Genomic DNA, 567,976 nt, shown 5'->3' with positions numbered 1-567,976 from the left:
TACAAATGGTAATGGTAGAATGCCAGACATTCGTTGTGAACACAGAATCAAAACAATAACTTTTCAGGGTTGACATTCAACCTTAAAAATAGGAACAGCTCAGCTAAACCATTGTCAACCATGTTAGATCTATTAACAAAAACAAGTCTTTAACATCTATTAAAATATTAGGGCCATTTGATGAATAATTGAAGTACAAGTATTTCATATTCGTCCTTATATGTATATATATGTGTGTGTGTGTATATATATATATATATATATATATATATATATATATATATGTATATATGTATATATATATGTATATATGTATATATATGTATATAATGGCATTGAATATCTGGATGTAAAAATGTCAGGGCTGGACATCACTTGCGACAGAATTCTGAGTTGACTTCTTCAAGTTATTTATTTCTTCCCTTTGCCAAATGTGTTTTAACCTGATTAGAAATTTAGAATTGCTTGATGCGCTTGACAACAAGACACTTTTAGGGAGTAACAAAATTACATATTTATAACCTTAGGTGGCACCACCCTTCACAGCACAAATCCTTCACTTTTCCTCCTGACAGGGTTGTGTCTGTATTGGAGATGTATCATAAATTTATTTGGCCAATTTTGCATATTGAGGTTGAAGGAAAATTAGGTTTTGTTCAGCCAATAAGATGTTTTAGAACAGATTGCCATGGTTGACGAATCAAACAGCCGGTCTGAGAACTCACCGGAGAGAGAGAGAGAAGTGGTTTCAGTTTGCTTTATGTCTGTAAATTTCGGAGCAAGGCTTAAATTGCACTCCTGTTCTATTGTAACTGGTTTCTGTAGCCATAGGCATTATGGGAAATGTTTGGTTAGCAGTATGTTTGGTAATCTGAGTTGGGATACGATATGGAGCGATGAGGAGACAAGATATCTGAGTTGCATTAGATTTATTTTTGAGTTTGGTCAACAATATAAATTTGCCAGGTTTTTCTTACATGAGGGTCTTCTTACGTATCGTAATTGTCTTTTCTTTTGACCCCTCTGACCCATTGAATCATTACACCAGACGAAGGGCTGTTCAAATTGCTTAAATGACTGTCGTAGTTTTACTTAATTGTCCTCTAGTGACCGCTGTCCCTGAAATGGTTAAATTCTTCTGCCCGCAATTTGCTCAATATTTTATTTTTTACTTTTTGTGATTATAAATTATCCACCCGTCATTTATGCAACTACACAATCCCAAATATCCAAGTCGGGACTCATTTATTTTGAGAAAACACAATTGACGCGTTTATGTTTCGAGGAGATAAATGACAGATTGATGCTAATGCTGAATAATCCAAAATCCATTTGGGAACGTTCTGGTATATCCCTTTCTTTGGCCGTCAACTGTTTTTGTACCACGTGATCCATTATTGGAGTTGAGAAGTCTTGAGTGAGACAAATTGTTAGACAAAACATGGTGCATTTGGGGATACGTACGTATATGTAAGGCAGCCTGGCTGGGAGGAGGGCAGCACGCTTTGTGAGTTTATGTGTGAGAAGAACTCAACCGTTTTCATTATCGAGCCATTCGTCATGTTCGACGAGTCTGTTTTTATCCTGTGGATTAATCAATAAAGGAATATTTTCTCAACACCACTTACTGGAAATTGCATATTGCCGAGAATGTCACCAGACTGTTGTTGAAGTGGAGCATGTTTTGTCATTTAAATTTCCATGTCTGCATCATCCTGAGCTGCAAGAGAGACGTACACAAACGGAAAATACAATTGAGGTTGTTTTTTTAAGACGTATCTTCAGCTAAATTTATGCCATATCTCTAGGCATGAGCTTTAATGGTTGTTTGTCTCATTGTGCCCTGTGATTCGATGGCCACCTGTTCAGGGTGTTCTCCGCCTACTGGCCATAGTTGACTGAGATAGACTCCCGCACCCTTGTGGCCCTTGTGAGGAAAAGCTGCACGAAAAATGAATGAATGAATATCTCTATTCAAATATTTTGTGTGATCATTTGTACATTGTGCCACCTGATGGTGCAACGGTTCTTTGGCCAGAGTTGGATGCGTGCAGCGTGATATCAATCGCTTCCCACTTACTACGGATGGTTGTCTGTCACTATGTGTGCCCAACGACCTACTGGCGACCAGTCTAGGGTGTAGTCCGCCTTGAGTCCGCTGGGAGGACCTCCCGCAGCAGTGTTGAAAATGAATGAATGTACATTGTAAATTCTTTTTAGCACTGTTATATTTGCTAGATGGTGTGCGCTGGTGAGTGAGAGAGAATCTATAGAATGTGTCAGACTCACTGACAAGATAACCCGTGGGTTTGCCTTCCTGGCTCTCACTCTCACTCTCTCTCTCACTCTCTTTCTCTCTCCTCTTCATGCACGAACACAGAAAAGCACGCATGCCCACATACAACCAGCAGTAGCAGACACTCAGTACTGCTCGCATTGTGTGAACGCAGCAGGAGTAGCAAGAGCATAGGCTCCAGTTATGTTTCATCTCAGGGAAGATAGCTCTCCCATCTCTCTCTTTGTCTCTCCCGACTCTTTCTCCCTCTCATGTAACGCTTCTTGCTGCTTCCCTCCCCAAGAGTTCATTTTTATTCCCCTCCTTCGTTTTTCTAGACAAGGAAATCTAGTCTTGCGTCACTCTTCAATAACTGCAGTATTTCCCCCCCTGGGACTTTTAAAGATGGCTTTTATTGACTGAAATGACGAGCCTTTTTTTTGGATTTGACACGAGGAGAGAGAGGGAGAGCGGACAGCCACTCGTGTCACTCGCTGAATATTTGCTGCAGATGCTGCTGGTCAAGAAGCCTCTGAATATGTGGTCCTTGTGAGCAAAAAAAAAAGAGGCAGTGAATTGGGATTCCTTAGGATGATTCTGCTTTTGGCCATACCCGACATCTGTCTTCCAGGCAGGATCCAATTCATGTGAAGGATTGTCTCTTTTTTTGGGCTGAAGAATTTTGGAATTGTTTTCGCTTCCCAAGTGGAGGTCAGTCAACATCTATTTTGCCATGATGCCCTCATAATTCATTTTGAATCGTTGATTTGGCTGGCTGGTTTGCACCGTCGTGCTTGACGTCTCGTGTGTGAGGGATTTTTTTTTTTCCTGATGTGTCAACTCTCTCCTCGACTTTTCTCATTCAAACCAAAGCTCACAAAGCATACTTAAATGCTGGATCCGCTTGGGATCCTAGATCCACTTTTGGCTGTAAAAATGCTGAGCGGTGTCCTCTTTCTGAGCGTCCTCACGGTCACCAGCCTGTCGCCATCTGAGACGGAGAGCCGCAAAACTTCAGCCTCCAAAGATCTCTGCGGGATCGGCTGCGCTTGCGAGGAGAGAGAGAACCTTTTGAATATTAACTGTGAGAATAAAGGATTTACTACTATCAGCCAGTTCCAGGCCCCCCCGAATAAGATCTCCCAGCTTTTTCTAAATGGGAACTTCCTGTCTCGGATCGGTGCAAATGAGTTTGTCAATTACGGCAATGTCACATCTCTGCATCTGGGGAATAACGGATTACAGGAGATCAGAAAGAACGCTTTTCTGGGGCTCCGCGCCTTGAAACGGCTGCACTTGAACAACAACAACCTGGAGGGGATAAAGGAGGACACATTTGCGGGACTTGAGAGTATGGAGTATTTACAGGCAGATTATAATTATATCAGCACCATTGAACCTGCTGCTTTCAGTAAGCTGAACAAGCTTAAAGTGTTGATCCTCAATGACAACCTCCTCTTATCGTTGCCTCCGAACATTTTCCGGTTTGTGCTCCTCACCCATTTGGATTTACGCGGTAACAGGCTCAAGACCTTGCCCTTTGCTGGGGTGCTGGAACACATTGGTGGAATCATGGAGATCCAGCTGGAGGAAAACCCATGGAATTGCACTTGTGATCTGATCCCGCTAAAATCCTGGCTGGACACCATTTCCGTCTTTGTCGGGGACATTGTATGCGAGACGCCATTCAGGCTACACGGGAAAGATATTGGCCAGCTCATAAAACAGGACCTGTGCCCGCGCAGAAACGCTGGCGAGCGTGCCCACCCTGCTCCCGATTCTCACTTTCAAGGGGCAATGCCCGCCGCCACCTACCTTCCCGGCATGATATCCCCCACCCGTATGCCTAAAGCTTCACGGCCTCCTAAAATGCGATACAGGACCACTCCTCGCATCGGGAAGGACAAGCATGTCTTTGGACCTATCATGGTTTACCAGACGCGCTCCCCAGTGCCCATTTTATGTCCCGGTGTGTGCGTGTGCACCTCGCAAAATCCGGACAGTGGACTTAACATCAACTGTCAGGAGCGGAAGTTGCAGAACATAAGTGAGTTGAACCCCAAGCCCACCTACCCAAAGAAACTGCACCTGACCGGTAACTACCTTCAAGTGATATACAGAACCGATCTAACGGAGTACAGTCTTCTGGAACTGCTTCATTTAGGAAATAACAGGATTGCGGTCATTCAGGAAGGCGCCTTCGAAAACCTGACCAATCTAAGACGCCTCTACCTGAATGGGAATTACATCCAGTCACTTTCACAATCGCTTTTTTCTGGCCTGCAGTCACTCCAGTACCTCTATTTGGAATATAATGTCATCAAAGACATTTTACCGCAGACATTCAACGCTCTGCATAACCTCCAGCTGCTATTCCTCAACAATAACCTGCTGAGGTCACTGCCTGACAATGTTTTCGCTGGCACCACGCTAACGAGACTCAATTTGCGGAATAATCACTTTTCCTATCTCCCGGTTAAGGGCGTGCTTGACCAGTTATCTGCATTCATTCAGATCGACCTCCAGGAAAACCCCTGGGACTGCACCTGTCATATTGTAGCACTCAAAAATTGGATGGAACTGTCCAGCACCAGCGTAGTGGTTAATGAAATCACTTGTGACTCACCCTCCAAGCACGCTGGCCGCCTGCTGCGCTCACTGCGCAATGAGGCCATCTGTCCTGAGCCGAGTGAAGGGCCCCCTCCTCAATACGCCCCCCCTACCAGAGCCCCTACATTGGTGAGTCCCAGCACTGAGACACCAACACCCTCGTTCTCCTATTCGTTCACCTCAGCCAGCCCCACCGAATTGCGAATGGAAACCCCGGAGTCGCCTCCGGAGGTTCCGCTTTCGGTTCTGATTCTCGGACTTCTCGTTGTTTTTATTCTGTCCGTCTGCTTCGGAGCTGGCCTCTTTGTTTTTGTCCTCAAGCGACGCAAGGGGGTGGAACATGTCCCAACAGGCTCTAACAACATCAACCTGAACTCCTTCCAAGTGCAGTACGGCTCCTACAATCCCGAGCCGACGCAAGACAAGCTTTCTGAGAGTCATGTATACAATTACATCCCCCCGCCTGTGGGCTCCATGTGCCAGAATCCCATTTACATGCAGAAAGGTGGCGAGCAGGTGGCATATTACCGAAACCTCAAGGAGTTAAGCTTGGGGCCGTTGAATGCAAAGAAGGATGATATTCTTGCACGTAGCCCGGGAGCTTATACCATCAGCGCGGTGGATTTAATGGATAAATCGCCAACATCGCCTCCTGAGATGTTATATCAAAATGTAGGGGAGAGGCTAAACAAGGAGCTTCCCACAGCTGCCGGCACCTCTCCTTTCAGTTACAATTTTTGCACTTTACCCAAGAGACCTTGCATCGTACCCCCGTACGAGGCCGCCACGGCCCCGCGACAAGTCGCCCACCAGGACAGGTTGAACAAAACCGCGCTGTACGGAACCCCCAGGAAATGTTTAGGGGTGGAGCCCAAGAACGGCGAGCACCAATTTCTTCTTCACGGCAAGCTAAAAACAGAACCGGACTATTTGGAAGTTCTGGAGAAACAGACTGCCATGAGCCAGCTGTAAGATAATGATGAATTATTCCTCTTCCACTCCTGACCCATCTATGCTCCCAAGGTCCTTTGCAACGTTCATCATGATTACACAGTGTCAATAAGTAACAATAATAGCCACTACATCTTATCTCTGAGGTAAAGCTCAGCTGAGCGATGGAAAGCAAACCTTTAGAGTCTTGTATTTTCTTTTGAATATGTATAAAGAACTTTATATATATAAAAAAAGTATATTATAATGCAGGTTTATTTTTTTCCCAAGAAAGTATCAATTATTACAAGTCTTTCCCAAAAGAAAGTCCCCCAAGACTCCGATGATGAAAAGACTCTGTAGAAATATAGCCTTCTGTGTTTATTTTATAAAACGGAATTTTATTTTTCATGAGATAACGAGACGAGATAAAAATGGGCCTTCGCAGACTGGGGAAAAAAAAGCAACAGAATGACATTCCTGTATATACATAGACTGCATATGTAAATGGTGAGTGGAGAAAGTCATCAAAAATAACCTCTTGAAATGTATTGAGCCAAATCTCACTGCATTTACTCCATGAAGTGCCTTTGCACTCACTGGTTTTGTTATCGATGCTCTCTACAGATGGATTTTATCTGGAAAATGTATTTTAATGAGTCCGATCTTTATGTAAATTTCACGCAAAGATATATTTGTCAGTCAAAAACAACAAAGTGAAGAGAAATGTACTTGAAAATGGGTGTGACATCTCTAACTTTTGACAAATGAAGTTTGATTTCTTTCGGTCTTTGGCAATGTACAACCTTTCAACAAACTATGTATGCTATGAGGGAGCAATACAAAGCAGTACAGTTGTGACATTAAATTTTCACTGGCGCACTTTGTACAGATCCTGAGCTTGAGGTGCATTTTGTTTGGACTTTGCATGATTATTTTTGTATATGCGTCACGTGTTGTGACTAGCATTAATGAGGGGGTTTGGGAAGATGTTTGTATGCGTGAGTGTGGTGGGCGGGAGAGAAAGTGAAAATAGAGCTTGCTTGGAGCACATGCTTCTCTCCAGTGAAATTAAATCACACTTTCTTCTTAGTTCAATGAATTTCCCCTTTTTGAAGCCTCACTTTATGTTTTGGGGAGCTAAGTCTATCCTATATCAAAGACAGGATATATTTGATAAGAGGAATAGTTACTAAAGTGTAAAAATCCAATTTATGCAATTTTACTTGGGAACACAGTTTTTTCCCCCCAGGTTGAGAAGTAACTTAATGGTGGGGCTTTAAGTACGGATGAGAATGCAGCACAAAGATGTCTCACTTTGGAATCTGTTATAGAATGCTTTCTCCACATGAGGGTGTTCAAATATTACTTTGTGAAAATCATCCCATGTGATTAATTTTAAGACTGCTGTCATCTAATGTGACACGGATTAACCATTTCCCTGCATGCGCTCTTCTTACTCTGTCAATGGCCTTCAAATCTAATCCCACCCCTGATGTTTTCCACACAAGATCACCCTCGAACATTTCCCGCGTTTTGTCCTCGTGTTCATTTCTGGGTCGTCGCTGTCTATTGCGCATAATCTGGCGCCGGAGCCAAATTCAGACTTTTTGCTCATCGGGCAAATAAGCGTTCGTTTCTTAGAGAACCGAGTAGCAAAACGATGTCACGATTTGGGTCTTACGCAAGTCTGTCACGCAAATATTCGGTGAACATTGTAGCTCTGGATATAACCTTAAGAGAATTGTGTGAGAGAATGTACTGCACGTCACCAACTTGATTCACTTAGATTAAGTCCTTCTGTAGTTGTTGTTGGTGGTGGTACATGATGAAATAGTATTCCTAACAGAGGAATTGGTGGTGCCCTAACTTGCTGTACTGTCAGTGTACTAAAACATTTTGTTATTTTTGGAATACAGGCTAGAATTCCTATTTTTAGACTCCACCTATCTTAATTTTCTACTGTTAGACAGTTTGTTAGTTTTGACGGTTTTGCAGATGTCAGTTTGTGTTGTGTTATGAACTGATTATTATGGAAACAGATATTTCATTAGTAGCATAATTATGTGACATGCTTTCATTTAAGACTTTACAGATGTTTTGGCCAAAGGTACTGAGCTGATCAATAGGATGTCCATAAAACGGAAAATTGTTAAACCTCTTACTTCTTAAAACAAAAAGTCACAGCTGAGTTTTAGTTGCACCAGCCAAAGACTAAAAGAAAATACACACAAGTCGCACTGGAGAACAAGTCACATTTTCGGGGGGGCAGTTTTGTATTTTATCAAAAACATACGTTAAAGTCGCAATAGTAAAATGGACAACAACAGGCTAAATAGGTATCTGTTAAAATAACCGTTTTTTCAGATAACTATCGCCTAAGAAAAACAACAAAATATGCTGCCAGGGGTCAGAGAAAAATTTAAAAAGTGTCACTTTAGTATTAGTCGCAAGCCCAGCCAAACAATGAAAAAAGTGTAAGTTATAGTGCGGGAAATACGCTATTTTAAACGCAGTTTCCATCAAGTATCGTCATCAATTTAAGTGCTTTGCAAAATTCAGGTGACCTGGACAGAATAGGATAAATAAAATGGCAAAAACCTCTCTGTACCCTACATATGTCATAAATTTCAAGCAATCCCAGACTTTTATCTGGCAAAGAGTAATAAATCCCCAATAGTAGGCAATGATTAATGGGTTGCTTCAATAAACCAGCAAGGTATCACAGTTTCTCTTTGTAAGCAGAGTTTTGCTCAACATTGTTGTTCTAGCTGAAAAAGCAATCTCCTCTAATGCTGAGATTAATCTCGCTGCCTCATGCCATATTTTATTTTCTTCTGAACCCAGACACTTTTCCCTACCTCGACGCTCTATTCTTTTGAACATCTCCGCTCTCACTTGTGGCCCGCCAGTGTTTAACTTTTTATGCAGAATTGCTTTCATTTGCGGTTTCTGCTACGGGAGCAGAAGAGATGCTGCGGCAGGGAAAGCTGTGAATGCTGTCATGTGGTCCTCTTTTTTTTCCCCCCCCCTCTTTTTTTAACAAGCATTGCCATTTCAGCTGCTTAGTGAATGGGAAGGCGAAGAAAGAGAGAGCAGGAAGGCTGAAGGAGAGAGGTTAGGAAAAAGGAGAGAGAGGGAGGAAAGCGTGTCGTTCATTCCTCTTCTCTCAAAACAGAGTGATTTTCCTTCCTTGGGCACAATTGCTCCTCTGTGTCTTTTCAGTGGCAGTGGGGAGAAAAAAAAATCCCCTCTCTCTTTAAGACACACATCCATGCACACACATACACACACTGGGGATATATGGGAGGCTTAGCAAGGTGCAGCATTGCACACCAATGAGGAGGCTTTTTTCCGGCAGAACACTCCCTTCTCTTATCTTGAAGCCTAGGACTCCACCGTATGAGTGAATGAATGTGGGATTGAGCGGGTGAGGATGTGTTCATATATCCACACTGCGCTTAGGGTGACTGGCGGTATCATTGCAGTGCTCTCAGGTCTGATTAAAGTGGATGAATAGGAATGTTGTCTCTAGTATGCTTTCCTTCACTCTCATTTCTCTCGCTCTCGGTGCGGTGTGATGGAGAACTTAAATTGGTATGCTTGTTGAGTGGCTCATTTTGTGGCTAAGCGATTTAGAGATGACTTTGAAACATAAGGGCTTCTGTCAAGAAGCATGGGGGATGTTGCTTTGCGTTGATTTAGAGAGGCCATTTTCACGTTCTTTTCTGTGGATGTGACCGTATGTTGCCATCTTTCTTCCTGGGCGTAATTGTGTGTGTGAAAGGTGATTTTATCACCTACATTTTTAATCATTTTTTGTAACTGACTGCCCCCATTCATTTTCCTCTCAGGAGAGACCAGCGTGTCTGTGCATAGTTATCACTTTTACCTAAGTATACCTCTAGCAATGTTAGGAATAGAATCTAGTTTATTATCTATTTTTGATTACAGCAAACATTAAATTGTTTTTATACACTTAAAAATGCGTGGGTGAACAATGTAGGAGTTCAAAATTACATTCAAAATATTTGGCTCACAGGCTGAAACGTTTAATATTAAGATTCAAATCTAATTGTTTGCAACCAGATGATACACTCATTCCGATCTGATTTTATGCAAAATAGGAATTCTATGCAAGGTGACTTTTAATTATTTTCTTTTTATGGTGGTGCTGCATTAATCGTTTGTCTGCAGGCAAGTGCAACAGTAAGAGTTTAAACAGGCTATTAAAGGTGGGATTTATGACTCTTAAGAAGGATACAGGATCTTTGGGATATGTTCACTCTAAAGAGCTGTTCAAAAACTGCCTCTTTGGCTTTTTATTTGTTTATTTTTTTATTAGGATAAAAAAGTTGTTTTATGTTATTTATTTATTTGCAATCTGTTCGCAACCAGTTCAGGGCATACCCTCAAATTTTTAACTTTTAACTGCCTTTTAATGCTGGTTTAGATTTAATTTCCCACAGAGGAGTTTTAGAATGAAGCAGTCTGGGACTTTTACCATTTGCTATAAAATTTTGTGTGTTTAAAACTATACATTGATATATGATATTCATGCAAGACTCAAGCACTTTTTCTCTTATAACAAAAACTTCAAAAATCAGGCCAAAAGCATCTGCCTTTAACTCAGAAATTCAGCACTCACTTTTTTTTAGCATTCATTCATTCATGCATTCATTTTCTGAACCGCTTATCTGCAAGGGTTGCAAGGGGGTGCTGGAGCCTATCCCAATGACTTGAGGCACCAGGTGTGGGACACCCTGAATTGGTGGCCAGCCAAACAATTGTTTTCAGCACTTATTTCCAAACGTATTTCATGTATTTAGAAGAAAATAATCTAAATGGCTTAACATAACCTTTAAAGTCAAAGATCACCAAAGTTTCTCGTGATCCAATTGAACACAGACTAAACATTTGCCACATCATTTTGTCCTCACTCTGTTTACCTGATTAGGCTGCATGAATTAGTAAGGCTAGCACACTCTCGGTCAGATTCAGATAAGCTTTTGGGCAACCAATCATTTTTAATTCATAACACAAACAGTGAACTCACTGAGCGCAGACTGCCTGAGGGTCACATCATTTCTCTGTGTGTACTCTATGTTCTTCATTTCGCGGGAAAAAAGGTTCCTGAAAGAATGACATTTTTATGATTGCAAAGGGCAATGACAAAATACACACTAGTCTACAGAGTTGACATAGAAGCCACACTCTCATGCCAATAATGTGCTGGGAGGGTACAAATGTGTTATCAATACTCCAAGGGAGCCAGACTGTAAACATGAACAACCTACTGTGGCATGTGAATTCACTTATTCTTGAACAGCCAACCACCAACCCCCATTTTGACTGCTTTCGTATGGCATTTTCACAGAATTTTCAAAACTTAATGACTGTCGTATTCTAAAACTATATAAGAAATGTATACATTTCTACTAGCCAGTGCTTTGCTTTTTTAAAAATTTGCCATGGAAAGTGAAGCTGTCTGCTTCTGTTCTAAAAATATATCTAAGCAACGGGGTAGAAGTTATACAGTTGCCTTAATTGTGGGAGAAGATATATTACCTGTAGTTTTGTTTAAGGTACCTTCCATATATAAAGGAATCCTAATGTAGCACATGACGATAAGACTGTATCCAACTGTTCATTCCCCTTTCTCGTCATATAACCAAAGCAGTCGATGGATCATTTATCATGAAATGTAAGTTGTTGAACCGTACAATAAAACCATGTCAGCATGCCAGCGATTCAATAACTATGCAGACATTTCATAGATTAAAAGCTTTCAACGGGAGACACACTCCCTGGGTTTCAAGGTTCTTTTCCCTATCAATCTACTCTATTAGGTAGGGACAGGAAACCTGTAGTCATTTCTGATTCAACATTGGATACATTCCATTTGCAAAAACACTCAGTGCCTCAAGCTGTCATTAACAAGTATGCTGAATATAAAATAGTTCCATGCAATATATGATAGCGATTTTCTATATACTGTATACACATTCTCTAAAAGCTTCTATTGTTCTTATATGTTTTGCTACTCTATTTTCTTTCTGAATTGTGCCCCCAAAAATCTTTTTTATTTTAATCGACCTTTTGCAAAAGCTCCACTTACAGGACTTTTCAAGCCTAAGTTTAAGCTTGATTGTGAGTTCTTTTAAACAACAAAAACAACAGTATTTGGCACATGGGACGCATACTTGTGTGCAGGATTTCTCATTTAGAGACTGCAATGGGCGTCTTGACTCTCTTTTTGCAAGTGAACGAAAGCTTACTCAGACAACAACACCGTATAGAGTATAACAGCATAGTATCGTAAAGCGCTGTCGAGACCGCACAGAAGGGAAAGTGTCGCAATGTTTGTTTCACTGGCTTCATTAACACGCGCCAACAAAAAAAAACGCAAAACACAACGGGCATCTGTCGAGAGGTATTGGGACAAATTAAGCCCTGCTTGCATGCAACTGCCTAGATCAGGTTTCCCTCTGCCTCCAATTTTCGGTTTGCCTCAGTGATGAAAGAGCTTGACCAGTAGACACATCCTGTAACAGGAGACTGAACAGAGAGAAGAATCAATTACAGAGTGGGAGAGAAAAAAGATGTTGCAACGTACAGCTGAGAGAGGGAAAGTGGAGGCAGGGACGGAGGTGGAATAGGCCTGAAAAAAGGAGAACAGCATCGATCAGACTCGGTTCAACACTCATCGACTCCCAACCACCATCGCATTCCACCTTCCTCCATTTTCACAAATTTGCAATGTGTTTGTGAGTAGCAAATGCCAAAGTCTTGCCAAAGTCTTCAAAATCTTACGATACACACATATAATATATAAAAAAAATATATATATATATAGCTCTACTTACAAAATAGTCAAGTTATGAAAAGCCTCAATGGGAAACTTTTGTTCCAAGATACAAAAGAAATTCATGTTACGAAACCCATGGACCAAAAATGTTTCGTTGATGACCTAAAAATACTAAATTGGCTTGGCATATGACAGGCTGTCACTCATTTGGACTTTGTACACATAGCTGGCAAATATAGTGTTTTGCTCAGTTCATTGCAGTGCGCTGAATGGACTTGTTGTCAGCGCTTTCGACTTGACCCGTCTGTGAGGGGGTCTCGAAGATTATGACAGCAACTGAATTATAGTAAGTGCTGGCAATGCTATAAAGAAAAGAGCATAAATGCCTTCACCGTTTACTGAAACATTATTTCATTATAGCTAAATATGATGCAATACTGATTTGTGACTTGGAGTCTGAATGATGGCTAATGTGCCAGTTGTTGACTAGTGATCTGGTGTGCTAAATCAATTGGGACTGTCCTGTATCTAGATATGTAAGAGATTCACTGCATCTGATTACATTCCTCTGAGTGCTGGCTTTTGCATTTTATTCAATTACTACTGTCTTTTCCGCTCTGTAAGGCTCAAGTAAAATATTTCAATTTTCTCATAAACAAGTGCATCTCATAATCCGATGTGCCTTACATATGGATCAATATTGGTTGTTCATGGTATGGAACATGTTTAAAAGTCTTGGCTGGTTTATTATTCCTACACTTCTAAAGATTTAATTACGAAGGAAGTCCTCGTCAGGGATGATGATTCATTCTCTTTTTTTTAAGAAGGCTTGAAAGGGTTTGCAGAGGAGGGATGGGGGTCCCGAGGCTGGATTTGTCATAGTAATAATAGAACTATGTATTTTTTCAATAGAGCTTCATCACTAAAATTGACTCAGGATTAGTGATTAACTAAGTATCGCTGTTGGCAATTTTACAAGCAATACATTGTGAACACATTAATATTGTACTATCCTTAACCGAGTGTCCTTTAAGGCATAATTTTACTCATCTTTCATAAATGAGAGCTTTGAATGATTCTGTGCAAATCGCTAAAATGTCAAAGGAAAGTGGGAACTGAAGAAGCCAATGCAATGACAAAAAAATAATGAAACCGTTAACACAATCATAAAATGCACTTGCGACTTTAAACCATTACTTTTTTGGTTTTTAAATTTCAGTGAGGTGTTTCATAAAGTATCACTTTCATTATCACTTAGAACGGCATGTACCATTACAGGACTATATTTCAGATTGAAGTGGGAACAATGATTGAAGTAATAAAAAAATGTGGCAAGAGTGATGAGGAAGAAAGGAAAAGTAGAATTTATTCATGTAATACATATATTTTTGTTCTTGCAACATTCTTTCAGGGCTAAAACTTTGCAATGAATAGAATTCATGATAAAATATGACACAAATCTTGGTAATGAAACAGTTCGTAAACATTAAGCTGTAGTTCTGAAGATATATATATTTTTTAATTCCTTAATCATTCACCGTTCTTGCTTTTTTGTTCTCTGAAAAAATATTATCAACAGTGCCAGTGATGACACTAGTAGAAATTATCGTCAATAACTTTACTTTCACAAGAAAAGTAGTTTAATGATAGTTAATGTTTAGTGTTAACTTTTAAGATCAGTTTTTACACCGTATGTATTTTTTAACCTTTCTTGAAAACAAGCAATCATAATGACATAGTTCCATATCTAAATTGAAATTGCAGTGCAATCGGGGCCTCGAGCCTTGATCTTATTTGTTACCCCAATGCTTTAAATCATCAGATCTACAGGTTGTATAAGTAGCACGTAAAAACCTACAGACCAACATTACATCATCAATCATTAATAACTGCTTTGGAGTTATCAATGTCACATGTTGTAAATGATACTACATCTCTGATATATGACATTATGGATCTCAGATTGCCATGTGGAGGAGGAGAAATATTTCCTTAATGGCAAGCAATCAACACCTCTACATTGCATAGCAGTAATTGGTTAGGTTTGAATTTATAGCATGTGAACATAACAAACAAAGTCTACAAAATCCCACTAGTGAGTTGGCTATCCATGAGGCTAAAACGGATGGAACTCATTTGTGAAAGCCTTCTGTCTCTTAAAGCAGCTCCAGGTTGCCCCTGTGACAATGGCATTACAATCTCCATTAGTATATGTAAAGTGAACTATTGTTCTAAAACAAGTGGATAGGGAACCAAATTAGCACATCTCTTTTTGGATGCTTTCCACGGCATTGTTTGAGCTTGCCAGGACTAAAACGTGCACACAAAGCACATTTAGACAATTGCTTAACGCAGCCTTTTCACAGGTGTTGGCTCTCGCTTGTTTGTTCAATGTTGGACCATTACCAGTCTGTCTGATAAAAGACCTTCATTTAAAAATTTCCTTAATGGATTTTCCTTACTATAACATATGCACGCTGTCGTTAAATTTATCCTCTGTACAGAAAACCTAACTCTAAATTTGTGTTCATTTCATCAGTAAATTTTCAAACCACATCTTTGGGTGGAGGGGAGAAACTTGCGGGAACTTTGTGATTTTTAAAAGCCATAGGTAGGTCAAAAAGGCTGTCGGGGGATATTTTTGTTCAGTCCCAAGCCTGGATAAAATTGGGGTGGAAATGTCAGGAAGGGAATCAGGCGTAAAATGCTCCTGACATATCAAACTAGTGACTCGGTGTGGGGACCGCATCGCGGGGAATAAGACAAAAGTTGTGATATGTCCACTGCATGCGTAGTGCTGTGCTGACTCAACAGGGGAAAAAATATGATACGTACAGCATCTTTGTTAGGCTGGCGTGCACTTCACAGTTTGCATTTGTTTTTGTTTTTTTATCGACTCAGGGCTCCTAGTTCAGTCATTTGTCATCATCACAAGCAAATCCCTGCTCCCAATTGGGCCAGCCAACAGCATCTGAAGCAAGTTACTAGCTCACTTGCATGAGGCAAGACTAACCCCGAAAGAAATCTAGTGTTGGCAAGATTTGAAAAATGGTCTAGCATGGAACCAACATGTTAAGACTGCCAATGCACAGTTCTTCCTTAAAGCAGAAAACCATTTAATAATGTGGTGGATATCGCTCATAATTTTGAAGACCTCCATTGCGTCTTATCCCTAAATAATGCCGTAAACCATTTTAAAAGCTACAGATTTACTTAGGCTTCAGATGATATGTATTGCAGCCAGTGCCATGTGTTAATGTTGTTAATGTTAGCCCCAAGAAAAATAGTTGACATAAAATTCTTGCCATAATAATAAGTCTGTTTGTGTGTGCGTGTTCGCACTGGGAGGGTATCTGGCCTAGAGTCTATTTCATCTCCTGACTGTTAGGCATCATGTCAAGTTGATGTACAGCTAGATGCATTGTGGCGACCATAACAGTGAGAGCTACTGTGATGTGATGCAATTGAAAAAGACGTTAAGGTCATGGAGAAGCTTAGAACGGAAAAATATCTTATATACTTAGTGTACTACAGGTCATTTCCGGGGCAATGGCTGTGAGGATGACTTCATTCTGATTGGGTACAGCATGCCCGTGTATTTCCCTTTAATTTACACTGTGACCAAGCACCAACAACACTGTCGGTTAATCAATGCTGCTGGAATGTCTGCCACTGACAGCAATGATTCAGAAAAATGACTTGGGTTTGAGTGCAGGATAATTAAATTGCATTGTATAACCGCTGCTTCTCCAATAGGCATGTCCCATGGGAAACATGATTTAAAACTAGATGTATGGTTCATTGCCACTTGGTTGAGGTATTTCAAATACAGCAAATTGAGGGATTTTTTTTCATAGAGTCCCCATCCGAAAATTTGCATGCACATCAGGCTAATTTACCACTCTAAATTGTTCCTAGGTATGTGTGAGAGCATGAGTGGTTGGTTGTCTCGGTGTACCCTGTGATTTGCTACCAACCAATTCAGGGTGTTCCCCAACTACAATGATTATGATAAGCGGTACGGAAAATGAGACATGTCCCAAGAACAATTGCTTTTACATTTCCATTGTTGCACAAGTATGCGTGATTGCTTTGAGTCGCTCTTCATGAAATACACCTGGACATACTAAAATCCTCATTCTAAAATGATTTGTGAACCAAAAAAGTGTCTCAACTTGGCAACATTTGGCAGATTTGCAAAATACAGTAGGTGCATGATAAGAACATGATGTCATTTTAAACCACACTCTTTATTATACAGTGTGACATGGTCTTCAAACATATTTAAAAAGGACAATACAACAGGAGGATTTCCTAAAGGTTGAACCATCCAGGAAGTTAAAACAAATGAACAGAGGGAAATATTCTTATTTCGGGCCTAATTAATTTCACAGCACACACCTTATACAGATTTATACAGAATGAACAAAAAAACCTGGAATTTTTAAAGTGCGTATTGCAAGTGATAGACCTGCAAGACAGTGACCTTGAGCAAGTAAACACTCGACCACTTTAGTAACCATGGCGAATTCAGGATGAAATTGACAGTATCCCAGCTGAGATGTTGCAACAAAGATCTCAACAACCGTTTTAAAGAATGCATTCGTATCACAAGAAGCCACCTGAAGGATGTCATTTTCAATGACTGACATATCCATCATTGGTTCTTAAAGGGCATGTTTTAAACGTTTCTTTTACTCTGAAAGAAATATATTTCTTCCATCCCTCTAGCTTTTATTGATTGTTAAAATGGTTGTTTTTTGTGTCGCTCTGTAAATAGTGGAAGAGAAAAAATTGGAAATTCATGTGATCTCTCTCTTTACTCTTTACAAACGAACAACTTAGCCAAAAAAATACTAGAGTAGGTGTCTCTTGTATTCATAAAAGTAATTTAACTGATGAATATTGACACAATACTTTGTGGTTGAGGTCCAAAAGCTTTTTAACTGAAAGCAAACTCAGTTTTCAGTTTTAGCATTGCATGATATGCCTTGTTTAACTATTAAAAGCCCCAAGAATCTGCAAGACAAAAATATGCCTTTTTAATCTCATTCCGAAGAGAATAATAGAAACTCTGATCACGTTCTACACTTGAGAATCTGATCACAAAGAAGCGTGGTGCATCCAACTCCGTGGCTTTGTTAAATGTTATTATAAAGGGAACTTCTGTCTCATCACAGAAAATGAAGATGATAATCTTGCTCTTTGTTTAGATCACATGCTCGGATGACTGCTCTAGCCTTTCAGCTTCAGTCCAAAAAACAGAATTTCATCATTATTATTCTCACTTGATATGTAAACAACAATCAGAATGCAAGAAAAGTCAATGCATAGTTAATGCGCAGTTTTAAACAAAAGCAAGAAACCATTTTTTCCCCGCTGTGTGCTGATTTGTCGATTACATTTTCTGAGCTGGATAAAAAAACGAAGCAAAAAATGACTACACGGACAAGATTAATATTACCGGTGGACCTCTGGTAATCTGCCAATAAGCCTCTAAACCTTTGTGCTACTTACAGCGCAGTTACATGGGGTAAACAAAGTCTGTACATTTTTCTCTTAAAATTTGCATTGCAGAGGAAGCCAAAACAATAAAGCAACACATTTATGATTATATTATTTATTATCACAGGACGTCTGTCTTTGGCAAATTAGGGTGACTGAATTTTTACAGACTTTTTACAGTTTTCATTAGAAGTCAGCAGAGGTCCCCAGGTAAAGGGAATCTAGTGCAAAATAGAATAATTTAAAGTAAAATACCGTTTACAAGATGATGAACACTCTGCCACAACATTGAATGCAGCGCCTTTTGAAACTCTTCAGCTTATTGATCTCACAACTTTGTCTAATACCTCAGAAGCAAATTTGCTCTCTGGACAGGTGAAACACTTTGCGCTGCCCAAGATGAAAAAAAGAACAAATGAACATCTTCACCTACACTTCACCTCCTATTAGTGCCGAGACAGCTTGCAGTAGAGCACCAAGTCCTGACTTTGAAGTGTCAGACGCGACGTTAAACGTCACAGAAGTAACTCTCTTGGGAGAACTCGTATGCCAATTGAAGGATGAATCAATGATGACCTACTCCGTGAAATACAGCTTAATTGATGAAATGGGGGCAGATGCGGATGGGGCATGCAGGGATGTTCATGCTGCTAAAATCGGCGGACTTCTCAGACTTTGCACCAGATAGAATATTTGTAAGGGGTGCTTTTGGTCTCCAAAATGGCAAGTGGAAGGAATGGTGGCAATACCAATAACATACCATACCATACCTATTTGGTGACCCACCCCAAAATATGGTCGGAGAACCAATACTCAGAGCGTTACCCCGATGTATAGAGGGTATAAAATAACAACTTTTCCAGTGACATTAGCGTCAATTGCAATTGGAAAGTGATTCGATTTCTTCTTTTTTCATCTTGGTCTGATGTCCTCTGTGTAAAAAAACATTCAAGTCACTTTCTCCACCGATTCAGGTTGTCCCCTGCTTAGTGCCTGTAGTTGGCTGGGATAGACTCCATCACCCCCTGCGGAAAATGAATGAATAGATGAATATGAAATCCAATTACATTTTATTTCACAATATTACAAACCCTGTGTTGCAATCACATTTAATATTATGTGGAAGTCTTGTCTTGTTAAGTCTTGTTAATGTGTTTTAAACACACACATTTTCATTATAGATGTGTAAGGTTTTCATTGAAGTATTTGCTTATTCAGTTTATGCATTGACGGGTAGGCCATAGGAGTCACCCGAACTTGGCTGAATGCTTTATTCAGTAAATTGTGTGAATAATGAATGATGTCCAACGGAATAAATTGAGTCAGGCAGACTTCTTTTACAATGATAAATGTGGTTACGTTGGAAGTAATAAACACTCAAAGAGCATGCACAGCAGCTTTTTATTAGGATCTTTAGTCAATGTTTTAAACTGGGTGAATAGAGTAGACAAAAAGGCAGTCAGTTTCCCTGAGGTTAGTAGAGCCTATTTTAAAGCTGCTGCGGGTGTCTATGTATACAAAAACGCATTGTTTATATCATACAATATTTATTCATCTGGCTGTTTCATATGTCATAACGCACGAGGAATTGTACAACAGGTCACATTTCCAGACAGCGTGTTAAGAGCAGAAGTGCATTCATTAACTGTATGATTCAAGGAAAATGGCACAGGCTAACACTCACTCACATGCACACGTTGTATTTTCAGATGCAAGGATGAGTGACTTCCAGGAGTAGATCAATATAATTTTTCAGCACTGTAACATTGACTGATGAAACCAGACTGTACGCCAGCCCTACAGTATTTACCTTGAAGCTGTGTGCTGCATGACATGATTTCTCAACATTACAAAGCAATTGGATTGCAGGTAATCACTCTGGGGATGTTTGACTTGACCTTACCAATTCTCCTCTCGTACATTTTACTCTCCCTTCACCTAGCTTTTAGTTGTATGCATCATTTTTGCGCCAGGCGATATATAATATAGCTATACATATTTTAAAGTTTGATGTTGGGGGGGTTAAGCAATGGTTGAGCTGCCTATTTGACTTTTGCTAATGTTGCCAATTTTCACCATACTGAATGGGAAAAAAATGCCTGACTTTCCCATGAGGTTATGCTTGGTACATGTTGTGAAATACATTTAAGCGTTTATAGTATTTTTTTGTTGTAACGTGAAATTATAACCATCAAATCCGGGGAGCATCATCAGGGATGAGCACAATAATGATAATGCACTTACATTGGGTTATAGTATGTAAAACTGAGGAAAATTATGAATTTTGATCAATAGTAAATGAGGGTCTTTGTGTCTTCATTTTTTTCTTGGCCCCTGTTAAGTAAACATTTTGATACATGAAACCGTGATTCCAATGAAACTGTACAGTGCTTTCAAAGTAACTACATGAGTTGAATACAATTTAAAGACTTGGGGTGGGTAAAGTCTTATTGCTGAGATCAGCAAAGCAAATAACTAAGGCAGCTAATCTCCAGAAAATTCGTGAGGGTGGAGCACTTTCTTCTGCTGCCAGTCAGACAATAAGAAATGGCATCCATTGTTTACAGGGAAATGTCCTCTTCCCAGTTTTGACCCATAAAACAGTAAAACAGTGTCTTATGGGGTTTTCTGTAAATAACTCCAATCACTTTACTTGCATTTCTGATGTTTCTAAATGTCGTTATATGAATCAATCAATCATTGAAACTTCCCAGACTTGTAGAGTCCGCTACCACTGGGGAGAAAACATGTTTTACATGTAATCTCTTGTTTAGTCTTCAACGACCTCCCTACCCACCCTCTCCATTCTGTTCATTCACCCTTAAACATTGTCACTAATCAGGCGCCGGAGTTGAGTTGAGTTGAGTGATTGAATTCAATCAGAGGAATCGTTAGTGCACCACTGAGCCGTGAAGCCGGCAATCTAAGGCCACGTCTATGTGACAGCTGAGTTCGGTTAGCAAGGCACGACACACACAGGTTTGAGGGAGATTATGTGACATTTACGTGGAGGCAGATTGTTCGCCAAACTCGGGAACATGACACAAGCATGTCCTTATCTCAATGCAGGAGTCATGTTCTATGTTACACAAGGATTTGGACAGGATGTTTCTTGCAGGATCCTGAATGAAAACGACACCTTTTAAACATTCATAATGCAGCTGATTAAATTGAGTCATAGTCTCTAGTGACATGCATATTTGTGTCTCATGTATAATGCACTGCGCTGTATCTCATGACACTTAGGAAAGATTTTCCCTCAGATTGGGACCATAATTCAACAGACCGTCTCTCCAGGGGCGAAAAGTGATTATGTGATATATCTGTTCTTTTGCTACCTTCACATTTGAAGACTTTGAGAAGAATTGGACACAAGCTAGGAAAGTACCATCTCACACCTGCTCACATTTACTTCCAAGTTTTAATCACAGCCTCATCTGAGATTGACATTTCAAAACAAGCATGAATTTTGCAGTGTAGCTATATTTCGAAAACTGCAACGGCATTCCTTTTGCGCTGGCATTTTATGTACCATAAATTCCGCACCTGACTATAAGACATATGACCCCAATTTTGATGAATTTTGACATCTGACTATAGGCCGTAGGATTTAATATGACACGTTTACATAGAAATTTGTTTCACGGGAACATTTAAGAGGTCACAAATATCCTTCAATCAATCAAACCAATATGTCAACCTGTCAAGTTGTGGCCATCTTCTATGTGCGGGTGCCTGCAAGGCCAGCCAAATAGTGCTTAAAGTCCCACTGGGTTTTATAAAGCAGTCTGCAAAGCACAAATGTACTTAACTTCAATAACCAGGTACTAAAATTCAACGAGAAATTCACTTTATGTTGACTTATTAGCTTGCAACAAACAACCCCTGATAACTCAAACTAACAGATGTTAGTTTTAGCCCTAGTTTAACAGCTTAATTGTAGCACTCTGTCCATTCCACTTGACTAGTCTCAAGCTACTCTCCTATGTGGCAAGAGGCATCAGACAGAGAATTTGTCAGCAATAAAGTCAGCATTATCTTCAAAATCCCCTAATTGCTTGTTGAAAACAGCTACCTGTGTAATATCTAGAATGTTTGAGGCGCTACCAACGTGGCTGGCTATTTTTTATTGTGTTGCAGTTCTACTATATAATGTGTGTCTGTAACCTCCTGCTGTTTAAGCACCCCTGCGTCTGCAATCTTGGAGGTCTCCACGGCACTTTGATCAGTGAAGTGAAAATACTGGCTATGTCATGAGCCTCAGATGAATGGCTTAGCCTTGCTATGGGCAAGCCATTTGTTAGAAGTCTGTTCATATGAGCATACCAGCTTGCATCGAAGCTGGAGGTGGGTCTGATTGTGTTCCAGACTTTGCATCTAGTAGTAAAGGCTTGTTAATAGCATCTCAATGGTACCCAACACCCAGTGGCTTGGAGCCAGTTCAGAGACCGTTGCCTTTCATGTTGTGTCTGCGATATTGTTATTTTTTTCGTGATTGTTCTTGCATTAATTCATCTTCCGTACCGCACATCCTCGTATGGGTTGCGGGTATTGCTGGAGCCTGAGAACAAAAGAGGATGTTCTAACCACTCTTCTAACCGTACAATAGGTGCAATATAATGTTTCGTTTCCTGTATTGATCCAATGGGATGGGATTTTTCTTATGTATATATATTCCAAACAATGATCTAGTTAATGCTACTTTTCTTTCATGTGAAAAGACCAGTGTACCAATATGTCTGAGACACAAATCAGGCAGTGCTGGAAGGATATAAATGGAATCTTTCTCTCTGGTGTAATCTGTGTTTAGTTTCTGGCTTTTGTTATCAGATCAGGCCAAGCCTATTTTAGGATCTCTAGCCCCCATGTTTTGCCACACGCTGTTAGAACACATATGGCTCCACAGAAACACTGCAGTGGGTGGGATTATTCGTTTTTGGCTGCACTCTTCGCTCTCCAGTCCTATGCTGTGTACTACATCCATAATGAAAATGATACCTGGTATTGGTCTGAGAGAGGAGATTTGAATTAATCAGAAGGGTGTCTGCGGTATGAGTGAAATGAATGTTTGTCCATATTTTTATAAGATTCAATTCTGTAGTCTACCACTATCAATGAAAACATGGATTGGAGGGCAAGGACATGTCATGACAACAACTGTTATACATTTTGAAAGAGATAAACATACCCAACCATCCATCCATCCAGTTTCGATAACGCTTATCCTCACTGGAGGAATAAGTGAGCTGGTGCCAGCCATTTATACTCATAATTGCACTTAATTACAGTTTAAAGTCTGTAATTAACCCCAGAAACATTTTTGGGGGGCAATTTGAGAGGATGAAGTACTGGATGTAAGCAAGAACATGCAAACCCGACAATGCATTTCCAATCACTGATGCATGAAACATGAACATGAAAAATAAATGCAGATACGCTATAATATGGAATTAATTTAGACAGTTTGAGCATAGAATGATATTAATGACTATAATGTAAAGCCACTGCAGCACTTGAGCGAATGCACCATCTCCAGGTGCCAATCTCAGCATCTGAATAAATCAGACAAGAAATGCATTCTTCCTAAGAGAAAGAAAGAAAGAACAAGGGAGAAAATATGCACCCTGAAGAATACAGCAATGGTAATGGTAGAGATAAAAGGTGGAAATGAAGAGGCGAAAGCAGACAGCAGTATCAGGGAATGAACAAATTACAAGTGATATGAAGGCGAAACTGCTGCAAACATACAAGATTGTGTGGAAAGACAAAACACACAATTTGTACTGTAATGTAAATATCTAAATTGCTCTGATCAAAATAGTATACAAATAGCGTTGAACAACTGGTAACTGCATGGTGTTTGGTATTGTTATAAAACCAAACCGGGTAGCATGATTTCCGCCAACTCTAGCTAGTATTTCTGTCTTCTTTCACTGGCGCTGTCTCCTATCTTGCCTGTTTTTCATTCTAACAGGCTCACATAAAGTATTTGACAACTTCCTCCGCCTAGCTATACGATCCTTTTCTTCATCTTCTTACCACATCTCCAAGAAAAACAGGTGAACATACAAACAGGAAATGTTGAACCCACAGGGAAAAGAAAATGTGAAGGTGGAGGACTTGAAATACTTGAGGTCAGCATTCCAGAGCAAATGGAAACTGGTAAGAAGGAGAAGAAAAGGATTCAAACTCAAACGGGAGAAAAGGAGGTGTTGAGTCTTTTATATAACAGAAAAACCTCCACTTGAATAACGACATCAATAATAACATAGATCATGCAAGGCTTTTTTATGACCTTACCTAAAGAGAATCGATAAGAAATGAAATAAAGAGTCATCGATAAGTTGTATCAATGATGTAGACTTTGGGTGTGAGGGTAATATTAAATTTTCAAAATAGCAGCATGTTTTAGTTCCTTAAAGCATATTTCATCAAAAAGTAGGCAATAAAAAGGAAAATAATCCTGCTTTCACACAAACCAGCTGTTTTCTGGGCTTTCCCTTTACATATCTTCTATTGGTATTTGTCTGTTTTTGGAAAAGCAATTGGCCGGAGCAATTCAAGTACGTACGTATGAATTTTTAATGTTGATTAATAATTTGCAAACTTTGCCGCACCATACTGACTGCTAATTTAGATGCTTTATAACATCTTCATACTGTGTATTTGGAAGAATGAATACAGCGTGTGGTTGCTATAACAACCACATAGAGTAGTAAAGGTCTTACTTATTTTTTAATACAACAGCTTGGTTCTTTTGGGACTTTATGTATCAGTGGCTGTCCTGTCAATTGCGATGTGATGTTTGTGTACTTCTGACACAATCGGCAGCGAAGATGTCAAAATATTTTTGTTTGTACGAGGCTTTAAGCATATTTATTTTAATGGTGAAATTGCCGTGTCAATATAAACTTAGCCAGATGCAGCGCTCGATATCCATTGTGAGAAGTTAAGGCTTGGTGGGGTAAAAACGAGTATAAATGTTTTCCTGATGTTTTTAATTCACTTCAAATTACAGAATATACAGAAAAATGAAAGAAACTTTCATTGGATGGCCACTGCATTGATTTGTCTGTACAAATGTATTTACAAAACAGCACTAGACACTAGGTTTTAATTGCCATTAGAGACAACTGTATTTGTAGACAGACAATCAATCGTACCCATTCACACCTTTACTGAGTACTAATTGATTATTCAACAACTATTTTGCTATTCTACTGAGGGTTGAGGGACTACTATGTCAAAATCCTCCTCTTTGAGCCCTTTATATTCTTTTTTGTCGTCCTGGACGAATGCTGACTCATCGATTTAATCTACAAAACAGCTGCTTTAGCTTTAGTCATATGAAAACTGTTCTCAGTGATTCATTTTTCTGGTATCACCGAACCTTACCAGCTCGAAGGTGTCTTAATCGAATTCATTGTCAAAGACCTTGTTATTGGTAGATAACACTAGACTTTTATTTGTCCCTACTCCTAAATGAGTGGGTTCAATGTTTTTTTAATCCTCCAATTGAACCAGCAGCTAACAATCTAGGTTAAAGATCCCTGGCTCAGTAGATCGATCTGTCCCTCAGCCACAAGCCGCCTGCCTTTAATACTTAATGAGAAAAGCTGCTTGATGAATGTAAGCCACCCTGCTCCCTCTGCGATTTATTAACACTACTTTACATTCTTCTATAGGGGTCTGAAATACATTCACCTTTTTAGTGTGTTAGCCAAGGGATTAGTATGTAAATTGTCTGATGATAAAGACTTCTTTCTACTGTTGACTTTTTTGGTTTGTTTGCTTTTACCGGCGTCCCAATGCACAGTCCCGTTTCATTACGTGACTATTTTAACGAACAATGTTGTTCTTCTTCCCCTTCTTAATATAAGTGGTTAATATCACGGGGATAATGAGGGTGAAATGGCAACAGTGTGTGTCCTAAATCACAACACCTGTATCCACGCTTTTACTAATCTTAGCTATGCTAACAAGGAGTTCACACAGGACATAAACTGCCTCGTGTTTTCAGTAAGACAGGAGAGAAGTAGGGAGAGGTTAAAAAAAAAAGAGAGAAACTAGGAAAAAATAGCCTTCAGCCAATATTTTGCAGCGTTGGCCTGGCATTTCGATAGTCTGGACTCGGAGCAGATGGTTCAAAGACTTGATGCGGATCTCATATTAGTGAGCACCACTTGGCACTTCCAACTTTGGCTCATTGCAAACTATATGGTATTTTAACAGCATATACGCCTACTTGATGGGAATGCAAACCCATCACAGCACTGGAACATTTCTTTCCCTCTAAAATCAAAGTGGCTGCCTACGTGCTGCTCTGAATTAAAATTTCATTTCGGATATATAAATTTGGTAGTCCGATTGGTAGTCCTTCTCACTCAGTTTCAGTACATTTGATAACCCGTGGTTTATATTTCTTTCTGATAAGTTTTTTTGAAGCAATCTGACTGCATTTCACATAACTTCCATAGCAGATGTGTGCGTGACCAACTTGACTATGTGAATTGAATGGATTGGTCTCACCTGACCTGTCGATTTAGAAGGACCTGTAAACATTGGCTATTAAGTTCTTACAGATTCAGATTTGTGTGTCACTGCTTGCAGAGCCCTTTAACTATGTGGGTCTTTGTGGAATAATTCCATGACGCACATAGCATGATAATCCAAAGATTTATGGAGTCAAAATGGAGCAAAAAAAGTATTAAAATAAGTCGGAATTGTGTTACATCAAAAGTAGAGATTTGCGGGATGTTCCAAGCAAATGAAATACATTTTAAATAACTCGGCAAGACTAATACTATTTTCTCTAAACCAGTTCATCCCTTTGGTTGTTTTTTTTTTAAAGACAAAATGCGTTCTATTTATTAACTTTCTGAACCGCTTGTCCTCACAAGGGTTGCTATAACTAGGCCCCGAAAAAACAACAGGTTGTCGGTGATTAGAGAGAAAAAAAATACATATATAATTCGCACTTGAATAAAAAATGCCACTTATACTACTGCCGAGATACTCCTCCATTTACAATGTTGAAATTCTAAAGAATTAATCAATTAATCAATTTAATTGAAAATAAAGAGTCCTTATCCAAGTCTGAATGAGATCTTATGAATGTTCTAATCAGTATTATACATTCCAAGAAGTGGTAGCGCAAGAAGCTCATCAAACTCATGCTACATTATTTTTTATGTTATGATATTGCACTTTTAATGCGTTGTTACAATAAAAAGGGCGATGGTAGCAATAACAGTGATGTCATGGCTGAGCTGCTAAGAATGGGGCTTTGACCAAAGGACAGATGTGAAACCGCAACACGCTGCTTCCCCTCATTTTACCTACACACAGATGTCCTGACACAATGCAGAAAACCTGAATTGCTCCTCGGGCACTGGAAAAACGCCTCCTTCTCAAGTGCATCTCTAATGTATGCTTGCTGAATAGATAACTCCTGCATGCAGAAGAAGGGGAAAAAAACATTACATTTAACAACGGTCCCTTTGGGCATGGAATGTTTTCATATTTCAAGAGGGTGTGCGGTCTTCTTTTTTCATATCTATGTATGTTTGCGGATTTGTGGAACAGCCAATCTAGCGGCATCCCTGCCAACAATTTTGCTACGGAAGAGAGCTACAAGCAGGTTAAGTGATTCCCCTTATCTGGCTTCTACTGTACGCATTGGGTCGTGAAAGTCACTTTGTGTTGAACTAATTGGCAGAATGATCTGCTGCATGGTGATTAGGCATTAATTTTGCCACCTGGGGCAGTTCGCGGATTAATGCCAAAAGGTTGCAGTGCCGAAAGATGTCTGATTTTGTTCTATATTCAAGAAACCTTTTTATGTCACGCAATAAAACCCCACAATTCACTGTCTTAAAATATTTTTCTCAAGTTAATGAGAAGGCGGTGCACTGGGGAGTAGCTAGCATGTCCGCCTCACAGGTCTGAGATCGAGGGCTCAATCTCCGGTGTGTCCCGAGCTTTAGGTGTGGAGTTTGTATAGTCTGCCTTTGTGGGTTTTGTCCGGGTGCTCCGGTTTTCTCCCACATCCCAAAAACATGCATGCTAGGCTTGTCGAACACTAAATTGTCCGTACGTATGATTGTGAGCATGAATGCATTCCATGAATCCATGAATTCCACAGTCAGTGATGAGATGGAGTCTGCCAAAAATGGCTGCCGCACTAGCACAATGCAGCAGTAAAGACCTAACCGAAATGATCTGATTTTTATGGTCACAATATAAATATTCACAGGAGGCTCTTAGCACAATATGGATGCAGTGTGCTCATGAAAGGAAAGGTGTCTGAATGGATTGGAAAAATTTTAAAGTGCCTGCCAACATGAGTTCAAAAACTCATTTTGTTGGACTGTAAATTGGCATAAGTTAGCATGTCTTTTGCAGATGTAGTCACGGATCTGCCTATCAAAGACGAATTGGTCGCGCCATTGTGCTGAAAAATAAAGGAGCATGTAATGTAGAAGGTGTGAACATGTTTTTCCGCCCCCTCGTAATTATTCTTAGTGCCACAATAGGTACCTCACCGCAGTCTCTGCTCGGGCCTTAATTACTACACTTAATACAATAATCCTCTGAATTTTCAGCATCTGAAAAGGGACATAAAATGAGCAATTCTCAGTCTCAATGAAGCCGGAGTTCTCAGGAAGTAGCTGTAGGATGGCCTGAATTTACATTTTCCAGTTTCTTTTTTTCAATTTTAGGTCATAAATAATATCAAACTAATGAATTAGCGAACTAACCTATGCAGCAGATGAGCATAGACCGCTCCAGCTTTAAAGAAGTGCATTTTAGAGCACTGATCAGAGCAATGTAATTCATGTACTTTATGATAATCCTGAATTCATGTCTGGAGTTTCATCAATTAAAAAAAGTGTGATAGCTCATTGATTCTTTACTAGTGAATGTCCAAACAAGCATAGGTCACAGATTCATTGCCGGTTGTTGTGAATAGGTTGTAAAAACCCGCAGAGTGTCCTTGGTTTATGACGCCACCGACATGAGACTTTCTATTTTTCATGTCATTGCTTTATATTCATAGTTTTTCACACCCATATTGTACATACTGAAATTATGACTTTACTATTGCATTATTTAGGGTTAGTGATAGATGAAAGGCTCATGTAAAAACTTTTATAGGAGAGTAAAATTCCCCCATAAACTGAGGACCCTTAAGGTTCCTGGAATTTGCTGGCATCATCTTTTATAAATATGATTGTTGTCAAACACTGTTTTAAAGAAAATAACAAAACAGTTTCTACATTGTTGTTAACAAATTGTTTTTAAATAAGCTCGCTAATTAAAAATTAGGCTCCCAGGAGTTCAGAATGACAGAACAACAAATACCTTTTCACAGAAAGTTAGTTGCAGATCCCCTGATTTCCCTTGATTCAACAATTTTCAAATAGCGATGACTAATGTTTAAAATCAGATAGAACCTTATTTTTTCCTGATCGAATATTCTGTTGGCCTTTAAAATCAGTCGAAATGCGTGTTAGCATTTGGCAATCTGTAACATAGTCAAAACACTGGTAATTGGCTGGCACTTTGTTTGTCTTTTCGGGAAAATAACTGTCACTGAAGGAGTTTATTCAAAGCTAAAATCTGCAAAAGATGGCCATTAATGACAACAGGAAAGTATTCAAATCACTCCTAGCTGATGCAGGTGAGCATCATAAACATAGGGGAAAGAAAAATTGTTACAATGTGACATCAAATAGATCACATCCCCTCAATCCCTGACTCACCTTGTCTCCTTATTCCACTTAATAAAATGTGTTTTGTTCAGGCTGCATGCCTCCTATGCACAGTGTCTGGGGACCCTTCTCCACCGTAGATTATTAAAATCAATGAGCTTGTTAACTTGAGAGTCATGCATAGAGCACGATTGGTGTGGCTGAAGAGCCTTTCGGGATCTTTGGTTGATGTAGGGCTCGATAAATACATTTTTTGTGACTCTTGACACTCCGGAAATATAATGATAACATAAGACAAAGATAAATTTGGTCAATGTAGCAGTTCATAAAAAAACAGTTGACAGCTTTAAGGCTTAAGAATAATCCATGTATAATTAGAAAAATACTTTACAAAGTCTTTCCTTCAGCTGAAAACAACTGATATCTCTTGGAGCTGGCCATGGTAATCCACGGAGGTTGAAGCAAAGGAAAATTGGACCTTTCTGCGGTTGTGGAGAAATCATTAAATGATAATAACAACCTAGAGTAGGCTGACTGAACCCAACTCACGGTGTAGTTATTTGTGTGATCATAGCTTTGAACTCTAGCCATGCAGTATGTCACAGATGAAAATCTCTTGATACCCGAGTCCAGCTATTCCATGATTAACTCTAGGCTTGTGCATTTCGTGCATGTTCTTCTCATGCATTCTTTGGTTTTATCTGCATACTTAAATTTCCCCCTACCATCTGAAAACAGGCATATTATATTTATTGAAGACTATGAATTGTCCATTGGAGTTCACCTATGTGCACCTATGTTGTTTGTCTAACAAAAATAGATCCTCCCTCTGACAAAGACAGATGTGATAAGCTCCAGCTCCCCCATGACCCAAATGAGAAAGCACAACATTGAAAATGTATGGATAAATTTGCCAGTGACTGACTTTACTCAACAAGAAAATAACTGAATAGAGAAGGTACTATATGGAAAACAGAAGACAAAAGGGTACTTTTTGTTATCGGAGTTAAGCTTCATTGTAAATTGAATTTATAATTGTTGGCTAACGTAGACACTGAGTGACTAGTATACTAAGTATAGGCCAAATGTTTCTATTTGTTTTATAGGCGGACCATTGTGTTTAATCATTGCGTTTCAACAGTGTTAATAGAAATAAAATAAAGGGGTAGTTACTTTTCAATTGATAATTGAATAAAAGTCTCAGATGAGTCTCAATACAAACATGCAACCAGAGAAAAGTCTTCAAAATTAAGACAAGAAGACAGAAGATGGTAGTGGGACAAAAAAAGTGGAAAAACTACATCAGTTGAGATGAAACAATATATAAAAAGAACAAAGAAAAGAACAGGCAGCAAAGTATAAGAACACACAAAAAGCAGACATATTATACAAAGCAAAAAGAAAGGAATTCATGCCTTCTTTGTGGGTGCTTAGTTGTTTTAACCCGGTGTCTGAGGGACGGTGAGTCTATTCAAAAATTCCTCACAACGTAGGGAACAAAGTGACATTGTGATTGTGGACGATAACAGAGTTTCTCCTCAAAAAAACAACATCCAGATGACGCCTACATATTTCATCAGTTTTTTTTCTGTCTTTAATGTTTTGTTGTTTCTTACTTCTTTTTTTTTTTGGCTCAGTTCAATTATTCAGCCAGCCTCATTAATAGATACACTGCAGAATGTAATCTCTGTGCCAGACATTTGATCTGTTCTGGCTCGAGGCATCAGGGGGCTTTTTTTCTGTATTTTCCATTTTTCTTTCATGATGTCCAGAGCTTGAGATCAACAGCTGCCGACCTCATTATGTTATCACAGGGATGTTTGGAGGCGAGGTTGTGTTCCCAGGTTTTTACTTTATTACGTACCTTAGTTTCCTGCCGGCAGAAGACAGTTGCAATCAAAAGATAGAGATGTAGTGTGCTGGGCACTATACACTGACTAGTGATTATATAGGATCTTAGATAAGCTAAGATGGGAAAAAAAACATGACAATTTAAAGTTGTGTTTAATGACACATAAGAGTTCAGCTGATATATTTTTAAAAAATCTATAAAGCCTTAAAAGTGGGACGGAAAATGAATGAATAAAATCGATAAAGCACTACAATATACGAGGCATGTCAAAGAGAAATGAGAATTGGACACAAATCCAGTCATAACTAACAATTATATGGAGAAACAGGAAATTAGAAACGAGCAAAATCTGGGGCCTCGTCAGAAAGTGAGAGATGGTCTCATTTCGCTTCCGGTGCATTTCAACAACAAACAATACTTTAGAAAAACTAACGAAAAAAAAACTGAGTGGCATAACGCTCAATTGTTAAAATGAGTCATTCGACTTCAAGCAGAAAAGTATAATACTGATTTTACTTCATATTGTTTTATTAAAGCACCGGCACCACATGGGAAGACTGTGAAATATCTAAGTAAATCAACACCTGCTGTCAAGATGCGAGTAAAGAATTCCATATCATAGTTAAAGTTATTCAAGCATTAGAACAATGCACTTTCTTGTTAAAAAGCACTCACTGAAGGGCCAAGTTTCTGAAGACGATCAAAAAATGCTAATAAAAGTAAAAGTCACAAAAGCAGTGTGGGAGGGATAGCGTGATGCAAATCATCTGTGCAGGGAGTGAGCGTAGCTGTTTAATGAAGCTGAAAAGCCCCACAAAATGCAAATGGCAGATAGATAAGTGGGATTCTTCTAAACTCGGGCAAAGGATTTTTCGCACACTTGATAAGCCACATGGGCATTTACGGTATTCAAGAGAACAGTTTAAATACAGACCTTATTTTGCACTAGAAAGCTCAGTATGATTAGTAATTCTGGTTGTGATGTCACAACCAGAATTGCTGATGCATTGTTTTGAATGGAATAACTATGAAATGGTAAATGTTATGGAAAGTTGAGTGCCATATTTGTGAAAGAGGTTAGTACTTTTTTAAAAACATGTTCACCCTTTCTGGATTCCTCATTTAATTGCATGACTTCAGCCTGTGTTTGATTTGCATTTTTCATGTTCGATTGCCCTGCTAGTCACTAGTGATGTTCATATGAAGCATTAACACTTCAAGCTAACTGTGTCAGTACATATGCTGACATTTTCTAATGATTAATTTACTCTATGCCATCTAAAGGTCAACATGTAGCATTTCTTAATTGGCACCACAGCACCATCATGTAGAATATTACACACCTAAGGGAATCGCAACCAACACGAAAACCAGTTTGCATCTAGATTTTCTGTTTTACTGTCAGTTTTCCCCCATTTCCATCATCTTCTGTCTGGTATTCCCAAACCCCATTTAGTTTAACAGCTTCAATTGATTGTTAGTGGATATTTGCATTTTGATTATATCAGTGCGGCTCTGTGTGAGTTCAATCTCATTCAATTTGGCCCCAAAATAATGACATCTGTCTTTTCTTGGAAGTACGGAGACTTTTGTGTTAAATGGATACCTTAACATAAAATACAATGCCACGCCAACTTTAACACTTAAAACACCCCAAGTCGAAACTGTCCATGATAAATGAAATACAAAAATAAAAAATATAAATAAACGATAAAAAATACTTCTATGGTTCTACTACCAGGACTGCATAACATAAAATGAGAAAACAAATGGACCAATAACACAAGTCCAACCCAATTTGTGTTGGTGCCTAAATTTGCCAATTACATTTAGTAGCTCTCAGCCTTTTACTTTGCCATCCGTTCCGCCCATCCAATAATTAGGATGTCACTATGTATTTTTTCCCATCTTGTTAAACTGCCTTGCTGGACAGTAGATTTACTGTTGTTGTCATGCATCTCTAGTTTTCCTCCATCCATACAAATTCTGGCAGAGTAAATGTAGAACTGCAGTTACAAATGACAAATAAAACTGACTTTTAGCAGCCAAACAAAATATACATACTAGTATTTCATAGGGATGTTATCGATTAGAAATCGGGTAACAAAGATCAGGTTTTTAAATGTATCGGTTGACATTTTCAAGTATTAATTCAATGGCAGAGAAATTTTGCTTTGGCAGTTAGTGAGTTGAGATAACAAAATGATCCATAAGTATAATGAAAAATGTATCGATACTATACAACATATTTTAGAATATTTCTATATTTACTGTATTGACAATCTTGGAACAAACCTTGCTGTAAAAAAGAGTATAAATGTCCAACAAATCACAGCCAAAATAGTTCAAATTATGGCATTGGGTGACCCGGCTTATGTAAAATACATTGTTAAAACAATTTTGGTGCTGCAAAACTTTACATCTTTTTATGCTTAGTTGAAATCACCCTTTATAATGTTGTATCAAAACGGGACTCGGAAACGGCAGATTCTCACAATCGGTTAACTCGGAGTCACATGCAAAAAATATGATCCGGACATCCGTAGTATTTCAGCAGCGGCTGAACCGTTACCAGCAGGTCCACACTCGCACACATACACACACACACCACCACGCATACACACACCACGGGTTTTGCAGTTGAACCGAGCGTATACTGAGAAACTGCTGCATGAGCCAATTAGTGAGACTATACCCAAACCGTCTCATTTTTCTCTCTTCACCTTTACCCAATTTACTGGTCTCTGTAGGCTTACTTTGTGCTAACTGCTGCCAAGGCAACTGAAAGGAAAAAATGCCCCCAAAAAAGTGATGGCACAAGTTTAGAGAGGATAGGATAAAGCAATCATTGAGGGGGGTACAAAAGTGCATGAAATGGAGCTAAGAGGGCGAGAGAGGACAGATGATGAGTGATGGCTACAGCTGGCACTGACACTTTACAGCTGCTCTACTGAGAATGGGAGGCCAACACTGGGGCGCACCATTCAAGTAATGAGACATTTGGCTTTGCTCGAGAGCCTTTACCGCAAAACACTTGCAATCACTGTTGCTGAAATGAGAATGTCCTTGCATCAGAGATGCAATGACTGTTATAGAGAAGTGGAGCGAAATGAGAATCATCCTTACCGTCAAGTATTTTAGAAACACGCATGGAATCTGTCACTGGTATGCTAAGCCACTCAGATATTACAACAAACAAGCCCTTATTGAAAAGTACATTGAGGATGTGAGACAGAAGTATAGAGGAGCAATTATCCATGGAAGGGTAGAAGCGGCTGTGCAATAATAGCTGTGCCAGTGATGGACACAGTTGTCCAACAGTGTAAAATCACTTGGCAAGCTAATAATGCATTGGATTTATGATGTGCTTTTGTGAACAATCAAAGATGTTTTACATTCCGTGATTCATTTGTGCCACGCTAGGTGCCGAGAGCTACTGTTAAAGCCAGAGGCTAGACAGCTAACATAGCAACAATAATCTTTTGAACTGGTGATGTTCAGACGCCATATTTAGTAACAGTAGTATGAGATACTGATTGATGCTATATGAAATGACAGGTGTACTGATAACTGATTCAACATCTGTCATGTTATGCACATACTAGTCCGTAGTTTGATTTCCTTCTTTGGACTGAAATACATTTGCTCTTAGCTTTTTTGGTCCGCTTTCACGTTGAAATTTTTGCAAGCGACCCAGGGTTTTGGTCTGTTAGGAGTCCGCTGGTTTATATTCACGACAGCCTAAACGTTGCGCACCACCGACTTGGTCTAGACCAAAGAGGGCAGGTGAGAAGACGCCTTAGGATGCAAACTGTAAAAAACAAATTTACTCTTCATATACTTCATCATTGATGTTCCACACAAGCTTTTTCATGCGAAAAATAAACAAATTTCCGTGTTAGAGCATATCATGCCAAGCGAGATTTTGACGCGTAGCCAAAGATAAGTGCTAAAAAACACGAGACATTTTTTGGTTTCACACAGTTTTCAGGTCATGCTTAATGTAATTGCCTCTGTCATCAGGCCCCTCAAGGCATAACAAAGTAGCAAGGCTGCTGCCTAAAAATGTGAACAGTGCCTAAATGATTTAGGAAACTTAAGTTTTAACAAGTACTTCTTGCTAGTACTGAATGCATGGTGATTTAGATTTGCCCCCCCCCCCCCCCCCCCCCCCCTATTTGCAGCATGCGACTTCAGCTAACCTGGCACTTGACGCTTGTCAGGTGAACAGAGTAAACATGCCTGGCACATTGTCAATCTCTAAATGGCTTGTTGTTATAGCTCTAAAAAAACACAATTTAGTCATTTCAAATATATGATTTATGATTGCTCATCTGCCAGACCATTCATTTGCTCTCCCACTTGCAATATCCCAGCCAACTATGGGCACCAGGTCGGGGGTACCTTGAATTGTTTGCCAGCCAATCACAGGGCACAATGAGACGAAAAACCAATCTCTCATACCTAGGAGCAATTTAGAGTATTCAACCAGCCTAGCATGCATGGTTCTGGGATGTGGAAGGAAACCGGAGTACCCGGAGAACATGTAAACTCCATACAGGAAGGTTAGAACCCACTGAAGATTGAACCCTCGATCTCAGTACTGTGACAGGGACTTTCTAACCAGGCATTGACACAAATTGACCAAAGCCTGGAATAAAATAGCCATTCAAATAGTGCAGACTAACGTTGGTCTAGTTTTGATTTATTTTGCTCTCAAGAAGTGGATCAATATATTAACGTCGGGCGTATTTTCACTATCGAAATTAGCCTGAAAACTTTGTAAACTGTTTTATTTTTTAAAGCAATCGATTACTTTCAATTTAACCTCTTTGTTTGCTGGTAAAGTGTCCACAACGTTCTATTATCTAATACCCTAGACCTTTTCAGCTTTTTGCACTGAAAATAATTTGATTTAACTGTTGCAAATTGGTGTGACATGAGGAAGAGCAAATGTAATTTGCAGACTTCGTCCCCTGTTAAAGAAACATGTGGTAAATTGAGGCAGGTATTCCCACAGCCATTAATTTGGTCCTACATCTCTTTTTAAATAATACAACATTGTATGGTCTCCTAACCTTGAAATTAGAAATTAACAGTAATGAATTATTCATTATCTGACTTTGCCGCTCGGTTAAATACAAAGAAGGAGTGCATTTGGCATCTAGTGTGTGAAATCAATTTATATCGACGTACTTTTAAAATTTAAACACCTTACCAATCTGGATATTTTCTGTGGATCTTCATTTTGTTGATTCCAACAACTACACACTTACCATTTTCTTGCCAAATCCCTGTAGTTTTCTTTTAGTTTTGGGTGCTATGAAACCTAAACATGTATCTCTCCAATCACCTTGATGTTTATGATATCCGTTTCTATTCAAGAGCATGTGATTTATGATCTGTTGTCCCCAATTCGCCGTAAAATTCATTTCAATTAGACTTGGTTTCTGACTATACTACACAGTAAAGGCAAGAATCCATTGAGCACTGAAGCAAGGCCTCGAAATGTAATGAAAAGAGAACAAAATATGGCTTGTAAATGACACAGTAAGGGTGTAATGAAGGCACTGATGAAAGAGTGTTGGAGATAGTGAGAGCAATGATGAAGAGTAATCTTACTAATGAGAATTGGGGAATGAGAAAGGAGTTACAGGAGCAAGATTGATATTGAAGTTCAAGACTCGCATTGATCTTCAAATATGGTTATGAATAAAGCTAGTTTTGTACACTGATTTACTACCCGTCATAAAAGAAATGGGACAGAAATTAATTTACATTCAATTGTGGGGAAACAAAACCTTTCAAGCATGAATAGACATAACTTCTTTACTGTTTTGACCACTTTTGGTGTGTCGGGCAAGGTCATTTTTTGTAATGCTAATTCTTGGGAGTTATGTTTGGCATGCATATTCGATTATTTAGGTATTCCAATTCATGAGGTAACAGATTGACATACAAGGCTAGCTAATGGGCTGATAGCTTGGCATTTAAACGTATCACATTATACCTAACGAAACAGTCCTTTTATCAAAGAAAGTAAACATTTTACTCGTGTTTTAATCTGATCTTTGTCGAATGGTAGGTATAGCAGCTCCAGCCATATGTAGATATAACTCCTGTCCGAGTCATAACTCAAATGAATTCATCCCTCACGTAGGCTCCAGCGCAGGAGTTACGCGACAAGGCGGGTACTCACAGTAATAGGGCCACGGGTTCAATTTAAAAATCACCGTGCACTTGATCTACCTTGCTCTTTTAATGCTGAACTACGTTCATATCTTTCAAGTGTTGCTGTTTTCAAGGATTTAAAACATTTGGAGATCAAGTTCTTTACAACATTTATGTTCATGTTGGAGTGCGTGTTATTCAAGTCTGTTGGAAAATATCGTACTTGTGCTTTATTCAGAACACTTCAGCTCCCCCCACGGTCGATGAGCAGTTCTCCCAGTTCCACTGAGCATTACAAAAGTGTAGCCTAGTCTGTATATTTAGCTAGCATTAGGTAAACTGAAATTCCGTTTTTAAGTTCAGAGTGGTAGTATTAAATTCATGGATGTCCAAAACAGTCCTCAAGGACGGTAAACGGTCGATTGGTCGCCGGTCTTTTGGTCGCCGGTCTTTTGGTCGGCGATCTTTTGGTCGCCGGTCTTTTGGTCGCCCGGAAGGTTATTGATAATTACCATTTAAATCGTTACTCAAATTCCCTAAATACAAACTGCGAATTACTATTTAGTCATACTTAATGTCCTAGTAATTATTAGCCTAAAGAAAAGCTCAAAATTTCCCGGACTTTTATTGTTTTTTGTTGGAGAACTTGTTAAGACCCTGACTGAGGTACCTTCTTAAAGGGACAACTCATGTACATACAAACTCTTATACACTCACACGTTGACTGAGTGAAACTGCTCATGGCCATTGTTGGCTTTTATTGATGCGTAGACCGTGTTGTTTTACCTCGTTTTGTCGCTGGTCTTTTGGTCGTCGGTCTTTTGGTCGTCGGTCTTTTGGTCGTCGGTCTTTTGGTCGTCGGTCTTTTGGTCGTCGGTCTTTTGGTCGTCGGTCTTTTGGTCGTCGGTCTTTTGGTCGTCGGTCTTTTGGTCACCGGTCTTTTGGTCGCCCGTTGTCGCGGTCGGGGCAACCAAAAGACTGTGACCAAAAGACCGGCGACCAAAAGACCGGCGACCAAAAGACCGGCGACCAATCGACCGCACACGCTCAAGGACATTGTTTATGTGATCGATTTTTTAAAAAAAATTAACGTCTGAAATTAAAGCCATATTGTTTGATTGATGTGGCTACCCTAGCCTTGATTTTTAACTTGTAGATAAATGCACAATGACCGAATCCTAATTATAGTAAATGATGTATTTACGCCGGGCCTTTTATCCAAGGTGGATTACATTTGCACAACGATGGCAGAGATGCAAAGCATTAACCTGCTCAAGGGCAGCAAGCGGTCCAGTTCAGGGACACAGTTATACATCTACTTCAGCAAGCCTAAGATTGTATCTTGTATTTTCCGGGCAATTGCTTTACCTCGTGGACTGCTGTCGGGTTGGAAAATTAAACAAGTTCATTGGCTCTCTGACATTTAATAATGGTGGTTTATTGCAAAGAATGCTGCTGTTGGTCTGGGAGTGATGAGATCATCACGCATTTGGAATGTGAAGTGTGGGCTTCAAACAACGTGTTTTTTTGGCATTTCATTTAGCACAATTCGTCATATAGAAAAAAATGAGTAGGCTTGAGAGATGTGTTGCTCTGCCTGATTGTCCTTGATTTGCCATTACGGTCTTTCAACCAGTGTTGTTGATTTTGAGTTGAGTTTTTGGTCTTCTATTTAACTTCATTTTCTTGCTACAAATCAACCATTTAGGTTAGGCAAGGGATCGTTTCATTTGGACGGAATAATCTATCTTGATTTTGTTTGCTGTCAATATGGTGTTGATCTTGACAACAGAGGGAGATTCCTCTGTATGAAATTGTTTTATATGGATATATTTTCTTCCATATCACGTTCAAAGATGAAATTAGAATCACATTTTCCCGGAGCCATCGAACAGGTCAAGTTTCCGCTCAGATGATATTCAATTGTGGAATAACAATGAAACTAATGGCATGGTAGTCTAATATCTAATATGCAAGGATCCTGTGTCAAGTCTCACTAAGGGTCCATAATTATGTCCAAAGTGAAGTATTTAAACTGAGTTCACGGAGAGACATCTTTGTTGTACTTAATAACAACCTTGTATCAAAGTTATTTTCAACCTAATCAAGCTATTGAAAAAGCATAAAATAATTAACCAACTTAGAAGTTTGAGCTCTTGAACCAAAGTCGAAGCCCTTTTACTTGAGCATAATTGCAAATCAAGCCTACCAAAGAGAATGGAAACTTTAGTTCAAAGTTTATATTCACCTCCATGTGAGGACCATCTGTTTGCTGGAGTGTGTTGGACCTCGTCTAACATAATAGTTGAGTTGAAACACTCCTTTGGATGCAGAGGATATTAACTCAGAATCATCTTTACTGGCCAAATACAAAAAAATATCTGGCAACTATGTATGCTAGCTAACAACTGTGAGGAGAACAAAACAATGAAATAGTTTATCACTGCCAAAGGATGGCTTAGATGATAATATAGTTCCCTTCCTTTTGTTTCTCTCTCCTCTGCCTACCAATAATTTTTTGGGCTGCCCAGAGAGAGGTTTCAGTCACTTTGTTCTTGTTCTTGCTGAGGACGCCAACTTAATTTGATTCTTCTCAAATATCAATGAATGGCTCTGAATGAATTTTGCATGGTTTATTCTAGGGATATTTACACACAGATCTTTGAGCCTGGTTTTGTTTTGTCGTTTTAGTTTACGGCTGATGAACGACATCATTTGCAGACTTATTGTTGCCTTTAATTTTGGAGGTAGCCAGTAGATAATATGCTAAAAATGTTTTTAATTCACTTTGCTGTGCTAATACTAAACTGAGGCTGTACGGCAATACACTGCGCTTCTCTAAAAGGTTGTTGAAAGAGCAGTGTTCATATTGATAGTTACCTTGAGATATGAATCATTGATTGGCATATAAAACATTCAAATCCTTTTGGCAACTACAATACTGACAACCTTTGTCGACTTTATTTATAGTAGTTGCAATCCAATCCAAATGTGATGCTAAATAAAGCCATTCCCCGCTTCTTTTGCTCACCTCACTGGCTTCTGACGATGGTGGTGATAAGGGGGATGTATTTCATGCCAAGAAGGAAAGAGATGAATTACACAGCAGCCCTGAGTAGGTAATTTTTAGAAATATATTAATGCACAGGCACATATTATGTGGGTGCTCAGCAGCTCAGGTGCCCACAGGCAATTGTGAGCACCGAGAAATTCATATTGTTAGTGTGCATGGCAGTAAAAAATGTAATTTATCTACAGGGGTCTCTTTTTTTGATGAACGATCTCTATGATAAAGAAACACCTGAAATTGTATTTCTATTTCCAATGAATTAATGATGTGTGCTTTTAGATCCAAAATGTCGTCTTACAGCCATGTTGCAATTCAATGTTGAAATATAGAACGCGTGGGAAACACTATAGAATTAAAAAAAAATGAAAGAATGATATTTTACGTGCATGCCACTGTGTTTTTAAATGAGTGTGCTTGTGTGTGCTGGGTTCTTGGCTCATTGCATTTTATGAGTTTATTCTATAGGCTTGTGGTGGTGATTTGTCACTGAAGTAAACTAGACTATTTTGCATATTAACTGATTTGTCAAAGATGTTGAGACATTGTGAAATATTGCAAAGTCACATCGCATCCATGTTGCCTATTTCCCTTTCTTAGTACATCACCATAATGTTTAGGGATACTGGCCGAAGTAGAAAATTTAGGGTTGCACAATCTATAAAATCTCGCCCAGTAAAAACACATTTTCATTCATTTTTACTCCATGACATATAAAACCTGCAATAAGCACTTATTAAATAAATGTTCCCAAAAAAAACAGCACTGCTAGGTGATGGAGTTCTTTTTTTCCCCCTCCTTGGTCTTTCTGAGCCAAGTACGAGGATGTCTTAAGGCACTGGAGGACCTTTTGCTACTGCAACTGCTGACTGGTATGATCAGTGCAGCCTGAATAGTAGTCTAGAGTAAGTGGGGCATGTCTTTATCTACCATTTTATAGACTACAAACATAATTCCAACATTTTTACCATCACCGTCTTTCTTGCATCAGATAGAAATTCAGGCAGTCACAACTGTTTTTAAATGAGTCAGTCCAACTCGGGCTCGGAAATGAATCTGATGGACTAAACAATGAGGGTTTTGATCGATGTTATTCATTTAAAATATTAACAAGACTATTAGTGGGGGGGGAATGCTCTCCACTAATTGTCGCCCCGATGGTGGTCGAAGATTCCAGTGCGAACCGGAAAAAGGAAACATTTTATGAGGATGTCTGGCATAGTAACTCTGTCATAAAGAGCTTTAACTCTCACCTTCAGCAGAATTTTGCTCAGGTCAGAAAGAGGGACACTTAGTCCCAGAAGACCAAGTTCAACACCTCTGTTGCTAAGGCAGCCGACTAAATCTAAGTTGAATGGTGCCTGTCGTGTTGGCAGCAGCAGTATCAAGGAGTCCGTTTGGACCTGTGTGGCAGATTGAATTTCTCTTTAGAAACTACTTGAGTAGAGAAGGCTGAGATTCTTGGACAACAGTGTCATCATTCAATGTTTGCAGTATGGCTTCGATCGTGTAAATGGTTGCTTTGCCGTCGGTGTCTCGTTTGAGCAAACACCTTTGTCCAGGTTGATGGTGTCACCTTTGCAGTTTGGTATGAAAGAAAAATATTCCCAGAAGAGTGGCACTTGACTTTGAAATGTCTGACGACTGCCTAATTCGCTGTGCGTGCGCACGCTAACGGCACCAGACTTGCCGCCCACACCCACTTACACGGCAACAAAGATAGAATGATTGACATCAAGATAGTTCACAGTGCTCTACCAAATATAGACCAAACGTACCCGGCCGGGTGCCAAAATTACATAGCGAGCCCTTGTGTTCCATCCTTCCAATCTGTATTATCTCATTTATTTGCATGTCGGTTCTTTAGGTTCTTCTTAATTTAGGCATACACTACGTTTGTTCCTGTTATAGAAAACTTGGTATTGTATAGGTTGAGGTCTGTTTTCTTTCTGTTAGTTATAAAAACGAAAAAAAAATAGTTTTAGAAATATCGTTTATATTCCCTATATCTAGTGAAGAATGACTGAAGTAAAACATTCTAACACATTCCATCCTCAGGGCTCTGGTTCTTCCTTCACACAGCCCGGTCAACCATTTATGAAGGGGAATCCAAGCTGAAACCATGTGTCATTCTTGGATTATCCTTGACATTTGATGGCATTTATTTCTCGTTAACCAGTCAAGTCACCAAAACGGGTGGGCGGCATGCTTTTATAAACTCAAAATATGTGTGCTGGTTCCCCTAAAATGAGTTCTGAGGAATGTGAGTGTGAGGAGTTATGTATCATTCCAAATTTATATTCAAGGCCATTAGCATTCCAAAATGTACAGCAATTTAGTCTATTTACGTACATGCAAGACTTCACCCAAAAGACGTCACATATTTTTAGGAGACAACAATAATCAGCTCTAAATATAAGATGATTGAAAAAAAATACAACATCAGTTACATGTCACGAGAATTAAAAAAAATGTAAACGTACGAAAAAAAACATGGTAATAATAGAAAATCGAATTAATTACAATACGATGCTGTTTGGTTTGTGCGCATTCCAAAATGATTGCTTCCTATTTCTGTATTCGAATGGATTAAAGGGCATTGCAAATTGCATTTCATGATGACTGAACTTATGCATGAAAGTTTTCATATCTCTATGACTGTCCAGTTATCATCCCCTTCCTAATCAATATGATGTAAAATAATTCTGGACATTTGCTCAATTAAAAAAATCCAGAACTTCATATTCTTTGGATAAATTAAAACCTTGCTCTGCTACTAATTAATCCACATCCATTTAATCTACCAAACACAATTAATTCCATCCGGTCTACTCAACAGTGCATGCACGTTCGTGCCTCCCTATACGATAGAAACAGTGCATGTTTTACTGTGCTCATAAATTATTCATTTATCTTCTAGATATTGTACAATGGATGTGTGAGAGTGTGTGTGTGCTTGTGTAGTAAAGATTAGAAGATAGATTTCACAACTGCAACCAGTATGACATGAGTAATCACTTTGTAAAATTCCATATACTGCATCAGGCAGACACCCGATCTCATCATTTTTAATAATTTTCCATAAATTACATGGAGTTCAGATTTTTTGTAACAATTAACATACGAATACTGAGGTGTTGGTAATGATTTGCAAAATTGCACGCCAATTTTTTATGTACAGTTTGTAAAATGGCACTCAGTGACACACATTTCTTTCAGCAATTGTACAATTATCAAACAACTCCGTAGACTATTAACATTGGCAATAATTTTCAAAATATTTTTAGTTCAACATTAATGGTGGTGAAGATAAAATTATATAAGTTGTCATTGTCAAAATACTCTAGTAAGGCAACTTCAAGTAAAAGCAAGGACTACCATTAAATGTTAAAAGACAGGCATAACAGTATACACTATGTTTTCAAAAACTTTCCCAATTAATTGAATAATAAGGAAGTAATAATCCCGTAATAAGTCAGCAGCCCACGTTCATATATTTTTCAGCCACCACACATAGCAAGCCTCCCATGAATGCAGGATTGCAACACTTCCAAAACGGCTGGCAAAAGATCTGGTTGGCTGGCGTCCAGATTTGCAGGATATCGCCAATTAAAACAGCGGCAGCAATACTACCTGACATATTTCAAACACTTACCTTTAAATAGAAGTCGAGTGGGAATTGTGATAAGCTATTTTAGTTGTGAAGGCTAATATTTGAATAGGTATTTGGCATTTTGTAGCAAAGTAGATGATAGCACACTCAAATATGCCAGGAAGTGTTATTCACTAGAGGCAGTCGTGGACCTGTATATGAGAAGACAAGAAATGATCCTTCTCACTCAACAGATGCGACGAGATCGAAGAGAGCAATAGCTGAGTTGATTTGTTTTGATCAGTTGCCAGTATTTACTCTTGAGAAATGTGAATTCCGAAATAATGTGGGCAGGAGCTGAGAAGAATATTCACACTTCAGGTAAAATGAATAATCGGTGTAGTGACAAAGCAAGCTTATGCAATGACGCCGGTGAGGTCAATGCGTAAACCTGCCTTTCATTTATTAGTATTTTTTTTTTTACTCGTGCCACTGATGGACCACACGTCACCTTTTTGGTGATCCACCATTGCTCGATCACGGAATCACGAAAACTGTACTTTCAGCTATATGGTTTTTGTGGAAAACTTTACCGAAGCAAGCCTAGTTTCCTCAACCCGAAAATGGATATGCATTCATATTCATCAGTGTCCTTATACCAGATGTTAGGTTTACAGCAGCCACTTTTCCATCTCAGCCTTAGCAGTGCTATATTTGGCCTTAACTGTGGTCGTAAGAGTCCAATGGGGAAAAATACATATAACGCTGAATAATGAGAGATACATAAATGTTCTCTTTTATACTATGCATGGACCCAGACATACACGCCCTGCAGGGAGGGCTTATCCAGTTTGAATCCAAATGTCCGGAAGCCAATGTCTTCCACAAAGTTGGGTGGTTGTATATTTAATGGAATGACCCACTTCAGGTTTTCTCGTTCAATTTAATTTCATTTTGGGAAAATTGCGTGATTGTTTTGCTTTGTGTTTTGGCCTGCTTTGGTTTTGACCACTGATAGCATGGGCATAGGGTTTTTATTTTTATTTTTGTTTTGGTAATTGGAAAAAATAATTTCACTCTGACATCTATGAACTCAATACAAGTGTCTTTGATTTGCATTTGGGCAATCATGAAACCAATACAAACCTGTTTTATTTTGACATCAAGTCAATTTAAATGTGTTTCATTTGAATTGCCGCCCCTCAGAACTTCTGTGTTGATTGCAAAGCTCAAACTATATTTACGTATGAATGTGTGAATTGTACTACTTATTTGTTATATCTCTTTTATTTTTGCTTTGACACCGAAAGATTACTCGGTGTGCTAAAATGAGAAACATTTTTGGAATTTGGCAATGTGGCAAATTACTGTCACTATCTTTTGTTTTAAAGGATTTAGTTGTTGTTGTCGTTCTTACTCCAAAGGTTGCTGTGACTTGTTTTTGTTGTTGCACAAAGCAAATTCCCTATAAACGGGCCGCCCTTAGTTGAGATGCTGTGGCCAAATTGTAACTGAGGTTAGATTAGGATATAGCATTAAGCAGTTATGCATCATCCAAACCCCGAGGCTCATTATGTCAGGAAACTTGCATAGCAGCAACACATTAACCTTGTTTTCAGTGTGCGCTTGGCAAATAGATGAAGCTGTAGATTTATAGTCAGATGACTTGTTTGCCCCCATTTAGCTCAACACAAACCAAAAGAGACAAAGCAAAGACTATGCTGCACTTGTTAAAATCCTTATTTAACATTAGAAAGATAAAAATGTATTTATTTGCTCCTGTTTTCTATGACTCCCAACTTGGATTGTCCTCAAAATCCACTGGGAAATGTTTAGACTATAACCCTGTATACGTCCTTTATGTGCAAAGTAGTCATCTTTTGATTTCTTGCAGGTGATTTAATTTGCAATATGAAATTTCTAAGGCCAAATCAGGAAGATTAAGAATCATTTCAAAAGTTGCAATCATTTACTCTGGTCATTGGGGTGATATTATTTAGTGGGTGCCCAACCAAACAATTGGACGCCGCTTGTCATTCCAATCAATCGACAGGTCACGTCTTCACCAATCCGGTGCCTTACAAGTGCAATCACCTGATGGCAGCCAGGTGTGCTTGTTTCAGTTGACAGCTCATTGGTTAAGATGTCTGTGCTTGATTATCTGGAATAAAAATGGCGCTTTGTCAGCTGCTCCAGGAATCTCTCGAGGTGAAAAGATCATTATGCCCAAGGCAAAGCATAGCAGAGTTTGGCTGAATTTCCCATCCGAGGAGAGATCGATTGAGCTGCATGCAAAGAGTAAAAAACAAACTGCAGGCAGAGGAGGCGAATCTTACCATTTAATGAAACAATTCAAACTGCGTGGCTTTTATATGAAGGCTGATCAATATGCCGTGTGGGGCAAATTTCGGGAAGCGAGGCCGAGTACGTCCTCACCGGGATCAGATAGTTTCGGTGCCAGGCCGACATTAACGTTAGTCCTTCCTGTGGAGTATTGAAAGTGATGAGAACGATGACAGTAGCTTTCTCAGGTAAGCCATTTAATGTCTTAAGAAAGCCAACTGTGAAAGCTGTGTACGGTGAGGAATTGCTAATTCTACTTGGTGACTTTCTTTTTCATTTGAAAGCTCATCATGGGTTGGACGTTAAAAAAAATTAGATTCCGATAGATAAAGATGGGCCATCTCGTGTTTTTCTTCTAAAAGCTGTGCTTGCAAAGGGACTCAAAAGTTTGGTTGCTTTTCTTTTGACCTGATGGTGTAATGGTTAATTCGCTTGACTCTTGCGCCAGCTGCGTGGCGTCAACTCCCACTCGGTGGTGCTGTGATTGTGTTTGCGAATGGTCGTCTGTCTCTACGACTGACTGGCGGACCGGTCTCTGGTGTCGTCCGCCTTTTGCCCGAAGTCAGCTGTGATTGGCTCCAGCAGAGGAGAAGCAGTGTTAGAAATGATTGGATTGGATAACTTTATTCATCACGTATTCGGGAAATTTCATTGTGACAGTAGCAGAGGGTGATTAGACAGAACAACAAAGCAAAAGCACAAAGTACAAAGCAAATCAAAGTAAATGGGATCATTAAGAATCACCAAATCAAATCATTAAGACAGAAAAGCAGCAAAAACACAAAACAAGCAAGACTTACATTGGCTTTGTTTGTATACATTTTTCTCACTAAGAATCCAATTGTTTTATTTCATTCCAATAGTCTTTTCTTAACATCCGTAAAGACCCATTTTGAGACAAAACACCTGGACAAACAGCAATTCGGTCTTTTGCGTCTTGCAATTAGCATGCAGTCGACACGCCATTTTCCTCACCCGCTCCTCTCCGGCAAGCTCTTCAATCCACATTAGTCGCCAGGCCCTCTCTTCCTTCCTCACCTTCCTGTCCCTCGATAGCAGTGTAACATTTTACCCCGGCCATGAATTTTACATGACCGTTCATCTCTGCAGCAAGCACCGCTCTCCACACCACTCTTACACACTCACATGATCCCTCAGTGGACACCATGACTGGCCCCACCCTCTCATTAAAGTTCCATGTTAAATAAATGTTTCAGAGGGTTTTTTCCTCAAACGGGGACAAACCATAACTTGCAGGCATACAAATCCAGAGACCACTCTAATAATAAAAAAAATATGGCTGGAGCATGCCCCATTGCAAATTATGAATAAGTAAGAGGACATAGACAAGAAAATCAGCATTCAGGGGGGAATCAGGATGCGGTGAAGGAGAAGATGGATATCAGCCATAAGAGAAAGAACGCTTTGCATAAAAAAAAAAATATCAGCTGCTATTTATGCAAATTATCACTCACTCAATGTGTAGATATGTACTATATTGCGTGGCAGTTTAGTTGGACGTATATGTACAACAATTATTTTGTTCTTATTTCATACAAATGTAGTCTACTACATTGCTGTTAAGTTTAATATGTTTTCTATTATAAGGCACAGTCATTTTAGAGTTTCAGTGCATCAATGAAGAAGTGTTCATGCACAATTCAAACTCTTTTGTAGTGGACAAATATTTTGAACATGATAAGAGTCACTTTTTAAATCACAACTTCTTGGTATTTTCATTGGTAGTTGTGGTTGTTGCTGAATTACCGTGTTTCCGCACTATAAGGCGCACCCAAAAGACTTATAATCCGATGTAGCTTATATCCGGATCAATATTGGTTTATCATGGTATAACATTCCCTTTAGCGCAGCACCATCTAGTGAAGACATAATGCAAAGCCCCAACCACTACTTCTACTACGTCTCCTGCGCCTAATATTGAAAGGGTGCCTTATAGTGCGGAAAATACGGTATCTTTCAGAACCCATATAAGCATGTCGAAGTTCGTCAGCTGTTGAAATATTCAAATATCAGATGATGATGTATGTCTCTACTGCTAGCGGTGGTCTTTCAACACTTCCTGAAAGTCAATATATTTTTCCGGAGGCACTGTTTCCTATGTACCTTTTGAAAGCTCCACATACCAAATATTTAAATATGCATTCCTCAAAACTAGGGATTTCAACCAGACAATATTGAAATTAATGTAAATTTTTCAATATGTATGGTGTAACAATGAAATCAGAAATAGCTTTGTATATTTTGACTCATGAGAAGCTTTCATCCAAGGCCAAACGCAGATCATTTGTTCTCGGCAAACACACTCTCCTCTCTCTGGACTGTAGCGCTGCAAAAAAATGAATGTTTCATTACGTTAGCTCAGAGCTCAGCTGAGTAACGGGAATCATACCATAGAAAAGTAAAGAGTCACTTTTACTGTAATTTCTCAGTCAAATCTTTTCACCATTCATTCGGAAGAGAAAGTGTCTCAAATCTTTTCACCCGGAGCATATGAGCTTAAAACCTAACCGCAAATTAAACACTAGCTGATACAAAAGCTGACATAAAACCATAACTTGCTCCATACAAGCTTATTTTTACTCTGAGAATGAGATCTTAATAAAATGTATGCAAGTTCCACTACTATAACTAAAAAATAAAAAAGGGCAGAAATGATGAAAGAACAACTACTCTTTCTTTTGGTAGAATATTCATGACCCCGAGTTTTCTTGGGACTTGTAAGATCAATTAAAATCCTCCCAACAACGACAGAAAATGAGTTAAAATTTTAAAAATAGCAACGCAAGAGTGCGGAAACGGAACGAATGGGTTCGTGGCGAACATATTTCTCACTCCTTAGCACGAAAATGAAGAAACCTGGGGGCATGAAAAAAGCTCCACAAAATAAGAAGGAAAACACAACAACAAAAGACAAACAGAGGGAGGAGATGTGTCACAGAGGACAAATGCTGGAATGCGGTGAAAAAGCATCTGCTTCTGTTGAAGGAACGAGAAGACATTTTTGATTGATTAACTATGTAGTCATGGCAACAGTGTGCGACTCTGTCTTGCTATCCAACAGTTAGTTGTTTTGGTTCCCGCTGTGCACATAGAAATAACACGCACACATACATAATATTATACAAAACAAAAAATATAATAACTATATATATATATACATATATATACTTATACATATATATACACGTGTATATATATATATATACATATATACATTATATATATAAATACATATATATACAATTATATATATACATATATACACACATGTAAACATATACATTATATAAATATATATATACATATATACACACATGTAAACATATACATTATATATATATAAATACATATATATATATATATATATATATACAATTATATATATACATATATAAACACATGTAAATATATACATAATATACATATATTATATATAAAGAAAAAATGGATCTGAAAGTTTTTATCTTCGGCGCACTTTGTCTTTCAAATAATGGCCAAGACTGAAGTTATTATGAGCTGTCATTTATTCTTATCATTTTTTAGAGTATATTTTGAAGCAGCAATACTTTACATTGTTTTTTCTGGCTGTCCAAGTTGTATATCGTTACTGTCTAAAACAAGATTCACTTGGATTGGTTGATTTGATTTGTAAACTGCAGCCATACATAATGCTAAGTATATTTGTTCATTGGAGTAAGCCCTCTTCCAAGTGCTGGCCATTTCCAGGAAACACAGGCTATCATTCTGAAGTGAGAGCAGGCACCACCACGTGCCCTCGAATAGTTCATCATTCAAGGCAGCGTGCTCTTACACAGCATCGTAAATGCAGCGCTTGCAAACACACAAAAGCATGCTATGCGTGACTAAACCAACAGAATCCCACCCAACACAAAGATTGAACTAATGCTAAGTTCCATAAAATAACCAAAGCAACCGAAAAAACAAACAACGTGGCACAGTTAATAGGTTGGAGGTGAACAAATTCAACCAAACATTTTTTCCAGCACCATGGACAGCTCCTGGGTCTTGAAAAAAAAGGTTCCACCATCTTTTGCTTTCCTTGGCACTTAAAAAATACCAAAAAATATTTGTACATAAGGGATGCATATTCCTTTCATGAATAGCATAGACATGATAGAAAACAGCATTTTTTTTTCTGTGGAGGGTGGTGATTGCTTGCAAGCAATTTTGCACAACATTGGCGACATATTGTAGGAACTGCCTTTGGCCCATGAATAAGATGGTTGTACATGGTCATTCTTCATTTCGAGCGACCACATTCTTCAAGTAGGACACACGCATTTCTTTGGTGTTCTGCGTTTCCTGCGCACAGCTGAGGTTCCATGATCACAGAACAGAGATGTACCCATTTGAAATGCATTAAATTGTCAAGTGTGGAAGCGGTCGGGATTTCTATATCGGTCGTTTCAAGCCCAGGCATCCCGGGATAAGAGTAGTAAATCAGATATTGAAAGATGGAGTTGTTTCAATTTTTGGAATTGTTATTCTTCTCGCTCAAATACAGATACAGAAATAAATAAATACAAAGAAAGATATGCGATATCTGTATGGCAGCGACTTTACTGGCACTTTGGCGCAGGCTGCCGTGGGTTGGATTCCTCCTCGGTAGTTGTGACTATATGTCCTCTTGGTAAATAGTTGTATGAATAGATCAAAAAGTTTCCAGTTTAGATGCTGTTTGCAATCTTTGGATTGATATGGTGTATTTTAATGTTCACACACCAATGTGTTGTGACTGTTGTAAACCCCTAAAATGGGATGTTTTTGAATTGCCACTGACCTCATTTCACCGAGATGGCACATTGCACAGTGATGATTTTCTTCCAGTCATTTAAAAGTCCATTTATGCATCTTTCTGGCCTTGATTTGACAATGTCAACTTCTGTCAAAAACATTTTTGCTCAAGGACATACTGTTCTGACGCCATTGCTTCTTTGTGATCGTCTTGATTTTTATTTTTTTTCTTGCTCTTCATTTCTTTCCTTTATTCAAATTCTGATAGAACTAATCCGATAAAATAAGATGATGTACATACCGTTGTTATATTTCCACATCAGATTTATGGATCACCTGACAGTATCAGATGATATTTTTTCAGAGGATGTCATATTAAAAAGTAACTTATCTCCTGTCTGCCTTCTCATCGCTTTCCCAATTTTATTTGTCTTCTCAACTTGGGATACGCAGGCAGGTGGCCAGAATAAGACATTTCGCTTTAGTGTTCATTATTAAAAAGTCCTTATGTCCACATGTCATTCTGTCTCATTAAGTGAGTGTATTACTTCTAAGTGAATGTACTTGTACTACTACTTAAGGAGCTGACACCTCGGGTAACCCGTACTAGAATTCCAAATGGCTTTCTTGTAAGTGCAATAAACATGGTCGTAGTTGCAACTAATTTAAAAAAGGAGAGCAAAAAAACATTTCAAAAAGTAGTGCAGGGGTCAAAATGTACATGGGACTCTGGAACTGGATTTAAATGTGTGCCTTCTCCGTAATATATTTTCAGAAAATTACATGATAAGCTATGTCTGGACAATCTTGTTGCTTATTGGGTGGAGTGACTTTTAGATTTTTTTTCCATCGGCCAAACGGGAGTGGGATGGATATATACTAAGTCGCACTGGAGTAAAAATTGCCTTTTTTCAGAGCAGTTTTTTCATTTGTCAGAAACCAAAAACAAAGTTTATTCATATAAAATAATTCACCTGTTAATGTAACAGATTAATAATAATAATTACTTTAATATCTTTATTATTAAATGTAGGTTTAGGAATTATATACAGTATCGTTGTCGAAAGAGCTTTCTGAATCATCCAGAATGAATACTGAAATCTTACAATTAATATAGAAAATGACAAATATAACTGAGTTTTGATTTAATGTTAACTTGCAAATTGATATCTTATGTTCAAATCCCCTCCGTTAGAGAAACCCATGCTGTCAAAATCTAATCCAACAGCACATGTCATTATCTTGTCGTTTTAAAATGATCCTTCGTAATCACGCTTTGACTGCCAGTGACATGTTTGCTGTGATTTACTTAACTTTAGAAGGGGATTTGGTGAAGTCATTGTGGGACTGAGCTCCTGGCTCCACTAAAAATATCGCAAGCTTGTTGTTGACGGAAGCTTTGAAACACAGGCTTTCATTATCAAAATACTTCTGGAAGCACTGAGCTGGCCTGAAATGATTGTTATTTGGAGTGACACTACCTTCAGAGTCACTCACAAAGATGACTATATAATGTTTGTGAGGGATGTCAAACTCATTTTTGTCATGAGTAACACTGTAGTTAAGTTTCACACAGGGGGGCTGCCATGACATGTACATTTATAATTGATTTATACACATGCAACAAACGGATGGTTAGCTAGTGGTGAAATCGAAGGTAAAGTTTGTGGTGGCAAAAAAATATAATTTTTCTTGAGAAAACCATACGGTCTTATTTTTTTTCTCTGTATCTGTCTGTGATGGCTTTAATATTCACAGATGATGTTTATGACTGTCACTGTCAAAGCATAATGACTATTTAAATAAGTATGAAAGTGTTTTTGTTTTCCTGCAGATTTAGGAAGACAAACTCTTGTTTTGTTTCCAATCACTTTAAAACAAATATGAGGCTAGCATCTCAAAGGCAATGTGTTTTTAGTATAACTCAGTCAAGCGGCACATTTGTTCGTAAGCTTTAAAAGTTAAAACCCTATTTGAAGAGTGCTTGTCGTATTGATTATGCGTCAACCTGCTAACGTGGATTCTCTGTTGCACTGGGATCATGTGCAATGTCATGTGGAACATCAGACAAGGAAGGACAGATTTTAAAAGTACCCTGACCCACTGATGATTTAATCATGGGATTGTCGGAATGAATCCATGTCAGTGTTGCCGCTTTGTTTTATTTCTGAGGTCATTTTTGACACACGCCTTCATTTATTATTGCTGTAGATTGAAGACATTGGAATTTGACACTAATAATAATAATTGAGTGGTTGCAGGCTTTTTTTTCAAGGGATTCATTTTTGATTCCGTTACTCAACCGAGACATGGAAGAGAGCTTTAACGCCGTAGTAAAGGTTAATATATGTCACCAGTCCATAAAAGAAATTCTGGGAGAGAGCTTTATAGACTGATAATTTCCGTAAAACGGATGGACTAATGATTTTTAAGACGTATCTACTTTTTTGGTCAAATTCCAGCCCGCCTTTGCTGGACTGGAGTGAATTTATAGAGGAAGTCAAGTAACAGGTGTACTTTAATTCATGTTCATGACCTTCACGCTTTCTCTTCAGAGGTCTTTTTCTGATGTGATTAACTTGTTTTTAGGGTCATTATTTACAGCCCTTAAAATGTCTAACCTTCTGTCTTGTCTATCAGTTTGCCCTGTTCCAATAAATCAATCTTGTTTGTATTATTTTTGCTTTTCTAAAAATCACAAATGATCCCTGGCATATCTGTAAACCGAATTTATTTAGTTGATTTTCAATCTTCACTCAGGTTTGCAATTACTAACCTGTTCAGAGTGGGTTAGGGTTCAAATCCATTGGATTGGATTGGATAACTTTATTCATCCCGTATTCGGGAAATTTCATTGTGCCAGTAGCAAGAAAAGGCATAGTTATAAGTTAGATAGTACAACAAAGCAAAGCAAAGCACAAAGTACAAAGCAAATCAAAGTAAATAGGATCATTAAGAATCACCAAATCAAATCATTAAGACAGAAAAGCAGCAAAAACACAAAACGAGCAAGAGTGGACGGAGCTACCACCACCGGCTGCCACTTGAACGGCGCCATTTTTGGTTGCGGTTGCAAAAACGGATACAGACTCAAAAGACGTAAAGTTGGACAAAAACTGGAACCACACACAGGAAGTCTTCCACAAGATGGGGAACTTCTGCAGACTGTGACCGAGGTAGAGAATATGCAGAGTCACTCTTCCAAGCTTATCCGCACAGTTCCTCAGTAGTCTGGAGCTGAAGACAACATTAGCAGAGTAGAGCCCCTCGACTCCGTTGCTGGTAAGCGCCGACAGCTCTTCCATCTTATCCCACGATGGAATGGTTGGTCAGAAGCGTTGCCTCTTCTCCACGCACTTTTGTCCTGCTCCGAAACTCCGGCGGCACCGAGCTGTTGCTCCTTCTGCTGCGTATTGTAACATATTCCTAAAATGTAACACATCACGGCAAAAAACCCAAAGGACCTGTTTTTATGTTGTTATTGATTTCTTTTCTAGATGAGGGCCGCTTGGAAATCCCTCGCTCCTGCCTTTCTCACCCTCGTCTGCCTGGTTGTCCTCCTTTGTCCTCTCCAAGAAAGCAGGTAGGTGTTCTTTCAGTCTCACACCAGTTTTCTTCACTTCATGACCAAAACACCTCAGATTAGGTTCAATGATGACTAACTAGGCACACTCAGGTAAATTCAATTGTTGGCGCCAGGATTAGTGTTAGAGTAGAATGTCAAATAATCAACAAGTTTTTTTGTGGGTTTTTTAACACTGCGATTCACTGTGTTCTCCTAATTAACCAAGCAATATGAATACCCACAATGGGAAAGCACCCAAACTTTCGGATTAAGACTTCAGTCTATAAAAGTACTTAAATGGTCACTCTGTTTCTAACCAAGTCAACAGGAAAGGTCCAAAAAAGAAGAAAAAAAACAACTACTAATTAATTAAGAATACATTTAGCTCAGGCTTCCTAAAAAGGGAGAAGAGACACTAATTTCTCATCTGATGAATTCCATTACACCTTATTTGAAAACCCTCTTCACGCTAGATTAAAGTTACTTTTAAACCAGCCATTCTACTCGTAATTGCACGCCGTTGAAATTACCCAGACGTTGCTGGATGTGCTCATACAATTTAGCACTGACAAAAAAAAAACACTGGGGACATCTAGAGAAGTTGCTTAAGCTGTAAAGCCATTTATAAATGGTTTCCTTTATTGAATAACTAACTAGTCTGCTAATTTAGGGCAGCATAATTATGTGCCGCTAATGAGGTAAACAGATGGGACAGGAAGGAAAAGAAACTGAGATTATTATCCTCAACTTGTTTTGGGGCTTGTGGGTCAACATTCACAAAAAGGTCACCTTATTCCTCATTAAGAGGACTAATTGATCATGGGACGGAAATAAAATGCCAAATAATTGATGTGTAAAGCTTAGTGTCTAAAAAACTATAGTATATATAATACTAAAGAAAAGATCAGCAAAGCTGGAAAATACATTACTATAAAAGTAATTATTTACAATCACTGGGAAAAATAGAGCAAAACAATTTTCCTTTGCAAAAACAACTCTCAGACGCACATGTAGCAAAACAAAACCCCCAAAATACTGCCAGATACAATTTGAAGAAAAAAAGGATAGACACACTAATTATACACTGGGGATGGGAAACAGGTAGAGCCCATCAGCAAACATGGTGACATGAGGGCAGGAAGTAAAGCTACGGAAATTAGTGCTTTATCGAAAAAAGCGACATCTTTCATGCATTATATATTTGCTAATGTTACTATACTAAAAAAAAAACAAGAAAAATGTGACTGAAATGCTGACTCCCAAGGGCATACATGTTGAATGTTAACACCAAAAGCATTGTGATTGGTTGGGGTATAGTCACATGACCATCAGGTGTTCACATTTCAATGTCAGAAGGTCAATCTTGGCCATCAAAATACGAAATAATAGCAGAAGATTGCGGGAAGAACTTTGTTGTTCACGTACCGACCGCAATGGCAGTGTTAAAAATCTACTCTGTTATTATATTCTATCAGTCAGACGGCCATGGCGGATGACCTGCTATAGGTCCGATTGCTTTTGACGACTTGGCATGACCCGGATCGCTGAGAACAAACACAGACACTTGTTCATCAGGGAAATGATCACCAGTGGCGAAAGAGTCACCGAACAACATAAAATAAGTCATTGATCAAGAGAAAAATAGCCGAGATGTACACACATAACAAGGGCAGTGAAAGACACGGAGACTAAGTGATTGTGTTGCAGTGATGAGAGGTTTCACACAATAATTATGGAGCACCATCTGGTAATTAGTAAGGTTGTGGCAGAGGACGTTGGCCCTATTGTCACCAAGAGATTTATAGTGACAATCTCTCATTCTGTGCAAAACTTTAACTGCCTTAAAAGCCTCTCCGAGAATACCTTTTGCCGCTATTTACTTTTTATGGCGACGCAATAGCATTTTGAGTGAGCGCATTTTGAGTTTGATCATTATGCAAGCTCACACTCGGGTGCGATTTGCTTCTCTGTGATACAAATACAAATACTAGATCCATACCTGTCCACTCGTACAGTTTTGGAGAAAGGGATTAAAATATATCTGTAATGAGACTACTTAGCACTCCTGATTGTTCGGAATGTTTCTGTTTTTAATGGTTCGGGTTGAAATGAAGTGATTGATTGTCGTATAATGGATATAAAACCCTGCATCGTATACCGTCATTGAAACGTAATGAGCAAGAAATCCATTATTATAATGTTGCTTCCTAGCATAATGCTGTATATCCAAGCAAGGTAAAATGTTGAATGTCAAGCAGTTGACTTCCCATTTACAGACACTTTTCATACCCGATCAGTTTTTCACCTGACTTGTATGCTAGATACAAAAAAACAGTACTATGCATCATTCCTGCCTCCATATGATGACATAATTGTCAGAATGATTCATTTACCAAAGAGGTTTCACACAACTGTACTCATCATCTCTCATGCACAACCATGTATTGTTCCATCTGCTGACAGATGATATTAGAATTTGAAAATGAATAATTTTTCAATCTTGCCACCATGCTGCAATAGTATTGTGAGACTTTATTTTACTCCAAATGGAGTTTCTAGCTATTGAAACTTTGAATATGCATATTTTCTGGAATTGGAAAGAATTGCCAACAGCCATCTCGATCTATAATATGCATGTCTACTTACACTCACTATTAATAATTCTATCTGTAAATGTCATAAAAGCATTTTTCTATGCCAGCTGAAATCGGACAAGAGGCAGGGTCAACCCTTACATTCATACCGATAGGCAATATATAGCCTCCAATTAACCTGCGACAATGTAAACGCCAGAAAATGGAGCCTCAAGGGGCACTCATACTGAGATGAGACAACTGGCTATGGCTGTCACAAAACCTATTAATCACTAAATAGAGCTGTCTGGAACGTTCTTCTGGGTTTTTGCAGTTTGATTTCACATTAAGAATATGCTATCCAACTACACCACTGATGATATGAATAGTCGTAAAAACAGACATGTTAATACCTGGCTTGAGGTGAGCTATGGTACAGGTCGGTCGCTTGCGGATAGAAAACCGCAGATTAGGAAATGTAGGAACAGGGGAAGTCAAGCCAGGATTGCAATTGAAAATTATGTCCTTTGTTCTTATTCATTTGAATGGACAGTAGTTTTCCATATTGTTTGGCGTCAAATATATTGGAATTGGACATTTGTTTCCGTAGCTTAGCCACGCCTTATTTGTCCTTAGGTCAGTTCAGTTGGAGTTTGTTATGGTTAACTTGACAAATATTTGATTTCCACTTCACTATGAGCAACAATGTACTAAAAATTGACAAACGCTGACAATTTCAAATCATAATATTTATTTTTTAAATTACCAATACGTGTTTATTTGGCTCTTTGACTGTGTTCATTTTGCTTCTTCTTATCAATCATATTAATTACTGTCAAACTAGATAATAGAAAGTACTTGATGAAAATACTTTTCTGATTACATTCTGACATGAGAGGACTGATAAATGGAGCGTGTATATTTGCGCAAAATTTAGCTCATTAAGAAACAAAGGCGTACCGAGTGTTTGCCCATCTGTTGGGTGGCCAAGAGGCCAACTGTAGTCTAATTGATTGATTGATCAATAACAGACGAGTGGGAAAAGGAGGTGGAGGTGGAACGAAGGGAGCCTGAGAGAACATGATTGATATTACATTAGCCTGAGTGAAAAGGATTGGAGCCAGCAAGGGAAAGATTGGAAGACAACGTAGCCGATGATGGATCGACTTGGTCGGAGATGAACTAAAAGCTGGGAGTGGCATGGCAAACAACTGACAAGAGAGGGAGCCGCACTGATTGATTGTAGAATATTCTGAAGAGATGGCAGAAAAAGATGAAGTGTTTGGAGTCACGAATAGAATGTAAAGAAAGGGAGGCATATGTTTATTAAATCAATGTAGACGGACTTGTAAAGGAAATTTGAAATCAGGAAACACTATCTATCACAACAGCTGCCTAAATTCCTCTACAGAACACATGGCATGGGATTAAACAACACCATGCAAATGTAATAAACCATGTCCACCCGTACACTGTTTTCATAGTTTCAAGACATCGTAGATAAATGAAGTATTTTTTCATATCAGATCAGAGTACACAACGCAGTGTGCGTGACATCGGTCTCGTCTGCTATGGGTTGACAGAGCCTTGAAGTTGTTTTTTGGGGGGAGCTTTGGGACACTCAGAAGTGGCTGTCACACCTCTTCCTGCTAAGCTGAATGATTTCAATGTGCTTTTGTTTGGAAGTGCAGTTTAAATGATCCGTGTTATCACGGAAACTGGTAAAACGCTTATCACCGATGAGACATGCTTTCCTAAGCAACAATGAAAAATAAATGCATTCGTGCTCAGGAATAGTAAACAGGCTTGCTCGTGTCGCCGCTCTTCACTTCCTTGCCTGTCTTTGTCTTGGGCTTTGCTGCGGGACCCTAGTGTAAAAAAGACCTTAACATTTTGAAGAACATAGACAGTTACAGAAAGAGCGATTTGGCAGACACGTCCTTCTACCCATATGAGTCCCGACTCTATCCTCAGGTCCTCCAGCCACCCTGTCACAATCGGTCCTCGTCAAACCAACCAGATGCAAAGCCCACCAACTTGGGAAAAATGCTACCTATTAAGTCCAAGGCAACAGTCAAATTGCAGCCCCTTTCCCGTCGATAGAAAAAAAGAGGTCATTTTAGGGTTGAGGGGGGACGATGGAAGAGTGGTTTATCACTTCCACTTCACAGTTCGGATACAGAGGGTTCGATCCCTGGTGGGTTCCGACTTTGGTTGAGCTCGCATGTTTCTCTGGGTAGTATTTTTTATTTTGACCATGGAAATAATTCCTCTTAAAATTTTAATGGTGGCCTCCTTTGAATACATTCTTTCAAATATTCCCTTAACCTTCCTGTATAAATGAATTTGACAAGGATGCTCGGTGAAGAAATCCAATCTGTCCATGTGCATTTATACTGCACATGAAATCTTAAAAGCTGCTCTCTTGAAGGTTTATCCTGTCAGTTCGAGTCCGCTATATTAAAGTATGTCATCCAAGAAACTTAATGGTCCTTAAGGAATGCGACTCCACCTACATAAATTATACAGTCAACACATTGGTGCACTGTTGGTAAACAAATGTATGAAAATAAATTGTATTAGGCATCTGCCATAACATGCCGGCTAATTCTGCAGCCTCATGAAGACGGTCTCAAAAAAAAGTCTGGGGGATTAAATTTTTATTATTTATTCATGTATGTTTGTGTGGCTATATTCCCTAATCCAAATTTATGACGTTAAAACAGGTCATTCTTGAAGTACGGGGAAAGATAGATGATGACAGAAATGGAGCCATGTTTGTATTTTGATTTGTCATCAAGTTTCAGTAGCCAGGAAGTATGAGAATGTTTATGTTCATTACGCTCAGAAGTTGTCGGGCCTAATTGCAATTACATCACACAGGACTTACACAATAGCCTATAATTTGCATTTCTCTCTATTGCACAAGTCGTGGGATTACACTTTTCATCAGCTCATTGTGAGTTCATCTTCTGCAGAGATTTAATTGCATCCAATGGGAAAGCTTGCGCAGCAAGCTGTTTTTCACAATAACTCAGTACCAGATATTCAAATAGACATGCATAACAACTTCTATATATAAAGATAAAACCCACTTTCTTCACTGTGTCCTTTTAAGTGAAAAATGAACATTCAAATTTAGTAAATTAGTCATGTCACATGGGTGTCAAATTATACTCTATATCCGATACGACGTAAAAGGGGAAGACGAAAATCATTTGGATATGAGAGGCTAGGATGAGTGCGCAACTAGTGCTAATGATGTGCATCAGGGCACAGTGTTAAGATTAATCACCTGTTAAAAAAATAGTTTTTAGCCTAATATTCACTGTGTTATTATTAAACCCAGTGTTAGTCATGTGGTAAAAAGAGCCCATAGACCAAAAGAAATGGCTGACCTACCACCCTCAAAGGATACAGGAGGGGAGCAAACTTCACCACAATCTAGACGGGCGTGCTCATTATTTCTTTTGTGATATGTTGCAGGCATAGTAGAAAAGAAAAGTAATGGCCAATTTTAATCCTGAAACGCACTTCTGCGCTTTGATTTCTCTGCATGTTAATACGGTCCGTGAGCTTTATGTCATCATACCTTTTAAATTTTATGGTCCCATTATTTGTTTATTTTAGTTTATTTCATTTTTTACATCATGCAACACTGCCATGGTCAAAGTTGAGTGTAGAATTGATGCAACCCAATGCAACTATCATGCAACATGTTGAAAACTCTTCACCCACGCAAGGATATTTCTTTGTGCGCGTTCTGTGTGTCAGGTCGTTACTGTCAGAAAACAATGTTGCCGTAAACTAAAGGCCAGTATATTTTCCCCCATATAACTATAGCCTTAAAAACATACGTCGGTGGTGGTCAGGGTGAAAATAATAAGTCGCACTTGAAAATAAGTCTTAGGTCCGGCCAAACTATAACAACGGTGCAACTTTCAGTCCAGAAAATACGGTCTGTTAATTTTCACATGCATTGCATTCACATTGCAAGTCAAATTGTTTTTCTAACATCAGCGATTCCATGTAATGTTTGCATTCATTAAAAAAACAAAATTAAAGTAGTCTGGTTCGCTGCAGGGAATTGATTATTGAGCTCATAATTAATTGAACAGGGAAGGTAACATTGCGTAATAAATTTGAAGATTTAAAGCCTATACTTTGACGCAGTTACTTTCCTCCTCGACTGTGGGTACTTGTGTTCCATAGGATATGTGGATTCTGTCCATTTGGGTGAGATTTAATGCAAGGTTTTTAAATGTCCACTCTGCAGGAGGATAAACTACAAACTGGAAACTGGGTAAATGATGAGCATTAATTGGTTTCAATATGTCAGTTAATATTATAGAAAATACGGAATGGCATTGCCGTGGCAACTGCTAATTGGGATCAGTCTGGCAGCCACTTTGAAGGGAGGAAAAATACTGTATAGTCATTGTAACGACACATTCAAACTGTTGCCTAGAAACAACTCTTAAGTAGAGAATCACTGGATTCTCAATCACATATGCAATGACAGACTGTAATTACTGTCAAAAGACATCATTTAAAATCCCTTTTGGAATATTACAAAATTAAAAGATAAGCACATCGTTAGAAGGCAATCAAAGAAAAACACTTTGCAATGACTTCACGATTGCATAACTAATATTCCCCATTATAATCCCTATCAAGTCTTGCCACCACAATTATTTTCAAAACACATCTAGCCCAGAAATCACAAGGAGGATACATATGAATTGTCTTTTATTCTTATTCAGAATGGCTGTGGAATGTTGAAAATCGAGCAATTGTCATCAAAGATTAATCTAACGTAGTGTTCCTAGCTCGCTAAAATGTGGGACACTTTTGATGAACTGGCAGTTTCCTTTGGGAAAATATCAATAGCAGAGAATGCACATTTTGAGGAACCCACATTCTCTCACAAATTCATCTTGTTATACTTGGAAAGGGTTAATCTGATTCATCTGGTTTGTCGTCAGTGATTGGGCCTGTTTGCCCCCTGTGCTGTAGGGATTGTCACTGGTTACTCACACTTAAACGGCATTGATAAATCAATCCTAATTGTCTATTTACACTGGACAGTCAAAGTGTAGTGTGGACATTATTGTCAATTCCCACACAGAGTGAGGCTGGCTGTCTGAATGCAATGCTTGCCAATGCTTGCAAACTTAACACAGGATGGTTGGGGACTGAACCCACGATCTAAGAACTGTGAGGCGCACGTGCTAACCGTTGTACCGTACCGCTTTTCTTTTTTTCACAAGAAAAGGTCTATGGATTAGATGAACTAAAAATCTGGGACATTAATAGAGAGGCGGGTTGGGGTTCAAGGTGGTCATAGTGGTGGACATAGCTGGACAGAGTTCAGAGTTCTGCAGAAAAATAAATATGAGTGTTATGACCTGGAAAGCAATAGTTGGTAGTTTGATTCGCCAAGATACGGCATAGCCAATTATGGTTAAGGGACGATCTGGCAAAGTGTAGAGCACTGGACTAACTTCCAATACTGCAGGTGGGGATGGTTTGCAGGTTTGCCTGCAGGCACAGAGAGAGTAGCAAACAAAAGGGAATAGCAAGAAAAGGACCAGGGTAGAGGAGGCCCTAGACTCCTAACACCCCAAATCAAAGATGGCCTCAAGGAAACCAAGCTGGAGCCCTGATAATATGGCTCTTCAATGTCCCCCGCCTCCCCTCAGGATGTAGGCAAAGTTCTGCTGGAGGGTTGAGTCAAAACTCTTTCTGACAGGGGACCGGGGTTCCTTGTAGAAGATTATAACATATGCAGGGCTGCCAGGGCCCTTGCCATCCTAGCTAACACACTCTCAGGTGTGAGTCAGATGACAGCTCTGCGTCTCTCATTACCCGAATGTCTAAAACGTGGTCTTGGCTGCAGGTCCCATGACACAACCACAAAGTCGACCATCCAAACACAGCCTACGGCCAAGTCTCCCATTCCCATGTGCTTATATAGACACTCATGTGGCATTCTGTGTTTCCGCAGATGTATCATACTTGTATGAGACAAAGAGAAGTGAGCACATGAGGACTAATAAGGGGGTTCCCATTGGCAGTTTGCTATTGTGATACTGCCACATGAAATAATTTGACGTGAGAAACGCGCGTGTGATGCTGTTTGTCATCGCTGCTCACATTCTATACAGAGAAAACATCAACATGTCTGGGGAAAAAGTGATCTGATTGAAAAACGGGTAAAATTAGAATTCCTTGTCACTTCAGGTACCCCCTAAAGTTGTTTTAATCTTCAAAAATGAAAAGGTGACAGAGACTAATACAACTCGTGGGAATTTTGCGGCAGAGACGTTTCTATGGTAACTTGAGGGTTGAAGTTTCAATCGTGCCATCGGTGTATTGCATAAAATATTTGCGTGAATCTGCTTATTGTCATGTTTTATTTATTGTTCTGGCTTGACAGTCATCTACTTGCACAAAATTTTGGTCACTTTTCGCTGCTGGTCACCGAGAGAATAAAGATGACAAGCCTGGTTTGGTCGTAAAAACACGTTAATGATTGTGAAGCTAATGAAAAATAAAATTATCTGTGCCCATAATGAAAAACTAAGACTAAAGTCGCATTGAGCACACTCAGAAAAACTCACAAAACACCGTGTTAGAACGAGGGTTGTAGGCACCCCAAAATCATTGTGAAGATACAATTTTGTTTTTAGACAATTGGAGGTGTTTGGAGAGGCAAAGGGACAGCAACTCTCATCACGTGAATTTTAAAACAAATTACAGGGTGCTACAAGTGTATTTCTGTTTCAGGAGTTTAAATATTAGAAACTTTCTTAACTTGATTTTTTTTCCGTATTCAGAAACAAAATTTTCCAATTGATGCGTTTCGTAACCTGAATATTTCGTATGTAGAGACGTTTGTAAGTAGAGGTACAGATTCCTGTACAGTATTCCTGTGGCCCAAGTCTTGCTCTTGGCTTCTAAAAAATACCTTTGTAACCAGCAGCGTGTTTAACTAAATTCCGTGGTTGAAATTTGACCTTGATGGGCGAAATGGACTGTGTACACGCATTTGTTGTCAAACTGCGTTCACAAAAGTGGTAAACCTTGACTTGATTTAGTTGTCACAGCCGGCAGCATATTCTCCAAAGAGAAAATGTACTTTCTGCCTGTTCAACCATGTGTTACAATCGGGAGATACTTTCAGTGTGTGTGTGTGTGTGTGTGTGTGTTAAAATGAAGGCTAGAATGAGGATAATCAATGATGCATGCAGAATCCAAATCAAACACATTTATGTTTCATGCTCTGCTGTGGAATTCAATCATTTTCCCCTTATTTTCACATCCCCTTCAATATTCTAAACAACTTAAAATGTAAATAACTTCTATTCCGCACATGATTTATACACTTACAGCTCCACAAATAATATCCATAGGGCGCAAAGTATATGCTCTATTTATTAATAATGTAAACCACCATTCCTCTGTACGGTCACTATTATTATGACCCTTGAACCCCATTGTTACAGTAAGTCATTATGAAATGAGCTACACCAGCAAAACATGTACATTACAGATTCACCCCAAGACCTAGTACTTACTTTAATTGAATTCTATCGCTGAACTCCATAACCTTGAGGGGAAAAAAAATCACACAGATGCAACTCTACTTTACTGTCACAGAAATCTCCGGTATATAGCTGACTACACATCTTCCGAACATTGCCTGTTGCTTAGTGTCATAACGGCGGTTCACTCGTAAACGGAGACGGGGGGGTTAAGAAAGTCTTGGTCACACTACACTGTGTAATGACACTTTTCATCCATCCAAAACGGCGGTGAACATTCGTCGGCGAAATATCACTCGAGGCCAAGTGCTATACAAATTAGAGGGAGTGTAAATTTGCTGGTCCTTTTCTGTCACATCATCTAATTTGATTAACTTGGCCATCCTTTATCATCAATTCATTAAATTACACACACAAAAATTGCCAGTGATCTTTATGTAAAATCAGGCAGTCGGGTGATAGACGATCTCCTTCAAAGAAGATTAAAATTGATGAGTTTATTATGGTGAGGATGGAAATTGTAACGATACCAATACCAAAATCAATTCAGGCATTCATTGTTTACTTAGATTCTCCAGCATGTCAACTGAAACTGAAAAAAAGTGTCTGGAACACATTCCTCTTGTAGTCATTATCTTCCTTGTGTCCCAGCCAGACCTGTTTAATTAGGTTTCATCTTGAGGCTAATTTAGAACATATTGAGGAAAAAAGATCATTGTGTTTTCAGCAGGGCTGAGCATGTTTTACCGCTTGATTTGCCCTCACATGGCATGAATGCAGCTTGACTTCCATCTTGTTCTGATACTCTTTCCAACATCCTTGCAGATGTTTTCAATAAACAGCCAGTTGTTTATATGGCCACCTTTTAAGAGGCAGACGGATTCCATTACTTCTCTTTGAGAGTATACACAGTAAATCTTTAACCGAAAAGGCACGTGCTTTTTATATCAACTGATTTTTTTTTTAATGGCAATGTATGTTAAGTGCTTCCTAAGCAGCCCAATTTAACGATCCAACTTTTTCCCCTTTTTATCGGACTTGTTTATTACATGATCAGTCTTTTCTCCCCTCAAGCCAAACACATCGTACTACATACATTGAATAATTTTGACAGGTTAAATTGGCTGTATTCCAGTTATTTCAACAGTTAAATTTTTTTCAACATAAATATGTAATATATTATGGTTTTTCTTCATGTTTTATCGTTGAAAATAAATGCTGTGGGGCAGACATTCCATGAGGAATCACTGGCAATTTTTGTTCATTTTAATTTCCTCCCAATTTCAAGAGACAACAATGAAACATATAACACCAAAGAAAAGATATTTGGGCCTTGAGTGTCTGCCTTGAAATGTCTCTGAACATGCCTGGAGTGGGTGATAAAAGGTGAACAAAAAACAATTGAACCACAAAAGTTGTGGTTCTACAAAGACAAGAGCTTTGTGCTCCAAATTGCCAATGACAAGACTTCTCTCTCTAAGCACAAAGCTCTTGTCTCAGAGTCTTGACTTTGGATGTGATGGTGGGGGAAGAAAACCAGAAAAGAAAAAGAACCAAATAAAAATAGGCTATGCCATCTGAAAGAAAGGACAAGAAGAACAAAGGGGAATGGAAGTCAAGATGAGATAGATGAAGTGAAGAGTACTGAAAAATTGCAGGGCAAATTGATGAAAGTGGAAATTATAAAGTAGTACCTTGTACAAAGATGTTATTTATATACATATGTATGTATATGTATGTATGTATGTATGTATGTATGTGTATATATATATATATATATATATATATATATATATATATATATGTATGTATATATGTGTATATATACACATATATATGTATGTGTATATGTGTATATATGTGTATATATATGTATATATATATACATATATATATATATATAGATGTATATGTATATATGTGTGTGTGTATATATATATGTATATTTATATGTATATATGTATATATATATATACATATATACATATGTATATACATACATACACACATACACACATGCATACACACACACACACACACACATAGGTCGAGTGTTCAATCCCCGGTGGGTTTATAAAAAAAAAAAAAACTTAGATCTGCAGTCTGCATTGTAGCATATGTCTTCATCACAATGAACACATGAACACAAAGACACACTGTTAAACAATGTCTCTTTGAGGGAAACTCAATGCCGTTAAGGTAGTAGCTGAAAGATTGATGGCCATTTCTCAAAGCGCATCGACCGTTACGGTTTGTTCACTACTTTGGCGACATTTATCAAACAACCAAGATCGCTTCACACTCCGAATACAAAATAGATTTGAATATTCTGAATGTATTAGGATGTTTTGCTGTAGGTCATAACAGTTTTACTGTCCTTATATGGGCTCGTCGGAGCATCAATTTTACATTGTAGTCTAAAAGCATCTACTTTCAGGATATTTTTCCCATAATACACCATGAACGAAAAGCCATTAGATGTATATATTGAATATTTGCTGATTTTATATATTTGTAAATACATATGTAAGAACAAAAAAGGTCATCAAAACTATTTACTTATTTATACATGGTTGTCAAAAATATACAAATATTCATTCATATTACACTAACTACATTTTATAAGTTTACATGAATGAATAATGCAAAAATGTTCATGTTAAAAAAAAAATCAAATTACTGTCACACATACTGAGTAATGCATAAAATAGTGTGTTAATAGTATGATTCAGCTTAATAATGAGACAGATAAGACTTTTGCCTTCATGTGAGCTATAATGGCTCGATATCAGATGGGAAGCCTTTTCTATATGCCTCGGTAGTTATCGTTTTTCCAAATCTTAAATTAAAGAAGCTTATACTAAATTGCCATGTGTTATCTTTGCAATAATCACAGCGTCTATGAGGATTGGAATGTTGTAGGGGTGATGGGATTATAATCACATGCCATCTGTGCTCCGGGTTTGACGCCAACCCATAGTCAGCTCGTAGAAGGCTCCAGCTCCCCCATTAACCCTTACATAAGCAGCACAGATGATCAACAAATGAATGTGAATAATTCATATTAAAAAAAAAATGGTAAAATGTACTGTACATTTTCGTAATCGCTCCTGGAAATTCCTTACATACAGTAATGGTTAAAACATAAATGTTTAGTCTTCTCGTCATAGTAATTATTGTCTGACATTTTATTGTTACCCTTTTTAGCCAAATACCACAATGGTACTGAAAACACATGCAATTGTTGAATCGGATCTGATTTTGTGATCAAAAATAGCCGTATTGAGCACCGACCGATACTGAGCATCGTATCGAAACGTCACTATATCGTTTATTTTATACTTGTTCATTGGACTTCATTGGAGATGGCACAATCTCGTATCTTCTCTTACAATGACAATAAAGGCCGTTTGGATTTTACTGGTGATACTTTTTTATAAGTGAACCCATTGTCTCATGCACGAAAGTCATAGAGTGAGAGGAAGTGCTTCGCAGTTACCCTCCGACCAGCGAGGGTTAACCGCTCCGCACCCATGCTGTGCAAAATTTACCTGTAATATTTTTGTTGTCGTGTTAAAAAGATTGCTTGGACAGGTCAGCATTCCACTAAACAGGAAAATGTTTTTCTGGCCTTGAGTCAAGTGCTAAAATACTGTCTAGCTTGCAAGTTGTAATAGCCCAAAAAGGGTAGTAAAAACATCCTTAGGGTTTTGTCTAGTGCCTGGCACCCGATTTTGAAATGTACATTTGTCACATTTGAAGCCTTGCCTGACTTTACTTGTTTATCTTGGGACTGTAGGCTTCTTTTTTCGAGATGATTGACTGAATGTTTTGATGACAAATTGAGTTTTTGTGTTTGCATGGCTCACAGTAACAGAATGTTCTCCCTTCAGTGGCTTTACATGGCTGACTGATTTATGTATCTGCAGCGTTGCGATGGATTCTTTAGGGATTCCTTGGGAAGCCAAAGACCGGGGCAACATGATAATGCAATCCGCAGCAGGCCTGCAAATATTAGCGTACACACCACCCAACATCTGGATCAGTGGTTCTTAACCTGGGTTCGATCCTAACCCTAACCCTGAATCTGTTAGCTCCAACAAGGTTAAAAACCACTGATCTAGATCCTTGGAATTTGAGAATGATTAATGATCAATTATAAAATTATCTATTGTTTAAAAAGCAAAGCATTATTGATTTATATACATTTTTGTCTTACTATTTGGAAGAGGGTAGGTAGTCAACATGATAAATAAGTAGTAGTCATGTATTCATTCAGTTAGTACCGTTTCAAAGCATTAGAATGATCAAGTTGACAGCATATTCCTATTTACACCTTAATTCAGATGTGTAATGCTTTTATTGATTCATTATCTTTCCCGATTATCCTCACCGGGATACCGGACCCTGAACTAGTTGCCCACTATTAGCAGAGCGCAAACATGTACAATCAACCTTACTGACTTTTACACCTAGGAACAATTTCCAGTGTACAGTTCATGTTTTTGGAATGCGGGAGTAAACCTGAAGACAAAAATACAACCGTATGTAGGCAGGAGAACTCCAAGTAGACGTATGTCGCACGTAGCGTTAAGTAAGGCAATAGTCTGACAACAGCTAACGGTGACTAGTGTCCTTAAATACTGCGCTCTAATGACCCGCGTATGTGCCACACAACCTCGCCCATCCAAATCAGTCAAACCGAGAATAATAAGAAAATTGAGGCATAGGAAAAACATTCAATCTCCACACAGGAAGGCTGAACCTTCTAACTTCAACTGTCTGGCCCACGTGCTAACCACTCTAGCACCAAATATCAAATTAAATACTAGTTGTTTTAACACGCTCCGCAACACATGATTAGAACACCCAGTAGTGATGTGTGTGCTGCCCATAAACAATGATTTTCATTTGACTTTATTTCACTAGCTTGCATTATTTCCCTCCCTGTAGGTTATTCCCCCGCACAATCCTTTCTTTTTAAATTTAACTCCCTCTCTCACCTTTTAAATTGCTGCAGATTTTCCGCAATATCGAAATACTTTTTCCAATCAGTCCCATACAACTAGTCTTGTAACCTGTTTGTGCCTAAGAATAATCACTCATCCTGGGTTCATGCCACAGCTTTCATCTGCTCTTCCATATTCATGCCTGGTAATATTACTCATACCCAAGAGTGGATCTTCTCCCTGCGTTTTTTTTTTGGTGGAAAATAATTTATTTTGCTTCCACAAAACTGCACCCTGTGTTAATGTATTTCATGTCTCTTTTGCATCGTTCCGTGCAGTAGTCATAAATTGAAAGATGATTGCTGCTTCTCAAACAGCCAATATCAATCCAAATGGAATTCCCAACGAAATGTACCCAATCGCCGTATCTTTGCACCTTTCTATGAATAAGGAAAACATTATTGCAGGTGTGAATGTATCAAGATCATGTTTTCTGAACAGGAATGACTACTTTAATATTTTATCACACACCGCTCTGTTTAATTCGTACGAAATCAAAACCAGTGTGGCACGTTTTGAACCTTTGGGTCGTGTTTCTTCTTTAGTGCTGCCAGTCAAGTTTAGTATCCAATAGTAGTCCTTTATATTCATCGCCTGTGGCTGAAATTCACTTGTCACCTCAGCCTCGACATATACTGTAATACAAATAAATCAAAGTATAGAATAAATATTATTAAGTACTAGTAAAATAAGTGCAGGAACGATAGTCCGATTTGTTTTCAGAACAGGTACATGAGTCCAATCTAAACATTTGACAGACCTTTTTATACTACTCTTACACAAAAATTAACATTAACACAAAAACCAGTGATTATCACCATCATCACCACCTTGTGGACTTCCTCTATGTGGCTCCATTTTTTTACCTAGGTCTACTATGTCTTCTGTGTCTGTCTTGCTACTGCAACCAAGAAATTTCCCGAATACAGGATGAAATAAAGTTCTAACCTAACCTAAATTTTATTTATCTCCCTTTTAAACTGCAAAGTATCAGACTTGCACTTTATATGAATAACTGCAGTGAATTTTTAAAGACAGCCATTTTGAATTTGATTCTATTAAATTGATCTTTATTTTTATTTAATATTAAAAAAGGCACCAAATTCAACAAACATGAACATTGTGCATAGTTTAATGCATTTGTATGTTAAAGTGCATTTTGTGCACGGTAGATAATTATGCAAAACAGTCAAAACTGAGCTCCCTATTTTGTGTACCAAGCTGTGTCCATGTGCTTACTTGGTGTATGTTAATCATTTTTAATTGGGTCTTCATTGCGTGTGTGTGCGTTTGCGTGTTTTAGTCATTGTTAATAGGATCCCGGAGGACAACCTACATGAATAAACACCCAAGATCGAGCAAAAAGATTAAAAACACAGAGGAGAAATGTCCACTGTCAGCAATAACTGCACTAAAACTCTTGTTAAAAAAATACTTCTCCTAATTTTGATGCAAAAAAGTTTTTTTAATGGCAAGAAGCCATTCATTTTTCATCTGGCTAGTCAAAGTGTCATCAACAAATGGGATTCATTCAATGTCTAAGTCGTTTTTTATCAAGACAAATATATTTTTTAAAAACATTACTTTATTTTTTTTAATTAGATGATAATAGCTGAATTATAATTCTGTCTTGTGAACCAGTTTTGTTTTTAAGCCCACATTTTATACTCTGTGCATGAGATAATTCATTCTAACTTGACACTCGCATAAACGTCCATTAATCATTGTAAAACCTAAAGACTTTTCCAAATACATTGCAGATTAAACGTGATCTGAGGGTCCACCACATTTGCAATTCAAATGGAGAAAAAGGAAGTCATTGCGGAAAAACTGCAGCACTTTTGATGACCACCCAACCAAACTATTTGACACATTTGCTACTCTTTTCTGCTCTTGCTTGGATTATCCTTGTTAAAAAGGATGTGCATAGACTTTTAACTAAAACTGCTCCTGCCATAATTTTATTCCTTAGCCTACGCCAGACTTCACATGAATAAATTCAATACACGCCAATTACTACCCTGCCTACCTAGAAGTCACGAGTATCTTAAGCCAAGTATTTTCACGTTGCCCTTTCTTTACTTCAATGGAATTTCATACCATTAAGTAGGACCATAAACACATGTTTACCTTCTTAGTTTTTTTACTTTGGGTTGATCAAGCATCCTATTTTTCAGACTAGAGCCTGCTACTATTTTCCCTCCCTTTTTGCATGCATGGATTTTCTCCGGGTACTCCAGTTTCCATCCACATCCCAAAAATATGCAGCCCCTAACTATGATTGGTTATCCTTTGTCTTCTTGTCCTCTGCGATTTTCTGGCCACCAATTCAGGGTATGCCCCGACTGGGGTAGGCTCCAGCACCCCCCGTGACCTTTGTGAGGATAGGCGGTTCGGAAATTGAATCAAATGAATGCATCAGAATCCTGTAAAATTTAAAATGAGAAGAATACCTTTTTGCCTTTTGAAACATAATGATTATAATTTGGCATTATTATCATTAACACTATCATAAAGACATCAAAAACACATTAGCATACGCTCTACACATTGATATTCAAGTGGCATCTCCTCCTGTCTAAAGGAATTGGCCTTTCATTAAAGCCAACTGCCCATGATATATGAGTGAGCTGCACTTCCAAGTTCTTCAGAACTTTCTTACCGTGAGTGTGCACTTAAGTCGTTTACATCTACCCTCTGACTTTTTTAACCCTGATAAGACCACCGATTCAAATTTCATATTATAAATAACATTTCTACACCGCGAGACGAGCAGCAATATTTTGGACAAATGGCCAAACAGAGAGTTACACAGAAATAAAACACAAAATACTGTGAGTGCACCATTCCGCTAAATTATGACAATCTCAAAAGCCAGAAAAGGAAGTGGACCACAGTGGGTTTGAAAAAAATAAGATGCTTATAATGGCAGTGTTTTCTGTTTTTCTCATGTCTTACACAACACGTATAAACCATTTTTTCAATTTCTATCTAGCCAACATCAAATCAATCATATAGCGGCCCTTTTAATGTTGATTTTTATTAAAACAAGCACAAAAGAAAAGCACAGTCACGCCCCTAAAATCATAACCTTGGCAACAATTTAATTATACTGCCTCTCTAATCACGTCTTCCTGAACATTTGCAAAAATAAAATCAAGGTACTCCTATTCCACCTTTAGAAACATACCCATTAATTTGACACATTCGTCAGTTCATATGCAAGGCATACTTTGAACCTTTCCCTTTTGCTTATTATAGAAAGTAGTGCACTGTAATGTGCTTGTGGCTATAGACCACCTGACAATTTGTGGTCTTATATGTTGGTACGAAACTATACATGTCTGTGCTTTTGCCAGCTATAAACAAAATTGATTAGCTTGCGGGGGGGAGCTCCGCTTCCACAGTGCTTTGATGCTTTGTATCAGAGCACACATGAAGAGCTGTAATCCCTCGGAGCGCTGAGCATCGTTTATTTCTGGCTATGTTTGTCTAATTGAAATAGTGCCATAAAAACACTAATGCGAGACAGAGAGGAAGATCCAATTTAAAAAGTTGATGAGGATGGTGTTTTCTCACGGGAATTGATTATTCCTACCACTCAGTTGATGTTTTATTTTGGCCGAAATGTGCAAACGCCTTGAGAGAAACTAAAATCATGTGTTTTGTACAGACGTGTTAAAAGTTTGAACTAAAATATAGTTGGAAAAATGACATTCTGGGGACTTAATAAAAATTGGGATGCAAGACAGCTGAATAGCATTACATTTTATTTATTATTTCTCTTTATTTATGTCAACAAAATGGCTTTAGAGGAGCTTTAACAATGTCCCTGTCTTTTATTTTTTGCCTCATACTATTTCAAAACCTTGCCGCAACAACATAAAATTATAAAAATTCAATCAGTAATTATTTTTTTCGAAAACTACAATCCAAAAGGTACTCTGTTTCCTTACTTTGTCAACACCAACATGAGGTAAATCATCCAAGAGGGAAAATGGGTTCATTTAACTCACTCAAAAAGATGGATGGTCCTGTTGGTACCCGCGGACAGATGTCAAATGATCAATTGCCTGTGTGTGGATTGGGTGCTCTTTGAGGGTTTTACTGAAAGCAAAAAATGGGTATATTTTGCCTGAAAAAGGGTCATCAAAGAAACTGGGTTGCCTTATTATTAAATAAAGTTTGACTCATTTAGTTCATATCACACTTAATGTGATGGATCGTCTTAGTCTATGAAATATCTAGTCATCCGTTTTATATACCACATGCCCACTTTAGTGTTTAGTTTCGTTTGTAGATTGTAAACTTGTTTTTTTTATTGAAATGCAACAGTGGTATGAAAAAACACCAATTACTGTTGTTACCATGTTTAAGCTGGTATGTTTTGCCATGCCTGGCTGCGTCTATAAAAACGGTGTGTCCTTTGTGTGTTTAAAATACAGAAATAGCACTCGTTATTGACACTGCGGCTAAAAATACGATATGCTGTATAGTTGTGAAAATACGGTAGTTATTTTTCCGCCAACATGGTTATATTTTGCTGATGGAGCTCACAGTCAGATGTTTTTTTTCAAGATTCTGCCACTATACATCTCTAGGCACAGATTCATGTTTTCTCTATTTGAGGTTGATTTCAAGTGTTGTAAGAAAATCAATTTGACAGTTGTGTGGTAACGTAGCTCCGGGCAAAGAAGGCTAAGGAAAAAGAATCCATTGCTAATTTGGGAAAATATGAACATACTGTATGAACCATTTGAGGAAAGATTCGGAACGAGCGTAAAGGTCAGAAAAGGAAAGAAAGGAAAGAAAATCAAATGGCAGATGGATCGACGTTAAAAAAGTAGCAGGAATTTTTAGGTGGAAGAAGAGTGCATAATAACCCAAAAGGGCAATTTCTATCTGACAAAATAAAAATGCCCTCTTTTTTTACAGAAAAGCCGGTGTCAGGAGATGAGGGTGTTACAATGAGTGAGACTAGCTTACTAAATAATACAAAAATGGCAAGACAAGGTTCATTCTTGCATGGATACAAATGCCATATGCACACAAAACAGGGCTTTTTTTTTTGAAACAACAATTTTGCCCTCTACGTCAAAAAGTTTTGTGTACTTTGTTTCCAAAGGTTTGAGTCTTTTATGCTTGGAACAGTACTATAAATGAATGATAAACCAGATTTGGGAGGCTCGGGCAATACTATACTGCAAGAAAAACAAAGATTGATATGATGGGGGAAAAGTCAGATTTTTAATATAGATGTAGAAAAATCTTTTGATCGTGTGAGATGGACCTACTTTCACGTATTCGTTCATTTATTATCAAGGATTAAATGGCGTTGCGTGCGGCCAAATTGAAATGGAGAGGTTAACTAGAGTTGGATGTTGCCAATATCATTCAACATCTTCATTTTATTACATTCTCAAGCAATCAGGCAGAATCAATACAGCAAGAGAGTGGAGATAAGAGGATCAGAACACAAAATTAGCTTAATTACGGATAACGAGATAAGGATGCCTGGTGAAACCAAATCTGAGCTTTTCAATGTAGACGGATCTGTTGCAAGAAAATGTTCATTATTCAGGCTGCGGATCACAGATCTTAGATCTTAAATCACTAAATTACTCCAATAATAGAGATTTTTCAAAAATACAAACTTTGGTCAAACTGGGGAAATGAATTACATGAGTGTATCAGAAAAGGGCTTGACAAATCAATTATCTACACTCAGATTAATAAGCGTTTAAAAGGGCATTGGGAGGCTGAACATTACAGTTCTTGAATTTTCATTTACGAATATAAATAGAAAAATGAACACAATCCCAAAATGAATAGATTTCTACTAATCCATGTCTGTCATTACGAACACATAAAAAATAGGAAATAGATTATTTACCAGCCATACTTAAAATGATGCAAGAATAAATTCTATATACAGCAAACCAGAATTTACGTATTGATGACACGTTTCATATGTGTACCCACTTTAACGTGTGCGGTACTCCTGTGGAAAATGAAATTGATGTGCAGGAACCCGTGTGGAGTTTTCATGTTCTCCCCGTACCTGTGTGGGTTTTCTCGTTGTGCTCCAGTTTCCTTCCACGCCCCAAAAAACACGCTTGAAAACCTTTAAAATTGTCCCTAGGTATCAATGTGTGCATGATTGGTTTTTTATCACCATGTGCCCTACGATTGGCTGGCAACCAATTCCACATGTACCACGCCTACGTCTCATAATTAGCTGGGATGGGCTCCAGCACCCCCATGATCCATGTGAGTATCAGAACAATGAGTAAACAATGGATTCAGCTTGGCCTCATTCATGCAACACTGCTCAATCCATTTCGAGCTGTTATTGTAAAGCTCTCATATTTCAATTGATTATACAAACAATTCACGTTGTGTAGAAGAGAAAAAAATGACAAATCCCTCTCAATGTGGAATGCAGACAGCCTTTTTCATCAGTTCTCTTATCCAGCAGCGGCCGATGCGCTTCACCCATTCATCTATCCCCATATGAAATGGTCTTAGACTTGCGTAATTTTTCAGTCACCAGTTTTCCACTAGCCCTTCTTCTCCCACCCCCACCTCCAAGTGTGATCTAGTTTTCCAGGATGGAGCAATTGCCTCACATCTGAGACTTGCAGCACAATGTTTGTATTGGCAAAGCCTGCACCTTTTTTGCCAATTTTTTTAGTGACCTGTGAAATTGGATTTTAGACATCTCATATGATTCTCTTGATAGATTGCAATTAGTTCTCATGGGGAAGGCTGAAATAATTCAAGGAAAATTCGAAGCCTTTATTGTTTTTATACAGACGCAGAAAAACGTAGATCTAGTACAGATGAAAGATGTTGCTTTTAAATTGTGCAAAAGTACATCAGGACATTTCTTGTACACTCCACATATTTTCTGTCTGCTCTGAATAGGACAAATATTTACAGAATTCACATGCTTGATATGCACTACGTGATTATATTAATGATGTTGATTTTGGTGGGAAATGTTGGACATATGTCGCTGCCCTTGGAAAGACAGAGCTACAAATTTCTCAGTCCAATTTATGGTTCGCATTGTTCAACATGTTCCCACTTTACAGCATCAGACAAAATAAACATGGTCATTTTTTATTCAGAAGCAAATCACTGATATCGCTCTGATTCAGAGGCAAGATTTTGACCCTACGTGACCACCTGTCATTTGTAGTTTTACGTTTCCACAAAATGTCGCACTCCCTGGCGACATTTCCTGTCCAAGCCTCTATTGTCCAGGTTTACATGCAAGCTGGAGGATGTAAGCTGGACCCAGATGGGGGAGTTACAAAACCCCACTTTGGAGATACTGGGAATTCAATTGGAAACGACAGTAGACAATGAGGTGTGCATGTGTGGCAAGCACGTTTAACTGGGTTTGACAGGACCCAAAAGACAACGGGTCATAGGGTACATTACCTTTTTTTCACGTGAAGGGTTGTGCTGGCCAAACTGTTTTTGTATGTTGCAGAGAAGGTTTAGTAAATGTGCTTAAATAATTCCTGAAGTGTGACACTCCAGTAAAGCACCACAAGCATCCCTTTACAGAAATGCGTTAAATAGTGTTGTCTGTTTGTAGAACCGAAATGACGCGGGTAAGAGCAGTAGTAGTTGTTTTTGTGGTTCTTTTTTTCACATTTTAATCCATTATGACTTCTCCAAATGACAAAATCATAAATTAAGGACTGCAAAGTGGGAACAAATTCTATCTTCAACACGATTCTACTTTTTCTTCCCACAGTAAAAGCTTCTACATTTTTAAAAATCTTTTTATCGTCAATTCTAACCCTGCACGTTTCATTTTGTAAGTCAATTTCCCTTCAACATGCGAGTGGTAGTATTCTCTCCCATAATGAGGCAATGAACCCTATTTGGGTTGGAAGTCACAAGTAGAAACTGACAGGGGCTTAATAGGGATCCGGGTTGTCTCCTGTGGGCATTGTTAAAATCCAGAGAGCTTTCACACTTCACAGCAGTAGGTGAGGCTTTGAATGCATGACCCCGGAGCGATGAATTCAAGAGGAAAGGACATGGTGCGATGGTGAATCCAAAGATTTGCCAGAAGCCAAAGCTAAATCCCAATTTTCTGCATTTATGGGAGAACACAGTCCCCAGACATACCACAATTGGTGCACACACATTGTCCAGAAGAGGAGTGACAGCACTCATTTGACATGGCTGCAGTTGCCAGAACACCAAATCATGCGAGTACTTTGAGACAAGGCGTTCAGTGATGTGCGCGCAGCGACGTAGAATTCATCAAACCATTATTTCATACATTTTTTAGACTGCGTTATGAATAAGGCATGTATGATATTTGAAGTCGAAACCTGACGAGTGCACAACTACCCCTGGAGAAAAGTGGCAACCAGCTGATCATGTGGTCCAGTAACTGCGAGTCATCGTGCTTGACAATTAACGCTTAAAAAAGATGGAGAGTCATCATTTAATTTGAGAGTTACACACTTACAGGTTGTACTAACTGTAAAGTCGTTTATGGCGGTAGATATGTTCAAGGACCTGACGCAATATTTGAAGACCCACGATGTAGGGATGGTGTTTTTATGATGTCTATTTAATATTATTCTGACTTTAAACGGTCTCTGTACTATTATTTTACTCAACCATTACCATTACTTTAGTATTCCTGCATCTACATGAACAATTGTAAAGAGACTGAATAAAATGAAGATTTAACTGTACTTTGTTGCGACGATATTCGTATCGAAGGCTATGTTGTTCTTTCGGCTATCAACATGGCTACCCAACGCAGCTTACAGTCTTATGAGGAAATGTAACAACCCTCTTTGCGATCTTAGCAAAAGTCATGGAAGACATCTTCCCAATTATAGCCTCGTCCTTGTTGATATAGCGAATGGTCGATTAGTTTACTCCAAAATGGCGAGCGATGGCAGCGCAAGTTTCCCCTTCCTCTGTGTGGCTCCAGTTTTTTACCTAGGTCTACAATGTCTTGTGTGTCTTGTGTATGTCTTGCTACTGCAACCAACAATTTTCCCAAATACAGGATGAAATAAAGTTCTAACCTAAACCTAACTAGTAGGAGTTGGAATACCAAAAGTAGACATTTTTGTTTTACATTTTCATTTTTATATGATTTTTCCTACACTATAAACTTTTCATATACTATATTTGCCGGATCCAAGTCGGCGTGTGTTCAATCCGTAATAGCCGATCCGCAAAGTGGCGAGGTATTACTGCATTTATTTTAGATCAAATAAGACAAACGTTCCTATGCTTTCAGATTTACATGAACTGGTAAGTCCGTGTTTCTGGGAGTAAACGCTTTAGTCCTTTTGCGAATGTGTATTCGCAATTCAAACAAAGACTAAACTTCTTGAAGTGGGGAGCTGCGACTCGGGGATCCTCGGGCGGGAGTATTATGGCAGCCCCAAACGTGGGTAAATGGCTTCCAATATGTGACTCCTATCACATCAGCTTTCAAGAATCCTGCGAGAGGAACCGTCAGAAATGCACTTTTGTCCCGGCGGATTTCTCTCGATGCTGTCTCGTTTGAAGTGGGTACAAACAAATCAAAGCGGAGCTTTCCTGGCTGACAATGTGTTTATTCTTTCAGCCCATCCTGAGGACATTTTAACCAGTACGCAATATGTTTCTCTTTTGCTCAAGGCATCCCCTTGTCTCCAGTTTATAGGGTTTCAAGGCTCCAGTGTTTTATCCTGCCAAGAACTTTTGTGTTAGTTTAAGAAGTCTTTTGTGTGGGTACTCTTCATTTTAAGTGTTGTCACTCATGCAGTAGCCGTTCTTTTGCCGCAAGCTCGCCATGACAAGTGGAATGAATTCTCCGGTGGTTTTGCTCATGCTGTTGGGCAATGTCTAGGTGATGAAGGGGAAACATCAAATATATATATGCGTAGTATAATTATGATAGTTTGCGAAAAAAGGCTGGAAGGTATCGGCGTGATTTAAATCTTCCATCCATCCCAAGTAGCACTTATCCGAACGAAACCCACAGGGGGAACTATCCCAGAAACACAACCTTTGCGATTTTCGTTGTACTTCAACGGGACAGACGATTTGAGGTATCTGTTTTGGTCTCACGTGTATTCATACTAGAAGGAAGTTTGTGTCAAGGCCCGACTTGTATTGACCAAACACTCCAAGGTTTTCTCTGCTGGTTTAAATGATATTACAACCTTCGTTCAAGCTAGATAAATCGACTAAAGTGCAAATCTCATTCACGGCAATGTTGATGCAAAAATCCCAGAGGACACAAAGACAAATTACAATGCCAGTTTGCGATAAAACATCAACAGAAATTCAATTTTTCAAAAATATTTATCTGGTTTACACTGATTTGAATAATGTTTCAATAAAATTTAAAAAGCAGTAACTTGTACAATAACTAATTACTAGCTCCAGGGAGCAATAAAATCATGCGGAGGAGGAATAATTATTTCTGAGCGTAATATGCAGTGGGTTTTTTTGTTTTTTGGAGTGAGTATCTTCAAGACTGATTTTTACGCAGCTTGCCGTTGGGATCAGGCCAGACTTCCTTGTACCTTGGAGCATTCCCAGCGTGCTCATTATCTCAGTCAGGTTGAAGGTCAAGGTTGTCCTTTGCGAAATCATCTGGCTTCAGCATCTCCCCATTACCATGACACACATTAAGTGAATAGAAAGACGAGTGCTATAACATAAGGTACAAATATGTATTTAACCTCAAAAGCCTTTCAAAGAGTAATCTCACAACTACACATCTCATTATGAAAGCCCTTTCTCTTCTGGAATACGTATTAACAAGTCAAGCACCATCTTGCCATTTTACCATTGTGGCTTTTTGCAATGTCAGAAAAGCAATCAGAAGAATGTGATATTAGGAAAAGCTCAAAGATTTACTATCTCCTAATATGGTAAACGTTCAAAAGAATACCACACTGAACTTGCCAATTTCCTTCAAAATGAAAATAATATTTAAAAATCAGCACGAGGATTTGTTTCCACTAAATGTGCTGCAATTACGGTACGATAAAATCAAATAATTTGCTTATTTTCCGTAACTAATTTGTAGACTACTGATGGAAAGGTCATAAGGAGCAATTTGCGTCCCAGCGTCTTGCGGTAGGAACATCTCTAACCCGTAACCCCTCACAGGTGGATAGCGCCATAATTTAAAGCCTCTAATATGATCATTAAAATAACCACCTCACTCAGAGCCAGGCAATAATGAGCTCATCATTATAATCCTCGTGAAGGCAGAATTTATTGTCTATCTTTATTACACCACATTAATTTCACCTGACAAATTGGCAATTTGCTGTCCATATTCTGTTTTGCACTCGAGAGCCATGTTCTGTCCCTTCTGTTTTTCATCTGGTGTTTGTTATCGACAATAAAATGGCCTCTAATTAATCCTAGAAAAAAAAATACAAAAAATGAGGAAACTAAAATATATTGTCAACTTGTGATTTGCAGGGAATCATAACGAGTATAAAATCAGGAAAAAAAGGTTTTTCATTGTTCATTAATTGTCCTTACTTTTTATGCTTACAGGGGTCACTGACACTTTCCTTCATCGGGCCCTCCCAGTTGAAAGGGATTGGACGTCTACAATTTGTGAAAAGGTAAGTTTGTATGTCCTTTTTGATCTTGAAGTTAAAGCAAAGCAACTATGGGGAAAGTAAAGATTTGAGAAGGAGGCAAACTCTTTTCCATGTCACAATACAAGGTCTACTCTATTGAAAGTTAAGCAGTGGAAGATGAATCAAAGGCTAAGGTAATAAATCCTGTGTCAGATCAAGACATTTTCATTAAAGTCTCAGGAAATATTGAATGGACCTTGGTAGATGTCTACACTCTCTTTACTTCTACTGTGAACAGTGACATCATTCATCAAGGAAACCGCGTTCCTGACACATAATAGAGATCAAAACTTTAATGAATACATGTTTCCTGTTCAAATTTTGATGCCATTGAAGGCTTGCACGACCGGTATTATCATTTAAAAAAAAAAGCACCTAGACAGATGGAAAAATATTGTCCGCCAAATTATTAACCTCGCTTCCTGTCACAGCATGCTAAGAAAAATGAGTGGGCACTGAATTTGCGCGTTCCGAAAACTTTCTTTGGTACTAGCAATTGCGTCCTTCTATTCAACCGACGGACAAAATTGAGTGTTTTTGTGTAGAGGTATTTGTGATTTTCCGTTTCAAGGATTATTTTATCGCTTTCGCCACCACTCAAACTTCCTTACAATTGGTGGAATACGTAGGCAAACATTTGCAAACAGGATTTTTCAACGCTGGCGGAAGTACTGGCCCAAGAATGGGACCAGTAAGACATTCACTTGCAAATTACCGAATGTAAATTGGTTTGTATTTGCACCGCCGCAGAAAATGCATAGCGCGCTTTTCAAGGCTTTTCAAGGCACCGCAGACAATTTCAAGGCATGGAAAAGACTGGAATGCATACGCCCTAAGAGTTTAGGGTAAGTTAAAATAGGAATGGATGTTTGTTTGTTGTCCTTCCAGTATTGTAGCGGATCTTGCCTGCTAGGTAGGTCGGTCTCAGTGATGGATTTTTGGATTGGATCAAGGGTGTTAGCTGTGGGGTTCGTGGTCTGCTTGCCAACTCTTGCCAAATGTCTTCTGAAAAAAAAATAGCAACAAATCTCTGCAGGCAAATAAATCACACATGAACTGATAAAGTTCAATAAAACGCGTGAGGAGGGTGCTGATAACGGCTGTGAGGATGGTTCAGACTACCACTGTGTTAATAAAACGACATATTGGGAATGTCACTTATTTACAGTTTCCCAGTGGGACTTCAGAAAGAGTATGTTAAATTCTGGGTCTAGAAGTGTTGGAAGGGTCAGAACACTTGACTCAATAGTTGCCATGTGACACGTGTCACAGCTGGATGTTGATCAAATGAGTTGGATAGGCGAACTCGTGTCAGATCGTTCTATAACTTGATCTATGATGTGTGAATGCAGCATTTGGGCCTGCCTGCGTTGCGATTGACCCGGGACTGTTTGTGGTATAGCTCACCATTTAACCTGGATTGGCTCTATTTCCCCTCATGATCACTGCAGCTTGAGTTGTTGCAATAAAAGATTAGATGGCTTTTTGGAATTGCTTTAGAGATGCATATAAATCTAAAAAAAAAAAAAAAAAACTGGCAGTACTGGCAGTGGCATTTACAGCCGTGCATGACTAACCATCCTCCCTTGAACTAAGATCAGTAGCTCACAAAGTCTGCAGTGGGAAAAAATGGTGGACGGAGTGGGGGCCTTATGAGAACAAAGAGAGATTAGATTTATAGAGAAGCTAATTTAGAGGTCCTCTGTTTTCTCCCAGACATTTCTTGCTTAATATGATGAAACTGTTTTTTTTTTTTAATTCTCCTTGCTCACAAATGGAAAAAAATACAGCATATCTCTATTTTGTGGTATTTTTAAGAGGTTTACCATGTTAAATTTGTGCCTTTCTCTATTTAATGTAATATTTCAATGTCAACTGTCAAGCTATGAAGCCATTTGGTATCTTTTGGCTGATTTATGGCTTCGGAAATAAGCTTGGCTTGGCTTGACTTGATTTCTGTCTCTATTGTTTTAGTTCTGGTTACATTTGTCGGATTGGATAACAGCTTTATTCCATGCATGAAGGTGAAATTAAATGACCATACATTACAGCTGTTTTTATAGGAGGTCATGCTTACTTGAATGAATTGAATTGCCCCCCCACCCACACACACACACACACACACATTAAACTTTGTCTAATGTGGTACTGCCTCCTTGTGGCTCTGAATATATGAAATTATTGGCTAAATCAAGGATGGCAAAAGCATGAGGATGACATTATTAATTAGTTTGTAATAAAATACCTTTCTGTTTCAGCTTGACACCAAAAGTGCCCCATTACTATATCCGGTAGGGGATGGGGGAGGTTATATTTTACAATTGATAAACTTGATTTAATTCACACCTGCTTTCATATTATGGCCGTATGAGGCACACATTTTGTTCGGATCGTAGTTGCGTGCTAATGTCCTAATCGTAAGACATGGAATCAAGCCAGCAGCTCACTTAACCAAGCAGATGCAAATACAAGAGAGAGCTTTTAGCTGTCCTGCTCGTGAGCTAAAAGGTCATTATAATGAATCCCGAAAGCAGTAAAGAAGTCGAATATATGAAAAGGGACAGCTGCTGATTCTGTCCGCGTCCATCAATAACAATGACGTCACTTTGGCCAAGACTATTGCTTCCGATTAGGGTGACCTGCCGGGGTTTAGAGCTTTTCTATCATTTCATTAGCAATCGAAAAGCACAGTTGGATTTGTGTCATTGAATGCAGCTTGAAATAAACATTCGATAGAATAGTTCGGAGAACCGAGGGTGACGTGAAACTGAAGACGACGGAGAGAGAAAGGGCGATTACATGGTGTTTGTATTGGAAAAAAATTGTGAAGAATGGCAACTTAAGAGGGTTAAACTGATCTTAAAAGACGTCTTGATTGGCCAAGTATGGCATGTTGAGTCGCTGTAGTAGTAGTTATGAACAATTACATTATAGAATGGGTTTCATGAGTTCTACTTTGTAACTTGGGTAGCAAGCCGTTCATTTGGAAGCCATCAACGTCAAGTTGGTCTCCATAGCTCTGCTCAAGCAGTGAAAAACTTTTCAGCAGGTAGTGAAGCTACCAATCAGGTGCAATTATTGTCAGTGCTGCCACGCAGTAGGATAGTGTGCAAGCGCACCACACGCTTGTGCTCCCGCGGGCAAGGCAATCCAGCAGAGATACTTGTCAGGAACAAAGGTCAAACCCAGTAGAGGAGGAAAGTGGCTGAAAATTTGACCTAACACAGTCAACGTTACCTGTACAGCAGGAAGACAGAAGAATTAGTGGTGTGGCAAATGTGCGCCAACCATAATTGAGTCGGACAACCTCAGTATAAGTCGTACCAGCCGAAAAATACACGATAGAGATTCATTGCATTTATGGGAGGGCAATTTTTTATTTCATCAGAAAGCAAGAACAAACATACATTAAAGTAGCAATAAGAAAATGGAGAACCAACGACTAAATAGGCATCTGTTAAAATAACAGTTTTTCTTATAACTATAGCCCAGAAAAATAGGCTGTCAGTGGTCAGAGAGGGACAAAAAACATGTATAAGTCGCAGGGCCAAACCTTAAAAAAATTGCGATTTATAGTCCAGAAAATACAAAAAAAGTGCGATGTTATAGTCCAGAAAATACAACAAAAAAAGTGCGACTTATAGTCCAAAAAATACAAACCAAAAAGGGTGACTTATAGTCCAGAAAATGCAGTACTTTGAATTTAGGAATCTTCTGTATTTGCTCCATTTGAGTACAGACAAGGCCATTTGTTGACATCCATATACTGTATGTAGCACCAAACAATGATGGATGAGGGAGCAATCGGGTGAGCGAATGGGTGGGTGAGCCAGCCAGACAGTGTGAAAATGCAATCGTTGCGTGATTCAGGGAGTGGCCACATTATGCCAGCGAATGGACGGGTAAGAAAATTCAGTGAGTGAGTTCATTAGTGACTCAGACTGTAAGTCATTGGTTAAATGGAGTCTCTGAACAAATGGGTAAATGCTGAGGGACTTTGGGGCGAGTGAGTGAGTTAGTGAGTGGGATGCTGCAGCCATTCTGTCAGGGCAAATAACCATAAAGGATCCAAGACGTGAAGGGGAATGCCTGTGAAGGCTTCAATCCCCGTTGCGTGCCGCCATGATGGAAAGGGTGTCGAGTTACATTTCTATTCTGCCTAAAAACAAGAGCTACGTAAAGCTAGGAAAAGTCAGAACGTGTCGAGGATCGACCGTTTCATGCTGAATCTGTTGCCACGTTAGGAGTTGTTTGCAGTACGCTATCGTAAAGTACAGAACAAAACAGAAAAAGTCACTTAATCTTAATGTCCATTGCCGTTTCATTGTTTGGGATTGAGCGTATAGGAGTAAAGGACAAAAATAATCGAACTTTCTCTGCATTTACCAAAAGTGCCAGGTTGGATTGGGGAATGGTTATAAATATTTCAATCTCAGCCAGTTACAGTCTGGTTAAATTGTATTGCTTAGTAAGGAATAATAAATATTTATATGAATGCAATGCATGATTTTCGCTTGATAACCAACATTGAAATCACAATCCCGTTTAATCTAAATGTAAATAATGAATGAATGTAAATATGGATGAGGTTTCAACATTGGTGCGAAAAGAGTTATTTGCCTTTTTTGGGGGAGTATTCCTTCATACCGCAGTCTGTACTTCATGGAATAAAGATGAATCTAACTTTTATTATGATGTACGTACTGTAAACGATAATCAATCATCGTCGTATTCGTGTCACTAAATGCGATAAGGCAGAAAATCTAAAGAAAATCTTCTATCCTGGTCAAACTTTTTGCCTCGTTATAGCTTAATTGACGTCATTTCACATTTCCAATAGTGACCTTTCCCCATTATTATGTGTACTTATTCAATCAACCTGCTGCAAGACTTGCTTCCGATTATCAACTGACCTTTAAATATGAATTCATCCCTTCAATCTTCACTTGCAATATTTTAATAGTACACGTCCCTGAATGTTCTCCTACTGGGTTTTGTCCTGGGGGTCCAGTGCACGGACAATTTACTGTCACTCATCGACATTCGTATTTGGTACCGTATTTTCTGCACATAAGGCGCACCTGATTATAAGGCGCAGTAGTCGTCGAGGTGGCGATAGGTAGTAGTAGTAGAGGATTGTGTTATATATACATCCACTAGTTGGTGCTGTGGTAGTAGTGATTAGGAGTTGTGTTATGTATCCACTAGATGGAGCTGTGCTCAATGGAATTTCATACAACAATTAATTAATATTGATCCCTATATTACTATAAGGTGCACTGCCGGGTTTTGAGAAGATTTGTAGTCTTTTAGTTACGCCTTATAGTGCGGAGAATACAGTACTTGAATCCTTTGCTCCTCACATTTTGCCTCAAAAGCTTAAAATGTAAGCGAGGATGTTTTTTTTAACCATGAACATGATGATGCTTAATATTGGCATGTATACAGAAAATCAAATCATCTTCATTGTTTTTTTATTTCATTTTTAGGTGTTGGCTTCCTCTGTTCGAAACCCGACCTCAAAAGATGATCTTAATTAGAAGCTTAACGACAGAAAAGGTAAGCAGAATGTGATTTATCTGTTTCCTGTAGCTGCATCCATTTTTGTTCTGACCATCCAATCACTACTAAGTGAATAAATGTTTTTTTTAGTTGTTTTTTTTATAACTGGCTGTGGGATGGATGGATCTGACAAGGCGCAATAGTCTGTGCAATAAATATAGCCACGTAAAGTCAAAACGTCCAATGAGAAAGCTGCTTGACCTTTCGTTAAGTACTTTATGATTGATCCATTTATCATAAGTCAGGTGAATGTTGGTCAGATGGATGTCGTGCATACGCTAACTTTTTTATGATGTATTTATTACACGTGATGCTGTCGTAGCGATGCACATTGGAAGATAAATGATTACTTGGTGTCGATTTGGAATAAGCTGATGACAATTTGTCATCGGAGGTGACAGGCACGCACACGGCAAGCTGATTTAATGATGGATTTATTAACAAATGTTCCATCGTTCCTTTTACTTATGGAGCACTAATCACACCGTGTTACAAATAAAAGCTGCATTTATTCATCATGACCACGTCAAACTACCATAAATCATCTCTCGACAAGGATTTCAAATATCTATACTTTTTTTAATTTTATTTTATTTAGCCAGCGTTGGTTTTCCCGCTTGGGCAACACCATCCATTTCAGTATAACATCTTAATGCGTTTGCCTCCATACCCAAATGTAAGTTTAAAATTAATCAGCTAGACATTAACTTTTATAGAGCCAAGAAGCAGGCCGCTAAGAGGTGTGAGAATAGATCAAAACAATAAAAGTCGTAGTTGGAAATCAATGTAAAGCTCTCCGTAGGTTTATCGCTGCAAGCGCTGCGTCTTCCTTTGTCACCTTGATTGTTAGCCTATAAAAATAATGGTTAGTGGTATACTTTAGGTCGCTCTGCAAACACTTGGATGGTGCCTACTTGAGAATTTAGTCTGTGAATGTGTTTTTAGGGCTGCTAGTTGTTACCATGTTAGATTTGAATTTACGGAACTGTCTGGCTACTGTATTTACATCAAATATTGTCAGATTTTGGTGGAACAAACCAGCTACCAACTATCGTATTTTTTGGAGTATAAGTCCCACCTGGGTATGAGTCACCTCGCGCCAAAGAATGCACAATGAAAGGGATACAAATAATTAGTAGAAGTTGCATTTTGGGGCAGATTTTAACTCTAGCACCACTTTAATCATAATTTTGTTTTTGCATAATTGCATTGATACGGATTGATTAGCAACAGCGTAACAATGTTGTTAAAAGAATTCATAGACTTTTTGTACTTTAAAAGTGGTGAAATGACCCCAAAAAATCACATTCATATATTTTTACTTTTCAATTCTAAGAATGGCTCTCCAGAAATAATGTTAGAAAATATGAATTGTTTACGGCTCGCTCTGTCAAAAAGGTTATCGACCCCTGATGTATAGTAAGGCTTTTATTAAAAAAGGACCGTGTATAGTAAGGCTTTAAATTTTTTTTTTTTTTTTTTAAAGACCATGTGTAGTAAGGCTTTTTTAAGAGAAAAATGACCATGTATAGTAAGGCTTTTATTTAAAAAGGACCATGTATAGTAAGGCTTTTTTTAAATGACCATTATAGTAAGGCTTCAAAAATAAATAAATATAAAAGACAATGTATAGTAAGGCTATGTTTAAAAAAAGACCATGTATAGTAAGGCTTTTAAAATATATATATATATATATATATATATATATATATATATATATATATATATATATATATATATATATATATATATAGTAAGGCTTTTTTAAAATGACCATGTATAGTAAGGCTTTATAAATAAATAAACCATGTATAAATGTGTAAATAAAAAAGACAATGTATAGTAAGGCTATGTTCCAAAAAAAAGACCATGTGTAGTAAGGCTATGTTTAAAAAAAAAACATGTATAGTAAGGCTTTTTTCAAAAAATAACCATGTATATATAGTAAGGCTTTAAAAATAAATAAACCATGTATAAATGTGTAGATAAACAAATGTGTGTAAAAAAAAAAGACCATGTATAGTAAGGCTTTTTTTTAAATGACCATGAAGAGAAAGGGTTTTTTTAAATAAAAAATGACCATGTGTATATACAGTAAAACTTTTTAACTGATCCGAAACCAAGAATAAACATAATGCATTAACATAATAGTGCAGACGAAATAGGCACCTATTAATGTAACATATGAGTCGTTTTTTTATAACTAGAGCCTAAAAAACACAACACGGTCACATTTTGTCGTGGATGACAGGAGGAATATATCGTCAAGGTACTTAATGCTTGACGTAAGACAGGATTTCCAAGTTCCGTGGTTGAGAGAATCTGTTAAAAAGTCACAAGTAAAGGTTAAATGATGGGATGCAATACTTTATACTACTGCAGGCCCTGATATTTCTTCTCGTCACGTCCACACAATAGCCACGAATATGTGAGCCTTTAAAGTGCTTGCTTAGTTCCTCAACTGAGACAATAAAAATAAATCTATTGAAATGGTTGACAATAATGTCAGGATTGTGGATTAGCTCATTATTTACTTGGATCTCGCTGAAATAGTTAGTGCCTCATCCCCATTATTTATGTAGATGGCTATTTAATGGTTTTCCATTATGGCCATTTCAGAGTAAAACTCTGCTGTTGCTTTATGGGCAAGCCTTAAAACTTTATTTTGTCGAGATGTGAGACAATGTCGATCTTTTTTTATTTTTTGTTTTTAAAGAATTTATTCACAGCATTTGCTAGCTTTTTTGGTTACTTTTACCACTTGACTTTTTACCAAAAGCACATTTCGGTGGACCACATTAAAATGATTTTCATAAATTGTCACCGACTTATATTAAGTTAATGTAAGCCGATCTGAGGATGATGGAACTTTGCAAAAATAAATGAGTCTCTGAAATATATTTCGACCTTGACATTTAAGTTTCACACCAATTTTAGCAGTAGAATCATTAAAGCAATGTAAGTATGTAATAACATACTCTTCGTGGCTGACATTTTGGGAAATATTAGCCTTGATTGACATTTTTCTCCTCTTACACAGCAGAAAAATGAAATTCTGTGTTTTTTAAAATACTTTAAATCATTTTTAGTGTGTATATGCACACACATTGACAGTATTCCCCCATTTTTCACATATGGCGTTTTTTGCGATACACTGCGAAAAACGAGGGACTTCTGTGGAAATATTTTTCACAGTAGTCCCCTTTTTGTGGTTTTATGTGTGTGTTCTGAGTAATAGTATTTTTTGACAATGTCATTCCTGTTTCTTTTTCAGGCTACCCATGTATCCCATTTGAAAATAAAGTAAGCAAGCTGATGTGGATGCACGCTGTTTATGGATGCAGATGCAGCGGCCTATTTTATGACCCTTTTATTTGGATGGATGTCACCTACCTCGGTTTTTTATCTTCAAGACTAAGGTCAGCATCAGTCCTTTTTTTTTCTGCTACAGCTGTTGTTGCTGCCGACCAACAAATGTGCTCGTGTTCTTGTGTGTGTCTCATTGTCACTAGGAAGTCATCCTGTCTCCTTGCGCCCTCCTCAAGGTGCAATTTTGCGATGGAGACATCCTTCAAAATGACACGGTGAGTTAAATTTACGAGCGTTACGGCATGACTGAGGTAGACAAGGTGGGAAGTTGTTGGTTTTCAGAATTTTTTTTTTTTTGGGTCGTTTTGGTTTGGATTTCGGAACAGTACATACTGAAGCTATATGATAGAAAAAATACAAAGTCAATAGTAATTTGATCTTGACTGCTCCTAACCTAAAATGTTAGCATCCATAGAGAAATATATTTGAATTGGCACAATAAGCAGGCTATATGTATGAGTTCGGTGTAACTGAGGCTAAACGAAAAAAACAATTTTCAAAAAATGACCATTTATAGCAAGGCTTTTATTTTGGAAAAAAGACCATGTATAGTAAGGCTTTTTTTAAATGACCATGTATAGTAAGGCTTTTATTTTGGACAAAAAGCCCATGTATAGTAAGACTTTTATTTTGGAAAAAAAGACCATGTATAGTAAGGCCTTTTTTCAAAAAATGACCATGTATAGTGAGGCTTTTATGTTTGGAAAAAAAACGACCATGTATAGTAATGCTTTTTTTTTTTTCTTTCAAAAATGACCATGTACCGTAAGGCTTTTATTTGGGGGGGAACAACCATGTATATAGTAAGGCTTTTTTTCTTAAAACACGACCATGTATAGTAAGGCTTTTTTTCTGAAAAAACAACCAAGTATAGTAAGGCGTTTTTTCAAAAAATTACCATTTATAGTAAGTCTGTGATGCAATTAAATGTAAGTGTTACCATCAACCCAATAAGAGAAACAATAAAAAGGTATCACGTTTAATCAAATATAATAGGCATAATATGAGGTCACGTGTAAAAAAAGAACCTTTACTAAGTATACTTTAGTGACTTCCGTTTCACTGAGCCTCAACCATTCAGGGATGATTCTTACAGGTCAAAATCAGAAAAATGGCAATCAATATGCGATTATTCATTGAACACCTTGAGAAAAACAATATTTGGCTTTCCTATGTCCCATTAATCGGAAGCATGGACTGCCAAAAATATGTGAAAAAGTAGATTTGCGTGTAAGATTTGATTGACAAGAAATTGTGGAAAAAAGTGAAAACATTTGCTTTGATACTGATAATGAGAATCCTGACCAAAAATCAGGTTGAAGTTTGCCTACGGCCTTCCAAGACGAGTTCAGCTCATGAGAGAACAACCGCGCTCAAAATACACGGGAAGTTTCTCGTCGACAAATGAAATGAGGGATCAAAGTTTCCAACATCGCAGATCAAAGTTAGACATCGGCAATATAAATAGATCACCCCTTCCCCGTTTCCATCTCCCAGGGATTAATCAGCTTGGATGGCACGAAAAGACATTGATGCAACATTTTGCAAACATGAAAGACAATGAAAAACGTAAAAATAAAAAAATAAAAGACAAAGAAAAAAAGAAAAAATCTTGACTCCTGCGCGCAATGGAGACGGGTTCGCACATCCGCCTCGCAGTTCAGAGCTTGTGGGTTCAAATGCGGGTATCAGGATTCTTCTGAAAAAAAAGCTTTACTATACTATGTCATTTTTTAAGAAAAAAAGCCTTACTATACTATGTCGTTTTTTAAGAAAAAGCCTTACGATACTATGTCGTTTTTTAGGGGGAAAAAGCCTTACTATACTGTCGTTTTTTAAGAAAAAAAGCCTTACTATACTATGTTGTTTCTTAAGTAAAAAAGCCTTACTATACATGGTTGTTTTTTAAGAAAAAAAGCCTTACTATACTATGTCGTTTTTTAAGAAAAAAAGCCTTACTATACTAGGTCGTTTTTTAAGAAAAAAAGCCTTACGATACTATGTTGTTTTTTAAGAAAAAAGCCTTACTATACATAGTCGTTTCTTAAGAAAAAAAGCCTTACTATACTATGTCGTTTTTTAGGAAAAAAAGCTTTACTATACTATGTTGTTTTTTAAGTAAAAAAGCCTTACTATGCATGGTCGTTTTTTAAGAAAAAAGCCTTACTATACTACGTCGTTTTTTTAAGAAAAAAAGCCTTACTATACTATGTCGTTTTTTAAGAAAAAAGCCTTACTATACTTAGTAGTTTCTTAAGAAAAAAAACCTTACTATACTATGTCGTTTTTTAGGGAAAAAAGCCTTACTATACTATGTCGTTTTTTAAGAAAAAAAGCCTTACTATACTATGTCGTTTTTTAAGAAAAAAAGCCTTACTATACATGGTCGTTTTTTAAGAAAAAAAGCCTTACTATACTATGTCGTTTTTTAAGAAAAAAGCCTTACTATACTACGTCGTTTTTGTAAGAAAAAAAGCCTTACTATACTATGTCGTTTTTTAAGAAAAAAGCCTTACTATACTATGTCGTTTTTTAGGAAAAAAAGCCTTACTATACTATGTCGTTTTTTAAGAAAAAAGCCTTACTATACTACGTCGTTTTTTAAGAAAAAAAGCCTTACTATACATGTTCGTTTTTTAAGAAAAAAAGCCTTACTATACTATGTCGTTTTTTAAGAAAAAAAGCCTTACTATACTATGTCGTTTTTTAAGAAAAAAAGCCTTACTATACTATGTTGTTTTTCAAGTAAAAAAGCCTTACTATACATGATCGTTTTTTAAGAAAAAAAAGCCTTACTATACTATGTCGTTTTTTAAGAAAAAAAGCCTTACTATACTATGTCGTTTTTTAAGAAAAAAGCCTTACTATACTACGTCGTTTTTTAAGAAAAAAAGCCTTACGATACTATGTCGTTTTTTAAGAAAAAAGCCTTACTATACATAGTCGTTTCTTAAGAAAAAAAACCTTACTATACTATGTCGTTTTTTAGGGAAAAAAGCCTTACTATACTATGTCGTTTTTTAAGAAAAAAAGCCTTACTATACTATGTCGTTTTTTAAGAAAAAAAGCCTTACTATACTATGTCGTTTTTTAAGAAAAAAAGCCTTACTATACATGGTCGTTTTTTAAGAAAAAAAGCCTTACTATACTATGTCGTTTTTTAGGGGAAAAAAGGCTTACTATACTATGTCGTTTTTTAAGAAAAAAAGCCTTACTATACTATGTCGTTTTTTAGGGAAAAAAAGCCTTACTATACGATGTCGTTTTTTAAGAAAAAAACCCTTACTATACTATGTCGTTTTTTAAGAAAAAAAGGCTTACTATACATGGTCGTTTTTTAAGAAAAAAAGCCTTACTATACTATGTCGTTTTTTAGGGGAAAAAAGGCTTACTATACATAGTCGTTTCTTAAGAAAAAAAACCTTACTATACTATGTCGTTTTTTAGGGAAAAAAGCCTTACTATACTATGTCGTTTTTTAAAAAAAAAAGCCTTACTATACTATGTCGTTTTTTAAGAAAAAAAGCCTTACTATACTATGTCGTTTTTTAAGAAAAAAAGCCTTACTATACATGGTCGTTTTTTAAGAAAAAAAGCCTTACTATACTATGTCGTTTTTTAAGAAAAAAAAGCATTACTATACTATGTTGTTTTTTAAGTAAAAAAGCCTTACTATACATGGTCGTTTTTTAAGAAAAAAAGCCTTACTATACTATGTCGTTTTTTAAGAAAAAAAGCCTTACTATACATGGTCGTTTTTTAAGAAAAAAGCCTTACTATACATAGTCGTTTCTTAAGAAAAAAAACCTTACTATACTATGTCGTTTTTTAGGGAAAAAAGCCTTACTATACTATGTCGTTTTTTAAGAAAAAAAGCCTTACTATACTATGTCGTTTTTTAAGAAAAAAAGCCTTACTATACTATGTCGTTTTTTAAGAAAAAAAGCCTTACTATACATGGTCGTTTTTTAAGAAAAAAAGCCTTACTATACTATGTCGTTTTTTAGGGGGGAAAAGGCTTACTATACTATGTCGTTTTTTAAGAAAAAAAGCCTTACTATATTATGTCGTTTTTTAGGGGGAAAAAGCCTTACTATACTATGTCGTTTTTTAAGAAAAAAAGCCTTACTATACTATGTCGTTTTTTAAGAAAAAAAGCCTTACTATACTATGTCGTTTTTTAAGAAAAAAAGCCTTACTATACTATGTTGTTTTTTAAGTAAAAAAGCCTTACTTTACATGGTCGTTTTTTAAGAAAAAAAGCCTTACTATACTATGTCGTTTTTTAAGAAAAAAGCCTTACTATACTATGTCGTTTTTTAAGAAAAAAGCCTTACTATACTAGGTCGTTTTTTAAGAAAAAAAGCCTTACGATACTATGTCGTTTTTTAAGAAAAAAGCCTTACTATACATAGTCGTTTCTTAAGAAAAAAAACCTTACTATACTATGTCGTTTTTAAAAAAAAAAAAGCCTTACTATACTATGTCGTTTTTAAAAAAAAAAAAAAAGCCTTACTATACTATGTCGTTTTTTAAGAAAAAAAGCCTTACTATACTATGTCGTTTTTTAAGAAAAAAAGCCTTACTATACATGGTCGTTTTTTAAGAAAAAAAGCCTTACTATACTATGTCGTTTTTTAAGAAAAAAAGCCTTACTATACTATGTTGTTTTTTAAGTAAAAAAGCCTTACTATACATGGTCGTTTTTTAAGAAAAAAAGCCTTACTATACTATGTCGTTTTTTAGGGGAAAAAAGGCTTACTATACATAGTCGTTTCTTAAGAAAAAAAAACCTTACTATACTATGTCGTTTTTTAGGGAAAAAAGCCTTACTATACTATGTCGTTTTTTAAAAAAAAAAGCCTTACTATACTATGTCGTTTTTTAAGAAAAAAAGCCTTACTATACTATGTCGTTTTTTAAGAAAAAAAGCCTTACTATACATGGTCGTTTTTTAAGAAAAAAAGCCTTACTATACTATGTCGTTTTTTAAGAAAAAAAGCATTACTATACTATTTTGTTTTTTAAGTAAAAAAGCCTTACTATACATGGTCGTTTTTTAAGAAAAAAAGCCTTACTATACTATGTCGTTTTTTAAGAAAAAAAGCCTTACTATACATGGTCGTTTTTTAAGAAAAAAGCCTTACTATACATAGTCGTTTCTTAAGAAAAAAAACCTTACTATACCATGTCGTTTTTTAGGGAAAAAAGCCTTACTATATATACTATGTCGTTTTTTAAGAAAAAAAGCCTTACTATACTATGTCGTTTTTTAAGAAAAAAAGCCTTACTATACTATGTGGTTTTTTAAGAAAAAAAGCCTTACTATACATGGTCGTTTTTTAAGAAAAAAAGCCTTACTATACTATGTCGTTTTTTAGGGGAAAAAAGGCTTACTATACTATGTCGTTTTTTAAGAAAAAAAGCCTTACTATATTATGTCGTTTTTTAGGGGAAAAAAAGCCTTACTATACTATGTCGTTTTTTAAGAAAAAAAGCCTTACTATACTATGTCGTTTTTTAAGAAAAAAAGCCTTACTATACTATGTCGTTTTTTAAGAAAAAAAGCCTTACTATACTATGTTGTTTTTTAAGTAAAAAAGCCTTACTATACATGGTCGTTTTTTAAGAAAAAAAGCCTTACTATACTATGTCGTTTTTTAAGAAAAAAGCCTTACTATACTATGTCGTTTTTTAAGAAAAAAGCCTTACTATACTAGGTCGTTTTTTAAGAAAAAAAGCCTTACTATACATGGTCGTTTTTTAAGAAAAAAAGCCTTACTATACTATGTTGTTTCTTAAGTAAAAAAGCCTTACTATACATAGTCGTTTCTTAAGAAAAAAAACCTTACTATACTATGTCGTTTTTTAGGGAAAAAAGCCTTACTATATTATGTCGTTTTTTTAAAAAAAAAAAGCCTTACTATACTATGTCGTTTTTTAAGAAAAAAAGCCTTACTATACTATGTCGTTTTTTAAGAAAAAAAGCCTTACTATACATGGTCGTTTTTTAAGAAAAAAAGCCTTACTATACTATGTCGTTTTTTAAGAAAAAAAGCCTTACTATACTATGTTGTTTTTTAAGTAAAAAAGCCTTACTATACATGGTCGTTTTTTAAGAAAAAAAGCCTTACTATACTATGTCATTTTTTAAGAAAAAAAGCCTTACTATACATGGTCGTTTTTTAAGAAAAAAGCCTTACTATACATAGTCGTTTCTTAAGAAAAAAAACCTTACTATACTATGTCGTTTTTTAGGGAAAAAGGCTTACTATACTATGTCGTTTTTTAAGAAAAAAAGCCTTACTATACTATGTCGTTTTTTAGGGAAAAAAGCCTTACTATACTATGTCGTTTTTTAAGAAAAAAAGCCTTACTATACTATGTCGTTTTTTAAGAAAAAAAGCCTTACTCTACTATGTTGTTTTTCAAGTAAAAAAGCCTTACTATACATGATCGTTTTTTAAGAAAAAAAAAGCCTTACTATACTATGTCGTTTTTTAAGAAAAAAGCCTTACTATACTATGTCGTTTTTTAAGAAAAAAATCCTTTCTATACTATGTCGTTTTTTTAAGAAAAAAGCCTTACTATACTACGTCGTTTTTTAAGAAAAAAAGCCTTACGATACTATGTCGTTTTTTAAGAAAAAAGCCTTACTATAATATGTCGTTTTTTTAGGGAAAAAAGCCTTACGATACTATGTCGTTTTTTAAGAAAAAAGCCTTACTATACTTAGTCGTTTCTTAAGAAAAAAAACCTTACTATAATATGTCGTTTTTTTAGGGAAAAAAGCCTTACGATACTATGTCGTTTTTTAAGAAAAAAGCCTTACTATACTTAGTCGTTTCTTAAGAAAAAAAACCTTACTATAATATGTCGTTTTTTTAGGGAAAAAAGCCTTACTATACTATGTCGTTTTTTAAGAAAAAAAGCCTTACTATACATGGTTGTTTTTTAAGAAAAAAAGCCTTACTATACTATGTCGTTTTTTAGGGAAAAAAGCCTTACGATACTATGTCGTTTTTTAAGAAAAAAAGCCTTACTATACATGGTCGTTTTTTAAGAAAAAAAGCCTTACTATACTATGTCGTTTTTTAGGGAAAAAAAGCCTTACTATACTATGTCGTTTTTTAAGAAAAAAAGCCTTACTATACTATGTCGTTTTTTAAGGAAAAAAGCCTTACTATACATGGTCGTTTTTTAAGAAAAAAAGCCTTACTATACTATGTCGTTTTTTAGGGGAAAAAAGGCTTACTATACTATGTCGTTTTTTAAGAAAAAAAGCCTTACTATACTATGTCGTTTTTTAGGGAAAAAAAGCCTTACTATACTATGTCGTTTTTTAAGAAAAAAAGCCTTACTATACTATGTCGTTTTTTAAGAAAAAAAGCCTTACTATACTATGTTGTTTTTCAAGTAAAAAAGCCTTACTATACATGATCGTTTTTTAAGAAAAAAAAGCCTTACTATACTATGTCGTTTTTTAAGAAAAAAGCCTCACTATACTATGTCGTTTTTTAAGAAAAAAAACCTTACTATACTATGTCGTTTTTTTAGGGAAAAAAGCCTTACTATACTATGTCGTTTTTTAAGAAAAAAAGCCTTACTATACATGGTCGTTTTTTAAGAAAAAAAGCCTTACTATACTATGTCGTTTTTTAGGGAAAAAAGCCTTACTATACTATGTCGTTTTTTAAGAAAAAAAGCCTTACTATACATGGTCGTTTTTTAAGAAAAAAAGCCTTAATATACTATGTCCTTTTTTAGGGAAAAAAAGCCTTACTATACTATGTCGTTTTTTAAGAAAAAAAGCCTTACTATACTATGTTGTTTTTCAAGTAAAAAAGCCTTACTATACTATGTCGTTTTTTAAGAAAAAAGCCTTACTATACTACATCGTTTTTTTAAGAAAAAAAGCCTTACTATACTATGTCGTTTTTTCTTAAAAAACGACATAGTATAGTAAGGCTTTTTTTCCCTAAAAAACGACATAGTATAGTAAGGCTTTTTTTCTTAAAAAACGACATAGTATAGTAAGGCTTTTTTTCTTAAAAAACGACATAGTATAGTAAGGCTTTTTTTCCCTAAAAAACGACATAGTATAGTAAGGCTTTTTTTCTTAAAAAACGACATAGTATAGTAAGGCTTTTTTTCTTAAAAAACGACATAGTATAGTAAAGCTTTTTTCCCTAAAAAAACGACATAGTATAGTAAGGCTTTTTTTCTTAAGAAACGACTATGTATAGTAAGGCTTTTTTCTTAAAAAACGACATATCGTAAGGCTTTTCTTCTTAAAAAACGACCTAGTATAGTAAGGCTTTTTTTCTTAAAAAACAACATAGTATAGTAAGGCTTTTTTTTCTTAAAAAACGACAGTATAGTAAGGCTTTTTTTCTTTAAAAACGACATAGTATAGTAAGGCTTTTTTTCTTAAAAAACGACATAGTATAGTAAGGATTTTTTTCTTAAAAAACGACATAGTATAGTAAGGCTTTTTTTCTTAAAAAACGACATAGTATAGTAAGGCTTTTTTTCTTAAAAAAGACATAGTATAGTAAGGCTTTTTTCCGCAAAAAACGACATAGTATAGTAAGGCTTTTTTTCTTAAAAAACGACCATGTATAGTAAGGCTTTTTAACTTAAAAAACAACATAGTATAGTAAGGCTTTTTTTCTTAAAAAAACGACATAGTATAGTAAGTCTTTTTTTCTAAAAACGACATAATATAGTAAGGCTTTTTTTTCTTAAAAAACGACAGTATAGTAAGGCTTTTTTTCTTTAAAAATGACATAGTATAGTAAGGCTTTTTTTCTTAAAAAAACGACATAGTATAGTAAGGATTTTTTTCTTAAAAAACGACATAGTATAGTAAGGCTTTTTTCCGCAAAAAAACGACATAGTATAGTAAGTATTTTTTTCTTAAAAAACGACATAGTAAAGTAAGGCTTTTTTCCCTAAAAAACGACATAGTATGGTAAGGCTTTTTTTCTTAAAAAACGACATAGTATAGTAAGTCTTTTTTCTTTAAAAAAATGACCTTGTATAGTAGGCTTTTTTCTTTAAAAATTACCATGTATAGTAAGGCTTTTTTCTTAAAAAATGACGTATAGTAAGGCTTTTATTTATAAAACAAATGACCATGTATAGTAAGGCTTTTTTCTTGTAAAAAAAAAAAAAAAACACATTGGCAGGCATTTGAGCAAATCCTCACTGATCTGTAAGTCCGATTGTCATCGTCGTCGACATCATCACTTTGGTCACGTGACATTTATGTCATTCATGGCGTCCAGTCGGGAAGAGCTCGCTGACCGGCTGCAGGGGCAATTAGGACAGATGCACGTCGTCCCCGCCTTCGTCAAGCCAGGTTGAAAACCGTGTCGCGACCGTAAAGATATTAGCACTGAAGGACAAAAATGTTGTCATCTTGGGCCATTGGGCAGTGTTGAGAAATAATTGTCTGTGTCATGAAAGATGCATTTGACAACGAGGAAGAGGAGCAGGAGGAGAAGAAAGGGGCGCAGCCGACAGACCGACGCCGACTCAGTAAGTAAAGGCCCGCTCGCCTCACCCCGTGACAACCAATAAAACTTTTTGGGTGGCTTACTTGAAATCCTAGCCAATAGCCAGCGTCCTGATTTTGTAGGCCAATTATTTTAACAAATTTTGTGTAATGATGTAAAGGTAAAATTTAAAAATGTTTAAAGGTTTTTTTTTTGTAAAAATGTATTAAGTCTTTTGTTGCAGAGTACGTCTGCAGGGTTTGAACCAGCTTCCACTGCGGCGTAGGCATATACTCTACTGTGTGTGCTAAAGGGCCAGCTCACCTTCCCACTAAACTTGGACTGGCTGAGTATTTTCGGTAAGAGGGCGCTCGAGTAATTTGGCTAAGTGTGCAAGCCACCTCCCTAGCCAATAGCCAGTGTCTATTGATTCTCTAGGCCAATTATTTTAACAAATTTTGATGTAATGGTTAAATGTAATTTTTAATGTTTAAAGTTTTTTTAGTAAAAGGTAATTTTTCTTATGTCGCAGGTGTCTCTCCCGCCGAAGGCGGGAGAGGCACCAAGAGTACGTCTGCGGGAAGCGAACCAGCCTCCACTCGGCGGTAGGCGCATACTCTACTGTGTGCGCCAAGGGGCCCACCCACACACCCACTAAACTTCGACTGGCTGAGTCTTTTCGGTAAGAGGGTGCTCGAGTAATTTGGCTAAGTGTGCAAGCCACCTCCCTAGCCAATAGCCAGTGTCTATTGATTATCTAGGCCAATTATTTTAACAATTTTTGATGTAATGGTTAAATGTAAATTTTAATGTTTAAAGTTTTTTTAGTAAAAGGTAATTATTCTTATGTCGCAGGTGTCTCTCCCGCCGAAGGCGGGAGAGGCACCAAGAGTACGTCTGCGGGAAGCGAACCAGCCTCCACTCGGCGGTAGGCGCATACTCTACTGTGTGCGCCAAGGGGCCCACCCACACACCCACTAAACTTCGACTGGCTGAGTCTTTTCGGTAAGAGGGTGCTCGAGTAATTTGGCTAAGTGTGCAAGCCACCTCCCTAGCCAATAGCCAGTGTCTATTGATTATCTAGGCCAATTATTTTAACAATTTTTGATGTAATGGTTAAATGTAAATTTTAATGTTTAAAGTTTTTTTAGTAAAAGGTAATTATTCTTATGTCGCAGGTGTCTCTCCCGCCGAAGGCGGGAGAGGCACCAAGAGTACGTCTGCGGGAAGCGAACCAGCCTCCACTCGGCGGTAGGCGCATACTCTACTGTGTGCGCCAAGGGGCCCACCCACACACCCACTAAACTTCGACTGGCTGAGTATTTTCGGTAGGAGGGCGTTCTGCTGATTTGACTAAGTGTACAAGCCACCTCCTTGCCCACTCAGTTCCAATTTGGCCTGAAAAGTGAGAAGTTGGAGAAGGCGGGGAATCCAACATATTACCTTTCATATGGTAAGTTGGCGCACTACTATTGAGCTCACAAGGTAGAGTGTCCACATACTATGCGAGAGGTAATTGGTCCGATTTCTGCATCCTACAAGTGACCAAACAAAATAGGAATATAAGAAATAGCCTTTTCAACAAGCTTTCAATTAGGCTCATTTTTAAGAAAATAAGCCTTACTATGCATTTTAAAAGAAAGCTTTACTATACATCAAGGGTGGTCAACTCCAGTCCCCAAGACCGGCTATCCTATCTGTTTACCATATCTCCCTCCAACAACGCACCTGAATCAAATAATCAGGATTGATAACGAGCTTCTGGACAGCTTGCTCGTGAGTTGGTCATTTGATTGAGGTGTGGTAGAGGAGGGAGATATGGAAAACAGACCAGATAACGAGCGGCTCTCGAGGACCGGAGTTGGCCAACCTTGAATAAGGACAAATGCTGCATACAGATCATGACTGCCCTCTTTTCAGGTGCCGATAAATGTCTCCATCTGCGGGCCAGAAAGAATAAGATCGCTCATCACTACCTCATTGTCAATTAGTCACAGGTAAGTGTTGAAGCTTCTGACAAAGCACACTCACTTCAAGCAGTCTTCAGCCTTCTATTTAGTTTTTATTACAAAAGAACAAGATAACAGTGACCCACCTTCCCCAATTTCAATGTCCTTCCCTGCATACATTCACATTAACATACACCATCCATCCATCCAAACATAGATAATCTTGATTGCCAACATTCACACCTGCACACCCATACCATATCAGTCCTGTTGTCAACGTCGGCGACAACAAATGCGCACTTCAAAGTCCAAAGTCTACTGCTGGCCTTCTTTCTTCTCGCCCTCCGAGCTGGAACTGGAGCTGTCGGAGCTGCCGGAGCTGTTGCTTTCACGCTCTGATGCCATCTGCGGGGAGAAGGGCACAATGACACCACATGTCAAACCACGTACCAATTTGTATTGACCATACGCTGCTTAAATGGTATTTTGTGTGCACACACCTTTTTGTAGGCCATTTCGAAGAGCTTGAGAGATGACTGCTGAAGGTTGCTGGCCGCCTGCTTGATGTTCTCCCCCGTTTCCGAGTCCTTGTTGGTGAGAAGATCTCGGACCTTGGTGATCTCTTCCTTCAGCTTGGAGCACTGCGGGGAGGGAGAGGAAGATTAGGCTTTCTAATTCTGCCTTTCCAAAGAGTATTACCATCTGCATACTTTAGTGAAATGAGGAGTAAAGTTGTGGCAAAGCAAATAAAAATGCAATTGACCTCATCTGCAGGAAGCTGGTCCTTGAATTCCTCCATCTTGGTTTCTGTGTCGTGAACAATGCCTTCTGCCATATTTACAGCCTCCACACGCTCCTAGAAGACATGAAATGGGGTCAAATATAAGATTCTATCAAACATAGATAACTTTTTTCTTACACGACTATAATTTCAAGTCTCAAAATGTGGCGTGCCTTAAAAAAATAATCAATACCATCATTTGCTTTGAAGTAACAGTGAAAACTAAACCAATTTATGATTACAATGCGTATTGATGTTTTTTTAAAGTGACAATCTGGGTTATTCCATTTTTTACAGTTGCGCATCAAACAAAAACGGAGCATTTTTTTTTAAATACACATTATAAATAATGCTCCCTCCCACCTTTCTCCTTCTGTCTTCCTCGGCATACTTCTCAGCATTCTTGACCATGTTTTCAATGTCATCTTTACTGAGTCCTCCGGATGACTGGATAACAACTGCAGACAAAAGCACCAAGATAACATTTTTTAAAAAAGAAAAGAATATTCCTCCCAGTACAAAAGGAACTTAAATGCCTAATTTTATCCTTAGACTATTTGGCTTGGCATTCAAGTTAAAGTTAAGCTGCGTGTCTACCAATATAATTTTTAAAAGCTCTTAAAACGTCAATTTGACATGAAAAAGGAACAAAACTGTGGCAAATAAGCAGAATTGTTTTTTTCAATTGATTGGGTCCCTTAAAACTCACTTTGCTGTTCCCGGCCGGTCCCTTTGTCCTTGGCCGACACGTGCACGATGCCGTTGGCGTCGATGTCAAAGGTCACCTCGATTTGGGGAACGCCTCGTGGGGCGGGGGGGATGCCCACCAAAGTAAACTGACCCAGCACCTTGTTGTCCGTGGCCATCTCCCTCTCGCCCTGACACACTTTGATCTCGACTTGAGTCTGTCCATCTGCCGCCGTGGAGAAAACCTGGGCGTGGGAAGAAGAAAAAAAACACATGAGCTTTAACGGGCTAAAAGTGGACATTTAGCCCCTCTGAAAGATCCCCACCTGGCCCTTCTTGGTGGGAATAGTCGTATTTCTGTTGATAAGTTTGGTGAAGACTCCACCCAGAGTCTCGATTCCCAGGGACAGCGGCGTCACGTCCAAAAGCAGCACGTCCGTAACATCTCCGGCGAGGACGCCGCCCTGGATGGCCGCTCCGATGGCGACGGCCTCGTCCGGGTTGACGGACTTGCTGGGGGCGCGGCCAAACAGGTCCTGAACCGTTTGCTGGACCTACAAGAGGGCGACACGGTCACTGCGGCGAGGCGTCCACACAGAGCTGGCCAGTGGCCAGGCATTAAGTCCAGAAAACGCATTGGCGCGTACCTTAGGCATGCGGGACATTCCTCCGACCAGAAGCACCTCCCCTATGTCACCTTTTGACACCTCAGCATCTTGCATGGCCTTCTGACAGGGAGCCACCGTGCGACGGATCAAGTCGGCTACCAGGCCTTCAAACTGAGCACGGGTCACCTTCATGTTAAGGTGTTTGGGACCCGATGCGTCCATGGTCAGGTAGGGAAGATTGATGTCAGTCTACAAGGAGGATAGTGGAGATGATTAGGAGAACACGGCGTTGGGATGGTACAGATGCCCCAGAAGGAGGCTTGACCAAATCAGATTGCGACTTGATGGTGACTGAAAATGACAAATCTTTTCTCCAAAGTATCATCTATGCAGGACCAATTCGTCAATAGAGAAAAATTAACATAACCGTGAAAATGCCATGTTTTTTTGTCAGTCAGAACACAAAGAAAATTTTGGCGTACCTGCAGCGAGGACGACAGCTCGCACTTGGCCTTCTCAGCCGCCTCTCGGACTCTCTGGAGGGCCATGGTGTCTTTAGTCAGATCCACACCGGACTAAAGTGGCAAGAAAACATGAAACTTTAACGTTGCAGTCCTCCAGGGGTGCTTAATCGAGCAGGTCTATAATGATTCACCTCTCTCTTAAATTCCTTGACAATGTGTTTGAGAAGGGGCAGGTCAAAGTCCTCCCCTCCGAGGATGGTGTCGCCGTTGGTGGACTTCACCTCAAAAACTCCCTTCTGGATCTCCAAGATGGAGATATCAAAAGTACCACCGCCGAGATCATACACGGCAATGCTGGAAAACAAACATGGCGTCGTGACTGGGTGGCTCAGAACCAATCTTACAATTAGAAGTAGAGCTTGACGATAAAACGATTATTATTGTGAAATAACTTGTCAACCATTATATGAAAAACTTTCAATAAAAAATAAATCGATCATTTAAAGCTGCAACTACACCACCCGATCACCACAAAGAACAGGGGCGCTGTTGCGAGATGAACACTAGATCACCATATCACCCAGTTCCATAAGGAATATTTTCATTTTGTGTTGGACTTTGGCAAGCAGCATTTCTACTCACATCTTATCCTGGGTTTTGTCCAAGCCGTAAGCCAGGGCCGCCGCTGTGGGTTCGTTGATCACGCGCAACACGTTCAAGCCGGCAATCTGACCGGCGTCTTTGGTAGCCTGAAACAAATGGCATTGGTCAAAAAAGGAACTAAATACAACGCTTCATTCTAAAACTTATTTGCTTTCACAGTCTTTTCTGACATCGAGCTTATTTATTGTGCGCTCGGACCCATTTCTACTGTATTCGTAAAGGAAAACATTTTCCTTATAGGACGCACTTTTAGATGCACACAATTGAATACGGTACTTGATTCAACTATCGGTTCGACGGCAACAACGTAGGAGTGAGCTGAGCGCATACCTGTCTCTGAGAGTCGTTGAAATAAGCCGGTACTGTGATCACTGCGTTCTTCACTTTAGTTCCCATGTAGTTCTCTGGAAGCAAAACCGCACCGTGTCAAAATGTAACCGTTGGCCATTTGGATATGCCGGAATATGAGAGAAAGAGTCTTTACCAGCCGTCTCCTTCATCTTCATCAGGACAAAGGCCCCAGCCTGGCTAGGCGAATACATTTTTCCGTGAGCCTCCAACCAAGCGTCGCCATTGGAAGCTCGCACGATTTTGTACGACACGTTCTTCCTATTAAAGAAGAGCACAACTCCGAGTTAAAACGATCTATTCACCATCTGGCGTTGCCGCGCATTGACTCACAGGTCTTTCTGGACTTCGGCGTCGTCGAAGCGGCGGCCAATGAGTCGCTTGGTGGCATACAGCGTATTGTGAGGATTGGTGACGGCCTGGCGTTTAGCGGGCATGCCGATCAGACGCTCGCCCTCGGCCGTGAAGGCGATGACTGAAGGGGTGGTCCTCGCCCCCTCGGAGTTCTCCAACACCTGTACGCGACGACAACAAGCGGAAATTAGAGGTCAGATTTACTCGAGGCACTTTTCATTCGACGCAAGTCTACAACAACTGAAGTGCAGTTGGACCATACGTTCTGTATCACCATAAATGCTTTTAAGAGCAACATGTGTCACGTGATAGATTTCAAGATGGAAGCTATGCTTCAAAAGTATCAAGCTGGTTATTTCTGCAATTTTTTAGACTGTTATATAGAGCTGCATTCTGTAAGGTAAATGTGCCATTACATTTTATGACAATGGACGCAATATATGATACCTTTGCTTGTTTTCCCTCCATGACAGCAACACAGGAGTTGGTGGTTCCCAGATCAATTCCAATGACTGCCCCCTTGATGGCTTCCGACCTACAAAAAAAAAAACATTTTTAAAATAACGATTTAAATGAATGAATTGAAACAGACTTACGCATAGTCTCTTCTGGACAGAGATCTGAGAGTATCGGATTGGAGAGCACTCCAGTGAGCCTGTGAAAAGAGCACAATGCAATTGCATTAAAAAAATAGACCCTGATATGCTTGGGAATGAAAACAACAGAAATCACTGGATGCTGACACCCAGTTACAGCTTCTGCAGTCATCAGATACAGGGCCAATTAACAAACACTAATGATTAACTAGATGTCAAGGCTTGATCATTTAAAAAGAACTACTATGAAACAGGTATTATCTGGTGCTACAAGGTTTTAGGACCCCTCGATAGGTTGGAGGACATCAATGTGAAGGTCACGCATCCGCTTGTGATGAAACATAAGTCACGTTCTCTAACTTTAACTACTAACGCCACAAGCAACCTACGACAATAAATACGATTGCAAATTAAAATATTAAACATTTACACAAACGCCGAATGGTCTTCAGAAATTTCATTCATATAAATAAATTCGATAAGGGGAAAAACTATTACTGATGAATACAATTAGTACAAAAACAGCTATTTTAAAGAAGATTCCTACATTTCATGTGATTACCAAATGACAAATGGCGATCGAAAAGTCAAGCGAAGAGGCTAGTTAGCATCGTGCTAGCACATTCGTTTTCCCGGTAGCATCCCCAAAAGATGCGATCGACAGAGAAGATGGATGTCGTTTGTCTTCTGATCATCCACGCGTGTGAAATACTCACCTTTGTCAGCAACGAAGACAAATTTCGTGCGCCATTCCTTGTCGACAGAGTCCTTGAAACGCTTCTGGCGACGCTCAACATTTTGACAGCTCGGCTAACTCAAACTAATCAAAAGAGGAATAAACGTTGAAGATGTCAAAGACTTAGTCGGAACTTGCTGCCTTAAGTCTGGGAGAAATCGCCGCGTTCGGATGTTCGGGAAGGTTAAAGAAAACTGTCCCGGCGGGTTGAGTCCGGAGAGGAGAAGCTAGAGAACTGCGACGTACCTTCTGGAATTATCCAACACATGTTACACCATGCTAACCAGAAAGACCCTTAAACGGGGTCTAACTAACATGCCTGAATACAATTCTAACATTCAGGGAAAAAGAACACACGTTCTAAACAAATAGCAAAACAATGCCTTACTTCATATATTCATAGTATTTTATGAATCCAATTAAAGTAACTATGAAAATATTGTATGTTATTTTTGTGTCTTTTATGATCGCAATTACAAACGGGCACCTACGTTGGTGGGAACGTGAAGGTCATGATGTAACGGTACCGTCAATGGTTTCACATGAATTACATCAGGGATGCAGATTGAAATAAAAAATGTGATATCTACTCATCCGTGTGCAGTTTATTGAGTGTGTAGAGTAGCTGTTCATTTACTGAAAATCTGATCTATACATGTAATTTCTTAAAATTCGACAAATAGGTGAGATGGTGCACCAACTATATAAATGGGACCATATAACTAGTTTGTTCAACTATGCTGTAAATGTGTGCGTTTTTATGTTTGGTAGTTTTTGTAGTTTTAATGAGCACAATGCGTGATTCAGCGTGAGTTTTCCCGTTTCCGCCTCCCGATAATGTCGCGAGAAATCAGAGTCGCTCACAGATATCACATACATAAGGCGCGATGTCTAAATGTAGAGTTGCGGGCATAAGTGATTGTCGGCCATATTGAGTCGGAGGACTTCTGGGTAGCAAACGTAGTGTGTCTTTTTCTCTTTACTCGCTAAATCGACTCATATTCTGTTCCAGTTATCCCCACAAGAGTCCACCAGGGGTGCGAATCTCAGCTAAATATAGATACATTGCTGCTCGGAGGGTTACCGAGGGACTAGGATCCTCCGACCCAAAATGCCCGCTACTAGATCACAACGTCCGTCGCCACTCTTTCACAGCCCCCATTAGACATCTAACCTCACATATATGATATCTCTCCAGTCTGTAACGTGGCTTGTGGCTGAATCGCATAAAACTATGGCAAATGAGGGTGAAAAGGCCGGCGAACACTTAGTCCAGGGACATTTTTATACGTATCTGTAATGGAATGTCACACATGATCAGTAAGACATTAATTTCAAGAGACAGTGGCTGCTTGTCCAAATCTCGTTTCGTTGCTTGCTTGTCAACAACGAGAGGGGCGTTTATCATTCCATATTACTTGTAGTTGAGATCGTCACCGGCTATGGCGGAGAACCTTTCTTCGGGTGAGTTCTCCTCGTCTTTGACGAGCTCCACCAAGCTGCCTCCGCCGAGGACTCGTATTTTTAAAATCATCGTCATCGGGGATTCGGGGGTCGGGAAGACGTGTCTGACCTACCGCTTCTGCGCCGGGAAGTTCCCCGAGAAGACCGAGGCCACCATCGGGGTGGACTTTAGGGAGAGGCTGGTCGAGATTGACGGCGAGAAGATCAAGGTGGGCATTTGATGGGAACCGTGATCCGAGAAGGTCAATAAAAGTGACGCTGGAGCTCTGTAAAAAAAAAAGTGGGATTTATTCGTGAGGGATGCATTTCAAAATTCTTTAGAAAATAAGAATTCGCTTTCGCAGGCTTGGCTAACTCATAGATCAAATGGTAAATATGTTATGACATGATTTGTAACTGGGTTGCAAATTCGTAGTTAACTTTTTTGTAAGGAGAGGAAAGACAAACAAGAATAAAAATAAACATCTAATGTAATAATAGTGATGTGGTTACCTCTGGGAGAATGAGAAATTCAATCAAGGGTAACCATTTGATTTTAAAAAATATGGAAAAGCAAAATTAACAAAACTTTGACTATCTTTTCACTGCCTGATTGCTAATCCAATTGCCGTTGCTTCTGCAGATCCAGTTGTGGGACACAGCAGGCCAGGAGCGCTTCCGCAAGTCCATGGTGCAACACTACTACCGCAACGTGCACGCCGTAGTCTTCGTCTACGACGTGACCAACGCCGCCAGCTTCCGCAGCCTCCCGGCGTGGATCGAGGAGTGTAAGCAGCATGCCCTGGGCAGCGAGGTGCCCAGGATCCTTGTGGGAAACAAGTGCGACCTTCAAGATTCCATCCAAGTAGGCACAGATGTGGCACAACAGTTCGCAGACTCCCACTCCCTGCCTTTGTTCGAGACCTCGGCCAAGAACCCCAACAGTGGCGAGCACCCCGGCAATAGCGACCACGTGGAGGCCATCTTCATGACGGTGGCTCACAAGCTCAAGTCGCAGAAGCCTCTGGCATTGAGCCAACCTGCCACGGGATCAGCGGTGAACATCAACTTGGGCGGCGGCGGGCAGGATGGTCCCGACGAGCCGAGGGGATGGGGTTGCAACAGCTGCTGATTGTCGGAGGGACGGCGGCCCTTTAAAAGGGATGGCGAGGACAAGACTGATTCATGCTTCCGTGATAAGAAAAGTTGCACGTGTTTGCGCTTGCGTTCATTATTGAGCGTCAAATGTTGGTTGGATCGCGGGTGACTTTTTCTGTTGGGATGAAAACAGGATTGACTTTGATGAACGGTATCGTCTGTGTACCGTATTTTCTGGACTATAAATCATTTTTTTTTTCATAGTTTGGCTGGGCCTGCAGCTTTTTTTTATTTTCCTCTCTGACCACCGATAGCCTAGTCTGGTTTTTTTTAAGCGATAGTTATCTGAATAACTGTTGTGGCTTTTTAGCCTGTTGTTCTCCATTTTACTGTTGTTACTTTAATGCATGTTTGTTCTTGATTTCTGATGAAATTTAAAAAATGCACCTGAGAATAAGTTGCACTCGCCAAAAAAGTACAATGAAGCGGAAAAAATATATATTTATATATATATATATCAATCCAAAACTAAGAACAAATGTGTCATCTTGAAAAGGCATTTAAAATAACAATAAAAATAATTATGGGAACATGATATTATAAAGTGTGAATAATTTCTCGTAAAACTTAAAAAAAACAACTACTTGTATTTCGGAAAATACGGTACCTATTTTATACACGTACGCAATCCTTGTGTAGATTTAGCCATGTTCACAATAAAAAGTTAAACATCTATGGATTGCATTTCCACTATGGCATCAAGTAGACACAATGGCAATATTAACACTAAAAATGTCATCTGTAATTCACAAATGAATTCTGTGAAGAGCATTCTAACAAACAATTCAGTATTGCATTTTTCATGACGTTTGTTTCGGCAAAGACTGTTTTGAGAGGAAAATCATTGAGCAAAGATTGTAGATGTCTATCCCTTTTTTTAAATGACAAATACATCAATTATTTATCAAAACACCCATGTCTGTCATGAAAATACTTTGCCACTGACTAATGAATTAAACTATTTGAAACACTTGCAGTGGTTTCGACTCTTTAGATTGCGAGTAAACAAAATAAATTCATTTGAAATGTATTAAATGCTTTTCAAATTCAAAACAATTAAAAATACTCTTGCTAAAATTCTAATATAATTCAGTCTTAGGTAGAGTAAATGAACAACTATGTACAGAGAAAAAGATACTACTAGAGTCAACAATACTTGCCATCTGTTCAGTCAAGAACATTTCAAGTAGCAACGCGTCTGCCAGTCGGGTTTTAGGTCAATCTGCTATAAGGAGGTAGTTTGGAGGAGTTCTGCGGCTCTGTGATGCCACACTCTGTAGACTGAACTGGAGAGTTGAAGAGCCTATCGCCATTTGTGGCTGTGAGGCAAAAGACAGACTCGTGAGGCCGACAGCAAAAGGAAATGAGTAGATATTAACGACATAAAAACTCATTCAGAGCCTTTACCTTGCCACGTACAAACCATCTCAGCATCCTCTTGGTCACACTGTGGAACTAAGGTCTCCTGCAATAAGAATACAAATGTGCCATTTTAGTTTAGTTGAACCAAAGCAATGCCCTCTCTGCAAACTCCGCCACAGAGCAGGCGGTCTATCCCAATAAACTGAAATTTCCCCCAATACGGGACGAATAAAGTTATCTAATCTAATCTAACTTGACAATGAGGGATAACAGTCTAGATCAAATGTGTCAAAGTGGCGGCCCGGGGGCCAAATCTGGCCCGCTGCATCATTATGTGTGGCCCGGGAAAGTAAATCATGAGTGCCGACTTTCTGTTTTAGGATCAAATTAAAATGAAGAGTATAGATGTATATGAAACTTCCTGATTTTCTCCCTTTTAAATCAATAATTGTAATTTTTTAATCATTTTTTCTGTGTTTTTAGTTCAAAAATCATTTTGTAACATCTAAAAATATATTAAAAAAGCTAAAACAAACATTGTTTTAGATCTATAAAAAACTGAATATTTAGGGATTTTAATCCAGTTCTTTAATCCATTTATTAAAAAAAATCTAAATATTAGATCTAAAATGGTCCGCCCCACGTGAAATCAAGTTGACGTGAAAGCGGCCCGCGAAGCAACCCGAGTCTGACACCCTTGGTCTAGACAAATAGTAATATTGTTGATTTTTTTTTAGGGTTTTTGTGCGCCCCCAGATAAATTGCACCCTAGGCAATCGCTCACATTGCCCATAGGGAAAAACCAGCCCTGGATGTGATCATTGTTTTATTATATTCAGTGATTTAGCAGAAAAATAGTTTCTCTCTTTCTATCTATTTGTCGTGCTGATGTACTATATTTAAAATATATTGAAATTTGGAGCACTTGCCCTCGGTGAAGACAAGTGCTGACCGTGTTTTAGTCATTGTTACTGTAATGAATGCAGAGTGTATTTGCTCCCACCAGTCCAGTCCGGGCGTCGTAGCAGCCGCACCGGGGTAAACTACGGCACCCCACATAGGCGATGAGAGAGGACAGGAGCGCGCTGATGAGGCAGCTCAGCAGTATGGTGGCGTTGGCGGCTTTAACCGTCCGATGAAGCACGAATGTCTGACAACAAGGTAGAATTGCTGCGCTTAAGTGTATCGGAAATAAATTGCCTGTTTATCTATTGGGGAGATTTTGGCGGATGGGATTACCACTTCGGGTTTGTCATGGTGGTGAAAGACCTCCTCATCTTCCTCTCCGTAACTGAGCGTAAGACAACCGTAGCCCATCACAATCGCAGAAGCCACACAAGAGAGACAGGCCGCCACCACCATCACGCTCACCTGGAGGAAGTCGAGGGAATTGCACGATATAACAAATAAAAGTTTTAATAAAAGTTGTTTTCAGCATCTTCATAGAACATAGATGATGTACTTCCAAAAAAAACAAATCAAAATGACTGGAAAATCTCCTTTAAACACAAAATGTCAAATTATGAACGAGTTACCTCGTTGTGATTGTAATCATTTAACGAATAATGTTTAGTATTTAATGATGCAAATAAAGCTAGGTTACTGATTATTAGGCTCATTACATAATGGTTTCAGAAAATTGGGGGGTAGTTCCAGCTAGGAGAAATGATTAAAAATGTAACAAAACACAAAGTTAAGGAAACTGAGTACTACTAAACTAACGATTTACATGTAAAACTTACCAATTTGGCGTTTTTCCTTTGAGAAGCAAACAGAGCCAAAACGCCAGGACATGCCATGATCTGAAAAGAATGTACTATATCAATTTATTTTGTATAATAAACATCTATATTTTCTAACATATCTCATTTTAAAGTACATTTACACATTTCTAACTAATTGTGCTAGCACACTACCATAACAAGGGCACCAAAAGTTTAAGGGTCTCACCATTCCGCCCCATATCGGCATCTTGGTGGCACTCAGGGGGGTTTTCTTGCGGAAAACGGTGTCCATGAAGCCGCAAATCACACACAGAGCCGCGCACGCCACTTGGAGCACACCCAGGAAAAGTACACGTTTTTGCTTGAAAATGAAGTACCGGTAGCGGTCCATTTATTCACAGCCGAGCTAAAAGCTAGCTTTGCATTCTCTGCTTCCGCTATCGGTAAAAGGAGTTAATAGTGTCTCTTTAAAAAAAAAAAGACACTCCTAACATTTCAGTGACGTCCCACCAGGAGCGGTCAAATTGTAACGTTTTTTTAGCCTGTACAGGGAGGGGAAGTTAATCATTCACCTGCCCCGGGTCAGGACACCATGGGTATTGTAAAAAGGAACTTTACTCTCCTGATAGAATTCCATGGCTAATCCTCTCCCATATTATTTCGGTGGATAATTCTACCATAAAAATGCATTAATTATTTTATTTTATTTTTTTAAAAAACTTTAGTACACCTGGGCAAGTGGCTAGCACGTTGGCCTCACAGTTCTAGGGTTGTGGGTTCGGTTCCAAGTCAGTCCTCACATTGTGGAGTTTGCAAGTTCTGCGTGGGTTTTCTCCGGGTTCTCCAGTTTCCTCCCACATCCCAAAAACATGCAGAGTATGCTGGTTGAACACTCTAAAATGCTCCTAGCTATGATTGGTTGTCCTTTCTCCTTGTGCCCTGCGATTGGCTGACTATCGATTCAGGGTGTACCCCTCCAGCAGCCCCCCAAGCCCTGTGCAGATAAATACGGACAATGAAAGCACTGTCTCTAGTCATTTTGATTTGACCAATTAGGAACATGGCGCAGATACGCGTTGTTTATATTTATTTTATTTTTGTATATGTAATTGTGGTGGCCTTAACAGAAAGATTCTCTACTCTAGGCATAAAAACCCAAAACAAACACTGCCACATGCATACATAATCATAGAAATAGCATCCAATTGTACTCTGTTTTGATGCCTGAATACTTTGATTTTTAGCAATTACTTTGATCAGTTACTTCCAAAACTACTGAAAGTTTTGTGAAGCCCCTTGTAATTTCTAGTTAAATAAATGAGAAGTAGTATGATTCCACTCTTTTTAAATATTGCATAGGTCATTTCCTCAAACTAAAAGATCTGGTAGATTAAAAAATAGGACTTTACCTCATATATTCTGCATAGTGACCTTTTATGCTGTCTTTACAGCAAGTAAAGGGTAAATCATTGGTGGCAGGTATTGTCCAAAAGTGTATCACTCGCCTCAGTAGGCTGTGGGATGTGCTTTTCTATGTTGGTGCACATGAAGCTCCTGTTTGTACCAGTCAGGAGCCTCTGGACCATTCTTCCCAGTTGCCCCATGATCGTAACCATAGGCGACGGTCAGCTCCTCATCCTTCTGCACATCCCGTAGTGTTCGAATGGACTTGATAGAGCCAAAACGCGGGTGAACAAACCTGGGGAAGGCGGGGGGAAACGACATTTGGAACCAATCGTTGCAAATATTTCCGAGCGAGCGGCTTTGTACTCACGCGTCATATTTGCAGTTTGGGGTGAAGGAGTGGTTTGCTTTGTGACCTAGCGAGGCGCAATATCGCTCTATCTGGTCCGACGGCTGCGGGACATCAATCACGGTGTCCTCATCTAGTGAGATTGTGTTGCCGTTCAAGGCCCAGTCTCGGTTGTCGACCTAAGGATTATTCAAAACAAACAAAAAATAAATAAATAATCGAAATCGGACACTGCAGGAATGCGTAATACACAAGTGTCAAGTGTCAAACCTCTGAGTGTGTGATTCGTAATCCGTTATAAAAGGCCACCACGGTGTCTCTTTCCGCATCGACCTTGGCAAAGAGACCTTGTCCAGCTCCTTTAATCAAAGAGTCTGCCACAAAGACCCTGAAAAGGGGAATATTAGGAAGAATGCAGAGTAACGGTCCCCCAACTTTGGTTCAAAACTGACCCAAAATACCTTTGGGTCTCGTAAGGGTCGGGCAGCAGAGCGTGGGTTGCAATACAAGTGGACGTGGACTTATCATAAGTATAAACAGCACCTAGAAATGGAAAGATTGCATGAGGTTATTTTTTTTAAAACGGCCACGTGAAGTAAAACATTGCCTCGGTTGACGTGGCCGCTTACCATGAGGTGCGACTTGAAAATACGGTCTTCCATTCTCGGCGACTGCAAGCGTGGCGAGCCGAGCTTGAATGAGTTCTCCCTCGACGAAACTTCCACGGAGAGCCGTCCGTCCGTCGGGGTAGACGTATGCCAACGAATCACCGGTCATCTCGCCTTCTTCATTCACCTCCCCAAACACGCAGCCTCCATCCTGGGTGGAATGCACACAAAATAAATATAGCGATGCCCCCATCACCGAGTCACCCGATTTTGAGAATCTGACATACATACTGGACTTTTTATTAAAATTAAATCGTTATTTGGTGAACTATAAATTGGAATAACGCACAGGGTAGTATGCCCAGCATTCCCCACGGCGGATGTTGTCTTTGTACTGGCCCTTGAAGACCAGACGACCCTCTCGATCCAACTCCTGCGCCGGCCCGTTGAGTTCGCCATCCACGTACGTGCCGTACATGATGCCCCCATCTTCGTACGAATACAGCCCCTGACCCTGAAGAACATCATCCACATAGAAGCCCTCCAAAGTGCTGAGCGGACCAAGAGGAAAAAAGGCACAGGTCATTTTTTAATCTATTGTCTGATTGTGGTTGAAAGTATATTACCTTCCGTCAAAGAAAAAGAATTTGCCTTTCCCATTTTTCTCTCCGTGGGTAAAATGACCTTCAAAGCGATCGCTAGAGGAGTACGTCACCGTGCACTGTCCGTGAGGTTGGTCGTCTTCGTCCAGCGGACCTAAACAGAGTACGGTCCATCACTTCATTTGATGAACCACTACAAAATATGATTTCATTACGACTTTGATTTTAACAAGTCAGATTTTGACTGCTGAGCTCCTGATCCACTGTTTAAGAGATTCACTCGCCCTAGTGCTAAAAACGAGCAGTACAGAAAGTCAGCTGAATATAACTTTGTTGTGCGTTGCCATGCTCATTATTTTGTACTTTACTCCGGGCCAATAAAAACGGGGAGGCGGGCCCCAATTGGCCCGCGATCCCTAGTTTAGACAACGGGGTTCTAGTAAATTCGGTAAGGAATTAAATCACTTGAGTAAACGCAATCCTTTACAGTTTTAGAAGAAAATTCGCATTAGTTGGACATGTGCTCTAGTTCACGTTCATATAAAGCAAAGTTAGTACTTTTTTCCTCAAGGCAAAAGCAATCTAAACAACAAAGTTACACTTAACTAAGTCGTGTATACATTTTTCTTGCCGGCGCTACTTCCGGTGGACGGGCACTTTTCCAGCGGCACTACGAGAGCAACCAAGCCGCAGTTTCACGCCTGTCAGGCAGCCTGCTAGCTCAAATCGAGGCCCCGGCGCGTCGTCTCGCACTGGGGGCCCACTAGCCAGCCGACGCGTACAGATTCGCCACTTATTTCACTTATTTAACCACTCCAAATGGGGAAAACGTCTCATTCAACCACTCCACTTACTCCCGTCTTACCTTCTACGCTTTCTTCCACGTTTTCATCCTCGCTGTCCATCTCGCAGGTCTAAATTAGTGACCAAAAGCAGCTTCCAACTATTTAAAACTTTCGGTAAAACCGTGCGAAAGTCACTCTGTCACTTTCTATGGCCGACTTTTAACACCGCAGGCGATGAGAAAGAGCGTTATTATCACAAAGTCGTCACCTGTTGCATGTCGTCTACGCATGTGGTGATTGTTTCCAATCAAGTTTTGCTTTTTCCAAAAACTTTATCCTTACGCCACCGGGTAAAAGGCAGGAGACGGAAAACCAATTCAAGTGAACGGAGATGCCAATTATGTAAAAGTACAAGTCTTCAGGACCCCTGCAAAAAATCGTACAATGTTTGTGGCTGGGTGGGTTAAGTTACAGTTGACTCTTGTAAAATGTGTATGTGTGTGCGCGTGTTTGACATTCAGAGGCGGTCCTAACTAACTTGGAGGCCTGGGTTGACAAGACCCCCACAAGACCCCCCCCCCCCCTATTTTTTATGATTATCATACCCTTAAATAGAAATGTAGGTCTGCTTTCGTATCATTTAATTTTTTTATGCAATAGAAGAGTACACATGCCAACAAATAGACACCACTGTAAATTTCCAATTAAAAAAGAACTACTTTATGATCTGAAAATATTAAAATCCAGTTATTTCAGCGACAGACAAACAATGGATTGTTGCGATTTCATTGTCATCACCAGAGAGCGACCAATCAACAGGAAGCAGCCTGGAAATCCCTCCAAAAAACAACAGGAAATAATCCAAAATTTGCATGAAGTGATGCAAAATTAACTCATCGCCTACCATTGACAACATTAAACGTCCAATTAAACAAAAAAAACTGGCCATGAATGCTCAGTGCCAATGACAGTGCTAGACGTCCAATTAATTTCAAGTTCTGGCGACATCAATGACGACCAGTAAGTTAACTTTTTTGGCCAAAAGTAGACACCCCTGCTTTCGATATAAACACAATTCAACTGTCTATTATTAACAAAGTGCTAGGACTGCTCCTATTAAAGCCATGCAGCAGGTCCAGTGCATTGTGGGTAAGTGGAGGGTAGGCGAGGAGTTGAGGAGTTTCTCAACACGGGACCAGGATCCATTATTTGGCAAGGGTTCCACTCCGAGGGTCCGACACATCACGTTATAGACGTCCACAGATCGAATAGGGGCAGCGTGGTAGTTTTGCTTGAAGTCTAAATGAATGGGAAAAACATTTTAAATCAAAAATATGATTGAAATGACAGTGCCGAGGATAGAGCTGCAACTAACAATAATTTACCTCATCGATTAATTGGAGAAATGCCACTTTGTGCTCTTAGCTTGACAATTTAATAATAGCAATAGTTCCACATCAAACCATTATAAGCAAGTTAATTTCTTTTGGGCATGTTTTAGGTAAAAAAGAAGCAAAAATAAATATGTAATTACCAGGTCCCGCTGCCAAGAAAAATCCAGCCATGTCTCGAAATTCATTGTCGTAACCATGCCAACCGTTTTGCCATGCCAAGGCTGGTCCGCTGGAGTCATTTTTCCAGTATGGAAGTTTAGTTTTATTCTGGACAGAACACATTAACAGCCATTAAATAAAAAAATTAAAAAAACGGTATAAAGCATAAATGACTTTGATGCACATTTTTCCATTGAAAGAACCCCTGAAAATGTAAAACTTGGCCTATATTAATAATTCTCATGCAAGTTTCATCAACAGGAATCAAATAAACACAAAAAATAATTTCTACATCCTAATCTGGCATTGCTCTCTCTTCATATTACCATTTTATTTTTGCAACGTTACAATATTTGATTTAATTCTCCTCATTTTACCACCTCAATCTCGCCATATTCCAATTTTCGATAGCATTTGGTCTAATTTTACGGAATTATTCGTAATTTACCTCAGCGATGAACCAGCCTGGCTCGGCCACAAGCGTCAGAGGGGCCACAAACTTTCCTCCTTTATAATGGAAGCGTTCAGGAATCTCTTCTCTGGCATAAGCCTGCATGTTGGGGACCTTGGACAAAGCTGTTTGTACCTGGAAAAGAAAAAAAAGAAGACATATATTGGCTCTGTGGACACATCGAAATAAATGATGGCTATTATTAAATGAAATCTTTTCAAATCCAAAGAATTAAATGAAATCTTTTCAAATCCAAAGAGCGGCAAACGCAATGGTGGTCTTACTTGTTGGTACTTCTCTGCTTTCACCCACAAACTGACAACGGGTCCTTTGTCCATCTTCTTGACAACGTCCGCCATGTCGATATACTTGTCCAACTCGATCACCTTTTCCATCCATTGAATTTTCGTCATTCCGTGGTCTGAGAATAGCACAATGTTGAGCTTATTTTCCATGCCCTTTTCCTGCAAAAATATATATATAAACATTTCAGATGAAAAAAATAGTCAATTATATGGGGTGAAATTTTCAAATCAGTCATTGTAACACATTTCCAGCTCACTTTTATTTTCTTGTTGAGCATCTGCATTGCTTTATCTAGTTGTTGAACCGCTGTTTTAATCTGAGGGGAATCTGGACCAAAATGGTGTCCCTCTACATCTATATTTTCATAATATATTGCTGCCATGCTGCCCTCCCCTGACCTAAAAAGAATCAGACAAGCAAAGTTTTAAATATAATAAGTGAAAAACAATTCAACACAACAATAACAATGTGTAACCACCTATAAACAGCATCTCATTCATTGTAGTCAAAAAGTATTTTGCAATTAGGGTGCAGTTACTTTCTTCGTCCACTTAAGGGTGCAGTTACTTTGTCCGTCCACTTGAGGTCACCATTTACGCAAAATAATAGCTGTTTGTGTTTTCCAACTTTTTCACCTGAGCTACTTACCCGAGTAAATTGAGGGAGTGTTCAATTGAATCAGTAAGGTTTTGCATTGTCGGATTGTAGATGTACTCTTGACAGGAGGTTGGGCGAATTCCCAAAATCTCCACTTCACAGCCTATTAACACAGTGTCACATAGCAGTTTTTCACCTATTGCGGCAGGTCTTGGAACGTACTAGCCGCAATAAATGGGGTTTTACTGTACTGTAGTTTTAGCGTCATCACCTGGCCAGAAGTACATAAAGACTTTTTTGCCAAGTTTCTGCAAAGTGACCCATAAAGGCTCGGATCCATCCCACCAGAGAGGCAATCTGCTGTCAGGATTGGTCCCAATGAGGAACTCTTTCCCAGAAGACTCATCCCACATGTAGTTTCCGGTCATCTGATGAGCCTCGCAGTGACGGCCTGTAAAAGAGAAATCCTTGCAACAGTTTATCTTCCCAAGAGTGATGGAAATATCTAATTTCATCCTTAAACTCATGTTTATGATTAACCATTCCCGGATTGAAGATGATCCAAGTCTGGTTCAATGCGGGTGAAGAGCAGTAAACTGGAACTGTAAAATGTCTAACTTTGATGTTTAATGACAGCATCCGAAAGTCCATCATGGAGTAACGTCGGCATCCCTTTTGATTGTTTGGTAGTGCGCCCAATAAACAAATGGTCAATCTCAATCCTGGAAAAGACTTGTTTTTATCAGATGTCATAAAAATTTCATTTGCGAACTCAGGTGCAAAAAAATGGGATCGGTACGACTCTATTCTAAACGCATACAAAGGAGGTGGGCTAGGAGTTATATAGGCATCCCACCTGCTTTTAAACGGCAGCCCTTTCACACAAAAAGCATATATGCAAAATGCATAGGCAGCACATTTGTACTAATGAAAGCCTTCCCATTTAAAAACAAACAAACAAAATGAATAAGGAAAAAGAATGTGAAGTAACTTTCTCAATAAAGTTTTGGTGTAGAAAGAAAACAACAATATTTTATAGTGACATCGAATCATAGAAGGTCCTGCGAGAGAGTTTTGCTTTTTTTGACATTTGAAAACAGATTATAAATAAGGAAAGCCGGCTATTCTAGATTTGGTTTTAAAATGTGAACCATTACAATTTAAATAGAGCTTGAAATTCAAGTTTGTTATCTAGTGGAGTAAGAAATGTCAAGTAATATAGTGATTGATTTTCGCTGTTTATTTCTTAAAAGGAAAAAAATACTATTGAATACATTTTACTTGATGGTGTAGTGTCATTTCCGAGTTATCCTACTGCGATTCGGTATCGGCGAATACTTAAAAATAGGTGAATCGGACATTCCTAATTGGACTAAACCAAATTAAACAGAAGCAAAATCGTCTTTGGGTATTTTTTTTTCACCCAAAAAAGGGATATTGAGTGAATTATACCTGTCATTAACGAGTAGTAGTTCGGGTAAGACAAACTGGGGAAATCCGGCGTCATGTAGTCCACTTTGACCCCTCTGGACACAAACTCTTTAAAGCCGGGGAGTGAGTTGAGGTCGCCCATGTAGTCGTGGCGGAAACCATCGATGAGAAAGACGAGTAACGGACGGCTCGCCAGGCTTGGCTGCCCCGCGGCCACCAGCAGCAAAAGAGACGCCAAGACACAGGTGGAGGACGCCATGAGTGCTCCGGTCCTCTTCTGCTACTTTTGGGTACTGCGCACGCTGGAAGAGGGGATGTCACAACGGGTGCAGCGTAAAGCGTGTGAGGGGAGAAGTACCGGAAGTCACGGTAAAAAGCACCGCTCACCACAATAAAAATTGGCAGGCACTTTACTTGTATACTTGTACTTCATCCAACAATTTTCATTTGCATTTTTTTTCATAATCTGTCTTCTATATATGAATATAATATATTTTTAATCTAATATGATATGATTATGATATAATATAATGTAATGTAATATAATGTAATATAATATAACATAACATAACCCAACAATTTTCATTAGCAATTTTTTTCATAATCTGTCTTCTATATATGAATATAATATTTTTAATCTAATATGATTATGATATAATATCCTGAGCAGCTGCGTGGCCACGCTGCAGCCTGACATCCAATCTTTGCCTAGATACGTCTTCATTGAGAACGGGTGCTTGTTGGATTCCAAACTTCAGGATTCCAAGTCTCGCTTCGTGGTGAGAACCCAAGACGACAAGCTGCAGTTTGTCATCGACGCTTTCAGGTTAGACGATGACGACCGAGGAGAGCTTTACGTCACATGCAACCTGAATGCGGTGCCAGTTCATGACACAGAGGCACCAAATAAAGCATGCACTTTTGTCAATGTAATATAACATAACATAGTAACTTAATTTAATATAATATATCACTTCACATCACATAACATAACCTGTTGTACCTCTACTTATGAAAATTAATTGGTTCCAGAACTTTTTTCTTAACTTGAAAATTTTGTAAGTAGAGCAGTACTTTACATAATAAATATACGTACAAATATGGACCACCGTCACTTCTCCTTTTTAATACTAAATGGGGCTAGTGCTAGTCACTTCAACAGTGCCTCTTCATTAGCCTATGTTGAAATCAATGTCTAGAATTTTAGTCATACTAGTAGTTTGTTTAACATAAATAAGTAATAAAAATACTTTTAAAAAGTCTAAAAAAATTCTTCGTCTAACGCCACCATTGACAGGCAATGAGTGTCACAGCTCAGTGATTTTGAAGCCAAAACGCCACACAAAGTAACCAAACATCATTATTTTTATTATCTTAAAAAGTAACACAATTCCCATAGGGTATCACGTACACTACAACAATGGTAACACCAGTATACTAACACCAAAGGGACTTTCAGATATTATAGACATTTGATATTTTTTTTAAATCCCTCTTTTTATTGTTTAAATTAGTTGACTAGGCATGACAGATAAACATCATTTACAGGTATGTCACCATTTGAAGCAATGTTATTGTTGAACCTCAAGTTTCAGAACCCACTGCCGATGTTAAGGGAAGACATTTCATAGACTGTCAGTGTAGAAAAGCAATGGAAGGTTGAATTGGATATGACTGATAGAGTAGAAGAAGGAGAAATCCGTACTAGGGACTACAAGTCAGAGCTCAGAAGTGGTCTCGGAAGGCCCCGAATCCGTAACTCAGTGGTTAATCCTAGATTAGTGGTATAATAAAGGCTGATTTTTAGTTTTCTAGAGAGGGCATCTTAGAACACTCGATCGGTATTTTAGAATGGAAACTAGACTGTGTCAAACTGAATGAGTTGAGACCCAAGCATTGCTAGGTGTACGGCTGATACGTGTTCTTTCTGGAGAGGTAGACTCGGAACTGGAGTCCGATGGCAATTAGGCCGTAAGAATGATTGGTCTAGTGCAGGGGTGTCAAAACTGTTTGGGATAGCGAGCCACATTCAAATGAACTAGATCAGACAATTTTCATTTTGGCCCAAAAAGCTAACTTAATGGCCGACATCCAATCTGTTTTGTCTGGGAGTCAAAATGGATTGGACGTCAAGTTGCAGGTTACGTGAATTGGACATCTATTTTTGTCAATAGCAAGCAATGAGTTCATTTTGTGTCACTTCCTAGTCATTTTAGGGTGCGTACAGGTCACTATCTGTGTAATTTAGATAATAACCTACTGGGTTTTGGTGCATTTCCAGTCTGTCACTTTCTGCTGGTTCTGGGGCAATTTAGGGTTCCTTGTGAACTCATTGGCTGCCATTGACGGCGCCATTATGACTGCAGGGGCCCAAAGAGCGAATGAAATAAAATTGGGCTAACTGACAAAATTCTGTTTTTACGGCGCCCGTGCCGAATAGATAAAAGCATTCGATTCTGTACAGTAGGAATGCAAGACAAAGTGCCTGTCCGGCAGAACACTTTTCGTGGGCCGTTTTTCGACCCGCGGTCCACAGTTTTCACACCCCAGGCTAGCATTTTGGGCTGAAGAAGAGACTGCTTTAAGAGAACGCAGAGTAAACGACGACAGCATTTGCTTGAATACTGAATACACAGATTTCCAACCAAAACATATTGCCATGCTCCAAAGACGGGAACCCACATCCAAGTCTGACCGATCTTGAGTTTTGGCCTACTACATCTCCACCAAGCAGGACATATCAGTTTGTCCCGTCACGTACAGGCGAACAACCTTGATCTTCAGCTTGACGAGTAATAAAACCGTTTAGAATAGCGTCTAGTAGTCGTCAAGGAAAATATCTGACCGAATTTCAACTTCTTTCATAGAGTAGTATGTCATTGAGAGCAAAACGTATGAAAAAAGAAGACAAATGTCAGTACTCTGGTACAGAGAAGATAATAAAGCTGTAGTACACCATAAGTTCATTTCAATATATATATATGTATATGTATGTGTATATATATATATATATATATATATATATATATATATATATATATATATATATATATACATATATATGTGTGTATGTATATATGTGTATATATATATATATATATATATATATATATATATATATATATATATATATATATATATATTGGGGTTTGGTGTTCTAGAGAGCTTTAAGTGGAACTTTACAATGTGCATATCCCCAATCTGAGATATTTCCCCGTGCCTCTTTGCAATGGGCTCACGCGCTTATTAGCAGCTACGCACGGACGGATATTCAACCAAGGTAAATAAAAGGTCAGGGAGTCCAGCACTTGGATGTGTACGAGTGTGTAGTATGTACCGTAGCGTGTGTACTGTATGTGCAGACATTCACAGGCCAGAGGCTGATGACGGCGCGATCGTGGAAAGGATGGGCTGCGTTTTTGCCGTTGTGGAGGTAGTTGAAAGGAGCTCGGGGGACGACCACGTCGAGATGGCTGCATAAGGGAGGGATCTCCGACCGGGGACAGACCCCGTAGCACCGCGGGATTTTGCCGTCCGATTCGTTTCAGCCCAGCCTTTAACAGTGTAGCTCGACTGCCACGCAAACAAGTCAACGTGTCCTCCCGCTCGGCCTTGTGTTAAACTTCTTCGATGGGATACGCCGTGTCGTCGGCGTTGGGATGGAGGTGAGTTCGTCGCGAGGAAGCGGCCATTTGAGTACTAGATTTCAACCCTATCGGATTAGAAATATGAGCAAAATGCCTTCAAAGCACGGGTGAGCTTGTCCTAGGAATGGACGGGTTTAAAACTTCTTAAAGTTGATATTTAGGAATGTTTCATTGGCTATGAAAAAATACTGAAATGAAGAAGAATGAAATCGCAAACCTGCTACGTGAGCGACACTTGAATGGATTCGTTTTCGCCAGCCGACCCCAAAATGCAAACGGACATTCAAAATACCAGCACAACTGCTCATTTTTGCATTCAAACCCAGAACTGTGATTTGTTCATACTCTCATGCCGTGTCATGAACTTGCAACTTTGAGCAGGTTATGTTCATGAAAGAAAGAAATACTGGTCATGTCCACTGAATGCCTCCACGATCATTTCAAGTGTGCTGACAGCTTCATTTTCTTAGTTAATTTAGCGCTTAGCATTTTTAGGCCAATAAAAATCAATAGGAATGTCTTTGCTTATTTGACATCATGAAATCACATTCATTTCAATTACAAATCCAAACGAAACACTTGTTTTTGCTCCCTTTTTTTATGGGCTGGTGTCAAAGCTCTAACATTTCAACATACATAGTTGTTTTGCGTTGATCTTTTGGTGACGACAAGGAAACAGGCCAATCAAATGTTTTCGTGGAATAATTTGCGCTAGGTCATTTCCGTCAAATATCGTTCCCATATCAGTCCTAATCTGTTAGTGAGCATTTCTCCTTTTTCAAAATGATCCATCGGACATTTCATATGCAGCCATGGTCCTACAGATGTGCCTTTTTGCAGTTTTTATTGCTGGGGTCTGCCTCAAAACACATCTACTTCATGTAGATTTAATCATGTTAGCGATGGCATTCTATGGAATGTTGTGCTACTCTTCTCAAATGGACGAATTTGCCCGGCAAGAATTGTTTTACAATCCCTTGTACGCCAATCCAGATCATCACAAAAGTCTTCAATGGGTGACGTGGCCATGCAAGAACTGGCGATTTGTTATTACACTGAAAGATGAGGTTGAGGTGATGGCTGTGGACAAATGACAGAAGGGTCTTAGAATCGTGTCAGGGTATGTCTGTGCAATCGGTAAAATGCTAATTGTGTTTGCTGCTCACAATCCAAACCCCTTGGATGGGGTATTGGATCAGTCAGGTGGAGACCCCAACGCGGGCGAGGGGCATGTCGATGAGCTTTCCTGAGACGGTTTCTGAGTGTGTAGAAATTCTTTGGTTATGCAAAGCGATTGTTGCAGCAGCTGTCTGGGTGGCTGATCTCGCTTGATTTTGAAGGTGAACATGCTGCCAATGGAAGTTGTGGGCAGATGTGGTTGCGAGGCCAAGTTAGATGTCTGAAAAAGCCTTAGAAGATGGCTTAGCTTCAAGAAAAGAACATTCAATTCCTAGGCATTCTGGAGACACACCTCAAATTTGATTGTTTGCGGTGTGATACAACTTTTCACTTAAAAGTGGCCTTTTATCGCGGTCAGCCGAGGGCACACATTAGCACTAATCGTGCTGTCCAATCAGCATCTTGATATGAGATACTTGAGAGGTGGGATGGATCATCACCACAAAGGAGATTTTCACAAACAGATTTAGACAGATTTAAGGGAAAAGGCCAAATGTGTGTTGAAATTTTATATTTGTGAGTCAAGCTCAGGAAAACGGAAGCATTGATAAGTCATGTTAGATCATGTTTGCCTTATAAAAAACAGAGAACATCATTGTCCTTGGTGTACCGATATTACTAGTACTTGAATTTTCAGGCCTCTAAAATGACCATCATATTTTTTGGGTGGTTGTACCAAAAGAAAGCTGCACACTTTAGGGAGACTTTAGGGTCAGTGGACATGATCAATGATCGGATTCTAGTTTGGTACCATAAATCAAGCAAAGACATGAAAAGATCGACTTCAAAACCCCCAAATGGAGATTCAAGAAATTTCAACTTCAGCTTTCGAATGTTTTAAAAGTGCCCTCGCTTTGGCCATTGAGGAATCCAACTAACTGTGAAAAACCTCCATACTGATCCCATAGCACAGACTTCCATTGAGGGTGTTGAACCAAGTTCAAGCTTAACGTTACAATCCACGTACTTGAATTAAAAGCACAGGGTACACGTTCTATACTGTAAGTACTCCCAATCTGCCAAACCCCCCTTTTTGATCCATGTTGGCTATATTCAAGCAAAGTGATGAGAAAAAGTGAGTAGTTAGTAGAACCTCAGACCATTGGTTGTGAAATTAAACCATCGGACCGAGACCCCCCTGTGGAGCAGCTGGAATGGGAGTAGGATTTCTATGACCTGAGATTCAATATTACTGGTACACAACCATGTCCCGCACGTCACGCACCCAGCAACTCACGCAACCGAAAACACGCGCTCACGCAAAGTCGAACCCACGCAAGTGAAAGAACACAACAGCGGTGTGTAAACACAAGGCGATGAAATGACATGGTTAGTCTGCCCGGCGAAATGGTGTATGCCCGTTTGTGGGGTGGGTATGAAAGAGTAGTCTTCATGGTAGTCTAAATTCCTTTTGTTTGTACGTATTCTCAGCTATGGTTCCACAGTGGTCACGTGGCGGCACCACCAATCGGTTCAGTCAATGTGACAGTCGGCGCGTTTAACAGTCCATTGGGTCGGACGGACTTCCTCTGGTCCTTCATCGCGGGCCTCTAGACGCTGGTGATTGATGCAAGGCAGGTGTTAGGCTTTTGGAGTTTCTCCGGTTGGCTGCCAGCTGGTTCTGGGATGGCGCGGAATGAGAAGGGGGGACCGTTGCTATTCGCAATACCGAGGTGGCCGGGACTCAGGGCCAAATTCTGTCGACGATTACTCTCCACGATGGACGAGGTGTTGGACGCCAGACTCTCTCTTGTTCTGCAAACAGAAAAAGTCTCAGAAAGTGTGCACGGATCAAAAACCCTTTGGACTCGAATAACAGATATGGCCACGTGTCAAACGCTGTTTTTTTACCTGGGTGAGTTGAAACCACTATCAACAGTGACGGAGCTGGAGTCCATACTGTCGAGTCTTGCAGAATGTGCCGACTGCTGAATCTGACCAGGTTCTGGAAGGTTCTCTTTCGATCCCGGGAAAGTGAGGGTTCTTTCAAACCTCCTCTGTAGATCCCGTTCCTTCTCTCTCTCCAACAGCCACTGCATGGTGCCTGCTCCACCTCCTCCCATCCCGACGACACCTCCTCCACTTTTGCCATCCTCCCCCGTACTCTTGGTCCCTCCCTCCTCGAGTTCTTCGTCATCCGAAACGTTGTAATAGTCAAAGGAAGCCTCGGCGGCGCCGGTCGTGGGTTCGATCCCCTGCATGGGAGCAGAGGGAGCGGCGACCAGAGGTTTGGGAGCGTCAAAGGCCTCCTGGGAATCAAGTGCATCGCAGGATGAAGACAGGGCGGAGGAGGCCAGGACTGGGGTTTTCCTCAGAGAATTGTATCCCGGCAAAGGAAGGCTAGGAGGTGGTTTGAAAAGGGTATCTTTGCTAAAGATCTCCTTCCGTTTTTCTTGACCGCAGGAGGCACGCGCATTGGAAACGGGGGGATCTGGCATGGAGAGAGGTATTGGAGGCAGGCTGCCCCCTTTAGGTCCCACTTTTGAAAAGTCCTCCTTCAACTCTTGAGGATGTGGCGTTTGTCTTTCTGCTTGCCTGTCGGCGCAACCCAATTTCAACCCATCTTGGCTACTTTTGCCAAGAGTTCCCAGTGGGCTCGGGGCCGCCAGGATGGCCTCGGAAGAACCGGAGCACTGGAAGTAGCCGTCGGGAGGGACAGAATTGTGCTGTGGCTTGGGCGAGTAGGCCGGCAGACTGTCCCGGCTCTTGCATTTCTCTAAACTCCTGCCCCCGTCCAACACCAGCGATTCCCCGGGCATCTTAGCCAATGGGGGAGTGGCGTGCGGGTAGTGGCAAGAGCCCTGGTTGGCTCGTAACGTGCCGTCGTCGGTGTAGTAGCGACTTCGCTCGTCGTAGTAACTCGGGGGTCCTATCAAGCCGGCTCCCAGAGGTCCTTTGGAGTTTTCCATGGATCTGGAACGTTCCTTGGCTTTGTCGCTGCGTTCATTCCTAGACTTCCTCTCCTGGGTGTGCGAGTGGGAACGGTGGACTTTGGAGTGGTGCGACGAGGGGCCGTGACACGGCTCCGGGAAAGGCATTTCTGTCCGTCGTTTGGCCAGCTCTCCGGACACGTCCCATTCCGGGGTGACCGGGAGGTGGGACGAGTCAAGGATGTTGGGGTTGCTGTGTGCCAGGTGGAGGCGAGTCCGTTGGCGCTCCATGGCCAGGGCGTGTTCTCTCGGCGATCGAGCGAGCGACGAGGAGTACGCTCGGTAGTCCCTGTCGCCCAGTTCCAAATGGGAACTCTCGCCCTGCTCGCCCCGGGACGCCCTCGTCTTACTGTGCGAACGGCTGAGCTTGGTCTGAGAGGGCTTCCTGTGCCTGCCCCCGCTTCTCCTACTCCTGGAGCTGTGGTTGGCCGACGACGCTTTACTCCTTTGCGCCCGCTCCTCTTCCAGGCGCTTCATGACCGCCGTGTGCCGGGCAAGGTTCTCCACCGTGAGATCGGGGTTAATCCTGCGAATGATCTCCATCTCTACGTGACGCGGGAGCTGGCTGGGCACCTCCTCGTCACGAAGAGGCCACTCCTCGGGGGGGAACTGCGCCGAGAAGGTGGCCAGCTGCTTGGTCTTGTCTTTCTTAAAGCTGAGACGAAACAGCTTCAAGCCAAACTTGCGGCTCGCCGTCCCGCTTCCCGCCTGCTTTTCCAGCTCGCCAGTTCCTCCACCTCCTCCTCCGCGATGTTTTGTGAGCGTGTCCGTCTTGAAGGGGAACCCGAGGGTGCTGCGGCTCTTTTCGGTGGTACCGGCCGCCGGCTGGGGAGGCGACTGCGGCGAGTGCGGGGACGAATAGGCCTCCCGGTGGTCTTTGGGGGATCGGATCTGCAGGGTAGTGTGGTGACTGGGGGGGTCGTCTCCGCGGTAGGTGTTGTTAAAAAAGGAATCCACGCCTCCGCCACCCACGCTGTGGTTCTGGTTGGATTTCGGGTGACTTCGATCTCTCACCCCGCCAGAAGTCGATGGCGTGATGGTGCCGGAAAGAGGAGACGTGCACTGGGTCTGCTGATTCTGATGTTGGTGGCGGTCAGCGGCTCGCTCGTCCAAGTGGTACCACTTGGAGCCCGTTCGGATTAGGCTCGGAGTGATGAAGTAGGTTTGAGGAGTAACGATAAAATATCCGTCGGGTGTTGGGAATATCTTGCGTTCACGGACTAGCATGTTTAAGGTGTGGTGCAGGACCTCCTCTGTGGGTGTGGGAACACCTGAAAAACAGTTGGGAACCAGACTCAGTTGTGCCGCCAAACAAGGTTTAAACGGGGAAACAGGGCATACATTCTTCATTGAGAGCACAAAATATAGCACAATTGTGACATTAATTAACACAGTATGTCCTTCCAAAGTTGATGAAAGGCTCGGATGAGAAAAGTGGTCTGGGGGACCGCCAAGAGGCCCACAGCAACACTGAATGAGCTGCAGGAATTTTCTGGCAACGACTGGCTATTGAGTGCATGTCACAGCCATCTCGTGTAGTTGTCTCTGAGCTATGGTGTAAAATGGCAAAACGGAAGTGTTATCTTCCTTTAAAAAAAACATGACAGCTTGAAAAGACATTTGAAGAAAAACCTTGAAATTTCCCAAATGGAGGATCACCCAACAAAACTGAAAAAAATATTCATTTATATTGATTTGAACTTTTAAGCGTATCATTTAAAAAAGGACGGGTCGCACGCAAATTTAACTTTTTTTAAAGCTTTTACTCAAGATCTATGGTCAGTCCTTGATTATAAACAGCGTCTTTAGATGAAGCCTACTATCTGTACTGCATATTCTCCACGAGGGGTGCTGGAGCTTAGCAGAGCCAAGTATGTGTAAGACGTGGGGAATACACCAATCATAGGGTGCAACCAAAAAACATTGAATAAGTCATGCACCAATATATGTTAGCCCATGCTGTCCCTACAGTAGGGGTCAAGTCCCAAACCCGTGTCCCCCTCTATTCTACTTCTTTGTCTCTTGCTCCATCTCGCTAAATCAGTCTGGTATTACTGGCACTTACATCACAGCGGCTTCTTGGCCCAAGCAGGGTGATGCAACTTGATGCACATAGATAATCTAATATGCAAGTGGTATGCAAGTGGCTGCGTGATCGGTCCTACTTAACCTAAACACAATAAAACACAAGTCACTTGGGCTCGGCCGTTTAAACCGACATAAGTTGAAAGCTTTGATGAAGTTGTCTCTCTTTGTCTGACTGCATTCAGATCTGCATGCCATAAAGCCATTGATTGGATGCCTTTCCTCCTCAATGTCCCTGAGATGAGTAGGCATGCATGGAGGAAACATGAAGTGGGTAGATACTTATATAATAAAGCTCAGTGGAACGTCACATTGTCACCGATTACAAATTTGCTCATTTCCAAATTCCGCATTTGATTAAAAAAAGAGCAATTGGAATCAAATCACAAACCACATCAACCAGATCACAGACGCATTGTGGCTTATATAATGGGGAAAAAATCTCTTGGAGTTTGCCTTTAAATATCACGTAAATGGTAAATATCATGTTTTGATATGGTAAAATCCCTCTGTTTGAGAATGTCTAAAACAGTGCTTCTCAATTATTTTCTGTTGCGTACCCTCGCCCAGGAAATTGAAACGTTTTGCCAAGTATACTATTATTTTAAATAAAATTCCAAGTACACCTCTGCATAACCCTGAACGAACTCTGACCGCGAGCACGCTACCGCTATCCACCCAAAGGGGGCCGTCACACTATTTGAGAATCACTGGTCTAAATAACAATTAAATAGGATCAAATGACATTTGCCAGTCAGCCGTGTGTCTGTGTGCCTTTTTGTGTTGCCTTTCATTACGTCATGCAAATGCAGTTGCTTTGGCGACATGATGCAAGTTCACTAACGAGGGAAACCCGGCGCCAACTGATGCGCATGCAAACACGGTATGTAATTGTGTGTCTGTGCTATTGTTTCAGTCTGTGGGCATATTTGTGAATGCGTACAGTGAGATTCGCCTTTGAACAAGCGTAAAATGGTTGCTTCAGCTCGATTTAGCTTTCCAGATTCAACGAACACGATAAATTCTATCAATTACATAAACATATGTATTGATTCAGTACCGTATTTTCACGACTATAAGGCACACTTAAGTCTTAAATTTTCTCCAAAATAGACAGGGCGCCTTATAATCCGATGCGCTTTATATATGGACCAATACTAAAATTGTTATCACGATAAAATAAAATAAATCAGTCGATAGGGTACACCATCTTCTACAGCTTTCACAACTACGGAAAGCAGCCCCCGACTCTACTATTTTCCACGTAGAAAAAGTACTGCGCAGTGACTGCTGGGATATATAGTTCTTTTGTCAATACATCCAGTATGACGGCGAGCACACTAATTTGGTGCTCATCGTCATTCAACATGAGTTATTATGCTATTGCTGTGTCACGAAAATACTAATACTTTAACCTCGGAGAAAATAAAAAAAAACTTGTTTAATCATGTTGGGAGTGAATGGAGTTGTCAGAAAGCTGATTTGTAATCTATTAATAAAGTTTGGCTGACTGTTTTGTTGACATTCCCTTTAGCGCAGCATCTAGTGGGTGCGCCTTTAAATGCGATGCATCTTGTGTGTGTGTCAAATACAGAAATAGCACTCGTTACTGACACTACGCCTTTAAATGCGAAGCGCCATATAGTAGTGAAAATACGGAAGTTTTTTCGTATTTTTAAAGGGGCATAGTTTAGTAAGACTGAGGGTACAAATGGATTAGTGTGGTCACTAGGATTTAACCTCCAAGATATATCGTGATACTTCAAGAATTTGACTTTGAAATGATGATATTTTGGACAATATTATATTTCTGATTCAGATTAAAACAAATTGACATTGCTAATTAAGTGTCGAGAAATTGGATCATCATCATTTTCCTACCTGGAAAACATGTTTGTAGGTGTTCCGTTAGAGCCTCGTGGGTGACAGGCTTATGTGCAGAGTTCATAGCAGAGATAGCCAATACCAATACTTCTCCCAGAGGAATGAACTGGGATTGGCTGATAGGGGACATACTGATGGGAGACACATCACCTGTGAACAGAGAAAACATTATGATGAATATAGGCAATTACTACTTCTAAAGTGTCTATATACACAAGGACCGGTTGATGATTAAGTCCAAGTTAACAATTGTCTCTTACTCTGTCAGGGAAACCGGCTTGCTAACTAGAAACAAACAAATTCAGATGACTATGTTGAAATGACCAAATCAAGAAAAAAAAATGGCTTCACATAAGCAGGTCTCAGCTAAAAACACCAATATGAAATGCTCAATGCCTGCATGTAAATTGAGACGCTGTCAGACATTTTAAGGCATAGTTAAAGAGGCTACTGCTACTGACCAACACCCCACAGCTGCCATACGGTGACAGCTGCCATGCTCCATCATTACATGTCCTGAGAGTGGCATGAATCATAACCTATATTTAGTCATTAAATGGTGCACAAGGTCTTCTTTTTCTTCAAAAAATTAAAAGCGTCCTTCCGCATCTCAGGTTTGATGAAATCTGCAGAATTGATGCTTGTGATTGAGCATAAATGTTAAATATCAGCATAATCAGGTAAGGAGTTAGAGTAATAGGACTGCTTGAACTTTTGACAAATTTTAAATGTTCATATCTCAGCCACCCCTCGTCTTAGCAATTTTAGTGTATTTCAACTAGAAAAAATGCCTATGTGACCTATCTCAATGTTTCGGGGTGTAAATTTTGTGTGACGTGACCTTCCGTCTTCACTTTTTTTCCTTTTGGCAGCGACACAAGCTACTTCCTGCAATCACAGCATCACCACGGACGCAATTTTGATGTCGTGACCACACTCTTGATGACCACAAGTCCAAATGTTTGCCGTTTAGAACAAGGCCATGACTCAGCAGTGAAACGAGGGAAAAAAATCACAACACTTTACCAGTCTGAACTGGAGTAAGACAACACAATCAAGCATGAACACTGAACGAAGATCCCCAAATACTTTTGTACGTTACTCCACCAACAAGAAAGTAGTAACATTTAGCCATGCAACAAAGCACCTAAACACAAACACAACATGACAAGTGTAAAGAATAATGCTTCTAAATAGTTAGTTAATAGTAACTAGAGCCAGCAGTTTGCTAGTACAAATACCAAAGGTTGGAAACTCCAGACCCTTTCGCTTTACTGACTGAATATAGGGCGAATTGTTTTAAAACGGAAGGCAATGATCCCGTCTAAGTACCATCGACGACGTTACCGTCTAATCCGTGCGATCTGGGATAGGATGGCAGCGGACGTTTGCCGCCAACGTACCTCGTCCCAAAGGATTGGACTTCAATCACAGCGAGTGGCAGTGAATGACTTCAAATCCACTGCAGATAAAGAAGAGCCTTTTTTGGCGTAGTAGCCGTTAGCTGGCAGCCCTGCGTTCTCCATTTTTACTACGATGCCCCCCCCCCCAAAAAAAAAATTGTCAGAGACCAAGCGAAAGAACCCGCTTGTCGGAAAATGGAGGTTATTAGAGAAAATAAGACATGCGGGGAGTTGTAATGAGAGCGATGCTGTCTAGTGAAAACCAGGGCAATTCTGTGAGTCAAAGTAGTGAGGATAAAGAACGCTAAAAGCAGGATGGGGGCGCATTGATCGTCCATGTCTCTCTCACTGCAGTGGTAGTAAACAATCAGCCGGCCTCCTTTGTCCACAGCACTAAACCACACCCCCTCCTTTTGTCATGCTCTCCCTCCCTCCACCTCTCTCCATTCATTTATATCATTCCCCATCTTGCAATTTGTCCTACTTTTTCCGCCAACATGTAACTGGCGTCTGTCGGCCCGTCTATCCTTCCCATTTTCCTTCCTCCGTCTTACTCGCTGTGCACAGCTGTGATGCTAAGCTATGTTCCCCATGCTAACTCGCCGTTGCTAAGATGCTGGCTAAAAAAAAAGACATACATTGCCATGAAACCAGGAGACGGCCACATACCTCGGTTAATCGCTATCCACCCGACGCTTTAAAATCAGTTACCTCTGATGGTACTACAGCTCTCACACACACATACACACACACACTCACACACAAACACACACTGCCTCATGCCCCTGTCACACGGGCAAATACACACCGCTACTCCCCCGCCCCTAGCAAACACAGGCTTGTTACATCCTCCACTGTTCTCACTGGTCCCCTCCCCTATTTTCCCACACACATAAATGAGCACTCAGTCAAGTGCTACCCACAATCCACCGCGCCACACAAAGACAAGGGGGTGTGACCAATCACACACTGCCCCAGTCTGCAACTCCCCCCCCCCCCCCCCCCCCCTTTCAATGTGTAATGCTCACTGACATACAAGCTAGTGGGCGGGCTGCTGAGAAGGTTGCCATGACAATGCATCCCAAGTTGCTCTTTCTTGCCATCCATCGCTCATACGTTCACACACGCACGCATGCAGGCGTACACGCACATGAAGTATTTTCCGTTTTTAGAACTCGCAAAAGCGATGTGGAGCGAGCAAAAGCTGGGTAAAAGCCAGTGTTGCAGTACTGCAGCTGGGTTCTGGTGTGACCCAATTTGAAGCACTATGCCTACTGGATGTCGGTGTCCTACATACAAATACACCAAATTTTGGTGGGGCTTGGAAACAGTTGCATAATAAATAGTTCATTTATAAATATTAATAACGTGGCTCCTCGCTCTCAAGGCTGCTCTGTTATTTGGTGTAAGGAGTGAAAAAAATGCTGATTGCATATTTTAAAAAAGTGCATTACAGATAAGAATTCATATTATTTTGAATTAGATCAACACGAACAAGCAGGATTGGTATCTCGGAAGCGAACTGGTTTCGGTCCAATGGATCTGGTTCTACTTTGTTTTGGATATTTAGTTTCTTGTTTGGTCTGAGGTTGGTTTTGGTTTTAATGGTAGTTGGCTATTGTGTATTAAGTGAGGTGTTATTTACTTTAGATTATGCGTTAGATTGGATTTTTCCTCCATAAACTTGATTCCATACCATGTAAATCGACAGCACCACTAGGAAAAAAAAGAAAAAAAATGGTCTCCCGTCCCAAAAAACCAAGCAAACCAAACTAAATACAATTAAAATCTCCATGTTTGTGTCTTCTTGTCAATCCTTATCCATTTTTATACAACTATATTATGATACACTGATGTGTTAGCAATACACTTCCAGTTGCACTCTCTAAAAACTATTACCAAAAGTCTTAGTTCTGGAATACATTTGAGTTAGAGTTTAATTTATTTAATAAGGGGCAGCACATATTAATGAAAATATTTATATTTATGTACACATAAATGTAATTAAGGAAGATTGTAGACGAGGGCTAATTTGCATCTTTAGTCCCTTGTGTAGGTTGAAGATAGACGATGACACATATTAAACACACACAGACAGCCCAGTTTTAAACAGATCGCAAATTTGTTTTTGGCTTGGAGATGATTGGCCAAGAGGTCCAGAGACGGGATTTGAGATATGCTCATTGGTATTAGGTTCCAGGTATGAAGAAAGAAGGTGCTTTGGCTAATTTAGCACTCTGACGGGAACTACACAGTCACCTCTAGAGCCAGCCTGTGTTAATGTGTTGGATTTTTTGGGGTACAAAGCTTGGTGTTGGAAGATTTTGTGTAAACTAAGGTAGCATCTGCATATTTAACCGTATTTTCCCAGTTCAGGCGTTTGTGTTTAAAAAAAAAAAATCTGATAGTGGTGGTGCGTTTTTGGCTTTCTGTCCGATACTTTCAAAACTTGCTTATGAATAGTTTCCATTTACTCTGAGCAATCTGAGTACATAAAAAAAGTATTCATTGTGCTCATTTGTGAAGCATGAAGATGGTATCTCAGTTGCAACAAAGCTTTAGTATTGAATAGTTGTGAAAAGAATGGAGTTATTTGGAAATGTGTGGGTAAACGGAAGGAAAAGTCAGAGCACACTATGGAGCTTATCTGCCCTTGTTTGTCACTGGACAATACATGCTATTGTTACATGCTTAAGACGGAGCATACGTGCACAATTCAGCTGTTTACTACTCACAATCCAGATAACCAAGCTAAAGTGCGATGGCGTTAGATTTTTGAGTCAATATTATTGAACTATTAGCAGTTATCATCAAGTTGTGGACTCATAAAATAGGACAAGTTTGCAGATTAGTCCGAAACTGTTCAAATATAGGATTTGATGGAGTGAATGTATGTAAATTTGGAGGGACTTAAAGCTAACAATCGAAGTTCCCCTGCAGTGCGCTGCTAGTCTTCATTCAAAGTCTTGACAATTCAGCCATTCATGGGTAACTATGAGACTAATAAAGGCTCTGTGAGCATGCTTATGAATGCTTGGGAATACATTCAAATGATAATAGTGCATACCAGACTGAAACACAATGGCCGCCCCATCGCTCAAACCTACCAACATTGTATTATTAGTTGACCCAAATGAAGATACGGCTATTGTTCTCACTTATTTAAACACCACATATAAAACCTATAACATTGATTTGATTTCAAGTCATTTAATTGATAGAATTAAGGGTGAGATTGAAGTGTGCGCTTTAAGGGACCCTTGTGAAGTAAAAAAAAATCTATATATATATATTTTTTAGTTTCATTTTATTTGGATCTTTATATGTAGCATTTCTTTCTTTTATAAAGCTAGTTTGGGTTCTGGCACAAACGATATCACGTGATATCTGCAGCTTTATCGTTTCCAATTATCAATTTGCACACATTGCAAGCCTTCCTTACACTGTTTCCACTTTTCACATTAAAATGGCTTCCATATCTCTATCTTACAACAACTACGGGAATACCTGAGTATCTTTTACTTTTGTGACATCTCTATAATGTAAACATTGGTTTGATTCTTAAAAACTGTAGAAACAACAACAAAAAAGGGCCTTCGATGACCAGATAATCACGTAATTTGCAAATACAAGTGATCACGACATCCGGCAAATGGAACCAACCACATCACTGTAACGCATCAGAGGAGTTGGATTGTATCCATGGCAACAATTACCATCAGGGATGGAGGGCTAAAGTGTTCTCTTAAAGTTCCTGGTATCGGAGTGATGATTCATTTTGAATAGCAACTTAAGAGCTAATCAGGAATAATGACCATCCATAACTCTCTAGAATTTCTGTCAAGCCAAATCAGACTCTCCACAGCTGTCAAACGTCAAAAAACATATTTTGTAGTGGGCAATAATAATTTTCAGATATCAGCAAACCAACTATGACTAACGTTCTGGTTTTGTGGACATGGTAGCAAACACACAACTGATTAGAATGCACAGGCTTTTTTGTAGAGGAAGTGAGTGCGCTATTTAAACTTCAAAATAATTGAACGTGGCGACGTGCAAAATGCAAAACTGATTTAGAACATGCCATTGCGTTTCGAAATGAATCGTCAAGGTGTGTGAAAATGGTGGGCCAAAAGCTAAATTTATTTTTTCACGGAAATGGCTGAAAACAAAAAACATTGCTTGATTTTTCTTGAATTTTTTGCAGTTTTGACAGCTCTGACTTAGCGGTAACTTGTGCACAGTACCTGCGTGAATGTAAGCAGGTGGACTCTGACACACATAGTGTGCAGGATAGTGGTTCTTCTTTCTGTGTTTGCGGATTCTGTAGTCCTTCTCGCTGTGAGAACGTCGACTCCTGTGAGGCTCGGCGCAAGTCGCCGTCGACAGCAAGCGTTCGGACATTTCCGAGCTGGGCCATGCCCGCCTCAGTGTGCTGCTTTGGCTCTTCTTCATCTTCAGCACCCAAAAAACGGGTGGACCAGGTGGAGTCAAAACAACCGAGATGAATCTTGGGGCCAGGTGAAAGACTCGAAGCTACCCGTCTGCGGGTTATCACGTGAATTCCATTCTCCAGAACTCGTACTTCAAGTCATTTATTGAAAATCAAACCAGCACCCCCCAAAAAAACCCAAAAAATACATTCATGGTCATGTCGCCCAAACGAATCATCAGATTTGATTTTGAAAGGAATGCTGCAATGAGCACGATCCCAGTCTTGGCGCTTCTTCCAGGTCACAATAAAAAAAATGTAAGCTCTCAAAGCAGATTTATTAGGTAGCCAAATTTTTCTCCTGGCAAAAATAATGCATAGGGGAGGAGAGTCTGCTTTAGATTTAGGTAATCTGGTCCAAAACTGTAAGGAGAACTCTAAAGGCAATGCTGGAGTGGGTCAAATCAAATCCTATGGTAAGGAGAGCTGTTGTATCACAAAAACACCCTGCCGAAGGAGGAAAGGCGGGAGGGCGCGTTAATACAAAAGAAAGCAAGTGGAGGGAGGATGGCAAACCCCAAAAAACATCCACGGGAAAAACGATATGCTCCTCTCTTCAACAGCGATCCATCCACGTCGCTCCAGGAAACCATCATCGACGAATCGGGTAAAGAATGCTCTCCTACGAGACATTTTGAACGTAGGCTGGCGGACGTCTTGTAAACAACAAGCCAAAAAAATCCGTAGAATAACGTGAAAATGTAAAGAGGGGTTAAATCGCCAACAGGGTGAAAACTGTCTCCACTTCTCTTTGTCTTCTTCCCTTCACCTCGCGCTTCAGTTTTCTCCCGCTTGCTCTCTCTTCTGCTTGTGTTCGGTGTTGCGGGAGAGGAGGGGCAGCGGGGGGGGGGGTCGTATTGTGGTGAGCCCACCCCTTTATTTTCCCCACTGCACAAACTGGGAGCTGCTGGCCATTCATAGAAAACGCACACACGCGCGAAGGCTGAATTGATGAGTCCGAACATGCGAGTCAGCGTGTCTGAAGTCTTATTGGGTGGAATCCATAGTTCCGGAAGCGAGCCAGCCAATCAGCTCAAGGCTCTTGGTGTGACTTTGAGTTACCCGCACATTGACCAAATGCTGCAACCCACACAGCAACACAGGCAATAGGCTGGTTTTGCCCCTTGTCATAATGGTGCGTGGGGCCGTACTGTTTTGGCTTTTACGTGATGACGGCAGACATTTTTCGGTCAATCGGTCACAGTTTTACGCTACACGTATGGGACTGACATTTTTATTTTTTTTTGGAATGTAGGTTATGATAAGCGGGATGATGCAGAACGGAAGGAATATGGAGTAATGACCAGATAAATGTGGCCTTGTTTGACAAAGTACCAAAACCTCCTGCATTATTGCAATAGCAACCTGGAGAGGGCAGTAAAAGTCTTCGTTTTTTGAAGGAAGCTGAACCTGAGATGCTTAATGTCAGCACTAAAATTCGTCTTCCGAGTAGCGAGCTCAGATGACGGTCTTGTCCATTCCACCCATCCATTTTTTATGAAGCTTGATAAGGTTGCGGTTGGGCTGAAGCCAATCGCAAGTGACTATGGATGGAGGGCATATTTCATTTGGGCCTGGATTGTACAATTAGGAAAAATAGTATGACAGCTGATCAAATTAAATACTGTATAGATATTTTCAATTTGTACCTTTGTGGCTGGCAAAACATGATAAGGTATTAATCAAGATACAATCTTATCAACTCACAGTGCTACATAACGTAAAAATTGATAGGAAAACTATGGCTAATACGATTTAAAAAATAGTATCAGCCACAGTTTTAGTTTTTTTAAATTAGTTTGGCTACAGGAAACTATGAGGACTGAATTGGGAAACATTGACCTAACACTCAAGAACAGCTAAGAACAACACATCGGTACACTACAGTCACCTTGTAAAAACCCTGACCCAAATCCTATTGAACATACCAGTATGCAGAAGGAGCCAGAACAATTCACCAATGGAGCAAATGACCTGTCGACAGGTACACAAGTCTTGTTCAGCAAAATTGTTCATTTTCAGCGATAGAATGAAAACAGAAACGTAAATTAGGGTACACAAAATATGGGCAGATGCTCTAATGGGGGTCCAATTGGCAATCACAAAAGTAATGTGAGAGTGACATTTTTTTCTGGTAATGTGGCATGAGAGGACTTACCCAGGTATTTGATGGTGAATCCTCTGGGTGGGTTGAGCGACCTCCGCATCCATCCCTCCCTCAGGACCTCCAGGTGATCCTCCTTCCCCTGGATAAGCAGCACATGCTCGTCTATCCATCCGAGGAAGAAGGTATCAGACACGGCCTCGGTAATCCGTTGATTCCATACGTGATGCTGAGCGTTTTCCGCTTTGAAATCGGCAAATATCTCATAGCCGGTGTGATGTCTCGGCAACTGGTCGCTCTCCGACACCCCGGGCGTCCCAGTCGTACCGGGCGCCCCGGTCGCCCCAGTCACCCCGATCGTCCCGGCCGCCGCCTCCCCAGCCCCGACCCTGGACAGCACGATGGCCAGAGAGTGGGGTGCGATCTGCAGGAAAGACTCCATGGTCGCCTAGCTGGCTACCCGATTCGGCGTTCGCATTTCATTCACCCTCTTCTCGACCAAGTCCATATTAGCCAGCAGCAACCGCAACCACAAGTCCATTAGTAGCATCCAGCTAGCTAGCAAGCTAACCCCCGTTCCCTCCCCTTGTTACACATTCACGTCTCCCGACGGGTTTTTGCTACGATTTACCGAGGGGAATATTAACACGAGACTGACACGCAACACTGTCCGGCAAAAGAAAGAGATGTCATTCGTGTTTTGGAAAAAAAATAACATGGTCGTCCCTTTGGAATACAGCTAGCCTGATGCTAGCATATCATGATTTCACCCAGGCAACAGATGCGGCGGCGGCGGCGACTCCCCCGCCCTCTCTTCTCGTCGCCAGGCAGCATCAAGTCCGGTTGGACGCCGGTTCCTTTTCGGCAGCATTCACAGCGCAGGTGATAAGGCTTCTCCGCGTGAAGGGTTCGAATCCGCGCGATGCTCAAAAGCGTGTGTGGGCGAGTACACGGTGAAGGTGCGGACCCGCCTCAGCCAGGTACGGACAGGCATTGCGAGAAGGTTGCGTCAAGAGGATGTTGACAGGAATGACCACCTTTCCCCCGGTCGTACTTTCAAAATAAGACAGTAAAAGCGATTAATTCGATATCGACGTCTGGAACTAGCTATACTTTATTTCAATACCTATTAAACACCATGTTTTCGCAACGACAACCTCAGACGTCAAAATATGACTTCTTAAAAAAAAATCCATAATTTTAGGAAATCATTCCACTGAAATTATTTAATGTACATTAAATAATTTCAGTGGAATGATTTCCTAAAATTATGTTTTTTTTAAAAAGAAGTCATGACTGAAATTATTTAATGTACATATACTAATAGGCTATTAGTATATGTACATTGTACATATACTAATAGCCTATTAGTATATGTACATTAAATAATTTCAGTGTAATGATTTCCTAAACTTATGGATTTTTTTAAAAGAAATCATATTTTGATGTTTTTGCTATTAGTAATAGCATGAGATAAAGTACTTGACAACAGCTAGTATAGATGACATTACAATAAATGTAGTTTCTCAAGTATTTAAGTATGTATTTGTACTTTTTTTTAATTCCATGTATGACAAAAGATGAATAATGAATTGTATATATGCATTATTTATTATATAAATGCCACAAAACAAACAGAAGCTGTCAATGAGTTTCATTCCTTAATGTTTTTCATAACCTTGGAAACTTAAAAACTAAACCTGTTTATAACTAGTAGTGGAAAGTAGAAGGAAAGTTAATGTTTGCAAAAAAAGACAACTCAAAATTCTCCATTCATAATTTGGAACAATGCGTTTATTGTGATCTACATGTGAATATCAGCCCAATTTTCACATTAAATGACACTCTTGAGGGAACACACCAGCAATGGATATGCCGCAATCAACACCAACCCTTTTGTGCCACCTTCACCTTCTTCTGATGCCTTCTGTTGGTGAACAGAGAATAAAAAGACAACAAAAATCAGGCTTCGGGATCCGAGCGTGTGCTTCTCTAACCAAAAAGTGATATTTCGAGAAAGTAATACATGCCTATTTTCCTTGCAGAGAATGCACTCGTTGGGGTATGTACGCCCATCGGTGCCACAGACTGGAGCCCATTCCCTTTGGCAAAATTTTCCAAACCTCTCACACTCATTTTTGGCACACTCCCCCTTGTATGCCACCTTCACCTCCCCATTGCCACTGTTGGTGAAATGAAAAAAAAAAAGGATATTTATTTACGGATGCATGTAAAAACAGAAAGCCAGATTTCGAGAGCATACGTGCCTATTTTGCCTGCGGAGACCACAGTCATTGGGGTACGTACGTCCATCGGTGCCACAGACCGGATCATATTCCGCGGTGCAAATCAATATTTCGCACTCACCCGTGTGTTCCACATTCAGTTTCTTGTTATGGACTCTGTTGGTGAGCAAAGAAAAACAACATTAATTGACACTATTGCCCCCCAAATTCTGTCAATAAAGGAAGAAATGACCCTGAAGAAATGACCCCTATCCCCCTAAGGTCATCAGTTCATAATTGTCGTTTTTGTTCCAATTCCAGGTTTCAATTCCAGAGTTTTCTTCCGATCTCAATTGTTTTTGGACTTAACTTGTATTTCTTGTGTCAACATGTAGAGACAAAATTTAAAAAAATGATACGTGCCTATTTTCCTTGCAGAGAAAACACTCGTTGTCGTATGTACGTCCATCACTGGCGCAGACCGGGTCGTATATCTCCGGGCAAAATTGTCCATACGAATTGCAGGCGTTGCACTCACCCTTGTGTTTCACTGTCAGTTTCTTGTTATGGACTCTGTTGGTGAGCAAAAAAAATAAAAAATCACATTAATTAGTGTTATTGACACAAAAAAGGGAAGACATGATTGCTACGCCTTTAAATCGGGGTTAAAAATGCTATGTTTTACAAAGGTGTGTTCATAACTGCCCTTTTTGTTCCAATTCCAGGTTTGTTTTTTCCAGTATATGAGTTTTCTTTTAATCCCAATTGTTTTTGGATTTAACTTGTATTTCTCATGTGTCAACACGTAGAGACAAAAAAAGTGATGCATGCCGATTTTGCAAGCATAATTGTCTTTTTTGTTCCAATTCCAGGTTTCAATTCCAGAGTTTTCTTCCGATCTTAATTGTTTTTGGACTTAACCTGTATTTCTTAAGTGTCAACATGTAGAGACAAAATAAAAAACGATACGTGCCTATTTTCCTTGCAGAGAAAACACTCGTTGTCGTATGTAACTCCATCGCTGCCGCAGACCGGGTCGTATTTCTTCGGGCAAAATAGTCCATATGACTTGCAGGCATCAGACTTGCACTCACCCTTGTGTTCTACCGTCAATTTCTTGTTATGGACTCTGTTGGTGAGCAAAAAAAAATCGCATTAATTAGTGTTATTGACACAAAAAAGGGAAGACATGATTGCCACGCCTTTAACTCCGTGTGCGGTCGATTGGTCGCGGTCTTTTGGTCGCCCCGACCGCGACAATGGGCGACCAAAAGACCGGCGACCAAAAGACAGACGACCAAAAGACCGACGACCAAAAGACCGGCGACAAAACAAGGTAAAACAACACGGTCTACGCATCAATAAAAGCCAACAGTGGACATGAGCAGTTTCACTGTGCCGACGTGTGAGTGTAGAAGAGTTTGTATGTACATGCATTGTCCTTTAAGAAGCTATGTCAGTCAGGGTCTTAACAAGTTCTCCAACAAAAAACAATAAAAGTCTGGGAAATTTGGAGCTTTTCTTTAGCCTAATAATTACTAGGGCATTAAGTATGACTAAATAGTAATTCGCAGTTTGTATTTAAGAAATTTGAGCAACGATTTAAATGGTAATTATCATTAACCTTCCGGGCGACCAAAAGACCAGCGACCAAAAGACCGGCGACCAATCGACCGTGTACCTTTAAATCAGGGTTAAAAACGCTGTTTTACAACGGTGTGTTCATAACTGCCTTTTTGTTACAATTCCAGGTTTGTTTTTTTCCAGTATTTATTAGATTTATTTTAATCCCAATTGTTTTTTGATTTAACTTGTATTTCTCATGTGTCAACACGTAAAGACAAAAATAATACGTGCCTATTTTCCAGGCAGAGAAAGCACTCGTTGTCGTATGTACGTCCATCACTGGCGCAGACCGGGTCGTATATCTCCGGGCAAAATTGTCCATACGACTTGCAGGCATCATCAGTCTTGCACTCACCCTTGTGTTCCACCATCAGTTTCTTGTTATGGACTCTGTTGGTGAGCAAAAAAAAATACATCAGTGTTATTGACACTATTGCCCCACTTAAGACAAAAAAGGAAGACAAGACTCCTACGCCTTTAAATTAGGGTTAAAAACGCTATTTTTTACTAAGGTGTGTTCATAACTGCCCTTATTGTTCCAATTCCAGGTTTGTTTTTTCCAGTATATGAGTTTTCTTTTAATCCCAATTGTTTTTGGATTTAACTTGTATTTCTCATGTGTCAACACGTAAAGACAAAAAAATAATACGTGCCTATTTTCCCGGCAGAGAAAGCACTCGTTGTCGTATGTAACTCCATCGCTGCCGCAGACCGGGTCGTATTTCTTCAGACAAAATTGTCCATACGACTTGCAGGCATCAGGCTCGCACTCACCCTTGTGTTCCACGGTCAGTTTTTTGTTATTGACTCTGTTGGTGAGCAAAAAAATTACATTAATTAGTGTTATTGACACTATTAAGCCCCACTTAAGACAAAAAGGGAAGACATGACTCCTACGCCTTTAAATCAGGGTTAAAAACGCTGTGTTATGAAGGTGTGTTCATAACTGTCCTTATTGTTCCAATTCCAGGTTTGTTATTTTAATCCCAATTGTTTTTATATTTCTTGTGTGTCAACACAGAGACAAAAAAAGAGATACGTGCCGATTTTCCAGGCAGAGAAAGCACTCGTTGTCGTATGTAACTCCATCGCTGCCGCAGACCGGCTTGTATATCTTATGGCAAAATTGTCCTGCATACGATTTGCAGGCGTCGCATTCACCTTTGTGTTCCACCATCAGTTTCTTGTTATGGATTCTGTTGGTGAGCAAAAAAAAATCACATTAATTAGTGTTACTGACACTATTGCCCCACTTAAGACAAAAAAAGGAAGACATGACTCCTACGCCTCTAAATCAGGGTTAAAAATGTTATTTTTTTTACTAAGGTGTGTTCATAACTGCTCTTATTGTTCCAATTCCAGTTTTTTTCAGTACTTATTAGTGTTATTTTAATCCCAATTGTTTTTGTATTTCTTATGTGTCAACACGTAGAGACAAAAGAGAAATACATGCCTATTTTGCTGGCAGAGAAAGCACTCGTTGTCGTATGTAACTCCATCGCTGCCGCAGACCGGGTCGTATTTCTTCAGGCAAAATTGCCCATACGCCTTGCAGGCATCATCGGGCTCGCACTCACCCTTGTGTTCCACCATCAGTTTCTTGTTATGGATTCTGTTGGTGATAAAAAAAAAATCACATTAATTAGTGTTATTGACACTATTGCCCCACTTAAGACAAAAAAAGGAAGACATGACTCCTACGCCTCTAAATCAGGGTTAAAAATGTTATTTTTTTTACTAAGGTGTGTTCATAACTGCTCTTATTGTTCCAATTCCAGTTTTTTTCAGTACTTATTAGTGTTATTTTAATCCCAATTGTTTTTGTATTTCTTATGTGTCAACACGTAGAGACAAAAGAGAAATACATGCCTATTTTGCTGGCAGAGAAAGCACTCGTTGTCGTATGTAACTCCATCGCTGCCGCAGACCGGGTCGTATTTCTTCAGGCAAAATTGTCCATACGCCTTGCAGGCATCATCGGGCTCGCACTCACCCTTGTGTTCCACCATCAGTTTCTTGTTATTGAGTCTGTTGGTAAGCAAAAAAAATCACATTAATTAGTGTTATTGACACACAAAAAAGGAAAGACATGATTGCTACGCCTTTAAATCAGGGTTAAAAATGCATTTTTTTACGAAGGTGTGTTCATAACTGCCCTTTTTGTTCCAATTCCAGGTTTGTTATTTCCCAGTATTTATTCGTTTTCTTTCAATCCCAATTGTTTTTGGATTTAACTTGTATTTCTTATGTGTAGAGACAAAAAAAAGCGATACATGCCTATTTTCCTGGCAGAGAAAGCACTCGCTGTCGTATGTAAGTCCATCGCTGCCGCAGACTGGTTCGTATTTCGTCTGGCAAAATTGTCCATACGAACTGCAGGCGTCGCATTCACCCGTGTGTTTCACCGTCAGTTTCTTGTTATTGATTCTGTTGGTGAGCAAAAAAAAATCACATTAGTGTTATTGATACTATTTCCCCACTTAAGACAAAAAAGGGAAGACATGACCCCTACACCCCTAAATCAGGGTTAAAAACGCTGTGTTCATAACTGCCCTTATTCTTCATTTACCAGGTTTGTTTGTTTTTCCAATATTTATTAGTGTTATTTAAATCCCAATTGTTTTTGGATTTAACTTAAAGCGATACATGCCTATTTTCCTGGCAGAGAAAGCATTCGCTGTCGTATGTAAGTCCATCGCTGCCGCAGACCGGTTCGTATTTCGTCTGGCAAAATTGTCCATACGAACTGCAGGCGTCGCATTCACCCTTGCGTTCCACTGTCAGTTTCTTGTTATTGACTCTGTTGGAGAGCAAAAAAAAAATCACATTAATTAGTGTTTTTGACTCTATTGGCCCACTTGAGACAAAAAAAATGATGATAATCTAAGAAGAAATAAGCCATACGCCCTAAAACAAAAAAAGCAATACATGCCTATTTTCCAGGCAGAGAAAGCACTCGTTGTCATAAGTACGCCAATCGCTGCCGCAAACTGGGTCGTATAACTTCGGACAAAATAGTCCATACTCATCACAGTTATTGCAGTTGCCCTTGTGTGACACCTTGGCGTTGGGATTAAGTCTGTTGGTGAGAAATGTAAAAGATTCATAAATTCATTTTGTCTCTTTGTATGTAGAACGTGAAAGTGAGAATGAGACGTACCGATTTTGTTGGCAGAAAACACATTCGTTGGGGTACGTGTGGCCATCGTTGCCGCAGACCGGATCTAATATCTTTGTGCAAAATGGGCCATACTGAGCGCAGGATTTGCACTCACCCTTGTATAACACCTTCACTTTGGGATTAACTCTGTTGGTTAGAAAAATTCAAGATACACACATTCAGTTGACATACCTGTCAACCTCTGCCGATAACTGCCCTTATAAATGATTATGATTCCCCTTACAAACCCCCAAAAAACCTTACAAACACCGTACGAGTCGTACGGTGTTTGTAAGTTTTTTTGGGGGGTTTGTAAGGGGAATCATAATCATTTATAAGGGCAGTTATCGGCAGAGGTTGACAGGTATGAGTTGATGAGAGAGATTGTGTGGGTTTGTGTGGGTTTTTGGAAAGTGAGAATGATACGTACCCATGTTGTTGGCAGAAAACACATTCGCTGGAGTACGTGCGACCGTCACTGCCGCAAATTGGGTCATATACCGTCGGGCAATGTTTTGAAATCCTCCAACAGGTTTTCTGGAGACAAAAGTTAGTGTATTGTTTTCCAAACATAAAACACATTCAGAAATATTTAACATGACACGCAATCCCTTCTGTGGAATAACAATGTGCAATATCTTAGATTGTGCAATATTTTAGAATTGACATTGCCCGGCCGGACATTAGTTTTTAAATGACTTATTTATGTTTTTTTACACACTTTATGGAGTTGTATAATGGCAATAAAGGCATATGACTGGAAATGAATTACAAATACAGAATTTGCTCATTTTCCAAGGCGCTCTGTCCTCAAGATGGTGCTGCAGAATTATATTAAAAATAACTACAGATTTTTTTATGTTTTATGATTAAGTTCCAAACTGACAAATAGTGCCCAATTTTCTAAATTATTTAAATTTTGGATGAAATCATGGCGGTTTCGGCCTCCGAAGCAAACATTTATTTTTCTGGTTCTTCAACCAGAATGAGAAAAAAAAACATTTTTTTCTGTTGAAGATTGAAATATTGAATATTAAAAAATAAAACCTCTACAATTTCACCACAGGTCTTTTATAATTCCCCCCACACTGATTTGAATTGAAATTCAATCGACTGCATTCTTCCACTTTATACTACTTAATTCATTCATCCACTAAAATTCCTTGAAATAATGAAAAATGCTTTTAATCAAGATTAATTGCCTACAAAACCTTCAATTCATTTAATTCAACCCTAATCTTTACATGTTCCAAACACTCAAAGCAAGCTTTTTTTAACTGCCCTTGTTATTTTCTGTTATCTTATTAAACATTCGCCTGTATTTTTATATTAAATATTGCCACACAAGTTATATTCCACATATGACTGACTATATTATGATGAAAAGAAGAATAAAATTCCTTACCTCCACGGGCCTAGGTGGTTGCATAGCCCCCACTTGGACTGCACAGACAAAAGCAATACATTTCCTCAAATGTCTCAAAACGTGAAGTATAATAATAATGTTATATTAATTTGAAAATGGAAGAACTTACCAGAAAACACCAGAAGAAGACAGAGCATCGCTGCCAGCGCCATTTCTTCTCGGATAAGTTTGACTTCAACTCGTGTCTGAAGAGAAACGGGTGGAATGACTGACCACCGCTGACCCTTAAATAGGCCACCACCGTCTCTGATTGGTTGGATGTCCAAGGCCAGAAGGCAATTTAAAAAAAAAACAAAGCAAAAACAAAAAACAAAAAAAAACGGTGGGGTGGTGGTGGAGGTCATTCAGATGTCTCCATTCATTTTTCTGAAATAAAAAAGTGAAAAGTTCAATGCAAATAAATGGAGTGATTTTCTCATATCATTTCATGAATGAATTATTAGTTGCTTTGCTTGTTACTTTTTTCCAGGTAATTTGAAAATAGGTTTTTAAAATGAGAATAATTTAGTCTCAGCATCCAGCAGGTGGAATAACTTGCTTTTCAGGCTATTCTTACATTTTTTGAAAGTTTCCTAAGAAATGGTGACCAGTTTAAAAAAAATTAAAATAACAGCACAAATCTCATTTTAAATGCACAAAACATAATGGGAACTTTAAAAAAAAAAACATTTCAGAGCTATTTCTTCCAAAACAATGCATCAGTGAAACCAACTCCTTGAAATAAAGACACTGCATTATTTAATTTGTCACCTTAAAACATTTTTTTTATATTTGACTCCAACCTAAAAAAAAAAAAAGTATAAACCAGATTCCACTCTTTACAAATCATGACTAAAAAATTAAAGCAATGATTTGGAAGTATCAAAGTCTATTATCATTTTATGCAGAATAAAATGCAGCTCCCAGGCTCATTATTTTAAACCAAAAAATCCTATTTAAGGCCAAAATATGTTTATTTTCAACATTTTGGGCTCATAATTTCCCCCCCAAATCGGCATAACTTCATCTATGGAAACAAGTTATTCAAGTAAATCTATAGGAATGCTGTCCAATTCTTATCTAAGACGGGTTTCTAACTCGCACATTCCTCTTTATGAAGCCACCTGGACTGCGCGGTGGCCATTTCATCACCGGTATTCTTATCCTAGGCAGCGACCATGTAGTTGTTAAAGCTGCGTGATGACAAAAAAATCAAGGTCTAATAAATAAGTGACAAAGGCTATATAGGAAAAAGACCTCGGACAATATCTCCACGTTGACCTTGGGGAGACAGTTGAGCTTTGTTCAGATCCGGCACATCAAAATATCTTTTGACTTTATCTCGACTTGTCTTTGCAAATGACGCAAATGGTCCAATCAACTCAAGTCGGCGCCACCCGGACCGGACGCCGAAAAAATACACATTGGAGAGGAAAAATATGTACATGGGGCGGCCCGGTGAAACAGTGGTTAACGCGTCTGATACGCAGTTCTGGGGTCGAGGGTTCGATCAAAGGCGGGCCCCTTAATGTATGGACTTTGTATGTTCTCCTGTGGGTTTTCTCACACTAGGGTTAATTAAAAAGAAGTATGTATACTTAATTAGTCTGCTCTAATGGGATCCACTAGCTTTGTACATTTTTTAAAAATAAATCTTATCCCCAAGCACTTTTTCTTTCAACAAGACAGTCAGGTAAGGCAGGTAAAAAGAATTCTGACTGTAAGTTTCCGCTCCCCCCCAAAAAATGTCAGAACCAAACTCCCCAAAAATTGACTAAGAACTCACAGCGGAAAAAAGCAAAAAGTAGGAATTATTCACTATATGCTGATAACAGCTGCTAGTATAATAATTATACAGGTAAATATATAAATTTCTCAGGTGCGCAGAAGAGGAAAAATATTTGCAAATGACTGGAGAAAAAAAGCCTTTCAAAGTGTCATTCATTCATTTTCTGAACCACTTTATCCTGACTAGGTTCGCGGGGGGTGCTGGGGCCTATCCCAGCTGACTCCGAGCCTGAATCGGTGGCCAGCCAATCGCAGGGCACGAGGAGACAGACAATCATTCACACTCACACTCATACCTAGGTGCAATTTAGTGTCCAATCAGGCTACCATGCATGTTTTTGGAATGTAAGACGAAACCAAGAGAAAACCCACACAGGCCCGGGAAGAACATCATGCAAACTCTACACTGAGTGGACTAACCTGGATTTGAACACAGAACTCTGAAGCCAATGCGCTAACCTCTCACTCACCAGGCCACCATCTATAAGACAGTTAAATAAAACAACTTTAAAATAACTTAAAACATATCAACTACAGAAGGGTACACAATAACTCACCACTCTTGTTACACCAGTCCATATGACCTAATGACCTATGACCTTTGACCTCAACTGCTTTCTTCTCCAGTGTTGTCATTTATTTTCAAAAATATATAGTCATTTTTATAAGATGAGGCGGGAAAGTCATTATTTTCACTTGTAACCCTATAACTCTGAGAAGAAAATATTTGCAAAAATTCTTAAGTAAAATAAAAACAAAAACAAACAACCCTTTATTCTTTGAGATCATTGCCTTTATTTTACTCTAGACTAGCATGTGGTGTTCTAACACACTCCACTATGTTTACACAGAGAAAGTTGAGGAAAGGTGGCCGCCATGGATAAGAAGCCCCATTCCGTTAGGCCTTGCAGGGACCCTTGCTTGCCACCTTCACCTTCTTCCCTTTGGCTCTGTTGGTACCAAAAACAACAACAATCAACACGATAAAAAGAACACGAGATTGAGAGCGGATACTACATGCCTATTTTCCTGGCAAAGAACACACAGATTGGAGTATGTACGTCCATCACTGCCACACACTGGAAACAATTGCTTGGTGCAAAATCCACTAGCATAGATTTCGCAGGCCGGCTGGAAACAAAAGTGTAATACGCAGTATCTTATTAAACTTTAAGATATATTTATTGCAAATTTTGTACAAATACCAATAACAAGTCGAGTAAAAAAGATCTACCCATGAATTCCTTTATTCTTCTTGGTGTATGTTGCATAACTTCATATCTACAGTTCAACTTTATTTGTACAGCGTGGCATTTGTGTTAAAACATTGTCGTAATTGATAAATCGTGGCTAAGCACTTTTAAAATACTCCAATTCGCTCAGCCTCAAGTTACCACAACTCGCCAAAGGGTGCCGGATTAAAGCATATCATTAATGGCACGCATTTGAAGAGTCCAAGATCAATGTATCGCTTGATGAGCGGGGTTTGTTTAGGTCGGGCGAAGCCGTTGGTAGTAGGAACACCGGCAATGGACGTTTTGAGCGCTTTTAGAATGTGATCATTTCATTTTGGGGGGAGGGGACACTTACCTCCACCAGTCCATTTTGACCGTGTGGCTCAGGATCTGTGGTCTGAACCCCAATTTTCAGGCTTTGGACTACACAGGCAGATGGGTAGAAAAACATTGGGCCAAAACATTATATTAAAAAGGTAGTGTAATCACAGGTGTTAACTCACCCGAAAGGACCAGCAGAAAAGCGAGCAACACTGCGAACTTCATTGTACACCTTCCTTTGGTCTCGGATGAGTAACAGGTGTGTGAGTTCCCATCTGTACAACCTATATAGCATAGCATTGTCCCTGATTGGTTGGCTTGACGCACAAGGGCACTGCAATTGCGTCCCTGGATCAGAACAACCAAGATAACAAATATTGAAACTTTGACTTTTCAGGTTCTAACTAGTTTGCTGCTTTGTTTTTGTAACCTGGAATTGGAGCCAAAATTGGATGTTCACTTATGTGGATGTCAGTTTTTAGTAGATTTTATCAACTAATGTTTTGCCCCTGTAAAAAGGGTTGATTTAAAAAAAAAAAAACGTTTACTTTCATCCACAAGGGGTCGCGTTTGGACGGATTCACGCGGCCTTGTTTATCTGCTGACTCAGCTTTATTGTCATGACAAGCACACAAAGAAAAATGGCAAATATCTTAACTGCTTTTATACACACCCAAATAGGAGGTAGTAAAACACATTTAAAAAAAAACATCTCATTGTCAGTTAGTAAATTCGACCAGGAAAAGGACGAACCCAAAGCCAATCGTGAACATCTACCGGCGTCAATGGCAGCCAATGAAAAAAAAAGCATTTCATCTCGTTTTAGCTGTTTCTGATCATGAGAAAGTGATCACGTGATACATACTCCCCTCACAGATGTGTATTCATTCATTTTTTCATTCCAGTTACCCCCACAAGGGGTCGCGGGGGTGCTGGAGCACATCCCAGCCAAAATGAAAATGTAATATGAAAAGTTCAATTATTTCCAGTAAGGCCGTGTACCTCAGAGTAGTACTTGTGTGTGTGCGTGTAGCATGATGTGGCAAGAAGTGTGTGTAGACAAGTCCCAAGGCTACACACGCCTGTAAGGAGTGGCCCATAAAATCCGGTTTCCGTGCATTCGTGTCGATGTTGAAACATGTACATTGACACCTTGCGGGTGTGTCAAGAGCAATTTCGCTGACTCACTCCACATCTTATTAAACTGGTTTCTTGGGAAGAAGTGTGTGAGCAACATTCACTCGGATTTGGATGTGAGGCCCTTGTTTTTTTTCCATTCTTAAATATTAAAGATTCGGAACTAAAAGTTCCATGTTTTCACCTTGCCACGCCCATCTTAAGTTGATCCACAACATTCTTGGAAATGACACTCATTCAACAGATTGGGAATGTCTTCTCACATTGGTTTTATAGACCAAGACTGAGCTAAAAAAGTGCAGATCTTGACAGAATATACCAAAAGAGATTAGACCAAACCTTTGGGAGTCACTCAAAACGTTGCGTCAAGACCAAAATCAGTCTGCATTTACCACATTTACTTTTAATTTTGGGGTTTTCATTGATGGCAAGACTCAAAATGAAATTCCTGAGCTTTTCTTTCCAACAAATACAAGTTTGATTTTGCGCCAAACTACATTGTACTCAAACATTGTTAAAAAATACATAACAGGTATATTACTTGCAACAACCATGTTTCCTATTCAAGTACCTCGCCCATGCAATCTAATTGTGCAAGTCTTACTGGTTAAGCAGGTAGTCACTAAAGCCTCAAACATTTGTCATTCTTTTCACACTACGATGCAGACTTCGATTACACAATTGATACCAATGTACTTACGTTGTCCCCACAAGTTCAATCCAACAAGTTTTAACATCTGCATTTAAATTTCAAATAGGGCATAAAAAGAATTCTTGATAGCACCCAGTCATGATGGAACATGTCAGGGAATTGGAACTGCCACACCTCGACTTAAAAAATAAATAAAGATCTCACCTGTCATCCCAAGCACAAATTTTCCTTTGCATGTAAAACCTAAAACGACAGAAAAGTCAGTGTTGTTTAACATTTTTATTGGTATTTCTGGAGAAGACCATGGGTTTTACAACAGATTTAATCATAAGTCATAGCTCTAAACAGAGGGAGCGAGCCAGAGTATCAATCTACAACAGACCGTTGCCTTCAGCTTGCTTATAAAGTCAGGCAATCTCCTAACCACCAGAAGGAGGGGGAAAAAAATTAAAATAAAATAAAAATCCAACCAGCCACCTTTCGGTAAATAAGGGTTCAAGGTTTTTTCATGTATCTCATCGGAAACAAAAAAGGGAGCAGTTCTCGGGTTTACGTTATTAAACGAGGCGAAGGTGACATGATTAAGTAGCGAGATAGGGAAGAGATGATTTTAGACGTTCCCGCAGTAAGAAAAAAAAAAGCAAGAACTGACTAAAGTTTTTAATTCTGTTTCCAAACAAAACCTTACAAAAAAAGGAAGCGTGAAGGAAGACACACAGGGAGAAAGAGAGAGATGAGAAGGTACGTCGGGTTAGGGCAAGGAACTACAACCTCCACATCCAAAGAACCTTTGACTCCCATCCTTTCTTTTCTTTCAGATTGGAGTTTCATTATATACACATAAATATATAGAGAACACATCAGATGTGTGCCAATCTATATATTTCCATGACATAGACAGATGGAAGGGGGACACAGACTTTCTTTGTCGCTTGTCCGGAAAAGCCAGCCCCGATCGTCCCGCTCGCCAACATTTCTGCGCATCTTCTGTGGAGACGACTCAGAAACCTGTGGACAAACACAAAACTCCTGGTCAAATACACGCACGCTACATTCAAGGAAAGACATTAGTGGCACTTTGCCAAAAAAGAAAAGGCCGGTGTTAGTCATTTTCCTGTAGAAATTTCCTGCACTGGAAAACAAACAGGAGACAGAGGGCAAGCAGATCGCTATTGTTTCTCTTCAAATGAGTACAAAGCACACACCACACGGTCTTACAAACAAAGCAAGTGAAGACCATGCCTCGGTACCTTCAACTTTATTTTTCCAACCTGTCTAGATATTTCTGGAATGCTTACAAATGTCAATTAAGGTGATATACTGTAGCCTTAACATTTTAGGTGCAAATGTTCATTGCAAACAATAAACTTGGAATACATTATTATATCAGTTCACAACAAGGTTTTCCCACTTTCTCCACATCACAAAGCTCAAGACACCAGCTTTATCATGTGCATCGTGAGATTCAAAGTTTCACACTATTGAGCCTTTTAGTTTTATTCTCTATCATTATGACTTCAGGAACTGCTTGATGCTCTCATCCTGCAACAGAAGAAAAATATATGGGTCGCCATGATAAAAACAACGGTGAAATCTACATAATAGCTTGGATTTTTTTAAGGCCTGCTTAGAGTATAAATGTATAGGCACCATTTTTATTCTTTACTGTTATTTACATTCCATATATAGTGTATAGACGCCATTTTCTTCCTTTTTTACTATTTACATTGACCATGGGATGCAAGCTTTGAACACTAAATCCAAGTACATGATTTTTTGTTATTCCAAATACAATCAACATGAAAAAAAAAAGATCAAGTAATATGCATTTGACATTTGGGTAATAGTAAGCTAAACAAACCAGATTTCCCCGACTGTAAACGTACCTGTTGAGATTTCGGACAAAGCGGAATTCTCCGATGAAGTCACAGAAGCCAGTAGCGGAGGTTTTGAATCAGGTCGTCGTAGCTGCTAAAAATCCATTCCCGATAGGTGCATTCCAATTCATTTCTCTTGCAGACTAACACCAAGAGGCCTTTTCCATTCAAATGGATTGTTCGGCTGCAACTAATCTATGTACGTACAGGTGTATGTGAATGGAGTTACCGCTTGGGTCGGCACCATACCAGAAACGGGGCAAAAATGCTATCAGTTTTTCTATGTGAAATCGAGGATTGTTAAAATGTCTCGAACTCGAATGGCACTCTATTCAAATGTCATTACTGGTCAGTGACAGCATTGGACTACTTTTATCACCAGTTCAGGAGTAGCAATACCGACGCAGCCGTCCCCTCATTTTTATGTTGTGTTGATCATGACAAATAAGAAAATGATTGTAAAACTAAAACTAAAGAATATAGATAGTCAAGAGTCAAGTCATCAGAATGAGTTAGGCAACAGTAACAGAGAGAGCGAATGGGGGTGCCCATTGTTCAGCCCCAACAGAGGAACATCATATCAAGGCGACAGTTAGTAGTCAAATTCCCCAACGACGTCTTTGCTATGGAAAGACAGACCAATTGTATCACCATCTCATTCCTTTGACTTGTGGCTCTGTTTCAAAAAGTGCCTCCTCCAAAAGGAATATTTGAGCTTTGCCATGTTCCCAATTTGGAGATTCGAGGAGCACTGGGCTTGTAGTGTATGACTTGAAGGATGCAAATAGTGGAGGCCTCCATACAATACTGAGACAAGGAGCAATTGGTCTAGAAAAAAACGTCGCTTGGCTGTTTGCTACTAACCTTTCATGTTAGGCTTGGGTTTGTCAGTTTGCTTGCCTGTGGGGGTTTGTGCCTGTTGGCCTTGGCCCCCGGCGGCGGCGCCCTGCTGCGCTGCTTTCTGTTTCAGCATGGTCCAGTCGAATGTGTAGTCATACTGGTGGTTCAAAGTCCTAAAACATACCATGAAATTTCATGTTCAAAATTCCATTGCCATGTACAACCACTTGAAATATTAAAGCCCAATACCTAAAGAGAATGCGGAAGAGTTGGCGCAGATACATGTAGTCTGGAGCCTCCTCAAAGCGTAGGCCACGGCAATAGTTCAGATACATGGAAAATTCTGCTGGAAAACTCTGCAAACAAATAAATACTCCAAGTTATCCTGGTGTTAAAACAAGATATCATCTATTTTTTTCTGGATTCCAAGTCACTCTCAAGTTTAACGGGACTACTGGCCACATTTCGGGAGAAAATGCACGTCATCCGCCGAGTGTCTTTGGCAAGTAGTAGTCACTAGTATGACACACGCGCAAAATAAATAAATCATATTGCTGCAAAACTCTGTGTCGAAAGCATTGTCCCTCCCGGTCAGCTGTGTTGCACAGTTATACCGTTGCTTCCTTTAGCTTGCTACCTAAAGCATTATGGCAGCTCGTTTGTCAGTTTATCTTTTTCAAAGACTCCACATAGTCTTAAACCCGCCCATTTGGATAATACTCGGCTCACAGACATTCCCGCTAGCTTATCTGCAGTGGCTTTGCATAATACGCAATAGCTCACGGCTTCATTTACAAGTTGTCCAACAGCAGGTGTCACCAAATCTGGTCCTCGAGGGCACCCACCCGGTCTCTTTTGCACGTCAACGACAAACAAAACAAACAAACGTACGTAGCACCTGAGTATGAGCGGCAGAGCGAACAAATTATGAAAACGGTGTGACTTAACAGTCCAGAAAATAAGATGGTTCCAATATTGTTCGGCGGTTGTACCTTTGATATACTCTTACCTTACAGAGGATTTCCACTGGGGTAGACATTTTCTTCTCTGAGATTTTCTCATACTTCTGCTTTTTGGTGGCTGCCTGTTAAGCAAAGTTTAGAGTGATAAAGTATGTCACGCATACTAGTTCTGAATAAAAACTATTTGAAAACCATTTTTTTCCACTGTGTATTTAGGGTCTATTGTGTTAAGGCAACCAGCCAGATCATTGAGTTGTAAATCAATTTGACCTTAGTCAACCATTTTAATCAACGCCAAGTTTGCACTACATAATAGTTTACTCAAAAAACAAACTACGGTGCTCCTTTGGGAAACAGACCAAAATTATTCAATGCATTGGGTGTAATCCAGTTAGTTTCATACCTTCAGTCCTTGCCAGGGCAGGCTGGTTCTGTTGAAGTACATCAGCACATAACCTAGCGACTCCATGTCATCACGGCGACTGAAAACAACAATTTTACTTTAGTATAAAAGAAGCATGTTTTAAAACAGGTACATTTCTTTAATGCAACATGTAAAACTGGTGTGTCAAAGCCATTTTCAAAGAGCTGCCGTTTGAACAAACCTTTGTTCAATGCCCAGGTGAGCATTGATGGAGGCATAACGTGCCGTGCCGGTCAGGTTCTTGTCTTCTCTGTAGGGGATGTGCTGTCGTGTTCGGTTGTCTCTGTACTTCTTCGCCAATCCAAAGTCAATAAGGAACAACTATGTGGAGGCAGAAAAAAACGAAAACACAGAGTGATTGGTATTTATATTGAAATTCCAGGAACTGTCAGGAATTGACAATGCACAGCATTAGGTCCACATGTATTTTAACATCAAAATGCATTTTTCACTGTTGATGTATAAAAATGTCCTCGAAAGCTTGCCTTGTAAGTTCCAAGATGCACTTGGATTCATCATGATCCACTCTCATCCTATATTACATCAAAATCCTAAGATGTGTGGGGTTGTTAGAATGCACTTGACAAAGTATAAAGATAGAATGACACTGAAAACCAAGTTACCTGAAGTATAGTTTGTATAATTCCTGGAGTTCAGTTTTGATCATGTAATTGATGGCACTTTCACGAAATCTGCAGGATACTTTCCTATGCAGCCAATTTTCCTAAATGGCTCAAGTTTGAATCCCTCGAGCATATGGGTATTGGTGTCCAATTTCTTCGTGGTTTATGGTAAAGCATCCCACTAGTTCAGCAAGTCATTTGGGGCAATCATTGCCAGATTTCAATGTATTGTCGGTCGTACCTATTTTTCCTGAGAGGGTATGGATCGTGATTTGGCACAGCACAATGTATATTAAGAAAGTCATGCAGAAAAAAAACACAAAAAGGTACGCTAAACCTTCAAGCCAGGTGTTTAAAGTTGAGATGGAAATAAAAAGGGGTTTTGCCTGTAACCTTGTAGCGATAGCGTGTTTCCAAAAACTAGGACCCTTCACCATTTAAAAGAAACATGGTGTATATCAAGTTTCTAATGAGCTTTTAATGACATGCACTGAAATACCTCCTCAAATATAAAAGCCCCAAATTCTTTAAGGTTGATTAGAGTGAAAGTTGCTGCCAAGAAAGCAACTGTTTGCTGCAATGTGACCACTAAAATATCTGAGTGGACCTCACTGAAATAATGTCCACATTTTATGTCCCAAATGAACTATAGCTTACTGTAATGGCAAGTTCAGATCACACCTATTAACCAAGGTAATAGTAGTGTATAGAAAATGGTACCAAAAAGAAAGACCACAATGAAACCAAGTCATCTTGAAAAGGTCTTGCTGATTTTGACACTTCTTTGGATCCACAAACTAAACTACAAAAAAATCGTGAGTTTCACTTGAATGCACTCAAAGTGCTTGGACACGGTCACTTGGGTGCCCTACGTGATGACACAACATCAGGAGCAATATGGGCTACAGTATCTTGTTCCAAGGGACTTTGACAGTCACCACGGCAAGGGATCGAACCCACAACCTTTGTATTGGAAGACAACTACTCTATACTGAGCTACGCTAGGCTTGTCACGATCTGAAACAACAATGTACCTGACGGACCAGCAAATTGTCGGTGTTTGCTTGCACGATTTTTTTTAGCTTATAATTGGAAAGTAAAGTTTGACAGTTGAGACAGGCCGTGCTGAAGTTACTGCGTTTTTCTCAAAAAACATCATTTTGCTCCACAAGCCGAAAACATAAGAACAAACCCTTGTTTTCTACCAAATGCACTCTGACTGGATGACAATAGGAGTTTGGAACTTCTGCCAGAAGGGTGTCGCAATTCTGGATGTGTGCCGCTAATCAGGCTAAAGCACTGGACTCACTCACATGTGAGTTTCGTTAAAGATTAAAACAAGATACAGACGGAGGTATGAACATATCCATACTTCCCAAGTGTGACTTGAGTTGAACTCAAGTATTCGGAAAATTGTGAGATTCGGTGAACATTTGCTGCTGCAGTTCATTACGTTGGCTGTTCAACCACCACAAGACAAGACAATTTAAATAAAACACTTTGAAGCTTGGACCTCCCAATTAGTTTGGCAATTTTCAAATTCTTTTTTCAAGGTTGTTATATCTCACCCCATCATTTCTTGAAGAAAAAACATGCTTGCATTTTACCTAACTCTTCAACCATCCCAGTTTTGACATCAGTGTATAATAGTGGATTGACTCTGGGGCCAAATAAACAGGAGTTGCCTTTACATTTAAGAGAAGAGTGGGCCGAGACAATCAATAGCTGGATGATTATGCCGAAAGGTTTATCCTCCTCTTCTGATGGGAAAGTGCACGCTGGGCAGTGCAGTCAAGTATAATTGGTGCAAGATGAACACTAATGGTGATTCACTGTGCCTGCATAGTTGATTCTAATTGCGAAGCGACAACTGCTGTTGTGAGGCAGCTGGTGTTGCAATAAAGGTCACACCTGGTTTAATCCTGAGAAAGATGGGTCCTGAGAAGAGCTAACCGCCAAGCTTCTTTTCCTCTTCCCCACTGACGAGTCTAAACACTAGGGCAGACAGTAGAGGGGCATGGGTCAAAAATTACACAGCCTCTATCCACCTTCAGTCACAGTTAGCAAGAGTACAACAGGCACTTCTCGTTGTACCCACCACTTCATTTGATACCGTTTGGTTCTGTACAACAGAGGGAGCGCCTATTGTACAATTAAGGTTGCCCCGCGCAAACACGGGCTCCTTTTTGGGTGTATTCTCGGTATGTAAATGATCAATCTGGTCATCAGTCAAGAAGACTCACTTGTGTGAGTTTCTTCTGTCACGACAACCATGGAAAGATTAACGGTGTAGAAAAAAGGCCAGAACGGATGCAAACAGGGTGGCATTTGATTACGGGGATTACGGGCCGCAACAAATCACTAAATCACTCGTGAAAGCAAGTGGAAGGCTACGGAACAGAGCGAAGCGAGACTTTACTGCATTCGTGTGTATTTAGCTTTAGCTTTCAGTCAGTGTCAAACCGCTTTCCAAAATCAGAGCGCGTATACAAAGTCTGTAAAAAATAAAATAAACCGAATGCAATGGCGGGAGTGTCAAATCACAATATTCTATTCAAAAAGGAGCAAAGGAGAGATCAAGAGTTTAGACTGAGAACATGTAGCATTTTAAAGGGGAACATGTTGATTTTAAATCTTGCGGTGTAAACAAATCTAAAAAAAAATATCGGGATAGGTAGCTGGCCGGAATAGTCAATTGGATATATAAAAACGCCTGGAAGACCAATTACTATTGAAAAACTAAACTGGATGCCCATGATGTTCAGCACCACAAAACGCAAAGGTTACTGTAGATGAAATCAGAATGGGCTAAGAAATACTTCCAGCAACCATTGCTGGTGAACACAATCCACGATTCCATACGCTGTTGCATGCTATACACTACAGTGGAAAGAAGAAGCCATTTCTAAACAGGACTCGGAAGCACAGGCATTTCCTCTGGGCTGGGGGGGTCATTTAAAATTGAGTATGGCCAAGTACAATACTGGAGGCCCCTACGCCATCCGAACTAAAGAGGACAAAGAAAACCCAAGTTGTCGTCAGCACACAATTAAGAAGCCTGCATCGGTGCGGGTATGGGGTTGCATGAGTCTGGCATGGGCAGCTTAAAACTTCAGGAAAGGAACTGTCAAAACAAAATGGCATATTCCGGTTCACATCCAGACATCGTCTCTTTCAGAGAAGACCTAGCATATCATAAAGAGGAAGGTACGTCAAGGAGTCTCAAGACAGTGCGGTCCAACCATTGCTCAATGAAACGCCCAGCCACATGACATGTCCAGAAGAGGACCACTTTGAAATATAGAATTAGGAAGTGACATCACTTTGTTTAATCAGCTTTCTTCTTACAACAATGAAGAGGGGAAAAAAAACACTTCTTGGAAAAAGAGCTGCAAAGTCATGAGTCTTGCTGATTTTCCTCCTTTTGTCAACACGACTGTTTAGTTAAAAAGCTGGCAAAATCCAGGTTCAGGTTAGACACCATATTGCTTCTGTCTTGTTGGGGACGAGTTAAAAAATATATATTTAAGAGTGTAAATAATGCTAGGTTCAATAACCTACTGTATTCATTGTGATTGCAACTTTTGAAAACTGGATTCAACATGTCAATTTAAGACTATATTTCTTTCATTGTTTAAGGATCTGCAGTACATCTAATACTGTGGCATTCCTAAACAATTTGCTCCTCTAATATAACTAAATAAAATGATTTAAAAAATATATAACAATAATATTTAAAAATTAAAATACAAGCAGCATGTGAGCAACAAGAGTCATGGCTGCATTAGCAATAGCTTTTGACAAGCGATAAAAAAAGACATTCCAAGAAAACCAAAGACTACAAATTCAGGTCCTCCATTGTACTAAAACATGTTTTTGAGATTTCTCCAAATGCTGTTGCTGTGGCAACAAGGTTGTTCGCAAAGAGAAAGACGGCTGTTTAAAAGGAAAACAAACATGCACATAAATGTAGCTACGTTTAGAAAAACAAAATCAAAAACATCTTCTGGACACAAAGACTTGTAGAAGTTATGGAAGCCATTATTTGTAGCCTTTGAATAGAATGTCTATCATATCACAGCAACATTGAATGTGCCATCATCTGCAAGATGCATTGTCTAAAAAAAGTACGTACACATAAAAGTAGCACTAGTAACCTATCACTGACATGCAGTTGAACCTGAGGCAGCCTCATAAGTTTAAATTAAAGTAGCAGCTTTTAACAAGACCAAAGAAACCATTTAGTTTCAAAAAGGTTAGTGATTACTTTTTTCCTCAAGTCCTTGCTTGGTGATTCATCTGTTGAACACCAAAGCCTCAAAGGGATTTGTAATAAAATTAAAGCAAAAAAAATACATTTTCACCAGATGAACCAGTGGACTCTTTAATAGACTGAATTATTGAGTTGTGGCATCTATGGTGAATGAACAATAAACTAGGCAGTGTAGTCTGTAGTGAAGAAAGCATGTTAATAGTGCAAGAAGGTTGTGTGGAATTACAGAGAAACAAACCACAAAGCCTTGCTAATTCCTATTGGCAAAAAGCTCTGATGGTTGAATCTTAACATTTACTTACTCCAATATATGCCTTCATGAGCTTGGTAGATAGCCATCTTCATTTTTTTTGTCAGAATGAGCATTATGCATCTCATTCCATTTAAAAATTGCAAAAAAAAGATTGGCAAACAAGAATAAAAATCAAGAGCAGCATAAAGGTGTTGTATAAAAAAGGGTTCCAGGTGTACTCCTTTCATACCTTCAATGTAGCTAATCACCGGCTGATGAAGCATCATCACAGGGTACATATACACCCTCAAGTATTGTTTATATTAACAATCACATCACCTGAACTTTCCTGCATCCTGATAGTCATTTTCTTGAAGACAAAAAGGACCAATTTTGTCCCGCTTAAGATAGCAGGACTATGCATAGCATTTATTGTGACGAGAAACAAAACAAAAAACGAGGGCCAAAAAAAGGTCTCGGTGTGAATTCACAAAAAGTTAGGTATATATGAAAAAAATATTTGCGTATGTGAAAATTTAGTTTTTTTTTATCATGACAAAATAGCCAGAAGCCAATTAATGCAGAGTTCTCAAGTCAAGCTTAAATATGTTGCATTTCGGACTGCAACTCTCATGCAGTTTCACCACTTTGGTCTTAGCAAGAAATTTACTCGCATGTCTTACCTTATTACAATGTCGGCCGATGCCCATGAGAAAGTTGTCTGGTTTGATATCTCTGTGGATGAAGTTCTTTGTGTGTACAAATTCAATTCTGCTGATCATCTAAAAACAGGAACCAAAACAATCACAAAGGGTATGGAATCATTACACTTCCTTCAATAATTGATATATTTTGACATTCAACTTAATGGTCTACTCTTAGTTTAATACTCTGGTACACACAATGGTTAATAGCTCATGCCAAATCTATACACTCTTGATTATACAAAAAAACTCAATTTTGAACACGGAGTCACCTTCGACCATACAACAATAGTTTGTGAGCCCCAGGGAGACAAATGATTTAAAATGGCTGCAACTGTAGAACAAGTTGTCTTTAATGAAAATGACTGCGATTAACTGAATTTAGCAAATTCTAGCTCAACACATGTAATGTAACTAAGATTTTGGGAGCCGCGTATGAATGATTTGAGCATTAGCTACCTGGTCTGCAAGCATAAGGACTGTCTTCATGGTGAAGCGTCGTGAGCAGAAGTTGAACAAGTCCTCAAGGCTGGGGCCAAGCAGGTCCATGACTAGGACATTGTAGTCTTTTTCTTGGCCATACCACCTAATGAGGATAAGATTTGTTAGGTTTGCTTGATTTTATTTTCAACCACGTCCAATGTGAAACTGCATTGCCGACGAGACTTTTGCTCAATGACATTAAGAATTCAAATGCTAAAGTTGATGCAGTCCACTGGCATTCTTGCCAATTAGCTAATTGAAACTCTGCACCCCAAGAAAATTTGCCAACTAGCCTTGCTGACAAAGAGCCGATTTGACTGATCAAAAACACCCTTCCGCATCAAATGCCCTGCCTAATGAAAGTTGGAGCGAGCGCAGTCATTCTGGTGTGTGCGTGTATGTGAAAGGCATTCTCACAGTTGATGTTTGTTCAGAGTGCCAGGTTTCCATAGAGATTTCCAGGCCGACGGTGTGTAATTATGCCATTCTACATTTCTTTCTCCGTGCCCCTGGTTGGTGGCAACGTGACTTTTCAGTGTTTTTGGTAAATGAAAAGCAGTATTCTATCAGAATTCCAAACAAATCCTTCATTTCTCTAGGACATCAAATGAAAGACTATTTTATTCACTACAGGGTGCGTTACCATCATTACAGAAGGGAGACTTTAGTAACCCAGTTTTACAGGCTATTAAAGAGTGTTTAGAGTTAGTCAAATAACATTTAGGACGAACAAATACAAATTAGTACAAAGTGTTATTGGGAATCAATTACCAGTAATCAATACATGCTGAAAAAGAAACTTCCCACATTAACCGATGTGATAATCACTTCTCAATACACTAGGTCACTTCAAGCTATAAACTAGTTATACTAGTTATAAACTATGGCCACCCATCAGAAATGGGCTTGAGAGAAAATTGGAATCTATAACACCAAGTGACTAACACTTGCAATGACACCAACAATGAAGAGCTCTAGTAAAGTTGCGCTAATTACTACTTGCAGTAGTAGCTACTACTACTCTACTACGACTACAGAAGAATGTACTCCAGAAATGATACAGTGCTAAATATGTAAGTGATGGAGCCACCACTATATATTGTCAGATTTTCTCATCATTTCCCTCATTTTCGGATATCCATCACTCTATACCATATTTGAAAACACAATGAATTCCACAATTCTACTCTAATAATTAATCATCGCATAAAAAGTACTATGACAAAAGAAAAAAAACAGGCTTTGTGGGTTGGGCACATGAACATACTTAGTATAAAGCAACCGGTTTAATTCTAATCTATCCAAGATTGACAGGTGTAGCTATTTTAGTAGGCATCCTCATTACTAAGAACAACAAAGTTAGTGAGGACCCAAGACCATCTTCTCTTATGTAGACATCACATAAGTCATAACATGTACCAAAAGTTAATAAATTGTAAAATATGACATCTCCATATATGGACACCTCGCCTTTATTAAAACAATATTCAAAATTATTCAATTAAGAGACTTGTCATGGCGACAACAAACATTTGTCTAACTCAATTCTAGTACTTGCAAAGAAATGTATAAAGAAACAGGTGTTTCACAAGTGAATTCAGAACATTCACATACCCATAACCCAGAATGATCATTTCAGGTAAACAAGTAACTTTTATTTAGTGAATAGGCTACAACTCGGGCAGGTAAGAGATAAAATGGATGGCTCTTACATTTGCAGAGGCAACTTAGAATGCCCCGAAGCGAATAGCCAGGAAGTGTCGAGTGGCCCTTTGTGTCACGCTCGAGGACCATTGCAATCAAATATAAAAAACACCGTGTGATTGACGACGTTAACCAGTCTCTAAACACTGAATAAAAGCACTTCGCAATCCGCTCTGGCTGTTGTTTTTCCTGCTGAGTTCCGCCGCCATTTTGTTGAGAGCGAGCACAACAAAAGAGGAGCGGCCATTTCCACACGTATCAGCTTTTCCTCGCACCGAACAGCTGTTCTTCACGATTAAACAAACATTTTACTGACAACCACCTTTGTCACTTATAAAATCATTCAATTCAACTCATATTTAATGGAGTACACTAGCAATTTACGTTTGGCAAACGACAGGTCTTGCAGCAACAACCTTGTTTCCTTGTTTCTGGACTTAGCATATACAAGAGCAAATATTTATCTAAAAAGAAAACTCTCCTTACCGTATGTGTGGGATTCCGACACCACCTTGTAGGATCTTGTACAGCTTACTTTCGTATAACAACTGTGGGTGTCGGGCTTTTTGTGACTCCAATTTCACCGCTACCTCCTAAAATTAAGACAGGTGACAGTAAATCTTCGTATCTTAGTTTAATTTGACAACAACAATTTCCGTACTTGAATCCTAAAGCACATAGGTGGTGCTTTCTAGAACCGAGTCACCGCCGATGATTGAGCAAATAATTTGACGTTGACAAACTTGAAGGCTACGTTAGTAGTTCCTACTGAAAAATTACGAATCATTACCTCTCCATTCGTGACGTTGATGGCCAAGTAAATGTCGCCGAAAGACCCCGATCCAATTTTCCGCACAAGCTTGTACTTCCCACCGACAATAAATTCGGCTTTAGAGCCACTGCTGCTCGCCATAATGTCCACCAGAAGACGATTTGCTTCAGGAAATTCGGGGTTATGTTCTAATCAAATGGTCCACGAAACATAAATGTAATCCTTTTCCCGTTGGTGTTGGCTCAAAATGGACTAATTGGAGCTAAACAGGGAGAAGTGGCCAACGTAATGCGCAAATCGGGGTATAGGGACAAAAATATATGCCAGCATCCACAAAAGATCTTCGTTACAATACGAATTCCTTTAAGAACACTGTGTGACGTGCTAGTAAAAACGTAGAAGTCGATGGAACTCCGAAATATCGCACGGCCTTGTACGAACAGCCAGTCAAGAAACCTAGGTGGCTAAATGCTAGCACATTCGCGAGGACCGTCGCTGGAAAGAAAGAAAAAGACAAGGTCGACACCGACCGAAGATTGACAAGCCAATACAGTTACGCTCGCGGACGATAACCTTTCTCTATCTGGACATTTCAGTCCTCAAAAGCTACCCGGCTAAGTTGAAAGGGTCGCAACCGCTTGAGCACAGTGCAACCCACTCAGTCCGCCATCTTGTCTTCTCTGCCCTTTCTCTTTGCTGGTTGCTGGTTGCGAGAGTTTGATAGCGCATGAGCTGTTCAAGGACCGTCGGAAATAATGCTTTTTCCTTCCCATAGTGCTTTCCGTGGGATTTATTAGTCAACATTATTTCGGATTATTTGTGATTGAGAATGTTTCACGGAGCAAGATTATTTCATAATATTTGTGATTTACAATGTTTTGTGGAGTAACAATTACATCTAATCTTGTAAATATATGTACATATTTCTATTTTTATGCTTCCATCGTTGTCAATTTATATATGCTTAACAGAAGACGAATTTACAATAAGGGGAAGGCTTATTGAAGGAGATGTAGACTCAGAAAGCTTGTGACTTCAATAAATATTTCCCAATGATTAAAAAAAGTAGTTTCAAAAGAACCTACTATAGGCAATTTGCTATTTTTAGTAATTAAAGGAAGAAAATTGATAATTATCAATTATTATTAAATGTATTTTCCCAGATGCTATTTATTTATTGTTATATTATGTTCCGATTTATGAATACGATTATACATTTATAAAATATCAATAAAATGAATAAAAACAAAAACCAACTGTAGTTAGGGCCCAAATAAGAGTATATTTTTGTCATCATTTATGCATCGATAACAATTTAAAATAGAATAACATTAAAGTCAATAAAAAAAGAAAAACACTAGTTAGACTACCAAATAACACTATAACATTGATTTACAAAAATAATAGTATATAAATGAGTGGCCTATCAAAGTTTAAAGTAAAATAATATGTATTGTTCTGTTTATTATAGACGGACGCGTGCGCGCATGTGCACAATGAATATCTTGGGCAGTGTTAACTAATTCCAGTGGCGCCGTCTTGTGGTAGTGCTTATTTATGACACAAAATTTTCGACAAAAAAAAATAATAATAATAATAAACATTTAAAAAAACACGTAGCAAATCTGATGTCCATAATCTGGATGCTAGAGCTCAATTATAATTATAGATACGTATTTTTTTATTATTAATCATTATTTTTACATATTTTGTAATGAATAAATAAGAAGAGAAATGTGCTGTTTCTTGAATTTTTGTGTTATTCGACTCATTGATGGCAGAGATCACCAATTAATTTCATTTATGAGGTTTGGCCCTCAATGTTGCCAAACAAGTTGCTGGGACATTGATGGTCCCCTATGAGGGCTTAATCTAATTGTGTATTATCATCATTACTATTTGTTTTATCTATATAAATCATTGTCATGTTGACAAAAAGCCAAATAGCAACAGCAACAGTAGTGTTATATATTCTTCGGCCATTTGGAAGACTTAAATTAAAAAAATAAACATACAACAAAACAAACAGATGCCTTTTCATCAGTTTTATTAATTTTTCAGGTTATTCCATCAATTTTGCCAGGACATATTTGCATATTATTGATCAAGACACAAGAACCTACCTGAATTTTATTTTTGAGAAGCATCTCTGACCCAGGTGTCGCTCGGCCTCGCCCCTAAGAACAGTATTTCCAGGAATCCCCCTTTTGGACAGGTGAAGGGATTCCTGGGAAAACTGGACCCCAGGAGAGAGGAAAATTGGGAACATGGCAAATTTCAGGTCATCCTGCCCACCCATGAATTATCAGAAAATGTAATTTATATATAACAATACATGAACAACACATACAATCAAATACAGTTTGTATATATCACAGACGATATAAATAATATATTTTAAAGCTGAATTAGATTACAAAAGCAGTGTTGGAAAATATTTATCATTTAATTCCCTTTTATTTTCTATTGCTAACATCATCTTGATTAGCATTCTAATCCTTCTGAATATTGATTTGGTGTATAATGTAATGATTTCCATTTAATTTTTTTAACAAAATTAAATATTTCACTGTGTCTACTCCATCTTAATATAAAAAATGAGCATGCTTTAAACTTTAAAGCTTCAAATTGATTTTTTTCCCCACAATATTCAATCTAATATTTAGTTTAAAATAACCCTGTGACTCATTTAGACTTGAATACTTTTTTTTTACAGTAGTGTTGAAAAGCATCCCTGCTGGAGGTGGTCCCAGGACACAGTGGATCCTCCGTCCTGAGCTACAGTGCTTCATCTCAGACTAGCAACTGACCAGAGATGCAGCACTGCACCACGGGCCACAGGGAGGGGCGGCAGGAGTGCTGCAAAAACACTTGGACAAGAGAGTGTTGAACAGGAAATGACTTTAACCCTCAAAGGACCAGCACCACTCAAACTTCCTGTGCTCTTCCTTCTCATGCTTCACACTGAAATAGCCCCATCTTGTAAAAAAAAAAAAAAACGAGAGCAGGAGGAGGCGGGGTTGTCTATGCTGAAATAACTCTGGTTGTGAACGTCAATACTGAAATTTTAATGAGGTATGTTAAGTTAAATGAGTGCCCTATATAAGGCTAAATGTGAGATGTGAAACCGTACCCAGTGCATGAATGGGAGAGCCATAATGGCGTGTGTACATTCTTCAAGTCAGACAGCTGATGAACGTTAGTGGACACATGAGAAGGCACATGCTCCCATGCTGACATGGTCACGCTACACGCCAATGCTGGAGCTGTAAAAAATAAAGCAGAGTGACAAATCACACTACGTACATGAGTCCCAGATGTTGGAGTCTTGATTAGTTGATAAAAGGCGAGGACTAGCTTTGGATGCTACACACAATTCCTCAGAAATATTCGCATGGCAGGGCCGGTTTTTGCTATGGGCAATGTGGGTGACCGCACAGGGTGCAACGTATATGGGGGTGCAGAAAAAATGTTAATACCCGTTGATAAACATACATCCCATGAATAAAAGAATACACTGTTGTTTCTACAGGCCAGGGCGAGAATTGAGCCACAACCGACTCGGACCAGTCACCCCTCTTTCAAAGGCATTCCTAAATAGAGCTTGAGTAAGGTCTCCGAGTCGCGACGCTCACCTGAATGAGATCGAAGCACTGGCAGATGACCCTCATTGGCCGACAACATCTCAACCCCTGAACCAAGAAACTAGCATTGCCAATCCAACCCGCTTTACGAGCGTCCTAATAAATGGGCCAGTAGGACAGACGGAGTAAAGCCGGCGTTTTGGCGGAACGCTGGGATGGACCGTGTTGGACTGGAAAGACTCGGTCGCCCCATATAAGGTGGTAGTTGCCCTCTTTATTTTTGGGATCATGGAAAATGGGATCACTGCACTGGATAAACATTCCCTCTTTCAGACTGCGATTGCTCCCACAGATAGATTGTCACCCCTCCCCGCTACGGGACCCCCCACCCCCTTTTTTTCCAGCTGGCTACATACATTCCCTTTTCTAGTCACGGGAGGGGCACCAGAGGGAGGGGGCTTCATCTCCGTCTAGCTGGGCTCAACAAGTCCATATTAAGAAGAAAGGCCTCTCGTGTTAAGCCAAGTCTCTTCTCAGGAAGTGGGATCTACTGTATGTGTGTATGTGTGTACGTGTGTGTGTGTACATGTGTATGTGTGTACGTAAACACTAGCAATAAACATGCCTGCCCTTTCTCAGCCTCCCAATGTGTAGAAATGAATTTTCACAGGGATGCAAGGCAGTCTTACAAAATCACATACTGTATATTCCGGACTATAAGTCGTACTTTTGTATAGTTTGGTTGGGCCATACTCAAGTGCGACTTTTTTTTTCTTTTTCGCCCTGACCGCTGGCTATTGTTAAAAATAATAATAATAATGTTACATTAACAAGTGCCAATTTTGTCTGTTGCTCCCTATTACATTATTACTTTAAAATATAATGTTTAAACTTGGTTTCTGATAGATTAAAAAATCCCCCCTAAAAAATGCAAGTTATACTACAATGCGACTTTTATATATTTTTTCCCTTTCATTGTGCATTCTTTACCCTCCCTCTAAAATTCCAAAAATACGATATTTACCTGTCGCAGTAATGTGGTATTCATTTGACTGCCAGTCAAAATTGGACACCTAATGCCGTCCATGCATGCAATGAGTTCAATTTTATGAGGAAAAAAAGTGTTAATTAAATGATCACTATATACAAATGTAATGTCTACATATGCGAATGCCAGATCTCCATTATACTTATTTGTATAATGAAATTATTATTTTCTAAATAAAATACACATAAATTCTTCAAATATTAACTAAAAAAACAGAAATACACCAGTTCTAGAAATCATTCGTTGTCACCTTCCTTAGTCAAACGTTCTATTATAGAGTTAACCCAAATGTCTTTTGTGTAAGTGCAGTCCCAAATGTGTGTATGTGCGGCAAGAGCCAGCGTTTGAGTGTGTTTATACAGGCCACGATAAGAGCCAGAGCGCCATCTCTTCTGCAAAGCCAAACATTTCCTTATATGGTCCTATTTCCCCCCTCCCGCTTCTGTAAATCACACACAGGAAACCCACTCCATTCGACTTCATCTGCCCGTCACACAAAAGCTTTGTCATCGGCACCCATGTACAGTAAAAAGGTAGAAATGTAGAAAATAAGCCCCCCCAAAAAGAACCATATATGACACTAAGTTGTCAAAAAGTGTTGTCATTTTACCGTAATAAAGAACGAGCCTAACCCTGAAATTGAGTTTAATTCAAATATTGTGTGCATTGTTTTACAATTGATGCGTGGACTCATTTTTCTTTAACAATCAACCCGCCAAAATCTGCCCAAATAGTCGTCATGACTTCCTCTCATGTGAAATTGACCCTGGGAATGATGTTCTAATGGTCCCTGTGGGGGAGCTGATGTGAGGGTAGGGTGGGATTGGGGGTCATGTGAAAGTCTAGAGCCCCCCTCAACCCCCCAAAGATGTTTCATCACACTGCAAACTAACTAAATAAAGCATTTCCTGCTCCCTTCAAGAACATTCTTTCACTGTTGCTACAGTGGACGTCTTCACAAACTAGTCAATATTAGATTGTATAGTGAATTTAACACATTCACTGCCATTGTTGGGGCTACGCATAGATAGATGCCTCATCGGTTTTGACTGGGTGAGATTAGATTGGACGACTTGCGCTGTCAATGGCACAGGAAAAAATGTGCATTCATAAGCCTGCTTCTTAGTAATAAATGAATTGGATGTCTATCATTGTCAATAGCAGCCAATAAATTGAATCCTGTCAAATAAATAAATAAAATCATAATAATACAAAGTGTTATTAGGGGCATAACCGTGTGAATTTATATTTTTGTTCGTTATAGTATATCTATATAAAGATAAAATAATTAAATTAATAAAAATTCTATTCAATTATTTGAACTGAAATATAATGACAATAATAATTGAGACCTAATGTCTACATATAAGGACATTTTGGGTCATGTTGCCTATCTTTGTGTTTATTAATTCAAAAAGAAATAGATAGAAACTGCAATAATAATGAACAATAAAAAGATTATAATAATAATTGAAACCTATTATCAACATGAGGATATATTTTCACCTTGTAGGTTTAAATAGGCCACACTTGTATTGCAAATATTAATATTGCAGTCAACATGACGCAAAGTGGTCCACATGGGCTTTAATTGATTTTTTTTAATGACCAAAATAGTCACCCTTTTAATGGTTAATGTGATGGCTAGCATGTGTCTCACCGCTCGGGGAACGTTGTCCGCCAATCCTCCGTCTGGGAGCGAAAAAAGCCTCGGCAGAGTTCTGAGGGAATTAAAAAAATAATAATAATCAGCAAGGTATTAATGAGAGAAAATATTGTTATTCCTAGAAAAACTCAAGTTCAAATCTTCAGGCCTCAAATTTGGATTTCTTTCAATATTCTGATTGTAGCTTGCAATTTTGTTCTACTATTACTCGTGTCAAATTTTGCCAGGCCAGTAAGAATGTTTGCAAGCAAAAAGTGTATGTTTCATTTAAAATAAATACACATTTTACTTGTCTATTTAACAGGGACCTTTCTGCCTGACTTTGTGACTATACATTAAGGCCTGACTCCCCATGGGACATAAAAATCATAGAAAAGGGATTTAATACTAGTTTAGTGTTGTATACTTTGATAGGAATGGACTTTCGGGGCAGGCGCAGTTGGATTGCACAACTACATACTGTCATTTAGGTCAGAATTAAATCAATTTCATGACATCATCACCTAGCCACATTGGAAAGCATCCTTCCTTCTGTGTGAGCTTCAGTACCAACCGAGTTGGGAAGAAACGGGTCAGAATAGGGCGAATATATCAAAATCACACAGGGAAAGCAGAAATCGGGCTTTTAAAATGTTCACTTTGTCAGAAAACGTTTAAAATGCGATAAATGTCCAATAAAAGGAGGAGCTTTTTAAAAAAATAAAAATAAATGATCAGGTGCAAGAATTAATACTAAGTTGAACATGTCATTTTCCAGATAATAAGACACGCTATTTAGATATTTTGCCTGGGTCTGTGATTTATATGTCTTTTTCCCCCTCTTTGACCACCGACTGCTTGCTAGGTTTTTTGAGGCTGTCATTATCTGAAAAAATGTTATATTAGCAGAAGCCTGTTGTTCTCCATTTTATTACTCTCACTTTTGTTCTTGGTTTCTGCTAAAATCAAAAATCCCCCTCCTAAAAACGTACACTCAAGATGGGCTATATACATTTTAAAAAGTCATTGATTTCTATACAATTTTGGAGATGAGAACACAAATTCTGAAAGTGATGCTTGTAATCCAAGTGAAGTTAATTCCAACTCATTGAAGAAAAAAAAAAGGTACAAGAACAGGGTTCGCTTTTCATACCTTGTTTGTTCGATGTCGCTGGAGGAGAAAGTCTTGGTGACAGAAATTCTGGCTTACGAACGCTTCTCTAGAAAAAAAAAGGAAAAAAAAGATCAGCATCAGTGCCGGACGGACCCCTGTGGGCTCTGCCCGTTGTCTTTATGAAGCGCGAGGACCTCCGAGCTGCGCATTCCTCCGTTGCCTTGTATGGTCACGGCAGGGCGGGTCCGGCGCCGGCGCCGGCCCCTCCGCACATGACTGATGGTGCTGATGTCAGAAGACCCCAGAGCCTTCAACCGGTGACCCGCCGATTCTGTCTGGGAAAAGGCGAGGACGCAGAGGTGGACGGCGATTTAGGGGTGAGGAGGAGGACTGGGAAGAGACTTGCAGGAGTTGGAAAAGAAGAAGAGGAGGAGGAGCAGGAGTAAGAGAGGACATACATTTCATTTGGGCAATGGGAAAAGAGTTTGACATTTTTCAGATTTCTTCTAAATTTGGTCTTCTTCTGCTTGACCAGCCTGACCGAACCATGCATTCAATGAGCATGTGTAACTGATTAGAGCGAGAGAAGGAAGAAGGTCATTATTTGGGCGATCTGAATGCACCAATGCATTTGAGCCTGCAAGAATTCAACCAGTATACCGAGTTAAAATGAAAAATTATATATATTTTCAGATCCACGATGTAGGAATAGTCACCAACTTTTCATGGCCTTTCCATTGTTGGGTGTTTTAGATAAAGGATACAAGCTAATACATATAGGCTTATATATGACTAATACAATACTCAATAAAGATGCAAACCTAGGAATACACATACTACATAAATAATGTGTATTTCCAACTACAAGTTGGACCTGAGTATCAAGTGGCATTGGCCAAAGAATGCATAAAATGGGTTAAAATGTTGTGTTTTGCAAATGTGTGTGATGCAAATTCATCAGAAACCATGTGGAAATGTTATTTGTTAAAGTAATAGTAAAATACAGAAGGACAGAAAATCAGGCATCTATTCATGTAACATATTAATACTTTTTTGTATAACATTAGCCTACAAATCATAAGTTGTTGGCATTCAGAGTGCCAAAAATAAAAGTGTCAGATGAAAAAAGTGTGACTTATAGTTCAGAAAAAATAATACACAACCAGCTATCAGTAAAAAAAAATAATTAATTAAGGCTGGAGCGACTTGTTGTCGGTAAAATACGGTAATCAGACAATAAGAAATCAAGTATAGTGTGATCTATGGTCAGGAATCAGATGAAAATTTTGCAAATGTCCAATTACCAGACACTTAAAAGATCCTCCTGACCGTTGACTCTGCAGTGAATGTTTCTCCTGCAAACTTCGACTTTGTTCACCTACGCCGAGTCTGACATGAAGAAGTCAAAGGGATTCTTCTCTCTGTCTTTTTTGTGTCCTCATAAGGTAATGTTTGGACACGGTTCACTGTTTACAGCAGCTTACCAAAGTGAGCCATTAGATATGGCAACCAACCATGGACACACACTAAAGTACACTTACACCCACGCACTGTCCAACACGCTAACACAGAATGTGGTCTTATTCCTCATAAGGACTGAAATTTAAGAAGAAGTAATTGTCCGTAAAAAGCTTGTGAAACAGAGTACTCGTAAGGCATCAACGTAAAACGTTTTGAGATACTTCCATAAATAGTTTTTTTTTTTGTCGGAATAGCCAAAGTTCAAGACCCTCACTCACTCACTCACTCACTCACTCACGCATCACTAGCTGGGTGTAGGGTGAATTCCGATACTGGTAAATCTTCTTGTCTAGACTATATTTCTATTTCGGGGTATTTTTTTCAACAAATCCATATTATTTAAAATAATTTAGGGTAAATCCAGATGTTGGAGGACATTTTGGCTTCAAAATTCGAGCAAAAAAGTTATCACTTTTCTTCATAGCCATCAATATATTAATAATAAAGCTTGATGAGGGGTGAATGAACAATTTATTTGACCGGACCTCCCTGTTAAATTGATGCGGACGTGTATTGCTGTTTTACTTATTCTAATGTATTAATATTATTAAAATAATATAAAAGATACAATTGTGATGATTTTTTTAAATAGCTGTTTTGCTTATTCTAATGCAATAATATTCAAAAAATGACAAGATACAATTGTGATGAATATTTTTTTAAATAGCTGTTTTACTTATTCTAATGTTATAATATTCAAAAAAGAATATAAAAAATACAATTGTGATGATTATTTTTTTAAATAGCTGTTTTACTTATTCTAATGTTATAATATTGAAAAAATAATATAAAAAATACAATTGTGATGAATATTTTTAATAGCTATTTTACTTATTCTAATGTAATAATATTGAAAAAATACAGTTGTGATGATTATTTTTTTAAATAGCTGTTTTACTTATTCTAATATAATATTCAATAAATAATATAACAGATAGAATTCTGATGACTATTTTTAATAGCTGTTTTACTTATGCTAATGTAATAATATTGAAAAAATAATATAAAAGATACAATTGTGATGAATATTTTTTTAAATAGCTGTTTTACTTAGTCTAATGTAATAATGTTCAAAAAATGATAAAAGATGCAATTGTGATGAATATTTTTTTTACATAGATATAATGATGGATATTTCAGTTTTTTTAATGACCAAAAAATAGTTACAGGATTTGAGACCATTATGACAAAGGGTCGAGCGATTCAAAATGGCTTGGATGTCCATTGCTGTCAGTGGCACTAAAACAAGCATTCACAGCCAGTCTTTAAGATTCATATGATTTTGGACTTAAGGTCATTCTTTTTCAGAAAATGCCAATTGACCCAGAAACTCTGGTATTTTGTACGTGGTTCATTTCAATTGTGATGTATTTAAGGCCAAATGTCCTCCAACTGTGCGAGATATTTTGGAGTGGGTGATGGCCAAAGTGCGTTGAGAGAAGGTAGCTGTTCAGTGTCAACGGAAGTTCAATGACAAGCGAACGCCGTGGGCAGACTCACCGTGTTTACGTTCCCCGACAGGCGCAGGCGGGCCAGTCCGCTTCACCGACCGCTCTCGGGTCTGGTCTCGTCCTTCCCAAGTGTCAAAGCAGGAAGAGCCACGATTAGTGGCTTCTACATTGGAACAACGTGTACAGGAGGTGTTCAATCTCCGGCTGCCATCGTCTTTGTTCTGTTACTCGTCCGCAGGGAGTCAAATTTCCGCCTTCATCTGCATTCCATTAGTCTCTGGAATAGTAGCAATACATTTCAATTATTTTAAAGTGCATCATTACAGTTGTGGTTATGACGTTTTTTTTTTTTTTCCACCACCAACCTTTTGGTTTTAGATGGGGAATTGCAAAAGGGAAGTCAAAAACCAGGTGAAAAGTTCATTTTTTGCCCAGTTTTATTTTTCATGTGAAATAACCTTTTCTTATAAACATATAAACATCATGGAAGAATGCGACTATTCACAAGGTCTGTACATTTGTTAACAAAAACAACGTTTTTGAACTCTTACCACTTTTTTTCATTTGTTCACCTTCATCACATAAGTAAGAATTATGGTGAGGAAATTCAAGATCTGCCATACATTAAATTAAAACCGGAGCCAATACTCTTTCCAACAGGCACAGATTTGGGTTTGAAACACATTCAGGCACCAAAGTTCAAACGTTTGTACATTCAAACTTAGTTGACCATATGGATGCCATGAACTAACATGCAGGGAGTCCACCACTTTTTTGTGCATGTTATTAAAAACAATAACTATATTGTTCCAGTGGAAATATATCTGTAGAGGCCGGAATGGCGAGAATTGTCTACGCTTAAGAGTCCAATTGTCCAAGGAGTTTTGAAACACCAAATAAAAAACAAACATGCACATCTACGATGTATGCATTAGAAAACTTTTTCGATGTAATGGAATACGGCATCCTAAAAAAAAAAAGGAGATGCAGCGTGAGGCCTTTTTCGAAGGAATGAGAGCGATAGCACGAAAGGTTTCCTTATTTGGAGTCGTGTTTACAAGTGGCCCATTTTGCCGCCTATTTATCTTTGGCACCGCCCCGCAGTTGCTTTCCAGTCGGGGCTTTCATTTGCTAAACGCAAAAAAAGGGGGGGAAAAAAGTCAAGAAAGGGTTAGATGTAGTCGTCGTCAATAGGCTCGCCCGGCGTGTCGCAGTGATGAAGGAAGAGGACCACCACTCTCTGGAACACTCCTCTTTTGCTCTGTCGCCGCTCGGAGATCTCTTCCCCGATGGTCTCCATGCAGATGTCGGCCGACAGCTGACCCTTACGCCTCGGGGCGTAAATGGTGGCTGGTGGGGGAAACGGCGCGGTTACGGTTAAAAGTGCCTCTCCTCGGAGTTGACGGGGGACGGCGCACTCACTGCTCTCGTCGTCCTCGAAGTCGTGGCGGGCGTAGTTGTTGGGCTCGGCCGCTCTCAGGGTCCTCAGCCAGGGGAAGTCAGTTATCATGCTGTAGGGGGCGCCGTCCAACAGCCCTGAGCAACACATCGGAGATTTCATCAAAAGCAATAGAAGAAAAGCTTATCGCCGTTAATTAAAGGTTTTTCAAAACCTGTCTGAATCGAACTTTACGCGTGTGTTTTGGGGGGAAATGGACAAAATGTGGCTGCACTTCCACTCGCGTCCACTAGTAGGGTGGAGTTAGCCCCTGACTTGTAATAATTGTGCTTAGACGCAGTTTCCCAGCTCGAGTCCCATGTGAATTAAAATTGTTATCCTCTTTTTTACAGTGTAAAGATGATCTCAAGTGAATCTTATTGCACTTAAGTTTCACACATCAAAGCATGTCCCAGTGAGTTTTACCCTCAAGTGTATAAATTTCTCGGCCCCAGGGGTATTTGGGATACTTCTTCACATCCTCCTCTGTCCTGGTCGCCTCTGGGAAGAACTCGTATTTGATTAACTCTCTGCAAAACATAGAAAAGTGGAGTATGAATAAGCAAGAAAAGACACTACTTACTGGACGCAAAGCTGTTTCCACTCATGGTCAGACCCTTACAAATACACAAAAAATGACCAATGTGGGGAAAAAGCATTTCAACTTTCTTGCATTTTTTTAATTTACACATTAATCAGAAAATATGGTACAAATAAACCAATCCCGGCCAAGTTTGGACATGTCTGGTTTAGATTGAGAACAGGCGTTTTTGGGGATGTGTTTGTTTGTTTTACTTGTGCAAATGAGGATGTGTGGGGAAAGACTGTGTAAATACAGCCTTTAACAGCATTTTGGAATAAATCAGGGATAGTACTCACTGGCTGATGTTGGCTATGGTGTCCATCCAGCTGCGAATCCGGACCTTGTTGCGGATATTTGGAGGATTGCTGAACTCGTGAACTATGGCGATGTGATAAGGATAGGGACCTTGGAAAAGCTGACGTTCCAATGCCACGGAGTTAATCTGAAGGGAATCGCCATCCAGTGAAACAGAGAGATAATTCAAATTAGGTCACAGAAAAAAAAAAGTTAAATGTCGGGTTATATTATGTTATTATTAACATTACAACCAAGTTGGAATGTCAGCCCATAGCTAAACCGTCGCACAAAAACGCCTCATTTGTCACGAAATGCAGTCTAGTGGTCACACAGACCGTACGTCGGCAAAAGCCAATGTCAGACAACCAATTAAAAGAACGGTAATGTAATGTTGGATGGGCAAATAGTGCCCTAAAAAATCTCCGACCTGGTGCATAGGCCGCATGTAGATGATGCGATTGCGCTCTGGAGGCATTCTCAGAATCTGATCCAGGACCTGTTCCATGTTCAGCTTCTTACATTGCGCAAAATCAAACCTGTTCACAATAGGAGCGCTTTCCACTCGCAGCTGCTTTAATACTCGACATCTGGTAGCTGATGGGACAAAAAAGCAGAAAGCACAATTTTGGTTGAATGTGAAAGTGTCAAATTAAATATAGATGTGGGCAAGAGGAGCCCAATGGGGAAGAAAAAAAATGCCAAACATTTTCTTCAGATGATGAACAGCATTCATATTACTGTATTGCAAAATGTATGTGGAACCTTGAGTGGGCTTTATTGTCAAAGCTTTGCTAGTGTTATTGTCCAATTCAATTCAGTTACCAAAGTTTGTGCAATACCGTGAATAAACATCATTTTGGGACACTCTTTGAGGACCAGGTCGGTGATTCCGCAGTTCGTTAGGGTGATGCCCACCAGGTTCTTACTTTTCAGAGACAACACCTGAAAGAGGCGTGATAAGAACATTTTGAGAACACCTTTCAAACTCAAAAGAGCAATTAACACCTAATATCTCAATCAAACTTTTGGTAGAAGATGAAACAGCAAAGGCTTCTCATTAGCTACATATGAGTTATATTGAGCTAACATTAATGCAGGTCTGGCCAATATACTAATTTACTTCCGGATGTGCAATAACAATGTGGAATATCTTAGATTGTGCAATATTTTAGAATTGACCTTGCCAGGATGTGACTTTTTATATTACTTATTTATGTTTTTTTTTACTGGGAAAATGCACTTTGTGGAGTAGCACCACCAATTTCGTTATACGCAGCTGTGTATGATGACAATAAAGGCTTTTAATTTGAAGTAATTTGTGTATATCCCCCGCCAATGATTTCTGTGACACTCACAATCAAGGCAGTTGTTTTGATTAAAAACAATTCCATGATATGTTTTATTATTTCATCTACGTTAGTATAATGTCAAATCTTAGATATTGACAAAAATGCACAATTTCCAAAATCAGTGTAACTTGTCTTGTATTCATTGACAATTCTCTAAAACCATAAATGCACCCCAACCCTCCAAAGTTATAGAAAATCAAGTTTAAAAAGTAAATTGTCATCATTTTTAGCCAACTGGCCCAGCCCTTCAGCTCAAGACCAAATTGTCAAATGCGACATCTAGCGGTACGTTACAATACTTCATTTGTAATCTCAAAACAAAACAAACTATAATAGCTTTATGTAGTCATAGTTGTGTGTGTGTGTGTGTGTGTGTGCGTGCATGTGTGTTTGTGTGTGTTGACCTGTACATGGTCATCCTCTGTCACTGGGTCTGAAGTACTGGTTGACTTGTCAGCCGTTCTTTTTCTCCGAGTTGTTCCTCGAGGCTTTGGTCTTGGAAGTTCTATTCACAAATAAACACATACACAAAAAAATGGAAACCAGATATTGCTCTTGAATTTTGTTCAAAGAGAATTCGTTTTTGGAAAATAAACTTCAACCCAGCCTTTTAACTCTTTCAGTACTATTGACAAATTCAGACGTTGAAATATGTGGCTATTTTATCCTTCTGCTGTGAATTTAAATTTGTTTGTCAGTATTAGACGTCCAATCTATTTGAACACCTGTTCATTCAGTGCACCTTCAAATGATTTGAACCTCTATCGCTTTCAATGGACCCAATGAGTCAATTTTGTTCGAATGGGAACCTTATTCAATACGATTAAAAAAATGTTTATGAAGTGATTTTTTTTTTTTTTTACAAAACAGGGCTTGACAAAATCCTGTTTCAATTTGAAAAGATACGGTCAGGGTCGGGGGTTTCTTTTAATTGGTACCAGGTGGATTCAAACAATCAGTCAATCAACCTAATTAAAGTGTTGCATGCCACATTCAACTGACCAACGGAAGAAAATGAGAGATTTCTGCGGAGATTTGAGAGAAAATGAGAGTGAAGTCAGAACGCTAGCTTGATATTTGTGCCACAAAAGTGTCACAAATTGTGCAGAAATTTAAGATCCGTGACCATTGGTGGACATTGTCGTTTGAGCCAAAGTGGACACCATCGTTGCAAGTATATCTTAAAAAGGTAAGAGTGGAATTTTCCATGCCCTTCATTAAAACAATGTCCCAAAGTTGACAAAAAAAATGACATCCAATGATCTACACTAATCTCAAAAAATGTCTAATATGCATCTCTTCACTCACTTTTAGCAGAAGGGAGGAAACAATTTCATCAACGCGTATGCAGATTATATTACGCAGAAATGTTGTTTAGTGCTTACCTGTCTCAGGGATTAGGGATGCAGAAGCCATACGAGTGCAGGACCGGGTCACGGGTCGTCTTGGTGTGGAGGAGTTCTCTGCACTATCCAGAGTTCGCTTACAACTTGAACGCTGCGCGTCAGGATTTCGTCTGTGTCTCTGCCCCGAAGCCAGGCTTTCCACCGAATTTGCCAATTGCAAATGTTCCGCACGAGGGGCGCCGGGTGTCGGCCTCCTCCCGGCTTGCCTGCCGCCCCTGTCGCTAGTCGTGCTCCTAGACTGGTTTTCTGTCCTAGCATGAGCTCTCCCACTTGAATTATCCACCCTCTCACGTACCGAGGGCGCCCTAGGTTCGATCGTGCCGGGACGTTCGGTCGGCAGCCGTTCCGCGGCGGCGCCGACAACGGCGGCCCTCACCGAGGCCGCCCCTGGTTCTACGTCGACACTTTTACCGTTAGTCCTTCGGCTGTTCTCGGACGCGGCCTTCATGTCCGCTTTGATCTGCTCACTGGTCACCTGACAGCTCTTCTCGCAGCTGCCCTCTAACTCGCGAGGCTTTAACGGAGTCGTCGCCCCCAAAGCAGCCCCGTTATTAGTCCGCCGTAGAGGAGCTTTCCCTTTACCTGGAAACACACGGCCGTGTTAGCGTTATGGTATATTTGCGTCCGGAATATGATGTATCCCATTCCTATTAGGGGTGCATTTTTCCATTTTTGTTTTTTTGGGCATATAAAAGAATGTCCATGTGTCACCCTTTTTAACTTAAAACTGGTCTCTGTGCACCCCTAGTAATAACCCCCACCGACGACACATAAGAAACTGCAAAGGCAAATGAAAAATCTTCGTGCTCGCACCTTCCGTGCTAGAAATGGGCCACTGCGAACAGGAAGTTGCTGGAGTTAGTCTTGAAACGAGGCCTTCCTCTTCCTCGCTGTCTGAATCAGAGAGGGCCAGTGGGGGCTTCGGTACGGCAACACCGGGTGGTCTATCTTTCTGGACTAAACCACTGGGACCTAGAAAAAGGCATACTAAATTGCAGTTGGCTATATAATTGTGCAATTAATCAGTACGCAAGTTATCGTGAAATTCCTTTCCTGACCTCTGTGACCCACAAATGTTTTACCCACATACTGAACTGGATGCATAACATACATTATAGTAATACAAATAAAAAGGGACAACAACAGGCAATAGGCATCTGCTAACGCATATGAACATTGATTCCGATACCTGTAACCTTAACTCAAAAAAATAAAAATCACTGTCTACAAAAATCCTAATCTCACGTGTAATCAAAACCAAATCTATTCGAATCTTGATCTTCAGTATCACTTATGAACAAATCTGCCTACGAGGTCTACATATGTAAATTGAACCCAACTATATAAGGAGTAGGTTTGGCTAAATTATAGGGTGGGGAAAAAAGTGTGACTTATATTCCGGAAAATATGATATTTAAGCAAGGCTAACAAAACAGAGAATTGGATTGACAGCAACTATAATTTGGCGTATACTTGGTGATGAGAGAAAAAAATGAATTCAAACCTGCTTGTTCTTCATCACCATCAGTTGGCTGTGGTGAAGCAGCAGGATGACTGGGCCCAGCAAGCTCCTCGCCATCTGCTGCCAACTTTTCAGCTCCATTCACTTCAAGTTCTGGCACTGCCTGCATGTTCTCCTCCTCAACCTGTATCCCGTTGACCTCCACCGGTCCTGTGAGAATAAATGACTCCAAGTCATGTCTTGGGATCTGGGTAAGAACTTTAAAGTTCTCTGGACTTGCACACTGTACTCTCAATGCCACTCCACTTACTGGTAAGGGTGATGGAGCTTACCGTTGTGCTGTTGCTCCTGTCTTTGAGTGTTGTAAACCGGAGGGGGTGGCGGCGGCGGTGGTGGTGGAGGAGGGGGTGGGTGTGGAGGAGGTGGCGGGGGAGGAGGCAAGTTGGCCTCGTTGTTGTTGTTATGATGCCGGTGGTTGTTGTTATTGTTGTTGTCGTTGTTGGAGTTCTGGTTACTGACGAGAGCCGAGGAAACGCCGATACCAGTTCCTGCGCTCAGGCCGACTCTGGCACAGCCCTGACAAACGCCCCAAATGATGAGCATGCAACAAAGCGCATTTAACGAAGCGCAAACCCATTGCCAATGAAGCAGAATAAAATGATTTGCATATCATTTTTAACCTATGTTTAATTACACTGCAAAGACATTGAAATTTGGGCGTGAATGGTTGTTTGTCTCCTTGTGCCCTGCGATTGGCTGCCCACCGATTCAGGGTGTCCCCCCTGCCTCTGGCCCGAAGTCAGCTGGGATAGGCTCCAGCACCCCCCGCCACCCTAGTGAGGATAAAGCGGTTAAGAAAATGAGACGAGATGAGACATTGAAATTTCAAACTGATGAACTTTTGTTTTGGTAAATTTTATCTTTGACATGTATGCTCTCTAAAAAAAATATGTAAAAAAGACTATTTAATTTGGTGCAATGCAGGATGATTGGGTGTTGTTCAAAATATAGTGGATTACCTTTGGTGGTTCTCGAAACATCTGGTCGAGACATATGAACTCTAAACTGGGAAGAGCTTCGATGAACTGGGAGAAGGATTCCAGTTTGATAGCATGACAGCGTACCAGAGTGATATCAACAAGTCGGCTCCATCTGGATTGATCTAAGACGCAAAAAAGTAGCACAGAATGTTTTGCTTGGGACAGACATGTCTGTACGTAAATAGGGGAAGCTTCTCAGAAAAAACTTTTTTTTTACCTGTAATCCAATGGTGAGGGTTATGAAGGTGAGGACAATTGTAGATGAGCAGGTACTTTAAATTAGTGAATACTTCATTCACCACTTGAATGCCAATATCAGTTATGATGCCTGGGTTCTCTACCACATCTGCTAGGCCATACTTCACCAGCTCTGAATGACTAATTTTACCTATATACAGAAGATACAGCTTATTAGTTTCAGTTTTGATAGTCTTCAAATAGCTGTAACCAGTAAATATGATGAAAAATTTGGCTACAATGTGAATATGGTGGGAGACACATTGAGACGGGTGTGTCATCTTTCTCTGAAAATGTGGGTAGCAGACAAAGTCAAATAACTGTGACTTGCAGAATTTACACCGAGGTTTAGTGTTCGATTCCCTGCCACGGTGCCCATGCCTAATTATCCTTCAGCAGGCTAATCAATTCCAAGTTGCTACTGATGTTGTGTCATCACTATGTAAAATGAGGATATAGTGTCAAAGCATTTTGGGTGCCTCAATGGTGGAAAAGCGCTATACAAGTCAAAGTCTATTTATGAATCACTGTCAAATATAACAATACTATTGAAAAACGATAGCATTTATGGCGCCAAAAACGAGTGCAGGGGAATTAAGGGGCCTAACAGAAAATAACAGAGAAACACAGAAAAAAAACATTCTGCCCAAGCAATAAACTGCAATTATATTCACATCTAGTTTCATAATTTCATGAACTAACATTGGAGCAGGAACTCGTCCACGTATCCTAGATGAAGAGTATCAAACTGAGGAAACTCTAGTTCAGCCATCTTCAGAGCTGAGAACACACCATCCTTGGTCAGTGATGGCTGGATACGTAGCTCGTGAAGTCTATTAAAACACAGTGATGGAGAGATAAGCTATGATTAGTGTGCCTGACCACAAATGTCACCTGCAAAATTGATTCATTTCGATTTATTTAAAAAAGAAGTGATGATATAAGAAATGTGTTTTGAGTTACAATAGTGCTCAAGGAATTATTTCAACTCTTATCTCAAGACACCATTGTACTGTATTGACAAGTGTTTTTTTTAAAGACCAAGAACCTGCGAGCAGCAGTGATGACAAGGTAACCCAAGTCCACCTCTAGGGCATTTTTACAGGCTCCAAACACAATGGTGTGAAGGTTTCGAAATCCCCCTGCAATGAAATACCGTTTTATTGTTGTATTGGAAAGATGAGTCTCCTTAACGAGTAGACATTTTGTTTTTAAGGCTGCTGAAATGACCATTTTCCTGACCTGATCTCCAGCTGTCCTCCACCACATGTTGGATGAGCCCTCCGAGGAAGGGTACCCTCACCAACTCCAGTTGCTCGAGATTTCGGGCGGAAGCTAAACCAGTAACCAGGGGAACGTATTTGAGGGAATTAGTTGGACCTGCGCAGTTCCGCATGACAAAGGATCTCAGGCTCACGCAGAGGAACTCTTTAAATGGCTGAGGTTTGGTGAGACGGACCCACTTCAAGTAAAGGTGGCGCAGCATGGAAACACAGGGGATCTCTGGGACATTTACACCTATCACAAAAAACAAACAAAGGGAAAATACATATATCAATGCACCTTCAGATTTTTTGAACCTTACAAATGGAGAAATTGTCTTTATGTTGTTACTAAGAAATTGTCACAGAAAACCAAACTAACCAACAAGGTGAAGTGTCTGGATTTTTGCAGTAATGGGGATAATCAGTTTATTCTCAGCAGGAATTGGGAACGCTCCGTTACGATTGCGGAACTTTCCAAGTATATGAACTTGCGGCATGTAGTTCCAAATGGCTTCTACCAACTCAAGGTGGGACGTCTCAACACCCTGAAAAGTAATTAAACATGACACTATTAGATTCATAACTCAGTGTTAATATAGGCGACAGTTTTAAATTAAAAGATTTTCAGACGGCGGTGTCCATTGAGATTTATTTTACAGTATTTAAAGGAAATATTTTTTTTGTGGAAATGTTTTTGATCTTTGAGGTCATCCCATTAAAAAAAGGAGCAAAAACAAAAGTCTTGCATTTATGTTTCAACCCACGAAATACTGTATACCACGGGTCGGGAACCTTTTTGACGTAAAGAGCCATAAACAGCTCCTATTTTCAAATATTATTCCTTCAGAGCCATACTCAGAATTTTAAGTGTAAATATATGAAAATGTGTGCACTTTTTTTAGTCATTTCACCACTTTTAAAGTAAGAAAACGTCTCTGATTTCTTTTGACAACATTTTTACGCTGTTGCTAATCAACAAATATGTATGCAGAAAAATCTAATGGAGAAAAAAGGAGGTTCCCTACCCCTGCTGTATACTAACCAAGAGACTGGGACACGCTTGGAGTGCCTCCACCACACCCGGTATACTAAACGCCTCATAGCCTCGGACTCGTCTCTTCTCGAGATATCGGGGGTGCAGACCATACAACTGCTCCAGGTCAGGCATCTTCTTCAAAAGCAGCAAGAAACTGCTATCTGTAAAACCTGAAGCAGAGAGCACAATGTCAAATAATGTGAATCTTTTCGCGAACATGCTGCCAATAAATAAGAACATGACTTGATTGCAAAAGGCTTACCTGAGGGCATATATTCCCACCAATGACCAGCACAAAGATCCACTACTTTGATCACACGCAAGTAAAGGGTGACAGCTTCTCTAAGCTTTCTCGACAGACACTCCATGCACATGATGTCCTTCATAGGAAGGTACCTAAAAAAAAGTGCATTAATTTGAACAGCTCAACTTTATTTACAAACCGCTTTCAAAACAACGGCTGAAACATCAACAACAATGATAAATATCTGAATAAATAACAAAATCTGCTCATAATGAAGTATCAGTTGTTAATATAAGGTGGATCAACTACGTAATTAAGCAGTCTGAAATATATATGTAAACATAAAATATGACAATCCAAGTGAAAAGACCCTACCTGAATATATGGCATAAAACTTCATGCGATAGTTCATTGATGTAGTCCTTTGGTTCCAGGGGTTTCAGAGACATTTCCCCTCCACAGTGAGCCCCCAAAGGCTGGAGTTTAGAGGCCTTCCTCCTTGGACCCATTGCTTCAATGTTGCTGGTAGTGGTAATTCTCAAAAGCATTTAATTTCCACTCTTTCACTGCCTGGAAATTACTTCTCAGGCATCACCCCGAATTCTGACTACCAAAGCACAGAACAAGAAAAGTCAATGGCTAAAAGTGACAAAGATAAAAAATACTTTGAAAAATAAATAAATAAAATTCGGCAAATTTTGTGTTGGTCTATAATTCTTCCTTGCTGTTGATTTTTTTTCAGCTATAAAAGTAGAACAGTATTTTTTGCCTGTCAACAATTAACAATTACCCTTATATATTAATTACTGTACATATTCGTGTATATTAGTGTTTTGTTCCTTTTCAGCCTGTTTTTAAGTTTCCAATGGCATAATGATTTTTAAATTATTTTTTTTAGACTAGGACATTTGAGAGTTGTGACCAAGACCAAAAAAAAATCTATATACTGTATTTGTTGCATTGTTAATGTTGCAGTCATTTAAAGGTTTGGTGGAGTATTAGTAACACAACAATCAAACTAATTTGTTTTCCCCTCATTGGAGATATGACCCCAAAAAAATCCATATTTTATTTCCAGACTTTTTGGGGTCAAGACCAAAACAAGACCAAGACCATCACCATGTGATCTTAAGAATAGTCTTTAAATACAAACCACTTGGAATTGGTTGCTTGTTATTCTTCCAATCTTTCATTCATTTTATATAACAGCATTACTTGTTTCTTAAACAACAAGACTAATGCCAAAACACAAATCCAGGAGAACATGGCTGGAATTGTTACTAGTGAAAAACAATACATTTTATACGCCATTAATTTAGGACCACGTTAACTAGTACGTTACTACATTGTTGTAGGTTGTTCTATTTAGGGGGAAAAAACAAACAGACACTGGAGCAGGAATGTCACATTTTGCAAAAGTGTGCGTATTCTAATTGTAACAAAATGCCACGTTATCTTGTCTGCACATGCAAGAAAACTGCAAATAACGAGAAGAAGAAAACATTTGTTTCCGATACCGATGTTTAAACGCGTGGGGTTAAACGTCAACACATGCTCAAGCATAACTAAAGTATGCCTGAAACGTCAAAAGTCTTGCTTGTAATCGCTAGCTGAAACGACAAAGGACAAAACTAAAAAAAATAATTTTAATAAGACCAACATTTATAGAAAAGCAAACGGAGAAAGATCTCGTTTTCAACTACTGTCATCTTAATTCATGTTATGTATCCAATTCAACCTGTCTTTGTCAAAGCTAGCTTACTAGTTAGCATGCCCACTGCTAAAATTGCTCACCCGAGTAAAAGGCAGGATTCACGGTGTCACGTCTGCATTATTTGGATGACAAACCTATTGGATGTTTATCCATTCCACGATGGAATTGCTCTTCGGTCATCGCCTCAGCATATCGGAGATGCTCGTATCAGCAGCCGAGCGTAAGCACAGCTTCTTCCCATGCGACTGTGGACGGCGACGCTTGGCATTTCCTGGATCGCAAGAAAGAGGAAGCTTTCACGCTCCGCCCCTTCGCCTCCATCTCCCTACTTGACGCAAAATACTATGCACATCGAGTAAACAATTCTTTAAAAAACATCATCAAGTAAAAAAGTACGAAAAAAAAATCTAAATAGATTTAAAAAAAACTTGTTCATGTTGTGTAGGGGGTAAATTGCAAGATTATTTTCAATCGAGCGTTTACTGTGAAATAATGATAATTTCTCAGTTTTTATTCAATTTACAAACAGCTTGGTCTCTTGTAATTTTTATCATTTATTGGTATTTATATTGTGACAGTGCCGAAGTGTTACACACAACGGGAAAGCATCATCATTAAATAAAGAAGGGGAGGAAAAAACGAACATCGCCAGAGGGTGGCAGCAATACGCCATACCAGCGTCGAGAGTTCCGGTACTGCAAAGAAGAAGTGGAAAACGAAGAAGAAGTGGAACAACCAATGGGAAGTTGACAGGAGGCTGTTGGCCTACCGGTTATAGTGCTGCAAAATGTCTATGAAACTTCTCATATCGTTAGTCGTCCTTTTTATATTCTACAATGGTTCAAGTGAAGCACAGAAGAAAAAAGAGGTAATTGTCTGTCATTGATGAGTGTGAAATCTATAGAAATGAATCGGACACTTTCGTGCGATTTCTAACTCCTTTGGCCATCTTCCTGTATTGAGATGTTAAGCTAACATTATGACTCGTTTCTTAATGTGCGACAATCAGTTGTGTCCCTTAAAAACAATCTTATCCCATGCATTCATCCTGTTGTAATACAGTGGATTTATACGTCAATGCAGAAAACACCGAACATAATATAAATGTCTCTGATCCTTTTCCTAAAAATTAAAAGATGATGGCACCTTGAAAATAATACCGTTTAAGTATTCGTACTCAATCGTTGCTTTTCATTATATACTAGACAACTGTGAATGCTCAAGATTTTTGCGTTCCTAATCGCTACCAGGCCTCTTTGACTCTCGTATTGGACGTGCTATGCTATTTTACTGGGAATGAAAAACTAACCAGTTTTTATTTTGTTGACAACTGTTCGTTAAATGTCAAGTTTTGCCTGTGTTTCTTATAGACTCTGTTGTCTGAGAAAGTGAACCAAATGATGGAGTGGACCTCCAAACGTTCCGTCATCCGAATGAATGGCGACAAATTTCGCCGCTTCGTGAAGGCGCCTCCCAGAAACTACTCGGTTGTCATCATGTTTACGGCTTTGCAGCCGCAGAGACAGTGTGGAGTCTGTAGGTATGGAGTACACAACATTTGGTGACTTTTCCCCCTCCTTTCAGGGGTACCGTCATTAATACAATTTCACATGAGTCCATTTTCCACCAAGGATATTACGGAAGGGAATAAAAATTGTTGGCTTTGAAATGCAACGATGAGTGATGGACCCTTATGAGGATAAAAAGATGGATGATGTTCAAATGCATGTTTCATTTCAGACAAGCAGATGAAGAGTTTCAAATGCTGGCCAACTCCTGGCGTTATTCCTCTGCCTTCACAAACAAGGTCTTCTTTGCGTCTGTAGATTTCGACGAAGGATCGGATGTCTTTCAAATGGTGGGTTGAGGGTGATCATTTTTGGACTGAATTGGTTCTGAATGAGTTGGTGGGGAAACTAGACTGTAAAACCAGTTTTGATGAGACCATTCATTTAGATTTGTGCTTCTTATGCAGCTTAATATGAACTCTGCGCCAACTTTTATCAACTTCCCTGCCAAAGGGAAGCCCCGTCAGGCTGATAACTATGAGCTCCAAGTCAAAGGCTTTGCAGCCGAGCAGCTGGCCAGGTGGGTGGCAGACCGGACTAATGTACAGGTACGTGAAACGACTTAAAATGGACAATAATAGGCTGTAAGCTCCATAAATGTTTGATTCCCGTAAGAACAAAGATGCATGGATCTTACAATGATTTTCATACCAGTATAATGTGAACCAACTCACAAGTAAATATCAAAGCTAATGTTAACTTTTTTGCCCCTCCATGTAAATACGTATATATTTCTGTGATTGGGTCAACTTTCATTTTATGAGAAATGAATGCAGCAGGAATTTAAGACAAAAATAGATTTCTTCCTTCTGGATTTGCTGTTGTCATATTTTTGTCACTTGGGGTTAACTATTATTATTTCAACTGTTTCGGTGTTCAATGTTTATTTTTAGATACGAGTCATTCGTCCTCCTAACTATGCCGGGCCTCTCCTTCTTGGCTTTCTTCTCGCTGTTATTGGCGGACTGGCATATCTACGAAGGAACAATTTGGAGTTTCTCTTTAACAACAATGTTTGGGCCTTCTCTGCACTGGTAACTATGACTGGAGTTCCTCTAAAATGAACATGACGTTTGTCTAGTCATCGTGACAATATACACTATGTATATGCATAAAACACACAATGCCCTGGCTGACATGCAAAAAGACTCATGAATAGGAGCGCTTTGTAGCTGTAATCTGTGGTAAAATTAGTAAGTAAAAAAAGATGTAATGTCTTACAAAGAACAGACACAATTCTAATCCCTTTTATTTCAGTGCTTTGTCCTGATCATGACATCTGGACAGATGTGGAACCACATCAGAGGACCCCCATATGCACACAAAAATCCCAACTCGGGCCAAATCGTAAGAGGCACACAGACTTGTAATGATTTAGAATTATTTTCAGTCTTAACCATTTCAGTATTACTCCATTCTTTTCTTAGAGCTACATCCATGGCAGCAGTCAGGCACAGTTTGTGGCTGAGACACACATTGTCCTACTCTTCAGTATCCTTCACCTACTATGCACATTCTATGTTTCGGAACCCCGTACCGGATCACAAAATGAAGTCAGTCTATTGTCAAATGTGCAGTGCTTTTGTCCACATGTTGATGTACAGACGAAACCTTGACCTCCATCCCTCAGATGCTGCGGTTACTTTAGGAATTGTGCTTTTGTGCGAGGCTGCCAATTCTGACACAGACATTGGCAAAAGGAAAAGTAAGGGTACATTTCTCATTACTACTTAGGGATACAGATCTATTGCTTTTCACTGTGCTGTTGTAAAATGCTCAAAGATATGATGTATGCTTGTTTCAGTTATGAGTGTCGCAGGTATCGCTCTGGTAATGCTGTTCTTCAGTTGGCTGTTGTCCATTTTCAGGGCAAAGTATCATGGATACCCATACAGGTAACTTTTGGATAATTCTACCTTCTGTGAGAATTATGCAAATGGATTTGATTCAGTACAGTGTGCTAAAAATGGATTTTTTTTAAATCCTTTCCAGCTTCCTGATGAGTTAAGCCTTGAACTGCATCGTTTTTCCTGACCTGAAGTACCCAAAGTGCCTCCTTTGTGTTATTTTCTATGGGAGTCATGTCACCATATTGTTATTGTTGACCTTTGACTTGATCTGTTGAGCCAAAGATGTGGGCACATTTCACACATTTACACACAATGGGAATGTTGAATAACTGTGTTTTTGTAATTAGGATAATTTGATTCAATAATGGTCTGTCTGTAAAAGAACATTTTATACAGTATGTAACACCAACTACTATACGAGAAGCATAATATGGGAAAAGTAAAAAAGTGTACAAAAAAACTATTGTCTTTTAGAACGCTAAATTATTCACATACCAGGTAAATCACTTGTACTTTTCTTTTCAATGCCAACAGATAACTGTAGTTATCTAATAAATAAGTTTGGGTTTCAACCTGTATTTTGTTGTACTGTTTGTAATAATGTGCAACCTTTCAGAAAAGTAGCAAAAACCAAATTTCCAATTTTATTTATCTGCAGTTTGCTTATAACTCATCAGTTCTCCTAATAAATTTAACAGCTAAAATTCATATTCACATTGAATTCAGTTAGCATGTCGGCCTCACAGTGGGGGATCTGGGTTCAAATCCAGGTCGGTCCACCTGCGTAGTCAGGGTGTCCCCTGCCTCTGGCCTGAAGTCAGCTGTGATAAGCTCCAGCACCCCCCGCGACCCTAGAGAAGATAAAGCAGCTCAGACAATGAAATGAGACATTAAATTCAGTAGATGGCAGGAATGAGGCGCTCGGCAAACATTTTCGAGCTTTTCAGGGGCAGTAGACTCTCGATGTCTACCTTGCTCCTACTTTTTTCAGGCAACGAAGAAGAATATCACCAGGAATTAAAAGCAGCAGGATCTGAAATCCGTCCACCGTGTTATCTCGAAATTGACCCTAATATGGAAAGTCCCGAGTTAACGTTCACTTTAGCCTACACAGTTTTCTCTGTCTGTTTCGTATTTACGCCTAATGAGTTTCGTTCGGCCGGGTTGACTATCCAAAACCTGTTTTCCTCATGGTTGGGCAGTGAAGATATGGATTTCATACAGCACCACATCAAGAGGAGTAGCACTACCCTACTGGTCCACTGCGCACTGCCACTCGGTACACATAGCACATTTGTGCTTTTTTTATGCCGGATATTTTTTAAAGTTTGCTTTTGGAACAAGCAGTGGTTTGAGAAAGAAACCGATGACAGTAGTTTTAGAAAAAAATCCCATTAAACGTCATGAATTCTATCAGATCGGTGGTGCAGGACAAGAGTAGTAAATCCGGAAAGACAATTAAATGGTGTTAAAAGTGGTTATTTCATAGCCCAAAAAGTTTTGCAGAAATTTATTGCAATTTCAATGACAGTTCAAGGAAGTTTGAAAAGTCAAGGAAGGGTAAATACACTGGGTGGCACCATATCAACATTAACACGTCACACATGCATATTAGGGGTGTAATGATAAATCGTTCTAAGCGATATTTAAGTGCTTAGCCTAAGCACTATAGGTTACACATCAATATCTGATGTTTCCCCAAGAACAATTGTCAAAAACATCAACATTGCTTTTTATCTTTATAAATTACTTTAGCAGATATGGACCGGATTGAGTTAAATCTGTAATTTGATCCTGCTTTTCTAAAAGACCTGCTTTGGTTTCTTCAGCAAACTAAGACTGAGTTATATGGCCTCAAATATATATTGTGTATTTATCCACTCAACTCTGAGGTTATGGTGTATATTGTGGCTGACTGACACTGAGCAGATGGGGATCAAATGCAAAAAAATATGATTTTGCAGTGTTTGTTTTCCTTTTAAAAGTAGCCTATTCTGTGCAGGTTACTACTTGGGGATGTGTATCGCTGCTCCAGAGAAACATCTGAAATACGTTCGCCAGGTCAGGCTCTCTTCTGAATATTTTGAGTCAAACGTGGTGTTTGTGTTCATTACGAATTGACCGAAAACTGGCAGCGTACACTTTTTAATTTGTACAAAATGTTTGTGAAGAACTGCCTATATCTGCGGTATTCTCTTACTGTTTCCCACCAGATGAGTGACTCTTGGAGGGTTTTTGTCATCCTCTCACTGTGCCTCCTGTTGACCAGCTGTATACTTATCATCTACTGGTCCCGCCAACATTGGCGCAACCATCCTATCAGCAGAGCTCTACAGGCTCATGTCCAGCCTCCCCATTCCAACTGGCACTCAGTGGCCAGCAGCATCAACACAGAATTCAGACGCATCGACAAGTTTGCAACAGGGGCACCTGGAGCCAGAGTCATTGTCACGGACGGCTGGGTGTTAAAGGTCTGTTTATCCGGGAATCCCTTAAGAAAATAGACTGCGTTACTTCCGCCCGGGAGGTGAAACAATTTTTACTTTTGCGTTGACCAGGTAACCACTTACTACGTCCACATGGCTGCGCAGAGGGACTCGCACGTGACGGTGACCGAGTCCAGGCAGCACCAGCTAAATCCCGACTCGGCTTCTCCCATACAGCTGCTCACCCTCAGAGTGCACAGCATCAACCCCGCCATTAGATCATTTGACATCAGGTACCAGTCATCCATCCGTACAATGGAAAGACACCACCTGCAACCTTTTTTTCCCCCCACCCTTAGCCTGAACTCGACAGAGTACGCCGAGCTGAGGGAAAAGCTCCACGTTCCCATCCGAAACTCTGCTAATGTGGTGATACACCAAACCATTAGCGAACTTTTCCTGGAAACCTTCCAAGCTCACGTGAACCTCAACCAATCCTACTCGCTGCCCAGTGGACAGGTAGAATCTGAGTTTGTGGTATGTTTAGGAAATGTAAACAAGGTATTTCTCTCAATCGCTTTGCATTTACAGGAGGTGGAGCCGTGTATTGGCTGTATGCAAATGCCAGCAAACACCAAGCTTGTGAGACTCTGTCATGTCGATGGTAAGTGCATCTGTTATGGCACATGTGTCAAAGTGGTGGCCCGGGGGCCAAATCTGGCCCGCCGCATCATTTGGTGTGGCCCGGCAAAGTAAATCATGAGTGCCGACTTTCTGTTTTAGGACCAAATTAAAATGAAGAGTATAGATGTATATTAAATTTCCTGATTTCCTCCCTTTTAAATCAATAATTGTATTTTTTAAATCATTTTTTTCTGTGTTTTTAGTTCAAAAATCATTTTGTAAAATCTAAAAATATATATAAAAAAAGCTAAAATAAACATTGTTTTAGATCTATAAAAAACTGAATATTCAGGGCTTTTAATCCAGTTCTTTTAATCAATTTTTTAAAAATCTAAATATTATATCTAAAATGGGCCGGCCCACGTGAAATCAAGTTGCCGTTAAAGCGGCCCGCGAACCAACCCGAGTCTGACACCCCTTCGTTATGGCATACATAAACTGGGGCCAAGGTGTCCCCTCATGAAACATCGCTAAATACCTTAACGTCCTTATCTCACATTTTTTACACACGCTAATGAAATGATTGAATCCTGCCAAAAAATACTTAAAAATCGCATGTATAACCATTGAAATGCGTTCAAATCAATTTTGCGCCGTTATGCCTCTGCATAGTGGAAATCGGCATCCATTCTAAAGTTTATATAACAATGTGTTATACAGGAGCTGACGTTGAGCCCGAGTGCGAGCAGTGTTTCTGTCGACCCATGTGGTGTTTGTCCTGTCTTGGTCGATGGTTTGCCAGCCGACAAGACCAGCAAAGACCCGAGACCTGGTTGTCCAGTCGAGTCCCCTGCCCCACCTGTCGAGCCAAATTCTGCATACTGGATGTTTGTGGGGTACATTGACACACACACATTTACGTCACAGTTATGACATTGCCTCAGATGACGGCTAAACAGCTAGCCTTAACATATATGTCCTTATTTTGATCTCTCTGTATGGCGAATAAGGAGTAATAACATGGTATATGGGGGGAGTCTGATCATTTATAAAAGGTTTTTGGTTAGTGTAATGCGACGGTACATGTGACTTACGTCTTCAAGTTTCTGGTACGTGCACGCACACGCCAAGTGGTGCTGTAGCACCTGCCTTTTTGACTTTTTTGGGGAAAAAATGCTTACTGCAGCTATTTTTTCTTCATTCATCACAATGAAAACAATGAAAGTGACCCTTTCTGTTAGCAATTCTACCCAGAGTGTCTTTATATCTTTATATAAGTATTTATTTGAGTCCTTGGTGAATTGTATACGTTGTGCCCATCCCCCCTCGCCTCCTATTTCTGCTTCAGACTGTCATATGATTGGCTGACTCATAGCAGACAGGTAGGAGTGTTTTTCCCGTCTTTGTGAAGGTTTACTGCCAAATTAACAACTATACATCACTGTTAAATGGCAACTGGCTCAATGTAGACACAATGAAGTGCAACATTTGGTTCACAAGTTTTAATTTTTTTTTCTTTAAAGTTGTTATTTGAAAATACTACTTTGTTGTGAGCATAGATTACTTTTCCAAAATTCACATTTATTTCCGCGTTGCCTTCATGAATGGAAAATGAACAATGAGTGTGTAAGATATATTTTGATGTAAACATATTATATACATCATTTTGACAATGATAGTTTAAGTAATGCAAATTCGTTCAAATTTCCACCGAAAACAAAACAAAACATGAATTTGTCAACATCACCAGTTACTGCAACATACAGGCAATCATAAAATTGTAAAGACAACAAAATATTACTCATTAAGCATTTTATCTCTTACATTTATAGCATTTTTTTAAACTTAAATAACCAACGCCTTATAATATTCAGCTCAAAGCTTTATGTTACCCGAGTACATGATTAAAACTGCCAGTTTATAATCTGATAAAAGTTTAGTCTTCATTTAGATAATGTTATCTCGTCTTCAAACATCTTCTGACATCCGTCCCACCTGTTGACACAACAGAAATGACATATTTATTATTTTTTTTAATCCCACAATTCCTTCCACATGGATTAAATCATCATTTTGTGCGGCCCGAGAAAGTAAATCACCAGTTTCTGTTTTAGGATCAAATTCAAACGAAGATTATAGATGTATATTATATTTCCTTTTTTTTTTTAAATCAATGTTTCCCTTGTGTTTTTACTTCAAAAAGCCTTTTGTAAAATTGAAAAATAAATACAAATATTTTCTGTTTTGCACTTTAATATTGAACATAATTCAAAAAATATTGTATTTCCTTATGAAATGAAAACTAATGACTTAGACCACATGTGTCAAAGTGGCGGCCCGGGGGCCAAATCTGGCCCGCCGCATCATTTTGTGTGGCCCGGGAAAGTAAATCATGAGTGCCGACTTTCTGTTTTAGGATCAAATTAAAATGAAGAGTATAGATTTATATTACATTTCCTGATTTTCCCCCTTTTAAATAAATAATTGTAATTTTTTAATCCATTTTCTGTGTTTTTAGTTCAAAAATCATTTTGTAAAATCTAAAAATATATAAAAAGAGCTAAAATAAACATTGTTTTAGATCTATAAAAAACTGAATATTCAGGGATTTTAATCCAGCTCTTTTAATCCATTTATTAAAAAAAATCTAAATATTATATCTAAAATGGTCCGGCCCACATGAAATCGAGTTGAAAAAAAGCTCAAAAAACCGTTTTAGATCTATAAAATAAAAAAAAGAATATTTAGGGCTCTTGATCCAGTCCTTTTAACCCGATAAAAAAAATCTAAATATTATATCTAAAATGGTCCGTCCGGCCCACATGAAATCGAGTTGCCATTAACACCCTTTCTCTAGCCAATGATGGAATGAAACCAAAAAAAGTAACAAAAACGTGTTTTTGCTGCTAGCTGTGTATGCAGACTTAGCGTCTCTGCTGGGGAAAGAAAAAAAAACATTTAATTCTTGCCAGACATTCACTCAACTCCCTATCACACACACATACACACAAACATACACAGCCACCCACCCACACACCCCTCTTCCTCCTCTCACCCCCTCTGGTCGGTCTCTTGCTGTCTTTCCACCAGCTGCTGCTGTCTGACAAACCGATGATGACTGTGTTTTTCCTCTCCTTGTTTCAAAGTATGCTGGAGCAGATGGCTTGGAGAGGCAGAGTGGGGGAATGTGTTGGAAAGGCTGCCGGGGAATGTGCCAAGTGTGTATGTGTGTGTGTGTGTGTGCATGTGTGCATGTGTGTGTGTGTCTATGTGCACGCCTTTGTGTGTGTGGTTTCAGTTCGCGTGCCTTTTCACTGCCCTCTGCCCTTCGTGGCGCCAGCTCCACTTCCCTTCCACTCTAAACATCTGGTGTCTGGGACTTGGAGAAGGCACAGGCACACACACAAACACACATATACACATACACACACTGGCAGAGACATCCTGCAAGCAAGGGGAAAGCCCTTGAGAGAATTTTCATCTAAAGGCTTGATGCTCCAGTTGTATTATTTCATCAGTTGCAGCCATTTAATGAGCAAATTGAGGGTGATCCAGGAATAATTCAGGTCAAAAATGTATTTTATATCAAGCAGCTATGATGGATTCTCACTAGGAAAACGTCCAAAATGAGAATTTAAACCAAAAATTTCAGGAAAAGGAATGACGGCCTGAGCTGCATTCAACCAGGTGTCGTTGCTAAATCATTGCGCTCCTTTGCAATATTTTTTTTCTTCAGTTTTGCCTTTTTTTGCATTTAAAAAAAGCTAAAGTACAAGAAAGCACGTATTTTTAATGACAGAACTTCACTTTGGCAGTAAACATTGTTAATTCATTGATTTTCTGTACCGCGAGGGGTGCTGGAGCTTACTATGTTGACAACTGCTGTTGGCAAAATGCTAGTTCGCTAATACAAACAACAACAACCAGTCCCTATGAAGTGAAATAACCTTTTATATTTTGGATAAATGATAGCTACAGAAAAGAAAGGGCTTGAAATGAATCCAAATCTGTCGAAACTTGATGCTTTGCCAAGGACAATCAAGCGAGAAACTGCGGAATGCATTTTGCGAAGGATAAACCACCCTCCTAGCTCAAATTTTGTCAGCGCCTTTCAGTCGTTTCGTACCAGTCCTGTTATCTACTTCACAGGCATTTCGGCTGTAACAACAATCATTTTCGATGATAGACATTTTTGTTTCCTACTCTGAGGAATAAATACTGACTATAAGAAAGGATAATAAGACCATCCAGACTGTAGTCCATGTGAGAAAGTGATGGTGATGCATCAAAATGCCAAAAGTTATCATTATCATTGCAACCGATTCTGGTCAAACCTAACGAAGCCTTCTTAATTCGTTCAAATTCCAATCAGTGCCGTATTTTAAAAAACTCGAGTGGCGTTAACAACTTGCTGATCCAAGAAGTACACGTGGTAATCAAGGAAGAGCGTGTCAGCATGTTGTTTGGAATTTTGGAATGCGGGAACGTGGACAGGAAGCCAAAAGGAACAAACATTGGGGCCATTGAGTCAAACTTTCTGTCCTTCTCCCAATTTATTGGTATTTTTTTTATTCCGAAACAAGATCCCATCTGGATCACGGTCAGTGTAGTGGCCATCTAGTGACGGAATGGTCGCACTTTGTCTTTAAATGGCGACCAGTTGCCAGATTTCAATTGCAAACGTTTGTTTCTCCTTTATGGTTTTGCCATTATGATCTATAGCGCATGACTCATGTTATCTGCGGATGCTGAAAAGAAGGAAACAATTCACCTTGTTTTTCAGGATGTAAGACCCCAGAAAATTGTGTGAACGAATCCTCACCTTCCTCTTCTTGCTCCTCCCCTCGGCTTGGAGGGTCCTAGTGCACTGTTCCACACATTGAGAGAAGCTTTGTCTGGCGTGGCTCGGAGTGGCGTCAACCTCGGCCAACTGAGCCAGGGAGAGGATGTAGTTGCAGGCTATCCGTAATATCGCCAACTTGGACAGCTTCTGCCCGTAGGAATAGCAAGGCACCTGCAATTCAATCAGGTCAATTGAACTCGCTTGTTAAGCGACGCCAATGATCAATGGACTCAATTGATGTGAGGGAAATAGTGTTGCATCCGACCAGAATACAAACAGTCCAAGACCTGGCTGGCTGGAGAGAGGTGGTCTCGGTTTGCTTCTGAGCAAACCTGGGTGTGCTTTTATTTGTGAAAGAGAGTACTGTGTTTCTTATTTCAATGTTTTCGCGGACTGAGGCATTGTGGGAAATGTCGTTGGTTAGCAGACGGGACAAAGTTGTACTTGAGAATTAGTTGCAGGCCCAGCCAAACTACAAAATAAGTCCAGAACTTATAGTAAATTGTGCAACTGCAATTAACATAATCAATTAAGGTCCAAACTTTCAATGGTGTATTCATTAATGAGTGTGTTTTTGTTGGTCTCTATTGGAGTGGATAATGCGGCGCAGCTGTGCAGGTGACTTTAGCCATATTTGATTTTGACTGAGCGGTTAGCGCGTCGGCCTCACAGTGGGGACTTGGGTTCAAATCCAGGTGGGTCCACCTGTGTGGAGTTTGCATGTTCTCTCTGCGTGGGTTTTCTCCGGTACTCCAGTTAGCTCCCACATTCCAAAGACATGCATGGTAGGTTAATTGGACACTCTAAATTGCCCCTAGGCAAATGGTTGTTTGTCTCCTTGTGCCCTGCGATTGGCTGCCCACCAATTCAGGGTGTCCCCCGCCTCTGGCCAAAGTCAACTGGGATAGGCTCCAGCACCCCCCCCACAACCCTAGTGAGGATAAAGCGCTTCAGAAAATGAGATGAGATGATTTTGACTGCCTATCAGAGATCCGATAGGGTAGACTTTTGTGTCCTGGTGTGACTATTATTATCTGTTCTTTTATTGGGTAGATTCTGTTCGTACACAATCATAGACACGATAATCTGTGGGTCCTGAAAACATTGGGAAAACAGATGGCTGTTATTGAGTAAATAATCAATGTCCTTGTTCATTTTTTATGTAAAATTGCCAGAGTAGCCTTAAGCTAATTGCGCCTCTGTACTTGATTCACATGTGTAATTGCGATAATTCCATTCGACCACATGATGCTATCAGTAAAAGTGGAGCTAAACTGTTTTGTAGCTAACTTCTCCAAACCAAGACCCAACTTAGTCTCAATCCTTTCAATACTCTGATTGTTTTTTGCGCTTGGGACGCTGTAATGGCCCCACTTGGGACACCCTCAGTTTAATTGAAGACCTGACATTGGAGGTCGGCGTGTTTCTCTCAGTCTCACCTGTTTTCTGAGGGCCTCAAAAGCAGCACTGATGGTGTGGACGCGAGTCCTCTCGCGGGCGTTCGCCAGGAGCCGTCTCGTCTGTTGGATGGCTTTGACCTCCGGAATGCGTCCGCTTCCGTCGGCGCTCGAGCCTACTCGCTTTCGAGGGGACTCCTAACAGACAGGTGGTCTACGAGTTAGCGATCTGGTCACGGCCGGTATTTGCCCGAGATCGATTCGCTCTACCTTTGGCGAACGGCCGTGTCGCTCTACGTGGTCTTGCATTTCGGAGGTCTGAGAGATGGATCGAGCCGCGGCGTGGCCCGACATGGATGGGTCCATCGGAAAGGCCTGGCGCTCGGGTGAAAGGCCGCGAAGGTGGTCCGAGGGCGCCGTGACGGGGAAGATGGAGCGGGGGCCAGCCTTTAATCGGTTGGAGAGCGGCTGAGAGATGGCCGCCGGCCAGTGGACGATTTCCCGATTGGCGAACGGCGATCCTTGGGGAGCGACGGCGCTGCCGATCCTCATGTCCAGGGCGCCGCTTTGCGGCGGCGCCACCGCCACTCCCGATAGATCGCGCCGTACGAACCTGTGGATCGGAGCCGAGCCGCCGAGTCCACGGGGCTCCGAATCGGGCTCCTCGGGCAAATCGCCCTCCGGCGTGTCGGCCACGTACCCCTTGGTCCCGTCGGGTTCAAACCCGCTGTAAAGTTTTTTGGGCTCGCGAGACTTTCTCTTGAACTTCTTGTGCGGACTCTGCGTGGCGACGATGGCCGGCTCCGTCCCGGGCGACGGAATCCAGTTATTGGTCATCGGATGTGGGTCCTTCATTTCTTTCAAGTCCCAAATCCAACAACAAACAGGTTGCAAGGTACTCCTAAAGAAACAAATCTGGCGGTCTGGTCAAAGTCCGGCGAACATCTCGGCTTTGAACGCGGTTCCTGGCGAGAGCGACCGCACGCGGCGTGGAGCCGACAGCCGGCGCGCTGTCATGTGCGTTACTTGAACTTTAGCAGCAGGTTTGGGCTGGCTCCGCTCTGTCTGCATAGCGGCATCCCCAACGCGCCGCACTGGTTCACAAAGCTGCGGAACGTGTGCGATTCCGCACGAGTCGCCAGCGAAGAGAGACGGCTTTCTCCTGGGAGCGTGCGGCCGGCCAGCTTTCTTTTTGTTTCAGTCCCAGCGAGCGCGTGCGTGCAAACACACACTCACATACACACACTGTTGAACTACAGTGAAGCTGTGACTGTCTGACTGTGGCTCCAGCCAGTCTGCATAGCAGCACTGTGAATAACCCACACACACTCACACACACAGGAGCTGTGTCAAGCCACAGCTGCTGGTGGGAATAGAAAAAGCAGTGCAGAAATACTTCGAGAGAGTTGAGCAAATGTTAATGATATTAATGGTTAATCATATTCATTGTTAATATTACAAATGGCAAGACGTCACAAAGTGTTTTTAGATTAAGTGTGGGTGGGAGAGTAGCTCAGGAGACCCGTCACATCCAGCGTTCTTGGTCCGTGGTGGCCCCCCTCGTGCTCCCGGGCAACGGGTCCGTGAAATGCTCCTTGCCGTTAAATCCCAGGGAGAACAGCGGCGTGCGTAGTGTTCATGGAAGCAAACATTGAACCTGAGGATGCCTGCCTGGCGTCTGACTGGCTGCAGCTTTCTCTCTCTCTCTCTCTCGCTTTCTCTCTCCTCCCTCTCACCCACCCACAATCTCCCCCCCCCCCCCCCCCCCCCCCCCCCCCACAACAGAGTAACAGGGTCAAGCAGACGGGAAAATGGTGATATTGCAAGACTTAAAACGATAGAAAAGAATGATGCTATTAGGATCAAATTAGTAGAAATACAATTAATATTGGAATGAGGAAAATTTATTTCACGATATGTTATATGTTGTAATACGTAATATGGAAAAAAAAGGCAATTTTACAAGGAGAATGTTTTATTCTAAGATTTAAAAAAAAAGTAATATTAGAAAAATAGCCACCACTGCTGCGGATGCAAAATGAAATTATTCTTTCATTGTCTGAACTGCTTTATCCTCACTAGGGTTGCAGGGGGTGCTGGAGCCTATCCCAGCTGACTTCGGGCAAGAGGTGGGCGACGACCTGAATCAGTGGCCAGCCAATCGCTGGGCACGAGCAGACATTCATGTTCACATTCATACCTAGGGGCAATTTAGTGTCCAATCAGCTTAGCGTGCATGTTTTTTTGGAATGTAGGAGGAAACCAGAGTACCAGGAGAAAACCCACACAGGCCCAGGAAGAATATGCAAACTCCACACAGGTGGATCGACCTGGATTTGAACCCAGGACCCCGGAGCTGACATGCTAACCACTCAAGTCAAAATCAAATTAGCTCTCAGTAAATACTGCTAAATTCACTGAAAATGTCTCTGTGAAGTTTGGAGGCTACCCCCAATGAGCTTCGATTATTGAATTAATTTTCATTGAGTTTGAGTCACCAGACGTCCGCCAGAACACTTTATTGAAAGAAAGAATATTTTACAAAAGTTCTGCTCCTCGACAAGACGTGCTCCCTTTGCAAGTCAGTTTACAACAACATTGCCCCGTTCAAGCTACCACATTTACACAATTGAATAGATTGCCCCAAATTTCTACACCCGAACGTCATCAACGCAGGATGACGAGAGAATGGCGACAGAAGACGTGGGGACGAGAAAGGCCGGTTTCCGTTGGCGTGGGGCGCTTTAGTCACGCCGCAGTTTCTTCTTGTAGCTGGGCCAGCGACACACGGGGCAACAATGGCGCCCCGCGTCCAACCACAGCACGATGCAGTGGCGGTGGAAGGCGTGGCCACAGGGGAGACCCATCAGTAGTTCTCGGTTCCCAAAGTTCTCCAAACAAACCACGCATTCCGAACAGCGCAGAATCCCACGGGGCCACCCGGGGTCGTCGCCGTCCGCCAGGTACGACGCCGCGCCGTCGCTCTGTGAGGAGCGCTCGCCGGATTCGCCGCCGTCCGAGCTATCCGTCTCCTCGGCCCCGCCTCGGAATTTCCACGCCGGTAAAGATTTAATGTAGTCCGTGCTGACCAGGGGGCGGAGCCAGAGATCGGGGAAGGCCAGGCGCTCGACGAGGACGCTGGGGTCGTCGTCCCAGTCGGAAGGCGCCTGTTGAAGCGAGGCGATGGGGTGGAGCAGATAGGACGTGTACCAGTCCCACAAACTGGCCAACCACTCCAGGTTGGTGCTGCTGTCCTCCTGGCTTCCGTTTCCGCAGCGGCGTTTCTTCTCAAAATAGTCCACCAGCAGGCCGTGGGCCAAGTAGGTGGACAGGAAGAGAGCCGGGTGGGAAGAATAGAAGGTCCAATCGGCTCTCACCACGCTAGCCAGTGTGGTGGTGTCGGCGTAGCGGAGTATCTTCAGACTGTAACCGTGGACTGCCTCCAGGTAGGACAGTTGCAGGAGAGCCTTGGTGGAAAGAGTTTGAGTTTGATTTATTGAATAAGGGTCAGCACATATTAATGAGTAGATTTATATTCATACATATATGTAATTAAGGAAGATTGTAGCCGTTGGTTTTAATTTGCATTTTTAGTCCCTTGTATTGGTAGTTGTTGAAGATATCACAATTTTGTCCGTCTAACAGTCAGGCTTTGAGATGATTGGCCAATCAGAGACGGGAGTTCACGTATATGTTCATTGGTATTGAGTTCCAGATATGAAGAAGGTGCTTTGGCTAATGTAGCACTCTTTTTGAAGGGAACTACACAGTCACCTCTAGAGCCAGCCCTTGTTGATGTGTTGGAAGCCACCTTCACAAATAACGAGGGGTGTCGGATGGGAATCTATCATAAAATTGGTCGTTTTTGGATGAAAAAGATTAGGGTTTTCCAATTTAGTTTAAATTGAGGGAAGTCAAAGACTATGTTGTTGTTTTTAGGCTATAATTATCTTTGTCAACAGGTTGATTTGTGATCAAATAAAAAATTGCCCTCCCAAAAATGCGACTTACTCTCCAGTTGTATGTATTTTTGTTCTCTTTATGGCTCGTTGGTTACGAATGCAGGCTGAGAGATTATTTTGAGAATGATATACAACATTTCCCTACCAGAAATGGAAGCCAGGACACCAAGAGGATGGAGTTGTAGGTCCCGAGTGTTCGGATGAGCACGACGAAACGTTTCACCGTCGCCCCCTAGGCACACAAGCAGACCCAAAAATAGTGAACTCGCTACGGCCGCTCATGAAACGTAACCACCTGTGTAATGAAGAGATCCATCCATGCCAACAGGTTGATGAGGACCAGACTGAGGACAAAGAGGTCGTTGACCTCTGGCTGAAGCGACCGCAAGAAGGTGTCCATGGCGGCCACGGACAAAAACTCCCCCGTGCTGCGAGAGAGACGCACAAATCTTGCCGGTCGACAACGTAAATCAGCTGGAATAGTCACCTGTTGCCGTAGTGATAGACGCCCTCCGGCATCTTCAGGATGTAGGCGGGGCTCTGCCTCACGCCGATGTCCAACAGGCTGCTACGGTTGTCCCAGCGACTGACGTCCACGAAGACAAAGTCGATCCTGCCGGTGAACTTGACGGACAGCGAGGAGAAGAAGACGGGCGGCTGAGGTAGCGGGGCGAAGAGAAACATCTTGAGCGGGTGGTCCGGGTCGGGGCGCCACTCTTCCAGCAATTTCTCCGAGCGCCACAGCGTCTTGATGCGCTGGGACATGTGCCAAGTCATCCAACGGAAGACGTGCTCGGGCTCCACGCGACGCCCGCCGTACTCTTTCAACGCCACTTTGCCCTTGGAGGCCGACGTCTGCGGGACCGACATGATGAGGGTGGAACGCTGCCAGCCGCGTCTCAGGCACGACCTTGAGGACAGAGCAACGTGCATGAAGCGGCGGCGAGCTCATCTTTGGCATCGATTGAATGATATTTGTAGCTGTGATTGTATGTACAGTAATCCCTCGATTATTGTTAAAAACGCGGTATTCGAGGGATTATTGTATTTGTATTTGTGTGTCTTTAATACAGTACAACATACATGTCAAACTTGCGTTCATTCATTTTTGTGCGGATCAGAAATTTGTCAGCAAAAATCAAGAATTTTAACTGGTCATTGTGTCCAATTTGAAGGGAAAAAAAATACATTTAGAAGCAGTCTGATTGGATTTTGAAATGAAGCCATTATCTACAAATAATCTTTTTTTTTTTTTCAATGGGAGCTCGGTAACAAAATTGCTTAGAACACATTATTTAATACCCCTTTTTTTAAAGCCTGTCAGGATTTATTTGCCCTCCATCTCTCCAAAAAGTGAGGATTGAAAAGCAAATGATATCTTTGTATTTCCTCTTAATTGTAAATTGTTCCTTCCTACCTGTGGTCATGAGAGCAGTTGAACGTCCCAGTTCGGATGCCAAACTGGGACACTTTCTGCACCATCTTTCCCCAGTTGGACTTACTGAGCAGAGCTTCTCGGTCCTGAGCTATCACCTGCACACACACAAAAATGTAAATCCATGCCTCTTATTGGAAATTAAGGTGAACTCATTTACCTGAACCAACCAGATGCCATCTTTGGTATCCTCCACTAATTCATAGAAGTGCATCTCTCCGCTGAAATGCGTGCTGCCGGCATCGCCCGCCTCCGTTTGCTCGTTCTCCTTCTTGATGGCCGAGTATAACTCGCCGTGCGTCAGCTCTCCTGGAGAACAAATACTGCTTACGCAATGGAAAGCGGCAGATTGCTCTGTGCTGCAGCAATGTTCAAAATAACGCCATATCATTGCGATCGCTTGCAGGTTTTTTTTTTGCATTTTGCTTTTTTGGGAGTGGAAAAATTGAGATGTTTCCACAAAGTTGTCAAAGTGAGTCATGAAATAGTATTTTTTTTTAGCCACACATCTATGGGATTTTTTTTCTTCTCAATAGTACACAGCCAAAGTACTGGCAGATCCTCCAAACGGTCTCAGGTCCATCACCGGTGTTCATTTGAAGCCTTACCTGATTTCTCCACCAGTTGGCTGACCTCCTTCTTCTCAGCCAGCCCAGCATACCCCAGGCCCCGACACTCCAGGATGGTCTTCAGCTTCTTATAGCTGAGAGAAACGGGGTCTACCATCTGGGTGGCGAACACCCCGGTCTCGTACCAGACCACCGCTTCGAATATCCGAGCCAGCATAAACAAAACGATGAAATACAAGAGCAAAAAGAACATCTTGAGCCACATCGTACAGCTGGACGACGAAGCGCAGGCGGGTTGCGAGAGAATTCTTCGGTCAGCTTGCCTCGACTTCCAGACATGGGATTCCACCAACCTTATCCCGTGGATTATTATGCTATTTTCCCCAAAGAAAAGTAGTCGTCGTGTTTTCTTTTTTTTTTAGTCAGGCACCTTCATGTTTGGTCTTGGGGAGGAGGGGGCGTTAATTCCAGGCTAGCACCGAGTCTGCCCACTGTCAACAGCTAGCCCATTAGCTTAGCATCCCAGGTGCTTTTTCAGGCCCTGGTGATGTAATAAGCACAATACAATCGCGATCGAGTCACGTGTCGGCTGCAAGGCGTCCGATCACGTCAACAGACCGGAAGGCAGTACCGCGCCGAGGTTTAAATCACAGATATTTTCATCGCGAAACAAATTCAATAAGTGCACATACGCAATTGCTTCGATCAGCTGACGTTGGAAGCCGACGTCACTTCCCTTGAAACCATCGCGTGGAGACGTTCCAAAATAAAATACAACTATGGAATATTTTATTTGAGAAACTTTATTTTCTTAGAGCTTCCAGTGAAAAAGATAACAATGAGTCCATCTTATGTTGTACATATACTGAGTTGACAAGATATGCGTGTCTTTAATATTTATTACAACAACAATCAAAACAGTTTCTCAGTCTGTAAACTGTTTTGGGAAGTGAAAATGTGGAGATAAAAGTGCAAAACAAATCTCTATTTTCTCTTTCCAAGTACCGAAGCAACTCTTGAAAAAATATTCATCAATTATAAGGTAATCAGGTTTAAAAATGCCATTTTGAAAACACACTGTCCACAAAATTAGCCAATTTAATTCAAATGATTTATCATCAGGTGGGTTACTACTCATCCCACCATTAACAGAGTGGAAATTAGACAAATCAAATCACCTTTCTTATCATTCGTTTTTAATATAGCTAAATAAAAGGGAGTTATTTTTTATTTATTGTAAAGTCCATTGCCACACAAAAGGCACTGAAGATAGATATAGAAATATATGTAGATCTATATGCATAATGCATGGGAGGCTCGTTGAAAACTTGATGCACTTGGTACCTGGAAACAACAAACCTTTGATTTTATATAATGTATTTGCAATAAAATGTTTAAAACAGCAATGCAGGCAAATTGGTGGCAAGTGTGTGTTTTAGGGACGTCACATCAGTAATCACGAAACAAATAGGAAAAAAAACCTAAAAGCTGCACTTTGACATTTGCCTGGAAAGGCTGACGGATAAATTGCAAGTGGACGAATTGTACTTTAGTCTAAAAAAAAAAAACACAGACACACACATCAGAGCTACAGAAGATGGGGATACTTCAGGGAAAATCTGTCGAATGCGTCATAGATAGCCTGCCTAGAAAAAAACACAAAATCCATTAAAATACAAACACCCCCATAAGCAACTAGTAACTATTACATACACCAAATATGGCATTGAAAATTACGAAAAGGTCATACCTGAAGACGTTCTGTTTAAAAAGATAAGCACTGATGTGTCCTCCTTTCAAATAGCGAACTTCACATCCTGGCCAGATCTCCTGCAGACTAAGAACCCCCGTACGAGGAACGTAGGCGTCCTCTTTGGCCTGCACCACGATGATAAGACTGGTATCAACGGGAACTGGGAGGAACAAAAATACAAATGCTTCCAGTTACCACAGCGGAATTCACATTTTCATTCCATAAGGACTTTGACACGCACCAGAAAAGTTGGCCATGTGTGTACACTCGTCCATAACTCCCTTCATGAAGCTTATGGACTCGCTGTGTAATGTTGGCCGACCCATTTTGTCCGGATCTGCCTTCTTCCCAATCACTGACTTCTTTGCTTGGAAGCCCCTGGAAAAAATGAATACAATTCAGCATACGTATCATCACTGTGCTTTTGCTAGAATGCCAATCCCAACCTTGGTACTGGCTCAAAAGTCTTGGTGCTGTCAACTTCTAATATTTTGTTCATTTGGGATCCAGCCACATCTTCTCCAATCCACAGGGGGGGCCTATTTTCTGCTTTCCTGGTATAGCACCCCACCGACACTTCTCTAGGCTGGTCAAGCAGATGCTCCAAAGAATTCAGTCCACCCGATGAGTGCTTTACAATCTCTTGAGCCATCTTGAAGGAGTCCGTCTAACAAATGGAGACACACTGGATTAGTTGACCGATCAAAATATTGATCCTTCAAAAATGAGTGGATGATCTGGTGGAAAACAAACCCCACAATACTCCAACAGCTCAATGATCTCTTCTTCGTACACTGAGTTGATGGCATATTGCTTCTCCAGCTCCGACCAATTCACTGCTTTACTTAGGACGCCCTATCATTTTTTTCAATTGCAATAAAACCATTAACAACATAGATGCCAAACAAAGGAATCAAAATCTTCACTTGAGGTTGAAGATTACCGTGGTGAAGACACTGGAGGCAGTGGACCAAGACAGGCAAGGAATCAGGGGGATGGGCTTCGGCCAATTAGTCACGGCTAAGGATGACATCTTAAAAACAAACGATTGAAAAAAAAAATACAATTAATACAATTCGGTAGGGCAGTGAAAGTATGTGGAATAACACTATTGCTTACATATCCTCCCATGGAGATCCCAGTCATTCCAACGGGTGAGTAGCCCTCGCTCTCCAGCCAATGGAGAAGCACCGAGGACTCCAAGATCAGAGCTCCACCCATCACAAACAGGTCTGAAACATTTTTGAGACAGGACCTCCTAAAAAGAAAAACAGATTATGTGGGTACCATTAGGATTGAATATTTTCCCCATGTTTGTAAATTGTGTGATTGCCACATTTAAAGGGAATGAGAAAAGCCCCACTGATTGTCAGCAATTGGATCTGGCAACCTTCCCGTGGAACACTAAATGGTTGTTAGGTTTAAAATGTGTGGGCTAGTTTCAGTGATTAAAAGTTTCTACTTACAACTGGTCCTTGGGTTTACGATAGCCATGTAAAAAAGAAAAAGCAAAGTCAAGGAAATACATTTTTGGAGGTGCCAAAACCATTCGGATGGAGGGCTTCCCAACCAATATGGCGAAAAGAAAATTTCAAGAAACACTACGTAAACATAAAAGAAAATACACCCAGTACGCAAGAACAATGGAAGGATATAATAGGGGTTTTCCAAAAGTAGCGAAGCCATTCCTGCTTCTTTGACCATTGGCCTGGCCATCAGGGTTCTTCGCCGCCAGAAAAACTACAATAGGCAAATCCAGATTAAAATCAAATCTAGTGTTGGCGCATTTACACGAGGTAGTTTGAAGTATAAACACACTTACATGGTCTCCGGTCCCGGCCAAGTGGATACATACTGGTCTGTTGCCTTGCCACCTTTTAGGAACTATAAACTGAAACCTGAGTGTCAAACGCAAGGAAGAGTGAACGTCAACATTGCTGTTTGTATTCAAAGTGAGCCGTATAAGGAAGATCAATAAATAGGAATCAGGTTTAGTTATACCTTGCTTTCACAGACTCAGTTGGCAGAATTCCGGGAACAAAGTGCTCCAGAGGGGAAATGAAGACCCCATCATGGATGTAACAATCGGCGTGAGTCTCTGTCTGTGTGCAAATGCAGAAAAATACATAAATACAATAAAAACAACCATGGGAAATGGGGCCCAATCAGGTCATTTTCAGAGGATCGATATCAGCTAAAAACGTGACTACATACTGGCGTACCTTGTTTATATACACTGGATAGTCCTTGGGCACCAGAGACCTGCACTTCTCCCGGTCTGCAATAATCTTACGGAACTCAAAGATTCTGCAAAGGACAAACCCAAAAGTTGAACGTCATTGGGTCCATTTTTTGCCACATTTTAAAGATCAGTTGTGATCGTAAAAATCAATAGTGACCAACAACAACCATTGCCTTCATTACCTCTTGAGATCTTCAGGCTTTCCCCAACCCCCAATGAAGAGTTTGCTGAGGAGGAGCCTTCTGTAAAATACATCCAGTCGACTCACACCCATGGGCCAGCATCAGGCATCTGATAGAGAAGAAAAATACTTTTAAATATACATGGATCACCATTCTTGTTGAAATACGTGTTTCAATTGTGTGTTCAATTGTCGCTTCAAAATGAATATTTGTATAGCCCAAGTTTAAAAGAAGGTCGGGAAGTGTGATCAGATCATTCGAAATAGATAGCGAGCATATGATCGTATACTTTTCACCTCACCAGACACAAAAGGTCATGCGAATTACTATGTACTGCCTTCTGTGTGTGGTGACCTTTGTTCTGCATTGAATTGAATGCACCTACCGTAACTAAGCAAACAGACGCGCAAGAACAATCTGCACTGCCTATCTGGTTAGAGCTACACAAAAAAAGTCGCAGCTTTTGAAAAGCGAATTGTAACCTGCTAAAACGTTGTGTGGAAATGTTTAACATGTATGGAAATTATTGCAGAACAATGTCAGGAAAGGTGTTAAGAGTGCGCATGTACTACTGACAATACCAAACACATTCTTGCTCTGTTTGCAGGGAAATCGTTCACCATTCAGTGACTGGTCGCCGTATCATGGTTTGAAAAAAATGAACGTTCATAATACCGTCAGGTGGAGTCAAAACATTGATTTTCTGAAGTTTAATCTGTAGCGATCACTAGCCTAGCATTCTCATTCATTCTATGATGAAAGTGTTGCACAAACATACAGAAATTTCACTGATATCGGAAATTACCTCAGTTTGTGCATAAAGTTCACAGACGTCGCTGTCTTTTCTGTTAATTTATTGGTAGATAGATAAACAGTATTGTACCCTCCGGATAGGATGTCATTCTCGTGTGATGCACACGTAGAGGCTGAATTCTAGGGGCTGATCCGTGCGTCAATCTTCGCCATGTTGGATGTGGAAAGACGAATCTGCTTATGTTTTTAGTACTTATTTTCACGCATTTGAAAGAAAATCGTCAAAAGAACTTTACCACGGCGTTAAGGTTTGTTCTTGATTATTTTAAAAAACATCAAATAACTTTTTTTCGCATTCGAACCATAGCATGAGGGCGTGGTCTCGGCAGAGAGGCGTGTCTGTGAATGACAGCCGAGCAAAGCATCCAAAAATGATGTTGCTTTCAGGAAACATGGGTGCTTTATTTATTAGGACTCAAAATTATCTCCACTTTATTTACTTGGTACTTGAAAATGGTTTACAAATAATTTTAAACATTTTGGTCAGTTTTTGGTGAATCCATGTTGAAAAATAAGTCAAATGGTTGACCATTATTGATGTGTCCGAAATTTAAAGCATTACATGAACGCAGCGCAGTTTTTGTCTGCTGTTGCAGTACCATTTTTGGCCACCGGTCTTACATCGTATTGCTCACGGCGTGTCGTGGCGGCTCGCTCGGCGTCACGTGAGACCGCAGTAACGTGACTTTTCCAAACGGGAAGTGGGAGTCAAAATCACCCAAGTTCAAATCCGGTACGACGTCTACTTCGACCCGGTCCGCGTTTGCCGGTGGGGACGCCGACATTTATGACAAAAGTGATTCGCAATTGAGAGAGAAGAAACCGGTGAGCTGTTTTTTATTTTATGTATATTATTATTTTATGAAGAGGAAACAGGAAGTACTCTGCTTCGTCTATGAATACATGTGGCAAAGAACGTCAACATCATTCACGTAAACACTGATAAAATAGAAATATTTCATTCAAATCATGCGTGAATGTTCTGTTTATTAAGATTGTTTTATAAAGTAACATTCTACTTTTAATTGGTACAGCGTGACAGAACAAAAATGGACTCAGTTGCGTTATGAGTCATGTCGGGGGACTCCAGATTTATTTCTGTTCATAATACAAATTTATTTTCTTCATAGTTTCTGTTTAAAGTTATTTTACACATATTTTGAACGCTGGAGAACAAAAATCAGAAAATCACTGCACACGAATAAAGCAGTGATCCACCATTGCCACAACTTCAACTTTCCTGTGATTTTTGAACTTTGTTCTCAACAATATTGACTACTAATATTGACTGAAATCCATCCGAGAGCTAAAACTACCACAAAATCGGTAATAAGGTTAATTGAAATTTCTGATCCGTAAAAGCAACTAGTTATCAAGGAGAATCTTCAATGTAACAATTGTTATAAAACAACCTAAAAGATCATCTTGCTTGAATTTCCATGTAATAATTTAGATGCACAAAATCAAATTTAGGTCAGTAATATTTTAGACTTGTTGCATGAATGGAATCTTTTCATCATTACACTAAGAGGAAGTGCATACTTCCCCATTAATTATCCTAGTTTCCCCTGAGCTGCTTTTCATTTGCAAATGATATTTAAAAAAACATGTCAGAAGACTACTTCCACATTGTACTCGAAAAGACTTATTTAAACAGACTACTAGTACTTTTTACTTTTTCGGTAATGCTAGCCCATATACAGTATTAACAGGGTGTGTGTTGTGGTAGGTTGTTAAAAAAATGGCAATAGCCACCAAAGACTTTGTACAATAACAAAGTATTTGTACTTGGTGATACTGCTCAAATAACATAGCAATCAATGTGTACCTCAAAACTTTCCTGTACCCTCACTTTTTTGGACGCAAACGGAATACGTGACTGTATTTTTTTGGTGTGACGCAGGCAGCCATGGGTGCCATGTTCCGCAGCGAGGAGGTTTGTCTGGTTCAGCTCTTCCTGCAGTCCGGGTCGGCGTACAACTGCGTCAGCGAATTGGGGGAGCTCGGCCTGGTGGAGTTCAGAGATGTGAGTAAAACTAAATACTACACTGGAAAGACACCAAAAGTCTTGCAGCTAGCCTCGTGAACTCTCGCGCACTGTAATGATTTTATTCAATTTTCCTTCCACCAGTCACAGATCTCTCGGTTAATTTCAGTCTAAAACTATGCAAGCTGTTTCCATGTCTGTCTTTGCTATACAGTCTACTGTGTCTTTTAGTCATGGGCATTATTTTCTTCTTCCCTTCTGATCAAATGAGTAACTTCTTCTTATTCCCTTTTAGCTAAATCCAAATGTGAACGCCTTCCAGAGGAAATTTGTTGGGGAGGTGAGACGATGTGAGGAACTTGAGAAGACCTTTTGTAAGTAGTTCCTGATTCAGGCCTCTCCTATGACAAGTATTGAATACTAGAACATCAGTGGTCTGTGAAATGAGCAATTTGCATACTTAAATCATTTGAGGGACCATCTTGGACCATCATGAAGGTCATTTGTTATTTGTTCCTTAAAATGTTTCCAGTTCAGCTAACGTACCTGTAAATTTTGCCATCTAGCATTCCTCGAGCAGGAGATCAATCGCTCCATGTCCCCTCCTTTGAATGGCCCTCTTCCCCCTCCATGCCCAACACCTTCGGCCCCTCAGCCACGCGAGCTCCTCTCCATTGAGGAGGAGAGCGAGAGGCTGGCCAGCGAGCTCCGAGAGGTGCGTGCTAAACTTTTTCCCTTGACGCCAACGGGACAAAAAAATCGTGTTTCTGACCAGGTGTCCAGGAACAGAGACAGTCTTCGTGCTCAGCTGACCCAGCTGTGCCAGTACAGGGGGGTTCTGACCAGAACGCACTCTCTGACGGCCTCGCCGGTGAGGAAAATTTCACCTTTTAACAAATTTCAGGTGTTGCTAAGTAATTGTCATTTCTTTTCGGATTCCTACTAGGCGCCACCGCCGATCCTGGAAAGCCAAGGTCTGTTTGACAACCACCGTGATGTCCATCTAAGGTAAGCTTATCTTAATTTTGCAAAGCAGGCATTCCTAAATGGGGAGGAGCTGAGACAGTTCCTGTCCCATCTCTACCAAAGATGCGTATAATTGTGGCACATGTTTGATGTGTCCAAGATCAATGTGTCACTTAATGAGCAGCTTTTAGAGCTAGTTTGGGTTAGGTAAGACTGTGGTCTACACAAAAGAAGTTGTTGTTGTTGTCAGAAAGCTTGAAGCGCTCATTACAAGAAGCATATATGTGTATTCAAACATAAATAAATAAAAATATTGATGATAGAAAATAAACTTAAGGTTTTTTGCCTTCAGTTTTGTGGCAGGAGTGGTCCACCCTTGGAAGGCTCCCTCATTCGAGCGGCTGCTTTGGCGAGCATGCCGTGGTTACATTATTGTGGATTTTAGAGAAATGGAGGATCGTTTGGAGCACCCGGACACGGTAGGAACTGCCATCAAAGGAAATGGAGTCATGCGGAACTCATTGAGTCAATCGCTTTTATCTGCAGGGAGAAATGGTTCAGTGGACGGTTTTCCTTATTTCGTACTGGGGCGATCAGATAGGACAGAAAGTCAAGAAGATTTGTGACTGGTGGGTATGCTTTGATCGCTATGTGGATTTTGCGCGTGGCTTGTTGCTAACTTTTAAGTTTCTCCATGCGGCAGTTTTCGAACACAGACGTTTGTGTATCCTGAAAACACGGCCGAAAGAGAGGAGATTCTTCAGGGACTTCAAGGCAGAATTGAAGACATCAAATCAGTACGTGTCAGGACTTTTCAATCCATCTCAAAGTCCAGTACTTTCCTGAACGCGATTGATTGGACTTTATTGACCCACCACCTGTAGTCTTGTTCTTTGTCAAATAAACTGTCTCTCTTTTTTGAAGGTTTTGTCTCAGACTGAGGCCTTCTTGCAGCAGCTGCTCATGCGGGCGGTGGCCGTGCTGCCCCAATGGAAAGTCCGCGTCCAGAAATGCAAGGCGGTCCAAATGGTCTTGAACCTCTGCAGCCCCTCCGTCACGGACAAGTGCCTGATTGCCGAAGCGTGGTGTCCCGTCGCCAAGCTACCCGAGCTGCAGAGCGCCCTGAGAGAAGGAGGGGTGAGACGCCTGCCCAAACCGCCGAGTCCTCGGCCCCCCGTCCGAGCTCAACGACGTCGCTCGCTTTGGTCCTCAGAGAAAAAGTGGCAGCGGCGTGGACTCCTTCTACAACCGCTTGCCGTCATCGACTACGCCGCCTACCCTGTTCCCGCTCAACTCTTTCACCGCCGGTTTCCAGAACATCGTAGACGCCTACGGGGTGGCCAGTTACCGGGAGGTCAATCCGGGTAAGTGGCCACGAGTCAATTTCAAAAGTTGCCCAATCACGCTCTCGTATTTCATCTTTCTCATGTCGCCGCAGCCTTGTACACCATCATTACATTCCCCTTCCTGTTTGCGGTCATGTTTGGGGACGTGGGTCATGGTATCTTGATGGCCCTGGCCGGCCTCTGGATGGTTCTCGAGGAAAAGGACCCCAAACTGAGAAGCAACAACAATGAGGTAGAGCTTTTAAGATTGGCTTGATATTTTTATGCTGTGAACCTAAATGAAAGAAATGAAAAAACTTCCAACTACGCCACAGATCAACACTAACTAACTAACTAAGCTGTCAGGCTCTTTAACAAAACAAATGGCTGAGTGTTAAGACCTACCGTATGCATGCATGTACATCTTAGTGTATGTATTTATATGTGCTTATATATATATGTATGTGTATGTACACGTATGTGTATATGTATATATATATATTTCAGCAACACGCTTATTTATTCATGTATTTATTAACTTATTACCTATCTATTTATGTCTAAAATCCCTTTCCTATTTCTGCATCCTCACCCTCTTGCTACTGTGACAACAAAATTTCACGAATACGGGATGAATAAAGTTATAAAGTTATCCAATAACTTGACGTGAAAATGAGGGATCACAGTGTACTGGTCAAATAACGCCCCCAAATGGATTGCGCCCTGGGTGGCGCCCACATTGCCCACCGCAAAAACCGGCCCTACGTCTTTTCTGTTTCAGATCTGGAAGATGATGTTTGGCGGTCGCTATCTGATCCTGTTGATGGGGCTCTTCTCCATCTACACGGGAGCCATCTACAACGAGTGCTTCAGCCGGGGACTCAACACGTTCAACTCAGGGTGGCGCGTCGGCCCAATGTTTGAAAAAAACATTTGGAAGTGAGGCCCTATTCATTCGGGCTTGGAAGTTTTTTTTTGTCTTGGCGTTGTTAACATCTGACACATTATTCCGCAGCTCGTCGGTCCTGGCGGGGAACAAGTTTTTGTCTTTGGATCCGGTCGTGCCCGGCGTCTTCACCACTCCTTACCCGTTTGGCATCGACCCGGTAATTTGTCTTGACTCCAGGCTGTTTTTTCCTCAGGCGCTGGATGGTCATTTTCCATTGTGTCCCGCTCAGATTTGGGGCTTGTCCAATAACAAGCTGACCTTCCTCAATTCATACAAGATGAAGATGTCCGTTATCATCGGCGTCATCCACATGACTTTCGGAGTGTGTTTGTCATTCTTCAACTACGTGTAAGTCATCGTCATGTTTGCGTCCAGGAAGTTTTGGCCTGAATTTGTATCATGTCACGGATTGGCTCCTCCCCCTAGGCACTTGGGCAAGTTGAGCAGCGTGTTCCTCGTGCTGATCCCGGAGCTCTTCTTCATGTTGGGCCTGTTCGGATACCTGGTGTTTATGGTGGTCTTCAAGTGGATCGCCTACACTCCCGCCCAGTCCCAAATGGCTCCCAGTATACTCATCCATTTTATCGACATGTTCCTCTTCACAGAAAATCCCGACAACCCACCTCTCTATACGGGACAGGTGTGTGGGCTTGATTTCTACTAAATTATACAAATATTTCTAAAATTGTACCGCTTGTCGTCATGTCGTGTATGAAAAAAGAAAGTGTTTGCGGTCTAAAATGGCATCTAGCATCCTCAAATGTTGGCATGCTGCAAGGTACTCGTCCTTGAAGATATCCTTGCTGATTTGTGCAGGGTATTGTACAGAAAGTACTGGTGGTGCTGGCACTATGCTCCGTTCCCGTCCTCCTGCTCGGAAAACCGACCTTTGAATACGTCACACACAAGGGGAGAAGGCGGCAGCTGGTGAGCACGTCCGCTTGGACACCTCCGACGTTTCTAGCCTGGTCCATTTTAGCGAGAGATTTGCCATTTTGCCGCAGCATCTCCAAGAAGACAGACGACCGCTGGTAGCCGACGAAGGCTCCATCAACACCCGGGAGTTGGACCGAGACTCAGCTGAGCCGGAGGTGAGTCCAATGTTCCAAATACAGTGGTACCTCGACATACGATCTTAATCCGTTCCGGGACTGAGATCGTATGTCGAGCTTTTCGTAACTCGAGCGAACGTTTCCCAATGAAATGAATTAAAAACAAATTAATTCGTTCCAACCCTCTGAAAAAAACACCAAAAACAGGATATTGGATTGGAAAAAATTTGAGCGGACTTTCGTAACGGGACAAACTAATTTATATGAACTTGGATTAATATATACAGACACACTCAAACATACGTTTCATGTAACTTTACACAAAACTGAATTCTAATTATTATTATTTTTTTTTTTACCTTCGTTCTGGGCGGGTTAGCTGTTTGCCACGCCTCCACCCTCGCGTTCATGGGCTGTTTGCTGTTGTATTCCCTTCAAAATATTCCGAAAATGATGCACACAAATGTCCTCACAATAGGATAACCCACGACCACTTGCCAACGAGAAGTAATCTTGAATGAGCGATCGCGGGAGCTAACAGGCTAAGGAAGGAATAACAGCCTACCCACGTATTGATTGTGGGTAATGAAGTTTTATTCTGAGATAGGGTGCGCTACAATGATGAACAGCCTCTCATGTCATGGCCACCTGGCTTTCTCGCATCTCGAAATTTTGATCGTATCTCGGGCGAATTATTCGATCAAAAATTTCATCGTACCTCGAGCATGTCATAGGTAGAGCTGATCGTAGGTCGAGGTACCACTGCACGTGGAATGGAACTTTTATTTATTTGTTTTGGAGCCGCTCTTTTCGGTTATTGACGGACAATGCGTTTGGACGGAAGGAGCGATTCTCTCCGTTATTTTCACCCTTTTTGAGACATTGTCAACCGCTAGCAAAACATTCTTTGTCGTCGCACATGTAGGAGTTTGACGCCGCTGACGTCTTCATGCATCAGGCCATCCACACCATTGAGTACTGCCTGGGCTGCATCTCCAACACCGCCTCCTACCTCCGACTTTGGGCTCTCAGTCTGGCGCACGCACGTTAGTAGCGCGCCGACTCCCTCTGAAAAACGTTTTCCTTCCGTTCTATCGTGCCTTTTGTCTGGAGACGACTGAGGCTGTTTTTTCCACAGAGCTGTCGGAGGTGCTGTGGGTCATGGTGATTCGCGTGGCCCTGCGTTGGCAAGGCTACGTGGGCTCCGCCGTTCTCTTTGCCGTCTTCGCCTTCTTCGCCGGGTTGACCGTCTCCATCCTGCTGGTTATGGAGGGACTCTCAGCTTTCTTGCACGCACTCCGTCTACACTGGTAAATCGTTTTCTCAAGGAGTAAGAAAAAGATTTCATATTTACAATTATTTATTTTTTTTCCGTCTAGGGTGGAGTTCCAGAACAAGTTCTACAGTGGTTCAGGCTACAAGCTGCACCCTTTCTCTTTCACATCTCTCATTAATGCATCGACAGCCATATGATCATCAAACAGGGCTAATAATTGACTGAAATTGCTAAATCTTTAAATGAGTTCTTGCACTGCAGTAAAATAACACGCTGTTCTCCGGGGAGCCGGCCTATGTAATGGTTTAATTGCACAATGAACATGACTGTTATGGCACCCTTAGGATGATAGCCAAAAAACAGGTGCGTTCTATAAAAAAAATGCTACGTACTTCCTTTTATTCATAGTGTCATATGAATTAATTCTAAAACTTATTGTTAAAGCGTAAATATGTATCATTTTCACTGTGGCATTTAAGATCTTAACATTTAAAAGGGTTATTTAGCAAGGGTGTACTATATTGAACGGTATTCAGACTGGTGGGTTAAATTGACTAAATATTGCCCACAATGATTTTTTTCCTTCTAATTCTTCATGGCTAAGACACCGGCGTGTTTAAACAATTTGAAACATTAAAAATGTTAGCAACCGTTCTGCCTAGTGCCTTAACATAATGTCAAGTATTAAGTTTTTGGGACCACATTACCATGTTGATACAGTATTGTGAACCACTTTTGGAATTGTTTTGATTCCTTTTTTTGCACTGTAAGAGTGATCATATTTTGACTGAAATTAAATATAGTTTTCTTGTGTTCTTGTTTGTTTCACTTGAGTACTCCTTCATAAAAGTAAAAAAAAAGCAGCTGTACCTTAAAACTAAAAGTGCAGTTATGTCTTAAAAATAAAAGGCACTCATTGGATACTAGTATGTACATGTTATATGTACTATATTTCAAATTCTGCATTTAACACTGGAAATAACATTTGACAATAAATAAAATACTAACGATATGCAAAACCAAAAAAAGAAAATTAAAATATCTCAAGTAAAAAATCAATAACATTGAACCCATCAAAGTGGCTTTGGATCGGCACTGTATTGACAAGAAATATAGTTCCATAACAAAAGACAGGTTTCACCTTAGAAAATTTACATTAGGATATACATTTTTTTAAAGAATTAGAATAAGGTTAGAAAGAAATATAAGTACACCGAGTCGAAAAAATGTTATGAATTTAAAGCGGAACTTTTGTATGCCTCATTTGTTTCTTTCCGGTCCGTTTTAAAGTGACGTTCACAAAATAGCGTCTGTTGGCTGAATGTCAAAGATGGCGTCGTAGGGGCAACAAACATATACTGCGTTGAGTGTTTTCAGTAGAAAATAATGTTTTGTCATGTAATGTTTTTTTTTGTATAGTCTTTGTGAATTGTATATTATTTGATTGATGGTAAGCCGTAGTTGTTTTAAGTGAATTTCCGGGGCAAATGGCGTTGAAGCACATAAGAGGCGGCGTTCGTCTGCTTTTCGCTCAAATTAGGCCACGTGTTGTGGCCACCAACCAACCAGGTAAACACTATTTTTCTAGTTTAAACGTCGAATATAAAACGAGTCAAGTTTGGCTGCCACTGACGGCGCTGGACGTTTGTCGCCGCTAACTCCCAGTTAAAATGAGTTGGACGTCTAGCGCTGTCAGTGACCCTGAACTTTTCCAGCCAGTATACCCACTTAATATTAATTTGACGTCTATGGTTGTCAGTGAGTTGAAACTTTTTTGTAGCCTATAACCAGAGTTCATTTTAATTTGACTATTACCTTATATTGACTGATATTATTAGCATGCAATAGTGATTCCACTTAGTTCCTTTTGGGGGGGGGGAGCAGCTCGTCATGCGACTCAGTCGTCTCCCGCAACGGAACCCCAGACGGTCGAAAATGAGTCTGTCAACCCGACCTTTAAGAACCGAAACCCACGGAATCTGGAACGGATGGCCCTGGCTATAAAGGACCGCGGCTGGAAGACGACGTGGCCACACCGCCAGTTCTACCACAGGTTTGTTGTGGAAATCCCCAACCCCCCCCAAGGTTGGGCCAAATAAACAGTTTTTTGTTTGCCGGCGTCCAGGTTGATGTTTTCCCGCAGCCAACAACACGTGACGGCCGAGGTGTTCTCATGCTCTTCCTCAGTCGACCCGGTTCTCTCTTGCTCCACCAAAGAGTGGGCGCTAAAGAAAGAGCTGCCCTCCACCAACTGCGTGGCGGCGTGCCAGGCCGTCGGCGCCGTCTTGGCGGAGCGATGCAAGCGGGCCGGCATCACCAGGATGGTTTACAGGGAGATTCCCTGGACCTTTCGCTCGGACGGCGTAAGTGCGGCGAGGCTCCGGCCGGCCCAAATTTCCACATGCAAGCTTTTCACGTATGGCAACGTTTGTATTGTTCAGGTTCAGTCGTTCCGAACGGCGATGAAAGATGGCGGAATCATCCTCAGTGAACCCAGAAGGAAATACATTGATAGACCTTGATATTCTGCCTCAGTCCTCCTTTGTCCTGTTGAAAAAAATCGCATTCTCAAAACAGACTGTGCGAATAAACTATTACTAAATTAATATGGTAATATCTCTTTTATTGCGGTTCATAGGTTCCAAGAACTGCTGCCAAAGGTAGGGATAGTTTTTTTATGGTGTCTAATTAATATTACAGTAATCCCTCGATTATCACGACTTCACTACTTTGCGATTTTTTTTCCTGCTATTAATTATTATTTTTTATAGGGGTGACACTACTTGGCAATTTTTCGATTATCGTGGCCCTGTCTGGTCTACATTATCCGCGATATTCAAGGGATTATTGTATTTGGATTTTTAAAACCCATGTGTACTATTTTTTAACTCCCAAAAGTTATACACTGCCCTCCAGTGGCCAATGAAATGTGTGAATAAACTATTACTAAATTAATATGGTAATATCTCGTTTATTGCGGTTCATAGGTTCCAAGAACTGCTGCCAAAGGTAGGGATAGTTTTTTTTATTGCGTCTATTTAATATTACAGTAATCCCTCGATTATCACGACTTTACTACTTTGCGATTAATTACTATTACTTTTTTATAGGGGTGACACTACTTGGCAATTTTTCGATTATCGTGGCCATGTCTGGTCTACATTATCCACGATAGTCGAGGGATTATTGTATTTGGACTTTTAAAGCCCCACTTGTACTATTTTTTTAACTCCCAAAAGTTATACACTGCCCTGTAGTTGCCAATGAAATACTCCCCAATTGTATTTTTGTTCCTACATTATAAACTAAGCGGATCCAAGGGAGGGATTTTTGACGGGTAGCAAAATCTGACTCGAGACAAACCCATTTCAGGCGTCCATCACCGTCAATGGGGACGGAAGACTCCAAGCCGATTGTTCGTTTCTTCATTTATTTTCAAGTGAGTCACACATAGGAGTAAAAACAGCAGAAGCGAACAGTGTTTACAACAATATTGATCGTAATACAGCGTAACGTTGGCTCGTGCTGCGCTTGATAAATAAGGTGCATTTGGGTTTAAAAACAAAGCTCCATCCACACGAAGACATCTGGAATAATAAAGTCAAGAAATAAATGCGCGGATACCTGATTGACGATTTCTTACAGCAGTTATCGATCCACGCCACAACAGTCCGAGCACGTTTAAACCGTTTTTCAGGACAATATTCTCTGCTAAGAAGGCACAGCTGTATTACCGTAAAATATACGAAACCAAGTTGATTTTCAATCATTTCTATGCATTGGCACATTGGAATACAGACTTTGCGCCATAAAATGTCCCGACTTTGGAAAGTACAAGTTAAAAAGTGGAAATTTATCATGTGAAATTGCCGTCAAATTGGCAAAAATTGCATAGTTGACACGGTGGAGTGTTGAAATGTGACGTTTTCACAATAAGAGACTCATCAATTCAAATGGCACAAGATGAGGATGCAAATATTGAAAGAAATTAACTCATCCTTGAAGTCTCGTTCTTTCAGGTTGTTGTTTTTCCCCCAAAAAGAAGCTCATTTGTCTTCAAGGCGGCCCACGGCGTCTTGCAGACTCCGCGGTTCGGGGGACACGTCCACACAAGCGCTCTGATGAGTCAAACCTTTCCGGCCATGGCTCCGCCTCCGTTGTCGCGGCGATCGCCGTGGACTGCCGGGAATCTGCGAAAATGATGGAAAATTCCTCTTTACCAACAGGAATTATATTGCAGGTGTCCAGAGGTCCGGAAATTTTAACTTAAGTCCAATTTGAACAAAATGAAGAGTTCTACACCAATCAGGTGGATGAATCCACTTATATGACCTACCTGACCTTTGTCCACATCATCTAGTTCACTAATGGACTGCATGAGGGAAAACAGGTTCATCCGTCCACTGCGACAGACACTTGGCGGCTTTTGATGAAAATTGGAAAAAAAAATGCATCACATCAAATTATGAGTTTGAGGATACAATTTTGAGTGTGTGTGTTTTCGGTTTACAGAGATGAGGACGGGTGGTGCGTCATCCTCGGTTCGCTGCTCGGGATTGGCCGGTGAAAACACCTGAGGAGAGACGGGATCCTTTGCACGGAAACAAAAAGGAGGACTTGGAAATCACGGCACAAAGTTGACTTGACTTTTGAATTCTCGAACATGGGTTTGACGCTTGCAACTCAGAGCGACGACGGAGCGAAATGGCACTTTGGACCGAGAAGTCATTCACGCCAGCACCATTGAGTCAAGGTAGTTCAAAATTAATTTTACCTCTCCCAGAAACTCTTCTTCTTCTTCTTCATCGTCTTCATCGTCGTCGCTCTCTACGCTGCAGTCTTCCTCGTCGAGGCCTTCGTCCTCCTCTTCCTCTTCTTCCTCTTCATCTTCCTCCTCCTCATCCTCTCCACCTGCCCTGTCTCCGTCACCTTTGCACTCAGATTTCTGCCTTTGGTCTTTGGACTTTCGTCTCCAGAGTAAACTGTGACGTTGCCGGCTAGTAAGATAAAAAAAAAGAAATACTTTTTTGGTTTGGCAATTTAAAAGACAATTTTTCAATTATTATTTCCATATTTCAATTTCAAACGGTCACAAGTTTAAAAAAAAAAAAATTCATCGCCTCGCTCACTCGTGCCGGCTTTCCCATTTGAAATGAATGTTTATGATCCTCCATGGCAGCCAATGATCAAAATAGGAAATAATCAAAAATAGAGTGAAATAGATATTCAAAATGCAAAAAAAAAAGCAGATTGAAATCCCGACCAATTAAAAAGCGCAAGCCCGTTTTGAAACAAGACCAACCTGGCGTTGAGAATTCCGTCGTAGGTCTGCAGCTGCCTCGCGAAGCTGTCATTGGGTTTGACCACGGCGCGCCGATCCCGCACGTACGACCACGCCACCTCCAGCGGCCAGCGCTGCTGCTTCATGGCGTAGGCGATCACGGTGGAGGAGGAGCGGGACACGCCCATCTTACAGTGCACCAAGACCGCTTGCCCGCTCTTCCTATTAGTTTCGGGAAGACACACAGGCCAAGCTCTTGGACGGGAAGCCAACGCATTGGCGGCGTGGTGTGGCCCGGCCCGGCCCGGCGCAGACCTGGCGGCGTTGATGAACTTGTACGTGTCGGTCCAGTGGGGGAGCAGGTCAGTGGAATCCACGTCGTACACCCGAATGTTCATGTAGGTGAAGGATTCCGGGAAGAAGTTGTCGATCTCCCTGGTCACGTTGAGGATGTAGCCCACGCTAAAAAGAAGACAAACCCCTCCCCTCGGTAATGAGGCCAAATGGCGGACGGCGGCGCTTGAACTGACTTGTTCTTCTGCAGCTCCTCCAAGTTGGCCGCGTTCCACTCGGATCCCTGAAAGCAGACCCCCCAGTTTCGAACCCGACGCCTTTCAAAAGCGACGGCATTCTCACCAAGTAAAGATAGTCAAAAATCTTGGAGGGTTTATCCATCTGAGCCATGGTGACCAGGATCTCGTTATCCACGTACTCCTTGTAGGGTCTCGCGTCGAAGCCGATTCGGCTCTTCAGGGCCACGTGGACCTAGCACAAGGGTTTATGGTAACACCTCGCCATTGTTCGGATCGCTCTCTCTTTGTTCCATCCCACCATCTTGGATGTCAGGTTATCCAGGTCTTCGGTCCTCATGATATCCCTCAGGTGCTCCTTGATCAGCCTCTCTCGGGAGATTCTTTCTGCCGTGCTGCCAAAAAAAACACGGAAGCGTTTGAAGACATGACGAGAAAAAGAAGGGGAAAAAAAACAGACAACGGACGGACAGGTACTTTTGACTGTCGCTGTCCTTCCTGACCGACTCCAAGTCGTCCATGGCCTCCCACTCGTTGAGGCAGAAGCGGTCAGACTGGATGTAGTGAAGGTAGTGCTGGGCCCAGTCCAGTCCGCAGCCGGGTATGATGGCGCCTCTGACGGCCCGTTCGCAGCAGCCGTGCAAGGACTGAAGTACGGACCTTTGGAACAACAAAGTTGAAGGATGCACATCCAATCTGGTCTAGAACTGGAATTTTTGCGCCCGAGAACTCACCACATGGTCTGCATGGAAACCGGCTTGAAAATTCTAGTTTCCTCTGCCGACGTGACGCTGAATCCGCTGAGAAAGACACATTTTTAAACCGTGAGAACGAAACAAACGTGGGATTCATCTTTCTAGTTTTAACAACTCGCCCTAGGTACATTGCAAGGGTGAAAAATACAGGCAAGAAGAGCCGCCCGAATCAACGTCAGCTAGCAGTTTTGCTGTTGTTTACGTGACAAACGGGAAACCGAGTGGGTTGAAACAATGAAACTACGTTCCAAAGTGAATTGAATAGTACCCAAAATACAGTGTAGATGAATACGTTCGTTTTTGTTTTTGAGATTTACCCATTTGAAAATGTCGGCCCCTATAAAGATAGCAAAACATGGGTTCTTACCCATCTCCATCCAGGTAAACTTGTGTGTCGCTCCAAACGGGCAGAACCAGGCCAATGGTGCACTCATCACTGGAAACAAGCAGGGTTGTCAAAGTTTAAGGCTTTGCTTTCGTCGGCCACGACCATCCACCCGACGGGCCAGGTCTGGCCCTCGGGTTTGGCACCTAGGAGCCGCATGTTTGGTGATTGTGGAGTACGCACACCTGTCCTGTTGGGGGAAATCCATGCCGAGCAGGATGGTCTCATCTTTGTTAGCCAGGGTGGAGACCACGATGAGGTAGCGGACTCGGACCGTGCTGACCGACTCCAACTGCACTGCCTGCGTGGAAAGAGGACGAAGAGTTATCTCAACAAACCTTGTGACCAAATTACATGACGTTTCGAATGTGAGCACGTGTTGGAGTGACTTCAGCGTCGCCCTCGACGGGACAATCGTTCTATTGTGAAGGCGGCTTTGTTGCCAAAAGCAACATTTCTAAGGAATCTTCAATAATCCGGGTTTGAACGGGAGCCCTCACCAACTTGATGCTATCTTCTGGTCGAAGTAGCTCAACCATGGCGTGAATGTGTTTGTGGCGCTTGTCCTGGGCGCCGTCTTCCACTTTCGGAGGAGACGTTTCCTCATCCTGCTCCTCTTTTTGGGCCTCTTCCAGAAGGAGCACCGCCCCCTTCACCAGGGCAAAGCTCTCCCTGAGGACCACCAAGATTGTTCAGAACGTGACACAAGTTCAAGTTGTGACAATGACATGATTTCAAGATACCTTTTCTGAAATCTCCCTCTTCTTTGGGTTGTCTCATCCTTAACACATCAAATAAATCACATGAAAATGTGTTAAAGCTAGTACACAACTGTGTCTATTTTGTCATATTTAATATCCCTGAACAAAGTCCTGCTTAAACCGCGATATCGTCATAAGAGACCCCCCCGTGCAACACGTTTTATTTGTAGAGTTCATTGTTCGCCATATGTATCTTTTTAATCTCTCTCAGCAACAACAACTTTCTTAGGCTGCCCGGAGCGGTGACAGTTGCTCGAAAAGTGATACATTGATCTTGGACACTTTCAGCGTTAATGCATATAATCAACCTAGATTTAGAGTGCTAACGTAGGGTTTAAACCCATGTTCTGATTTTAAACTATCTAACTTAAAAATGTGAAAGTTTGTGTTAGAAATATGAAATCATTCTAGTTTTTTTTACAGGTATTAAATAAATGTTTAAACATTTTTCTATTTCTCCCCAGAGAAGTTGAATTCCACGGACCTCCAACATCTAATCCAGGTAACATAAAAATAAGCAAATAATGCCATTAAGATCTTATCTTTACAATTTCACCTAATATGAATTCAATGTCATATTACTCCCCCAAAAACTTCAATTTTTTAATATCGCAACATTAATCACATTATATCGCAAACACTCAATAATCACCAGCAGTTTTTTCCACGATCATTCAATTTCTAATATATCATTTTTTTCCCCAAGATAAACTATAATTTCTGCTCCAAACTATGAGAAAAAAAAAACATATAATGTAAACTAGTGCTTTAAATGCAAGTGATATGAAAAGACCATTTTTATAGACTGTGTTATGAATATCTAGGAAAAACAGTGTCCTATCTTTTTATTTTTGGAGCAAAATGTGGCGCAAGACTGATAACTGTGCTGACGAGAGCTTGAAATGAGGAGACAGACTGAGATAGCGTCCAAGAAGCGAAGGATGGATCAAAAGTTTAGCATAACTGCAAAAAAAAAACTAAAAAACGAGAGGAATGTCAAACTAAACCTATTGAAAGGGGCTTTGGTAAAAGACGACGTGGCACTGCCACATTACCTGTTACACAACTGACAAGTCCAGACAGAATCAAGGAGAAGAAAAGAAAAAAAACATTGAACTACAATGATGAATGCTTGGAGAAGGAAAAAGAAAGAGAAGAGAACACAAGTTAAAATAGCAGCATGATAAGCATTGTTGATGAAATATGTAGTCACACATTTGCAGATCGTTTCACAAAGAATGGAAGTCAATGGATAAGCTCGTCTCAAACGAAAGCTGATGGCGCGGTGAGAAATTTAGACAGACAGGAAGTGACACTATTGCACCATTCCTGCAGTCGTGAATATGATAAGCTGGCGATGAGGCGCATTCCGGACCGGGAGGACATTTTGGCTCTAATTTTACTCTTGAACAATAAGACTTTGCTTATCGGATTTTAAATGGAATAAACTAGCAAAGGATTGATTGAAGATTTACAATACTTGGCTTAATCGCAGTAACGGGGTTGCAAATAAAAAATAAAATAAAAATTATGCATATATATACATTTCATAAAAATATGGAAAAAAAAAAAAGACATTTCATAATGTGAGGTTGAAAATTCATTTGAAATTTGGTTTATTAAAACAAATGTTCCCGCAGTTATAGAAAACATGAAAAATATATTACAAAAAAAATTAAAATCTCATTAAAACGGTTTTATATGAGATTTCCTCATTCGAAGACAAATATTGTTTTCATCTCAGGATATTTACATCAAATTGGAACGGTGCGACATCAAATGTCCTCCAATTCTGGAATAACTCGGGATTTCGCAAAATACTAGTGGAATATTTTAAACCTATTCAATGCTATGAGAATAAAGTATGATTATTGCATTGTTTGCAGACTGGCGGGGACTCACTGTGATGCTAATGGAGGGGATCCTGTGGAGAGTCAACAGGGCCATTTGCACGCTGCAAGTATCTCCACACTCGATTTCCCGTGGAAATGCCGCGGCTGGCTGGCAAGTTCAGACAAGTTCTGCAGGTTCCTCGGCCACCGGAACAATCTTTTCTATGGAAAGATACAGATAGCCATGTATCCTTTCAATAAAACTTGAATGAATAGCGTATTGTTGCACTAGAAACCGCACCTGAGTATAAGTCATAGTAATTTTTTATTTCCCCTGTCCATCAAGGACAGTGGTCTCAAACTTGCGGCGCAGGGCCCAATTAGGGCCCACGGCACATTATTTTATGACCCCTAATTGTAGTACAAATTAAAGTACGGCCCACATTTGGTGGAAAAAAATGAATAATTAAATATCTATATAGATATCATTTTAAATAAAAAGAATGAATACAATTTTAGGAAAAATCGTGTAAATAGTCATGAACGAAAAATATTTTTTAAACTAATGCAACTTTTTTAAAAAGCCATAAGTCATAAAAATATATACATTTCAAAGCATAATAAAATTCATGAATAAAACCAAAATTTAATTTGAAAATAATAAAATAGCTGTCCTAGAAATAGTTTATACCTTCGTCATTACTATCATCCCATCAAAATTTCTGATTCTTATTAATATATATTTTAATAGTAAATAATGCACTTAACATCTTTTTCTACATTTTTGAAACATGTCCTCTCAAAGTCATCACCAATAATTGTTTTTCATGTTTAAAACTATATAATATGCATATTTTAAAAGAATGAGAAGCAACATTTATTTGTTTTTTCCCCGATTTACTGGTTCCAAACAGTGCAATCCTTGCTTATGTTAGCCTGTTGCAGCTAACTCCCAGTTCAAATGTGCAGCTTTGTCAATCGAAGAAGAAAAGGGAATCAGAAAGCATCATGAAAAATACACATATCTTACATTTACGAGAATAGATCCGGGCACCTTATTCCGTCAGCGTGTAGTCGAAAAAGTGACAGCCTCAAAGAGTGGACGGACTCGAACGCTGTCAGTATTCGCTCTCGCTACGCCAGCGGTGGAGTTTTGCGTAAAATCACCCACCTAAACTACAATAGAGAATCCCCATAATTTACGTAGAAATCGACGCTGCAGTAAAAATACGGACATAATTTTATGCAATTTAATGACGGCCAGTTTTATAAATATTGAATAAATTTATTTTTAAACATAGTCCCCGCTATGCGAGTGCTTCAAGTAACTTTAACGTCTTTAAATTAATGACTTTTAATATTTTACGTACGTGATGTTTACTTCCGGGTAGCAGTTCGCACACTTGCCTGTCTGGGAGGCGTTGTAGTGGAAGGTTAGTCATTAACTAGCCAAATTAGCACTAAATACAGAACTCGTAGCATCTTTGTCCTGAAAAAGATTTAATTTAATTTTCTTTGTGTAGGATGAAAGCAGTTAAGACACTTATGAAGGTTTTGGTGACGAAACAACTCCCACCCGAGGGGATGAAGATTCTCACTGCTTCTGAAGTGTATGCATGCTTTTTAACCACTTTTTAATGCATAAACATATTATATACCATATTTCAGAGCTACTTTGTGCAGGGTATGTACCCAATAGCGGATCACTGAATTTTAGAAAAAAAGACCTTTCTGGTCACGTGCCCCAAACAGTCCACTAGACTCCCTTAACTTCAGAAATGGATGGAAGCACCATTATTGTATTGTTTTTTTTTATTCAAAGGTGCGAAGTTTGTCTGTGGGACACTGAGGGACCTCGGTCGGAGTTTCTGAAGGGTCTCCAGGGGGCCCACGGTCTCCTGTGTCTGCTGTCAGAAAAAATCGATGCTGAGGTTCTTGATGCTGCAGGTACTACTTTGTATTTAGATAAAACTTGCAATAAATCCTATTTGAAAATATATATTAAAATTGATCCCAAACAACATGTTTCTGATCACAGGCCCCAACCTGAAAGTGATCAGCACCTTTTCCGTGGGATACGACCACTTGGCTATTGATGAAATCAAGAAACGGTCAGAAACAAAGTCGAAAAGTGTTGCCTGTCCGCTTTCTGGCGGAATACTAATCTTCTATTACGTTCATTTTCAACAGCGGCATACGCGTGGGCTACACTCCTGATGTTTTAACCGACGCCACGGCTGAACTGACCGTTGCTCTTCTCCTGGCTACCGCCCGCCGACTCCCCGAGGCGGTGGACGAAGTCAAAAAGTACGTCTTAAAAAGTCATACAATAATCCCTCGAATATTGCGGTTAATGTAGACCAGACATGGCCGCGATAAACAAAAAAACGCAAAGTAGGATCACCCCCATTATTACTACCACAATACACTTGTTTTCACGCCTATAAAGAAATACAAGTTCACAAATCCAATTACCAAAACGTGTATACTTATTAAATATCAAATATTTCAAAATAATGTATCTATATGAAAAATTAAATATGAAAGTAGTTCCTCTCCGTTTGAGATAAATCCCAAAAAAGGCTCACGGGAGTTTTAGTCCAAGTCCTTTGTCTTGTGATGTGAATGTCAATCTCAAATCTTTGTCTCAGCGGGGGCTGGAAATCTTGGAGACCACTCTGGATGTGTGGATATGGTCTTTCGGGAAGCACGGTGGGAGTCATCGGACTGGGACGCATCGGTAAAGCCTCGTTTTCCTTCCTTGGCTTATCTTCTGAATTGCAGGATGGGAAGCCATCCATGTTTTGATCGGGAGAGATGCTTAGACGGTTAACCACACCATCGTTTACGTTCAGGGACGGCCATCGCTCGCCGCCTTATGCCGTTTGGAGTCGAGCGGGTGCTCTACTCTGGGAGAAACGTCAAAGCTGACGCTAAGGAGTTCAATGGAGAGCTGGGTAAGGAAACAAGGCTCAAGCTGAAAAGGCGATAGCGGGTGGATAATAAAGACGCTTATTTGCGTTTTGTTCGTCGACAGTTCCTCTGGACACTCTAGCGACGGAGAGTGACTTTGTTGTAGTGTCCTGCGCTCTCACCCCAGAGACCCAAGGCCTTTGTAATAAGAGCTTTTTCAGCAAGATGAAGAACACTGCTATCTTCATCAACTCAAGCAGGTAGATCTTTTAAGACCACTTATGGCCCACGGGCCTTATGTTTGACACCTGTCTATATATATATATATATATATATATATATATATAAATAAATATATAGTTGAATGCCTTAAGTAGACTTTAAGAGATTTGTGGTCATTATTAAAGCTTGTCCATCATGTTTTATAGACGTTTGCCATTTGTCTCTTAAGGGGCGCCGTAGTGAACCAGGAGGATTTGTACGAGGCTTTGAGCAGCGGACAAATTGCCGCAGCTGGCCTGGATGTAACAACACCTGAGCCTCTTCCGACAGACCACCCGCTCCTGACCCTCAAAAACTGTGGTGAGTGTTAAAATAGGACTTAGAGACGTGCTTCCTTTTTGGATCAATTCTTCTTATGGTCCCGCCGGCTTTTTCCCGCAGTGGTTTTGCCGCACCTCGGCAGCGCCACCTACTCCACAAGAGGCGTCATGGCTTCCTTGGCAGCCCGAAACCTACTAGCCGGGTTAGAGGGCATGCCGATGCCCAAAGAACTAACTTTATGAAATTCTTCCTTGGTGACCGGCGCATTAAAAAAATATTAATCAATATTAAACCATTTTCTAATACTTTTAAAATAGTTTCCTTTTTCAATAGCCAATTCTTGCAAATTAAAACACAAACCAACTAAATACTCACGTTTTGGCTTTAGCTAACATGTCTACGCTAATTGAAACAACTGATAAAAATGTACATGTCATTAAAAAGGAAGGGAGCGCAGTCATTTCAAAATAATGGAACATCCAAAATGGAAAACTTGATTAGAAGCTGACGTCATGTTTCAAAATGAATCGGCCTAGTAACTTAAAATGGCGAGGCAAAAGTAAACTCATCATTTAATTTTTTTTACATGTAAATTGCAAAAAAAACTATCACATTTAATATTTTCCATATAAATTGCAACAACAAAAACAAACAAAAACTGTCTCAATTGTATTAATTTTTTTCCATGTAAATTGCTGAAAAAAAAATGATATTTCCCCCCGTAGTTTTGATACAAAATGGATACTTAGTCGTTTGGTAAAGACTGGCAAGTAAATTAGACCTGTCGGTGATAAAATCATATTTTCACAACATTTATGTGGGTTCAGCGGGTAAACTTTTCATGGCAAAACCTGCCATGGAGTCAATTGAGAGTCTTTGGAGGAATTCTCTTCCAGTTCAAGCATGTGTAGTTTTTGGCGTGCGTATACATGTGGGATGACTGACTGAAGCATTTGCCACACTTGAGGCAAGAATACGGTTTTTCCCCCGTGTGCACACGGATGTGCTTCTTACAGTCCGTCAAGTTGGCGAATCTCTTTTTGCAGATTTCGCAGGCGTATTTTTTGTCCCCCTCCACCAGGAGCACGTTAACCGCGGCCGCTGCTTTCTTGCACTTGGACAACACGTGCTTGGGAGCTCTGGTCAGCGGCGCCGCCTCGCTCCTCGCCGGGGCCTCCTCGGACCCCGGCGTGCTTTTGGGCGCGATGCGGCGGAAGGCGGTCCCGTTGGGGGACTTGGTGGTCTGCAGCCCGCCGAATACGGCGAGGCAGCTGGGCGTGGGCTGAAAGAGGAGCGTGTCGCTCAAATCGGGGATCTGGGCGGGGACCAGTTGTCGCGAGGGGAGCGAGCTTACTGGGAAAACCAGAGCGGAATCGGACCCTCGAGCCGAGGAAGCGCCCATGAAGTCTTGACACGTCGGCACCATTTCCGGATTCTCTTCTTCTCTTGGATTGATGGCGTCTGTACTCTGGTCCTCGCGCACATCTCCGTCCTCGATCTGGGATGGGAAAGTGGCGAGGGGTGCCGGGTGAATGCCGACTTCGCCATCCGAACAGCTTGGTTTTTCAGCGTTTACTTCGTCCTCTGGGGAAGACCACGGCGAACGCTCGGGGGACGTCGCGGTTTCCTTTTTTATGGTCACCGTCTCTGGTTTAGGCTCTTCTTCGTCTTTGACTAAAGTTTCCAACCGGGTCTCCTCCGACTCGGTCGTTCTGGCGTCGTATTTCTCCTCCCAGATGGTCGCCGTGACATGAGTCGGAGAAAGCGCCGCTCCCGTTTCCTCCTCGCGTTGGGAGGAATCGTACCCCAGTTGGCTGGCCTCCACGCCGTACTCCCGGAGTAGCTCCGCCGACGCCGTCTGGGACGGAGGCTTCTGCGCTGACCTCCAGCCTTCGGGCGCCGTGGCGGGGAAATTTTTTCGGGACAAGTGGACCTTGCAGGCCTTGACCACGGAATTGAGGTGGAGGTGCGACGCGGCCAGCAGCACGTCCATCGCGTTTGAGGTCCCGAGCGACAGAGAGGACGTGTAAATCATGTCCAGCAGCGTGGAGAAGGCCTCTGGGGTCACCACCTCCGGGTCCAGCACCAGCGCGTCGGGCCGCCCGACTTTTCCTGCTCGAGCGGCGCCATCGGCGACGTCGTCGGAGCCGAGGAGAGCCTTGAAATGGGAGCTACATGCCGCCAAGATGGAGCGGTGAGCGTGGAATTCACGGCCCCCGACCTCCACCACGCAGTCACATAGTTGCGCGTGGAGACGCTGCAGGTTGAGCTGCTGGAAAATGTCCTGGAAGTGAGCCGGGAAGTCCATTTTACACTTTAGCTCCTCACGTCAACTGGATAATGTGGACCTTCATTTAAAGCAGGAAGAAGAAGCAGAATAGGTCCTTCATTAACTTGGAGTTCCCATCATTTCCTCCTGGAAGTGTGGTCTGTGTAAAGAAAAATATCATTGACAATGTTTAATGATCTTTTTAGTCTCAGACTTAAAATAAATGTAAATTGATCGTCACAAATACAATGATGTAAGAGATCGGTGGCTAAGAATGCAATGTTTTTCATGCGTCTGATAGGTTAACACTTATGCTAGCATCTCCGAGAATGATATTGACATGATCATAACAATGAGAACGATATCTAATATCCTGTCTTATTGTATCCGAGTAAGTCCAAACTGACCTATTGGTTACTTCTTGCGTGGAGGTTCATTGTCTGCATCCGAGGATGAAAAAGATGCCCTTAGTGGAAAGGAGGACAATCTGAATCACAACCTTAAACGGAAAAATTCAAACACTTCCGCCTTGAATATCATATTTAAAAGCAAGATGTTTGATTGCCTCTGCGAGCCATTGTTAGATTCTGCTCACAAGTTTTACTCCGAATGCCCATTTTGTCACAAGCAGGAAAAACACGAGACGCTCCAAAATAGTAACATCGTAATGCCGTCAACAAGTCCTCTGACGCAAGATGGCCGCCAGTTGCTTACTTGTACTGCCTGCAGATTCTCGTGTTATACTGTGTATATGTGATATCCAGGACCATTTTCGAACCGGAAAGTTGATGGGGACGCACACCAGCGGTGAAAGGACTTTTCATATTGCTTTCCATTGATTTAAATCCGTCTAAAGAACTGAGCTGGCATCTCCAAAATCTTGGAATCTCCATCATCCTGCCTGCCTGTCATAGAAGATGACGGACACGGCCGAAAGCGCCCGCAAGAAACAGTGGATTTCCAAAGTATGGCAACATTTCAGAAAAGCCAGATGTGTTTAAATATCAGTTTAATCCAACATCACTTAATACCAATGGAAATTCATACGACATGTTGAAAAAGGGCACAGCTTTTGAACGGAAAATCCAAGTCACTAAAGAACACATTTGAAAATGTCAAGCGGGCGATGAAGATGAAGCAGACACTGGATGTCCTCCACTCGTCCGCCATGTTGCATGGGGCACCTTTGACGTAGGTCAGACATCCTCGGGATGGAAAGGGGAGCCACCTCTCATATACTGTCCAGCTGCTTTAATACATATGGAGCTGAAAATCAAATATTTTTGTCAAATTAGCAACGTAAAATTGAATTAAGACTTGTTCAGTGTTTAGCAGCATCCCAATGTCATTGTTATGTACTCACTGGCTCTTAGGAGAGCAACGTAAATCAGAAAGTTTCGTAAAGACGAGACGACATCTTGTCGCATTTTCTTCTTCATTTCTTCTGGGTCCATTTTAGGCCCGAGTCCTTCTAATTTAAACATGATCGGTGAGGGTTAAAACGACGTTGTCTTTTGGTCTGATTTTAGTTTTTCGGCATGGACGAAGCACGCTGACGCGGAAATGCCTACCGGAAGTAATTGAAATCAAATACGGTGTTTCCGGGGGACAAATTGAACTGGTTATGATTTAAAAACATAAACAAACACTCAACAAGACCACGGAGTTAGGGAAACCACTTCATCCTATATAATAATTACACATAAAAACGCAATAAGAGGCAATAAAAACAGTTGTAGTCCATAGTAATCACGTATATATCGCCACACTGCGAACGTTGCCGGCAGCCATGTTGGGTCGGTAGACTTCCACAAAGAGCTGTAATGTAGCAGATATAAAGTGCGTGATTAATCATTTTAATTTGCTAAATTATTGACATATTCCCGAAAAAAATAAGTTATAATAAACCATATCAACGTAGATTTAATTCTGGTTGCATGCCGAGTTTTTTCTTCATAAAATAGTTTTAAAGGAATCTACTATTTTTTTCCAATTTTGAGCAAAAACAGGCCAACCGTTTGAATATGACCAATTCATAGCACATGCTGTGTTATATTTATTTAAAAAAACATTTAGACCATATCCCTCAAACATACTTCGTTGCCATGACTTCCACTACCGTTGACGGTTGACGGTGGGCGACCAATCCCATTGAACTGCTCGCTTAGAATTGGACGTCCAGCGCCATCCCATGAGTTAAATATTTGACGTGCATATCCCCAATTGATGATGACTTTCTGACCTTGCAAAGGGGGTTGGCTGTTGGGGGACGACAGACAAGTAAGGGGGTTGGGTTGAAGGGTTGTAGGTTGGGTGGGTCTATTCTAGTATTGTTTGCTCTAGGTCGGGGATTAAATAGAGCAGCGGTCCCGGAACGATGACAGCATCCAGAACATAGATACGTATCACCCCACCTCATCCTCATCCTCCTCATCCTCATCATCCTCATCCCCATCCGGTGCGTGGCGAGAACGCCTGGGATATTTCGTCCGAGACTCGACAATCGCCTCCTTAAAAAACGGGGTGAGTAAAAGCACATCCACGCGAGACCCTCTTAGCTTCCCTCCCCCCTCGTACCCCTTCTTCCCCGGCTTCCCCGCACCTTGCGTTCCATTCTTCCCCGTTGCAGATTGCCTTCCATTGACGGCCATGCGCGACGTGGATATTTCAATCCGATTAAGATTAGATATGGAAGCAACAAAAGGCTGATCTTTGTTTTCCCCCTTTGTTTCGTCTTTCTATTTGACTGTGTGAGGAATCGCAATGGGGTGGGGGGTCTTCTGGAGGCATTTGGGGGGCGATGTGCGACCATGTAGGAATATTTTCAAATACATTTTTAGCATTGTGTTAGCGGGGAAGACCAGTGAAAGCTCAATGGAGGGCTGAGATTCAGCAGGATTTAAGAGGGTCAATCTCATATTATGAATGGGCGTAGGCGGCTGCTCGTGCTTTGGGATTGTCATCTTTTTTATTATATTTGATTTTTTTTATTAATATAATATTCCATTCAACGTCTTCATGTCCAATGGCCAGAAGCGACAGCCTCATTTTTTTTTTCACGACGTCAGGCAACACAACTGGACCGGAACAATGCCTTTTGGTTTTCTGGGGGTTTGATTTCATGCACGACATGCTTAAAAATTCAAAATAATCGTAGAAAATCCACTGAAAATTTCCTTTCAAGATTTGGGGAAGGTTCCAATGGGAGTTGATGGTCATTTACTGGAATGGTTGGTAGAAACATCTTGTTTTTGATGTGAACCACGTCTGTATTTAGTCGGACACATTTAAGGATTTGGAGTATTGAGAACTGTCTTTAGAGTAAATAGTGTCAATTAGAAAAAAATGCCGTTTCCTGATCACTGAAGAAAGTACGACTGCAAACAGGTGTCGCTTCCGTACGAGTAGTGGGAAAAATCCGGGTTAATCGAGAAGATCGAGAGTTCGATCCCAGGTCCGAACCTTTGTATGGGTTTTCTCCGGGTACTCTGGTTTCCTGCCACATTCCCAAAATATGCATAATAGTCTGGTTGAACACTGTAAATTTGCTCCCAGAAATGAGATATTGATTATATGTCTCATTTTGCCCTGTGATTGGCTGGCCACCGATTCAGGGTGACGCCCATCGTGAGCTGGGGTAGGCTCCGGCACCCCCCACGACCTTTGTGAAGATGAGAAATATGAAAAAATGAATGACTATTAAGAACCATTTTACTTTAAAGTGATAAAAAGCACAGGGTTTTTGACAATTTTGCTTTGATGGCGTCGTGTTTTAATGGCCTGACTCGGATGTGAGCAGCGTGGGTTCGAATCCTGCTCCCGCCCCTAATGCTGATGGATATCTAGGAAGAAAGATGGGGAAAAAACAAATCAAAACAGACTGTAGACAGTGTTGCAGGGGGGGAAATGGAGATGTGACCTCATTGATGTGACAGCGTTGTACATAGTGGTGGCACGGTTGACTTGCAGCGAGCCTTGCCATAATGTAGGACAACTCTATTTAGGAACATAGACTACAGTACAAAAAGTGATCTAACTTGGATCTCTAACATAGCTATCAAAATCGTATATATGTATATATATATATATATGCTTAAAGCATGACAAAATTAGCGGTTGACGATGATTTTTTCGTCTGCTATCAGTCACTGAGAGGATCCGGAATAGAGCCAAAATGGCTAAAACGAGATCGTTTTACAAAAAAAACATACTTTAAAAAAATCCTGTAGAAAAGTGGTTATACGGCGTAAACCACTTGTGTCAAAGTGGCGGCCCGGGGGCCAAATCTGGCCCGCCGCATCATTTTGTGCGGCCCGGGAAAGTAAATCATGAGTGCTGACTTTCTGTTTTAGGATCAAATTAAAGTGAAGAGTATAGATGTATATTACATTTCCTGATTTTCCCCCTTTTAAATCAATAATTGTAATTTTTTAAACAAATTTTTCTGTGTTTTTAGTTCAAAAATCATTTTGTAAAATCTAAAAATATATTTAAAAAAGCTAAAATAAACATTGTTTTAGATCTATAAAAAAACTGAATATTCAGGGTTTTTAATCCAGTTCTTTTAATCCATTTATAAAAAAAAAATCTAAATATTATATCTAAAATGGTCCGGCCCACGTGAAATCAAGTTGACGTTAAAGCGGCCCGCGAAGCAACCCGAGTCTGACACCCTTGGCGTAGACAATTTGAAATGATCAAGAAACGTATAAAATACAGGAAAAATGTACAAGTTGACAGGTATGGTATATATATATATTTTTTTTGCCATGACGCATATCCGATTTGCGCCACTTGAGAAAAACTAAAATACGAGCTGAGTCATTTGAAAATGTGGAAATCTCCCCTCATGTGTTTCTGTGGTCCACATCTGTTCACTAGCCTTGCTGACTTTGGCTCAGGAATTCTTAGCTGACTTCTTTTCAAGCCAATTAAACTAAAAAGCAACTTTTGTCATTTGAAAAAAATCTCACCATAGTACTTGAAGGAGGAAATCCTGTACGTGGATCATTTTTCCTTTTTGTAAATGTCTTCACCGTCAAATGTATCTAAGATGATGCCTTCCTTATTTATGACGGTGGACAAAACTGAAGAATGATGTAATAGTGGAGCTTTTTGTAAAAAAGACACGAGATCATGCAAATGTCATAGAGAGCCTTCGAATGGTTGAAGGAGTCGCAAGAAAAGGTGGAGACGTTTTCATTGGCTGTTCCTTACGTGGAAATATGAATCCAGATAACTGAGGAAAGTGTCTGCATTTCACCTTCTTCAGAAGTAAGAATTACACAATTTTAGATTAGATAACTTTGCTGTCACTGTTGCAAGAGGGTGAGAATACAGACACAGACACATTTTGCTCACCAATGTTCATTCATAATTTAGTCTTCATTTGAAATGGGTATATAGATGTTTTTTTAATAACCCTGTCATAAAAGTCTTAAATATAATATTTTTATCAAACTGCAACATTTTGACATCCAGTGTTAGTGTAAAAATATTACATTTAAATAATTGAATAATGACGTGATAGGAAATAATTCAATTATTCTGATTGTAATTTTAAAAATACCCTCATTAAAAGTGATAGGTATTACAAATAAGTTATAATTTTAAATTAAATTAAATAATTTCCCAAACTAAATTTTGGAAAAAACAGATTGAAGCAAAAATAATAGACATTCAACTTTTGCTTCGGGAATTTTATTTTCAGTCCCTCCCATAGCTCTTAATATCATAACATATAACTTCTTATCTGCCACTGACGCCAATAGAATGCAAAAATTGTATATATCCAACCTTTTTTTGGAACATCCTTTCTTTCACTTATTCCAATTTCATATTTTTACCCCATATTCTTCCCTCGTTGGTGTGACAGAATGAATGTGATTTTGCCATTGCCACAAAAAAAGAGCAATACTATTTCGGTCGCATTCCGCCCGAGGGAAGATTTGGAACTGGCTGTCAATAATAATAAATAAATAAAACATTCCAAAATAAAGCTGCAGTTTAGCCTGGGAGCCATCGTATGAAAACACGTCAGTATTCTGCACGCAAGGCCGGCAGACTCAATCATTCAAATTTGTTATTCACGAGCAGACCATCGTGTGTGTGTGTGTGTGTGTGTGTGGACTGGACAACAGACTGTTTTGTCAGAGGCAGAGACAGACGTCATTGTGCGGGGAAATGGGCGGCGAGAAGGTTGTCTAGGAGGTTCGAGACGGAGAGCGAGCCTCCCAAAGTCCATCGTTTGAATCCGGGATCAAGTGAAACGTGCGATAAGCCAATAGCAAATCTGTCTGCTTTTATAGCAAGGAAGACAGCCGACCAATAAAAGCACTCGCGTGCAAACCTCCGCCTCGCCCCGACGACACAAAATTGTACGGGTTTATACGCTGCATTGGAGATGATGGGGGAAGTCGGGGTTGGGGTTAGTTAAGGACAATTGAGATGACTCGTTGGGGTGAATTCTGGAAGATGGTCTTTGATTCTAATTGAGGAATAGTGAGATGAATGGCTGTTTTACCCCAATAAGTACTGGGAAAAAGGAACATTTTTACAGAATTGCTTTATGGAGATTTTTTTTTTGAAGGATTTGTCATTAAGACATTAAGAATGTCCCTGCAATTGGCTGGTTGCCAGTCTGAGCCCCAGCCAAGATCCATAGTTAGCATAACCGATTAAAAAAGAAAAAAATGGATTAATGGCTTCTCCTGGTTCACACAGAGGGCAATTTCCATTTGGTTGGGTTAATACATAAATTTCCTCCCAACTTCCTGGTTGTCTGGAATCAACTTGTCTGCTGTCCAACATCAAACTCTGTCAATGAGTTCAATTGGCGGAATTTACAACACTTCTATTTTATTTCAAGTATTTTTTTAAAGGCTAATTGAAAGAATCTGCAATGAAAACATTATAAACTTAGCCATTTTATTCACATATAAACTAAAGATGCTTATCCTCATGAAAGGGTGGGGGTGCTGCAGCATATCCCATCAAACAACAAGCACCGACCAATCACAGGGCATGCACACACCCTAATATCTGAGTGATCAACCTAGCACTATTATCGCTTTGGTAGCAAATGAATGTCATATTTGCTGCCATCCCTCCCAGGTCAAACAGATTGGACACCTACAGCCAATAACTTCTCATTTGGGATGTTTCCAGGTCACTTTTAGTCTTTTAATAGTTCAGTTGGGGCATTCTTCCCGGCGAATGGTAGTGAACCATAACTTTTATGCTAACAAAAAAAAAAAGTATAATTTATTGTTTCATTTTTCTGACTTATTCAACCAGTGCACAATCCATCATTTCCATGCCATCTGGCCATGTTGGCCCTCAGGAATGCTGCCCTCATCAACATTCTCCACTCCTCCTTATGAAGAACCTCCCTCGCAAAGAACTGTAGTTACTTTTGTTCTTTCTCTGCGTTTTTTTTTTTTGCCATCTTCAGCCTCTTTCAAAGCCCCCCCTTCTCCTCGCGCACCCCCGCCAATATCCTGTCCTTTCTTTCTTTTCTTTCCTCGGAGCCACTCTCCCACAATCCCGTCCCCCTTTCTCAGCCCCCTCCCCGTCCCGCGTTCACCTCCGTCACCCCCATCCGTCTCTCCAGTGTCCCCCACCCCTCCCCTCCAACCCCCCCACCCCGCCTACTTTCGGCGTTGCAGAAGAAGGCGGTCAGGGGCCTTCGTCGGCTGCATTAGCCCCATGCATTATTCACGCGCCCCGCAGTCCGTCTTGGTCTTCTGCCGACTTTTCGCGGAAGGGAGTCGCGGTGCAGAGTGGGCGTTCCACTTTTTTTTTTTTTTGCCCACAGCGGCGAGCAATTCGACGCTAAGTGTAATTCTGGGCGGTTTTGATGCGCGGTCATGCGCCGTCTCACTTAACGCCGCAACCGACGACAGAGCGGGTTTATTTTCTCCCCGAGTTGGCTTTCGGTTCCGGCCATATCCGGCCACCATGTCCTCGATGAAAGCTCTTTTATTACCGGCCAAGATTTGGGTCTGGTTGGCAGATTCTTTTTTTTATTTATTTATTTTAAATGTTTGTAACCAGGACAAGCTCTTTGGACACAATGTGAATGTGTCCTTTTTTAGACTAAAAGTTTTAATGTGCCAGATGGGAGTTGGATGTACTCCCATATTGGGTAATTTTTCTGGAGAAAGCAGCACAGACCAAAGAATAATACCCAAAAAATCATATTTAGACACGTGAAAGTAGCGGTGATGTCGTATTATATAAATTGTGTGGCGCCACATTCATGTTAACTACATCTCATCATTTGGCCAATTTATTTTTGGCCAAAAAAAGGTAACTTACTTAATGAAAAGTGAGCATTCACAGTTTAAGTGAATTGGACATTTATCATCATTTTCTGTCACTTCCTTGTAATTTCAGTGTACTAACAGGTCACTTCCTATACATTTTGGATCATAACCTATTTTTGGGGGGGAATTTCCAGGCTGCTTTCCATTCATTGGTTGCTTTCTGCTGGTTTTGCTGGCATTTTCTGGGTTACTCACTCTTGGTTTTGTTTACTCATTGGCTGCCATTGACAAATTTAGCTTTTCCCAAAAATAAAAGCTTTTCCTTCTGTATGTGCAGTTTTAAATAAGATATAAAGGGCTCGTCAGGTAAAACATAACCCCGTAGCGTGCCGCTTATTGATGCGGGCCAAATATCAGGACCGCTGAGCGAACTCTGGCGCTATGAAATTTTAATTTAGCCAACCAGATGAAGATGGAGAGCTTTGTTTGTCCATGGCCACGTGCTTGGTAGACCGTCATTGAGCGAGAGTAAGAGAGAGAGAGAGAGTGGGAGAGAGAGAGAGAGAGAAAAGTAGAGCAAGCCTCAGGGACCAGAGGAGGAGCCTCTTGGAAAACCACATCCACATAGCTGCTTTCGGTTCACATCTGCTTCACTTGACACACTTTCAAGATTCACCCCGAAAATATCCCTTCCAACACTAAAATATCCTCGTTTTACAAGAGGATTTTCCGTCACGGCGTTTCTCGACGCTTCATCGTAATCGTCGACCTCTGCGCCGTGGCTCGAGTCGCCCTGATCGAATGTGTTGATCGCAGGTGGCTACGGCGGACTGGGAGCAGCACCCATGATCACGAGGTTCCCCTTTCAACTCCTTTCAGCCAATCGTGGAGAGGCCGCAGAGCCGATGTCTCAGACGCCCAGTGGTCGCCCGTCTCGCCGAGTCCTGAAGAGGCAAGCTTCATCGCGGTGAGTCACGCCATCTCCCCGTTCCTCGCGGTCCTGTCTTTTGGACCCTGGAAAGGTCCATCTGCTTTTGATCAGGACGCAACAATACGCCTGCCTCCGTTCTTCTCCCGTTAGCGCCACTCCACGTACTCCATGGTTTGTGGCGTTCTGGGTTGTGGTCAAACAATGCTAGACCCAGTCTTTTTCGGATGGATATAAAAATGGCTGCACACGACTCGCTGTCATTAGAGGTGCTTTCCCGATAACACGCCTTCACGCTCGAAACCCACCGGTTCGTGGGTCCCCGTCCTTCGCCGGCACGTCACTGATCGCATGCATCTCCAGCTGTTAGCGACCGTAGCTTCGCTCATCCCTTTTCATCCTCACCAATCAGCCCTTGTACAGATCAGCAGGAGGTGCTAACGTCACACCCGTCCAGCGTCGGCCTCTGCAGATCGAAGGCCTGTAATCCTCTTAAAGGTCAAACCTATGCGCCATGTGTTATACCCTTCATTTACACAGGGAGGAATAATCACGTTAGGGATTCGTTGTTGCTTCCTCAATCCAACTTTACTGATATGTATATTATCAACACGTTAGAACAAAAAAAAACATAATGTACAATTACACCCGTTCAGTATAGGGTCATAACAATGTGTTATCTTTCTTTTTACAAATTCGAGAAGTCATTCTCCACTATTTGACAAGGTAAACAATGAAAAATCGATAACATAAATTCCTTACTATAACCGTCATAGACACTATACAGGGCAATGGCGGCGTAATGGACGTTGCATACATACATATCAATGAACCGGGAGTAGATTAACATTCCATTCTCTCTCACACGCTAAACAGTGTATATTGCAAACCAAAAAGTCAACAGGCCTCTACAACAAGCAATACCTGGGAACACAGAGAGAAATAATCAAGAAAGTGATTTGTTGTTGCTTCCTCAATCCAACTTTACTGACATGAGGAAGATCTCCCGCGCTGGTCATTGGCATGAAATCATCAAATGGCCCTATACATCCAGTCAAACTAGTTGCGACATCTTTAATATGCGATCGTTAACGGAGTGTAAATTAAATATTTCAATTGTTAAACCAATGATGATGGTCATCGCTAGCGGCAATCCAGATGGAGACGAGTCCAGAACTGTTTCGGAAACCTCCAAAAATGAATGGAGAAAAATGCTATCGTGATTTGTAGCGATGATCCAGTTTTTTTTCCCACAAGCAATTTATTATAGTGCTTCTGACCTAGCATGCACATGCAAAGCCCGTCTGCTTCTGGAATTAATTCCACCCGACAGAGTGAAAACATACTGCTCATGTTTACCGATATTAACGTGGTCAAAGTGAGCGTCATTTACTTATAGCATAAAATAGACCACCACATAATACGTCTCTTAATCAACGAGTTATAAAGACATTTTTTAAAACAGCTAAAACATGCCAAACATAACATTCCCTGCAGTTATTCTTCCAGTCTTCTTATCTTGGCGATCTCAAATATTTCAACTTATCTGTTCACAGTATGTTAAGCAAGATAGAACAAAAAGCAAAATAATACTTGCTAGAAAAAATAACACTGAACGCAAAAACTGCACTGTAAACAAATGAAGGTGCTTCAATTCTAGGGGTTTCAGATCTTCCAAAAAATACAAAATAAACCACAAATAGATTTAAAATTGCTGCACATTTAATATAACAAGATACACATAAATTGGAGCATATTTTGAGACTGGAGAACTCATAACAAAACTGTGGGAACTCCTTGACGGATGAACATTATAGCGCTGTCCTGTTCTGCATTCTCGCGGGTTCACTGGAAGCTTTTGTGCTTCATTATGTCTTGACGTGCTGCTTAAGAAACAGCTGTCGCATGACTGCAGAGTTGTTGTAAACATGGAGATTGAAAGACTTTTTGCAAGCTGAAGCTTTTGAATCAGCTCCAAGGCTCAGGACACCTAGTCAGTTTTGCACTTGTGACTTTGCAGTTCTGATTAGTTATTACACGTTAAGGTGGTACTACTGTAATCACAGTTGACTAAATAATCAGGCTATTGGATGTTCTGATTTGGCTTTTCTTCCATGGCTATTTTCTCCAAAGTGTATTGGCCCATCTTTTGAAAGGCTTATCTGTGTTTGTAAAGGTAAATGGAGGAGAAGGAGCGGTGTCGGAGCAGGTCTCCGGCTCGCAGGGCGAGCCGGGTCCAGCAGGTGGTGGGAACCATCATACGTCGTACCCGAGAATCACTGAGCAGGTACAAATCTGGAATGAAAAAAACTTCCAAAGTTCATTTATTTCTCTTGATTATAAGACCAAAATCTAATTCATGTATTTTCTGGACTATAAGTTGCATTTTTTTTTCAAGTTTAACCTGTGGCTTATATGTATATGTATTTTTTTTAAATGCTACGTAGAGTCGTTACTAAAGTCAGTTTCATATCTTTGTCTCTATTCAAGATTTAAGTCAAGAATGAAAAGTCTCCAAAAGAATTTGCAATTCCTGTGCTTTGAGTTTCGAGTCGCTTTGAATCAGTTGAACAAAAAAGTAGAAATGTTATGAATTTTTCACACGCCTTGTATTTGCTCACTTTTAAAATCTGAATTTATGAGAAGTCATGTGACTCGATTCCACACCTGTGGTATATAAAATGACAAAAAAAACAGCATAGCCCTTTTCCCCCTCGAAAAGCCTCCATGTTGCATTTTTACAGTTTCCCCCCCATCTAACATCTCCCCCCCTCTTTGACACCCTCAGGGAGCGGTTGCTAGGCGATGGGAGGTCGCAACGCTCCAACAGCCTGTCCAATCAGAACTACCAAGCCAAACTGTCACTGCAGATCACCAGGGATCCCGTGCTGGACCGAAGTACCGGACACGGATTCACCCTCACCGCAAACACGCCCCTGCTGGTCAGGGATGTGGCTACCGGTACATAAACTGTGGAGTGTGTTTGCATTGTCCACATGTGTCTAAGTGGACACCTGCTTTATGTAGCGTTTCACTATCTCTCTTAATTTCTCACTCACACACACGTTGACTATTGGCATTCAGGTTTCTGGGCTCGGTGCCAGAGGTCCTTGCTCAACAACAGTGGCACCTACTCACCCTTTTAAAACTCAATCACTTCTGAGTCACACAGTTAATAGAAAAAAAAATCTAGTCTGGTGGTGAAGTGGTTAGCATGGCCGCTTCACATTTCTGGGGTCGAGGGTTTGATACCATGACGGCCCAGTTAATAGAAAAAAAAAGAAAAAAAACTAGTCCGGTGGGGAAGTGGTTAGCGTGGCCGCTTCACATTTCTGGGGTCGAGGGTTTGATACCATGACGGTCCAGTTAATAGAAAAAAAAAAAGAAAAGAAAAAAATCTAGTCTGGTGGTGAAGTGGTTAGCGTGGCCGCTTCACATTTCTGGGGTCGAGGGTTTGATACCATGACGGTCCAGTTAATAGAAAAAAAAAAAGAAAAGAAAAAAATCTAGTCTGGTGGGGAAGTGGTTAGCGTGGCCGCTTCACATTTGTGGGGTCGAGGGTTTGATACCATGACGGTCCCACGATTTTCTCTGGGTGCTCCGTTTTTATCCCATATCATGCAACATTGGACCTGATATCTGATTGGACAAAAAAAGATAAAACAATCAAAAATTGTTCTGCCTAAGATAATACTTAGAAACTAAGAGACATTTGAGAACAGATAGTGTAAAAATAAGAAAATTGAAGAAATATTCAAATTGATTTTGGGAATGTAGGTCAGCGTTTCTCACAGCCCGCCAACCGACGTTTGCAAAGAAATGGGTTAAAACATCGGCCCCGGACGCCACAAGACAACATTTTTGGACAATGCATAAAGAAAAGGCTGGAAATTGCGCGATATTGACGTGGGCGGGGCTTGGGCTCCCGACTTTTTGGGGACATTTGTGGATTAGTTTGACGCAGGGCAAAACAAAGAGGAAGGGAGGGCTCTTCAAAAAAAAAAAAACTGCAAAGATCAGGATATTAGCAGAAGTGACACGTAAGCCCGACGGGGGAGGGGTGCGCTCTTGTGCGCTATCGCTCAGCCTGAATGTGTGCCAACATGCGTGCGTGGACAAAAACGCCATGCGTCTCACGGGCACACGAGCCGTGCCAAAGGAGTGCGTTTGGGTGCTTGTTTGCCTTTATGCATACGTGCCCTCCGCATTTTTTTGTGTCGCAAATTTGGCGTCGGTGAGACTAAATCTCGGCGCCACAGTCGCGCGCTCGCCTGCCCCAAGACAAATGAGTATAAATAAAATGAGAGGGAGGCGAGCTGGAGAGCTGTTGAGTCAGCCATGTTGAAGTAGCATGTGTGTCATGTGGGTGTATGCCAATAGATCTCCTTCAAACTGCAGTCAGATTAGATAACAGAGGACGTATGCAACCCGAATTCTTTGAGGCGCACGCGGTTTTGATTTTGAATGTGTTGACATGTGTGATGTGTGTGTGTGTTTATACGCAGGGAGTCCTGCAGATGGGATACTCTACCCAGGAGACCAAGTGTTGCAGATCAATGACGCAGAGTTGGAAGATTTGAACGCTGATCAGGTGGAAAACATATTAAGGTTAGAACTGCAAAAGCACTTATATTCAGGAAGTCATGTTTGCATTTGGAGAGGAGTCGCACTAGCCAAAGAATACACAATAAAAAGAAAAATATGCATCCTTTGCACTGCTGTATAAGTCACTTTTTAAAAAATCAGAAAGCAAGAACATATACGTTAAAGTAGCAATAACATACCTGTCAACCTCTGCCGATAACTGCCCTTATAAATGATTATGATTCCCCTTACAAACCCCCAAAAAACCTTACAAACACCGTACGACTCGTACGGTGTTTGTAAGGTTTTTTGGGGGTTTGTAAGGGGAATCATAATCATTTATAAGGGCAGTTATCGGCAGAGGTTGACAGGTATGCAATAATGAAATGGAGGACAACTGGCTAAAAAGGCATCTTTTAACTGTTTTTCCACATAACTATAGCCTAAAAAAAAAAAAAAACAGGCTATGAGTGGTCAGAGAGAAAAAAATATATACATAAGTTACACTTGAGTATTAGGCGCAAGGCTAGCCATACTATGGAAAAAAAATGTGACTTATGGTTGTATAGGTTGGCCTTGGAACTTACAATTGTATATCACTCACACTAAGTTGAATACAAGCAGGCCTTATTGTGCAGTATAAATTACTAGCCTAGACAGGCCTTCACAATACGATACCGTAATTCCTGATAAATAATAAAGCGGTGCCTCTATTTGCAAATGCGTCTACATTTGATAGGAAACCTTTTGTTCTCCAAGATACGAAAAATGTTAACAGCTGCCTATTTAGCCTCAATTCTGCTACTGTTACGTTAATGTATATTTGTTTTGGGTTTCTGATGAAATAGAAAAAAAAGCCCTTTCAAAACATATAATAGGCCAGTGCGGCTTACTATTGTCACATTTTGTTGGGGTTGGTGGATGGGTGTGTTTTCCTGGTGTGTCTTGTCCACGTGATTGTATGAGTTTCACCTGTTGGGTATTTTTTTGGGTAACCCATGTGTTTGTGATTGTCATCAACTCTTGTCTGTGTGTTAAACCCTGTGTTTTTGTACGAAGATTTCGGTACACCTCATAAAACCATTTAATGTCTTTGCATTCTCCGTTGTTTTAGGTCTTTTTTTTACATTAGAAATAAGGTGTATGAAAATATCCTGTATTTATACCACCATTTATGATCAAGAACTTCCCCATTTACACGTGTAGACACGTGTGACGCCTCCACGTGCGCCTGACGATTCTGATAATGTGCAGGTGGATTTAGCTGGAATTGATGCATGAAGGGAGGGTGTGTATTTGCAAGTACAGCTTAACTGCTTTGGGGCAAAGGTGTCGGGGAAAATGCTTCTACTTTGTCAGCTGAGACAAGAAAATGACGGGTGTGTGCATGAGTTGTGTTTGTGTTTTTCCACGCAGGAACTTGGAGGACTGCATCACAGTGACCGTCCTCCGGCACATGACTGTGAGTACAAAAAGAGACATTGATGAACTTTCCTCGGCACGCCTTTGCAAAGAATCATTCAACCAACGTTGTATTTCAAGCATGATGACCCTCTACCCTAAATTTCATCAGCTAAACATACACGTAGCAGCAAGCTTCTTTTGGAGTCAAACTCCATTTTTGGCCTTGAATGATGAATGGATTGAGTTCAGCCAGTGTTTTTTCGACAAAACAAAGGCCCCGTTTCATTTGTGTGTTCTGCAGAATCCGAAATCATCCATCATGTCAGCAGAGAAGAGAGCCCGTTTGAGGAGTAATCCCGTCAAAGTGCGCTTTGCAGAAGAAGTATTGGTCAACGGACACACTCAGGTGGGAGCATTTCAATCTGCAACTATTTATGTATCAATTCAATTCCAAATTATTTGTAATTTTGCATACAAATTTCAGTCTAAAAAATATTTTATTTTTCCTCCATCAGGGAAACTCTCTTCTCTTCCTTCCCAACGTTCTAAAAGTTTATTTAGAAAACGGACAAACCAAGGCCTTTAAGTTTGACCATACCACCACGGTCAAGGTATATACACCATACATGAAAATATTTAAAAAATACACATGACTAGGATTACTGGAGTTCAAGTACTGCCTATCAAATGCAAATAGAATACCAGAGTGATGTAACCCATTTGGTCATTAGAAATGTAGTATAAAAAAAGGAATTTTCGTAGAGTAGCTTGTGAGTTTCATAGCTTGTGGCAATTTGAACCGAGCAGTTGCAGACGAGGGGAAAATATGTCTGTTATAAAGGAGTCTGAACTCTCTCTCCTTCCCACCAGGATATTGTTCTGACTCTTAAGGATAAACTATCCATCCGGGCTATTGAATACTTTGCACTGGTCCTAGAGCAACAGTACAGTATCACCAAACTACTGCTGCTGCATGAAGATGAACTTATACAAAAGGTAAGAAAAAACAAGTGTGTTGCCTTCACTTGCTGAACCTATTTTTTTGGTAACATTTCCACCGGTGTTTGGATCAGGTGGTGCAGAAAAAAGACTCCCATGACTACCGATGCCTATTCCGAGTGTGCTTCATTCCCAGAGATCCGACAGACCTGCAACAGGAGGACCCCTTTGCCTTTGAGTACCTATTTTTACAGGTAAAGCCACCAAAAGACGCCAAATTGAAGCATTTTGGCACACGTTTGAAGTGTCCGCGATCAATGTATCACTTAACAAGCAACTGTCACGGCTCCTTATGAGAAGTTGTCGTCAGAGAACCTAATTTGCTCATGAAACAGTCAGATATGAGTATTCAAAAAAATAAATGAACAAAAAAAAGGTATTGCTTCCCAGGCCTTTGTGGGTTTCCTCCGGGTACTCCGGTTTCCTCCCACATTCCAAAAACATGGGCTAATTGGACACTCTAAATTGCCCCTAGGTATGGGTGTGAGTATGCATGCTTGTCCGTCTCCTGGGATTGGCTCCGGGACCCTAATGAGGATAAAGCGGTTGAGAAAATGAGATGAGAGAAAAAGTATAGCATTTTCTGCATGCATGCATCCCATTGATTAGCATCAGGGTAGAACTTTTCTTCAAAGAATTCCCAGACTTTTTCTACTTTAAAAGTGGCGAAATGACTAAAAATGAACGCTTTTTCGTGTATTTTTACTTTTAGTAAATTCTGAGTATGGCTCTCAAAGAATAACATCTGAAAATATGAAACCAAGAGACTAGATCAAATCTCCCTGTCATGCGATCCTGGCGATCGAAGAGTAGATTGCGATCGAAGAATTGAGCATATTTTTGTGTTACAAAATATTTCAACGGGAAAAACCCTCGTCATGCTGAATCATATGCTGAATCTTTGCCTATCCCCTCGTTTGTTTTTACCGTCAAAATGATAGATTGTTTTCGTTGACAAAAAAGGCACAAGAATGAGCTAGTTTTACAACATGCATAACAACGGGTACTCTTTGATGATGATATTGCCATGTTTTGTGCACCCAGAGTGTTAGCGACGTACTCCAAGAGCGTTTTGCCGTCGAGATGAAGTGTAACACCGCACTCCGCCTCGCTGCCCTGCACATGCACGAGAGACTGGATAGCTGCGGACAGACCAGGACTTCCATCAAAGCCATTACGTGAGTGCGGCTGTATTGGAACAACTGCATTATTCCTACATTTTTTGCAGTGTTCCGCCCCAAAAAAAGATGTCACACTCACTAGTATATAAAAAGTGCGATTGCCAGTCACCAATAGGATGGGTAATATCATTTAAAAAATGTTTTTGGTGGGATTGAATAAAAAATAATATGTCTAAGAGAATTGGACTGCTAGCCAGAAATGACAGTATAATGAATTAAATGAGTGCCCTGTAGGGGTTAAAAAAATAGTAAGCCAACGGGTTCAAATCCAGTTGAAGAGACGCTTAGTAATCTTTTTACAAAGGTGCACTGTTGATTGTCCGCAAGATATTTTTGAGTCAAAAGCCTTTATTGTCATTATACAACAACTGCGTATAATGAAATGAGTGCTGCTACTCCACAAAGTGCGTATTTCCCAATAAAAAAATTAATGAGTCATGTTAAAGGTCACGTCCGGGCAAGATAATCTTCTCAAAATATTGCACATTTTTTTGAATATTTGAGTCTTTTAGCAGTTAGGTGTGCTTAATATGTATTTGTCTGGCTGCTGAAAGGAAGGAGTTTGGCCTCGACAGCTTCATTTCCCCAACGCTGCTGAGCAATATGAGGGAGAAGGATCTGAGGAAAGCAATCAGCTACCACCTCAAAAAAATCCAGGCTCTATTGGAGCCTCGCCAGAAGGTATGTTGACAGAGGAGTTAGTTACAAGATTAAAAAAAATGATGACTAATAGATGCTCAGTTGCAGTTTGGCTCATATATAATCCTTCCGTGGTTTTAAAATGATCTGTGGATTGACATATTGAGTCGGAAAGCCACTTTATGGGATGTACAGTGATCCCTCGATTATCGCAAATTCACTACTTTGCGATTTATTTCTGCTATTAATTATTATTATTTTTTTTTTACTTCAGTACTGAGTCCTAGTAGCAAAAGTGGCTTCCGTTTACAAGTTCAGTGTGGATTTTCACATTTTTATGAACTTAAATAATAATAATAATAATAATAATAATAAATAAATAAAAATGTAAGTTCAATAAAATGTGAAAATCCACACTGAAACTATTGCTACTAAGATTCAAGTAGTAAAGAAGTTTAAAAAATCATAATAATTGACCCTACTTTGTGATTTTTCGATTATCACGGCCATGTCTGGTCTGCATTAACTGCGATAATCGAGGGATTACTGTATTCAGTTTAGCAGAATGACTTTATTTGCAGTTTATATATATATTTTTTGGACCGTCATTATTCCACGTTCAACTTCCACGCTGAACTTGAAAAAAACGTGGAATAACGGCGGTCCAAAAAATATATATAAACTGCAAATAAAGTCATGTTTACTATATTCAGTTTAGCAGAATGACTTTATTTGCAGTTTATATCTATTTTTTAGTCCACGTTTTTTTCTTCTGTCCTCCCATTCCTTTACACATATTTTGTTTCAGGTGATATCCGCTTCCCAGGCTCGGCTAGCCTACCTCACTCAGTTAGGAGAGCTCGTTTCTTACGGGGGACGATCCTACTCGGCGACGATGATGGTAAGTTAAGTTAGAATTGGAAAAAAGGAAAATATGTTAAAAGCATTAGAAAACTAGCTTTATTTTTCTACGCCTTGCCTGTAAATGCCACTAAGAAAAAGGGTCACGACATCTGAAAATTATCTTTAGCCACCACGAAATCAGATTTATTTTTTTCCATCTCTGACAATTTTATTCTGAAGGCTTGCTCAAGTGTTTCTGTGCTCTTTTCTCCAGCTTCAAGAACGGGAGGTCCTGGTCAGCCTATTGGTGGGCGCCAAATACGGCATGAGTCAAGTCATCAACCACAAACTCAACGTCATCTCCACATTGGTGGAGTTCGGCAGCATCAGCCGCGTGGAGTTGCTCTCCGAGTCGGACAAAGCCAGTCTGCTGCGCGTCTCGCTGCACGACATGAAGGTACGCCGGCCCCCCCGGCTCCATTTTCCATTCAAATGAAAAGCACTTTAACGCTGACACGGATTAGAAAATGAAAGCTTGGCTAAATATAGGTCAAGCTTTCCTTCCAGTGACACCCAAGTAGCCTAAAGGATTGTGATTTTTTTTTCGTGCCATAAGATGAATGGACTTGACTCAATTGTGACCCTCTCTGTCCCCCCTTGTCCAACTCCATGGCCTTTTTCCTTTCTTTCCCTCTGGCTTAAATCCCTTGCGCCTCAACGATGCCTTCCAACTACCAGCCCTTTGCCTTACTGATGGACTCTCTGGCCGCCAAAGATCTAGCTTGTCTGCTGGGGGGCTACTGCAAACTCATGGTGGACCCCACGCTCAATGTCTTCCGAATGGGGCGCCCCAAAGTGCGGGTGCACCGAATTGCTGCTGAAGAAGGTGTGTTGGAAAATTTCACCGTAGTAGAGGGCTCGTGCTATGAATCCCTATCAAAGTGAGCAAAAACTGTTTTTAGTAAGCCAAGGGTCATTCCTGATTTGGACAAATTTCCACGCAAAATTTTGAAAATATATCAAAATGGCTCTGACCCGGTCAAATGGCTTTTATGATGATACTTTCCTCTTGATGGCCCAAGTCATTTTTTGTATGGTTCTGTGGATATCTGATACCTGGAATTAGGTTAGGTTAGGTTAAAACTTTATTTCATCCCGTATTCGGGTAATTTCTTGGTTGACATAAGACACACAAGACATTGTAGAACTAGTTAAAAATTGTTGAAGAATAAGAATTGTTCAAATCTATGTGTCGTTCAATGTTTTATTGTTGTTGCAATTTTGAACAAAGTAAAAAAAGTAAAGATACAGTCTGTCTGAATTTAAACAGTTATAGTATGTTTTTTAAGTTCCTGAGTATATTTCACAATGTATTGCCAAAACGCATCAGATAAAATATTGTACCGTATCTTTAAAAAAGTAACTTTAATGGTTGATATGGACAAATCAAATGATATCGTTCTATTCAATGTTTTTCAATTCTGGAACGACCCACACGTCTTCATTGCGTGGATACTTTCCAACGAAAACATCGAAAAACCGCACACGGTTATTGGACACGGAATGCAAACATTGTGCTGACGTGGTCTTCCTCCCGCTAGGTTACGTGTCCCGCTGCTGTAGCGACTCGGACCAATCGACGGACGACGACGACCCGATGGACTCTCAGAATTACAAAGCCCACGACCCCGCCAGCCAGGACTGGGAAGAAAGACGGAGGACGGAAGAAGAAAAGAGGAAAGAGGAAGAGAGACAAGAGAGGGAGGAGCACAAAAGCAAACAGGAAGTCAAGATAGTAGTGACCACTGAAGGTGAAGAATACGAGAGTGAAAGGGAAGGATTAACTTCTGGATCCGGAGAACGGGCCCATCCAGAGAACACCTGGTACCACACGGATCTTCGCGTGACCGGCAGTTTTTCCAGCTTGTCCAGCAGCTCTTTGAGTGCCGCCTTGGAGGAGAGCAGCCCTGTGCTCAAAGCTCTCTCTCGTCCGGAGAATGTCCAAACCTTGGACGTCCGTCGAGCCCACCTTCCGGAAGCCAAGGGCCTCAAAGACCCGTCCCGACCGACCAATCTCAACCACCGAGGCGACGGCGCTTGCGTTTGTTTCGGCCAGCTCTCCAAAGGCGACTTCCTCTCCAGCCCGTCGGGAGCGACGAGCGATGACGAGGAGGAGGACGAGGAAGAGGAAGAGAGGCTACTGCTGAGACGCATTTCTAAGATCCCCAGTTCCAGAGATTTAAGAATGATCGACAACACGCCCTTTGAAAGGGCGCCCATTAAGAGAAAGAAGAAGACCCCTCCCAAAGTGCCGGTCAGAACCAGTTCCATTCCAGGCCACAAAGCCGAACAATCTGAGCAGCGCCTCTCCAAAGATCAAGAGTCCGTTTCCCAAAGCCCTTCCTCCAAGCCCAAAGCAGTTCTTTTGCCGAAGGACAACGTTTCCGAGTCCGAAGAGGAGTTTTTTGATGCGCAAGAGAGATTCACTCCACCAGTTCCAGATCTCTCAGGTTTGTTCTAAAGTTACGACCACGTCTATTTAATTTTTTAGGGCATTTCACAAGCCTTAATTGAAAAACAAATACAGTCATACCTCTACTTAGGAAATGAATTGGTTGCAAGACTTTTTGAAAATTCCGTAAGTAGAGGTGTACTTTATATGTCAATTCTCTTATTCGGTCCACGGTCCTCACACAACTACCAATTAGCCCCTTTAAAATGGGTCAAAGTGTCCCAATTTTGTATGAAAGATGTGAGGAAAGACAAAAATGAGAGAAAATGATAAGGAAATTATTTATTCATGTCTTAAAATAAACAAAGCATGCCAGATGGCAGCAATAGCCAGTTCTACCAGGGCCAAAAGCCGTCCACTTTGTAGTACATATTGATTATTTACGTGTGCCCTATGTGTCTGTGTGTGAAAATATGTGCCACTTTAATCACATTAATGCATTTACTTTAGGGGGGGATTTTGTAACTTGGACCTTTTTCGTATCTCAAGTCACTCATTTGCGTATTTTAAAAAAATCGTAACCTGAAACATTTGTACCTAAAGGCATTCGTAAGTAGAGGTATGACTATATCAAATGATTGTTTACTTCAAGTAAAAATGGCCTCTTTCTTGCAGACGTCGAGCTGGCGGATCGTCGCAATGCAAATCGACTAAGTGGAACGTGGAATTCTCTTGGAGCTCTTTTGGAAAACGAACCATCGTCGCCCCTTCACAATAAAGTAAAAGCTTCTAAGATCAAGAAAGAATTAGAGGACCCTCATCGCCCCACCAGTACAACAAATAACGTTGGAAGTAAAGCACCTGCCACGGAGAAAAATGTAGCCAAGGTCAAAGCATCTTTCGGACCGAAACCCCAATTGCCCCCCAAACCGCAGAATATTCCCCCCATGTCCCCCAAACACGGGAAATCGTACGCCCACTGCAATGGCGACGCCCGCGGACGCCCGTCTTCTGACCTCCTGGAAATGGAGCCGGACACCATGGAGTTCAAGTCGGTCACCCACACGGGAGGGTTGCCACGTTCCACGCCACTCATCACGGCGGTGCGGCGTCACAAACAAACGTTGCCCGTCACGGCTCTACAAACGAGGGAGGCGGAGCCTAACGGACCCAAAGACAAAACGTACATTCCTGACAAAAAGGAGGCTCCCGAGGAAACTAAAAGTAACAGAACGCCAAATGCGCCCCTCATCCCTCGCTCAAATTCGGGTACCAAGTTATCCGCCCCGCCTCCAGTTCCACCAAAACCCACCTCTCCTAAAATCCATTTGTCGTTAGCGGCTAGCTCGAACGATCCCAACAAAGTCGCCCCCAAAGAAGGTACGAGTCCACCAAACGGCCTCCACCCCTGGAGCAGCCGCAACGGTAGCGTCCCCCCGGGACCCAGGAGGGTCTCGGCCAGCCACGAGAGCCTCTCGCCCGAAAACGCAGATCGGTCGAGCACCTCTCCTCTCGTCTCCGACGGCTCCGAAGCCACGATTGGCCAGCGGAGTAGAGAAGAGCGAAGATCCGGATCCGGCTCGGATCTCAGGTGCAGTTCTTCCAGTCTTGGGGGCAGGCTCTCCACTACTGCTCTTAGAGGGAAGATTCAGGCGCTCCCTTGGTACATGACCCGCTCCCAAGAAATTTTAGGGACCCTGGACTACCCGTCCACCAGCTCAATCAATGGCGACACCTCCGGTTTCGGCTCGGGTTTATCCGTAGCGAGCGGCTCGTCCGATTCCAACAAGACCCCCGTGAAGGAGAAAGAAACATCGGCATTGAAACTAGGCCGGAGGGGCAATATCTTGGACGACGGCGCGGAGGTTGTCGTGGCTACCATAAAGGAGGCGGGGGAAGTCACTTCCTACTTGAGAAAGATCCACGGAACCAACGGGTCGCACCCCAACCTCAATTTCGCCAGCAACATCGCGCACAACGTTTCGTCGGAGCAGCCTCAGTCCCGGAGCCACTCGGCGGTGGGAACGGGAGGCGTCTCCGCCATGCAGATCGGGGGGGACTCGCCGACGTCCTCCGTGGGGGACGGCACCCCCCCGCAGCAGCGGGAGCCCTGCGGCTGCCGTACCGTCTACGCCAACTGTTTCAGCGGCGACAACGAGGACGGCGTCAGCTTTGACGAGGAGCTGACGGTGTACGAGTTCTCTCGCCGCACGCGCCCCAAAGCGGCGAGGGCTGCGCCGCTCCCCTCGCCCGCCGCGCAGATCCCCTCGCCCACCGCGCCCCCGCCAAATCCCAATATCCTGTCCCTGCTGAGAGACAACCCCCGTCCCCTGTCCACCCTGTCCAGCGCCTCCTCAGAACTCAGTCCCTTAGTCTCTCGTCCGGTGTCTCCGTCCACGTCTCTGCGGGGTCCCCTCCATTCGCTGACCAACAAGAACTACGGCGGCGGTCTGAAGGGAGGTTTCATCTCCCTGCGACAAGATATCGATCAGCTTTTACTGGTTTTGGAGAGCACGCAAGCGGAAGCGTTGCGAGCCGACGCCATTTCGAAGCCCGACCCCAACCACAACGGAAGCCAAGGCGACGCCACGCCCACCAAGTGTCGTGCGGGAATCAGCCCAAGCGCCCTGACGGAGGCGGAGCGGACTCTCCTCCAGACGGAAGCTCGCCGACTGGCGTCCGGGTGTCAGCGCGCCACGCGGGTGGGCTGGGCTCCCGACGAGGCCCTCAGGTCCTTGACCAACGGCTTCGCCGCCTTGGTCCAGCTGTCGGCGGCCTGCGTGCCGACCGGACCGTGCCCCGGTTGCGGGGACTGGCGCCACGCCGGCTCGGACGACGAGGGCCGGGAACCCGTGGACAAGCTGAAGGAGATCGTGGCCCTGTACCGCGATTTCGTGGGGGCCGTGGAGAGCGCCGGGACCGGGGGCAACGGCCCGGACGGCTCCCAACGCAGCCAAGGAGAAGGCGACGGCGTGAGGCTGCTCGCCAAACGCTGCACCGTCCTCATCTCTTCCGTCTTTGCGCTCACGCAGCTCTTCCGGACTCCCGCGTTGGTCTCGTCTTCGGACACTCCCGGTGGTCTCGCCCTCAACTTTTAACCTCCGGACCGTTAAAACGCCGCATTCGGAGGAACGGACCGTTTGTTCTGGGACAGTAAGTGCCATGCACACGCACACCGCACGCGACCACGCCCACAAAAGCCGGAATTAAGAGCGCCAAGTTTTCTGGCCGCCACCCTCGCGAGGATCGGCGGTTTAGAAAATGAATGAACTTTTTTGGGCCTCTTAGTGGACTATGCATTTGTACATAGGAGTTTTATAACTCTTATATTTCTCTTATTTTATTACAACCTGTGTATGTATGTAAGAATGAATTGCCCATTTATGTATTTATGTATTTATTTTTTACAGTATTTGCACCGTGGTCTGTGGCGGTTAAAAATATGAAAATATGGATGTCACTGGATTTTTTTTTTTAAAAATGGCCCTATATTTAAAACAGTATTAGATTCACTTTCGCACACAACATAAGGCTGTAAATTGTTCATTTTTTTGTCATTTCATGACATTTCACTTCAAACGAACAAATTATTTTGCATGCGCCAAGTTGCACTTTTTCAACAATTCTTGTTTTTCCAGCTTTTTCCCCCCAATTTGCAGTGGACAATTCCAGATCAGGGTGAGTACTTATTCCAGATTACAAATTATTTTTTCTCCATAAAACACATAACCTTTTTTGACACTTCCATGCAATGCAAAAAAACATACGATGCAGTATTCTAAATATTTTGGCAGGTCGGAAAAGTGACTGTTTTGATGTAGCAACGATCCAATCGTAAAAAAACATGTACACATTCTTGTACACTGAGGTCCAAATTTGATGTTCTTATCTCTGTCTTACTTTAATTTCTGACTATGCAAACTCCTCATCTCTCCATACTTTTCTGTCTTGTCGTGCCAACAGTGGAAAACACACCCGCATTATGTTTGTCTGAAAATAACGGGTGCTTTCTTTGCGAGAAACGTTGACGACGCGGAGTGTCCATTTTTGGACACGTTAACCGCGTTTGGACATTTGCAAAGTTGCATGGCATTGGAATTTGTCCATATAAAGACTCCATACTGACGTCTGCGAGTTGTCGTGTCCGCTTTTATCGGCTTGCAGATTGAGAACGCTTACAAATTTCCCCCTTTTTAAAGCCTGGGGGGCTTTTAATTTCATCCCCTAAATGAGAAAGACTTGAGCACAGCTGCCCAGATTGCCTTTAATCTGATCTTGATCTGTCTGACTTTTTCATTCGGTAATCTAGAAAGTCTGCAGCGGCAAACGTTGGTAAAGCTAAGGGAAGGGGGCAAAATCAAAGTTGTTTTAATCCGGCATTGGATTTGGAAAAAATATGAAGAGAAATGCACATTTTGCTTTTCAACATTTTATTTGGCATGGTTGGACCGTTTTTTTTTTTTTTTTGCTGGAGGGAAAAGAATCCAAGTTGGTGGAAGCCCAACGTTATAAAAGGCAACACTTAGTGGACTGTTGCAAATGAAAAAGCAGGAAGGAAATAGGCCAAGTGGTCCATTTACATGGCAGCTTGAGCTTTTTGTGCCACTGAACATTTCCCTCTGCCGCCATTCGGGCTCCGTACGCCTCACCGGGGCTGCTCGCTGACTGGCTGCGGCTACTCGAGTGTGAAATGTGAGCCCATTATGTCAACAGACGTTAGGGACAGCCGAGGAGGGCAAGCGTGGCGGCGGCGGCGGGAGGGAAGGAAAGGGAGGACGGGAAGTTGATGGCCGGGGTGCTAACCTCCAAAGATGCCCGTCAAAATGAGTTGGAAAGACAAAAAAAGACCAGTTGATGATGTTCAATATGTCTCCCATAATACAGCATCAACATCCTGATAGTGTATTTGTGCACGGCTTCAATGTGCAACAAAACATGCTAATTAATAGTGCTCACAACAAAAGGGGAGTCAGCTATTATTTTTGTTCATAAATGTGTCTTGACAGTCATTATGAATGGAAAGTAGCGCCTGGAAAAATTGGATTCGGGAACAAGAAAGCCATCTTGTGCCTCTTATTTTGATATAGAGGAAGTAAGTCAACATCAGGTGTGTAAATGACATGATTTTTGGGAAATTGCTTCCCAAAATAGACCTTTAACTGATTCACATGCATATGTACTGTTTGGTATTGAGGGTATGTGCTGTGTCACTTAGTAAAATTGATAGAAATCACCCATTAACAGCAATAAACGTCCAATTCATTTTGACTGAGAGGCTGCCAACCTTCCCAGTCCAAAATTAGACACCCAATGCCATCAAAGTTGCCCCCAATACAGATCATATACACCCAGTCATAATGCCTATTTGATTTTTTAATTTTTAGCCAACTCCCCCTTTCACATAGCAGTTCTGACACTCCCATTCAAGTTGAACATATCTCATCATAAGAAATAAATTAAAGAACCAAAAATGTTCACTTTGATTGTTTTTGGCGACAAAGGACGCAAAACACAGCACACACAAAACTCATGATACTGTAAACGAAAACAAAAAAAAATGCTGGGCTGGGAAAACGAGACTTTTCTCCCCTCGTTTGGACCCTTGGCGTACAAACTGAAAAAAATGTGACCCCCCGGGGACCGCTCATTTTGTTCGTTTGCATTTTCTGGCAGTTTCGCTCTCACACGAGCTTCAACAGCAGCTCGTAGGTGGCGTTGATGATCCCCCAGGAGAGGAGCGAGCGGTGGTAGTTGAGGTGGGCCCCCCGAAAAAGCATGGCCAGGCTCCCGCCTCGCTCTCGCCACACGGTCAGCAGCACCTGGCCGCAAGGCTGGAAAGCCCCGCCCACCCGTGACTGCGCCCTAGACTTGATGACGTTTAACGGATAGAACATGATCCCCAGCCCCGCGCCCAGGACGCCCCCGCACACAAAATCGTTAACCAGGTGACCGGCCCGGGTGCCGGCCTCGGGGAGCGCTTCCTTGATGGGTCCTCGCAACCCGAAGAAGAGCACGTTGCTGGGACCGTTGCGCAACAGGATGGGCACCAGACCGCGGTAGCACTCCCGGACGCCGTACTCCGACAGAAGCGTCCTGAAGGTGTGCGCCGTGTTGTTGAAGCGCCCGTGGTGCCGGTGGTCCTGGAGGAGCGTCTGCACGCGCTCGAAGGGCGCCAGGATGGCCTCGGTCGTCCCGGCCAGCGCGGCGGCGAAGCTGCGGGTGACCAGCTCCGGTACGCCGCTCCCCTCGGCCCGCTCCAGGAGGACGCGGGAGAAGTCCTGGTACAGGCCGAACATGATGGCCACGGTGGTGGTCTTCTGGAGCAGCGGGGGGAGGATCCCCCTGTAGAGGTTCCTCAGGCCGTCCCGCTGGAGTTGACGGACCGCCTCCACCGCCAGCACGCCGTGCAGCTGCTGCCGGAACAGGACCTTCTGGATGGGGAAGGTCACCATGATGTTGGTGAAGGCCGCCACCGAGCCGCACACGTAATGCTTTCCTTGAGGCCCCAGTATGGTGCTGAGGGGCCCGCTGGAAAGCAAGGGGGGACCTCCTTTGGTCAAAGGGGAAGGCGGCGAGGGGGTCCGGGGTGACGGCGAGTCCATGGTGACTGGGGGGACTCAATGCTCCATCGCGTCAGCACTAATCTCCTCGAAAAACACCTGACGCAAAGCAAGGAATGGGTGAGTAAATGAATGATGGCGTGGGAGTGCCAATATTTACAGCCATTTGAAATATATATGTATGTGTATATGTATGTGTATATGTGTATGTGTATATGTGTATATGTATGTGTATATGTATGTGTATGTGTATATATATGTGTATATATATATATATATATATATATATATATATATATATATATATATGTATAGGTATATATGTATACATGTATGTAATTATATATATATATTGTATATTCCATATCGCCATTAATTAATTATTTATTTTAAATTTAGAGAAATCTATATACACCATATCAGTACTTCTTGTTGTTTTAACGTTAGGGCGTTAGTCAGGTAATAAATATATATAGATAACACAAAAAAAGCTATTATAAATTTAAATAAATAATTATGGACAATCACTATTGTCCACGCACAGCCTGTAAGAATATTGCAGTGCAATATTTCTGCAAAAAAACTATTACTCTAATGTAACAACAACCTTGTAAACAAATAAGTCTTTCTACCTTCACCATGACGTCTTCGATTAAATACAGTAAAAACACGCCCTTGTTCCTTGATAGCAATTCGGGGCGTGCGTTTGCGATTATAAAAAAAGGAAGAATAGCTTCGCCATAAGGAACAAGTCGTCAAAATGAAACCGTCAAAGATAGCATTTCGAAAGATAAGCAACCCTCTGAGGTTAAAGTTCATCAACTGTCACCACACGTTCGCCTACCTGCTATCGTGCCTAGTCTTGCACAAATGAGCAACCAACGAGTGTCTCTGTCATGCCAATCCAAAAATACGATACATATAAAGACTTTGCACCGGAAGCTTATAATGCAAGCTACAATCACGGCGTGTCAGTTTAGCATGCTACGTTGCTAACCTGCCCGACTGAAAATGGATAAAGCAATGCTTGGTTCCAGCTTGTGGACGTTGGACGTCAGGAGACCAAGTGTAAACGTAGGCGTTTAGATGATCGCAGCCTGAAAACGATTGTTTACCTGTCGTGTGGACCAATGGTTGCAGGCCTGTCCCCCGACAGGTGGAGTGCCACCTTCCTTACCCAGGAAAAGGCCACTAACTCGACCCCCAGGTCGCGTCTGCAGCTCCACCAACAGGTCTCTCTTCTTCTATTCCCATTTCCGCTCTACGCCCGAATAAATCTATCGAGTTAGCGCCATCTAGCAAAGAAAAATATACTAAACTCCTCCTGTATGCTAAATATATATTTTTAATCAGGCGAAACGACAACATACAGCTATTTTCAAAGTACTTTCATTTTGACATGACACACGATTTTTTTGGCGAGTACATGTGAACACAGTCTGTACATTTTCCGTCAATGCGTTGTGTTTTTGTTGATATTTACTATTATTCCATAATTAGAAGGGCTAGGTTTGTTTGGCAACTTGTATTATAATCATTTCCACACTAGATGTGATATTTGAGAGTCGTTTACTATGCCATATGTTTATAATATATATTTTTAATCACGCCGTCACTCAGGCGAATGACGAACCAATATGAGACGCAAAATGAAATTAATATGGATTGCTTTGTTACGTTTACTAATGTTCCTCCTGGCTTGTTATTGTTATTATTGTGATATGGCCGCAGATGTCGTAAAAAAATAGACAATTTACGACTGTCAGATGACGTCATCAACAAGGCGACAGATGCACGAACGAGCCAGCTGCATAATCTACACTAAATTTGTTTGTTTGCATCCTCATGCGTGTACAATAACATGCGAATACAAACAGGTTAAATGTTTTCTGGATTACAAAAAAAACTGTAACGCTACGTAATTGAAACTACCCTGCGAAGATAACTTCGATCATCTTTTAGCTTTTTTTATGTACCGTCAGTAATCTTGTTTGTAATGTAGTTTGCACCCGTTGCAAACTGGGCAAATCAAGTCCAAAAACATCTTGATGTCAGAGTTGGATTGCGACGAAAGTAGGATTTATTGTCGGTTTGACAGACAGGAAGCTCAACACAAATGTCTGCGCAAAAAGACTGCGAATTTTTGGTCAAAAGAGCTCGGGAGCTGGTTCCAGATGACCCTTGTGCAGCTAAAGCTTGGCTCATTACGGCCAGAACCCTTTACCCAGCCGATTTCAACATACAGGTACTTTTAAAAAAAATTGGGACAGTTGTAGAATTTAAAGAGCTCTAGAAAAAGTGGTATTTTGTATTTATTGAAACTATAATCCCCCACAGTATGAAATGTACACCATTGAACGCAATGCCGAAAGGACTTCTTGTGCAGGGAGATTGCTGTATGACATGTAAGTTTTTTCATACTTCCCCAGTCATTCTCAAGTAGTCACTTTTAAGAACATTTTTCTCGATGCTTTAGGTTCCTAAATTTCCCAGATCAGCCCGTCGTGTGGCGTGAGATCAGCGTCATCACCGCGGCCCTGCGCAGCGAAGCTCAGGACAAACATTCGCAGTTCCTTCGAGGTGAAAAAAAGTGCTCCTTTTCCATAAAACTCTCCTAAGAGCTTCAAGCTTAACTTTATTTCCCTGTCCACACCAGGGCTTTTTGAAACACTACCTGGACGGATTCAGTGTGAGATGCTACTGAAGGCCACAGAGCAGTGTTTCAACACTTTGGAAAAGGCAGAAATGCTGTTACTCCTACTAAAACGCTTTCCGGAATCTGTCGTCCAGCACGGGGTATTGTATTTTTTCTCTGTAACACCGGGAGAAAATATTTTACATCTGTTTTTTTTTTCCACAGGTCAGTTTAGGGGAGACGTTGTTAGAGGCTGAGACAACTGAGAAAGTGGAATCACCCGTTAACTGCTTCCGAAAACTTTTTGGTCAGTGAAATAGTGGAATAAAAAGAGAGGGATTTCAGCTAAAATGATTTCTGTCCTCGTTTTACAGTGTGCGACGTCCTTCCTTTGGTTATAAACAACACGGACATGCGCCTGCCAGCCAGCCTGCTGCAGAAATACATTTTGAAAGCTGCTGAATTTTACATCGGTTACGTCACTCGAGGACCTTCGCCCGACGGACAGATCAACGGTGAGGCACGTTTGTTTTCGCTCATTACGGCAACGTCATTTTACCATTTTTGACAGCCGCACAAGATGGTGGTGCTCTCAAGTCCCCCGGAGTTTCCCGTGGCTCCCAGCGCTACGTTATTGACGGCTTGTCGGAGAAGTCTTCGGCGGTCGCCGAGCCTTGGGAGAGGCTGCTGGACCTCCTGGCGGTCGTCGGCGCGCGATGCGAGTGGCAGGGTGATAAAGGACAGAGGTATGCAATCCATGTTAAAAAAAAAAGATCAAATATCATTGCATTCCGTGCCATTTTAGTCGTGAAAATACGGTATTACTAAGTTCGGCATGTTTTACGGCTGCATTTTACATCTAACAAGCAGAGGGTCCCGGCTTCTGTTACTTCAATTGGTGCTTCATGTCCAGATGAAGATCAAGTGTTGGTTTTGGCTTCAGCTCCTTCAAAAAAACCGATTCATCCAAGCATGGTCGGCAAGTTTGAGGGTAGCCTTTTACAACTTTGGGTCAATTTCTCCGGCATACGCAAACCAGCCAGACCAACAATTCTCTGCTTTTCCATTGCACAACACATAGACAAACATTGCATGCATGTCTTATTCCAAGTCAAAAGTGGAGAGGCTTTGTCGCTGCTTGTGTGTAATAGTTGTGTGTATTTACACCAGCAGGCAGATAAAAAAAACGTTCAAAACAAACCATTCCGACGCCACTGTAATGAAATGAAATATTCAAAATGGCAAAATTGATTTTGAACTTAACCTAAAAGCATGACTGGATTTAATCGATGAAGCCAGTGAGCGCCGTTTACAAAGGTGGATTTGTTTGTTTGTATTATACAGGACTTATGTGGAATTGCTTCAGAGAGTAAAAGAGCTTTGTCGCTACTTACCGGGCTTGGAAGGAGACACGAGAACCCGTTGCTGCAATCAGGTGGTGATCTGTACCGCCCTGGTTCTCTTCCGCAACGCCTTCCTCTACGTCTCGGCCGTGCAGCCGGCGCTCTTCCAGGGTCAGTATCGGCGGCGGCGGCGGCGCACTGGCTCAAAATGTTCAACTGGATGAAAAATAAGGACCTGTCGCTTTGATCCATCAGGCGTAAATGCTTTGAACTTGGCGCCGTGGATTCTCGTGGAAGATTTTAGCTCGGCGTACAACGACGTGGAGGCGGAGAGGCCAACGGTCAAGCACGCGCACAAGAAGCGCAAAATGGCCGACGGCAGAGAGAAGACCGCGGTGAGGATCGCGCCAGCTGACCACCAGGCAAGTGTTTTACGAACGTTTGTTTCAGAGTTCGGACGACGAGGACGCTTTGGGGAAGGTGCGTGGCCGTCACATCCTCGCTAACAAGACAGAAATGCCCAACTGGTCGGAGACCCTGGAGGGATTTTACACAGCCAGGGAAAGCTGGGACCTTATTCACTCCCACGACACTCTGGAAACAGGTCATAGCAAAAATCGTCGCCAACCCGTGCTAGTTCGAGGCGATCGATTTTAAGTGTCTGAATTTGTGCTTTTACAGAATTCAACAAAATGTGCGCCTCGTGGAAGACAGAAAATTGGCTATGGTTCCGAATCTTCCTCACTGACATGATCATATACCAGGCAAGAAAAAAAAAAACAGCACTGAGCAGATTGCAGTGATGTACAGCCATTGCAATAATAGATTGGACATCGGACATTTTTGTAATCCATTTATTTGTATTTCATTCTGAATATACTATTGTCAAGGCTGAGCGAGTTAACTCAATTATCCATTCATTCACTGACTTTGCCTGTTGTTGGCAACGAGTTAGCTAACACAGTTAATTATTTTAACAATGCATCAGGGTGACAGTATCATTAACGTAGCAATAGGTTTGAAATAGGCTAGCCTCGGATTTATTATTAATAGAAAATGGGATTAATCGCCGCAAATCTTAATTAATCGTGATTAAAATGTGTAGTTTGCATTGACGATCATCATGGGAAGTTCATTAAAAAAACACCAAAGTCCTTTCCAGACAGTGATGGCTTTAAACAATATTGTCTTACTTGCTAAGTGTTGGTTCATGTGGTTTTGTCCAGGGCCAGTACCGTAAGGCCCTGTCCAGTTTGCACCAGATGGCGGCCGTGCAGCAGCCCCAGTCGGGCCAGCAGAGCCCCTCGGGCCAGACCAGTCTGGAGCACCACAGGGCCCTCATACAGCAGGCCTCTTGCCACTATGCACTGGGAGAATACAGGGTACTCTTTTACCTCTCTTTTATATCAAACAACTAAATGAGTTCATTCCTATCCCCCCCAAAAATTGACTGTTACAATTTGCGTCCATTTTGAACTGGTCCGGTGTAAATATATATAAATGTTTTTCAGATTGCCTGCGAGAAGCTTCTGGATGTTGTCAGTGGACTGGTACCTCCCACCCACGAAGCAACAAAAACATTGGAAGATCAGACGAGACCAAAAACCAAATTGAAGAAAAGTGAGCAGTTTAAAAAAAAAAAAAATGATTATCAATAAAGAAATGGCGATTTGAATGAACAATTATCCATTTTTGTCCACTGTAGGCCACGACCTGAGATTGCTTCCCTGCACCAGCAATGCCGTCCTGCCATTTTGCCTCCAGCTGATGTTGGCCTGCTTTAAGGTACCGACGCCCCACTGTAGACTTTCCGCAGGTGGGCTAACGCCAAATTTCTCACCCGCTCGCTAGCCGCGAGCCTTCGCAGACACCCGAGACGATCTTTCGCTGGGTCACGTGGTGGTGCTCCTGCAGTACGATTGGCCGCAGGGCGAGACGCTCTTTCTAAAAGCCGTGGATAAGATTTGCCAGCAAGGCGCTTTCCAATATGAGAATTTCTTCAACTACGTCACCAGTATCCTGACAACGTTCCACCCTTTAGTTACCCACGCAAAGTCATTTTGGGGTATTTTCGGATCACTTTTTTTATTTTTCTGTTACTTTCCTTGAGCTCACATTCTTCGTCAGACATCGACATGCTGGAGGAGTTCGCGTACCTGCGGACCCCCGACGGAGGAAGGATCCAGTTGGAGCTGCTTCCCAACCAGGGAATTTTGATTAAGTAAGCACGTCGTCATCCGGTCCGCCATATGCTGGATTTTCTTGCAAATTCACTTGATGATCGTCTTGTTGTTACTCTGAAAATAGCATTGAATTTAGCCCGCACAAGAAGCTTAAATAGAGATAGATGAAGCTAATGACTTAAACAGTGCATCTCCATTAGCGCAGCGGTCAAGACTTTTAGTATTTTGCTTCACATGAACATGAAAATAATCCAATGTGATGAAGTGAACTATTTTGGGCATTTTTTTTCTTTTTTCCTGCACAATTTCTTTCAATCGTGCAAATATAAATATATCTCTAAAATGTACTCTGTGGATATTGACTGACTCCTCTAAAAACACCCCAAATTTGGATAGGTATTTAAAAAAAAAAAAATTTACTGCCCTGATTTTTTTCTTTTTTTCGGGTCACTTTGTGAATATGCAGGATGATTGAAAAGTAACTTCCTATTTTAAAATATTCATAGTTCCTTTATATGTTCAAATAGTTTGTAATATCTTTTCAAAAAAATGTATATTCTGATTTTGCAACATATCTAATTGCTAACAAAAGCAGGTTTTCGTAAAAGAGAAGGCTTTTGCAGTATCTCACAAAAGTGAGTACACCCCTTCCAATCTTGTGTTGATGGGACAACACTGAAGAAATTCCACTCGAGCACAAAATGATGTACTCCTTTTTTGTCTTTTTTTTTTTTGCCTATACACAGGTATCCTAATTTAGCACCCTGCATGGCCACCCACCCACAGGAGCATTTTTAGGACTTGCGCCATCCCCCTGCCCCATCCATCCTTTTCCCATCATTTTGAAAATTACTAGACATATCCTATGTTGGGTGTCCTCACTTTAGGGAGATACTGTACCGTATCTTCTGGACTATAAGTCGCACCAGCCAAAGAATACACAATACGGGGGAAAAATTGATTTTGAAGTTGCATTTTTGGGCTTTTTTTAATCAGAAACCAAGACAAAAGTAACAACATTAAACAGGCTAAATAGGCATCTGTTAAAGTAACGTTTTTTTTTAAATATATATTATTAAGTATTAGTCAAACTATGACTAAAGTGTGTCTTATGGTCCGGACAATACGGTATGTTAAATCTATTAAATGACCTCTTGGTGGAAGTTGCAGACTTAAGAGCACTTTGAATGCATCTTCACTTACTGAGTGTTTGAATATTGCTGTCCCTCAGGAACCCTAGGCCCGCCCTGGGGGTGGAGTTAAACACCCTTCTGCTACAAGGGGTCCAGATGATGGACAGGTACCCCGGGCCCCTCTCACCACGATCCCCCCGACACCAGTTGCCATTCATTCCCGAGTCCGAGGCCTGTCACCCCCACATCCCCGATTTGATTTCATTTTTTTTTGGCCCATCACCTAAGAAAAAAAAGATTGTCGCCGTTTTGGTTGATTTGAGCCATCGCTCGTCTTTCTGTCGTCATCACCGTCCGTTCCGAGGTCGTTCTGGATGTTGTGGAATGGATTTTCTTTTGGCCTTTTCACAGCATTTCATTTGTGCTTCTTTTTCACGTGTTCTGTCGATGGATCGCTCCGCGTTTTTCAATTGCCCCGTGCGGCTTTTCAGATGCGCTTCCCTAAACGCCACGCCGGTGTATTTATCTTTTTTCTCCCGCGCAGACACCACACGGTGACCCGAGGGATTACCAAAGGAGTGAAGGAGGATTTCCGATTGGCCATGGAGAGGCAGGTGTCGCGTTGCGGGGAGAACCTGCTCGGCGTCCTCCACCGTTTCTGCATCAACGAGAAAATCATCATCGTCCAGTCCCTCCCCTGACTGACATTTTTGTCAAAACCTGGCAACCCACTGACTGTATTGTGAGTATTCTTGTGCTGATATTTTAAGGGGTTTCATGATCATGTGATGTTTTTTTTTTTTGGGGGGGGGGGGGGGGGGGGGAATGGGGCGTTCAAACCTCTTTTTGGTTTTCTAGTCAATAGTTTGCATCCGGCGTTCAATTTGACTACATTTGCCAATACACTCATAAAAAACTGTTTTTTTAAAAATTTATTTCAGTTCTTGCGATGTACGTTTCAGATTTTCTCCGTTATGAAAAAGAGGCACACTGGGTTTATTCTTTTTGCTTTTGTGTGTTTTAAACTTCAATTGTAAAATAGTGTTTTAGCTTGAATTACATTACAACGCATTTTGTTGTGGAAATACGTGTGTACATTCCACACTTTTGAAAGCTATTATTAATAAAGTCGGAAGGCAGCCCAAAACGTTTGTTGTCACACCATACAAACCACTAGATTAGTTTTTGATTAATGAAGCATTATTGACAAAAAGTTTTTTTTCTTCAACTGAGACATACAAAAGAACCATTCTGTCATATGTTAATAATTGCAAACATATCTTGGATGTGCAACTACTAATCCTTGATTAATTATTGGATTTTATACATTTTCGTGCCGTCGAAGGCAGCAAATTAGACAAACGACTCCCCTGTATGGGTTAAAAAAGGGGAAAAAAATCACAATCCTTGCATGAACGTTTTAAGAAGGCGACTGTATTTATTTAAAATTTCACAGAGCTGTGCGACTATTTTTTCCACCTTCTTTTATTGTGTGAGTACAGTGCAAGGCTTCTTTTCATTGCACAATATTCCTTCAAATATACATGTTTCAAAATAAAATACATTTACCGACAATTAGTACCGTCTGAAGAAAACTAACCAAAAATCAGCACGTTCTCTAAAGCTCACACCCAATCAAATAACGACTTTTCTACTGCTTTACTTTTTAATTGGATTTGCATAACGTAGGAAAAAAAATGGGCACGGTTTAGTTGGATTAAATCTGACGCATTATTCTATGAGGAAATGGATGTCATTGCGCCTGTGTGTGTGTGTGTGTTTGTGTGTATGTATGTGTATGTGTATGTGAGGATAGGGGTGATTTTCGAATCACAAGTATTCGTTCGTTCGTTCGTTCCTACGCTCCGACTTGCAAGTAGAAGCTGACGCTGCCCAAGTTGCGGTCAGTGGGGGAGTCGTTGATGATGCCCTCTCCGTTCAGCTTGCACTGCACCTGGACGTGAGTGTCGTATTGCACCCCCGAGAAGCGAACGGCCACCACCGGAGACGAGTAATTCACCTGGTGGCGGGCGCATTCACGCCGGTTTAGGACTAACTGGCACTTTGAAGCGTTTTTTTAGTCAGAGAGTCGCACTCACGTGTCGAAGCTTGCCGTAGTAAGGGTAGTACTTCAGGTCGAAAATACTCTTGGGGAAAAATTGGACTTCACCCAAAGCGTCTGGTGGTCCTTTCTGAAAGAGATGTCGTTGGGATTTGAGATTTCTTTAGAAAATTCAGAAGGTCAGAATTAGTCAGCACAATTGAATCCCATCATGATTCGGATATTTTTGGGGATTTCCATTAGCAAAAGGTGATGGGCATTTTTTTTATTGCTTTGAGTAAATTAGGGCTGCTTGTGTTAAATGTCTTCATAATTTTGGACTAACTCGATATTCTAAATATTTTCCCAGATTGTACAGTTGTTATACCTTAACTCCACAAGTCACATTGACTGGTTTTCCATGGCCTGGCAGGTATCCAAGAATCTAGAGAAGAAAATCCGACATGTTAGCAACACTGACTGACACTTAGCCAAAGCCAACTTGAAATTTTCAGTCTTGTCAGGTTTTGACCAAAACCCCCGTTTAAGTGGCTTTTGGAAGTTCAACAGAACTCAGGCTTCTTGTGCGCGCCCTTTTCAATCATATTTTCACAACTTGGCGCGGGCCGTGGTCTGGTCAACCACTTGAACTTAGGAGCTTGACACCAAGATGGCGCCAAAGCGAAAAATGTCACGGCTTCCCCAGAGCAGTAAATAATAGAAGTTGGGCTCTTTCCCATCTCACCCTATTCATTCGGAGGAGTACGCACGGCCTCCCCTGCGAGTAGCCGTAATGGGGGTCCTGCAGACCCGAGCACTCCCCCAGCCAGGACCTCTTGAATTGGCAGGCTTTCCTCTCGGCATCCTCTTCCAAATCGTCCTGCATGAAGTACCTGTCTTGTGTGCAGCGGATGTTCTTCCTCTCCTGTGCACCATCGTTGTAGGCTGAGGGAGGCAAAGCGGAGGGGAGGGGGGCGTGAATAAATCTGTCCAATAGCTCTCTTCCTTGCCAAGGTCTCTGATTAAGGCAGTGTGAATGAATAAAAGGGGAGTTGGGGGGGAAACACACACACACACACTCACAAAGAGGCTTCCCTTCCCAGTGTGCATTGCAGGAGCAAAAGAGAATACGGGACAAAGGTACTGATGAGGCTAGGCGAACTCGGGTTAACCGGTCCGAGACCCTCCCCCATTTCCCCAAACTCACGTCGTAGATGTTCGTCCATGGAGCGGGCGTAGCGCTTCCACGATTTGCGCTCGGAGGCGTTGAAGGAGATGTCATGGCCTTCCAGATGTGGCGCCATAGTCATACCTGCCAGCGGACACCCACAGACAGTCAACTGTGACGAGACACCGGTGAGCGTCCACGGGCGGAAGGAAGGAGGGTGGGTGGGAACCCTGGGTAATCGCTTAGGAATAATGCCTCACTACTACGACCAGGTATCAACTAGAAAAAAAAGTACTTGGTTGGAGTAGAAAAGTGCAAACAAACACCATTGTAAATTCCAAAAACCCTGAACCAAAAATATCAAGTACAATGGCTTTAAATTAAAAAAATGACATTACATAATCTGAATTCAGGGCTCAACCTATTTGCCTCTTTTTACATTTGGCAATAAATTGTGTTCCGGATGATTGGATTAAACCTAGAATTTGACTTTACTGACCTGCATGCAAAATAATCAAATCACATCTTAAGAAATGTGTTTAACAAAAATTGCATTCATTACTGGCAGATGGTCTACACCACTAACTTGATGTGGAAATAAGTGATATAAGTCTAGACAACTAGTTATATAATTTGAGGGGAAAAGGAGGGATTTTAGTTACCCACTTTTAGATTGCACCCTGGGCGGTCGCCCAGATTGCCCGTAGGAAAAAAAAAAAAACAGGCCTGCCTTTGATTGAAAAGCAATTGTCTCAAACAAATGAAGTTCCAATGCAGCGTGCATTGCGTGGGTGGGATTCTGTTTACCTGGTGGCATCACTCTGTCGTTGTAGGTGGGATGGTAGGGGCTAATAGACCACATGAGGCAAAATATACAGCCGCCAAACATGGCTGCCAGGAACGTATAAAGCGCAGCATAGAAGAGAAGGATGAGGCCTAAAAAGTCAGAGAAAAGGAATTGGAATAGCTCGTCTCCAACCAACGAGAATCACAAATGCAGGATTTGTAGGACTCAATGGCAACTGAAACCCTTTTATTATTAGGATTCAAATCGTAAAGATTGGCGCAAAGTCACGTGAAAAAGTTGCTTCACATATATGACGATAGGCTGTTTAAATGGCCCAGATTTTGGGGGGCCAACGTCCCCCGGATCCACAAAGGCCTTTCTGTTCGAGCGCAGTGAGAATTCTTCCAGCTGTCTTTTCTCTCAGGAACACAGTGAACCTCCGGTTGACATCGCGGCGAAGCTTTTTTTGCAGCCGCGGAGGCCCGGACGACTCCAAGGACCACCAATCGGGACGCTCTGGTATTGTGGACACACTCTTACACACTTATTCCTTTTCTCCAGGATACGCGGCCCCCCCAACGTGGCTGCACCGAGCCGTTGGGGTCACACTTTCATCTCCGTTTTTTGCAAAATTGGAGAGTTGGTCGCGCGGGTCGGATGTGTACGTGCATGAGCGGACGCTTTCGTGTGAAGGAGGATGTGAAGAGCCTGTTAAGATCTGAATGGAATGTGATTTCTGGCCAGCGGGGCTCCCACTGGGACACCGTCCCCAGGGGGTATGGCTGTTTTTCTGGGGAATCGCACCTATGTAAACATCAGTGACACGCACACACCCGCTCAAGTTTCCCCAGTGCGGCGTTTCAAGGAAGGGGGAGTAATCTAGGGCTCGTGAGCCACCTCTGGCTGGAGAGGGGATTTTTCAGGGGCGGTGGCAAAACCTGGACTGCTTCATACGACACTTATAATTGGAATTATGGAGCTAAATATGTTATATTTGGAGAAAAAAATACTACCTGGGAGTTTTTGGATTGAGATTGGGACGTGAAATTTGAGAGATAATGAATCAACCCGTGATAATAATTTGACTTTTACAAGTTTCAGCGCCCATAATCAGAAGCCTGTTGTTGTTAACGAGTTAATTATTTTAACAATGCATCAGGGTGACATTAACATAGGCAATAGGTTTGAAATAAATGTTAGCATCCGATTTATTATTATATAAAATGTGTTTAATCGCCGCTAATCTTAATTAATGATCGACCTATCTCCGAGCTTTTCTGACTCGGTCATATATTTTGCTTAGTTTTTTTCCTATTAGGTTTTCGGTAAAGTATTAAATGACTTCATTCATGGAAGAAAAAAATGTGGGTATTTTGGTGCTATTTGCATTCAATTCTTTGGAGAAAAGTGCTTTGCCGAAGCGGTTAAAATACATTGAAAGCTGAGTTATGTAACAAATTCAACGTGTAGGTCAAGATGCAAGCGAATGGAAATACAGAAACGGAAGAACATTTTAAGGAGCTTTCCTTGATGACGGCGGTTTCGTCCGCCCTCGCCACCGAAACGCAACGTTTGCCAGCACGGCCAAACCTCTCTGGGCTGGCCGTCAACTCACCCCAGCTCTTTCCCGAGCGGCCCATGAACTCCTTGGTCTCGGCATTCCACAGGTAGGTCTTCACGTCGCTGATCTTCTGGTGCAGCGTCCTCCTTGGCAAGGGTCTGCGCTTCCAGCGTTCAAAGTTCAGGTCCTCCTGCTCCAAAGGCTGGTGCTCGGCCAGCTCTTCCTGCTCCTCCTCCAGCTCCTGCCCGTGTTTGAGGATCACCTTGGCGGGCTGGCGGAGAGAAGGGGAGAAAAGCCGTTCAACCCACATGTCCTCCTCTGCAGGTTCAAAAGTGACCTTGTTCTTTTCAAGGGGGGAAAAAAAAGAGCCACACGTAAGACAACCCTTCCCCGGGTTGCATATTCGTGACGTGGTCCCGTCTCAACATCTCGTTTAGGCGGATCGTAACATCCCGCTGGTGACCTTTGCCGCCCGACATCGGGAGAGAGACCCCCCTTGGAGCCCACCCTCCTGTTTGCGTGCGCCGGCTCACGTCCAGATGTTTGGACTCGCGGACCCAGGAGTACACGCAAGTATACAGTAAAAAAATGTCCACACACATTTCACATGGCTAAACAACATCTAAAAATCAATTTTATTCCCTTTTTTTTCCTTTTATAGCTCTTACCGGACTTCTCGGTAGCGGAACTTGCTCAGCTTCTTCCGTGGAACCTGGCTCCATCTTCTCAGTAAGAACCTTCACATGATAAACAATGTTTCCATACACTCATAAATCAAAGGGAATTAAAACCCCCAAATGCTACCGAAAAATACACCTACCTGAAGTTTTTCTAGTGGAAAAAATTGCTACTCCAAAAAAGCGCCAAGGTAAAAAAAAATGCCGTTTGTCAAAAGTTTTGGAAGAGTTTCATTAGAAAGTCTGAGGCCGAGGTGCGGAGAGCCTCCTGCATCTAAACGTCCAACATCGTGAATGAAGTCAGGAGCTGAGAAACACGGGGGGTGGGATACTAAAGTGCTTTTTTTTTCGGTAGGATTCAAGGCGCATTTTGGCAAGGACCCCGGCGGTCCCAGTGCTGTATTCTACACACGCGCGCCATCGCTCAATGTCCGCTAAAGCAAAGGCTGAATGCAATATTTATAGCTCGTTACAACACAAAAGACGCCACGATCATTTTCCCCGCGTTCCGTCATGTACCCGTACGAAAAAAAACCTTAGGATTCATTTCTCTTTGTCTTATTTTCTTGTATTTCCAACTGCGGAAATCCGCATTATTAACCAAATTTGGCACGTACATCAGGCTTTTTTTTAGAGGGTTCAACATAAACTCTTCAAGTTTGAGGACCCCCAAACTCCCCCCACCTCCCTGCATTTGCACTCCGGTCACGTAGAAGCGCCGAGCTAGCCCGGTTGCAAGTTTGGAGAGGAGGACTCACTTGTGAGGGGGGCTTTCTCTTACATGAAAAGAGAAGTTGCGTCATGGAAAACAAAAAAAAAGCGGATCTTTTGGAACGTGCATTCGCGCGTGCTTCTTTGGAGGAGTTTTAGGCTGAATGGAGACTTTCTCAGCATGTTGCGCTTTTGCTAAAAGCGCGCCAAAAGTGCTCGTCTAGTGTCACGACGACCCTGAAAAGTCACCTCGGTACATTTGCCTTGGATGTAAAATGACATTTTTTATGCAAAAGGTGACCGACAATCTTATAATGCATCAAAAACTCACATTCGCAACTATGTACCATTAACAATGTGAAGAAAATAATGTTATATTTCCCGTAAACTAGTACTGGCAGCCAGACGCCATTTTGGAAGAGAGGTCACCATGTCCACGTGAGGTCCCGGGTTCCTGTGTGTTCTTCCCAAGCTCGCGTGGGTTTTCTCCAGGTACTCCGGCTTCCTCCCACATCACATCTCCAAAATATGTATTTATTTTACAGCGTAGATTCCTCATTTAATCCTGAAAACATAACTTAATCAAATTGCCCATGACAATTAAATGACTCAAAAAAGACTTCATGGATGCCAAATATAGTGAATAATCTTTGCATCTGTTTGAATAATTTTAATCGTTATATTATAAATAAAAATGTAAAAATATATCATTTTGAATGCAGATGCATATGTCTGACAGCAGATGGGGCCAGACCAATTCATTTGCTACGACTCCCACTTTAGTTAATAAGGTTATAATATAACCACGTTAATTAATAAGATCTCTTCACATTAAAATAAAATACAATTGTTCATATTAATACATAAGATTTTGGAAAAGTCAAAATGACTTATTTCTTGAATGACGATTTATATTGAGATGCCAACAACACTTAAAGTTCCTTTACCTTCATATACTCCAAAATAAATTAATTATTAATTAATTTCGAAAAAGCTTTTGGACATGAAGGATGCTAGTTTACAACCCATTGTAACACACTGTTGGTAAAATAAAAATAAAAAATAGGACAGTTATTGTCATTTGGCTATCAATTTTATTATTTAAAACATTCCATTTACACTACAAGTCGATTGGACGTCTACTATTGCCATTAATCTGTGTTTCCATGACCAATTTATATACAAATTCATAATTCAAAGCGAATTTCTGCATTAATCACTGTACCCGAAAGAGTTAATGACAAATAACAAAAATGTGTGTATTTTGTTTTCCTCTTCCAAAACAACAACAATGTCGCTGGTCAATCATCTCACCAGCCCCCCCCTTCCACGTGCGTGACATGCGCACAAGCGAACTTGACGACCAGCGGCCGGACACCTCCACCGACACGCGGCGAAGACGGTGACCGACAGACGCTGGAGCGGACGCGGGGATGCTTGTGTGACTCGGCCCGGGGTGAGAAGAGGAAGGGCGGAGCTCGAGGCGAGCAGACGCTAAAGTCCATTCCATGACGACGGACATCTATCTGGCTGCGACATTTCCAGCGAGCGACGTCCATTGGCTTCCATTCCCAAGCGGCGGCATCGTCCCAAAATGCCCCCCGCGTCGAGCCTGCAGTCCAGCGGACTGACGCTGTCCGAGATCAGCATCGGTAAGGTGCGCAAGGTCAAAGGCGTGTCTGAAAAGCACGTGCGGTGGCGTGAGGTTCGAAAGGAGACCAAAAATCGTTTACGATGGTAACGAGCGATTTTTCCGCAGGCCTTCTCGCTATCTATTAATATATACATATTGTGGTAGTACATTTCTTTATCGTGATTAAGGGTGTGGCGATCTATCATCGCGATACTTTGCAATCGCCGTTGAATTGATATGCTATTGTTTTGAGTCATTAGCACCATGGTGGCGAAACTGTGGCTCTCCAGCTGCATGCGGATCCCCGGCCAGAATGAATAGGGCTCTTTGCTTCTTATGATATTTCGCTCTTTTTTTTCTTCATTTCATGTTTCTCTTATTTTTATTCTCTTTTATAATACATTATATTTTTTTGTGGGTTTTCTCCGGGTATACTCTGGTTTCCTCCCACATCCCCAAAACATGCACTCCAAATTGTCCCTAGCTAGGAGTGTTAGCGTGATTGTTTGTTAGTCTCAGTGTCCCACGATTGTTTGTTAGTCTCATTGCATGCTCCAGCACCCCCTGCGACCCTTGTGCATGGAAAATGAATGCGTTTTTTAAAAAGCTGTCGCTGTTTAGTAAAGAAACCAACAGGTCGCTACCAAAATGTTCCTTTAAATACCTGATCTTGGAACCGGTTGATAATCCTAATCTATTAAAAACAAGAAAACGTAAGGAATTACAAGGCAAATATTGAGTTTTGTCATCACGGCAGGTAACGCGAGGACGGCATAGGTGTCCGTTTAAATTGGTTCAAAGGAAGCCATATTGGCTAGCTGTGCATAACATAATCCGTTTTCTTCTAATGGGATTTGCCATCTGACTAATTGCTTTGTGGTTTCTAACTGCAGCATTTGAAAGCGATGGTGTGGCAAAACGTGGAGGTCATTCTTGAGCCACCCTCATAAACCCACGCACACTTCCACGGTAACTGAAGTCCAGAGGACAGTCAGTCTAAAAGGAACTCGGCGAACCTCATTTGTAGTCGTCTCAAATATACGCTTTCCATCTTGAGCCGGTAAAACGTGCTTTAATCACGTCTCAACTCATAATTCATTAAAGGCTCGATGTACACGTGCACTACTTTCCCGTACGTGGCCGACGTGTACTTTTACCCCCAGCAAAAGCCACGCAAGGAACTGTAAAATATGCTTTGCCCAGAGCTATTCTAAACCTAACGACTTTCAAGCATTACTGTATTTCTCAATGAGATCAAATGAACTTTGGTATTGATTTTGAAGGAAATCGGACACAAGATGGTGGCGTGGGTCTTATTTCAGCTCTTTTCCTGTCACAAGTGTTGACTGCGCTCTTGGGGATGGTCGGCAAATAACACTTAAGCCTCACTCACGTAGGCTAATGGAGCCTTTAGCCATCATTAATGGCACAACAAACATAATTAGCAAAGGAAATTGCAGGGCACGCCAAGCCAACAAACAAAAATGTCACAAAAATTATAGATACTGAGAGGAATAACGAGGTCAAGTTTACTAAATTACTGTATACATCCCATTTTTTTCATATTTTTCTCTATCATACGTTTATTTCACTATACTATATAGTACTACGTTTTACAATAACTATTACTATAGCTCTGTCCGCTCTTGCTCGTTTTGTGTTTTTGCTGCTTTTCTGTCTTTTTTTTGTTGCATTTTGGTATTTAGTTTTTTACCTAGTTCTACAATGTCTTCTGTGTCTTATGTCTGTCTTTCTACTGCAACCAAGAAATTTTCCAAATACGGGCTGAAATTAAGTTCTAACCTATACTTTACTGCACACTACATAAAATTATTTTATTAATAATATCAATGATTTCATAACTATAGCCTTATATTTTTTATTGCATTTTGGTGTTTAGTTTTTTACCTAGTTCTACAATGTCTTCTGTGTCTTATGTCTGTCTTGCGACTGCAACCAAAACATTTCCCGAATACGGGCTGAAATTAAGTTCTAACCTATATACTGTACTGTACACTACATATAATTATTTTATTAATAATATCAATGATTTCATAACTATAGCCTTATATTATACTATTTGATACAATTAATTCAATTGGATGCTTTCCAATCCCATGCAACCCGATCATTTTTTTACCGCTCTATGGGACTTTTTAAATAGTCTACTGACGATTTAGATTGATTGCCACTGTATAAAACAATCTATCCGCTGTCTCGTAGGTTCTTTTAAGAGGAGGAAGAGGAAATCAATCATCGTCACGGCGATGCTCCTCATCGTCTCGCTGCTCATCCTGATCTTCGGCCTGGCCGCCACCACCAGGACGCAGAACATCACGGTCGGGGGCTACTACCCGGGCCTCATTGTGAGTTCGCAAGTTGAAAAAAAAAAAAAAGAGAGACTTGTTTTTCGATTTGAGACGCCGACCTTTCCCGGAAAGCGAGCTAATAGCGGGCGATGAGTAAGTCTCGTGTTTTCTCTCCATCCATCCAGCTGGGATTTGGCTCTTTCCTGGGAATCATCGGCTCGCATTTGATCGAGAACAAGAGGCAGATGGTAAGCACGGCGACGGGGCCGTCCTCTGGCGACCGCTCGCCTTCCGCCCGCCTTTTTAATTGTGCCAACACAATGACAAAAACACCCGATTGGCGCCAAGCAGAGGTTAGCGCCGCTGTTCCCGGGCCAAATGAGTCGTGTCCAGAAATAGACGCAAAGTGTAAGAGGAGCGTGCCAGATGTCCACGCGGGAATGCGAGTGGCGCGGAGCGGCTGTCAAAGTTGACGCGGGGAATGACTCGGGGCCCGTGAAAACTTTGACAACAACGAGTTCGGACGGGCGCCGTGACGGCTCGCGTCACATGCTTGACCGCTTGTTTATTATATCTTGCCGATCATTTACGCCAAAGAGTTTTATCTGTGTTCATTGGCTTCTGTCATTGCTGGCATCAACGTACAACTATTTTTAAACTAATATCTCTACTTAAGAATTAAATGGTGACAAGTGTTTTTTTTGTAACTTGGATTTTTAGTAAACAGAGACCTGTTTTCCGTGTAAAAGCCGTAGTCTGTTCCAATGTCCCCAACACTCCCAGTTAAACATTTAAAAAAGATCAACGGATACCATTTTTTTAAATGAAATATGTGGAAAACACACAAAGAGGGAAAAAAAATAAGCTATTAAAAAAATACATTTATTGTTGCAACTGATAAAACATAAGAAAACAACTAAACAACTTAACATTCTGAACATTGTTGGTGCCCACGATGAATAATAAATGATGGTATGGATAAAAATGTTCATGCGTATGTATGCTCTTAAAACAAGCAATTTGTGATTGTATAATTTTTTGGTGGGAGCGTTGCAGCAGTGATTAAGCTGATTTTGCGTTGTGCTTTATGTTGTATTTTTGTTTTGTTTTCCAGCTTGTGGCTTCTATTGTCTTCATCAGCTTTGGAGTGGTGGCTGCATTCTGCTGCGCTATTGTCGATGGAGTTTTTGCTGCCAGGCACATTGTAAGTAGAACAAAAGTTTTTGAACACACCAAGCAGTTGTTATACAGTAATCCTTCGCCATTTCGCTGTTCAACTTTCACTACATCACAGATTTTTTTCAGGGAAATTATTATTATTATTATTATTTTTAATTTAATGTTTTTATTATTTATATTTGTTGCTATTTTTTTTAGGTCATAAAAATGTAAAAATCCACGCTGAAAATCGTAACCAGAAGCTACTCTCGCTACTAGGACTCAGCATTGAAGCATTTTTTTTTTTTGCGCGGCCATGTCTGGTCCACATTAACCGCGATATTCGAGGGATTACTGTACTCTTGTTCTCTAGCCGACCCACCCTGGCGGAATTTGGGAAACAGTGGCATTTTTGGGGGAACGATATGAGGGTCATCCCTCATAACGAAGGTGGAAGATAATACTACCAATCTTATCACGCCAGTTTTGACCAAACTGCAAACGCATTTCGTACCAAAACTCAGAAAATCCATAAAGTGGCTGCTCACTGATTCAGGGCGTCCCCCGTAGTTAGCTGGGATCGACTCCAGCACCCCCCCCCCCGCGACCCTTTGTGAGGAAAAGTGATTCGGGAAATGAATGGATAACATGATGATCCCGCAGGACCTGAGGCCTCTGTATGCGGGACGTTGCGACTACCTCTCCAGCGAGACGGCATCCGAGCGAGAAGTAAGACGTTGCTAGCGTCGCGTTTGCAAAAGTGCGCGGCGTGACATGTGGCGGCTTCCCCAGGTGCGCTGCCAGACCTCGTCTCGCCCGTCCTGCAACCTGCGCGTGAGGAGCAACACGTGCTACTGCTGCGAACTCTACAACTGCGACAAGTGAGTATGGATGGCGAGGAAAACGAGACAAAAAAATACAAGTCGAACTAGAAAAAAAAGGCCACATGTAGTGCGGAAAATACGGTCAAAGTGTTTCTGGTAGATTCTTGACTTCATCAATAACCTTGTACTTTTATACATATTTTTTTTAGAGAGCATCCTCTAATGGGACTTCAGAATAGAGATGGTTTAAAAAAATTCAAGAAAGCATCCATGATTTGGAAGTAGGTTTCCAGATGACTAACAAACGTGCTTTCTTTGAGCGGTTTTGACTCTCGCCTCGCTCTCCGTTAGCCGCGTGGACGCGATGGGCGGGTACCACGAGTACACGGACGTGAAGAGCTGCCAGGATGTGGTGCACCTCTACCACCTGCTTTGGTCGGCCACCGTCCTCAACATCGTGGCCCTCTTCCTGGGCATCATCGCCGCCGCCGTGCTGGGCGGCTTCAAAGACATGGTAGGGCACCTTCTACTTTGGGGACCACCGCAAAGACAAAGCCATTGAACGCTATTTCTCCACGCGTCAGACCCCGGCTCAACCGTCCAACAGCGCATCCGAACCGGAGGCCATCACGGCTTCGGCGGACTCCGTCGCCCCGCCGCGTGTCGACTCCTACCGAAACTCCGCCCCCCGCCTGCCGCCGTACGCGGCCTACGACACGCGGGTAAGTCCTTATTCCGGTCCCGAGACCGCGTTCGGTGATGAAATGAGTGAACGTAAATCAATTTGTAGTTGTTTCTAATCAGCACAGTCCAGTGGTAGAGTGGTTAGCACGTTGGCCTCACAGTTCTACGTGGAGTTTGTGTATTCATAGCGATACAGAAAATGTAATCGAGTATTTGTACTCCTGAAAAATCCCAATGAAGGTCCAACGGTCTTAAGTTGACGTCCCTTCCACGTACTTTTCCTCAGGGTTCCTTCATGTTCCCCGACTCGTCCGCCTTGTCCGAGGACTCGCAATCCGGAGCCAGTCACCTGTGGCCCACCCTGGTGCCCCCTCGCTACTCCCCGCCTCACGAGGACCCGAATGACAAGCCCCCACCGTACAGCCCCTAGCGCAAGGGCTCCGAGGTCATCTCCAGGTCTCGGAACGCGGGATGCGAGCAGGAGGAAGGCTAATCTTCAGAGTTGAGCAGAGCAAAAAAAAGGTAGTCGGAACACCGCTTGCACGCTTGGCCTTCACCGTTCATTGGAGGAGGCAACTCGACTCGTTTACAATTGTTCTGCCTTAACGCCAACGGTCTTCCAACGCCGCCGATGTTTCCCGTGAAACGCACCCCAACGCTGGCTTCCGTTCGATAAGCCGGTCAAGGGAAACGACCACACCCGAAATGTGTAACTAAGGCAGTCTACTTAGTCAACTGGTATTGATTGATCGCAATTGCAGAAAGTCCTGCTGCTTCGTTGAATGTTTTAAATGTCGTCTCGCCATTTCCCCTTTTTTCCCCCCGCCATTCGGAAGAAGTGTTCTTTTGCTCGCCGTGAGCTCACTTTTTATGATTTCAAACACCATCACACTTGACCATGACGGCGGATGGTTTGATGTGTACAGACGCATAGATGGTTTATTTACAATATAAAACTTATTTAACCCTTTCATGCGTGAATCATCATTATTTTTTCCAACATTGAGTGTCAGTGTTGTAAAGTATGAATAAGCTTAAATACTGTATTTTTTCGCATATAAGCCTCCCCCGCGTATAAGCCACACCCTTAAAATGGCCTTAAAATCATTGAATTTTGCAATTTCTCGTATAAGACACTCTCTGATTCACAATTTTCACCTCCATATTCATGGTTTTAATAGGGAGTACAAATGTTTTACTTTGAAGGGAAAATCATCGCACATTTCTGAGATTCTGTATGAATCCAAAGGATGATGGTCTGCTGGACTGCACATTCCGAAAGGGTGTTGCCTGCCGATAGACAAATTAAAAAAGGAAGTCATGTGAGCAGTACAAACAGGACGTGTCTGTAGCGGTCTAGTTTGTCATCCCTAGGTAAGATAGCGGCGCCCTGAGCCAGCAATGGCAGGCACAAGTAAGTGCATTTTTTCAGGTTTTATGCAAGATACGGTTTATATTTATTCTTGAATTTCATTCATAGACATCAAAATTAATTTGTCTTACATTTTATCTGTTTATCTTTTCACTATTTTGAAATAAGTGACAGTATTGGCCGGATAGTCTTGCGTTTTGTGCATGTCAAGTCTAATTTGTGTGCGTATAAGCCGCATCCTCGATTCAGTCATCATTTTTTAGAGACAAATATGCGAGAAAATATGGTAATTGCAGTATCAGTGTTGTATTTAAAAAAGAGTAAGTTTAGATTGTAATCATAAAAAAGTGATGTAATGACCAGTGGTTGAAAATGTGTTTAAAATAGGTCGGCATCATGAAACCAAGCAAGGTAAAACTGTATAAGAATAATTTATTATTATCCAAATTTCAATCATAAAGGCGGGAAAGGACATTTTCAGCACGGCAACGACAGTTAAAAAAAGTAAAGCAAAAAAAAGGACATGACTCACAAAATTGATACTGTACATCCGCCACACAGTGATAATCTTTTTCGTTTTCATTGACAGCACTAGCAAGGTTTACGAACCACTATACTCAGACACAGTGAATTGTCAATCAAAGAGTCCAAACTAAGAGCAACGAGAGAATCCCATGAGAAAACACTACCGGTAAGTGCTAACTTTTCTAAGTGTTGACTCCCTCTAAAGCATGTAACGCATACATTTTGGCCTTGGGTAACAGAAGAAATAATAATAAAAAAACACCATTAAATTCAATTGCCCAAGTCAACTTTAAATACCTTCCATGTTTGGCTGGCAAAAGTAAGCCTGAAAATACATTTTTTTCTTCATATTTGTGCAAAGATGAGCGAAATCAACCAAGGAATGTGGAGTGATGATCGCAGGAATAATCTTTTCCTTTTTTAAAAATCACATTTAAAAACACTACCAAAATTCCGGAGCTAAAATTGACCTTGTCTGAAAAGTACTACGTTTTATTATTCACCTGAACGCATCAAATAAATGCTCTTTCACTGCTGTAGGTGGAAGGAAGTACAATTCTATTGGGCCAGATTTCTCACTAAGTACATGATTAAGTCGACTAAAATGGCCGTCTTTTTTCCACCAATCTATTTGTGGCTTTTTTTGTTTGGAAGTGCGGCGTATTGTTTCTCTAACGTAATAATGCGCGTACCTTGGCTCAACAGAGTTGGAGAAACGCACCTTAAAGTTCCATATTTGGGCAGTCAATATTGTTACAGTAACACGTTCGGGTGCATCTTTTGAATTGAATGCTTATATTGTCATTATACGAGTATAATGCGATTTAAAAGTGTTATTTTAACCGTAAAATAGCAAAAAGTCTCAACACGAGTGATCGGTTTCGTTTGGGCCGCATTTTAAAAGAACGTGCATGTGAACGTTCCCTCGTTCCAACCGGTGTGGGGGGGGGTGGGGCCTCCAAAAAGGCACGAGTGAAGGCGAGGGGGGCCGGCGCGGCTCAGTACGTCTCGGAAATATTAAAATTGAAGTCCGGTTTGACATCGGGAGGGACGGCGTTGGCGGGCGCCCCCGGTCGGCCCATCAGCACGTGATCCTCCGATTCGAAAATATCGTCCCAGTTCAGGGCCTGGCCCTGGGCGGGCGGCGGGGCGCCCTCTTGGCCGGGGGGCACGCGGTATGTGGCGCCGTCCTGGCCGATGAAGGGCCCCCCCGAGCCGTCGGCGCTCCACGAGTACGGCTTGGTGGGTGGGGCCTTGAAAGGCAGTAGGCGGTAGATGTTGTCTTCGCCGTCCTTGGCCTTCTTGCCGCTGGGGGCCACGTGGTGGACTTGCTTGCAGTGGTTGGAGAGCAGCTGGTAGTTGAGGAAGGTGCCGTGGCACATCAGGCACTGGTAGCGCCGCTCGCCCGTGTGCTGGATTTCGTGCTTAGTCCTGTACTCGGCCAGGGCGAAGACCTTATCGCAGTAGCGGCACGGGTACTTCCTTTCCCACGAGTGCGTGTTGAAGTGGCGCCGCAGGCTGGTCCGGCAAACGTAAGGACGCTTGCACACGGTGCACACGTAGAAAGTCTTGCCGTCCATGATCAGCTCGTAGTGGTCCTGGGACTCGGATTTGGACTTTTTCTTGTTGGGCGACGACGACTTGGGGTTCTGGCAAATTTCCGACACCGATCGCTTCTCTTTGCTGGAGTTGGAGCCCCCCTCGCCCGGGTCGTCCTTCGCCGGTACGATGTCGTAAGTGTTCTCTCCGATGTTGGCGTACACTTTGCAATCCGAGGAAATGGAATCGATTTCCGTGGCCGCGTGAAGTGTGACCGTCTTCTTCGCCGCCGCCGCCGCCGTGGCTTGGGGGACGTTCCTGGGACTTTCCGAGATGTCCAATAGTCGGATTTTGGATTCCCCTTTCTGGGGTAAGGCGAAGATTTGCTTTTTGTGGACCCCCTGTATGTCGTTGGCGTCCGTCGCTCGGCCGTTTCCGAACGATTGAGCGGCGGCGGTCGGCTCCGGGGTGAAGTTGCCGGTTCTCGCCGGCGTGACGGGCGAATCGAGGTGACTGGAGCTGATTGGGGGACTGCGCGACGGGCTTCCGTTAAGGGGCTTTATCTTTTGCATTCCCGTGGCTGCTTCTCTCAGTTTTGGGCTTGGACATTCTTGGCTTTCAACCTTTTCAGGTTTATCCAAATCGGTCGCGTCCAGGCAAATGACGTCCCCCGAGGCGTTCCGTTTGACAGCTCGAGCCCCGCCGTCCGTCTTTGAGACGAACATGACGTCGTCGTCGTCGGAGTCCTGGTCCCTGTTGCCGGCGTTGCTGGAGTGGTTGAACTCCTCCGTGGATATGGAGTAGGACTCCGAGATGATGGGCATGTTCATCCCGGACGATTTCTGGTTTTGGGGGTCTTCGTCCTTGGATAAACCGGGAATACCTGTAACTTGGGACAACGGGGTCGCCAGGTCGGCGATGAACTTGACGTCGAGGGTCTTCCCGGCGCTCATGAACTCCTCCAGCAAGTCCGAGCGAATACGGACGATCTTGGAGCTGTAGATGTAATTGAGGACGTGTTCGAAGATCTCCGCTCGGACGCAGTCGAGTTCGATGACTTGCCCGGAGACAACAAAGAGCTGTTGGAAGTAATTGCTAGATGCAGACAGGATGGTTTTGTGGGCGCGGAATTTCTTGTCTTGTACGATGATGGTGACGTCGCAAAATAATCCACTCTTGCGTTGCTCGTTCAGTGACTTCAGCAACGTAGCTGAATATTGAGTGTCCGTCACGGTGATCAGCTTTAGGGTCGGCATGTCTTCAGGGAGGAGGAAAACAAGTACAACCGTGGATTAATGGCAATTTTTATTGTTTTTCACAATTTGAATTTGTTTCTAATCAAGGTCCATATTCTCTTAAGAGCTCCCTTATGGATGTTAAGAAGCCACATTATTTTCCATTTTAAACTTTGCTTTGACTTTTTTAAGCATTTCAGTGATGTGTGTGGTCCTAAAACACTCAATGAAATAATTAAGCCAGTGTCATTTATTAAAAAAAATAGGCCAACAGTTAAATTGCCAAAATTTGCTGCAGAATTAGCATTTAAGTGCGCTTTATGACTACTGTTATCTTACATGTGAATGTGTTTGAAACATTGCAAGAATGTCTTTTAATATAAAGTAATGTGTAAAAAAAATATGCGCTTTGCTTATGCACTGTATTTTATGGCACTCAAAATATTACTGTTTTTGTACCAAATATCACCTGGTCAATATTGATTTGTATTGAATCAGCCTAATGCCAAAGATTCTAACCCTGACTGTAAAATTAAAAAGTATCTTATCTTTTATGTGTGGTCAACACCAGTTGCATCACAAGTATTTGCAATTAAGTGCAATCAAATCATAATACATTTTGTATTTAATGATTACTAGATAGTAATGACTAAGCATTGGAGAGCATTGGTCTGGAGATTCAAGGATGAGGCTTGAAAATTCCGATTCCTTGGTTTTGATCCAAAAATAATGAGGTTAAATGCAAGGAATCCTCCATATCAGAATAATAATCAGAAGTGACGTTCGCTAGTATTCCTTCGGCAAGGGGTAGCATTTACGATGACGTCAAAAGACTGACTTTAAAGATGAAAATGTTGCACGTAGTGGATGCCCCGCACTTCCCATTTGCGCCCTTGCTAACGATAACATGTCAAAATAGCTTTATTTTGCCGTGTTATGAACAAAAGGACAGCGCGGGCCTATGTTATGATGACAGCTCGTCTATGCAAACCCTTGCGGAAATGCAAAACAGTTCATACATTTGGATCGGAAGGGTAAATAGATGGCCAGATGAGCATCGAAAGCGAAAGAGTTTACCTGCGCTTTGTGAGTTTTCCTCCTTCGTAAAGAAAGTAGAAAAGCGGCGGTGTAGCTACTTGCGTTAGCCGCTTGGCTACACAATGGCTAAGCGGAGCGGAGGGGCTTCACCTGCCAAACGAGGGTTGCGTTGTCGAGTGATTGTCACAACAGCCACGAGGAGTCGCCACTGCGTGGCATCCAAAAAATCATTTTAAATTCACATTTTCGGGGAAGTGGCCTAAGATCACTTGGACGACTGTCGTTCGACAAAGAAACTTGCAGTTGATGAAACACTTCCGGGTTTCCTGGACTGTCGTTAGCTTCAAAATGAAAAGGCATGACGTTTAAAAGCAGCTATAAAATTAATGTTATCTTTATAGGAGTCTCAAGCTTTAAAACAATAGGTTTGCTTATTTTTCATGGACTTATATGTCCCCGATTTGTTGATATTAGTTCTCAACTCCAAAATTCAATGTTATATGTGCTAGTTCCTAAGTATAGGCAAGTAAGTAAAGCAGCTATAAAACTATGTTATCTTTACAGGATTCTCAAGCTTTAAAACAATAGGTTTGCTTATTTTTAATGGACTTATATGTCCCCAATTTGTTGATATTAGGTCTCAACTCCAACATTCATTTTTTAAATTTTTTTTATCAGGTTTTCATGATATAAAAAAAAAAATAAACGCTAGCTAAGTGAGTGAAAAACTTTATTTTGGGATGGTTATGAGTCAGTAAATAAAAGGGGTGCAAATATTGTGGTCGCTCCAAAGCATTTACAAAGGGCCATTGATATCGAATCACATGATAAATTCATGTGACATGTCACTATTTTAAGTACGTATAAAGTTCAGAGATTCGAGTTTCTTGTGTTAGTTTCATCTAGCAGCCCAAGAATAGTTGCTTTACAATGTAAAAGATAGATGTATATTAATCTGACAATAAGTATAAAATTGCCAATGGATAGTTACATTGTTTTTGTGTAAAACGACACATACAAGATGGCGGCGAACTGTCGTACACTCGTTCATGCAACCATGGATTATAGGCGGGGCTTGGCTTCCAGAAATGACGTGTAAACGTACGGAAACGGAAATGCTCTTCACAAACAGGAACGAGTCGACTTTCGGCTGTTACATAAACGTTTGCAGTGTAGAAAATATTTTTTTCTCGACTTGTGGAGTCCTGAGCGACTTTTAAATTTATCCTTCAGCCATGCCGCAGTTGAGTCGTCAGGGCTCTCGGAGTCCCCGGCACTTTCGAAACCGTTCTCGCTCCCGTAGCCGAGAGAGGAGCGCGTCTCCGGACAGCTTCGGACCCAAACTACCGAGGCCACGCGACAAGGACCGCGAGCGACAGGAACGAGAGCATCGACTCAGGGAGGCGAAGACCCTCAAACGGTTCAAAATTGGGAGTCCTCGTCGCAGTCGATCTCGTTCCAGATCCCGTGAAAGGTACAGCGTCAACGGCCCAAATCACAACCGCTGGTCGGAGCAGAGGGAAGCTTCGTGGAGGCACAGTGGTCCCAGAGATGATTTTTATCATGATCAGCAGAGAGACGATGCTCACAGGCAGAGACAAGAAGAACTCATGGCGAGGTACGCTCTCATAATTATTTTTAAAAATATAATTTATATTGGTTTCAACCCGTTAGTCCTCTGCTGTATGGTGTACTATGTCATGTATCTACCAATGAAACGAACGAATCATCAAATTTTGAAAACTTTTCTTTTTCAATTGTCAAACTAGAGCCTCTATATTGACTGAAAAGTGTGTGCAGACATATCGTTTGTGCATGTGTGGATTAACACTTCAAAATTACGCATTTTCACATTGTTGTGATGCAAAGATGGTCTTTAGATAGATTTAAGATGGTCAAACACCGTGTGTGTATGTGTCGTAGGCGGCTGAAGGAGCGAGAAAGGATCGGCGAGCAAGGTTGTCCCGAAGTTTGGGGATATTCGCCGAGGGTGAAAGAAGAAGAGTAAGTCGAAAGTGCCTCGTTTTTATTTGAGTAAGCCACGGAAATGAAATATTGCTTGTGGATGTCTTCACCAGCTCGGATGAATTTACACCCGTCGAAGACGATGGAAAATACATCAGCTCCGCGTCCAATTCTGATGGTGCGTTCAAACATTAAAAAACAACAACAGTCATTTCATGTGTATTACTATTTGTTCGCTGGCAGATGAAAAGAGGAAGAAGAAGAAGAAGAAAATCAAAAAGAAAAAGCACAAGAAGCAGTCAGACAGCGGCATGGAGTCGGATGCTGATGGTGAGTGACAATTTTTTTTTTTTTTATGTTACGCACATTACACACGTCTGACCCCCATCTGTTTTTCAGGGGTGAAAGTAAAGAAAGGCAAGAAAAAGAAGAGCAAAAAGTAAGTGTTCTTGCAGCAGTTGTTGACTTTGACAGAGATTTTCAAGCCATTCCACATTTTTCTCTCAGGTCCAAGAAATCCAAGAAGAAGAAGGCGAAGAAGAGCCGACAATCTTCAAGCGAGTCCAGCAGCGAAGAGTCTGAGGAAGAGGACGACACCGGCGAGGTCACCTGGGTCGAGAAAGGCTCCGCTGAAGATCTGGTGGGACCCGAAGCCCCGCTCACCCTACTTTCCCAAGACGACAAACCCTTAGAGTAAGTTGGCCCTGTAAAAAAAAATGTCTTCTGTCCCCCCCTCGACTCGAGCTTGATGTTTTGTCCTCCAGCTTCGGTCACGCCTTGCTGCCAGGTGAGGGCGCGGCCATGGCGGAGTACGTCAAAGCCGGAAAGCGTATTCCGAGAAGAGGAGAAATTGGCCTGACCAGCAACGAGATTGCCGACTTTGAGAAATCGGGCTACGTGATGAGCGGCAGCAGGTACAGCCGATATATATATTTTTTTATGGCCGTTTTTTGAACGAGCTCTGTGGTGGTTTTACTCAACTTGTCGCGTCCGCAGACATCGGCGCATGGAAGCCGTGCGTCTGCGAAAGGAAAACCAGATCTACAGCGCCGATGAAAAGAGAGCGCTGGCCTCTTTCAACCAAGAGGAACGGCGTAAAAGGGAGAGCAAGATCCTGTCCAGTTTCAAAGAGATGGTATACAGGAAGACCAAAGGAAAAGAGGACAAACAATGATAAAAACGGTTTCCTTTTGAGAACGACGTTTTGGATGCTCTCATGTAAAATACTCGACTTTTTTTGTAAGATGGCTCAATTATTGCCTTTTGTTTGCTTGTTTCGTGTTGCAAACATGAGTTAATAAAACATTTTTTTCCAACAATTCACACTGAAATTTATATATTTTTAGCAAAAAAATAGTTACATTCTCCAACGTATAATCAGGAATGTGAATTACTGTTTTGACAAACTTTAGTAATGCATGAGAAGATTGTTTTAATGTAAAGCGTTTTCATTGACTCAAAGGTTGCGTTCTTTCAAAGTGCTGAAGATCAACATGTTTATTGATAACACACAAATTAATCACAGATAGAACTTTTTAATGTACAACAAACTACTTTGTTCTTCTTCTGATCAATTGATATTTTCCAGTCCCTGCGGAAGAGAAGGAAGAAATGAGCAACCAAAACGTTCTAATGGCGATGAATCTGTCAAGAAACAAGATGATGTTTGCGGCTAACAGAATGGAGCTTTCACCTTGGATTCATAGTAGCGTCCCGTTCCGGACACCCGCTTGTCCCTCTCCATCAAGTGCCACTGCCAAGGATACCGGGCGATTCTTTTTTCCTGGTGCACGTGAAAATAGCCACAAAAGCAGGTAAGAAAAAAAACGACAGTAACCTTTCTTATTAGCAGAGCTAAATTAGCACGTAGCACCTCACCTTGCCACCATTGGTGAATTTATGAATATGTGCGGTGGCAATTCCAGGAATCATTAGACACACCGCCATGATGCTGAGGCCGGGTAGAATTTCATACCACATGTTTGATAGCCAAGAGAAAAATAAGTTTAAATGTCTACCGAGTTATCCGCTTTATTTTAGCACGAAGGCTAACAAGATGGCTTCCCTTGTGTTGGTCACCATAGATATCACATGTAAAGAGGTAGATGAGAGATGCGTGCTGTGAGCCTATCATCAATTGGCGACCATTTTGTGTCAGAGCCACGCAGCATAGAGTTGCATACATATTTAACAACATATTTAAAAATAAACATTCAACAAATATATTATAAAAGATAATTGCATACGACATTCCGAATTTCAATCATTTATTCTGAATACCACAATTAGGATTTTAATCAAATGTCTTGTCTGCGTTATGATGGGCGTTGGTAGCTGCGCATGCGTGCTATATTCACTGTCTAATTCGTGTTTAAAAAAGTAAACAAGTCTGAGAAACGGCACAACAGCGACAAGTAGCTTTTTAAAACTATGAAGGAAGATAAAGAAAACACCCGACCCAGGGAGAGAAGAGTGGATATAATGTGCGAAGATCCCGAGAGGATGGAGAAGTCGAAAGAAAGGAAGGAGAGCATGACAAAGGTAAAACTACGGAGCTAAGCTAAGCTATGCTCGGTTAACTCGCAAGCGCTGCAAAAGTAGTTGGGAAACGGCATTGGCGACAATCGTCTTGTTTTCTCAAAATAACATTTATATTGTTTTTAGATTGTGATCAGAAGGCTGCCACCAAGTCTCACTAAAGAGGAGCTGGAGGAGCAACTGCAGCCTCTTCCAGAAGTGGACTACTTGGAGTTCTTCTCCAATGACACCAGGTGAGCTATAAACACCATAAAAGTCATTTCAGGTATGACATATAACGGACGATTGTTTATTTCACTTTTGATACAAATGCAGTAGCTGTGTCTTTTGAGTGTCTGTCCACACATCATTTTCATGAACCTCCTTAAAGGGCATTTTTTTTCCTTCCAGCCTGTATCCTCACCTCTTTGCGAGGGCGTACATTAACTTCAAGAACCCAGAGGATATCGTCTTGTTCAGAGATCGCTTCGATGGATATGTATTCATTGACAACAGAGGTATTGAAAGATGTCTTCATGTTGAAATGTCAATGGTGATGTTAGACCTTGTGAAATTCTTGGTTGGCAAACAGGACAGGAGTACACTGCTATTGTGGAGTTTGCACCGTTTCAGAAGACGTCCAAGAAAAGAAGCAAGAAAAAGGACGCCAAGTGTGGAACCATAAGTGACGGTTTGTATTTCAGAAACGAATGCATTTTTCAAGGATCTTATGACTCGTAGACGTCTGATCCGTTAGAAGTGGGAGGGATGGCAGCGAATGAACAAACGGATTGGGCGTCTACGGCCAACAATGGCAGTCAGGGTGTTGAGTTTTCGTTTCTTTTCTTTTTCCAAAGAAAGTATCACGATATATCACCGTTTTTGACATATCGCCCTAATGTATGTTTTTTTGTTTAGATCCTGATTACAAGAAGTTCTTGGATTATTACACTGGAGACAGTGAGAAATTGACGTCCACTCCAGAGACTTTGCTGGAGGAGATTGAAGCCAGGTCGAAGGAGCTGATAGGTTAGTCAAAGCTCAAGTAGGGCTAGTTTATTGATCAAAAGTTCATCTATTCCATCAGGACGATTATTTTCCTGTTGAAGAAAGTAATGTCATTTTTCACCTTTTTGGTGGAGCAAAGAAAAAAAACATTTTTCAAACCAAAATAGTCATGTTTTTGTGTGGTATTTCTACCAAATCCTACCTTTACCTTTTCTTAAAGCTAAAAGAAATACACCTCTGTTGGACTTCCTAAAGAATAAACAGGTAAGTTAGGGACAGCGGGGAGCTGAAGTGAAGGATGAGAGCGCAACTCGTGTTATCTCTTCAGCGAATCAGAGAGGAGAAGAAAGAGGAGAGGCGGCGACGGGAGCTGGAGCGAAAGCGCCTCCGTGACGAGGAGCGTCGAAAGTGGCGCGAGGAGGAACGCCGCAAACGCAAAGGAGGCGAGAAGATGAAGAAGTCGGAGAGCGAGAGGGACCAAGTCAAGGACGAGCCAAAAATCAAAGTAAAAACTAAAATAATACATGTGTAAAATCCCTGCAGAGTGACATTTATCTGTTCATCGTGTAGCTGCTGAAGAAGCCACACAGAGCAGACGATGGTGACTCAGACAAAATGAAGGAGAAGTTGAAAAAAGCAGAGAGGCCCAGCAGAGAGGACACCAGAAGCTCAGAGCACAAGAGACGACAAAACAACGACAACAAGGAAGAGCGCGTAAAGAGGTAGACCATATCCATGCACTTTACTTTGTGGGAATGGAAATCGTAACCGTATCTAATTATTAATGCGCAAAAATCAGTCCTAATACAATGAATAACCAAAATTGAGTTTTTTAGTTGCGCTTTATAGTGCGGACAATACGGTACTCGGGTTCACGTTTTTACACTGACCGCATAATTTTTCCTCTTTCCTGCTCATTTCCAACTTTTGCGTTTATTTTCCCCATCCAGAGGGGACGAGGAGGTCCGCAGGGAGTTCCGGGAGCACGAGGCCGATCGCGACCGGGAACGTGACCTGGAGAAAGAGCGTCTGCTGAGGGAGAAAGATCGCCTGCGGCGCCAGGAGCGACGCAGGAGGAGGGAGAAGCATGATGCCGAAAACTATGCTAGGAAGTGGCCGGAGGACGAGGAGACGTCGACCAAAAAGGAGAGGGAGCGGCCGACGGATAGGAAACGGACCGACAACCTGCCTGAATCTGACAAGACGGAGAAGACGGTTAAAGACGGCAAGAAGGACGACAGCGCCAAAAGAGAACGACTACGGAATAGAGTAATGCGTCCATCTTTCTATCTAACTTTTTTTTCCCCCTTATACACATTGCTGATATTTTTTTAAACTATTTTAGTCAATTGCATATTTTGTAGTTTTAATCATACATTTTCTTATGAAGTACTTTTTCTGGGTATTTGCATAGCGTTTTCTTGATTAAGTACACACTTTATTCCATGAGTCATTAATTCAATTTTAAAATATTTTGATGTTACTTTTGTATCTGTAGTCATTTCTTTGAAAATTGTGTACCTAAAAAATCATAGTTTTTATATTTATCCATTTCTACACTTATTCTTGTACTCTTAATAGTATATTATTCCGTCATTGATACAAACAATAGTATACATTTGACTTGTATACACAAGATAATGTTTATTTTTATTTTAATTTTTTTAAAACTAGGATCGTCCTGCTATCCAGCTGTACCAGCCTGGAGCAAGAAGCCGCAATCGTCCAGCCGACGCGGACAGGAAACCGGACCCCGAAATGAAAAAACTGACTGACAAAGGTGACAACTGATCCGATTTTTGTTCCATCCGTCTTTTAATTTTAATATGCCAGAGCAAGTCCAGCCAGACTCGGCGCTGCGTGTCGCCTTAAGGACCGCCTCTCTTTTTTGGAAGCCTATTTGTGATTCACAATGGAATATGATAGTGCCTCACGTGACCCTTTTTAGTTTCACTCTGTAGAAAAGCTAAAGGTTTAGCTCGCTACAGGGCACCAAAAACCGCCAAGTGACCTTACTTATTGTCTGTATTGCTGGAAAAAGGTTCTACTTGCATTTTTTTGCTCACACAAATCTTCCATCCAAACCGCTTTGGCAAGCTTGTAACTGGCATTCAGGGATTTGGATTAAACTGATACACAGACTCATTGTATTTGGCATTTGAGTCTTATGCTTGTTCATTTACTTTATGTTACTACTATTTTACTACTTTATATTGCCTTCATACCTAATTTGTAATGTACACATTTGCATATGAATGTATTTTTTGGGGTTTGAAAACCTCACTGATTTGCTACTTTTGTACTCAAGCTGGTCAGTTCTCTTACATCTAGTGACATCTCCATGCCGAGCATTAATGCAATTTCTTCTAATCAAGCAAAAAACATTCCTACATTAATCAGTTGTGTATTATTTATTATTTTATGAAATGAGGCGCAAACCCAGTATTGCACGAGGACCAAATGGATGAAAAAAAGATAAATACATATACATGATTAAATAAATAGTGAGGTCGATGTCTTGTTTGAACTCGAGAGCAAAACCAAACCTGTACTAGCAAGAGATTTCCTGAGGGTGTCGCTGTGGATAGAAAGGCACTAAATCTGCCCGGAAAATATTGTCCTAAAGTAGCCGACGTCACTTTGCTCTTCCTCTTCTATCCTCGTCGTAGTTGGGAAGGGACTGATATCGAAATGGTAACTTGAAATATCATACAACATCCTTCTCAATATGCTCTTTGCAGTCTGTTGAACCATTAGAACGCCCACATAAAATATGTACGATTCTCCACATATGATTATTGTGTTTAAAAATTGAAGATGTGGACATTTATTAGGTCCTGTTCAACCCAAAGCTAACTAGCATGTAGCATCTATAATGTAGCGCATGTAACGCTTGAATTTTGGAACGTGGCGTGTCGTGAATTATTTGTGTTTGTCACTTTTTAGTCGTCCCACAAGACCTTCAGGATCAAGCGCTTTCTGGCTAAGAAGCAAAAGCAAAACAGGCCGATTCCTCAGTGGATCAGGATGAAGACAGGCAACAAGATCAGGTGAGCGCTTTCGTTTGTGGTAGCCGTAAACGGCAACATGCGTTTAATCACCATGACAACTAATTATAAATCGAACGTGATAACCTAAAGGATAAATTGTTATTGATAGCAGTAGAAATATCCTGATCACATTTTTCCATTAAAAAGATCTCATCCAGAAGCCCCACCCCCAGCCCAATTTCAACCAAACTACCCCAATATTTTCATTTAAAAACCATATTACCATTGGTTTGTCATTTAGCTGTTAAATTATTTGCTGCCGTTGACTGTTATAGATGTCAATATCATTTCTGGTAAACTTTCATTTGGTGATAGTGTTTTATGGGCATTATTAAAATTGATGATGGAAGGTGATGATTAATTATTAATGGCTCTCGATACTTTTGCTATACTACATGATTCCCTAAAGCAGGTCTGCAATTGCAGCACTTGATCACTGTGAAGTGCTGTCATTAACCCTGCTGAGATTACTTGTCCACCTAGGAGCTCATCCTCCTCTTCCTCATCGCAAGCGGGGGAAGAGGACTCTCCTTCGGTGAAACACTGTTGTCATGGTAACAACCATGAAAGTGGAGTTACATTTACACTCCTTATAAATAACCAAACAAACTCTTAAGGATTTGACCTTGCAATCGTTCTGACATTCCGAAGGCTTAGTCTTGCTGTTGCAGTCGGCCAGAAATGTGCGTGGGGGGATTTCGCGCTGTCACAGCAGGCTTGATTTCTCCTCTGAGACAAGGAGTGGCTTGTGCCCATTAAAAAATGCACTGAGTTTCTGAGGTGGAAAAATAGATCAGACGTTTTGGCACAATTTCAATTTTTCTGGATTTGGTGACTGCGCTGGAATTGTTGCAGGGTTCCTTTTACAGAAATTTCTTTTTGTTTAATGAATGTTTGGGGATTGAGTTCTGATTAATCACTTGTCGTCCGTCGCCTCTGTTCCGTAGGTACAACTCTAAGAGGAGACACTGGAGGAGGACAAAGCTGGGCCTGTAGAGATGACGTTCCCATGGAATTCCTCCTCCTCCATTCCATCAAAAAACCACCAGCTCCCAGGAAATGGGGGCTTGTGTTGGGAGGAGCTGCAGCTCTTTTGTACACAATCTGGTTCTAGATTCAAGTATGAAAATAAATTGTCATCAAACCAATATTTTCCAATTTTGATTACATTTCATTTATTCGGTACAGAGTGGCACTAAACAAAGATTATTTTACTGGGCTCTAATTGGTTGCTATCAATTGCACTGGGTGGGCTTAAAGGGCACTTGTTTAACTCCTCGGCTGCCATTGATGGTGCTGCACGTCCAATTCATTTAGAATGTTCAGTCGCCTCTCAGCCTAAATGGAATGGATATCTCTAGCACAGAGATCACCCAGTTCAAAAAAAATTGATGTCTTGTTTTCAATGGCAGAATATTTATTCATTTTTAAAGTTGACACCAAAGACCTTTGCCTTTTTACAGGGCTAGTGACTGACATAAAAAAGCTTAAATATTAGTTATTTTTTGGAAGTATTAACATTCTATTTTTCATTCAAGTATAAATGAATGCAATGATAACAGCTGAATTCATTTAGATGGATTTAAACATACACTGGCAACTTCCCCAATTAACAGTTTAAAATAAAAAGTCAATAGCAGCCAATGATTTAAATGAGTGCCCTTTAAGGGTTAAAAAAATTTTGGCGTCCAGGTGTGGACAATACTGGTGATTTGATGGACGCCATTTCCTTTAGAGTTAGATTTTATGCAGGAGACTAGTCACTTGCCCGACAAAATGTTCTGTGTTTAACAAGGAATATTAGAGCAAACATTTGGAAGTTCTGTGAACACCACAGATACTACAGTTTTTGTATCCAATATTTACACTGTCCTGCCAAATTTGACTTGGGCTTTAAAGACGGAAAAATAAGCAACGCTGTTCCGGGTAAGAGTGTCGTTACCATTTCAAAACATGACTACCAAGCTCCAAACATTTGGAAAGAAGTCAAAAATGTCAGCGTCTATTGGAACGAAACGAGAAGAACCTTCGCAGGGAGCCGAGCCTCCAGCTGCCGCGTCTCCAGCCCCGGTTAAAAGAGTCCACTTCGTCCGCTAAAGTCACCGTCGTTTCCCGGTCCTCGTTCACCGGCGTCGCCGTCCCTTGGCCGCCGCCGGCACCGCTGCTGTTGTTCCAGTTCTTGTTGGAGTTGGGTCGGACTCCCCCCACGCGGACGTGCTCGTCGTCCCACGTTCCGAGCAGCTCCTTCATCTCCAGGGGGGCGTCCGTCCTCAGGTACTGCCAAGGCCTCCTGCCGCCGTAGTCCATGGCGTCCACGTCGGCCCCGAAGGCGCCCACCAGGAGCTTGACGACCGCGTCGTGCCCGTGCATGCTGGCGACGTGCAGCGGGGTGAGGCCGCCGCTGCCTCGCACGTCCACGCTCACCGGACGCCCACCGGCTCTCTCGGCCAGGTGGAGCAGCCGGAGGAGCGTCTCGTCACGGCCGCTCTTGGCGAGCCAGTGAAGCACCGAGTAGCCGCTGACGAAGTCCCGCCTGGTGAGCAGCTCCGGCTCCGCGGACACGAACTCCTCCAGCAGGGTGTCGCTGGTGCCCTCCGCGGCCGACAGCATCCACGCGTGCTCCATGGGGAAGAGAGCCCACCGCGACTCGCCTCGGAACGACTCTCGAGCGGATTTCTTCCGCTGGGCAGGTGCGTCTTGGGCAGGGTCTCCGTCTGGGGCGTTTTCTTGACGCCTCTGCGGCAGCCGCGACCTCCGTAGCGCAGCCCCGGGGATAGGCGGTGCCCCATACCGGGAAAGTCGCTCCACAACGGGGCCTTGTTTGATGGACTGTCGGGCGCTGGGGGGTTCGGTGGTGACGTTTTGACCGAACGAGCAGTTTTCATCCATGGTGGTGCGTTTGCGTTCCGATTTATTTTTACATTGATATTCAACGTTAAAGTGCTAGCTTTGAAAAGCGTCGCTATATATTCTCGTCATAGTTTTAAGCTTCCATTTTTGTCATTTGGATTTCCCACTTTTTTTTTTAGCTCAAAAGGATTGAAATGAATAGTCTCTTTGACGTGACTCACCTGTTCCGCATTCATTTTAGTTTCCACTCACGTTTCGAAGCGTATAGACCGCTGGCTGTCTTAATTTTAAACATAATTTAGACAAAATACGCAACTTGAGCTAATACGATGACTTTTCTTTCACTTCCCGTATACTGACTGTATCAAAGTTCATGATAATCTCAAAGCGGGAGAGCGTGTCACGTGACAACTGACATGTTGCAAAAGCAGGAAGTAAACGAGCATGTTTTTTTTTCACTGCCAAGATGTTTATTGAACCAATTTACAGAAACACACAATTCAAATAAGAACATTTAAAAAACAAATTCGTCACTTTCGGGCTCTGGAGGAAACTCCGTCAGCTCATCAATCATTTCGAGGAATGCGCCAAACTCAAAGCATTCTGAAAGAAACAAAACAAATGCCATTGGACAACAATAGCTATCGATTGTGCAATTTCATATTTAGTAAATCCCTTTGGAGCTTGCTATAGTAAAACCAATTGTTTTGGAAACTTATCTTATTATAACAAATGGCTATTATTTTTTTAAAAATCCAATTAAAATGGTACCAAGGAACACAAGTTATGGCCCTAAGTAACACTTTTATGATATTGAAAGTGACAGACGTCCAATTCATCTAAGCAGTGAATGCTTATTTTTCAGTGCCAATGACAGCATAAGACGTCTAATCCATTTTGACTGCGATAGATCCGTCCCTTCCAGTCAAAATGTATCGGACATCTAGCGCTCTCAGTAGCATCCCATGAGTTAAATTAGTGCCCTTTAAGTGTTAAAACATGAATTCATAATCAATATTTAGTATGACCACTAAATCACCTTCGTTACTCGAGCGACGTGGCGGCGATGGGGTTGGGAGAGGAGGGATATAAATATGTGGGTCTTCCTCTAATGGAGGATTTGGGCAAACTAGACCAGCCAGCGGAAGACGACTGAGACAAAATAATTCTTCAGGGACGCCATATTTCTCAAACTCTGGAATGAGAAGGCAAAAACAGATTCAAATCCAAACAACTCTAAATTGTACAATATTTTAAAATGCACCTACCCAATGGATCGTAAGGGATTAACTTCTCAATTTCCGGACAATCCTCCTCCTGTGTTTCACATTTTACATTGGCTTCCTGTGAAGTGGAGAAAAAAAACAACCTTAGGTTTAAATTTTCACAGTAAGAACATTTCATATATTTCAGCCAATCAAATTGGAGTATCCCCAATTACCCAATCTTCCCCATTATGTAATCAATACATATCACAAAATGGCTGCCCCAAAAGCTGTCATTTTTTTGCATTTAAACATTTTCTGCATTATCAGGGCTCTGAGAACTTTACAATTTACATGCTTTGGACAACTGTCTTTCATATAACCGAATAATGTTATTCGTTAGTTATTTGCCTCTTTGATGATGCTCCAAACCTAAAAGACACCAAACACACAAACAACTTACAAGTGCTTTGCCAATCTTAATCTCCTTCGTTTTCTTTTCTTGCTTATTTAAAAGCGGGGATGGTTGCGTGTTGACTATCCCGAAAGCCTTCCGACCAGTACGTAGAGGAGTTGCCATGTTTTTGCCCCTCATTGGAGTCTTCATAGGCACATCTGGAAAGATTTATTATTAGAATTAGGGCAATTAAGTCGCACTAAAATACAATATAAGATCATGTTTCCCCACCTGTTTTGAAGGCAAGAGATGCCAGACCTTGATTTTCACGGTCTGTAACGAGGCGAGCCATTGCTTCTGGACATGAAAGATACAATTTAAGCATTCACAGTCAAAGTCTATTAGTTAGCGAGCGTTTAACATACTTTCTCAACCCACTCAAAAGTTCGGGCAATAACACATGATAGAATATGTAAAAAAAGGGAGTAATACCAACGATTCTCCAGTCGTTTAAGAGTATGGTTTGTTCTGCAAACAACTGTAGGATGTTTTGTTAGGAATGACTAAAAAGTGACTGCAGCTTGTTTTTAAATGAGCCTACTCTCACGCCATTGGTCGACGTTACCTAACCCGGATGGGAGTGGGCGTCATCCAGACACTACACTTCCGTTTTATTTTGAGCACATTTCGGCGGCCATCTTTAAGCAGTGGAGTTCTTTGGCGGACTCTTTTGCAAAGAACTTAAAATACTTAATTCCCCCACTGTTATGTTTACATTTTGGCTTCATTAATGATACATAATTATAGTCATGATTTTAAAAATAACTACACATAAGCATGTTAAATTAATATTACATTTAGAATAACAATGCATGTTTCCCATTTGTAGAAAAATATACATTAAAATACAAACTGTTGTACAAATTAAGCTTAAAAATACACACTCATACATATTTATGTTGTGTTTTAGCACCAGGCAAATTGTAGGAATATTTTTTTCTCCATAAAGCCTAAATCGACTGTAAAAAAAAGATCTCCTCGCTCGTGATGTTCATTCACCGAGATTCACTGCAAATCGGTGTGGACGAATCCATTAAATCACATCGTAGGGGAGTAACTTTGAGAATATTCGGGCACATAAATTCCGTTTACTGGATTAAAAAAAACATTTTGGAATAATATAAGGGTCATTTTAATAAAAAAAACATACATTTCAGAGTAGTATAATATGTAGTATATTTGAAATAACATTTATAAAATTTCTTTTAGCAGTGGTACATCCCAAAAAAGAGGGCGAGTTTACTGCGTAACCTCAGATCTTCAGCTTCCCTCGTTTGCACGGCTAACGGCTATTCCTAATGGCGTCCACGGAGATAGCGAGGCAAGCGGTGAGTAGCCCCATTTTAATTAACCCCAAATGTTCATATCGTTTCTTCCAGGTCTTAGAAAAAACATGCACAAGTACAAATGTTGGCATTTCATTCCAAGTGGGTGCGCTACATTTATCAGCCCTCCCTTCATCATCATTTTATTGGCAAAATGTCGTGTTGGGATGCTGCTAAAATGCAATTGACAATACAAATCGTGCTCGAGGCTTCGTTGTATCACTGTTTTGATTTTCTTATTCACAATGATCTAATACTCTGCCTATTGGTGTGATCATTTTCTTGGACAAAATGTACAAGTGACCCATGAAATGTTTAGTAATTTAGCCAATGAAACGCTAATCATGACTATATTTTTCAAAAAAACCCACACTGTTATATTGAAGCCATTCATTTTCAACGCCCCCATTTCAGATCTGTACCATTGCTCATTTCCGTTATGTTATCTCATCTAAGTCAATTCAACTTTAAAATCGGGCGTTGTCGTGCAAACGAAAGTGCATCCGATTGATGCTATTGCACCCCTCAAATAGCAAAAATGTTTAATGTTATTGCACACATTTTAGTGCCTGTCTTAAAAGAAAAAAAAGCAAACAATGCTCCCAGAATAGCACGTTCTTCTCATTTTAACATCCCATTCTGTGGCTGACTGGTGTGTGGAACTTGGCAGGAAGTGTTTTAGGAATGTTGCACTTCCAACCGGCAGCATATGCAATAATATAGAGCCAATTCCAAACTCACTCATCGGGCCCCACGTACATTGTACTGCCAGAGTTTTAAACTCGCTATTTATCATTTACTATTCGCTTATTCAGAGACAGGAGTGGATATCAAACCCATTTTCATTGAATGATCATGTTTTAAATGGATAAGACGTCTATTGACATTAATGACTGATAACGAGTCAGTTAATGAAGCTAACATGTTAATTTTACTACCCTATTCCTGTATCAAATCTCCAGTACAAATATATGGAAGTCAGTCTTTAGGATTTCAGTTTTTTCCAAATACAAAATTGATTGTCCTTCCAATTAAAACACTTTTGTGAGGATTTGTCCAAAAAACAGCTACCATTTTCACACAGTCTGAGATGTAGAATTATTTTAAAAATATATATTTTTTACCGATTGTCCATTCCCTTAAAATATTTTTTCTCTTAGTGCTGTGACCGCAAAGCTGACCAACCACCACTGGCGTTGACTTATAATCTAAATTCTTTGCTAATGTTGACGTCCTAGGCTGTAGGAAAAGGAATTCAACCACAGCGACCGTTCCCCACGCACGCACACACCCACCCACGCACGCTTCGACTGTGATTTTTACACTTCATCCAGAGCGCCAACTCTTCCTGTCGTGTTCATTATTTTATCATTTTTGAGCAGCGTTGGGCAATCATACTGGCTCCATACTACAAATATACAATAGTGACTGCACGAGCTGAGTTGTGATACATTTCTGTGAAAATGAGACAAGATTGTGCCGATATTGTGGCCACAGATGGACGGTATAGTATTTTATTTAAATTTAAAACAAGGGTGTCAAACTCGGGTGGTTCCTGGGCCGCAATCACGTCGACTCGATTTCATGTGGGCTGAACCATTTTAGATATAATATTTAGATATTTAACAAATTGGATTAAAAGAAATGGATCTAAATATACTGTTTTTTTAGGGTTTTTTTAGTAAGGGAAAACGTCCTTTAATCATTTGTTTTTCATTTCTAAAGGAAACAAAATATATATTTTTTATTATGTTCAATATTAAAGATGGAAAACAACTATTTTTATGTATTTATTTTTAGATTTTACAAAATGCTTTTTGAACTAAAAACACCAAAACAAAGAAAATGGATTAAAAATTGCAATATTGATTTAAAAAGGGGAAAATCAGGAAATATAAAATACATCTATAATCTCCATTCAAATTTGATCCTAAAACAGAAAGTCGGAACTCATGATTTACTTTCTCGGGCCGCACAAAATAACATGGTGGGCCAGATTTGGCCCCCGGTCCGCCACTTTGACACCCGTGGCAAAAATTTGCGGAATAACCAATAACACACACTTAAGATGTGGTTTCCTGGCGTGGGTAGCAGGTAGAGACTCCAGGAAACAGGAAGTCAGAAAAAGGCATATGTAACAAATACTATGTACAATTATTAATAAAATGTTTTTAAAAAGATGCTCGGTTGGCTCAACCATCTTTGTCGTTTTTAGGGAGAAGGCGCTCGCGCCGTGCCTCTCGCAGGCCATGTTGGCTTCGACAGCATGCCCGACCAGCTTGTCAACAAATCTGTCAATCATGGATTTTGTTTCAACATCCTCTGTGTCGGTAAGTACGTTCCGAAGTGACAGCAGATCGACAAATCAGCCAAATTGATCTGTATTTGTTAGCGTGATTGTGGATGTGAGTGTCATAGCGCCGTTGGACAAATATTTGGACTTGCATGGCAAATTTGTTATGAGGTCGAGCTCTGTTAAACGTTCCGCCGCTTTTATTCAACAATGGGTGACTTTGTGATCAGAGACTCAAACGACAGTGGCTTTTTTTGTGTCAGTTCCTGAACTCATCGTAGGCACTTCCACTTCAGATCTGTTTTTACGAGCATTGGAGAACAAAAGATTCTGTTTGTTTTCCGTATATTTTCTAGTATTTTTACCTTGGTCCATCTATTGACCAATTTTTGCATAGCACTTATCTGTATTTGGGTCATTGCCCTGAAGCCTGTCGCAGCTGTTTTTTTTTTCTTTGGAAAAGATCTCACGGCTCAATGACATTTTTACGTGAATGGGCATTTAGATGCTTTAGTGAAGCTTTAATTGCATGTTCTGGGAACAAGCTAGCCACCCAGATCCTAGTATTTCAGTAATGTTATTGCATGGCAAAAAAATAAACCAAAATCCTTCATTCATTTTTTTCTTGCTCAAAAATACATATTTTTGGCGTGATATTTTCATATATATGTGGATAGACTTGAATTGATTCTGTAAAAAAAAAAATAATAATAATCCTTCAGTTGTGGCTTTGCTTTACAGATGATTTCTAACAATGACTCTTAATAACTTAACAAATGAAAGACTCGTTTTGAGGAAAATGGCAAGATGGCTTACAAAAAAGTGGGCCAACAAAGATGGCAGGTCAGGCCGTGAAGAATTAAAAATAGACAGCGCTAGCGAATTGAGTCATCTGACTGCCCCCGAGAAATATGAACATCAGAGTACATCGGCAAACAAGCTATTGCTCTTGCTTTTTCTGTGTTTTGCTTTGTGTTTACATTTTTAAAGGCAAATCATCTCAAGTGATTTACACTGATTATTTCTTTCAATAGAAACACCCACTGAAATAGACACTGAGTGTTTTGGGCAATATGTCAACCACCAACTCACCATTGGTTACCACTAAATTAAACCCGCTACTTTATTTTATGTACTTTAATGTTTAATAAATGGTGAATTAGGGCTTAATTAGATTCTGTTATGGCCTTTATTTTGTATGTAAAGCCTGTAAAAGAGGCTGCACGTCAAGCCTTATTGATGGTTGAACTTTGATTGTGTTGTCCAGGCGAGACGGGACTGGGGAAGTCCACACTAATGGACACGCTGTTCAACACCAAGTTCGAGGGCGAGCCCACCCAACACAACCAGCCCGGGGTCACGCTTAAATCCAACACCTATGAATTGCAGGAGAGCAACGTGCGCCTCAAGCTCACCGTCGTCAACACGGTGGGCTTTGGAGACCAGATTAACAAAGAAGACAGGTGCGTTCCTAGCGGATTTCATGACTTAAGATGGTGGCAATGTACTACAAATGGAGTGAAATGCTAATATGAAATACAATGAAATGGCAACTATGTGGAGGTTCCATCAATTAAAAAAAACATGTTCTCGTGTTTTCTCGCTAGCTACAAATCCATCGTGGAGTTCATCGACGCCCAGTTCGAAGCGTACCTTCAAGAGGAACTGAAGATCAAGCGTACTCTCCATAGCTACCATGATAGCCGCATCCACGCATGCCTCTACTTTATTGCCCCCACGGGACACTCGCTGAAATCTCTGGACCTGGTGACCATGAAGAAGCTCGACAGCAAGGTGAGCGGTCATGTTTGTCACGTGGACGCGATGGATGGGCTTGCAGAGAACTCTTAACAGCCATGTTGGGGTAGTCTTTTAGCAGGGGATGTTTGGACTCCCTTGAAAAAGGAATAAAGTAAACATTAAAGACGACTTGGATTTAAGTGCACTCCTCCAGTGAGGTCTTTTTACGGGACCTAGTGTTTTCTCCCAACGATTAGGTCAACATCATCCCAATCGTGGCCAAATCCGACGCCATCTCCAAGAGCGAGCTGGCCAAGTTCAAGATCAAAATCACCAGCGAGCTGGTCAGCAATGGCGTGCAGATTTACCAATTCCCCACTGATGACGAGTCCGTCGCCGAAATCAACTCCAGCATGAACGTAAGGCGTGCAGACTGTTTTTCCACAAAATACTTGGAATACATTGTATTTTTTTTCTAAAACCAACTGTACACACGTAGCCTCAAAGCACTTGTCTTGTCCTAAGTTCGTATCTTCTATCTATCGTAACTTGTTTGTATTGTCCACTACATTCTGGCTCCTCACTACTCTCGCAAAAAAGAAGGAGGCAGTCGACCGACGCTTGTTTTTTTTTTTACGCTACTTCGCAGAGCCATTTGCCCTTCGCTGTGGTGGGCAGCACAGAGGAGGTGAAGATCGGGAACAAGATGGTCAAGGCTCGCCAGTACCCCTGGGGCACAGTACAGGGTAAGATAGCTTCACTGTCCATCCGTCTTGCCCCTTTTTCTTTTTTTTTTAAGAAAAAAAACATTCTCCTAATGTGACAGCGTATTTATTACACCTATTTTTTATGCTATTGTGTAAAAAAAGGTACAAGTATGATGGCTGAATGCTTCTAGCTTGAGGCTTTTTGGGATATTGGACCAAGTGTTTGTGTGGCTTCCTTTCAATTTAATCGGTACAGTTCTTAATGGTCTGCTGAATCCCTTTTTTTCTTCACAGTGGAGAACGAGAATCACTGCGACTTTGTCAAACTGCGAGAAATGCTGATCCGGGTCAACATGGAGGACCTCCGGGAGCAGACGCACACGCGTCATTACGAGCTCTACCGCCGCTGCAAGTTGGAGGAGATGGGTTTCAAGGACACGGACCCGGACAGCAAGCCCTTTAGGTCAGTCTGCTTTCCACTTGGGTCATCTGGAATCAAAACCTTGGTGGTCAACGTCCTTCTCCGTTATGCCGCGCTAGTCTGCAGGAGACTTACGAAGCAAAGAGGAATGAGTTCATGGGCGAGCTGCAGAAGAAGGAAGAAGAAATGCGCCAGATGTTTGTCCAGAGAGTCAAAGAAAAGGAGGCGGAGCTAAAGGAAGCGGAAAAAGAGGTGAGACGCCCGCCCTCACCCGCTGATTCCGCAATGTCCAGGGCTCTCACCTGGCGCTTTTTTTTGTCTTTGATCCGACGCCCCCGCTCCGCCACGACTCCGAGCAGCTGCACGAAAAGTTTGATCGCTTGAAGAAACTGCACCAGGACGAAAAGAAGAAGCTGGAGGACAAGAAGAAGTCCCTGGACGACGAGCTCAACACGTTCAAACAGAAAAAGACCGCCACTGAGCTCTTGCAGAATCAAGCCCAGCAGGCGGGGGGCTCCACCACACTCAAACGGGACAAAGAGAAGAAAAAGTAAGTGTTTGCCGACGAGGTCTCAAATGTGTTCAGTAGGGTTGAGGTCAGAGAATTGTCTGGAGAGTTCAAGGGCCGAAACCGCATTCATTTAATAATAGTCATGTCTCATTTCATTTGTCCATATCATATATTCATTTCATAGCGTTTCATTTGAGCTCTTATGTCACCAAGTCCACAGTGTGCCTTCTTTTTTTCTGCTCACGAACAAGAAGACTGGGGTTTGTTCTATTTTTATCCACGCTGTAGATTTTTTTTTCACAGAGCCAAATGCCGTCTGAAGCATCCCTATTAAGAGGATAAATATATCCGCTGAAAGTTGCTCTATTTGAATGCTTTGTTCGAAAAAATGTTGCTCATATCTTCACATCACAAACTTCAAGGTCCAATGAAATTGCGACCATGACAAAAAGCCACCGCAATAATGTCATTCTAATCATGTCGGTGTGGCTTTTGTGCGATTTAGCAAAAGAAGAAAATACTTGCTCTAGGAAGACTGATTTTTCCTGTTTTTAAACTCACTTTTTCTTCTCTTTCTAAGAATCAGCAGGAATATTGATCTGCTTCAACGCCGATGTTTATCTCCTTAATATCAGTTTTCCCCTCCTAACAATTCTAACGTTATTAACTTGGAACGTCGAACGCCCAATGTCTAACTTTGGAGTATTAATTGAAAGTCCTTGAAATTATAAAAAAAAATATATATATATATATATATATATATGGCTTCAAACTCACGACACAGTGTGTTCCACCTTACAAGTTTTTCCTCAAAATGCGGTCTGTTTTGTGTTACCTCACTTCCTACAGGCCACACTTACCGAATGCTACTTGTCTGTGTGAATGGCAAAGTGTGAGTGCATGGATCACCCATGTTGCATCCCTAATATTTTTCAGTTAACTCCTCCTACACTTGATGTACGCTGCTTGAGAGCACCGTGTTCTGGTAAGACCTCAGCCACCATCCCACAATGGTTTCCAACACTAACTCGCCACAACAGCCGTTCATGTCAACTGTTTATCGCCAGCTACTTGCCAGCTACTAAATCAACGCAGTCTGTCCTATCATCTCATCGCTCCATCTGTCCGCCTCAGATGGACAATCCTTTGCCATCCTTTTACACAAAGATGCTTTTGTGTAAGTGAGAGAGAGCGTTAAAGCCACTCAAGCTTTGAGAAGCTGTTGTCTACTGTAGATAAACGCTCTTGGACATTGTACCAATCCACGGGCCGTTTGGTTCCAGAAGTTAGGGTAAACTTTGTTTTGAAAAATTACTCTCAAACTGGAGGTTTGCAAGGGGACGACCGCTACAGAAAAACATTGAACAACTCCATTAGAGCACACAAAATGACTCCAAAATGTCAATCTTGCGTCTCAACTCTCCATCGAAGTCCACATGGCCATTAGTGATGATGTCACAGATGTGAATGGGTGTATGCAACAAAGCAGTAACGGCGCTTCTCTCTTATTTCCAGAGAAGGATTCCTGTAGAAAAGTGCTGCCTCGTGGCCACGCTGCTGTGAATGATCATCCTTTACCGTGAACCCACCCCCAATTTCCCCTCCGACCCCACCCCACCCCGAAATGACCACAATCCTGGGTGTTGCTCGGCTGGACTCCGTTTAAAACGACCACTCTGTGATTATAATTTCTTTTGGGGGGGTACACAAAATGCATTCCACTCTTGTTTATTTTCCTACGTGGAAACTCTTTTGCATGCTGTGTGAAGTGTGCTTTTCTCTTTCCTTATTAACATACACAACTTAGTTTAATGTACCAAAGCTGAAGCTAAACAGACCTTGAAGAACTTAAATACAGTTTAATAATTAGTGACTGAGGATATGTCATTGTATCCAATTGCTGCAAATATTACTCAAAGCCTCTAATTGGTTTACGTCAAATTTTGATGATTAAGATAAAAATGGAGAAAAATGTCAATTGTAAAAGTACGTTCATCTTTTGAGAATAAAATGGCGATATTACAGGACAACAGAAAATGGCGTACTTCTAAAGAATTGACTACATTTAGGAAAAGTAGTTGTGGTATTACCACCATAAAGTTGTTTTTTGCGCAAGAACAGTCAGAATTTTAAGGTAGTTAGTATGTAGTTCATTTTCAGGGCAACTGCTTATTTTTTCAAAAATCTCAGATTTACATATTTCTCATCTTGTAGAATTTCAGCTTTTTTGCTGCTTAACTACAGTTGTTTTTTTTCCAAAAATATGTTTTGGTCGTCAATATGACCACTATTATTTTTTCCTATTAGTGTTACTCTATAATCTTGCAAATTTTGATAACACACCAAGGCTTTTTTTGCAATTATTGTAGTACAAAAGCCCATTTAGACTTATTGCTTTCTTAGCATTTTTCTCAACAGCGGTGGCAAAACATGCCTTTAAATACTATAGTAATCATCTTAACATATACACAAAATCATGATTTCATATTTTATTCCACACGCCATTTCAATCCGCAACATTTTGCTTAATGCCGCTTACTCATCTGTGTTAGATGCATATTTTTGTAATAGCAGTCACATTTGCACTTTCCCCTCCCAATACACGTGATTTTTCTATGTATTTTCTCAGTGCAATTGTTAATATTTTTGCCATCTGTGGTTTTTATGGCGCAAGTCATTGCTAATCTTTGTACTGTATTTTATAGTTAATTGTTATAATAGGAAATAAAGGCAGTTCTCACGAATACATTAGGCCCAAAACCTTGTGAATACTTTTATGTTCCTCACTTTACTAGTTTGTGTGTGTATATTTCCTTTGCAGTACTCCCTGGCTCTGCACTGAGTAGGTCCAAAATCCTAAAGAACTGTCTTCAAATGCCACCAGTTTTGCGGGACACCTTCTTCTGGGTCTTTTATACCTTGTACTGTTTTACCCTCGTCGTTTAATTCCCACCTTTACTTCCACTTGCACTCTAACTTTGCCATTTTTTCCGTGAGGTGATGTGCATGCTTCACATGTGAAAATCCACAATGTTGCCATTTCTGCCACTTTAAAGTATGATGCACTCTAACCAAGTTTTCTCCTTTTATGTTTAAATGCATTTCCAGCTGTCTAATGCATACATCTTTCTTTGTCTTTCTCTCTATAGCTTCTTTTAATGTGTCTTGACCGTCTGAAGAGGGTGATGCCGGCTTCAGCAACGATTAAGAACCTTTTTTTTTTTTACCTCTTCTGTTTCCCTCTCCGCTGTATCCACCTTTTTTATATTTTTCGTTCCTCCCATCTTATCATCTCCTATTGTCAAATGTAGGCTTACGTGTTCTCGCATGGTATCTATGACTGATGCGGACAGGATTAGGGCCACTGAAGGAGAAAAAAGTTGGCTAAGATTCTAAATTTTAAAATCAGAATTCGGACATTATTCTCAGAATTGACTGACTTTGAATTCTGGCCATTTTTTTTCTTCTTTTAAGGGTCTAATCCTCTTCCGTAGACCGACCTGGAGACCACTTGGACAAACTGGAATTGAACAAATTCCGAACTTTTAACTAGCAAAAAAAATGCACATAATTAATATGGGAGGGATATGCAAAATATTTCTCAACTCTGATTTTTAATGCAGGCTGAGTTGTTTTAATCCACTTGTCTTAATAAATTTAAAAACACCTTTGCAAATCATGGGAGGATTGGGACCTGTTAACTAAAACATGCCTTTAAAAGGACAGGTGTACACTGTGTAGTGAGAAAAAAAATCACAAAATTTAACAGTTATGATGCCAAAGCAATAGAGAACTATTATGAGCACTTCTTTTAACGGTGTCCATGTTTACATGCAACTTGAATACCATGGAGGTCACGTTCCATGGCCTTTCTTGACTCATTGTGCTTTAATATTCACCTGCCTACTGCTATATTCTATATTTCGCATGCATTTGGAACATTTCTTGACCTGTTTGCAATTCCTTAAATAACTCTTTTGCTATTTCATCCTACTGTTGAAAATCACGAGTGACTGAATTTGTTAAATCCTATGCTTTCTGCTCCCTTATGTTGCCAAATATTTCTATACAAAGGAACTGAAGTCAAACCAGATAGGAATATGAAAAAAAATCATGCATTTATATAATTTATAAGGCTATATTTTGTGTATTAAAGTGCATTGAAGACTTGTGTATGACTTTGTGCGAAGTAACATTTTTGGTGTCAGGAAAAAAAACTTTTTTTCTAGTATCCGTCTGTACTGTCAGAAATCCTCGCAATTAACGACCATGCGTTCAATATCTTGTCTAGATTCAATCCCATTCATCTACGTTTTCAATAAAAAAATATGAAAAGGAAAATTACGGGAATTTTCATTTATTTATTTTTGTTCTAATCCATATATGTACTACACTTTCCATTTTCAAGCATTAACTAGCATAACAGCAAGACGCCATATTGGGTTACAATAAATAATCAGGGTAATTTGAATCGTTTTATTTTTTGTTACTGCAATCGTTTAATCACTTAAACGATGGAACCATAAATTGTAAGTGATAAAAAGTTATGGCTTAAGGTATCGTGTTCATTTAGTTCCTGTTTAAAATGCCGCAAAGCATTGTGGGTCCCCCACAGCGCTGGTGGACGCGAAAAGAAAATGGACGCTCAATGTGCACGTTGATGGCCTAATGCTATTTTTTAAGGCATTAACCCCAACCGAATCTCAGCTAAAACTTCACGATCATCTTTAAAGACGATTTACATCGCCAATGAGTCTGTATATTGTATTTTTACTGCCCACTCTGCCGAGTAACTGCTCTCGCGAATGTCAGTTAGCCAAAACAGGCTAAAGCTAACATTATTATCAATACAAGCGACTGAAAACACTGAGTCGATACGGGTTGACAGTGGATAAAGGTAAGATTTATAAGAACAACATTAATTAAATGAAACTATGAGTGCAAAGTGATCATGTGACAGTGCAGTTCCCCCACATTCACCACGTGTTAAATATCAGGCAGTGGCTCTTTAGCCGGTAACCGGTCAAATAGTCCCAGGGGCTATTTAGCCGGTAACCTATTATTTAACATTGAGTGAATTGGGGATTTTCTAAACCATTCAACCAATCTTATTGAAATTTGGTTACCGGCTAACGAGCCACTGCCTAAATATCACTAATCAAATATATCCTGAAAAGCGTTATAACCTTAATTTTACGGTTATCTTTACAGCACAATGACATATCAGTCTGTCGATTGCATGTTGAATTTTCCAACATTCAAAATGCAATATTATTATGTAACTGACAGTTGAACATGTTTATTTGACACTTGGTAAAGTTCTGAAATTTAATCTGGCACTTATTTTCTCACACTTGCATGCTTGTAATAAATAGGTCATGTGAGTATGATTCTAACTTTGCAATTGATGTCTTGTGACCCATCAAAATGTTTTGATGCACCCCACAGGTAAGGCCTGGTTTTGAGTGGACGCTTCAGGTGATGGCAGGTGGCAGAGGCGCTGGCAAAATGTGTTCCTTTAACCGCAAAGTTTTTTCGAAAGGAAAAAAAAGACACTTTCCTTCGAATGGAGGTAAGTTTGATCAAGTTCAACCAGGGAAAATGATTGTTTTGATCGTTGAGCAATCACAGGTCACTTTTGCCATTAACCGGCTAATACATAAATCGCCTGATTTTAATTTTAAATTACACTGATCTTAACTACAGCAGGTGAGTTTGACTTAAAACTGCTTGACTGTTTTTCACACAGAGGTGAATCGTGCTCCATCTATGTTTGTGAATGATGATATGATTTTTGACGTTTGGCGGCTATGGGTCGCTTTGGATTTGGCAATCTTGTGTGTCAGAAACCAAACGATGTCCTGAACAAGTTCTTTTAATTTATTTTATTTTTTAGAAGAAGAGCCCATGAGGAAAATGCCCAAGTCAGAGTTTGCTCCACGATCTCGAATTAAGTCTGTGCACTTTGTCAGCGCCGGACACGTGGGCGGGAGCGGCGAATACGTGGGCGGAACCGGCGCCGACGAGGAGGAGAACGGGCGCCAGGGTTTGGGGTGCAGCGAGCAGGACGACCTAGGGGATGAGGGTGCCGGCGTGTCGTCGCAGCCCCACCCTTTGGACCGGGACGCGCTATTGAAGAAGCAGAAGCTCGTCGCCAGCCTTTCGTCGGTGTTGTCGGCCACGCTTTTGGACCCCCAGTACGCCACGGGCACAGATGCCCCGAATTACAGTTTAATGTTGAGTCGCGGCATCCAGGCGTGCAAGACCACCCCTCATTACATCTACGTCAACCTGAAGGACATCCCCCAGGACAATCTCCCTGAAGACCGCAAAGTGCCGACGGACGGATACGCCTGCGAGCTCCGCTGCCAGGGGGTCTACCTGGCCACGGGATACTCGTGCAGCAAAAAGGGGGCGAGGGACCACGCCTCGGAGAACGCCGTCAAGCTCTTGACGAAGCCCGTAGAGGTGCGAGTGGTCACCCGCAGGATGGAAGACGTGGTGGTGTGCAAGGCCAACTGCCCCACGCCCTCCTTGGCGCCGGCTCTCTGGAACCCGGATAACGCAGCCCATTTGGCGGTGACGGACAACGTGCAGGACCAGATGGTGGCGGAGGCCGCCGGCAGCAAGAAGACCTCCAATCACGAGGCGGCGACCGAGATGCTGGCCAAGCTGCGCGCCAGCCAGGCAGGGCAGCGGCAAGCACTCTCGGACGCCAGGGACGCCCAGCCACCCGACCTCCCCGGCGTGAAAAAGAAGGACCTCAGCAAGCTGATCATCGTGGAGAATTCCAATAACGCCCTGTCCATCCTCCGCGAGACGGGTCAGTTCAACATGGTGACGGTCGACTACAAGTTCACCCGTCTGACCCAAGACAACTGGAAGTGCCAAGTGTACTTGGGAGGGCAGTGCAAGGGGTGCATCGAGGGGCCCAAAAAGCTTATCAAGCACATGGCGGCGCAGGAGGCCCTGGACACTCTCAGACAGACGCAAGCCGTGGTCAAGACCAATCTGCCAAAGGAGGACCCCGGCGACGCTATCTCGCGCAAGCAGATCCTGGGCTCCAGACTGGCGGATGCCACGCATGAGATCAAGGAGGACAACATCGGCAACCAGCTACTGCGCAAGATGGGCTGGATGGGAGGGGGTTTGGGCCGCCACAGAGACGGCATCACTGAGCCCATTCGGGTCAAGGAGCTGCGGTTCTCCCGCAAGGGCTTCGGTCTGGACGCCACCAAAGGTCGGCTCAGCAAACGCGACATCGAGGACATCATTCTTAAGTACGCCGCCTCGGAGCAGCAGGACGAGCTGTGCTTCTCCGCCGACCTGACCAAAGAGGAGCGCAAGAATATCCACCTTTTTTGTACTAGGAACCACCTGCGTAGCAATTCCTATGGGCAGGGCACAAAGCGCCACCTGGTGGTCAGTCGCAAAGTCGACGCGGATCAGCTCATTGGGCAGCTGCTGCAGGAAGGACAAGTGGGTCGCTACAAACTGATCAAACCTCAGCCCTCGCAATGATTTGCAGGTCCATGGGGCCACTTTGGACCTGGGAACCAATCCCCACTTCTGATTTAGACTCCAGTGAGTTCCTTCGTTTTATCCATCTCGAAATATTCCTTGTGCTTAAGGTTGCGTCCATCATCCTCACTATTGCCTAAATTACCCCAAAATAGAGACTGTCTGTTTCACTGTGTAAAACATACATAGCTACCACCAATGCATCTCTTCTTTAAAAAAAATAAATAAAAAACAATACCTGACACGGTGGTAGTACTCTCCACGGTATTTGTCCAAACATGCGGGTGAATAAAAGCAAAGACTTGACCAGACCGGAGAGACTATTTTTTTTTGTAAATTTGCATAGATGGACGTCACAATTATTAATACTTGCTGTGACCTAAATAACAACCTATTGGATGCCATGTCTTATCCTTCTATTTAATCTGTTTTTGTTGTTGTGAAAATACAATTTTTAAGGGGAGACCAGTAATGCATACCCATTTATTTACAAGAGAATATACAGTTTGTTACATGGATTACCTGTGCAAATTCTGTTAAGACAATTCAACTTCAGTCCGACGACTGATATCGCGCCATTGCGAAGAAGCTTTGTTGAAACATATGGACAACATTGAATAATTAAGATTATATATAGATGACTCACCATCTTCAAAAGGAGTTCCTTCTGGTCTAAAAGAAAAAACAGCAAAAAAGTTATGGCCATGTAAAGTCACAAAGGCTGTTTCTAGAAAGTTCAGAAGCAACTTACCCAAAAATGACTGCATTCCATACCATAAAATTGTTTTCTGAAGGGGCCCCACTGACTCCAGCTGGAGGGTCTTCTTGCAGCCTGACCAATGGAGGGCACAAGTTCATGCAACAATATTGTGATTCAGACTCAGTTAATAGATTAATATTTGCTCTGTAATATTGCAAGATCAGATGAATAATAATGTTTCATAACAATAATTAGACTAATTATTATAATTGTGTCATCCATCTAGGTGAAAATCACATTTACAGTCATGTGGGCAGTTTTTAAATGACCAAAAATAGTTACTTGCCTATAATACGTTCTTAACGAATCAATAATTTGCGAATGACTTATTAGTTAAAAAATATATATATATCTGTGGGTGACGAGAATATTAACATTAACTTAATGTACGTAAACGCACCACCTGAACTCATGAATGGTCAGACGAGCCAAACGTATCCGCGTCCAAATGCTAACACTAATGTCGACTGCAGAACTGCGTCAAAAATCTAAGCCGCTGACATAAAACGATGAACTAAACAGCACCAAGACGAGGGAAAGTGGTGCATTAAAATGCCGTACAATCGGATGAAAATGTGTAAATAACTTCTTACGGGCCCGCCGCGGGTTGCTATCATTAGCTAGAAGCTCCTTGCCTTGTTTTCGCCTTACTGAGCGTTTGAAATCTCATTAAACGTCGTCTCGCTGGAGTTGACATCCTACTCACACGTAAATGTACGGCTCGGTGGTAAGTACGATCGAGTTAAACGGGAGAAAAGTGTGTTTCTATACTAAATATGTGATTAGTTTCAACACTAAGCTAACTAGACGCCGATTGTTAGTTTGACAAATATTTGGCTGCCTCCACCGCTAGGCTAGCATAAGGGCTCAACCACGAGTATTTTAAAGGGGGTAGCAGTGCATTCAATTCACATGTGCTGGTTTATACACATGTAAAAGCTCGTAAGATTAAACCATAAAGAGATTTGGTTTCTTATTATTAATGTGAAATCGTAAAAAGTAGCATGATCATGTGACACATGCTAACAATCGGCCTGCTATTTTCTCCATGCAGTTCCCCCACATTCACCACATGTTAAATATCACAAATTAAATATCCTGAAAAGCGTTAGCACCTTAATTTTACGATTATCTTTACAGCACGATGACATATCAGTCTGTAGATTGGATTTTGAATTTTCCAACATTCTAAATTCAATATTATTATGTAACTGACAGTTGAACATGTATATTTGACACATGGTAGAGTCCTGACATTTAATCTGGCACTTATTTTCTCACACTTGCATGCTTGTAGTAAATAGTTAATTTGTAAAACATTAAAATGAAAAGGTTTAAGTGTGAAGGAAATAACCAAGTGTGGGGTCTTTGCAAATGATCAAAGACCCTGTGGTGTATAAATTTAATTTTACAATTAATGACCCATCAAAATGTTTTGATGCACTCCACAGGTATGGCCTGGTTTTGAGTGTACGCTTCAGGTGATGGCAGGTGGCAGCGGCGCTGGCAAAATGCGTTCCTTTGACCCCAATTTTTTTTCGAAAGGAAAAAAAAGACACTTTCCTTTGGATGGAGGTAAGTTTGATCAAGTTGAACCAGTGAAAATGATTGTTTTGATCATTGAGCAATCACAGGTCATTTTTGCAATTAACCGGCTAATACATAAATCGCCTGATTTTAATTTTAAATTACACTGATCTTAACTACAGCAGGTGAGTTTGACCTTAAACTGCATGACTGTTTTTCACTTAAAAAGGTGAATGGTGCTCCATCTTTGTTTGTGAATGAAGATATGATTTGACGCTTTGGATTTGGCAATCTCATGTGTCAGAAACCAAATGATGTCCTGACCAAGTTCTTTTAATTTATTTTATTTTTAGAAGAAGAGCCCATGAGGAAAAGGCCCATGTCAAAGTTCGCTCCACAATCTCGACTTGAGTCTGTGCACTTTGTCAGTGCCGGGAGCGGCGAACACGTGGGCGGAGCCGGCGCCGCCGAGAAGGAGAACGATAAGTTGCCCAGGAGGAATGCCTTTTCCGATGACCACCACAGGCAATATGAAGATGCCCCTTATAGCGGGCCTTGTTTTGAGCCCGCTCACGGCGTCGACTCATGGGCTCCCGGCGGGGATCGGGAGCTTGACAGAAATCACCCTCATCAGTCCTCATCCCACTTCATGGCAAAGTTGCAACAAGAATACACAAACAAGTACAAAGCACACAGCTCTCGCCACGCCAATTCGTACTCCCGGCCGTACGGGCACGAAGTATCCGGGTATGGGATGAGGTCGACAGGCCGGGACGGCGGGCGCCAGGGTTTGGGGTGCACTGAGCAGGACCGCCCTCAAGACCGAGGGTACGGGGGTGCTGGCATTGGCGCCGGCGTGTCGTCGCAGCCCCACCCTTTGGACAGGGACGCGCTATTGAAGAAGCAGAGGCTCGTCGCCACCCTTTCGTCTGTGTTTTCGGCCACGCTTTGGGACCCCCAGTACGCCACGGGCACAGAGGCCCCGAATTACAGTTTCATGTTGAGTCGCTGCATCCAGGCGTGCAAGACCAACCCCCATTACGTCTACGTCAACCTGAAGGACATCCCCCAGGACAATCTCCCTAAAAACCGCAAAGTGCCGACGGACGGATACGCCTGCGAGCTCCGCTGCCAGGGGGTCTACCTGGCCACGGGATACTCGGGCAGCAAAAACGGGGCGAGGGACCGCGCCTCGGAGAACGCCGTCAAGCTCTTGACGAAGCCCGTGGAGGTGCGAGTGGTCACCCGCAGGTACCAACACACCTTGCTGGAAGACGTGGTGGTGTGCCAGGCCAACTGCCCCACGCCTTCCTTGGCGCCGGCTCTCTGGAACCCGGATAACCCGGCCCACTCTCTCAAGGACTCCTACGAGCCCGACATGCGCAAGCACTGGACCGATTTGGTGGTGACGGACAACGCCCAGGACCCCATCTGCATTCTCAACAATTCGGCCGCCTCCAGTCACATGAAGGTGGACTACGATTTCGAGCAGCTGCCCGACGGCTCGTGGCTGTGCCGCGTGTACGTGCAGGACCAGATGGTGGCGGAGGCCGCCGGCAGCAAGAAGACCTCCAAGCACGCGGCGGCGTCCGAGGTGCTGGCCAAGGTGCGCGCCAACCAGGCGGGGCAGCGGCAAGCGCCCTCGCACGCCGGGGACGCCCAGCCACCCGACTTCCCTGGCGTGAAAAAGAAGCACTTGAGCGAACTGGTCATCCTGGAGAATTCCAATAACGCCGTGTGCACCCTCAACGAGACGGCTCAGTTCAACAAGGTGACGGTCGAATACAAGTTCACCTGTCTGGCCGACCAGAGCTGGAGGTGCGAAGTGTACTTGGAAGGGCAGTGCAAGGGGTGCGGCGTGGGACCCAAAAAGCTCGTCAAGCACATTGCGGCGCAGGAGGCCCTGGACACTCTGAGACAGACGCAAGCCGTGGTCAAGACCAATCTGCCAAAGGAGGCCCCCAGCGACGCCATCTCGCGCAAGCAGATCCTGGGCTCCAGACTGGCGGACGCTAGGAATGAGATCAAGGAGGACAACATCGGCAACCAGCTCCTGCGCAAGATGGGCTGGACGGGAGGGGGTTTGGGCCGCCACGGCGACGGCATCGCTGAGCCCATTCAGGTCAAGGAGCAGTTCTCCCGCGAGGGCTTGGGTCTGGACGCCGCCGACAGGCAGCTCAGCAAACGCGACATCGAGGACATCATTCGCAAGTACGTCGCCTCGGAGCGGCGGGACGAGCTGCGCTTCTCTGCCGACCTGACCAAAGAGGAGCGCAAGAATATCCACCTTTTTTCTCAGAAGTACCACCTGCGGAGCAAGTCCTATGGGCAGGGCACAAAGCGCCACCTTGTTGTCAGTCGCAAAGTCAACGCGGATCAGCTCATTGGGCAGCTGCTGCAGGAAGGACAAGTGGGTCGCTACAAACTGATCAAACCTCAGCCCTCGCAATGATTTGCAGGTCCATGGGGCCACTTTGGACCTGAGAACCAATCCCCACTTCTGACTTAGACTCCAGTGAGTTCCTTCGTTTTATCCATCTCAAAATATTATTTGCGCTTAAGGTTGCGTCCATTGTCCTCACTATTGCCTAAATTACCCCAAAATAGAGACTGTCTGTTTCACTGTGTAAAACACACATAGCTAGTTAGATAAGACACCACCAATACATCTATTCTTTTTTTTTTAAATCAACCAATACCTGACATGGTGGTAGTACTTTCCACGGTATTTGTCCAAACATGCGGGTGAATAAAAGCAAAGACTTGGCCAGACCGGAGTGACTATATTTTACTAAATTTGCATAGATGGACGTTACATTTTGGGTCACAATTATTAATACTTGCTGTGACCTAAATAACAACCTATTGGATGCTATGTCTTATCCTTCTATTTAATCTGGGTTTTTGTTGTTATGAAAATACAATTGTTAAGAGGAGACCAGTAATGCATATCCATTTATTTACAAGAGAATGTACAGTTTGTTACATGGGTTACCAGTGCAAATTCTGTTAAGACAAATCAACTTCAGCACTTTGTCAATGAACCCAAGTAGCCCAACGTTTCATTTGAAATCCAGAAGGCAGCTCGTAAGCGGAATGATTGAATGTCCATGTCAGGTTTCATCTAACGCGTCAATCATGAAACAAATCAAACCCTAACGATAAGCAAAACAAAAACATACCCATACATACCATGTGGAATTAGGATACGTTAACAGCAAGCACGTTGAGTTAGCAGCCACTTTGAAGAGACAAGTAACCCAGATATAACAAGAGACATTAACTTTTTTCTTTTTTAAAAACACTTTCAGGCCATTGATGGCATTCGGCAGAAGTGAACACCACGAACACGATAGCATAAAAACTTGGCAACCAACAGTTTTTCCTGTTTTTTTGGGGTGGGTTTGCAAGTGGGACAAAATGTGTACTGTGAAATGAGTTGTCGATGACGGCGGCACGGGTCAACAGTCACGCCAACTCTGTTCGACGATAGCGGAAACTCTCTTCTCGTATTCGCGTTTGTTCTCCTGGTACAGCTGGGCTGCCTGGCTATTGGCCGGACTGTTGGGGTTGGGTTCGTCCAGCAAAGACTTGAAACAACAAAACCACGTCAGCTGACCCCAAACTCGGCGCAACCCCAGACGCAATTGCGTTACCTGTATTGACGTTAATATAGACGAGACGTCGTAAGTTGGACTCCAACGATTCTGAAGTATATCTAAGCATATGCTGCCATCGGCGTATACTGAGAAGAGAAAAAGTGTTGATGGTCAAACAGTGTTCATTTATTAAACTGCATCGGCATAATACTTGATTGACTTACCGTTGGGATGAAACATTTTAGAGACAAATCGCACTGTTGGGGGCTTATTTGGATATTCCTCGGTGAACTCAATAGTAAGTTTAAATGTTCCTGGAAGAAAGAAGCATCAAATACAATATGGACAACATTGAATAATTAAGATTATATATAGATGGCTCACCATCTTCAAAGGGAGTTCCTTCTGGACTAAAAGAAAAAAAACAGCAAGAATGTTATGGCCATGTAAAGTCACAAAGGCTGTTTCTAGAAAGTTCAGAAGCAACTTACCCAAAAATGACTGCATTCCATACCATAATATTGTTTTCTGAAGGGGCCCCACTGACTCCAGCTGGAGGGTCTTCCTGCAGTCTGACCAATGGAGGGCACAAGTTCATGCAACAATATTGTGATTCAGGCTCAGTTATTAGATTAATATTTGCTCTGTAATATTGCAAGATCAGATGAATAATAATGTTTCATAACTATAATTAGACTAATTATTATAATTGTGTCATCCATCTAGGTGAAAATCACATTTACAGTCATGTGGGCAGTTTTTAAAATACCAAAAATAGTCACTTGCCTATAATGCGTTCTTAACGAATCAATAATTTGTGAATGACTTAGTTTAAAAAATATCTGGGGGTTACGAGAATACTAACATTAACTCAATGTACGTAAACGCACCACCTGAACTCATGAATGGTCAGGCGAGCCACGGCCAAACGTATCCGCAGTCCAAATGCTAACACTAGTGTCGACTGCAGAACTGCGTCAAAAATCTAAACCGCTGACATAAAACGATGAACTAAACAACACCAAGACGAGTGAACATGGTGCCTTAAAATGCCGTACAATCGGATGACAATGTGTAAATAACTATTCTTACGGGCCCGCCTCGGGTTGCTATCATTAGCTAGAAGCTCCTTGCCTTGTTTTCGCCTTACTTACCGTTTAAAATCTCTCATTAAACGTCGTCTCGCTGGAGTTGACATCCTACTCACACGTAAATGTACGGTTCGGTGGTAAGTACGATCGAGTTAAACGGGAGGAAAGTGTGTTTCTATACTAAATATGTGATTAGTTTCAACACTAAGCTAACTAGACGCCGATTGTTAGTTTGACAAATATTTGGCTGCCTCCACCGCTAGCCCAAGGGCTCAACCACGAGTATTTTAAAGGGGGTTACCAGTGTATTCAATTCAAATGTGCTGATTTATACACATGTAAAAGCTCGTAAGATTAAACCATAAATAGATTTAGTTTCTCATTATTAATGTGAAATCGTAAAAAGTAGAGTTTCGTCGCATTTGAAGCAAACATATTTGACTGAGAAAGCCCCACAAAAATGAAACATTCCAGAAATGATTACGTCATTCGCCGGGGACAATTTCTTGTTTGTTTTTTTAAACATATATATTTTTTCAGGTTTTGTATATGTCTTTTCATGTCGGTCAATTTTTACGTAAAGTTAAAATTAACTCCATACCTAATTCACTTTAGAATACAAGGACGCAATGGGAGAACAGCTATCACGGAAGCACACGGTCAGTTGCTGTCTACATCAACTGCCACCAGGTAGCGTGCTTCTCTTCTAATCACTATCAATCATACAGTCACAATTCGTGCTCACCCAAACTAAACAACCTTTATGCATTTATAATTCTAATATTTATTTTGGCTCTGTTCCCAGTCTGGATCTCATCTTTCAGAGCTGCCTCCTCAGTTACTCCAACCAGATCCATTCCCACCCCTGAAACCACGATGAACCATCCAAAACATTGGCAACACGTCTTCATCGAGCGAAAATATATTAATGAACGATGAAGTTATTTTTTCCCATTCATACGTTATATTCCCAGAAACAGTGTTCGCCCACTTTTCCAGACTTACAAAAAAAAGAAAACAACTTTTTGACGTGGGAGAACCAATCGCTTCCCAGGAAAATGTGACTGCTAGGAATTCCCCACGCATTATCGGAGAGAACGTCAGCCTTGTGCCAGGCAGGGAGCCGCGGCAGGAGGCTTCAACCACCGCCGGCTCATCGCTCCTCGCCTCGGGATAATAATTCCTTTTTAATGCCAGAAACATCTCGATGATCATCGTCTCCCACGGGTGAGTGTTTAACTTTATCCATTACCCGTATATTCCTCTTCTTATACTGCTACTAAACGTGTATTTCCTCATTTACATCGTTTAACTATAGCTGTGTCTGCTAATAGAATGAAATAAAAGCTGTTTTCTGCTAATAGATCACTATATAAAACAATGATAATAAGGCTAGAAATGTTTGTGACAGTGACAAAGTTGATCAAATTGAACGCACATGTCCATGATTGCGGTTGCCTAGCCACTTGCGCGGTTCTCAAACTTTTTACAGCATTAAAAACAATAAATCACCCTCTAATATGATCTGATCATCTAATATACAGCAGCATATTATTAGATCCAAGGGTTCCTTGAAAATATACGCTTTTATTCCCTAAAAAAATATTATAAAGCTCTGTAATAATACAAATCTCCTTCACCTGGTTTGTATTGTTTTCCCATGAAATGTTTGGTTGGCTTGTTTTTGACAAATATAGAAAATTATGATAATAAACTAGTTAGTGGGTAGAACTGTAGATACTTATTTACCATATTGAAGTATAATTTTCAGGGTCAAAACAGCGTGTCTTTAATCAGAGTAATAATATATATAAAGCAACTGATTAGTAGTGGAAAATTATACAGACGGTTGTGTCAGCCAAATTTGTAGTGTTTGTAGTTTTTCATCTGGTGTTACTGATATGTGGTGAACAAGGAAGTGGTGATACAGGGGAAGTTTACTCATTGAGCAGTTCAACTGAATATTTAACTGTTTCGTGCACGTCTAAAAAAGTTAATTGTTATGTTTGTGATGTGTGATGGAGAGCAGAAGGAATTTAACAAATCTTTGCGAGATAAGTAGCATTAAAATAAAGCAGTTTGGCAGTTGTCCTTCATGATGCTGTTTTATTTGTTGTTGTTTTTAAACATTTTTTGTTATATTATACCTAGCTAAGCAGGATATTGGCACAAGTTCCTGTTTCCTTCTCTTTGGTAACATATTGGTCAAGTGTTTAAGTTGTCTGTCTCGCAGTATTGTGTCCTGATTCGACTTTTGATTCCTGCATAGTGTTAACATGTTTTTGGAATGTTTTTGTTCTTGGTACTTAAGTTTATATCTGCACCCCCCCCCCCCCCCCCAAATATTAAATTACAAGTAAAGATTAAAAATTATCCATAGCTGCCATCTTACATGTCAACTATTTGTACATTTATAGTTGTTAAGAGCCAATTTCACTTCAGTTCAGCCTCATTTCCACCAAAGCGACAATAATAACAAACATTATAGCATAATAAAAGCCCAGTTGCTTATGAAAGTCCACCGCCTACATATGATGTCACTCTCTCTCTCTCTGCTTGACTTTTTCCTTGAGAGGATTTAGAAGGAATGTTTATAAAAAAAAGGTCTGTAAACTTATTTACTTACAACAGAGCTTCAATCAACAAACTACTGCGTGTGTGTATGTGTGTGATCAATACAAGTCTCCTGAGAGTCCAAAATGTTTCCCAGATGTTTACATTTTTGACCAAAGACGTTTGTGTCATGAGACGCGTGTGAGCTAACCTCATTGGTCGCCTGCTTGTCTTGGAGAAGGGAGGGGCAGACTGAAAGGACAGACAAGAAGAATCCCCCCCCCCGGAACCCCCCGTCCCTCCCAGTTTTCCCATAGTGGGATCAGTGGCAGAGGCATAATTGGAAACTTCAATTCGCTGAAAGCAATTATCCCTAGCCAGTTTCCAAATATAATCCAGTGAAGGCTCTCCCTATGCCGTTTGTTTTGACATCATCGCTGTGGCCTTCTGATAGGCTCGCTTGTTTCTATATGTGAATTTGCAGATTAGAGAATGTCAGCCAAGTCACCCTTCCAGTGTGATCATAGAGCTCTAAGACGCTACTTTCTGCCCTTTTTTTTATTGATGAAAGCTCCTCAGGCCTTTCCCGTCCTGACTGTCTGAGGTCTGCTCAGCCTCCTTAATGGCCCTCGACTTATTGATCGGAGTACTAGGGAAAAAAAAAGAACTGGGATCGTAAGCTTATTTGGAAAGCACTACTGCTCACGTTTCATAAAGGCTTTCAACAACGTAGGGAAGACGAGTACAAAAATTGGATTTTTTTCCCGCTATTTTTAAACAATCCTCTGGGAATACCGTGGGATATTTGCTTGAATGAGCTCATACTTGGCAACTTCGGCGGTTTTCCCGTATTTTATACGTTTTTTTTTTTTCATTTCAAATTGTATACAACTTTTGTATGGGATTTTTAAAGTACATTTTTTTGTAAAACCGATCTCGTTTTACCCATTTCGGCTCTAATCCAGATCATCTCGGCCCGAAAACGTCATCGTCAACTGCTAATATTATCATGCTTTAAGCATGATATTCACACGCGCATTCCCCTTTCACCCATCCACCTTTCCACTGTACAAATATAGCGCGTCAGCAAGCAATGTAGCTGTCATCGTCATACAACAACATTTACAAAATCTTGAATTTATGATTGGTCACCCTGTCCACTTTGGAGAAAATTTAGACTTAAGTGCGCCCTATGTGCCGCGTTGCATTCGTACGTTTTTTTAATCGCTTAAGGGGAATTGCAATCATTAATATGGGGACAGTTATGTGAGCTGTACAATTTACCCGTAGTTAGTTCATTTTTTTCCCGTGGTATTGTCTGAATCATAATTGGTGGTGACCAATTATATATGGTGAGATGGGCAGGCTACATGATCTATGAGAGAATATATAACAACACCAGGGGCTAACTGTGACTTATAACATTTATCGCCCTATACGTCTGATTAGCCTCCTGTTATTCGACACCTTAGCTATAACCACAAGGTGGCAATGTTAATAATGCTTTTGTGGATGATGATACGCATGGATGGTGGCAGGAACTGACTGGCAAAAATAGAGAAACAAAACTGTCTAACTTCTCCTTTTGACAACAACTGTCATTTGTCTTGTGTTGACTGCTGCGTTTTGAGTGAAAGCTGGAGTCGGACATGTTGGAAGCTGCTTCCACTGTGCATGACGTCAACGTCCGAGAGGGGAGAGGAAAGGGAAAATGAATTCACCTGCTGCCTCATTCCTCTTTAGCATGTATCTGAAAGGGCAAGTATATAATCCACTACATGGGGATTGTCCTGACAAGGTTTTTATGAAGAAAATACTTCTTTTTGAAGACCAGTTCCCTAAGGACAGCAATTTCCCAGGGTAATTCTTTCAATAATACAGTGGCTTTTTTCAGTTTATCTCTAGTAACTTTGGTATGGTGCATAACATGGTACATATTTGTTGACTGAGGCCTTCAGTGCCATACATTCCTTTCGAATATGTCACGGAAAGCCGCATTAAGGACGACACAGGGAGGGAAAATGACCCAAAAATAAGACAGAGTTGAGTCCGTTGCTTAGCTATGGAGGAAATCAAAAGTCTGGTGATAGCTGCTGTGTTTATGGTTCAGAGTTCATAAAGTATAAAAGAGTGCTAGATTGATTTGATGTCTGAGAACAGTCCCCACATCACTTGTCACTACCAAATCCACAAAAAGGTTCATTATAACTTGTCAACAACTCTGGAACGCTGTGTTTTGGAAAGAATTGTCGGTTAGGCAATCCGAGTCAGTTGCTAGCATTCAATATTACAACCTGTAAATACACCTATAGCTGTCCATGTGATGACTTAACCATATTTATTTTTGAAATGTATGATATCTAAAGGCTTAGTCATTGTCAAGGACCAGCTTGGGTTGACGGTTCTGTTGTACCGGAACAGTGATTTTTGTCTGGAGAGCTGATTTCAGTGCGGCACACATCCTCGAGGTTTGTTGAATAATTCAACTGCAACGAGGAGATGGCTATTATAAGCTTGGCCGCCGAGTGATAAGTGTGTGCTCTATATGCTTTCTCGGGGCTTATTGGTGTTGTAATAATAAACAATGACCCCGAGGCCTACCGGTTTGATCATTGGAGTAAACTGGAACTAGTGAAGGAGTGCTGTTGTTGTTGTTGTTTTTTTTTGTTAATGGAAGAGAGCTCTGCTATGTGACAGAGAAAAGACCTCTGTGTGACCATATAGATTGCAATGTCTTTTATATTTAATGAGTTCCACTCAGCATGCACCTTCTGCTGCAGCCACTGGCCATTTTTGCACAGGGGAAACTCAGGCGTTGCTCCACCAGATCTAGTCGTGATTCTGCTCGGAAATCCTCACAATTCGGAGTCATTTTTCTGTATTATTTCATGCCTCTTTGCTTGGTTTTGTTGCATTGAAAAAGCACAGTGACCACACTGCAATATGGGTTACAAAATGAAAATTTTATTCCGGCTACCGTATTTTGCACACTATAAGGCGCACCTAAAAGACTTCAATTTTCACAAAATCCGGCCACTGCGCCTTATATATGGATTCATATTGGTTAATCAATATATGAAATTCCCCTTAGTACAGCTCCATCTAGTTGGTTATATAACACGATCCCCTACTGCTACCACTACTACTGCATCTTATAATCTAGTGCACCTTATATATAAAACATACTTTAAGCATTTCTATAGTGCTTCAATTGTTTTGCCTTTGTTACTTATTACAAAAGTATTCCCACTACATATCAATAATGTTAGCCTCTCATATGAAACAGTACTGAAGTAGTAGTGCTCTGGTTAGCGACCCGTTGCTTCTTCTACAAGCCTTTGTATCCTTGTGTTGTCACTGGAATGAATTGGTCACATGACCTATATACGTAAATTGTTGGTATACAATACTTGGGTCACAATTTTTAAGCTAAAACGAGGCACGACTCGACAGCAAACGATCATTTTCGACCGCGGTCGTCCAGACAGCCTTCCATTTCTTGACCTCCGAGCCATACAAATATCGCAGCGTGTCCTCCAACGCCACCGCATACCTTAGATCGTCAAGGATTGTTTCATCGTTCTTATCAGTGTTTATGAGTCCAAGATACTCTGGCATAACTGTCGACTGAAATGATCTGGATTCTCTCCGATTCTTGAGCAATGTCATTCTTCTGTGGGCAAAATAGCTAATCTGGGCTGTGCTGCTGCAAAAGAAGTTGCTCCTTAAAATGGCAATACAGTTTCAAGGAAATAAGGGGCTTCTGTTATCACATGATAATAAACAGTGGGCCATTTTTCATTTCGAAGGCATTAGAAGAAAGGTATGTCACATGCCCCGGCAGCTGTCAAGTCCCTCTTTTGCTTCTTCTTTCACACAATCATTATTCCCTTTTGTCAGTGAAGACTTTTTTTTTTCCATAACTATGACAAAGTTCTCATCTCGCCACTTTATTATTTTGGAATCCATTCCGTGCACCGTCCTGTGTTACACGCCCTGACCTTTGCGACACAGTTTTCCCAGTGACAATCGAGTCTGAATCGAGCCCGCAATGATGTCACCCCGTCTTGTGATGGAACGTGATCGCTTCATCTTCAAGTGGGTGGGGCTTAAGGCTGACTTAATGGCTTCTTTTTTCCTACCTCCTACAGCCACTAGTTGTTTTGACTGGTTGTTTTTCTTCTTCTGCACTCCCCCGCATGTCCATTGTTAAACTTCCCCCATGACAAGGCTAATAAGCCCACATTTCCGTGGCTAGCCTTGGTTTTAGACCTCCCCCCCCCCCTCTGGTCCTGGTCAAAGTCTACAGTGGGTGCGTACCTGTGTTTACCTTCACCTCCTCCTCCGCTCCAGGAGAAACCCGTCTATCGTCTTTCTGGTGGCCCGGCCCATCGTTTGTGATCCTCCCATCCCCCCCTTTGCCTCTCTAGCTTCATCCAATCCCAGAGAATGCACCTGAGCAGATTTGCCTTCAGGGCCCCGCACCTATGAGCGATCTGATTGGCCAGGTGCGGGCCGCCTGCCCGTGGGCCGCTCTCTACCAATGGCGTCGAAGCTTTGTGACTCATAGGGAGAGGACGGCTCGCTTGGCGACACTTCTCCTTTTTTTTATTTTTCTACCTTCAACTCATTCGTGGTGACTTCTTGTTTTCAATTTTTTTTTTTTGATTACCCGCCCTCCCTTTTTTTCGACTCGTCTTTCAGTTTTTTTGCCCCAGAGAAAGGTACGGAGCGGGCCTCTGGTTGGTTGGTGCACACCTTCGTTTGTTGCCTCAAAGGCTCTCTTTGGATTACCCCCCCTCTCCGCCTTGTTTTGTCCTTTTTTTGTTTTTGCTTTTTCCCCTCGCTACCAACGACGTAAACGCTTGTTTTGACGCTCTTTGCGACGATGGCTCCCGTCACCTGCATCCCGTTTATTTGAGGTCAGTACTCGTTTTTCCCTCCTTTTCACGGACCTGAACGCATTAAGGATTGGAGTTCTCACAACAACATGTTGAGGGTTTGCCTGCAGATATCAATATGAATAATTTCACACTTCAGACTTGAAGTCAAAATCTTCTAGTTTATAACAAAGTAGGCTCTTTGGCCAAAACCTTGGCGTTGGCTCATTGCCTTATATGGTGTGATGAAATAAGGGCGGGAGTTGACAGTTTGGTAAAGCCCTCCAAACCGACCAAGCCCACGTTTTTTTTTTTAATCATAGGGTAGTAGCAAACAATTTCCTGGACGTCGCGTTTGATTAAAATCGCTTCTAACTAGTTTTCTTGTACGGTTTCTGCTCTCCGCTGTCTCTTGTACAAAAAGTCAGTCGTGCATGGATTCCCAATCAAAAGATCATCACAGCAGAATATTGTTCACCTTGTTCACTGAGCAAAAAGGAGGGGAGGGGGGGTAGATCTAGATTTCACTTCACCAGAGCTTCAACCGCAGTGTCTTGTTCCTCTTGTGCACAACATGTTACCTCCCCGAAGCTTTTTAGAGCTTTGCGTGGAAGCTTTCGAGATCCACGCTTGCACGATGCCGCTTCCTGTTTCGGCAGAAACCGATTCTTGGTTCAAGTTTTCACATGAGATTTGAATTTTTAACATTGGCAAAAAAAACTCTTCTGGGGTTTATTTTCTTGCCCGATTTGGCAACCAGAAACAGTGGAATTCTTCTTTTTAGTTAGTGTATAAGGTTCAGGTTTGGGTGAACAATATGTCTGACTTTGCATGTTGAGCCGGTCTCATTGTGTGACTCTCACCTCTCTACTTTGAATTGGAAATGAGGTCTGGCTCACTGAAATCAAGTTTTGGGGGGGGTTAGTGGTCAGTTGGTGCTTCCTTTCAACACAAATGACAGCATTTCGAAGCCTGTCAATACACGACGAGGTACTGCGTGATAGAAGAAAGTGGAAACACAAGGATGCTCTGACTGTCTTTTTTTACGAGAATGCTGGTTAGCATTGTTATTCCAAGAGCGATTATTATTTTATTTTTCCTTTTAAAGAGGTTCAGATTCAGTTAGTGTCAATTTAAGGTGGTTGTCGGGGTTCATTTTTGGACCACAATGAGGCACTCATTTTTTTTAAAATAGGGTAAAATGAAATATAAAATGGTTCTTTAATTAAATATAAATGTACTTTAAAAGACTTACTGTCTTGGCAGTGGAATGATTTGGCAAATAGGTTCAAAATTTTGGCGTTAGCGGGAATGGTTGTATATCTCCTGGTGGTCCACGATTGTGATAGGCTGGGGATCCCCGTGACTCTTGTGAGGATGAGCGAAAAATGAAACAGCCATTCATTTTTGCCAATATCAATCTTTTTTGGTGCCATCTAGAAATAACAGTCGTATCTTACGGACTATAAGCCGCTACTTTCCTCCCCCTAGCTTTGAAAACGATGGAAATAATGTTGAAAATATTATTTATCAACATTACAACAAAATACATTTGTTCTCTTTTCGGAAGTATATGTTTTTACCAAATTTTCAAATGGACGCCTTTTACAATGTTGAAATCTGTGGGTCAAAAAATGATGGTAGTTTCCCCCTAAAAGGCCATATCATAATCTAAATCTACATATCCCTTGTTACATACATGACGTCGTCTACACTAAGGGTGGAGATGAAATGCTCCGTTGCACAACTGTTCGGAAACTAGCTTTGTGGAAATATGCTGTTCTGTTTAGAGCGCCACTCTTGTGAAACCCACAGCACCCCAAAACTTGACTCAGTTGCCAGATTATCGATTTAATAAAAGACTCAAGAATGCAGCACAATGCTAGCACGTTCCAAAGCTTCTCCACCAAGTAATAAAAGCCCATGTAGGTAAGATCAACTATTTACTTTGTAGACGCTAAATTCCGTGTTCTATCTTTGTCAAAGCCATACAGTCGTTTTAAGTAGTTCAAATTTGTCCTCTGTAGAGGACATTTGTAAACCTAAACATCTCCCACCCAGTGCATCCAATCGGATTAACTTTTGTGCTCTATAGAGGACATTCAGAACTTTCCAATGTTACCAAATTTCTTTTGCGGTATTCCAAAGACTTCACATTGGGGAATTTCAAAATGAATGTCATTGGACTACATTTTTATGCAACAAGTGTGGACTAAAGACAGCAGAAAATTACGTGTTGCATTTTCTGTTCAAAATCCACGCAAATGAGTTACTTTGAAAACTGCTCCAAATTATACTTCTAGATTTGTCTTCTACCTCTTCAAAATGATCAATATTGCATTAAAAACAAGAGAGGAAAAAAGCTAAAGTTCAATGGATTTCTATGGGGAAACTCATTTTATTTTACATTGACTTTGTGTTTTTAAAAGGTCACGCGGCTATACTCAAATCTGGAAAACTTCACAAGATGGCAAGCCTAAAATCAATGGTATTTTTTGGTAGATTTTTAAAGTCCAGTCGCTAGTAAATAGTGCTAGTTGCATTAGAGAGGCCTTTTTAAAGGACATGGTGCCATTGAGCAAGGCATTTCTGTCTGTAGGAGATGATGCATTCAAGGCCACATGTGGAATGTGGATTTTTCCAGCCCAACCTGGCAAAATATTTTTTAAAAATCAATTGAGCAACCGTCTAATGTTGCAACTTTCTCATACTCGGAGCATGTTGGGACTCGCTACCTTTCTTCATTTACGCTCATTTTTCCCCCCTAGATTTATATTTGAAAGATATGATGAGCACGTAATGCACAAAGTAGTTATTGGCAATCAAATTTTCTGAGCAAAGTAACAAGTTTCGTTTGTAGGTTTCTCAGCATAAATGCCGGATGTATAGCTCATGACACCCACATAAAAAAAAAATGGATGAGTGAGGTAGGGGAAAAAAAAATTCTATATAGGTCACACCCTCTGATAACACACATACTGGTGGTTATGCAATGTAGCTTGATGGTCAGGGCTAAAGATTGTGTGATCATAAAGTAGTCCTCTCAACATGGCTATCCTCTTCGAGGCGCCGTGTAGTCACTTCAAAAGAATGTTGACTAATGAATAGCTTTAATTGTTCGCCGTTAACGCGCAACTATTATCTTTTACTTTAAATTACGCAAGTCATGTCGATACTTTTTGTGTGTGTGTGTGTGGTGTCACTTTATTAGGTACGCCACACAGTTCAAGAGGGTGGGGATGCTAATAATATAGTATTTAATGCCATCACACTATAACTGTAATTCTATTTAGAACGATTGCAGTCAGTAATCTCAAATTCATATTTCTATTTTTGAAGTGACATTGAAATTCTATTGCAAACTAAAATAGCAACACATACACTATGTATAACCCTATATTAGATTAATATGATTTTTTGTTGCTTTATTTATTGGCCGATGTGATATGATAATATCAAAACACAAAATCTTAATATGCAAAACCATTATAATTGTGTACTTTAAAAAAAAATCCAATATTTTTTATGTATTTATCTTTGGGCCTTGGATTATATATAACTATCTTTTTCATTTTACTAGACCTATAGAATTCTCAACCTTTTTATAACATGTTCAATAATTTAATTTTTAAAGCCCACTATTCATTCTGTCCGATCTCCCCCCTCTGTGACGAAATATAATTAAAAAGTAATGTATTACTTATCTATTGATTCACAGGTTGATATATAGTTAATATTCCAGTGAGGGAAGTGATGCTTAACTAATCATTCCCCAAGATCTAGCCTCGATTTCCGCAAGACGCGTGCTTATTTCTGTGAGTTTAGCAAAGTAAAACGTTGTACTTTTCTCAACATATTGTTATATCCAGATTTTGGGGACATTAACTGAAAATAGACGAATCCAAGTGATTGTGAGTCGTACCTCAAAGGATTTGAATGCTACTTTTAGGGTAAACTAGGTCAAGATTTGACCAGATGGAGACAGATTTTATTTTTTTATTTAGATGAAACTCATTTTGAGACGTTTTCTCAACTCGTGGGAAATATTTTTATTTGCTTCCATTGTTATTATTAATTATTCCACATCCTAGCTATTGAGACTGATAGTTCTATGGGAAAATGTAATGTAATAACTAGCATAGATGATTCATTTAATTTAATTTTATCTATTGGTTAATTGTTTACAGATTTTTGCCCGAGAACAACAACTATTTTAAGATTCCCGTCCTCCTTTATGATAACAGATATATATTTTTTTGTCTGTCTAATTGACTGTTTGCCTGTAATCTCTCGTTTTTTTTTCTTCTTCTTTTTTTTAATTCTGGCGTTCTTAAACATGCCTAAACTATTAAAATATTTCCCGATTAAAAATAAAAATACAACCAAAAAATAAAAATAAATCAGATTTACCGAAATGGCGGTTTGAAAATTTATTAAATATTGTTCGGGTGCTACTGAACCTAGCACTACTAACATGCCTTTAAAAAAAAAATCCACTAAAGATAATGCTTCTGTTGAGTAATTTCGACCATTAAACTTAGTTGTTGCAAATTTAAAAAAAAATCATCCACTTTGCATGTAAGTTATATCATTATATGCTACTGTGACAACAACATTTCCCGATTACGGGATGAATAAAGTTATCCAATCCAATATGAAAGGGGGGGTGTCGTGAAGCCCACCTGCTTTCTCTCTCATGTGGCCTCTTCATGCAGTGGTTGCTGGGCAACAGCCACTCCTTGTTTATCTTTTCTATGTTGTAGCCCAGTCAGTCTCTCTTTGATGAAGGTTTGTACCCTCCATCATTTTCTCTTTTTACAAACCTTAGCCACTTGTAAATAATAAAGACTTAAATGCATGGCCAAATCTTTATCAAACGTAATTATATTACTATCCACTGAAAATGACCATGGAAGCCAACGTGTGGTTACGCAAGTCTAGAAAGGGGAAGTTTATTGTCCTGCGCTGTCACCTGATTGCCATAAAGATGCGTATACTTTATGAAAAAAAAGCTTGGGCAAATATTGACCCCTGCCGTCCCTACCGTTCTCTGGACATGGGTCTGATTGAATTGCCATCCGTGTCGACAATTGTTCGCACGGAGACAAAAAGAATACTGTTGTAAGGATGAACTAAAGCTTGTGACGCGTTACTTCACGCTTCTTGGCTTTCTCCGCCTCCACTCCACTTTTCAAGTATGTAGCAAAGTCATGACGCAGACTTTAATTGCTAGCTTTTACAAGATAGGAGATTAGATAGAATACATTGACCGGTTCAATACTGACTTAAATCAAATGGTGTGAAATCAGATAAGCCGTGCTTGAAGGGGGACCTGACAAAAAGTTTGGGGTGGGTAACTCTGTAGAATTACTAGCTGAATCTGATCACTTTTCTCCGGGTACTTTGCTTTCCTTCCCCATTCCAATAACATGCACGAGGATTCATTAAATTGTGCCTGGATGAGAAGGCCGCTGGGAAGACTTTGTTTGATTGGTCGCCAGCCAATGTGTGGAAAATTGATGTACGATACTACATTGATTTGGTTTCTCCGTTACATATAGAGCTCATCGACTCAAAGATAGATTATTGTCTTGTTGTAAAAAATCCCGTAGTAATCACATAGTAGTCCCGCATCACAAGCAACAATGTATTCGATTGGACGCCAAGATTAACTCCTAATAACCGGTACGGTACGGTCTGCACATGATTGTTTGCTGAAATTATTAACACAATGTGTGTGTTTCGACTGCGTGAAAAAGATGTCAAGTGTCCATTTTATGACTCTTGATCTTCCAAATCAGGTCACACATATTAATAAATAAATGTAATGTCACTATGAGAGGCATTAGAACGGTTTGGGGTGTTGTTTGCCCCACATTGGGGCGTGTTTTATTATGTGTGGACTCATCAGCCAACCAGCCTGTGTCCAGACCTGTTTGGTATGCACCAACCTGGTACCCCCCCTTCCCTTCCCACCCTCTAGTATGCCAACCGGAGCAAAAAACGTCAAAGAAAAAGACAGCAAAGTTCACACGAGTTAACATTTCTATGCAGGCATGGTGTTAACAGCCAGGAATGTAATTGGTCTTGTTTTTTAGCTCAAGGGTTGCTGGAGAATGTCCTGCTGACATGTTTACCTCAGAATATAAACATTGAAAATCATTTTTTTTCACAGGCCTCACAACACCGCTTGCATTCGCCTTTTTATCGTCCGTGCACGCCGAAAAAAGTCGATCGACAGAATGCGGATTGAGTCATTGAAAGGAAATACCGCTCGCCTTGTCTGGTCTTGCGTCACATTGCTCACACGTAAGCCGAGTAAAATCAAAAGCGGCAGCTTTAGGATCAAATATTTCAAATATGAACAGCATAAGCAATGTTATCTCCAACCCAATAATGGGATAGGCTCCAGCACCCCGCGAACCCCATCAAAATAAGCGCCTTTGAAAATGGATGCAGAGCAAATAATTTACAAATACCTTTTTGTATTTACTAGTGAAAACATTGTCAACATTTTCCCTTTGCCAATTTTTTTATTTTTTTTAAATTGAAAATTGGTATCATGAACGGTACAGAAAATGAATAAATCCCATAATTTGCAGGTATCCTCATTATGTGGAGGGTTGGTTCAATCTTTTAAATGCGATGTTGACTGTTTAGCTCTTTAGAGAATGCGAGTCATGAGTTGTTCGCAAAGGAAACGGGGGGCCATCGCTAAGTTTCCGCGCACAGAGACCAATGTTGCTCGGATCGGAGTGTGGTTTAACAGACAGGAAGTAGCTGCTGTGCAATGGTTTTCCTGCCAGTTCCCAATTTGCAGGTCAGTTTGTGGCTTTTGCGCATGTTTACTGCGCTTCTCTAAAATATTCGACTTTTTAACACGTATCTCTGTCATAGAGGCATCGTCTTCTCCTTGTCGTCGTGCACCCACAACGCGTTTTTCAAAGCAGAATGTCGTCTACTCACGCTGGGGAAGGAAAAGTACAAGGTTCACAGGAGATGAGATTAAATTCCACTCGTCTTTTCGGCCCTGGCTGAGCACGACTAGCCTCGGTTGCTGCTCTCGAGGTGCCATTAGGCTTTGAGAAACGCAGTTAGCCTGCATCAGAGCCCATCTGGCCCACTGCCATAATATTTATTGTATTCTCTGTTGTGGTGTAAAGTTTGCAAGGCGGCAGGGGCATGCAGCTGGGGGTCCTGCAAGTAAAACCTAGAATGCAAAACATGTCCAAAGCAAGTTAAGTTAAATAAGGTTAAACCTCTCCGATTTCAGGTCGTCTAAGATTGCCACAATTATTTACTGTACGGACGATGATTATTGGGTGTGGTATTTAAAAAAATATATTTTCAAGCAGTACTGTTTAATTGCATGTTTTTTTGTATGTGGATGAATTAAATCTAAAGGCTGGGATATAAACTAGTGTGGTATTGTGAATGAATGTTGGCGTTAATGGTCACTTTTCTTTATTTGGCCTGTAATTGCTGTCAAGCGGGTTTCATCTGGCCACGGCCCTCCAAATGTTTCCGGAAAATCAGCATGATTTGCGTTGTATACAGAGCTGAAAGTGGCTGATAAGTGGCGATTTGTCCCGCAGTTCCATCCTTCCCTCTTGCGTCTCACAATGTTTGCACTCGCCAAATGTAAAGTGAGTCATTGCACAGTCATTCCGCTGTCTTAATTTGCCTCCTTTCATGGTCAACAATGAGCTCAGCTGAAGAGAATAAAGGGAAAAAATGCTATGTGAGTTGTGGGGGGCGTGTAGGGCCTTCTGGGAATGCTCTATTTGCTCATGTACTGCATCCTGACTTTAATTGGCTGTTATTGCAACTGGCAAACAACACTCGCCGAGACGGCGGACGGCACTCACGGCGTCCGCCGTCTCCGCATCGATCGCTGCATCACGTCTCCCCAAAAGACCTCCGAACCATCGAGTCAACCTCGACAAAAACCGAACCCCCGAGATGGAACAATTTCCTCAGTCATTCCTGATGTTTGCGTCCGTTAAATTCAATTTTGCTGGAGGCTATCAGTCTTGTGCGCGAAATCTCTTATGGGAAGTTTGCAATGGCAGCTGCTGACGAGATTTTAGTCTATTTATAGCAACGCCGCTGTTTCCAATCTTGACTAGAAAACCCGTCAGTCAACAGCAATTACAAAGGAAATGATTGTCCATTATGCTGTTGTACTGCACACCTTTTTGACTTTTGGACTATTGGAGGATAGTTGTTGCACATAACGATGTTATGCTTTGGTTCACTGTTAAATTTTGTTATTATTTTCATAAAATAACGGCGAAAAATACCAGACCTACTTCCTGGAATTTGCTTTTAATGTATATCGTTCCATATGTGATATCCCATGGCCCCTTAATAATTTTTTGATAGCAATTGGATGCCTGTTATTGAAAAAAAATAATTAAAAACACATTCAAATGAACTACGACCACCTTCATCTGATTACTATCATCTGCCCAGAGGGACGATAATAGCAACCCAAAACAGCGTGCATGTCTTCTACTATTGGCGCACTTGCATAATAACAATAAATCCACAATTATTTAAAACATGCTGATATTTTTTTATTAAAGTTAGCCTCCAAGGAGCATTTAAATTTCATTCTCATCCGTCTACGAATAATAGCGCAGTAGCCATTTTAGTTCATGCCCTCACTAAACCAGGCGTTACGATCTCTAAGGATAAAAAAAAAAAAGATTTAATGTACAACTAAATGAATGAATATACACGTTCACTTATGGATTTTCAGCGGCGTAAATGGGAACGCTACATTCCAGATGACATGCTTGGACGCTCGTGTGTCATCTGCTTATCTAATGGCGCTTTTAAAAGGCTGGGGTCCCACCCGGCGCTCTGTTTACTTTGGGCGCTATTACGCCTTAACCGGCCATCCCGACCCACTCCTCCTTTCGGCCTCCGTGGCTTCTCAGTCTTCGTCTCTTCATGACGCAGCAGCCTGGCCTCTTTGTTAGGACAAGGCAGCTGTTGTCATGTTCGCGGGATAATGTGCGGCCCGCCTCTCGCTCATGGCCGCCTTGCTCAGAGCTAGCCCCATGCCAACCGGCTGGAAAACACACGTGAAATGCTGCTATTCTAGCATTCACTATATTCCCTTTTCCCCACTCAAGGCTTGTGTATGCTTTTTTTATCACCACTACTAGCATCCATTTTGGCTCACTAGTAACATCTCTCACAACTCGCTTTTATTGTGGTGAGGCGCAAAGCCGCAATGCATAAAATTGAGTATTCATTTTTATTTACAGACCTCTAAACATGAGGATAATCAACACCTATTCTCCAAAATAGTCTTGACAAAGGCCAGCTACACCACATAATTAGTTTTTAAAAACAAATAACAAACAAGCAGACATCTTTTGTTTATCACTACTACTATTCTTCTCCCCTTCCCCCCCAAAACCACATTTTACAACTCCGTCTGCATGCTTTTCCATGCCTGTAGACCTTTGCAGGCCTCCACCCTCCTTTTGTGACTCCACCTTGGACCTGCAACGTTCACAAAGACAGTTCAAAGCAAATATTCCCCACCCTGAAGCAGCGGGAAAATCAAGGGGTGTGTGTGTGTGTGTATGTTTGCGAGACCTCCCTTTGGTCTCTGTGAAGGATGTGCTTATACGCGAGTGTGTGCCTGTAGCCCACGGTGCGATTAATTCTTCAGCGAACTGAAACCTGTCAGCCCAAAGTCCAACAACCCCTTTTTCTTTTAATACTACAATAAAGCATTAGAATAATCATGCAGTAACACAAATTGGCCACTGGGCCTGCCTGATATTCCATCCAAATAAACCAGTTTGCATCTTTCTATGGCGACATAAATCCGGCTTAAACACCAATCCTCGTTATCAAGGTCACGGGGTGCCTATCCCAGCTGACCTCCAGCAAAACACGGGCGGACGACACCTTAAACTGGTCGCCAATCGGTCATCGGCCACACACAAAACAATCTCGCTGCCGCTAAGTGAGAACAAGTCAGGCTGCAACATCAGAAAATGGAGTGTTTGGCTAATGCTCAGTCGTAATCTATCTTTCTAATTAATTACCGCGGGTGGGGCAGCACTCACTTGCATTTCCAGGGATTTCTCAGATTTTTCACACAATCGGCGTGTTGGGGTTCATCCAGACAAAAACGTGGCGTTCTGACCAGTAAAAAAATATCACCAGTACTACGTCCAACAGTTCTTGGTCCAAAGTGACTCTTCTTTTTTTAAAGAAATGTACAAAACAAAGCGTGTTGGTGTCTTTTATATATATTGTAACTATAATTGCTACAATTTACCTTTGCACACAAAGATCAAAAGAGAAATGCCTCCCAAAATTCTGCACGGATAAAAACCGCAAACATTAATGATGTACTTCTAAGACCTTGTGTCGCGCAAGGATGAACTGTACAGAATGTCTTTAATACCTCATCAAAGGGAACAACTGTCATTTTCTAAATCTTTTTCAAAGGTCGTAGAAGCTATGAGTCATGCAAAAAACTAAACAATAAGATGACTTGGATATGCCAAAATCATACTCCAGGTTTACCTCCATGTCGGACAAGCTTCCTTCTGTATTTTTTTTATTTACCAGAACAAGTCTACTTGAATGTATCTGACCTAATATTGTTTAAAAACATGCAGATGTTTAATATCAAAGAAATTTTGCACGCATCCCGCAGAACGAGAGAAAGAGGTAATTTAAGGCTTGGGTTCTCTTTGAAAATGTTGCCGACGGATTTCAAAGCGGATGAACTTTGTTAACTGAAAGGATAGTCTCGGGACCTCATTTGTTGTTATTTTTTTCTGGTCTTTCAGGTTTAGATGCGCCACTCGGATCCCAAGCGGTACCGGACTAATCCTCTGAAACTCTGCTCGGGGGTCCTAAAGAGAAGGCCAGACTAGGAGGCCACTTTCTGCCGTGATCGTTCGCATCCGAGGTCTGAAGTGGGCGCCGTCTGTGCGGAGAAGGAGCCAGCGTGGTCACCACCATGACCACCGCGGCGCAGCCCAATGAACTCGTCTTTGAATTTGCCAGTAACGGCATGGATGAAATCAACCAGGTACAAATCTGACAACCTTAGATCCATTTCTGATTTGCTTTGGGAGATGTTTTTTTTTCAACTGTTGCGGTTTGATGGTTCTAATGTCTGAGGAAGTCGTTCCGGTTTTTGATGGTGAAGCAGTCGAGCAGGATTACACATAGACAGAATGTTTTTGTTTTTTTAATGAGTGCTGGCATACGGCCTCGCAGTAACTTTGGATAAAGACGCACATTTAATTTCACTTTTGGCTGTGACTTGCCACTCAATAGATGTTGAAAGGTGTTTAAAAAAATCGGCTTGGTGAGATTCCAAGATATTTGGACTAAAGCTAGTTTGCAAAAAAGCAGATCAGCGCCAAAAAAACCCTGAAAATTATACAGTTAAGGCCATATGTCGTTCAAACATAAAGCATGTTTACTTTAGTGCTAATTGATTTTTCAGAAACAAATTGATAGAAATGTACTTTCATAATTTTGTTTGCTTTTCCCCCCCAAAGTGATGGTACATGGTCGATTGGTCGCTGGTCTTTTGGTCGCCCGGAAGGTTATTGATAATTACCATTTAAATCGTTGCTCAAATTCCTTAAATACAAACTGCGAATTACTATTTAGTCATACTTAATGCCCTATTAATTATTAGGCTAAAGAAAAGCTCCAAATTTCCCGGACTTTTATTGTTTTTTGTTGGAGAACTTAAGACCCTGACTGACATACCTTCTTAAAGGGACAACTCATGTACATACAAACTCTTCTACACTCACACGTCGGCTCAGTGAAACTGCTCATGGCCATTGTTGGCTTTTATTGATGCGTAGACCGTGTTGTTTTACCTTGTTTTGTCGCCAGTCTTTTGGTCGTCCGTTGTTGCGGTCCGGGCGACCAAAAGACCGGCGACTAAAAGACGGCGACAAATCGACCACACACGCAAAGTGATATACAAAAATAGCAATCATCATAGTGTAGCATCGAGATTTATCGGAATCAAATCGTGATATGAATCGTATTACCAGATATGAGGCAACACACCCCTAACGAACCTGCTCAGGGTTATTCGGGTTAATCTTTATCTAGATTCGTTTGTGAATTGGAGTGGTTGAGGGGCTCCATGGCCATCATTTTCAAATGCTTTTTTTAGCTATGTGTATCACGCAGAAACGCAGACTATGAGTCTGCACTTTTCAGATGACGTGGAGGCCCGTGTTTGCACTGACATGCTGCTTGTTGATACATGCGAGACTTGTCCCGGCAGGGTAGGCGCAATTTAAAACAGCGTGGCCACTGGGAGGCTGTCACGGAGTCTAGAGGAGGGGGAGGAGGAGGAGAAGGAGACTGAGGAGGCGGTGACATGGAAAGTCTGACAAACCTGCACCGGGGTTAGGGTGCATGGGAGGGAAAGCGGCGAGTCAATAGGCGTGGAGCGCCAATATGTTTACGGCACAAAGCTTACGTACTCGCGCTTATGGACGTAGTATGTCTGTTCTGGTTGGTCCGCTCAAGTCACCCGTCTTTTGGTCGACCACGCCCATATCCAGTGGAGCAGGCTCCAGGGCCGCTGACTGCATCATACACACGGATCCAGAATGACGGGTTGTTGCTAGATTCCCAGTGGGTATTTAATCAGGCCTAACTCGACCGACCGGTTCCGAGTGGATGGGACGATTCTACCCAAAGGTCCCGCATTGTTCCCCTGGCTTTGTTTCCAGCTGCACCCACCCTTGTTGAGCAAACTTCATCCAACCCCATCAACCCACGTAATCACAATCCACCTGCCGTATTTCCACATACACTACGTGAGGGAAATCAGAGCAGTTTTTAAATTAGTTTTTAAACGATGAGTGATTTTGTCAGAAAACTCCCTATTGTGAATCATTACCGTACCTTGTAGTGGCATGTCGTGCTTATATAGTATGCTTGACGACTGTAATTATATTAGTGTTTTGACAGACCATTGAATAGGTGAATATGAATGCAATGCATTATTTCGTGGTATGGACTTGTTTAGGGGGGGAGTTTTAGTTTGTTTCACATTAATGGGCTGGTTTTATTTCATGGTAATGGGAGATAACGACACGGGAAATGTCTTGCATATGTCGAGTCCGCCATGTCATTTTGTTTTGGTGTGCGTCATTCCTGAAAATTGGAATTTGTAAAGATAGGTTGTAGAAAATAGAAGCATTTTCCGCCCACTCTTTCATTGCCTCATTTGTCAAACTATTGCCTCATAATATTTCACAGAGCAGACTTGGGGCATGAAAATCACTTTTAATGATGAACTTGAAGGCTCATTTAGCCTTTTCAAAGAAGCCCGACAAAGATATTTTTCATGTGAAAGAGCTTTCAGGCTCTGATGGTAATTAAAATAATGTTTTTCACCTCCTTGTACAGTTGGGTGAACAGACAGAAGTGGAAACATATTTGAAAATATTGGGCACTTCTGGATCTGGATTGTGAGGACGAGTGGCTAGCGCGTCAGCCTCACAGTGGGGGACCTGGGTTCAATTCCAGGATGGGGTGGGGTTTGCATGTTCTCCCCTGGCCTGCGTGGGTTTTCTCCGGGTACTCCGGTTTCCTACCACATTCCAAAGACATGCATGGTAGGCTGATTGGACACGCTAACATTGCCCCTAGGCGAATGGTTGTTTGTCTCCCTGTGCCCTGTGATTGGCTGGCCACCAATTCAGGGTGTCCCCCGCCTCTGCCTGGGATAGGCTCCAGCACCCCCGTGACCCTAGTGAGGATAAAGTGGTTCAGAAAATGAGATGAGACAAAGGAAATTGCCATTTTAGCTTTGCCATGAGAATATGAACTCACACAATAATTGTTTGTTTTTAATTTTTCTTAACTTCTGTGAAAATATTCCCCATTTACCTCAAGTGATGCATCTTTTCTAATTTCCTGTCTATTCCAGTCACCTACATTGAGAGGGCAGAACCATTGCATTCCTTTCCCCGTCGTCATAGATGATTAGTTTACCGCATAGCACTTGTTTGGTCGATTTTTGTCATTTGAAGTGTGTTGCTTGGCTCCATAAGGGCTGAGAAACACTCCGTTTGTGTATCATCACAACATGTGCTAAGACAACAACCTCAGTCAGCACAGTGCTGCATTAGTCTGCTAAGGAGGAGTTGCTGTTTGGGGAGTTCAGTCGACCAATAGTCAAAATGTCAGCACACACAAAAGCGCGCTTGACTTTTTCCTCAAGGACACCGACGGGCAGGCCCATTCTTGAGCCGCATCGTTTTCGCTACATCCAACGGTATCAGATACGGGCTAATGGGAAACATTGCTATTTTCGATTTTTCTAGTCAAAGCAAATACATTCTTCTTTGCGCATGACACACCGTGTTTGTCGTCATTCATCGTGGCTTCCAAGTGGACAAATGTGGCCAGCGTGTGAACCCGTAGTTTCTTTTAACAATTGCATCAAATCACCAGCTGCTCTTTCAGCAGGCCTGGTTAAAGTGTAGCCAAAATGGGCCGATCGGCCTCCTCCCCCCATTAGATCGGAACACCTGGTATGCCCCAGAGGTTCAAGCCAACAATGGACACTTGTGTGACGGCACAGATAAGCCTTTATTCATCATCCGCCTCCTGCTCTCTGTCCACCCTTTCCCACTTTTAATCAAGGAATCGACTGTTAGCACGCCATCCAAAATTTACATGTCGTAAGTTCTGCTAAAAATCAAGTAACCACAGTTGAATTTTCCTTATGTTTGATTGGAAGGAAATGAATGAAATCAGTGGCTGTTTGGGTATTTGAGAAGGTATTTTGTCACTGGTTTGTGCAGCCTGATGATTTTCTGAGGTGAGGCCATTTTTTGAAATGTGGCGCTACAACTTTGGGTTTCTTGCCGTGTACTCTGCTGTCATCTAGTGGTATCGATACGTGTATTATATTATCATATAATATTAGATTTAAAAACACTGCAAGAAGGTAAGCGTTGAGTGAATGAGGAAGGTAGTTCAATACATTAATGATTTCTTTTTATAATTCAAAGTGAGCCTCATTAGTATCTCTGCTCTGCGTTATTTAGTTAAAAGCAAATTCTCTGCTCATATATGTATTGGTTTGATTTGGACAATGTTTAACATTTGTGTGTGAGTGTATACTTTTGTGTACATTATGGTTGTTTAGAAAGTACTGTAATTTCTGGACTATAAGTCACATTTTTTTCAAAATTGAGCTGGGACTTAGATATTCTTTTATTTTTTTCCATCTCTGATCGCCAACAGCAAATTATTAACATGATACATTACCAGGTGCCTATTTTGTCTGTTGTCCTCTATTTTGCGACTTATACTCAGGTGCGACTTGCAGTCCGAAAAAAAGGGTATACTAGAAAGAGCCTTTTTAAAGTGTTTGAACCTTTTCATGTGGTAAGAGAACCAAAAGAAACCCTTTAAACACATTTTTATAATGCATTACACATGGCACCAGATTGATCCAAGACATTCAACAATAACATTTTTTTATGGAATGGCAAGTAGGATTTTGCATGAAGACAAAACATTAGGATTTAAGAAGTTTACACTGAAAAAAAATCCCACAGGAACCTTTCCCAATGATAGCTTTCGACATCGACTGCTTTTTATTATCTTTCCCAGCCAAGTCTTCCATGTGTGGGAGTAGTAAGTTGACTTTTGCAGGCCGTCTTAGGGTGGGTCCCTGTTGTGGGCAACTGCAAGGCTTCAAAAAGGAGCTCCTTTCTCTCGCCTCTATCGCTGCACAATAGCTCAAATTGCACATGGTACTCGCTCGCTTTTATACGGCTGTAAACACGAGCCGGCACATCAGGTCGTGATATCAATTTACCGTTTGTGCTACGTTTTTCGACATGGACTGGATTGAGGCGAGCCTCTTTCTCCCACTCAATTGTTTGTGTCTGTGTGTGTGTGTGTCACAGCTGGACGATCCATCTGTGTTCCCCGCCGTGATCGTGGAGCAGGTGCCCGCCACTGATCTGTTGCAAGTGTACTCGGGCCTGGAGTCAGACGAGGTGACCAACGGGATCATGATGGACAATGCCATGCACGTCGTGGAGGCACCATCCATCTTGGTGGGAGGAGTCGACCTCTCAGGTTGGAACATTAGACACATTCTTCCATTCGAATTCTCTGGCACTGATGTCTTTTTTTGGCCTATTTTAAACTATTGAGTTAAAATAAAAATAAAAAACTGACGCCACCCATTTCTCACTGTTCAGGTATTTTTTTTTATTGCGGTGTATGAGGGAATTCAGAGAACTAACTTGGGGTGAGGAGGCCAAACGATTGGCTTTGTTGGCCTTTCTGGTATTTACCAACATCAGGACATTCACCGGAATAAAAAAAATAATAATGTAAAGTTCGTACTTGGTGAGGTTTATTTTTATGGTAAAATTTAGGCAAATATACGTAGCAGATGGCTGTGTTTTGAAGGTCGCTTTTAGTGGAAATATCAGTTCATGCAGGGTCTCAAAACCCATTTGTTTTAACAGACTGGGTTTATTTCAACGTCAACATCATTAGACTACTGACTTGAATTACCAAACCACTTAAATCTGATCAAAAATTTGGAGACCCCCACTGGAGCATCATTTGTTGCTCACAGCACTAGAAAATATAGAAAACTAATCATATGTTCTGTTCTTCTTTTTTTTTAAAGACACGGTCTCGGGTGCAGAAGACAGCATGGAGACAAACGAGGCGGCGGCAGCCCTGCTCAATATGGAGTCGCCAAACAACATCCTGGATGAGAAGCGCATGCGTAAGATGACTTGTTGACAAATACGCCGCCTCTAGAACATTATTCTTCACTCGTTCGCAAGGTTAGGATTTTATCCCTCCATCCATTTTGCCGAGCGCTTGTCACCAATTGGGTCTCGGATGAGCTGATTTGGGGTGACAGGTGGGACAGCCCTGGCGGACTTTTTGATGTCAAACAAGACAAAGAGAGCAGGATTAAATCCGTTCTATTTCCACAAAATCTTACTCAACCATTTTTTTCGGCAACCTCCATATATAAATACGGTGATGGATGGATTTGAACCGCAGCTGTCATTACAGTTTCCACATCTCACGTGCCCTGTAGTCCCCCCAACACATAAAAAATGCCCTTGTTTTTTTGACAGTATTGTTTATTCTTTGTTTACTCGTTGCCCACGTTCTAGTTCACAACTACGGCGTACTGCTAGAGGCCGACCTGACGTACGCCCCCCTGAGGCCCGACCACATGGAGAACGGCGCCCTTGACGTGTCGCTGGACGAGGACACCTCATCCATGGACGAGATCCCCCCCAGGTGTCCCTTGAAGCCTCAGAAAAAAAGTAAAGGTGAAATTGTTTTCCGACACGACGCGTACACAAGGCGCGTGCTAATGACTTCAACTCACCGCCCTTTTTGAATTCGTCTTAGTGAGAAAGCCTCGGGTGGTCCGCTCCTGCTCCCCCATCTCCACCCCCAGCCTTCCACTGAGGAAGAAGAGCAAAGAGGGCAAAGGTAAGCCATGATAACAAGTCTCCCTCCTGGTAGCCAGCCAATCAAAATCAAGGTCTCCTCCTCTCTTGTGGAGTGTGACGTCGTGTTGCGTTAAAAAAAAAGAAAAAAAATAGCCAGGGTGTGAATGATGGGCTTCTCGGGGGTCTGCCGGGACAGGCTCGCAGGCACAATGATGCGCCGCTGATGGACGCTACTGTGTTGCCTCCGCACAGGGTGACACGCTTTAGTCTCCCGGATATACATCACCTTGTCATACCAGCTGGAATTCGGGCCGCCACTGGGAGCGTTACTGTTTTTAACCACCTTTGTTCCAAGCCGATTGCACATTAGGCTAATTGACTCAGTTATTTTCCCCATCGCAATACAGTAATACCTCGTTTATCGCGGTTCATCTGCCGCAATATTTGAATATCTGTAATGTAGGGATAATGTTTTTTATGGTGTCTATTTCATATTATTTGGACTTTGAAAGTCCTCACTGCCCTAGTGGTTAGTGAAATACTTGCCAATTGTGACTTGCCTTTTTTTGGGCTTCAATGCAGGCATTTTAAAGTCGTTCAATAGCAAAGAGGAAAGTTAAAGTCATCTCCTCATTTGCAGGCAACACCATCTACCTGTGGGAATTCCTTCTGGCCTTACTGCAGGACAAAAACACCTGTCCCAAATACATCAAGTGGACACAGAGGGAGAAAGGCATCTTCAAGCTGGTCGACTCCAAGGCTGTCTCCAAGCTTTGGGGCAAACACAAGAACAAGCCCGACATGAACTACGAGACCATGGGACGAGCGCTCAGGTATGAAAGGGGTGGGTTGGCATTGTTGTGGAAACGTGCCGTTATTTTTGCACCGCGGGCGGTGGGAGAAACAGTCAACGTGCCCAGAAAGAAAAAAACAATGATGCAAACCCGCCTGCGGTCGCAAAATATAGTCACCACCATTAATTCAAACCATAGTTTAAGGATAACGTAGACTGAAAATATCCCTTTAAAAAACTTGATTAGGCAAACAAAAATTAGTATTAGTGTTTTTCCACTCATTTTTTTAGATTGTATTTCCAGTAAAAGTTGATAACAATTTAATTCCATGGCTGAACAGGGATTAGAATTTTTCTTGCGATTAATTGCATAGTCAACACGCAAACGGATAACTAATTTAAAAGTAGGTGTTTAAAAAATGAACGTATCAATCATTAATTTGAGAGTTGCCCAGCCGCATTTAACACACCTCTGTCCTCAATTATAGGTACTACTACCAACGAGGCATCCTGGCCAAGGTGGAGGGTCAGCGTTTGGTTTATCAGTTCAAGGAGATGCCAGACGATCTGGTGGTGATCGAGGACGAAGACGATGACGGCGGCAACGAGTACGGACACCAGAGGTCGGCCAACGGCAGGTCGGTGGCGCGAGGGGGCTCCAGGGGGAGGGCCCACCAGCAGTTCAAGCAGGTGAAGAAAGAGCCCTTGGAGCAAAGCCTGCAGCGAGGAGCGCAAGGAGGACAAGCGGACCAACTCCTGCAAATACTGCAGGGCAACCCGGGGGCAGACTCTTTGAGGTATGTACGTCGGTTCCTCACATCTTTATTCATGTTATCCACTCCAAGGCCACCAAGAAGAAGAAATTCATTGAATGATAGGCAAGTTTCAGAGGAAAGCCTTTATTGACATATTTTCATTGTATACAGAGTGTTTTCCGAAATGTTTGACCCCATTTCGTAAGGCCAATAATTTTGACAACGTTCATTGTAATGACCTCAAATTTTTACAGTAAAAACGTGTCAAGTTTTTGTGTGTAACATTTGGCATTTCTATCTTTTCAGGTTAAGAAATGCTGTTCACTTCATCAGAAAAGGCATTTTCCGTGTTCAAGTATGCTCAGACACCGAAGATAGTGCAGCGTACCGTCTTCACAAATTCTGCAAAGAAGGTACCATCTACAAAACAGATTAGGACTTGGCACCACAAATTTCAAGAAAAGTGCCGGAATGTGGGTTTCCACACTTGCTCTTCTAACACTCTTCCCAGGACGATGCAGAAAGGCTTCACCAACCTGCCCTACTGTCTTAGAATTGTTGGCTTAAGAAATGGGCTCAAACATTTTGGAACACTATTTGCGGGCCAAACTCAATGAAAAATCTGCACTAAACAGGTAAGAGTTTGGTTTTGCTAACTTTATAGGTGCTACTCAAGATATCGGATTGCATGTCCTAGTTGGGCTTACGGCATACTACACTGAGAACGCCCGATCACGTCTGATCTCGGAAGCTAAGTCAGGCCTGGTTAGTACTTTGATGGGAGACTGCCTGGGGATACCAGGTGCTGTAAGCACAGGCCCCCATCCAAGTACTAATCAGACCTGCTTAGCTTCCGAGATCAGATGTGATCGGGCGTTCTCAGGGTAGTATGCCGTAAGGACATCTACGACATGAGATCCGATATCTTGAGTAACACCTGTAAAGTTAGCAAAATCAAACTCTTACCTGTTTAGTGCAGATTTTTCATTGAGTTTGGCCCACAAATAGTGTTCCAAAATGTTTGAGCCCATTTCTTAAGCCAACAATTTTAAGACTGTAGGGCAGGTAGGTGAAGCCTTTCTGCATCGTCCTAGGGAAGAGTGTTAGAAGAGCAAGTGTGGAAACCCACATTCCGGCACTTTTCTTGAAATTTGTGGTGCCAAGTCCTAATCTGTTCTGTAGTTGGTACCTTCTTTGCAGAATTTGTGAAGACGGTACGCTGCACCATCTTCAGTGTCTGAGCATACTTGAACACGGAAAATGCCTTTTCTGTTGAAGTGAACGGCCTTTCTTAACCTGAAAAGATAGAAATGCCAAACGTTAGCTTGTTGTTAATGTCACAATTTAGTTTTCCAATGTTCCACAGTTCTAGCGATCACACATGCCAGTATTTTTCCATACATAATCAATTTTTTCAAGAGCAATCAAACAAGATACATTTAGTTAAGCCATTCAAATCAGGTAAATGCTCTTTGAAATTGTGCTCAGTGAAGACCCTACTTTTTATACACAGGCATTCTTGCGTTTCTAGGTCGCTGAGCTCTTCCGCTTCGCTGCCAGTTGTCCTGACATCCCCGGGTCCGGGTTCTCTTCCCCTCACCACCGTTCTCCCCAATGGGGACTCTGGTCACTGCGCCACACTCCTCCAGTCCATCCCCTCCAACGCGACCATGTCCAACGACGTTCTGACGATCCAGCCAGCCAACGGCCTCCCGGAGTCTCTCCACCAACAGCTGCTGGTGGCCACCCTCAGCCCGTCCGCCGGCTGCCCAAGCTCCATCGCCCCCACCTCTGGCCTCCCGCGCCTGCTCGCCATAAACACCGCCTGCGGACAAACCATGGTGGCGCAGCAGCCCGGCACCGTCATCGCCACCGTGCTGAAGTCGGCCGATTTGTGCGGGCTGCAAGTGAAGGAGGAGATGATGGACTCGGGTTACCTGCGCTCCACGGTCAACGGCGACCCCTCCCTGGCCGACGCCTTCTCCAAGGAGGAAGTAGACGCCGGCGAGGCCGAGCTGCAGTACAGGACTGTGATCATCGACGCCAGTCACAACTTCGGCCAGGTACCCACCTTCAACGGATTCTCTTCCCAGAGCGGCAGCCCGTGCGAAGGTCTCACCCCGGTGGAGGAGCTGGAGGTCCGGGGGGAGATGTCTCTGCAGCCCCAGCAGGCCATCAAAGGTCTGCAGGAGCTCCCCCTTTCCGTGCAGATTCCCGCAAACTTTATCCAAATAAAGACGGAGCCCACCGAAGCTTGACGGGCTTCCAGTAGAAAGAAACATGGGGACCATTTGGACTTGATGGTGGTTGTTCTTTTTGTTCCATTTTCTTTTTTTTTTTAAATGTCATCCACATTGTGCGCCTCTCAATCAAGGTTGGCCAGTCCAGCCTCAGGATGGAATCGTTTACTCCTTTTTTTTGTGACGATGTGCCTAAAGAAACAGACCGTCGGAGTCTTTCCGATTTTTCAAAGATGTCACATTTCACATTTAAGACTCGGAAAGATACTCACATGCACCAAACTCCTCCCTTAAGAAGAACAACCGTCGGATGGTGCGGCGGCAAATGTGCCAGTTGTCCTCTGTAACGCAGCAGACTTGTCAATTCTGGAGAAATAAAAGAGACTCGGCTAAGTAGCCACCAAAACACAGAGCACGGAATCCAAAACATTTGGAGGAAAATTCATTCCGGAGGAACCCATGTGCGTGAATAGAGTCCATTGGATGGCTTTTGGGACTTCAACCTGGAATAGTTTATTTTCTTAGAAGCCAAAACAAAGTCAAGCATGTCCTCTGCGTCACATTTTGCAGAGGACATGCTTGCCTTTTTCTCGATTACCTGTCCAAAGTAGAATAGGGCATTTATTAATAAAACAAAAGAAGAAAACAGTTCAGATGCCTCTGAGGCAAAATGGAACAGGCATGGATCTCGCTATGTATATATACAAATGATATATACGTTGGAGATTCAATATTTAGGCCATGCCAAACTTTATTTATTTTGTGAATTTCTAAATTCTGTATAAAAAAGGCACATTTTTACTCTATTTACATGAGGGAACATATAAAGAATATTCACTTTTAGCATCAGGAATTTAAAAAAAATCTTTTTCCCCTCATGACTATATAAACTGCTTTTTTTAAGAACAATTCTCTTGTTATTGTTCCCATGTGCTGTTGTACATATCCTGCTTAGTGTGTGTTAGAACCTTTCCTCCGCTCCGCTCCGCAGGCTGAAACATTTAAAGCCTTACGAATCAGTATCAAAAGAATCAGTCAGTATGAATATATTAAAAAAATCATATATCAAGAATTCATTGCCTCTTCTGTATCATTGCTCTTTTCATTTTTAAGTTTCCTCCCTGCTCTCGCGCCACCAAGTCCGACGCATCCCTGCTTATTAGCCCACGAACCCCCTTACTTCAGTTCGGCACCTTTGTTCCAACTTACCCAAAAGTGGATGCTGACTTGGTGGCGCAGAGCAGGAGTTGTTCCATCTGCAGACTCGTTTTGACCTGTAAAGACAAGCTGAATGTATGCATCGTGTCGAAATATATGCAAGATGATGACAATCATGACTTACACTGGAGACATTTTGTAATCCAGATCTTGTCTTTGCTGCTACTTCCCCTCCAGCTCTGTATTTGTAGAACTTAAATGTAGACCGGCCTTGCCTTAAAGCACTGTTCTTTGTTTGTGACTGTTGATTGTCAATTGCCTTCTTTATGCTGAATGGAGTAAATTTCTATGGCTTCCTGGACGTCTTTTCTTGTGACACTAAGATCTCTACAAAGCAGAAAAAAGGGGAAACATAAATAAAAAGGATAGTGGAAAGCGTTATTTCTTTAAAAAAATGACCATGTATAGTTAGGCATTTTATCTTTAAAAGTGACCATGTAAAGTAAGTCGTTTTTTAAGAAAAAAAGCCTTACTATACTATGTCCTATTTTTAAGAAGAAAAAAGCCTTACTATACTATGTCGTTTTTTAAAGAAAAAAAGCCTTACTATACTATGTCGTTTTTTAAAGATAAAAAGCCTTACTATACTATTTGATTTGCGACATAGTATAGTTTTAAAAAAATGACATAGTATAGTAAGGCTTTTTTTCTTAAAAAAACAACATAGTATAGTAAGGCTTTCCCCCTAAAAAACGACAGTATAGTAAGTCTTTTTTTCTTAAAAAACGACATAGTATAGTAAGGCTTTTTTCCCTAAAAAACGACATAGTATAGTAAGGCTTTCCCCCCCTAAAAAACGACATAGTATAGTAAGGCTTTTTCCCCCTAAAAAACGACATAGTATAGTAAGGCTTTTTTTCCTAAAATATGACAGTATAGTAAGGTTTTTTTCTTAAAAAACGACATAGTATAGTAAGGCTTTTTTCCCTAAAAAACGACATAGTATAGTAAGGCTTCCCCCCCCTAAAAAACGACATAGTATAGTAAGGCTTTTTTCCCCTAAAAAACGACATAGTATAGTAAGTCTTTTTTTCTTAAAAAAACGACATAGTATAGTAAGGCTTTTTTTCCTAAAAAACGACATAGTATAGTAAGGCTTTTTTTCTTAAAAAACGACATAGTATAGTAAGGCTTTTTTTTCCCTAAAAAAACGACGTAGTATAGTAAGGCTTTATTTGTTAAAAAAACGACAGTATAGTAAGGCTTTTTTCTTTAAAAAACGACGTAGTATAATAAGGCTTTTTTTCCTAAAAAACGACATAGTATAGTAAGACTTTTTTTCTTAAAAAACGACATAGTATAGTATGGCTTTCCCCCCTAAAAACGACATAGTATAGTAAGGCTTTTTTCTTTAAAAAAACGACATAGTATAGTAAGGCTTTTTTCTTTAAAAAAACGACATAGTATAGTAAGGCTTTTTTCCCTAAAAAACGACATAGTATAGTAAGGTTTTTTTTCTTAAAAAAACAACATAGTATAGTAAGGTTTTTTTTCTTAAAAAAAACGACATAGTATAGTAAGGCTTTTTATCTTAAAAAAACAACATAGTATAGTAAGGCTTTTTCCCTAAAAAACGACAGTATAGTAAGGCTTTTTTCCCTTAAAAAACGACATAGTATAGTAAGTCTTTTTTTCTTAAAAAACGACATAGTATAGTAAGGCTTTTTTTTCCCTAAAAAAACGACGTAGTATAGTAAGGCTTTATTATTTAAAAAAACGACATAGTATAGTAAGGCTTTTTTCTTTAAAAAACGACGTAGTATAGTAAGGCTTTTTTTCCTAAAAAACGACATAGTATAGCAAGGCTTTTTTCCCTAAAAAACGACATAGTATAGTAAGGCTTTCCCCCCCTTAAAAAACGACATAGTATAGTAAGGCTTTTTTCCCCTAAAAAACGACATAGTATAGTAAGGCTTTCCCCCCTAAAAAACTACATAGTATAGTAAGTCTTTTTTTCTTAAAAAAACGACATAGTATAGTAAGGCTTTTTTCCCCTAAAAAACGACATAGTATAGTAAAGCTTTTTTCTTTAAAAAACGACGTAGTATAGTAAGGCTTTTTTTCCTAAAAAACGACATAGTATAGTAAGGCTTTTTTCTTTAAAAAACGACATAGTATAGTAAGGCTTTTTTCCCTAAAAAACGACATAGTATAGTAAGGCTTTTTTTCTTAAAAATGACATAGTATAGTAAGGCTTTTTTCTTTAAAAAAACGACATAGTATAGTAAGGCTTTTTTCTTAAAAAACGACATAGTATAGTAAGGCTTTTTTCCCCTAAAAAACGACATAGTATAGTTAGGCTTTTTTCTTTAAAAAAACGACATAGTATAGTAAGGCTTTTTTCCCTAAAAAACGACATAGTATAGTAAGGTTTTTTTTCTTAAAAAACAACATAGTATAGTAAGGTTTTTTTTCTTAAAAAAAACGACATAGTATAGTAAGGCTTTTTATCTTAAAAAAACAACATAGTATAGTAAGGCTTTTTTTCCTAAAAAACGACATAGTATAGTAAGACTTTTTTTCTTAAAAAACGACATAGTATAGTAAGGCTTTTTTCCCTAAAAAACGACATAGTATAGTAAGGCTTTTTTCCCCTAAAAAACGACATAGTATAGTAAGGCTTTTTTCCCCTAAAAAACGACATAGTATAGTAAGGCTTTTTTCCCTAAAAAACGACATAGTATAGTAAGGCTTTCCCCCCCTAAAAAACTACATAGTATAGTAAGTCTTTTTTTCTTAAAAAAACGACATAGTATAGTAAGGCTTTCCCCCCCTAAAAAACGACATAGTATAGTAAGGCTTTTTTCCATAAAAACGACATAGTATAGTAAGTCTCTTTTTCTTAAAAAACGACATAGTATAGTAAGTCTTTTTTTCTTAAAAAACGACATAGTATAGTAAGGCTTTTTTCCCTAAAAAACGACATAGTATAGTAAGGCTTTTTTCCCCTAAAAAACGACATAGTATAGTAAGGTTTTTTTCCCTATAAAACGACATAGTATAGTAAGGCTTTTTTCCCCTAAAAAACGACATAGTATAGTAAGGTTTTTTTCCCTATAAAACGACATAGTATAGTAAGGCTTTCCCCCCCCTAAAAAACTACATGGTATAGTAAGTCTCTTTTTCTTAAAAAACGACGTAGTATAGCAAGTCTTTTTTTCTTAAAAAACGACATAGTATAGTAAGGCTTTTTTCCCTAAAAAACGACATAGTATAGTAAGGCTTTTTTTCTTTAAAAAAAACGACATAGTATAGTAAGGCTTTTTTTCCTAAAATATGACAGTATAGTAAGGTTTTTTTCTTAAAAAACGACATAGTATAGTAAGGCTTTTTTCCCTAAAAAACGACATAGTATAGTAAGGCTTTCCCCCCCTAAAAAACGACATAGTATAGTAAGGCTTTTTTCCCCTAAAAAACGACATAGTATAGTAAGTCTTTTTTTCTTAAAAAAACGACATAGTATAGTAAGGCTTTTTTCCCCTAAAAAACGACATAGTATAGTAAGGCTTTTTTCCCTAAAAAACGACATAGTATAGTAAGTCTCTTTTTCTTAAAAAACGACATAGTATAGTAAGTCTTTTTTTCTTAAAAAACGACATAGTATAGTAAGGCTTTTTTCCCTAAAAAACGACATAGCATAGTAAGGCTTTTTTTCTTTAAAAAACGACATAGTATAGTAAGGCTTTTTTCTTTAAAAAAACGACATAGTATAGTAAGGCTTTTTTCCCTAAAAAACGACATAGTATAGTAAGGCTTTTTTCCCTAAAAAACGACATAGTATAGTAAGGTTTTTTTTCTTAAAAAACAACATAGTATAGTAAGGTTTTTTTATCTTAAAAAAACAACATAGTATAGTAAGGCTTTTTTTCCTAAAAAAACGACATAGTATAGTAAGACTTTTTTTCTTAAAAAACGACATAGTATAGTAAGGCTTTTTTCCCCTAAAAAACGACATAGTATAGTAAGTCTTTTTTTCTTAAAAAAACGACATAGTATAGTAAGGCTTTTTTCCCCTAAAAAACGACATAGTATAGTAAGGCTTTTTTCCCTAAAAAACGACATAGTATAGTAAGGCTTTCCCCCCCTAAAAAACTACATAGTATAGTAAGTCTTTTTTTCTTAAAAAAACGACATAGTACAGTAAGGCTTTTTTCCCCTAAAAAACGACATAGTATAGTAAGGCTTTTTTCCCTAAAAAACGACATAGTATAGTAAGGCTTTCCCCCCCTAAAAAACTACATGGTATAGTAAGTCTCTTTTTCTTAAAAAACGACATAGTATAGTAAGTCTTCTTTTCTTAAAAAACGACATAGTATAGTAAGGCTTTTTTCCCTAAAAAACGACATAGTATAGTAAGGCTTTTTTTCTTAAAAAAAAACGACAGAGTATAGTAAGGCTTTTTTTCTTAAAAATGACATAGTATAGTAAGGCTTTTTTTCCTAAAATATGACAGTATAGTAAGGTTTTTTCCCTAAAAAACGACATAGTATAGTAAGGCTTTTTTCCCTAAAAAACGACATAGTATAGTAAGGCTTTTTTCCCTAAAAAACGACATAGCATAGTAAGGCTTTTTTTCTTTAAAAAACGACATAGTATAGTAAGGCTTTTTTCTTTAAAAAAACGACATAGTATAGTAAGGCTTTTTTCCCTAAAAAACGACATAGTATAGTAAGGCTTTTTTCCCTAAAAAACGACATAGTATAGTAAGGTTTTTTTTCTTAAAAAACAACATAGTATAGTAAGGTTTTTTTTCTTAAAAAAAACGACATAGTATAGTAAGGCTTTTTATCTTAAAAAAACAACATAGTATAGTAAGGCTTTTTTTCCTAAAAAAACGACATAGTATAGTAAGACTTTTTTTCTTAAAAAACGACATAGTATAGTAAGGCTTTTTTCCCCTAAAAAACGACATAGTATAGTAAGTCTTTTTTTCTTAAAAAAAACGACATAGTATAGTAAGGCTTTTTTCCCCTAAAAAACGACATAGTATAGTAAGGCTTTTTTCCCTAAAAAACGACATAGTATAGTAAGGCTTTCCCCCCCTAAAAAACTACATAGTATAGTAAGTCTTTTTTTCTTAAAAAAACGACATAGTACAGTAAGGCTTTTTTCCCCTAAAAAACGACATAGTATAGTAAGGCTTTTTTCCCTAAAAAACGACATAGTATAGTAAGGCTTTCCCCCCCTAAAAAACTACATGGTATAGTAAGTCTCTTTTTCTTAAAAAACGACATAGTATAGTAAGTCTTCTTTTCTTAAAAAACGACATAGTATAGTAAGGCTTTTTTCCCTAAAAAACGACATAGTATAGTAAGGCTTTTTTTCTTAAAAAAAAACGACAGAGTATAGTAAGGCTTTTTTTCTTAAAAATGACATAGTATAGTAAGGCTTTTTTTCCTAAAATATGACAGTATAGTAAGGTTTTTTCCCTAAAAAACGACATAGTATAGTAAGGCTTTTTTCCCTAAAAAACGACATAGTATAGTAAGGCTTTTTTCCCTAAAAAACGACATAGCATAGTAAGGCTTTTTTTCTTTAAAAAACGACATAGTATAGTAAGGCTTTTTTCTTTAAAAAAACGACATAGTATAGTAAGGCTTTTTTCCCTAAAAAACGACATAGTATAGTAAGGCTTTTTTCCCTAAAAAACGACATAGTATAGTAAGGTTTTTTTTCTTAAAAAACAACATAGTATAGTAAGGTTTTTTTTCTTAAAAAAAACGACATAGTATAGTAAGGCTTTTTATCTTAAAAAAACAACATAGTATAGTAAGGCTTTTTTTCCTAAAAAAACGACATAGTATAGTAAGACTTTTTTTCTTAAAAAACGACATAGTATAGTAAGGCTTTTTTCCCCTAAAAAACGACATAGTATAGTAAGTCTTTTTTTCTTAAAAAAACGACATAGTATAGTAAGGCTTTTTTCCCCTAAAAAACGACATAGTATAGTAAGGCTTTTTTCCCTAAAAAACGACATAGTATAGTAAGGCTTTCCCCCCCTAAAAAACTACATAGTATAGTAAGTCTTTTTTTCTTAAAAAAACGACATAGTACAGTAAGGCTTTTTTCCCCTAAAAAACGACATAGTATAGTAAGGCTTTTTTCCCTAAAAAACGACATAGTATAGTAAGGCTTTCCCCCCCTAAAAAACTACATGGTATAGTAAGTCTCTTTTTCTTAAAAAACGACATAGTATAGTAAGTCTTCTTTTCTTAAAAAACGACATAGTATAGTAAGGCTTTTTTCCCTAAAAAACGACATAGTATAGTAAGGCTTTTTTTCTTAAAAAAAAACGACAGAGTATAGTAAGGCTTTTTTTCTTAAAAATGACATAGTATAGTAAGGCTTTTTTTCCTAAAATATGACAGTATAGTAAGGTTTTTTCCCTAAAAAACGACATAGTATAGTAAGGCTTTTTTCCCTAAAAAACGACATAGTATAGTAAGGCTTTTTTCCCTAAAAAACGACATAGTATAGTAAGGCTTTTTTTCTTAAAAATGACATAGTATAGTAAGGGTTTTTTTCCTAAAATATGACAGTATAGTAAGGTTTTTTTCTTAAAAAACGACATAGTATAGTAAGGCTTTCCCCCCCTAAAAAACAACATAGTATAATAAGGCTTTTTTCCCCTAAAAAACGACATAGTATAGTAAGTCTTTTTTTCTTAAAAAAACGACATAGTATAGTAAGTCTTTTTTTCTTAAAAAAACGACATAGTATAGTAAGGCTTTTTTCCCTAAAAAACGACATAGTATAGTAAGGCTTTTTTCCCTAAAAAAAACGACATAGTATAGTAAGTCTCTTTTTCTTAAAAAACGACATAGTATAGTAAGTCTTTTTTTCTTAAAAAACGACATAGTATAGTAAGGCTTTTTTCCCTAAAAAACGACATAGTATAGTAAGGCTTTTTTTCTTTAAAAAATGACATAGTATAGTAAGGCTTTTTTTCTTTAAAAAAACGACATAGTATAGTAAGGCTTTTTTCCCTAAAAAACGACATAGTATAGTAAGGCTTTTTTCACAAAAAAACGACATAGTATAGTAAGGTTATTTTCTTAAAAAACAACATAGTATAGTAAGGCTTTTTTTCCTAAAAAACGACATAGTATAGTAAGACTTTTTTTCTTAAAAAACGACATAGTATAGTAAGGCTTTTTTCCCTAAAAAACGACATAGTATAGTAAGGCTTTTTCCCCTAAAAAAACGACATAGTATAGTAAGTCTTTTTTTCTTAAAAAACGACATAGTATAGTAAGTCTTTTTTTCTTAAAAAACGACATAGTATAGTAAGGCTTTTTTCCCTAAAAAACGACATAGTATAGTAAGGCTTTTTTTCTTTAAAAAACGACATAGTATAGTAAGGCTTTTTTCTTTAAAAAAACGACATAAAATAGTAAGGCTTTTTTCCCTAAAAAACGACATAGTATAGTAAGGCTTTTTTCCCTAAAAAACGACATCGTATAGTAAGGTTTTTTTTCTTAAAAAACAACATAGTATAGTAAGGTTTTTTTTCTTAAAAAAAACGACATAGTATAGTAAGGCTTTTTATCTTAAAAAAACAACATAGTATAGTAAGGCTTTTTTTCTTAAAAAACAACATAGTATAGTAAGGTTTTTTTTCTTAAAAAAAACGACATAGTATAGTAAGGCTTTTTATCTTAAAAAAACAACATAGTATAGTAAGGCTTTTTTTCCTAAAAAAACGACATAGTATAGTAAGACTTTTTTTCTTAAAAAACGACATAGTATAGTAAGGCTTTTTTCCCCTAAAAAACGACATAGTATAGTAAGTCTTTTTTTCTTAAAAAAACGACATAGTATAGTAAGGCTTTTTTCCCCTAAAAAACGACATAGTATAGTAAGGCTTTTTTCCCTAAAAAACGACATAGTATAGTAAGGCTTTCCCCCCCTAAAAAACTACATAGTATAGTAAGTCTTTTTTTCTTAAAAAAACGACATAGTACAGTAAGGCTTTTTTCCCCTAAAAAACGACATAGTATAGTAAGGCTTTTTTCCCTAAAAAACGACATAGTATAGTAAGGCTTTCCCCCCCTAAAAAACTACATGGTATAGTAAGTCTCTTTTTCTTAAAAAACGACATAGTATAGTAAGTCTTCTTTTCTTAAAAAACGACATAGTATAGTAAGGCTTTTTTCCCTAAAAAACGACATAGTATAGTAAGGCTTTTTTTCTTAAAAAAAAACGACAGAGTATAGTAAGGCTTTTTTTCTTAAAAATGACATAGTATAGTAAGGCTTTTTTTCCTAAAATATGACAGTATAGTAAGGTTTTTTCCCTAAAAAACGACATAGTATAGTAAGGCTTTTTTCCCTAAAAAACGACATAGTATAGTAAGGCTTTTTTCCCTAAAAAACGACATAGTATAGTAAGGCTTTTTTTCTTAAAAATGACATAGTATAGTAAGGGTTTTTTTCCTAAAATATGACAGTATAGTAAGGTTTTTTTCTTAAAAAACGACATAGTATAGTAAGGCTTTCCCCCCCTAAAAAACAACATAGTATAATAAGGCTTTTTTCCCCTAAAAAACGACATAGTATAGTAAGTCTTTTTTTCTTAAAAAAACGACATAGTATAGTAAGTCTTTTTTTCTTAAAAAAACGACATAGTATAGTAAGGCTTTTTTCCCTAAAAAACGACATAGTATAGTAAGGCTTTTTTCCCTAAAAAAACGACATAGTATAGTAAGTCTCTTTTTCTTAAAAAACGACATAGTATAGTAAGTCTTTTTTTCTTAAAAAACGACATAGTATAGTAAGGCTTTTTTCCCTAAAAAACAACATAGTATAGTAAGGCTTTTTTTCTTTAAAAAATGACATAGTATAGTAAGGCTTTTTTTCTTTAAAAAAACGACATAGTATAGTAAGGCTTTTTTCCCTAAAAAACGACATAGTATAGTAAGGCTTTTTTCACAAAAAAACGACATAGTATAGTAAGGTTATTTTCTTAAAAAACAACATAGTATAGTAAGGCTTTTTTTCCTAAAAAACGACATAGTATAGTAAGACTTTTTTTCTTAAAAAACGACATAGTATAGTAAGGCTTTTTCCCCTAAAAAACGACATAGTATAGTAAGTCTTTTTTTCTTAAAAAACGACATAGTATAGTAAGTCTTTTTTTCTTAAAAAACGACATAGTATAGTGAGGCTTTTTTCCCTAAAAAACGACATAGTATAGTAAGGCTTTTTTTCTTTAAAAAACGACATAGTATAGTAAGGCTTTTTTCTTTAAAAAAACGACATAAAATAGTAAGGCTTTTTTCCCTAAAAAACGACATAGTATAGTAAGGCTTTTTTCCCTAAAAAACGACATCGTATAGTAAGGTTTTTTTTCTTAAAAAACAACATAGTATAGTAAGGTTTTTTTTCTTAAAAAAAACGACATAGTATAGTAAGGCTTTTTATCTTAAAAAAACAACATAGTATAGTAAGGCTTTTTTTCCTAAAAAACGACATAGTATAGTAAGACTTTTTTTCTTAAAAAACGACATAGTATAGTAAGGCTTTTTTCCCTAAAAAACGACATAGTATAGTAAGGCTTTCCCCCCTAAAAAACGACATAGTATAGTAAGGCTTTTTCCCCTAAAAAACGACATAGTATAGTAAGGCTTTTTTCCCAATAAAACGACATAGTATAGTAAGGCTTTCCCTCCATAAAAAACTACATAGTATAGTAAGTCTCTTTTTCTTAAAAAACGACATAGTATAGTAAGTCTTTTTTTCTTAAAAAACGACATAGTATAGTAAGGCTTTTTTCCCTAAAAAACGACATAGTATAGTAAGGCTTTTTTTCTTTAAAAAAAACGACATAGTATAGTAAGGCTTTTTTTCTTAAAAATGACAGTATAGTAAGGTTTTTTTCTTAAAAAACGACATAGTATAGTAAGGCTTTTTCCCCTAAAAAACGACATAGTATAGTAAGGCTTTCCCCCCCTAAAAAACGACATAGTATAGTAAGGCTTTTTTCCCCTAAAAAACGACATAGTATAGTAAGTCTTTTTTTCTTAAAAAAACGACATAGTATAGTAAGGCTTTTTATCTTAAAAAAACAACATAGTATAGTAAGGCTTTTTTTCCTAAAAAACGACATAGTATAGTAAGACTTTTTTTCTTAAAAAACGACATAGTATAGTAAGGCTTTTTTCCCTAAAAAACGACATAGTATAGTAAGGCTTTTTTCCCTAAAAAAACGACATAGTATAGTAAGTCTCTTTTTCTTAAAAAACGACATAGTATAGTAAGTCTTTTTTTCTTAAAAAACGACATAGTATAGTAAGGCTTTTTTCCCTAAAAAACGACATAGTATAGTAAGGCTTTTTTTCTTTAAAAAACGACATAGTATAGTAAGGTTTTTTTTCTTTAAAAAAACGACATAGTATAGTAAGGCTTTTTATCTTAAAAAACAACATAGTATAGTAAGGTTTTTTTTCTTAAAAAAAACGACATAGTATAGTAAGGCTTTTTATCTTAAAAAACAACATAGTATAGTAAGGCTTTTTTTCCTAAAAAACGGCATAGTATAGTAAGACTTTTTTTCTTAAAAAACGACATAGTATAGTAAGGCTTTTTTCCCTAAAAAACGACATAGTATAGTAAGGCTTTCCCCCCCTAAAAAACGACATAGTATAGTAAGTCTTTTTTTTCTTAAAAAAACGACATAGTATAGTAAGGCTTTTTTCCCCTAAAAAACGACATAGTGTAGTAAGGCTTTTTTCCCTATAAAACGACATAGTATAGTAAGGCTTTCCCCCCCTAAAAAACTACATGGTATAGTAAGTCTCTTTTTCTTAAAAAACGACATAGTATAGTAAGTCTTTTTTTCTTAAAAAACGACATAGTATAGTCAGGCTTTTTTCCCTAAAAAACGACATAGTATAGTAAGGCTTTTTTTCTTTAAAAAAAACGACAGAGTATAGTAAGGCTTTTTTTCTTAAAAATGACATAGTATAGTAAGGCTTTTTTCCCTAAAAAACGACATAGTATAGTAAGGCTTTTTTTCTTTAAAAAACGACATAGTATAGTAAGGCTTTTTTTCTTTAAAAAAACGACATAGTATAGTAAGGCTTTTTTCCCTAAAAAACGACATAGTATAGTAAGGCTTTTTTCCCTAAAAAACGACATAGTATAGTAAGTCTCTTTTTCTTAAAAAACGACATAGTATAGTAAGTCTTTTTTTCTTAAAAAACGACATAGTATAGTAAGGCTTTTTTCCCTAAAAAACGACATAGTATAGTAAGGCTTTTTTTCTTTAAAAAACGACATAGTATAGTAAGGCTTTTTTTCTTTAAAAAAACGACATAGTATAGTAAGGCTTTTTCCCCTAAAAAACGACATAGTATAGTAAGGCTTTTTTCCCTAAAAAACGACATAGTATAGTAAGGCTTTTTTCCCTAAAAAACGACATAGTATAGTAAGGTTTTTTTTCTTAAAAAACAACATAGTATAGTAAGGTTTTTTTTCTTAAAAAAAAAACGACATAGTATAGTAAGGCTTTTTATCTTAAAAAAACAACATAGTATAGTAAGGCTTTTTTTCCTAAAAAACGGCATAGTATAGTAAGACTTTTTTTCTTAAAAAACGACATAGTATAGTAAGGCTTTTTTCCCTAAAAAACGACATAGTATAGTAAGGCTTTTTTTCTTTAAAAAACGACATAGTATAGTAAGGCTTTTTTCTTTAAAAAAACGACATAAAATAGTAAGGCTTTTTTCCCTAAAAAACGACATAGTATAGTAAGGCTTTTTTCCCTAAAAAACGACATCGTATAGTAAGGTTTTTTTTCTTAAAAAACAACATAGTATAGTAAGGTTTTTTTTCTTAAAAAAAACGACATAGTATAGTAAGGCTTTTTATCTTAAAAAAACAACATAGTATAGTAAGGCTTTTTTTCCTAAAAAACGACATAGTATAGTAAGACTTTTTTTCTTAAAAAACGACATAGTATAGTAAGGCTTTTTTCCCTAAAAAACGACATAGTATAGTAAGGCTTTCCCCCCTAAAAAACGACATAGTATAGTAAGGCTTTTTCCCCTAAAAAACGACATAGTATAGTAAGGCTTTTTTCCCAATAAAACGACATAGTATAGTAAGGCTTTCCCTCCCTAAAAAACTACATAGTATAGTAAGTCTTTTTTTCTTAAAAAAACGACATAGTATAGTAAGGCTTTTTTCCCTAAAAAACGACATAATATAGTAAGGCTTTCCCCCCTAAAAAACGACATAGTATAGTAAGGCTTTTTCCCCTAAAAAACGACATAGTATAGTAAGGCTTTTTTCCCTAAAAAACGACATAGTATAGTAAGGCTTTTTTTCTTTAAAAAACGACATAGTATAGTAAGGCTTTTTTTCTTTAAAAAAACGACATAGTATAGTAAGGCTTTTTCCCCTAAAAAACGACATAGTATAGTAAGGCTTTTTTCCCTAAAAAACGACATAGTATAGTAAGGCTTTTTTCCCTAAAAAACGACATAGTATAGTAAGGTTTTTTTTCTTAAAAAACAACATAGTATAGTAAGGTTTTTTTTCTTAAAAAAAAAACGACATAGTATAGTAAGGCTTTTTATCTTAAAAAAACAACATAGTATAGTAAGGCTTTTTTTCCTAAAAAACGGCATAGTATAGTAAGACTTTTTTTCTTAAAAAACGACATAGTATAGTAAGGCTTTTTTCCCTAAAAAACGACATAGTATAGTAAGGCTTTTTTTCTTTAAAAAACGACATAGTATAGTAAGGCTTTTTTCTTTAAAAAAACGACATAAAATAGTAAGGCTTTTTTCCCTAAAAAACGACATAGTATAGTAAGGCTTTTTTCCCTAAAAAACGACATCGTATAGTAAGGTTTTTTTTCTTAAAAAACAACATAGTATAGTAAGGTTTTTTTTCTTAAAAAAAACGACATAGTATAGTAAGGCTTTTTATCTTAAAAAAACAACATAGTATAGTAAGGCTTTTTTTCCTAAAAAACGACATAGTATAGTAAGACTTTTTTTCTTAAAAAACGACATAGTATAGTAAGGCTTTTTTCCCTAAAAAACGACATAGTATAGTAAGGCTTTCCCCCCTAAAAAACGACATAGTATAGTAAGGCTTTTTCCCCTAAAAAACGACATAGTATAGTAAGGCTTTTTTCCCAATAAAACGACATAGTATAGTAAGGCTTTCCCTCCCTAAAAAACTACATAGTATAGTAAGTCTTTTTTTCTTAAAAAAACGACATAGTATAGTAAGGCTTTTTTCCCTAAAAAACGACATAATATAGTAAGGCTTTCCCCCCTAAAAAACGACATAGTATAGTAAGGCTTTTTCCCCTAAAAAACGACATAGTATAGTAAGGCTTTTTTCCCAATAAAACGACATAGTATAGTAAGGCTTTCCCTCCATAAAAAACTACATAGTATAGTAAGTCTCTTTTTCTTAAAAAACGACATAGTATAGTAAGTCTTTTTTTCTTAAAAAACGACATAGTATAGTAAGGCTTTTTTCCCTAAAAAACGACATAGTATAGTAAGGCTTTTTTTCTTTAAAAAAAACGACATAGTATAGTAAGGCTTTTTTTCTTAAAAATGACAGTATAGTAAGGTTTTTTTCTTAAAAAACGACATAGTATAGTAAGGCTTTTTCCCCTAAAAAACGACATAGTATAGTAAGGCTTTCCCCCCCTAAAAAACGACATAGTATAGTAAGGCTTTTTTCCCCTAAAAAACGACATAGTATAGTAAGTCTTTTTTTCTTAAAAAAACGACATAGTATAGTAAGGCTTTTTATCTTAAAAAAACAACATAGTATAGTAAGGCTTTTTTTCCTAAAAAACGACATAGTATAGTAAGACTTTTTTCTTAAAAAACGACATAGTATAGTAAGGCTTTTTTCCCTAAAAAACGACATAGTATAGTAAGTCTCTTTCTTAAAAAACGACATAGTATAGTAAGTCTTTTTTTCTTAAAAAACGACATAGTATAGTAAGGCTTTTTTCCCTAAAAAACGACATAGTATAGTAAGGCTTTTTTTCTTTAAAAAACGACATAGTATAGTAAGGTTTTTTTTCTTTAAAAAAACGACATAGTATAGTAAGGCTTTTTATCTTAAAAAACAACATAGTATAGTAAGGTTTTTTTTCTTAAAAAAAACGACATAGTATAGTAAGGCTTTTTATCTTAAAAAACAACATAGTATAGTAAGGCTTTTTTTCCTAAAAAACGGCATAGTATAGTAAGACTTTTTTTCTTAAAAAACGACATAGTATAGTAAGGCTTTTTTCCCTAAAAAACGACATAGTATAGTAAGGCTTTCCCCCCCTAAAAAACGACATAGTATAGTAAGTCTTTTTTTTCTTAAAAAAACGACATAGTATAGTAAGGCTTTTTTCCCCTAAAAAACGACATAGTGTAGTAAGGCTTTTTTCCCTATAAAACGACATAGTATAGTAAGGCTTTCCCCCCCTAAAAAACTACATGGTATAGTAAGTCTCTTTTTCTTAAAAAACGACATAGTATAGTAAGTCTTTTTTTCTTAAAAAACGACATAGTATAGTCAGGCTTTTTTCCCTAAAAAACGACATAGTATAGTAAGGCTTTTTTTCTTTAAAAAAAACGACAGAGTATAGTAAGGCTTTTTTTCTTAAAAATGACATAGTATAGTAAGGCTTTTTTCCCTAAAAAACGACATAGTATAGTAAGGCTTTTTTTCTTTAAAAAACGACATAGTATAGTAAGGCTTTTTTTCTTTAAAAAAACGACATAGTATAGTAAGGCTTTTTTCCCTAAAAAACGACATAGTATAGTAAGGCTTTTTTCCCTAAAAAACGACATAGTATAGTAAGTCTCTTTTTCTTAAAAAACGACATAGTATAGTAAGTCTTTTTTTCTTAAAAAACGACATAGTATAGTAAGGCTTTTTTCCCTAAAAAACGACATAGTATAGTAAGGCTTTTTTTCTTTAAAAAACGACATAGTATAGTAAGGCTTTTTTTCTTTAAAAAAACGACATAGTATAGTAAGGCTTTTTCCCCTAAAAAACGACATAGTATAGTAAGGCTTTTTTCCCTAAAAAACGACATAGTATAGTAAGGCTTTTTTCCCTAAAAAACGACATAGTATAGTAAGGTTTTTTTTCTTAAAAAACAACATAGTATAGTAAGGTTTTTTTTCTTAAAAAAAAAACGACATAGTATAGTAAGGCTTTTTATCTTAAAAAAACAACATAGTATAGTAAGGCTTTTTTTCCTAAAAAACGGCATAGTATAGTAAGACTTTTTTTCTTAAAAAACGACATAGTATAGTAAGGCTTTTTTCCCTAAAAAACGACATAGTATAGTAAGGCTTTTTCCCCCTAAAAAACGACATAGTATAGTAAGTCTTTTTTTCTTAAAAAAACGACATAGTATAGTAAGGCTTTTTCCCCCTAAAAAACGACATAGTATAGTAAGGCTTTTTTCCCTAAAAAACGACATAGTATAGTAAGGCTTTCCCCCCCTAAAAAACGACATAGTGTAGTAAGGCTTTTTTCCCTATAAAACGACATAGTATAGTAAGGCTTTCCCCCCCCTAAAAAACTACATGGTATAGTAAGTCTCTTTTTCTTAAAAAACGACATAGTATAGTAAGTCTTTTTTTCTTAAAAAACGACATAGTATAGTAAGGCTTTTTTCCCTAAAAAACGACATAGTATAGTAAGGCTTTTTTTCTTAAAAAAAAACGACAGAGTATAGTAAGGCTTTTTTTCTTAAAAATGACATAGTATAGTAAGGCTTTTTTTCCTAAAATATGACAGTATAGTAAGGTTTTTTTCTTAAAAAACGACATAGTATAGTAAGGCTTTTTTCCCTAAAAAACGACATAGTATAGTAAGGCTTTTTTCCCTAAAAAACGACATAGTATAGTAAGGCTTTTTTTCTTAAAAATGACATAGTATAGTAAGGCTTTTTTTCCTAAAATATGACAGTATAGTAAGGTTTTTTTCTTAAAAAACGACATAGTATAGTAAGGCTTTCCCCCCCTAAAAAACAACATAGTATAATAAGGCTTTTTTCCCCTAAAAAACGACATAGTATAGTAAGTCTTTTTTTCTTAAAAAAACGACATAGTATAGTAAGGCTTTTTTCCCCTAAAAAACGACATAGTATAGTAAGGCTTTTTTCCCTAAAAAAACGACATAGTATAGTAAGTCTCTTTTTCTTAAAAAACGACATAGTATAGTAAGTCTTTTTTTCTTAAAAAACGACATAGTATAGTAAGGCTTTTTTCCCTAAAAAACGACATAGTATAGTAAGGCTTTTTTTCTTTAAAAAACGACATAGTATAGTAAGGCTTTTTTTCTTTAAAAAAACGACATAGTATAGTAAGGCTTTTTTCCCTAAAAAACGACATAGTATAGTAAGGCTTTTTTCCCTAAAAAACGACATAGTATAGTAAGTCTCTTTTTCTTAAAAAACGACATAGTATAGTAAGTCTTTTTTTCTTAAAAAACAACATAGTATAGTAAGGCTTTTTTCCCTAAAAAACGACATAGTATAGTAAGGCTTTTTTTCTTTAAAAAACGACATAGTATAGTAAGGCTTTTTTTCTTTAAAAAAACGACATAGTATAGTAAGGCTTTTTTCCCTAAAAAACGACATAGTATAGTAAGGCTTTTTTCCCTAAAAAACGACATAGTATAGTAAGGCTTTTTTCCCTAAAAAACGACATAGTATAGTAAGGTTTTTTTTCTTAAAAAACAACATAGTATAGTAAGGTTTTTTTTCTTAAAAAAAACGACATAGTATAGTAAGGCTTTTTATCTTAAAAAAACAACATAGTATAGTAAGGCTTTTTTTCCTAAAAAACGACATAGTATAGTAAGACTTTTTTTCTTAAAAAACGACATAGTATAGTAAGGCTTTTTTCCCTAAAAAACGACATAGTATAGTAAGTCTCTTTTCCCTAAAAAACGACATAGTATAGTAAGTCTCTTTTTCTTAAAAAATGACATAGTATAGTAAGGCTTTTTTCCCTAAAAAACGACATAGTATAGTAAGGCTTTTTTTCTTTAAAAAACGACATAGTATAGTAAGGCCTTTTTCTTTAAAAAAACGACATAGTATAGTAAGGCTTTTTTCCCTAAAAAACGACAGAGTATAGTAAGGCTTTTTTTCTTAAAAATGACATAGTATAGTAAGGCTTTTTTTCCTAAAATATGACAGTATAGTAAGGTTTTTTTCTTAAAAAACGACATAGTATAGTAAGGCTTTTTCCCTAAAAAACGACATAGTATAGTAAGGCTTTTTTCCCTAAAAAACGACATAGTATAGTAAGGCTTTTTTTCTTAAAAATGACAGTATAGTAAGGATTTTTTTCCTAAAATATGACAGTATAGTAAGGTTTTTTTCTTAAAAAACGACATAGTATAGTAAGGCTTTCCCCCCCTAAAAAACAACATAGTATAATAAGGCTTTTTTCCCCTAAAAAACGACATAGTATAGTAAGTCTTTTTTTCTTAAAAAAACGACATAGTATAGTAAGGCTTTTTTCCCCTAAAAAACGACATAGTATAGAAAGGCTTTTTTCCCTAAAAAACGACATAGTATAGTAAGGCTTTTTTCCCTAAAAAACGACATAGTATAGTAAGTCTCTTTTTCTTAAAAAACGACATAGTATAGTAAGTCTTTTTTTCTTAAAAAACGACATAGTATAGTAAGGCTTTTTTCCCTAAAAAACGACATAGTATAGTAAGGCTTTTTTTCTTTAAAAAACGACATAGTATAGTAAGGCTTTTTTTCTTTAAAAAAACGACATAGTATAGTAAGGCTTTTTTCCCTAAAAAACGACATAGTATAGTAAGGCTTTTTTCCCTAAAAAACGACATAGTATAGTAAGGCTTTTTTCCCTAAAAAACGACATAGTATAGTAAGGTTTTTTTTCTTAAAAAACAACATAGTATAGTAAGGTTTTTTTTCTTTAAAAAAACGACATAGTATAGTAAGGCTTTTTATCTTAAAAAAACAACATAGTATAGTAAGGCTTTTTTTTCCTAAAAAACGACATAGTATAGTAAGACTTTTTTTCTTAAAAAACGACATAGTATAGTAAGGCTTTTTTCCCTAAAAAACGACATAGTATAGTAAGTCTCTTTTCCCTAAAAAACGACATAGTATAGTAAGTCTCTTTTTCTTAAAAAATGACATAGTATAGTAAGGCTTTTTTCCCTAAAAAACGACATAGTATAGTAAGGCTTTTTTCTTTAAAAAAACGACATAGTATAGTAAGGCTTTTTTCCCTAAAAAACGACAGAGTATAGTAAGGCTTTTTTTCTTAAAAATGACATAGTATAGTAAGGCTTTTTTTCCTAAAATATGACAGTATAGTAAGGTTTTTTTCTTAAAAAACGACATAGTATAGTAAGGCTTTTTCCCTAAAAAACGACATAGTATAGTAAGGCTTTTTTCCCTAAAAAACGACATAGTATAGTAAGGCTTTTTTTCTTAAAAATGACATAGTATAGTAAGGATTTTTTTCCTAAAATATGACAGTATAGTAAGGTTTTTTTCTTAAAAAACGACATAGTATAGTAAGGCTTTCCCCCCCTAAAAAACAACATAGTATAATAAGGCTTTTTTCCCCTAAAAAACGACATAGTATAGTAAGTCTTTTTTTCTTAAAAAAACGACATAGTATAGTAAGGCTTTTTTCCCCTAAAAAACGACATAGTATAGAAAGGCTTTTTTCCCTAAAAAACGACATAGTATAGTAAGGCTTTTTTCCCTAAAAAACGACATAGTATAGTAAGTCTCTTTTTCTTAAAAAACGACATAGTATAGTAAGTCTTTTTTTCTTAAAAAACGACATAGTATAGTAAGGCTTTTTTCCCTAAAAAACGACATAGTATAGTAAGGCTTTTTTTCTTTAAAAAACGACATAGTATAGTAAGGCTTTTTTTCTTTAAAAAAACGACATAGTATAGTAAGGCTTTTTTCCCTAAAAAACGACATAGTATAGTAAGGCTTTTTTCCCTAAAAAACGACATAGTATAGTAAGGCTTTTTTCCCTAAAAAACGACATAGTATAGTAAGGTTTTTTTTCTTAAAAAACAACATAGTATAGTAAGGTTTTTTTTCTTTAAAAAAACGACATAGTATAGTAAGGCTTTTTATCTTAAAAAAACAACATAGTATAGTAAGGCTTTTTTTCCTAAAAAACGACATAGTATAGTAAGACTTTTTTTCTTAAAAAACGACATAGTATAGTAAGGCTTTTTTCCCTAATAAACGACATAGTATAGTAAGTCTCTTTTCCCTAAAAAACGACATAGTATAGTAAGTCTCTTTTTCTTAAAAAATGACATTGTATAGTAAGGCTTTTTTCCCTAAAAAACGACATAGTATAGTAAGGCTTTTTTCTTTAAAAAAACGACATAGTATAGTAAGGCTTTTTTCCCTAAAAAACGACAGAGTATAGTAAGGCTTTTTTTCTTAAAAATGACATAGTATAGTAAGGCTTTTTTTCCTAAAATATGACAGTATAGTAAGGTTTTTTTCTTAAAAAACGACATAGTATAGTAAGGCTTTTTCCCTAAAAAACGACATAGTATAGTAAGGCTTTTTTCCCTAAAAAACGACATAGTATAGTAAGGCTTTTTTTCTTAAAAATGACATAGTATAGTAAGGATTTTTTTCCTAAAATATGACAGTATAGTAAGGTTTTTTTCTTAAAAAACGACATAGTATAGTAAGGCTTTCCCCCCCTAAAAAACAACATAGTATAATAAGGCTTTTTTCCCCTAAAAAACGACATAGTATAGTAAGTCTTTTTTTCTTAAAAAAACGACATAGTATAGTAAGGCTTTTTTCCCCTAAAAAACGACATAGTATAGAAAGGCTTTTTTCCCTAAAAAACGACATAGTATAGTAAGGCTTTTTTCCCTAAAAAACGACATAGTATAGTAAGTCTCTTTTTCTTAAAAAACGACATAGTATAGTAAGTCTTTTTTTCTTAAAAAACGACATAGTATAGTAAGGCTTTTTTCCCTAAAAAACGACATAGTATAGTAAGGCTTTTTTTCTTTAAAAAACGACATAGTATAGTAAGGCTTTTTTTCTTTAAAAAAACGACATAGTATAGTAAGGCTTTTTTCCCTAAAAAACGACATAGTATAGTAAGGCTTTTTTCCCTAAAAAACGACATAGTATAGTAAGGCTTTTTTCCCTAAAAAACGACATAGTATAGTAAGATTTTTTTCTTAAAAAACAACATAGTATAGTAAGGTTTTTTTTCTTTAAAAAAACGACATAGTATAGTAAGGCTTTTTATCTTAAAAAAACAACATAGTATAGTAAGGCTTTTTTTCCTAAAAAACGACATAGTATAGTAAGACTTTTTTTCTTAAAAAACGACATAGTATAGTAAGGCTTTTTTCCCTAAAAAACGACATAGTATAGTAAGTCTCTTTCTTAAAAAACGGCATAGTATAGTAAGTCTTTTTTTCTTAAAAAACGACATAGTATAGTAAGGCTTTTTTCCCTAAAAAACGACATAGTATAGTAAGGCTTTTTTTCTTTAAAAAACGACATAGTATAGTAAGGCTTTTTTCCCTAAAAAACGACATAGTATAGTAAGGCTTTTTTCCCTAAAAAACGACATAGTATAGTAAGGTTTTTTTCCTTAAAAAACAACATAGTATAGTAAGGTTTTTTTTCTTAAAAAAAACGACATAGTATAGTAAGGCTTTTTATCTTAAAAAAACAACATAGTATAGTAAGGCTTTTTTTCCTAAAAAACGTCATAGTATAGTAAGACTTTTTTTCTTAAAAAACGACATAGTATAGTAAGGCTTTTTTCCCTAAAAAACGACATAGTATAGTAAGGCTTTCCCCCCCTAAAAAACGACATAGTATAGTGAGGCTTTTTTCCCCTAAAAAACGACATAGTATAGTAAGGCTTTTTTCCCTATAAAACGACATAGTATAGTAAGTCTCTTTTTCTTAAAAAACGGCATAGTATAGTAAGTCTTTTTTTCTTAAAAAACGACATAGTATAGTAAGGCTTTTTTCCCTAAAAAACGACATAGTATAGTAAGGCTTTTTTTCTTAAAAAAAAACCGACATAGTATAGTAAGGCTTTTTTTCTTAAAAATGACATAGTATAGTAAGGCTTTTTTTCCTAAAATATGACAGTATAGTAAGGTTTTTTTCTTAAAAAACGACATAGTATAGTAAGGCTTTTTTCCCTAAAAAACGACATACTATAGTAAGGCTTTCCCCCCCTAAAAAACGACATAGTATAGTAAGGCTTTTTTCCCCTAAAAAACGACATAGTATAGTAAGGCTTTTTTCCCCTAAAAAACGACATAGTATAGTAAGGCTTTTTTCCCTAAAAAACTATATAGTATAGTAAGTCTCTTTTTCTTAAAAAACGACATAGTATAGTAAGTCTTTTTTTCTTAAAAAACGACATAGTATAGTAAGGCTTTTTTCCCTAAAAAAACGACATAGTATAGTAAGGCTTTTTTTCTTTAAAAAAAACGACATATTATAGTAAGGCTTTTTTTCTTAAAAATGACATAGTATAGTAAGGCTTTTTTTCCTAAAATATGACATTATAGTAAGTTTTTTTTCTTAAAAAACGACATAGTATAGTAAGGCTTTTTTCCCCAAAAAACGACATAGTATAGTAAGGCTTTTTTCCCCTAAAAAACGACATAGTATAGTAAGGCTTTTTTCCCTAAAAAACGACATAGTATAGTAAGTCTCTTTCTTAAAAAACGGCATAGTATAGTAAGTCTTTTTTTCTTAAAAAACGACATAGTATAGTAAGGCTTTTTTCCCTAAAAAACGACATAGTATAGTAAGGCTTTTTTTCTTAAAAAAAAAACGACATAGTATAGTAAGGCTTTTTTTCTTAAAAATGACATAGTATAGTAAGGCTTTTTTTCCTAAAATATGACAGTATAGTAAGGTTTTTTTCTTAAAAAACGACATAGTATAGTAAGGCTTTTTTCCCTAAAAAACGACATACTATAGTAAGGCTTCCCCCCCTAAAAAACGACATAGTATAGTAATGCTTTTTTCCCCTAAAAAACGACATAGTATAGTAAGGCTTTTTTCCCTATAAAACGACATAGTATAGTAAGGCTTTCCCCCCCTAAAAAACTACATAGTATAGTAAGTCTTTTTTTCTTAAAAAAACGACATAGTATAGTAAGGCTTTTTTCCCCTAAAAAACGACATAGTATAGTAAGGCTTTTTTCCCTTAAAAACGACATAGTATAGTAAGTCTCTTTTTCTTAAAAAACGACATAGTATAGTAAGTCTTTTTTTCTTAAAAAACGACATAGTATAGTAAGGCTTTTTTCCCTAAAAAACGACATAGTATAGTAAGGCTTTTCTTCTTTAAAAAAAAACGACATAGTATAGTAAGGCTTTTTTTCCTAAAATATGACAGTATAGTAAGGTTTTTTCTTATAAAACGACATAGTATAGTAAGGCTTTTTCCCCCTAAAAAACGACATAGTATATTAAGGCTTTTTCTCTTAAAAAACGACATAGTATAGTAAGGCTTTTTTTCTTAAAAACGACTTAGTATAGTAAGGCTTTTTTTAAATTAAAAAACGACTATACTATGTCGCTTTTTAAGAAAAAAAAGCCTTACTCTACATGGTCATTTTATCTTTTTAAAATGACCATGTAGAGTAAAGCGTTATTTCTTTTAAAAAATGACCATGGAATTAATTACCCAGGTCTGATGTATAGTATGGCTCATTTCTTCTTAAAATAAATACCATGTATAATGACTACATAGTAAGGTTGTATTTATTTATTTTTTAAATGAACCTTTCCTTTATCCTGTTGGGGCACTGCCCTTCACGCCAAGAAATAGATCAATATTTCCGGAAGCGCAATCTAAGGCGTCAATGAATAAATAAGTCTGGCCGTGTAAAGCCTGCCTAAATGGACTTTAAGAGTGGCCCTGTCCTTTGAAAATCAGGAGGAAAAAAAACAACCCGTTCAGAAACAAACAAGCCTTCATTTCATCACCCACACGTGCATCGATCCGGTTACAAATTTCTCAAATCAGAATACGCCACTCTAAATGACAATTATTTTTTTGTACTTAATGGTTATGAAAGACAGAAGATGTCACGCAAAAAAATGTAAGGGAACTATTTGGGCTTTGCTTGCGGCAACTGACAGCTCCAGTGTTTACTGCTGCGCCCCTCGCAGTGGGAACACTTGAAGGATGGCAACTGACATTATGGCGCCTGCAGCATGTGGCAAAAAAAGCAGTACGGGTGGGGGGCCCTTGGTTTAACCCACCCGTGCTAAATGCAACATGGCAGAACTCGACAATTCCTAAAAATCCTCCAACAAAGGCATGGCGAAGTTTCCCGACTATTTATTTTTCTGATGTCATTTTACTGTTCTAACTGTTAAAACATATTTAAAAGACTCACCAGGCTGACTTGCATGTTGCCTTGGCAGATGATGGTTTACATTGGCCCATTTGTGTCGTTTCTCAGGAGTCCGTCCATTTTTTTCTTAAAAAAACGACATAGTATAGTAAGGCTTATTGTCTTAAAAAACAACATAGTATAGTAAGGCTTATTTCCTTAAAAAAACGACATAGTATAGTAAGGCTTTTTTCTTAAAAACATTATAGTATAGTAAGGCTTTTTTTTCTTAAAAAACGACATAGTATAGTAAGGCTTTTTTTCTTAAAAAACGACACCGTATAGTAAGGCTTTTTTTTCTTAAAAAACGACATAGTATAGTAAGGCTTTTTTTCTTAAAAAACGACATAGTATAGTAAGGCTTATTTTGTTTAAAAAATGACATAGTATAGTAGGGCTTTTTTTCTTAAAAAACGACATATATAGTAAGACTTTTCTTCTTAAAAAACGAATTCCTAAAAATCCTCCAACAAAGGCATAACGAAGTTTCCCGACGATTTATTTTTCTGATGTCATTTTACTGTTCTAACTGTTAAAACATATTTAAATGCCTCACCAGGCTGACTTGCATGTTGCCTTGGCAGATGGTGGTTTACATTGGCCAATTTGTGTCATTTCTCAGGAGTCTGTCCATTTTTTTAAAATTAAAAAACAACATAGTATAGTATTATTAGCCCTCGGGGGTACCCCTTGCTGACCGGGGCGTCAAGCAATTGCCTGGTTTGCCTATCCGTGAGACCTGGGTGTAACTAGTAAAAGACATTTCCTGTTCTCGTCTGAAGATGGCACTGTCAACACAGAAGAACATTCATTCCCGAGTCCGTGTCCATATACGGAGCCTCTCCTCACTCTCCGCTCTTTTAGCCTTCCATCTAAAAGCAAACGAGAGAGGATTATTCCAAATGAAAATAAGGAGTCCACTTTCTCGATAAGTAACAAAAGGAATTAAATTGCTTGAGAGCCTCACTTGATGATAGCAGCCCATCCTCGAGGGAGGCGCAGGAGGAGGAGGACGAGGAGGACCAGGGAGGCGAGCTTCTTTGAACCTCGCTCACCTGAGAGATGCTCAGCCATTCCACTTTCTCCCCTCATCTTTTGATGGTAAACATCCGCCTGAGTGCTTAGAGGAGGGATACTTCCAAGGCGCACAAGAAGAAGGACTTCATTTGAGATGCAATGCATGCTAAGTTCAATGGTTGGCGATAGCGTCAGTGATTGGTTTCCTCGTGCTGCTGTGGATGTGGCAGGATGCCGTCGAGAACAAAGATGCCCCTTTGCCTCGTATGGGGGTTAGAAAATAGCTGACGTAGAAAGTTGAGAGGACAAAAAAAAAACGGAATCCAATTCCATTGAAATACAGCTTTTTTTGGAAAATTAAAATGTTTGGGCACGCCTGAGAATTTCCATTGTTTTCATTTATATCTTTTCCAGACCAAGTCACACTTTTTTCATAGTCCTTGCGACGTAGAAATATATATTTTTTAATCTCCGACCCCTGACAGTCTATGTTATGCCAATTAGCTGCTATAATTTATCGACTAATGACTTTTCAGATGATCAATTGTTGTTGTTTTAAATGGACATTCTTCCAATTGTTGTTGTTTTTTTTGGTATCCTCTCACTCCGTTTTGGGAAAACCAACCCGACACTGCAGTACAAGTGGTCAATTAGACGAGATCAGATGACAAGGTGCTCTTCGTCTAGCTTGAAACGTATAAAAAAACAAAAAAAAAAGAACAGTTATTCTCGTGGAAAGGAATTCATTCATTCGTCTTTGGAGTAAGTGAATTTTAAGAAAGGGGTGAAAATCCATAGGAAGAATGAAAAGCCACGATTACTTCACTTGCCATCAGAATTTCGGACCCGCTCCACTTAGAAGAACCAGCACTTTATCCTTTAGGTTGCTCAAAAGTGGAAAGAAAAAAGGAAAAAAAGCACCAAAGTTAAACCTGAAATCGTTTTTTTGCTGTAAAAAATAGATTTTTTTCCCCCAAGTCTTCATTTTGAGTCTTTAATTAGCAAATTCGCTAAAAAATATTGACAAATTTAGAGCACGTGGAACCTGAAAAAGAACCAAAACTTTTTTAGTAGATTTCAGCTATCAGTTTCCACTATGAGCAACTTAACAAGGAAATAGAACACCACAAAGGCAATTCTTGTTAAAGCCAAAAGTGGGCAGCCAAGAAAAATATTGGGGCGGCAAAGGATGATGAAAATGGTCCAAGACAACCCTCCGACCAACGCCAAAGAATTACATGATCTTGCTGCAGATGGTGTCACTGTGCATTGGTCAACAATTCATTGCACTGTACACATAGAAAAAGCTGTTCGGGAAAATGAAACTTTTTATGCACACATGCCACAAACAGACTTGCTTGAGGTATGCAAAAGCACATTTCGACAAGCTAGGTTTCGCCCCAAGAAAATTTGTCGGCCCCGAGAATCATGTTTAAAAGTGACATGTCCAGAAAAGTCTAGAATAAATTGGTGTGACTACATTGTTTGGGAGTTAAACCATTTTACTCATCCTTCAAAGAAGAGAGATATGTGGCTTTAGAGTTAAAGTCGGACGACGCTAGGACCTCAGGGGGTACTTTACTGAATTGAAAAGATTGGACTTCACTGAGACACAACCCGTAGTGCTTTTCCCCGTAAAAATAAACCAAAAAAGCGCAAAACACAACTTTAATCCCTTTTCGCTGTTGGCTAGAAAGCAGGAGTCGCTACCGATTAGCATTGCATAAGGATGACGACTTCATTTGGTTCCAGGACTGTGCTGGTTAGCGTTTTAAGGTACTCGGACGTTTCGTCGAAAGACGTTTGGTCCCCGGACGTTTGGTCGACCGGACGTTTGGTCGACCGGACGTTTGGTAGAACGGACGTTTGGAAGAACGGACGTTTGGTAGAACGGACGTTTGGTAGAACGGATGTTTGGTAGAACAGACGTTTGGTCACCTGGTTGTTACTGTTGAAACCAGCTCTCAAAATTATAATCATGAGAGAGAGAGAGTTTAATATCTAAATATCTAATATCAAAATATCAACAGTAAACTCTATCATAATTTGACAGCGAGCGAACATGGCTACCAAACGTCCGTTCGACCAAACGTCCGGTCGACCAAATGTCCGGTCGACCAAACGTCCGGTCGACCAAACATCCGGGGAGCAAACATCCGGGGAGCAAACGTCCGGGGACCAAACGTCCGGGGACCAAACGTCTTTCGACGAAACGTCCGGTCACAGCATTTTAAACACTTGTCCACAACAGGAACGAGTTCAAACCATCTTGAGACTCGGACCAAATGATTTCCAACTGGTTTGTGACTCGGATCAGAAGGACTCGTGAAATCCTCAAATACACAATTTGTATCTTTGTGATTTTACATTATTTGGGCTTGGTCTAATCCACACCTCCTAGAAGTAAAAACTGTTCAAAACTCACTCCACTGTCCCCTCACACAATTTAATGGAGTAGCTACAATAAAAAAAGAAAAGAAAAACGTCTTTAACAAATACATACGAAGACTTTTCCCCCTCTTTCTCTTCCAAGCCATTTCCATTTTCTAGGATGGAAATAGTTTGAAATGACGAGCAAATTGGATTGTGTTCGATTCAGAAGCTTTTAAAGGTCCAATTTTGTGGTTAGTATTGAATGCGGCGTCCCAACAGGCTCGATGAGCGCTCGCTGAGCAGTCTTCAATACGCGCTCGTATCTACTAGTATGCAGCATTCAAAAGGACTCTGTAGGCTTCGGTGACAATTGACTCTCTCAACAACACAAAAGAGTCCTGGGAGACTTTGTGGGACACACAAAGTGACAACAAACAAGCGCATCTTGGAAAAAAACAACAACACCTTCTCCTTCCCGTTGTGTGTGTGCAGCATCCGTGCAAACATGCTTTCATAGTCATGAAAACAATTATTATTAAGATGAATAATACTAGAAGAATAAAGCTTGTGATGAGGTGGAAATAGAGAGAAATGAATTGATGATGTGAACTTTCCCAAAGCGCCTTAGGTTTTCATTCCCAGCTATTCACTTGTCACTATAGTTGACATATGCTTGCAATTACTACATTTGTTAAATTGTCCCACTATTCTTTTTACTCGACACGTTGCTCCAGGCCATCAACATTATTGATTTAAAAATAACAATATGGTCGCTGCCGCAGAACTCGATCTATACTTATTTGCATGAGCTAATATGTCTTTCCTTTCTTTTTCACTGGGGTCTTAATGAGATAGTATATATTTTTTGGGGGGACGTTACTATGAGCGGTGGTCCGAGTGGTCGGTGTGTCGGCCTAACGGTTCTGGGATCGAAGGTTCAAACTTTTGTTATAAATGTTATGAAAAAAACTACTACTGCTACAACAGATCAAAATTTCTACTACTAAGTCAAGTTGAAAGAAAGAGTTGAATTTCATTATATTTTCTTATAACTAGATAAACATAGACAATAAAAATCAAACAGAGTCTGGCAAAAATAAAGAATACAATTTGGAATTTAACTACTGTAAGGAGTGTAATCTGTATATATTACAATAATTTCAACCCTGATTCATAATTCTATAATGCTAAAAACTGCATTTTCTTAACTAAAATATTTGAACATGCTTGACAAAGGAAAAAAAAATGGAAAAAAAGGCACCTACAAATACATTTTTTCTGCCATAATTGGCCAAACATCTTAGCATGCAATATATTTGAAGTAAAAAATAAAAGCAGTGGAAATGATATACGAGGACTCCCTTAAGAGAGCCTCCAAAATGCCCCAGGGCCCATTTAGCGTGACGAGCAAGCCTCCGGACCACCATTCGGTTTAGGAAATAATTAAAAGCCGTTGGTCCGCTTTCATCCCACGAGGGGTGTAAAAAAATGCTTCAAAGCGACCATTCAACTCGGACCACAACGGTTGCGCGGTTCAGATCCTGCCCAGCATGCGGGCGATCCACCAGTTACACGGCATCACCACCTGGCAGATGACGTGGCCACCTCGGTAGTAGTACGGCCACGGGTTGAAGCCCCCCAGGGGCACGTGGTAGCGGCGGCAGAAGCGGTAGCCACGGTGACAATACTGGCAGCAGTACCCGCGTTCGTCCAGACGGTTGTCCAGTTCCAGACCCACCTCTCTCTGGAAGGGAAAGGCCAGTGTGATTCCCTCACTAGAACGTAGAACTCGAACTACTCGCACGTTAGCAAAAAACAGGGCCAAGATGGCGCCGTTCACACGGGAGCCAGTGGCAGTAGCTCTGTACACTCTTGTTTTTCGTGTTTTACAGCCCTTCTATCTTTATTTTAATTACATTTTAATATTTCTTAATACATTCCTTTTTACTTTACTTTGTACTTTAATGTTTTTACAACTTTCCTTGTTCTATTAGCTTGGCTTCTTTCGGCTACTTCTTTTTTGGAACCATTCAGCCATGCCTACGCTGTCACACACATGGGACTAGCTGTTACAATACGCAGCAGAAGGAGCAACACCTCGGTGCCGCCGGAGATTCGGAGCTGGACAAAAGTGCCGGGAGAAGAAGCAACGCTTCTGACCAACCATTCCATCATGGGATAAGATGGAAGAGCTGTCGGCGCTTACCAGCAACGGAGTCGAGGGGCTCTACTCTGCTAATGTTGTCTTTAGCTCCAGACTACTCAGGAACTGTGCGGATAAGCTTGGAAGAGTGACTGTGCATATTCTCTACCTCGGTCCCAGTCTGCAGAAGTTCCCCATCTTGTGGAAGACTTCCTGTGTGTGGTTCCAGTTTTTGTCCAACTTTACAACGTCTTTTTGAGTCTGTATTCGTTTTAGCTACCGCAAACCAAGATGGTGCCGTTCAAGTGGCAGCCAGCGGCGGTAGCTTCGTCCACTCTTGCTCGTTTTGTGTTTTTGCTGCTTTTCTGTCTTAAGGATTTGATTTGGTGATTCTAAATGATCCCATTTACTTTGTACTTTGTGCTTTTGCTTTGTTGTTCTGCGGCCTTTGCGACTGTACTGTCTAACTTATAACTATGCCTTTTCCTGCTACTGTCACAATGAAATTTCCTGAATATGGGATGAATAAAGTAATCCAATCCAGTCCAATCCAAAATGTGTAAAGATTGTCGAAAAGAATCGAGACACGTGACGACGCGGGAATGTGACACGGTGAAAAGTTGCCGTTTGATTAAACCTCAGCTGGAATAAAACATGATGCGATAGCCTTGATCTTTCCTACTTGACCGGCGATGGCGGGGGGTGCCGCAGACGGACAGAAAACAGTCATCTCTGACGGGTCGGTCTTCAATCAAAGCGCTCCGACGTGCCTTTTAAGCAGCGTAATTACACTATTTGGTTCATCTCTGACCTCATAACTCCACCGCGTCGACAGGCCTGCCTCCCTGCGCGGCATTCAAATGAGCAACTCCCCCTGACCTTGACTTTAAGTATGTAACACATTCCTAAAGCAATTAGCAGACTAATGATGGCCTAACAAGGATTCTTTCATTTGCTCTCGCTGGCTGCCTCCAAATTTATAGTGGGGCCAATTGGAACCCAAACGAAAGGTAAATTAGGTGGATTTAATGGCCCCTGGCTTTTCTCATTGTGCTAGCTGCTTCACGCCCCGGAAGACTCGCGGGGGCCGGTCCTTTGATCAAGAGAAAGGCCTAATGGGCTTCGGAGAAGTGCCACTTAACTCGACGACCGCCCTCGGTCCACGTTGCACCACATTTCAATCTCTTTTAGTAAATAGCCGCTCTAAGACAATCGGGCCCAAAGCTGGCTTCAACTTCCCCTAAAAAATAGAGGGACTGTTTAAGTGACTAGCTCCATCTAGTGATAAATCTGAGAAATGCAACAGAATGGAAACTGAATTTAAGCGCCTTGTGTGGGACATATTTGCTGATATTTTCACAATTTGCTGCAGGACAACAAAAATAGGACATTAGTTCAATTTGGACACCACAGATTTACAGTTTAACTGTATTCTATTTACTGAATAATGATAGAATGAGATTTTAAAAAAGTACAAACATTAGTCTCTCATCCCAATTTTCTTTTGGCATGAAGTTGACAACCTAAAGATGATATAAGCTTGCTTATTCTTCAATTTTGATCCGTCACCTTAATTGTATAGCTACGAAATTTAAGGCCGAACATTTAAGGAAATATACACTAGTGTGATCTGTTAGTCATTAACAGTATTTCTGTTAAGAGCTCTGATAAACTGAGTAAATCTGCAAACCCAACAAATATAAATGCCAAAATGGATGATATCTTCGTTAGGCGCGTTTGATTTATCACTACGACACGCAAGGGCGATTTATTTTTTTGGGTCAAGTTTCAGGGTCATCAGCTGGCTGTCAACAATCTGTTATGGAAACAACCGAAAACCTGTCAATGGTCCGACGATGATCTCTTCTCGTTCTCATACAGAAAATACAGCAAATGTTTAATTCAAATGATGGCGCACCGGGGAACAAATCAAACAAACAGCCAAAAGGCAGCATTGTACCTTAAAGACAATTAATCAGAGGTAGCCTCTTAAAACGGGGGGCACATATTAATCACTACGGCTTTGAGTCGCCTGCTCTAGCGGGAACGCGGCGGTGATAAGAATGGCTCACCTTGGGAAATCTGAGGCAGTCACTCACCATCGAGCGGCTTAAATGGAGAGTAGGCGGCATTAGCTTCCTTTGTTATTTGTGATAGTTATTGAACGTGCATACACTCCCAAAAATTGAAAAAGAAAATGTCACCCAATGGCGTCAACCCTTCAGGAAGATAAAAGTTCTCGAAAAGTTAATAACCAAGCCCAATTAAAACAAAATAACATCAAAATGCTTTCAACAATTTAACTAATGTGCAATTGGTAAACCTCGATCGGAATACCTACGTAAATTTGCCAATGCATTTTAACGGTGCAGTGCCAAATTATTTGACCAAAACAACCGACGGAAAGGGATTCAATGACATTTTGTGGTTCTAAAGAAGACTGCTGTGGCCAAATGGCGACTGTGGAGCGTTTTACTGTCCACACGGTATGCACAACAAAGGTAAGCTAAAATGAGCAAATTTTCATCTTATCTTAAGAATTGAGAAACAAAGAACCACTATCACACAGGCCATACCTGCACACTTGGTGGTACGTTCCCCACACAGACAACACACAGGTTTCCCTTTAAAAAAATACATTCTCATTCTCACAACAAAAACATACGCGTGATAACATTCACGGCCATCGCCCTGCTTTGTGGAAGGGTTAAGCGCCGGGTTGCTCCGCCCGATCGCAGACATGCATCCCGCCTAGACGAGTATAATTGGATAGGAAGATAGCTATACGTTCTATTTTGCTCAAGTGATAAGCAGCTTTGACGCCACTGTATAGATTGGCACGAAGATGTCTTGAGCTCATGGGATTTAATGCCTCCAGTTAAGTTTTAGCGATACGACTGAAAAGAAACTCTCGATAATGTAACGAGCTCAGATGAAGGCTACAGTAGGCATGCTGCCTATTTTAAAGAGCGCAAACCGTAAAGCAAATAAATAAACTGTGGTTTATGCGTTTTTTCCCCTTTCATTACGCTTTATAAAATTGAGTGTTGTTTCGAGATCGGCTCGTAAACGATTTAAATGTACGAGCCAAGAAACAAATAAATTTGTGTGTGTGTGCCATCCTTGCTACACAGGTCAAGGGCAGTGGTACCATTCCCCCAACCTTGTCTGCTGGCCGTTATTGCATTTGGGCCACAGAGAGTGTGATGCACGCACGGCTGTGTTAAAGGTCAGCGCCATATATCTGACAGTCTGTCGCGGGGACCCGAGAAGATATCATGCCTTACAAATGTGTTCTGGGAAGAGAAGCTGCACTCATATCTCGACTTTTTTTTTTACCCGGGAGAGTCATTCTCAGAAAAATCCGACATGCAGAAGAAGAATGAGGGCCCAATTTATACATTGTCTGAATCTAGACTTATGACAGTCGTCACGGAGCGAAGGAGGCTTTTGTATTTGCATAACTTGAATAACTGGTGAGTACTATACCTGTTCAAGTCAAATGTTTGAACTAGTTAAACTGGGCTGGCAGAACACAGTCACTCTCAAATGGCCCAGACATTAAAAGCTAGATACAAATAAAAACGGTAAAAACATTCTACCTTGCATACCCTCGATTCATTCTTATTGTGTGCAATAACAATGTGCAATATCTTAGATTGTGCAATATTTTAGAATTTAACTTGCCAGTACGTGACTTTTTATATTTTTATATTAATTTTTTATGTTTTTTTACTGGGAAAATGCACTTTGTGGAGTAGCACCACCAATTTCGAAGCTGTGTATGATGACAATAAAGGCTTTTGATTTGATTTGATTAATGAAATAGTTACCATATTTTCACGACTATACGGCACACTTAAAAGTCTTACATTTTCTCCAAAATAGACAGGGCGCCTTATAATCCAGTGTACTTTATATAGGGAAAAAAAATAAAATGTGTCATTCATTGAGGGTGCGCCTTATAATGCGGTGCGCCCTATAGTCGTGAAATACGGTATGTAAAAGTAAAACATACAATATGCTGTTTTGTACAATGAGATAATATATCAATTCAGGATATCCAAAAATTTACCCAAGTATATAAAAAGGAGAAAAGGTACGTTGTTACTGACAAACTTTGACCCTTACAAATAATGCTGAGAATTTTTTTCAAAATTTAAAATGGATTTTGATTTTAAGGTTAGTGTGCCTTGGTGATAAGATATTTTCATAATAATAGTTCATCTGAAAATCTAACGTCAAAAATGGTGCTTTTGAAAATATTTTGATGCAGTGTTAGAATCTTTTTTTAGGTTTTAGTATTAGTAAAAAACTAAAGATTAATTTAATACCCGTTGACAAGGAGTCGTACTTTGCTGAATAAAAAAAAACAATATACCGTACATTTTAATTAACGTTGTTGATATTTAAATCCATTATTAACATTTTGCTGTTTTGGATTATGACTAAAGATATTGTTCAGCTAAAAGCCTCATTGAGCAGGTAATAAAGGGAGCCTCAGCCTCAACATTTCTTGATAAAATGCATAACAGAACATATTGTCCTCATAAATAAAAATAAATGAGTATTGGCAATAGATTCCGGGACGGTTCCGGTAAACGTGACCTTTACAGAAATTGCATTTTGGTCGCCCTGCTCTCAGGAAATGGCGACCATTGTGCAGTCATAGTTTGTACTTCATGTTTTTGCCTCATATTTTTCCTCACACAGTCATGGATAATTAATCCCACAGTGCTGAGCGTTTTAAAAATCTGCCGTCTGTCTTTCCTCCTTCAAGTCGGACACTTTGATAATTAAAGCCTAGTGAATAAATGCAAGTTATCGGCGCGCCAGTGAGTGACCTTGAGCGCGTTTCTTGTGGTTTGCATTGCAGCGCAAAGTGAGAAAAGGCACTAAGAGGCGCTTTAGGCACAATTTGCTGCCTTGGAGAGCCTGGATGTTCCTCTCAATTAATGGAGGGACATTAAGGGAGTCTTCAATGAACTGGCCTTACTTAAACAGATATATAGTGCAATTGCCGTGCCCTCTGGTGCACAAAGTCAGTTTTAACATCAATTAGTGAGCGATTTATATGCGGACAAAGCGGAGGCAGAGCTGCGGCTAATTGAAGTGACTCGACTGTAACTGGCGGCGGGTTACTCGCATGTCACGGTGCGCTTACGTAGTCGTTAATGGGAAGGTGGTCCTCCACGTCGCGGGCGGCGCGATGACCTTTCACCTCGGTGTCGGGGGAGTCCAAATGCTCCACATCCTCCTGCAGCTCCAAATCTGGATCAGAAAGACAAGTTAGAATCCCGAACGGTAGCACAGCCGTTTTGAATTAGGTTATGTTGCCTCAGTTTTTTTTCCAATTTAGGGTACCATTGGATTGGATAACTTTATTCATCCCGTATTCGGGAAATTTCGTTGTGACAGAAGCAAGAGGGTGAGGATGCAGAAATAGGAAAGGCATTTTAGACATAAATAGATAGGAAATAAGTAAGTTAATAAATCAATACATGAATAAATATATAAATAAATAAGCGTGTTTCTGAAATATATATATATACATACACACTATATATACACACACACATATATACACATATATATACACATACACACAAATATATCTATCTATCTATATATATGTATATATATGTGTATATACAGACACTCCTCAACTTACGAACGCAATTGGTTCCGAGCGATTGTTCATAAGTTGAATTTGTTTGTAAGTTGATTTAGTGCTATATTTTGTATTATAATTTATGTTTAAGGCCTATATAAGTATATTGAAGGTTTATATAAGTGCATTTGTATGTTTAAGGCTTGTATAAGTAACACGCATTGGTTTGTACTGAAAAAAAAAAAATAATAATAAAATGGAGAGAATATGTACAGTACTGTAGAGAGAGAGATAGATTTATGTATTAGAAACTGGCCAAAAGAAGCGACCTAATGACGATTGCACAGTTTTCTTCTTTTTTTTCATCATAAATGATGCAGTAGCACTGTATGGCATCATTCAATTGATTTGCAAACTTTGTGCAACGTTCAATATTTGGGTCCTGCTGCTCGATCTTTCTGTTTATAAATGGTACTGAATGTGCAACGCTCACCACTTTCTGACGCGCATCAAGCTTCGTTATTATTGCCACTCGTTTCAAATGAAATGGCTTGCCTCTTCCTTGCAACTCCCTCAATAGAAGCCTTTAGCTTTTTACCAACCATATTCAATATTGGATGCATGAGATATTTAATGATACAAATGAAAAAGGTTCTTTGCACACTGGAGATACATTCACGCACTTCCGCATTGCAACGAAGAAGGTAGATGCTGGGTGAGCTGAGCTCTCACAGCGCCAGGCGTCGGTATTAGCGGCGGAAAGAAGTACTACTCCGAAAAAGACGCAAAATACAAAATTGGACTTGCGAACATTTTTGGACTTAAACGCAATTTGCAGACATGTTCGTATGTACCGTTGTTCGTAAGTTGAATGTTCGTAAGTAGGGGAGCGTCTGTATATATATATATGTGTGTGTATATATATATATATATATATATATATATATATATATATATATATATATATATATATATATATATATATATATATATATATATATACACACACACACATATATACACACACACATATACATATATATATACACATACATATATATATATATATATATATATATATATATATATATATATATATATATATATATATATATATATATATATATATATATATATATATATATATATATATATATATATATATATATAGACATACATATATATAAGCACATATATACATACATAGATGTACATGCATGCATACGGTAGGTCTTAACACAGTATACTGCAGTATAAAGAGACCCTTTAATAGATGGTACATTTAAAAAAAAAGTTTCCATATCGAAGGCACACTACATTATAAGGCATTACAGATGTAGTAGAAGTAACGGTTGGGGGAATTGCATTATGCATCCACTAGATGCAGCTGCGCTAAAGGAAATGTCATACCATGATTACCCAATATTGTTCCAAATATATGTAGCATGGGATTGTAAGGCACGCTATCGGATTTTGACAAAAAAGTCTTCTGGGTGCGCCTTATAGTGCACATAATACGGCACTAACAGAGACAATTGATTTGGGGGGAATTGCTGGGCTGGTTGCTCTCTGCTAAACTAAAATCATGATAAAACAAGACTAGGAACAAATCGTGCCTCACTCTCGAAATAGAAATATTGACACACATGATATTGTACAATAGTTTCAGTCTAATTGCTGCTAATTTCACTGTCTCCAAGTAACACAAAATCATCTTTAATATGGAAATACACGGATTCATTAGTGATCCTCTCATGTGCTTTGGTAGGTGCTATTGCTCTGGGATTTGAAGGAGTGGCTTTGTTGCCCGAAATAGAAATAATATCCAAGGTAATTGGCTGTTTTTGTAGAAAAAGGAGTGTTAATTGGGGAAGGTGGTAATTTGTCAGGTATATGATTGTAAGCATTGAGTGTAACACTCATTGGGGCATGGTTGCTTGTTAGAGGGATGGCCACTAAAGAGGTTTGTTCATCTAAAAATACAAATCTAATTACAAAATTGAATAGTGTTTCCCTGAAAACGGATCATTTGAATGTTTATTTTTACAAGTAGAGAAGTTCTAGGAAATGCATGCTGTAAATGTTTGCGTGTTCAAACAAAATCTTTGAAATTGGTGAAAATCTTTCCTAGATTTTTTATGCACCATGATTGGAACGACTCGACACGTCAAATAGTTTAGGACTATAGTTGTATATATATTAATTAATTATTTATAAAGTTAGAATTGAGTTAAATAGTTGTATAGCTGTTATAGCTTGAAGTATGAAATGATATTACAAAGGGCCTTGGTTAAAAATTGATAGTTGTTTAAAAAAAAGGCCTTCTGTAATATTTTTTTTACCGAACAAAGTCATACACGTGATTTTTAGACTATATACACCTTCCAGTTAAGGAGTTAATAGTGCACATTTAAACTTGGACACCCCCCATTGTTCTCGCCCGAGGCCTCACCACTCAAGGGGGACGGATGGATCCAGTGGATGGGTAGCTCCTGGCAGAATTCCCAGATCTTGGATTGGAAGAGGAATACCGGGTCGACGATGGGTTCGTCAGCAGGAACCCACACTTTGGACTCCTCCATTTTGGTCTCCATGTCATCCACCTACACACACACACACACACACAAATCTGTCATCTCCATGAGACGAGGGCGCTGACTTCCTGACTCCCGTTGCCCTCACCTTCCTCCTCCCCCCTTCCTCTTCCTCCTTCCCTCAGGCCCACAGCTCGCTCTTTTTATCACGCGTCATTGAAATTCACAGACAGCGATGATTTGACTTTCAAACGACTTTGCAAGTGATCTTCATTAGGGCGCGTATGGCGGCAGTATCGTTTAATGTGACAGACACAATAAAGCCTTGCATTCTCTTCCTCCTCTCCTCCTCCTCCTCCTCCTCCTCTTCTTCTCCTCCCCACGTGAGATGCATCGCTTGGCATCCCAACGCCATCAGTGGGCTTAATTTGTTGATACTGTAGTTCATGAGCTGTAAAGTAAACTATTATCGCTTAATGATCACGACTATACGTCAGTGTTGTCTAATAGAGACATATGACAAGCAACAGTGCTAATATTGTCATATACGTATTTATTTTCTTCATGTAAATAACACGCAGACATCCTAGTCAATCCTTAGTTAGCCGGCCAGAAGAACAATTCTCATGACGAATGTTTTTACAAGGTGATTTTCCCTCAGTTTAAAAGCTTAATTGCACATTTATCAGACTTGCATCCTGGGGCTATCATTGGAGAAGTAATCATTAATATCACGTTCTGCTCCTTCCTCCCCATTGTGCCCATTTTAGTGCCCGTGAAAAAAAAAAAGTAGCCTTGTTATATCTCCCGGTCCCAAAATGTTCCATACTTGGCATATCGGGGAGTCGACAGCGTTAAGAGCCTCAGTTTATAGATGGCGGCGGTGTTGTTTGGATGGTAGTACTACTCGAATTTGAAGGATTATATTTTAAAATTTTACGGTTATGGCAAGTGGTGTCCTTTTCGCCTACTTCTTACTCTCCCCTCTCTTCCACTTTCACCTGTGATGGATGTTGACATTCTAAAATGACTTGCAAAATGGCCGACAAAAACCAGGTCGTTGATATATGTACATTATAACTACCAGAAAAAAAACCGTTGAAAACGTCACAGGGGTTCATTTACAAAAAAAGAGGCAAACATACAAAAAAAAAATCCAACACGTTTTGATTCATAAGTGTTTTCCCAGTACGCAATGATTGCCAGGTGTAAAAACAAATTATAAAGGGCAGCCCTGTATTTCGGCGAAAAGTTGTCTGTTCTACCTCTTCCTCAGTTTGTTCTATATATAAGGTGCCAAAACCTGTAAATAATTCACTTTTTGTGTGAATATCGTGAGGACAAAATGCTGCAAATATGTCGAACTGTCCGTCGGCCAAACGTCCGTCGGCCAAACGTCTTTCGGCCAATCGTCCGGTCACGATCTAGGTACTATGTCTCATTATTGAAGTGGAATGGACCAAAAGAACTGAAAAGTACCCTCTTTGGTGTACTGTAACATGACTTATTGTGTCACCCAGATTGGTTCGCTACACAGGAAATAGATTAATGCGGAATGTGTGTCAGTTTATGGTTTGTGCCAAGGGACGTGAAATGTTTGACTTGCCTCAGAAGAGCAAACACGACGGACTCTGGCGTAAGGCTGCTCTACACTAGGAAATTAAAGTCACGACACAAGTAGCCCACTCTAATTGGCCCTCTTAAGCGTTCAAGTTGAGTGGAAAGTAAATGGAGGTCACGACGGGGCTCGGTCTTCACGGCTGAGGAACGACTGCATTTAGTTGGATGAGGGAGGTGTGCTTAAAGGGCCAATTTTTATTTTTATTGTGGGGCAGGAATTTCTAAATGCCAATGGGCAACAGCAAGTAATTACAGACCTCACTTTTTGCATACTTCTGGCTATTGACTAATCATGTGTTATTATAGAAGAAAAGCAACTTTTTTTGGTCCGGCGAAATCGCGACCATTCGTTTGGGGGGAGTGGACACCCTGCGTATGTATGACATTACGCCGACAGTGCATTTGACTTAATTATAGACCACTTTTACTGCAGTTAATTAATTTATAGCCTCTGCTGCCATTGAGGGCCAATTGGGAAACATTGGCCGCGACACATTGTTTAAAGTGTTGTTATCTCTGCCAGAGATCAACAAATGTTTTATCATGGCCCCCAAGAGCTTTAGTACACTTACAGTATGGTTTTTTTTATGCTCTGTGCCGGCCCACCAATTTTCCTCGACATGTTTATTCAGGCAACTTTTGCCACACAAACTTTATGATTGTCATACAGGCATTTCAACCTGGGAATATCTTTGCCAGGAAGCCATGCGTAGTCACTCATTATGCATGATCTATTCATGACGGTTAAGCTTTTCATATTCTGTTTGCTATAATGGGAATCACAATAGCAGCAAGGTCAATGGAAAGTAAATCATGTTCTAGACTTGATGTTTATTATCTTTCAACGCGAATCTGCAGTTACAGGTTACTTTAATACTGTATTATATATCCTTTCGTTTTCCATCTCTTTCCTATACTGGCTGTGGATGTGAGAAAACTTACAGCCTGCAGCGGTCTAAAGTCAATTATCCAAATTCTATGACTGCATTAATTTTTATCATCAAGCAAAAAAAACCCTCCAAATACTCCAAACTGTTTCCGTTTGTTAAATTGAAGAGTATAGTATTGGAGTTTTTTTAAAATATTTTTAATTAAACTTTCTTAAACAGTGCTATCATCTTTACCACAATATTGTGTATCCCAAACAACTTATTCACGCTCTAAATGGAGTCATTAATAAAACCAAAACACACGTTTATATTTCATTTTACAATATTAATATCAGCGAATTATAGTTACTTTGCAGTCGGCAGAACAACAAGGAAGATGAACGAGCTATTTAAGGTGCTTCTATGCTAGCCCAGGGAACAGCTACTTTATCATAATGCTGCACACTTCGCAGTATATTAGCAAATTACCCATATTTGCTGCAATAATATTGGGGTTTAAATCAAGTAGAACAGATATTGATTTTTTTCTAGTAATTAAAAAATAAATGGAAAAAATAAATCACTAATAATTACACTTCTATCACCAAATTACTATGCATGTAATTCATTCTGGTTTGATCCAAATAATAACAAGATAAAAATCACCACACTAGAAAAGTATTCCGCAAACCTGACTCTATTGAAAATTGATGGATAGGTGCATACTTTGTAAAGCCGAGCTGTCAAACACAAACTCAATTTCAAAAAGTACATACCGTATTCTTAACATATTGACACTATGTATAGCCTGCTCCCAGTAGTGCACAGAAAGGCAACTAAGAAAATCCTTGTATCTGTTTTGATAAAAATACTTTCTGATTCTGACTAAAGTAGATTTTTTTTCCAATATTAGTTTAGCCTTGCGTTCTTGTGTGTTCATTTTTCACCATCGTAGGCCGTATGTGATGTCCATCATATAAAATCTGTATGCTTCTTCCTGCAAGCTCTTGTTGTAATGGATAAGTTATACTTTGTATCACACCCTTTTTTTCTTTTTCACGCCAATCCGATTTCTTGCCAGATTCTAAAGAAGGGCCAGCCGCTATTCTTGCAGGACTTTGGTGTATTGCCTCGCTATTCACTTGTGAGTGGGAGGTTTTCCAATGCCGTGCCAGCGCTGGTCATCCATATTAAGTGACTGTTAAATGGAGCAGGCAGCATCCGTTGACAATAAAAGCAGCAAGGGAGGCGCTGGGTGACTTGTGTGTCAGTCTGGGAGGAGTGAAATAACGCTCTGGGATTACTCCCTCAGACATGGCATGGAAAAGGCAAATTGAAATGGGAGAGCTGGGAAAACGCTGGCAAACAATTCATGTTTGTCACCTGGTCGTGCGTTCCTATGCGCTGGATTTTGTTATCAGTCGCTCCCAGTTTCTCCATCATTTCTGCCTTGTTTTGTTTTTTTTGTCCTGAAGCCCACCGTGGCTGCTCTGAGCCCGCGGCTGGGTTGAACGAGGAGCCGCCGGTGCTCGGCTTTCACCACCGTGAGCTCATGTGTTCCACCACTTGAGAAGGAACTTGTGCTGAGCTTCGGGATGTCAAACGTGGGAGGATTCTCACAGAGGACGGTTCACGGGCTTTTGTCTATTGTTGGTGAGGTCAGGCCGAGGTCGTTGTATATTTTCTAAACACGGCCCCCATGACAATTGTTATTCTCTTGTGCAGCAACGGGTTAAGATGGAAGAAAAGCACCCCAACAGCAGCAGGCAGCCAACTGTGCCAGGGAAGTTGGCTGAGCTGGATAAAGTTCTTCAAAAGGCAATTTACCTTTTGGTATATCTGCCTCAGTTGAAGAGGTAACTTGCTTAAGTTTGAGCATTTTTGACTTGCAGTTTCACATTTTTGTCCTTAATATTATAGCAATACAATTCTCTTGCACCTCCAATGAATTTGTAAAATGGGTAAAATGTTACCATGACCTATAGAGTATGTAGCCTATCCATCATGGGGAAAAAATATGAATTAATCAATTGGTAGAGCTAAAATATCATTAACATAAAAGTTTGACCGAACATTGCATTTGAATTAGTTTGTCTATTTGTCTCTGAAAAGGCATTTGTCGTGTATCTTGACTAAACATCTTTAGATAGCTAACAAAATTTAAACAGTAGAGGGGAATACGAATTTGAGAGAATGTGGCTAATACATTTATACAACTTGGAACATGCCTAAAAATACCATGCCAAAAGTGGATTTCGTTCAACCTGGACTTAAATACTCATCATGTTGGCGACAACATGTAACCTCCATCCCTTTGTTGCCTGCCGATTTCTCACTTTGAAAATGCCGTTTCAGCCAATTACACCCCTTAGCGCTGGAAAAAGACAGGAACTGTGTGGACATATGGTGCCGGCCCAGCAATTAATATCGGGAAACACGGATCAGACACGACGATGAGAGCAAAACGAAAGCGTGTTTGGTTGTTCGCTAGCAGCTTGTGCTCTTAAAGTTGAAAAAACCTCAAGCCTACGTTTTGCTTGGGCTGACATTTGGCCCACTGTGTTTTAGAATGGAGTGTCTTTGCTGCATATTTGCCAGCTTCTTCTTCTCAACTACAAGAAAAAATGGAAATGAGCGCATAAGTGTGTGGATTTTCTCTTTGAACACGCTTCCCACTCAATGGATTGCACTGTGACATTAAAAATGGGGGATTTTTGGATTGATTCAATTCCCTCCATTGCTTTTGCAGAGTTCACCATCCAGCTATCTAACACCCAGAAAAGTCCAACCCATTCCTATAAACTTGGAGAAAAGCCTTGCGAAAGACATTTTCCCCTCACAAAGAAAAAGAAAAAAAAGAAACACTTACAGTCATCCCTTTTCTGTCAGACCCCCCTCCCCTCCTTTAGGCTATGTGAGTAGAGTCTTTGGAGGACATGATTAAAAATTAATATTGGCTCAGGATTGACAGCAAACACCATTTGATGTGAGCCACAAAGAGTCTGCGGGGTGGTGGGCAGCTGATGCTTCCAGAAGCAGCCACCATAAAGCCCAGTACGAAGGACAGGACGCGGATAAGCAAGTCGAGGCACCCACAGGGATACAATCCGGGCACCACACTGGTGTAAGGACCCCTACTTTTTGTAAATCTGCCCGGGACGCATACCTCCAAGTTGCCTTCCTCAGCCTCCACCTTTACCGCTGTGGGCAGTGTCCTGGTTTGACTCCTGATGTAGCACCTCTGATGTTCGGCAAAGCGGATCCCAGTGAGTCCCTTTGAAAAGAAGGGGTGGAAAAGGTTACTCAAAAATTCGGATGTATCTTTCATTCATTAACTCCATGCGATGCGCGTCAGCAGCCAGACAGTTGTATTGAAAGACGGCGATTGGAGAGTATAATCAAAGCTGGGGAAGTAAATACGTAATGAATTCTTTTGAAACTTTTTCAGGGTGGGGAGGGGGGATTTATGCAAGTAATGAAGTGTTCACCAGAGCGGTAGAGAAAATTAAAGTGCAATGGATGGGAAAAGGCATTGGTGTGTCCATGGAACTTTCATGCATATGCCTAGTTGTGCGTACTTTTCATCTATTCTGGAAATCTATTTATGCAAAGAAGCCTTCAGCATTTATGAGATTTGTTTTGATTGTCTGAAGCTAATTGTCGAAAACGTGCAATGATTGAACAATATTCACCTTATTTGTTGGACTAGTTTTCAGAAGCTAGCACACGATTAAAGTAAATTTGCACAATTCCCATGCTGGATTTTCCTGAAACAACCTAACCTTTTTACGTCCGGTTTCAACCTCAGAATACGGAAGCCCAATGTGAGTACACCAACCTCCCATGTAGCCCATTAAAATGATTTCTGCCTGTAAAGACACTCAGATTTACCATTCTCCGCAACTGAACAGGACAAAAAGGTTAAATATGATCCATATTTTATTCAATATAGTTGATATATATTGCTTGTCTAAGAATGTATATTTGAAAAGAGACATGGCTCATATTTTCCATTGGAACAATCACAGCCACACTAGAGATGAGATGATACACTTAAACTCACGATACAATGATATCTGTGATCCATAAAAGATAGCTAAATAAAATAAAATGATGAATTAACGCAGCACACTGTCATTACTGTATTTAGTTTGTTTATTTTCTATATATTTAAAGATGGTGTGCCTCCTATTGGTAAGATTCAATACCGTTAAACCTATAGGTTTGATTAGCATGAATAAATAATCACAAAAGATAGATTACCTGTAAAAACAATTTTTAGACCAATAAATTTTCTGGTCGAGTTGAAGATCTTCAAATTCAAGTGTTTTGCATCATACTTTGTAGCACATGCATGGTTTCAAATATTCATCTTGATAACTACTATAATAAATAACCACCCACACACATCCCACGCTATGAGCCCATTTCCCTTGAATACCTGCCTGATTGTCACTGTCCTACCTTACATCACATTTTTTGGCAGCTCGTGATGTAAAATCAAACAATTTACCAAGAAAGCAAACGGCGTGCCCACGGAACGCTTCATAGCCAATACGTCCGAGAGTTGAGTGACATGCTTGGAGAATAAAGTGTTTTCTGCAGTGTGCCTCCATTGAATTAACCAGGCACAGGTTGCTCTCGCCTTCTTAATCTGTGCAGTCAAGTGTGCCAGCCACTTTCTTCAGCTGCGGCGCCGATCCTCCAACGGCGCACTGTTCAGTCACGCTGAGCCTCAGCGGGCACCGGGGAGTCAAAGATCTGTTCATTCTCTCCGCACTATTGTATGTTAATCTAACATATTCAGCCGAGACAGCGTCTGAAACGTGCGAACAAGATCAGATTGTACCCAATTTATTTCCCGTAGAGAGCTGCTCATTTATCACACTGTATTAGAATAGACAGCAGGACCTACATTTGCCTCGGAATGGCGGCGGATGAAAATGATATGCACCAGGCGGTACTCGGTCGTTTGGTCGCCGGTCTTTCGGTCGCCGGACTTTTGGTCGCCGGCCTTTTGGTTGCCCGGAAGGTTATTGATAATTACCATTTAAATCGTTGCTCAAATTCCCTAAATATAAACTGCGAATTATTATTTAGTCATACTTAATGCCCTATTAATTATTAGGCTAAAGAAAAGCTCAAAATTTCCCGTACTTTTGTTTTTAGTTGGAGAACTTGTTAAGACCCTGACCGGCGTACCTTCCTAAGGAGACAACTCATGTACATACAAACTCTTCTACACTCACACGACGGCTCAGTGAAACTGCTCAGGGCCATTGTTGGCTTTTATTGATGCGTAGACCGTGTTGTTTTACCTTGTTTTGTCGCCGGTCTTTTGGTCGCCCGTTGTTTGGGTCCGGGCGACCAAAAGACCGGCGACCAAAAGACAGCGACCAATCGACCGCACACGGCGCCAGGCCTTTAAAACCAACGTGATTCTCCGTAAATTTAACGCAACGTGCCAATGCCTGTGACATTTCCGATCGGCTAACTTGACCATTTGGCCGCCACATCGACAGTGTTATTGTTTTTTTTTTTTGGCAAGATGCTTTCACCCAGAAAAGCAGATGGGAGACGCACATGACTTGATTCAATGTGAAGCCAGTTGTAATCGACCGCCTGCAATATTATCCGCGTCGGGAACGACGGAGCAATAATAGTCTCAAGCACAGAAGCATGGTGTTTATGCCTGGCTTTATTGTGATGAGTCTCTGTTTAATTTGGCGCCGTTGTATGGGGGACCGGCGGACGGGAAAGCAAAGGGCAATGTTGTGATGAGATACAATGATTACGGGGCTTGGTCAACCAGAAAATGAAGAAAGGCACATTAACGCATGGATGAAGAATGGAAAAGCAATGTCATTTTGAGAGATGACACCAAAAAAAGAGGGAGGATATGGGGAGGGGTTGGTGGGGGTCTCCACTTGCTATATCCATCTGTGAGACGTTCGCCTGCATCTATTCAACAGCACGGGGAGAATAACTGCATGCATCATTCAGCTATGGGGAATAAAGATCTAAAGCAGTGTCAGGAAGTCGCACAAAGTCCCCATTCAAAAAAATAAAAAGTAAAAAGTTGTATTGTGGCCATTTGCATAATTATTTTCTATTTACATGCTATTCAACATTTAGGAGCAAAAACATTAAATACAAGGCTTTGGGATTCTTTTGCAACCCTCCAGTTCACCTAATTAATTCCAATCCGAACAGCCGAGATACACATTCCGTTCTAAAAAAAAAAAGGGATAAAAATAATAAACGTGAGACTGTGTCAATAACAAAGAGTCCGTGCAGTCTTGATAGAATAGGGAGGCAGGGCGCTCTAGTTTCTAATATTTCTATTGAATTCACGTGAACATTTTTTTTACCAAGAAGACCATACTCAACACTCTTTTTGATACATCCATTGACAATGTTTATCGGACAACCTTTTAAAATTGAATTGAACTTCTAACTCATTTTCTCCTGTCTATGGGATCCTTGTAAAAAGATGCATTCACCTCTCACAGTCATTCTTGTTTTCACCAGGATGAAGGCAAACAGATCAATGATCTCTCCCATAACAAATCCTTAAAAGTAATGGCTATTTACAAGTCCACTGCTGACAGGCAACGAGAAGATAGGCCACCACTACTCCTTGGACTGACCGTTTTCTCTAAAGAAAACCCAAACAAACCCAACAACATAACATGCAACTGCATATATTAACCATTGTCTCTCGACTAAATGAAAATGTCCTTACTGAAGGACCACTGAAGGTAACCTAAATTTAAAGTTGCTACCCTAAATTCTAGGGGTAACATCCATGTTCTTGCAGTTTTCATTCTTCTGGCATACACAGCAGCTCTCGATCCTCATCAAAAATTCGTCACGCTCAATTATATACATGTGCACTAGCAGTCAGTGGGCTCAATGCCACGCGTGATCTTTGAATGATTCTGAACTGGGAACACTGGACGCTCCATTAGGACAGGCTGGCACAGTCTGTTATTTTATGAGCGGTAACATGGAGTTGTCTGTTTTAATGGCGCCATTTTCTGATACGCGAGTCGGCCCTTCAACGCAAACCCTGGCAGCGACACAGATGACGACTTGTCAACCTAGCCAAAGGATCAATCTGGCGTTTCCTGTGCAGTCCAAAGGGCAAGCCATCCATGACGAGGGGAAACAATCCAAGACCATGGGCGCGCAGGACACGTCTCTTGCAGTCAACTGCGCTTCTAACGTCACTCCTTGTGTACTTCTCTGCACCGTAGACTTGAAGGTTAGATAGCTTAAAGGTCACATGCGTTTTACTTCCTTGGGAGAAATGTATTTGCAGAGTCTGCATCTGGTGTTGGACTGTTTTATCAAAGTTGTGAAGGGGTTAGTACTTAATTTTTGCTTCTGCTCTCATTTTTATTGTAAATTTTTATAGACTTGCGACGATCTGAAAAGCCAATGCTTAAGAGGCTTCTATCGATGACTGTCTTGCCTTGTTAGTCGGGTATTTATTTGCTCAGCACAGTCCTGTGACTGCATACTTTCCAGGATGAATTATTTAGCTTTAGGATGTAATTTTTTCCTCACCCATTTCAAAGAGTGAAGAATACATATTTGTGAAAGATGCATGGCTGAAAATCATCATCGAACCAAAGAAAAAAACAACTAAAATACCCATGGCATTGATGGAGAAAGTGTCTGGCCAAGCCAGGGCACTTTCAGAAAACAAGCGTGAATGTGCTTTTTCTTGGTGTTAGAAATCAATTTTACAATCAACATACTGCTTCCTTTTACACCTTCCCTTCTTTTCTCCTCCACTCAGAATAAGGTTTAAATTACTGTGCTTACTAGCTTGTTACCTAGTCTTTCATGGAAGAGTAGTAAGTCCCCTCAGGGGATTTGCTTCACCAGCGCCAAGTGGAACAAGCAACAGGCATCCGTGTGTGTATATGCGCATATGTTTGAGTGTGTCGGCTAGGTGAGAGAACATAGAAGGAAAATAAATGGGAAGGGATGGGGAGGGTGGCAGACTCTAGCACACTCTAGCACAATTAAGAAATGAAAGGGAAAGCTAATGAGTTTTGCTAGTGACAAAATTGCTCCTGCAAAAGTTGCCGTGTGGAAAGAGGCTTCCTAATAGTGTTTGTACTGCTAACAACTTGCTACTACAGAACAAGTCTTTTAGTAAAAGAACCAACCCCCCTTTTGGGGCTACTCCGAGTGCATTTAAACAGTAAATCCGCTCTTCTAATGACTGTGTGTTTAAGCAGTTATTACGGGAATTTGTGGTCATTGGTTCATTCATTATCTGCACCAATTATCCTTGTTTGTGTGGCACTGAAACCGTTCCTCACGGAGAAAAGGGCACACCCTGACCGGGCAGACGGAAAATCACAAATTATATTTACTTACACACCTGACCTGCATTTTGTCACATTTTGTTGTATAACTTGGCCTTGGCCTGCGGCAACCACAGATTTTTATAACAAAGCATTACATTTGGCAAAGAAATTATAAGAGGATAAATTGAAAGGAAAATAAATGTCTGCCATCCCGCTGCGTAACCCATCACTTAAGTATAGATAATATGACATCTGAATAAATCATCGCCCGATTGGTCTTTTGCTTTAGCTTATTTTTCCTTGTTTAAAAAGTGACATCATCATCCCTCTAATTTGGAACTAATTACCGTGCAATAATTTTGAATTACTTTTCCAGGGGGCGGAGCTACGGCGGTACGCGGACGTTTGGTCGACCGGACGTTTGGTAGAACGGACATTTGGTCGCCGGGTTGTTACTGTCGAAACCAGCTCTCAAAATTATAATCATGAGAGAGTGAGTTTAATATCTAAATATCTAATTGATCGATCTGAAACCCCATCGTGCAGTCTGGTAATAAACCTATTTCCTATCAAATTGATCTCACTCTTTCTTAACCTGTTCCTGAAGTTGTATTTCGATCTATCACTAATATCAAAATATCAACAGTAAACTGTCATTATTTGACAGCGAGCGAACCAGGTGACCAAAAGTCCGTTCTACCAATCGTCCGTTCGACCAAATGTCCGTTCGACCAAACGTCCGTTCGACCAAACGTCCGTTCGACCAAACGTCCGTTCGACCAAACGTCCGTTCTACCAAACGTCCGGGGACCAAACATCCGGGGACCAAACGTCTGGGGACCAAACATCCGGGGACCAAACGTCTTTCGACGAAACGTCCTGTCACGAGCTACGGCACAGCATGCTCACCGATAGTAGTGAGAAAAGTCGTGTCTTTCTCGTTCGACAATGAAAGTGAATTCAAATTCGTGCTTGGGGCCATAGTTTTCGTTTGCAGCGTAGATCAGACAATCCAATCTTGACGGACGATGCGCTGAGCGCTAAGATCTATCTAGCCAGCGAGTTATATCGATCTAGTATATTTTGGTGCCAACTAAAGCAAAAAATGGATGTTTTGTCATTTGTGCAATGGAAATAATATTTCATTCGGTGAGATAAAATGCTCCATTGTAGTTGGCTTCGGCTGGTGGATTGGATGATCTTTCAAACTGGCTCCGCATCACTAAATGGTCTATTTCATCTTCTACCTCATTAAATATTGTGTTGATATCACTCATAAACATTCATTATATGGTTCGCAAGTGACTGTTTGAAAATGCCGACATGCCATTCTTCATTTTTCCCCACATTCTTGCCGAGATCCCCGTGTGCAGCCCTTCACTTACATGTTTGAAGTCGTGCACCTCGAGAACCTCTTTACTCCCGTTTCCTATTCGGAAGATTTCTATCTGCCGAATCGGGTCGATCTCCATCACGCTGCGGGTCTCGACTCCATCCAGCATCCCGTTGTACTCATGGTCGTAGACCTAAAAGCACAGAAGAACAATCATCAGAAAATTACCCAGCAATACTACAAGGCCGCAGTACGTTCTTGCAGAAAGAAGATTCCAATACATTTGGACAGTGTTAAAATGCATTTTAAGAAGGATGAATGAGATTGATCTGTGTTTTCCTCGAGAATATGAAAAAAAACACTTAAAGCGTTCTCTTCAGTGCGGCCCTGAAGCAGCGCAGACACGCTTGGATGGCAGTTAAACTTCCCTGTTTGAAAAACGATTCATGCCCACCAGCTAAAAATATGCCATTAATATTTATTTGAGTGTTGTGTTTGCGAGGAGAAATATATCGCCGAGCCCATCTTCATCTTTCTCCCTGGTAAATCAGATGCTCATCAATGAGACGCATTATTAATGAATTCATTCAGGATTTATGTACACGAGACACATCTGTTCCCCAATACTGAAAGACAAAATTGGCTTTGACTTTTTCTCCCCCAAACACTCATTGTTTTGTGTCAGCCTGCCTGCTTACGTGTTGTCGTAAGAACCATTTTTTTGTTCAGACTGCTAAGGGAAGAGTAGTGTGATAAAGGAGTACAATTTTTAATAGCAGATCACTATTAAAGCAGCATTGTCTAATGATAATCCATTAAAATGGGTTGCAATAGAATTGCTAAAGGGAACTAAAACTCCAAAGTGCAAGCAGAGGCCAAATGAAGATGACTTTGGTGTTCCAGTGTCAATTAGGCTGTTATGGATAAAGTTGGGTCTTTTAAAAATCATGCAAGTCTGAGTGGAAAATTAAATGTCTACATTTGCATTCCTTTCTAATGAGGATAAAAGTGGGCAGATAGATTCAGCAAAGCTTTGCTTTAAAACGAGTGAATTAGTCATTTTTTAGCAGAAGATCGCAGATAATGAAGTATTGCCACCGTTTGACCTCGATTGGTTCACAAAACAAAGCTGTGGCTGTGTAACATAACTGTCACTTGAAAAAATATGAATACAATTATTGACATTTGCACTTTGTGTGTGGGTAAAAGAGAGAGAGAGCTGAGCTACAATAAGTGGAAGGTGTTAAAAACACCATGCAGCGCCTTGTCTCATTAAAGATGGTATCGGTTAAAATCAGTCGAATTACTTGTTCTCATTATTTCCATTGAAGTACGGAAACCATACAGTAAAGTTTCAAATACCAAGTGTCATTGGACTGCAAGATACTTAAAAAGGACTGTGAAAAATTAATTAGCTTGACCCATGACGGTGTTAGCAGATAAAAGAGCTCAGCAAAATTCCCAATTATGTTATACTTTGTGGAACACAACTCTAAAAGGCCACCACGTTAAACAAAGACTTATATTATCCATTCTGGAGAATGACATTAATGCTACAAGGTTTAGCCCAGTGCAGTATGCAGAAAAAACCTTTGTGGTCACACGACCTGTTAAAGACTTTAAAAGAGGATTTTAGGTAGATTTTGAAAAGAAATTGCAATCGTATGAAGCACTGAGCATTATGGTCTCCTAAAAATGTCAACCTCAATGACTATAAATGAATGAGGAATTGGCAAAAGACAATTGAGGAAAAAAAATAAACGCCATATTCTACGAGGAGTGTATTAATAACATTATTTTTTTCCAATGACCTCCCACTGATAAAACAGCTTCTACTAGTTACAATTATCTCCAAAAAGGGCAAAAATAGGCTAAAGCAAGCATGAAGAGTAGACCATAATTAACAGGGATTAAATTTTTACATGTGACCCTTTTCCAATTACACGAGGCATTTTGACCCATTGTTAATTACGATATACATCAGTGTATTAATTAGGTCATGTACTCTGTGTGAGAGATGTGTTAGCAGACTTCCCGATCCGTTCTATTTGATAAACCAATGTGAATAAACTGTTTCCAAGGAAACCCTCGTGAAAAATAGAACTGTGCATTCAGTGGACGCTGTAGCTCTCGGAAAATCTCATTTCATCACTTTCAGGGATTTTGACAGTCCTCCAACTCAATAAACTGTGACTTTTTCATAACAGACTCTAATCTGAGGTTCAACGCACAACCACGGATGTCAAGTGTCAATTGCAGAAAGCAACTGTCAGGAAAACACATTTCTTTTTCAGAGAAATAAAATGAATCTCAAATAAACACGAATTCCTAAATTAAATGTCCATGTGTCTCTTTGTGACACACGCCTTCCTTGCCTTTTGCAGGTTATTTTCTGGTATACCCGGGCCCGTCCTCTCATCGCATGGGGACACAAAGAGCGGCAAGGAAAACATATCAGGTCATCCATGTTGAATACCCTGTTTATTCAGTCAAGGTTTCAGTCTGATGTCCTTCTAAACAACAGCGCAGAGCAGCTTTCCGCCACCGACTCACATGGAAAGCGCTGAATGAAAAGCGGCAGGCACTGCCAAACCTGCGGGTTGTTTGCGCCAACCGATTGTGGCGGTGCTCGGCCCGGGGACGTTGGGAAAAGGTCGTATCCATGTTGTTACAGGTGAGTGAATCGCCGGGTGCGCGGTGGCAGACGGCATGCATATGTTCAGCAATGGAGAAGGCGGCGGCCGTGGGAGTGAGAGAAATGAGTTGATGACAATATGTCCTCTTTGTCGTCCTTGAGGGGAAAGAGATAGAGAATGCGGCCAGGCGGAACGAGATGCCTGTCACTCACCGCGGGCGGGTAGCGGCGGAGGCAACGGAGGTAGGTGTAAGACGGCTGCTTGTGGGAGGAAAAGGCGGCGTGGGGGCAACGCGGTCCGTCGGGCCTCCGGGGAGCTGTAGGCAGCCTCGTGATGGATTGAGGTGGGCAGCGGCTTCGACAGTCACACCGCTGAACAATGCTTCCTTTACGTTTCGGTCCGTATTCTTACTCTTCGCTTTTTCCACACTGGCCTGCGGTTCTGAATCTGCCCGACGACTGCCGCTGTCCATTTTCTATACAGCGATGGTCTTTTAATTGGGGAGTGGGTCGGATTCCTGATTGATCCGATTCGAGTTGGAGAATGTGGCTTCAGTCTAATTGAGAAAATGTTTACGTTCAAATGTCACAATTTTCAGCAAAACTGGCTCCTTTTTGATAGGGAACAGCGTCTTACTTGACCTTAGTACAACTTGACAAAAGGCAAGTGCCTTCTTGTTGGCTTCTTGATGCAATGCTTAGCTCATCTTTTACCTAGTTAAGTAACGCCCTAACGGGATATTTAATGGATTGCCTATAAGAAAACAGTAAAAAAAGGCATCCAAATGGTAAATTCTTAGGTTTTACGACCAATAAATTCACCACACACTGAAACGCAGTTTGAAATTGAAACAGCAGAGGCTAGAAAATAAAAATCAGTGCAGGGGCACTTTTTCCTTGTTTCTACTTGTGTCTTCAAGTTGCCTCCAGCACACTTATTTAGATCTCATGTCTCTTCACATGGGCACCCATAGGAGAACTACACTTGTCTTGCACGAGCACTTCCCTTGAAATTGTTTCTTGGAGTATCACAGCCTGAAAAATGGAACATCTTGGTTACATCCTTTCTAAATTACCACTGCAGACTTGCACCTCTACAAACAAGAGCAAGGATATCGTTTTTTTCGCCTCACAAATAATGAAGCAAAGCCCCTGTATAATGATGATTAAAGAGACTCGACTCCACGGAAGTTTTTATCAGCAAAACAACACAGGATAATTACAGGAAATGAAAACAAACCTGGTAGTGGAGCTCTTGGAGACAACACCCATTAAACTCCAACAAAAATAGCAGCAGATTCATCTAAAGATTCCGACGGAAAATGAGGACCGACAAGGAAAATAATTCCCTGCTCATATAGATTTTTCACTCCACAACAGAGCGAGCCGCACATGGCCTTCACACATTGAAATGCTTTATCTGTTGCTGTCTGCCAGTGTGGGAAGAACATTTGTGGATCTGCTTTCTTTCACGAGGTGATTTGGATTTGATAGTGTGGGGTCTCGAGAGCACGGAGATCGTGCTTGTGGACACTAATTACCAAGCCTGTCAACTCCCAAGGCCTGCAGGATTCAGATAAATGAAGTGGAAAAACTCTGCAGCTAACTAACTCGTGCAGCTTGCTCTTTGGCAATGCCAGAAGAATACAAACAGCTGGCTCTGGATGGACGCCAAGTGAGAAAATTCAATTTGGAGAGCACTGGTCAATCACTAATTTGTCATTAACTTAGATTCTACAGGATAAAATGAGACTGTTGGCCGTGTGCGACACTAATCCCTGGAAGACCAGAACAGTGAGTACAGTGAGGCGTATTTTGCGATTCTTTCTTTCACTGTACACATTTAAACAAAGGCTTTATAATCTTTCTTTTTAAAGTTTTGTTTGCAAGCATGGCAATAATTAAATCAAATCTATCCCAGGTTAAAAAGATGAGCCAAAACCAGAAGAAGAAAAAAACAGAAGAACCATTGTGGTGCGTTTTAAATCAGGTAAAACCTGCCTGTGCTCACTGCATCAATTACCGAGTGTGACATTATACTGTAGAAGCAAGAAAATGTGTAAATTGCCAATTAACAAAAAGAAACTTGTGGTGCATGACACAGAACAGTAATTTGAATCCTCCTGTCATTTTTAAGGGCACCTTTTGTTTTCTTTTGATTTCATCTTTGATAGCTCTGCTTCAGACGCCTGATTGAAGTTAGGCAGATATCACTAAAAAGCAGGAAACATTTTTTTCTTCTGGACATAACTGAACCATACTGCTTCGTGTAAAAAAGTCTTCAGTAACATATAAACAGCGTAATAAAAAATAATGTCTTAACAGCTTTATCAGGAAGACATTTAGGCTATACAATAACAACAAAATGACTGAAGTAGTTTCAAGTCAAAAGTCCATGATTGTATAGATGCCACCAACTTACAACAGGCATTGAGTGTCTGTAGATGAGGACTTTATGGGCTGCCAAGAGATGCATTAGTATTTGCAAAAAAGAGAACGCGCTGGCTGCCAATTCGTGTTTCTTCTTTGTAGCAGCGCATCAGAGTCTGTAAACTTATTCATACTGTGGATCGTGGCAATACTGGTCCACAAAAGCAGCATATTTTGAATAGCAGAATACTGTTTTGACAAACTCCATAAACCTTCGGATATTCTACAGAACTTAAACAATAACGGTTGATTTGCAACGTCTACAGGTTTGAAAGATTCCTGTGATGTTCTGCTCTCGCGAATATTCAAACTCTGTAGCATTACTGTCTCATAGTATGAGAAACCTAAATTACAGAGTGTAAAATGTAAACAAAAACTACATTTTGAAAACCTTTCACTACCTAGCACACATTCATTCATTTGACATAAGTGGATACCAAAAGCTACACACCCTTATACCAATGGCAGGTACCTGTGATATAAAAAATGTAAACCATGATGAATTAATAAACCTTTTTCCAATTAACGAGACCTGTAGTATGTGCAAGAGTATTGGAAATCTTTTTACGAGTCGAAGTACAAAATGAATTATTGAATCATCGAAATATATACGTGTGCACACCTATTACTGGGGATTTGGCTGTGTTCAGAATTCACCAATCAGATTCAAATATGTTTAATGGGAGTCCGCTGCATACCCTTGCAACCAATTAAAGTCCCTTGAACTAACCATGATTAAAGTTGAGATTTTCTAGTAGTAGTGGGTCTAGTTTCCACGTTTTTTTCAGCTTTTGTGTCGACATGGACGTTGTTTATATGTAGAAAAACATACATTTTATCTATGCCTTGCTTAAGGTAGAACTGCATAGAGATGTTAGGTCCATGTCGTGCTAAGACCATTTTTGGAGTACAATTCTAGTTATAAATTTGAAATTTTCCTTTCGGAATGCAAATGGGGGATTGTTTATAAAGGCCCTACAATTGGCTGGCGACTAGCCCTGGATTTAGCCCGTCTCTAGCTGGAATAGGCTCCAACGCTCACACGCAAGCCTAATGAAGATGAATGGTATAGAAACAGCACAGAGTTGACACTCACAGATTGGACTCATATTAAGAAACAACCTGAAAACAAGCTGTGTTGGTTTGCTAATGAAAGGGCATAAAGGAACTGACTCTAAATATAAATCTAGGAAGTGTTGTGACATTGGTACATTATACTTTGTATTACATTCTTCCGCAGTTTTGTATAGGAGACATTGGTTGCAAAACCACTATGTTTAAAAGGAAATACAGGTAGAGTTGAAATGTCTAGAAATGTGTTCACAGTTTAAGCCTATGCTATTACTTGAACATTAGAGGCCTTACAGAAATTGAATGCTGATTATGTTGTGTATGTAGCATTAAAAGCAAAGGTGGCTGTGGGTTCAATGCTTTTGGGAATCCACCCAAGCATTTACTTACTCTAAGCATCATGTTGATGCCAAAGATCTGTTGAAGATGAAATGTTTCAATTAGCCTCTCAAAGAATAAAGAAGAAAACTATGTCAAGATGTCAGGCTTAATGGAAAAATCTTACAAAACAAACTGTTGTTGGCAGCGGACGGCAAATGCGGATTGATTTTGACGTTAAAATTATGGTTATTGTTTTTGAAAGTATTGCATCGTATGAATCAGCAATACCAGCATGTGGGCAAGATGGAGCGATTTCTAGAGTTAGTTTAATCACAGAAAGATGTAGCGCTTTTTAAAGCTTCTCAAAAAGGTCAGATTTCCAAAGTCAGTCTCAAAGGAGTCAGAGAGCAAAAGCTTTTTCCTTGTCACACTTTTTTGCACTCTGCAATCTCAACAAGAACAAAACAAGGTGAAATTCCCCTGACACAAATCTAGCCACATGCTAAACAGACAATGAAATATAAGGGAAATGGTCCTAGCAAAGAGTAAACTCTTGACATTTCAGCACAAATGTGCAGTTAATACAACAAGCAACACTGGATGAGTGCCTTTGTGTAATGGACTGGAAACGTTGAGTCTGTATTGTGTAGCCTTCACCTCTCCTGTCCTTGAAGAAAATGTTATCAGGTCTTGTTGGATCTTTCTAATATGCACTGGCGAAAGATGAGGCTGAGATATGTGAACACATCCATTTGAGGCACGGTTGCCTAGGCAAATACCCATCATTACTTTAAACGGTTGTGTTTCTTTATGTCCTCTACGAGTGACCTGACAGCAGTCAGTCCAAGATGTCCTGCAACTTTTGCCCAAAACTCACGGTGACCCTGATCTGCATAAGCAGAATAGAAAATGCATGGCTGGAAAGGGTTGCATTTTTGGAATGGTCATTTCAAATTCCAAACTGACGATGAAGCAAAGCTAACGATAGAAAAGTAGACATTTTAAATTTGGTTGATTGCTGATTCACTTAAGCCCTGTTGTGTGTAGTAACAAACTCAACAGCCATGTTTGAGCCAATTGCAGAGTTTGAATATTAGTCTAAAAACAAGTGCCTCAACTCTGTTCCATTTTGCGACACGCATATGGTTTCACAATAACACCCTTCCATAGCTCGATTCCTTCACAGTGTCAGAAATGAAAAATCTAGTCATAACCTTGCGTCAACCATGCGCGTATGACTGTCACAGGTGACAAAACTTCTATTTCACTTTAATTCAACAGATCACTGTACAGGGAGCTGCCAATCCTCGTACACCTTGTGTGCTACACGGCTGACGAGTGTAGAAATCGACAACGGACTCAGACTCCAGACAAGCTTGATTGGCACACTGGATCCCTGGCTTTAGAGCCCCACACAGGTCTTCTCCTTTCGAGGTAAAAAAAAAGAAGTAAGGTTCTCAAAATCATCGGGGATTTCATGATCCGGTATTGGATATCAATTAAAATAGCACAATTGATTGCTGGCTCTAAGTATGAATATGCTTACTCTAAAAAAGCAAGACAAAACTATTGTTGTGTCAAATAACGTAAAAACATGGGTAAATTCTCTTAATTCAGTTTTTCGTATACAGTGAATTTTTACTGACATAACCTTATCTACAGAGGTATAATGTCTTTATGTATTCATCCCTCCTTTTTTTCTCTTACAACAGTGTTTTTTTGTATGAAAATGATAAAAAGAAATGTCATCATCCGTTCAAATGATCATTAAAGAGCATAATTTGCGTAAACTTGCTGATCTTTAGCATTTGATATTGCATTTTCGCCTATTATTATTAAGCATTTCCCGAGGGCATTAAATTTACATTTCAAATTTATCATAATACTTTTTATTATGCTCTTCATCTAATAAAACCACAGCCACCCATTTATTTCAAAGACTTCATGGTGGGTCATTATCTTTACTTATTTTAACATATTCCTTCACCTGCTAAAACAGACTATTATTTCTTGAATCAATTTTTAGTTGCAACCCCAACTTAAACCTTGCTGATGACCATTTTGAACCAGGAAGGTCAACCATGAATTTTTGCCGTTGATTATGTTCTAGCTTATATATCTGCCGCAATATTTTACTTTAAAAATATGTATCTTTGCCAGCAGGTGCTTGAATGATATATTCCATTCAAGCAGTCCTAGGAATTATCACTATTTTGTCAGTTGGAAGAAATGTACTATTTTGAAGCCAAAGGAAATTGAATTTCTATTTCACATTTATATGCATTTAAAGTTGTGTTCCCTTGGCAGCTGAAATTTTCAAAACACCAGCTACTTCTGTTTCACATGATTTTCTTTACATTTGAGGAGCAGCTGCTGCATGTCGGTTCATTATGGAACAATGGCATTAGGCCGCTGGAAATGTTTTCTGCACTACAATTTAAATGCTAAAGAAAAGCTAATTAGAAATAATGACTTCAATGTCGTCATTATACTTATTCCGTGCTGTATGTATGTTGTTCCTTCTGAGACTGCCGGCCTTTTCCTGTCTTTTTTCTTAGCTAACATACATAAATGCATATGTATGATATATATATATATATATATATATATATATATATATATATATATATATATATATATATATATATATATATATATATATATATATATATATATATATATATATATATATATATATATATATATATATATATATATATATATATATATATATATATATATATATATATGGCTATAAATAGACAAATTGCTTCTCAGTGATTGGCCCCTCACAGGTAGATTTGGGAGCTTGACAATTTAATGTTCAACTTGTAGAGGAATAACAGCTTTTAGTACATAAGGAAGCTTTTGTTGTTGTCAAATGACAGCATATGTCCCAGTATTTTTCCCCCACCAGATGGAATAAAATGCTTTACAGCTGATAAAAAGACAGCCACCGGACGGTTTGAGTACCCAAAACATCTTATCTTTTCACAACCATCGCTATATTTACTTTGCGGACGTAAAGTACTCGGACATGGTGTTATTCCAAATGTCCATGCTAATTAGGAACTCTATTTGTAAATGTGTTTCTGTGAATACTGTGTATTTAAAATGCACAAATGCACTGATAGTATTATTAGCATTAAAAAAAAAATTCCCACTCTAAGTCAGTTGTGTTTTCTTTTTTTAGAATGGTCAAACAAGTTGGCATATGTAAATGTCCTGGCAAATAGAAATGTAGTAATTGCCTATAAGGAGTTTGAAGTCCTGCATCTTGACTGAGAAGTTTGCCTATTAGGAATCAGTTAAATATAAGTTTTAAAATAATTGGCATCATACTCAATTGCTACTTTTTGACTTTTTGTAGCAGGGCTCCATCTCGATTGTTGCACATAGAGCGGGTTTACTTTTGACTCTTTACAATGATGCTAGGCATATTGCATTGGAATACCAAATTTAAATTGTCCTCATTTAGCGTTGGTCTATTTAGGTTTTGAATGTTCATATTTGGTTCGTTTTTGTAAAGATCGTAAGATTTTTTTTCATTGGTTGCTGACAATGCATGCAGGGCAAGATCGATTATATCCATAGTAATGAAGTGGATTCAAGAGATTATAGCGATATGTTAACCTAAACGGAAAATATTCCATTTTGGAATGAAAAGCAGCTAATGAGTCAAAAGGTTCTTAAGTGTTTCTCTGTACTAATGAATCAAGGACTTATCCGGCTGGGTACTGGGCCCAGTGGAATCTTTGGAGCATATGTGCAGCTACTCAAGTTAGATTCTGGCAGAGGCTACAGGCTACAGGCGATCATTCTTCTACTGTTTTTTTTCCACTGTGGAAAAATCAATTAATCCTGCAACCTCTGAATCTTGAACTAGCCTCTCTCTCTCTTCCCGGTCAACCCACTCCCACCTGAAAGGGGTGTAATGACCCACTTTCTCCTTGTCGCCCAGCGACTCTGTTGCTCAGTGTTTGACCACCTCGCTTTGGTGGACGACAGTGTGTAGCTGCTGTTAATTTACGGGAGCGCCATTCCCCTTTCTTCTCTCGCTCTGAAGCCTATATGACTAATCACGGCAGTCATTTCAAACAACTTGAGCCCTCGGTGGCAATAAATCACCGCCATACGTGCTACTGTACCGATAATAGAGTCACACTCACGGGAGAGAATTGTACAGGTACGTTTTGCGAGCTGTTGGGTAGGACAGTGTTGTGACACTAACACAAGGCCTGAGATATTGTTTTTCCGCTGTGTAGTTTGCTGTTATGATCCCACCAAAATCAAAGTGCAACAACAAAGAATCATATTGTCTTTGTGAAACAGCCAGGGGGAATAGGACACTTGTTGTGCTTAAAAACACACTTTTTGTTCGTCCACAAGGGCATCATGTAGACAAAATAGGCTTTAGGTAAAAACACATTTTTAACAGAACATGTTCAACTATGACACCAACTTTTTGGGTTCAGTTCGGATCAAACAATGCAGGTGTAAATATGCCCATAGTTTAGTTTTGGGCATCAACTTCTACTGTGAAAAGTATTTAAAATATCCATTCTATTGTAGAGATGCTATAATTTGAAGCCTTATGGGTTCCATTTATAAATCACTATTTTTCTGAGGAAGTGAGTGATGCGAGTTATTATTCTCCATTCTTGGTAATTATTGAACAGCCTGGGAAACTGGGAGGGACCTCAAATTCTAACACTGCTTATTTTTACACTGTGTCAGAGTCATGCATACAAAAACTAAATTCATAAAGCCAACCAACCTCTGCAAATTGAAGTTAAAGTTGAGCACCGAAGCAAAATATATCATACAAATCACGTCTAAAATATGCCTACAATCTGTCCACGAATACCAGCAATTTGAGTTTTTGTCCTCAACAAGAACAAAGGAAGTGCTATTTTAAGACCTCACTTCAGGTGGTCTAAAAAGCCAGGGTAAATTTAAGATGAAATATGAACTTACAAGGTTGTCTTTCTCTCTAAATGCCACTATAGAGGGAGACGGGACAAATGATCACTTAAGACAAAGTAGATTCATCCTCACAGTGTAGCAAGGACATCCATTGGCCTATAATCGTCTTAACATGGTTCACACCATGCATTTGCCCTGGAGACACAATAAAATCGGAAGTGATTGTTGAACGCAGACACTGGAAGACTGGGTCCTGATGGAAAGCTTTTGGTTTTTTTCCCCCCATAGTCCCTGAGTGGGCTGAAAGTCAAGGCAGCTGCCTTTTTTATTATTCTTCATTTTAATGATACTTTGAATTTCTTTCAGGGAATACATTCCATAGGGCCACTAATTAGTTGGGTCAGTGTTTTTACAGATTAGAAATGTCTCTGGCAAATCACATCAGAGGCAAAGCCAATTCTTACCATGTACAGTATTTACACTACGTGGTACACACACCCACCCACACACACACTATTGGACACCCAGTCCATCAGGCATCCACATTTTGCCACTTTGGATGACTTCACATTTAATTTCCCTCATAGACTTCAATGTTTAAGCTTTTTTTCTTAAACAAGTCGACAACTTAAATTCAAGTGTGGGAACCTGAGAACACTTCACGTCTGGTGCACACTGGAGAAAATTTAAATTGTATTTTTTTTTAGACTGAAGGCATTACTACAAACGTAATCTTTTAATCCAGAGGATGAACACGCGAGACAATTTAGGAAAGGCAGAGGGCAACACTCGAGAATTCTCAACAACTTATTTCATGGACCACAAATGTCTGATGAATAGCCGCCGGCGATGGTCCCTTAAACGGGCCGGTTCCTGAATCGCAATGTTGCTTTTATTCAAACTCGTCTGAAGAGATGAACTCGAGCTGCGTTTGTCACATCGAACGAAGCATTTTACTTGAGTTGTTGAATTTCTGTCCTATCTTTTGTCATGCATCGTGAAATTTTCGACCAACAGTGGGGTTACTCGTGTGGTATCGACCCAACACACTTGGAACACAAGTGTGAGAAGTTGTACCTTGGGAGAACTGCTTTTAGCAATGGAAGTGTTACATTCCAAAGCATGGCAAAAGTGATGTGTAGTGTTTCCCAAGACATATAGATGCTACTGTCAGCTAGCGCGGACAAATTACGGCCGTTAGATTCAATTTACTGAAGTATTTCCTCCAGGAGGTTGCAGTCCAGGAACGCTTAGGGAAAATGTGGTCGAATACACACCAGTTGCGACAACAAATGACTATACTGTTATAAATACATACTTGGAAAGGATTCTGTTCCCATTCACCAAGAGTGATAGTTACCCTTCTTTACACTTTCAACCTTTCTGATTAAAGGTTCCATAGCAACTGCTGATTAGGATGATGATAATTTAGAGATAGAAACTCTGAAGTGATGAGAAGTTTCTACTTGGAATGCTGCACGCCAGCAGGGGCTTGATATTAATGTCTATTTTATTACAGTGTTGTTGTTAATTAAACCCTGCAACATTTCACCTAGGCTATTGTTTGTTCCTGTCAGGGAGTTAATGAGCCCCAAATTATCTCAGTGAGAAACAAAACCCCAGAAGATGATCCATGCTCGGAGGAGTATGAGACCCCTGGTGCAGTTGTGGAGGGGAAGTGCGCACCTCGTCTGCTCAAGCAAAAATAGCGGTCTTCATTTTCCAACACTGAATACAACATGAATAAATTATTTTCGTTTTATCTGAAGCTGCAATAGCTCATCTTTGGCACTTTTGAAGGCAGTGCCAACATGTGCATATATTTCTAAATAGCATTATCACTCGTGGAGTCATTAAAAAATGGTTTATTTACACCCTATCATTAACAATCCAATCTATAGCCAAGTGAAGACATTAAGTCCACAATTAATGACTTTAAGGACACTTTGGTAAGGATCCCGTTCACGCTATGCTCAATACTTCAGTATAAATAAATATGCAGGGATTGTGCTTGAATTTCCCATTTTCATTGTCTTCTCTTGCTATATAGTACAAGTAAGTGATATGATTTTTCCTCCCTCTCATTAAGTCTGGTAAATATTTCTTGCTAAACACCTCTTGCCTCTTGGCTGGGACCAAAGTGTGCTCAGAATAGAAATCTCTTTCAATAAAAACATTTGCTTGGTATTCTTCTCACCCCTAGTGTCTTTGGTTTTGAAATTTCTTATAAGAAAAAAGAAGTAATTTCCTTTTTGTTTCAACCTGTCCTGTTACGGAGCAATATATAGACATGTAATTTATATTATAGTCTTTGGAGCTGCAGCAATTTTTTTTCTTCATAAGAGGCTAATGAGCTGTGGTTGTTTTTCACGATGCATCAGACTGCGTACCAGACAGAGACCTGCGGTGATAATTTAGATGCTGATTCGCTCCTCGCATAATGAGTGAGGTGGCTAAATGGCCTGTTTTCAAAATAGAGTTTAAATCATTTCCAAAAAAGATCCTCAGAGGATTCAGAGCATCAGAAGAATCCCTGCCACAAGTAGCCAGATCAAATGGTGTATTTCCAGTGTGCTAGTTTGGGGGCATTTTGCTGTTCGGTCTGCAGAGACGATTGCTGCTGACTTACCGGGCAGGTGAAAGTGAACGTGAAAGCTCAATCACATAGAAAATTGTGCAACAGAGCAGTCTTTCTTTGCAGTGCCAGTGGTAAGACGAGAAGGGCAAAAAAGATAGAAATTGGGTGTGTTTACCCACGTACACTGCTGCAATCTGAGCTGCCGGCGCAATGAAGTGTTTGTAATTAAGATGCTGGATCTTCTAGACGTAAATGACTCTTACAGGGACGTTAGGGGACAAAAACCCACATCCCAGCTGTGTGGCACAAAAAAAAAGAAAAAAATTAAAAAACCCTGACGTGGGCTTTGCAGTTTTGTCACGCTCTGCTGTTTCAGCTCCCGAGAATGAAGCATTGCCACCTAAAGCATTCCACTAGCAACAATTTAAAACAAGTTTTTTTTATTAAACGAGGTTCTGCACTCTTGCTTTCTTCCAAGTCATCTGGATTTTCCAGTGTAAAAGGTTAAATTCATTATCAAGGAAGGAGGCACGGTGTTAAGGTTGACAATTTTGAAGTCATTTGGTGTCAAACGTTGGCCTGTGAAGCTCTTTGAGAAAGACGCTGTCACGATTAAGGGTTATTTAAATTAATGTGACTTGACATTAAATATTAATGGACATTCGCCTTCCAATGAGTAAATTGGCTTTATGTGTTGAATCTGATTAGACGACAGACATAGAATATAAAGAACATATTTAAAATCCCATGCCAAACAGATGTTTAAGAAAGCAGCCTTTCCTCAAATGAATCTAGTTTCTGTGCAGCAGAAAAAGAAATGTATAGCAGAGGCTGAAACAAATTGGAGCAGATACTGATAGCGATTTAACCACATGGTTATAAAATATTGATTTTGTGCTACATTAGACAATTATATTTCACAGTAAAGTATCAATAAGTCAGCGCCGTCTATGACTGTCAATCACTCAAATAGGCCCAGGGGAAGTTGTGCACTTCTTTTGACAACAATGTTCCTCTAAATGAACAATAAAACATGCTTTACTTACAGCGTTGTCTGTCAAACATGATTCAAGTTGTTTTATTCCCATCAGAAGTTGAGTTTAGCTGAATTTAGTTCAAAATACAGATATCAGTACTTTAACTTTATGAGACTAATATTTCACTTATCCTTCAGATCTTGGCATAAATTATTATGTATTTGCAAACAGACTATGTTTAATATGATAAAATGTGTCTAGCTTTCATGATTTTTTTGGGTGCCATTAGTGATTATTTGTGATAATAGTACATCAGATACGGTTACAAATTAAAGCAATGGCATAATTGCCAATGGCTTGAGTCTTCCATCAACCTAACGTGCATTTTGGAGCTAAGGGAAGAAACATCTCTCAGAGAGAACTCATTTCCACACAGAATGATCTGAACTAAAATTCAAACCCAGTACAATTTTACCGAAGCAGTTCTATCCACAGGACGCCTCATACATGTTTATGAATTCTTTCACACTAGGACAACAAACATGTCAAAATAGACTTGTTTTTGTTTTCATGAACAGAATCACTGCAGACAAGCAGCATGTAGATATCTCAACAATACACAATCTGCAGTACAGCTCTACCAGTAATGTAAGTATATGATAAAATATATATATATACAAACAAAACAGGTCGGGGGTCCAGGCCTTGTCAAATAATATACCTGAACACGTAAGAGGTGGAGTGGCAATCCTCATTTTCCGCAGGGCAATCCCAGTAAAGATGCCTTTAGGAGGCCATCAAAAAAACCCTAAAAATTTAGGACGGGATGAATGATGCAATCAATATTCATCTGAGTACTGGTGGGGTTGCCTCACATTCGATTATTCCTGAGGTACTTTTGGGGGGGGGGGTTGGTGTAACCAGCCAACAGCACCTGTGAGCCAATGGCGATCCATTCGCAGGTCTGCAATTACTCTCCGCATGGCAGTCCATCTGACTATAATCCCTTTCCAAGTGGTTCATGAATTAAATATAGCAAAACATTTAATCTAATATGAAAATGTTGATTTGCAATGTGTGGCCTCAGAAATAAGGACTTTTACAAAGTATTTATATACTTGATTTCGTCTGAAATGAAACAGTATCCAGGAATATTGGGTGCTTTCATGCAGACTGTTTCAGTTTGAGTACTAAGTTATAAGTATTTTACCCAGAACTGGTCTCAACCCAATGGCACCCACAGTTCCCAATTCTATGGACAATTTGGGCTATTCATTGAACCCACCATCATGTAAATAACATGTTGGAGAAAACCCATATACCTGCAGAGAACTCATGCCAGCCCAGGTGTAATTTACTACCCGAGACACCATTTTCAAAGGGTGCTGATGTAAAGCAGTAATAACCGAGTATGAATTTACAAGGAGGAGCAATCCCCCAGCGAGACTTGCGGCTCACAACAATAATGAGCACGTAGCAAACAGAAAAATTCGCCGCGAGCCAAAAGAGAATGCGCACGAGCGCTGATGCAACGGAGTGAGCGCGAGCTCGCCGTGCACAAACACAAACGCACACCGGCAGAGGGAAGATGGCGGCATCTTCCCAAAGCTTGTGTAACAACATATGTTTGCAGGTAATTAAAAGAAGATCCCAGGTGGTTCTCATGTCATATTGAGATACAATGCACAAAGCAAATTAGCAGCCTGTGTTTCGACATGCTGTACAATGCTGAGGGTACATACGGGAAGTAACGCGCTGCCTTGGTGAGCTGGTGCTTAAGCGCTAATGTCTGTGGTCATGCTCTCATCTTCTAACGCTATTCTGTGTCTAATTTAAACTTTTGCATGCATTTATGCCTCTTTTTCAACAGGTTCTTCCACTTGCAGTCATCGGATCATTCGGGAATTGAATCCCCTGACCGTATTTCCATCTATATTTCCGCTGACTGTTTGTACAGACGCTCCCCTACTTACGAACGAGTTATGTTCCAAGCGATTGTTCGTAGGTGAATTTGTTCGTAAGTTGCTTCAGTGCTATATTTTGTATTATAATTTATGTTTAAGGCCTATATAAGTATATTAAAGGTTTATATAAGTGCATTTGTATGTTTAAGGCTTGTATAAGTAACCTGCATTGGTTTGTACTGAAAAAAAAACATTTAATAAAATGGAGAGAATACGTACAGTACTGTATACGTACATACTACCGACGGTCGAACGATTCAAGTTGTATGCCCGTGCAACGCTCACCATTTTCTCACCCGCATCAAGCTTCTTTATTATTGCCACTTTCGTTTCAAATGAAATGGCTTGCCTCTTCCTTGCACTACCACCCTCACTAGAAGCCTTTCGCTTTTCACCTACCATATTGAATAATGGATGCACGAGATATTTAATGATAAAAATGAAAAAAAGTTATTTGCGCACTGGAGATACGTTCACGCACTTACACACTGCAACAAACTGGGCAGAGGAAGGTGGATGCTGGGTGAGCTCTCACAGAACCAGGCGTCGGTATTAGCGGCGGAAAGAAGCACTACTCGGAAAAAGGCGCGCGATACAAAATCTAACTTACAGCATCTCTTTCCGAACATTTTTTGACATATGCCATATGCGCAGACATGTTCGTATGTACCATTGTTCGTAACTCGAATGTTCGTAAGTAGGGGAGCGTCTGTATTTGCAATTAGTCTTAGCACCGAATATGAGCTATTGACTGTTAAATCCATGCAACACACCAAAAATGTGATGTTTACGACTACAGTTCCACAGAAGAATCAAGCAATCAACCTGTCTGTCAGCTTTCAAATCCATTGCTTCACCTTTGGTACGGCCGCCGCAGCGGTATGCAAGGGGTTTGTGCTTTTATTGCATGTATGAAGCACCTGTCCATCTCCTTAAATTGGCTCCATGTCGCTCGATTGATGAGGAGGCCGAAGAATGATCCCTCCCCCAAAAGACCTTATTAAGTCAAAAGTTGGGGTTCTCAGCCATCCACACATTTGGAGCCTTGTGAGAATGATCACAGCTTATTAAAGTGGAAATAATGTCCGCTCTACCTGCGGCATAAAAAATTTAACAAGGACAAAGGAAATTGCCCAAAGGTGAGATATATGTTGAAAGGAGAGGACGTGGACAACACTGTCGAAGCTGGAAGTGAATATGAAGCTCATTTATTCGAGCTCGGAAAGGACTTTTTTTTTTTAAATCTTTGTGTTCTTAGTTTTTCGTGTCTTTCGGAAAAAAATACAACAGTGAAGAGCATTAAGTATGGTCTCGCCAACACAGGCATTTAAAATGTGCTCAAAACCATCATTTAGTTTCACTTACTTTTTACTCTGACTGTACTTACAATGTATCAAACATTTTTGCACGTCAGCTTATTGATTTATTTTCCTTTAGTTTGGGTAAATGAGCTTTTTTTGGCGCCTTGGGAATATTGGTGGAAAAGCAGCCGGGTGAAAACGTTCTCCATCAAGTGTGATTGGATTGGATTTTAGAAGATAAATTGCCAGGACAAGAGTTTATCCCGATTACATTGCCAAGGGGGTCTGCATCTTGCTGCAGGCACTCTGGTCAGCTTGTTCCATTAGAGGATGTCGGGGGTATGATCAAAAAGTAGATAAATGCAACAGGCCTACATTTGCACCAGTGAAACCTCCACAGTATAGCATGAAAATTGTGAGCACAGTACTTACCGTATTTACTCGCATATAAGCCGCCCCTTAAAATGGTCAAATTTTACAATTTCTCGAGTATAAGCCGCCCCCTGATTCATAATTTTCACCTCCATATTCATGGTTTTAATAGGAAGTTGAAATGTGTTACTTTGAAAGGAAAATCTTAAGAAAACGTGGAATTTCTGAGATACTGTATGAATCAAAAGCACATCATTAGGGTTAGTATGCCTATCTTTGTGAATGCAAAATATCAAAATTATTCAATTTGCTATCTTGATATGAACCTGATGATTTTTAATGACAGAAATTACAATTTTGTGGCGGCCAAATTGCTTCTAATGTTGAAATATCCCATTTAGATACAAAATAAAATTTAAAAAAAACTATTTAACAACTTACCAGAGGGTATAACGCCTGGTAAAATTTGTTATCGCAATAGGCCTAATTTACTGTCTTTCATATTGTTTTGTATGCAAAGAGACAGAGGTTGACAACAAATACACATTTAAAAAATACATCATAAGGAAAAAGTTGCATCTTACTTTTCCCAGGGAGGGGCTCCATAGATATGACAAGCTGAAAATGCAGAGGCCCAAAAGGAGGAAGACAAACGTCAGAATCAAAGCAATGCGCTGGTAGATCCGGTACTTTGCCCGCTTCTCTTTAGCCCCCTCCACCTGCAAATGGTGAGATTTAAAATTGATATGGTGCTTTCATTTTTTTAAGTCAAAAGGAAAAATTAAGTGGAAAATCTAAAACACATAAATTAGCCATTTGTCATCCTCATAGGAAAGTTTGGGGGAATAGAAAATTTATGACGTAAAGTATGAAAATTCATCCCGTGTTGTGACATCAGCATCAAAAGCAATGTTTTTTTGGTATGTCCTCAGAGAGCAAATGAGGTTGAAAGGCCTAGAATCGGACTAACAACTAAGTTTTACAAACAAATAAAAAAAATATAAAATTCAAAAGTACTTTTTAAATAAGTTTTGGGCAAAAAGCAGGTATGTTTTTCCCTCTCATTATCTAAATTAAAAGATAAAATGACCTTTCTGACTGGGCTTTCAACTCGATTTATCCACCGTTAAACACTCCTGACAACTCCCACCCTCCCTGAATAGACCACTGGGACGAGGTGAGTATAACAAGTTCTGCAGAAAGGTTACATTTATTAATTTGTGCCTATTTTTCCTCCCTCAAATTTAATTTTAATTCACCCGCTGTCTCCAATTCTATGAGCCAGACGGCACAAATTAATAAAGGCAGGTTTTTGTTCCCGCGGACCTTCACCAAGAAGGAAATGAAAGCTTCTCATTTACACATTGTATTGTGACTCCCTATCCACCAGATTACTTCTTTGGATCACAAAATTATTATTGAATTAAAAACATGAAGTTGGCAATTAAAAAATTATCCCACATTTTTTTAAAAACACATTTAGAAGGATATATGTTTTGTTTTACACTTGTGTTAATTCACATTTTGACGGGATTTAATTTTGGGGGATTTTAAAAAATATACGACTGTATTAAAATTGCTTACAAATGCAAAGATGGAAATACAGCAATGATTGTTAGTGTAATTTCCCAGGATAAAGAATAGAAGAAATATTTTTTTTAATTGACAACTCATCAAAACATAGTTGTTTAGAATTAAAAGTAAAAATCAGAACTTGAGTACTTTCCCTAAATTGACATTAGTTGAATTTGCACCTTTGTGCAAACATAAACAAATTAAACAACAAAATCAAACATTTCATATTTTAACATTGAACTAAATACTAAGATTCCTCACCATTGGATATAATATAAATATAAATGCATGAATGGTCCTACTGAAATCAGGTAATGGATATGCCTTACGTTGCCTGATTTCAGTAGGATCATTAATCTATTTGCCTTTAATGCATTCTGGGAATCTGATGCATCCGAGACAATGACAATAAAATGTGAATCACTTCAAAGTGTCCTCCAGGCCTGCTGGGGAGCGTACGACTCTCCTGGGGCAGCTTACATAAACTCTGGCAACGCAGAGTGGAAACTTAACTGTGTTCCTAACGGAGACACCAGGGAAGGTGGGACTCAAGTGGAAAGATGCAGAAAAGGCAGCGGTGGCGACCAACTGAGAGATGTGAGAGTGCGCAGGCCCCCCACCATCCAATTTGCCATAAGTTTTGGAGATCGGAATAAGCCAGGAGCTTTAAAGAAAAGATCGTTTGCAGACGCCCACTGTTGGAGTGCAAAGATCAAGCACTTGCTTGGGGAAACAAAACAAGTGGAAAAGCAGAGAAAGTGCTTTAACACACCACCACTCACCCTTAGTCTTTCACTACGTAGCATTTAGGGGGATCATCAAGCCACCCTATCACTCAATTATCATACTTGTGATTGTTTTTGTCACATGCAAAAATGTTAGCATAACTTCAACTCTAATCTATTGTGTAGAAAGTCTACAACTGCTGGAAACAGTTGGAATTTAATGAGCAAAATCTGTCCCTTCTCACTAATAAAGTTAAAATGCCAGTTCTGAGGTGAATACAAAAGTTTCTAAGCAAATTATACCCTGAAAAGAAATGGACAAATTCCAATTCCGAACAAAGACTAACGGCCTTTATCGAGAGACGTTGTTCCACTTCTTTTTCAGATACAACCTTGCAATTAATTCAAGGCTTGTTGTTTCTAATGCATTGCAAATATTTCAAAGGAATATCATTTTTTTCTTCAAACATTATCAAACACATTTTTTCCTAAAAACAAGCAAACATTTTAACCCATGCATTGATTTACTTCAAAAAAGAAAATAAGGAAAATACTCACATCATTATACAGAACCTGTTGACTGGTGGACTGGCTGCTAGCTTCCATGATGCAAGTGCACAGAAGGAATGTGTTCTGATGCTCTAAGCTGGGGGAAAAAAAACTTCTACTCAGCAAAGAAAAAGAGCCGGAGCTTCATTCCATTGCTGCAATTTGGGAGGGGAGGGAAGTTCCTTTGACGGAGTGGAATTACTGCAACATTTGTGATAGCCATTAAAAGCCAAGGCAGAGGTCTCTCTCTCAGTCTTTCATGTGCTTGCACTCTTTTCAAAGGTGGAAATGGACCTGGGGTGAAAGAAATTACACAATGTGGTCAACGAAAAACACTATGGTTTGGCAAGCCGCTTCAGCATTTATTTGATAACCTTGATATCGAGCTTAAAGCCGACTAGCACAAGTAGAACGTCTATCCAATAATGGTTGTCTTTTTCCCCATTGCGATTGCCACTTTTGGTCTAGTATAAAAACTGATTTTTATCATTGGACCCAACATGAAAGCATCTTCACCCGTAAAAGAATATATAAAAAAATAAAACACATCTTTAAATTGTCAGCTTTGGATATTCCATAGCAAAGTTTCTCAATAATGTCATATATTGCCATAGAGCAGGGGTCGGGAACCTTTTTGAAAGAGAGAGCCATAAACAATTACTATTTTCAAATGTTATTCCTTGAGAGCCATACTCACAATTTAAAAGTCAAAATACATGACAATGTGCCTTTTTTTAGTAATTTTACCACTTTTAAAGTACAAAAAAGTCTTTGAATTCTTTTGACAACATTGTTACGCTGTTGCTAATCAATGAATATCAATGAGTATCAATGAGAGAATAGATGCAGAAGACTAATGAAAAAAAAATTCAATGCCACAGTGCCGACGTGACGTTCCTATTGGTGCATTCGGGACTCGGCTCTCTCACCACCGGTTTCCATATTTTAGCTCAGAGCCATATGCAACCATCAAAAGAGCCACATGTGGCTCCCGAGCCATAGGTTCCCTACCCCTGCCATAGAGTTAGGTACTATTCCATAACAGGCTTAATAGAAAGTACTTTTTTCATTTTTTGTCCTTTTGTCTTATTTTTTCTTTGGATTCTTTTGTCACATAGTTCTCCCACTGAAAAGCACCTCCACCATTATGGAGATTGGACTGTATTTATGTATCTATTTTATTTTAGCAAACAAAGTTCTAGGAACAGTCCGGGTAATGATTTTTTTCCTACACGTAATAGGTATTGAACCAATTTTAAGGGCCTGAAGGGGATGACTAAACAAACGATTCAAGCTCTTCAAGTAATGCCACCCTAAAACTTTATTCAGCTCTTGGCGAGCTTTATAATGTCAAGCTCTGACACCCAGTTATTTCTCTCATATGCACTATATGCGCTTGAAAATGCCATCGAGACTCGACAATGGATGTGAACACACCTCAATTTTCTTTTCTTTGTTTTAAAGTTGATCTGAATGATTACTTCAGGCGCTCATAAGCTGTTATAACTTGTGGCTTTGATGATATAGGTGGAATGTAGGTCATGGACTTGACTTGCTGACTTAATAGAAAGTCTTAGAATCCGCTTTTTTATGTATAAATATCTCGAGTAATGAAATTGTGTACATTGGGTCGGGTTATTATTCACACTGAAAAGAATAGCCTTTTGTTATGATTTGGATGATGAACCCCTCATCAACTGCACAACATTAAATCTAAATGTCAAACTACTCTACATACAAATAAAAATGTCTGGTGATTGTACATACTGACCCGCATCAAAGAAGATCCTTCCTCAACACAAATAAAGACCACCAAGGTTATTCCTTTTAATCTAAAGTGGTATTTTACAACGGTTGTGCTTTTCATTCTTGAATTTCGAGAAGAGTAGAAGGAAAGCACAGTCATTTGTGCGCAGGGGGGGTGCCATCCTTGCCAGATATGGTCAAGGAGCAAATCTCTTTTAGCAAGCCTCATTTGAGCCCATATCTTGGCTGTCAAGATCTGATAATGCTGGGACTTTGTCAGCTCTTTCCCCATTGATATAAATCTTCACAATTACTGCTTTGGTAAATCAGGTCGCCCTCATGGGACAAACCGAATTTGCAGTAGTAGACTGGGGTTTCCATCCCAATCCCCAAAACAATTTAAAATGTACTATTTAACACTTTAAATGTCCTTAAGTATGAGAGTGAAAGAAATGGTGGTTTGTGTGCCTGACTACATTGTCTTTTGAAATTGTCTTGGATAATTAAGAATTTTAAAAAATATATATGTATATATATTGACAAAGACTTGAATATTTCCTACATGTACACAAGGCCAATAACTCATCACATGGGTCGTGTGCCTAGATGTTTAGCATGCCAGCAGGTGATGCCGCCCAACAAAACACTCCAAGGGAAAAATGTTGCAGAAGGGAAAAGCGGCAAACAGAGTTTGCCAACAAAATAAGATTATAACATGAGGACATTTTGAACACTTAGATGAAATTAGGTTTCAAAATCAATCACTCGTGGTGCATGTGATTCAATGACTTCAAATTCTATTGCTACTATAATAATACAAACAATTTTAAAAATGTGAGAAATATGGATTAATGATTTTGTGGGTTACAATAAAAATTGATGCAAGCAATCATTTCTAGTTTCATTTCTGATCATAAAAACAAAAATAGTGCTATGTACATTCATCTAAGGGTCCAATTAAGTCAACGATACTCGAACAAACCCATGAAAATTTACCATCCATTAAACAGGAACGTATTTGCTCAGAAAAAGCCAACTGAGTGACGCTGTCTTTACAAAAAGACAAAATAAACCTCTCCTCAACATACTCATCATTCTTTTAAGCAATGAAAGATATGTCTACTCTCCTTACTGAAACATCTGGAAAAAATATCTTTTCCAGACAGCTTTCCCGCCTCTCACTCAGAAAAGAACAGTCACATATGCACAACCATAAAGAGTCCTTCACAGCACAAAGGAAAATTGACGCCCCTAAAAAAAACCCAACGACAAATGAATTGCATGAGCAAAAAGATGCATATGACGTTAGAAAGCAGACACAATCAAGAGTGTGTTTGAGAATGTTCCATGTGTTTCCCACCTGCGCTCCATCTCCTCTGGGTGCATTCAGGTCAAATATGACAAGTAATCCTGTGTGATTTAATCATCCGCTTCCTGCTTCAACGCAGCTATACCTCCTCAGGCTTTCATTAAAGAGGAAGCAGAGGTGGGATGGAATGGGCTCGACCTGAAAAGGCAGTCACCTTTACCATCTTGGTCTAGACTAGGAAGAGTTTACTCTGTTCAACTGTCATATTTCTCCATTTTTCCTTATGCTCCGTTGAAGGTTAAGAAAGAAATGTAGGCCTGTGCAGGAAGTCTGCATTGTGTTATTTTTCCCACTAGACATTTGGCTCTTCCATCGAAGTTCTGACAGCTGATGATGAAGTATCACTTCAAAAATGCAAGACTTTCACTGAGGTCAGGTTAGCCAGCCATTTCCACGAGTGATAATGTAACTTGTCATAATACGACTCTTGATAGTTCTCATACTTGCTGATGAGAAGATTTCAATGCCACGGCTTTTTGTCTTTGCCATGTTGTGATTAAATTGTTGAGTTATTTGAAGTCATCATCTGACACGAAAAACTGTCACCATGAAAGCAAACATAAAGGAATAATTGCATGCATTTGCACTATTAATCCTGTCACCGGCATAACACGCAAATGAACAAATCCACATTATTATTTTAGATAAAATATTCTTCTTTTAACATTCGGATGCTTTACCGAAGCTACTTTTGAAATGCATGTCACCCAGACACTCCAAAAAGAAAAGAAAAAACAGACGAGTTGTCATTTCAAGCTATTGTTTAAATCCGCTTCACAATTTCTAGTGTCTTCTATCCAAGCTCGGAATTTGATCCCAGAAATTTAAACAAGTGGGAAGACATTACAATTAATTGCTGTCTTAGGTTATGATGTATGTCAGCAATATTAATACGAGACAAAATAAATAAAAACTACAGGCTAAGTGTGACTATCAATAATTACACAGAACACATACTACCTAATTTAAATCTTGAATTGTATTTTATAATACAACTTAGTCAGTACCGTTGGCTTTTCTCTCTGTTAGCTCAACATAAATGTAAATACATTAGGTACTCAGCACTTCTATTCAACTCAGAAGAATGTACATGGGTTAAGTCCCATATAAATATCCGTGAATATGGGAAGTCTTGAATTCTGAACCCTGAATAAGCGAAGGGGCCACTGTATTGTTTAGTTGAGTGTGTAACAAGTTGCAACTTACTGTCGAGGTGAAAGAATGATTGATTGAGAGAACGCTGATACATTTTTAATATACTCTAGCATCGATTTATACCTTTCATCACTGATGTTCAAGGCGAAAACCAAATATGTGATAGGGAAGAATCACAAAGGCCAATCTCACAGGAGTTTCACTCTGACACATCAAGGAAGTCGATGAATAGGATATGTGGATTATGCTACACACACACACACACACACACACTGCACACACTGCACACACAAACACACACCCCACCACTCCATTCCTAACACTTAACAGTCATTTCCTCACATCTCACCTTGCCACTTGCCAGGGAGTTTTCTCAATTTCTTGCTTGGTGAGACAGATGTATTTACTTATATAGCTGTATTCCCCAACCAATTTATAATGGGATTAAAAATTAATACAATTTGGGATTTGAAGAGGGGCATTCCTCTGAAAGTGATCTGGAATGCAATAGCGGAAAATTGTTCTTCTTGCTTTGGAGCATTTTTAATCACTTAAAACTGGAACAGAGGCAATCAAAAAGAATGCACTTTTTTTTCCTCTTAAATGGTATTTCCTCAAATATGTTTCTCTTGGTACTAAATGAACATATTCCTCAGTGACATTATTTTCACTGAATATCTTGACTAAGGTCATTGAGTCAAAGTGGGGTTCTCCTCAAGTAAGCACTGAGCTCCAAGCCCCCGACGTAATCCTATCAATGAGTGCCACTGAATCAGACAATCAATTCTAACATCCGGTCAGTGGGATGGTAATTACCACTATCCCTGAAAAAAAAAACAATTGAGAGGTCTCAAGATGACAGGTAAAAACCAGTTATTAGCCACAAAGTTATCTACCTGTATAAACCCAAAGCACTTATTTCCAGCTAAGCTCGACTCATCCCATTTCTTTGAGGCTATTAGAGATGTGCCCACCTTGAAGCCTTGATTGATAAGAAAAAACAGTTCGTTATAATCTTGTCTGGTACTTCAATCTGTCTGTTAGCAGTTGTTGCATCATGGAAACTGATTTTTCCATCCATCTTAATGGTGACAGGGGGCTACGAGGGGAGCTAGCGGCAACAATGCACTGAGAGGATGCAGTAGAGGGAAGGAAGGGAGATGTTTCGTGGGAGTGAGCGACATGGTGGAGAGCGGCACGCTGTTGGCCAAAATTCATGCATGATTTGGTTGACTGGCGCTGTGAACAGAATGATGGAAGTTTGCTGCAAGCATGGTCATACCCAGTCTGCTTGGGTGGAGACCATCTGATCCATACGAGGAGGGCCAACTTCAAAATGTATTCAAATTAAAGTCATAACGAGTACAGGCAGCTTGAAGACAGGAATAAAGCTGGAGCATTTGGGTACATCGCTCAAATTGATTTCTATATTTATTGAGTGAATTTGAAGTACTTCAACTGCTTAAAATTTCATCGATAACTATTCACATCCTTAGTGGTCATTTACACACATTTTTTTTCCAGTGGTAAATAGTTTTGTAGTGCCACTGTGATTTCCTCGGTCTACTACTGTTTGAGTGATTGAATTCAGGAATACTTATTAAATTTCAGACGAATGATATTTGGACAAATGAATTCATTTCAAGTTTAAGCCAGAATGGCACAGATGGAAGCATGTTTGTAACCGTCTACCTGAAACACTGGAATGAATGATAAATGACCCATGAAAACATCCCATACTGAACCATAACCAATACAACTGTTGGCTTGGAAAAAGAGGCGGCGCATGAGTAACTGGATAATGGCATTTTTATCCCGAGTATCAAGCTGATTACACAGACAATGCAGCTGCTAACTACTGCCAGTCTGTTATCATTCCGTTTAAACAAAACACTCCGCAAGAGCATGGATTCCAACATGCTTTAATTGGATTAGGATATGTAGTTTACCTTAATCCGTCGCAGAGGGCGGCTTTCCAATGATAGTAAAGGGGAAAAATTGGCAGTTAAACGCTACTGATAATCTCCTGTATACACATGCTTAATCATTTCAAGAGGGCAAAGTATATATTGCATGAATATCTATCTGCTAAGGTGGGAAGGTGAAATTAATGAATTAATAGGTGACTTGAAAATGATGCTTTTCTGAAAAGGATTTGTGGTTCCACTGCAGGGAATCATCAACAATCCAAAATTTCATTGATGTGATTCATTACTCGATTTAAGATGGCACGGTTACAATTTATCCCTTTTTATTTTATTTTTTTTAAATCAGACAGGATTGACTGAAATAGAACAGGATGTGAGTTTACTTTTAATATGTCTGGCAGTTTCACCTCAAACGGGTAATGCTTGTGCTGGAGTATTTAATCAAGCAAGTTTGGCAAAACAGTCAATAAAAAGTCCCCGAGATGAATTGAGAATATTGGCTTTGTTAATAAAGCTGCATAGAACTGAAGGTTAAACCTGGCGCAGGAACAAACAACTACCCCAAGATGGCATTTTATTGGACTTCTAATCTGATGTACCGAGTATCTCAGAAAATGACTAAAAAAATGACTTTCCTTAAATGGTTAAGAGTTCCTTAGAAGTAATACAGCCTTTGCATCACAAGGTTACCATAGCTCAGATGCTTGTATAATAATGAGTAACATAACATGCCCTGAAATCGATACAACTGATATTACTTCAGGAAAAAACATGGATTCTTCACCTACTGCTTGATCCATTCCCAGTAAAAGAAAAATATATATTTATCACGTCACCATGCCTTTTCCGGTTGGATAATGCTGTTCCCAAGATAAACAGTACAGTGACACAATGGAAAATAAGGCATCTTTTAGCATTTTTCATCCATTGAGTACACAATAAATGGATTTGTATTGTCTCTTTTGTGTGAACCCATGTGAAAACCCAAGGATTTATCTACTTATCCCCAAAATTAACTTTTAATTACAAATTTATGATTCCTATGATTCTTTTCAACAGTTTATTTCTGTTAGTTTCTGGAAAGCCAGTCATCATGTCACTTATCACATCGAACAAAAGCCATAATCTTTAGAGATGTTCACAGAGCTGCACAAAGTGATTTTGATAACCCGATGTTAAATGGCATTCTTGCGCTATTTCAAGTGTTACTTTCATTTAAGTCTTGCCTCACGATTATTTGATCATGAGATGCTGCTATTGCAAAAAAACAGAGACAGCGGGGCCCGCAGGCAACTGCAAATCTGCAGCAATAGTGGACTTGGGTGATGCAACACTAAAGACGAATGCCAACTTACATTACTAATGTCACTTATGACTGACACTGAGAGAGAAGTAGGAATTTAGCAATATCTTCATTTTGTTGCAGTTTGGAGTGGTGTTAAACTGCACAGCATATTATTAAGGAGAAATGGTTAAATGTGTCTCGACAAAAGACAAATTCCCTTTGGCCCCGAAGAGATTGATTTGCTATGTGTTATGTTTATGGCAAATCAGGCTGGCTTTCCAGACTAATCTGCAGATGGAATAAAACACAATTTAAGTGGTTGCGGCAAATAATATCATGAAATAGGCAAATCGGGAATCAGGAATTTGGAGTGTATAGAGCTAGAGAATCAAAAATATACACCTTTAAACTCAACATAGAGCTTGAAAATCAAGATGGAGATAAAAAAAGTACTGTACTTGTTTATGCCGCAGCAGGGTGTCCATTGAGAGCTTCTCCTTCCCATGCTTCAGTTGGTCGCATGTCACACAGATGAAGGCCGTGTGGCCCAAGGCATTGACACCTTGAGACCACCAAGCAGATGCAGAAAGAGCATCGCTAATGTTTGCTACCTTCAGTGCCCCGGTGTTAAATTGCCTCCTGGCATTCTCCATCAACCATAGATGATGCCCCTGATAGCCACCTGCAGAGACAATCATTTGGGGACTCACTAAGAAGCAAATTTTAGGCACAGACGTTTCTGCATGCAGGTGTTGGATAGAGATGGAAGTGCAGTAACAGGCAATAAGTATGTCATGTAAAGTGACAGTGCTAGTACTGTATATCGGAAAACAAAATGGAATTGAGCTACATTGCATTCGATGTGATAAATCCATGACATTTTGACAACTAATTACCCCACAAATAATTTTACACATTTTAGACGTTACTTTCTGCTACTTACTGACCAAACTGGTTTCGAATCAATAAGTAATATCTTGAATAGACTGTCCTTGAGATTAAATGCAGTTTTTGATTCGTATCACTTTCCTTCTAAGTTTTTATGGAAGAAAAACAGTGATAAAAAATCATTTGGAAGAAAAATAAAGCATGCTGACAGACAAATCAAACAGCTCTGGCAATTGTTTTCCCTCATATGGTTTGTTGGTGGGATTATTTTGGTATTTCAGTTGGTAATGCCACCTTTTAACTGAGAAGAATATTTCAGCAGCTTTTCTGAAATTCAAAGCCACATAGTAATTAGAAATTGCTATTGCAGTTTGAACTCATGAAGGAAGTTGTCATTTCTGCAGCCTGGGATAATTAACAAACTTTTCAAAGTGTTTTTCTGCTTTGGAAATTGGAAAACAAAGGACAAAAGGGTTGCTGGAGAGCCTCTCTCATCTGACTTTGGGCAGGGGTCGGGAAACATCATGAACCATCATTCACGGTACCAAATGTATCATTTACAGTAGCCGATAATCAATTTTTGTGATGTAAGAAGAAACTGGAATACCTGGAGAACTATCACACATGCAGAGGGAAAGAATGCAAGCCTCTTTTTGAGGATCCCATTTCTCTGGGAACTATAAGAAAACAGATGTACTGTCTTTACTCCTTTCCCTTCAGAACGATGTTCTCTTGAATAGAACATGCTTTTCTAATTAGGTACCCTGCTCGACAGATCTCCATTTTTTCCTCTTAAGACGTGTTGGGCAAAACCCTGAGCTTTTACTGCCCCTTCACGTCACAGACAATGAATGAGTTTGTTGGCGGCGCACCCTACGTCGCGTGAGTGCGCTGGTGCGAAAAAGCTTCAAGGGACAGCAAAATGATGTCAAACCCCTTGTGGTTCTCCCCAATTTTCATCAATTTCTCTCCACAGCGGGACTATAACCGCTGGGCTTTTTGTTCCCAATGCTCATCTTTGGAAACCATACTCTTTAAATAAAGCTCAAATGACGTAGGTACAAATGTATAGTTGTAGCCCGCGGAGATCCGTTTATTTTATGGTATCCATTACTTAATCTTTTGTATACACAGGGAACCAACAAGAGTAATTAATTGGATGCACACGAATGAGGTCAAATGCTTTCTTTCTGGATGCATCACTTCACACTTTGGGTGAATCGTTGGAGATGTATACCCATTGTCTGGAAGGTCATCGTGGCGGTCACCCGTCATGCAGAGGTACACTCGTCATCATGCCGAGCACCGTACGCTTCAGGGAGTAATCGCGTGCCTTGGGCTCCCCTCCGCCCCTATCCACACTTTTGCCTGCCCTGAGGCCAACAAACCAGATTTTTCATGTCAGTTGGCATGCACCTTCAACTTCTAAGTAGCTCTTTGACTTTCAGAAGTCTCCCATCATAGCAGCATACACACTCCCAGGCAAGGTTGCCACATCCTTGCTCTGTAATTATATGCCACTTATAAGTGTCCACTTGCGCATGCAGATGGACCCCGTCTGCAGAAAAAAGAAATTCAGGTAGCAGGTCGAACTTATCTACCCTGGGTATTTATTATTCTCCGAGGGGGTTTAAACTATTTTTCTTTTTTTAATTTTGCTCAACCTGTAGGAAGGACTAAAAGATCACTCGAGAATGAATTGATTTTTTTGATAATATGTACCTTTTGCACTCTTGCTCCAGAGCGATGTGAACAAGTGGGCTTTCTTTGTGAGTGACAATTGTCGTAATAAATTCATAAAGAGCTACACAATTTCAAATTTGGCCCCAAACTTTGATCGTAGATTAATATTAACATTTTATAATCCTACATATTTCATGTATTCATTTTTCATCAAATAAGAGATGTTTGAAAAGTTCAGTAGTGGTGTAAGAAAGTGAGCCAGTTGATCAAGAAACACGTCTACAAAGACATCCCGTATCCAAGAAGAGGTGGGACGATTGACCTGAAAATGACTCGCCTCATCACCATTACAGCGCATATGATTATAATTCTGCGAGCATCCGACAGTTCCTGCCTGAGAAGAACATTGCCAAGGTGCAGGAACACCCGAACTCATTATATCTATTTTGGTTTAGTTTCGAGGACATGGAAAACACCAACATAGCAGCAGATGATCTTGGAAGATTTCATTAAAGACTTATGAAGGTTTTTTCAATGTAACTGAGTCAGCAGATTACTCTCAAGGCGGAAACTTGAAATACTATATGGTTTATTACACTACTCCTGGTGTGGATGTCATTTTCCAGGTCTCTCAGACTTGGTTGCGTCACAATTGATCAAAATGTTTAGAAGACAGCCCCAGTGTTCTTTTCTTTTGATCGCATTCTCCAGGAGTTAATGTTACAATAGGTGCATCTATCTTTCTTGTCATATGGTTTGACATTTAAAGGTTTTTATGAAAATAGTCTTTGCTAAGCACTGGGAGAATGGTTGCCTCATTAAAACTGTCATTAAGAATGAATTTAATGATGGCATGTATTACCGTATCAAGAAAGAAGGCTTTGGGTCAAAGAGGCAATTTCTGTGCAGGGAATCTAATCAGTAACTTTGTCCCATGAAGCAACCCCAGCATACATCCTTTAAATTCTAGAGCCTGGCAAAATAGTCATTACAACGTTTAGCCCTGCCAGCAGATTTGAGGAGCGCCTCCTTGTAGGAGTGAGGACAGCCCAAAATTCCCTCTCGACAAGATAAAACATACATCAGAAAATATTTTAATTAAACTACGTTTATTACTTACCACAAGGGCAGCCATTTAGCAACACATTTTCACCCTTTTCCCTGTTTTATTTTTATTAATATGAGCTACATAAGACTGTAATGGGACGGCAGCTTATAAGTAGGATATGAGCAATTACAGAAAAGACGCCATACAAAATCGGATTGTTTCCCGTGGCACCTAAAGGTACTGAAAGTTGAACACGAGAATTAAATAGTGTATGTAATGACTGTTTGTTTATAAATGGTTCATGAGGGTAGCATGGCATAGACCCGATTTGAAATTTCCATAAAATTTACCAGGTAATTTCTTCTTGGTGTGTTATGAAGATGTCTCATTGAAGAGCTCAAATTGTCAACTCATTCAGTTAGTGAATGGGAAACATGTATATTGGCTGTATAAGGGAAAATAAATTTTGCAAATACAGTCTTGCATTTGCTCAATAAACGGTAATGACTTGACTGTAGGCTATCATCGTTTTTCCACTTTACCAGGAATAGACAAGTGAAGAAAACCAAATTAAGCAAGAAGACGACATACAAACTCCAGCAGTGAGATTCAAAGACCCAACATATTTGTGAAACCCACATTCTAGCCGCTGAGTAGATTTTATACCTCAACCAATATCAAGATTCTTATATTCATTATCAACTGATAATTTGAAACATCTCTGAGTATAACAAATTACGCCTGGTGCTAGCAATTAGGTATGTGAACGTCTTCATAAGAACGGAGAACAGGTGCACGTGAAAATCAATCGTGGCCATCCATCTGCTTTCGTTTTTGGGTCATGATGGGCGTGTCTCGCGAAGGTAATATTTTCCTTAGAGTGAAGCCATTTTTATTGGGAACAGAAGCTTTTATAAATAAAAGAGGAGCAGTCAAACACTTTTTATAAGGTTGCCACATCAGCACGGCTGCAATCCTTCATGCAATATAAACTACCAGATAGGTGGTCTTAAGGTGGGCAACGTTATCCCCTGATGTTTTTTTATTTTTATTTTGTAGTTGCATCATTCCAGTTCTCACTTTCGGAACACGCTCGTGGGGCATACTATATTTTGTTGGTAGTCGCGGGCCACCTTTATGATCAGTCGCTGTACAAAGTGGCATGTCTTAACGAACGAGAAATGAAATGAATTTGGTCTCTCAAAGTAATTAGGAGGTGAACTCATAAAAGGTCTATTGGAGGAGCAATGGTAACCATAGAAACTGCATGGCCATTCTCAAGAGAAGAAAAGCTTTAATAATATATTGGCAAACTAAGAGGAGGGGATTTAATTCCACTCTATAGATGCAAGTCGGTGATTAGGAATGACTTGCTGTACAGTACATGCATGAAGAGCACTCGGGGTTCACAAAGTACCATTATACTGACATTAAATGAAAAAAATGTAATGAAAGATATCCATCCCATGAGGGAAAGACCATATCCATACCATATTACTGTGAATCCTTTTTTTGTTTTTTAAAGATTTCAAACGTTGTTTACAAGCCTGCATTTAATAACGCATACTAGAATAGAGATCTTAGGCTGATATATGCATTACTGTGTAACAGTCTGGCAGATCAATGATTACACTAGCTGTTGTAGTTTTGCAAGGCAGGCTGTTATTTGCTTTTAACTTGCAGATATTCCATTTTTTAACACCCCTTTAGACACACATTTTTGTTTGTAAGAAATTATCTGCTTCAGATGATTAGTTGCTATTTTCTTATCCGTGAGTGTAAAATATTTGGCATCTAAATGGTATAAACATAACACAGGCATAAGTGGTATCCAGCACTTGACTGTGTTATGTTTATTCCATTTAGATGACATCTGACCAACAAGATTCAATTTCTTTCTTATTTTACCATCAAGAATGACCCCTTGTTTGGCTTTAAAACATTTACTAGGTTTGGATTGAAATGTCACAGTGATGAAGCCATTAGCTACAAAAAGAAAAAAATATATTTTGTTCAACAAAGTACTCCGTATGAATGGTTTGTTTTGTTGCAAAAAAAATTAAAAAATAACCCAAAGCAATTCATTCGGATTAGTTTCATGTTTTCTGGATCTTCAAATGAAAAGCACGCATATAAATGTTTGAAATTGTGATCCATCATAAAGAATACAATAAATTGTGTCAGGTCAGTGATGCCAGGCTGGTCTGCTTCAATGATGGAACAAAAATATTAGTGAATATACAGAATTGCATGATTTGGAAGATGAATGTTATTAAAAAAAAAAATCACCTTTGGCGAACCTCCAGTGATGTGATTGAGGCTTCCGTCAGGAGAGTTAACCTCTGTGAAAACCTTGCTTAATGTTTTCGCTGCGATAAATAGCATTAGCCTTGAAAAGCTTAAGATGTCAGATTAATGAGTGTTATTGAAAATCACTTTCAAGATGATAATCACAAAGCGCAAAGCATACTGAATTTCTGTTATGTGTGCAGGATTTTTAATGGGCTGGCCATAGGATTATCGTTAGCCTCAGCATATGTTCATAACCAAACTATATTTCCAACTGTACTGTTGCTTGTTCTCTCTATATTTTTGTCATAATTTATTTATTTTAGAACAATGAAATGTTTTTTTCCTTCCCTATTAACAATCCAACTACCATTAGAAAAATATACCGAATTAGTGGATTTTTATACTTCTAGTTTCTTTGTCCATATCTTAATGAAAACAAAGCCTTGTTCTGTATGATTTTCTGTCCTGAAATATTATATTCAAACTCTTTTTGGACTTTTTTAGGATTTTGAACTGAGTTGAGTGAGAGTCAAGTTGAATCTTTCTGTATTCATGAGACAAAAAAGAAAAAAAAGAATGTCAGTGAGCCTGTGCGGGCGAAGGTGGGAATGAAAAACATAACAAATCTAGACAGACAGTGAGCGTGAGAAAGAGATAACTTCCAATCAGTATCCAGAGATGAGTATCAGTCTGGTCAAAGAGGCTTCTTGTGCGCCACAGTCGTCCTTGGAACTATTTAATCACAACTCGGACCACTGTGACCAATCCTAGCCTCCTTATTGGCTGGTGCTTGACAGCCATGACCATATGGTGGGAAGTGATATACCTAGCTGTTATCTTCCTGTGACTGATGTCTCCAGTAAAAATGATTCCTTCATTTGACCATGCATTATTCGGCTGGTTTAAGGTTGGCGTAGCGGGAAAAAAATAAGTATTAAGCCGGTGGGCGCAGCAGCTGGAGACTTTATGAATGCGACCGTCAAACCCAATGAAATGACTACATTTGGATGCAACCAATTATAGGCTTTCAGCTTTGCTTTACTTTTGTTTATAGACGTTAAACACAAAAAAGGATTTAACGGCTAACCAATTAAAAACGCAAAAGCAACTTGACACAATTAAAAGTGGACTATGATGTACATGAAAAAAATGCCAATCTTCATTTAATTTGCCTGAAGCTTAAGAGAGTTGGGACATACTGCAGCTTTATGATCATTTGTTTTTACTTTCCCATGTTGACATGATCAAATAGTATACTACCATTGGTCAACATCCTTTTTAAATCATCCAAAAGGGCATTAAATGAGTTATTATTGTGATATGAGACCAATCAAAATATAACACCCACCTAGTCCGATACTTTGTTGTTTTTTTACACTGAAAATCTGTCATTACTTATGGTGAGCATTCACTCATGATGATGAAGTCATTTGTTTTGTGTTTGTTATATTGTTGTTTTCCCTCAATACACGTTTTTGGAGAATTATAGTATTGTGGTTCTATTATTATCATGGTCAAAAAATATTGTAATATGAGGAACTCACTGATTCCCCACACTAAATATTAATTTAGAGGACTTACACTGTGTGCGCCAGCACAGAAATGTGGCAATTTTGTAAATGTCAAACACAAAAACGAGGCAATTTCTACAAGGTACTTCTGAACTGCCATTTTCTTAACATATGCTGCAGTTAAATATAATAGATGTATTTTGACATCCACCGATAAATGCCAATAAATGGTCTTTGGCGACGATAATCTTGAGTTAAATGACGGCGATATGGAAACAAATGAGCAATTGCCATTAACAGTGGTACAAGTAGATAAGGAGCTACTACATGTCATTTCCTGGTTCAGCCATTAAATCAACGGATTTAATAATGTGCACATTATGCAGGCACTCGTGGGAACAGTGTGCTTTCAAAGTTGAAAAAAAGTGGAGATTTTATGACTCCGAGTTGTGCATCAGTACTGACACATTATAGCGTTTGAAAATTGAGTTATCGTTTCAATTAAGAGATTCTCACGGACTATTATTACATTACCTATTGACGTGCAGATATGCAGTACAAACAGTGTAAACTGCATATTAAGCAGAAGATGATTTTATCACTCTGCAATGGTAATGAGAGAGAAATAATCAGGGCTCCAGGCAGATCGTGTGTGAACATTTGCACAGATCTTATGGAACAATAAATGCGGACCCAATATTATTAATATTCAAAATTCAATATTGAGGCTTTTCTTTGACAGTCACGGTGTTCCCGACCCGTGTTTTAGCCGCACAGAATTTTCCTCGTCTAGTTAATCAATAGTGTGCGGTAACAATGCTTTGACCTTGTTTGCGCTAAAGACAGTTTGCTAGAAATAATAAAATGTAACTGATAAACTCCTTCTGTCGAATGTTTCTTTCTGCAACCAACCAATTCGTTGATTTTGGTGATTTTATATCAGCTAATAATGGTTGTGTATTTGTAACAAAAAAACATGCAATGAACATATTGACAAAACATTTATATAATGAATGTGTTTAAATCTGGTAACAAAAAATCAATTGATTTCATAACGAAATGTTTAAATGGATTAAGTGAAATCCAGCAAGGCTCTTTTATGTCAGGTAACAATAGAGAGTATTTTACTTTTTAATAATAATAATAAAACCATTTGTTAAAAATGTTCTTCCAATAAAATATCAGCAAAATTGATTTTCAAATTTAGGCGAGGCAGGGTAGTCCACTGATGGCACTTTTTACAGGCTTAAGGATTGTCAAGTTGCCACTCAAATAGTTGTTGTTGTTATTCTATTTCTTGTGAAATCTATCTTTGAAGTCCTACTCCTCTGTCGTCCGTGAACCGACAGTCTTGCAACCTTGTAACTTGGGACAGTATGTATCAATCCTTGGAGCCTGTTTTCTTATTTTATTTTTCATCCGTGATAATTAATTGATTGCGGACTTATAGGTTCCTGTGCTGCCTGTAGGTCAACTGAGTAGGTTCCAGTATCCTGTGACAAGGATATGAGGCAGTGAAAATGGATGGATAGTTCAGTAACAATGTTACTTTTCCAAGGTAAACGTGGCAGATTTGCCATAAAATATTTGTAAAATGTGGACAGTGTTGTTCTTGGCAGTGTTTTGTTTGCACCTGACATTTACACTGGCTTTCTTCTTTTCAATGAATCGAGATCAATCCTCATAGGCATCCCTTCATAAGTGAAGAGATGGAATTTTGTTGACATTCACAATTGACTAGGGCTGTGAGATACTGCTTTTGTTCATTCTCTTTTTATTGACTGGCATTATTTGTTTTCACTCGACTAACAGTGCATACTGTTGTTTTCTTAACAAATGCGAGTTTGTGGTGAAATGTTTGGGATACAGTTAGCACAAGCATATAGTAAAGCTAGGTAAGCACACTGATTGTTAACCTATGAACTGTTTCAAAACATATGGAGAGATCTCAGACAAGAGGAAAAAAAGTGGAGTACTTAAAACATCTCATAATATGAAGAGTCCCCGGCAAGACCGAAGTAAAAGACTACGACATAGATGCAAACTGTTCCCTTGCCATTTCATTATGACCCTGGAGACGAGCACGGTACGTAATACAAATGCTCAATATAACCTGTTAGTTACTCTTCTATTGGTGACCGGCGACTCTGCGAGCATGAGTTTGGTTTCCTAATTAGTTTTCATTTCATTTCACAATCATTGAGTTCGTCTGTGGCTTGGCCCACCACACTGACGAGGATGTGAGATTGTAAACATTGAACTAATGTAACATTTAGGATCATTGGCCTCAACTGTTTGATAAATAGTTCAGGGTGAAAATGTTGTTTGGTAGTTCTGCACAAACAAGAATTAAATATAGCAAATTGAATCTGTCCATGTTCCAGACATTACCAAGTAATTGACACAAAGGTATTTTTCTGAATATCCATTTTCTGAAGGACTTTTCCACACCAGTGTCACGGCATCTATATTCACAAGAAGGAGTAAAACACACCTGACTCCAAATTGCTTCCAAATAAACGACCATAACTCGCCTTTAGTCAGCTGAAGGAGAATTGTCCACTTGTGCAACGTCCCTTGGGGGCATCTGGGCTGGAGGGAAGGCACTTCAGCAAGGAGACATGCCATGAATTGTGAGGAGAAAAGGTGTGACACATGAACAGATGGGTTTGCTCTATTACTCTCTCGCTGTCTTCTGCTAGCAGGGTGAGGAACGAGGGAAGAGGTGTAGAGAAATGATCTGTGTCAAAGCATGAGGCAAAATTGATCCTTCACCTCAGCACACAAATGAGGCCCGATGGCACGAGGACTATCAGAGCAATTAGGATCCATTTAGCGGTTGCTACTGCCTCTGCAAGTCTCTACAGAGGTCCTGGCTGAAGAATCATCAACACCACATTGGTGGAACAAGATGAGAGGAGTTGTATAAATACGAAGAAGGTCGAGGCATTTTGAATTTTAATGAGCTGAAATCATTCAAATGAAATAATGTCAATAAAAGGGGAAGGGAGAAGAAGGGAGAGAAAACACTAATTAAAATTAAAATCAATATTGATTTACAGAAGCACATTACTGTCCCCCATGGTTACAGTTGGCTTGTGGTTTTAGCATGACCTGTAATACTCCAACTGCTTCATTACTCTGCAGCGTTTAAAATGCATGCCTGGTACTTGGTGGGTTCTGGCTGAAGTACAAAGTACTTGTCTTTTTAATGGTCTTGCTCAGGGGCACTCTGACAAGAGATGGTGGTAAGGACGCAGCTTGTTCCCTCCCGCCTTGGGTGGGGAGGGTGCTGGAGTGTCAGTGGTTAAAACCAATAACCTTCCAATCATATGCCTATCTCTATAAGCTGGAGGCCATTGCTGGCAACAGAACTCAAAACCCAATTATTGGCCCGTAAAGATGTGCCTAGCAGGGATGGGTGGTCTGGAAAGGCAGAGCCTTGCCTACATATGTACACTAGCAAGACAAAAACAACCATGCATAAAATAGTAACGCCGACTGAATTATTTCCATTTTTGTTCCCCGCTCAGTCAATTACAGAAGTTGCATGTTTCCTCTACAAATACGGTCAGAAAAGAACAGCTATCAACCAGACTCACTTCAAATTGTGCAATCCAATAAAAAAAGTCAAAATATACTTTGTAACTAACAGGAGGGAATTGTCAAGTGTCTGTTTTATTTTATTTCTTCCACAAACTGTTCCAAAACCTAATATAATCATTACAATGTTCCATTGTAAGGGTCATATATTTCAAATATGCGTTTTATATTGTAGATAGACTGCATTCTGCCACCATATTGTGGGAAATAGGTGTCCTATTCTCACGCAGGCCAAGTATATTATATTCACATGCCACATTGAGAAAATCATTCTTAAAGTCCTTTCAGCCATTCCCTGAAGTCCGGTAACGTTTTGGCATTTGCTTGGTACGCGGTCATGTGTGAAAGCAATATGCCGGTTCGGTTGACTTGGACATTAGCTGGAATTTTAACAGCTTGCCACCTAGTCACAAGTCTGGTACATCATTGAGGCCACACTATGTCTGAATGTAGAAGGTAATGCTCCACTTTAATATTGTCATTCAGTCTGGTCTTTTATGAATGGCTCAAGAAACTGTCGATAAAGTTATTTTGCAAATCCAATCTATAAATTTTACCCACACTAGCTTCCAAACTATTAATAATTTGGATTTAAAATCTATTTATTGTTCTTATGGACATACACGTGTTTTGGTTAATACAGATGAACAGACCTTAAGTAGAGTCATTCAGCCTACTTTAGCCAATATTAAGAAAATATGGAGACAAGAAGTGTCTCTCCCGCCTCTGATTCACCCAGCTGCTTTCTCTGATCTACAAGCTAGGTTCACTTGGCTTGGATGATAATACCATTTTATATGCACACTCACATATTTTATCCAGCAGGAAGCCAGAATCGGTGCCATCTGACAGCACCTCTAAAACAACTGCAGATTAACGACAGAAGGCTAATCAAATTCCCTCAGCCAGCAGGTTCAAGATTCATCAGCGCTCTTCCTGCGTGCATATGGTCTTTTTTTTTTTAAATACACTTTACATAAATTATAGTAAAGCACATTTATATTTCTGTGCTCAAGGTTTTCCTTGCCCCAGTTAGAATTCTTTGGAAACCACAATAATAAATTTCAAGACATTTATTCATTCATCTTCCGTGCCGCGAAGCCTCGGAAGGGTTGCGAGGGTTGCTGGAGCCTATCCCACCTGACTTTGGGTGAAAGGCAGACTACACCCTAGACTCACATATGTCCACCAACCCAGCCAGAACCAGGACAGGGGGGCTCACACCTATACAGACAACCAAGAATAAATCGGCCCTCTGTCCAGAGGTACTAGACTCCACTCCTAACCCTCAAAACCACCAAGGGCTGACCCAAGTGAGAGAGGGGCGGATGCAATGGATAGGGAAAAGGAGGAGGCAGTCCTACCAGTTCAGAGGTGCAACTACCCTCTACACACCGGGCATAAGGGACCCAGAATCCCCAAACAACTCCTAGACTGGGCTGTTGCGGGAGGGCCATCCGCCAGCCTCACCCTTGCTAGCATAGGAGCAAACCCAATCCACCGGGGCATCCACACCGTAGATACAAAGGTGATAGATCAATAAATTGGGAAAATGCAAGACAAGGGGTTCATTGACATCCAAATGTATCTAGGGAGGGACCACAATATTGACAACTTTTTGGTATGGCAATCGTTTGCAAGCATAAAGGTTGACCATTTCAATTGTGATTAGACAACATTCAATGTTTCCTTTCATAATTTTCATCTGGTGACTCAAGTACAAAAAGCAATCCCATTTTTTCAGAATTTCACTGCAGAGTGCCAGTCCACAGGAAGTCACGCACAGTCTGAACAGGAATAAATAAAACAACATGTTTTGGGCTCCAATTGGAGTCCTCACAGCAAGCAGGAAAAGCTGCAGTTTGTGCTTATTCACACTGTTATCTTAATCTAAATTCAACCATGTCCACTTTTATGAATTTACTCAACCCACTGTGTCGAAATACTGTTTTCCCCGTGCTGTCGCACAATTATGATGTTGCCAACTTTCAAGATTGCAAGCTAATAATTCTAATTCGAGTCTTAAGAATGTATACCTTTTTCTCTCATGCTCATTTGCACCTTTCGTGAACGAGAACAACTTTTCATCAGCATATATACATAAACTGCCACACTACAATTATTTTGTCGTAAAACTCGATAACTGCTCAGAGAAGATCGCTCTTAACATCTCAAGTACTGCCTCTTCAGGAACTGGAACAGAGGAAGCCATGACCATTGCCCTGTACATGAAAAATCTGGAGCTCTGGGACATATGCCGGACTGCTGTCCAATGACTACCGGTCAGCGTTCAATACCATCCAGTTTTCACAATGCAGTAGATTATATTTCTAAGATAAAGCAAAGCAAAGTCAATGCTAAAAGAGAGCAAAATTGTTGGATGGATGGCTTTGAAAACTTCCTCTAAGTGTTGCCTGGTGTTGCTCTCTCGGGATGTCCATATGATGGCAGGCCTCTCTCGGAGTCTTTTCACTGTGTTGATGGAGAAGCATTCTTAAAGCTGTTGCGAGGTCAATGTGGGGCCATCACTCTCCCTCCTCACTGCTTCTGCTTTTTCCTATACCACTCTACTCTGTGTTTTATCACAACCGTCATGTGTCTTTGGAGACCACAGACGGTATGGATCGCAGCGTGTCTATGACGGTGATCGATCTGCTGCTTAAACTGACTCATTTCAGCAATGCATCATTGAACATTTTGAATATTGTTCAAACTGGTGTGAAAAAAGTATGCAATTATTAAAAACTCTATGCATCGTATGCAACTGAGACAAACCTGAATACAACAAATGGCCAGAGTTAGTGTGGCAATTCTTAAAGAACATTTCCACTGCATTATGCAAAGTGGGAAAGTTGATTCTTACGCTACTCACTGCAATTACCTTGCAAATTTGTGCACCCTGAATATTCATAGACAATTGATTTAAATTCAGATTTTATATTTTGTGGAGAGACAAGCTCTTTCAAACGGGAAGTTGAACACAATCATTTATATATATTTTTTGAAATGGAATTTCAACCTGTTTAGATAGGAGTCAATGAGTTAATGCTTAAAAATAAATAGGTAACAAAAAAGATCTTTGTTTATGCAATTCGATTCCTTTGAAAATGATGTGATCTAGCTTGATTTCTAATCATGTCATTGGATCAGGAACATCAAAATTTTAGAGTGCCGCCCAAATTTGGCGTCTATAGCCCTGTGTCCCGATACTTTTGAAGAGCTAACACAGAACCCAAAATGAGCACCCTTTGGCTACGAGACATGATTAAAAGCTGTTTATGTATCTGTATTGGGGCAACATGGCAAGTAAACATTCCAAGATTAGACCATCTGTTGAGTGGCGATACCATTTCAATTTAAATGTTGATTAGTCTGCTTCTAATTTATGCAGACCGTAACCATTATTTACATGGGGAAATAGCTGACATTATGGCGTGTAATAAAAATCTCTTTGCAGGTAGAAATCATTCGGCTCAAACTAAAACTAATTGGGTTAATAAGCAATTTATCTTTGTTTGACACTAACTGACAAACGGGCTCCAATTGCCCCATATTTTTAGTTGATAGTGTCCTTTTCACCTTCGCAAGGAAATTGTGAAAGTTTTTTGCGTGTTGATGGCTGAGAATGAAGGAGAAAAACAACATAACCAGCAGCTGAGACAACAATATTATGTTTTTTTTTGGTCTTCCCTATTTGAATGTCAAAAGCATTCATTCACATGCTGTGTAATGAGCCTCAGTGTCCTCAAGATTGTATTGATATTTTTATTTTTACTAACATGCAGAAGGGCAACTCTTTCCACCAACAACACAAACACAAAAATGTTTTGCGAAATTCTATTGACCTTAAACTTGTTTTTGTGAGGGTTTTTTTTGGGTAAAGAATACATAAGGAAACCTTCATGTTCTTTTCATCTTTTATTCTTAAAATGTAATCATCGTTTCCTTGTAATGTGAACTAAATATTTATATTTCAGTGGACTATTATGGTGGAAAGAAAAAAATATGACTAAATACTAGAAGGCTCACCAACAATTTATTATCATGCATAAGGCGAATATGATTAGTGTATCAATAAACTGCATATCTCATTCGTTCCTAATTTTTTAACATTGCTAACATTATTTGACGTCTTTTAACCTTCCTTACGGAAAACCGGCCTTTAATACAGACAGATTACACAATCTGAAATGTTGCTGCTTTTATATTTAGTCACTTATCATTTATTTCTTGAAAGTATGATACATTCCTCATCTGTCGCAGGAGTTGTTAAAATCTTCTTCACTTGTATTTTGCTGCCTACTGGTGCCCAATAATTATACCCACTAGGAGTCAAAATGAATTAAATTCCTCCTAATCTACATGCAATTCTATTATTATATTCTTATGAAGCAAAATATAACTCTTGCCATTTTTCAATGACAGCGATGTCTGAAAACCATTATGTATAACAACATATTTGCCTGTTTTGCTTTAGTGTACCATTTAGTTACATTGAAAAAGATCCAAAACTGCAAATAGATAACTAACTGGTGGATTCTTCAGTCACTAAAACAAACAAACAAAAACTATTTCAATAAATGAGATGTTAATCAACTGACAACCAATTCAGGTTTTACTTTGTGCCCTGCTCAAAGTCAACTGGGATAAACCTGAACCCTAACCCTGCCTCAGCCTCGCTACAGTAGCCATTGTTATTGCTCAACCAATCATAGCACCGACAAAGTTAAGAGCAAACTTTCTCCACTTCACAATGTAACCAGATTAGCGTTTTCTGCAGGGCCACAGACGACACAAGCATTGTTCCAGCTGATACTCTTCGTACTTGACAACCCACTCCCACTCCCCATCACAACACGTTTCATAAATTTATTAGAGGATTTGTATATGCACTGACACCTGCTCCCTGCCACTAGAGCAATGTAAATAATCCCATCACACAGCAGCGACTCATCAGCGGCAAGCTAATCCCTTGTTTAAGGCAGTTACAGCGACCCCACCCATTAACAGTGCCCTCATAAAGCAAGAGCTTAGCATATATTAAAGAGTTCTAATGTGGTATTTGCTTGCAGCCAACTTGAAATCAGTGGCAAGGCGAAAAAATGCCACCTCTGCTTGTCAGACTCCACAACTGCTCGCTTCTAAAAACCAAATCTTACATACCGCTTATCACCAGGGTTTTGGTGGTGGAGTGGGCTGGAGTCTATAACCCTGATTTTAAGCAGGAATCAGGGTACACCCTAAACTGGTCGATCGCCAATTGCAACAATATAGAGTATATACATGTGTACTTTAATATATAGTCTCCCTGAGTCATAAATCAAGGCAACGGAACGTAGTCTTTGGTGAGATGTTAAAAGAAGTGGTGTCAGCTCCAAGAACTAAGCTTGTGTGAAGACCTCTCGACTCTGTTTTTTTTAATTCAACTCTAGTTTTTAACTCTGAGAATATAGTTCATGGGCAAAGGCACCATTTGCTCTTGTCTGTGGTTAAGTCATCTACAACTGACATGGTAATACATAAATTAGGATATTCAAAAAGAAAACTTTCCCCTTAATCTTGAATACATATCCATATTTTTCAATAAATTACATGATACATGCAACAAGACAGCATGTTCTTAAACATACTGTGACATTAGAAACAATATAACGTCTTCCAGCCATGAAACAGAGGCATTAAAAATCTCAATTAAATCATAATTCTTTCGCATTTGTACCTGAAATACAGCGCGTGTATACTTTACTTCTTTCTCAATATTTGCACTCTGACAATTATCTATTTTGTTGTCCTTGTGGTGTGTTTGTAGCTCCATTTAATGTTTTTCTTACTCACTGGAAGTCTGTCCTTGATGCTTCAGCCGACTGTTTGTGCCCACATTTTGTAAATCCAAGCACTGCTGAATAAAAGCTTGTGTGCTGTCGTGAGGCAAAGTGGAAACTAATCAAATCTTCCATTTACTGACACTGATTAAATAGTTATTCACTGTATCTTATAAAATGGGACTGCGACAGTCCTGCAGATGATGAAAAATCAACTTTGCATGTGCCACGGGAATTAAACACTCCAAATCCAAAACAACCAACAATTTTTTCCCCACACGAGTTGTTAGCTTACTTTTGTCTGCTATCTTTGTTACATGCACCGCTATACACTGCCCATATCCTCTAACTGTTCAAACTGCTGCTAGGGGAAGTGTTAAATAGTTTTCTGTTTTTGGGTTGTTTTAAGTTTTTTTTAATAGCCTTTTGCATTTTTCTTCTCAAGGCTGGTGTGAGGAGAGCATTCAAGAATCTGTACTCTAAAATGAACAAAGTTGCATTGGGAAAACTGCTGTGCAAGGACTCCAAAGCTCTAGAAATACCTTTTAAGAAATGAAAGGAACACACAGTAAAATCCCATTTTCTTGACTTCTGAATTATTATTAAAAATATCCATTGTGCATTTATGTAGACAAATTAACACTCACTAACGTATGCTGCATATGCCTGAATGCACATTTATGTTGATATTCGTTTGTACACCTTACCATAGCGATAATGTTCTAATAGCCCTTGCAAGGAAGCAGGCCAAATTAATACATGGTGCTTATTTAGTTAGAGTAATAGCATTCTCGTGTATCACTTCTTGTTTCTGAGCATTTTAATAATTTAAGTAAATATTCCACTTAGATATGGCTCACAATTAGAGGTACAGTACTCAATGTCAAGCAGTTTAACACAAGTACCAGTTCAGAGTCTCACAGTCTACAGTTTAATTCCATGTTTAGAAGGGATCTTGATTTTTTTTTACAAAAGCAGGGATTCTCTATCTTTTGTCTTATCTGCAGTTGACCACTATGACCCCGTACAACATGTCAATTCCCCAGCGACATTTAGTCTCAAGTCCCATGCTTTCATTTTTGCACTTCATGCCCTTGAACAGTGTTCTGGCAAAAGTGCCTTTGAATCCTGCAGAGGTCTGTAGTGTAGTCAAGGAGCTCAATGATTAACTGCAAGTGCAGTACGACCAAAGGTTCTATACACAACAAACAAAACAACAATAAAAAAGGGAGGGATTGTGAACCCTTTTAGAACTGGGGATTTCGCTATTTGCAGAATTTAAAAATCACTTTCAAAACTCAACATGGGAACCTGTAGGTTTAGAACAGATTTTAGGTATGATCTGTTTATATTCAGAGACGAAACTTGGACTGATCGGTCAGAATGTTAGCTCTAGGTATATCATGTTATTTTAGTTTATTTTTATCTCGGTCCTCAGAGGGATCAAAATATTGAAGAGAAAATATACCATCTTGTATGGGTGGCCTTAAACGAGAATGCCTACAGTAAGCATGAATAGACTCACACTTGGTGTCCCAAATAAAATAAGCACTCTTGAAAAACAGTATCATAACGAGAGTTTTTGAATTCTTTCTGTTGGGAGTTACAGATCTACTGTACCTTACCACGAGGCATTCCAACAACCCCCTACAGCAAGTCAGCTGCTTTTCTATCAGCCCTTGAATTCTTTGATCACTGCCTTGGCCCCCGAATGACCAGACCTGCTCCCAGGAGCGAGACAATCTCATTGCAGTTGCTCGGCCCCGATGCTGGGTGGCAATCAGACTCTACCTCAGAGCTCGGCTGTCATGACCCGTGGGGTCGAGTGCGAGAGCCGGTTGCGGAGTCTCACATGCGCTTGTATTTTAACGGGGGCCCCTGTAAGAGAGGCGTCAGTAGCATTTGAACTGGCGCCAAATGGAGAGGGCTCGGAGCACTTTTCTTTGTTCCCTTATGAACCCATGAAGAAGATTCTGTCAGAGCGGCTGCGTGCCAGGGGCTTTTCTTCCTTGTCGCCATGAGCCAAGTGTCCATGTGCAGTAACTCCACCACCCCTCACTATCTAAATTATGATGCCAGACAAACCAGGCTAGTGAGCTGGCAGCATATGACCTTCCTCTGCACCATTCTGAGCTGGGTATCAGCAGAAGCCTTTGTCGGTCTAAGCGTCTTTGTTTCAATGGTTCAAAACAGAGGTCCTGCAAATGTCACTCGCTAGCAGAAGGATTTACTATCTGCTGGGTTACAGTAGAGTACATGCCTTTCCACGCCACTACTGCCTTAGCCCGCTGATGTTCACATGTTCAATTTTAACCACATTGTGGACGCCATTGCTGTCTAAGCCAGCCAGCCAGAGTTGCCTTCAACAATTGTTATTCCAGCTTCCGCACAATGCAGGTTGGTTGATTGCCATTAACCTAATGACACGTGTTACAATGGTATCGCTGCGAAGTAGAGCAAAAACCCATGTCAACAAATGTCTATGATGAAGGACGCACACTAAAATATGACACGCGTACTATAAAACATGATAAGTTAGTATGAAACTTACACTAGCATTTGCATTCGACGTCTATTGCTGTAAATGGAAAAGTATCTGTAATGAATCTTCTTCATTAAAATGAACTATTCGACTTGGATGCTGCTTCTCTTAATTAAAAACTGCCGGGCAAAGAAAGTGGTAATTAATTAAATAAAATAAATAGCTAGTATGAATTTGGTGCTCAGTAAAGTCCCGAGTAATTAGAGACCTCTGTGATAACTTCTACAGTTTCAGTGCAAATCAGTGAATGTTATCGCACTGATTGGGCTCAGATTGGAAGGTTGGTGAAGTGTCGGGAACGACATTTAGCCCTCCCAAAAAAATCACAGTAAATAGAAAGATAAAAAGAGGTGCTGATTGTATGAGTGGCTGTTGCATACATAATGAAATCACAGGTGGCTGGACAAATCAACTAACTAAAAGCTGTCTCTTCCCACAGTGAGGAGTAAAGTATATCTGTCAAATTTTCGTTTTAGTTAATGCATCTCTAGCAAGTGTAGAGGAATCATGTTGGCTCAGTAGCTTCATAATTGCGGATTTAAGAAAAGACAATTTATTGATCTATTCTGCAACTCTCAAATCCTCAAGAGAAACTTGGAGTTTATGTTATAACTGTCGTGCACCAGAGCGGGGTGAAGTATTCAAAAAATGTCCATATGTACAACTATTGTTTGTACTTTAAAAGAACATCAATTGAATAGTCGTAATCTAACAAAGAATTACTGGGGGAAAAGGCATTCAATATCAACTCCAGATTTATTTAAGAAGAAGGGAAACATAACCCTATAAAGTCGCGGAAAAACATGCCAACTCAACACAGCAATGTCAAAGCCTGGATTTGAACCTGTCCTAATCAAATACAATTTATGAGTACTTTAATGCCAGCATCTGGCATACACAGTAAAATATCATAGACACCAACATGACTACAGTACATGCCTGAATGTGCCTCAGTAAGTAACATTGGCCAATGCATTCACACACAACTAGAGTGTCTGAAAGCAGCGGTGTTTCATACAATATTTAATGAAACATTGATCACAAGGCGCACAAGTGGTGTCAAGGGAGGGAAAACGGCATCAAAACAAAACATTAGGATGCAGTGAGATGATCACATATTCACTGTCATGCATTTCTTTGGCACATCCATGAACAATCTTTTAATGTACCACGGAGGTTGTGAAGACTACCAGCCAACATGTTGTCTTGGCAATGTATTTATTTTGCCCCTCTCACAGGAGGAAATCAAGGCTAAAGGTACACAATCAGTCCTTGCAAGCATAAAAGTTTGGCCACCTCTCTACTAAATGCACCAGATCCTTGTGCAAAGTCACATTGGCGCGACACTCTCGCCTGCCAATGTGGTCATACTGCAGTGGGCGAGGAGAGAGGGTTAACCTATGATTCATCTCCTTGCACCTCAGACATCTGGCACAGAGTACAAGTGAGGTAGGACGTCTCGGTCTAAGCATCACACAGGCCGTGTTCTCTTCTCTCCAGGCACGCCAAGCAATTGACTCATTAGTTCGCTGTCAGCTGGGACTAAGTGTAATACATGATTCATAAGAAACACTGTAGTCTTGCATCTGCGTACGTGTACGGGGGTTTAGTCAAAGTTGGGGGCGAGGGGAAGGTCTCCTGATAGGTCTAGGGTCAGGAGAACCACTGAGACATTGTGCAGATGCTTATCTATAAAAGCATATGCACTGAAATATAATTATTAAAGAGAAATATGCAAGTGCAAAGCCCACCAAGGTTGTACCTTTAAGAATTTGTCTCATAAATAAACCTCAATACTGATACAAAACCGCAGTTGACCATATCTTAGCCTTTTTATAACTTTTGTTTAAGGCTTTTTGTTTAAGGCCTTTTGTTTTCAGCGAAACAGGAGATGCATTCATATTTTTACCAAATTTGAACAGGGTTATGTTGAGTCTTTCTTAGGAATTATTGTCATTTTAAGTATGTATTACATCAAATTGTATTTTTTACATCATCAATCGTAACAATTCCATACATTTTCCAATAACAAATAACCTTATTACCAGGATATTATAAAAACAAATATAATATTTTAAAGAATCCCAATTGCATTGATGTCCGATGTAGTCGTGTGTGAAGAAATAAGTGAACCTCATCACAACACGGCACTGAACTAATCATTTTATATTACTATACACTGTATGATTCACATGCTAATATGGTTTCATGGTCAGTTAAGGTTGTTAGATGTTTTATGCCCAAGCCTGCCGCCTCTACTTAATTGCTAATCAATGTATCGACTGATGGAATTTATTCTATGTCATTACAAGTCGTTGACGACTACAGTTGTATTCGCTCGGTGTCCTGTGACCAATTGGATTTTACTGCTAGAATAAAAGCGGCCTTGATATATTGAGAACTACGTCACGACACTGTTAGCTCAGTAGTCAACACACAAACGTTGCATTGCAGAGATTCATTCTCCTTGTGAGGCCAATTAAGGCAGCCTAGTCCATGTGTTGTACTTTACTGCGGATATGTACAGTAACAGCACCCTTGGGGGAGTGTGGCTGGGGTGGGGCTCGATTTAATGACGTGACAATGCAATCTTGATTGGAGACGATAGCGGCATTACAATGGCGTTAAGGGTGCATGTAAACAAATCAATTTGATTAAGGTTTCAAGGGGCAAGCATAATTACCAGTGAAATGAAAGTGTTTTTATTACAGCCCCCGCAACTGGAAAACGGATCACTTGTTAACCGTACACCACCATCACATATGCAACCTATAGACAGAGTTTCTGCATACCACATTTTACTATTGTGACCATTGAATGGGTAGGAAGGCTATAAAATGATCTTCATGGACCTTGAGTGATATGGTGATAGTACAAGTGTCCTGGATGTACTGAATTTTAGGGCTCAGAGAGTTTACTGTTGAAACCAGCTCTCAAAATTATATTAGTGAGAGAGAGAGTTTAATATCTAAATATCTACTGTTGAAACCAGCTCTCAAAATTATATTCACCAGGGCGACCAAACGTCCGGTCACGGCCAAACGTCCGGGTGGCCAAACGTCCGGGTGACCAAACGTCCGGGTGACCAAACGTCCGGCGACCAAACGTCCGGCGACCAAACGTCCGGCGACCAAACGTCCGGCGACCAAACGTCCGGTCACGGGCTTAAATGTGCCTTCTTCAAAATGATTTTTAAGTCAAACATGGTGAAAGTATCTATTATCGTTTCTCTATTTGGAATACCTAGTTCCCAATCTAGCTACACTGCATGAGGTTTCATGAGTCCCAGCTCACCTTAAAGCAAGTGACATGTACAACCATGAATGATTGTGAAATTACTTTTTTTTTTTTTTTGCATCGCTAATACATTGAAGCTCAGTGGGGTCGTGTCGCTTTTGTATTTTCACATTTTCAGCATCGATTGGGCTCTCGAGGAGGAATAGTGTCAAACTTGACAGGTACTGAGAAGCCAGACAAGTTTGTACAAAAGCAGAAATATTTCGCAAAGTGTTGTCTCGTTAGTGACGAGCAGCTCACCCAAGCTCGGGGTTCGCAGTTGCTCCTAATGGGTGTCATTTGAAAGTAACAAATCTGACAGCTATTTGAAGCCAAAACTGGGAACATCAATCCTTTAGTAATACAGGAAATTCTCCAAACGCTCCTAATTTGTCTTTTTTATTATTAAATACAAAAAGCTCTTTGTTTGTCTGCCCACGCCTCTGACAAGTAAAACAATTGAATGCCCCTCATTAGCTCGATATTTTTAGATAATAATAACAGATATTCACTAGTTGCCTTTAATAAAAAAAGGTGGCAAATATAGTGGAGGCCCCCCATAACATTTCACACTGAGTATCTCTATTTGTGAGTATATTTAGACGAGCTCATCATGATTTCAGTATTCAATTCTTTTGTTTTTGCTTGTGCGCTGTGGTATTTTTTGTAATGTAAAATGGGTGCTTTGCCATGGCTTTAAAATGTTGGGAAACCCTGGTAGACTGAAAGTGACGGAAGAAAAAACAGCCTGGATGCTTTCTTATGGATAGTTTAAAAAGATGACTTACCCTACTTGCTCTTTGTACTCTTGTCTTGCATGCATAAGAAGTCGAGATAGATTTGCATCTGCTATGTCTACCTTCATGCATTTTATTCTCTCCTGTTGAGAAATAAAAGCACTGTGAACTTGAACATCCACTTCACCTTGTCAATGTATCTGCCATATACTAATAAGCCAAAGTCAAACCCTTCATTTATTTATTACAGTCAGGCATTTTTCATGAGTTTGCCTTTTTGTGCTCCACAAAAAAGAGAATTCCAATTCCAATTCAAGGGCTTCAGTAGAAATGTAATATGCTAACCTTATTAGAACTAAAACCTCAGTAGAGAATCGTGATAAACTATGTAAATTATGTATCAAGGAATATCCAGTTTTTTTAAATTATTCTTCTCCAAGTCATAAATACCATCAGCGTATGATTGAAAACCGTTTTAAACATAGTTGACTTGACAGGTGTTTGCAAACACAGTACGTGCACATGTAATGATAGCTTTGAATGTCAGATGCAAAAGCAAGTGCTTGGCGTTCCCTTTAGTCAGTAATACTGTACATGAAATGGCAAAACAAACTGTGCTGTAATGATGTGGAATAGCAGTAAATCTGAAATGCAGAAAGGGGATGGATTGAAGAGAAGGAGGTTGTTCTGCCTTTTTTTCCATGTCACGGCCTGACAACTTGTCTTATGCTTTAACTTAATGTCGGTCAGTGTAGTTTACATCATGGTGTCAGCCGTGCGTCTGAATAGCAGAGCAGATTACTCACCGCCTTTCTCCCGCCAGCCAGATGCGACCCTGACACACGAAATGAGTTTTGGCGATGAATGAAGAACAGCCTGGGAATGGAAAGTGACCAGCATATTGTTGCATCTCCCTCAAGAATGACACTGAAAAAGAAAACACGATATCATCAAAGCCAGTCAGGAGAATATGAATTGCAACACACAAATGATACAGAAACAACCACAAGAGCATCTCTACTATTGTGTCCGGCGTATTTCTCTTCCACGTTTCCATAATACATTCTAAATGTGCGCTAACAATATTAGGAAATAAGCAGTACATGTCTATGACCTCTGTCCTTATTTGAGCTCGATCTACAGTGCATTAAAATTCAACTCCCACCACCCTGTTGAGATATGGCCCACTAATGTTAGCTCCTGTGTCCTTGGCAAATCTCCAAGAAAAGCTGTGATGAACAAGTTCAGGAATAAAAACAGGTGCCACAGTCTTACCCCATTCTTCTGCTTGAATGAGGGGATGAAAAGACAGCCATCACTTATCATGGCTTACTTAACCTTGGTTCCGTTTAACCATTAGTCTGAATCACAAGACGCCTTTGTGCTGTAATTTACGTGGCCACCAAGTCAGAGTCTGCTGCTCGATGCATCAAACACTCACATTTGTTCCAACAATGCAATGTAGGCAAAGAAAACAAAGAAACCCCTGAGAAAATCCACTAAATGGTACCCAGCAAGTTGTAGAAGACTGATGAAAGTGTGAATAAAAACCCACAAAAGAAATCTGTGAATGACAGCAAATTAGCAAATATAACAAAGAAGATGAATCTTCTTCAATTACACGCCGGTCAGGAGAACTCAATTTATACGCTGCTGCATATACTGGCTATTAAAGGGTTTATTTGTTATAGCGCCACCTGTCGGTTCCCGATAACATTCTTGTCTTTGTATGGATGAATGTAACACACTATCTGATTTATCATATTGCTTCATTTTATGAACCACTTATTCTATTGAGGGGGTGCTGGAGCCTAGAGGTATAGTCCAATCCGGTTGCTAGCCAATTGCAAGGCCTGGTAGCAACAAAATTAACACAATATCGCAACGGAACAGTATGCACACTTTTATCAAATCAAAGTGACAAGAGAATTTGATAGGTGCCTTTCAGTTACACCTCTCAAATGAACTTGTTTTCTTTCTTAATGTTCAAACAGCAACAAATTAAACAGTGCAATTGTCACCAGATGTGACCGTGAAGGTCACGCTCACGTTGAATGTTTTTGGTGTTCTCCTTTTATCGACCTACCTTGTTGTTGTTTTCCTTGAAAGGACGTCCTATCTAAATACTTGTAAGAAGATTGGAGTAGCAGCTGTGTGTGTTTAGCCGGTACAATTAACAGGCATTGAGTCACGCATGGGCGAGGCTACACAAAAATGCACAAACTCATTAATTATTATGCAAATGTTGGACTCATAAAAATCACAAGGAAAGTGAGTGTGACCAATGCACGTAATTGTCGCTCGATGCCGTGACCCCATCTGGTTTTGTTGCTGTTGGCGTCATGTGGCGACGGCTGAATTATGATTACCTTGGTCAAGATGCCACTGCGCGGGGGTGTTTGAAAAGCAAGGGGAAAGTTGTTGTAAGGTTGAAACTGCTCTCATTGCACAGCGTCTGGGGATTTTGCCAGGATCAATATATAGGTGGAGTGACAGCCGTACACTTGATTAAAAGTGACTGCTACATTTGGCAGGCTCGGCCATTACTTTCCCACTCTGAGTCTCAGGGGTGAAAGTGCATAAAGTGACGGGCCTCCGTCAGCCCTCCATTACCACCTCTCGGAGGTGCCTCAACTCCAAGGCGGCTAGGGCAAAAAAAGGCTGACGGATGGTCCGTGGGGAGATGGAACTGAGTGAAAATAGAGGTGCTACAGGTCTCATGGTCTGTATATGAATGTGTATCGAAGAAATGTGTCAGTATGCGCCACTTTGTATGTGTATTGCTTTGGAATTCTCAAGTGAAGGTAGGCAGATGTGTTTTGGAGAATCAGCCAAAGGTTGGGGATGGGGAGGAGAGCGTAAAAGCTAAAAGTAGACGTTTCAAAGGATTGAGTGGGAAGTTGCTCTCACCGATTGAGAGGAAAATTGCTAATAGCTACCGAAATTTCCTGTACATAAATAAATATTATGCCACTACAGTCAAAATAATTTTTTAGATGGCAGGGATACAAACAAAAATGTTTTTGTACTGCCTAATGTCCAAGTCAGCTTAGCCGGCAAGTAGCGTTTACACTTAGAGGAAGCTGGGTAAATACCAGTACATTACTGAACTTTTTCATATGTCTGAAGGGACTTATTTTGATTTCCTAAACAGAATACAAAATGCATGTCTGTTTCTAATAGCATCAAACCTTGACACACTCAAAACGCTTTTAAGGGAGCGGTAATAAAAGCGGCAAATGTCACTCTTCAATGGATGGCTGGATGGGTTATGTTTTTTTCTGTGCATATCTTCTTAACCCTATTATTGCATCTGCTAACTCATATTGCTTGACAAATTATATGTTATACAGTTGTATATATAATTATGTCAACGACTAAAATAAAGCAAAGGCAAAACGATAATGTCAGAACACCTACAAACTATATCATACCTTAACAATCCTATACTGCTAACTATTGTCACCCCCAGTTTAGTTACCTACTTGCCTCCCCCTGACAGAACCCCAAATGATCATCTCCCAGGTACGCTAACGCTGTGTGCTGGTATGTGCACATGTGGCTCTGTTGCCCTTCACATGCGCGTGCATGCACGCTAAGCCTCGATTTGTGCTCAATCTCGGGCTCATAATACGCTCTAAAGCAGGCAACACAACCTGCAGACACAGCTGCAGCGGGTCATCAAAAATGATTCAAAGGGAGAGATCCCATTTAACCCAAAACCTCAAAGCCTGTGTTCCAGTGAGCCGTTCCAAAGAGGTTCCCCGCTTGCCACTGCGCTGCCATAAAACCCACGCGTCACTGGACAACATGTTTACCCATCTCCAATTCACTGGGAGAATGTCAGGGATGTTGATTATGCTTGCCAACATCCTCACAATTAACCGAAAAGTCACTCCATTTTTGTCCTTCAATCAGGTGACATGACCAAACAGTCACTGCTGATTTTAATTTGTATAGTAGAACAAAATAATGACATCAACCATCATCTTTGGCGTTGTATTACCTTCACATTACCCCTCCCCTGTGCCCCTCCTAACAATCAGTAGGCGTTATTTAATGGCAGGTTGATGAATGGAGCTCTCAAGTTGGTACATGGGAATGAATGAAGCCTCCATGCTACCTGCGACATAATGTCCACCTGTCTCCCTTTTCAAAGACATAATAGTGTTATTGTTTCTGCCCTTCAGGCCTTTGGAAGATTCAGGAGATTTCCCAATGGACTGTGGTATGGTTGCATTTAAAAAATGTTGATAGATATGGTATGCTATGATATGATCTTTGATTCATTCACAGAAGCCAATCGTATCTCACAGAAACCGACTAATGCAGTATTGCTGTGGCAATATGGCATTTTATTTGAATACAATTAATTGTTCTTTTAGAATAAACGATTATTTGTTAGGTTCTCTTACTCTAAACATGAGGCAACAGGACATTTTTATACACTGCTTGATTTACAGTTAGGCAAGTGAAATTCAATGAAAAAGCACGAGAAGACCACCATGAGGCCAACATAAAAGTTACCTGTCAGTACGTTTACATTAGGACAGATAAGCCTTCCAGTATGAGGTGATTGGCACATTAGAATTCTGTGTTCGTTTTGTATCTGCGAGAGGTAGCTCACCAATATTGCAAACCACTACTGAAGTTGATCCATGGTTGCCATGGAAGCACCAAGATGAGCCTCCTCAATAGGAATGCGAATTAAAGCTGATATTGTGTAGTCATTGGCCTTCAGACACCAAATTATATATTCACAAAAGGTGACGAAAAGAAACATTTGATGAAGGTAACTTGGAGGAACTGTGCGTATTCTTGTGCAAAACAGACTTTTATCACATTCAACTATTTGACTCCCCCACAAAACAGTTCAGTTATATTATTCTTTCTTATTTAAATGATACGATGAAACGATGTTCGCGTTTCATCTCCTGAATGAAAATACGAGAGTTATGCGCCTGATCGTGCCGCCTTTCCTCGAGAAGAGCACTGTCAATGCAACCCTCACAAGGCAAAGGGGTCAATAATACTCACAATAACTACTTAATCCCTTAAACTCAGCCTTCTGCTTGGCCAAGAAAATGTCTTTGTGGTAGGAAGCATACAAAAAAAATCAGAATTTTCTAGAGGAAGTATGCAGATTCTCTTCTTACTGGCATGAGAATCAAAATGGAATTCATATCATTTTCACATTCCAGTCATTTACTATGTAAATCCATATTCATCAAGGCTTATGAGGATATGAAATAAATCCTATGAGGTCAGATGATCCGCAGTGTTATTATGTTTTTCTGGTGCTGGTGTCAGATTGAAAAAAATAGATATGCTCACAAGGGTTGGTATGAAAAAAAAAGCTATTATTTTATACTACTACTTAACTGGGCCTATTTCCACAGCAGCTAGTTGTTTAAAAATGAAGCAAAATCAGAAGAGCACACAATTCCTTGTGTCCCAGTTAATTGAAAAGGGCATTATTTGCAAGTAATCTTCAACCAAAGTCACCCGATTGAGTGCTGATGCTCATTGATGCAGTTTCCATGCAACACGTGATAAGAGAAGTGCCCGAATGACCCTGACTGTCTTTCCACAAATAGATCTTGCCGGGCATTAAAACACATTTGAAATCTCTCTGGCAAGTAGAAACAGTTGGCTGCTGCCAAGCGTTCTTCACGGGGGCTGACTCTGGATGCGTCTGCGTCGTGAGGTTGACGCTATTAACATTTTTTAATAAACACCTTGCGGAGCTGGTGACAGCAGAAGGCATCCTACTTGACATGCTCCCTCCCCGGTCTCATGCAAACAGCTGTTGGGCGCACCCATACATGCTGCCTGAGAATACACATTTTGCCACCATGTCTCGTGTGGCCACTGTGCCTTAAACATATGTTGTGACTTAAGAAAAAAAGACATTATGTATTGTTGCAGGACAGTTTGAAGATCTCTCGGGTGTCCTAATTACATGTCTGTGACACGGTACCTAAGGAATTGAGAATTATAACATTTTATCTTGTCAAATGCCATTTGGCAATTGGGATTTTGCACAATTTCTTGAGACAGTCATCCAGCTAGAGATAAAAATGTTGTCTCACTATTTATCATTGAATAAGAGCTTTTCCTGCAATGATCACCCCACTGGGGGACTTCTAAGTATGATGCCCAACCATCAACATATGCCAGTCTCCCTATACAACAAGCGCTTGGATTACTTTGACTCAGGGGGGAACATCATCACAGCTCTGGACTGCCCCAGTGTGCTTTTAATCATATAATGAAGAACACAGTGTATTACATCAGACTTAAAATAAAGCAAAGCGGGTATTAACAGATTTCCTTGATGGGCTTTAAGCTGTAGTTTATCAGCCCATTATTATTAATATTACTATGCAAACGATTCAAGTCTGATGCTTAAAAGCTTTTTTTTTTATCTGCACCAAACAATATTTGGTTACATGATTCTTTTTATATTTGTCTTTGTGTGATGATCGTCGCAGTGAACATTAGGGATACTTAGCTCTCCCCCTTTGGAGCGTTCTTTTATGGCTTTGGCAACATTTCGGTGCAATAAATAAGAAAAAAATAGGGCCAGTTAAGTAAGATATTCAAGCCGCCGTGTTCTAAAATAGTATTTTAATGTTAAAGGAGGATGTTTTAGGCTTTCACAAGGTTAAGCGCCATTTGCCAAAATGCCTTTTACAACTTGCATGCAGATGAAGGCGGTTTCACATTTTGGCTTCAAACTATCATCATTAAACGAAGCGTCCGCCTCACTACATATATATTTGTATACATGAAATGTCTTTAACAAACAAGAACAGCCAATTTGCCTTGATTACAAGCATTGATTACAATGATCTGAGTGACTAAGAATCCATTCAGAGCAGTTTTCTGCTAGAAGATGCCAACAGAATAATCTACAAAAAGTAGGAATGCAATAATCACCAAACTGAACTTATTCTGGCTCTGCCCAGATTTTTCTTAAAAATTAATCAGTGAGAGAAAAATCCTTGCCAGAGCCTTCCCTAACTACAAATTGGCCAGGGAACCAAAAAGCTGATATCGGTAGGTCCAGTATACCACCTATTTCTAACTGTAACTAATGTAGTTCCAAATTCGGTTGTGAGGATTCACACGTGCAACTTTTATTGTACCTCATAACATCATCATTGTCATTTGCCTTCATGATGACTCAATTGGATTGTCTCCATTTGTAAGGTGATTGCAGCCAATGTTATGTTCTAAAATCCTACCTCCTCTGAAATAGATTTTTTTTGTATCCCCCCACAGATCTATTAGACATGCATTGGCTAACAGGAGGCTGGGAAAGCTCCTCCTCGCTGAATTACAGAAATCATCTCCCATTAAGCATTAAGCATTTTAATGGGCAGATGAAATTCAAGGACACCCTCAATGTTATGATTATCACTTCAAAGACAAGCTGTTGACATGCTGCAAAGTGGTAACCATGTTATGAATGAATCATGAGGACAGCTTTTTGGTCAGAGGGCTCTTCCTCCTCTCTGAGGGGTGGTGGGCAATGTTTCTCTTTCTCGCCAATGACAGGTGGGGCCATGGATGGAAGGACCTTGTTTTCCGGGTGGAGATGAACAGAGACTGACTTTTGTCGGTGGGCCGTGCTTCTTGATAGCGTCTTGTCGTGCCGGGATAAACGACATGTTAATCAGCTTTAATGCTGCATGGCGACAGGGCGAGTGTCATTAAAATGCTTTGGAGTATTTCGGAAGCCCTGACGAGTCCATGTGAAATCACTTTTGCCGTTAGAGGGTGCAAATATATGACACGTGCTCTCAAATCAAATTGATGTCATACTGATCTCCATGATCCATATTTTTTTTTTCTTTAATCTTTCTCACAAGCACCAAATGCATCTGCATCGTGAATTTCGGACTCATAGCAACCAAAGGCATCCGTTCCTCTATTTTTTTCAATGCTCATATGTTATTATTCTTACCAAAACCCCTAATATGTTAAGTAGCATACGCACATTTTTTTCAGGGGGTGACGTGCATCTTGGAAGGAAACAGGTGGTGCTTAAAAGTGTCATATTTTGACAAGAAAATCCCTTGGCAGAGCATCAGTATTAAAGCAGGATTAAGCTTTGTTGTCAACTTCTGTGTATTTTCCCCTTCTTCAGGATTTAAAAGCAGAAATGTTTGTGTCTGTCACACACCTACTTTACCTGAGCTCATCTTTAATGTGTTCTGTGACAACTAACTAAACACGTGTCTACCATCTAACCAATCAGAGTACGTGTCAGGAACTCATGAATTTATTATTTCGATAAAATATCATGAAGTCGTCGTAAAACTGTGGATAGAGTGGGAGAGTTGGGTGATTTAAAAATGGATTCTGCCATATAGCGCGGCAATACATTGCACAGTTTTCAAATCAATTCAAAATCTGCCTAAATCCATCTTTACACGTCTGTTTTTACTGGAAATAAACAGTAGACGGCTGCACATTCACTGGTGTTCGCTAATCAGTAGGTCAGCAGTTGGTAGATCACACATGACCATCGCTCATGAAACACTATGGGAAACACTGCACTCACTTATCAACAAAGAGAAGTACCACTTGTCAATGCAAAGAGAAAGCTCTCTGACTCAGCTTTGGTAGTTTCTGTGCATTTCCCACAGCAATTTGTGAATAACAAATCTCTAAATAACTGTGTACGTACAAAAACGTCCCATTTGCAAATCATGCTCCAATGTTACAGAACATGTACAATAAAAGCTTATCTCTCCTCAGTGGGGAGAGTTTGCTAGGTGGGCAATAGGTGTCCTAGATCAGCCTACCTCCCTCCTTTTTTTTTCTTTTTTTTTTTAAACAAGCTGGCGGGCCGTCGAGGTCCCGGATGACGACTGTGATCTTTGGCCAAGCCAAGTCTCCACCAGCCCAGTCAGAGCGGCACTTCTTGTTCTCTGGCCAACTGGCCTCCTTCCCCGTTTGAGCGGAGGCCAGAATGCCTCCTCGTTTCGTATGCTCAACACTTCTTTAGCCCCACCATGAATGCCACCCGTCCCTGGGCGCCCTCCACAGCCTCACCAGAGAGAAGGATTAAACAGATTTATCCTTTTTATTTTTTTATTTTTTTAGATGAGAGTAATCACCTATAATCTCAAATTCTAGGCCTCTTGATAATGAACTGAGGGCTGTTTGGGCCATTTGGATCAGCTCGCTCAGGTCACCTACTTAAACCATGAAATGGACCTGTCAGAAGAGTGGTGCAAGGTCTCATAGAGGAAATGGAGATAAGGTGACCAGTGGGGGGCTTGTAAAGTCTGATTCCAGTCTTGTGTGGGCCTGGCACTCACGATGCCTTGGCAGTCGACCACTCAGCTATTGATCCTGGCTAAGATGGAAACCCTCAGGAAGTTAAGCCCTCATCCGATATGTAACTGGGAGGATGAAACAGCAGATGAGGACATGTGCTCACTCTAATCTTTGAAAAACTTAAGAAGTGGAGCAGCATTTTAATTTACTAGGCTAAGGCAAAAATAAAGGAGGAGCAACCGTTTCCATGCAGATTCAAGTACCTTCAACGTTATGTTTAAGGGAAAATTTAAAATCAACCACATTTCACGTTTCAATGTCACGTGACCTTTGTATGTTGTGATTATTTCATTACATATTGTCTGATTTGAACTGATTTGTAGGAAATGTATGGCTAAATAGACTTCATAAAATAATGTAAAAATTCATTATCCATTCCTGATCCCCAAAATCATGAACAATATCAAAAACAAATTAAATAATTTCAATAAATAAAAAATCCAACCGATTCACTCATTAGAAAAAGGAATAAACTTGAAATAATGGCACAATCGCAGTATACTATCGTTTAGTGTTTTCAAATGACTATCTCCGTAATATGTTAAAGGGGGCGGGGCATTGACATGACGAGAACATTTTTTACATTTAAACTAATTTTGTTGTGATATTTCTTTCGAGGGGTGCAGAGGTTGAGAGGGACAAGAAGACTAGATTTAGTGTCGCCAGAAACCAGAAGGCATTTATAGTCAGTATTAGGTGGATCCTAAAATCAGATTGAAGGGCTTGTAATAAAACGTGCTGGTGGAGTTGAACGGCAACTACTTTTTCCAGAATCCTGTGGAAATCTGACAGTAATTGTTGAGATTATCTGGATCAGAGGCTGGCTTTTTAAGAATGGCATCTGTGCCACATTGAAGAGAGAGGTTGATAATACTATCTATAGCAGTATGCAGAGGACACGGGATCACGAGAGCAGGTGGAAAACTTAGTCGTGGAGCAACAGTGTGAGGGCATCCACCTGTAGGAGAAGGAGAGACAGAACTGAAATGGGTCTCGGTGGTCAGAAGTGGTTGTGGTGGGAGGCACACTTGTATAGTTGTTGGTGGATGCCATCAACTTTCTGCAAGAAATCCAGGAACAAGGACCTCAAGTTGGTTGAAACTCAGGGGTGTTGGAGTTGACAATTTATGGTGGAGAGCAGCAGCCTGGGGTGACTTAGCCATTTATTGATGAGGGTGGAGTAGTAATGGGTTTAGCCTGACAGAGAGCACCTTTGTATTTTAACAGATGTTCTTGGAAAGCTTCAAGGTGGACAGTTAAGGCCTTTTCACACAAGAGGAAGCAGTGTGCAGTTTGCTGTGCAGAAAGACAGTCAATGTATATGTGGGTGTTCCTGGCAGTAGCAAGGATTTGGGGCCATAATGGATGGAGTGGCAAAACATGAGGGAATGTGACTTATACTCTAACGCGACTTATATATACACTCATATTATATTTATACTAGTATATGAAAAATACCTATTACAACAATACAACAAACACAACGTACAAATGTCTTTTCAGGAGTTTCGATTTTACCTCCAATGGCCAGTGCAGCCATTTTTTTGAGAAAAATATCGAATCGGTTTTAAACACGTGTACGGCAGTATGGTTTCAATTTAAAATGAATATGCAAATGTGGATTTCTCTTCACATAACACGTCACATGGTCATTTTCATCCCCATGTTCCTCTCTTAATCAAAGGCCCAGCAAGTAGCAGATTTTTCTAATGGTTTCACTCCATTACAACGTGTAAAATACTCCATTAGTTTCCGTGTTCATGAATCATTAAGTACTGCCAATGATCAGCCCGCTTGATGATGAACTGCAGCTGAAGAAAATGGAAGACTGAAAAACGGGATGAGGTCACAATGGCTCTGGGGGCCATTAAAGATAAAGGTGGTCGACGGCGGCATGGAGTTTCGCTTCTGATATCGTATTTTGGTCACTGTTTCGCCTGGTAAATCCAACAAGAGCAAAAAAACTGTCATGCTAAGGGTAAAAAACCATTAGGCCTCTTATGGACTTCATGCAAATCTACATAAATACGTTGCTTGAATAATCTTTTCATGAGAGGCTGGGCAGACTAACAAATCGATTTTGTTCTTAAAATATAACAAGATACTGTGGCACATCACTCGCCTGCATTCATCTCTATGATTGATATTTTTGTTAATGGACTACACTATCATAGTAGTAAAAGTCTCCAAAAAACATTCAAAGAAATGTCAAAACAACCAAGAAATAGCCTGAAAGAAAATACTTGAGATAAAGTTTCACCTTCAAGCAATCATAAAAGAAGCGCCTGAGGGAAAGTTTGAAGTGAGATGGGGGGGTCGGTAAAACTGACATCACAATGCCTTAGACGACGCCCGTTTTGTAAAAAATGCATGGCTCTCCGTGGCATGAAATGGATCAGAATGGTGACTTCCCACCTCCAAAACTCAGAGATGCTAAGCGTGAGCAAACTGCTTCATCTTCCAGAATGACTTCCATTCTATCAAATCAATAATTACACACAGCTTTAATTCTTGTAACAAATAATGATAAAGGGAGGATTCCCACTTCATATAAATATTTCTTTTAAGGCGCTCATGTTTTTCCAAGCGCATTTTTTCCTTTGTTTCACCACAAAAAACTTAAAAAACATATTAAATAATGTACTTGTTTCAAACAACTGCCACGCAATAAACACTAGGAAACAATACTGCCTCAATCACAGCTCCTCTTTCACCATCCACCCCTCATTTTTATCTGCACTGCAGTTTTTTTTTTGCCATTGTTAAAGCTTAGTCTTTAATGGCAAACGTCTCCTCGTACAAGACAGAAAAAGGTTGTCTGTCTCCTCCATCCCTGCACTTATTTGATAATGAGCCCACACAAAGGCATGTCTCATCATATTGGCCCAACGAGAAAGACATCTTTGTTGCGGCCAAACCAAAGTAATATAATGACAGAGCACTAACTGGGAGACGAATGAGACCTCAGCTGCTGATTCACGTGTCAAAACAGTATCATACAAAGGCGTTAACACATCACAAAAACAGGGGTAGCGGACTGTAGAAGTTGTTAGTGTAGTTTCAACATCTCACAATAATAGCTTTTATTTTTTCCTCTACCGTAGCTAGCACATTGAAGTTACTATCTTTCATGCAGTACTTACAAATGATATTCTGTTTTGATAAAAAGTCAAATTAGTTTGTCTTGTAATTATTACAAAGCTAATAAAAAATGTAAAAGACTGCCTACATACCAGGTTTCAAGCATGCAAAGTAGGGTGTGTGTCGCTCTATTTCTGCACTTGTGTGTACACGAACAGATGATCAATTACTCTTCTATAATTGGACAGAGCTTTAATGAGACCAGCGGATGCAACCTCACACACCTTTGTCAACCCCACTCACTGACATTGTTGGCCCAATCAAAACATCTGCTCATTAACATAATTCCCATACACAACGCTAAAAAGCATATCTAACCAGAGCTAATAAAAAAATAGTGCTCTTTCAGACTAATTTTTCTTACCCTTAAACAATTGCCATACACCTGAAAAACAACAAACCTTATCTTGGATGCTTTGTGCTAATTTCTTCCATCCTTATGTGCTAGAATAATACATATACGTATATGGCTATATTGTCCCTTAATGTTCAGCCCTTTACGATAATCTTCAGGCCCCGAAAGAATGATTTTCGACGCCACATTTATGGTGAGCCTCTTAACATCGAGATCATTTGTTGGCATCCATTACATGCAAGTACACACTTGAATTGTGCCGTGAGTGAGTGCAGACACTCACTCCACTCTAAGCAGTGACTGTGGCCTCAGTACCGGTGGAGGCACCGCACATCAATACAGGAGAAACTTTAAACGGTTCTGCATGATTTACTATCAAAGTGAACATCCTGTGTTGTCTGCGCAACTGACGCCTCATTATGGGTTAGATCACTGGCAGCAAGCCTTATGTCTATGCGAGAGGAGGCACCTTCTTGTTTATGGGGCTTGAAAACATAAAAATTGACATTTCAAACTTCCAAAGGTAGTAGACAGGATATGGCGGCGGCAGCATGCACGAGTGCACTTAAATGATGTTCTCAAAGGCAAGACACTTTGCTTGTTATTTACTGGAAAAGCTGAATATACAATATAGCAAGACTCCACAGAAAAATGTCTGCTGTACAAACATCATAGAAAAAAAATGTCTTTTTGGATGTATTGTTTTATGACCGACAATCCAGCGAGAGAATTTTGTTTTATTGTATGAAGGGTGACTACACAAGATTAAATGCAAAGCTCTAACCTGAAATAATGGGGCACACTGACCGTTTCGAAAAATCCCAAAAGAACGGCATCTTTACGGTGAGTGAGATTTTTACGAAAACCCTAAAAGTACCATTTGTCCGATAAATATGCGTGTGGTTTAACAAGAGTGCTATGGTAAACTAGACTAATACATATTGAGAATGTTTAAAAGGCTAAAAATACTACCATTCCTGAATCTATGCATACTTAACACATACAGTACATAGACACTTCCGTGTACGTGTTGCATTTGACTGTATGTACCATGTTAAAATTCACCAGCTTCACTAATGAGCAAAGGCAGGGATATGACAGAGCAGAGAAATATGAGAAAATATGGATGGCTTGAGGGACAACGTCAAGCCCTTTTCAAAGCCAATCTTCCGTTGAGCAAACGAGGTAATCCTTTATTTATTAATAAAGGCAAATTGAGAAAATCAGACTTGCGCTAGCTGCTCTGTCTATTACACCGACACTCGAAAGCTTCGTTCCGGACAAATTGAAGTCGGGTCTCTATATTCCCATGCAGGGTATTTTATGGTAGGTTTAGCGGGGAAATGGCAAAGGCTCATTAGATGTCTTCTGGCTTCGCTCGGCGGCTAAAGAACATCTGCATTTCTTGTCAAAAAAAAGTGGCAAGTTGTTCTAAAGTAACACACGGTGTTATGAAAGTAGGTCTTGTGAAACTTTCAAGAGATAGCAAAAGAGGAGGAATGTCTAATGTGTGCGACATTAGTTCTGAGAGGTGTGCATTGATACCGCTCTGAGCCCGGCAGCATTTTAGCAACACATCCAGTCTCAAACTGCCAGGCTGCTTCATTAACAAGCATTCCAAAAAGTGAACGGGATCAGCTCACAGCAATTCAAATGGTCTGCCGTGACAGAGATGTCCCTGTACCGGACCCACTCCAATTAAAACAACCCTATTGGAGGATGATGAATGGAGCTGGCATGGAAACGAAGAAGTAAACATGGTCCGGAGGTGAGCACAGCTGTCTACCTGAATGAGCATAAGCACGCTCAATTGCTCTTCTATTCAGAATGAAGCAGTCAACATGTAAAGACCTTAGCGCACTACCACGGCTCTCCTTCTCAACTAGTGCAGCCTTGAACTTCATGTAAATAACCGAAGAACCTCATGCCACCCGCCATTCATTATTGACGGGACGCGGTCAAGTGTTTATTGTTAGTATATAGAGAGACGGTTACTATGTGTTGCACATGAACCCCTTCCTCACTTGTATGTCAGTGCTGCATCGCCGAACAATGGCTGTATAGAGTATACCTGTGCATGGTTGTATTCTCCCTCGAGAGCATTTTAACCACTGAGGATTCATGCTAGATTTTTTGGTTGACCAACTCTTTTAGTCAAGCAAATCAACAACTTCTCACCTGCAGAGTGCTTGCGTTTGTTTCAATGGGGTTCAGTGAACCCGTAAACAAACTGATTGTTATAGTCATTTGATTGCCTGACAAATTTCAGGTAGTTCTCCAGTTGACATAACTCCTCCATTATTTCACGTAATGACACCCCCACAATATCCCGCATCACTCGGGCATGCAGGTGGATGTGTACTTGCAAAACCTTTACAAGACAATCCTTAATCCCCTTTCATCGAGAGACATAAATAAGGATCGGACTTCTACCTGTCCAGCTCTTCTGTATTATTACATTAATCCCCTGAAATTTGTGTGGAAGACATTGAGCTCTCATTCTCCAGGATTAAACTGGATGCCCTCAAAATGGAAGAATCAGGGAAGGACATAATGCAATACACAGTAATGTACAGCTCACCTTAGAATTCCCTTGGTTAGGTTGCCATGCCTTGCATCAGTCACTGTCGAAAGACAGATATGGGAGACGTCAAAAGATAAACACCGCTGGATGAGTTGTGTTGCAACAAGGGATCCAGTCTAGAACAAGAACATAAATGAAAGTGAGTCGTCGAAGACATTACTATTGCACCATCTCCTGTGTCTGTTTTCATACTTGAGAAGTTGGAAGAAATAAAACTACTGACCCATGGTATTTAAAAAGCCTCCATTTAACGACCAATATGATCAAGCAAAACTAAGAAGGATTGGAGGCATGAAATTTACACATGTGGGTGGAGTAGTAATGGGCCCACATTCACCAAATGTCAAGCATGACACTGAGCAAACATGGAAAATCTTTCCGCCCCTGCTCCCTCGTCAACAGAGAAAAATGACCCAAAAACAATAATTCGGGCTGCTTTGTTTTTAAATTGCATTTTGCTTCAATGTGGCCAAAGGCAAAATTGAAATGTTTTGGTTAAAAACAAAACACATAACATGCATGGGGATTACAGAGAGATTGACAGATATAAGCACTACATTAGTGCATTATTATTGATACCATTGCACTAATATTACTCAAAAATGTTAAACTCAGTTGAAGAACATTTCAACATGTTGCCACCAATTCAACGGAGAACAGCTGTTTTCTACAATAAATGCTATAATTTCTGAGATCTTAAATTAAAACTATTTAAATTCAACCTGTCAGAAGAAGTCGTTCACCTTGAGGAAGTGAAGGTAGATGTCTTGTCACGACTGACAGGGATTATCTCCCCCTCCCCTCCAAAATGTTAGTGCCCCACTGCTAATCACCGCCTCCAGCGATCATTGACTGATGCTACTTTGGCCGAGGCTAATTTATGTGTGCTACAGCGCGAAAGCTTAAAAGACAATCCTTTTTGTCATCCGTGTGACGGATCAGTCGCCTTGCTCACTCCTCGCCGTGACGTCTCATATGTTTACATGTCTACTCGCTGACCTCCACCCGCGTGCCTTTTAAAGCATCCAGTAAATACAAAAAATCCTTGACTGTTACCATGGTGAACATCTGTAGCATAGTTAAAGCTAACATTCTCGTTTACTGCGTGGAACTTGCTGAAATTTCTATCACTCCAATTCGATTAGAACAAAAAGTACAGGAAGCTAAAACAAAACCGCAAACTGTGATGAGTATTGCATAGCAACAGAAGCGATATGAATTGTAACATGTTTTCATATGGATAAATTGAGGACCAGATTCAATAGTTTCAGGTAGGTTCATGCATCTGACCAACACATACAGTATGGTCAAATAGTACATAAGATTCAGCATGTCAATGTTAGGAATTAAAATCGGAGCAATTGCATAGGAAGCAAAAACTTGTCTGACTAGGACAGTAATTAAACTGACCAGTCGGTCAATGGTAATTTAAAAACTCTAAAGATTCATATTACTAGAATTTTTTTTGAATTTACATTTCGTTCTATACAGTTGATGTGATCTGTTCAATCTTTAAAAAAGTTTTTGTAATTCTATCCTACATTAAATAAAAAAGACATACATAAAACCCCTGAACATCAGCTTTGTTTGACTCTTATTTTTCTCTTTTTAAACAAAAATCTGCTGGCAACACCACTGACCTTCACGGATGATGTTTTTCTCAATGAAATATGAAAGTGGATGGAAATAAATGTAATCTTGCATTTTCCAGCTGTCACTCTAATAAATCACTAGCACACAAAAAGAACTAATTTGTGTTGTTCGCAAGGCAAGCGTGATTGATGAGTCCGCTCTGTGCACCAGTAAAGGAGAAAGAGTTCAACAATACCTTTTAAAAACTCTTTAACCGTTAAAAAAGCACAAGTTAAAAGAATTATGACTTTGATTTCTTTCTTTTTGCTCTCCAGCACAACATAACAAATCATCAACTCGCCACATCACAATCAATAGAATTCATTCCAGATGAGCGGCGTCTGCTTTGCTGCTGTTGTTGTTGTTGTTGACTATAATTTGTCTATTTTTGAACACGACTCTCCTCTCCTTTTTCTTTTTTTATAATCTGAAATTGTTTATAATCCTGTTTATTTTAACACCTTGCATAGAGAAGAGAAAAAAAAAAACGTATCATTGTGCTACTCTAAAAACTGGAAATCGGGGAAAAACCTGGCAACATATATAAACCAATTATAAAAGCATACATTGTGTATGAAAGCGAAAGGAGACCTGATCGGTCATGGGGCAACAGAAGAGATATCAAATTGATATTAACGTCTGTGAGAAGCCTTTTCCTTTTGAGTTATTGCTTTGGTGGTCAAATGTCCTCAAGGGAGCGAGGACACAACTGAGAGCATGAATGTTTAACAAGATGCCTCCATGCAAAGCTTCCACATCGGAAGCTGAATTATTAAGCACCACAAGCTAAGGCCACATAACGACACAGGTGACATTCTCAGCTCCCCGATCACACTAAATCAAACTTTAATATAAGCTTGTAATTTGTGATTTTTGGATCTAACATTTAAGTCGCCATTGCCGTAAAGTACTGCAATTGTATTTCCCTTCTCATTATAGTTTTGCGAGTATCGGACATTTGAGTCTCGGAAAAAAAGTCTGCAATTCTTAGTCGTTGTTGTTTTGAATGATACGGGTCATTATGGTGGTGGATGGGGTCGGAGGTCCAATCAATGCAGACACTCCATCACTTATGAATGATTTGGCTTGGGGGCCAAAAGGTCACGAGCTTCAATGTTAGCCGCATCGGAACTTAGAATGTCAATTTGAAAAGGTTTCCTTATTTTCCTGCAATAAAAAAGTAGAACGTCAAAGTTTGGAAAAAACTCGGTTCAAATTTGTTCGTCTAGGGCTAACAGATGTTTCAATGTCAGGATAGTTATGGATGACGCAGATGACTGTAGCTTCTGTTCAGCTGCGTTATGCAGTTTAAACATCATCTTTATATTTAATAATAGTGACAATTTGGACCATGAAACTACTCTATTTTCTGTACAACAAATCTATATTAAATTTGCTAGACTATACCAGAAGACATTTGAGGTCAAGTCGACAAACAACCATTCACACTGTCATTCTCACACAAAGAAAATTCAACAACAAACTTTGAAAAGTCTCAAGGAACTAATAGATGCTTTTCATTAAACGTCACATTTATGGTGGGTACTATGGTTTATTTTTTCCTGCTTTTATGCAATATGTAATTCATGTATTCATAGTCTGCTGTATGAACAATGAAAGAGATGGGGAAAAAAGATTATATTAAATTTACCCAAACCCATAAAAAAATTGAGTGTTCCATTTGCACATCATAGTTTAAAATGAAAAGAAAAAAATAATCAACATTTGACTGTTCCTAATAATATAAATACAGATGCTAGCTTTAGTACACTATAGAGCTCATTCTATTAGGAAACAAGATTGTTTATAACCATAGTGCTAAACTAGATCAAACAACCATAACCTTGAAATAATTGCTCATTTCAAAGCGTCCAGTGAAAACAGCATGCAGAAAGGGGAAAAAAAATTACAATGACTATAGACCCAAGAGCCTATTGAATTCCAGCTGTGAGATAGTCCTACGACTGCACAATAGAAATGCCTATCAAAACCTATCATGTAATTATCTTTGTCCCTGTTTAAGTACAGTAGTTCTAAAAGTAGAGCTCCTCCATTTTCCTCCTTCTGTGCCCATTGCCTCATGTTTTGGGCTTCCAAAAATAAAACATGCCCCCTTTTTCTGTATTGCTCTTTCCACAGCAAAAGAAAACATTATTTCCCTCACCACGCTTACACTTTGCCTAAAGCTTCACTAGAATCACATTAGGAGTGGGCTACTGCATGTAATGAACCAAACGCATGGCGTCTAGCACTTAGCATTAGTCCATATTAGACCGACAGCTCCATGAAGGAGCAGTAGATGGGGAGTGATCAGCAGTGGACTGAGCGGTCAAGCAGCTTCAAAGCTCCATGCTACATATATTACATAGTAATATATAAGTGGGATGGCAGCTTTTCCAAAAGAAGTACAGTCTCCTGTACAGTTTCCCGACGTGGGAGTGTTGTCCTCACATTGTGAAAACTGTAAAGCAACGCTTATGGGAGCTGCACTAGTGAGGTTGGAATAATGTGGGCAACGACAGCCAATCCTGAGTGGAGTGGAGAGGCCAGTGCAGTAAGCAATGAGCTGGTGTTCATAAAGAATTCCTCGCTCACTACGCCGCTGGAAGCACCTTTTAGTGGACTTTGAAATACTGTCGGTTTCCCCAGGCGCTGGTTCAAGTGAGATAAGTCTCCGGTTGGCTTCATAAGACACTAAGGCGCTCATACCCACCCGACCAAGCCCCCACCGAACCCCTACATGCCCACACACACTTTTTGTGCATCGTAAACATTCTATAGCACTTTATTGCCTGAATAGGTTGCTCTGCTGCAGAAATGATCACCGCAAATATGTTGCTGAAGTAAAAGTGCCAAGGCTGTTGTATAACAAGTTTGAAAACATAAATGAAATCTTATTCCATCTATTCATTATCTGTACAGCTTATCCTCGCAAGGCTTGCGGGGGTGCTGGGGCCTCAGCTGGCCTTGGCAATGTGGCAGTGTACATCCTAAACTCATTTCCAGCCAATCCAAATATCCTTTGGCAATCACATTCAAGGCTCTTACATAGAGCGTGTTATTAAATTATAAAAAATTGACAGGTTGCAACGTCACCTTTCATTTATGAATGTGAGCATCCGAATGCATATTGAAAGCCATGTTGCATCTTGTCAGTTTACTACATGCGAAAAATTCCTCCATCTTCTTTTTCTGGCTCGTTACGTTTTTTGATTTTCAATTGGAAACTGATTGGGAGAATATTACACAGATTTTTGGGAAATTTTGTGTTAGGAAGAGCGAAATGTCTTAAGAAACATGCTTAATGCAAACAAGGCATTTTCCCTGCAATCAACTCCTTGAATTGAAACCAAGCAAACCACTACTACTTTTCCTTTTCAAGCTGTGACTTTAATTGGTTTTCATTTAAATTCAGACCCACAAGCATTTTACAAATAAAGTTAGTAATATGCTTTATTAGTCCTTAGTGCAGAGTCTAGCAAGCATCCAAAAAAGCATCCTTGTATCTTTCAACACCAATAAGTTTCTTTTTTTAACGTTCCCACTACACCCATCCTAGAATCATGAGCAAGCTGAGTGTCAGCCAATTAAGCCATGTTCATAATTCTAATACACCTTTTATGATACTGAAGGTATACCCCAGAACAGTTGGAACATGTGCTCTCTTCCCCCTAATAACAAATCTATTTTTTTTGCTTATACAGAACTTTCTGGTTTAAGGAAAGCAATTTCCTTTACTTTGGCATTAAAAATCATAAATCCGTTTGGAGAAATTGTATATGTATATGTGTATATATATATATATATATATATATATATATATATATATATATATATATATATATATATAAAACATTGTGAGCAGTACGCAAAAAAATAGGCAAATGCACCTCTACACCGGTTAACTATCACTTGGATCAAAATCTGAGTCAACACATGATGGCAAACAGCAGAGGCACTGTTTGGTCAATCTTTTCTAGTTTGCGGGCTACATAGGCACAGAGTGTCATATGCCATGTCATAAGCGCCATCTGTGAGTCAAAACATTTGCACATTGCTCATGGCTAACACTTTCAGTTCTAACCAGTGTCAGTGTGTTGGTTGTTGTGGATTCAACGTGTTATGATCTGTAATGTGATGGGCATGAGTATACAAGTGTTTGCTTAATTTCTCCCTTTAACTGTTGCCTTGTTCGTAAATCTTATTGGACTACTGGGTTTCTTTGGTATTATCTTTGTAAAATGTATCGATATAGCCTCAAAAATTCCTAAAAAATAGGATTTATCGTTATTTAGTTAGAATTTCTAGCTAGCTAATAATAGGAAAAGTAAATGTACACTGTTTCCCTCTGCGGTAGGTTAAGATCACAGTTAAAGCCATTGGCCAGCAATACAATTTGGGGGGAAAAAAATCTTGCCAGCTGAACACACAGCACACGAGAAGACCCCTCCAGGCACACAGCTGTGTACTTGATCAAGACACTAATACCCTGAACAGTGTGTTTCGGTGTTCGCCACCAACAGTTCATGACAATTCTATTTATAGTTTAGGGCCACAACCTCCAGACAAAATTGGCTCAAAAATCAAGAGTTTAGTGCTGAAGTATCTGTGAAGCAATATTAATTCATCAAACTTTTAAACAAAGTTTTCATCTAGACAGATGGTGAGCCAATCTGTTTAAGCAAAAAAACAAACAAAAAAACAACATATATATTTTTTGAATTTATTAAGGAAAGCCGCTTGAGATTAACCTAATTTCAATATGTTAAACTATCTTACAATTGTTTAAAATTGGTTTTTAGTTGTAAGTCACCTTGATAGAGCGGGATTTTTTTCATCAGAAGCAGGATGGCTGACATTTTGAAAAGAAATAAATGCTTCCTTTAAAGAGTGCAAGTTTAATCCATGTGGTGGATTCTGGTCGGTTTTAGTTCCCCCCAAAAAAGAAAAGATGTGCCGTGCTGCCATTTGCCCTGTGGCCAACATCATCTTACAAGTCAACAGGATGATGATTTAGGCCGTCAGCTACTCTCCAGATATTTCACATTTCTGCCTGCATCCATGTGACAGCTTCCAATGAGCAAGAAAAACATGTTTGATGAATCACAAATGAAGAGTGGGGCAGACGAGTTTGAGAATCCAGGACACCCTTAAATAATTCCACTTGTGCATAATCAAGACTAAATAGATAAATGAAGACTGATATTCAAATAGAAAGCCTACATTATGTGGTGATACCTCCATGCTGCAATGGCCTTAGGGTGCTGCTCGGTTTAGCAGTAGATGTACCATATTAAAATAAAAAACTAAGTTCAGAGAGTATATGGTATCGCTCAGATAAATAAGAGGTTTAATCTCTACTCACCGCTTTTTCATTCTGTTTGAATTCATAGTCAATTAGAAAATGCTGACACTGACCTGCACCTGAAAGCCTGAAGAGCACTGCACTTCCGACATCTAACCCCACTTTGCTCCATCCATGCACCCTGCCTCAATCATTGGTTCGAGCGTCAATTTCAGTGCAAAGATGATACAGTATAATTGATGTGCGGCTTCACTCCAGGAAAAAAACTGAACATGATTTAACCTCAAGAGACCATAGCTAACTTGCGTTCTGTGAATGCAAAACAACCCAATGAATCTCATTAATTGATGGGCATTGTGCTATTAGATGAATATATATCCACTCACCGACCACTACATGAGGCACACCTGTCAACTGCCTGTTAACACTCATTTCTAACCACTCATGGCAAAAGTATTGGCGCACACGTCATGAGAACCAAGCCGCAAATGGCAGAAGAGTCGAGATGGGTAAAAACACACATCCATCAAGCCACAATCGACTAAAACAATTGGCAGATTTTCAAATAGCAATCTGTGAAGGCCATCTTCTAATTTCTCTGCCAAAAAGTGAATTACAAAGGAAGCTAGGATAACATTTCATCAAGTGCCCTCTGTGGAGGAGTTGTATGGAGTCCAATGTTGACGACGCCCTGGGCCTTGTCAGTCTCGGAATTGTTCCTCATCTATTCCATTCTAAGTGCAGAGTAACTCCGTCTGTTTTTATCACCACAGAAAAGATTATGCCAACCCTTAAAAGGGAGGACATTCAGGATTTTGTATTCAGTTAATAAGGCTTCTGATCAGGAGAACAGAGTGCAGATCATTTTACAAAAAGTGAAATTAAGGGAAAAAAATCCTTTATTGTGATTTTCTTTTTTTAATACTGAAGAATCTTAGCCTGTGTAGTGGGATGATCACACGGCAAAGAAGAACAGAGTGGATCAGACAATGTCTGGCTAGACAAGATTAAGCCACCTCCAAAAAAATTAAAAAAAAATGAAGAAATAAGTTCATTGGACTGGGCACATTGTCCATGAGGGGTGCAAAGGTCGTGAGCAAACTTGTAACACTGACAAGGATGCTTCATTTAAAAAAAAAAAATAGAGGCCAAACCCAGAAGCACAGAAGGAATGTTTGCTTCGAAATCCACCAGGAACTAAATTTGGCACATTTCTTTCTGGGCATTGACTGGTCTAGTGCACGGTAATAATTGGGTGAACATCAACATGCTGCATTTATAATAGGAGAGCTGCATGGAAAGTTCTATGAACAGACAGACAGAACATAAAGCCATTTCTGTGCCTTGCCAACAGTTATTCTCAATATAGGTTTTGACTTGGCAAAAATACCAATTTCCTCTAAATACTGCATATTTTCAAACTTTTTGGTCACTAGCCAGTGGGGAGGAAAATATTGATAAATATATTTATGACCAGGTTAGCATCTTTTCACTTAATGTGATTTGCAGGATTTCTTTATTCTTTACATTTTTATTAATTTTGTCTGTAAAATAATCTACTGTATGAATGGAACTTCCGCATAAGCCAAAAGCCGAATACTCTTTAACCAGATGGAATGTGATGCATTAATGAAAATCCATTAAAATTTGATGCCTATAATTTATGACCACCATCTCAAGTTTTTTTCCTTCCCTTTGTTAATAACCGCCACTCCATAATGAATGTGATTTGAAATAAACATCAGTATACAAAACTGCAAACATAAATTAGAATTTTTTGCTGCGACCGACAAGTCATTTATTAGCATAACAACTGAACGCATCCTATCTGAAGCCTATTCTCGTGTGGCCCGACCAACACCCATCTTTGATTATTCAGTTTTATGTGCAGTCTCTCATGGGCAGCCAAGCTCGTTGATTATAACATTAGAAGACTTGCCCGCTCAGCAGACAAAAGTATCGGAGGCTCTGCTACAGCAACAGCCATGCGTCTTCCGTCCGACATTTTCATCTCCTGTGCAAATACACACCAAATGTAGCTAGTAATCATTCATCAGGAAGCCATCTCCAAATGGTAACTGCCTCTGTCCTGCTCATTTATTATTCATCACCACAGACTGGTCAGGCTGCGAGAGGCTCCATGGTGACTACAGTCGACCTCATTCAAGTGTTTATCAGCCACACAGCTGCTAAGGTGTTCTCCATCTTTTTTACACCAGGCAGGCTCGCACAAAGCTACAGATAAAACACCTGACTTGCAGTTTCTTTGCCGTGTTTAATGACATATTGCACCAGAAAGAAATGCACGTGCGGTACAATTTTTGTCCAGAACATGCGATCTTTCAGTGGAAAAAGTGGTGAGAATATCAAACTAAGCACGAGAAAGAAGAATTAGCTTCAAGCATTTTATTACTTTTTTTTGACTGGATCCCTGTAGGGATTGTGAGAATATTAATAAGGGAATCAGAGTGAATAACAGAATTTGTTGGGCTTGCATGTAGAGGTCTACACATCTTCCTCTTTTATCATTGCCGCGTTATGCCTACCTGAGGGCGGAATTGTCTGAAAATATCTGGGTTAAAAGTTGAAGTGAGGACAAACTATACATCGAACATTGCTGGCTAACGATTCCCTTTTTACAATCAATTATTCCCAAATTATATGCAAAAATCTCACAGCCAAGTTGTGGTTTTCATTGTGTTTCACAGTTGCCGTCTAATGCACAGACTGACCTCAGTACATATAATTTAAGGTGACTGGGTTCCTAGAAATAATTTTCCAAATGATGTGAAAATGGCTTCAACCAAAATAGCTACCTTCCCACATAGTTTTTTTCCTTGTTCTCTGCTTATCTCAGAAGAAAAAAAAACATGTTAGTAAATCAGGGCCGGGGCAAATATTATTAAAGCTAAAAAAAATCCGTTTCCGAGACAGAGAGCAATTAAAAAAGCATTTAGCACATCAGCACTTAACTGGCAATTAGTCTAGGGTGAATTCGACCTGTGGCCAAAGAGAACGGGGATATATTTGACTTCCGTCATAACCCTAATGAGGACACACATAATACTAAAAAAAAAATGGAACAACTACCACACTTCTCTCAATAGAGGAGGATGCCAGATGTTGTTGGGCCAGGAAATTCCCACTGTTCATGTATACAGTTCTTATCAAAAGCTAAAAAATTTAGCACCGAAAAAAAAAAACAGTTAATCTCTCTCTCCGATAATTTCCCAATACTTCCGTGCGTACGATCTGGCAGTTCCCTTCGCCAATGAGTACAACACAAAGAAACCTGTCGACTGGAACATTCCTGATTTCCCTTGCTAATAAAATACAAGTATAAATGTCAGAAACCTGTTGTCATGGAAACTGACGCATTTAACGTACAGCACCTGATTTCTTTGGCCCGCAGCAACAGCAAATAATTTTTAGCTTTAACGGTTAGTGTTTTTGTTAAGTCAATAGAAAAAAGCCCTGGATACATCCCCGCCGGTTTGTTATCATACTTAAATGAAGCATTGTCTAGGCCCTGCAGCTCCCCGCCCCGCCATGAAAGTGCCTGTGGTGCAAATTCACCAAAACCCCTCTGGGGGCTCGTACTTCTCATTGCAGGTTGTCTGATATTTTGCTGAGAGCTTGAATTTTGGACGCAACACGACAGCGAGGAGGCCCAGCAGTACCAATGAACATGAAATCAGTTAAGGTTCTTCGGATTGAGGTTTGAAGAGATGATGTCAGTTATTAGGCAAGAATGTGGCTTTGTTCTAAATGTTTAAAGTCAATAGTCGTATTTAGTGCATTTGGCTAGTGGCTGGTATATTGTAATGTATTAAGTAGTCCATAATATTTTATTAGTAACTTCAATTCCCTTATTCACCATATCTTTGCAACCAATAGGAGAAGGTAATATTTAAGGTGATTTAAAGTAACATTTCGGTCCACTGGATCGTATAATGTGCAATAAATTTATCATTTCATATTTAAGTAGTGTATATATATGCATAATTTACATTTCAAGATTGCTATATTTATATCACTGACCTGTATGTACATTATAATCACATTTACATTCATGCATAGTCATGTATTGTTTCATAATAATGAAATAGCATTAACATTCTCAATTCAAGAATGCATGTAGCGAGAAGGTTTAGATACATTTAACCTAGGCATGATTATCTCATTAATTCAGGGATAGTAATTATTTTATGACTTCAATTGTTTCAAGCTAGAATGATTGTAAACTGACTTTTTTTAATGGGAGAGAAATGTGAATTTATTTAGGATTTCAGATGTTCTTGTCCTTATGAGCTGCACATTTTCCTGGCTGACACTTTATAGTTTTTGTACCTGTTGAATCTTTTGTTGTCTTTCTGCCTCTGAGACTAAAGAAAGGCAATTCCCTTCCTGGCTGGGTCTATTGAAACTTGTATCTTCAATAGCCGCAAATAACTCAGTGGCTAAGCAATGTGTGACCAATCTGAGATTGGCTAAAATGTTGCCATCTAAAAATGCCTGAGAACGATTATGTCACCTACTTCTGCTAAACATAGTCCTTTTTTCTACTATTACAGTTAGAAAATCAGAAATCTGTTATCCTTTCATTCCATTAAACAAGATTCTTTCCCTTAGCATACACAAGACAAATGAAACTATTTACATAAGCAACATGATGCATGGAAATTTCGAAATTATGTAGAAGGTTTCACTCCTAGTATTTTCTAGGGAACCGGAATTTAAATGTGTCACCCACACTGATCTTAATTACACGTTGCATGACAGCAAAGCAGGCTATTCGGCGTGCAGCAAGATGTCACGCATTCCGTCTACATAGAACCTTCCATTTGTACGTTGAGCATATAAGGCAGCAAACTTGGCAGACATAATTGTGAGGGATGGCAGCTCGCTGGGGAGGAACTGGCCATCTGCGAAGGTGCAAACTATCTCTATGATGCCCACAAGGGCACAAGCTCCATTCACATAATCAATTTATGCAAAAATCTGGTGTGCTACCCCAAAGAAGTTTGCACTGTATGTGTGATTCGGGTGTGAGAAGGATGGCAAGTAGCGAAGCAGTCTATTTTAACTTTTTCACAGTATTCCAAGTTAAAAGATATTTGAGATGATGTATTTTCTTAGACCAGCACGCATCCCTGATTGACTGTGAAAGTGAAATTGCCAGTTAAAATCTACAACGTGGTCGCCGCTAGGGAACGCAATTACAGATGAGAGGACAGGACGAACAACAGTACTTTAATTCGCCACGACTAATTTGATAATAAAAGTCCATTTCCATTTCGCAGAGCAGCCAATCATAGTAAGTCAACGGTGAGCTCGGCTGCTACGGTATTTCTGCAGCTGTTGGAGTTTCCAAATCACATCATCTGTAATGTGCCCCATTCACGACATACATTATTTGATTGTAGGTATTCAATAATAATATGATATCACATGCAGGAATAAAGCAATAGCTGATTATCAGATTAAATGCATCACTACACAGACACACAAAAAAAGAATACTAAAACAAATGACCCGAGCTACCTTAGAAAAACAGCAAGTCAAAAATCAATACCGGTCTTGTTTTGAAGTAAAACAAAATGGCAAAACTTTCACAAAGGTTAGTGAAAAACAAAAAAAAAAGAGCAGAAGAGAGTGACTGGGTGTTGTCAGATGCCTTTAGTGTTTGGCTTTTTGACCTCATCTGCCTGGGATTTTTTTTAGCTCAAATGTTGTTTGAAATCAATAATAATCTTATTTGGAGCACAAAACTAAATCCTGAGATTTTGTGAAAGTTAACATAAAACATGGGTCGATCAGTGACCTCAGCCCTACGTACACACACACATGACAGAAAATATAGAGATTTAAAAAATATATATATACACTATATATACACACACACACCCACACACAAGGGGTGCTTCCCCACCAGCCTAACAATCGGGGCCATGTGTTGGATCTTAACCTTTTTTCTTGGCATCAGAGCTCATGTGTAGAAGACGTCGGTAACCTTACAGAAGGGCAGGGCCATTAATAAAATGGTGAGTGGAGACAGGCAAAGGAATCACAGGTGTCAATCATCATTATATGTGATCTGCTACCAATCCAAATTCCAAATGATCTCCCAATTAAGAAGAAAAATGAAGGCGCGGATGCGATCGGAATTTGACATCCTTATTAATTACTACCTACTTTGTGAAAAATTGACTCCTACGTCGTGTCACCTTGGTGTCTTACTGTGCATTTGCTTCACTAGCCAAGCGAGGAAGGCACTAACATTAACGTTAACGTTTTTTTTTGCCGGTAGGTGGTTTTGCTAATGTTTTGAAATAGTGTATGATTTTATAATCCAATATGTTGCCCTAGTAGTCTACATAGCACTTCCGACTTCTAGGGGTTTAATCTTAACTTTTGCTTTTGTGCCAGGCATTTGCATTCCCTGCTCTCGTCCTAAATAAAATGTCTGATTCATTGATGACTTAATTATACACGTTATTTGTAAAAGGATAAGAATGTTATTCTAAACTCCCTTTCCACCTTTTCCCTCCACGAGAAAAGCATAATTGTATTTGTGTGCAAATTCTACATCAAAGCATTAGCCCTACATATTTATTGTTGTCTCTGTGGCATTTTTTGGGACAGTTTGATAGGGTTAAGCACGAGTGGATTAAAAATGCCGCACATCCGTTTGCATACTTTAATCCTCTTAGTGCCCACTCCTGATACATTTTTATATCTTTCTCATCTCTCGCTGAGGTGAAATATCAGATTAGTTGCTCAGGCTCAACTTGATCTCATTACAACCTCATCTAACATCCAGGCCTGTTAGGCCGATGGCGGCGCAGGGCGGGCGGTTGCTCTGTCTGGGGAAATGCAGAGCAGCTCGGAATGATTACGTTCGTCCCAATGTGTGATGTCACGTGTCCAAAAACAAACACAGACATAAATAGCCCAACACAATTGGGTGGGAATTCCTGTCCTCTCTCTTCAAGGAACTTCTTGAATTCATGACTATGACAAGCACACACAAATCACATGATACACAAATAAACTGAGGCTATGTCTTCAATAGGATTGATCATCGTCTATAGCTTATTTCACACCTATACCTTATGGGACGTTTAGCAAAAATCAAACCAAAAAACACATTTCTATTGAAGTAAACTGACAAACTAAACACTGCCAAAATGGGGCACAGTGTCAGCTATTTAGTTTCATTGCCCAACAATAGACTTTTCAGGAAGTGCAGTTAGAATCCTTATCAGTGAAGAAAAGGCAGCGGTTAATCCACAAGGGTTACGACTGGCAAAGTCGTTCTTTATCCACCTGAGCACGATCCCGCCTTTGCAACGTGTGCCCTGCAGATATTAGTCAGGGTGAGCAAAGTGTACGTTGAATGTTTTCCCTGTTGAAGGCAATGAGCCGTAATGAGGCGCCTGTCAACAGTATTCCACGCTGATGATTACTGAGGGACGAGGCACAGGTGGACTCAGCATGCAATATTCACATCGCTGTAAATACACATTGATGGGCACTTGTTGATGCTGGACAGGGGATTGCTAAAAAAAACGTGTTGTCTTGTGGATTACTTGGTATATGGAATAAAAACATGTATTATGTTGGAGCCTGACTTTTTCCAGGCAAGAAAGATGAATATACCTATGTAGAATATTTAAAACAAACCATACAGAAGGTTACTAAGAATATGCCATGTTTGAAATTATTTGGAAAATGCTCAAATGTATATAAAAAATATTCATTCATTCATTCTCTGAACATCTTATCCTCACAAGGGCCACAGGTAATACTAGAACCTAAACCCACCAACTGTGGACATCAGGCGGTGGACATCCTGAATTGGTGGCCAGCCAATCGCAGGACGCGAGGAGACGGAAAACAATTCACACTCATACCTAGGGGCAATCTAGTGTTCAACCAGCCCACCATGGATGTTTTGGGGCTGTGGGAGGAAACTGGAGTACCTGGAGAAAACCCAAGGGAGGACAAGCAAACTCCAGACAGCAAGGACCCACAAGGGATCAAACCATAGACCCCAGAACTGTGAGACCAATTTGCTAACCACTCGGTCACCGTGTCACCCATCAAGCAGCGTGGATATTTTTTCCCCTGTTCTGCATTCATCTACTGCCTATTTCTGACCATAGTTTAGGCTGTCAATTGCAGAAACTGCAGTTTGAGACAATGTTTGGACAAATAATATAATTTTAAATTATTTGTCCATCTTTTTCGCAAATTATCAAACATTTATTGTGCTGTACAAACCTTTTAGACTCATTCTTGAACAACTTGAATAACAGCCTAGGGGTGTTAAGCAGCGTTAAAGTTTCAATAGAGGATGCTAGGATTCGTTTTTTTGGAAGAAGTCAGACATGAAACTCATTGCACAGCTTGTATTGTATATACAGTATCAGGATTCAATATAAAAGAGAAACACAGAAAGCCAATCAAGAAGCTGTAAGTCCCCAGTATGGTCATCGCTCTTCCTCGCTCGCTGTACTGCAGCGGCCGTGAACGAAATAACTGTTGACACAAAGAGAATTATTTTTCCGCCCTCACTCTGCTGTATGGCCAGCGGATTATGAAATGCTGTGATCCACCCTCGTTCCCCAGGCCCGGGTAAACAGGAGCTGACACACAGGGCAAAGGAATCCCCATTGCCTCGGGCCCAAGCCGCCTTCGGCTCCAAAAAAAAAAACCCAGCACGACCATCACACTGAATGCTAAGCAACGGGAGATAATGAAGCCACCAGGTGAAAGGATTATCATATTAAATATGTCGGTATATTTAGCTTCAAAGCCAGGATGATGGCTAGGCACATGCATGTATTCTCACATGCATCAGGAAAGGAATGAGTCAGCGGCAGCAGCCTGAAGTTTGAAGCTGATAGATAATGAAGTTTAAAAGGCAGAAGGAAGGAGAACGCTGCCCTTCAGTCATCGGCAGCTTCGGGCTTCCTTGAATTTTGGAAAGGGAAAGGTCTGTGCCACCCTGATTGGGCTGCAAAGCTAGCTCCAAACCTACACGGATTCGACCAAACTTTACCTGTCCACACAGTCCGAGAGCACGCCGGTGGAAGTGTTTAGTCGCGGTGTAAATATGAGCTAAAATGGCTTAATTCAGAAGGGGCTATCTGAATTTATTCCAAAGTACTTCATCCTACAGTTAACAGATTAGTTGAGAACTGTAACATCTGAAGACATGGATGGACATTATGTATTCACTTTCATTACTATATGGATGACTTTGGCTTAATGCTGAAAGCTCTGCTTAGCATTCACGATGTGCTTCTTTACAGGTTATTGTGTGGTCCAATTATGTCATCCATTGTTTTGCTCTCCATATGCTTTTTAGGGATTTGTGAACTACATTGCTGCCGTGCTTTGTCTTGCCTACTACCTGAATTCTAAAGTTGTCTTTAGAATGCTGTTCTTCCACTTTGTCATTCTCTGTCCATTTTTCTGACTTTTCCCCTCAGTCTTTTGTTTAGAAGCATGCCTTGGCAGTTTGTCATGCACCACTTAAGATTACAAATTTAAAATCAATAATACAGGATATACCACAACAAAAAGGAAGGTCCTTTTAAATAAACTTGCTTAACTGTAAGCACAGTTCAAGTAATGCCAAAAAACATAGCAAGTAGGAATTCAAGTGACCTTATAAAAGGCAAACCAAATTCCAAACAAAACAAAAAAATAGAACATTGTCTATGCATGCTAGCATGTGGGGCACACGCTCCCCATAAAATCAAGCACCATTCAACATTTTTACTACAAGCACCAGGAAACAGCGCTTCCACCTCCACATAGCGCCTCACACCACGTCCAATGCCAATGGCTTAGAAAAAAAAACTAATTTCCATGCAGATTTCTTCCTTTTTTTTCTCCCTCCCGTGACTATAATTCCAGACCAGCCATGAGGCGGTAGACGCGTGTCGTTCGATCTAATGGCTGAGGTCTAATTGCATTCCGGGATACTCGAGCGGAATTCACAATGTCTGTGCAAGCGGCCTAAGCACAATTAATAAACCTCATCCTGCAGGGGAGGAAACATTGGAGGTGACCAGCCAGGAGATGCACGGCTGCCTTTGGTGTGTCCAGATAGAGGGACAGCAGTGGCATCCCAAGGCAATCGGGCTCCTTTAGGTATGTTCTGTGCTTGGACTATTATGACGCCAACCTACCCAGCCCGCTGCAATCATAGAAGCACAAACAAGCCCCTTACCGCACCGAATGCTAAGCCAGATCAGTCTCGGGGGTGGGTTGTCAGGTTTTTGCTGGGATAACATAGCATGATTTTTTTTTTCACTCCCTCTCAAACGCTCCCCTCCCTGCTTTTCTGCCTGAATGCCTGTTATTTTGGATTCACATCTTCACGAGGAGGAGAATTGCCTTCCGACACATGCTGCTGACATGCACGCACACTCAAAGATTGCCGTTGCTTACTGTAGACAAATAGGCACCAGAAAGCTTCTCACCTCTTATCTCGCCCCCGACGCAATCTGACAAAACAGCCTGCAGATTTGTCGTAAACGACGTGAGCGTAAAAATGAAGATTAGGCACTGACAAGCTGATAGTTCAAACATTTAGAATGGGATGTTGCTGAGCCCGTTGTTAGGTGATGGAGTGCAACAACTTAAATGAGTCCATCACAGAGCAACGGCATCGTATGCAGAAGGCCCTTCTGAAAAGCTATACTACTCAAGACCCCCTCCCTTTGCTGCTGCATTTATCACACAGCCAGCATATGGGTGCCTGCAGGGGTGGCTGTGCCCACTCAGACAGATATAAGGACAGAGCGAGAATACGATGTCTCCATTCGCTGGCTTCGTTCTGATGAAGAAAGCAAAACAAAAAAAGTATGCGGGCGCACTCATTGGTCTTGAATAGTAAAATGTGATATAAAATACATACACAAATACTCCAAAGGGGTCAGTGTAGAGACAAAGGGGAGTACGAGGGGGCAGAGATGGAAACAACGTCCCACAAATGACACTGCATTACATATTCAGGCATTCTGTTTGTGCCAATCACAAGCAATCAGCAATGATGTTGAATGGAAAACAAGATAATTGATCTCACAATCTATAAACGAACACTCCAGTTGGACCTTTGTTTTGAACTCTTTTAGTTCCGGTGTGTCATTTTCCCAAAGAGAATCATTCATTTTGAAATAATCATGCATTTTTTTTAAAGGGCCGTGATTAATCCAACTAACACTGCTTTTGGGAAGAGCCATTCTGTTCTTCCTCTCACTCATGCCTCGAAAACATGCCTTTAGTGTTCACTGATGATTAAAATTGGCCTTGAATATGAATAGATGTTCGTCAAGAGATGTGGTCCGTTTGGCTGGCTACCAGTGTACTGAGTCAGGAAGGATGCAATGCAGTTCACTTACTAACTTAATGAGGACTACAGAAAGTTGTGAAGGAAAAATGGTTTGGAAACAATCCGTTTTTTTAACAGAATTACAATGAGAAACAACAATTTCTGCTCTAAACTGGAAAAACAGAACTTCAGCATTGACAACTGTCCAATGCCATGACAGGTCAGTCAGGTTTAATTCTTAGTTTCATTCAACAAACAAGGACGGGATCCACAATTTAAACGGTACACGGTCGATTGGTCGCCGGTCTTTTGGTCGCCCGGAAGGTAAGTGATAATTACCATTTAAATCGTTGCTCAAATTCCCTAAATACAAACTGCTGATTACTATTTAGTCATACTTAATGCCCTATTAATTATTAGGCTAAAGAAAAGCTCCAAATTTCCCGGACTTTTATTGTTTTTTGTTGGAGAACTTGTTAAGACCCTGACGGACGTAGCTTCTTAAAGGGACAACGCATGTACATACAAACTCTTATACGTCGGCTCAGTGAAACTGCTCATGGCCATTGTTGGCTTTTATTGATGCGTAGACCGTGTTGTTTTACCTTGTTTTGTCGCCTGTCTTTTGGTCGCCGGTCTCTTGGTCGCCCGTTGTCGCGGTCGGGGCGACCAAACGACCGGCGACCAAAAGACGGCGACCAATCGGGCGCACACGATTTAAACTACCAAGTGCAAAAATTGAAAACAAAAAGCACAATGAAAATGACTATCAAAGGACAATGGCTGTTTAACTTGGACCCGCTCTCAACTGACTATGTATGGGAGCTGTGTTATACCCACATGTGACACCTCCTGCACGGGTGTCAGGTTGGACCGCCAGGCAGGCCACAGGTGTGATAATGTCAGCATCTGTCACACACGCTCAGCTATTCCATTCGGAGTAAGCTTCTGGGACAAGAACACCATCGTATGTGCCATTCCGCAGCAGGAGAGCCGAAAAGAAATATGCGATACGAGATAAAATTCCGTGTGTACTTTCAGCTGCAACGGTTCAAGCTTTCTGACACAAGTGCTTCAAATAGCTTCAAACCCCTTGCAAACTTGTGAAATTCCCATGGACTTCAATAGTCTGGCGCTGCCTGTCGTCTTCAAGTTAAAGAACAAACCTTGAAGTGAATACAGCACCATGCGGAATATGTGTGTCAGGAAAAGGCCATTAATTATTCACTTCCTGTTATGTCAGTCAATGTTTTACTCATTCCCAGTCTTCATGTGGACAATAATGTGGATTTAGATTTGTCACTAATTGCTGTGGGATCCGTTCCCTGCCTGTTTAACAACGGCGGAAATATTATTCAATGTGATTGTGAGTCTAAAATTGGAGATTTATCTAAAATGTTCCCCACTGGAAATAATTGTGTAAATAATGTACAGCAGAGCCTTTGAGCCCATTTTTTATTTATGTATTAAACGGTCCTGATATTTGATTAGAAAGTAAAGAAACGTGTATCTTGGAAATACGATTAAGAGGGTTCTCAATAGTTAAAATGGGAAAATTTGGGGTTAAAGTCCATACTCAGCCCGTTTTAATTCTTGTTTTGATTCTGCGGATGGCAGTGATAAAAAGTAAGGAAAAAAACGGAACAAAATAAAACCAAAACAAAGACCGCAACATATAAATATGCAAACTCCACACAGACGACAGAACTGTGAGTCAGATGTGCAAACCATTGGCCACTGTGCTTGGAATAGAAATGATCACTTATTACCAAATTATAGATATGATTCAGACGATGAGAAGCGATAGCGACTGGAAATCAAATGCAGCGTTGGACTCTGCGTGACACCACTCTCTCACCGCATAACATTTCAAGACCTCGAATGTGCTCCAATCAATAAAGGCCACAAAAGACACGTCAACAGGAGGAAGTATACAGAGCTAGATTGCAGCTCATAAATGAAATATGCCAGGGAAAACACATTGTGGCTAAATTATTGCGCTAGTTTATGTTTGAGTCTACCGCTGGCGGCTAAATCTAACCCCCAAAACACCCCCCTTCTTTCCAGATTGCACTCCACAGTGGGGGTGAATGTTTCTTCAACATTTTTGATGCACCTTACGAATCGGAGCAGCTCAAATTGGGTAGAAACTTGCAGACCACAGCTTGGCCCCGAAGACACTCTCCAATAAATTTGTTAGAACGCACCTGCATTTTTTCCCCCCAGAAAGAAAGTTCATGCAGAACAGTTCAGGAATATATATGCCATGTTTCCCTGACTATAAGGCACAACTTTTTTGTAGTTATGTTATTTAGTATAGCTATAGTAACTGTTAATATCTTACAATAACAGGTGCCGGTTTTGTTTGTAGTCTTTGGATGTTCTCATGCTTGTATTTTTTTTAAATACATTCCCAAAATATGAATACAGTAATCCCTCGGTTATCGCATTTTCACTTATCGCGAATTCCGACTTTGCGATTTTTTCCCGCTATTAATAATTATATTGTTCTCACACCAGACCCCAACGGTAAACGGTCGATTGGTTGCCGGTCTTTTGGTCGCCGGTCTTTTGGTCGCCGGTCTTTTGGTCGCCGGTCTTTTGGTCGCCGGTCTTTTGGTCGCCCGGAAGGTTATTGATAATTACCATTTAAATCGTTGCTCAAATTCCCTAAATACAAACTGTGAATTACTATTTAGTCATACTTAATGCCCTATTAATTGTTAGGCTAAAGAAAAGCTCCAAATTTCCCGGACTTTTATTGTTTTTTTGTTGGAGAACTTGTTAAGACCCTGACTGACGTAGCTTTTTAAAGGGACAACGCATGTACATACAAACTCTTCTACACTCACACGTCGGCTCAGTGAAACTGCTCATGGCCATTGTTGGCTTTTATTGATGCGTAGACAGTGTTGTTTTACCTTGTTTTGGCGCCGGTCTTTTGGTCGCCGGTCTTTTGGTCGCCCGTTGTCGCGGTCGGGGCGACCAAAAGACCGGCGACCAAAAGACCGGCGACCAATCGACCGCACACGGACCCCAACAAGTCATCTACGAGAGCCTCTAGCTCACACATGAATTTACTGAGGACAAGCACTATGGAAAAGATATGGATGACTTTACACAGGTTAGTGTCACATAACTAAAGAATAAAAAAACTACGGTAATTGGAAATCCATCATTTTTGTCGTATGAATTCACAAATGAATTAGCTTCAAGCAATTGCTTGAGTACCAGAGACGGTCATATTAACCGTGTCACCGACTTCTACAGTCAAACCCCACTCCCTACCCCATAAGAATTTTTTTTTTTAAAGAACGTCCCTCGCCACCGCCTAGAGTTGTTTAACTTGCTGACGTTAAGAATTCATGAGCTTCACGCTCTTTTGTGAATACGGCACATCTCTAAAAGCGTAATGGAGAAGCAAACAAATTGCTTTTGATACCTGGTTGTTTTCTAAGGTTGTGTAACAAAGGAGAAAACGGCTAGATATATGTCTGTGTTTTTGGCAGCAGGAGAATTTCAACGGTGTGTATGCAGCACAGGCATGATTCTTTCTTTGGATACGATTCAAATGCCATGTAATCTACTTTTATGTCCAGTTTAAAACTGCTTTTAAAAGGGCCATGTGGGGGTCGAGGTTAATGATAGCATTCACCACATTTTTTATTCAATAGAAGATTTGAAAGCGTTTGGCCGCAGCCATTGCAGAACAATGATTGGCCGTGACTCAGTCTTAGATCACCGTTTGGATCACACCTGAATTGTGCCTCAACTGTCCAATGCTATTTCAGTATAAAGGGCAAATTGATTGTGCCATTGTTGTTCTCCTGGTTGGGGAAGGCTGTCTTTTTCTTCTCTCTCTCGCTCTCTTTCTCTGCATCGGGTGAAGTAGCAATGCATGCCGGGTTGGACACTAGGTGTCACCCTTGTGACTTTGAAGATTGTCTGCCTCTGCCTCTGCATTGAGTGTTTGCGTGTGTGTGTGGCCTGAAGTGGATCTCGCCATTAACCTCTTCAAAGTCAGACTGAAGACGAGATTGTTGCTATCGAATGCATTTGAGTCTTGCACTGAATTTGGATTTGCCATATCGACACTAACGCATCTCACAATTTTGAGCAATCCCGTGATAAAAGAGGCTTTCCAAATGCAACATTTCTGGGTCCTATCGCTGCACTTTTGGATGGAAAGCTAATACCCTCATGGCCATCAGATGCTACGAAGAGATAATTTTCTCATTGTAAAAATTAAAACATTAAGGATTCAATAATTAAAAAAACAAAAACATGCAGAAAATTGGTTTTCCCCTCAAGTAAAAACTAAACTGAAAAATACAAGTTAAAAAAAAAATAAAAAAAAAAAATATATATATATATATATATATATATATATATATATATATATATATATATATATATATATATATATATATATATATATATATATATATATAAGTATAAAAAATAGGAATACATTAGCATTGTGGAAGAGAGAGCAATTTTACATATTAAATTCACAACAGAATGGGGTCTAATATATTAGCAATGTGAGTACTATCATCCCTGCAATTTAGGCAGTCATAGAGATAATCATATTGATTTAACGTGCATTTGTGATTCCACCGTGCAGTGGTGCATACTGCAAATAAGAACCTTTATTAAATACGGCAGTGTAGAACAAAACAGTCATCATTGTATTCATGTTTTGCATTTCTTTTCCCACCGAATTCTGTTCACTGATGGACATGTGCAGGCTCACCTAATTTGTCCAATAAAAATCTTGTCTACAATAAAAAAAAAATGTGGGTTAGAGATAGAAATGAGGGGGAATTTCCATTTTGCTTTGCCCCCCAAGCCAGCCCACCTCCCTTATCCGCAGTGTTAAACAATACTACAGCTTGCATGTGGTAATTGCAAAGAGCAGACGAGAGGAGAGATGAGCAGGTATGTGTCTGCTGGCCATCAGCTTTTATTTATTTATTTATTTTCATTATTGCCCCACCCACAAGCGACTTCAGCCCGGGCAATGTAACCCCTGATTGGCTGAGGAGGTTTAGTGGAAGGGGGAGGTATGGGTGGGGGGGACTGCGGGTCCGCTCGCACTGAGCGCCCGGCTCGGAAACTACTGCGCGTCTGCCAGTGTGTGTCAGTCAAGCGAGAAGAACGCATGTCCGAATGGGAGTTCTTACATTTGGAATGATAGCAACTCCTCGCTTCAGAATATTACGCATGATGCTGCTGTAAATATATCTTTCACGGATTTATTTAAGAACGTGGATATTTGTTTTTTGATTTTTTTTAACAGTGCGGTCCGCAAGACTTGGAAGAGGGGGGTGTAAGAAGACCAAAAAAAAAAGTGCTGGAATTAAAACAGATCTCGGACTTTATTGAAATGACGAGGCATTCCGGCAGCAGGCAAGGAAAATCGGACTTGAGATGTTGAGCAAGGACTTTGAATTGAAATAGAAGACTATATGCATACATCAAGAGAAGAGTTTTGAGGTTGACCACTAGGGAGATTTCTACATCTTTCAGGGGACTTGCCACTCAGTGGATGTAAACCCCCCACCCCAGCTTTCCCCCTTCCCCGTCCGCGCCTTCATTTCGGATCAGTGATGCGCTTTGCTCCTGTGAGCCAATTTTGCTCGGTAAGGACATGCACGGCGGCGCTGGGATAAAGACGCGCACGCTTCCATCACCGCAGCGTGCCCGGACACCGCGCGCAGTGCATAGCTCCCCCGTCACCCTTCGCCCTCGCTGCACTGCACCGGAGGAAGGACAACTCCGATAGATGTTTTGAGGAGCACCCAACCCCCTCAAAAATAATACCAACGAGAACATTGGTCTCAACACTTTTACGGGACATGTTGGTGGAGGTCCGTGAGAGTGCGTGTTGATGAAGTTATTGTATCCAGGCGAACTCAACAGGTCAGAAAAATGGAGTTAATACATATATTTGTGCTGCTGCTTGTATTGGGGGTCGGCGCCGAGGCGGTCATTAACCTCAAGTATGGAATAAACGAGGAGATGAAGCCCGGCTCTGTGATTGGGAACGTGACAAAGGATGCGCTCAAGCAAGGATTCCAAATCGCTCCGCAGCCGCCTTTTTTGCGGGTCATCTCCAATTCCGAGCCGCGTTGGGTGGAACTCAGCCCTGCTGGCATTCTCACCACGCAAATGAAGATCGACCGGGATGTAGTGTGCCGCCAGAACCCCAAGTGCATTATTTCTCTGGAGGTGATGTCCAACTCGATGGAGATCTGCGTCATTAAAGTTGAAATTGAGGATTTGAACGACAACGCGCCCAGGTTCCCCACCAGCCACATTGAGCTCGAGATCTCAGAGAACGCATCCCCCGGGACCAGGTTTCCCCTAGAGGGGGCCAGTGATCCCGACTCAGGGGTGTACAGCGTGCAGTCGTACTCCATCACCCCCAACGATCTTTTCGGACTGGAGATTAAAACGCGAGGGGACGGCTCTAAAATTGCAGAGCTGGTGGTGCAAAAATCATTAGACAGAGAGACCCAGTCCCATTACGCTTACGAGATCAGCGCGGAGGACGGAGGAGACCCACCAAAAATAGGCGCGGTTCAATTAAACATCAAAGTCATCGATTCCAACGACAACAACCCCGTTTTTGACGAGCCAGTGTACACCGTCAGTGTGATGGAGAACTCACCCATCAACACTCTGGTCATAGATTTAAATGCAACCGATCCCGACGAGGGGCCCAACGGAGAGGTGGTGTACGCGTTCAACAGTTACGTCACCGAAAAGACGAGGGACGCCTTCAGAATTGATGCCCGGACAGGTGTCATCACAGTCAATGGCATCCTGGATTACGAGAGCACCCAGATTTACGAGATTGACGTTCAGGCCAAAGATTTGGGTCCCAACTCCATACCGGCGCACTGCAAAGTCACAGTGAACCTGATGGACACCAACGACAACCCGCCTGTCATCAACCTGCTGTCCCTCAACACGGAGATGGTGGAGGTGAGCGAAAACGCGCAGCGTGGGTACGTCATTGCCCTGGTGCGCGTTTCTGACAAAGACGCAGGGGACAACGGCAAAGTGCAATGCCGACTCCAGGGCAACGTCCCCTTTCGGCTACAGGAGTACGAGAGCTTCTCCACCATCCTGGTGGACGGTCGGCTTGACCGTGAGCAGAAGGACACGTACAACCTGACAATCCACGCAGAGGATAGCGGCATCCCGCCCCTGCGCGCCACCAAATCGCTAGTGGTCAAAGTGACGGACGAGAACGACAACCCGCCACATTTCCTCAAGCCACACTATCAGGAGATGGTGATGGAGAACAACCTACCCGGATCCTGCCTGCTGGCGGTCTCAGCAGAAGACCCCGACCTGGGCATGAATGGAACAGTCTCGTACTCCATTGTGCCCGGTGAGATTAAGCACATGGATGTTAACACCTACGTGAGCATTAACCCATCAGGCCGAATTTACTCCATGAGGTCCTTCGATCACGAATACACGAGGACTTTTGACTTTAAAGTTCTGGCTCGAGACAATGGCAATCCGTCCTTGTCGAGCAACGCCACTGTGAGAATTGTGGTGCTGGATGTCAACGACAACACGCCCGTCATGACCAACCCGCCCCTGGTGAACGGCACCGCTGAGGTGTCTATCCCCAGGAACGCTGGCGCGGGCTACACGGTGACCCAGGTGAAAGCGGACGACTATGACGAAGGCGAGAATGGACGGCTCACCTACACCATCTCCGAAGGAGACAGGGCCTTTTTTGAGATTGACCAAGTCAACGGAGAAGTGCACTCCACCCGCATGTTCAGCGAGAACGCCAAATCCACCTATGAGATAACGGTGGTGGCCCGAGATCACGGCAAGCCATCCCTGTCTGCTTCAGCCTACATCGTGGTGTACCTGTCGCCGGACCTGAATGCCCAGGAATCCATTGGACCCGTCAACCTGTCCCTCATCTTCATCATCGCTCTGGGCTCAATCGCCGCCATCCTCTTCGTCACCATGATCTTTGTGGCGGTAAAGTGCAAGAGGGACAACAAGGAAATTCGGACCTACAACTGCAGGTAATGATCTTCTTTTGTTCGTGTGTGCATTTTGCTATGCTTTTCTGGAGCATTTTGGGGCTGCAGATTTTAATTTAAGGCTGCATTTGAAATAGAATTACAACATCTGAAGAGCAATGGTACTCGTGATTGACTGATTTAATCTTTCCTTTGTGACCAATTGGCTCATAAGTATGAGTGTCATGTTCAATTTGTGGGCGTGTGGCCGGACAATTAACGCCCTGTTGCTTGGGTGACAGTCGCAGTCTTATTTAACCGTGGCTGATTGTTCGTTATTAACTTTAATCTTCTATAATTAAGCGATTGGTCAAGTTTTGGCCACCTTCAATTCCCTCTCTGACGGGCTCAATAAACAAAAAAATCGCAATATTAAAAGATTTCCTAGAAAGTAGCACGTCATTATTTTTTTCTTCACATTGAATGTTTTGTTTTTGTTCATCAATCTGCAATCAGCCTCGGTGCCACATTAACATTATGCATTTACATATAGATTGGATTTGAGACTTCACCTGCAGCCATAATCATATTTGGCTTCACATATTGTTGGAAGTCAAGTTTGGACGTCACTTTGGTGGATATATTTATTTTTTGCACGTGGGCCATCATCTCTCTGAAATATTACACATCTACTTGTTTCTGTCCTTTGCGCCGTTTACTCCAATCACAAGACATAACATTAAGTACACCTAAACATAAACCTGACAAAGCTGAAAACGCAGAGAAATATTCCAATATTGCCTGCCAATTATCTATGGTTCCGTACTGGTGCTCATTAGGTGGTACAAAAGTACATCACTGATTTGGCTGAGTGCATCTAACCATCTCGACAGCCAATTTGAGGAGGTTAATATTTAAGTGTTTTAAATTGAAGCCTGTTTCACTGTAAATGGTTACAACTGTAGCGGAATCTTAATAGAAAGGGATTTCAGGGTGAACTTGCGTTTTCTCTTGCACAATTTCTAAATCTTGCTTGAAGTTGAAACAATTAACTCGTTTTTGAAATGCAAAGCACTCTACTCTTGGTTTAATCACGTGTTGTGATTTCCACCCTTCTTAGTCAATCCTCTAGCTTGACGAAATTATTTCCAATTGATTGCTGGTTCTCAGTCAACCTGGCTGATTCAAAACAATAACCACTCCTTCCCAGATTTGCATTTGGAGGCAACATAGAGCGGAAGGAGACAGGCTAAATGATGAATGGAAATGAGGTGGAAAACGCTTTGCTCCACAGCTTCCCTTCTTTTTTTAACCATCAAATCAAGAGAACTGAATACGGGTGGGTGCATGGGTTTCAGGGTGGAATGACAGCTCTTTTCAAGATGTAAGGAAAAAAACAATGTCGTTTCTTAGCCTGCACAAATGTAGACGTGCTGGGTTAATTACAGCTGCATTTAGTTTTAGTTTTTTTGAAGAAACGGAGGCCAGTGCGTGCAGCAATCACACAGATATTATAGACGCCATCAGAGAAAAATAACTCACATTTGAACCATATACACCATATGCTCTAAGGAGTGATGATTGAAATAGTATCCTTTAAAGTATTGCAAAGAACCACAAGATGACACACAAAATTCAATAATTATGTCGAGTGACATTTGGACACAGCATCTGTTCTGCTGTGGAAATCCACTAGTCTGTGTGAAGAATTTGCTATTTCCTACTCTCGGATTAGCCTTTGATCAAATATAGCACGAATATGCTGCTCATTTGCACTTATTTGAGTCAAAATGATATTCGGGTTTGTGGAAAATGTGGAGAGCAGCAAAATGAAAATGAATCTGCAGCCCCCTTAACATACTCCATACTGCTAGTCTGCTTGCTTGATAGTCAAAAAGTTTGGTTTGGATGATTTGGATAAAAGTGGGTTGTATATCCCAGTGGGGCTGTGATGAACCAGTGTCATTTGTATTTGTGGATTTTGGCCTGTTTGCATATCCAATGCCTGTTTGTGACATGTCCACTGTTGAGCATGCAAATCCAAACATACAAGAAAGCTACATTGCTATCTCAGTGTTGGTAGTGCCTCAAATTCATTTACTGCCATTTCCGGCAATAGAGGTCCAATCCATTTAATGTCAAAATTGAAGTACCAAGCAAAATAGATTTGACGTGGGTTGCTGTCAAGAACAGCCCATAGGATAAGTGGGACTTCCTACCACTGGATTTGGGTTTTGTTTGGAAGCCGTTGGACCCAAACATCATCTTATTTGGCATGAGGGTGGTGTGTATGCATATCTTTGACTGTTCAGAAGGAAGGCCAAGACAGAGCACCGCTTTATTGAGTCTGTTCAGTTTCTTCTACTTGCGCAGGGTGGCCGAGTACTCCTATGGTAATCAGAAGAAGTCAAGCAAGAAAAAGAAGCTGAACAAGAACGACATCCGCCTGGTTCCCCGCGATGTCGAGGAAACGGACAAGATGAACGTGGTGAGTTGCTCATCACTCACCTCCTCGCTCAACTACTTTGACTACCACCAGCAGAGCCTGCCGCTGGGCTGCAGGCGCTCTGAGAGCACCTTCCTCAACGTGGAAAACCAGAACTCACGCAATACCGCACCCAACCACGGCTATCAGCAACCGTTCACTGGGCAGGGCCACCAGCAGCCAGACCTCATCATCAACGGCATGCCACTGCCAGAGGTGAGAAACTGTGACCAGTTGCTTTGGACAGTGTATTGCGATGGGGAAAGAAAGTAAAGCAGACTGGAGTTGAATTTGAGAAGCTAAGTTGTTTTAGACTGGCTTCATCATTCAAAGGGGCTGAAAGATCCGCTTGATATCTTTTGAGAGCATCATTGGGATGGCAAGATGCTATTTGACACATTTCAAAACATCTCAAGTTGGTGGTGATATTTAGCACTCCATCACAGCCAAGATGGTGCTGTCAGGGAAATGTCTGCCCGTTACTGATGGAAGGTTAAGCTATTTGAAATGGCATGTGCGACCATATGTCAGTACATCTGACTGAAATGTTGAAGGCATTTCAAGGAGATATTGAATTTGACCAGAGACTAAAAGGATTTTGCTATATGAAAAGAATAATTTGCCATTCTTCCAGCCTTTAGTTTCTGTGCTTTAGATGTGGTCCAACACAAAACACAAATCTCTCAAAGCAACGGTATATTGATCTAACCAATTAGCTCGATCAAATGTAATTTCAGGTGCTAGCGGAAAGAATAATCATTGCCTAAATTTCCTGCTCACCGTTCATTTGGCAGTGCGGCCGTGCAGTGCGAACGCACGAATGCCCCGTGCAGCCAGCCATTGAATTATCCTGACGTACCATGCACGGCTCCAGCAGAGCAGAGAAAGTCAGACGAGAAAAACTATTTAAGTTGACAGTGTATGCAGACCAGCCGATCTTTATTTCATAGATTTTTTCAATGTATGAACTGCTTCATTGAATTTCCCGCGCCACACACACCTCTCTGCCGTCATGACCCACTTCTCCTCTGTCCTGCGAGGGTAAGAAACAGGGAGTGACTACAAATATACGTCATTGCGTTTTCTGCAGAGGAAATCGTGTGACGCGCACTCCTCAAGGCAGCGTTAGGAAAGGGTTAGTGTCCACATGCCACCACAGAGAGTTGCAATTGATGAGCCCAATCTCTCTTTGACATTCATTGAGAAGAAGGTGGGGTGCTGGAGGTTTTACAATAAGACACAAGATGGCTATTGATCTATTAGCTGATGATCCCAAGATATTCAGACACCGATGGTTCTAGAGAGGTCAATGAAGTGTTCTGATTTAGTGGCCTTTCCGAAATTGGGTCTGAGGCAGTGCATGAATAAGAAATTATGTTAGGGATGGTTGGCCAATTGACAGTGTCTACGTGGTGACCTGTAAAGCGACAGTTGAAAACGATTACAGTAGAGATTGGTTGCCCCAATGACTTTTTGGAACACTAGGTCTGACACAGATTAAAAGATTATGTGTCAGCTCTGTAAGCATTTATTTAGATTTGTTTGATAGTTACACTACCTTGAGAATATTATTAATATGGCACAGCAATGTGACGCAGGCTACAAGGGGTGTAAACTAAGACATACTTGTGTATGCTCATATTACCTGAGCAAAACATTTATGTTCGTCTCTGTTTGTATTGCTATAATGAGCAACTGTAATCTTAAAAAAAACACACACATCAACCTGACTAGAGTTTTGCAGGCGTTCCTGAAGCATCCTTCTCCCCGGTCTTAATTATCCAATAAAAGCACATTTGCAGGCGGATTAGCCAACCCTCGATTTGCCTGAGCTAATGAAAAAGTAAAGCGTTCGACAAATGAGGTTCGATTGATTTCGATAATCTTAAATGCAAAGCTCCGAGCCACACCGATGGAGTCTTCCGAGGGCAAACAGAGCCGAGAGAAAGAAGTGAAGCCGGGTGAGCGAGTGCCAGTGCCAGGTGTCTGGGCCAATGTTGTCTTAGAGTCACTTGATTGGCTTGATGGAGGCCGGCCTGCTTAGCACGCAGCCTCCATCGCTGCCCACTTGTCCTCAAGTCGACAAGCCTCTCTTTGAGGAAGCCAGCTCCTGTGTCTGGCGGTTTGAATGAAGCCTCACGTTAACCTTTAACCATGTTTACTTCCGTGGCACACTTGCTATTGTTTTATCTGCTTCCCGGTGTGACATCTGCTGTTGACACAAGCAGCACACACAAATATTACACTGGATTAAGAAATGCTGTACAATGACGGCACCATTTGCAACACAAACAAATGGGATTGAAATGACTCTCAACTGGTGGAATTCTGTCCTTCAACTTTGGAGAAAATGCCATGATAAGGATAGTTGTTTTATGTTGAATTATTTACCCTAGTTAAAGGCTCTCAATAGCATATGCAATGGATGATTTTTGAATAGATACATATCCTGGACTCAAACAACAGACGGGCAAAGGATAGTTGCAGGATTCCCATAAGGCATCATATCTGCAGTTGTGCATATTGCATTCTCCCTAGTGAAAAATTCAAGCAGTAGATAACACCCTTTACGTCCCCCTTGTCCTTTGTACTCCCGACGCAGAAACACACAGACAAGCACTATGCACTAGCCAAGGAGAAACTACGACGCTGGGACTAAATCCAAACATCGAAGGTCCTGATCATTGTAACCAGAGGACTGCCCCTACTATGCCAACAACATGATCACTACGCTGGCTAACGCACATTCAACGACTTTATTGTTACTCTTGAGATGTGTAATCATTTTTAGTCAATCAATAAAGATTGATAAATAATTCAACTTTTTTTTTACCAGGTAGAATAATTTCACATATTAAAACTAAGAGCTTCTAAACATCATTGAGGTATGCGTGGCAATAGCCAAACCTGTCATATTGAGCGAGAGGCTGCATGTTGCTGTCACTCACATCATTGCAGGTGGCCTTTTTACACTTGTGAGGAATACACAAGTACACACTCAAATGCCACTCACAGAACATCTCTTATGGGTTGTCTCATTTATATAAAACATGAGTTGTGTGACATTATCATTTACATCCAAGAGGCTGACTCAGGATGGAGAGACATTGTCTATAATCATACATCCTGAACCTGCATTTTAAATTATATTGTAGTTAATGATGTCATGCTGACTACACGGTTAGCCACAAATGCTGTCCTTTTCACCAGGGGTGTATCTAATTGCTTAACGTGTTATGTTACTGTACATAGTGTTGGCTCATTTCATGCTTGGAAAATATTCATGGATTGGATATTAAAATAGGCAGTGGCTTTGTTCCCCCGTTCGTATGATAAGATTGTGCAGAATATAACTGGATTGTTGTTTTAAAGTATCAACTGTTCGCTCAGGTCACCGACTAAGTAAAGAGAAAGTGCACTTATGTAAATTGCATGGAAATTTGAAGGCTTGGCGAAATAGAGATGTGTGCTTTCATCAGATGTTTTTGTTGCAGTTGGTGCCGATTTAAAAATAATAAATAAATGTAGGAGCTTTTCATCTCCCAAGACAAGTTTTGGACTGCCACACTGATTGAGTGTCAGATGATCCTTTTAATTACCGAAGTGTTTGAAAGGCATAGGCTTTGCTATTTTTCGAGTGTGTGTTTTATGGAAAGCTCTTGGGTACTATTGTCGACTACCTTTGCAACCTTTGCTAAAAACGTTTATGTTTTCCTGATTTAAGAATGACACTTTAGCTTCGACATGTTTTTACATGACATTTGTGAGAACTTTAACTTTTGGGATTCAACGTTTGCTAACATTTTAGTAAAAATGATAAATTTTCGGCAATAATATGTGAGCATTTTCCCCCTCTTATTTAATTTGGCCTTCAAATGGGGAAGCATTGTAGTATAGTAGCAGAAAATGTCACATTTCTATTGTTAGAGCTGATTTTGTACTTTGGAGATAAATATTACTTCAGCGTGTCCAACACAGACGGAGGCATTAAGCGAAGATAGTGGTTTAAGTGGATTTTATACTGTGTATGATAACATATTTTACTCAGCAGACATAAAGTGGCTACAATTATCATTTCCCTATCCGGCTTTGTTCAGAGCCACTGAAGAGGCAGAAAATTGTGGGGATATTTAGCATAAACTATAAAAAGGAGATTCAATGCAAAATCAGAGTCCGCTAGTCTAAATCTCTCTTGAGACTTTTAGCACACGCAAATGCCAACAAGAACTTTGGACTGAAGTTGATGGCTTGAAATGTCATTTGTAGAAGGCTAAATAACGAAAAAAGAAATGGACGTGGTGATGATGTTTATCACTGGGGAACAGGACATCATTACGTACCTTGTTAAGCTCTGCAAGCAATGTTGCATAGACTTAATTACCCATTTAAATGAGCATCCAGTGGCATTTTTTCACCCACCCTTCTCCTGCTTTTAATTTCTCAAATTAAACTCTCAGACATAAATATGCCACAATGTGTTTCCTTTCTTGGAAATCACCAGACTGTCTCAAGTCCCAACAGAGCACATGAATATGCAAATGTTTACCATCAAGTGTGTAACGATCAGCATTGTTTCCTGCAAAGGTTTATTAAGCTTTCAAAGAAACTTATGACTGTAGGTGGATATCATGGAAAAAGAAATTGCTCATCTTCCCGTAATGGGACGCAAGTTGGCCCATGAGAACGGACTACATTTCTTAAAAGGGGAGAAAAGGTCAGCCTGAATATTTAAAAACACAAAAGCAAAGATTTGCTATGCTAAATGGGAGGAGGGGGCGTTGCACTCTACACAGACTACACACAAAATAGGGCAAAAAAACTGTCTCTAGGACATAGGGATTTGAACAAACAATGGAATTTAACCACAGAGTATATGCAATTGGGTATTTTAAGTTTTGATCATATTTCTGGTAACTTCCAGTTGGATTTTTGGCATAAACGTAATGTTTTTGGTCATTGTATGGATGTTTTTTGGTAACTAAGTGTGTTTGTTTTAAATACTTGTCTCAAACCTATCACCAGAAAGTTGTGGGGGGAAAAAAACAGTATGTATATATAGTTTAAGAATATTTCACCCTTGTCAAAAGTCAAATACACTATATTAAGGCTGAACCGTTATTGTTTCATTTTCCATTACTACAGAATTGTCCATTTTTGTGTGGGCTGCAATTTTAATCATTTCAGGTTTTTTTTTTGCTACTTGCTGACAGATGGGGTTATAATGGCAACCAGTACTTGATGAATTAAAGCTGTGTTGTTGGAATATTGATTTATGTAAAATGGGCTTATGACTTGTTTCACAATTGAGTAGCAAAAGGATTATTTATTAAAAACTTACCAAGAACGGGAGGTACTTTGAGCAGCCAGCTCTGGCACCGGGGACGAGTGACCTTTTGCAGAGGCCTAAAACAAGGAGGTAGCGGGAGGAGGTTAGTTAGCATTTCCCCCATCAGATTAAATGTCAACTTCTGCATGCATTATTGTAGAATAGTAAGTAGGAAGACTTGTCAAACAGTTTGCCTGCACAGGTGGAAAAATGCCGCCACCTGCAATGCAGCTATGCCTTTACTCTTTGCAATGCTGCAGCTATGCCTTTACTCTTTGCAATGCTATCACTACTACATTTCAAGGTACAATGATTCAAAATTATGTGTACCTTGAACAGGCAATCAATTCTCGCATTTATGAAATAAATATTTCCCAATTTACGGCCCGTTTTTGGCCTTGTGAGGATAAGCGGCTTGGAAAATATATATTAAACAAATATAAATAGAATGTAATGTGTAGTTCTTACATTGCAAAGAGCGACTTTCCTTGCCAACATGTTATTATATCAAAGCTTTCATTGCTCTATTTATTCCTTTTTTTAAAGAAGCGGATTACACCATATTTTAAACATTGAGTGAAAACAAAGCAAACTATCAAATGTGAAAAACAGAAGTATTTTTTAGTCAAGCTACCACTCTACTATGAAGCAATGTTATCTGGAATTAGCTTGAATTATAAAATAGGCACTATAAAAGCAACACTGAAATAGCCAGCATGCTCACGCCAATGTAGCATTGCTGTCTCGTTTGGGCCAGTGGTGTAGAAGCCCTTAATTTCATTTGAGATTATTAGCACTGTGTACTTTTCAAGACAAAACCTGTTTACGACAGGAAACAAATATACGGAGGTTTCAATAGTAGCGGTGGTAGAAACCAAGTGCCTCAGAGGCACTGGGTGATGTGGCCGCAGAATGGCGGGATGCTGTAATTGTGTGTTCTGCATCCACACAGATGTAGAGCATGTAATAAGCTGCAGCTCTTGCATTCAGCCAGTCTAATGGACTATGACCGACTGTAGAGGCCTCACATTCCCCCGCTCTGTGTAACTGCCTTTATTTCTCCCTTTCTCATCCCCCCGACGGCGTCACCCCTGTTATCCCCTTCTTTTATCGCTTCTCCCTCCGTCGTTGTCGCCCCCCACTCTGTGCGTTTAGCTCCTATTCTCATTCATGATGTGTTCAAATCTCCAAGCAGTCGTTGTGATTGAGTCTGGCATAAAGCAGAAGAGCTGCGAGATGACATTAAGAATTAAATGGCAGAATGAAGGCTCTGGGAAGGAATTTTGCTGATGTTTGGTGTCGGGGATTTGTTGTTTGAAAGTCTCACCTTTCCATTAAAGAGCGCTTTGTATTTTTTTGCATTCATACACACACACAGATACACAGGTTTCTGCCAGGGCTACTGTTTCTGGGATTATAGGTTTCCAGAAAAGGGCCTTGGCATATCATTTACACCCAGTGGCGGTTTCAAGAGGGATGAGAATCTATTTCTTTGCTTGAGTAATACCAGGTCAAGTTGCTAAAGATGCGTGCCAGGAATAGACGATATCGCCTCTTTCTGGGCAAAGAATGAAAACCCCACTAATGATAATACTTATGACTGCCTTGCTTCTGAATTGATCATGTCTCCGCCTCCTCCTGGGGATCACTTTCGGCATTAGAAAATAATATTAAGGCTGTGGCGCACAATGGGCCATTGTGTTTTGACTTTCCCCTCACGTCTAACGTTTGACAGCGCAGCCCAGACAGCCAAGTTAATGAACGAAAAGCACTCGGCCTCGCTAAGTGTTGTCTTTTTCCATGCTAACGTCTTTAGTTCCACCTGAGAGCTGCTCTCTGTTCCAGTTAGAAAGGTAGAGTGGCGGAACATGTGCTCCTTAAAGAAAGAGTCTAGGTACTTTCAATCTTTGGCTTTGGTTGTGTTATTCTTCGGCAATCAGAGCGCTGAGGTCATCACGAAGCTATGTTAAAGAGCTCTAATTATGTGGGCACTCCATGGTTTTGCGTCATTCTTTTACATTGAAATCAGCCAACAAACGGTTCACTTTTTTTGGTACCAGTTGCAATACAAATGGATTTGGTAAGCTACTATTTTAAATATGTGTGTGTATGTATGATACACACGTTCATGTGTGGTCGTCCACTTTCAGAGAACAGCAAATGGAGAACTAGCGCAATGGGGGAGGACCAACGTGGCAGTGATGTTGTGTCTTTAGATTTGTACGCTACTCACTGATGATTATTTGAGCCTCTAAGCTGCAGATTTGGCCTTGTTTTTGCAATGGGAAGTTGTGTCGGGCAAAGGATGGTTTGGCTTGGGGAGCTTGTTTAAGACTAAGCCGGTTGGCAAAGAAAATCAGGTAGATGCAGCATTTAGTATTTTGGGCATCAGCACCGATGGTCAATTTAGAAACAGAATTAGAGTTTGATGGCTGAGGAAGAGCTATGTTCCAATTCTAGACTTTCATCTGATTTTTTTTTAGCTCCACTGGTTGGAAGCCAGTCGCCCAACTAGCATGAGCAACTGGGGAAACTTTTTTGGGTTTAATTTGAGGGACTAGCTGTAATCCAGAGTAAATCTCTAAAGGATGAAAGCCCCCCCTTTTCCACCCACTGCGGTCGGATTACGGGAGTGTCTTTAAAAGGATAAATTCTTGCTTATCTCAGCTTCCCTCAATGCTTGTTTGGGATTTAAAGAAGCGGGGGAAAGCGTTTTGGCATCACCCAACGTGGCCGTGTCGTCGATGAGTCAGAGATTAGGCATTTGACAAATGAGATCAATGGTAATCACAATTTGCTGTTTTCAAACCACTCTACCCAATCCCCGCAACCCAGCAGACACAAAAACATGGCGTATGCCTCCACCCCCACCATCAAGGAAATTTCATTAACATACTGGAAAAGGCTAAAAAAAAATTACATGTCCTGTTAAGCTTGCCGAGTGGCTTTTAATCATTTTTACCATGTTTTTTTAACTCCAAAGTGGAGAATGCTGGAAAAATTGCCGGCGCATGTGACTCCTCAATGAACCTATTTGCACTCGTTTAGCTTTGAATAGGAATATGCGAAGATTTGCATTGATAACATTGGTTATACTCTCAAATAAATGTTTTGCTGCTTAGAATTTGGCTGCTACTCTGGATTTCAGCACCAGTACTTTAAGAAATGTATAAATATCTATAAAGAATATTGATGATCCTGGCTGCGTTCTTCTGTGTTCTGAGTTAATATTGCATTTTTTAAAATAGAGATAATTCAATGTAAATCTCACCGAGTCAGTTAAAAATAATACCAAGCTCCAACATACAAAGACAGACTTCAAAGTTCATCTGAGTTGAACTTTAATGCATTGAACCCACCAGTGCACACAGCAGGAGCTCACGTTGGGTTTATTAGTACACAGTCGACACATTGATTGACACACATAACAACTGACCTAATGGATCTGATTTTTGATTTTTCTTAACTGCTGCTGTGAGGAGATAACTGGCATTTATAGAAAATTAGGGAAATATTTTTTTGATGTCTACATTAAATGTAAAGATGTTTTTTTTCCAGGTTCAATTGAACAGTCTTTACTAAACAAGAGTAAAAACCAATGTTCACACAATGGTGAATTTTATTTGCTGTTGTACGACACACTATTCATAACAAGCCCAGTTCCCCCGTCTTTTAATTTGAGACCCTTATGTTAAATGCTTACTTATCTGAATTTTAATAAACAATGTTAATGTCCATTAGAATTTACCGTTTGGAAATCATAGCTCGACCCTCGTTGTGTTCGTCATTTTGGTTCGAAATCAACTTTTTGGGGTTTATTAGCTAGCACATTGACTCGCAATTCATGCAAGTGATTTACAAGAAAAGGTAATGATAACTGTAACCGCACATAAAGGAGTGCTAGAAAATCACGTGAAAAATGGGTACAAAAGAACAAAAAAAGTACAGCTAATCCTTAAAATGCCCACTGAGCTGGATTGTCATTAGATATGCTCGTGTAAGATTTGCGGTTTAAAATCTCAGCTTTTCCTATTATTGTAAAGCAGAATTCACCAAGAGGATTGATTGCCAGAGGCCTCCGAGTTGGATTTAGAAAATCTCGAGTCAGGTTAGTTCAAAGACATTTTCACACTATGCTTTGGAACATGCAGTAGGCTGTCGACAAAACCCATTCATGGTGTATGTGGTATCCGCGTGAAGTAGAGTCAGTAAGAGGGCATTTTGGGTGGTGTGGTGGAATAAAACAAATTGCAAAGGGGAGGGTTAACAAATACAAACATGCTATTCATGAGTGGTGCCTCTGTAACATCAGATGATCTGATTTTGAATGTAAATGTTCGCTCGCCAATTGCAGGTCGCACATACTCGATTAAAAAAACCCTGACATTTTCAACATTCACTTAATAGAATCAGCAATGTACCCAACATCCTGTTTCATTTGGGGAGAAAACCTTTGAGCCACAAAGATAAATTGAATTTAGAAAAAAAGCTGTGACTGAATCCACTACTCAGGTAGAAATTGTTTACCCTCCCAGTTAGATGTGATATTTGCAACTGTTGAACAGAAACCATCCTGTACGCATGAGCATATGTGTTGCTTGAGATACACGAGTAAGTGTGAGGCTGTTGCTTATTTTGTTGGAGGCGTGATGGTGACAAGGTGACTGTGAATTCCTTGCGGATCCCGCCTGTAAAGCCCTGGGCTCTTATCTCGGGAGGCAGCCTTGGAGTTAAGATGCTGCCAAAAGCACACGGAGGTGGTGAAGCTGGTACCAAAATAGATATATATAGCAACCCGGCGGAGGGACCTGTTTACCGCGGCCTCATCATTTTGTCTCAGCTCATTAAGATGTGCTCGCAAGAAACATTTTTGCTCCTTTACACTGGATAATATGACATAGAGGTGAGGGCAAATGCATGATTGCAGCTAGATCAGGGTGTCAAATACAGTTTGGTTCACGGGCCTAAATTATGTCAAATAGCTCTCATGTGGGTTAGACCAGTTTATTTTTGGCCTAGAAACTTAACTTACTTGCCGCCTACCTTCGCTTATTCGCCACTCCCAGTCAAAATGGATTAACATCTAGCACCATCAATGGCACTGAAACATGAGTTGCCCCAGTTGGTTTAAATGAATTGTCGATCATTGTCAATAGCAGGCAGGGAGATAATTTTGCGTCACTTCCTAGTCATGGTGACTTACAACAAACCCACGGTTCAGATCGGACCCCCGAGCGGGCCACCTTTGGCCCCGCTGACCTGCATAAAAGATGTAACGATGCTAAAGTGATTCTACCTTACGTCAAGTTTTGCACAAATATATTTGTTTTGAAAGTCACTTAAAAATTGGCAAAGAAGACCGCTAGCTCCCCTCCAGTCGCTCTCTACCTACTATAATCCAGGCAGCCTACATTAATAGTTTTTCATGACCTTTGCTACTGCAGCTCTAATTATTAGCAGCACACAGCTAATTAGAGTAGATTTATCTGAGGGGACATTGACGCTGTTCTTCAACATGATTGGGGTACCATCAGCACAGGTGATTTAAAGCCAACACTAAGGTTAATCTGGGTAACACAGAAATAGTAATTACAATTATAATCATGAACAAGAAAGTTTTGATAGCAGCTCAGAGCAGATAAGTCGTAGGGTTCATTGTTAACAAGTCGCCTTCTCATCTCTTGTTTTTTACTCTCTCCACTCGTGACTAATGTTTAGCTGTGCTCGTTGAAAGCTTTATCTCCCTGTAAAAAAAAAAGATTGCCCTTCAATATAGGGCCTCTTGTCATTGCATTTTATAAAGAGTTGTTACTGGAGAAAGCAGTAGTTTTCAAAGCTTCAACATGAATGGAGAGGGGCAGCTGGAGCTATCTTTTGGCTTGCGGGCAACTTCTGTAATGAGCCTAAGAGGGTTCCAATTATTCCACTTGTGATCAAAAAGGAGATGGAGATTACTTCCCTTGCCTCTTTTTTTCCCCTCTCTCTGTCTTTCCCGCTGACATTTTGCACAGTAATATCTTTTGATAGGAGCCAGGGGAAGGAAAGGAAAAAAGATGATTACTAGAGAGCGCCTGAGAGTCTTGAATAGGCGGTCTCTGGTCTCTGCATTAAAGCAAAATAAGATTTGTTTCACATTTATTGTATTTTTCGGACTATAAATCACACCCTATTTGGGCGGGCACATTTTTATTTTGTCAGAAAACATAAACATACATCAAAGTAAAATAGAGAACAATGGGCTAAATAGGAATCTGTTTTTTTCCCAGATAACTATAGCAAGAAAAAAAAAAAAAAAACGCAACAGGCTGTCTTGGTCAGAAAGAAAAAAAAAACATAAGTTGCTTTTGAGAATTAGTCATAGGCCGACCCAAACTATGAAGAAAGTGCGACTTATAGTCCAAAAATACGGTAAAGGGATGTGCCATTGAAGAAAAAAACATGCGACGTTTGAAGAAATCATAATGGCTGCCAACACCTCATACAAGTGTTAACTTCAATATTCGATATGTTGACAGTTGTTGTTGATAATATAAAAAATAAAAAGACATAGCACATTTTTGACTCTGAGATAACAGAAGCAAATACATTCCTTCAAACACTGTTCTCCTCCACAAAGTATAATGATTAAAGATACTTCCTCTAAGGTTCATTTTTAGCCACATTTATTCAGTGTCATGATACTGCGCTGAAAGTATATTCATTAAATGAATATACAATCCTGTTTTATTTTGTACTCAACTAAAGGCATTCAAACATCTTGTTACTTGATAAAGAAATAACCAACTCAGTTCACATAAGGCGTGACCTAAAATACTTAAAGCGATTTGTTTTTGATAATCACTACAATACTGCAGACATTAGAAGATATGAATTATGGTCCAGAACGGACTTGATGGCAGAGCCATTTTCCATCAAACTATCGGAAGCAATGTGTACTGTGTTTATTGTGTATTTGGTCGCTGCAGCTGTTTTTCCTCCGCCTAATAGTGACAGCCATGCCTCCCCCTCACTGCAGTACAAAAGGGAGTTGAAGCATTTGATTGTGTACGGATTGTTTCCTCCCCCATTTGATTTATTAAAGTCACAGATTACAAGTAAAAGTACATTAGACGCCTGAGGGTGACTAAAGGGCTTTCTCGACCATCAGCTATCAACTGTTGAGGCCTGGGAAAATGGAATGATGAAAAACAAAAGATAATATTGTTCACAACGGCGCTGGGACAAGGCGAACGCTTCCAATCAGCTCAGATAAACATACAGCCCAGAGATATGTTCTTGCAAGATAACGGCTTAGCACACACGCTGACATTCGAACACAAGCATGCACGGAGCGGTGCTTTTTGATAAGTAAAAATGACTACATGTTGTTCATGGTGGCGGAACAAAAGGATTACAAAGGACTTCATTTTAAGGAATCAAAGCAGTGGAAAGGTGGGTGCTGGAGTGTAAGATGCATTTCAATGGGCTAGATTAGACTTCATAATGGAGACGTAATTACAGGGAAACACGATATGTGTGTGGGGAACTACCACGGCACCTCGGCCTTCCCTTGTTGATGCACTAAAGGGGGAAGGACACACAGATTCACCGTCTGTTGCTGTTTTCTGCGGCCCCCGTGCATCTCCCCACGGTGAAAAACTGTTTGTTCCCCAAAGTCGCCCAAATACAAATTCAATTAAATGAAGTCAGCTCAGCTAATCCCCCCAACTGAAAGCACCCCCACACCCCACATACACTTGAAACGAGTGGGTCAAGCCCACTGCATCTGGCCCATGCAGCGGCCCCCTGCTCGCATTCTGCTAGGTTCCCCTACTGACTGTTCCAATTTTTATTCCCACTGCGACTCTGTGTGAGTGCGTTTGGGTCAACACATTTCACTACAGATTCCTGTTGCCCCCCCTCTCCAGACTCCCTGTTTATTCCCCCCTCACTTGTTCTTTCACACAGTGTGTCTGCGTGCATTCATTTTATATGCATTTTTTTTTTTTTTCAATCGGTAATGGATTATAAACAGAAGCGTAGCACTGGGATGTTATTCCCATCGGAGAGCGCCCGATCATGTTCAGAAGCCAGATTTACAGATGCAGAGGGAGCTAATACTCTGCTGTCACTCTGACAGCTGCCTCGTAAAACCATTGCCGTTGATGACCAAACAGATGTACATCGCATTGATTTACCAGAAAACAGGATCACTATCATTGCGGAATACTTGCTTATCTGGATCCCTGTTAGCTATGGGATTCTTGCGGTGTTATCTAAAACAGTGGTTTTCAATCTGCAGTACGGGGCCGAGCCATGTTTTGCCAATGTGTCAATGTGTACCCCTGTTATCCAACAATCAATACAGGGGGGTCATGTGACCAAATTTTTTAAATTAATTAACTTATCCTGCAAGGAAGGGAGACATGGACATGGCTTGAAAGTTAAGCGTATTTACCCGCACAAAAGGTTGTCTTCCAAATTATAATTTGAAGGATCAAAATTTCTTGAGCACCCCCTTTGAAAAAGGAATGACACCTTTTAAAACGGTTAACGTTTTAGTGCTTTGTTGCTTTGCTGTTAACAGGATGCTATCTCAAAGCAGCATGAGATTGCACGCAACATAATCCCACATATTGTATCATTGTTTACCACAATGCATATTATTGCAATTTATAGTATTTCTACATTTCATCACAAAAACTCAGTGGCAAGATTAGTTTCTTAACAACATCTATTACACTTTGTTGTTATAGAAATAAGACAAGGCTTCAACTTCAAGAGACTTGAAGGGAGATGGTTTACAAAGAAAAAAAACAGATAACATGCTGAAAATATTGAGTAGTAAGATGAATAATGAAAACCAGAGGGAAAAGCTTGGAAAATCTCAAATCAAACAATCAAAAAGACAACAACAACAACAAAAAGATGTGCACAGTAGCACGGAAGTGTTCCCATTCCACTTAATGACAGTACTGAATCAGAGGGTGCAATGTTCTATCCATAACGAAAATGAACGAAAACACTAGAATTGAAAACACACTTACATAAATAAAATAAAAAAATAAAAAACGATAACCAAGTGAAACCATTATGTGCTCCAAAAACGACTTAAAATGCATTAGACTTGCAGAAACTAATCCTTTTGTTTTTGCCTTTGTCAATTTTAGACTGATACAAAGTAGATTTATTTTGTCCAAGGAATCTACGATAGACAGCTCACGGCACCTCCTGTCACTAACATCAATGAAATAAACCATGGCCTGTTTCATCCTCAACACTAATCTATAACAACATCCTTTGTAAACTGGTTGTTTTCAATTCCGCCAACCAATCGCCATTAATCATTGCAACTCAATGCAAAAAAAACCCTGTTGTACTGTACCCGGGTCACATACCATTTGGAAAAAAAAATAGGTCACATTCACCCAGGAGTAAACTTCTCGACTAGTCTGGCCCGGGGTGATGGGATTAATGAACGCTGATGAAGTTCCACTCTTAGACCGGGCACTGTATCCCTTTTTTTTCCCAGACTGACTTGTGATGCTGGAGTATGTCTAGAGGCGGTGACTAATTCCCTTTACCAAGTGTCAGATTAAAGCATGTCAATAAACAGACCAATTCAATCCCTCTCTGAGCGACTGCATCCGCTGGCTGTGTCTTTGCGGACTGTAATGAGCTGCTGCAAATCTCCATCAGACTGAAATGTCTGGAAACATGCCCTGTCACAGTGCAAATGAAGGATTGGGGCAAGAAAAGATGGGTTTGCTACCCAGTACCCGCTTTAAAGGCTGCATTTATATTACACAGTCTAACCAATTTGGGATATGCAGTGGCATGCAACATGAAATCAGGCTACTTCCAAATGCGGGGGAAAACAGATAGGAATCTACTGATGCAATTGCAGTACAAATGGACAGATACGATCAATGGTGTCAATGCAATCAGTGACATATACATTCAGGCTTTTACCACAATAATTCAAATGACATGTTTAGGTCGCACAGTCAGTCACTGCAAACCAATGGCGAGTAACATTTGTATGGCTTATTAGCTCAAATTCTTCTCGGTACTGCTTTGTTAATTTGTGTTTATTATCATTAAAACAAATATTTTTGGCTTTTACTCAGACCCAAATATTTGACAAGGACTTTTTAAATTTGTCTGAAACCAAGAACAAACATACTTGAAAGGAAAAACAAATGAAAGATATTTAAATCTTTTGTTTTTCTATTTTGGTGTCAAGGGGCTATCATATACCGTATATTCAGACCCCGAGGCATGTCTATTTAGTTTGCATGTCTAGTCTATCAGGATTCGATCTCACCACGCCTCAAGAGCTCAGAGGGTACCCGAATATTGTTGCCGCGACTACATCAACAATATACACAAGCCATTCTCTCACATTATCATTCAAAGCATTCACTTCCATATTCCCAGTTGATGCCAGCAGTTTTTCGCAGTTACTGTTATCCATAAAAAGGTGCTGCAACACGTTATAAGAGAAAAGGTTAATAAGCGCTCTTTCAATTATTTGTTCCCATCATGACGAGGAAATGAGTTAGATGGATGCTATTTCATTTTCAGTTTCGAAAGTAACCAAAAATTACCCTGTTTACTCACTTGCCAGCGTTTACATAACATTCACACACTCATTTATAATGTGTGTTTGTAAGGCTTTACCCAAGGGAGGGGGTGTAAACCTCTGGGAATATCCCATGCTCTAAATTAGTGTGCCTCACTTCTGCTCACAACTGTGGCTGATGTAGGTCACAACCAAGAGAAGTCAATGCTATCTAGTAATTCGCACACCCAAAAATAAATGGATGTTCGCTATTTTTTTGGTGTGTAATGCTTGTAAGGTGAGAAGCACAAATCCTTTCTATCGAAGTTCCAAAGCTCATCTTTTCCTTAATCCAAACTTTGCCCCTTTGTGGCAATTTACCAATTTTTGGGGTTGGAGATTCAAATTAAATCTCCCAAGTCTTGGAGTTCTTAAGCTTTTTTTCTCATAGGAAGCAACATAGATACAATTTCTCTCACAACCTTTCAGCCTTATTATTATGCAAAACCGTAGAACTTTATCTCCTGCTCTTTCATACTCGGCGATGGATTGAGTCTGTGGGCACGTGCGGCTATGAATGCTGAACAGGTGTTCAACGAAACCCTTACTCAGCTTCAGGAGGTTAGCGATGCAGTACCAAGATCACTATTCAAGCGATGCTGACGAGCCTTGTCAGTCGAGACAAAAGCAGCACAAAACAACCACCGCAGGAAGTCACATGGCCACCAAAGTTTTGAAAAAAATGTCAGAGGTGAACGGCGACCCCCACTCCAAAAAGAAAGACAACAGACTTAAGCAGCTTAAGCGCTGCTCAACTACGTTGGAATGCAGATGTCTGCATAGGGGGGCCTATTATTTAAGATCTTTTCATCATCCTGAAAGGGGGGGAAATGGCTCTAAAACACATGAATAATGAATGCCATTTCTATCAATGTATGTATAATTAATCACATCTTTTCCAGTCGGACGTCTATGGAGCCTCTAGGCCTGAGTGACATGGAGACAAGTCTGGAATATTGTCTGTGTCTGATGGTTAAAAAAAATATAAGCAGACATCATAGGCACTTTCCCGACGCTGGTAGTATGGATAGGATTAGTTTGATTTGCTTATAAATAGCTCAAGTGAGCTGAAAGATGCTCTTTATTGGGTAGAAAGGAATTTTGATCAGTGGTCAGATGGCAAAGTGCATTACTGGACTATGTAGAGCAGTTTTTTTGTCTGAAAAAGAACGATAAGGCGTTATGGTATGGTGTACTAAACAAGGCATAACATAGGTAGATTTCAAGTGTGTGTAGCAGTTATTTTGCACTCCAGACAAAACAGAGGCTCTCATCAAGTTTTGTCTGGCAGAGACCGAGGAATAAATGTCGACTCTAGAACCCGGATGAAAAATGGCTTACTCCTTCAGCGTTGTTTTGTCCATTTTACAAGATTCACGATTGATTGTCTTTTAAGACAAAAGTGGGGAGTATTTGTTAAACTTTGCCCAGGAAAGCTAAATGACAGAGACTGAAAAGCAAGCAGGAAGCGGCAGTGTGTTCACACCTTTGTGTTTTTCTGTGAGGCCATTATTGGGTTTGCCGAGACAATGCACGACATGACCGTGCTATCAATGACAAACTGCTGATTATTGTATTTTTTTGGGGGGGGAGTGCAGGGTGGATGTCAATTCTTCTTCGAGCCAAAGAAAAAGGAATACCTTTTAACACGTTCACTCAGCCACAATAATTCACTTTGGTAGCGTGATTGATTCCCAGACAGGGATGGTGGCTTTGGACTAAATTAACGGGTGATGGAGTGAAACGATGCCGAGAAGCAGGCAGGTTGTTTGTCACATGTGTACCCCTCTGTCACAATTGATCGAATATAATTTGAGCGTGCGGGGGAACCCGTTGATATTAAATGGGAATAACTCTCCGTATTCATCAGGGCCGACTCCCCGCGGCAAGCAGAAATAGAAAATGTAATCTCATCCGCAACTGTGGCTGTGCCCTAAAGCTCTCATCCACGCTTTTCCACCACTGATCCTCCCTGAGGGGGCCCTGGCCTCTCTCAAGGAAGAGGAGAATCTATAATCCAGCAGATGGCGGAGGATCTTTGAGAAAGTCTGTTATCAGGAAGAAGGTGGAATCGTTGTCGGTGTCTGGGGCGGACGGGGCAAGGGTTGTAGGGGTTTTTGGTAGCTCAGCGGTGTTGGGGAAAACACAATATAAACATTCTTTACCCACTCGGAGGGTTCTTTGTCTTTTACGTCGCCACAATGGGGCTCGGTGGCTCGGCGGGGGGCGGACCTACAGGTGATCCGGTCGTCTCTATGAAAGCACATTCCTGCCAAGTCGGGGGATTTGTGAGCAAGAAAAGCCCAACAAGGGAAAGCAAGTGTCTGCGTGTGCAGAAATGGGCATTACGAGTCAATGTTAAGCTCTGTTAAAATTGCCGGGGGAATACAAACGGAGTCGTCTGCTTCCTCACGAAGGCATACATGGAACCAAAACAGACCCCAGTTTAGTTGTATTGGGGAAAAAATCAGCCTTTTTCAATGAAAATAGTGCAGCTTGTCAAAGCATTTAGCATTTTCACACATGCCATATTCACAGAGAAAGCTCATTTATAATATATAATGGAGACGTGGAATATTCTGTTAATGCTGAGTCAATGGTAGATTGATTTCTTTTCTCAAAACCCAATTGATTCTTCCTATTTTTAACAACCTCCCGTTTGCATTTGCAATATTGTTCTGTGTCAATGAATTATACAAGAGGTCTGGCAGTTCTTGATGTTTCTTGCTCTTTTCTGCTCATGCAGCAATTGCAGCGTATTCCATAATTTTAATTGTCTTATTGTTTCTTTTCATGATTTACACTCAGTAAATAGTAACTTATTCCAGCTGTAAGGCTTACAAGCATAATGTTAATCTTCCAGATGTTATGGTTATGAAATCGAAAGCCATCACAAACGGTTATTTATGCTCTTTTATTACTGCTTCAAAATTCCTCAGGCTTCATGAATTAATAAACCAAAAATAATAGTGCTGGGTTCGCCTGTATTACAATATATTTTTTTACCAAATCCATTGTAACATGTACCTTTCATTTCAATGTTTTATTTGTTTGGTTAATGATGAGAACGTTTCTTCTGAAAAATAATTATCAGCAGCATCCCAGTGTATCCTCGTATCGCCATTTTAATTTTTAATTGTCACTTTCGGGTAAAAGGAAAGACAAAAGAAAAGACCCTACCTGTAAATTGAAAAGATTGACTGTGACACCTCTTATGTTGATTCATTTTTTAAAGCACCTTATTAGTTAGTGCCTATTGCTCCATCTGTTTATTTTAGCCTCAAATTAAGCATTAGAGTTTATCACTACCGTCTCGGTAACACCCAGAGCGAGGCAGCTGTGACATTGTTCTTTATCTTTTTAGTTTGTGCTATCTCCTTGCAAAATCTGATGAGCTTCCCGGGTGTTTACTGGCGTAAGAACCGGCCGGGCTCACCTCCCAATGCCACCCACAGAACCCATACTCTGATTTGACTGTGTCCAGTGCTGCGAGGAAAGCAAATCAAATCTCAAAAGGAGATTGGATTGTCTTTGCTCCGGATGGCAAAAAGGCGAGTCTATTCTCCCAGTGACCCTTTTTTTTAATTGAAGAGAAAGATGCAGAGGCTTAAAAAAAGGGCCGGCTGGGGGGACTGATGCTACTGTGTCCCGCAGGTCAGTTCTCGCCCATTTCCTCCCATCTGGAAGCCTCTCCCTCGACTCCCCCTCTACTTGTCGTGACACAGCGATCAGTCACATTCCTCCCTGCAGTCCTCCAGATGAAATGGAGCAATAATTATGGGAATAGAGTGGCTCTGGCCGCCAAACCGGGGCCGCTCAGATCACAACAACACATTGTCCAACCTGATTAAGGAGCCATTTGCGGCCTCCTCCTCAGCCGCTCTGGGCTGCAACTTGACCCCTCCCAGCAAGACGTATCGATACGCCCTCCAATTTGAGGTCGCTCCCGAACGTGGGAGGAGGCATTGTGTTTCGGAGAGAGACTCATCAAAGCCGCTCCTCGGAAAGAAACTCTGGTCATTTCCTGTCCAACCTTATGATTCAATCTGTGATGTTGCAAATTCACAAGAAGCCGCTTGTTTACTGTTAGCACATGGATGAAATTATTCTGGGTAGACAATAGTCATATATGACTCTATTCTCTTCCATTTTAAAGTTCACATTGCATATTATATACTATATACATACACGCACACGCATACAATTTCATTTTGAGGAATTACGAATATGGCACCTTGCAGTCAGGCAAATATCCATGAGATGTGTTTCAACTGGTCTTTTAAATTATCTTTTATAAGTTTGCCATGATTTATTTTTTGTCAACTGTTATGCTTGTTGATATAAAATGCGAGTCGAAGTTAAGCCATGTTAACTCTACAATATATTTTTCATTACCATGTGTTGTGATGGATATTTTATATTCAGTTGGTTAAAATGTCAGTTTTTGCTCAAAGGAAATTTAAAAAAAAATACAAATATTGAGTGAGAAGTGCTGAAGTCACGCATTATTTAGTTTGTGCAACCTTTGAACCATAATTTCTTCAAAAATGTTATTTGGAGTTCCACTGCAAATTTCCTTATAAACTTTGACAAATGACTATGACTTTCGATGTTAGATGAGATTTGTTGGAATGTCCGGCTACATCACAAAATATTTAAAAAGGTTACATGTGTATTTTTAAGACACATTTCTGCTGGGCTCTCTTGCTTAAAAAAATAAAAATCAAATCAAATATTGAGTAATTCAAAGTCGGTTGTTTGATGCAGCGATTGCTTCATTCTTTAGTTCTGTTCTGTTCGATATACACTTTTCTAAATGTCCCAATAATGTGAAATTTCATCTTAAAATTTTCATTAAGGGTTTATCAGAGTTACAGTGAATCTTTACTGAAGTCTACTATATATTTTAATATTATTCCACCAATGTTTTGAATATTTGGTTCTGCCTTTAAAAAATGTTTAATCGTGGCCTCGAAAATGACTTGATGAATATTGAAATATCGCAATATGTGCGTATCACATCAATTTATCGTATTAATATGTATTGCTTAAAGAGAAAAACAACATGGGTTGAAACGATGCAATATTTATCAAAAATAGATTTGTTTTCTTCAAGGAAGGATCTTTTAGAAAGTGGAGTTATAGTTTAATTAGATAGCAAACGCGGGGTATGAATAATACATAAGCATGGCAAACACAGCAATTCAAAATCGAATGCATGTCCTTGCATTCACCATTGCACTTTCTTCTGCTTAAAAAATATTTGGAGGAGGTGTTGTGATTGAGTGTGAGTGACTTTATTGACTTGGGGTTCATCACACGGGTGACTTTTATTTATGTATTTCCTTTTTTGCTTTTCTTATCATTTGTACACTTAGTATTCGCACAATAGCCTCCAACGGAAGTCAAAGGGTCGACCCGCAGAGTTCTATCACCAACTCCTATCTCGACTTTGGAATTTGAAGTGAAGCTTCTACTTTTGTTCGGCAGAAAACACCTGCTTCTCGTCATACTTTGCAGAAAGGGTCAAATCTTAGAGTTTTTAACCCACTGCGCCAGGCTTGTTTTGGCAAGTGTGCACTTTTTCTATGTTGGATTACAGTGAAAGGGAGAAAGGGTTCATAGATCCTCCAGAAATATAAACATTGCATGGACTTTTTCTGTGTTGGATTGATACAGTGAAAGGGAGAAAGGGTTCATAGATCCTCAAGAAATATAAACACTGGGCAAAATAGGAGTGCAGGATGTCTTTGAACCTAATGCTGTAATGTGGGTCAAAGATCTATCGCATGCATATTCTGAAAAAGTCTTTTCATCTCAAATTGCAGCGTTCAGATTCCCCCCGGTATGCTCTTAATTTCATCTCCTTCTCTAGCTGTTATTTAGTTATTTATTTCAGCTTTTTCCACATTAATGGGTAATCTCCTCAAATGTGCTCAAAGTGAGCTGTTACGAGAAAGGGAGGGAGGAAACATTTTAGGCCGGGAGAGGGAACATTTCTTCTTAGACTTATATATTAGTATCGGAGAATTTTAGTCTCTAAACATGTTATAAATATTTGTGTCTTTATGCTTTAAAAGAATAACGTTTGTATGTTTTCTTCTATGGTTCATCCGTTTCAATGCATAAGACGGTCTCCTTTTTATAATTTAAAATTCCTACTGAAAACCAATTAACGCTGTTCTTGTTCAACTGTATTACTCGTACTAAAAATACCTCCCTTTGTGCCCCCCCCCCCCCACTTTCTCCCCCCAAAATCCAACTCCTACTCAACACCCTCCCCAACCCAACCTCACTGTGTACTACAGACGGAGAATTATTCAATTGACTCCAGTTACGTGAACAGCAGAGCTCACCTCATTAAAAGGTATGTTTAGCATTATTTTACCTTCAAGTTGCTTCTTAACATTGCTATCTGTAATTGTTTTATCTAATGAGAGCACAAGAATCCTTGCATCGGTTTGTATGAGTTTGTTTCAGAGAAAATAATACAAGGGATTGGGGAATGCAAAAAAATAAAAGAATTAACAAACAAAAAGAAAAAAAATCCCTCAATTAAGAATGAAGTTGGTGAAAAAAGATGGAGATATCATAATCCATAGAATTAGTATGATGATAGTATATAGTATTTAACCAACACATGATGACCGTGTCATCCAGAGTTCTGCTTTAAAATAAGCAAACATGTCATACTTGAAAATCTTACTGCAAAATTATTTAGCACCTTAGTGCTCAAACAATGTAGAAGTTTAGGGCATTTCAAACAAATGAAAATCCCCCTTCAGAAAAAGGTCAGAGGTGGAGATTAATTTGGGGCAGAAAATAGATGTCTATCAACCAACCGGCAGTTACGGTATACTGGGTGTGGGATAGGGCAGCTCTGGCATGCCTCCAAACTTCATAGCAACGGTAAAGAATGTTCTAAACCTAAGGAACAGGGACCTCCTGTTCCTGGGTGGAAAATAGCGCCGGACCAACGCTGAGAGGTAAAATCTGAGTGGCAGAGGAGGTGAGGGATTACTCAACCTAGCTGAGATGCTGGCTCCAAAATTCAGCATGGCAGCCGGAGACACAGCGGAGGGCTAACTCTAAATCTTTTTTTCTTAGAGTGTCCACTGAATTGGGGATGGTTGCCCTAGGAAAGGCTGAAAAGGCCGCAAGCTTGACAGAAGGCCTGCCATACTTTTGTGATAAACAGGTGGCCCTGTTTGGGAATTATTTCAGTAGCCTTAAAACATGGCTGACCAGAAGATCTGTCATCTCTTAGGGCAGAAAAAAAAACTTAGGAATGGGAGTGTGCTGTGCCATCCTGTAGAAAAACAGTTCATCATTGTAAGATTGACTTTGTTGCTATTAAAAGGAGGCTGATCTGTTATGAAGAAAAAGAACAGAGTCCTCTAGGTCCTGAATGAAATAGGGCTTTTCATTCACCCCAAAATGACAAAGCAAATTGGGAGAATGTCCCCATTGGGGGATCTGGAACTGAATGATATCTGGGATGTAAAGTCAGACATTGGAGCAGAAATGTGGGTCCTGGATTTGGTTTTGTGCCTGAAAAATCGTCCACTCAAATGTTCCGGATTGTTGCCCTATCAAAACAGGAGGACCTGCTCCTTCTGAGAATTTTGTCTTCATTTTCTACAATGAAAAAAGGCTGCTAAATCCCTAGATGTATTTTTCCCTGGTTTACCTTCCTTCATAGTATGAGTATTTTTGAAGATGATGAATATAAACATTGGCTAGGGAGGGAAGTGCCTGCTGAAATAGGATTTGAAAGTGTAAATGCATCACATCTATTTTCTTTAGAGCGTGTCTGGTGAGAAGGAGCCTTTTCAAATTTGGCCGAGTTGCTGGGTATACCTCGAACTCGTCGCCAGTAAATGACAGCATGCAGCCATTCAGATTCTAATATAAAAAAAAAAGAAAGAAAGTGTCTACTGCATTTCACCAGTCAAACATGAATGAATGTAGAAGGAAGCCAGAGTTCCCAGAGAAACCTGCAGTCTTAGGACAGATTTGGATACTGGAGAACTTAGAATTCTGCGGCACACATGCTACTTGAAAGTCCACCGGGCTTGTCGAAAATTAGGATATTGACGTGGGAATGCAGGGTCAGGAAGTTGGCAAGGGGGGTCGAGATAACTCCCTCTGGCTTTGGAATAATTCTGTAAGAGCTCTCTTTTCATTCCACAATTGTCCTTTTGTTACCTGCAGCCTGCGACAATGTTGGCTCTCTTTTGTTTGTCCTTAGCGTCCCCCCCACCTCCCTCAAGTCCCATTATGACAATTTCCTCTCCAAAGATTTCCTGCATTTATGTAAACAAAGACCACTGAAGTGCAGATTCTCACAAAAGAAGCCCCCATGAGCCCGGTGAGACCCCCCAGTCAGGGACAGGTGCAATTACAGTGATAACATCAGAGGGTCAGCATTAGCTGCCACTGCGGCCCCACAAAGGGGAATGTTTGGCCAGCATTTGAGGATACAGCTACCTTGGAATGTCCTTCATTTCTACTTTATACTCTCTCCTTCCTCCAAGAATACGGGTGGATTTATTCCCCTGCTCTTTAGTGTTGTTTATAAATGGGAATTTGTTCCAGTGAGATGACACTCAAACGAGGGGAAATCACACTGTTACTGTGCAGCTGTTGATTGTTCCCCCCTCACCCACCCATCCTCCTTTATTGACTGCAAGCCCCCAGCACAAGACAGAGGCTCCGTTTGCATGCCTCTGGCGTTTCCGACATCCATCTTCCTTCCCGGAATTCCTGATTACTGCAGTATTTGTCTGATTGAAGTGAGCATCTCTCCCGTTTGTTCGCGATGACCTTGAAGGCGTCGCGTCCATCCAAAATGTCTATGTCCTCCCCCCGGGGGAAATTCATACAACCTCTTTAGATCAGGATTATTTCAAGGGGAGATTCTTGCCAAGAAATATTGTGAAGCCCTTTATGTGGAATATAGAGAGGTGGCCTTGATGAAAAAAGACCCTAGGTAGAGGAAGGTCACCGAGAAAAATGGCCTGACAGAGAAAAATATGGACACTGGCAAGGCGAACATGTGAGTGAAGGTGATGTGACAGTTAATCAACATCCTTCTCGCTCCCCTCTTGTGCAGTTCGTCGACATTCAAGGACCTGGAGGGGAACAGTCTAAAGGACAGCGGCCACGAGGAAAGTGACCAGACTGACAGCGAACACGATATCCAGCGAGGACACTATGTTGACACGGCTGTCAATGACATGCTCAACATGACTGTGCCTCCTAATGTTTGCCAACACCCAGATCAAGGTAAGGCCTTGTTTGTACCGTTAGACTCAAACAAACTAGCCAGAGTGAGTATTCCTTTCAGTTCGATACTTGCGATATGGCTTTTTAGTATGATTCATAACAATGTGACATCACAGCAGATGAACACAGTGCACAGTATGTTTCTCACATACTGAATTAGCTGTCTCAAGTAAAGACATGGCTTGTGGCCACATTAGGCGGCTTGTTGTAATAATCCTGCAATATTGTTTATATGTAGTTGTCCCCAACATCCTGACTGGACATTTGTTGTATGGCACTGAGCCGAACAGAAACGGCTGTTGTCTATGCTCACTGGGGTGGGCTCCTCTGCTTTAGGTCATCCTAGGGGACACGATAATGAAAGGTTCCATTTTGTATTCTTGTCACTAATCTTTCACTAATTAAGTCAGCGAGAAGCTGAGATAGTGGCATATTGTTCCTTTGAGTGTTCAATAATGTGTGTTAGTCATTTAAAAAAAATGGTCATTTGATATTTTGTGACTATCGTTGGCCTTGCAGTGCTTTACGTGAACCTCCTGCTCAATAGATGTAAATGAACATTGCTATTGGACGTTACGACGAAGAACCATTATTTATTCAGAGTACATACTCCAAGTTATTTTGTACTTTTTATCTTCCTTCACAACTTTTGACAACTGAAAATAGGGAGGCTGGATGCTATCCTACTGATGCAACCTCAAATTGACAGCCGCTATGTTGAGTTTAAAGACTTGATTCCCCATTAGCTGGCATGGCTGCAATTAGACTCACAAAGGTGTACTTTTACATATCCACAAGTCCTGATCCATTATTCAGAGGGATCATTTAGGCAGCGAGTTAAGGCGGATGTTTCATGTCTAACGGAGCGTTTAAAAAGATATCCCGTTGTCTGGTAAGAGTCAGCGGAAGGGATCGTGTTGGTGCTTAACGGCTGTCAGTCAAACTGGAGGAGGACGTAGGATGGAGTATACTAGCGTACTATAGTCGACAAAGGTGTTTCCGTGCATCTGATAACTACTTAAGGCTCTTAGAAAAACGACATAGGTGTAGAAGCGTAAGCTTGCAGAAAACTTTTTAGGATGACCTGCGTTTCCCTTTTTAAGCTCAGCAAAAAGGGTTTATTAATAGCTACTGTATGTCTTCCCTCAGTGATGTTATTTCAACCCCAACCATAATAAGCACCTCACTTTTCTTCTCCCCCTTGCTCACATACAAAATCAATTTTTAATGAGTGCGACAGAACAAAAATACGCTTTTATGTAAAGGAATAATAAGGCTATCTTAAAGTTGATGGCGCTGGGAGCAATGTTGGCTGGAGGTGTTGTGTAAGTGGGGAATAATAACATTAGCGGACACACTTAATGACAGCCATGCAAATGGACTCTGCTGCCACCTCCCTGGCCACTTGCCCATATTTTGTAACAACTTGGCTGGGACACGCGCCGGATGTCGACGCTTCTCTCAGCAGCATCACATTCGATCGACAATGAACGATGAGTGTAATTGTGGTGCATTAAATTTTCAACCCGCGAATCTACCCTGATGCGACGTAATTGTTGAAAACAATTAGATAATAGTGTAGGTTACAGTGTTTTAACGGGCTTTCCATTTCTCGTTAATGTTCAACAAACAAAGTAGTTTATCTTCAAAATGCAGCAGGATTATAGAAGATAGGATTATGAAACGGACCTAACAAGACTACAAATATTCGGCCTCTCTTTTGGAAGTCAGGATATAACTTGGAAGTGGTGAGTGGGAATTGTCGCAAAGGCATATCAACTAACCACAAACTGCCAGAACAACAATTCTAGTCGTGGAAAACAAATGGACGAGGATTCACTTTGTGTGCATTTATTTGTTAAAAAAATGGATTGCGTGTAGCAGTTACTGCATGCTGGTTGAAGAAGAAAGGAGATCATAAGTAGACGTATTGTTCACTAAACACAGCTGGATGACTATTGGGAGACACTGGCACAGCACACCAGCCAACAAAAGACAACGGTTAGGATTTGTTCCCTCATTACGCACTTTTATTGTCATGTTTTATCGTGTTGGTGTGGCCGAGAAACAAAGCTAGCAGGAAGGAGCTTGGGTTAAACTCTCGGGCTTTAACGGACTATGTAAATCTTTACCATTCCCAGTGCCATGCAAAGGTGCTATTTGCCCAGAATACGAGTTACGTCAAGACAAAGGCCCTCCACAGCGCATAAACATGCAGGGGTTCTTTTATGAGGGAACCCCTTTGTGCTCATTCAATCCCCCACCACTCTCCATGACAATGGAGAAGCCATCTTTAGCCTTTACCTTTGTTTGTCACAAATGTTATACATTTTAGGTGCGAAGAGCAGTTCTTTTTTAATCCATACTTATACTTTGGTTCGTTATTTTTTCCGCTTTGCCAAAAGAAATTCAAAATATGTTTTGTCTTGATGATCGAGTGTATTCCTGTCAAGAATCTTAAGAGGAACTCATTTTGGGCTGATTATATGTAGAAATCCAAAAATCTTAAATCATGAAATGCCATAACCTTTGAAGAAGGGATGTATTACTAATTTTTTTCCCCCACTAAAATTGGATTTGCCTGAATGGAGCTTTAGCAGTGCAGAAAATTTCATGTCATGCTAGAAGCCAGCTAACATGTTAAATCTCCCCCCCTCACTTTGATTGTCAGCTCCTTTACGTAATTCCTAGAGGATATGGATGAGACGCTGTTTTTGGAGATTAACGTTCATGTTTTGTCAAATTTCGAAGTGTGACAGGATGATTTTGCAGTTATTTCAAGTTTATTAAAGTAGGGGAATGGGGGTGGAGGGAAATCTTTTTTTTCTCCTCACCTTGGAAAACTGAGAATGTTCAATTAGATCGCGCCGGGAACGTGCCTCTTATTTTCGACATATTCCTCACCTCCGGAGAATTTCTCTCATCAATGTGCTATCTCCCGTTGGGGTTTTTGCCTGAAGCTTGGAACCCAAGAATGGAAGTCCCCTCTGCGGGCTTCAGATTTTTCTCTATATTCCCATCTTCCATCAGCAGGATCCACTGGGTCCCACTGCCCCTAATTGAATCTAGCGTCTTCTTCCTACTCACATTGAAAATGTCATTTTCTGTCTTCTCTTAAACTTTGTGCCACTCGAGCAATTCTTTCCCTGTTGAATTTGAAGTGGTGGTGGTAAAAAATAAGGCATATGTTTCTACTGCAAAACTTGCCCTAAATTCAACACGGGAACATTTCTAGTTTGCAGTTCTGTGATCTCCTATAGAAAATGCTGACAGGTGTCAGAATGTAGGAGGCGGCAAGGCTCTGCTGACAGCAAGGGAGGGAGAGGAAGATGAGGAGGAGGAGCAGGAAGTGTGAGAAAGACAGAGATGGAGAGACGAGCGTAGTGTAAAGTAAGCAGTCTGGTGAGGGTGAAATGAAAAAACTAAACTGAGGAAACAATATTACTGACAGGTAAGAGTGATTTTCCCCCCCATAGGGAATAAAAGTTCTACAACATTGAATCAAGCCTAGCAACAACAACAAATCTTGCATGATGATATTTTTACGATCACATCCATAATTCAAACTCCATACGAGGACCATCCATTTTGATTTGCTTAATCTAATGTTGGAGGTAAAATGCCCGACAGTGACAAAGAGCAGTGGGGTGGTGTAATACGAGTTAGGGAAGACCAAGTCCACCACAGAGCACGAGTTAAACTTGAAGGGGAATAAATTGGAATTTCAAGCTGTGTCCATCTGTGCTCCACTTTCCTTTTTTTCTTCGTCGTTGAGGAATAATTAGTGGAATTAAGCTGAGCATACACTACATGAATCTAGAAGTGCCGATTTTTTCCTTCCGCACTGCATGATATCATTAGCATTTTGAGCTATTTAAAAATTTAAAAAAAAAAACCTAACTTTTGACTTTGGAATCCTCGCCAAGATGACCAAAAGGGCTCACACTTAAAATTCAAATTTCTCCACTTTTCTTAGTAAAACCATGTAACAGCAAACAATAAGGATCTGGGAAAAAATAAAATAAAATGACCATCATTTTTTACCCAGTGGAAATGAAGCTGCCATTGCATTCTTTGTTTTTACACATCTGAATATGTTAAGCAAGGGTGCATGCGGCTTTCATGTTTAAATATAGCTGCGGTCTCTTGGTACTAGTGTTTGTTTGCTGTACTTGCATAAGTAAATCAACAAATTCTTCAAAAAAAAGAAAAAGAAAAAAAGAAACCTCCACCGCCCTTCCTTCTCCTGTTCGTTCTTTGCTTAATTCCAAGCGGGAATAAGTCGAAGGATGTGAGGACGGATTAAAGAAAACTTGATGCGTTTTGATGATGCTTTAAGTTGTACAAGCATCTCTTGCTGCGGGACAAACTGATAATTTAGACTCTCTCGACCACGGAACGTTGTAACACGGTGAGAGCGTCGCCTGATCCTGGCAAATCTCCCCTGAATACAGCCAGTGCGTTTTAATCAGCTCAAGAGGAAACTGTGCACTTGTCATGAATAGCGTATTGAACATATCAGAGTGAAATGGGAATAGTTCATTATTTCCTACGACTCACAATGAGTCTGATGTGTCTTATATGGGCCCTCTGCTGACAGCTCATTTTCCACACAATCCTGACATTCAGTTCGCTGTGAGAGTGTGAGAGAGAGAGGGGGAAAATAGGCTACCGGATCTCCATTGCTTATTCATGATGCCGTGGCATGCTAGGTGTATTAATAATATACACATAAAGAGTGAATCACACTTGTTTGTCAAACACCTCGTCGACGTTTGCCCCTGGTGAGCGGCAGGTGGCGAAACAAGGCTTGATCGGGGCTTGGGAGGTAAATTAAAACAGACAAGGGGCTGAAATTTGATGGGCAGAAGCGGATCAGATCGGGAGCCGAATGTTAAAACGGGCCGTGCACAAACATTGCACGGAGTCAGATAGTCTATTTTTAAAGGTTAATCACGGAAAAATGAGGAGATGGCGAAATACTATGACCTGTGGAATGAGAAATGCAGTATTTTTAAAGCCTTCTCACCACGTGACAAACTAAATGCCTTTTTTGAAGCTTCCACATGATCGAACACATCCATTTTGGTATGTCCTGATGGAAATGTATTTGATATTTTCTCATTGCCCCCCCCAGTAGAAAAGTAGCAATAAACAGCCCCAAGCATATCGGATCGATACAAAAATGCTACCATATAACTCTGAAAATCTTGATATATATATTTTTCCACCTTCAAGAAAATTCAGAGGTAGCCGTTCCCCCCCTTCTGACGAATCTTCTGCACAGACGATTACATTACTCCGGGTCATTGGTGGAGAGCAATGTTCACTGCCAATGCACGGCAATTTACATGATCTGCATGATGCACCTTCAGCATAAGTAGTAGTTCAGATGGAGGGTTGTGCCCTACTATGCTTTATTTACTTGCTATCTGCACACATGCTTGTCATGAGCCGGTGTGAGCTCACCATTTGTTTGTGTCACAGGACCAGGCTACAAAATACACCAGCCTAATCTGCAATACTGTTAAACCATTTGACTTCTCTCTTTTTTAAGGGACACTGTGGTTAATACATGTAATGTTTACAGGGACTCTGACATTAAATTGTTCTCCCAACAATGCTGTCAACAATCAAATGCCACATTTCATAAATAAGGCAAGGACAAGGATGTGACAACCTAGTCATGGTTTTATAATTTCTGCTTTGCTATTTGTCTCGAGTTCTTTTGACTAACAAGCCACAACTTGAAAATCACAATACAAGTAGCACAGTACCATTTTATGAAAAAACATAAGTTACACTACAGGAGCAGCCAAACTATGCTATAAATATGGTAATTCTAATTATTAGAACTAAGTCCATCATGAAGCTGTACTATCTGCAATGAAGGTGACAAAAACAAAATTACAGAGTAAACTGCGATGAATAACACACTGAGGGTGTCTCCCATATTCGGATGGCAAATGATTACAAAAACATTCACCATATTAGCGGGTCAAAAAAAAAAGTCCTCATATGAAATTGATCCACAGCTCAAAATGGGGTGGGACTGCTAGTCTGGACTACACTGCAACAAACACTTCCCCCAAGGACAGAAAATAGCAGTTAGTTTCACTTTTGAGGCGGCGCTGAGCTGGAACCAGTCACAAAGGACTCCTGGCATTATTGTTCCTGGCAGAGTAAATAAGCTGATATGAAGACACACACCAACTATATACACATGGACCGAAGAAGAACCGCCAGTGGTAGGATGGCCGTCAGGAGACTGCCAAGCCGGGCTTGTATTACAGGGATCCCAGGATATGAGACACTGACTGGGCGGTCTCCACTCCCTCTAGGCTGCTGGCCAGCGGCCCAGTCGACTATAATCAGCTCCATTACCTGGAGCACTGACTCACTCTTAGGGGCGCTCATCGTGAAGTCAGGAAGCAGAGATGAAGCAGGCGGTATTAGATATTAGCATGCGAGAAGCCCATCCACATGTACACTTAAACCCAGAGAAAGCAGGTGTTTTATCTCCTAAGAATTTAAATTAAACACTCTTTAAATCAGTGGGAATAATCAGGAGCGCCAAGTACATTGTAGCTCACACTTTTCTATCTGGAATACAAAGAGACACTTATCAGTGCAGCTGGGCCGACGAGGGAAGGGTGAGAAGGAGGAAGCATTTTTAACCCCTCTTACTTCTTTTCCCTTACCGTGGGAAAAACTATACCTCTATCTCCATTAATCCATTTCAGCCTTTTCTATCTCATCCGTCCATTACATTGATACAACGTAGCTTGAGTGGAACACAGTGCGGCAAACGCAAGTTTTTCACTGCACACGCTTCAGTAGAGGGTGGAAAAAAATGCCTCAGTCGAGACAGGCTAACGCTGGATGAGAACCACGTCTCGTGTTTACTTCTCACTATCAGGAGGGGGAGAAAAAAAACAGACCTGAGGAGACTCAGGGACGTGGTGCAACAAAATGAAGATTATGATACATTCAATTATGGTGTTAAGGCATAGGTGAAGGGCAAGGCAAAACTGTTTGAACACTACGCAAACAATGGTTTGCCACACACAGGCATACTTGTACTTTTTCTGTTCAACAATGTGGCTTGCAAATCTTGGCACAAGTATGACAGCAAAAACAATCCGAAAAAATATGCTAAAATAAATAAAAATGTTGGAAACAAATGTTTCATTTTTCTTTGGCAGTCAGAAATACTCTAGTTTTACTACAAACATTCCCAAATGAGATCTCCATTGGTGACATAGTAAAAATTTGTATGAAAGTCAACATGCAACCATACGAGTAAATATTTGTATGAAAAATATACAAATATCTTTACCATGCTTACAAAGAATTCAATTGAAATATGCAAATAACACATTAGCCTTCCCAAATCTAAACTGACCTTATTTTGCAACATGAACAGAAGGTACTTTTAAATTTTCCCATCTCATGATTATTCAATAATTATTTGCTATTGATTTAGGAAAGTGTTGGTAGTGACCTGCAGAGCTAAATTGGAAGTTAAAGGCAAGCTATACAAAGCACGTCTATCATGAGCGTCTTTCATTCAGCAATGAGCCTGACTGCTCTTTCACTGTCCCTCAGGTGACCTCGGTGTGCCACACTCTAATTCGACATTCAGCCTCTGCAGCAAGCAGCTCAGCAAGTGACTTGTGATATCAACTATTGATGAGGTTGAACTTATTTTTTTCGTGGTCAAGGCTGTTCAGTAGACCTTAATGTTGACTACTGGTAAGGCTTTGAAAGTGGACTTAGGAAGCACAGATAAAAGGTAGGGAAGCAGGTGGCTGCCAAAATATTATTATTTTTTACTCTATGGACAAAATACCCCTAAAATCTCAAGTATATAAAGAACATCGATCAATGATGCAAACTTTTGAAAAATGAAAATGGACTTACTGGCAAGTAGGAAGCAACTTGGGGCGAGGAATGAGGCAAGAATGAACCTAAAAAAGAAAAAAAATCTACTATCAGAACAGCAAGTAAACAGAGGAATTACTTTACAATGAGGAAATGTACAACAGGTAAAATAAATGGACAATCACAAAGACAGATCAAGCACCATCAAAATAATTTAAAACCTGTTTTTTTCTTTTCACTTTTGAATTGTGTTAAATGTCCTCAAATTAAGCAAAAATCTATTTGATTTGTCTATTGATAAACACTAAACTCATCCAAGAACACATTTATGAACGCAATTTAACAATCCAAAGATAAAACGCAAACAAATAAAATAAAATTCGAATGAATGGAAAATGATAGAAATCATGTTGAGTACGCATTAAAAAAATGATCTATATCATTTGCATGTTTCTAACAGTGACTTGGTCATGTCTACCAGTTGTCACTCTGAAACGTGTTGCCCTATGTACTATTTTCCACGTATTTTTCCGCCTACTTGAGCGTGAAAAAAGGTCAGCGGCAAATCACGGTCGGTGCGTTGATATTTTTTCTGCATCATGGCCAGCGGTGTAGCATAAGCAAATTAAGTGAATTAATCAACATTAACAACATTATTCACAAAGAGCCATTTGTACCAAAAAGATTTCCTTGCGGCAAATCTTTCAGAATATTAGCATAATTATCACATTCATGTAAAATCAGGCAGATCAGTTGCTGGTTATTTACAGTGTGAGACTAAAAGCTAGAGGGTTAAAAAAAACAACATTAATATTGTCCTTACTTTCATATAACTAAGCAACCGACTTAATCGATGGTGGCCAAATTTGACTTTTCAAAGCCTCTCTGTCCCTTGCCTCTTAAAGGGAAGGATAAAAGGTAATGGGAGAGGTTGGCTGTTAAGTTTAATGGCAGACAGGCAAGTCTCAGAGGGGCTCTATTTAATGATGTGCCTCTTCTCATGCTGCGCTCGTTAAAGACGAGGCCAAAATGCATGAAGAGGACAGGGAGGCGCACTCTCTGCACTACCCCTTCGTCTAGGATCAGCACCGTGGGGGGAGCGGTGGGCTTTTGTGTGTTGTGGACTCCAACTCTGCTCGCATTTGCATGAGAGAATAAATAAAGCGTTTCATTCCTTGACATTGGTTCAGCCATATTGCATTTTGGAAAATCCACCCTGCGTGCTCTAAGCCCAGGAAGACGGTCGCTTCTGGGCGCCCTCTTCCGAGAAAAGCGGATGGTGGGAAATTGATCTTTGACACCTGCCACTTCCACTCTGCTGCACCTAGCATCAAGCCAAACAACCCCCCCGCCATTGCCCACACATCGCCACGCATAAGGACGTTGGCGCATCACAGCTCAGCACGTTATTACGAGTGGGCACAAGCGGGAAAATCCAATTATGTCCACTGTGTCAGATCCCCGCCATCGTCCTTATATATGTAACTTAAATTAAAAACGATGTGCCCATTAGTTCTCCTGCCTGTGGACCAGTCTCCTGCGGCCCGCCATTTCTCTTCCTTGCCGTGCACATGCGCAGATATTTTCGCGGACTCAGACACTGTAGATTGAAGTACGGGTTTGCAGGTGGTAATGCTAAGGCTATTGATTCTGACTCATATTAAGTGGTGTCGTGGAGCGGCTCTCGCTGTGGTGAATAATGTCGAGCTGGAAACAGACAAGCAGTCTGTTTGTGAAAAAAATACTGCTCACTGCAGCACAAAAAAGGTTCTCCATTCAGACTGTGAAGTGTATACACTCCAAGTCTTGAGTTATTGATGATGTCCATGACTTCAGTCTCATTTGTTAATGGTATCATGCTATTGCTTTTATAAGAATTCAATACATTTTAGAGCCTGAAACTGATTATTTAAAATTGCGGTATTTCATTAGACTAAGTTTCTGAATGCCATCGCCTATTCCAGAAATTCCAGATGTAATGGTGGTAGGTGTCTAATTGATCCCATATGATGACAGACCATGGATCACAAGAATCCAGAAGATTGTGATTGTACAAGTCGTGCCTTTAAATGGTCCAACTGTACACGTTCATGCACTGATTGCATCTGGTTCTTTGAGACAGTCTTTCTGAGCCTTGATAGCTAACCCAATTTGACTTACTCCGTGTCATTGTGTGTCTTTCAGCTCACTGAGCTCAAGCTGCCCCTCATACCTCACACTGCCACTCACCGTATTACAATGTCCTACTTCCAGAGGTTGTTAAAATTACCTCGAAGAGACTTTTCAAGAGACGGGGGAGGAAAGAAAAAGCGGAAGGTAGAGGGGGGGAAATGAGAGAGCCGGTATCTCACCGGAGCTCGGTGACATGATAAAATGGAATATTAAACACGCAGTCCTGCCTGACACAAAGTGAATGTGACTGAATGAGAAGGCACATGGTATTAATTATGTAAGACCACTTTTTGAGGCAAGTTGGGAGCAGAGAGAAAGAGGAAAAGAGACGGAAACAGAAAAGGAATTCTGATTTTTGCTGCGCTGTTCTGGTTTGAAATGCAGACACGTTTAAAGTGGCACTGTAGTTTTGTGTTGCAAAATGAAGCAACACTCTAAACAAAGAAGAGCTATTTATTGCATTTACTGTTCTTGAGGCTGGGCACCCTTTTGCCTTGCAGGTACAAAAACAAGTAAATGTTTGGGAACCGCATTGCCAGAAACATAATCTGATTGCAGATGACATTTTACCATTTATATAGAATGACAACATTATCTGAATGTGGAACGTACATTTTCACAGCAGATCAAAATCCATCTATCAGCTTCCTTCTTGGATTTACCTCCATTCTTATACTTTGACCACCAATGTCATTTAAAAATCTGCTTTTAGTGCTCATTTATACTTCCTTTCAGACAAGGAGTTCAGGAGCAAATTAGCTTGTGAGCTCCACGAGGCTTAAACACTGAATCACGTTATTCCTTTTGGTTATATTCAAAGATGCCCTCGAGTAAAAGATGGTTTAAATCATTTTATCTTATATGCATAGACAACAGATTGCTCTGCAATGTCATTGTGGGGTTGGCAGGTGCACAGCTGGAGTACCAGTAGCCTGCTGTCTGAGTTTTGGGGGGCGTGTTGTTTTTCTTGGCATGGTTTAACAGAGCGAGACCATAGGTTAATTGTGACGCTTACGTTAAGTGAGACAATATGGAAACGCTGACAATTGGAAAGGGTGTTGTGCTATTGTAGCAGAAACCACAATTTACAGCGTGCTGTAATGCACTACAGAACAAACTACAGAAAGATATTACATGATGATGTCAAGTTGGACCAATGTACATACATTAAGGAAATTAGGCATTTATTATTACTGCAATCTTTGCAATTTAAGAGAACTAAACAAGTTGTGAATTATTCTACATTCCATACATAGATTTATTTTTAATCCAAGGTCAGTAAATCTAACAAGATGTTTAATTTGAATTTTATTTGATTCAAATAAAAGTTATATTTTTAGAAATGTTATCAATAACCAAGGCAGTGTGTTGATTAGCATGTCCCAGTTTCTTTACTTAGAAATGTTCTCAACTAAAGGTGTTGTTTGCCAATATATGCCCTGCGATTGGCTGGTAAGCAGTCCAGGATGAACCTCATTTTCTACATTCAAATACCAATAACACTCACGCTGTTCAGGTTACTTTTCTAGCTTTGGTTTGTTTGTTATTACACTACAAACATGGGAAAAAGACAAAAGCTACTTCAGACCTGTGGTATTGCATTCATCCATGTATAATAGTGTAAAGTAATGGACCGCCCACAAACATATTTGATTTGTACTTAACACAACAGTTCAATAGCCAACGGTCCTACCTTTTGAACCTAATGATGATAGTATGATTTATTAACAGCACGTCCATTGTTGGGTGTTTGTTCCACCCACCCGCCCCTGTTACACAGCTGTTAAACAGCTGCCGGTTGTACCAATTTAGATGTGAGTGCATTATTTGTTAACACGGGTTAGGGAATTCATTTTTCACAAAAGAACCTGCTGGCTATGGATTGCGCTGACCAAGGTCAAAACCTGGAGTGCCTCACAGCCATTTTCGTCAATCGGAGAAGAACAGCTATAGAATGCATGCTATGCATGTATATCCTTGAATTAAGTTGAAGTGACATATTGAAATAGCCGTGGGGAGGGGCACAGAAATGTGTGTGGCAAGTGACAAGCGGTCAGACATCTGTCCGCTTGATGGATTCGACGTTAAATCTGTTCTTCATAAATTGTCTGGCGAGCATGTGCGAAACAAGAACCTCGTGAAGCCCCGCCTTCGTCGTACGAATCAAGGAGCTAACGAGACGGCCTAGCGATTCCAATTTCTTTCACAATTGATATTTGACTTTCTCGCCAGAAATAAGAACTTTGTAAGCGAGATGGATTTAATTACAGCAATGTACGTCAGACAAGAGCGCTGATAAAATGAAAGGGGAGGACAGGAGGAGGAGACATATAAAGGATGGATTTTGGCAGCAAAGCTGCAAGGGATGAATTCAGAGAGTTATGCTTGTGTTGATGATGGACTAAGCTTCACATGAATGAAACAGGTACTGTGGGGGTGAGGGGGGTGGAAGAATAGGGCTCGGTACTGCGCAGAGAGTAATAGCTTGCCCAACGTAGTAAGGGTGCCCCTCTACTGTTTGTAAAAACAAGACCATCACACTCCATCTTGCCGCTCCCGCCGGAGCCAAGCCTGAGGGCTGATTTATGGCACAGACACTGAATTGGCTCGCTGGGATGACAGCAAGACTCGCACGTTCCCGGGTGAGTGGTTGCCGAGGCTACTTTTCCGAAACTCAGCTGGTCATGGCACCCGTCCGCCCGCCGCTGTACTGCGACTGACTAGTACGCACTTTCTCCCAAAATGAAATAGCGCTCTTCTGCCACTATACAGCTGGAGCCAACACAGGGGCTCTCCTGATACTTTTATCCAGTTCTGTGGCAACAGCTTCATCAAGGCCCTGTAGTAGCAATTTGGATTTAATCAATCTTTGGCGCGTGGCTGCCAGAATGGAAAATTAATACGGAGTGCAATTACAAAACAGGCATTTCACTGTCAAAGATACAATGCGGCGGCGTGATGAGAACAGAGAGTGGATTCTGTCGAGCAGTAAATTTTAGCCCTTTCATGCAGACATGGCAGCGAGTGTTGGTTCCCATGTTGTCCTCATAACAATTACAAGCCCTGCAAGACACTCCCTCTAAAAAAAGTTTGAAATAATAAGATAACCGAGTGACTTCAGTCAGAAATAAAATAATGTTGGCCGGTTAGTGAGATGATTTTGATAACACCTGTTGACAAAGTAGCTTTTTTCCCCACACAGTCAAACCATCTTTTCAAACACCTCGACATATCTGTCAAATCATTTAGTTGAGTGTTTAATTTCAAAGGCGACAACAGCGTAATGAAAAAGTGGCACATCAAAGCTAAGCGTCACTTGCTTCTTTGGCAGCACGTATATCAGACATAAATTGCTCTTAATTATTCCCTTTTATTGGACCAACATCACCATGCAATCAACATTTCTACCTGTCAGAAAACTATTTTCATGTGACAAACACATCGCAGGAACTTACCACACTGACAACAAAAGCGCTACTGCAAAGTGTACAGTACATAAATTTAATTGGGAAGCCAAATGGGCAACTTTTTTTTAGTAATATCCGTTACCAAACTGCAGTATGGTTTTGGGTTCACCTTGCATTTATTTTTATCAAATTTTGATGGCAGACCAGCAACATTCCTTCGGCCAATTGTCTTGTGGATTACAATGTTACCTCTACTTATGAATACTTCTACATTACAAAATATTCAGATTACAAAAATCACAAGTAAACCTCAAGTTATTACTTCATTTTTAAAGGGTTTGGCGGTTGTTTTAAAGATCGTGGGACAAATTATGCTAATTCAATGTAAAATATGTACGAAAAATCCAAGTTACGAATCCCCTTGTGGAACGAATTTATTTCGTAAGTAGAGGTACCACTGTATTTTAAAATAATTTGATAATAACAATTAAAATATATCTAAAGATTGACTACCTCACCCTGACCTTCTGAATGAACAGGATTACATTACTGTTGAAGATCTTTGAGTATATTAACTGAAACGGATACAAAATCACTTGCCAAAATTCAGTTTCTTTGACAAGCTCCTCCTGACAGTGAACACTTCTCCTCCCGTTTCCCATCAAGGAGGATTTTTACTCTTTTCCTGATCCCCCCTCCTGTTTCCTCCATTAGCCACACACAAACATCACCCCCAGCTGTATGACAAGAAGGGATCATTATGTACGGCGCATGAGGCGACGGCAAATTTAGCGATAAGCTTGTCGAGCTGAGGGATTCCTCAATTCTCGGTGCCAGGAAGTTAGGATGTCTTCATCAGACATTGGAAGGCTCAGAATTTAATGAGCATGGTGACAAACTACGAGAAATAAATAGCTGGTACTGTGGTTTTGCTTGTCAGCATTAAAAACTTTAATGTTACAATTGGTATTTAGACATTTCTTATGGTGGCGCTGATGGTGTCGTAGTACATTTGTCTGACTTTATTAAACACTGTGGGCATATTTCCCACTCTGTCTTAATCTTCCCTGTACTGGACAATTTTGGCCTAAATTCTATCTTTCTTCTAAAGCAGATTTGGAAAGGCTGTATAAATCCTTAATTTACACAAAATGCTTTGTCTTATTTTAATAGTAATTGGCATTAAGACGAGAATTACTCCACCCATTGGTGATCACAATGTAGTCAGTAGTCATTTCTTATCTATTCTGTGGACAATTGCAGATTTCTTAGAACTTACTTGCGTTATATAAGATATTTTAATACACCGTAAAAGGGGAAAAAACTAAGGAGGTGACTCCACTGCCATTGCTACTTGCCAAGTTGAGCATGAATCATGTTATTTTTCTCCAATGATATTTTTGGGGGAGGGAAAATAGGAACTGATTGTGCTTTGTCAGTTGCACATTTTTCATTTAATTCCTGCCTCTTCAATTTGTTGCCACTCTTTAGACCAACTTCCATGTTTTATGAAGCTCTATGCAGAGCCAGGATGTCTGTGTCAATGGCACATGGTTTGCACAACAATGCCATTTACAACCCGGGTTGCTCTCCCCGAGACCCAAAAGGAACTGAGGTGGAGGGGTAGGTGGTTAAATAACAAAACATTCATTAGGAAATGCATTCCGTGCTAAACTAAGCTTACAACTTGAGTGTGTTTCGTTGTGCCCCAAAGGCTTTTCACGCTTTTCAAATTGCCTCAGGCTATAGAAAGAAAAAAAAACGGAAATACTCGGCAGCATTAATCACTAAAAAGCTTGAAAATCATATATCATCTGCAAGATTTAGTTTGTCATTTGTGTTACAGGAGACTTTCCATAGAGACATTTGATGTGTTTAAAAAATGAAGAAGAAGAAAGGTGATGTTGATGTTAGAGATTTGAGGAAAAGACTCCGATATTTTCAAGATACTTTGTGCCAAAGTCTGAAAGATATTTATCTGTAATCATAACCCATTTAAACATCTTATGGTGTACCATTCCCACCTGCACAGCCTAAAAGCTAAGTTACATTGGGTTTAACACCAGCCATGACTGGAGCACACCCTTTTTAGGACAGGTAGCCAATTAAAAACCCTGACTGATCAAGCTTTTAGGAATCAACCACTATTGTGATTTAAGTAACACTAGAAAGACTTTTTGGCAGTGATTGCGTTATTTTGTTCTGATTGAATCTCCCATTATTAACCTCAGCTTCGTTCCTCCAGTCTACTTGATTGCCACCAGTGGAGCGGTAGCAATCAGCATCCATGCAAATATAAGAGCGCAATTTGTGCAAAAGAAATTTAATTTTCGAGCTCGCTGTCTTTTTTGGGGATGAAGTGGCATACTTCCCAGTCTGGTTTTTGATTGGAAGGTTATTTAATAGGATGGTCGCTAGCAAACGGTCTCAACAATATCTCCAATTCTCAACTATTGATCCCCAGAGCTTCTTCTGAGGTGCGAATAACAAAGGAAGAAAAACAGATCATTAATAATTTTAATTAGGTGATCCGTCAGGCTGCGATTGCCAGATATAATTGTATGCATTTGGGTCGATGGCAAACAACCCAATGAGATCCTCTCTTGTCACCTTGGGCAGCTGTAAATGGAGTTGGCTTGTGCTCAATGTGCAAAGTGAGCTCAAAAATGTGTCAGCGCATATCTGTGTGGCGGGACACCCCACCGCAGCCCACTAGAGAGGACATATTGTCATCTATTATGGAGCTCAATCATCTTTAAAAGGCGCACTGTGGCCAACATTTTGTAATCAATCCTATGAGGTAATTTAGTCTGCAGACGTCAGGAGAGCATGACACCTTTGTTGTAAGAGCTCCTTTGGAAGTCCTTCGCTTTTTCAAGATAAACAGCTGGAGCAAGTGCATCTATATAGACTGCAGACAAATATCATATTCAGTACAGCGTAAAACATCATTACCTATTTATGACTTGGTGCCAAATGACAGGAGGAACTGGGGAGACAACACTAGAACCAGTCACGTGAGGCATCTGATCGTGATTCTTCAAGCGGCTAGGTCGCCACCCAAAGAAATAATGACATACAAGGTGCTAACAGACCTTTAATTAGCGGTACATAATTTAATCATCTGGTTTGTCAGATTCCAAACCTGAGCCGCTGGCACATGTTCTTGATGATAAGAATTTAGCTATTCTTATTTTTTTAACACTGAGGAAACCTTATGGATAATTGGAGGAATTTTGTAAGCTGTCCAGCAGAACCTTGCTGGATTTGTTGTGTTTTGTTGCTAGTTAAGGAGGTACATAACCTAGCATACAGGAGACTTTCCACAAATTTCACAACAATGTTTTAACTGTGTTAATGATCCCATCCATGTTCATGTGTATTTCCAGCTGGAGATCCCGGTGAAGGCTTCCACTGCCAAGACGAGTGCCGCATCCTTGGACACTCTGACCGCTGTTGGATGCCTCGCGTCCCCCTGGCGGCACGCGTCAAGTCGCCCGAGCACCCCCGCAATGTTATCGCTCTGTCAATCGAGGCCACTACAGTGGATGTACCCCACTATGAGGACGGCACCACTAAGAGGACTTTTGCCACCTTTGGTAAGGACGGACCCGAGGACGTGGAGAGGGGCGACGTGAAGGGGAAGCGGACTCACGAATCTCAGGTTTGCAGCCCCAAGGCCAACGGCGGCGCCGTGCGCGAAGCCGGGAACGGGCGAGAGGCGGCCAGTCCAATTACTTCCCCGGTGCACCTGAAGAGCCCCCTGTCCAAGCCGCCCCTGTCCAACTACAATACACTGAAATGTCGCGATGCAGAGCGCATCGCCAACCATAGTCTGCTCCGGCAACCAGAAGGCAAAGACAGTGAGCCCTCAGTGCGGGAGTTTAACACGCTTCTGCACGATGGTCGTGACAAAGAGTCCCCCAGCAGCAAGCGCTTGAAAGACATTGTGCTTTAGCGAGTTTTTCCGCCACCCACGTACATGCAGCGTAAAACTCACTTAACGCATATAAATATATATATCCTGCAATAGCTGTGTGTACACAGAAGAAGAGTCCGGCCGTGGGACTGGAGCAGGCACCCCCGTTTGCAGTACGCAATATTTAAGCGTGTGCTGCAGCTAGCTGTGTGCTGATTCAGCCAAGGTAGTGTCTGTGGCATTGTTGTAGTTACGGTGATTTCTTTGTTTGCTTTCCTGTTTTTCTTACATTCCCAACCCCTCTGAGCAGTGAGCGGACAGGCAGGTTACTGTTGACTGCATAGACACGGCTAACAGAGCGCTCTGGCTCTCACGCCAAAGCAGGACATGGACATCCGAGGTGCCGACAGACACCGACCGGAGTACAGTTATGCCTTTTTGACAACTTTTTGTATCACAATTCAATATTTGCCTTCTATGGTTTTCGCAGTTTGTATCGAGCTGTGAAGATCTGCCCTTTGTATAGTGAACTCCGTCTATGTAATAAACAAAAAAAGGATACATCACACAATATCTATGGTGACCCATCTGCCTGGTTTTCACCTAACCTCACTAATACGAGAAATGCGTTCCCTGCATCCGTAAGGACATGCCGGCGTCACCACACTGAGCTCTTTGCAGTATTTATACTCCGTCGCAGATGGAGCTAAATGAACTGTCGCTGTTTGCCCGGGCCTCTCTCCCACCCCAAAAAAATAATAATAATAAAAATGGAAACGGGGCAGAAAGAGCCATGTGTTCACAACCGGTTGTGCAACATTGTATCTGCGATGCCCAAACTTGATTGTAGCCAGTGGAGCACATGTTAGGACTCTGTGCTCTGTGGTGTCTTGTATTTTTTTCTGATTATTGATTATGGGGCTAGGATAGAAGGGATCGTCACTTTTGTCTTGCTATGTGAAACTCTGTATAGGGTTTAATATTATCATTTTTATTAACCTGTTGTTATGTGACAATCCCTTTAATGTTTGGTTTCAACAGATTAAAAAAATACAAATAAACAGATTGGTGTGTAACTGAAGCTACAGTAGCGTTTGTAACACAAACAAAACAAAAAAATATATGCCAAAATATATTTTATAGATAATTTAAAAATGTATAATGAGAATATTTAATGCTGTGTAGTTATTCTATAAGTAAGTTATATTTGAAATTAACTTGCTTTTGTTTATTTTTGTCTTTTGCTTTTATATTGAACCTGTTTTTTAATTTTGTTTTCCAAAATGAACTTGGATTATTATTTTTCTTCAGCTGTGTTATCCCTGGCAACTGTTGACTTGCAGTCTACCTTGTTGTAAAGAGTTTTTTTATTGGTCAGTTCTTGTGCCATCAAGTTTATGTGTGGGCTACAACAAAATGTATTAAAAAAGAAAAAAAAAACATTAAAAAACCTGAAAATTTCACAAAAATAATCGATTTCAACACCAACATAACTGTGTTCGTTTAATGAGCATTAGAGTGAGATGGAAAAAGAAACCAAAAAACGTTAATGCGAACAAAATGTTGCATAATCTTAACGGGGGAGGTGATAAATGGGGTTCCACCTGGTGTCATGTTGGGCCCAAAAAATATTTTATATTTTAAAAATGGCCACTGAGAGTTTGCCACCCAACTGTCGATCTGACAAGTTTTTGATGAGTGTCGTATAAACAGGACAACCTGGCTCCAAAAAAGCAGAAGGCAAGGAGGAATTGTGCCTAACATGACAAAAACAAAAAGGCACATGTGGCTTTATATTGCTTTGCAGCAAACTATGTACAATGTGGGTCATGTGAATGAAAGTGGACGGACTTCTTACAGAAAAAAAAAAAAAAACTAGATCTTGTAACTGAATGTTTTGCTAGTCTCACTCTTGGCTTCTGGCAAAATAAACATCGGAATAATCACTGAATGTATACAGCAGCTTATAATTAAACTATTAAATGTGCTCTCCCTTGTTGTCTGACCTTTCCTTCACACACACGTTTTTAAAAGTGAATTTGCCCGTTAGGAGACAACTGACTGAGCGTTAAGCCACTGAGTGAGGATTTCAGCTTAGCCATGCTTTGATTATTATCAAGGGAGTTTAATAGTTGAAGAAGCTTGCAGTCAAATTTGATAGCCTTGCTGGTCCAAGATATGAACTTAACAACTATTTAAAAGAGCCCACATGGTGATCAAAAAACTCACTACAAATGCTTGGTCTCCATATCTTCCTTTGTTGTGATTCAAGCATTTTACCAACATTGCTACAATGGTATGCCTGATATTTAGTTTCATGTAAACACGTTACTTCAAATTTTAACAGCTCCATAGTCACTGCATAAAGGAAATGGCCTTGTTTATTTGTCATGAGCTGACATTCTTTACAATTATTAGGTTCTTCTGGGCATAATGCTCCATTACGAGATGAGATATTCACATCAGTCGCTGTTGCATTTCCCATTATTTCTTGAGTGTACTTTTGGGGGAAGTTCCAATACGTGAAGGTATGGTTGTGTGTGTTACTCGTGGGAAGAGTTTCTTTTTATTCCCAAGATTCAGTCACAAGGTGCCATTTGTTAGACAAAAACAAAAGTCTGACAGTCCCTGATGAGGCTTGTGTTATGTTCAGTTTGTCGCTTCTTCTCAGCCATCAGTACAATGTCGTTAATGGCTCTTATACACTATTGATTTATATGTTGACTGAGTGGAAGGGTGGAGGAGTTTGCTACCATTTCTATAACATTCCCACTCAATAAAGGCTCCGAGTTTCACCCTTCGCGCAAAAACAACGAGAGAACGCTTACGAAGGCTAGATAGACGAAGATTACAGTGGTAGTGAGCAACAGTGAAAGCTAGCTGCCCACTCTGATAAGAGGCCGTCTTTTTTTCTATAATTAATTTGCCATTGCTTCTACTATAAACCCTCTGGTGGAGCCAACATGAAAGCTGGTCTGAAAGCCCTCTTGCCATGACTTGGCCATTAAATCCATAAGGAGGATCTTGTTTCTCCCAGCTAAGTTACAGGCAGCATCGGGCCACACAGATGAATTACCACTGGAGGGCTTTGAGTTCTGAGTAGACAGAAAAAACTACTATATAAACCCTGATGATAGAGCTAAAGGGCAAAATGTGCATTAAAAAAAATCATTATCATCGGCTGAAAAACTGACTTGCCTGCACAGAATTCCCTTTGGTTACTACTGGTAAATCACTTCAATTGCAGAAATGTCATCAGCTTTTATGGGAAAGCACAGCTCAGAGGACAGCAGAGTGGTTAGCTAGGTGAATTGGTTCTCTCAATTGGAAGATTTGGTTTGAATTGAGTTTACAATGATTATGTAAGGAATTTATTTCCTTATCCCTGCATCACTCCAATTTGAATGAATGAATCGCATGTCGAGCAACACACACGTTTCCATGGAAATGGGCCTTTAACTTTTGCCATTTTGTGTATATTGCGTTAATCACGGAACCTTTTCACCTTGGTGAAAGTCTGCGCTCAATTCATCTATCCGTTAATGTAAATTATCTGCAGAACGGTGCTTGTTGGACCACGTTTAATCGCTCCCGATTCACCATGGTCATGGAGAGCATTCGCCACATTAGGGGCGAGATTTATATCAAAGGTTACTGGGACACGCAGCCTATTAATGTCCTATTAATGTTTCAATTATCACGTGTTAAGAGGGGAAATCAGAGAACACTTTAATGTGATTTATTTACGAGCACAAGTGAAGCATGCTGTAGCTTGGCATTCCTTCACTTCAGAATAGATTGAAGGCTCTTTTGAGTGAGACCTCCCATACGAAAATCTCAAGCAACCCCTTTAGTCAAACCAGTGATCTTTGCTTCTTTGGTGACCTCATTCTATCAAAAGGACCTTGCAGCTGCTCCCTCTTCACACAAAACACCATTTTTTCACTCTCAATGCTGGTGGCGGTTCACTGTGGATTTAAGAACCAGCATTTTTGACACAGAGTACACAGGCCAACTATTGGGTTAAAAAAAGTCTTACACTGGCACAATCGGTCAAAGAAAATCACAACTTATCCAATGCACGTCCTTAATTTTTAATACCATTTCTCCTCCTAAATCCATCAAACTCCTCAACATATCACAAAAAAGTTAAAAGTATCAATTAGTGAAGATTTACTGGTGAGCTATAAATCCTTGGCGGATGAGAGATTCTTTTCCTTTTAAGCACATCAGCCATTTCTTTAAAGACTCTTTGGTCCCTGCACATTAAACGATTAGCCAACAACACACCTCCTTTCCTAAAACAGTTCAACTGGCGACTTGAAAGTGATACCAGCTCAATCTTACTGCAAAATGAAAAGACTGAATAATAGCCTTCTCCTCCCTCGAAAAGAAGCTTACCATTTCATATGAGAAAAAAGTGATTATCTTTGTCACATTTCATTGACAAGTCATATACATACACTTATCACTACCTGTAAACATATCAATTATGTATATACAAATACTAGTTTGATGTAGTAGAATGCAACTGTAAATTGATATCTGCACATAAATTGCATCAATCTCAATTACCAACAAGCGTCAAGTATATCTCAGTTGCTAGCTCTCCAGACATTTATTTCCAGTGTGGGGAAATAAATAAATAAATAAATAAATACATATATATATATATACATATATATATATATATATATATACATATATATATATATATATATATACATATATATACATATATATATATATATATATATATATATATATATATATATATATACATACATGTATATATATATGTATATATACATGTATATATGTATATATGTATATATATATGTATATATACATGTATATATGTATATATGTATATGTATATGTATATATATATATATATATATATATATATATATATATGTATATGTATATGTATATATATATATATATATATATATATATATACAAAGTAACAATCCCTCCACAATAATATCCATAAATTCATTTTCTGTACCGATATATCGCACCAGGGTTGTTGGTGTACTGTAGCATAAGTGTATGCCTGCATGCTCAAAAGATCAAACAACCACAAGTAAAGTACTTGACTATTTTAAAGACAATTAACCAGCAACATGCACTCGCATAATTTACCATGAATTGCTTGGGGATTTCAAAAAAATCTATATATAAGGTAAAGGCAGGCGTAGATTATTTTTTTCTCGCAGTTATACTTTCACGATTTTAAGTAAATCAACCATCTCTTCTGAACAGCAACCAAAGTCGCTCCTGAGAACATCCTAGCCATGCATGAGCCCCCATTCTAAAACTGCAAAGCTCTTATACAGACTCTGGACTACTAAGAGATGACAAGACGTGCTCACTGCTGCACTATTGCTCCAGTCCCCGTGATTGGAAAGAGATAATATTGATTTATAAGGTGATGCTGAAAGCTGTTTGACATTATGAAGACCTCTGCAATGTATAATCTGTCCAACATGCAGACTTTGCCCACAAAATTGCCTTTTGTCACAGGTTTGTTTTGTATTGAAAAGGTTAGTCTTTGTCGCAAGGAGAAAAGTCTGCTCATTGATATCAGTAAGGAGACTGATTACGCACTCCATCTCCCAACCACCGTCACATATCTGTCCAACCCGGTCACTGACCACTTCCTTTTGTGAGGACCACAAAGGATCTTTGATCACCAGTGAAATGAGTTGCTCAGACAATAGTCTTCATTCACACTGGGCTGCCAAGGCCTTGCTTGGAATGGGGGAGGAAGCAGCAGACTCTGCGGCCACAATCCCGCAGCAGTCTTTAATTAGGAGTGATGCTGGACAGATCATATCATAACCATTAGTGATGCCCTGATAACACTGCTCCATAAAGCGGCTTTGTCTGAAAGGGGTCCGAAGAGCCTACCGGGAGCCCCCGGGCCGTCAGCCTGACCTCAGCCACCTTGCTCAGACATCAGATGCCGGATATAGGGGGCAGATGACTCTCCACCCACATACACACTCCCCCACTCTCAGGAGGATAAACGAGCTGATAGCAACGTAAAATGAAGGAGTGTGGCCTTTGAAATACTCGGTTTTTGTCAACAGGAGCCCTGGATTTTACCACAGCTCCCCATGGGCATACATTATGGGATGGGTGATGATTGGACCCACCATTGATTTATTTCACCCTGATACAGGTACAGACTGTTTGTTCCTTGAGCTTTAGAAGAACAGGGAAACATTGTATTTGAAAGATCTCACTACCACGGTATCAGATTATTTTCTGTAAGAATACAATATTCATACGCCTGCGCTAAGTGATACACATTTTTTTATTTTTTTTAATAAATCTGAGGAATGACATGTTGGCTGTAGCTGGCCCTCATCAGCAATCGCCTTACCTATTCAACTGGTTCAATTGAATTACTTATAGCACGAGTCAATGAGAGAGCTGTGCAGTGGACTATTCAGCCAAGAAAATCAGTGAATACACATTCAGGGCCGCGTCTCCCTTGTTTTGCAGCTCTTTGATGGAAAAAATAAAAGCGCTGGTGGATATGCACTCAAACAGAACATTCACTAGACATAGACATTCCGATGATTGTGAGAGTGCTTCACGAAACTTTAAATGTTGGAATATTCGAACTAAAACTGAATCTAAATGTGAACAGTGGCTTACAACAAATAAAAAAAAAAACATGGATACATGAGGAAATCTAAACGTCAAACGTTAGATTCCACTCAGAAAATTGCAAGAAATAAAAAAGTGGATCCATCTCATAGCCAACCCTTTTCTTATGCCCAAATTCAATATGATAAATGCAATGCACCACCTGAATGAATAAGTCGTTCCCACAATCCTATGCAATGGGGGATTTGTGGTGACAAGAGAAACGAAAAGGAGGCAATGTAATTTCTCAGAGGCTACGATCGTGGCGCTTAACAGGGAATTGGAGGCAGGGAAAGGGCATATTGTTTGTTCGCATCGGCAGGCCCTGACGAACAAGAGAAAATGCAACAAGTAACTGGAGGTCAATACAGAGGTCAACAGGGAGGACAGTGGAAGAAGATTTTGAATTGCAGCCTCACTTGAAGCATCGTTGCCGGGGCAAGGAAACACAAGGATAGTGATGCGCCCAATACAACAAACTATTGGACAGTAGTAGGTGCATATTTTAGTACCATTGTTTCGGATGCTGTAAATCAAATAACTAGGCGAACATAACCACGGAGTAGGAGTAAAAACTAACTACAGATCAATATAACCCCACCCCCCAAAAAAGATGCATTTAATCATAGTTTAGTACCCAAAATAAAGTAGTTTTCTGGTTTCTGATTTACACACTGGTTTATTCATGCCTCAAAGCAGAAAGAAAACAGGGACGGTTAATAGATAAATTGTATTTTCCTTCAGAAGGAGAAAACAAAATGACAGACATTTGCAAGATTAAAGGAAGGCAGAGTAGATGTAGAAAATGACATTGCTGTCATCAATGTCATATTATTTGCCTGTGATGTTCTACTGTTACACAACATGAGAGCTTTTTGTGAACAAAACATCTAATGTGTATATGGCCTTTTCTTAGAAAAATCTTCTCAGTAAAACTACTATGTAATTTGCTGATTATTCTTTGAGAAGTAGAAGATTTAAACCACCAAAGAACCTTTTCTGAGTAAATATTTGAAACAAACAATGCTTAAAATCAGTAAAAAGTTGTTAATGTTATGATAACAAATCTGCATTTTAGACTGCTTGGAAGTTGAAAACTTTCCATTTGGATCTTACCAAGTATCCATTAAAAAATAAAAAGGCCAACGGCAGTGCTAAGCAAGGATTTGATTTGATCGGAAAGAGACAGTTGATGGTAACAAACTATTTGTGGTTCACTTTTAGGAGTATATATATTGTTTTTATTATTGATAGTCTTTGCCTGATGGATGCAAGCTAAAACACTGCACGCAATAGTAAAATATCTACATGCTGCATGCACAAACTATGAAATAGTGCTGTAAATAACTGCCATTGTTGTTATTATAAGAAGAAGACTGAATGGGTTTTCCTCCTCTGCATAGAAGAATACGAGATTATTTCATGCAGAAACTGGAGCAGTGTGAGTGTTTAAATGCGCAACTTATTGTTCTCTATGTTATTTAAATCACTGAACAAAAAGGGCCCAAAGCTTTGCTTACCTACAGGTGCTTGAGTGACTATGATATGCCCGAATGCAGCTGGTGGAAGAAATTGGACATGCTTGTTTTTGTCCCAATTGTACAAGACATTGTTTTGGCCTGACACAAAAGGGGAATCATGGGAGTGTTATAAGGGAACCATTTTAGTCTGGCTATCGTAGCTTATAGCAACATCACCACGAATACATTTTCACTTGCTCATTTGTCGAGGATTTATGTAATTTGTTACAAGACATGGTGCAGTATTGCAAATTATTTCAATATTTTAGGTGGTCTTAAATGGCTATTTTGGATGTAAAGCATGCCTATTTTAGATCAAGTTTGTCGGAGTCACCATCAAAGCATGTAAATAATGCACTACATTATACGTGCTACTTTTTCTCGATTGCAAGGTGATGCGTAAGACAACTGGTCAAATCTCGAGAAAAAAATTCAATTCGGCAGTTCGGGTTGAACATGTTATGATAGAAAAGTCCTTCTTTGTAAAGTTGCATTCTCATTCACCATTTCGCTTGCAGCTCAACTCCACTGTATTTCTTTGAGGAGCCCAAGAAAGACCTCGGGGAATACATGTGGTGACCTCATGAAGAATAAGTAGCCTGGTGTGAGCTTGTGGCCCTGAAAACTCTAACAATAGAAGGCATTGGAAATGACGCCAACAATAAGGGACGGTGGGGAGGATGTAAGTCGCTGTGAAGCTCGCTCTCGCTGACCCACTGGGGAGCCTCTGAAATTCAACAGGATGGCTGTAATAAAGCTACAGCTTGCAACATTTCCAAAGCCAAGCAGCATATTTATGGAGCTTTATACCACCATAACGAGTAGGTCCTCTTGGGATTTAGTGGTGCACGAGCTTCAATGGTGTACTTCATAACCCTCCACTGGTGGACAAGCCGCATGTTGCAATTCGTGAAAGATAAGGTTATGGTCTTGTAGTTCTTTTATTGCAGGACTATAGTATGCATCATTGTCTCAACCTGCCCTTCCTAGTCAACACACTGCTGGACAAAAGTTAAAGTACAACCTTTACTGAAAAATAACAAAAGCTACAGCCACAATACTAAAATAGAGAGCGACAGGTTAAATAGTTAACAGCAGGTTTCAGATAACTATGGGCTTAAAAAATCGGATAAATATTAAAGATTCTCAAAACATCTTTTCAGTCCATGCAAGACAAACTAACCAACATTTTCAAGAGCCAGATTTTCTGCGCTTGTGTGACAGCAGCATAGCACTATTGTTTCATGACATTATGAAACAGAATATTAGATTCCGAGATAAATATTACCACTTAAAAACTGTCAGACCTCATTAAGTCAATCAACATGACATCACTGACAGTCATCCCCCAAAAAAACTCTGCAACAAATACTCCAAACAATGAGAGTTGGCGGTGATTTTTTATTTATTTTTTGTCGATTGACACCAAAAGCGTGCCAGGAATAAATTATTCAGGCGATAAAAGCTCAGGCACAATTTGCCACATAAAAAAGATGCAAATCAAAATTCCCCCACACTGATTTCTTCCAAGCTGTATTTGAACCCTAATAGGAGCACTTTTTTCCCAACTGCACTTCAGTGAATTCTGCTGAGCAATGGAGAGCAAAACATCTTCGCTACTGCATAATGTTTCCATAGAAATTTATTTATTCTAATGATTAAAAATTAAGAGGAAGAGAGCTGCAGACAGTTACATCATTACTGAGAAGGTGGGGAGAGTAGAAAGCAAATGTATAGCAGTCAAAGTTCATCTTAGGGAGGGATATAAGGAGATAATATGAATTGTAATACTCAAATTGCAAGTGGTTCCCTAAACTTTCAACATAATTACAAGAACAGCAAGTTTTATCATCAAAATGATGTTGAACGGTGAACTTAAAAAAACAAGTGTCCCCATAGGAAATAAAGTATTTCTAAATTGGAATGTTTCAGGTTCAGCAGAAAACCCTAATTCAATATTTTTGGTAGCTTAGTTAAACAATACATGCAAGTGGAAGATGTTGCAGTTTGAGAGTTAACTCACTGCTGTTGACCACGGGAGATGCCCAATTGTAGCGAAACAGGATCACTCAATGGCAATTAAAATGGTTTTGAAGTCTAAAACCATCAATGACAGTGAAAGAATTACGAACAAATAAATTGCGTGCATTGTTTTCTTTTAGCGTTCAACTTATCCATATTGTCCTAAGCAACCAGGGGTGACTCATATAAAGCTTTCCTACCCAAATCTATGAAGACCATTCCTGGCGTAATGTTGGTTTTCACAACCATCAGTGTTTGGCAAATTTTTTATTCAAAGACACGTACACTAATCAGATCAACTTGACAGCTTGGTGAAAATCAGTGCATTCACTCCATGCTTTCAGCTTCTGTGTGGTTTGCCGTTATTATTTTTTTTAAGACTTGGTTCTCAAAGAATAGCTCTGTCCCTTGTTGTTATGGTAACATAAGCCTTACTGGCACAACTGTAGAGGGGAATGCAGAGGGCTAATTTGCATGAGAGGGGATTGACATCAGGGCTAGGTATATATAAAAAGTGGGAAATGCTTGATTCTTGTTTTGAGAAAAGCATATTATTACAGATGTGATTAGGATGTTTTGGAACTGAAGGCAAAAAAATGCTGAGTATTTTTCGTTTTGGGTAATAGGATTTTTTGGGGGTCTCTACTGCGTATTCACAAAAGGAAAGTCCATAGTTTGCTTTCTTTGGTCCATGGGTTAATTTTCTACATGGCAACTTTTGCGAACCAATTTTAGGTCGGAACACGAACCGCATCACGGTCTGCCTGGAAGTGAATCGAGACCACCTCTCTAGCAAGGTCTTAATCTGACTGTTTGGTCTGGATTTTTAGGTTGAGTCCAGGCCAAACGAGGTTGGTTTGAATACTCCTTTGGTGGATGAAACTTGGTTCTATCCTTGAAGTACTATCAACCCACTCGGGCAGAGAAAGCTTGGAACTGGAAGATTGAACGCAGTCAGAAATGGTTATGTAAAAGCAGGAGGAAGTTTGCTTGAACACCCCAAAGACAGAATCGTTCCCACTTTGCTTATAAAAGATCTGATCACAACAGAAAGCCGAGTTCCTACAGCTTTATATGCAGACACATGGGAGAGTTGATGTGTTTTTTGTGCAGATCTGCTGTTATGGGCGACTTCTTTTTACTTTATTCTTTTTCCAAAGCGCAAATTTGCTTTCCAAGCAACAACACATGCCACGATGAAACGGGATTGTGGGAGATTTTAATCATTATCACTCTAGAATTCACACACTCGTGCGCTGCAGTGCTGCATCCTGGTAACAGGATGCTACTGCTGCGCTGATGCAGACATTCATTAAAACTGGTATTTGGCATGATTAATGATTGTTGCAATTTGGGGAGAAAATGTACAACCTCTGTAGGGGTTTGGTGAGGATAATTGGACCGAGTTGCGAAAAGAGGTAGGTGGTCTCCCTCGTTATAGAGCCCAACTTGCCCTGTCATGTTGTGCCGTGCTGTAATGTCTCCTAGGGACCAACTCTACGAAACACGCTGACTTCATTTCCTGCAATGCACTGAAATGTTTCACTTTACTTTCTCCTCCTTTTTGCCCCAGTCTTTATGCCCTTATTTGAAATCTGTTTCATCAGGGATAATGTAGCTCTGTCTGATTTAATGAAGTGATAATTCCATGATAATTAAAAGAATCCTGCATAGAAGCAAATTTGCCTCATGACAGTTGTTTTCGTAGTATGGAGTAAGTGCGAGGGACGTGTCTACACTGCAGAAAAAGGTTGGTGGAGGAAAGAGACCACAGATTAATTTGACGAGCCGACCTTGGTTTTGGCGTACCTAAACATTTTTGGTAGTTTTACCCAATCAAAGCATTTGGGTATTTGAAACTCAGCTCAAGGACGTTAAGTGTGCTAGTCTGAAAATAAATAGTATTGTTTGTGGCTACAATGTTGCTAAAAATGAAAATGAGTTTTTTTCTACTAATTTTTGCTTGCATATAATTTAATATGCATTGATTTCCTGAACAATAACTATTTATTTTATATAATAGTATCAATAATTTCATTACAGAGTCTTTTATAAGATCAGTTGGATTTTTTGAAAGACAGATACTGAAGAAAAAAAAAGAAATTGAACCAGGTCTCTAAAATATGACAAATATTCACTTGAAACTGAACCTCAACAATCCGCTCATTGTATTTTGGGCTCTCTGTATGGCATTTGCGATCATTTGATCCCCCATAATTGCAGCAATTATGCAATTATGCTATTATCGCTGCACCAAGAAGCTCCCAGATATGTAGTATGCAACTCACTTGGGCTTATTGCTCCTTGGAGAGCATTTCATCTGGACAAATGATCAGGTAGAATAACAATTTAGTGTCGACTAATATGATTTATTGTTGATGAGATCATGCAGCTGTCAAGTGGGAGCAATCATCATTTTCAGTGCTAAACTTTTCCCCACCAAACTATATTAAAGCACTATTGTGATGCAGTGTAGTCATTACATTTATATTTAGTCCAGCAACATACCAGATTAGAGCATGGAGTTTGTTGACAATCTTATGATTAATAATTTAACATATTCTGTTTGCTTGAATAGAAAACAAAACATTTTAAAACATTCCGCTTGAATACTGTAATATTACACGAAGCATACAAATTATGTCTGCCAAGTATGTGCAAGAAAAATGTAATTTTAATCCTCTGTTGCTCCAAAGCCAATCAATAAACTGTTAAACACAATAGTTTGGATAAGTATCCAATTCTATAATGATGGGATTTTTAAACAGGAATACTGAAGGTGAGGTTTTTCAGTTGCCTATCATATTTTCTGGACTATAATTCACTTTTTTTTGTTTGGCTGGGCCTGCAATTAATACCCAAGTCCAATTTATGTTTTTTCTTTCTGACCATGACAGAATGTTTTTTAATGGTTGCAATTATCTGGAAAAACATATGGTAACAGATGCATTTTTAGCTTGTTTTTCCGAATTATTCCTTTAATTTTCAGATAAAAATAAAATTACTAGTTGTACTGGTACATAATGTTGAACAGCCAAAGTGGGCTCATTAAAAAGCTCAACTGTGCCTGGAGAAGTATGACAATGAATCTACAAGGCTGCTGTTGCATTGGTGAGGGTCCTTGGACCCTTTTCACAGCGGTCACTGTGTTTGTGCATGGCCACACTAATTAGCGGAGCTGGCCGGCTTTCTTTCTTCAAATAATTTAACCATCAGGGGTCAGATCCCATTCACCAGCAGAAACTCAGGTTTAATGTGTGTCCTCTAATGTTACAAATAGGCAAAAAAAAAGAAAAAAGCCGGAAGGAATAATGAAGCAAGAGGAACACAGCACGACACGTTTATCCCTTTAAAGAAATAAATATTTCAGGCATTGAAAGGGCAGAGCCGTTGAAACGATTGGCCGTGTGGCATTCACTTGCTGCTGAGGTGGGATTGGAATAAATTGGCTGTGCTCATTTTCAACTGCTTTAAAATAGATTAAAAAGGTAAGCCTTTGAATGAGCGCAAGATGGACCCCCGGTGATAAAGTAAAGTTTTATTAGTGGTGGTGAAATTCAACCGGAAACTGAAGCGAGTATAGCCGCGGGGCAAGTGCGTAGAGCCATCACGAAAGCAGTCTTTTTTAAGCAATTATAGGTAATTTCCCTGTGTCTTTATCCTCGCAACCTATTTTGTTTGACCTTGAACATCCCTCAGCGGTTAGCTGCACCGAGGGTATTTTTGCTCCCTGGTGAGAAGTCTATGTATTCTATAATTAATAATTCATCAACCCCGTGCCAAATAGACAGTAGGCAGCTCGAGGCAACGAGACCATAGTAAGGCCAATTTCCACTCTCCATGTTGATGTAGTTGTCTGAGGAGCTTTCTGGATGTTAAGCAATGCAATCAGTCATCCACATCATTGCTGGACATGAATTGCCACAATGATGAAGACATTTTTGGATATCACTTAGCGTTTAACGACAATAATTGTTTCAGTAGTCCGAATTTATTACGGTATTAATTTAAATGATATATTTTTGCTGTCAGTGCCTGATTAGTTTGGTACAGTGTTAAACATTAGACTGCCATTGCGTTTCACCTTCCCCAACCCGCAAATGCACACAACTTGGACACTAATCAGCATGTAGGGCGGTAAAGAACACTTAAACAAACAACACACGTTCGTGAGCACCAGGCTTTTAAATATACATCCTAATTAATGTGATCACCCACAGGAGACGCTCTTTGTTAACAGGCAGATGTGCTGCATTCCAATGTAAAGCATGTCAATAAGGGTCAACAGCAAGTGTTTGAGTGTTAGTTGCAAATGATCATTAGCTCTGTTGATTAATAATATAAGTATAATTGCCAGGTTAATTTAACATGCACCATTTCTCTTTTGATTTTCTTTTGAGCAAATGAAAGAAGTGTTGACAATATACTGTATAAGAACCTTTGAATTTGTGCCCTGCAATATAAGAACCTTAGAAAATGAAGACAATCAAGAGTCATGAGTGGAAAAGACAACAAAACTACAATGTACGTCGGTGACAAAGTCAAGTGGTCTTTTGCAAAAATCAGTCACCTTTGGTTACTGGTGCTAGGCCTTTTAAACTTTTAGAACAAGAACATTACAACCATTTCCGTTGTCTGCGTTTTATTGACGCCAAGAATGAACGGAACATTGAAGGAAACTATATGTTTCTAGAAACATGGCTAGGTCTTAATAGTAATGATTAATGATGGACAACATAAGAATGTTGCCACAAGGAGTATCTAGCTTGTTTTATTTGCTTTATTTAGTGAAACACAAGCTAACAGTTTAAGTAAACGGCTTCTCAGTCACAAGCACGAACTGCTCCACAAATTTGTTAGTATAATCTTAACCTCTGAATAACCTGTCAATTTTTTTCATCATACATATTAGGGTGAAAATGTACATACTCAGCATTCCTATATTTTAGTGCCAAAGATTCATACTCAGAAACAGGCGTCCCGCAGGTAAGCGGGGACTCTCATCACTGACTATTTATTAGTTTACATCTGTGTTAATTAGTACTATAAGGTCCTTTGTGGTAGCCCAGGACAAAAGAGATGTCAGATGTGCACGAGACATCATCTAGGGACTCGTTCAGATGCTGTGTGAGTGATTGTATGACAACACGTTTTGGAAAGTGTCTTGGCTGCATTGATGTTGCTGCTAAGTGCACCCAGGACGCACATCACTGCACAGCTCAACAGGGCAAAATTGAGCCTTAGAGGAGCAGGTTGGCATGCTGACAAAACAGACCTATCTTATGCTAAACATAGTGTGGCTGCTGATTTTTATTTAAAAAGGAGATACACGAGCACAATACTAAACTGCAACTTGCCAAAAACAATAAAAGGGGCATTTCAAAATATTAAAAATCAACCAAAAATGCCTACTTACACATACTCGTGTAAACGCACAATTTACTTCCACAATGTGCAAACTATCAAGGCCAAAAGTTTTCACTAGCCCCTGCAACTGACCAGCCAGACAAAACCAGCTACGATGTTTGATAGGCCACTGGATTTGATGTAGCTGCTTGCCAATGGGGTTGGTCTCAAGGATATTAAAAGCAGGCTATGGCAGCTGTCATAAATATGACCCCTGTGACTACAGACACGATTTACAACCTTGCGAAAGATCAAGGTTGGATGCACAGACCTGGTCAACATGCCCTCGGCTAAAATGTTTTGTCACTTTGGTTAAAGAGGCTTCATAAATAAATATTGGCATGAATGCCTTCATGATGAGAGTATGTCAAAGGTCACTAACTGGCAGACTGTTCCAGTCCGGATGCGAAAGTTATTATGAAAAAAAAGCATTCACTGCAAATAAGTACATGCTAGAATCATCTCAATATACTAACTACAACCACAAAGCAAGATACTCAGCGAATGCACCCATTAGACTGATGGACCCGTTTCGACTACTGAAGCATTATTTTTGAATGATATTAATATTCACTCTCTTAACGAAGCAAGCGAGCCATAGGGTGGCCCAGGAGCCCCGCATTTAGCATCAATGGAGACACAGTCAAACAAGCAAACACCAAGGAAGGAAGTCAGAGCTCTCCTTCCTCTGGGCTCCATATTAATGAGACAGTGCCACACTGCAACCAATTACGGACAGTCCCAGACAGATGCCTTTGGTCTGAGGCAACCTCCCTCTATGGGCTCCATCCACCCTTCTCCACACAGTTAAGCAGTGAGCAATACATACATCATCTGCCAGGAACAAAACATATGCAAGGTTACCTTATGATGTATTTGTGGACGTGCAGATAAAAAAGGGACAAAACTGTCAGCCCATTTGCTCAAGTAGACTTGACATAGTCAGATATGGACACTGACCAGTGAGAGGCATACGCTTACTCCCAAGGTAGTAGAAACCAGGGTCACAGAACCCAGAAAAAAAAAGTATGTTAGTCAAGTTAGGGTCAAAATTTGGCATTTTTCCTTTATTACAACCGGTTAAGTAAGATCTTGATTGATATACAACAAAATTATCTTTGATATAAAAGAGCGTCAGCCCATATTCAACAATTTATCTGGCCACCTGAAATGACCGTTATGAATTACTGAAACACAGCACCTGAAGAGTCAAGAGCCTGGCTCACTGACATCAATGGAGATGTTGTGATGAACTAATTATAAACACAGAACACTTTGCGCGCGAGCTGGCCAGTGTAGCATTAAAAAAAAACACTCAGAATGTCAGTGCCCATTTCAAAGGCATCGACCAACCGTATGGGATGCCTCATTAATTGTGCATTACGGAGCTGAGGAAGTAGAAATGGGTGCTACCTGCTTGGCATCATAGAAACCTCCACTGCTTTTTCAATAGGCAGGTTTAGCGTGATCCGTGTACTCATTAGAATGGGAGTCAGCAGCTTCTGTTTTATCACTGAACTAAAATGGATGCTATGAACTCGGAACAGACAAGGTCTTAAGGACCAATTGAAAGCATACAGCACAAAAAAATAGGCCTACTGTTATCAAACATCAATTGTACAAGTGTGTGCCTATGTGACCATCTCTGTAAATATTAGAATATCATGGAAAAGCTAATTGACTTGGATTGAACTCGTGATATATACACATCCACTATACACAAAGTGATGGATAGATGTTTGTATTGTATCAGATTTTCTTCAAGATGGCTTTCACAAACCAAGCAGAGGATATATACATCTGTTGGTCAGAAATCATTCCAAGTTGTAGCCTTTGAAGAAGACATCCTCTGTAGTTTGCTACTGAGGAATGCAGATTGGACTGTCATTCTGCAATGTCTTGTCAGGTTGCTTCTGAGCTGGATGAGCGCTCCGTCAACACGGCGGCTCCAAAACATCAGTGTTCTTCAGGGAAACAATGATTTCTGCCTTCCAATGTTATTCCTATTTTCTGATCACAATCCATCCTTTGTACATACGTAACAGCTAGGTTTGCAGTGGTTATAGAGAAGTAAACATATTTCACAATGCATTATGCATGACTTGTCAGCAGTGATGTTTAGTTTTAGGACTGTTGACAGTTCAATTGAATCATGAGGACTGTATTAATGCTGAACAGCTTTAATGGATGTGGAACAATAACCAGAAATGTATAGCAATTTTCTCAGTGCACCAGTAAAGTACAATGCATCAATCAGTAAGTTAATTGTAGTTTCACATCAAAGGTTATCATAAAGGGTCTACATTTGATTCATTTGTTTTTAAAGACCTACCTTCACCTCTGTAATAGAAACAGAACAGCATTGGTAGAGTTCCCTGGTTTACTGTACTGTATAACTATCAAACGAGCCACTATGAAATCATGTATAATTTCAATGGTGTTCTAAATAATTGAATTCATGTAAAAAATGTATTCAGCCCTCACAGAATAAAAAAAAACATGGACACCCTTGCTCTAAACATCACTGGCTTCGTTGCTAATCACCTGATCGGAAAAATGCAATGACCTCTCTATTGAGGCTTTATAGTGGCACCTTAGCTAGGCCTCTTTAAAAAATTGATAAATCATTTCAAGTCTCCAGACACTTTGAATCTCATTCTGACCTGTGACAAGCTAGAATAAAAGTTTTAGCACTCCAACAAATTTTAGTAATCCAAAAAATATAAAGTTCCTATATATCTTACCCATCTTAAACTACCCTGCACACAAAAATACTTGTCCAACAATTTAAAAACTGGATTAATCATGACACTAAGTCACTTTTAAAACTGTGCAACAGGCAGACATCATGGTTGATTGTGTACTCTTCATTACTGCAGAAATAAATTGATAGTCCACAATTTCCCTCTGAGATGGAAATAACAAAACTCATCTGTTTTCAAGCTTCTATGTTGCTTCTCCGCAAGGCCAAAAAAATAATGACACTCAATTGTACTGCCTGTGACGACAACAGGTAGATGTGAAATGGGTTTGTATGAAAAAGCCACTTCAAGCTATTGAAAGTCACATGCCCTGTTATTTGCAGGACTCTCTGTAACTCTGTGTGTGCGTTTGTCAAAAGATATAAGATGACAACTAATATTTCCTGCTTTTTTACTGAATAAATCATATTTTAAAGGCTAACAATGAACTGTGACTGAAATACAGCATCTCTTTGGCTTCCCTATTCTAATAAAATATTCTGCAAACCTGGTAACAAATGGACCAGCTTGTATCATTTAAAATACACCTCAGCTATTGTATTTAAAATGTGTAACACTTACCAGACAGCCGTCACATTTTCATTCTGTCCTTTATCTATAGAATTATGAAACATATTTTGCCTCTGCAACTATACATACTGGGGGGATTATGGGTCTGCCATGCAGAGATCACATGGTAAAAGGAAATTAATTGAATTTTTGTTGGCGGAAATGTGTTCATTTGAAGGCAAGCAGATGACAATACAGAGCATTACTCTTTTTTTGTAGTCAACCTTGTTTCCTGATTTGTTGCATGCACTGAATACGTGACTCCTGTGCTTGATTTGATTTGTGAAATAAAGTGAAATATTACAAGCTATAACAAAAGGGGCAACCTTAAGTGTTTTATAAGCCTGCAGTAATGAATATTGCCTTTGGACACTGGCTTCAGAACAGGGAAAGTACAAGTAATTAGGACTGTATGGCAACACAATCGCTATGACAACCTGTAACAGGGTGTAGTTTGCTTTAAGTCAGCTGAAACAAGTTTGAGTTCTTTGTGACCCTGAACATGACATGTATCAGAAAATGATTGGATAATATTTCACACTAAAATGGCTGTAAATGATTGAATACAGAAAATATTACAGTCTTTAAAATGTTGAAAGACTCATTAATAAGCAAAGACAAATGACTGGCAACATATTTCAATGACACGGAGCCTTTTGCACTACAAATACTTCTGGAGCAAGGTTGAAGTTATATGTCATTACATACATATATTATATATATTCAAATGCTCACACATGTAGGACAAGCCTTTTTCATATGCACCATATGATACAAATTATAAATGTACCTCCGAGTGGCTTGTCAATAAAAAAATGGTGATTTTATTTATGCAAAATTGCTTAATAAAACATAACAATTAGAATATCATATTTAAAAAATGCCAGGTGGCTCAAATTACCTTATCAGATGTTGCTTGCCTTTGATCGGTTTCCACGCTAGTAAAAGAAAAGCTGTAAAAAAATAAAAAAATAAATTGTAATATTGTAATAATGTTTGCAGTCATGAGCATTGTTGTTTTGTATTAAAAGTTCCTATTGTAGTGCTAATGTCTACATAATTTTCTTGAGGGTTAACTTTTTATTCCACATCTGCAAGTTCTTTTTGTTTGCTATTTTCATTAGCAATGTGTCTGTTTGGTGGATGACCCAATCTACAGTTTCCTAGCCACAATTAGAATTGGGTTAGTATTTAATGTAAACAATCTTTTCCCATTACAGATTTCTTCGAATCAATTTAAAAATCATTACAGTAGAGTGTCTTAAAAAAACACATCACAAATCACAGTTGACAAATTGTTTGTACAACAAAAAGAAAAAAATATCAGATAGTTACAGTATTGTGTCCATTTAAATGTAAATATTTGAATATTCCAAATGCCTGGTGCATGCATTAATTTGTGCAAACTGCTTACAAAGGGGTATTAAAGTAAGTGTATTTTTACAAATGTTATAGTCTCCAATAAATGAAGTAAAAATCATGGCAAAATATCTCATTTGAATTTACCTGTAAGCATAAAATCAGACTTCATCCAGTTTGCTGCATCCAACTGAAAGATCCATGATTTCCAATCCCATGTTTCATTAAAAAATAGCTTTAAAATATCTTTAAAAATTCCTTGTGTATCCAGTAACTTCCCTAAAGCTAGAGCTAAACAGGAAAGAGCCCCGGATGACCTTCCATTGAACGTCAAACACTCTTCATTGGGTTACACAGAGGATTGAGCACTTTCCCTAAATAAAAAGTGTTCAAAATGCTACAAAGCAATAAAAAGAAAGATAACTCAATATCCTACAAATAAAGCATGCATGCTTATTCTCAGATTTAATAAAAACATTCTTACATGTCTCATGCTATGTCTGCACTCCTCTCAGGCTGCAGTGGATTAGTTAATTAACTCAAACAGGCACATCTGGGTGAGTTGTGCAGCATTCTGGGAGATGGAGTCCAAATGATGCATAGTGCCCTCACTGCTTATTGTCACAATGCATTTGCAAAGGTTCAGGGTTCCATGTGCCTAAGAATAAAGAAAAGAAACAAATAGCAATCTTTATAATGTATTTTTGACATGGAGGGAGGGGGGGTTCATGCGGGGGTGGGGGGCTTTATTTAAGGTCCACAATAAAAATATGTTATGAAATGGTGTCTAAAAAATTACACATTGATTCTCATCATGCTAGTCTAATGAATGCAGCCTAATCAAATATCCATGATTGCATGTTATTCAATAAGGAGGATAAATTAAGCTGCATCACTAACACAACTATTGCAATTGTTGTTAATGAGGGGCTCATTTTTTAATTTGGCTGATTGCCATAGAAATACAATGTATTCTTCTCAATTCAGGCATTAATCTTCCCAATGATGTTAAAAACAACAACTACAATCATTATAAATGACCTTCAAAAGTGGTTTGGCTTTTAAAAGCCCTTGTAGGATGCACCCGGAGAGTTCCAAAGCAGAACTAAGCCTCATCTATATTTTACAGTAGGTCAGTGTTTTGTCATTAGACTAAACTTTCTAATCACCCTTTCAACACTGTGGCTTTAATGACAAAGCGGATTATTTATGGATATTTACCGGTTAACAAGCTTCATGTTTCCTGGTTATTAGTTAGTTTCATTTATTATGTTATGGGCCAGTGTACGGGGAGAATGTTTGGACCCAGTGAGGGTGCACTAATGAAACTTTAATAACTAAAAATCCTCCAAAAGAAGAACTCACAGATAAACTCAGTGGGGAATCGCAAGGACAGGTCACACAGGGAAAAAAAAAACCCTAATAAAATGTGACAAAACTTTGTTTCCTAGTGATAGCAGTTTCCACAACAAATGACAGATAAATTAAGTCAGTTTAAGTACATCCCAAAATGACACTTAAAAGTGACTTTTGACCTTTTTTCTTTCCTTCTGTGTACAGTATGCACGTGCACGGATGTCCAATTCTGTTATCAAATACAGATAGCAGAAAATATGTTTCCACTACACAACACAAGTCCAAAAAATGTTCTCACTGCATTGGAAATATGCAATATTACGCATGATCAGCCAATCATGTCACGTGCTTGTTGTAGCTCGTTGGAGGCGGCCGCACTATTGACAGCAAAATGCTATTAAAATGTTGATCTCAAATCACCCAAGGAACTTCAGCTCCGGCAAAGTGATTGCTCGCCGTCTGAGCACTGAAACGGCAGAGTGCAAAATAGCAAACAATACTGCGCCTGTGTTCGGTTCAGTTCAGTCGAGTCTCCAAATTCGCATCCGTTTTTATGCTTTTTCGGAGACAGTTGGTCTCTAGTTTGTTTGTTTTTACTTTATAGTGACGCAAATACATATTTATTACAAGCACTTTTCAACTCTGCTAAGTTGAAAAGACCAAAAAAAATGCAAAGAAAATTACATTAATATTGATTAGTCATAATGTAGCAAACAGATTAGAGCTAAAACATTAAGTGTAGTTCCTTCGCCGTGATCAATTGCACCATTCCCACTGCAATAACTTGGCCACCGGCTCCTATTTCCAGAATGTGATCTTGTTACCCCTGATGTCCTGTACTTTCACGGGCGCCGCTTTGTCTGGACCATTCCTCGGGACGACTGTCGTGAGGGATTGGTCAAAAGACTGAACCGTAATCGCTTGCTGAATTCAGGGATTCGCTCTGCACTGCTGAGATAAAAATGTTATAAAACTTTTTACGGTAGACAAGAACTAAAAAGTGGTACAAATATTTCTGCTATAGCCTCTTTCATAGAGAAGGAATGGACATTTATGATGACTATTTATCATTTGTTTATTTTTCTTCCAGAACGAACAAACTGACAAATAAATCAAGATGGCATAACAGATGGTCACCTTGGTACAACACTCACTATGTTTGTGTTTATTTTTTTGCTAGACCCCCTGCATTTCGGCAACCGGGAAAACTGGTTGGTAGATGCTGCGATTAGCGTTTCATGCTACTGCAACACCCTAGTTGAGATATTCAAATTCCTGGGAGTTACTCTCTCTCTCAGGACCTAAATAGGGATGCCAAAATTAACTATATTGAAAAACTTCACATCTTTATGCTGTTCTTGCAATCATTTTTAGAGTGGGCTTTTTTAGACTGAAAAAATTACGTGTCGTAGTATACATTACATACGATGTATCCATTGAAACACACATAGCATATAACATCTTATACTTATCAAGTCTTAAATAAATGTAGTTATAAGCGAATACATTGTAACCCACATCAGGCAATGGTGGATTAGGAGTGAGTGAGGAAAATTAGATGAAATCTGTCAGAGCACTCATTGACCTATGAAAATACTGTAATGCATCTCAGTTTGCCCGTCAGTCAAGATCAATGGCAGAAGTACTCCCTGGGCATTTATAGAGGAAACTGAAAATAGCCTGCAATGTGTTACTACCTCTAAGATAACTACTCACATTTTAGAACTAGAGATTTTCCTTCACTGGACCAAAATCAACAAGAAACATATGGCAATGTGAAGAAATGATTGCCATTTTAAGCGAACAATGTCACAATAGTTATGAAGTGATAATTTCCTGCAGGAAACATGCGTACAAAATCTCAAATAAAGGCAGGTGATGATATTAAATGGGTGTGATGACAGACTGCGGCCAAAACGCTTCCAATTGAACAGACTGACAGTCTCCATCTTTACCCCTAAATGCAATAAACTCAGCAGCTGTCATAATTTACACATAGGGAAATATGCGCAATCACTAGTGATTTCGAATCATGTTTCATTCCTTAAAATAACTTAAAACTGAATAGCTCCAGTTTTAGTCTGATTGAGTCAATTGGAATAAATTACATCACCAAGAACGCCGGGAAGTAGTTTGGACGGAGTTGTTTTAGACTGGCTGATAAAAATTGGAGGCTGATCGATCATGTGACCCATGTGTTTATGACCATAGGAGGCGCTATCAATGAGGAAAACATATACCTCTACCATACACCATAGATGGCTTGGCTGGCAATCATTCCAGCTGTGTTAGACTCCAGCTCTCACCAGGAATGTCCATGTTTCTGACGTGTCTCCTGATGGTCAGCTACAATCAGGAAACAGGCTGTTTCTAATCCTAATGAGGACACTCCCATTACTTGGATTGGACTGATAAGACACTGGCCTGTGACACTCCATTTTTAGGAGTGAAACCTTATCGAGGAACTATCAAGCGATAGGATAGCTTCAGGACCATTAAGTGAATTTCTAATTAAATGATTATAAAGGCATTTTGGAGCTGGCTATCAAACTAACTCCTCCAGGCATCACTGCGTCTATCTGACCTGATTTGATTGTGCGGACAT

At 40.2% G+C, this 567,976-nt stretch overlaps 41 protein-coding genes, 3 long non-coding RNA genes and 1 pseudogene across 84 annotated transcripts in view; 20 read left to right on the top strand and 25 right to left on the bottom strand.

The window, feature by feature from the left end:
- LOC144082976 (uncharacterized) overlaps positions 1-103,135 on the top strand; it is a 140,228-nt gene extending 37,093 nt beyond the window's left edge. The window contains exons 1-11 of one of the 6 annotated variants that reach the window (XM_077610490.1): positions 2,419-2,986; positions 19,838-19,997; positions 55,141-55,226; positions 81,900-81,970; positions 87,478-87,547; positions 90,825-90,969; positions 91,063-91,134; positions 100,210-100,283; positions 100,391-100,462; positions 100,651-100,778; positions 100,952-103,135. In XM_077610490.1, coding sequence (XP_077466616.1) covers positions 90,866-90,969; positions 91,063-91,134; positions 100,210-100,283; positions 100,391-100,462; positions 100,651-100,730 — 402 coding nt within the window. In that variant the 5' untranslated portion in view covers positions 2,419-2,986; positions 19,838-19,997; positions 55,141-55,226; ... (1 more) ...; positions 87,478-87,547; positions 90,825-90,865 and the 3' untranslated portion in view covers positions 100,731-100,778; positions 100,952-103,135. Of the gene's footprint in view, positions 1-2,418; positions 2,987-19,837; positions 19,998-40,906; positions 40,981-46,762; positions 47,056-55,140; positions 55,227-81,899; positions 81,971-87,477; positions 87,548-90,824; positions 90,970-91,062; positions 91,135-100,209; positions 100,284-100,390; positions 100,463-100,650; positions 100,779-100,951 lie in introns of those variants that run through there. The other 5 variants (XM_077610492.1, XM_077610489.1, XM_077610491.1 and 2 more) reach the window with 5 other exon arrangements.
- On the top strand, positions 2,985-6,708 carry slitrk2 (SLIT and NTRK-like family, member 2). The gene has a single exon (XM_077610485.1). The coding sequence runs from the start codon at positions 3,167-3,169 to the stop codon at positions 5,855-5,857; it is 2,691 nt and encodes an 896-aa protein (XP_077466611.1). The 5' UTR covers positions 2,985-3,166; the 3' UTR covers positions 5,858-6,708.
- Positions 102,462-107,855, bottom strand: hspa9 (heat shock protein 9). Its single transcript, XM_077610486.1, has 16 exons — positions 107,586-107,855; positions 106,870-106,928; positions 106,721-106,808; positions 106,253-106,434; positions 106,056-106,180; positions 105,902-105,975; positions 105,551-105,657; positions 105,100-105,262; positions 104,927-105,019; positions 104,484-104,693; positions 104,163-104,390; positions 103,859-104,081; positions 103,513-103,607; positions 103,132-103,224; positions 102,869-103,009; positions 102,462-102,773 (listed from the first exon to the last, which is right to left on the bottom strand). Exons 1-16 carry the CDS (start codon positions 107,664-107,666, stop codon positions 102,684-102,686), a joined length of 2,052 nt encoding a protein of 683 aa, XP_077466612.1. The 5' UTR covers positions 107,667-107,855; the 3' UTR covers positions 102,462-102,683.
- A 151-nt stretch (positions 107,856-108,006) lies between these two features.
- On the bottom strand, positions 108,007-114,162 carry LOC144082975 (uncharacterized). 3 transcript variants are annotated; one of them, XR_013303425.1, is made up of 8 exons: positions 114,023-114,162; positions 113,519-113,619; positions 113,311-113,370; positions 112,808-112,939; positions 112,572-112,718; positions 111,614-111,671; positions 111,367-111,525; positions 108,007-109,335 (listed from the first exon to the last, which is right to left on the bottom strand). XR_013303425.1 is itself a non-coding variant. In XM_077610488.1 (6 exons), exons 1-6 carry the CDS (start codon positions 113,681-113,683, stop codon positions 111,419-111,421), a joined length of 669 nt encoding a protein of 222 aa, XP_077466614.1. In that variant the 5' UTR covers positions 113,684-114,162; the 3' UTR covers positions 111,314-111,418. The 3 variants fall into 3 exon arrangements, 1 of the variants encoding a protein (XP_077466614.1); XR_013303424.1 differs by having other exon boundaries at positions 113,519-114,162; XM_077610488.1 differs by lacking the exon at positions 108,007-109,335 and having other exon boundaries at positions 111,314-111,525; positions 113,519-114,162.
- Positions 108,802-111,177, top strand: rab33ba (RAB33B, member RAS oncogene family a). The gene is made up of 2 exons (XM_077610487.1): positions 108,802-109,278; positions 109,692-111,177. The coding sequence occupies exons 1-2, from the start codon at positions 109,048-109,050 to the stop codon at positions 110,178-110,180; spliced, it is 720 nt and encodes a 239-aa protein (XP_077466613.1). The 5' UTR covers positions 108,802-109,047; the 3' UTR covers positions 110,181-111,177.
- Positions 114,163-114,299: 137 nt separating the features above from the next.
- setd7 (SET domain containing 7, histone lysine methyltransferase) lies at positions 114,300-117,539 on the bottom strand. The gene is made up of 8 exons (XM_077610497.1): positions 117,121-117,539; positions 116,280-116,409; positions 116,003-116,204; positions 115,675-115,864; positions 115,507-115,588; positions 115,316-115,433; positions 115,067-115,224; positions 114,300-114,991 (listed from the first exon to the last, which is right to left on the bottom strand). The coding sequence occupies exons 1-8, from the start codon at positions 117,158-117,160 to the stop codon at positions 114,799-114,801; spliced, it is 1,113 nt and encodes a 370-aa protein (XP_077466623.1). The 5' UTR covers positions 117,161-117,539; the 3' UTR covers positions 114,300-114,798.
- A 125-nt stretch (positions 117,540-117,664) lies between these two features.
- On the bottom strand, positions 117,665-121,738 carry enpp6 (ectonucleotide pyrophosphatase/phosphodiesterase 6). The gene is made up of 8 exons (XM_077609487.1): positions 121,400-121,738; positions 120,219-120,398; positions 119,999-120,110; positions 119,607-119,748; positions 119,329-119,508; positions 119,042-119,179; positions 118,575-118,701; positions 117,665-118,339 (listed from the first exon to the last, which is right to left on the bottom strand). The coding sequence occupies exons 1-8, from the start codon at positions 121,635-121,637 to the stop codon at positions 118,131-118,133; spliced, it is 1,326 nt and encodes a 441-aa protein (XP_077465613.1). The 5' UTR covers positions 121,638-121,738; the 3' UTR covers positions 117,665-118,130.
- Positions 121,739-126,128: 4,390 nt separating this feature from the next.
- Positions 126,129-142,123, bottom strand: LOC144082702 (storkhead-box protein 2-like). 4 transcript variants are annotated; one of them, XM_077609995.1, is made up of 4 exons: positions 141,157-142,123; positions 133,101-133,253; positions 128,056-130,405; positions 126,129-127,959 (listed from the first exon to the last, which is right to left on the bottom strand). In XM_077609995.1, exons 1-4 carry the CDS (start codon positions 141,542-141,544, stop codon positions 127,755-127,757), a joined length of 3,096 nt encoding a protein of 1,031 aa, XP_077466121.1. In that variant the 5' UTR covers positions 141,545-142,123; the 3' UTR covers positions 126,129-127,754. The 4 variants fall into 4 exon arrangements, with proteins under 4 accessions (XP_077466121.1, XP_077466122.1, XP_077466123.1 ...); XM_077609996.1 differs by lacking the exon at positions 141,157-142,123 and adding an exon at positions 138,754-140,174; XM_077609997.1 differs by lacking the exon at positions 141,157-142,123 and adding an exon at positions 135,176-135,306.
- A 751-nt stretch (positions 142,124-142,874) lies between these two features.
- LOC144082058 (agrin-like) lies at positions 142,875-151,844 on the bottom strand. Of its 2 annotated transcripts, XM_077608871.1 has the most exons (18): positions 151,727-151,844; positions 149,649-149,905; positions 149,519-149,556; positions 148,544-148,650; positions 148,114-148,260; positions 147,886-148,032; positions 147,604-147,753; positions 147,231-147,380; positions 146,823-146,981; positions 146,407-146,565; positions 145,997-146,149; positions 145,607-145,762; positions 145,185-145,343; positions 144,301-144,456; positions 143,751-143,900; positions 143,370-143,504; positions 143,133-143,285; positions 142,875-143,029 (listed from the first exon to the last, which is right to left on the bottom strand). In XM_077608871.1, the coding sequence occupies exons 2-18, from the start codon at positions 149,881-149,883 to the stop codon at positions 142,984-142,986; spliced, it is 2,400 nt and encodes a 799-aa protein (XP_077464997.1). In that variant the 5' UTR covers positions 149,884-149,905; positions 151,727-151,844; the 3' UTR covers positions 142,875-142,983. The 2 variants fall into 2 exon arrangements, with proteins under 2 accessions (XP_077464997.1, XP_077464998.1); XM_077608872.1 differs by lacking the exon at positions 145,607-145,762.
- Positions 151,845-154,915: 3,071 nt separating this feature from the next.
- csnk1a1 (casein kinase 1, alpha 1) lies at positions 154,916-168,269 on the bottom strand. 4 transcript variants are annotated; one of them, XM_077608876.1, is made up of 11 exons: positions 167,564-168,269; positions 167,260-167,366; positions 165,046-165,172; positions 164,566-164,664; positions 161,289-161,372; positions 158,936-159,075; positions 158,734-158,812; positions 158,378-158,452; positions 157,618-157,724; positions 157,429-157,541; positions 154,916-155,659 (listed from the first exon to the last, which is right to left on the bottom strand). In XM_077608876.1, the coding sequence occupies exons 1-11, from the start codon at positions 167,684-167,686 to the stop codon at positions 155,652-155,654; spliced, it is 1,062 nt and encodes a 353-aa protein (XP_077465002.1). In that variant the 5' UTR covers positions 167,687-168,269; the 3' UTR covers positions 154,916-155,651. The 4 variants fall into 4 exon arrangements, with proteins under 4 accessions (XP_077465002.1, XP_077465000.1, XP_077465003.1 ...); XM_077608874.1 differs by having other exon boundaries at positions 157,393-157,541; positions 167,564-168,268; XM_077608877.1 differs by lacking the exon at positions 161,289-161,372 and having other exon boundaries at positions 157,393-157,541; positions 167,564-168,265.
- Positions 155,894-157,386, bottom strand: LOC144082060 (uncharacterized). Its single transcript, XR_013303129.1, has 2 exons — positions 156,538-157,386; positions 155,894-156,193 (listed from the first exon to the last, which is right to left on the bottom strand). It is a non-coding gene; the product is annotated as an uncharacterized LOC144082060 (long non-coding RNA).
- A 1,306-nt stretch (positions 168,270-169,575) lies between the features above and the next one.
- LOC144082957 (uncharacterized) lies at positions 169,576-174,358 on the bottom strand. Its single transcript, XR_013303414.1, has 2 exons — positions 173,838-174,358; positions 169,576-170,811 (listed from the first exon to the last, which is right to left on the bottom strand). It is a non-coding gene; the product is annotated as an uncharacterized LOC144082957 (long non-coding RNA).
- Positions 174,359-178,327: 3,969 nt separating this feature from the next.
- On the bottom strand, positions 178,328-190,264 carry fbxo38 (F-box protein 38). Of its 2 annotated transcripts, none has more exons than XM_077609328.1 (21): positions 190,114-190,264; positions 188,641-188,872; positions 188,284-188,417; positions 188,028-188,191; positions 187,365-187,530; positions 186,963-187,238; positions 186,769-186,862; positions 186,423-186,553; positions 185,701-185,871; positions 185,463-185,605; positions 184,776-185,019; positions 184,486-184,653; positions 183,795-183,953; positions 182,961-183,563; positions 181,980-182,080; positions 181,066-181,168; positions 180,654-180,820; positions 180,226-180,371; positions 179,773-179,876; positions 179,331-179,444; positions 178,328-179,258 (listed from the first exon to the last, which is right to left on the bottom strand). In XM_077609328.1, the coding sequence occupies exons 2-21, from the start codon at positions 188,811-188,813 to the stop codon at positions 179,080-179,082; spliced, it is 3,540 nt and encodes a 1,179-aa protein (XP_077465454.1). In that variant the 5' UTR covers positions 188,814-188,872; positions 190,114-190,264; the 3' UTR covers positions 178,328-179,079. The 2 variants fall into 2 exon arrangements, with proteins under 2 accessions (XP_077465454.1, XP_077465455.1); XM_077609329.1 differs by having other exon boundaries at positions 190,060-190,261.
- Positions 190,265-190,683: 419 nt separating this feature from the next.
- magt1 (magnesium transporter 1) lies at positions 190,684-193,975 on the top strand. Its single transcript, XM_077609330.1, has 10 exons — positions 190,684-190,847; positions 191,350-191,519; positions 191,720-191,837; positions 191,955-192,095; positions 192,441-192,581; positions 192,805-192,894; positions 192,975-193,038; positions 193,178-193,252; positions 193,352-193,442; positions 193,540-193,975. The coding sequence occupies exons 1-10, from the start codon at positions 190,767-190,769 to the stop codon at positions 193,553-193,555; spliced, it is 987 nt and encodes a 328-aa protein (XP_077465456.1). The 5' UTR covers positions 190,684-190,766; the 3' UTR covers positions 193,556-193,975.
- A 410-nt stretch (positions 193,976-194,385) lies between these two features.
- tmem129 (transmembrane protein 129, E3 ubiquitin protein ligase) lies at positions 194,386-198,702 on the top strand. The gene is made up of 7 exons (XM_077609831.1): positions 194,386-194,676; positions 195,400-195,458; positions 195,611-195,868; positions 195,956-196,116; positions 196,183-196,342; positions 196,415-196,487; positions 197,168-198,702. The coding sequence occupies exons 1-7, from the start codon at positions 194,472-194,474 to the stop codon at positions 197,350-197,352; spliced, it is 1,101 nt and encodes a 366-aa protein (XP_077465957.1). The 5' UTR covers positions 194,386-194,471; the 3' UTR covers positions 197,353-198,702.
- On the bottom strand, positions 198,008-204,384 carry atoh8 (atonal bHLH transcription factor 8). 2 transcript variants are annotated; one of them, XM_077609833.1, is made up of 5 exons: positions 203,388-204,384; positions 202,958-203,300; positions 202,730-202,885; positions 201,270-201,461; positions 198,008-198,442 (listed from the first exon to the last, which is right to left on the bottom strand). In XM_077609833.1, exons 1-5 carry the CDS (start codon positions 203,540-203,542, stop codon positions 198,416-198,418), a joined length of 873 nt encoding a protein of 290 aa, XP_077465959.1. In that variant the 5' UTR covers positions 203,543-204,384; the 3' UTR covers positions 198,008-198,415. The 2 variants fall into 2 exon arrangements, with proteins under 2 accessions (XP_077465959.1, XP_077465958.1); XM_077609832.1 differs by having other exon boundaries at positions 202,958-204,384.
- An 807-nt stretch (positions 204,385-205,191) lies between these two features.
- Positions 205,192-209,403, bottom strand: rnf103 (ring finger protein 103). Of its 3 annotated transcripts, none has more exons than XM_077609472.1 (8): positions 209,346-209,403; positions 208,693-209,194; positions 208,245-208,393; positions 208,067-208,182; positions 207,137-207,559; positions 206,945-207,077; positions 206,795-206,881; positions 205,192-206,154 (listed from the first exon to the last, which is right to left on the bottom strand). In XM_077609472.1, the coding sequence occupies exons 2-8, from the start codon at positions 208,916-208,918 to the stop codon at positions 205,432-205,434; spliced, it is 1,857 nt and encodes a 618-aa protein (XP_077465598.1). In that variant the 5' UTR covers positions 208,919-209,194; positions 209,346-209,403; the 3' UTR covers positions 205,192-205,431. The 3 variants fall into 3 exon arrangements, with proteins under 3 accessions (XP_077465598.1, XP_077465599.1, XP_077465597.1); XM_077609473.1 differs by having other exon boundaries at positions 208,693-208,848; positions 209,007-209,394; XM_077609471.1 differs by having other exon boundaries at positions 208,693-209,394.
- A 37-nt stretch (positions 209,404-209,440) lies between these two features.
- Positions 209,441-213,803, bottom strand: abhd18 (abhydrolase domain containing 18). Its single transcript, XM_077609474.1, has 14 exons — positions 213,636-213,803; positions 212,831-212,939; positions 212,629-212,713; positions 212,408-212,508; positions 212,229-212,304; positions 212,062-212,146; positions 211,873-211,900; positions 211,526-211,664; positions 211,350-211,439; positions 211,160-211,261; positions 210,853-211,073; positions 210,648-210,784; positions 210,404-210,566; positions 209,441-210,299 (listed from the first exon to the last, which is right to left on the bottom strand). The coding sequence occupies exons 2-14, from the start codon at positions 212,920-212,922 to the stop codon at positions 210,242-210,244; spliced, it is 1,377 nt and encodes a 458-aa protein (XP_077465600.1). The 5' UTR covers positions 212,923-212,939; positions 213,636-213,803; the 3' UTR covers positions 209,441-210,241.
- Positions 213,804-214,289: 486 nt separating this feature from the next.
- Positions 214,290-222,011, top strand: LOC144081994 (V-type proton ATPase 116 kDa subunit a 3-like). Its single transcript, XM_077608671.1, has 21 exons — positions 214,290-214,468; positions 215,547-215,669; positions 215,926-216,004; positions 216,197-216,345; positions 216,406-216,501; positions 216,577-216,638; positions 216,949-217,075; positions 217,143-217,225; positions 217,300-217,393; positions 217,521-217,733; positions 217,810-217,960; positions 218,035-218,174; positions 218,703-218,860; positions 218,937-219,027; positions 219,100-219,218; positions 219,297-219,510; positions 219,687-219,797; positions 219,875-219,961; positions 220,848-220,968; positions 221,061-221,232; positions 221,302-222,011. Exons 2-21 carry the CDS (start codon positions 215,553-215,555, stop codon positions 221,393-221,395), a joined length of 2,478 nt encoding a protein of 825 aa, XP_077464797.1. The 5' UTR covers positions 214,290-214,468; positions 215,547-215,552; the 3' UTR covers positions 221,396-222,011.
- A 468-nt stretch (positions 222,012-222,479) lies between these two features.
- On the top strand, positions 222,480-223,804 carry mrpl18 (mitochondrial ribosomal protein L18). Of its 2 annotated transcripts, none has more exons than XM_077608681.1 (4): positions 222,480-222,767; positions 223,083-223,251; positions 223,324-223,561; positions 223,640-223,804. In XM_077608681.1, exons 1-4 carry the CDS (start codon positions 222,686-222,688, stop codon positions 223,718-223,720), a joined length of 570 nt encoding a protein of 189 aa, XP_077464807.1. In that variant the 5' UTR covers positions 222,480-222,685; the 3' UTR covers positions 223,721-223,804. The 2 variants fall into 2 exon arrangements, with proteins under 2 accessions (XP_077464807.1, XP_077464806.1); XM_077608680.1 differs by having other exon boundaries at positions 223,080-223,251.
- Positions 223,724-234,475, top strand: grhpra (glyoxylate reductase/hydroxypyruvate reductase a). 2 transcript variants are annotated; one of them, XM_077608678.1, is made up of 14 exons: positions 223,724-223,858; positions 224,186-224,207; positions 224,571-225,951; positions 229,375-229,412; positions 230,797-230,866; positions 232,266-232,352; positions 232,565-232,689; positions 232,781-232,853; positions 232,933-233,049; positions 233,394-233,482; positions 233,598-233,699; positions 233,780-233,915; positions 234,107-234,237; positions 234,319-234,475. In XM_077608678.1, the coding sequence occupies exons 5-14, from the start codon at positions 230,817-230,819 to the stop codon at positions 234,438-234,440; spliced, it is 1,032 nt and encodes a 343-aa protein (XP_077464804.1). In that variant the 5' UTR covers positions 223,724-223,858; positions 224,186-224,207; positions 224,571-225,951; positions 229,375-229,412; positions 230,797-230,816; the 3' UTR covers positions 234,441-234,475. The 2 variants fall into 2 exon arrangements, with proteins under 2 accessions (XP_077464804.1, XP_077464805.1); XM_077608679.1 differs by lacking the exons at positions 223,724-223,858; positions 224,186-224,207; positions 224,571-225,951; positions 229,375-229,412; positions 230,797-230,866 and adding an exon at positions 231,534-232,175.
- Positions 224,612-231,929, bottom strand: LOC144081995 (protein phosphatase Slingshot homolog 3). 5 transcript variants are annotated; one of them, XM_077608672.1, is made up of 17 exons: positions 231,773-231,929; positions 230,813-230,964; positions 228,893-228,930; positions 228,650-228,821; positions 228,335-228,450; positions 228,132-228,200; positions 227,744-227,809; positions 227,487-227,669; positions 227,311-227,404; positions 227,116-227,244; positions 227,010-227,056; positions 226,795-226,941; positions 226,501-226,701; positions 225,973-226,195; positions 225,709-225,789; positions 225,535-225,621; positions 224,612-225,388 (listed from the first exon to the last, which is right to left on the bottom strand). In XM_077608672.1, the coding sequence occupies exons 2-17, from the start codon at positions 230,855-230,857 to the stop codon at positions 225,245-225,247; spliced, it is 1,842 nt and encodes a 613-aa protein (XP_077464798.1). In that variant the 5' UTR covers positions 230,858-230,964; positions 231,773-231,929; the 3' UTR covers positions 224,612-225,244. The 5 variants fall into 5 exon arrangements, with proteins under 5 accessions (XP_077464798.1, XP_077464801.1, XP_077464799.1 ...); XM_077608675.1 differs by having other exon boundaries at positions 225,709-225,771; positions 231,773-231,918; XM_077608673.1 differs by having other exon boundaries at positions 230,813-230,959; positions 231,773-231,912.
- Positions 234,476-234,916: 441 nt separating the features above from the next.
- LOC144082630 (zinc finger and BTB domain-containing protein 5-like) lies at positions 234,917-237,161 on the bottom strand. Its single transcript, XM_077609904.1, has 2 exons — positions 236,875-237,161; positions 234,917-236,627 (listed from the first exon to the last, which is right to left on the bottom strand). Exon 2 carries the CDS (start codon positions 236,504-236,506, stop codon positions 235,061-235,063), a length of 1,446 nt encoding a protein of 481 aa, XP_077466030.1. The 5' UTR covers positions 236,507-236,627; positions 236,875-237,161; the 3' UTR covers positions 234,917-235,060.
- A 298-nt stretch (positions 237,162-237,459) lies between these two features.
- On the bottom strand, positions 237,460-238,121 carry tomm5 (translocase of outer mitochondrial membrane 5 homolog (yeast)). The gene is made up of 2 exons (XM_077610465.1): positions 237,831-238,121; positions 237,460-237,733 (listed from the first exon to the last, which is right to left on the bottom strand). Exons 1-2 carry the CDS (start codon positions 237,949-237,951, stop codon positions 237,699-237,701), a joined length of 156 nt encoding a protein of 51 aa, XP_077466591.1. The 5' UTR covers positions 237,952-238,121; the 3' UTR covers positions 237,460-237,698.
- Positions 238,122-238,840: 719 nt separating this feature from the next.
- On the top strand, positions 238,841-261,217 carry frmpd1b (FERM and PDZ domain containing 1b). Its single transcript, XM_077609987.1, has 17 exons — positions 238,841-238,990; positions 245,551-245,701; positions 247,839-247,949; positions 248,451-248,623; positions 250,168-250,270; positions 251,663-251,708; positions 251,952-252,056; positions 252,166-252,261; positions 252,521-252,646; positions 252,724-252,843; positions 253,694-253,827; positions 254,385-254,511; positions 255,278-255,370; positions 255,587-255,769; positions 256,051-256,198; positions 256,914-257,822; positions 258,440-261,217. The coding sequence occupies exons 3-17, from the start codon at positions 247,843-247,845 to the stop codon at positions 260,860-260,862; spliced, it is 4,893 nt and encodes a 1,630-aa protein (XP_077466113.1). The 5' UTR covers positions 238,841-238,990; positions 245,551-245,701; positions 247,839-247,842; the 3' UTR covers positions 260,863-261,217.
- A 958-nt stretch (positions 261,218-262,175) lies between these two features.
- On the bottom strand, positions 262,176-265,584 carry LOC144082886 (mitochondrial nicotinamide adenine dinucleotide transporter SLC25A51-like). 2 transcript variants are annotated; one of them, XM_077610356.1, is made up of 2 exons: positions 265,440-265,584; positions 262,176-264,423 (listed from the first exon to the last, which is right to left on the bottom strand). In XM_077610356.1, the coding sequence occupies exon 2, from the start codon at positions 264,364-264,366 to the stop codon at positions 263,446-263,448; it is 921 nt and encodes a 306-aa protein (XP_077466482.1). In that variant the 5' UTR covers positions 264,367-264,423; positions 265,440-265,584; the 3' UTR covers positions 262,176-263,445. The 2 variants fall into 2 exon arrangements, with proteins under 2 accessions (XP_077466482.1, XP_077466483.1); XM_077610357.1 differs by lacking the exon at positions 265,440-265,584 and adding an exon at positions 265,169-265,385.
- A 494-nt stretch (positions 265,585-266,078) lies between these two features.
- Positions 266,079-279,078, top strand: ints10 (integrator complex subunit 10). 5 transcript variants are annotated; one of them, XR_013303241.1, is made up of 24 exons: positions 266,079-266,569; positions 266,662-266,729; positions 266,801-266,904; positions 266,981-267,120; positions 267,185-267,266; positions 267,334-267,474; positions 267,531-267,705; positions 268,304-268,473; positions 268,558-268,697; positions 268,753-268,906; positions 268,984-269,066; positions 269,529-269,684; positions 269,814-269,922; positions 270,008-270,087; positions 270,154-270,316; positions 270,430-270,523; positions 271,717-271,785; positions 272,163-272,360; positions 274,763-275,015; positions 276,039-276,133; positions 277,282-277,499; positions 277,613-277,748; positions 277,837-277,904; positions 278,956-279,078. XR_013303241.1 is itself a non-coding variant. In XM_077609538.1 (19 exons), the coding sequence occupies exons 1-18, from the start codon at positions 266,441-266,443 to the stop codon at positions 272,317-272,319; spliced, it is 2,214 nt and encodes a 737-aa protein (XP_077465664.1). In that variant the 5' UTR covers positions 266,079-266,440; the 3' UTR covers positions 272,320-272,360; positions 274,763-275,024. The 5 variants fall into 5 exon arrangements, 3 of the variants coding, with proteins under 3 accessions (XP_077465664.1, XP_077465663.1, XP_077465665.1); XR_013303242.1 differs by having other exon boundaries at positions 277,613-277,755; XM_077609538.1 differs by lacking the exons at positions 276,039-276,133; positions 277,282-277,499; positions 277,613-277,748; positions 277,837-277,904; positions 278,956-279,078 and having other exon boundaries at positions 274,763-275,024.
- atp1b4 (ATPase Na+/K+ transporting subunit beta 4) lies at positions 273,464-278,162 on the bottom strand. Its single transcript, XM_077609540.1, has 9 exons — positions 277,996-278,162; positions 277,844-277,912; positions 277,230-277,446; positions 275,635-275,763; positions 274,867-274,971; positions 274,405-274,604; positions 274,048-274,104; positions 273,718-273,810; positions 273,464-273,638 (listed from the first exon to the last, which is right to left on the bottom strand). The coding sequence occupies exons 2-9, from the start codon at positions 277,895-277,897 to the stop codon at positions 273,477-273,479; spliced, it is 1,017 nt and encodes a 338-aa protein (XP_077465666.1). The 5' UTR covers positions 277,898-277,912; positions 277,996-278,162; the 3' UTR covers positions 273,464-273,476.
- An 801-nt stretch (positions 279,079-279,879) lies between the features above and the next one.
- tmem255a (transmembrane protein 255A) lies at positions 279,880-286,142 on the top strand. 2 transcript variants are annotated; one of them, XM_077609485.1, is made up of 10 exons: positions 279,880-280,215; positions 282,420-282,562; positions 282,691-282,753; positions 283,620-283,709; positions 284,327-284,392; positions 284,456-284,544; positions 284,697-284,768; positions 284,839-285,001; positions 285,072-285,209; positions 285,458-286,142. In XM_077609485.1, exons 1-10 carry the CDS (start codon positions 280,158-280,160, stop codon positions 285,599-285,601), a joined length of 1,026 nt encoding a protein of 341 aa, XP_077465611.1. In that variant the 5' UTR covers positions 279,880-280,157; the 3' UTR covers positions 285,602-286,142. The 2 variants fall into 2 exon arrangements, with proteins under 2 accessions (XP_077465611.1, XP_077465612.1); XM_077609486.1 differs by having other exon boundaries at positions 279,880-280,220.
- An 813-nt stretch (positions 286,143-286,955) lies between these two features.
- On the bottom strand, positions 286,956-291,215 carry zbtb33 (zinc finger and BTB domain containing 33). Its single transcript, XM_077610450.1, has 2 exons — positions 290,920-291,215; positions 286,956-289,865 (listed from the first exon to the last, which is right to left on the bottom strand). Exon 2 carries the CDS (start codon positions 289,861-289,863, stop codon positions 288,067-288,069), a length of 1,797 nt encoding a protein of 598 aa, XP_077466576.1. The 5' UTR covers positions 289,864-289,865; positions 290,920-291,215; the 3' UTR covers positions 286,956-288,066.
- Positions 291,216-291,762: 547 nt separating this feature from the next.
- Positions 291,763-294,166, top strand: nkap (NFKB activating protein). The gene is made up of 8 exons (XM_077610456.1): positions 291,763-292,498; positions 292,804-292,884; positions 292,959-293,023; positions 293,089-293,175; positions 293,245-293,284; positions 293,353-293,538; positions 293,610-293,759; positions 293,842-294,166. Exons 1-8 carry the CDS (start codon positions 292,116-292,118, stop codon positions 294,017-294,019), a joined length of 1,170 nt encoding a protein of 389 aa, XP_077466582.1. The 5' UTR covers positions 291,763-292,115; the 3' UTR covers positions 294,020-294,166.
- Positions 294,167-294,313: 147 nt separating this feature from the next.
- On the bottom strand, positions 294,314-294,952 carry ndufa1 (NADH:ubiquinone oxidoreductase subunit A1). Its single transcript, XM_077610459.1, has 3 exons — positions 294,724-294,952; positions 294,539-294,628; positions 294,314-294,436 (listed from the first exon to the last, which is right to left on the bottom strand). The coding sequence occupies exons 1-3, from the start codon at positions 294,823-294,825 to the stop codon at positions 294,416-294,418; spliced, it is 213 nt and encodes a 70-aa protein (XP_077466585.1). The 5' UTR covers positions 294,826-294,952; the 3' UTR covers positions 294,314-294,415.
- Positions 294,953-295,143: 191 nt separating this feature from the next.
- Positions 295,144-299,419, top strand: upf3b (UPF3B regulator of nonsense mediated mRNA decay). The gene is made up of 11 exons (XM_077610451.1): positions 295,144-295,386; positions 295,510-295,616; positions 295,774-295,880; positions 295,955-296,053; positions 296,281-296,391; positions 296,591-296,634; positions 296,699-296,875; positions 296,941-297,092; positions 297,321-297,639; positions 298,045-298,150; positions 299,317-299,419. Exons 1-11 carry the CDS (start codon positions 295,276-295,278, stop codon positions 299,355-299,357), a joined length of 1,374 nt encoding a protein of 457 aa, XP_077466577.1. The 5' UTR covers positions 295,144-295,275; the 3' UTR covers positions 299,358-299,419.
- On the top strand, positions 298,917-300,568 carry rpl39 (ribosomal protein L39). The gene is made up of 3 exons (XM_077610461.1): positions 298,917-299,064; positions 299,317-299,420; positions 300,368-300,568. The coding sequence occupies exons 1-3, from the start codon at positions 299,062-299,064 to the stop codon at positions 300,414-300,416; spliced, it is 156 nt and encodes a 51-aa protein (XP_077466587.1). The 5' UTR covers positions 298,917-299,061; the 3' UTR covers positions 300,417-300,568.
- A 2-nt stretch (positions 300,569-300,570) lies between these two features.
- sowahd (sosondowah ankyrin repeat domain family d) lies at positions 300,571-302,695 on the bottom strand. The gene has a single exon (XM_077610457.1). It carries the CDS (start codon positions 302,307-302,309, stop codon positions 301,416-301,418), a length of 894 nt encoding a protein of 297 aa, XP_077466583.1. The 5' UTR covers positions 302,310-302,695; the 3' UTR covers positions 300,571-301,415.
- A 28-nt stretch (positions 302,696-302,723) lies between these two features.
- Positions 302,724-304,458, bottom strand: pttg1 (PTTG1 regulator of sister chromatid separation, securin). The gene is made up of 6 exons (XM_077610458.1): positions 304,365-304,458; positions 304,164-304,229; positions 303,939-304,090; positions 303,539-303,614; positions 303,310-303,465; positions 302,724-302,873 (listed from the first exon to the last, which is right to left on the bottom strand). Exons 2-6 carry the CDS (start codon positions 304,222-304,224, stop codon positions 302,785-302,787), a joined length of 534 nt encoding a protein of 177 aa, XP_077466584.1. The 5' UTR covers positions 304,225-304,229; positions 304,365-304,458; the 3' UTR covers positions 302,724-302,784.
- A 683-nt stretch (positions 304,459-305,141) lies between these two features.
- On the top strand, positions 305,142-315,107 carry septin6 (septin 6). 4 transcript variants are annotated; one of them, XM_077610455.1, is made up of 11 exons: positions 305,145-305,260; positions 307,473-307,587; positions 308,818-309,013; positions 309,158-309,344; positions 309,548-309,709; positions 309,940-310,036; positions 310,292-310,460; positions 310,538-310,670; positions 310,778-310,968; positions 311,866-311,914; positions 314,079-315,107. In XM_077610455.1, exons 1-10 carry the CDS (start codon positions 305,231-305,233, stop codon positions 311,867-311,869), a joined length of 1,284 nt encoding a protein of 427 aa, XP_077466581.1. In that variant the 5' UTR covers positions 305,145-305,230; the 3' UTR covers positions 311,870-311,914; positions 314,079-315,107. The 4 variants fall into 4 exon arrangements, with proteins under 4 accessions (XP_077466578.1, XP_077466581.1, XP_077466580.1 ...); XM_077610454.1 differs by lacking the exon at positions 314,079-315,107 and adding an exon at positions 312,445-313,675; XM_077610452.1 differs by lacking the exons at positions 311,866-311,914; positions 314,079-315,107 and adding an exon at positions 312,445-313,675 and having other exon boundaries at positions 305,142-305,260.
- A 412-nt stretch (positions 315,108-315,519) lies between these two features.
- LOC144082372 (NF-kappa-B-repressing factor-like) lies at positions 315,520-318,688 on the top strand. Its single transcript, XM_077609500.1, has 3 exons — positions 315,520-315,826; positions 316,378-316,501; positions 316,826-318,688. Exons 2-3 carry the CDS (start codon positions 316,411-316,413, stop codon positions 318,448-318,450), a joined length of 1,716 nt encoding a protein of 571 aa, XP_077465626.1. The 5' UTR covers positions 315,520-315,826; positions 316,378-316,410; the 3' UTR covers positions 318,451-318,688.
- A 786-nt stretch (positions 318,689-319,474) lies between these two features.
- nkrf (NFKB repressing factor) lies at positions 319,475-323,302 on the top strand. Its single transcript, XM_077609499.1, has 3 exons — positions 319,475-319,937; positions 320,662-320,785; positions 321,091-323,302. Exons 1-3 carry the CDS (start codon positions 319,923-319,925, stop codon positions 323,187-323,189), a joined length of 2,238 nt encoding a protein of 745 aa, XP_077465625.1. The 5' UTR covers positions 319,475-319,922; the 3' UTR covers positions 323,190-323,302.
- Positions 323,303-323,679: 377 nt separating this feature from the next.
- On the bottom strand, positions 323,680-325,695 carry LOC144082194 (ubiquitin-conjugating enzyme E2 A). The gene is made up of 6 exons (XM_077609147.1): positions 325,491-325,695; positions 324,828-324,908; positions 324,721-324,746; positions 324,561-324,650; positions 324,394-324,482; positions 323,680-324,327 (listed from the first exon to the last, which is right to left on the bottom strand). Exons 1-6 carry the CDS (start codon positions 325,532-325,534, stop codon positions 324,199-324,201), a joined length of 459 nt encoding a protein of 152 aa, XP_077465273.1. The 5' UTR covers positions 325,535-325,695; the 3' UTR covers positions 323,680-324,198.
- Positions 325,696-325,941: 246 nt separating this feature from the next.
- elf1 (E74-like ETS transcription factor 1) lies at positions 325,942-355,659 on the top strand. 4 transcript variants are annotated; one of them, XM_077609146.1, is made up of 10 exons: positions 325,942-326,117; positions 326,233-326,654; positions 343,690-343,934; positions 348,820-348,994; positions 349,560-349,661; positions 350,065-350,220; positions 350,309-350,392; positions 350,993-351,185; positions 351,634-351,942; positions 353,432-355,659. In XM_077609146.1, the coding sequence occupies exons 3-10, from the start codon at positions 343,863-343,865 to the stop codon at positions 354,156-354,158; spliced, it is 1,818 nt and encodes a 605-aa protein (XP_077465272.1). In that variant the 5' UTR covers positions 325,942-326,117; positions 326,233-326,654; positions 343,690-343,862; the 3' UTR covers positions 354,159-355,659. The 4 variants fall into 4 exon arrangements, with proteins under 4 accessions (XP_077465272.1, XP_077465269.1, XP_077465270.1 ...); XM_077609143.1 differs by having other exon boundaries at positions 325,944-326,117; positions 350,065-350,226; XM_077609144.1 differs by having other exon boundaries at positions 325,944-326,654; positions 350,065-350,226.
- Positions 352,602-352,714, top strand: LOC144083004 (5S ribosomal RNA; annotated as a pseudogene).
- On the bottom strand, positions 353,175-381,583 carry LOC144082195 (uncharacterized). 3 transcript variants are annotated; one of them, XR_013303186.1, is made up of 7 exons: positions 379,758-381,583; positions 378,794-379,662; positions 355,483-355,685; positions 355,350-355,414; positions 354,413-354,506; positions 353,972-354,332; positions 353,175-353,915 (listed from the first exon to the last, which is right to left on the bottom strand). It is a non-coding gene; the product is annotated as an uncharacterized LOC144082195 (long non-coding RNA). The 3 variants fall into 3 exon arrangements; XR_013303187.1 differs by having other exon boundaries at positions 353,175-354,332; positions 378,794-378,877; positions 379,347-379,662; XR_013303185.1 differs by having other exon boundaries at positions 353,175-354,332.
- A 724-nt stretch (positions 381,584-382,307) lies between these two features.
- Positions 382,308-534,324, bottom strand: tnmd (tenomodulin). 2 transcript variants are annotated; one of them, XM_077609450.1, is made up of 13 exons: positions 534,276-534,324; positions 506,474-506,538; positions 472,358-472,476; positions 457,733-457,853; positions 456,978-457,069; positions 433,983-434,206; positions 426,051-426,335; positions 423,777-423,911; positions 404,670-404,810; positions 398,124-398,231; positions 392,387-392,537; positions 389,488-389,594; positions 382,308-383,924 (listed from the first exon to the last, which is right to left on the bottom strand). In XM_077609450.1, exons 7-13 carry the CDS (start codon positions 426,096-426,098, stop codon positions 383,715-383,717), a joined length of 900 nt encoding a protein of 299 aa, XP_077465576.1. In that variant the 5' UTR covers positions 426,099-426,335; positions 433,983-434,206; positions 456,978-457,069; positions 457,733-457,853; positions 472,358-472,476; positions 506,474-506,538; positions 534,276-534,324; the 3' UTR covers positions 382,308-383,714. The 2 variants fall into 2 exon arrangements, with proteins under 2 accessions (XP_077465576.1, XP_077465577.1); XM_077609451.1 differs by lacking the exon at positions 433,983-434,206.
- Positions 495,947-545,721, top strand: pcdh19 (protocadherin 19). 2 transcript variants are annotated; one of them, XM_077609449.1, is made up of 5 exons: positions 495,947-498,713; positions 501,024-501,351; positions 523,373-523,431; positions 526,180-526,352; positions 543,205-545,721. In XM_077609449.1, exons 1-5 carry the CDS (start codon positions 496,582-496,584, stop codon positions 543,771-543,773), a joined length of 3,261 nt encoding a protein of 1,086 aa, XP_077465575.1. In that variant the 5' UTR covers positions 495,947-496,581; the 3' UTR covers positions 543,774-545,721. The 2 variants fall into 2 exon arrangements, with proteins under 2 accessions (XP_077465575.1, XP_077465574.1); XM_077609448.1 differs by having other exon boundaries at positions 501,006-501,351.
- Positions 545,722-567,976: the final 22,255 nt, after the last annotated feature.

The sequence above is a fragment of the Stigmatopora argus genome, chromosome 9, assembly GCF_051989625.1.
Source record: "Stigmatopora argus isolate UIUO_Sarg chromosome 9, RoL_Sarg_1.0, whole genome shotgun sequence".
In the NCBI taxonomy this organism is placed as follows: domain Eukaryota; kingdom Metazoa; phylum Chordata; class Actinopteri; order Syngnathiformes; family Syngnathidae; genus Stigmatopora; species Stigmatopora argus.
Note: the sequence above shows the minus strand (reverse complement) of the source record. Positions and strands in the feature narration are given on the sequence as shown.

What these genes read in the sequence shown, in the direction of transcription:
- tmem255a (XM_077609485.1), top strand. Translation starts at nt 280,158, where the DNA reads ATGCCCCCCGCGTCGAGCCTGCAGTCCAGCGGACTGACGCTGTCCGAG. An exon ending in TTTTTGCTGCCAGGCACATT is followed by an intron (nt 283,710 to 284,326) that starts GTAAGTAGAACA and finishes ATGATCCCGCAG; the next exon opens with GACCTGAGGCCTCTGTATGC. An exon ending in AGACGGCATCCGAGCGAGAA is followed by an intron (nt 284,393 to 284,455) that starts GTAAGACGTTGC and finishes CGGCTTCCCCAG; the next exon opens with GTGCGCTGCCAGACCTCGTC.
- LOC144081994 (XM_077608671.1), top strand. Translation starts at nt 215,553, where the DNA reads ATGGGTGCCATGTTCCGCAGCGAGGAGGTTTGTCTGGTTCAGCTCTTC. An exon ending in TGGCCAGCGAGCTCCGAGAG is followed by an intron (nt 216,346 to 216,405) that starts GTGCGTGCTAAA and finishes GTTTCTGACCAG; the next exon opens with GTGTCCAGGAACAGAGACAG. An exon ending in ACTCTCTGACGGCCTCGCCG is followed by an intron (nt 216,502 to 216,576) that starts GTGAGGAAAATT and finishes GATTCCTACTAG; the next exon opens with GCGCCACCGCCGATCCTGGA.
- LOC144082194 (XM_077609147.1), bottom strand. Translation starts at nt 325,534, where the DNA reads ATGTCAACTCCAGCGAGACGACGTTTAATGAGAGATTTTAAACG. An exon ending in TAAAATGTTTCATCCCAACG is followed by an intron (nt 324,483 to 324,560) that starts GTAAGTCAATCA and finishes TTCTCTTCTCAG; the next exon opens with TATACGCCGATGGCAGCATA. An exon ending in CTATATTAACGTCAATACAG is followed by an intron (nt 324,328 to 324,393) that starts GTAACGCAATTG and finishes TGTTGTTTCAAG; the next exon opens with TCTTTGCTGGACGAACCCAA.
- tomm5 (XM_077610465.1), bottom strand. Translation starts at nt 237,951, where the DNA reads ATGTTTAAATTAGAAGGACTCGGGCCTAAAATGGACCCAGAAGAAATG. An exon ending in CGTTGCTCTCCTAAGAGCCA is followed by an intron (nt 237,734 to 237,830) that starts GTGAGTACATAA and finishes TTTGATTTTCAG; the next exon opens with CTCCATATGTATTAAAGCAG.
- csnk1a1 (XM_077608874.1), bottom strand. Translation starts at nt 167,686, where the DNA reads ATGGCGAGCAGCAGTGGCTCTAAAGCCGAATTTATTGTCGGTGGGAAG. An exon ending in TCAACGTCACGAATGGAGAG is followed by an intron (nt 167,367 to 167,563) that starts GTAATGATTCGT and finishes TCTTAATTTTAG; the next exon opens with GAGGTAGCGGTGAAATTGGA. An exon ending in CTTTCTCAGGATTAAACCAG is followed by an intron (nt 159,076 to 161,288) that starts GTGTGACCTTTA and finishes GCCTCCACATAG; the next exon opens with TTGTTCCTTATTGACTTTGG.
- grhpra (XM_077608678.1), top strand. Translation starts at nt 230,817, where the DNA reads ATGCTAATGGAGGGGATCCTGTGGAGAGTCAACAGGGCCATTTGCACG. An exon ending in TGAGGTTCTTGATGCTGCAG is followed by an intron (nt 232,690 to 232,780) that starts GTACTACTTTGT and finishes TTCTGATCACAG; the next exon opens with GCCCCAACCTGAAAGTGATC. An exon ending in GCGGTGGACGAAGTCAAAAA is followed by an intron (nt 233,050 to 233,393) that starts GTACGTCTTAAA and finishes TCTTTGTCTCAG; the next exon opens with CGGGGGCTGGAAATCTTGGA.
- elf1 (XM_077609143.1), top strand. Translation starts at nt 343,863, where the DNA reads ATGACCACCGCGGCGCAGCCCAATGAACTCGTCTTTGAATTTGCCAGT. An exon ending in GCATGGATGAAATCAACCAG is followed by an intron (nt 343,935 to 348,819) that starts GTACAAATCTGA and finishes TGTGTGTCACAG; the next exon opens with CTGGACGATCCATCTGTGTT. An exon ending in ACCATGGGACGAGCGCTCAG is followed by an intron (nt 351,186 to 351,633) that starts GTATGAAAGGGG and finishes CCTCAATTATAG; the next exon opens with GTACTACTACCAACGAGGCA.
- ndufa1 (XM_077610459.1), bottom strand. Translation starts at nt 294,825, where the DNA reads ATGTGGTATGAAATTCTACCCGGCCTCAGCATCATGGCGGTGTGTCTA. An exon ending in AATTCACCAATGGTGGCAAG is followed by an intron (nt 294,629 to 294,723) that starts GTGAGGTGCTAC and finishes CACGTGCACCAG; the next exon opens with GAAAAAAGAATCGCCCGGTA. An exon ending in GACGCTACTATGAATCCAAG is followed by an intron (nt 294,437 to 294,538) that starts GTGAAAGCTCCA and finishes TCTCTTCCGCAG; the next exon opens with GGACTGGAAAATATCAATTG.
- LOC144082630 (XM_077609904.1), bottom strand. Translation starts at nt 236,506, where the DNA reads ATGGACTTCCCGGCTCACTTCCAGGACATTTTCCAGCAGCTCAACCTG.
- LOC144081995 (XM_077608672.1), bottom strand. Translation starts at nt 230,857, where the DNA reads ATGGCCCTGTTGACTCTCCACAGGATCCCCTCCATTAGCATCACA. An exon ending in ATAACCTGACATCCAAGATG is followed by an intron (nt 227,245 to 227,310) that starts GTGGGATGGAAC and finishes CCCTTGTGCTAG; the next exon opens with GTCCACGTGGCCCTGAAGAG. An exon ending in TTTTTGACTATCTTTACTTG is followed by an intron (nt 227,057 to 227,115) that starts GTGAGAATGCCG and finishes GTCTGCTTTCAG; the next exon opens with GGATCCGAGTGGAACGCGGC.
- tmem129 (XM_077609831.1), top strand. Translation starts at nt 194,472, where the DNA reads ATGGAAAGTCCCGAGTTAACGTTCACTTTAGCCTACACAGTTTTCTCT. An exon ending in ATCTGAAATACGTTCGCCAG is followed by an intron (nt 195,459 to 195,610) that starts GTCAGGCTCTCT and finishes GTTTCCCACCAG; the next exon opens with ATGAGTGACTCTTGGAGGGT. An exon ending in GAGACTCTGTCATGTCGATG is followed by an intron (nt 196,488 to 197,167) that starts GTAAGTGCATCT and finishes TGTGTTATACAG; the next exon opens with GAGCTGACGTTGAGCCCGAG.
- hspa9 (XM_077610486.1), bottom strand. Translation starts at nt 107,666, where the DNA reads ATGTTGAGCGTCGCCAGAAGCGTTTCAAGGACTCTGTCGACAAGGAAT. An exon ending in TTCCCACCAAGAAGGGCCAG is followed by an intron (nt 104,082 to 104,162) that starts GTGGGGATCTTT and finishes TCCCACGCCCAG; the next exon opens with GTTTTCTCCACGGCGGCAGA. An exon ending in ACCAGCTTCCTGCAGATGAG is followed by an intron (nt 103,010 to 103,131) that starts GTCAATTGCATT and finishes CCCTCCCCGCAG; the next exon opens with TGCTCCAAGCTGAAGGAAGA.
- ints10 (XM_077609538.1), top strand. Translation starts at nt 266,441, where the DNA reads ATGTCTGCGCAAAAAGACTGCGAATTTTTGGTCAAAAGAGCTCGGGAG. An exon ending in CAGGGTGATAAAGGACAGAG is followed by an intron (nt 267,706 to 268,303) that starts GTATGCAATCCA and finishes TGTATTATACAG; the next exon opens with GACTTATGTGGAATTGCTTC. An exon ending in TTTCTTCAACTACGTCACCA is followed by an intron (nt 270,317 to 270,429) that starts GTATCCTGACAA and finishes ATTCTTCGTCAG; the next exon opens with ACATCGACATGCTGGAGGAG.
- atoh8 (XM_077609832.1), bottom strand. Translation starts at nt 203,542, where the DNA reads ATGAAGGACCCACATCCGATGACCAATAACTGGATTCCGTCGCCCGGG. An exon ending in GACACGGCCGTTCGCCAAAG is followed by an intron (nt 202,886 to 202,957) that starts GTAGAGCGAATC and finishes CCTGTCTGTTAG; the next exon opens with GAGTCCCCTCGAAAGCGAGT. An exon ending in GGAGGAGCAAGAAGAGGAAG is followed by an intron (nt 198,443 to 201,269) that starts GTGAGGATTCGT and finishes TTGTGTCAACAG; the next exon opens with GTGGGACGGATGTCAGAAGA.
- pcdh19 (XM_077609448.1), top strand. Translation starts at nt 496,582, where the DNA reads ATGGAGTTAATACATATATTTGTGCTGCTGCTTGTATTGGGGGTCGGC. An exon ending in ACGGCATGCCACTGCCAGAG is followed by an intron (nt 501,352 to 523,372) that starts GTGAGAAACTGT and finishes TGTGTACTACAG; the next exon opens with ACGGAGAATTATTCAATTGA. An exon ending in AGAGCTCACCTCATTAAAAG is followed by an intron (nt 523,432 to 526,179) that starts GTATGTTTAGCA and finishes CCTCTTGTGCAG; the next exon opens with TTCGTCGACATTCAAGGACC.
- LOC144082058 (XM_077608871.1), bottom strand. Translation starts at nt 149,883, where the DNA reads ATGACCTCCACCACCACCCCACCGTTTTTTTTTGTTTTTTGTTTTTGC. An exon ending in TTTCTCTGCCAGGAAAATAG is followed by an intron (nt 146,982 to 147,230) that starts GCATGTATCGCT and finishes GCTTACCAACAG; the next exon opens with ACTCAATAACAAGAAACTGA. An exon ending in TTTCTCTGCCTGGAAAATCG is followed by an intron (nt 145,763 to 145,996) that starts GCACGTATCTCT and finishes GCTCACCAACAG; the next exon opens with AGTCAATAACAAAAAACTGA.
- enpp6 (XM_077609487.1), bottom strand. Translation starts at nt 121,637, where the DNA reads ATGGCGTCCTCCACCTGTGTCTTGGCGTCTCTTTTGCTGCTGGTGGCC. An exon ending in CTACTACTCGTTAATGACAG is followed by an intron (nt 120,399 to 121,399) that starts GTATAATTCACT and finishes TCTCTTTTACAG; the next exon opens with GCCGTCACTGCGAGGCTCAT. An exon ending in TTTCTTGGCAGCGGGACCTG is followed by an intron (nt 118,340 to 118,574) that starts GTAATTACATAT and finishes CCATTCATTTAG; the next exon opens with ACTTCAAGCAAAACTACCAC.
- slitrk2 (XM_077610485.1), top strand. Translation starts at nt 3,167, where the DNA reads ATGCTGGATCCGCTTGGGATCCTAGATCCACTTTTGGCTGTAAAAATG.
- magt1 (XM_077609330.1), top strand. Translation starts at nt 190,767, where the DNA reads ATGTCTATGAAACTTCTCATATCGTTAGTCGTCCTTTTTATATTCTAC. An exon ending in AAGCACAGAAGAAAAAAGAG is followed by an intron (nt 190,848 to 191,349) that starts GTAATTGTCTGT and finishes TGTTTCTTATAG; the next exon opens with ACTCTGTTGTCTGAGAAAGT. An exon ending in TTTGGGCCTTCTCTGCACTG is followed by an intron (nt 192,582 to 192,804) that starts GTAACTATGACT and finishes CTTTTATTTCAG; the next exon opens with TGCTTTGTCCTGATCATGAC.
- fbxo38 (XM_077609328.1), bottom strand. Translation starts at nt 188,813, where the DNA reads ATGCTTTTGAGAATTACCACTACCAGCAACATTGAAGCAATGGGTCCA. An exon ending in CCAGACACTTCACCTTGTTG is followed by an intron (nt 187,239 to 187,364) that starts GTTAGTTTGGTT and finishes TTTTTGTGATAG; the next exon opens with GTGTAAATGTCCCAGAGATC. An exon ending in GGACGAGTTCCTGCTCCAAT is followed by an intron (nt 185,872 to 186,422) that starts GTTAGTTCATGA and finishes TTCTGTATATAG; the next exon opens with GTAAAATTAGTCATTCAGAG.
- nkap (XM_077610456.1), top strand. Translation starts at nt 292,116, where the DNA reads ATGCCGCAGTTGAGTCGTCAGGGCTCTCGGAGTCCCCGGCACTTTCGA. An exon ending in CAAGACGACAAACCCTTAGA is followed by an intron (nt 293,539 to 293,609) that starts GTAAGTTGGCCC and finishes TTTGTCCTCCAG; the next exon opens with CTTCGGTCACGCCTTGCTGC. An exon ending in TACGTGATGAGCGGCAGCAG is followed by an intron (nt 293,760 to 293,841) that starts GTACAGCCGATA and finishes TCGCGTCCGCAG; the next exon opens with ACATCGGCGCATGGAAGCCG.
- setd7 (XM_077610497.1), bottom strand. Translation starts at nt 117,160, where the DNA reads ATGGACAGCGAGGATGAAAACGTGGAAGAAAGCGTAGAAG. An exon ending in TTCTTTTTCTTTGACGGAAG is followed by an intron (nt 116,205 to 116,279) that starts GTAATATACTTT and finishes TGGTCCGCTCAG; the next exon opens with CACTTTGGAGGGCTTCTATG. An exon ending in AATGCTGGGCATACTACCCT is followed by an intron (nt 115,865 to 116,002) that starts GTGCGTTATTCC and finishes CATTCCACCCAG; the next exon opens with GATGGAGGCTGCGTGTTTGG.
- tnmd (XM_077609450.1), bottom strand. Translation starts at nt 426,098, where the DNA reads ATGGAAGCTAGCAGCCAGTCCACCAGTCAACAGGTTCTGTATAATGAT. An exon ending in AACAGGTTCTGTATAATGAT is followed by an intron (nt 423,912 to 426,050) that starts GTGAGTATTTTC and finishes CACCATTTGCAG; the next exon opens with GTGGAGGGGGCTAAAGAGAA. An exon ending in GGAGCCCCTCCCTGGGAAAA is followed by an intron (nt 404,811 to 423,776) that starts GTAAGATGCAAC and finishes CTGTGCTTTTAG; the next exon opens with GTCTACGACCATGAGTACAA.
- atp1b4 (XM_077609540.1), bottom strand. Translation starts at nt 277,897, where the DNA reads ATGGAGCCAGGTTCCACGGAAGAAGCTGAGCAAGTTCCGCTACCGAGA. An exon ending in CGACAGAGTGATGCCACCAG is followed by an intron (nt 274,972 to 275,634) that starts GTAAACAGAATC and finishes GTCCGCTGGCAG; the next exon opens with GTATGACTATGGCGCCACAT. An exon ending in TACTCCTCCGAATGAATAGG is followed by an intron (nt 274,105 to 274,404) that starts GTGAGATGGGAA and finishes TTTCTTCTCTAG; the next exon opens with ATTCTTGGATACCTGCCAGG.
- rnf103 (XM_077609472.1), bottom strand. Translation starts at nt 208,918, where the DNA reads ATGTGGCTCAAGATGTTCTTTTTGCTCTTGTATTTCATCGTTTTGTTT. An exon ending in TGGATCTCTTCATTACACAG is followed by an intron (nt 206,882 to 206,944) that starts GTGGTTACGTTT and finishes TTGTGTGCCTAG; the next exon opens with GGGGCGACGGTGAAACGTTT. An exon ending in TGTCCTGGCTTCCATTTCTG is followed by an intron (nt 206,155 to 206,794) that starts GTAGGGAAATGT and finishes CTTTCCACCAAG; the next exon opens with GCTCTCCTGCAACTGTCCTA.
- LOC144082886 (XM_077610356.1), bottom strand. Translation starts at nt 264,366, where the DNA reads ATGGACTCGCCGTCACCCCGGACCCCCTCGCCGCCTTCCCCTTTGACC.
- rpl39 (XM_077610461.1), top strand. An exon ending in AAGACAGGCAACAAGATCAG is followed by an intron (nt 299,421 to 300,367) that starts GTGAGCGCTTTC and finishes TCTGTTCCGTAG; the next exon opens with GTACAACTCTAAGAGGAGAC.
- LOC144082372 (XM_077609500.1), top strand. Translation starts at nt 316,411, where the DNA reads ATGGCAGGTGGCAGAGGCGCTGGCAAAATGTGTTCCTTTAACCGCAAA. An exon ending in ACACTTTCCTTCGAATGGAG is followed by an intron (nt 316,502 to 316,825) that starts GTAAGTTTGATC and finishes TTTATTTTTTAG; the next exon opens with AAGAAGAGCCCATGAGGAAA.
- LOC144082975 (XM_077610488.1), bottom strand. Translation starts at nt 113,683, where the DNA reads ATGGACCGCTACCGGTACTTCATTTTCAAGCAAAAACGTGTACTTTTC. An exon ending in ACCATGACAAACCCGAAGTG is followed by an intron (nt 112,719 to 112,807) that starts GTAATCCCATCC and finishes CCTTGTTGTCAG; the next exon opens with ACATTCGTGCTTCATCGGAC. An exon ending in ACGACGCCCGGACTGGACTG is followed by an intron (nt 111,672 to 112,571) that starts GTGGGAGCAAAT and finishes TTCTTATTGCAG; the next exon opens with GAGACCTTAGTTCCACAGTG.
- abhd18 (XM_077609474.1), bottom strand. Translation starts at nt 212,922, where the DNA reads ATGGGTGTGAGTCGACTGGATGTATTTTACAGAAGGCTCCTCCTCAGC. An exon ending in GGATCTCCATGGGAGGATAT is followed by an intron (nt 211,440 to 211,525) that starts GTAAGCAATAGT and finishes TTTGTTTTTAAG; the next exon opens with ATGTCATCCTTAGCCGTGAC. An exon ending in ACACATGGCCAACTTTTCTG is followed by an intron (nt 210,567 to 210,647) that starts GTGCGTGTCAAA and finishes TGTTCCTCCCAG; the next exon opens with TTCCCGTTGATACCAGTCTT.
- sowahd (XM_077610457.1), bottom strand. Translation starts at nt 302,309, where the DNA reads ATGGATGAAAACTGCTCGTTCGGTCAAAACGTCACCACCGAACCCCCC.
- upf3b (XM_077610451.1), top strand. Translation starts at nt 295,276, where the DNA reads ATGAAGGAAGATAAAGAAAACACCCGACCCAGGGAGAGAAGAGTGGAT. An exon ending in TTCTTCTCCAATGACACCAG is followed by an intron (nt 295,617 to 295,773) that starts GTGAGCTATAAA and finishes TTTTCCTTCCAG; the next exon opens with CCTGTATCCTCACCTCTTTG. An exon ending in CAGGTCGAAGGAGCTGATAG is followed by an intron (nt 296,392 to 296,590) that starts GTTAGTCAAAGC and finishes CTTTTCTTAAAG; the next exon opens with CTAAAAGAAATACACCTCTG.
- LOC144082702 (XM_077609995.1), bottom strand. Translation starts at nt 141,544, where the DNA reads ATGGAGTCTTTCCTGCAGATCGCACCCCACTCTCTGGCCATCGTGCTG. An exon ending in ATTCACCATCAAATACCTGG is followed by an intron (nt 133,254 to 141,156) that starts GTAAGTCCTCTC and finishes CTCTGTTCACAG; the next exon opens with GTGATGTGTCTCCCATCAGT. An exon ending in AGTGGTTTCAACTCACCCAG is followed by an intron (nt 127,960 to 128,055) that starts GTAAAAAAACAG and finishes TTCTGTTTGCAG; the next exon opens with AACAAGAGAGAGTCTGGCGT.
- zbtb33 (XM_077610450.1), bottom strand. Translation starts at nt 289,863, where the DNA reads ATGCCGACCCTAAAGCTGATCACCGTGACGGACACTCAATATTCAGCT.
- nkrf (XM_077609499.1), top strand. An exon ending in ACACTTTCCTTTGGATGGAG is followed by an intron (nt 320,786 to 321,090) that starts GTAAGTTTGATC and finishes TTTTATTTTTAG; the next exon opens with AAGAAGAGCCCATGAGGAAA.
- pttg1 (XM_077610458.1), bottom strand. Translation starts at nt 304,224, where the DNA reads ATGGCTCGCCTCGTTACAGACCGTGAAAATCAAGGTCTGGCATCTCTT. An exon ending in ATCTCTTGCCTTCAAAACAG is followed by an intron (nt 304,091 to 304,163) that starts GTGGGGAAACAT and finishes AAATCTTTCCAG; the next exon opens with ATGTGCCTATGAAGACTCCA. An exon ending in ACGTCGCTCGAGTAACGAAG is followed by an intron (nt 302,874 to 303,309) that starts GTGATTTAGTGG and finishes TGTTTCTTTCAG; the next exon opens with AATGCTTTGAGTTTGGCGCA.
- mrpl18 (XM_077608680.1), top strand. Translation starts at nt 222,686, where the DNA reads ATGGCGTTGAAGCACATAAGAGGCGGCGTTCGTCTGCTTTTCGCTCAA. An exon ending in TGTGGCCACCAACCAACCAG is followed by an intron (nt 222,768 to 223,079) that starts GTAAACACTATT and finishes GGGGGGGGGGAG; the next exon opens with CAGCTCGTCATGCGACTCAG. An exon ending in GGACCTTTCGCTCGGACGGC is followed by an intron (nt 223,562 to 223,639) that starts GTAAGTGCGGCG and finishes TGTATTGTTCAG; the next exon opens with GTTCAGTCGTTCCGAACGGC.
- frmpd1b (XM_077609987.1), top strand. Translation starts at nt 247,843, where the DNA reads ATGGAGGAGAAGGAGCGGTGTCGGAGCAGGTCTCCGGCTCGCAGGGCG. An exon ending in CAGGTGGAAAACATATTAAG is followed by an intron (nt 250,271 to 251,662) that starts GTTAGAACTGCA and finishes TTTTCCACGCAG; the next exon opens with GAACTTGGAGGACTGCATCA. An exon ending in TATTGGAGCCTCGCCAGAAG is followed by an intron (nt 254,512 to 255,277) that starts GTATGTTGACAG and finishes ATTTTGTTTCAG; the next exon opens with GTGATATCCGCTTCCCAGGC.
- rab33ba (XM_077610487.1), top strand. Translation starts at nt 109,048, where the DNA reads ATGGCGGAGAACCTTTCTTCGGGTGAGTTCTCCTCGTCTTTGACGAGC. An exon ending in TTGACGGCGAGAAGATCAAG is followed by an intron (nt 109,279 to 109,691) that starts GTGGGCATTTGA and finishes TTGCTTCTGCAG; the next exon opens with ATCCAGTTGTGGGACACAGC.
- septin6 (XM_077610452.1), top strand. Translation starts at nt 305,231, where the DNA reads ATGGCGTCCACGGAGATAGCGAGGCAAGCG. An exon ending in CGGAGATAGCGAGGCAAGCG is followed by an intron (nt 305,261 to 307,472) that starts GTGAGTAGCCCC and finishes TGTCGTTTTTAG; the next exon opens with GGAGAAGGCGCTCGCGCCGT. An exon ending in TTTCAACATCCTCTGTGTCG is followed by an intron (nt 307,588 to 308,817) that starts GTAAGTACGTTC and finishes TGTGTTGTCCAG; the next exon opens with GCGAGACGGGACTGGGGAAG.